We start from the raw sequence: 485,158 nt of genomic DNA, 5'->3' as shown, positions 1-485,158 counted from the left end.
TCATATAAATTGCCTCATTAGATGCGGTGTTCCATCAATCTAGGGCAAGGGTACATCAGGGAGATCTGTAAGGTTTCTGGAATACTGTGGTCTCAAAATTGTAGAGTGGCTGAGTGCTCAACATTATATTGAGTATACTTTATATATGTCATAATTTTACTAACAATATACTCCTTACTGTCTGTATTTCCTTGAGATTGCTTCTAATTTGCATAATCCTCATGAATGACTCTACCTTCTTCTCTTGGAAGGAAGATAAAGGAAACCATGTCTGTAACTAAGTTCCTATCATCAATAGGTCATAGTTTTTGTTATTCAGGAACTTTTAACTTCACCTCTGTTCATAAATGATTTTTTGTTTTCAACTGTGGGGTCCATTTGGTCTCTGGTCTTCCGAGGTGGCTAAGAGGTCTCACTAGCTTGGCTGGCAGGTCCATTTTCAGGAGCTTTCTGTTTGTTCTTTTTCATTTGTACTCTCACTTTTGTTTTTCTTTTCTCTAACTTTTTGGAGATCATCTATCCTGGGGAAGCCCTTCTTGTCATTCATTGTGCATATTGTTCTTGTTTGGCTTTGGAAGTTCTCTCTCTTTCTACAGACTGCTGTCCGTGTTTTTGGGAGCCATGCTTTCTGGAACACATTCATCCTTTTTATTTTAACTACTCAAATATATGAAGATTTTTACTTGTTTTTCTCCATGGTGATCTTCCTATGAAGAAAGGCCCATGAAAAAACATTGTTTGCTCACTTTCCTGGAATTTAGACTTCAGGACCTGCTTCAGTGTTATTATCACCGATGTGCCACTTCTTCCTTCACCTTCCACCCATGATTCCCCAGCTAATATTTACTTCAGGATCCTGCAGGTGCAGCATGCATGCATGAGTTCATTCACACATTCAACAAATATTTAATGGGGACATACCATGCACCAAATATTGTATTTGGTGCTGGAGATACTCTTACATTCTAGAAAGGGTAGACTGAAAATAAGTACTTTTCAGATAATTAAAATATAGTGATGTGTGCGAGGATAGCAAAAAACAGGGCTGGTAGGCAGGCACAAGTAGTGGCCAGAGTCCTGGCCAGAAGAGGCAGCACCTGGCAGGGTCAGGAGATTAGCATAAAAATGGAAGTTTGAAAACATTTTTTTTTTCGCCATCAGAAAAGTAAGAAAAATATGGAAAGGGGCAAAACTAGAATGCAATGGACCATGTGGTGTTGGGTTGGAGTATTGACAAGAAATTACGAATATATACATAAAATAAGTGTGAGTGTGTGTGTCTGTGTATGTGCACATGCATATATATTCATGTATATACATACATATAAAGGTATATATATGCATATGAATATATATGTATGTTTACATGTGCATGTATTTTCTATTTATGCCCACTGGAAGGAACTGGGAACAGCAATACCCTAATATGATAAAGCTCATATTTTGGTTTCCAAAAACCACTCTCCACTTGAAGAAATGGTGGATTCCAGCAGTGGGGCAGGGAAAGTAGAAGATGTACCTAGACTAGTTCGTTGTGTTAGAAAGAAAAAAATGCTAAAAGAAGATGGACAGTTGGAAAGGACACAGAAAAGAGGCACCTATGGACAAAATCTAGGACAATAGTGCATCAAAATAAATCTTGATAATTACAGATTATAACCTACTGAATAGAACGGGAAGTGATGACTCCACATTGATATACATGAATAAATAAATGGGGAGCAGAGAAAGCTCTTCCTTATGGTAGAAAGATAACTAATAAATGTAGGAGGGATAATGGTATTAGACAATTACCAATGGCAGCCATCAGAGGGATAATTAATTTAGACAAGAGACATCAAGGAATACTAAAACTAGTGGGTAAAAATGGGGTCAGAAATGGGATTTTACATAGTATCAAATTATTCTCCCACAGACTATTTATTAATTTCAAAGATAAATAGTAATTTTACTATAGAGAAATCTGGAAGACACTGTTTTACTCAAATGGTCAAAATTCACACCAACATCTCTTTTGTAGCCTTCCAACATGCCTTTTTCAGTTCACTCTGGCTGGAATGTGAAAAGTTGATGGGAGAGAACAAATGGACTCAAGGAGGCTGGTTAGAAGGCACTAACAGAGATGGTGGTGGCTTAGAAGAAGGCCATATCAGTGGGGTAGAGAGGAGTGACAGGATTGGAAAGTTTTGAAGGTGGAATTTAATAGAGTTTGGTGATGGATTGAGAGGTAGGGAAATGACAGAGGATTAAGGATAATTTGTTGAGTTTTGACTTGAGCATCAGGGTGGATTCTGGGTTCATTTACTGAAATGGAAAAGCTCAAGACAAGGGTAAGTTTAGAATGGGGGATTGAAATTAGAGTTCTGTTTTGACAATGTTTAATTTAAGATCCATGTGTGTCAGCCCATTTGGGCTGCTATAACAAAATACCTTAGACTGGGTAATTTATAAACAGTATAAATGTATTGATCATAGTTCTGGAGGTTGGAAAGTCCAAGATCAAAGCACCAGCATCTTCAGAGTCTGGTAAGGGCTTGCTCTCTGCTTCAAAAATGGAGCCTTTTTGCTACATCCTCATATGGTAGAAGAGGGCAAGGCAGCTCTCTTCAATCTCTTTTATTTTGCTTTTATTAATACTTTTAATTAACACATAATAATTGTTCATATTTATGGGCTATAGTAGGATACTTTGATACATATATACAGTGCATAAGCTATAATAGTCAAATCAGGGTAATTAGCATATAAATAACCTCTAACATTTATTATTTCTTTGTGTTGGTAACATTCAAAATTTGCATTTCTAGCTATTTAAAAATATACATTAAGTCAGGTGTGGTGTCTCATACCTGTAATCTCAGCACTTTGGGAGGCCGAGGTGAGAGAATCACTTGAGGCCAGGAGTTCAAGACCAGCCTGAGAAAGATAGCCAGACCCCTACCTCTACAGGTGCATGCCTGTAGTTCTGGCTACACAGGAGGTTGAGGCAGGAAGATTGCTTGCCCCCAGGAGTTTGAGGCTGCAGTGAGCTCTGGTTGTACCACTGCACTCCAGCTTGGGCCACAGAGTAAAACCCTGTCATACACACACACACACACACACACACACACACACACACACACACACACGGAAAAGAAAAGAAAAAGTAAACAAGAAAATGTATTATAAGTTGTTGTTAATTATAGTCACCCTACAGTGCTATAGAATATAAGCACTTATTTCTCCTATCTAGCTATAATTTTTTATTCATTAACCAACCTCTCACTGTCCCCCATCGGCCTCTCATAACTGCTATTTCACTCTCTGCTGCTATGAGTGAGAACATGTGGTATTTATCTTTCTGTGTCTGGCTTATGTTACTTAACAAAATGTCCTCCAAGCTCATCCATGTTGCTGCAAGGACAGGGTTTCCTTCTTTTTTATGCCTGAATAGTATTACATTGTGTATATATACCACATTTTTCTTACCCATTCCTCCACTGATGGACACTTAGATTGTTTCTATATCTTGGATATTGTGAATAGTGCTGCAATAGTTGGGGCTGCAGATATCTCTTCAACATACTGATTACCTTTTCTTTGGATATACATCCAGTGAGGGGTTATTGGATGATATGGTAGTGCTATTTTTAGTTTTTTGAGGAATCTCCATGCTGTTTTTCATAATGACTGTGCTAATCTACATTCTCACCAATAATGTATCAGAGCTCTCCTTTCTCTGTATCTTTGTCAGCATTTGTTATTTTTTGTTTCTTTGGATAATACCCATTTTATCTGGGGTGAGACTATATCTCACTATGGTTTTGATTTTCACTTCCCTGATGATTAGGGGTGTTAAGCAATTTTTTTCATATACCTGTGGGCCATTCATATGTCTTCTTTTAAGAAATGTCTATTCAGGTCCTTTGCTCACTTTTCAGTCAGATTATTGTGTGTGTGTGTGTGTGTGTGTGTGTGTGTGTGTCTGTCTGTGTGTTTTGATGTTGCGTTTTTTTAATTCCTTGTATTCCATATATTAGTCCCTTGTTGGATGAATAGTTTGCAAGTATTTTCTTCCCATTCTGCATGTTGTTTCTTCAGTGTGTTGTTTCCTTTGCTGTGTAGCAGGTTTTTAGTTTGATGTAATCCCATTTGGCTATTTTTGCTTTTGTTGCTTATGCTATTGTGGTTTTGTTGATAGAATCTTGTCCAGACCCATGTCCTGATGTGTTTTCCCTATGTTTCCTTCCAGTAGTTTCATAGTTTTGGGTCTTTAATTTATTTTGAGTTGATGTTTTGTAGATGGTGAGAGATAGGAGTTTAATTTTATTCTTCTACATATGGATATTCAGTTTTCCCAGCACTATTAATTAAAGAGATGGTCCTTTCCTGAGCGAATGTTCTTGGAGCCTTTGCCAAAAATCAGATGGCTATAAATATGCTGATTCATTTCTGAGTTCTATATTCTGTTCTATTGGTCTGTGTATCTGTTTTTATGCTGGTATCATGCTTTTAGTATATTTTCAAGTCAGGTAATGTGATGTGATATAATGTAAAGTGATGTCTCCAGCATTGTTCTTTTTGCTCAGAATTGTGTTAGCTATCTGGAGTCTTTTGTGGTTCCGTACGAATTTTAGAATTGTTCTTTTTCTATTTCTGTGAAGAGTATCATCGGTATTTTGATGGAGTTCATTGAATCTGTAGATTGCTTTTGGTAATATGGTAATTTTTACAATATTAATTCTTCCAATCCATGAACACGATGTTTTATAGTTTTTCTTGTAGATATCTTTCATCTCATTGGTTAAATTTATTTGTAGGTATTTTGTTACTTTTTGTAGCTATTGCAAATGGGATTGCTTTAATTTTTTTTAATTTTTATTTTTTAAGATGGAGTCTTACACTGTTGCCCAGGCTGCAGTGCAATGGCACAGCTCACTGCAACTTCTGTCTCCAGGGTTCAAGTGATTCTTCCACCTCAGCCTCCCAAGTAGCTGGGATTACAGGCACCCACCACCACACCTGGCTAATTTTTGTATTTTCAGTAGAGATACAGTTTTGCCATGTTGGTCACATTGGTCTCGAACTCCTGACCTCAAATGACCCACTTGCCTCAGCCTCCCAAAGTGCTGGGATTATAGGCATAAGCCACCCTGCCCAGCCATAAATGAGATTGCTTTTAAATTTCTTTTACAGCTAGTTTATCCTTGGTGTATAGAAATGCTACTGATTTTTATGTGTTGATTTTGTATCCTACAACTTTATTGAATTCATTTATCAATTCTAAGAGTTTTTTTGGTGACATATTTAAGGTTTTCTGTATGTAAGATCATGTCATCTCCAAACAAGGACAATTTGACTTTCTCCTTTCCAATTTGGATGCCCTATATTTTTTGTTTTCCTGCCTAATTCCTTTGGCTAAAACTCAGCCTCTTAAATAAGGACACTAATACCATTCATGAGGACAGAGCTCCCTGATTTAATCATGTCTTAAAATGCTCTATCTCTTAATACTATCACATTGGGTATTCAATTCCAACATATGAATTTTAGGGAGACACCAACATTTAGACCACAGCTATATGTAATAAGAATCTATCAAAGCTATCTAATATATGAATCTAGGGTTTTTGAGAAAACTATGACACAAAAGTTAGTGGTCATCAACATATTTGTGGCATTTAAATCTATGATATCAAAAAAAAAGTCACCTAGGGAGAACACGAACCCAGAGGAAAATGCGGGCTCAAGCCAGAGCCCTGGACACTCCAACATGTAGAATTCCAGCAGAGAAGACAGAGCTGGGAGAAAAGCAAGAGGATATGGTGTCATAAACGCTAAAGACACAAAGTGGAGTACTTAACCAGTGCTGTTGAGACATCAAGTAAGAGCAGAACAAAAAGGTGGCCTTTAAGTTTGATAACATAGAAGTCATTATTTATTCATCAAATTATCTTGAGTGTCTATTTATTGAATGCCAAGTATTATGCTAGGCGATCGGGGAAGAGAGACAAGTAAAAGACAATTAGAATAGAAAATGTGATAAGTGCTATGATAGGGTTCTATGATAAGTGATATGATAGGTTAGGGAAGATATGCCTAACCTAACCTTGGAGGTGGGAAAGAGGGAATGGAGGCCTCCAGGAGATGTTCAAGCTGGTGTTGAGTGTTTAAGAGTGAGTAAGGATTAAACAGAGTGTGATAAATTTGCTTTAGGCAAAGGAAACTCATGTACAAAGACATGTAGGCATGATAAACAGAAGTATTAGGAGATTGGTTTGGTTGGAATGTAGTGTCTATATAAAACAGCAGAGCAGGATGAGGTAGGAGAGGTACGTAGGGGCCAGATAATAAAAGCCCTGTATCCCTTATCAGGGATGACCTGATAATCTGCAGAAAAGAAGGAAAAGGCACAAAATCAATCACCTTAAGGATCCCAGGATGGAAGATGTGGAGGAGTGCCAGGTGGACTCTGGCTATGCTGTTGAAGGTATGCTTGTTCAGGCTATCTTTTGTTCTTTTAAATTCCTTCTCCAGGTCATGCGAAGTTGTCATTAGGTCCAAAGCTGGGGAGTGGCTTGATGAACACAGACATGAAGGTTAATAGAGCAGTTGGCAAGGCAGTTTGGAGGAGAAACTGGAGGCAGAAACATCATGCTGCAGCAGTGACATGGACATAGAATGACAAGGAACTAGGTGAAGGTCAAAGGCAGGCATCCAGAAGAAAACTATCATTATAAAATATTTGTATAGCCAGATGTGGTGATACGTGCCCGTGGTCCCAGCTCCTCGGGAGGCTGAGGAAGAAGGACTGCTTGACCTCAGAAAGTTGAGGCTGTAGTGAGCAATGTTTATGCTGTTGCACTCCAGCCTGGGAGACAGAGTGAGACCTGGTCTCAAACAAAACAAAGCAAAACAGGATTTGTAAGGGTAACATGACAAGGCTAGCAGGTTAAGAATATAGTATTAAGAACTTTGTATTTGAATCTGAGATCTGTATCTATTTGATAATCCATAATAGTATGTCTTGTTTTAACGTATATAGTACTTTACTGAATAGTAGGTATTTTCATTTGATCCTAATGTTGGCATTGTATTCCTAAATTTAATAGAAGTGAGGCTAAGAGAGGTGATTAGGCAAACATCACACACTAGTAATAGTGCAAGATTGTAAACCCAAATGTTATAATTTTGAGTTCAGTAGATCATTTTGCTACCTAGAGAAATCCTGGAATAGTTTCTATCTGGAAGGATTACAGTTGGCTCACGTTTGGCTCACTTAAGGAACCGCGTATCTCAGAGATGGTGCTGTTAGGCCACATACAGACACTCACCGCCAGAGGGTGCCCTTACCCCAAGAGAAAGTTGGCAGTTCTTCCTACAGTTGAAGGATTCTGCTAGCTTTTCTTTTTTGAGGTTGTTTCTTTAGAAGTTGCAGAATGGAGAACTGAATTGTAGTAGCCCAAACGCTGCAAATCTCGGAGCAATGACCTGGAGCCTCCCACAGTTTGTGTCAGAGAGGCAAGATTTGTTAGGGAGATGCTTAATTCTCTCTGAAATAATCCCAGATTATGCCTGGTGGAGGAAGAAAAGAGGAACAGTTCAGAAATTAGATAATTCTGGAGATGTTTGGAGATAAAAGGAGTAATTCTTGTGATTCTAACGCAGGAGTGTAGGGTTCTCTCCAGGGATGATTCTTAGTTGATTTGTAGGTACTCTTTGGTAGATATTCTCAAAGGGTCATATTTTAAAATTTTGATTTTGCCTTAATAGGACAAATATTTTTTGCAACGTTATGAAGGCAATAATCTTAGCCTTTATTCTTATTTTTGTGCACAGGTTCATTTACTATTGCTCTCTTTCTCCTTTCCCTTCTTTTCCCCTTTCTTTTCTTCCCTTTTCTCTTTCCTTCTTGGCTTCCCTCACTCATCAAAGTTATGTTAGCAAAGGATAGAAATTAATTTACCTTGTGGTTGAAGTAGCTGATACTGGCTTAAATGTTAAGCCTAGGAGTATATGCATAGTTATAACAGAAATTAAGGTTCTTAAACCAAGAAGTTAGAGCTTAACAGTGGATAGAATGGCATCTAGTGTGCTTGGGTGGTGGAGTTTTTTGAGGGGGACCGGTAGTTTCTCCCCGGAGTTTTAATATATTATTTTCTCATGAGCAGTCCTGTATTTGACATGTACTTTATGACTATCCCTGGGACTCTCCTGGTCATGTCATTTGTTGTCTGTTCATAGGGAAAGTGTGAAAAGTGCATAATAATCTGGTTTGGAAAATTTGAAAAGAATCTCCCTTGCTCCCTATGCCCTCCTCTCCTCTTCAATAGCCACCCTTTCAGGAGCCCTAGGAGGATGGCAGGAGCGATCCAGGGCCTGAACAATTGAGATGATTCTCTTGGCCTCCACTTACTTTTCCTCCTCTAGGCATGACCTCTGGTTGGTTGGAACAAAAGCAGACTCCAAACATCACTTTCTTGGTGCAGGACTCAGTCTGGAAGGTAAGTCTGGACTCAGTCTGGAAGGTGGAGCTGAGGACACCAGATTTATTACACTCGTCATTTTCAATGGTTCCTCTCTTGAAATTCTTCCATAGTGTTATGCTTGAGGAGAATTTGGACTAAAATAATGACACTTAAGTTTATACCCTGAGGAAAAAAAGAAGTAAGTAATAAGAGGCTGGAGGCCCAAGGCAATCTCCCAAGTGGACAGTATGTCTAGGTCTTATTCCTGTTTGTTAAGAGTTGAGAGACATAGTTTATCCTGCTTCCTTCATTGGGTCTTACCATCTTTTTCTTATGACAGATGCTTTCCTTTGTGGCTTGGGACCACAGTGTCAATGTCATGGAATCAACTATTTATCCAATCGGTGGATTTGGGGCAAGTTCTGATTTATGGTTTCATACTGACAATTTGAAATGGAGTGGGTGTAAGTGCACATGCTGAATAGACTTGATATCAGGTTTCATCTTTTGCAGTTAGTCCTGGCCTATATCTCTCCAGTGGTGGTTTCAATAGTGAATCCCAAGGATTATGTGAAGTGTGGGGCCACTGAGTTTGGCACACCTCTCAAATATGTATCTCTAGAATGAGAGGTGGAGTCTGTCATTCCACCTTTGTAGCTTCACCTCTTTAATCCTTTAAGGTTTCTCAGTCTTCATTTATTAAAATGCAGGAATTCCAGGAAAACTCAAAGCTTAGTCCTTAATAGTCAATGCTTTAGTTTTTTTTTTTGTTTTTTTTTTTTGTTTTTTTGAGATGGAGTTTCGCTCTTGTTGCCCAGGCTGGAGTACAAAGGTGCGATCTCAGCTCACCACAACCTCCGCCTCCCGGGTTCAAGCATTTCTCCTGCCTCAGTCTCCCAAGTAGCTGGGATTACAGGCATGCACCACCACGCCCGGCTAATTTTGTGGTTTTAGCAGAGATGGGGTTTCTCCATGTTGGTCAGGCTGGTCTCTAACTACCGAACTCAGGTGATCCACCCACCTCAGCCTCCCAAAGTGCTGGGATTATGTGTGAGCCACCATGCCCAGCCAATGCTTTAGTTTTTAATTAATGACTTAGCAGGTATTAGAGTCAAGAAAGGTTTTCCCTTATGGGATCTTCAGATATTGTTCACTTTACAGATGATTAAACTGAGGCCAAAGATAGATAAGAGAATCATCCAAGGTTACACATCTAAAAAAGCGAACCAGGGCTGCAATTCAATTCTTTCAACTTATACACTTTCCCTTTTTCCCTCTGTTACCCTGTAAATGAGGCTAGGCTAGGGGTGAAGGTGAGAGGGAGAAAAGGATGCCTGAAGGGCAGAAATGAGCATGTGTAACAGAGGTGTTTAGTTCCCCAACATTTATTCAAAAACATTCACAGGACACTATTATTCTAGGCTCTGAGGTGGGCATTGTGGCATTAAAGATAAAAGTATGACTTAGTTGCTATTCTCTCTAGCTCTCCGGTCTAGAGCTGCGCAGGTAAACAAATCAGCAGTTATATTGAGTGTGATGGTAGAAATGAGTGCCATGGGTGTGCATTGGAAGATGGTCTATTGTTAGGATTCTTTTCATTGCAAGTGATAGAACTCTTAGCTTAAACCAATTTGAAGAAAAGAGATAATTTACTGATTCACATAATTAGAAGGTCCAGAAGGTATTTTTGGTTTCAAACACAGATATATTCAGGATCTCAAATACTCCGGACAATGTCTCTAGGCTCTTTCTTCTTTTGCATTGACATCATTTTCAGATAGTCCCTGAGTGGTGCCAAGGATGGATCAGACATTTGTAGTCTCACTTCTTCTAAGCTTAGCACCCCTAATGGAAAGAGGATTTTTTTTGTCAAGTTACTCTCACTGTACTAACTTGAATCCCATGCCTATCCTAAAGCAACCAGGGGAATTGGAATACTCTCATTGACCAGTCTGGGTCTGAGTCAAATATTTACCCTGGCGCTGAAAGAATGGGATTAGCCTCACTCAAACAACATGGGTTGATTATGGAGGAGGATGCCTTGTGGTCATGCAAAAACGGCACACACTGTATCGCTAACTGGAGGAGAGGTGGAGAGAAGAAATAGAGGGTTGTTCTGTTTCAAAACCCAACTGGGTGCAGTATGGTTCTACTGATTGTATCATTCTGATGATGATAGTATCTTTCTGATACTAACCATCTGAAGTTAGTGTCAGACTCCCCAAGTTAAAGCATGTTTTCTACAGTACTCCCCTTCAGGGTCCTGCTGTACTTTGGGAGGTCTCCAGATAACCTGTGCTTCTGACTGATATAAATTTGGTGGTTTCCATCACTCCCGCTGATTTGATAATTTGCTAGAATAACTTGCAGAATTTTTAAAAGTGTTATGATTACAGTTTTATTATATAGGGCATACATAGGGTGAGGTCTGGGAGGGACTGAAGAGCTTCTACATTCTGTCCTGGTAGAGTCAGGGTCCATTACATTCTTGGCATAACAATTTGTTCAACAACCAAGAAGTTCTGTAAGCCTCCATGTCTAGAGTTTTTGTTGGATTTCATTACATAGATATTATTGATTAAGTCATTGCCCATGTGACTGAGCTAAATCTCCAGTCCTGTTCTCCTCTCTGGAGGTCCAGTGGCTGAAAGTGCCAACCTTCTTCTGGTGATGAGTCCCCATCCTGAAGCTATTTATGGGCCCACCATGAGTTACATCATTAGCATAACAAAGACACTCCTAACAATTAGAAAATCCCAAGAGTTTTTAATAAAAGTTATTTATTTATTTTTAAATTGGAAAATAATGATCGTACATATTCATGGGGTACCTAGTGATGTTTTGATATATATCATGTATAGTGATCAGATTAGGGTGATCAGCATCTCCATTACCTCAAACATTGATCATTTCTTTGTGCGGGAACATTCAGAGATCAAAGATCAGACAAGCTCTTTATACCACAGGGTTCAAGGAAAGCTTCCTAGGAAAGTTACACTTGAGTTGGGTCTTTACACTTCATATTGGCAAAGACCACATCTGTGTGAAATCACTAATGTGTGAAAAAGAAGGGTAGTTTCAAAGGACTACAAGTATAGTGAATAAGGCAAGAGAGTGGGCTATAGAGATGGGATGATGTCCACATCTGTCAGCGCTTTGTAGGTCTGATTTTATCTTGTGCAAGCTGTGAGGAGCCAGTGAAGGATTCGAATTTGAGTCACTAGCATAAATATGGAGGGTGGTGGGAAGTGGAGCAAGATGAAATTATATGACTATAATTAATCAGGTAAGAATTCCAGTTTTCAGAGGCACCTTTTCACTACTTTACCAAGGAGAGACCCTTGCTGCCTATATTAGTGTCCTAGGGTGCTGTAACAAATCATCACAAACTAGGTGGCTTAAAACAACAGAAATTTATTCTTTCATAGTTTTGGATGCCAAGAGTCCAACATGAAGTTGCTGTTCAGTTGGGTTCCTTTGGAGGGACGGACAGTGTGTTCCTTTCCTCTCTCCCAGCTTCTGGTGATTGCCAGCAATTCTTGGCATTCCTTCGGTTTCGGAGGCATTGGCCTAATCTCTGTGTTTGTCCTCACATGGTGTTCTTCTGTATCTCTGTGTCCAAATTTTCTCTTCTTATCAGGACAACAGTTATTAGGTTACAACCTACCCTAATTCAGAATGACTTCGTCTTCATTTGATTACAACTTCGGGGACACTATTTTCAAATCAGGTTATATTCACAGGTATTGGAAGTTAGGATTTTAACATATCTATTAGGGGGACACAGTTTAGCCTATATCATGTCCCAAGCCTACCAGAACACAGAAAACAAACTGATGAGTCATCTGTAGCTTTGTGGTTAACAACTATCCCTTTGGCCTCATTCACTTGAAGCCCATAAACTCTGATAGCCCTTTGTGTAAAGTGTCTTTTTCTTTATTGGCTGAGCTGGTAGGGTGAAAAGTATTGTCCTTGCTAATATCTTGGAGGAGAAGAATCTGCTTTCTTTATTTTCCCTCCAAAACTATGTTTTAAATTGGCAGGTGGTGGGGGAGGTACTTTGAGTGAGTACATCCCTTCCCTCCAGCAGTCTATAATTCTCATTCTCATAGCAGTCCTATTTCTCTAGAGAAAATAGGTAATGCCTGACCCTAAGCCCAAGGACTGCTCATCTCTTTCAGAAAGAGGGTTGGTGGTATGAAACAACCATAGAATGACCATACTGACTGTTCCCTTACCTTCTCTCACTTCCTTCTCAACCAACACATGAAATGGCACACTTCAATCTGGTGTCTTCTTTGCTGTATTTAGGTTGTAGTCCCTTGTAATCAAAATGTTTTACTGATCATGTCTCATTCATTCTAAACATGCAGCTGTGTGTTGGCAGTTCTAAGACTGGTTTCTACACTTTTGATTGAACCAGACATTTCCAGCATGTAAGGTACATCCTGGGAATCACATAGGTATATTTAGGGAGTAAATTTGTTTAATGGTTCTCTAATTTCCTCAAAGAGACAAGGTGTACCTAGAAAGAAGTTAAGTTTTTGAGGTCATGGACATTCAGGTGTTTTACTAAGGAGGCCCAATTTCCTGTCTCTCTGGTGCCAATGTTATAAGATCAAGGATGGCTGGCCTTTCTGTACTTCTTTTTAAAGATTTTTTGCATTTTTCTTCTTCTATCTACTATGGATTACTGCAAATTAAGGCAAAGGAGTTAATTTTTTAAATTTATTTTTAGAGTTGGAAGTAATGAGGTCTAGGTAGGTGCAGTGAATTTCCCAGATTCACTTCATGGAGTGACTCACTCATCCTGGTTTGTCCCAGACTTTTCTGGATTTCAAACCAAAAGTCCCAGATCTTGAGAACTTCCTCAGTCAGCCTTAAAAAGACCACAAATTCCTCAATGTCAGAGATTGTTTTGCATGGCTTCCATATTCACTATCTTACTCCTTCTTTCCCTCATCACGATATTTAGTGTAAATTTCAGCATGTATCTGCTGTCTAAGAGAATGTTCACCTAAGAAGCCAGAGCTAAAAGCAGAAAAGAAAAATCACGCAATTTCCAGTATTTGACTTTGTCCCATTAGTGTTCCGAATACAGAAAAGACTGAGAAGGTTAGGAGGGAGAAAGTGATGGAAATGGAGGATGCAAACTCAGAATGCTGTTTTTAGTCTAGGAGGAGTCTTCAGTTGAGTTACTGGCTTTTCTCCAAGGGTTAAACAGCTCTGAAGTTCCAGAGGAAGGCCCTGGAAAAGTCCCCTTTTTCAGGAGACATCACTATATAAATTTCTCCCATGAGATCAAAGCAAGTGTCCATCCGGTGATGTCCTGTTCCATCTCCCTTCACCCCTGGTGATCATCCCTCTGATGCAATTTATGGACTGTGATCAACAAAATACTTGTAATAATTTCATAGTTAGAATATATTCACATACTTGTTGTTATGGCAACCATCAATAATATTAATAAAACCCTGTCTGGTTGAAGCAGATGAATGGGACATGTAAACACAGACAAGAATAGCCATATCAGACATCAACATGGATCAACACAAGCACAACAGTCTGTATGCTGGTTTTTGCCTTCCACGGTATTCCCAGCAGTCTCATCTGTTTTACTTATGCCTGAGCCCCTGATTGGCTTCAGTGTAAGGGCTATGTAAGTGGGTACACATCAGGAAGGGGCCCACTTTGACCTCCAAAATGAGAAAAAGAGAAACAGCTTACCATGAGTCTAGTATTCCATGAAACTAGGGGTACCCTGTATGGGTATTTGTACACTGTTCATCAATTATGGTAATCATAAAACATATTGTCTAAAAAGCTTGCTCTTATTAAGCATTCACTTTGCATATGTTGGTGACAAATAGTGATTTTAGCTGGAGGATCACTGGATACAACAGCCTGGTGATGACTGCATTCACTCAGATTCTTCTTTTACAAAATGGAATAATCAAACCTACCTTATAGGCTGTCGCAATATTCTAATGAGATAATGTAAACAAAGCTCTTAGCAGAGTGATAGCAAATGAGTGCTCAGCAAATGAAATCTCCTGGGAGGCTATCTAGCACAATGTTCATGGACTTTGAAGTTAGTTCAAATTCCAAGTTACTCATTTTACAGCTGTGCATCCTTGGGCAAGTTTTTAAAATCTCTCTCAGCATGAGATGAACTTCCACATCTACTGAATGAAGAGACTAATAGTACCCACAGTATAGGATTGCTGTGAGAATTAAATGACATTATGTACCAAAGGTGCTTACTTCAGTGCTTAAGACTTGGCCAGGGCTCAATAAGCAGTAGCAATTGCTGATATTACTGGTAATTACTAGTACTGTTATCACTGTGAGCTGCCCAGGGATATGACAGGTAAGAGTTTCAGCGAAAACTTTAAGGGAACATTTTATTTTGCTGAGGTGGTGAGGGTATAGAGTGGGGTTATGCAGATAATGATTATAATTTTTCTCTGTTCACCTTTGGTAAGTACAGGTGCCACAAAACCAAGGAAACTTCAATAGACTCCTAGTTTACTTCAGTGACAGCCTGGAAGCATTACTTTTTGTACATCTGTCTCCGATTTCTAAGTTTCACGTTCAAAACCATCAGTAGTACTGTAACTCATCAGATTATATTGTCTATTTCTTCTAGACTTAAAGCACATCTTATCTACTTCTAGTCTTCTTTTCCTCTCATCTCTTTGTACTGTCAGTGCTCACCTTTGCTATTTCCTTTCTTATCTTTTGAGCCAGCATTCTGGTAATATATACTATCTAGAAGTCAGAAAACTTGACTGCCATGGAGCGGAATGAGAAACTTTTTTTACCTGAAACCAGCAAGCCACAGTGTCCCTGATACCAGAAAGATCTTTAGTCCTTAATAACCCTTCTTTTTCTAACAACTTTCCTTTGCTCAATCATAAAAAAACTGTTGTTAAGAAGATTCATTGTTCCTAACTTCTTTCTTTGAGCCCTCACCAGCAGGTCCCCAAAGTCCAGATTTCTACTAAAAATATATTCAAGGCAATTTAGGCTTTCTTTAAACATGCTCCTCAAAACTCATTTGACCTATATCCACTGCCCAGTTCCAAAGCCGCTCCCGTATTTCTAAGTATTTGTTATGGTACCAAAATCTGTATTAGTTAGCTACCTTAAAAAATTACCTTCAAATTTAGAACCTTTTAACAACAAACATTTATTATCTCAAATTTTGTGGGCCAGAAAACTGGGTGTAAGTTATCTAGATGCCTCCACCTCAAGGTCTCTTGCAAGCCTGTCATCAAATTTCTGGCTGTGACTGCAATCTCATCAAAAAGCCCAACTGAGGTAAGTTCCATTTCCAAGCTCATTGTCACTCAAATGGTTGTAACAGGATTCAGTTCCTCATGGGCTGTTTGACAGAGAGTCTTGGTTCTTCACTGGCTGTTGTTTGGAGGCTGTTGTTTGATTGTGGGTCTTTTCATAGGCTAGTTCATAAAAAAGCAGCCACCTTCAATCAGAATGAACCAAAGAGTGCAAGTGTTTGGGATGGAAGCCACAGCCTCTTTAACATAATCTCGGAAGTGACATACCATTGTTTTTGCTGTATTCTAGATTAGAAGTGAGTTACAAGGTCCATCTCATATCCAATTCCCCAAGGATAGGGGATTACTAGGATGTGGGGATCACTGGGGGTCATTTTGGAGGCTGCCTACTACAGGCAACTGTCTTACGCTATGAGCAGGCAGGGAGAAGAAACAAGATGTACACAGAAAAGCAGAGATAAGGACCAGAATCTGCCTTGGCTCCTGTCACCTTTCAAGTTCATAATTACAGCCCTCACGAGAACCAACTGCACTGTTTGCTGTAGGCTTCCATGTTATGTTCCTGTAATCTATGCAATAAATTCTCATTTTATCTTCCTTAAGAGAGCTTAAGAGATTTATTTTACATGCCACGAGATGGCCTTGACTGAGACGGGATTGCACTTTGTTAGCATAGGTCTAGGCTCATATTTGATGCTGCAATCTTACTTGCTGAATAAATTATTGATTTTTTCTTTCTTTTGCAACAGGGTCTTGCTTTGTCATCCAGGCTGGAGTGCAGTGGCATGATCTCAGCTCACTGCTGCTGAGTTGTTAAGACACCCTGGGCCCAAGTGATCCTTTCACCTCATCCCCACAGGTAGCTGGGACTACAGGCATGTGCCACCATGCCTGGCTAATTTTTGTATTTTTTGTAGAAATGGGATTTTGCATGTTGCCCAGGCTAGTCTCAGACTCCTGAGTTCAAGCAGTCCTCCTGCTTTGTCCTCCCAAAGTGCTGGGATTATGGGCATTAGCCCCCATGCCTAGACAAATTATTGATTTTTTTTCTAGCATGTTCCCTGTGGGACTATGGTGTCATCTTAAACATAAACAAACACCAGCAAGAATACCTCCTATTTCAGTATTTGGCATTAACCCTAACTTCCAAGGGAGAGGATTTCTCACAGGCTGAGGGGTTAGGCCAGGGCCTGGTGGTGTGAGTTGTTTATTGTATTTGGTTTTATTCACTTTTACAATATTTGTGTGAGGAGTAGACTCACTACCATAGGCCCTCACATTCCATGGGAGATGCTGACTCAATAATAACTGGGGAAGGTAATTGGAAGTTGCCCACAATGCATTCCTTGCTCCAAATAGTCTGAGGCAGGGGCCTTTATCATTAGTCTCAGCTTGGTCCAATGTGTTTTGGAGTTTTATTTCTTTAGTTTTTCACCACTGTCCCACTGCAAAGTGCCTAGCTCTGTGGTAATGTGGACTAACTGTGCAGTATTCAAAATTCCATGTTTTGGCAAAATGTGGAAATTCCTTTGAGGACAACTGTGGCTCATTGTCAGAGATAATCCTTTCAGGAATTCCATGTCTGGCAAATGTGGCCTTCAATTTGTGGACTCCTGTGGTAAATTGGTATTGTTCAGGCTTTCCAATCCTGAGATTTTTATTGTAGTTATCCTCTCTAATGATATAGTTTCTGTTAGTTTTTCTTCCAGATAAACATATGGGTGCCAATGTCTGCTGTGGTCTGGTTGTGGAGGCTTGGGATATCATTGTTTTAAAAAATATATATATTATACACCTTTCAAATGAGATTGAACATTCACTGATGAGTAAGCCTATTTACTAATGAAACTACTGAACTCAAAGAGTAGGCTGTGGTTGGCATTTTTTATGCTTACTGGGACCACGACAGAGTTTGAACACTGCAAGAGACTGTGGAGATTATCCAGTTCACAACCCTTGGCTCAAAGTCAGCCTTAACTGATCCAGGCTTGAACACAGGGTTTGTGATTTCTTTCTCTTTACCACACTATTTTTAACTTGAGGTAGTCTCTTGTTGTCAAATATGCTTTATATAGCCAAGAGAAATGGAACTTAACTTCAACTAACATTTCAAGTGATTATCTCTTATTTCTATTAGTATTCTACTTCCACAAAACTCCTAAAGATAGTAAACTCACATTTACCTAGAAGTCAGATGTAACTTAATGTTTTCAGGTTTTTCAGACTTGCCAGTCTTTACATTTCTATAACAATTAAATGACAATAATTAGATCTTCCAAGTTTTGTGACTGTAGGAAGTCCAGTTCTCTAAGTATCACTGAGCATGCTTAGTTTGCAACAGGAATGATAGAATATCACATAGCTACTTATTTGCTGTATGCCACAAGACACACACAACAGTATCAGAATAATAACACCAGCCCTTCTACAAACACTATAATTTGGATACTATTTTTGAAGTTCCTTTGATCTTCCTCTCTGTGTGGTTACATGACTAGGTGGATACACATGTAGCTTTTTAAATTTTATTTTAAGTTTTTTGAAGATGATTTCTTAAATTTAATTTTTTACAACCATGTATGTGGTTCTAAAGTTAAATCTATATAAAGACCTATTCAGAGAAATACTGAATATCCTAGTCTCCTCCACAATATTCTTTACCTACAGGTAAGTAATTTTTAATATTATGATTTATTCTTCCATTTTCTGTTTGTTACATAAATAGTCTTTTACCATGTAGTATTTAAACAAATCTCTTTTTATAGTGTATATAAACTTGGTATTTAGAAAAGTTCACATTTCATTATAATTGTCTGTGAATACATGCATTTTAATTTTTCCTCTTAAATTTGAGTATGTTCTATTTCTTTATCTTATCTAATTGTAGTGACCAGAACTTCCAGTACAATGTTAAATAGAAGTGGTGAGAATGGAGGGGGGAGCGCAGTGGCTCACAATGGTAACCCTAGCACTTTAGGAGAGTGAAGCAGGTGGGTGGATTGCTTGAGCTCAAGAGTTTGAGACCAGCCTGGGCAACACTGCAAAAATCAATATCTCTATAAAAAAAATAAAAATTAGTGAGGCATGGTGGTGCATGCCTGTAGTCTCAGCTACTGGAGGCTGGGCTTGAGGTGGGGGTAGGGGGTGCTGAGAAGGCAGGAAAATCACTTAAGCCCAGGAGGCTGAGGGTGCAGACCTTGCCAAAACTTCCAATACTATGTAGAATAGGAGTGGTGAGAGAGGCCATCCTTGTCTTGTGCAGGTTCTCAAAGGGAATGCTTCCAGCTTTGCCCATTCAATATAATATTGGCTGTGGGTTTGTCATAAATAGCTCTTATTATTTTGAGATATGTTCCATCAATACCTAGTTTATTGAGAGTTTTTAACATGAAGGGATGTTGAATTTTATCAAAGGCCTTTTCTACATCTATTGAGAAAATCATGTGACTTTTGTCTTTGGTTCTGTTTATGTGATGGATTACATTTATTGATTTGCATATGTTGAACCAGCCTTGCATCTCAGGGATGATGCCAACTTGATCATGATGGATAAACTTTTTGATGTGCTGCTGGATTCGGTTTGCCAATATTTTATTGAGGATGTTCACATCAATGTTCATCAGGGATATTGGCCTGAAAGTTTCTTTTTTGTTGTTGTGCCTCTGCCAGCTTTTGGTATCAAGATGATGCTGGCTTCATAAAATGAGTTAGGGAGGAGTCCCTCCTTTTCAATTGTTTAGAATAGATTCAGAAGGAATGGTACCAGCTCCTCTTTGTACCTCTGGCTGTGAATCCGTCTGGTCCTCGCCTTTTCTTGGTTGGTAGGCTATTAATTACTGCCTCAATTTCAGAATTTGTTATTGGTCTATTCAGGGACTCAGCTTCCTGGTTTAGTCTTGGGAGAGTGTATGTGTCCTGGAATTTATCCATTTCTTCTAGATTTTCTAGTTTATTTCTGTAGGGGTGTTTATAGTATTCTGTGATGTAGTTTGTACTTCTGCAGTGTCAGTGGTGAGATCTCCTTTATCATTTTTTATTGTGTCTATTTGATTCTTTTTTTTAATTTCTTTTTTTTAACTTGTATTTTAAGTTCAGGGGTACAAGTGCAGGTTTGTTCCATAGGTAAACTTGTGTCATGGGGGTTGTTATATTTCTTAATCTGGGTACTGAATACAAACATTTGAAAATTAGTAGATGCTATCCATTTAGGTATTGCAGACTCCTCTGAATAAATACTACATTGTAAACAATATCTTCTTTTTTTTTGAGTTCATCATTTAAAACATTTTTTTTTAATTTTATTATTATTATACTTTAAATTTTAGGGTACATGTGCACAATGTGCAGGTTTGTTACATATATATACATGTGCCATGTTGGTGTGCTGCACCCATTAACTCGTCATTTAGCATTAGGTATATCTCCTAATGCTACCCCTCCCTCCTCCCCTACCCCACAACAGTCCCCAGTGTGTGATGTTCCCCTTCCTGTGTCCATGTGTTCTCATTGTTCAATTCCCACCTATGAGTGAGAACATGCGGTGTTTGGTTTTTTGTCCTTGCAATAGTTTGCTGAGAATGATGGTTTCCAGTTTCATCCATGTCCCTACAAAGGACATGAACTCATCATTTTTTTATGGCTGCATAGTATTCCATGGTGTATATGTGCCACATTTTCTTAATCCAGTCTATCGTTGTTGGACATTTAGGTTGGTTCCAAGTCTTTGCTACTGTGAATAGTGCCACTATAAACATACGTGTGCATGTGTCTTGATAGCAGCATGATTTATAATCCTTTGGGTATATACCCAGTAATGGGATGGCTGGGTCAAATGGTATTTGTAGTTCTAGATCCCTGAGGAATCGCCACACCGACTTCCACAATGGTTGAACTAGTTTACAGTCCCACCAACAGTGTAAAAGTGTTCCTATTTCTCCGCATCCTCTCCAGCACCTGTTGTTTCCTGACTTTTTAATGATCGCCATTCTAACTGGTGTGTATTTGATTCATCTTTCTTTTCTTCCTTATTAGTCTAACTAGCAGTATATCTATTTTGTTAATTTTTTCAAAACACCAGCTCCTGGATTCATTGATTTTTTTTTTTTTGGAGGGCTTTTTTTGTGTGTGTGTTCCTATCTCCTTCAATTCTGCTCTGATCTTAGTTATTTCTTGTCTTCTGCTAGCTTTTGTGTTAGTTTGCTCTTGCCTCTTTAGGCCATTTAATTGTGATGTTGGGGTCTCGATTTGAGATCTTTCTAGCTTTCTGATGTGGGCATTTAGTGCTATAAATTTCCTTCTTAACACTGCTTTAGCTGTGTCCCAGAGATTCTGGTACGTTGTCTCTTTGTTCTCATTGGTTTCAAAGAACGTCTTGATTTCTGCTCTAATTTCATTGTTTACCCAGGGGTCATTCAGGAGTAGGTTGTTCAATTTCCATGGAATTGTGTGGTCTTGAGTGAGTTTCTTAATCCTGAGTTCTAATTTGATTGCACCATGATCTGAGAAACTGTTTGTTGTGATTTCATTTCTTTTGCATTTGCTGAGAAATGTTTTAGTTCCATTTATGTGGTTGATTTTAGAATAAGTGCCATGTGGCACAGAGAAGAGTGTATATTCTGTTGATTTGGGGTGGAGAGTTCTGTAGATGTCTATTAGGTCCGCTTGGTGCAGAGCAGAGTTCAAGTCCTAAATATCCTCATTAATTGTCTGTCTCATTGATCTGTCTAATATTGACAGCAGGGTGTTAAAGTCTCCAACTATTATTGTCTGGGAGTCTAAGTCTCTTTGTAGGTATCTAATAGCTTGTTTTATGAATTTGAGTGCTCCTGTATTGGGTGTATATATATTTATGATAGCTCTTCTTGTTGAATTGTTCCCTTTACCATTATATAACAACCTTCTTTGTCTTTTTTGATCTTTGTTGGTTTAAAGTCTGTTTTATCACAGACTAGGATTGAAACCCCTGCTTCTTTTTGCTTTCCATTGCTTGGTAAATTTTCCTCCATCCCTTTATTTTGAGCCTATGTGTGTCTTTGCACATGAGATGGGTCTCCTGAATACAGCACACCAATGGGTCTTGACTCTTTATCCATTTTGCCAGTCTGTGTCTTTTAATTGGGGCACTTAGCCCATTTACATTTAAGGTTAATATTATTATGTGTGAATTTGATCCTGTCCTCATGATGATATCTGGTTATTTTGCACACTAGTTGGTGCAGTTTCTTCATAGTGTCATTGGTCTTTGCATTTTGATGTGTTTTTGCAGTGGCTGGTACCAACTTTTCCTTTCCATATTTAGTGCTTCCATCAAGAGCTCTTGCAAGGCAGGGCTGGTGGTGATGAAATCATCTGCTTGTCTGTAAAGGATTTTATTTCTCCTTTGCTTATGAGGCTGAGTTTGGCTGGATTTGAAATTCTTGGTTTAAAATTCTTTTCTTTAAGAATGTTGAATATTGGCCCCCAATCTCATCTGGCTTGTAGGGTTTCTGTTGAGAGGTCCACTTTTAGTCTTATGGGCTTCCCTTTGTAGGTGACCTGGCCTTTCTCTCTGGCTGCCCTTAACATTTTTCCTTTATTTAGACTTCGGAGGATCTGATAATTATGTGTCTTGGGGTTGGTCTTTCTCATGTAGTATCTTAAAGATGTTCTCTGTATTTACCAAATTTACATGTTGGCCTGTCTTGCTAGGTTGGGGAAGTGCACCTGGATAATATCCTGAAGTGTGTTTTCCAGCTTGTTTCCATTCTCCCCTTCTCCTTCAGGTACTCCAGTCAATCGTAGGTTTGCTACTTTTACATAGTCCCATATGGAGCCTTAGTTCGTTTATTAATTCCTTTTCATTCTTTTTTCTCTAATCTTGTCTGCATGCCTCATTTCAGCAAGGTGGTCTTCAAGCTCTGATTTTATTTTATTTTATTTTATTTATTTATTTTTTTACACAGAGTCTTGCTCTGTTGGCTAGGCTGGAGCACAGTGGCATGATCTTGACTCACTGCAACCTTTGCCTCTTGGGTGCAAGTGACTCTACTGCCTCAGCCTCCCAAGTACCTGGCAGTACAGGCATGTGCCACCATGCCCAGCTAATTTTTGTATTTGTAGTAGAGACAGGGTTTTGCCATATTGCCCAGGCTGGTCTCAAACTCCTGAGCTCAGGCAATCCACCTGCCTCAACCTCCCAAAATGCTAGGATTACAGGTGTGAGCCACTGCACCCAGCCCAAACACTGATATCTTTTCTACCACTTGGTCAATTCAGCTTTTGATATTTATGTATGCCTCACAAAGTTCTTGTGTTGTGTTTTTCAGCTCCATCAGGTCATTTATGTTTCTCTCTACACTGGTTATTCTAGTTAGCAGCTCCTCTAACCTTTTACAAAGGTTCTTAGCTTCTTTGCATTGGGTTAGAACATGCTCCTTTAGCTCAGTGGAGTTTCTTATTACCTATCTTCTGAAGCCTACTTCTGTCAATTCTTCCATCTTATCCTCCGTCCATCAGCACCCTTGCTGGAGAGGCATTGCAATCATTGGAGGAAAAGAGGCACTCTGGCTTTTTGGGTTTTCAGCATTTTTTCATTTGATTCATTCTCATATTCATGAGTTTGTCTAGTTTCAATCTTCGAGGCTGCTGACCCCTGGATGGGGTTTTCGTGGGGACTTTCTCGTTTTTGTTGATGTTGTTGTTGTTGCTTTCTGTTTGTTTGTTTTTCTTTCAATGGTCAGGTCCCTCTTCTGTAGGGCTGCTGCAGTTTGCTGGGGGTTCACTTCAGGGCCTATTCATTCGGTTCACTCCCACACTTGGAGATGTCACTCAAAGAGCCTGGAGAACAGCAAAGATGGGTGCCTGCTCTTTCTTCTGGGATCTCTGACTTTGAGGGGCAGTAGGGTTGCTGACACCAGTAATTTCTGACCAGGACTGCTGAGACCAACCTGACACCAGTAGGATTGCTCCTGTATAGGGTGTCTGACAACCTATATAGGGGACAGGATCTGTTTAACAAAGCACTTTGACTGTCCTTAGTGGAGGGGGTGGGCTTCACTGGAGGGAAACCCACTCATCTAGGCTGCCTGGATTTCTTAGAACTGCTAGGAGGAAAAGGCTAAGCTTGCTGGTCTGAAGAGAATGCAGCCACCCCTCCCACTAAGGGCTCAGGCCCAGGGAGGTCAGGGTTTTGTCCTTGAGCCTCTGGCTGGAGTTTTTGCAGTTCCTGCAGGGAGGCCCCATCCAGTGAGGAAGGATGGGTCAGGGTCAGGCCTGAAAAGGTGCTCTGGCCACAGTCTGCCACAGCTGGTATGTTGGGCTGTGGGGAACACCTCTTTGGACTAAGCCACACAGCCTCCCTGGCTCCAGCAGGGGAAAAGCACAGCTTGGAGCTAGAGAGATAGCTGCCACCTTTCCCCCACTCACAGAACTTATCATGTTAGGCAGTTATGAGTCCCAGTGCTGGATGCAGCCCCTTTTCCAAGGAGTTCAAATGGCTTAGACAGCAGGCAGCCACAGCTGTGGTGCTGGTCACCCCTCTCCTTGGGAACTTGGCAGGCTAAAGCAGATTCTAGTTGAGAGGCTGTTGAGAATGTTTGAGGCTCTGGGGTTCGGACCTTAGGCCCTGGTGGTGTGGGTTCACAAGTGGGATCTTCCATACCACACTGCCCTTTCTTCCTCTCTGTGGATCATGCCAGCCACCTAGTCAATTCTGATGAGAGAACCTGGATAGCTTGGTTGCCAGTGCAGAATTCACTCGCTAATTATGATTCTTTTCAATAGGAGCCTCTGATCACTGCTACTTCTGGTAGGCCATCTTGGCCCCACCCCCCTTATTACCTTAAAGGATTTAAAATATGGATTCAATTAAAAAAAAGTTGTGTGTCTTTATAATAATGTATTTTTTCTTGAGTGAGTTTGAATTTGTGTCTTTCAAGAAGTTAATTTCATTTAATATTTCAAATTTATTGGTGTATAGTTGCTCATAATTTTTATCTTTTTAATTTCTATAGATTCTGTAGTGATATCACCTCTCATATCTCTGATATTAACAATTTTTCCTTCCTTTTTTTTCTTGTGAGTCTGGCTAGGAGTTACCAATTTTATTTTTTTTCTGTCTTTTATATATATATATATTTTATTATACTTTCAGTTCTAGGGTACATGTGCACAACGTGCAGGTTTGTTACATATGTATACATGTGCCATGTTGGTGTGCTACACCCATTAACTGGTCATTTACATTAGGTATATCTCCTATTGCTCTCCCTCCCCCCTCCCCCCACCCCACAACAGGCCCCTAAGAAACTACTTTCCATTTAATTTATTTTCTCCATTGCCTTTCTCCTATATATGTCATTGGTTTTCATTCTAATCTTTATTATTCATTTTCTTTTGCATATGATGTCTTTAGTTTGCTCTCCTTCTTCCAGTTTGACAAATTAAGGTGGAAACTGAGGTCATTTATTTGAAATGTTTATTTTCTAACAAAATCATTTATTATTACATATTTTCCTCTAACCCCCACTTAGCTGCATCTCACAAATTTTGAGATTTTTTTTTATTGTCATGTAGTTTAAAATACTTTCTAGCTTCCCTTTTGATTTCTTCTTTGGCACAGTTTCTTCAGAGCAGAAATCTCCAACCTTTTTGATACCAAGGACTGGTTTCATGGAAGACAATTTTTCATGAACTGGGGAATGGTAAGTTTTAGGATGATTCAAGCACATTTACTGTGCACTTTATTTATATTATTATTACATTGTAATATGTAATGAAATAATTATGTAACTCACCATAATGTAGAATCAGTGGGAGCCCTGACCTTGTTTTCCTGCAACTAGACAATCCCATCTGGGGGTAATGAGAGACAGCAATAGATCGTTAGGAATTAGATTCTCGTAAGGTGTGTGCAACTAAGATCCTTCATATTGCACAGTTCACAATAGGGTTCGTGCTCTTATGATAATCTAATGCCACCACAGATCTGACAGGAGGTAGAACTCAGGTGGTAATGCCAGCAATGGGGAGCTGCTGTAAATACAGATGAAGCTTTTCTTGCTTACCTGCTGTTCAACTCTTGCTGTGTGTCCTGGTTCCTAACAGGCCGTGGTACCAGGTTGGGAACTCCTGCTTTAGAGAGGTTTTCTTACATAGTTTATATGTTTTATTTTTAATTTGGTTCCATTGTGGCTTGAGAACATACTTTGTATGATTTAAATCCTTTAAAATTTATTGAGCCTACTCTAATAGCTCATAATATGATTTCTATAAATACATGTTCATGTAAACAACAGAATGTGTATCTTATTGTTGACTAGACATTCTAAATGTCAATTAGGTCATCTTGGTTTAAATGCAATTTAAGTGTCCTATATACTTGATTGTTTTCCTGTGATATCAACTATTAGGAGGTGGTGTTGAAATCTTCAGCTGTAATTACGGATTTGACTCTTTTTTTCTTGCAGTTCTATTGGTTTCACTACATTAATTTTGAAGTGCTGTTATTAGGCATATAATCTTTTAGTATTGTTTTCTCCCCTGATGAATTGATCTCTTTATCATTATGAAATGAAATACTTCATCCCTGGTAATATTCTTTGCTCTGAAATCAACTTTGTCTGATATTGATGTAATTATCCCAGCTTACTTTTGATTAATATTAGCACATTATGTTCTTTTTTTCTCTCAGTCTTTAACTTTTAACCTATTGGTGTCTTTATATGTGAAATGAATTTCTCATAGGTAGCAAATATTTGGGTTATGTTTTTAAAATCCATTTTGATAATATTTCTCTTTACATTGGGATATTTATACAATTTACAATTATTGTGATAATTGAGGTGGTTGGGTTTAAACTACTATCTTGCTATGTATTTTCTATTTGTCTAATCTGGTTTTTATTCACTTTTCACTATCATTTTTTAGGTTCATTATAATGACATAGTTTTTTTTTTATTTTATGGATAAAAACCAACAAAGGTCCATAAAATAAAACAATGACTATGTTTAACAATTGGCTTTCTTTTCTTTTTCTTTCTTTCCTTTTCCTTCTTTTCTTCTTCCTTCTTTATTTGAGATTGATTTAGTTTATAGTACATATCTTTAAATTGTAATTGTTATTTTCAAGTGATTGTATACCACATTATATAAGAACCTTACAACGGTATATTTCCATTTCTCTCTTCCTAAGTATTTTGCTATTGTTTTCACATATTTTATTTCTACATATGTTATAAACCCCATGATGCATTGCTATTTATTTTTTATTTAAATATTCAGTGATTTTTAAGGAAATTTAAGTAAGGAGAATGGTAGCCTTTTATATTTACCTGCATAGTTACCATATTTACCATAGTGCTCTTAATTCTTTTATGGATCTACATTTCCATTTGATACAATTTCCGTTATACCTGAAGGACCACTTTCGTTGACATTTCTTGAAGTGTGCTCTGCTGGTGATGAGTTTTTTCAACATATTTATTTATTTATTTATTTATTTATTTATTTATTATAAAAAAAATAAGTCCAATGTTTAGATTTAAGGGGTATTTGTGTAGGTTTGTTTCATGGGTATATTGTATGATGCTGATGTTTGGGGTATGATTGATCCCATCATCTAGGTAGTGAGTATAGTACTTAATAATTAGGTTTTCAACCCTTGCCTCCTTCCCTTCCTCACCTCTCTAGTAATCCTTAGTGTCTATTGTTGCCATCTTTATGTCCATGTATACCCAATGTTTAGCTCCCACTTATAAGTGAAAAATGTGGTATTTCATTTTCTGTTCCTGCATTAATTCACTTAGGATGATGTGACCTGCAGCTGCATCCATGTTGCTGCAAACAACATTATTTCCTTTTTTATGACAGTGTAGTATTCCATTGTGTATAGGTACCAAATTTTCTTTATCCAATCCACCAATGTTAGAAAATATAAGTATCTTATCTTTTCTTTTGAAAAATACTTTAAATATTTGAAAACATTCGAAGTTTTTTGTCAGTTTTTTTTCTAATTTTTGATTTTTTAAATTGTTTTAGGTACATAGTATGTGTGTATATTTATGGGGTACATGAGGTGTTTTGATATAGGCATGCAATGTTAAATAAGCGCATAATGGGGAATGGGGTAAACATCTCCTCAAGCATTTATCTTTTAAGTTGCAAACTATCCAGTTATACTCTTTAAGTTATTGTAAACTGTATAATTTAATTATTGACTATAGTCACCTTATTGTGGTGTGAAACAGTAGGTCTTTTTCATTCTATTTTTTTGTACCCATTAACCATCCCAACCTCCCCACCTCCAACACCCAACAACCTTTCCCAGCCTCTGGTAATCATTCTACTCTCTATGTCATTAATTCAATTGTTTTGCATTTTAGATCCAGCAAATAAGTGAGAACATGCGATGTTTGTCTTGCTGTGTCTGGCTTATTTCACTTAACATAATGATCTCCAGTTCCATCCATGTTGTTGCAAATGACTGGATCTCATTCTTTTTTATGGCCGAATAGTACTTCATTGTGTATATGTACCATATTTTTTTTTATCCATTCATCTGTTGATGGACACTTAGGTTGCATCCAAATCTTAATTATTGTAAACAGTGCTGTAACAAATATAGGAGTGCAGATATCTCTTCAGTATACTAATTTTCTTTCTTTTGGGTATATACCCAGCAGTGGGATTGCTGATCATATAGTAACTCAATTTTTAGTTTTTTGAGGAACATCCAAACTGTCCTCCATAGTGGTTGTACTAATTTACATTCCCACCAACAGTGTACAAGGGTTCCTTTTTCACCACGTAATTATCAGCATTTGTTATTTCCTGTCTTTTGGATAAAAGACTTTTAACTGGATGAGATGATATCTCATTGTAGTTTTGATTTGCATTTCTCTGATGACCAGTGATGTTGAAGACCTTTTCGTATGCCTGTTTGCCATTTGTATGTCATCTTTTGAGAAATGTCTATTCAAATCTTTTGCCCATTTTTTGATCAGATTATTAGACTTTTTCCTATAGAGTTGTTTGAGCTCCTTTTATAGTTGAGTGATTTATCCCTTTTCAGATGGGTAGTTTTAAATATTTTATCCCATTTTGTGGGTTGTTTCTTTACTTTGTTAATTGTATGCTTTACTACACAAAGGCTTTTAAATTGGATGTGATCCCATTTGTCCATTTTTTGCTTTGGTTGCCTGTGCTTAAGGGGTATTGCTCAATAAATCTTTGCCCAAATCAATGTCTTGGAGATTTTCCTCAATTTTTTTTGTAGCAGTTTCATAGTTTGAGGTCTTAGATTTACGTCTTTAATTCATTTTGATTTTATTTTTGTATGTGGTGATAAATAGGCATCTAGTTTTATTCTTCTGCGTCTGAATGTCTGGTTTTCTCAGCACCTCTTATTGAAGAGGCTGTCTTTTCCCCAGTGTATGTACTTGGCAACTTTGTCAAAAATGAGTTCACTGTAGGTGTGTGGATTTGTTTCTAGGTTCTGTGTTCTGATCCATTGGTCTATATGTCTGTTTTTATGCCAGTACTATGCTGTTTTGGTTACTATAGCTCTGTAGTACAATGTGAAGTTAGGTAATGTGATTCCTCCCGTTTTATTCTTTTTTGGTTAGAATAGCTTTGGCTATTCTGGGTCTTTTTTAGTTCCATATAAATTTTAGGATTTTTTTTCTATTTCTGTGAAGAATGTCATTAGTATTTTGATAGAGATTACATTGAATCAATAGATTGCTTTGGGTAGTATAGGCGTTTTAATATTGGTTATTCCAATCCATGTACATGAAATGTTTCCATTTTTTGGTGTCCTCTTCAATTTCTTTCATCAGTGTTTTATAGTTTTCATTATAGAGATCTTTCACTTCTTTGGTTAAGTTAATTTCTAGGTGTTTAATTTTATGTGTGGTTATTGTAAATGGGATTACTTTTTATTATTTTTTTCACATTGTTCGCTGTTGGGATATAGAAATGGTACTGAATTTTGAGTTTTGATTTTGTATCCCGCAACTTTACTGAATCTGTTTATCAGCTCGTTCTAATAGTTTTTTGGTGGAATCTGCAGGTTTTTTCAAATATAAGATTATATCATCTGAAAACAATTTGACATCTTTCTTTCCAACTTGGATGACCTTTATATCTTTCTCTTGTCTGCTCTAGCTAAGACTTCCAGTACTGTGTAGAATAGCAGTGGTGACAGTGGGCATCCTTGCTGTGTTTCAGGTCTTAGAGGAAAGGCTTTCAGTTTTTCCCCATTCAGTATGACACAAGCTGTAAGTCTGTTGTATATGGCTTTTATTATGTTGAGGTATGTTCCTTTTATCTTCAGTTTTTTAGGGTTTTTTAAATCATGAAAAGATATTGAATTTTATCAAATGCTTTTTGAGCATCAATTGAAATATCATATAGTTTCTATCTTTTTTTTTGATGTGATATATCACATTGATTTGAATATGTTGAACCATCCTTGCATCCCAGGGATAAATCCCACTGGGTCATGATGAATGATCTTCCTAATGTATTGCTGGATTTGGTTTGTTAGTATTTTGTTGAGGATTTTTGCATCAATATTTATCAGAGATATTGGGCTGTAGTTTTCTTTTTGATTTGTCCTGGTTTTGGTATCAGGGTAATACTGGCCTTGTAGAATGAGTTTGGAAGTATTCCTTCCTCCTTTATTTTTTGGAATAGTTTGAGTAATAATGGTATTAATTATTTAAATGTTTGGTAGAAGTCAGCAATGAAGCCATCAGGTTCTGGGCTTTTCTTTAATGGGTGACTTTTTATTATGGCTTCGATCTTGTTACTTGTTACTGGTCTGTTCAGGTTTTGGATTTTGTCCTGGTTCAATCTTGGTAGGTAGTATATATCTAGGAGTTCATCCATTTCTTCTAGAGGTTACCATAAGGTTTGCAAATACTATCTTATAACCCATTATTTTAGCCTGATAACACCTTAGTGCTATTTGCATAAACAAACAAACAAGCAAAAAGAAAACTAATAAAAACTCTATGTCTTATCTTTGTCTGTTTTTCAACTTTTTATTGTTTCTATTGATATCTTGTTATATCGAGTATGTCTTGAAAAGTTGTGGTATTTATTATTTTTGATTGGTTATAATATTCAGTGTTTTTCTGTGTATTTACTATTATTGCTGAGTTTTGTACCTTCAGGTGATTATTTATTGTACATTAATGTTCTTTTCTTTCTGATGGAAGTACCCCCATTAGCATTTATTGTAGAATAAACCTGGAATAAAATCCTTCAGCTTTTGTTTGTCTGGGAAAGTGACCTTTCAGACAGATAATTAAAAATAGCTGTGTTATCAAAAAGTTTATCCACCACGATCAAGTTGGCTTCATTCCTGAGATGCAAGGTTGGTTCAACAACATGCAAATCAATAAATGTAATTCATCACATAAACAGAATTAAAGAAAAAAATCCACATGATTATCTCAATAGATGCAGAAAAGGCCTTTGATAAAATTCAACATTGCTTCATGTTTAAAACTCTCAATAAACTAGGTATTGAAGGGACATACTTCAAAATAGTAAGAGCCATATATAACAAACCCATAGCCAATATCATAGTGAATGGGCAAGAGCTGGAAGCATACTCATTTTTCTTCCTCAAGAAATACTGTGGCCACACAGTATTCCATGGTTTATATGTACCACATTTTTCTTATCCAGTCTATCATTGATGGGCATTTAGGTTGATTCCATGACTTTGCTATTGTAAATAGGGCAACAATAAACATATGCATGCTTGCATCTTTATAATAGAATGATTTACATTTCTTTGGGTATATACCCAGTAATGGGATTACTGGGTCAAATGGCAGTTCTGTTTTTAGCTCTTTGAGAAATCTCCACACTGCTTTCCACAGTGATTGAACTAATTTACACTCCCACCAGCAGTGTAAAAATGTTCCTTTTCCCCCACATCTGTTGTTTTTTGACTTTTTAGTAATAGCCATTCTGATTGTTGTGAGATGATATCTCATGTGGTTTTGATTTGCATTTCTCTGGTAACTAGTGATGTTGAGATTTTTTTCATAAGTTTGTTGGCTGCAATGTATGTCTTCTTTTGAGAAGTGTCTGTTTATGTCCTTTGCCCACTTTTTAGTGGGTTTTTTTTTTTCTTGTACATTTGTTCAAGTTCCTTATACTGGTCCTTTGTCAGATGGATAGTTGCAAAAATTTTCCCTCATTCTGTAGGTTGTCTCTTTATTTCTTTTGCTGTGCTGATGCTCTTTAGTTTAATTAGATCTCATTTGTCAATTTTGCTTTTGTTGTAATTGCTTTTGGTATCTTTGTCATGAAACCTTTGCCCAAGCCTATATCCTGAATTATATTGCCTAGATTTTCTTTTAGGGTTTTTATAGTTTTGAGTTTTACATTTAAGTCTTTAATCCATCTTGAGTTAATTTTTATGTATGTTGCAAGGAAGGGTTTCAGTTTCGATTTTCTGCATATGGCTAACCAATTTTCCCAGCACCATTTATTAAATAGGGAATCCTTTCCCCATTGCTTGTTTTTGTCAGGTTTGTTGACGATCAGATGGCTATTGGTGTACAGTCTTATTTCTGAGTTCTCTATTCTGTTCCATTGGTCTATGTGTCTGGTCTTGTACCAGTACCATGCTGTTTTTGTCTACAGTAGCCTTGTAGGATAGTTTGAAGTTGGGTAGTGTGATGCCTTCAGCTTTGTTCTTTTGCTTAGGATTGACTTGGCTATTCGGGCTCTTTTTTGATTCCCTGTGAATTTTAAAATAGTTATTAAAATATTCTGTGAAGGATGTCAATGGTAGTTAAATAGGAATAGCATTGAATATATAAACTGCTTTGGGCATTATGGCCATTTTCATGATATTGATTCTTCCTATCCATGAGTATGGAATGTTTCTCTGTATCCTCTCTGGTTTCTCTGAGCAGCGGTTTGTAGTTCTCCTTGAAGATGTCCTTTACTTCCTTTGTTAGCTATATTCCTAGGTATTTTATTCTTTTTGTAGGAATTGTGAATGGGAGTTCATTCATGATTTTGCTCTCTGCTTGCCTGTTTTTGGTTTATAGGAATGCTAGCGATATTTGCACATTGATTTTATATCCTGAGACTTGGCTGAAGTTGCTTATCAGCTTAAGATGCTTTTGGGCTGAGACAGTGGGGTTTTCTAGATATAGGATTATGTCATCCTAATAACATAATTTGACTTCCTCTCTTCCTATTTGAATACCCTTTATTTCTTTCTCTTGCCTTATTGCCCTGGCCAGAACTTACAATACTATGTTGAATAGGAGTGGTGAGAGAGGGCATTCTTGTCTTGTGCCAATTTTCAAGGGGAAGGCTTTCAGCTTTTGCCCATTCAGTATGATATTTGCTATGGGCTTGTTTTATGTGGCTCTTATTATTTTGAATTATGTCCCCTCAATACCTAGTTTACTGAGCATTTTAAACATGAAGAGATGTTGAATTTTATTGAAGGCCTTTTCTGCATCTATTGAGATAATCGTGGTTTTTGTTTTTCTGTTTATGTGTTGTTTTGTCTTTCTGTTTGTGTGTTTATGTTATGTTTTGTCTTTCATTTATTGATTTGCATATGTTGAACCAACCTTGCCTCTCAGGAATGAAGCCAACTGGATCATAGTGGATAAGTTTTTTGATAACACAGTTATTTTGAATTCTCTGTCTGAAAGGTCAATATCTCTGTTTCTCCTTGATTGGTCCCTGGTGCCTTAGTTCTTCTGGTGAGGTCATGTTTTCCTGGATGGTGTTGATGCCAGTAGACATTCTTCAGTGTCTTGACATTGAAGAATTAGGTATTATTGTAGTTTTCACTGTCTGGGCTTATTTGTCGCTACCCTTCTTGGGAAGGCTTTCCAGATATTTGAAAGGACTGGGGTGTTGTGATCTAAGCCACGTCTGCCTTAGGGGGCACCCCAAGCCCAGTAACACTGTGGTTCTCACAGACTTGTAGAGGCACTTTGATGGTCTTGGACCAAATCCTGGAGAATTCCCTGAATTACCAGGCAGACTCTAGTTCTCTTCCCTTACTTTCTTTTAAACCTACAGAATCTCTCTCTCTCTCTCTCTCTCTCTGTTTTGTGCCATCTAAAGTTGGGGATGAAATGACACAAGCACCCTGTGGATACCACTACTATGACTGTGCTAGAGCAGACATGAAGCTAGCACAGCACTGGGTCTTGCCCAAGGCCTGCTGTAACCACTCCTTGGCTACTGCCTGTGTTCACTCAAGGCTCTTGGGCTCTGCAATCTTCAGGTGGCAAAGCCAGACAGGCCTGTGCTCTTCCTTTCAGGGGGCTGAGGTCCCAGAGGCCCCAGATAGGTCCAGAAATGCCTTCCAGGACTCAGGGACTAGAGTCAAAAACCTTAGAAGTCACCCTGCTGTTCTATTGTACTGCAGCTGAGCTGGCACTCAAACAACAAGACACAGTCCTTCCCACTCTTTCCTGCCTCTTCCAAAGGCAGAAGAGCCTCACCCCATAGTCATTACCACCCCAGGCCATGATGAGTATGTCAGACTACCACCAATGTTCCCTTAAGGCCCAAGGTCTCTTAAGGCAGCTTCTCATGAATGCTGTCTGGACCAAGACTCAACCTTTAAGGCAGTGGACTCTGTCTGGTCCGAGGCAAGTCCAGAAATGCCATTTAAGAGTCAAATTCTTGAACTGGGGACTCCAACAGCCCACTTGGTGCTCTAGCCCCTGTGGCTGTACTGGTACCTAAGGTGCAAGACAAAGCCTCTTTTACTTTTCCTCTGCTCTTCTTAAGCAGAAGGAGTTTTGTTCCATAGCCACCACAGCTGGTAATGTGCTGAGTCTCACCTGAAGCCATCAAGCCTCAGAGGCTCACCCAAGGCCCTTGATGTAATATCTGGGTATTGCTGCTGGTTGTTCAGGGTCCAAGGGCTCTTCAGTTAACAGGTGATGAATTCTGGCAGGACTCGGTTCTTTCCTTCAAGGCAGCAGGTTCTTTCTGGACCAGGATGTGTTTAGAAATGTCATCTGGGAGCTAGGTGCTGGAACAAGGACCTCTCAACTCTGACCAGTGTTCTCTCATGCTGTGGCTGAGCTGGTATCCTAGATGCAAGATAAAGTCTTCCCTACTCTTTCTTCATCTCTTCTGAAGTGGAAGGAAGGGGTCTCTTTTGGAGCCTTGAGCTGTGCAGCCTGGAGTGAGGGGAGGGATGATACCAGTACTCCTTTGGCTGCCTCAGCTGATGTCTCAGTATGTTGTATGCACCTTCAGTCCACTGTTTCTGGGCCTAGTTCAGCACTAGGACTCACCTAAGAGTTGCAGTCATTATGGCCTAGAATGCCTTTCAAGTTTACTTGGAGACACAGAGTGCTTGTAGCCCTTGGTGGCAAAGTTTGCAGGCTCTCAATTTGGACCTCTGGGATCGGTGATTCCCCTCCAGCTAGGGTTGATTTAAATGCTCTCTCCATGGGCAGGCATCAGCTGAGTTTGGTCTGGTTTTCCTTTCTGCTTTAACAGAATAGCACTATATTCAATGCCTCATAATTGCTGTGCTCTACCTTCCTTGACAACCAGAAATGCTCCCTGTGCCACGCCACCACTGCTGGGGTGGAGGGTGGGGATGCAGGGTGGTGGGGAGAGTTGGGGGTGGTGATGGGAGGGGTAGACTTGGTGATTCAGGACTGTTTTTCCTGTCTCTTCAGTGCCTTTTTCAGTGATATGAAGTTAAAACCAGGTACTGTGAGTGCTCACATAATTTTTGGTTCTTATGAAGGTGTTTTTTCTTCTATGTAGATAGTTGTTAACTTGGCGTCCTTACTGCAGCCTGATTACTGAAGCCTTCTGTTCCACCATCTTGCTCTACTCAGTGTTTGAAAGACATTGCTCTGCTATCTTCTGGCTTGCTTTATTTCTGATGGCATTCAGCTCTTTGCACATAATGTGCTGCCATTTTCCTTGGCTGCTTTTAATATTTTATCTTTATCACTGAATTTAAGCAATTTGATCACTATGTACCTTGGTGTAGTTTTATCAATGTTTAATGTACGTGGGATTCACTGAGGTTCTCTGACCTGTGAGTTTCAGTTTTTATCAAATTTGGACAATTTTTTGGTCACTACTTTTCCAAAACCTTTTTGTTTCTTCTCTGTATGTCATATGTATGTCTAATTACACATGTATTAGATCACTTGAAGTTGGTCTGAAGCTCACAGATATTGTATTTTTTAATTTTTAAAATATATTTTTCTCTATGTGCTTTATTTTGGATAGTTTCTATTGTTTTCCATTTCACTAATATTTTCTTCTTCAAAGTCTAATCTACTTTTATATCCATTCAGTTTATAGTGTAATCTTCTTTATCTCACATATTTTGTCTCTCAAAGTTACATTTGGGTGTTTTTAAAATATCTTTCATATCTCTACTGAATGTGTTCTATATTTCCTTTAGCTCCTTGAACATAGCAATACAATTATAATTTATGATGTGCTGGAAAATATTTGAAAACTAGCTCGGGGAAAAAAAATAATACAGCTCTTATGTGTTGCATTTGCCAGTTTCTGTGCTGTAAGTAATCTCACAATAGCTGAATTCAAGAAACCAACATGTAATCACTGAATGTACATTTGGGAGAAAATGCATGGTAATATCACACTACTACATAGTATCTTCACCCTAGACTACCATAACCTTGAGTAACCACAGAAGCATAAATTATACTAAAATGTAGTAAAACAGTTGGCAAGTTATGAGTTTTAGTATTTATTAGCTTTGTTTTAATATAAATTATTTCACTATACATTTATATAATTTAATTAAAAATAACGACTATGTTTAGCAACTGGCTTGCAAATTTCCCAACAATTGGGAATGATTGAATATTTAGCACTCATGGACCAGTGTGCTATGACTCCAGCACAGCACTGGATAGTAATTTTTAATGTCTTTGTCTATTAATTCTATCTGTAGTCATTTATGGATCAGTTTTGTTTGATTTTTTTCCTCCATATTGTGGGTCATACTTTCCTCTATCTTCTGATGTCTGGTGGTTGGATGATTGAATGGCAGACATTGTACATTTTACTTTTTTTGTGCTGGGTATTTTTGTACTATTATATTATTGACTATTATTTTATTATATTGATATTACAATATTGCTTGTAATATTATATTATTGACTCTTGCTTCATAACATGTTTTAATTTTTTAGAATGTTGAATCCTTTCTGGTCCTAAATTTAAGTGTTTTTGTTTGTTTGTGAGACCAGAACAGCATTTTGTATAGGGTTAGTTTTTGCCAGTACTGTGGCAAAACTCTTTTGAGTACTCTACTAAATGCCCTATGGATTGTTAAATTCCCTACTGGTGGAAATAGAAACTATTCCCCAAGAGTTTTCTGGTCATTTTAGGTGGCTCTTTTCCTGGTTTGGGTAGTTTTTTTCACATGCATGGGTTGATCAGTATGCAGATGAAGACTCAATGGGACTCTCTGCAAATCTCTTCATCTTTTCCACCCTCTTTCTTCTCTCCTGTCTAATACTCTGTCCTGCAAACTATAGCTGCCTTGACCTTTCTAGATTTTCAGCTCTGTTCAACTCCAGAAGAACCATATGCTCTTCCTGAATTCTCCCAACCTGCACTATGGCCTGGAAACTGTCTTTGGCAGATCACTGGTGCAATTGTAGAGCTCATCCTGTTTGTTTCCCATTTTTCAGGGATGACTGTCTTTCATTGCCTGATATCTAGTGTCTTGCTAAGCAATGTTTCATATATTTTTTCCTTTGTTTATCAATACTTGTGCATATGTGATAGTAAAACTGGTCTCTGTCATTCCATTTAGACTGACATTGAAGTTTCTAAGCTTTTTATTTTTTAGTTAAAAATTTTTGTTTTGTTCACCTTCTATTTATATGAACACATCCTGTATCTTTTTTATCCATTATTTTGTTCTGGTTTAGTCTTAATTACTGAAATTATATTTTATTTCACATCTAATTCTTTTCTGAGTTCTATGTCATATTTGCTTAGGTATCTGATGATCCCATATGTTGTTCTTTCAATGCTTCCATTTCTTTATATATTTCTAGCACATTTTGAAATGTTAGTTTGCAGTTTTCATCTGTTTTGTAGACATGACTCTTAGGAGCGCTTTTGTTGTCTGACAGGATGTTATTCTCCTCTTTATTCCCTTTAAAAAATTATAACTTTTGATGAGATTGGACCACAATTATTGTTTATGACTCATCTTAAGTGAAATGAGTTTCTCTGTATTTTCAGGATGATGGAATTGGCCAAGATAGCTTTTCAAACATCATGACTCAAAAGCTTCCTTTCCTGTTGTTTGCACAAAGTAATTAATACACAGTTTTCTACTTTCTGAGGTCTTCTTCCCCTATACCACTACCTCTTTTTTTTCCTCCTGTTTCTTTGTTCTGTTGTATTTGAATAGACTCTTAAGGGTTTCTCTTAGCTGCTGGGCTTTATCTTGAATGGATACTTTAGTTTGTTAGTTTTAAGAGCTTATACAGTCTGAACTGATTCAGCTTCTTCATACTTTACTGTGTACTCCTTGCCCTTCCTCTGCAACTGGAAACTCTCTCAGGTCAGCTTCTGTTCTCAAATTAGTCCATAGCCCTTTCTAGTGAGTAAGTATTGGGGATTTTGGAGATCTCATGTGCTCATGTCCATCAGACATCTTATTTTCCTTTCAGACATCCTATTTTGCCTTCTCTTTATAGATGCTGATGGCATACAGGCTTCATAGTTATCGGTTTTACCTCTCTCTCTATCTCTTTTATTTTGTATTTTCTGGTTTCTGTCAATTCTTGTCATTTGGTTTTGTGGTAGGTTCATCCATGGGCACTTGTTTAGCTATGTGTGGTAGGCAGAATAATGAACATCCCCACCAAAGATATCCCCATTCGAATCCCCACAGCCTGTGAATATGTTACATAAGGGGCTTTGCAGACATAATTAAGGTAAGGGTCTCGAATAGGGAGATTATACTGGATTATCTGGGTGGGCTGATTGTAATTGCAAGGATACTTATAAGTGAAAAACGAAGGCAGAAGAGCCAAAGAAGGAAATGTGATGGTGGAGGCAGAGTCGGAGTGATGCATTGTGAAGAAGACTTGCCTAGGCATGGCTGGCTGTGGAGATGGTGCAAGGGGATTTACTGAGTGCAAAGTGAAGAGAGGCTTGAGTCTTTGAAATTTGCTTAATCTACATTATTCTACTACACTGGTATATAAGCTTCCTGTGGCTGCTGCTGCTTCAGCAAAAAATCACAAACTTGTTGGTTTAAATAACAAATTTATTTTCTCACAGTTCTGGAGGCGGTAAGTCGAAATCCAGATGTTGGCAGGATGATGTTCCTTCCAAAGACTTTGGGAGAGAATCCTTCCATGTCTTTTCCAATTTCTGATGGCTCCAGTTGTTCTTTAACTTGTGGTTGCAAAACTTCAATTTCTACCATGATATTTATGTTGCCTTCTTCTCTCTGTCTGTGTTTTCTTCTCTTCTGTTTCTTATAAGGACACTTTGTCATTGGATTTAGGGCCTACCTGGATAATCTAAAATGATCTCATCTTAAAACCCTTATTTAAGTATATCTGAAAAAATCATTTTTCCCCAAATAAACTTACATTCACAGATTAGATAGGTTAGAATATGGACATAGCCCTTATATCTTCTTTTTATTATTATACTTTAAGTTCTGGGGTACATGTGCAGAATGTGCAGTTTTGTTACATAGGCATACACGTGTCATGATGGTTTGCTGCACCCATCAACCCGTCACCTACATTAGCTATTTCTTCTAATGCTATCACTCCGCTAGCCCCCAATCCAACAGGCCCCAGTGTGTGATGTTCCCCTCCCTGTGTCTATGTCTTCTAATTGTTCAATCCCCACTTATGAATGAGAACTTGTGGTGTTTGGTTTTCTGTTCTTGTGTTAGTTTGCTGAGAATGATGGTTTCCAGCTTCATTCATGTCCCTGCAAAGGACATGAACTCATCCTTTTTTATGGCTGCATGGTATTCCATGGTGTATATATGCCACATTTTCTTTATCCAGTCTATCACTGATGGATGTTTGGGTTGGTTCCAAGTCTTTGCTGTTATCAATAGTGCCTCAATAAACATATGTGTGCATATGTCTTTATAGGAGAATGATTTATAATCCTTTGGGTATACAGCCAGTATTGGGATTGCTGGGTCAAATGGTATTTCTAGTTCTAGATCCTCGAGGAATCACCACACTGTCTTCCACAATGGTTGAACTATTTTACACTCCCACCAACAGTGTAAAAGCATTCCTATTTCTCCATGTCCTTTCCAGCATCTGTTGTTTCCTGACTTTTTAATGATTGCCATTCTAACTGACATGAGATGGTATCTCATTGTGGTTTTGATTTGCCTTTCTCTAATGACCAGGGATGATGAGCTTTTTTTCATATATTTGTTGGCTGCCTAAGTGTCTTCTTTTGAGAAGTGTTTGTTCATATCCTTCACCCACTTTTTGATGGGGTTGTTTGTTTTTTCCTTGTAAATTGTTTAAGTTTTTGGAGATTCTGGATATTAGCCCTTTGTCAGATAGATAGATGGCAAAATTTTTCTCCCATTCTCTAGGTTGCCTGTTCACTCTGATGATAGTTTCTTTTCCTGTGCAGAAACTGTCTAGTTTGGTTAGATCTCATTTGTCAATTTTGGCTTTTGTTGCCATTGTTTTTGGTGTTTTAGACATGAAGTCTTTGCCCATGCCTATGTCCTGAATGGTATTGCCTAGGTTTTCTTCTAGGATTTTTATGGTTATAGGTCTTACATTTAAGTCTTTAATCCATCTTGAGTTAATTTTTATATAAGGTGAAAGGAAGGGGCCCAGTTTCAGTTTTCTACATATGGCTAACCAGTTTTCCCAACACCATTTATTAAATAGGGAACCCTCTCCCCATTGCTTGTTTTTGTCAGGTTTGTCAAAGATCAGATGGTTGTAGATGTGTGGTGTTATTTCTGAGGCCTCTGTTCTGTTCCACTGGTCTATATCTCTGTTTTGGTATAAGTACCATCCTGTTTTGGTACCAGTACCATCCTGTTTTGGTACCAGTGCCATCCTGTTTTGGTTACTGTAGCCTTGTAGTATAGTTTGAAGTCAGGTAGTGCGATGCCTCCAGCTTTGTTCTTTTTGCTTAGGCTTGTCTTTGCTATGTGGGTTCTTTTTTGGTTCCATATGAAGTTTAAAGTAGATTTTTCCAATTCTATGAAGAAAGTCAATGGTAGCTTGATGGGGATAGCATTGAATCTATAAATTACTTTGGGCAGTATGGCCATTTTCATGATATTGATTCTTCCTATCCATTAGCATGGAATGTTTTTCCATTTATTTGTGTCCTCTCTTATTTCCTTGAGCAGTGGTTTGTAGTTCTCCTTGAAGAGGTCTTTCACATCCCTTGTAAGTTGAATTCCTAGGTATTTTATTCTCTTTGTAGCAATTGTGAATAGGAATTCACTCATGATTTGACTCTCTGTTTGTCTGTTATTGGTGTAAAGGAATGTTTGTGATTTTTGCACATTGATTTTGTATCCTGAGACTTTGCTGAAATTGCTTATCAGCTTAAGGAGATTTTGGGCTGAGATGATGGGGTTTTCTAAATATACACTCATGTCATCTGCAAACAGAGACAATTTGACTTCCTCTTTTCCTATTTGAATACCCTTTATTTCTTTCTCTTGCCTGATTTCCCTGGCCAGAACTTCCAATACTATGTTGAATAGGAGTGGTGAGAGAGGGCATCCTTGTCTTGTGCTGGTTTTCAAAGGGAATGCTTCCAGTTTTTGCCCATTTAGTATGATAATGGCTGTGGGTTTGTCATAAATATCTCTTATTATTTTGAGATACATTCCATTAATACCTAGTTTATTGAGAGTTTTTAGCATGAAGGGCTGTTGAATTTTGTGGAAGGCCTTTTCTGCATCTATTGAGATAATCATGTGGTTTTTTTCGTTGGTTGTGTTTATCTGATGGAATTCGTTTATTGATTTGCATATGTCGAACACCAGCCTTGCATCCCAGGTATGAAGCCAAATTGATCATGGTGGATAAGGTTTTTTTTTTTTTTTTTTTTTCCGGAGTGCCTCTGTCATGCAGGCTGGAGTGCAATGGTGCGATCTCAGCTCACTGTAACCTCTGCCTCGTGGGTTCAACTAATTCTCCTGCCTCAGCCTCCCTAGTAGCTGGGACTACAGGCAGGTGCCACCACGTCCGGCTAATGTTTTGTATTTTTATTAGAGGCTGGATTTCATCATGTTAGCTAGCTTTTTAACATGCTGCTGGATTTGGTTTGCCGGTATTTTATTGAGGATTTTCACATCGATGTTCATCAGGGATATTGGCCTGAAATTTTCTTTTTTTGTTGTGTCTCTGCTAGGTTTTGGTATCAGGATGATGCTGGCCTCATAAAATGAGTTAGGGGGGAATTCCTTTTTTTCTATTGTTAGGAGTAGTTTCAGAAGAAATGGTACTAGCTCCTCTTTGTACCTCTGGTAGAATTCAGCTGTGAATCCGTCTGGTCCTGGACATTTTTTGGTTGGTTGGCTATTAATTACTGCCTCAATTTTAGAACTTGTTATTGGTCTATTCAGGGATTCGACTTCTTCCTGGTTTAGACTTAGGAGGGTATATGTGTCCAGGAATTTATCCATTTCTTCTAGATTTTCTAGTTTATCTGTGTAGAGGTGTTTATAGTATTTTCTGATGGTAGTTTGTATTTCTGTGGGATCAGTAGTGATATCCACTTTATCATTTTTTTATTGCATCTATTTGATTCTTCTCTCTTTTATTCTGGCTAGCCGTCTATTTTGTTGATCTTTAAAAAAAAAAAACTAACTCCTGGATTCATTGATTTTTTGAACGGTTTTTTGTGTCTCTGTCTCCTTTAGTTCTGCTCTAATCTTTGTTATTTCTTGCCTTCTGCTAGCTTTTGAATTTGTTTGCTTTTGTTTCTCTAGTTCTTTTTTGATGTTGGGGTGTCAATTTTAGATGTTTTCTGCTTTCTTTTGTGGGCATTTAGTGCTATAAATTTCCCTCTACATGGTGCTTTAAATGTGTCACAGAGATTTTGGTATGTTGTGTCTTTGTTCTCATTGGTTTCAAAGAACATCTTTATTTCTGCCTTCTTGTTATTTACCCAGTAGTCACTCAGGAGCAGGTTGTTCAGTTTCCATGTAGTTGTGTGGTTTTGAGTGTGTTTCTTTTTTCTTTCTTTCTTTTTTTTTTTTTTTTTTTTTTTTTGACGGAGTCTCCCTCTGTCTCCCAGGCTGGAGTTCAGTGGCGCGATCTTGGCTCACTGCAAGCTCCAAGCTGCGCCTCCCGGGTTCACGCTATTCTCCTGCCTCAGCCTCCCGAGTAGCTGGAACTACAGGTGCCCTCCACCATGCCTGGCTAATTTCTTGTATTTTTAGCAGAGACGGGGTTTCACCGTGTTTGCCAGGAGGGTCTGGATCTCCTGACCTCATGATCCATCCGCCTCAGCCTCCCAAAGTGCGAGTGTGTTTCTTAACCCTGAGTTCTAATTTGATTGCACTGTGGTCTGAGAGACTGTTACGATTTTCGTTCTTTTGCATTTGCTGAGGAGTGTTTTACTTCCAGTTATGTGGTCAATTTTAGAATAAGTGTGATGAGTTGCTGAGAATAATGTATATTCTTTTGATTTGGGGTGGAGAGTTCTGTAGATATCCCTTAGGTCCACTTGGTCCAGAGCTGAGTTCAAGTTCTGAATATTCTTGTTAATTTTCTGTCTTGTTGATCTGTCTACTATTGACAGTGGGTTGCTAAAGTGTCCCACTATTGTTGTGTGGGAGTATAAGTCTCTTTGTAGGTCTCTAAGAACTTGCTTTATGAATCTGGGTGCTCCTGTATTGGATGCATATGTATTTAGGATAGTTAGCTCTTCTTGTTGCATTGATCCCTTTACTATTATGTAATGCCCTTTTTTGTCTCTTTTGATCTTTGTTGGTTTAAAGTCTGTTTTATCAGAGACTAGGATTGCAACCCCTGCTTTTTTTTTTTGTTTTCCATTTGCTTGGTAAATATGTCTCCATTCCTTTATTTCGAGCCTATGTGTGTCTTTGCACATGAGATGGGTCTCCTGAATATAGCACACCGATGGGGCTTGACTCTTTATTCCAGTTTTCCAGTCTGTGTCTTTTAATTGGGGCATTTAGCCCATTTATATTTAAGGTTAATATCGTTATGTGTGAATTTAATCCTGCCATTATGATGCTAGCTGGTTATTTTGCCCGTTAGTTGATGTAGTTTCTTCATAGTGTCAATGGTCTTTACAATTTGGTATATTTTTGCAGTGGCTGGTACTGGTTGTTCCTTTCCATGTTTATTGCTTCCTTCAGGAGCTCTTGTAAGGCAGGCCTGGTGGTGACAAAATCTCTCAGCATTTGCTTGTCTGTAAAAGATTTTATTTCTCCTTCATTTATGAAACTTAGTTTGACTGGATATGAAAATCTGGGTTGAAAATTCTTTCTTTCAGAATGTTGAATATTGGCCCCCACTCTCTTCTGGCTTGTAGGGTTTCTGCAGAGAGATCTGCTGTTAGTCTGATGGGCTTCCCTTTGTGGGTAACCTGGCATTTCTCTCTGGCTGCCCTTAACATTTTTTCCTTCATTTCAATCTTGTTGAATCTGACGATTGTGTGTCTTGGGGTTGCTCTTCTCGAGGAGTATCTTTGTGGTGTTCTCTGTATTTCCTGAATTTGAATGTTGGCATGTCTCCCTAGGTCGGGGAAGTTCTCCTGGATAATATACTCGAATGTTTTCCAACTTGGTTCCATTCTCCCTGTCACTTTCAGGTACAACAATCAAATGTAGATGTGGTCTTTTCATATAGTCCCATATTTATTGGAGGCTTTGTTCGTTTCCTTTCATTCTTTTTTCTCTAATCTGGTCTTCTTGCTCTATTTCATTAAGTTTATCTTCAATCTCTGATACCCTTTCTTCTGCTTGATCGATTTGGCTATTGATACTTGTGTATGCTTCATAAAGTTTTCATGCTGTGTTTTTCAGCTCCATCAGGTAATTTATGTTCTTCTCTAAACTGGTTATTCTAGTTAGCAATTTGTCTAACCTTTTTTCAAAGTTCTTATCTTCCTTGCATTGCGTTAGAATGTGCTCCTTTAGCTCGGAGAAGTTTGTTATTACCGACCTTCTGAAGCCTACTTCTGTCAACTTGTCAAACTCATTCTCTGTCCAGTTTTGTTCCCTTGCTGGTGAGGAGTTGTGATCCTTTGGAGGAGAAGAGGTGTTCTGGTTTTTTGAATTTTCAGCCTTTTTCTGCTGGTTTCTCCCCATCTTCATGGATTTATCTACCTTGGTCTTTGACGTTGGTGACTTTTGGATGGGGTCTCTGAGTGGACATGCTACTCCTTTCTGCTTGTTAGTTTTCCTTCTAACAGTCAGGCTCTTCTGCTGCAGGTCTGCTGGAGTTTGCTGGAGGTCCACTCCAGATCCTGTTTGCCTGGGTATCACCAATGGAGGCTGCAGATTACTGCCTGATCTTTCCTCTGGAAGTTTCTTCCCAGAGGGGCACCTGCCAGGTGCCAGCCAGAGCTCTCCTGTATGAGGTGTCTGTCAACCCCTACTGGGAGGTGTCTCTCAGTCAGGATACACAGGGGTCAGGGTCAGGGACCCACTTGAGGAGGCAGTCTGACCCTTAGCAGAGCTTGAACACTGTGCTGGAGATCCACTGCTCTCTTCGGAGACATCAGGCAGGGATGTTTAAGTCTGCTGAAGCTGCACCCACAGCTACTTCTTCCCCCAGGTGCTCTGTCCCAGGGAGATGTGGGTTTTATCTATAAGCCCCTAAATGGGGCTGCTGCCTTTTTTTCAGAAATTCCCTACCCAGAAAGGAGGAAACTAGAGAGGCAGTCTGGCCACAGCGGCGTTGCTGAGCTGCAGTGGGCTGCGCCCAGTTCGAACTTCCTGGCAGCCTTGTTTACACTTTGAGGGTAAAACTGCCTACTCAAGCCTCAGCAATGGCAGACACCCCTCCCCCAACCAAGCTTAAGCCTCCTAGGACAACCTCAGACTGCTGTGCTGGCAGCAAGAATTTCAAGCCAGTGGATCTGAGCTTGCTGGGCTTTCTGGTGGTGGGACCCACCGAGTCAGACCACTTGGCTCCCTGGCTTCAGCCCTCTTTCCAGGGGAGTGAACTGTTCTGTCTCGCTGGCGTTCCAGGCACCACTGGGGTATGGAAAAAAACTCCTGAAGCCACCCAGTTTTGTGCTTGAAACCCAGGGCCCTGGTAGCATAGGAACCAGAGGGAATCTCCTGGTCTGTGGGTTGCAAAAACCATGGAAAAAGTGCAGTATCTTGGCTGGAGTGCACTGTTCCTCAGGCACAGTCCCTCACGACTTCCCTTGGGTAGGGGAGATAATTCTCTGACCCCTTGTGCTTCCCGGGTGAGGAGACACCCCACCCTGCTTTGGCTCACCCTCCATGGGCTGCACCCACTGTCCAACCATTCCCAATGAGATGAAACATGTACCTGAATTGGAAATGCAGAAATCACCCACCTTCTGTGTCGATCTCACTGGGAGCTGCAGACTGGAGCTGTTCCTATTTGGCCATCTTGCCCTTATATATTTTTTAAAGTTATTTATTTATTTGCATGCATTTTTCAGAGAAGTTTTAAATTCACAGCAAAATTGAGTAGAAGATACAGAGATTTCATATTTCTTCCCTGCTCCTACATATACACAGCCTCCTTCATTGTCTCAGTCTGTTTTGTGCTGCTATGTAAGAATACCATAATATAAGAATACCATATACCACACCATATATAAGAATACCATAGGCAGAGTAATTTATAATGATTTATAATGAGCAGAAATTTATTTTTCACAGGTCTGTAGGCTCAGAAGTCCAAGATCAAGGAGCTGGCATTGGATGAGGGACTTCTTGCTGCATCATCCCATGACAGAAGGACAAAGAAAGGGAGGGAGAGAGACAAAGAGAGAGTGAGAAAGAGGGGGGAAAATTCTCTCTGTGTACCTTTTATAATGAACCTACTCTCATGATAACTGACCCACTCCTGTGATTGATAATGGCATTAATTCATTCACTTGGCCCTCATGTCCTAATGACCGTTCATTAGGCCCCATCTCCCAACACTGTTGCAATGGGATCAAGTTTTCAACACATAGAATTTGGGAGACACATTCAAACCATAGCACGCATTATTAGCAGCCTCCATTAGAGTGGTACATTTGTTACAAATGATGAAACTACATTGACACCTCATTATAACCCAATATTCATAGTTTATACTATGTTCACTCTTGCTATATTTCATGGGATTTGACAAATGTATAATGACATATATCCACCATTAGGTATCAAACATAATATTTTCAGTGCCCTAAAAATCCTGTGTTTTGCCCAGTTATCCCTCTCATTCCCCTGACTCCTGGCAACCACTGATCTTTTACGCCTCTATGGTTTTGCCTTTGCCAGAATTTTACATGGCTGAAAATATATAGTAAGTAGCCTTTTCACAATGGCTTCTTTCACTTAGTAATATGCATTTAACTTTTCTCCATGTCTCTTCATGGTTTGATAGCTTCCATCTTTTTACTGCTAAATAATATTTTCTGCTGAATATGCCACAGTTAATTTATGCACCTAGTGAAGAACATCTTGGTTGTTTCCAAGTTTTGGCAATTATGAATGAAGCTGCCATAAACATCTATGTGCAGGTTCTTATAAGGATATATTTTCAACTTTTTTGGGTATATGTCAAGGAGAGTGATTGCTGGATTATATAGGAAGAATATGTTATTTTTGTAAGAAACTCACAAACTGTTTTCCAAAGTGGCTGTACCATTTTGCATTTCCACTAGCAGTAAATGAGAGTTCCTGTTGCTCTATGTCCTCATCAGCATTTTGAGTTATCAGTGTTCTGAATTTTGGTCATTCTAATAGGTGTGTAGTGGTATTAAGTTACATTTCTCTGATAACATATAATGTGGAGCATCTTTTCATATATTTAATTTTCATCTCTATATCTTCTTTGGTGAGGTATTTGTTAATATCTTTGTCCCATTTTAAAATTGTTTGTTGTGGTTGTTTGTTTTCTTATTGTTTAGTTTTTTTTTAACTTTTATTTTAGGTTGGGGGTGTGTGTGTAGGTTTGTTATATAGGTAAACTCATGTCACAGGGTTTTGTTGCATAGACTATTTCATCACCCAGATACTAAGCCTAGTGCCCAATAGTTATTGTTTCTGCTTCTCTCCCTCCTCCCACCCTCTACCCTCAAGTAGGCCCCCGTGTCTGTTGTTCCTTTCTTTGTGTTCATGCGTTCTCATCATTTAGCTCCCACTTCTAAGTGAGAACATGTGGTATTTGGTTTTCTGTTGTGTGTTATTTTGCAAAGGATAATAGCCTCCAGCTCCATTTATGTTCCTGAAAAAGATGTGATCTCACTCTCTTTTATGGCTGCATAATAATCCATGGTGTATATGTATCACATTTTCTGTATTCAATCTGTCATTGATGGGCATTTAGGTTGATTCCAGGTCTTTGCTACTGTGAATAGAGCTGCAATAAAGATTCCTGTGCATGCATCTTTATGGTAGAATGATTTATATTCTTCTGGGTATATACCCAGTGATGGGATTGCTGGGTTGAATGGTAGTTCTGTTGTTAGCTTTTTGAGGAATCACCATACTGCTTTCCACATGGTTGAAATAGTTTACACTCTCACCAACTGTGTATAGGTGTGATCTTTTGTCAGCAACCTTGGCAGCATCTGTTATTGTTTTGACTTTTTAGTAATAGCCATTCTGATTGTTGTGAGATGGTATCTCATTGTGGTTTTGACTTTTAATAATAGCCATTCTGACTGTTGTGAGATGGTATCTCATTGTGGTTTTGATTTGCATTTCTCTAATGATCAGTGATGTTGAGTTTTTTAAAATATACTTCTTGGCTACACGTATGTCTTTTTTTGAAACTTGTCTGTTATGTTCTTTGCCCACTTTTTAATGGGGTTGTTTTTCTCTGGTAAATTTGCTTAAGTTCCTTAGAGATGCTGGATATTAGACTTTTTTCAGATGCATGGTTTCCAAAAGTTTTCTCCTATTCTGTAAGTTGTCTGTTTACTCTGTTGACAGTTTCTTTTACTGTGCAGAAGCTCTTTAGTTAATTAGTTTCCATTTGTCAATTTTTACTTTTGTTGCTATTGCTTTTGGTGTCTTTGTCATGAAATCTTTGCCTATTCTTATGTCCAGGATTCCTATTGCCTAAGTTGTCTTCCAGGGTTTTTATAGTTTTTGGTTTTACATTTAAGCCTTTAATCCATATTGAGTTAATTTTTGTATATGGTGTAAAAAAGGGTTCCAGTTTCAATCTTCTGCATATGGCTAGCCAGTTATTTCAGCACCATTTATTGAATAGGGAGTCTTTTCTACATTGCTTGTTCTTGTCAGCTTTGTCAAAGATCATATGGTCATAGGTGTGCATCCTTATTTCTGGACTCTCTATTCTGTTCCATTGGTCTATGTGTCTGTTTCTGTACTAGTACCATGTTGTTTTGGTCACTGTAGCCTTATGGTATAGTTTGAAATTGGGTAATGTGATACCTCCAGCTTTGTTCTTTTTGCTTAGGATTGCCTTGGCTATTTGGGTTCTTTTTTGGCTCTCTATGGATTTTAAAATAGTTTTTTTTTTCTAGTTCTGTGAAGAATGTCATTGGTAGTTTAACAGGATTATCGTTGAATCTGTAAATTACTTTAGGCAGTATAGTCATTTTAATGATATTGATTCTTCTTTTCCATGAGCCTGAGATGTTTTTCCAGTTGTTTGTGTCTTCTCTGATTTCTTTGAACAGGGTTTTGTAGTTTTCATTGTAGAGATCTTTCACTTCCCTGGTTAGCTGTATTCCTAGGTATTTTATTCTTTTTGTGGCAATTGTGAATGGGATTACCTTCCTAATTTGGCTCTGAATGTGGGTGTTGTTGGTGTATATAAATGCTAGTGGGCTTTATACATTGATTTTGTATCCTGAAACTTTGCTAAAGTTGTTTATCAGCTGAAAGAACTTTTGGGCCAAGACTATGAAGTTTTCTAGATTTACAGTCATGTCATCTGCAAACAGGGATAGTTTGACTTCCTCTCTTTCTATTTGAATACATTTATTTCTTTCCCTTGGCTGATTGCTCTGTTCAGGACTTCTAATGGTATGTTGAATAGGAGTGGTGAGAAAGAGCACCCTTATCTTGTGCTGGTTTACAAGGGGGAATGCTTCCAGCTTTTACCTATGCAGTATGATGTTGGCTATGGGTTTGCATAGATAACTCTTATTATTTTTACATATGGCCCATTCGACACCTAGTTTATTGAATTTTTAACATGAAGGAGTGTTGAATTTTTTCAAAAGTCTTTTATGCATCTATTGAGGTAGTTATGTGGGTTTTTGTCTTTAGTTCTGTTTATGTGATGAATCACATTTATTAATTTTGTATGTCAAACCAATCTTATATCCCAGGGATGAAGTCTACTTGATTCGTGGTGGATTAGCTTTTGATATGCTGATGGATTTGGTTTGCAAGTATTTTATTTTTGAGAATTTAAAAATTTATGTTCATCAGGGATATTGGCTTGAAGTTAACTTTTTTGTTGTGTCTCTGCCAGTTTTTGGTATGAGAATGATGCTGGCCTCATAGAATGAGTTGAGGAGGAGTCTCTCCTCCTCAATTTTTTGAAATAGTGTCTGTAGGAATGGTACCAGCTCATCATATATCTGGTAGTTTTTGTCTATGAATCCGTCTGGTCCTGGGCTTTTTTTTTTTTTTTTTTTTTTGCTTGATAGGCTATTTATTACTGATTCAATTTAGGAGCTTGTTATTGGCCTGTTCAGGGAATCAATTTCTTCCTGATTCAGTCTTAGAAGAGTATATGTGTCTAGGAATTTATCCTTTTTTTTTAGGTTTTCTAGTTTGTGTGCATAGACATACTCATAATATTCTCTGATGGATATTTGTATTTCTATGAGGTCAATGATAACTCCCCTTTGTCATTTCTAATGTGTTTATTTGGATCTTCTCTCTTTACTTCTTTATTAGTCTAGCTAGCAGTCTATTTTATTAATTTTTTTTTTCAAAAAACCAACTCCTGGATTTGTTGTTCTTTTGAATGTTTCTTTGTGTCTCAGTCTCCTTCAGTTCAGCTCTGATTTTGGTTATGATTTGTTTTCTGCTAGATATGGGGTTGATTTGTTCTTGGTTCTCTAATTCTTTCAGTTGTGCTGTTAAATTAATTTGAGATCTTTCTAACTTTTTGATGTGGGCATTTAATTCTATCATCTTAACACTGCCTTAGCTCTGTCCCAAAGATTCTGGTATATTCTATCTGTGTTCTCATTAGTTTCAAAGAACTTTTGATTTCTGCCTTAATTCAATTATTTATCCAAAAGTCATTCAGGGGCATGTTGTTTAATTTGTATGTAATTGCATGGTTTTGATAAATTTTCTTAGTCTTCTATTTTTATTGGGCTGTGGTCTGAGAGTGTGTTTGATATGATTTCAGTTCTTTTGCCTTTGCTGAGGATGGTTTTATGTTCAATTACGTGGTGGATTTTAGAGTATGTGCCATGTGGTGATGAGAAGAATGTATAGACAGTTTTTTGGGGGGGATGGAGAGTTTTGTAGAGGTCTATCAGATCCATTTGGTACAATGCTGAGTTCAGACCTCAATATCTTTGTTAATTTTCTTCCTCAAGGATCTGTCTAATATTGTCAGTGGAGTGTTGAAGTCTCCCACTATTATTGTGTGGGAATCTACATCTCTTTGTAGGTCTCTAAGAACTTGCTTTATAAATCTTGTTGCTCCTGTATTGGGTGCATATATATTTAGAACAGTTAGGTCTTCTTGTTGAATTGAACCCTTTATCATTATGTAATGCCCCGTTTGTCTTTTTTGATCATGGTTGGCTTAAATTCTGTTTTGTTTGAAGTTAGGATTGCAACCCCTGTTTTTTTCTGATTTCCATTTCCTTGGTAGATTTTTCTCCATCCCTTTATTTTGAGCCTATGGTTGTCATTATGTTTGAAATGGGTCTCCTGAAGACAGCATACCATTTGGTCTTGCTTTTTTTTATTTTTTATTTTCCTCCAGCTTGCCACTCTGTGCCTTTTAAGTGTGGCATTTAGCCCATTTACATTCAAGGTTAGTATTGATATATATGAATTTGATCATGTTATTGTGCTGTTAGCTTGTTATTATGCTGGCTTGTTTGTGTGATTGCTTTACAGTGTCACTGGTCTGTGTATTTAAGTGTTTTTTTTTTCTGTTTTTGCATTAGCTTGTAGTTATCTTTCCCTTCTATATTTAGCACTCCTTTCAAGATCTCCTGTAAGGTAGGTTCGGTGGTAACCAACTCCAACAATATTTGCTTATCTGAAAATGATCTTATTTCTCTTTCACTTAGAAAGCTTAGTTTTGCTGGATATAAAATTCTTGTTTGAAGATTATTTTTCTGTAAGAATGTTGAATATAGGCCCCAAGTCTCTTCTGGTTTGTAGCGTTTCAGCTGAGAGGTCCACTGTTGTGAGCTTGATGGGGTTCCCTTTGCGGGTGACCTGCCCTTTCTCTTCAGCTGCCTTTAACATTCTTTCTTTCATGTTGACCTTGGAAAGTCTGATTTGTCTCGGTGATAATCTTCTTGTGTAGAATCTTGCAGGGGTTCTTTGTATTTCCTGAATTTGACTGTTGGCCTCTCTAACAAGGTTGGGGAAGTTTTCATGAATGATATCCTGAAATGTTTTCCAAGCTACTTTCTCCCCTCCTTTTTAGGGATGCCAATGATTTGTAGATTTGGCCTTTTTACATGATCCCATATTTTTAGAAGGTTTTGTTCATTTATTTTCATTCTTTTTTCTTTATTTTTATCTGACTGTCTTATTTCAGAGAGCTAGTCTTCAGGTTCTGAGATTCTTCCCTTGGCCTGGTCTATTCAGCTGTTAATACTTGTGAATGCATTGTGATATTCTTGTATTGTGTTTTTTAGCTCTGTCAGATCCATTAGGTTCTTTCAAATATGAGCTATTTTGTCCTTCAGCTCCTGTATAGTTTTATTGTGATTCTTAGTTTCCTTGGATTGGGTTTTGCCATTCTCTTGAATCTTGATGATATTCATTTCTATCCATATTCTGAATTCTATTTCTATTATTCCAGCCTGTTCAGCCTGGTTAAGAACTCCTGTTGGAGTACTGGTCCAGTCATTTGGAAGACATATGACGCCCTGGTCATTTGAGTTGCTTGAGTTCTTGCATTGGTTCTTTCTCCTTTCTGCATGTGGCTGTTTCTTTCACTGCAGAGTAGATTAAGTATAACCAATAGAGTTTTTTTTTTTTTTTTCTGGATGTTTTCACTGCACCATGGCTTTGTGCAGTGTAGCTGACTTCTTGTCCTTGGTTTCATGGGGGTATGTTAGTGAGGTAGTTTTGGTGTTGAAGCTTTGGGATGTGAGCCAGTAGGTGGTGCTTAGGTGTAGTGGTCAGTCGGTAGGGCTCTTCCTTAATCGTGGTTCTTCTATATTTCTTCCAAGTTGCAACCATGCTCTCTCTCAATGCTCCAAAATGTGAGTTCTTCTTCCACTTGAATACTGGATGTAGATTATGGCTTGGCACTCTTGGGTTGCCCAGTGCAGCTCTGGGGCGATCTCAGGGTTTATGTTCCTTCCCCAAGTCGGAGGCAGCAGTGGAAGGGACCTTAGCAGTGGTTGTGGCCAAGGGTCTTTTGCTTGTCTCCTGGGGGTTTCACCCCAGAGAGATGCAGGTCAGCAATTGCTCAGTGTAATCAGCCAAGTATGAAGGGTCTGTGCTATGGGCCCAAGCCAGGAGGTTCCCTGTCTGGTTACAAATAGAGGTTAGGTGGGACGCACGGGAGATGGACTGGACTCCTCTCCTTCAGTCAGCTCAAGCTTATTGATGTGTGGATAAGACACTTAGGGTCTTTGATCCTTTGTTAGTCCAAGTGTAGCAAAAGCAGTTTTATTGTAGAGGCAGTGGCAGGGAGGCTTTCAGTTGCACCTGGGGGTTCCACCTCCAAAACATACAGAGACACTGGTACTGGGAGGGTTCAGCAAGTGGGGTGGGGCAGCTATACTGCTGGCATGAGCTTGGGGTTCCACTTGTTAGGTAGCACGGGGTCAAAGGCTCACAGGGAGGAGAATTTGGGCTCCTCTTCGTATAGTGACTATAGTGTGCTGTAAGCTTGGGGGTAGGCTTCAGGCTGTTTGTTTCTTCCCCAGACGAAGAGCAGCAGGGCTAGAACTGCTACTGTAACAGTGGCAGAGGGGCTGTCATCTGCCTTTGGATTCTTCTCTCTGGGGAAACTCTGGGCCACTATCAGTGGGTATTCTCAGTTGTGGGTGGGGTGACTGTTCTGCATTCATGAACCAGGGCCTTGCCTGGTGAAGGGCAAGGGTGGGGGTTCCCTTGCCTGGTGAAGAGCAAGGGAAAAGGGGCTGAACTCCTCTCCATATGGTGGCTGCAGTGTGTTAGAGTGCCAGTGTAATGACTAGGCCCTTTGTTCCTTCCCACTCTGAGGGCTGTTAGGGCTGTACCACTGCAACTGTAATGGCAGAGGGTTTGTGGGTTGACTCTGAAATTTCCTCCTCAGAGAAATGCTGGGCTGCCTCTGATTGCAGTGATGAGGTGGGGGCAGGGTGGTTGTGCTGGAGTTCCAGGTTGGGTGGCCCTGCCAATGAGGAGAAATGAGGACTGAGATCTATGTTGAGAACAGTCTGGTCATTTTTCTGAGAGGCGGCTGCTCTGTGCTGGGGGTCTGGACCAACCTCTGGTCCCTGCAGACTCTCTTGAGCTTGGAGACAGGAAGGGCAAGGGCTGCAAGACAGAGAAGATAGCAACCTGCCCCTCCCACTGGGAGCTGTGTCCAGGGAGTTGCAGAACTTCTACTGGCTCCATAGCCCTGCCTGGGAGTGGCTGGAGGCCTAGCTCTGGAGAACCTGCCTGGTGAGGAGATATGGCATTGGGCACTCACATCACAGTCTGACCACTTTTCTTCAGGGCTGCTGTGGTATGCTAGGTGTCCACTCCAGTCCCTGGTCACCTTGGATTTTCCAGTACCTGAGGGTATTAATAGCCCCTCTGTCACTGCCATAACAGTGAAGACTGCAAAACAGCAAAGATTGTGGCCTGCCCTTCCCTCTGGGAGTTCCATCCCAGGGAGGTATGGACCTGTTGCAAGCTGGAAACACCTGTAGGAGGTGGCTGGACACCCCTGTTGGGAAGTCCCACCAAGTGAAGAGGAATGGGATTGGGGACCCACTTAAAAAAGCAGCCTGACCATGTTTTCATACAGCAGCTATGCTGTGCTGGAGGTCCACTCTCAAAAGCCTGAAAGCCAAAATGGGAGCTCTGTTCCAGAGGAAGAAGAGGACTGCCATCTTTGCTATTTGGGACCTCTGGGAGCTCTCCCCCAGGAATTTTTGAATCCTCTGTTAGCCAGAAAATACCAGTGGAGGTAACTGGGGATCCTGGTTGGGAGATTCTGCCCAGTGAAGAGAAACGGGATTTGCCATCCATGTAAATAAGCATTCTGACCACTTCTCATAGTGCTGCTGGGCTGTGCTGGGGGACCACTCCAGTCCTTTGTTGCCACGGACTCCTTAGAGACCTAAGGCAACAGTGGCTGAGGCTGTGAAATAGCAAAGGTGGTGGCCTACCCCTCCCACTGGGGGCTCCTTCATGGGGAGATGTAACACTGTTACTGGGGCTGACTGTAGTTCCAAGTCAGTGGGTCTTATCCTGTGAGGTGCTATGGAAGCAGGGCCTGCAAACAATCACTGCTCAGCCCCCTGGATTCAGCCCTTTTCCTAAGGGTATGTACAGGGGGCTAATTGGCCCCCCACCTTGCCCCTTGCTTTGCTGGAATTTCACCTGCTTTTGCTGAGAAGCCTGGGTATACCCAGGAAAGCTTGGGTATTTAAGGCCCCCAGGTGTCTGCGTGTGCCTGAGCAGCTGCTCTGCTGAGACTCCAAGTAGCTCTGTGTCAGACTGAATGGCCTGGTGGAGTGTGTTCACAAGAAGATCTCCTGACCCAAGAATTGCAAAGATCTGGGGTATCTAGCTTCATCTTTTTGCATGTGGAGGTCCAGTTGTTCCAACACTATTTGTTGTAAAGACTGTCTTTTCTCCATTGTATTGCCTTTGCTTCTTTATCAAAGATCAGTCTACTATACTTATATGGGTCTATTTCTAGGTCCTCTATTCTGTTTCATTAGTCTGTTTATTCCTTTACCAATGCCACACCATCTTGATGATGGTAGTTTTATAGTATGTCTTGAAGTTGGGTATGTCAGTCATCCAGCTTTGTTCTTTTCCCTCAATGTTGTTTTGGCTATTTTTAGTGTTTTGCCTCTCCATATAAAAATTCGAACAAGAGTTTTGCTATCAGCAAAATAACTGGAATTTTTATTAGAATTGCATTTAATCTACAAATCAAGCTTGGAAAAACTGACATCTTGACAATATTGTCTTTCTATCCATGAACATGAAATATCTCTGCAGTTATTTAATTCTATGAGTTCTTAATCTGTTTTGTTGCTTTCTTCATACATATCAACATATTTAGTTAGATTTATATGTACATATTTATTTTTAAGGTGCCAATATGAACAACATAGTGTTTAAAACATCAAATTACATTTTGTTACTGTTATATAGGAAAAGTGATTGATTTTTATATACTAACCTTGTATCCTGTAACCTTACTATAATTCCTTATAAGTTCCAGGATTTTTTTTGTTGATTCTTTTAGATTTTCTACATAGGTAATTATGTCATCTGCAAGCAGTAACAGTTTTAATTTTTCATCCTCAATCAGTATACCTATTATTTTCTTTTTGTTTCTTATTGCATGACTAGGACTTCCAGTATGATGTTGAAAAGCTGTGGTGAGAAGAGACATTCTTGCCTTGTTCTTGATTTTCATAGGAAAGCTTTGAGTTTCTCACTACTAACTGTGGCGTTAGCTGTAGGTTTTAGTTTTTGTAGATATTCTTTATCAAGTTGAGAAAGTTTCCCTCTATTCTTAGTTTGCTAACGTATTTTTTTCACTCTTTGAAAAAGACAACTACTTAGGCAATTGTAATAGATTGTATGGTGGCATCTAAAGTAGTTGTCTGGAAGAAGGTAATCCCTTCTGCTGGTCAGTGATGCTTCTACTCTGTAAGGAGGTCAATATTTTGAAGGCCAGTTTCTTCTGGAAATTTCTAAATACACTTTATGAATATTGCTAAAGATAATGAAGTAGGACCGTTATTTGTATAATTTATTTTATGGGTTACTTTCATAATATGTTTTTTGATTAATTACCAAATGTATCACATTTAGAATCAGTGTAAGAAAAATCAGTATGAAATACCTTCTCTTTAAGGCATTTCTCAAGCTAAGCTGTCCTTCATATTGTTCCTTTTGGGTTGGGGGAAAAAAGATCTGAAATCTGGAGGTTTTAGAATAAGCTTTTATAGGCTTCCACTTTCTGTATATCTGGGTACTCAAGAAAAGTAATTTGTGGTCACTTTAAAAGTTTCAAAATGTGGTTTAATACTGAAAGTCTCTAATTTCTGGCATCTGAGATCAGAATAGGAAAATGTAACACCTAGAATTTTCCTTAGATGATTGCAATCATGGTGCTTCAGGAGGAAGAAGAAAGTAAAAAGGAAAACAAACAAAATCTTTCCAAGTTTTGGTGTCTTTTTTTTTAAAGTTTCATTACTATCTAATCTTTTGCCATTTTATAGTCTAGCCCAAGATATAAATTGGAATCCTATATTATCTACTCAACTTTTTTTTTTTTTTTTTGGTGACAGTTTTATTACTAAAATAACTTGAATGGGGCTGGGTTAACTTTATATAAACTTTATTTCTCCTAGAGACTATGCTTTTATTTTAAAGCACAGTTATAATAGATCATTAATGGAGCTTATGGAAAGTAGAGTAGACTCAGTGTATATACCCTCTTTAGACATGAATGGTAGAGAATTTGGATTGTACCTTCCTGTGTTTTTTATTTTATATTAAGATATCTTTATTGGAAAAACAACACATAATTTGATGAACTACTTTCTTGTCCTCATAAATTAAAAAAAATCTCAGAGCAAAGATGAAATGAAACATTGGTTGTTTTCAGAAGAAAGGCCTTAATTGCTTTTTAAATGCCTATTATTCTGTGATCATTAAATTAAATTTCTGGTAGCCACAATTTTTTTTTATTAGTCTGCCTTCTGAACCTCAGAGCCTTTACAGTGTTTAATCTCATGGGTACGTCTACAAGGAGCTGGAAATGACCTCCTTAAACAGCTGCTTGATCTTGTTGTTCTGTTTTGTTTTTTTCTAAATGGCTCCTCTGTTTTTCACCCTGGCTTCTACAAAAGTCCAGTCTTTTTTTTTTAATGTACATTTTAAAGTCACCAAAGGATCTTATATCACAAAGAATTAAAATAAGGATAAAGTGAGATTGAAATAAAACTGAATTTGGAAACAAGAAAAATATTAAAATGTTCCATTATTTAAAGATAGATGAAGCAATATTAACAGTTGAAGATAATCAGACCTACCTAGCTCTTATTTATTTTATTCTTCTCTATTACAGAAAAGGGTATTAAAAGACTGAAAGGTATTAATAAAATAAAGAATTAAAGAGTGAGATAAATGAATGAAAGCAAGAGGGCATCCAACTGCTTTAAATATATTCAAATCTTCAAATCAAGAGGAAGTAAAACATGGGTACTGATAGAATTTGGAAATGTTTGTATATAACTGCTACTAATCATCTTCAAAAAAAATGGCAAAGCAGAGTGTCTTAGTTTGTTCTGTGCTGCTGTAACACAATACCTGAGACTGAGTAATTTATAATGAACAGAAATTTATCGGCTTATGGTTCTGGAGGTTAGAAAGTTCAAGATCAAGGTACTGGCATCTGGTGAGGGCCTTTTTGCTGTGTCATAACATGGCAAAACATAGTAGAAGGGCAAGAGAGAGAGGAAAAGGGGGATGAACAGCCCTTTTAGTAACAAACCCACTTCTACAATAATAGCACTAATTCATTCAGTCTGCCCTCATGACCTAATCACCTCTAATTAGGCCCCACTTCCCAATACTGTTGCATTGGGGATCAAATTTCCAAAGCATGAACTTTGGGCACACATTCAAACCATAGCACAGAGCACTGTCAAAAACTTGAGGAAGGGAAACATCTCAACTTTTATGATAAAAAATATAAATTTCAAAAATTACAGATGAGAGGCTTTCATTTTTTTTCATACAAATGTCCAGGCTGGGTCTAACCATTCCCATGTTAAAGGCATGGTGGGTAAGTGGTGCCCTAACCCCATTACAGCTTCCAGAATTTTGCACCTCAGCCCATGATTAGAACCTCTTGATTTCCATTTGCCTATGAGGGGAGATAGAACTACAACATTTTAGAATGAATTATTTTTTAACGAAAGCTTTGGGAATTTAGAAAAGCCTGTCATTTTTATTGGTAGTCAGAGGTTCACTAGTAACAAGTCATATCAAACCAACTTTCTTTCTGAGTTTACTAGAGTTAGAAATATTGTATTTCAAATCTGGGCAATGTAGGGAGACCTAGTCCCTACAAAAAACCAAACAAACAAAAAAGCTAGGAGTGGCACACACCTGTGGTCTCAGCTACTTGAGGGGCTGAAGCAAGAGGACTGCTTGAGCCCAGCAGGTAGAGGCTACAGTGAGCCATAATTGAGCCACTGCACTCCAGCCTGGGTGGCAAAATGTATTAGTCCATTCTCATGCTGCTAATAAAGACACACCTGAGACTGGCTAATTTATAAAAGAAAGAGATTTAATTGACTCACAGTTCAGCATGGCCGGGAGGCCTCAGGAAACTTACAATCATGGCAGAAGGGAAGCAAACATGTCCTTCTTCAGAGGGTGGCAGGAAGGAGATATGCAAAGCAAAAGAGGGAAAAGACCCTTAGAAAACAAAGAGATCTCATGGGAACTCACTATCATGAGAACAGCATGGAGGTAACTGCCCCCATGATTCAATTATCCCCCCCACCCCCCAACTGGGTCCCTCCTGTGACACATAGAGATTATAGTAACTACAGTTCAAGGTGAGATTTGGATGAGGAAACAGCCAAACCATATCACAGAGCAAGGCCCTGTCTCAAAAATAAAAAAAAAAAAGAAAAAAAAGTAACATATTTCACCAACATAACAGAATTGTAGAGCTGGTAGCGATCTTAAAGTTATTTCAAATTCCTCATTTCTCATTTTTAAGTGAAAAAACAAGACCAGAGAGATTAATTACATTGCCTAATATGACAGCAAGTTTGTGGCAGGTAGAGTTGGAATAAAGAGATCTCCTAGTCTGAGATTTTTTTCTAGCCCATCAAGTTTTTCTCATGATGTCTTTGTTGACAAGAGGAAGTACGGGCTGAATGAAGCACAGTTAGGTAGGTTTATAGTTGATGCAACAGCCACACTCCAAAAAATGTTTAAGATGTTTGTGTCAATTTAAAAAGAGATCTACAAAGGTGTACTTCAGTTTTCTGCCCCTGGTTCTGTCACTGTCATGTTTAATATGTTAATTATTGAATTGGAAAGAGGACACAAAATCTCTTACTAAATTTTCAGATAATACAAAGCTGGGAAGAATAGCGAACACATTGGAAGATAGAATGAATGTTCAAAAGGCTTTGGACTGACTGGAATAATGAGCAGAAACTAAGCTGAAATTTAATAGGGGGAGGAGAAAAGTACTACAATTAAGTAAAGAAAAATCGACTGCCTTAATTCAAGATGGGGGGTAGTTTGTAGAAGTTTTAGTTGAATGCAAGTGTGATGCACGCCAGCAGGCCAGCAGTGTCATTTGGATGCCGAAAGGAATTGTTGCAATTTCAACCTATCTTAGAGGCATGACTGAGCCCTGATAAAGGGTAGTAATGGTCCCTTGGACAGACGTCTACAAGTGGAGCATGAGCTGGCCTCTAGACACCACATTTTCACAGGGATATTGACAATTACAGTTCTTTAGAGGAGAGTGATGGAATCATGAATGGTCTGTTGTGAAGAAAACCAGAAACAATTATCCTGAAAAGGAAGTGATTTCTGGATGATTTGCTAATAATACCTGTCTTTAAAAGCATTTTTTTGTTCAGTTTTTTAATTCATTCAATAAAGTTTTGTTCAGAACTTCCTAGTAAGTGCTAAGAATACAAGGGTAAGTAGGATAAGATATCTGCTCTTAAGAACCTCATAGTCTGATACTGTGTTTCCAAAAGCAGGATCTCTGGGCACCCTGGGTGCCCGCTAAACAGTGTAGAGTCCTAGACTCACCTAAGACCTATAGAATCAGCCCATGAGTGAAGCTTAGGCTATTGCATTTTTAGGAGCACACATATTAGCAGTAAAATTTGGTAGGTGTTGTGGTAGAAGTTTGTCTGATGTGCTTAGGCAGCATATGGGAAGGAGTAGCTAAATCTGTTTGATAGAGTCTGCCATGTATTAAAGGGAACAGAGATACTCCTGGATGTCCTAGAGGGAAGAATTATAGCAGTGAGTGAAAATTAGAGGGGCCAGTTTTCAGCACAGAATAATGAAGATTTTTTTTTTTTTTAATAAAGAGGGGTTTCAAAGGTGGAACAGCCTTCCTAGTGAACAATGTACCTCCTCTTCCTGGAGATGATCAAGAAGGGGCCCAACAAACAAGTGTACAGTGGTTTGGGGAAGAATGCTCCTGTCCCTCATCCTATGACCCACCTCCCCATAAAGGGGGTACTTCTGCCAACACTCCCTTCCCCTTTCTCTTGACTTCTCACTTTCTCCTCCTTATGGGAGAGACTAGTCTGATTTCTTAGAGTCTGGGGCATTTTTGAGGCAATGTTTTCCTAGGGGAAGTTGGTCATATAAAGCACTTCCTTTATCAGGCTGGTGATTCCTGTGTTAGACATGCAGGCTTTTCATCTGGATAGTGTGGGTCTCAGAGACTGCTCTGCAGGAGCCCCTGGCATATCTGAGTGTGTAGGTTTCAAGGTGTATACAGAAGGTGGAAAGTAAGGACCTCAGTTTGCCTCAGGCTGTATTCTGCACGTTAGTTACCAGGACTTCTGCTTTAAGAAACACTGAAAGATTTCCAGTACATTAAGAAGCAGATATTTGAATCTCCATTTGGTTTGAAGTTCCATTATTGGATAGAGTTCTGAGGTAGAGGACAGGTGAGTTACACACCCACAAATCCAAAACATTTTTGTTTTATTTATTTTTTTTCATTTAGTGATGTCAGGAAACTAGCAGTTGGGCTTTCTCAGCACTCAGATGTCTTGTAGGCGGAAGGTTGAACCATTAGCCCTTCAGAGTTTTACTGTTGCCTGGATGCTCTAAGACCCTATTTGTTTATAGATTCTGGCTGATATTACTTGAACAATTGGTCCTTAAGTCTGCTGATCAATAATACCCATCTGTCAAATGGTTAGACCTTAACCTTACTTTCTCTTTTATGGCTTTAGGAATCCTCAAAAAGGTAGATATATCTCACATAAAATTCAGGTTGTTGCCTTTATTTATTTAACAAATTGTGGTACATGCTGTGTGGTATGCTGTCCAGATCCTCCCTTGAGGACTGAAACACTCATTGCCCCAGTTTTAGAGAGTTGGACAGTGTTGATTTCTAGTGGAGTCTCTCACCAGGAATTATCCTTTGCTGAATGTCACCTCATCCAAGGTGACACTTCCTTCTTGGAGGTAGCCCATGTGGTTAATAGAGGGGCATCCTTTTACCCAACTTGGGACAACTCTGTAGGGGCATCGCAGCTCTAGAGCTCCCCATGGAATGGCTGAGGACTTTGATGTGACTTATCACAGACCAGTTTCTCTCTCTGCTCAATGTTGCTTCCATCTGTTCCCATAGGGATGATCCCAAGAGCCCCTGCCCCCAGTAAACTTCCTGGGTAGAAATTGTTGTTTTAGAAGTCTTCTTCCTCCTAGGGAACCCAATCTGCAACACAAATGTTTGAATTTTAAAACTTAAAGAAAATCAGGCAAAAGTGCTTAGTGTATGGAATATAGCAGTGTGAAAAGAGCCTACTGTTCTGTAGTCTGTCTGTTTCAGCTACTGTCTTTCCCTGTTCTATGTTACGACTTGGTTAGACTTCACAGAACTGCCTTTCTGCTGATATTCACAGGGTGCTGCTGCACTCCTCTTAACCCCTATATTGTTGGGCATGTCTCCTTATTGCCTGTGGCTATGCTGCTGGTCACCTTGATGTTAGTGGCCTACTTTGCCTTGTTGGCTATGTTAGACTCTGGATACCTTGGCAGAGTTGATGACCTATTCTTGGCCCCTATTCCTTTGATGTGACTGTTCTTTCTGCTGCCGTTTGATTGAAGCCTGTCTCCGTGTCTGCCTATCTTTGTTCTCTGAGTTGTTTGCTAGTGAGGGAACCTGTTCCCTTTCTTGTGCCAAGCACCATTAGATGTAGCTGTGTCCCTTGACACAGCTCTTTGGCTCCCTAGTGTAAAGTCTTTTATTTTCATTGTCCAGCCCTCTTTAGAGGTCACTTTCTCATGGAAATGCAGGTGCCTTTGAGTGATTCATTTCTTTCATATATTTGTTTTCATGCAGCTCTTTTCTTGCCTTGGATATATAGTCATCCCTGGGGCCTGGTTGGGGTAGATGGAGAGTGTTTTAAAGATAGCCTCATATTATACCCAGAATAACTTCTCCCTTTCCTATAATCAGGTCCTGATACTAAGTTTATCCCTTCCAAGACTCCTATCCACTTATGGCAACTTTTTCTTTGGTGGCCTGGTTGTCACTCCTTGGAACATGGCTTCCCTTGAGATCTCCCCAATCTATCAGAAATGTCTGTATTTGTCTAGACGTTAATTATGGACACAACCCAAGATCATTCCCTGGGGGTCTTGGGCCCCATACCAGTAAAGGGATGCAGCTAGATTCTTATCTAAGTGTTCACAAACATTCCACTACAGTTGCCCTTAATAGCCTTGTGCACACAAATGACCTCTGGACAGGAGGGCACCTAATTCCGCAGGCTAGCATATCTGAATCTCAGCCAGAATGCACTAATATGTACGACTTTGGAACTGTATGAAGTGATAATGTGTAATAGGAAGAAAAGTGAATCTGGAGTCAGATCTGGAGTCAGTCCTGTTAATGTCGCAAATCTATTGGTTTAGATCTTAGGACCTCAGTTTCCTCAACTGTAAATGAGGAAGTTAGAGTAGATTATCTCTAATAGCTCTTTCAGTTCTAACACTTTATGATTCTTTCCAGCCACTTGTGTCATCTTTCCACACTCTTTATTACCATGACTTTAATTGGGTCTGGCATGAACTCCTCTGAGGGACGACATTTCCAAAACAGTTTGCTGCTGGAATGCAGATGATACTTTTCCAGGGTTGAGACATATGCATTTCTTCGTGTGACCTCTGGATCCCAGCACAGAATTTTCCACCCTAGCCTTCCTGGGATTAATCAGATGCTTTAGGAGAGGCTCATCCAGGATTGCGCCTTTGAAACAGATTCTTGGGTAGAAATCAACAGGCTCACCTTTGTGCCCGGATAATATTGAACGCTGGAAAGAAGAAAGTTGGTCTAAGATATTCTTTAATAGATTTACTGCCTAATACTAAGTCCTTGAATTCTGCATGTAACAAAAAACAAAGAGTAATAAGTAGATTGTACATCCACATAACAAGACATTCAGTGGTTAGAATTCCCATAGACTGGTTCTAAGAGATCAGCTGGTGTCATCACATACATGAATGTTTTTACACAGGATGTAAAGCCTAAAGACAAATCATAAGGATGGAAAAAATTGTGTGAAGACATCTGTTTTATTTTCTAAGAGTAAGGTAAATGAAACTTAATTAAGCCATCTCAGATAGAAGATGACCAATGTTACCTATTGAAAATCAATAGAGAATTTATAATCCTCAGGAGGAAGCCTTTTCTCTTCTTGTTTATAATAATTCACTGTCTATGAAGCCTTCCTGTTACCACTATCTCTGAGGGGAGGTATTAAACAGAGAACTGGTACGGAGTCCCCTGAAAAGTCAGCCTTCTTCTTCAGTCTCCATCATCCCTATATCTGACAAGTTTCTTTAAAATGCCACTCCAGTCAGTTCCCTGTCTTCCTCACACCTCTTATGCCTTGGTTTAGGCCCTTATCATTTCTAATCTGGATTACTGTGATTGTCTCTTAATTTAATAAACTCCAGTTCAACAGTGCAAGTAGAAAAATGAGTCCAATTTAAGGTCTGGTATTCCCAAATCCTCCCAACACATTACAAAAATTCTTATTCTTTTGCAAGCACAGGAGATAAGACTGACTAGTAATTGCCTAGCAGACATAGTAGGGGAGTTAGAGAGGGAGAGAACTGGTTGTGGTGGCTCATGCCTTTGTAATGCCAAAACTTTGGGATACTGAAGCAGGAGGATTGCTTGAGGTCAGGAATTTGAGACTAGCCTGGGCAACATAGCAAGACACTGTTTCTAAATCATAGTTTAAAAACTTAACTGGGCATGGTGTTGCACACCTGCTGTCCTATCTACTCAGGAGGCTGAGGTGGGATGATTGCTTGAGCCTAAGAATTTGAGACTCTAGTGAGCTATGATCATGCCACAGCACCCAAAAAGAGAGAGAGAAAACTCATACAATGTTAGGCCCTGACAGTGCCAAGACTTGAAGAAAGATACCTTGGTACTATTCATCAAGCATAGTATTTCTTCATGAATAGTATACTGTCTATATTCCTGAGAAGTTCTGCAGACTTGAAAGGAAGGTGTGAGGTTAACTGGGGTCTGATCTGAGACTATGATTATCCTGCTTGCTTCTGTACTAGCCAGGTGCTGCTGCTGCTTTTTCTTATTTCTCAGCATTTTGCCTCGGCCTTGGGGATTGAGCTCAAGTAGTCCTGCCATATCCCTCTACACTAGATGCATCAACTTAGTTTTTCTACTCCTTAGTCTCATACTCCTTTAGCCTATCCTTCACATTGCTGCTGAAGTGATTTTTTCTAAAGTGCAAATCTTATACATTCTCTCACTCAGCGTTCCATGACAGCTCCCCACTGTCCTCAGGGTGCAATCCAACCTTCTCGTTGGAATAGACAAAGCCTTGTGACCCAGCTCTTGCTTGTCTCTTCTGCTTTTTCTTAGTTATATCGTCTTGTCTTTGTCTGTGCTGTCATCTTGGCTTTGTCTACTTATACACCTCATGTGGCTTGGCTCATTCCAGCTTATCCCAAGAGTCCCTTCCTCTGGAAAGCTGTTTCTAGTCTCCTTTCCCTCTCCCAATTATCCTGATATTCATGGGGTTTCATTCCCTTCTCCTGTGAGTTCTCATAGAATCCTAAACTTGTTTTTGTCACAGAATTCATCACACTGTATTATTTGCTTCAGGTCTGTCCCTCCCACCTGGCTGGAATCTTCTCGAGGCCTAGATCTCTGTTTCCTTTTTATATCTCTTGCTCTAGCACTAAAACCGGCCCACAGTATATGATTAATATGTGTGGGGTGGATACATGGCATGGAAGGACTCCCTAACAAGGGTAATCTAAAAATGATTTTTTAGTGAGTACAAAGCCTAACTGCTAATGTCCCTCCTGCCCCAGTTTGTAGATATATGAGTTATGATATATTGAGACCTTGAAAGAAAAAAATTCTCAGAAAGTGGCTATTTCTACATAACAACACATTGTTATTGTTTGGGTGTTAAATTTGGTGATTTTGTTCTTTTTCATGGTTCACTGTAGAGTATGAATCCTATTTTTAGAAGGTTCTTCTAATTCAGTCATTTCACTGACAGAGATAATCTAGTTCCATTATCTCTGTTAAAACAACTGGATCACATTTATTACTCCAGTGAGTTCCCATAGAATTCTGAACTTATTTCTGTCACAGCATTCATCACACCGTATTGCAATTATTTGTTTCAAGCCTGTCCTTCCCACTGGGGATTAGGTGTGGATTGAAAAAATTTAGGCAGAGCTAGTCCCAAGAGGAAACCAGATCTAAGGTCCAATGTCAAAACAGGGTCAGGCGTCAGAAGCCCATTGAGTGGTCTAACAATGTAATGTACATGCATGTCATATGTCAGAGCAAAGCAGTGGGCTAAACCTGGGAAAGTGGTCAGAAATCAAGAGAGCAGATCCCACAGGTTAGGTGAGGCAAGACTGATGGCCTAAGGACTTGGCAGGCAAAGAGAGAGAAGCAGCTAGGAAGGGGTCAGGCAAGGGAAGACAGGCCACAGCGGAATGGAGGACACATTCATGGAACCTCTTCCATTGAAACCTTGATCCTGAGGCAGAGGCTGGCCCATCAGAAGGTTCCTGATGTCCTTTGTAATAGCACATATTATTGTCACCACTAATTCTGTCTAGACCTACAGCATGGTATTTGTAGTTGGCTAGAGTCAATCTGAAGGTAGAAAATAACAAATATTAGCTGTTAGAGTGCTTTGACGTATCTTGTGGTACTTTTACTTGTTGTATAGCCTCTTATAAACCTATATAATATCTCCTATTAAATAATAAATTCCTTGAGAGCAAATACCATGATTTTCTATCTTTAGACTTCCTATTACACTTAATGTAGTGCTTTGGATATATCACATATTCAGTAGTATATAATGAATATGTTAGTTAGTTCTTATGCTGCTAATAAAGACATACTTGAGACTGGGTAATTTATAAAGAAAAAGAGGTTTAATAGACTCACAGCTCCACATAGCTGGGGAGGCCTCACTATCACGGCAGGAGGTGAAAGAGGACCAAAGGCACGTCTTACACGGTGGCAGGCAAGAGAGTGTGCAAGGGAACTGCCCTTTATAAAACCATCAGATCTTGTGAGGCTTATTCACTATGATGAGAACAGCATGAAAAAAACCCACCTCCATGATTCAGTTACCTCCCCCTGGGTCCCTCCCACAATATGTGGGGATTATGGGGGCTACAATTCAAGATGAGATTTGGGTGGACACAGCCAAACCATATAAATAAATTAGATTAAAAGTTAGAGGTTATGTTATTAAAGTTTCTTGGAGATAACTGAGTGACTTTAGTGAGTCCCCAAAAGTCCACTTAAGCCACATGTGGACTCAGTCATTGTTAATGCCAATCACAGTTTTTTGTTCTGGATAATTAAATATTTGAGGTCTGAGTGACACTGGAAAATAATTTATGCTCTGAGGAGATGCATTGGGATCATTGGTGAATCAAAGAAAAAGTAAGTTTTCTTGGGACAAGATCCCTGTTAGAATGTCTGCCTATTGGATGAGAATATCAGATTGTGTGTTCATTAATTAACCAACAACTGACATTAGTGGAATAAGCTTAAATATGATTCAATGTATCATAACTAAAGAAGAATGAAGTATTGAAAGCCCTGTAAAAATTTAGGAACTCCATGTCATCTTGGTTACTGCTTTCTTGATGAAGTATTCCTCTGCCTTCAGAGCTATACATCTGTGCAGCAGGAAGATATCCTAGGGCTAGATAGGATGGCCCACCCTTGTAATCCCAGCACTTTGGGAGACTGAGGTGGGAGGATTGCTTAAGCCCAGGAGTTTAAGACCAGCTTGGGCAACACAGTAAGACCCTTGTCTCTAAAAAATATATAAATAAATAAATTAGCTGAACATGATGGTGTGTGCCTATAGTCCCAGCTACTTGAGAGGCTGAGGGAGGAGGATTGCTGGAGCTCAGGAGTTCAAGGCTGTAATGAGCTATGATCATACCACTGTACTCCAGCCTGGGTGACCGAGTGAGATCCTGTCTCTTAAAAAAAAAAAGATAATCAGAAGTGACCAGTTTTTGGAATCTTTGGTAATATGCACTTGTAATCCAATATCAAATTTAATTATGACAAATGAATACTAGAGCCTCACAAAGGATGGCTCATATTTTCTATTTTGTTTTTGTTGTTGTTTTTTTTCTAAACCTGTTTCCACATTAACTGGCATCAAAATAACTTTCTACTTGCTTGGCCCTCTTAATTGCTTTTAGTTATTTTTTCTCCCTGCTATGCCATGAGAATGACCAAGATCCACAGTTTTCTAGGGTCAATATGGTGGCCTCATATAGAGAGTGAATCTGAGGTTAAGAATTTCACTTTTAAGTCTGGGAACTTGACACGAAAATAGCTTAATTTAATCTATTTGATTCTCGTTATTCAGTTTACTCATAAGAAAATATAATTTTCCCTTGCTGGATTTTGCTGATTACCCTTTGTCCTGACTTGTCTTAGGCAAAATTCCAAGTGGATTTGAAGTCCAAAGTCTTGAGTTGGAGACTCAGCCTCACCATTCATTAGCTACGTTAATGTGGGCAACTGCCAGAGGCTTTATTTTCTTATTTGTAGAATAAGAATAAGAATTTCTATTCTTGGTGGGTTAGATAAAGGACTGCATGCCAAGATGTTTTGAAAGCACCATTATCATACCTACCTTCTTGCTTTGTTTCTTTACAAAACTCTTTGAAGCTTTGTGCCCCTGCTGTCTTAACTTTTTACATGCAATTCATAATGTAAAATGCAATCAAGTATAATCAAAGATAAATAGAAAATAAAAATCATCACCACCATCACCACCATCAACATTCTAGTACAAGGTATACAAAAATAAAAACAATGTCAGGCCAAGAAGAAGACCCTCTGCTGCTCAAAATAGCAAGTAAGCTAGTGGAGCTTATGGTCATGCACAGGGTCAATGTTGCTCATTGATTTGGTGGAGAGCTACCTGCTTTGGTAGAATGTGGGGCATAGTGAAAAGCATTTGTGTCCTAAAGTAGAAATCCACTGATGACCTACAGTAGAAAGTGGATAAAACCATGGGAACTGGTTTTATCCACTTCCCATGGATCAGTTTCACGTTCTCTGTGGGACATCTAACTGTCTCAAGAATCTATGGGATTTGGGGACAATGTCAGAGGTGAGACTTAGTGTTTCAATGACTAGCAAGATTTTTTAAAAATGAGGCTCCAAATTTCTGACCTCTGTTCTTTTTGCACCTTTTGTGTAGGAGGTGAATGTACACGGGGAAAAGCTGTGGGAAGATATATGATGGACAATGACCTGGCCTGGGGTCAAGAGACCTGAGTTCTATCTCTGTTTTTGCCACTAACAAATTTTGTTTTTTTCTTTTGGTTTTCCATGACTCTGGGGCTCAGTTTGTTTATCTTTAAAATAAAGGGTTTAAGTAAATAGTCACTTAATATCTTTTCCTCGAAAACATTATTGAGCTCTTGCTTCTTGCTTGGCACTGTACCAAGGTCTAATTGTACAAAATAAATAATACTTAGGCCCCATCCTCAAATCGTTTATAGACTAATAGGGCAGATGAGTAGACAGATATATGTAATAAAGGAATGCTAGTGTTAAGCTAGATGTCTGCCTAGGTCTCTTCTAATTTGAATATTGTATTTTACATGTCTCTTTAAAAATATTACACACTCCCTGGAAGGGTTGAATTATTAGCAAGACACAGTTTGGCTTCCTTCAATTTTGTCAGGGGTCCTGTTGTACAATGACCTTCCTGTTAACCAATGCGAACAATTTTCCCTAATTCTTCACGACCAGTTTTAGGTGTTTCACATAATGTGAGGAACTTTCTAACCTAAAAAGTGATGTTTTAATGTACTTGATCTATATTATTCAAACCACTGTGTGTCACTTCACAGTAAACAAGGTATGACAATAAAAAGAACAATAATGATTATTGCAAATGCCATTACTAATTATTCATGTTAGTGCCATCCACTGGAGTCATTTTAGAATTCCCCAGGTAGATATAGGCAGTTTCTCTTCTGTAGTATCTCATTTTCTTTCACTTCCATCTTCTTCCTCCCTCCCTCCCTTTCTTCCTTCCTTACAATGTTATTACAATTTTTTGTTTTCTTGTCTCCTCCACTAGAATATGAGTTCCTCCAGGGCCCAGACCTCTTTCCTGTGTAAGTATCCTGACACTAAGTGCAGTCTCTGGGTACAGAATAGATATTCAATACTTGTTGGTTGAATGAAATAATGCATTTGATTATCTTAACTATAGCCATTTAGACAATAGGATTTTTTTCAATCATAGTTTCTCAATGATATCCAGCCACATTCTGCCTTTAGCGACTTAGGCTTTATTCTACTGGAGGGCTGGTGGACATTATACATCTGTTTATGTTTAAAGGAAGGAACCCCAGTTGAATGTCATTGTACAGACTTTCAGATCTGGCTTTTTTTTTTTTTTAAAAGAAGAATGTCTTTTTCTTTTTGGAAAAAACTTATTGTCTATGACTCCAGGATATTATAAAAAAGAAAAAACACCTTCTTGTCTCCAAGACCTGAACCATTCACCCTCAATCTCACCTCCGCCTCCACCCACGTCTCCTTTTGCTTGCATATGTGTGATGCGGCACCATTTTGAGGCAGGATTTTATAAAGAGTTTAGACACTGGATCCCCTCAGATGGCAGAGAGGTGGAGGAAGAACTCACATGTCCCTTTGTTTTCTGTGTTCTTTTCTCATTAAGGCCTGCAAAGAAAGCCTATGTGAAAGAATCCAAAGGCTGAATTTGACACCGTGAGATACTCAAGTGGCAGTGGATGGGGGGAGGGGTTGCATGTGAAAAGTTGAGGAAATAATTTGGATCCAGAACCAGCTCTAGCTCAGCTGCCAACTGATCAAATGTCCCTTTGGTTCCCTAAATTTATCCATGAAATTTGTATCTTGGAAAAATTGCATTTTGTGTTGGCAGGACACAAGTTTTATGTTTATCAGAGTTGAGTTTTTAGTGCTTTGTATTCTCTTTCTCCAAGGGCCCCATGTGTTCTGAATAATCCTACCTTTTCCCCATTCCACAGTAGTGAAGAAATGTTGCTTGAGGTATGGAAAGATCAAAACACATTAGTTTCAGAACTTGTCTATTTTTGTTCCACATCATCCAGGGACAATGCCAGATTTCTCATCCATTTGAGACACAGTAAGCCAGTCCCATCCACATTAATCTAGATTATGTTGACTTCACCCATTTCTGACAACATGTAATACTCTGTGTCTTGTTTAATCACACAGTAGAGAGACAATTCTCCCTGTCATTTACTCACAATATTCCAACTGCAGAAAATGTGATTATGCTTTTAATATTCATATGGTGCTACAGATGTACATGGCAGAGAAATCACACTAGGAGGGAAAAAAGGTTATGCTCTCAGGCGGCTATACGCTGAAGGGATGAACTCTCAAAGGAAGGAGAAAAGTTTGAGGTCAACTCAGAGAAGTAAGCAGGCATGTTTAAAATTCACCTTAGTGTAGGAGGTAGTAGAGATTCATTTAATCATGCAAAAAATATTTGTTAAGTGTCTTGTGCAGGCAATGTTCTAGGTACTGGGGGATAAACTCTATGCCTTAATAAAATTTACATAAAAATATTGAAGAAGGAACTATGAGTGTGAAGAAGATCGTGAAAAGGGAGACAGAGGGAGCACATGGGGGATAATCAACTACAGAACAGGAAAAGCCAACATCAATTCAGGGGTCAGGATGGCCTCCTTCTAGAAGCAATAGTTAAACTGAGGCCTGAAGTGGGAGGAGGACTTGGTCAAGGTTTGAGGGAAGTGAGTGTGTGTGTGTGTGTGTGTGTGTGTGTGTGTGTGTGTATACATACATGTGTGTGTTGATAGAGAGGAGGGTTCGTTCCTGGGGAGGACTTTTTAGGTAGCAAGTTTAGAGGGTGCAGATGACTTAAGGCAAGAATAAGAATGGTGTGTCTGAGGAAATTCAAAGTCTAATGTAGCTAGAGCCCAGGGAGTGAGAACAGCTATAATAGTTAGAATGATGAGCAGTATTCCTTTGAAGATGGAAAGGGATTTCTCACTGACTAGGAAATTGTTCCCAGCTGTAGAAGTGGCAGGAAAGGAATCTTATACCTGAGAGCAAGGTCAAAGGAGTGATGAATAGGGTGGGCAAGACAAGGGAAGTTGATGGAAAGGAAACGGATTCAGATGATTGGAGGATTCCAATGAGTGTTTTTGGTGTTTTAAGGTATCAGGACTGGGTGTGAGATGCCTTGAAGAAGTACTCTTGGAACTATGTGATTGGGGTGGGTAGTTCCTTTATTTATGAAAACTAGACCGTAAGCTTACTGAGGGAAGAACCAGGTCTTTTTGTCCACTAACAACACCCCTAAGCTTAATGAGTACGTGGCCAAAAGTTGGCTTTCAATAAATATTTGTTAAATGTGTAAATTAATAAAAAAGACAAATAAAGCATGAGTTATTATCTCGACAATCATCTTGGTTGTACCTTTGGTCAGATTAGCTTTTCCCTTCTCCTAGGGTTGCTTAGGGACCCTTGGAGGCACTGTAAGTATCCCTGCGCTGCCCAGCTTGATTCCAGAGCTGATCTCATGGGGGCAGCCTTGGACTTCCCAGGTCTGTTTCCATCCTGACCTGAGTCCTTGGAACACACTCTGAGTGCAGAAGTCCAATCATGGAATAATAAAAAGCTCTGTGGTTTAGGGATTTGGCGAGATAGCGAGAAGGTGGTTTGTCACCATGATCCCTTGTAACCTCTCTTATTTCCAGGGCAACCTTGTAGACCCCATGAATCATATTAGATTATAAAGATGATCAGTTTTTTGAGGAAACCAGTGGCAGGAACTAACATTTTTTATAGTAATTGACAGTTTCCAGAGTGTGCCCTGTTGACAGTTTCTCTGCTTCATTTCACTTTGGTACTATTACCATCTCTCCTGTACTGACAGGAAACTATTGTTTAAAGGTAATTTGCCCAAGGTCACAAAATAGCAAGTCATGAAGACAGGACACATACCCCATTCTTCAGGAATTTTTTCACTGGTGTTTCAACAAACATCGCATTTGGAACTTCAGGCAATTTATTTCTGAATTGCTATTTTCCTTGTTTCCTGCTACCAAAGGTGACAGTGAGCTATGCTAGAACAAATGTTCAAAATTATGGCTTTATATTTTACATATGGGAACATAATATTTAAATTTGAAGGATTGAGTTTATAATGCATAATATTTAGCTGTTACAGGAGGTTTATTAAAGAAGTGTACATGCGTAGGAAGGCCTTTTCATGCTTCTCAAGTTTTCTAAGAAAGTATAATATAGTGGAAAAAACACTAACTAGGAGGCAGAAGTCAAGCACAATCCACTTAACATTGTCTCATCTCCTCCTCCACAAAATAGACCTACCATTGTTGCCCCACCTCCTCCAGGGGTTGTTGTGAGGATCAATAGCTAATGTTTTTTTTCTGGAAGTTTTTGTAAATTGCATATTACAATGTCTGATACCATGCCTTATGGCTATCCAAGTGTAAAAAAAAATGCATAAAAATCTCAACCTGCCTTAAAGAATATTTGTTGAAAATAAAGAGTTTAATTCAGAAGTATCAATATCATGAGCTCTAATTTTCCCATTGGCTAGCTGACCAGGTTACTTAACTTGTTTGTCTTTTTGGTCGCATACATGAGTAATAATAAATGACCTCCTATACCTTTCAGCCATGATGTCTTGACAAATGAGGGAACAAGTTAGAAAAAGCTTTGAGGAAGATTGTGTTGTAGAATTATGACTAGTCTTTCCAGATTCTTCCTGGTGTGCACAGCTTATGTTTCTGCAACATCAAAGTTTTGAGGAGAATTCCCCACCCTCTTTCCATGATGACAGGCAATAAGTGGTCCTTTTTCACCTGGGGATCAGGAGAGTAATTCGAATAGATATTCTGAAAGGTCAGAGTCATGAGGAAGGATGGGAATTATGTGGGGACAGGCAGGTGACATTTAAGGAATGGACAATTTGTTCTCCCAACAAACCAGGATGGTAGAATAAAATGCATGAGGTAGAGGAGGCAGAATGAAAATATACTTAATTCAGGTATAAGAATTACATAGGAGAGGAGTTAGGACAAGAGAGGGAATTTAGCCAGGACCTGTGTGGTGAAGGGCCTTGACAGGGATAGTAAGTAGTTTAAATTGGTTTTGGAAGGCATGAGGAGCCAAGGAAGGGGCTGATTCCACTAGTGTAATATAATAATAGTATGATAAGCACAGCAGAATGTCACCATGGTGAAATGGGAGAAGAAACAAATGTTAAATGCAGTATAATCTTATAAAGCTTCAATTTGGTGTCATTGCTTTATAAAGAACTTAGTATTTCTCTTCTTTTCCTTCTCTTTGAATAAACTTCCTTTCAGAACAAGGCTCAGAAGTACACTATTGTGATGAAACTTAGTAAAACTGCCTACATGGAATTACATTGGAAGCCCTGTAGTAAGTGGACTATGACCAACCAAAGCTGGAATGGAGATGTTTGAGAGGGCCTCACTTCCTGCGTCATCAAACCCCATGGGCTGAGGAACTTTTGTCTAGGCTGCCACAGAAGCCTTCCCCATTATGTCCTGTGTGTGACTGCTTGTTCCCATCTTCAGTGCCCTCCCTCTCCTCTTCAGGAAGAAGTTCCAGGCAGGCGGTACCTCACTGAGGCCGTGCATGAAGCCTTGACACCCCTCCCTCCTGTGGTCTTGAGCCTGTTAGAAGAATGCTGAGGTTTTGGGCCTCCACCCGGAGGTACCCAGCAGTAACTTCAAGGAGCTAATGAGTAAAGCACAGTAATGAGAATAAATCCCAATGAGCTTATTAAAAAAACTGAACCACAACTTTGGCAAGGGCAGGAACCATTGTCTGGAACTTGTTTGTCCATTTGCAGAGTACTGTAGCATGCCTTTGTATATCCCCTCACCCTTTCAGAACAGAGAGATTAGCAACAAAAGACAGATTTTTCAAAGCTACACACAGCCGTGATTTATATCCCACTCTAGAGACTGTTGGGATGGCTTCTTTGGATTGAAAAGGGTACCAGCCGATCTCTGTTTTAATGGGCCACCTGGGACTTTAGCTGTAGTGTGTGTAAAGCAGAAGAACTCTGATCCAACCTCCATCTTTTTTGGAAAGGCTTCTTTGTAATTGCTTTGGACTTTGTGAAATTCTTCTCTCAACAAAAGTAAAAAATGGTTACAAGTGCTATAACCATTTTATCCTGGGAGTATGTATAACCAACAACATGAAATCCCCAGGTTGCCTTTTTTCATTGCTTGGGTAAAGATAATGTTTGCAGAGCATCTCCCAGGGTTAAGGTACTTTTGGGAACTTCAGATAATTAATATTCTTGGAGGACTTGCATCCTTAGGAGAAGGGGGCTGCAGTTGCGTAATCTCTAACTGGTTAGTTCCATACAAGTTCCATGTTAATTACACCAAGGTTAGAGGGTGAAAAATCACAGACAAAAATTACAAGTGAAAATACCACCTTGCAGAAGTGTTTGGTGTTATATACTGTGGTAGAATACATGCCCATACTATGACCCAACATTTGTACTTCTGAGTGTGTACCCAACAGAATTGCACCAAAAGATGTGTACAAGAATGTTCACAGCATCATTATTCATAATAGCCAAATCCCAGAAACTACACAAATGACCATTGATAGTAGAAACAATAAACAAATTATGGCATTTTTACACAATGGAATAATATAGAGCAGTTAGAATAAAGGATCTGCAGCTAAATACAATGGCATGGATAAATCTCAACAAATATTGTTGAGCAAAAGAAGCCAAGCACAAAAAATTTCACACTGTAGGATCCCATTTATATAAAGTCCAAAAACAGGCTAAACTAGTCTATGGTGTTAGAAGTCAGGAGAGTTTTTACTCTTGGGAGAGGTGCAGTTCCTAGAAAAGAGCACAAGGGAGGCTCCTGGGGTAGTGATTAGAGAGGTTCAGTTTGTGTGTTCAACTTGTGAAAATTCACTGAGCTGTGCACTTATGTGCACTTTTTGCATATATATTATAATTTGATTAAAAGGTAAACAAAATTACAGGCTGGTTAGTTTCATTCTGTTATCTGATTACTTGAACTACAACCTTAAAGAGTCACCTAGGGCTGGGTATGGTGGCTCACGCCTGTAATCCCAGTACTTTGGGAGGCTGAAGTAGGAGGATCGCTTGAGCACAGGAGTTTGAGACCAGCCTGAGCAACATAGTGAGAACTTGTCTCTACTAAAAATAAAAAAGAAAACATCATCCAGGAGTGGTGGTGTGTGCCTGTAATCCCAGCTACTTAAGAGGCTGAGGTGGGAGAGTCCCTTGAGCCCCAGAGATCTAGGCTGCAGTGAGCCATCATGGCATCACTGCACTCCAATCTAGGCAACAGAGCAAGACCCTGTCTCAAAAAAAAAAAAAAAAAATAGTCACCTAGGATAGGTATCGCTATTAGTTGCTAGAAATAATAAAGTTGGGTGGCTAGCTTACTGAAAACATATCAGCATCATCCAAAACAAGCAAACAAAAAAGCTAGAACTTAAGATTTTAAAATCCCTATTGATTGGTATCACCACCTCACCCCATCCACCTGGTCTCTACATTTTTTGCCTGTGTGTAATCTGAGGACTCCAGGTGTGCCCCAGTGACTCAACAAGAAGCAACATGTATGACAGGCAAGTGTCTGCTCAATACAGCATCACAGTTGTATTAATGAGATCAGATGAGGGCATCTGTGCCTGTAGCAGGAGGCTTTTCAGCTGAATTTGGTGATCCCCGAAAACAGTCATGGCTTGCTTAACTATAGAAATATATTCTGAGAAACGTGCTGTTAGATGATGTTGTTGTATAAACATCATAGAGTGAATGTACACAAACCTGGATGGTATAGCCTACTACACACTAAGCGATACAGTATAGCCTATTGTTCCTACACTACAAACTTGTACAGCATGTTACTGTGCTGAATACTATAGGCAATTGTAACACAATGGTATTTGTGCATCTAAGCATCTCCAAATGTAGAAAAAGTACAGTAAAAATACAATATAAAAGATAAAAAATGGTACACCTGTATAGGATACTTACCATGAATGGAGCTTGTAGGACTGGAAGCTGCTCTGGATGAGTCTGTGAGTGATGGGTGAATGTGAAGGCATAGAACATTACTACTGTACGTTACTGTAGACTTTATCAATGCTGTACACTTATGCTACGCTAAATTTATTAACAATATTTTTTCTTTCTTCAATAGTAAATTCACCTTAGCTTAGTGTAACTTTTTTGCTTTATAAACTTTTACATTTCTTTTAACTTTTTAATTCTTTTGTAAAAGCACTTATCTTAAAACATAAACACATTGTAGAGCTGTACAAGAATATTTTCTTTCTATCCTTATTCCATAAGCTTTTTTCTATTTAAACATTTTTTTTACATTTTAAACTTTTTGTTAAAAACATAGACTGAAACACACACATTAGCCTAGGCCTGCACAGGGTCAGGATCATCAATATCACTGTCTTCCACCTCCACATCTTGTTCTTACTGGAAGGTCTTCAGGGGCAATAACACACATGGAGCTGTCATCTCCTATGATGACAGTGGCTTCTTCTTTCTCCTGAAAGACCTGTCTGAGCCTTCTTTTTTTGCGATTAGAAGGAATACATTCTAAAATAACAATAAAAACTATAGTATAGTAAATACATAAACCAGTAACCTAGCCCTTTATTATCAATATCAGATATTATGTACTATACATAACGGCATGTGTTATACTTTTATATGACTGGCAGCACAGTAAGTTTGTTTACACTAGCATTGCCACAAACTTGAGGGTAATGTGTTCCAGCTACAAAATCACTAGATTGTAAGGGTTTTTCAGCTCCATTTTAATCTTATGGGGCTGCTGTGCTTTCTGCAGTCCATAGTTGACCAAAGCATCATTATGAGGCATATGACTATATCTTCTCTGCCATCATGCCTGGAGAAAACAGATTTTCATCATCTCTCAAACCCTAAACACTTTCCCTGGAATTATTACTCTGCAAATTCATTTGAATTCACCTGAAAGGAGAAATAAGACTAAAAGCTTTTAGAGTTGGGTTTATACACACCTATACTGAGCATAAGCTCTTTCCATATGGCAAACATCTTATTGACCACTCTAGAGTAGAATAAAGTCTATATCATGCCTACCATTCAGCATCTTGGGATGGAAATTAGATTTGTGTGTACCCAACCTATAAATATTCAAGGCCTGCTGTATCAATCAAGCCCCTGTATTACAATTACTTTTCCATGTAATAAATTGATATTTACTGAGTATCTACAATGCTAGAGGCACTGAGGAGTTCAGAACACTTGGGCAACTTTTTCCTTTCTATCAGTAGATACCTATTTAGCCTTGTATCTTCTTCATCATGTTAGTGAAATTAGAAAAATAAACATATTTTAAATCACAAAATAATAATGAAAGCATGGATACTGAGGCATAAACCAGAGTTTGAATCCTGGCTCAAACACTTAAATGTACATAATCTTGGTCAAGTCCCTTACTTGATTTGGTTAAGATAGGAATATTAGTTGTAACTATCGCATAGGTTTTAAAATTTTTTTTTAAGTACTAAATGTAATTAGATGGCAATTCCATCTTGTTCTAAATTGGACTCATAGCTGGATTTAAGGAAGCCAGAGGCTTGTTTCTTACAGTCTTTTTAATGGGCCAGAAATACTCTTCTCAGATCTCAGATTCCTCCTACCAGTTCTTTGTGGCCTGTGTGCTTCTAGTGACTCAGACCCATACCTCCTCCAGGGGATGACCCTTGGCTTACTAGAGCTGCTTAGCTTATATTCCTCTTAGTCAACAGGCAACTTCATGGGACTTGAAAGCCCAGATTCCTAGTCTTGAGGAGGAACAAACTTCGAGGTTGTAACTTATGCTCCTGAGCTCCCTGCAGGATTAAGTCAAGGCTGGGACTTTTCCTGATCTTGCTGTTGCCTGACAACTACTGATTCCCTGTCTTGCTTACCTCATTTCCTTACCAATTTCTCTTGGGAGCACTTTCTTAATAAATTACTTGCATATGAACCTTCATTTCAGGGTCTGTTTCAGAGGAGCCTAAGACAATCCTTATTGCCACGTATAAACTAAAATAAAAATTTTCCTTGGAAGTAGTTGTATCAGGGACCCCAAACAGAGGGACTGGCTGGAGCCATGGCAGAGGAACATAAATTGTGAAGATTTCATGGACATTTATCACTTCCCAAATAATACTCTTATAATTTCTTATGCCTGTCTTATTTTTATCTCTTAATCTTGTTATCTTTGTAAGCTGAGGATGTATGTCACCTCAGGACCACTGTGATAATTGTATCTAACCATACAAATTGATTGTAAAACATGTGTGTTTGAACAATATGAAATCAGTGCACCTTGAAAAAGAACAGAATAACAGTGATTTTAGGGAACAAGGGAAGACAGCCATAAGGTCTGACTGCCTGCGGGGTCGGGCAGAATACAGCCATATTTTTCTTCTAGCAGAGAGCCTATAAATGGACGTGCAAGTAGGAGAGATGTTGCTAAATTCTTTTCCTAGCAAGGAATATAATATTAAGACCCTAGGAAAAGAATTGCATTCCTTGGGGAGGTATATAAATGGCTGCTCTGGGAGTGTCTGTCCTATGCAGTTGAGATAAGGACTGAAATACGCCCTGGTCTCCTGCAGTACCCTCAGGCTTACTAGGGTGGGGAAAAATCCTGCCCTGGTAAATTTGAGGTCAGACCAGTTCTCTACTCTCAAACCCTGTTTTCTGTTGTTTAAGATGTTTATCAAGACAATACGTGCCCAGCTGCACATAGACCCTCATCAGTAATTCTAATTTTGCCCTTTGCCTTGTGATCTTTGCTTTTGTCCTTGCTCTGTTTCCTCAGAAGCATGTGATCTTTGTTCTTCTTTTTGCCTGTTGAAGCATGTGATCTTTGTGACCTAATCCCTGTTCATACACTCCCTCCCCTTTTGAAATCCTTAATAAAAACTTGCTGGTTTTGTGGCTCAGGTGGGCATCACAGACCTACCAATATGTGATGTCATCCCCGGCGGCCCAGCTGTAAAATTCCTCTCTTTGTACTCTTTCTTTTTATTTCTCAGACCAGCTGACGCTTAGGGAAAATAGAACCTACACTGAAATATTGGGGGTGGGTTCCCCCAATAGGGGATAATTTGTTACACAGCAATAGATAATTAATGTAAAGAACAAAGAGGCCCACTTGGGTGGAGTGAAGCGACCCAGGGGAAGTGTAGCAGGAGAGGTAGAGAGGGAACAGTATTGGGGGATCCAGATTTCACCCATAAAGATGCTGATTCAGTAGGTCTGACTCAGTGGAGTTGGGGTCTGGGCATCTATATTCCTTTAAAAACTCTGTAGATAGTACTTCCATGCAATCATGGCTGCATACTGCTGAGAAGAAGAATTCACTCAGGTTGTGGTGGCAACACCAGGGATAAGGTTCACTATGTCACAGCCCAGGTGCCTATCTCTAAGGTGAAGAGTGTTGGTGACTAGGGTCCATTCATATCACATTTTCCAGAAACAAGTACTCAAAGCTTAATTAATTTTCAATGATGAATTTGTGATAACCTCATTGAATATGAAGAGCCCATGGATTTAATTTTTTATGCTTCAACCACTCCTCCCAGGTGAATAAACAAAGCAAAACCAGGAGAGCTACTCCTTGTATTTCTATTTCTTTCTCCTTTCCTGCTGCCATGTTCTTCATAGGAATGTCTACTTTTGATTGAAAGCTCCCGAGAAGTTGACCGTATCAATTTCCTCACCACAGTGCAAGATCATACCTTATTCTTCAATCTCTTCAATATTTTTCCAACTTCTTTTAATCAGAATATATAGTTAACATCACTTATTTCTTCCAAATGCTTCCCAGATCTAGAGTGCATATCCTTCAACTCTATGGCCCAGGGTCTTTGATGAATCCCTTAAAATTAAATAAAACATACTCTGCCGTTTGAAAATCAAGGAATAAATGTTTGTGTGATTATCAATAAAGATTTTTTTAAAAGAGAAGAAAGGGTCATTCTATAGGGTATCATAAGAGTTAACAGATATTAATAATGATGTAATTATAGTAGTAACAGTTATACTAATATTAAATGACATGTATTGAGAACCATTGAGAATTTCTTTATAAATTTGCCAAGATCTTGCTCAAATATGACACATCCCCAACCCCATCCCTTGCCTGGAATTGTCTCCTTTTTAAACATTCTCACCTTTACATTTGCTAATTCTTATTCATCTTTGCAGTTTCATCAAAAGAATCAACTTCTGGGAAGCCTTCCCTAATTATTATAGACTAGATTAAGTGGTCCACTTTGTGTCTACTAGCACCCTGTACTTCCCTAATACTATGCTTACCACATTTTAGTGTTACTGCTTTTTCAAATTCTCTCTCTTTCCTGCAAGACTATGGGCAACTTGAGAGAAGAGATCATGTCTAATTTACCTAGTTTGGTTCTTCAGAGCCATGCACCTCACCTGACACATAGTAGGTGATTGAAAAATATCTGTTGCAGCAGTGACTTTCTTATAGCCCAGTACCATGCAGACATTGGACTGTGATCTTTATGTACTTACCTTTCAAAATATAACAACTCTAGAAAGTACGTATTAGTCCCCATTGAGCAAAGAAAGTGTGGCTCTAAATGGTTAAATGGGCCAAGTTCTTATAGCTAATAGGTGGTGGAGTGAGGATGCGAAACAGGTCTGTCAGATCCTAAAACTCTTAACCACTAAACTTCCCTTTATAGAAGGCGTCAGGACATTGGGAAGGGTGGTGGAATTAAGTTTTAGGTTTTACATCCATGTGACAGAGGAATGTTGACTCCATTTCTGAGGTTGATGTCTTACCTGTTAAAATCCCAGTTTAATAGGTTTGATGCATTGGCTGCCGCTTCCTATTCTTTTCACGTAGCCCTAACAGCTACTTCTGGCATTCTTTTATTCATTCACTTAATCACATGTAATAGATATCTTTTTTTATGTTTACCGGTTTATTATAAAGGATATCAGAAAGGATACAGATGAAGACATGTAATAGATATCTGTTGAGTGCCCACTATGTAATAACACTTGACTAGGAACTGGGGCCTCAGAGGTAGATAGCCACATAGCCTGCCCTCAATGAACTTATATTCTGGTAGGAGGCATCGTAAATAAATAAGTGTGAGGGATTGCCACAGTTGGAGAGTTAATCTTTGAAGCTTTTGCTTGTTCTACATCTGTTCTCTTTTCTGGTGATAGCATTTTCTCTGTGGAGCTACTCCTTCACTATTAGTCTATGTTTGTCAGATGGGGCTGATCCAGGGGTGGGCAGGCAAATAACACAGGCCAGGCCATGCTGAGCCTTCCATACTCTGGTCACATCAGTTGTTTCAGGATGCACATGTTTCAGGACAGGGAGGGATGGGGCATGAGAACGCCTCCTGGAGCCCTGTTGAAGCTTTTATGGAAGAAACAGCTTCTTTTTGCTTGGTTGCTAGGAAAGTTAGATGTATCTGGGGACTGACTCCTAGAGAAATTTTGTGTGAGATGGAAGCCAACCCAGAGGAAAGCAGAATCAAGATGTGGAGGAAAAGACAAAGTCCCAATGATGCTGTTTGAGTACTTGCTGCATTATTATTATTATTTACTTAAGTTGCTTTGAGTTGGGTTTCTATTAATTGAACTATAAGGTGAAATGACATAAAGGCTAGGATAAAGACATAGCCCCTGATGAGGAAGGGGAATAAAAGATCATGTGGTCTTTCAGGATCACAAAACTGAAGAAATGACCTAGAGCTTAATCTACAATTTATATGGATTAACAACTGCCCATAAACCACTAAGTCAAATTTGAAAAGAAGAGCAAACAGGGAGAGTCACTCTGACAGATATAGAACCATACTATAAACATACATGCAATAAACACTGTGTAATATATGTAAAAGAATAGGGAAATAAATCCACGTCACAGAAGAAAGAGTTAAAGGCAGACCCGTGTTTATTTGGAAACCTGGCATATAATAGGTGTGGCATCACAAATATATATGTCAATAGATTATTTAATGTCTGGTATTAGGGAAATCAGGCCACTATCTGGATAAAAAACTGTCATATTCTTATAAGACATTAAAAATTAATCTTTCAGAAGGATTAAATGTGAATGGAACTATAAAGCTAATGGGAAAGAATATCTTTGTGAGTTTGGAGTGAGGAAGGTCTTCTTAAATAAGAAAACCAAACCACAATTCAAGAGGAAAACAGGGTGATGTATTTGACTACAATCAAATTAGATTATTTCTTTTCAATAAAAGTATGATAGATCAAATTCATTAGATTGATGACAGACTGGGAGAAGATATTTTGCATGAACCATAACAAAAATAAGGAACTGATATCTAGATTAGAAAAAGAATTGTTAAAATTCAACAACACAGTTTGACAAACTCCATAGAAATGGTTGAAGAATAGGAATAGACAATTCAGAGAAGAGAGATCTGAAAGGTTAACGAGTATATGAAAATTTACTCAAACTCATGAATAAGACATAGGCAAATTAAAGTAAATATAAAATAATATTTTATATCTACCAGAATGAAAAAATTTAGAAATATTCCTGAGGACCTGGGGATGCTAGAACTCTTAAACACTGCTGGTGAAGTATGCATTAGTGCAACCATTCTGGAGAATAACCTGGCAATATTTAGCAAAAGTGATGTTTATGGGTATACCTTGTGATCCGGGAACTCCAGGCCTGAGTACATAGCCAGAGTAATTCACACAGAGAAGAGGGCATATGCAGGGATCTTCACTGTAGCATTGTGGAGGGAGAGAGATGGAGGCATGGAAGCATGGAATGAAAGATAGTAAGAAACAATGAAATCATGAAATCTCTAGCGTATCATGTAAGTAAACTCAAAACACAAAATATACCATACTACTATTTATTTTTCAAAAATAAACTGCCCCCTATATATACCTATTATATTTTGATATCAGACACCCATTAATGTGGGTGTCTTTAGGGTTGGGGGGCATAAAGAGAGAGTGAGGGAAATGGAAGTAGGATCAGGCAAAAAAAGAGAATAATAAGTAAAATAAAGACTCTGCAGGGACTGATAATGACAGTGTGCTGTGAACTGAAAAGTATAATCAACTCGACTCTGAGTACTTCAGGTTAAATATCAAATTATAATTGAGACTAAAATTTAAAATTATAATATAATTACAATTGAGACTAAAATGCCTTAAGTGAGTAGAGGGTCGGGAATATTTTACATGAGCTGTGGTCTCATCCTACCTGGAAGTGGTACATAACCCAAACCATCCTTAACCTGGCAGGAAGATATTCTATTCTTCCACCTACTTGTTTGTTGAAATAAGGGAGAAAGTAGATCCCACGTGTAAATACTTTTCCATGTTTTAAAAAGTAAAGTAACTTAAAATGGGTATTTTTACTACTAAAATTAGGAAGCAATTTCTATTTTTTTTAAATGAACAACTTGTTGGAAATTAGTATGCTTATTGTCTAAAATCTTTGGCCTAGAATCAGTGCTTCTGTTTTTGTGGTAACCCTTAGTTTGGAATTGCCTAAAATATTCAGTGGTATGCAAGTTCTGGCTGTCCTCATTAGTATATGTAAATTGTACTCTGTTTCCTCCAGATTTAAGATAAAAAAGTCACATGTCAGGAAGGAAACTATTGGGTTCTAAATGATATTGAAATGGGAGCGTTCCCTGATCCCCGTCACAGGACGTGCAACAGGGGTGTGGCTTGTTTGTTCAGCTGCTGCCACTGCTCAAACCCCGTACGGGATGGGGAGCACGCAGACAAGCAGGTGCAAGAGCCTGCAAGCACTTTTGGGCTCCAGAACCAGGGTGGCATCTAGCGGTGTGTGCCTGTGACTCTCAAAGCCCAGTGGATGTGCTACAGTGCTCTTTTAGCTCTGCTGTTTGCAGACAGCTTAAGTGTCAACCAGTTCAGCACTTTCTTGTTACCAGGGTTCTTGTCTGGCATCCAGAAAAAATCAGGTCATGCACAGAGTTGAAGGATGGTGATTGTGGGGATTTTATTGGGTGATAGATGTGGCTCTCAGCAGGATGGATAGGGAGCTGGAAAGGGGATGGAGTGGGAAGGTGATCTTCCCCTGGAGTTTGGCCATCCAGTGGCCAATCTCCTCTCTGACTGTCCCTAGCTGAACTCTTCTCGATGTTCAAACACTCCTTATCTTCTCTCCTTCTCTGCAGCATCATTCTGCCACTCTTCTGCTCTTCTTTTTGTCTGCTCTTGGAGCCCAAGGTTTGGGGTTTGTATGGATACAGGATAGGGGGGTGTGGTGGGCCAAAAGGTAACATTTGGGTGTGAAAACAGAGATTCCTGTTTCCATTTAGGACCACGGGTTTCCAGACTTGAGGGTGGGGCTTTTGCCAGGGAAGCACCTTCTTCTACCCAATATTTCCCTGTCTCCTGTTCATATCAGTATCTTATACTCTTTTCTATTTTTTTGTACTCTGAACCCAAAGCAAGGATATTTTTAGAGGACGCATGTGTTTTTTCTTTACATGACACATATCCAAACACACTATCCCTTTTCAGCCATGGTATAAACCCTACAAACACACAAATAACATGACACTCAAGGATCTGGCAAATTGTATTGAAAGAAGATCCTAAGGAGGTTTTCAGGGAGGAAAGGGCTTTATTTTTCTTGTTCTGTTCTGTATCCCCATGCCTAGTACCTGGAGCATAGTAGGTGCTCAATACGTATTTATGGAATGAGTGAATATACAGATGAACATGTACACACATATCTGTAAGCACACACCTATTTGTCTTTGGTCTGCAATCCATTGTCACAATTCACTTTTTCTTTTTTTTCTCCCTTTTAAGAATTAGTCAGTCAACATACTCTTCACTAATATCTCATGATGTACAGACATCAATATATGATCTATGCGAGTTGACGGAGAGAATGACATGGAATTATAAAACAGTTCTCATGGCTGAGAAGCTTGTGATCTAATAGGGCAAACACATATAAGAATAAAAACCAGGAAACGTTTTAGCACTAATAATACTGTTTGGAAGCTTATGAGAAAAAGGGAGTGACTGCGTTGGCAGGAGGTGGGGGAGCTACCCCCCATGTACCATCCCATGGCAGCTAGCCTACACAAAGCCATGGACAAGTCACTGGTGAAGGCCTCACTATTCTGACCAGCTGCTAATGAGAAATGGGCTCTTCCCAGCCAGAAGAGGCTGTCAGAAAGGCACAGGCACTTAACAGGTTTCAACTGAGCTTCCACAGACACATCCTTTAAGGAGTAGAAAACTCCATTCCAGACCCAAGGAGGCCAAAAGGGTTCCTGTATACGTGAACAGGAATATTGTGGCAAAAAAAACAATAATACAATGACGGAAATCCTTAGCTTTGTGTCCAGGGAAAGCTTGGTTTAGCTGTGAGTGAGTGAAACCAGCTCAATAAACGTCAGCAATTTGAAGACATCTGGTCTTTATTTTTGGACTTCGGTACACTGAAGAGGATTATGGTTATACGATGTAGAGGCCATTTAGTTTTGTCAATCTACAGGATTTCTTATAATAGGAATCCCTCACACTTAGAATAGAACCTTGCTCTCCAAAGTTGCCTGGAAATTTTTAAATATTAACTCTTCATCTCCCAGAGTGATTTTCTGAAGGAAGTTTTATCCTCAAAGGAAGGAAAGAGATTGTTTTAATAGACAAATTGAGTTATGGAGTAGATATTTATTTTACCCTGGTTGGTGGAACCTCCAAGAACTTCAATATTCTGTGACAGCCAAAAGGAATTCTTCTGTTCTTCTTGCTAAACTCTGATGTTATTTTTTTTCTCTCTCTCTTTTGTCTTCTCTTTTGGCTTCTGTTTTTCTTTAGCCATCCCCTACCTATGCTTAAAAATTATTAATCTGATAGTTATTGGTGATCTGATATTTACTTTCCATCCACCACCCTTTGTATTGAGATGGGAAAGTTCCCTTGACCCCCTTGTGGGACTTGTGACAAAGGTGGCTCATTTACTCAGCCATCAAGCTCAAACCCCTTGCAGGAGGGGGAGCACACAGGTGAGTGAGTTCAGGAGCGAGGGCTAGTGCCAACAGGAATGAACCCTGTACCATCCCATGGCAGCATCTAGGGGTTGTCTGTGACCTCTGGAGCCCCAAAGGGCATGTGTTATAATCAGTGATCTTTTAGCTTTTGCTGTCCATGGATGGCTAAGTGTTAAACAGCTCAGTGGAGAGTCTGTGTGACAGCCTCTTGCACCTGCATCCAGATCCTTGTCTGGTGCCCAAGAGCAATGAGGTCACACAGACTTGAAGGACGGTGAATGCAGAGATTTTACTGAGTGGTAGAAGTGGCTCTCAGCAGGATGGGGAGCTGGAAAGGGGATGGAATGGGAAGATAATCTTCCCCTGGAATTCGGCTGTCCCCAGCCAAACTCCTCTCTGATCATCCCCGGCCAAACTCCTCTCCAATGTTCAGCTGCCTCTTTTCCTCTTGATGTTCAGACACCGTTTCTCTTCTCTCCTCTGCCACACTGCTCTGCTCCTCTGCCAGTGGAACTTGGGGTTTTTATGGGTAGAGGATGGGGGTGCATGGCAGGCTAGGGTGTTTTGGAAAAAGCAACATTTGGGAGGGAAAATAGGAATGCATGTTCTCATTTAGGGCTGTGGGTCCAGGCTTGAGGGTGGAGCTGTCACCAGGAATCCTACCCTTTTCTACCCCGTGTTTCCCTGCCTCCTGTCCATATCAATATCCATTGGCTAATGACCTGGTGCCTCCCCCAACCCTCTTTATGTCTCCCATGTTCCCCCACTTTTTTTTTGTTTGTTTTACCTTTCTAGCCCATCATTTCTGACATTCTCTACTTCCCCTGTTAATACCCGTGTTGAGTTCCATTGCCCAGGGCTCTGCCAGGTGATTGACTGTATTAGACAATTTGTAGCAAAGCTGTTGATAGCCTACAAGTGGCTCAGGGGCTTCTCCCTGTCTGATAACATTTGCATTTTCATTGGGGATTTCAATGTCAAAAAGGTCAGTTGGGGATTCCTACACCTTGGCAGGCTTTACTCTTGATTTTTCTCCCCATCTGGCTGCCCATTGAGCCATGTTTAGAGCGGCATCTGCTCTCAGGTCATGGCTGCTGCAAGCTGGTTGGACTTATCGCTGTCTTATTCCAGTGCTTTTTCAGTTAACATGGTGTTTTTCAATCTATTCTAAAAGCAAAGGGCACAGGAAAAGACAGTAGGCAGAGGGAAGGAAACATTGCAAATTGGATAAAGAACCAGGCCACTGGGCTGAGGTATTCTGTCTGTGGAAAAGCCCATTGGGTACCAATGGTATTGCTGTCCATTAAAGAAAATCCATAGGCTTTTTAAAAATGCATTTTCACCTTAATATAGCAGGAACAGCCACTCTGCCATGCAATTCCTGAGGATTTATGGCTGGCTGGGGTTAATGGTTTGAGGTGTTATTCTTTTCTGTGCCTCATTAATCCCCAGGAAGTGCCTGTGCTGAGATGGTTATTCAGCTCAGCTTGGCTCCAGAGGCACCAGTGTTCCCCACTCCACCTCCAAGGTGGCTGCAGGGGCCAGGCCATAGGAGCTCTCAGCTCTGACACAGGCTCTGTCTGGACCACCGTGTCCCTCAGAGCCTGGGTTAGTGACTCCACAAATGGCATTATGAATCCTAGGTGAGTCCTAGGTAAGTTTTGGCAGCCATTTTTCTTGGTTACTGGCATTGTTGATATGACTCTATGGCTTCCCCCTTTATCCTTTACTATAGAAAGTTTGAAAAAGACACAGTTGGCCTCGTCTGAGAAGGAGAAGTGTGAGTGCAATGCTCCTTATCCACAGATGACAGAAGGGACTGATCCACTGATGGGGCAGAACTGATAACAGGACAGAGTCTTTAAGCAGCACAAGGTGCTTTCTGATAATCACAATGTATTGCATTTTGGTTGGGGGAATTCTAACTTTTTGGAGACATTAGTGTTTATAAAATATTCTCCTATACCTTTCTGTCCCACCTTCCTCCCTTCTACAAATATTAATTGAGCACTTACTAAGGTACCAGTATAGATATTGAGGACACAACCATGAACAAGAGGAACAAGGCTCCTGTCTTCAGGTTTTTGACATTTAAGTGTGCTTGAGGTGTGTGTGTGTGAAGGCCAGAAAATAAACATATAAACATTTAATCTTTTAACAAACCCATGGCTCAGGCAGAATAGGTGTACCCATATCTATTTCATAAATAAGAGACCTGAAACTTTGGAGAGGTCAAGTGATCTTTTCAGGTTAGCCAGTTTGTGCATTCATTAGCTTATCTATCAGACAGATTTACCAACACCAGTCATCTCTCAGCTCATCTCCTAGACTTTTGAGTTATAAAGATGACTAGGGTTTAGGTCCTGCCTTCCAGGGCTCACAATACAGTGGTAAAGGAGCCACGCAGACAAAAATATTCTAATCTGATAACTGCTATAATGGGACCTTTGCTTGCAAAATAGAGGCTTGAAAGAAGCATCTGCCTGAGGGAGACAATCAAGGTCAGCCGCAAGTCTAAGGCTGGGAGAACGTGCTCAATAACACTTGTTGGATTGAATTGAGTCAGCTATTCAAGGCTGGCTTCACTATCTGGTTTAAAAAGTGTCCCCAGGACATCAGAATCATATATTCAAATAAAGCAAAAATAATCTCATTCCAAACCAAAATAGAAATTGTTTGTTCCACTTTTGGTCAGGCTTCCTGCTTTTATGTGATTAATTAAAAACAGGGTAGCCACTAAGCTGCAATATAAATGACAAATTATTTATGTCTTATTTATTAACGTAAAAATGCCCAGAAATTCCTCCTAGAGTCTGTTTCATCCACCCTCATCCTTCCTGTATACCTCCCTACCTCCATTAGTCTGGCTGTAATTGAGAAATACTTACACCTAGCCTCAACCATAGCAGTGTAGAAAGAGCCATTAAACTAAACTCAGGAAACCTGGGTTTTTGTCCCGGGCCTGTGATTAGCTAAAATTCTGACCATGGGTAAGTAACTTCAGCTTTTTTTCCCCCTTTATTTTCCTTTCCTTTCCTTTCCTTTCCTTTCTTTCCTTTCCTTTCCTTTCCTTTCCTTTCCTTTCCTTTCCTTTCCTTTCCTTTCCTTTCCTTTCCTTTCTCTATCTCCCTCTATTTCTTTCTTTCTTTTTTTTTTTTTGATACAGGGTTTTGCTCTGTCTTCCAGGCTGGAGTGCAGTGGTATGATCAAAGCTCACTGCAGGCTTGATCTCTGAGGCTCAAGCAATCTTCCCACTTCAGCCCTTCTTAGTAGTTGGGACCACAAGCATGCACCACCACACCTGGTTAATTTTTAAATTTTTTGTAGAGATGGGCCCTTCTTATGTGGCCCAGGTTGGTCTTGAACTCAAGTGATTCTCCTGTCTCAACCTTCCAAAATGCTGGAATTATAGGCATGAACCACTGTGCCTGGCCTCACTTAACCTCTTGATGTTTCAGTTTTCTAAATTATAAACTGAGATTGAATACTTGTCCTATCTTACATCACATGTTCTTGTAAGGACCAAGTGGTAATACTGGGTGGTAGCTGGAGAATGGAGCAGTTAGCAGTTTCACATGACTAGCAAAAGGAAATTGTTGAAATAGCTGCATAAACTAGGGGCTGATAAGATCCTGAAAACCAGATGTAGGCTAAGCTGGCTAAGACCAACTGGACCCAAAATGGTGCTGGATTTGACATGGGTTTCACCTATAACCTCATTATATGTTCATTAACTTACTAAATCACACACCCACCAGTGCCGTGATAGTCCGGGAACAAATTGGTGTAAAAATGGGTGGTACCACAGTTCCAGGAAATGTTCACCTTTTCCCAGGAATCTTCATGAATATTCCACCTCTTGGTTAAAGAAACTCATAAAGATGGAAACCCTGAACCCCACTGGGCATGACTCTCTCTCTTGAGTAGGCACACACTCCCTTTTCTCGGGTGTGTACTTTTTGCTTTGTGATACATCTCTGCACTTTCAGTATTTTCCAACTCATCCTTAAATTCCTTCTCACAACAGTGTCAAGAGCCTGGACGCCAGCCAGGATTGAGGTCCTACTGGTGTTTAGGGACCTCCCCAAGCCCACGAGTATCAATGGCAGTATCAATGGTCTGTGGCAGTGATTAAGGAGCAAAACACTTGGTATGTATTGGGGGTGTCACTACTATTACCATAGCATGTCTGCTGACTGAACAAGATGCTGGACGTTTGCTAACTTGGCTTGTGCAGGGGGGTGTTAGACTTCCTGTATTCTTTTGGCGTCAGAGGGCTGGGACGCAGCCCTGTAAGCGGGGATGACCATCTCCCTTTAGCATCATTGTTCCCATCCAAGGGTCAGGCTCCCACTTAATGGCTCAGTTTCTCCAGTCTAATAACTTGTAACAAATTGTCTCATTTTTCTTTGATAAGTGACAACCTTTGGCTGCCTGGTCTTCTTTTAGGCTGCAACTGCTTCTGTGAGCTGGCAACTCCAGTTCTCCTGGGCCTCATCCAGGACTGTGCAGGGAGACCATGGAGGGGATTAGGATGAGGGTTATTCACATCCTCTGCAGACACCTTCTCATGTTCAGTGTCTGCTTGGCTGGCATTAAAGGCAGAGGGAGTGCTGAGGATGAGTGTGTGTGGGGTGCAGGAAGGAAAGGATGGGTAAGGAGAGTTCTATTGCTAAGCTTAGGGTTATGAGAGGAAAAGTAGGTTGAGGCGAAAGCAGTGAGGGAGGATATAATTGAGCCAAATATCTTATTGGAACAGACAGAAGTGATAATATTTATTTCTTCTATAGATGCACTGATCATCTTGTCCAGATCAAAAATAGAAACTGTGGACTATGATCTAACAGATACATTTTTGAGGACAACAGGACAGTGTAGTTTGAATATAAACTCTCTGGGAAAATTCTGGAACAGTGATTTCTTATGCCTATGACCTCATACTCTCCCATAATTTCTTCTTCTTCTTTTAAAAATTTAACCTCTAGGAGTACAGAACACTCCCATAATTTCAAATCTTGTTGAGTCTAGTTTTGCCATTGGGCACAGTTGAGAAGTCTATTTGTATTTCTTCTATCTACTCATTCTTTCTTTCCTTTCAACAAGGATTTATTGAGCACCTACAATGTATGGCCCACTTCATGGGTGTGGGATCTCTGTAGTCACACAGGGCCCTACACTTAGGAGGGCCCTGTGCTTGGTTCAACGCACTGTTAACATCTTGAAATTTGTAATATTTCTCAAACAAGAAGTTCTGAATTTTTATTTTGCACCAGGCCTTGTAAATTATGTTTCTGGTCCAGATGAGGTACGATATTGGGTGTTGAGGATACAAAGATGAAAAGATACAGCTTTTTCCCAAACTCTCTCTAGCTGCCACCAGCTCTTTGCTTAGGAAATACCCCAGGTGCTGGACATGGCTCTCCGCATAGTTATCTGCTAAACACTGCCTTAGCTACCTGGGAGTTTGAAGAGTTTCTTCTTAACTAGTTCACTGTAAAGCATTCCAAATCATATAAATAATTTTTTTAATTATAAAAATAATAGAAGTTACTGTAGAAAGTTAGAACTATGCAGAAAAATTTGAAGAAGAAACTATAAAACAATCCATAATCCCAATATCCATATGCAGTGGTTATCACCGGATAGGTGGCTGGATAGTGGTTATTGCTGGATAGGTGTTTTCACTTTGAATTATTCATATTTATATTTTTAAATAAAAGTAGGATTCTAATACACGTATAATTTTATAATCTTGCATTTTCACTTAAAATTGAATATTTGCTATTTCCCAAGACATAAAATAATTTCCAAAACATGGTGTTCTGTGTTTGTTGCATTCTGACATGTGGATGTGCCATGATATATTTTCTTCCTTCCCATTTTTTGGGGTACATCTAAGTTGTTTTCAACTTTTTGCTGTGGTAAATGCTACTTGGATGAGCATCCCTATATATAAATCTTTGTCTGCTTCTTTGGTTATTTTCTTAGGATAAACTTCAAAAAGCAAGATGACTAGTTAAAAGTGTATGGAGAGGCATGACACACATGCAAATCATTTCCAGAAGACTGCAACAACTTATACTCTCACCAGTAGTGAATGGGAGACCCTATTTCACAGGTCTCCCTATACTGGCTATTTTTTATTTTTCAAAGTGGTTGTCCAAGTTGACAGGTGACAACGTTTATTTGATTACTTGTTAGATTAGACGCATTTTTTCCTATATTTATTGGGCACATATATCACCTGTTTTTTCTTCAAAGGCTGCAAAAACTTTGAAATTTAATTCATTCTTCAATATTTAATACAGTTACCTTTTTTATTGTTTCTTTTCTACTGTAACCTCATGCCTATCCTGACCCAGGCCATTCTTTTTTTTTTTTTAACTTTTAAGTTCAGGAGTACATGTGCAGGTTTGTTATATAGGTAAACTTGTGTCATGGGTTTTTTTTTGCATAGGTTATTTCATCACACAGGTATTAAGCCTAGTACCCATTAGTTATTTTTCCTGATCCTCTCCCTCCTGCCACTCTCCACCTTCCGATAGGCCCCAGTGTGTGTTGTTCCCCTCTATGTGTCATGTGTTCTCATCATTTAGCTTCCTTTTGCGAGAACATGTGGTATCTGGTTTTCTGTTCCTGTATATCATGTTTTTTATAAGTTGTCTTATCAGACTTTTTGTTCATTCTCCTATCAGAGTGCTCCACTTTTTCTTAGTTATCTATAAATTAGTTATCTATTAAATGTCTTAGGTTTTAAAAAATGTATTAGGCAACATGCAGAATTAGGTCTAAGTGACAGATAATACATGCGTGTTTAACATGTTATCTCTGCTGAAGGGTATTACCTTTAATAATTCTTCAAACTTGAAGAATTATTTTCTATATAAAAACTTCATATAGAAGCTTAATGAGGTCCTATATGGGAATGAATTATTGCAAAGAAAATGAAATTCCTGTAATTGGAAAAATTGCTGCAAAGGCCAAATGAACATCAGCCAAGCTGCTGTGGAAGGATTCTTGTGCTAGGCAAGAGGTTGGACTGAGTGAGTAATGTCCAATCATTTTTGATTCTCTTTCTATAATTCTAATGATAAAAGTTCAAGCACCATTGTCTGATTGGCTAGGGTCCTTCCAATTCTAATTTATGAGTAGTTACCTCCAGGTACATTCAGGCCTCCCTGGGACAAGTAAGTTATCATATTAAATATTAATATTAGTATATTATGTGAGATGAAAAGAGACTAAGTTCCAAATGGTATGATAAAGAGGAACCATACTTACATATTACAGGGAGTCAGAAAAGAAGGAATCTGATGAGTGCTTTAGAAATCAGGGAAGGTCTCATGGAGAGAGTGAGCCTTGAATGAATCAGAGTCTGTGCAGCAGAGAGAGGTATGAAGGCTTTCTAGGTGCAGAGAACAACAATGTGGTTTGCCATGGGCTATGAACCCCACCTAGGGGTGGCCCTGCGTATCTGTTGCAGCACAGACTGAAGGTCAAATCAGTGCAAAAGGGGATTTGTCATCTTGGAAAGCCAAAAATTCCCTGCAATGTGGAGGGAGAAAAAGAGTTTCCAGAGCCAAGGGCAACTTCCCTCCGGGACTCCACAGTGAAATTCTGGTGTTAGGCTCACCTGTTTCGCATAGAAATCCTAAATTGTATTTTGTAGCTCTGAGACCATATGGGAGGTCCAACCATTCTGCGAAACAGTCATGTATCGCTTAATGATGGAAATATGTTCTGAGAAATGCATCGTTAGGTGATTTCATGGTCATGTGAACATCATAGGGTGCAGTTACACAAACCTACACTGTATAGTCTACTATATACCTAGGCTTTATGGCATAGCCTACCGAGCCTACAAACCTGTATAACATGTTACTGTACTGAATACTGTGGCAGTTGCAACACAATGATATTTGTGTATCTAAACACCTCCAAACATAGAAAAAGAATAGTAAAAATATAATATTATAATCTTATGGGACCACTGTTGTTTTCGCAGTCCGTTGTTGACAGAAACGTTATGTGGCACATGATTGTAAGTTCAAGCAAGCTGAGGAGCTTTTCTCCTCCTTTTCTTTTCAGTTGTTTTTTTCTGAGTTTTTATTCTCATTGTTAGAAGTGTTGGCATGTTGCATTTGTTGGAAACAGAGAATAGCACTTGCCTTGTGGGAGGTCAGCTTCAGCTTCCCCATCTGAACTTTGAGAAGCTGCTTTCACATTAGGAAGACTCTATGTAACAAGGATGGGTTCTGGGGCAAGGAAGAGAGTCTTGTCACCTCAGCTGTTTGTTGAATCAGGGGCAGTGGATGCCTCATTTATTCAGTTGACAGCGCCAGGTGCTAGTGACTATAAGGTGATGGGTTCAATTCTCAGTGGAGCCAGCTAACTTCACTCTGTTTCACAAATGGTCCCAAGTTATGCTTTCTATCTGTCAGTTTATAAGGTCACTAATTTGGGGAGCTAGGTTTGGCACTTCAGTACAAACCACTTTCTCAATTGGGTCTCATAACTGAGATGCTAGACACATAATTGGTACTTCACGAATCCATTTGATGAGTATTTGTGGAGCCACTACAATGTACCAGGACCTGTGTTAGGTGCTGAAAATGCAGATTAAATCAAGACACTCTCTGTACAGTGGATTTGATAAATAGAGATAAATAGATGAAGAATAGCATTTGTGTGCAGAGACCTAAGAGGGGCTGGCTGGGGAGAGTAAGAGGCAGTAAAGGGTGTGAGATCAAGGGTGACCATTATAAAGTGGACAAAATGCAATAGACGGGGACCATCCAAAAAGGAGCACTATTTCAAAACTCCATTTATCTCAAGGTTTGTGGATTCAAGTAGCTTAGTTTTGCTGAATTCACATTTGGACTATGTGAGTAAGCACCAGAGAGGAAGGTGATGTTTAACACGGGCCTCTGAGATTCTTCCATCCTGGATGTCTCTGGGCTCTGACATTCCTCCCTCAAAATCCTTTTCATGGGAGAGCTTCAGACTGAGTTTTTCCTTTGTACTCAGTTAAGGGCTTTGTTGATGTGGGAAGAGCATTTGGGTGTTTAACCAGCACCAGGAAAAGCAAATCTGCTTATTAGGTCCACCCAAAACTAGGGAGGGGGTATCAGTTTGGAAGGCAGCCACATCAATCAACTGAGCAAATTCTCATTGCCAACTCTTTATGGATACCTTTCCAGGTATATGGTCCCATCTCTTCTCTATTCCTCCTAGCTAAGTGCTGGCAAAGTGGTCAGGGAGGTTCACTCACCTAGATCAGCTCTAGCCCTCCTGCATGTGAGGTGGGCATGGAAAGAATCAGGGGGTTCAGAGGCAGGTGTGAGTGCAGCATCTTCTGCACAGGGCCCTCTCTGTGTACCCTCATGCCCCCTCATCTTTCATGTGAAGGCACACATTGATTTTAAAAGCTGCTAGTCATTGGTCACAGGGGTTGACTTGGCCACTTAGGTACCTATCTCCCTTCCCCCTCTTGCTTCCTGGTGTGCCCTTTCTCAAGAAGAGTTTCCCTGACAGAGGAATGTTGATCCATGCTAAGATTTCTCTTTGTTCTTTGGGACATATATCCTTTAAAAAGTTTTGTCTCAATAAATAAGAATACTATGTTTATGGAGCATATACTACCTGTCTGGTACTGTTTTTGGCAATTCAAATGCATCATTTCATTAAACACTCACCAGATGTTAGTAACTTGTAAGAGCTGGTAGGTGGAAGAATCAGGATTCAAGCCTGGAATTTCCAACTTCAAGCTCTGTTGCTAACTGCCATCCTATCCTGCCTCCAAATATTTGCAATGCTTTCATACACTCAGTCGCTTGCATGGTGGCAGCCAACGTGAAAGGAAGAGCATTGGTCTCAATAACTAACATTTTTTGCTGCTTCAATTTCCTTGATAAGCCCAAGTCTTTTGGGTAAGAAAATACTTTTCCTTCTTCAGGTCTTTGTGGCTTTCTCTTAAGCCTAATTGTTGGAAAAATACTTTTCTACCAGAAAAAGCAGTTTCTGATCACTCTGTGGTACCTATTAAATGCACTAGTCCCTTCTTTTCTCCCTCACCTTGCTTTCTTTTCTGTTTCTGGGAGAGGGAGTGGGTGGGGTGCCACTGAACATGAAATCCAGGCACACGCTATAACACACACACCCCTCTAGTACCCCACCAACATGCCTGTGAGTGGAACATGGAAAATGGCCCAGGATTAACAGCACCATGGGAAGAAATGGGGACCGCAGCTTGGGTGATGCCTTGGGAAGTGCTTGTCGTCCTTCAGAATTAAGTGAGCAGTTGCATACTTTTCATCCAGCTGGGGAGAACAGCTCCCACTAGAAAAGGCAAAGCAACCTGACTGTGGTATTTACTGGCAACTGGCCTCAGTGACTGCTTTTGATAACATCCACTGGGCCAAAGTTCTGGATTGTTTTATAGCAAGACTCTGCTCTCACCTCCCAGACACAGGAAGGTCTGAGACATTTCACACCCCTGCTCCCTCCTTAGGGGTCCACAGCAGTTGTCATCTGGGATGCGTCAGACACTTCACCACAGCCCACAGTACACATTCCAGGGCCACAAACACGTGGCTCCCTGAGCTCTTTGCTCACTCTAACGTGTGAAATGTGTATTGTGGGCTGAAATGTGTACTGCTGGCCATTGGTTCCCATTCCGTGTTGATACTTCTTACATGCCTCTGCAGAGGAAGCTGCCAACAACTTGGTAGGGATTTTTATGGGGTCGAGGAAGGGACTTTGCCTTCCAAAATACTGTCCAGAAAACATGATGGAATTTCTGTAACAGGAAACAAAACATTCAGTTTAGTTAAGTCTCCAAATGCAAATAATAACAGAAATTCACACTAATATGTCAATAAAAATCACCTGCCTCCATCTCCAAGCAAGAAGGTTCACAGTGGTGAAGGTCCAGGGTTTACTGGTGGGGCTCACTCACACAATCACAGAATTAAGCCAAGAACTCTGGACATTGAGAATAAGCAACTTGGGCTAACTCTCTTTTTCCCCTGGTGGGCATCTATTTTCAGCTATTTCTCTGCTTTTCAGAGGCCACATTGACAAAAAGGTAAGAATTCTCACCTCTGTCTTCACCTCAGTGGACAGTTGTGTAAAACAGTCTCCTTCCCTTAGTTCCTGGTGAAGATGACTCCACATCCATCCACATTTTTCACCTAGCCTTTCTAGACCTAAAAGCTGGAAAGGCAGATCAGAAGGACATGTTCTCAATCCAGGGGAGAGGAATGATCAGGCCAGTAGACACCAGCCAGAAATTAGGCTGACTCTAGGCTGCGTGGAACACTCCTAGAGAAGGAAAATAGAACTAATTGGAGGAAAGAATGCTTTCCTGAAGAAAGGCCCCATCTCCCTGAGGGCAACAAAAAAGAAAATTCAGAGAAATACTCAACTCCCAGTGAAAATGGACAAGAAGCAACAAAAATGTGAAATAAAAACACTACCATTTTAAAAACAACACAACAATTCCAAGAATACTTTGTGCTTATCAGCTTTGTCCCAGCCTTTTCCAAGTGGCGTCTCTTCTAATCGTGGCTGGAGCTGATTTCTAATCTGGGGACCACTGCTTTGGGTCAGTGGATTTTTTAAAAAAAGTTTTAGGTTGAAAGAGAGCAAAAGCTGGCCCCATGCTTTAGTTCCAAGTCCCCAGTGGCTTCTCGGGTCAAATAGCACATCCTCAGAATGTGAAGGAGCCACTGATTCTAGGACCCAGCGTTTGTCTTCTCTAGCTTTTACAGATAGTGGGTGATAGCTTGTGATATGCCTCTTTGAGTGGGATTCATGCCTTAAATCAAGAAGAACACAGGAAGGGAAGTGTTTGTTACTTGGTACAACAAGAACCCATATGGGAGAAGTGAAAAAATAGCAAAGCTCTGTGGAGGAAAATTATGGTGGATTCTGAGCTTGACTGTCTTGGGCCTGAGGGATTTGAGGTGCTGCCACCAGAAGGATGAGTAGCTCATGCAGGGTTCAGAGGGACTCCTTTCCCTCTAAGTCAATTAAATTTTCATTCCCAACTGTCATTTGCTTTGCCATTTAAGACTGAATTCAGGTTATACTACCTCTGTGAAGCTTATCCAGAAACCCCAACACACTGTGTGTGTCTGTGTGTTTTTAAAGTTTAAAGCCTTTTTAAAAAAATTATAAAATAAAACACAAATATAGAAAACCAAACAAAACAAGTGTAGAGTTTAATGGATTGTTATAAGGCAAGCACTCTGTTAACCATCAACCAGATAAACAAACAGAACTTGGTCAGCAGAATCAGAAGCCCTCCATGTGTTTTGCCCCAGTTGCAATTTCTGCCTCCCTCCCCATGAAAGTAATATACTGACTTCCATAAAAATCACTTTTCTTTCACCACAACTTTAGTTGTGGTTTTACCACCCAAATGACATCCTTAAACACTATAGTTTAGTTTTATCTATTTAAAAATCTTGTGATATATCCTTTCAATCTCTTTAAACCTACAGTTTTCCTTCCAAACTTCTCTTTTCTGTACAATGTATTTGTTACTCGGGGCATTTGACCTGTAGAGTTTCTTGTAGGCCGGATGTTGCTGATTGGACACTCCTGATGAGATTCGGCATTTACTCCAGCCTCTGTATTTCCTGCGAACTGGCAGCTGGATTTGGAGACTTGATGAAACTCAGAGTCTATGTCTTTGGCAAGGATATGGGTGGCACATTAGAAAGTATGTAACGTCTGGTTGTCTCTCTTTGTGACTTTGCAGATATTGATTGCTCAATGCCTAGATCCATTAATTTATTGTGGGCTGCAGAATATTATCGCATATTATTTCTTTTCTACTTATTTGTTGGAATATTTTTGTGAAAAGACTCATCTCTTCATCTATTATTTGATTTATCAGTGTTAACAATTTATATACGAAAGGCCAATAAAGGCTTGATTCTTTTATTCAATTGTTTTCAAGGTATTGAATGTTTCCTGTTACCCTTCAAAGATTAATTTTTATCTTAATTATTATGAACTCATGTATCCATGTGTTCCTATATGTATTCAACATATTTGGTGGGTTTCAAGCCATTGTAATCATTATCTTTATATAGCTCAATTTGTCCCATCTTTGGCCAATGAGAGCTTCTTTCATTGACATTTGAATCCTTTTCACATGATCCTAGTAGTCTTTAATAGCTTCTTTGCTATCTCATATGACAAGTCAGTCTAGGCTCATCTTATATATTTTCTGCCCCAAACATGGAATCTGCCATTTCTTCAAGAATCCCTGGTTTCTTTTAATGGGAAATGGTACTTACAAACCGTAATCTAGGCACAAAGTATGTTTATCCTGATTGTGTTGATCATTGTTTCCAGGTCTTTTCAGTGGGTAGAGCTAGAAAATATCTATATATTTTTAGATAAAAAATAACCTTATGAGCTCATTTTGAAACTTCCAGTACAACTTTTGTGTGATAGGTTTTTACAAGCATAATAGTTTCAGAACATTAATATTAGTAGTACTACCACCAATATGATTACTAAGGGTTACATTTTTAAATTTTCTGTCTGCATTTGTCTCTACTTTTTGTGATTTTTGTTTCAAAAATTTCAAATAAACTTTATTTTCTAGAGGTATTTTACATTAATAGCAAAATTGAGCACAAGGCACAGAGATTTCCTGTATACTCCCTTTCCCCACTTATGTGCCAATTCTCTTACTGTCAGCATTTCACCCCAGAGCAAAACATTTGTTACAATTGATGAGCCTGCAATGACACATCATTATCACACAAAGTCCATAGTTTATATTAGGGTTCACTTTTGGTGCTTACATTCTATAGATTTTGAAATTCATAATGATATGTATCCACAATTATAATATCCTACAGAATGATTTCACTGCCTTAAAAATTCTCTATGCTCCACCTATTCATCCTTCCCTCCTTCTAACCCCTGTCCTAACCCCTGGCAACCACTTATCTTTTTACTGTATAGTTTTGCCTTTTCTAGAATGTCATATAATTGGGATCACACAGTATACAGCCTTTTCGGATTGGCTTCTTTCACTTAGTAACAGGCATTTAAGTTTCTTTCATGTCTTTTATGGCTCAGTATCTCATTTCTTTTTTTAGTACTGAATAATATCCTCTTGTCTGGATTTATCATAGTTTATTTCACTTACTGAGAGATATCTTGGTTGCTGCAAAATTTTGGCAATTGTGAATAAAGCTGCTATAAGCATCTGTGTGCCCATTTTTGTGTAGACGTAATTTTTACAGTCACTTGGGTAAATACCAAAAAAATGTAATTGCTGGATTGTATGGTAAGGGTATGTTTAGTTTTGTTAGAAACTTCCAAAATGTTTTCCAAAGTGGCTGTATCATCTTGTATTCCTACCATCAGTGAGTGAGTGCCTCTATTGCTCCTCATCCTCACCAGCATTTGGCATTATCAGTGTTTTGGATTTTAATCATTTGAATAGGTATGTAGTGGTATCTCATTGCTGTTTTAATTTGCAATTCCTGAATGATATATGATGTTGAACGTCTTTTCGTATGCTTATTTACCATCTCTATCTTCTTTGGTGAGGTTTCTGTTCCAGTCTTTTGCCCATTTTCTAATCTCATTGTGTTTTACCTGCTTCTGAATATGTGTCATACTTAGGATCAGAGTGGTAAGTAAGTGAAACATCCAGTGAGCCTAAGCTTTATCAACCATAGACTTCTGATATTTGATGGAATTTTTGGAACAGGTGGCTAGAATTCTGAAAACAGTAAATTATGTATTACTTCTGTTTACCTCATATTTGATTTCAATAGAGGGCATTGGCTATAGATAAAACTGTTTTAGTTCATTCTTTTAAATGATTCCCCTAAAAGCTGTGTCTAGTAGTAAGAATAGGCCATGTTATGATGCAGTAACAAGTGTCAATTCCCAGTGACTTATTTTTTACTTACTTTACATGTCCAAGGTAAGTTGGTGTGGGCTTCATTACCTCAGTCACTGGGGTCCTAGGTTGATGAAGGCTGTATTATTTTTTGATTATTACTATCTGGAACACATAGTCTTCTTGATCAGAGAGACACCTCAAGAGTTCCACACTGACCTGGCCTGGAAGTGACACACATCCTTCCCGTCCATAGCTCATTGACCAGCGCTGGTCATATGGCTGTCTAACAGCAAGAGGGCAGGGAAATGTAGGAAATGAGCTGGATGTTTTGGTGATTCTGTGGTCTCTGCCATACTCTATCAGATATTTTGGGCACAATGGTGGTGATGGCAGTGCCCACTTGGAGACTACAGAGTCCAGCAGGAAACGGTGGTATCCAGATAAATTTAAAAGGATGCCCAGCAGGAGACTTCAGGGATTAGAGGGAAATGAGGACATTTAGTTCCTATCCAAGACTCACACACTTACTACAAGTTCCATAATTATTACATTGCTTCATATAAAAGCTAAAATTGTCAACTCTTTAAATTTGTATAGTATAAAAATGTGAGCAAGAGGCTACCAGAAAATATGATTGTTTTCAAACCTGAATTGTGAATGAAGAAGCCATAGGAACTATTTGGTGACTTGTCATGGCTCTAGAAATACCTGTGTCTTCAAGTCCCAGAAATTATTACTGGGAAAAGTCATATGTTGTGTTGATAAGTAGGGAAAACAAGCAACATATAAAATTGTATGTACAGTGTGAATACATCTTTATAAAGCAACTAAAATTAAAACTAAATACAAAAATAGAATAAAATACAATCAAATATAAGTGGTGGTCATTATTGGTTGGTGGTATTAAGAGAAATTTTGTTTCTTTGTGTGTGTGTTTTTTATATTTTTTATATTGATAATTAACACAGAATGAATTTACATAGCAAGCACAGTACACAAATGCTATGCTGTAAAACTGTTCCTGGGGTACGTGGCTCATCTAAAACAAGTGCAATAGGTTTCCCATGGTGAGAAAGCCACACTGTCATTTGCTCCTGGCTGGCACAGAGTAGGTGGTCAATAAATATTTGTGAGATGAATGGATGATTACATATGTGTGTGTATGAGTATGACTTGGCTTACAAATAAACAAAAGCCTAGCATAGGTGAGGAGTTTTTAATGGAGTGTTACTGAAAAGAAAAAGCCCAGATTCTCTGCTCTTGGCCCAACATAAGTTGTTACTGGCCTCAGTGCATCCTTACAGGAGGAAGGTCTACACTGGGGAGAGAGGGCTACCTCCTTTAGTAAGCACTGAGAACCCTATGTGCTTTCACTTTGTCGTCCTGATACCTGGGAATAACTCTGGCTACAGACGTTTTTGTCATTATGGAGTCCTCCAGGATGGGAAATGGAAAAAAAAATGCCAGACATATTTACTTTCTAAAAATCCCACCAGACAAGTTAAATAATTGAAAAATGTCATCCAGTAAAATCTTGACTGGGCCAAGAAAATAACCCAACATTTTATATTCCTTCAAATAGAGATTAGCAATTTTAAGGTGTTCTTTTGCTTTGTTTTTTGGAGGATGGGAGAGGGAAGTGGTTTAGGGAGGAGGAAAAGAGCCATGGCCATTGGTCCACTTAATTTAGAAAGTCTGAAAATTGGAGTGGTGAAATGTTAGAGGGAAGAAGCTGAATTATCTCCATTGAGACACCTAACTAATACCTATGATGAAAATGAGAAACAGAAACCAATAATAATTACTGGGCTTGCAGGCAGTGTGCAATTTTTCAATATTAGTAGGGCACTGACTTTTCTGAGTTACTGTAGTTATTTGGTGCTGTGACTTTAAAAGGTTTTTGTAAATTTTGGAGCAAAGACTATTTTATAAAGCTGGATCATTTTCCATGCCCCGATATCTTTTCTGGTTACCACACAGCATCCTTTTACAAGAGTTAGAAGAGGGAAAATATTGAAAATCCAGTCTCAAGAAAGCCCCTGTCTCTCTCCTTCCAATACTCCAATGTCTGAGTCCTTAGTGATGTAAAATGTGATTCAAAAAAATATCAGCAAGCATCTGGGTTTCTTGTCTGGAATGCGTGTTCCAGGAGAACAGAGACCTTGCATCTAGAGTAATGTCTGGCACACAGAGGAATCCCAGTGTTTATGGTTCACTAAATATACTTTGTTCTCTGCCATACGTGTGGTCCTGAATCCAAAAGCTGAAGCTCATGTCCCCACCATGATAAGGAAAACAGATGGTTACTGTTATTTTCAGTCCTATTTCTGTGCAACTTGTTTTATTGTAATGGGACAGTGTCAGGGATGGAGTCTGAGAGGGCCAGGTCAGTAGCAGGAGAGTATAAAGAATCTGTCTGGCACTCCTGCCTAGACTCAAGAACTCTGGCCCACTAATACAATTGCTCTAGATTGCCAAAATGCAAAGCTAGCACTTTGGACCTTCACTTCAAGAAGCCTTTTCATTTCAATTGATCTCTTGGCTCAACTGCCAGTTTTGGAACCATGACTAGGATGATTTTATCAGCATCATTTAGAAAGATTTAAACAATGACAGATTCCTGGGTTCTTCTTTAGAGGTTATGATTCTATATGTATAGGGAGGATGCCCTGAAATTTGTATTTTTAGAAAAGATTCTAATGTGAAATCAGTTTGAAATCAATAGTCTATGTCCTTCTGTTTGCACTTGGATATTTGCCTGGGGAAAGATGGAGTCACGTGCTCTTGGACCTGATGCCATGTTGGTGAGACACCGGGACCTCGAAAATCCTCTAAATGGTTTTACAAGAACTTTTACATGAGCCACGGTCATCCTTAAGCAATCTCTATGTTTCCTGGGCACTTTTCTCATCCTGTTTAGCCTTTCAAGGGAAGCCTTTCAATCTCATCTAACTGCTCTCAGGAAGAGAAATCAGTTCTGCATGAAAAAGACAGTTTTTTATTCCTTTATTTCTACCATCAAAATCTACCACCCCACTTCCTCTCAGGATCATAGTCTCATTGCATTTCCTTTCTTGTGACCTTGCTGCATGCTCATACTTTCCTTTGAAGCCACAAGAATTGGGGGATATGAGACTTAAATTGTAAAACCAGGACTTTCAAACAGTTACTCATGATAAACAATGAAAGATGCATTTTTTATTGTGATCCATTATTACACACATGCACACCTAAAATAAGTTTCATGCAACACTACTTACTCTAAATACATGTGATATACTCCATTCTCTAAACTATACTATTTAGTTTAATTAAAAGTTACGATTGGGTGCAGTGGCTCACGCCTGTAATCCCAGCACTTTGGGAGGCCGAGGTGGGCAGATCATGAGGTCAGGAGATTGAGATCATCCTGGCCAACATGGTGAAACTCCGTCTCTACTAAAAATACAAAAATTAGCTGGGAGTGGTGCTGTGTGCCTGTAGTCCCAGCTACTCAGGAGGCTGAGGCAGGAGAATCACTTGAACCTGGGAGGTGGAAGTTGCAGTGAGCCGAGATTGCGCCACTGCACTCCAGCCTGGGTGACAGAGTGAGACTCCATCTCAAAAAATAAATAAATAAAAACATTAAAAAATAAATAAAATAAAATAAAATAAAATATGCTGGCCTAGACATACAAAATTACTTTTATGACTCACTAAAGGGGCTCAACCCATTATTTGAAAAACATTGCTATAAGGATCCCAGACTCACCTCTGTCTCAAGTATGGGTGAGGAGAGGATGAACACCAGAGAAGTTAAACTATTTCCAAGTTAACAGCTGGGTTATCTGTTCTTAAAGCCATGGGACAATTATGGAGGTTCAATAAGTAGCTGTTAGACCATCTAGGCAATACCTAATGTAACAGGTCTGGAAACTGCTGGCCTGATCACCTTGCGTAGGAACTATAGCTGAATATTTTGAGTAGCTTCTGCTATTAAAAAGACTGCAGAATAAGAAGCTTGTGCCAGACTATGGGTCATGAGCCATCAAAGGTGCTTTATTTTCAATAAGAAGATGTTGAGGAATCTTTGTTAAGAATCCAGATTGATTTCACAAAACCATTCCAATTGAATATATTCTGATATAAAAAATTCCTTTTAAAAATTACTTGAATGTAATTTGGAGTAAAGGGTAATGGCTAAGATCATAGACTCAGAAGGAGTTGGATAAACCTCAATTTGGTTCCTGGCTCTGCTACTTGTTAGTTGTGTGCCCCTGGGCAAGTTACTTAACCTCTCCTAGTTTCAGTTGCCTCATCAGTTAAATGGGGAGAAAAATAGAATCTACCTACTGATGTCATGAGGACTGAATGAAAGAACATGAAGTATTTGGCAGGGTGCATTGCAGAATAACAATCACAGCCTCATGATAGTTACTGGCATCACATCAGATCCCAGATGTACGTTCAAACAGTGGACTCATTTTTATCTCAGTTGGGTTTGAGAATGTGTCTTAACCATGAGTACTGTGCCACAATGTTCTTGAGACATTGATTAGGCAAAACAGAGAATGGCCAGGGAGACTGGCCAGTCCTCTCCTTTGAACCCAGTTCATTGCTCTTGAGTTCAAAGATAAGGAGTAATCTCGCTCAACCATTGTTGAAGTCTCTCCTGCTGGTCTTGGATGAGGACCAAGTCCTCATTTATATTCATGTATGCAGACTACATTATAAGTACACATATTTATATCACAGTCACCTATTTATGTCACGGGAGTTAAACTTTGATGAGCCTTTGGTGGGGCTGGATCAAGTTGGATGGAGGTAAGATCTAAGTTATACAGGGCCTTGAGGGCAGACTGGCTCTTTTAGTATCTTTACATTAATCCATCGATGAGGATATTTTCTCCACAAGGACTTGACAAGGATTTTTTCACTCAAAAAACATTTTAGACCCACCAATAATAATAAGTTAACTCATTTAATGATCACAGCAACCTGTCAGGTAGATACTATTATCCCCATTTTGAAGATGAGGAAACTAAGGCACTGAGAGGTGAAATAATTTTCCCAAGGCCACACAACTAGTAAACGAATTAAAGCACGGGGCCAGATTCTGAGAGAGTGTAAGGCAGCAGCATTAGAACCATCTCTTTTGGATCTAACTGGTTTTTGGCTTGTTGTTCTTCTTGTGGAGGTTTTGGTGGATGGAAGGTGGGAGAAGCATCTCTTAAGGACTCACCAGATCATTAAAAAAAGGCAGTGGTGATTCTTCTTTGGCCTTCACAGCATCACAGCAGTGAAGACAATTGTATAGCAGACTCTCTGCTCACCAGGCTAGCAGGCAAGCATCCCTAGGAAATTGCACCCCCTGACTTAGAGGACTGCCTTGGGAAGGGAGAGGTTTAGGGAGGAGACAGTGTGATTCCAGGGCAAGAGGCTATGTGTACCCTTGGGCATTCTTGTAGGTATTTGCTGGGTAATTTTAAGGGGACTGGCTTAGAGAAATGTAATGAATAAAGGAGCGTCCTCTCATGGTCTGTTAATTCCTTGCACTTTTCTTCTTGTCAGTCATCTACAATATTCAGTACTTAACAAGTTTGAAGCTTCTATAGAAAAAGTTTGAATACCTTGCTTTCTGCATGGAATTTAGGAAATTCCCTTCTCCAAGCACTGCAGTCAGGAAGCCTCAGCATGCAAGGTAAAATACAATAACTTGATTTGTAACATTGACCGTCCTTCTTGTATTCCCCACATTTATAGCACATCAATCTTAAAGCATAGAAAGTTAGAAAAGAATTATATTCACAAGCTTGGATTTGAAGTTTTAGCCTGTAGAAGAGAAATACACAGGGAAGTGTCCGAGGATAAGAGCCCCTTTCCCCCTCCCCCTGGCCACAGAGTGGCATTTCCAGCTGCCTGACAACCTCTGTAGCCTAGTGTTGAACACTGGTGCTCACCAGCTGCTGCTGGAGAGAAGCCGGCTGGTGGGGGAGGGGTCTGTGTGGAGAGCAGCCTCCTCCCCATGTCCTGCAGCCCACACCTACCTCTCTCGACCTGTAACTGGGCCTCCTCCGTGCCCAGCTTGGCTTGGCAGTATTGCTCTGTGCAACAGTCTCCAAGAAGTCTCTATGCCTCCCCAGCTCCTGGGGCACCCGAAAGGGCAGCGCTGGATAAGTCTCAGTAACACAGAGCAGCCCTGGGGAGAGGGCCGCTCCATGGCTTTTGGGCAGGCTGACCTGGAATGAGCTGGCAGGCCTGATTCCAGTCCTGAGGGACAGGTACCCACATCAGGAAACCACCATCCTAACTGGCCCCATTTTTGGCAGTCCGAACTGAGAGGCTAAGCAGGGAAAGGAGAATGTAGAATTCCACCCCACCTTAAGGGAAGGCAAGTAGGTGGTGGGGCGTGGAGGCGGGAAGGCTGGAAGGGCCAGATGGGGAAGGGGATAGGCAGGGGACATCATGAGCACCGGGAGCTGTCTGCTGGGCAAGGTCTGCCCTTACAGATGCTCATCCTGTACCTCTTTCTACACTCTTGAGGGGCATACACATTTCACAGAGAATGGATGAAGGAAAATATTTTCTTTCTCCAGCAGTAATTTCCTTCCATGACACTAGTTAGGACCACCCCTTCTCCCTCTCCCCACCCCTCCCTCAGGCCATCTTGCCAGCAAGGAAAATCCTACGTTCATACCTGGAATCATAGACCAGACCAGACGAAAACACTAAAGCCAGTCACCCGACTGTGCACATATTCTCCACCTTCCCGCAGCAGCCACCTTCAACGCCTCTCCTGGGCGTACCTGTGACTGCATCTGGGAGTACTCCTCTCTCCTAGGCCTGCACCTCCACCCCACAGTGCTTTCCTCTTGTCACCTCGTTCTGCCCTTGGCCTACCCGCACCACCCACTCTATTAATGGAGCAGGATTGTGAAAGAGGGGAGGGTTTCTGAAAATAAGTCTGAACATAAAGTGACGAAGGGGGAAGAGAAGCTTTCTGAATATTGGATTAAGACTGGCTCCAAGAATATTGATATTCCCATAAGGAAGCCGTTAGTTTGCCCACTACTTTAGATTCCATGAATATTTCATTGGTTGATTTAAGCGCTGAGATTTTAAAGCACACACACACACACACACACACACACACACAGACAAAGCACCTTTTTGGCAACAGGGCCATCGTGCTGTCCTCCTATGCCGGGGCCTTTGACATGGCTCTGGAGTGATGCCGTGTGGCAGCTTTGAGACGGAATAGTCTGTCTACCTCACAAAGATCTAAATTTATATCCAACCAGGGACACCTAGTGTGGCCAGGGCAAGGTTTCCAGGAGAAAAACAGTGGTTTAACATGCACTTGTGACTGACTCAGGAAGTAGATTTCTTCAGCTACCCATTGCTGAGGTGACCAGTTGTCAAATTAGCTTATTCTCTGCTGCAGACTTCATCAAAGGGGCAAATCAGTTTTAATCCTAGCATTTGGGGCTAAGAAAAAAATCAAGGCTATGACTTATACTCCTCTGATCTTGGACAAGAATAGATGCTTTTATTGTTTTGTTTTCTTTGTTTGTTTTTGAGATAGAGTCTCACCCTGTCACCTAGGCTGGAGTGCAGTGCCGCGATCTCGGCTCACTGCATTCTCTGCCTCCCAGGTTTAAGCAATTCTCCTGCCTCAGCCTCTTGAGTAGCTGGGACTACAGGTGTGCACCACCGTGCCTAGCTAAGCTTTGTATTTTTTTTTTTTTTAGTAGAGATCTGGTTTCACCATGTTGGCCAGGCTGGTCTCCAACTCCTGACCTCAAGTGATCCACCTGCCTCAGCCTCTCAAAGTGCTGGGATTATAGGTGTGAACCACCACAGCCGGACAAGAATAGATGCATTTAAAAGGTTCTATCTGTACACATTTCCTAATTAATACCAAAATAAAGAGTTTTTCTAATTCCTTTGATCACAATGCCACACCACTCTGAAATTCTCTTTTCTTCACTGTGAAAAAATCTCACTGCATAGAGGTAAAAGAGGACAGCCATTCAACGCAATTCAGAAAAGTCTCCCAATCATACTGAAATCTATTAGTCCAAATCCTTCTCTTCCCTAAGCCGAATAATGGCAGTCTTTAGGTGTTCTGTGTAAATGTCAGTCATAATGAATGCAGCTGCATTTATTAGAGGAGAGTTTGATATAGTGGCAAGTACTGTTTATTTAGAGTTAGGAGACCTGTCTTATAGATTCAACTTCATCATGGATACTTTGGGCGAGTCACTAAACTCATCAATTGTTTTTATTTCTATAGTCGCTAATTGAACATTGTTACTATTTTGCTCTTAACTTTTTGGTTGTAAGTGAAGATCATTAAATTCCAATGGGCATGAACAGGAAAAATGAGTTTTTTAATGTAAAGCCCAGGGACAGCTTCAGGCTCAGCTAAATACAAAGATCACTGAAATACCATAAGAATTTTTTTTTTTCCTGGCTCTGTTTTCTCTGTGTTGGCTTTATTTTCAGGCAGACTCTACCTTTTTGGTGGCAAGATGACTGCTAGTATCTCTGGGCTTATAGCCTATCTTCTCAGCTTGATGTTCAGTGGGGAAATAATTCCTCTTTCCCAGATGCTCCAGTAAAAGTCTTTGGTTTGAATCTTATTGGACCAACTTGGGTTATGTGCTCATCATCCCTGAACTGATCACAGTAACCAAGAAGTGTGGCACTCTGACCAGGCTTAGGTCACATGCCCTGCTCTGGGTTCAAACTTACCCAACTACATGTAATGAGGGAGGAGGATGGGGGCATCCTAAGGAAAATCAGAGCTCTAGTACCATGAATTGAGGGCAAGATGCTGCATGGTAAAGGTGACGGATGCCCTTTTCAAGGTTACCAAATGTCCTCCATGTGGCTGAAGAGCATGGTGAATTCTCATTCCTCCTCGTACATGATCATCAGTGCCATTGGACATACTGGATCACTTCTCTAGTCTTGCCATGTTTTCTATACTTGGGATTCCAGGTCCCCTACCTGTCTTTGTCCTTTGCTGACTGCTCCTTTGCTGGTTCTTTTTCCCTCTCTGTGACTGTATCAGTCAGCGCCCAATCAGAAGCCACACTAGTGATCTGAACAGAAACAAATACAATACAAAGAATTGTTTTATGCTAGCCTATTGTTTTGCTAATGTATTGGTTAAGAGAAGAGGTAAAAAAGGACTTTGAGGGATATAGAAGTACTAAATGCAAAAAGCAGCTACTACTAGGGCCTAGGGAAACTGAAAAAAGGAAGGAGCCCTTCTCCTCCCTTAGGTGAAACTCAGACATCTTTTTTTTTTGAGATGAAGTCTGGCTCTGTCTCCCAGGCTGGAGTGCAGTGGTGTGATTTTGGCTCACTGCAATCTCCGCTTCCCAGGTTCAAGCGATTCTCCTGTCTCAGCCTCCTGAGTAGCTGGGAACACATGTGCCTGCCACCACGCCCAGCTAATTTTTGTATTTTTAGTAGAGATGGGGTTTCACCATATTGGCCAGGCTGGTCTCAAACTCCTGACCTTGTGATCCACCCACCTAGGCCTCCCAAAGTGCTGGGATTACAGGCGTGAGCCACCACACCCAGCCTCAGACATCTTTTAATGGGGCGTGGTTGCCTCAAGAAAGGGAAGATTGCCAGTGGTGAACAGATGTCATAGAGGGAATGGGGAGAAGCTGCAACTCGTCTACGATGGCTCCTGAGGGGAGGGCTTTCCACCTGTGAACCTAGTCTTCAGTAAATAGCAACTCTACCTTTGCAGTTGCTCAGGCCAAAACAGTGAAGTAAACCTTTCTTTAATATTTCATATTTAACCTGAAAGCAAATTGTATTGGTTCTACATACAGAATGTACCCAGAATTGGACCACATCCACTACTACCTCCCTGGTCCAACCCATCTTTATCTCTCACCTAGACACTGCTATTGTCTCCTGACTAGATTTCCTGCTTTGGCACTTTTGTCTCAACACTTTAATTTCAATCCGTTCTCCTCCTATGTGCATAGTTTCTGAGGACATGTCAGATGCAGTTTCTATCTTTGCTCTTTTGTAGGTAACATGTTTTTCCCCCTCTGGATTCTTTCAGGACTTTTCTTTGCCTTTGATATTCTGCAGTTTGAAAATAATATATATGTGTATGTGTAGTTTTTTTCTGGCATTTGTCCTTCTTACTATTCTCTGAGCTTCCTGGATCTGTGGTTTAATGTGTGACACTAATTTTGGGGAAATTACCAGTCAGTCTTTCAAATATGTTTTCTGCTCCTTTCGCTTTTACTTCTCCGGATATTTTCATTATGCATATGTTACACTTTTTGTAGTTGTCCTACAGTTCTTTGATAGTCTGTTCAGGTTTTATTTTCAGCCATTTTTCTGTTTGCTTTGCAGTTCAGAAATTTCTATTGATATTTCATCAAGCTCGGGGATTCTTTCCTCAGCCATGTCTAGTCTACTATTAAGCCCTTCAAAGGCATTCTTCATTTCCCTTAGTGTTTTTGATTTCTAGCATTTCTTTTTGGTCGTTTCTTAAAACTTTCATCTCTCTACGTCTCTACATTACCTATCTGTTCTTGCATGTCATCTGTTTTATCCATTAGAACCTTTAGCTTATTAATCATAATTGTATTAAATTCCCAGTCTGGTAATTCCAACTCTCTGCCATATCTGAGTGTGGTTTTTATTCCTGATCTGTCTCTTTAGACTGTGCTTTTTGAGTTTTCACTTCTTTCCTGCCCCAGCACCAGTTTCTATGGCGGTTTCTGCTCTGGCAAGTTATGAGTCTCTATATTCACCTATCAGTCTCTCCAATTTAAGGGGCAATGGTTTGCTCTGTGGCTCCACTTCTCTTAGAAGTAAAAAGAGTTGTCGATTTTTCAAGTTGTTCCACTTTTTACTTGTTAGTACAGAGTGACAACTTCCAAGCTTCCCACATGCTGGACTGGGAAACAGAAATCTTCTGGCCTTTTTATTACCATAATCTCAGCATCATCAAGGCAGCTAAAGTGTCCTTGTAAAAATATAAGATAGATTACATCAGTCTTCTGCTTAAAGCCCTCCAGTGATTTCCATCTCACTCAGAGTAAAAGTCCTTATTAATGGCTTTCAAGTCCCTAATGATGTGTCTCCCCATTACCTCTCTGATCTCATCTTTTTTCTTCTGTGTCACTCCATTCTAGCCATGCTGGACTTCTTGCTATTTCTCAAATGCTCCAGGCATATAACTTTTCAGATCTTTGCACCTATGCTTCCCTGTGCCTAGAAGCCACATGATTCACTGTCCCACTCTTTCCATTATTTGCTTGTATATCACCTACTCAGGGAAGCATTTTCTTATAACCATATTTGGACATATATATTTTTAAAGAATTGTTCACCGACTTTATTTTCTTCATAGCACTTACCACTCCTGGCATTATATATATATAGTTTATTATCTATTTCCTACCACCCTACTGAAATACATAGATATAAGCTGCAAGAGAGCAGAATTTTTGTTTATTTTGCCACTGATGCATTCTTAATGCCTGTCATATAGTAGGCGGGGGGAGGAAAAATTTATCCTCTATCTTCTTAAATTCAGTGATTGGGAATTTGAAAATTAAACTGACAAAAGACAGATTAACAAGAGGAAAGGCATACAGCTTTCATTGATGTTAATCTTTTTATATACATGAAATTTCACAGAAAAGAAGTGAAAACTCAAAGAAGCATTTAGACTTGGAGGCTTATGTACAAAGGGCAATAAATTGTGGAGGAGTGACTACACAAAGGAAAGGGGATTTGGGCTTCTAGGGGTGATAAATTGTGGGAAAATGACTAGGAAATATATGGAAGAAACTAATGGAAGTTAAGGGTTATTTTAGTAAGGTTTGTTTATATAAATTCATCTTGGTGTGACTCCCTGTCTCCAGTGATGAATCAGTCTCTTCTTCCTTGTACCGTGAGGTACCCTCCTCAAAGGGAAATTTATGCCCTGCTTTTAGGCAGATAAAGGAAAGATAGAGAACTTTTCTTGCATCTCTTGTTTATCAATTGCCTTTAGTTCAAAATAATCCTTATGCCAAAGTAGCATGTTTTGGAGTGGCATATCTCGATCTCCTTCATGGGTGCTCAAAAATACTTTAAAAAAATCAAAGAATTAATGTCTTCTTTACTAATATGTGTGAGAATCTGTGCCAGAGCCTGGGATATTTTAGAGATGGTATAACACATAGCCCTTGACCTCAAGGAGTATACAATCTAGTAAGGATGCTTAGACAGGTACAGACATCTCTACAGTGCACTGTAGAATATGTACAACAAGAGAAGTTCTTGGCATCAAGTGTTACTGAGATTTGGAAGTTAGAGAAATTGTATCAACTTTATGAAATTAAGAAAGACTTCACAAAGAAAGTGGCATTTGAGTGGCATCTTAATTCTCTAGGTGGGGAGGAAACTGAGGGCTTTCAAATGGAGGAAAATCACAAGCACAGGCCTGGATGCAGGAAAGCTCAGGTACTTTTTGAAACCAGGTGAGCAGTCCACTGTGGGGTATGCCTATAGGCATGGATCCAGCAAAGGACGATGAGAGGGAGAGGCACAATGGGACTAGATTGTGGTTGGTCTTAAATGCGAGCATGGAAAAAAGCACACTTGAAGTTCAGGAGGTCTTGGAGAGCCAGTGAGGACTTCTGAAGAAGGAGGCTTTGTAATTAGATAGCTCGATAGTGTTTACAGGTGGAGGGAAAGGAGCTAATGTGAGAGGGGAAAGTGGGTGGATTTAAAAAAAAAAGGAAACAATTGAAGTGAAACCAAATCTGGAAAAAGTGTGAAGTATGAGATTAAGAACCAGGAAAACATGGCCAAAAGGGCCTCCACAGATCCTCAAAAAAGGAGAGAGCTGAAAAGTCCTCTTCTCTCCCTCACTCCAGCACCCTCAGATAATTTGACATCAACTATTTAAAAACGTATCTTATAAAATATGGATAAATGTAATTATTAAGAATCAGCAAAATAAGCAATTCTAAAAAGGTGGCCCTCTGTGTCAATAGTGGCTGGGTTGCTGGTCAAAGCCATCTTGACCAAAGTCTACCCTAGAGACATCATTCCATGTGCACCCCTCTGAAACAGGCTCTACCTCCAGCAACATTCAGAAAGCCTGCAGCTTCCAAATCTCCACATCTTCCCCAGAGCCTACCTTCTCACTGTGGAAAACTGACTCCTGGAAGACCTGATGACCTTGCTACTGTTCTTTGCTAGAGTTGGTTTGATTTTGGCAACCTTGGCCAGGTACTCAGAATCCAACTGGGAAGTGTGTTGTTGAATTTCCAAAGTAAAAGTCCTAAAGCATGATTAGAAATCAGAAATAGCCAAGTGGGTGGCCAGGGCTGGGGTCAGTATTGATGGAATAAACATGGCCTGTTCTGCAACAGCTAGACCTGGTGAGATAATTAGGCTGGATTGGTTCACCAAGAATTCATTGTCTTGACTCTAATAAGCATTTATTGAGTGTGACTATTACAAGGGCCTGGTCTAGGACCTTGTAGGGGTAGAGGTTGAGGCCAAAGACAAATAAAATGTGATTCCTGCTCCCCAAAAGGGTTTAGAGTCAAGCAGGGGTCAGATATGTGTAAATAACACAAGAGAAGCAATAAAAGGGACAGGGAAGAAGTGAAAAATAAGATAATTGGGCCAAAGGCTGATAGTATCCAGTCTCTAAATTTTAAACTGAAATACTGAGTTAAGAGGACACTTCTAATTTCAACAGAAACAACGAGGTTGATGTGGAAATCCTACCTGGGATTTTAGGCAGGTAAGTAGAAAAAATGGAATGGGCTGTTTTTAAATTCTGTTTTAAGGGTAAGCAGCCAAATTATCTATGGAGATATTAAACCTTCATGTTATTATTCTATTTTCTCTGCATGATATTGTTGTTTCTCTAGCTGTTCTGCGTGGATAGAAAATAGGCCCAGGTAATCCTCAATTCCCAGTGTAGTTAAACTTTTGTAGGCATCTTCCCTGGTTTTTATTTTTTATTTTTTTTAAATAAGAGAATTTTGGAGCTGGTTGGGTCATAAGTCATTACTCTTATGGATGTTATAGCTTTATCCAATAATATATGAATTGAATTGTGGAAAATAATGAGGATTTGAGATTTTACATCTATCTATCATCTATCTATCCCCATATATATTGGTTTATATAACATATAAAATTAACTTAGAAGTATGTATAGATAAAAAATGGTTATAGTATGGGAGCCTCTGGAAGCAGAGTGGTGGTGGAGAGGGTGTACAAGAGTGGCTTCGAAATTAGATTTGAGTACAATCTTGGCTTAGTCACTCAGCAGCTGTATGACTTAAGACCAGCCCCTAACTCTCTTAGGTTCCACTTCTTCACCCGAATAATTGGGATGATAAGATTATCTACTTTATATAGGGTTCAGATGCGAAACATCCAGCACAATGGAAGGCCCATAGCAAACAGCGAGCACTTTGTAAATACTATCATTTGTTCTACTCCTTTGTGAATGAAACATGGTTGTTCATGGGCTTGAGAGAAGTTCAGTATGGTTAGTGTATATTGGTGAAAGAAGACGCAAAGGTTTGGTTCCTCTCTCCCCCACTTCCTCCTTGTTCTCTTTTTGCCTTCTGCCATCACCTGCCCTCTCCATCAGAATCTTGGGTGCATTGTGTTAGGGTTGGGGAGGCACTGAAGTGGGAGTCTGGTTCTAGATTTAGGTAGAACACTGGTTCTAGTTTTAACTCTGCCACTAATGAACTGTAAAACTCTGGGCAAGTATTTTTACTTCTCTGGATCTGCGTACTCTCATCTGTATAATAAGGTTGGGGTACATGCTGTCTAATGTAGTGATTTTCAAACTGTGGATCACCACCCATACTTTACATAGTGACCAAGGGTGTATGCATGTGATGTGTGCCCATGCACAAACACGAGCTGTCACATTCATGAATGTAACAAAAAGATAAGTTTTATGACACAATAGTTAACACTACTATATATGCTATATTCTGATATTTTCTATCATGCCCTGTTCTGTTCTCTAATACATAATTTAAAAATTGCATGTTGTGGCCTGGTTAATTGATTTCAAGACCAGCCATGAGTTGGAATTGAAGTTCAAACAACTGGTCTTAGCACCTCCCCACTCTAATGTATGGGATTCTAATGCATAGAGGAGCTTCCCAAGGGCTGCAGTCTCCAAGGCCTTGAGTCAAATATCCTTTATGAATACTTTATAGAAAGTAGATTTCACTCAGAAGTAACATGCTTTGGAGATATTACCATATTGATCCTCTTAGTTCTCCAGAGAGGCTGGTGACACATTATAATTGGTAGGTAAATGCCTGAAATCTGCAGCAGCTGTCCATATGTTGGAGTCCTATGGCAGCTACTGCAGATTTGGGGCAAGCTTTCTGACTATATAATCCTCTGTGTCTGCTCTCCCTGTAGAAGATCAGAATCATGTTAGGATTATTAGCTTTGTAGTCTAGGTATGTGGGTCTCCTTTTAGTGATTTATTTTTAGTGCCAAGAAATAAAAGTTGTGAAAAATTGGACAAGCTCAGGTCCATTGCTGCCTTCTCTGTAATTTGAGCTTTATATTGACCATAGCATCTATGGCACTAAATGAGACTTATTCGTTTATACATTTGTCTGCCCATCATTAATTCCTTAAAAGCAAGGACTGATGCTCATTCAGCTATTTATCTCTGCATCTTATCAAAGGACCTAGCATGTGGTATATATTCAATAAATATTTGTCAGATTGGTTTAGGTGAATTTGTGAAACGACTTCAGACAGGAGCTCCTTCTGGATCTTGTTCTATGCCAGCTAGACCAGACTCCAGGAAAAGAAGACTGTCATTATTAGAACAGATTAGAACAGGTACTACTTGGGCCATGTTACTTTTAGAGTAAGTCCTTTGGGAGTTTTGGAAAGAAGCAAAGTTTCTTTAAGTGTCTTTTTTTTTTCTTTTGCTTTGGTTCTCTTTTTCCATTAATGATAAGCCTTTCTTCCACTGAGGTCCCAGGACCCCTCTGCTCTATCTTCTACCTTTCAAAGGATTTGATAAACTAGTTTATCCTATGATGAATGCATTATCCCTTCCAGGGGAATTTAATAAAAACAAGAAGTGTCAATTCAAATGAGTGATAGACTTTTAATGTTGGATCTTCAGTTTGCAGGCAGCCTGATAATAGAGGTATTTTGGGGATAGGGCTGGGAGAACAGGAAAGGTATTTCCATTTTGCTGAAGCTCCACAACAAAAACAATTGTCCTCTCTGCTTGCCTGTAAAACTATCCCAGGTTATATTTGTGTGATACAAATGTAGAATCATAAAAGCAGGAAACCTATGTCTGTTTGGCATAATTTGGTCTTAGGTTATATGTTGCCATGCATTTTCTTCCAAATATTTCATGTGTGTTCATCTTCTCCCTTCAGGGATGCAGACTCCATTAGTTGATGCGGATTGCTCAGGGAACATGTTTGTCTGAAATGACCAGAGTTCAAAGAAGCCAGTGCAGGAATCAGCTGGCTCCTTTATGGCTCAGTTCTCCCTAGTGTGGACTTGCACTGTCATGAGAAAAGTTCAAAGGACCCAGGCCACTTAACTGTTTCTCCTAAGGTCACACCATATCTGTGGTAGGAGCCCACAGTCTAGCTCGATCTCAGGTTCCCAACGCCCCAAATAGGGCTTTGTTTTGGTTTTTGTTACCATGCATCCCAGTCTGAAATATGGACTATCTTACCTACCACAAGATGTCTGGTGACTATGTGGTGATTTTCTTAGCCTGAAACCTGATTTACACATGATCACATGCTGGCTCTGCCTGTAACCTCACCAAGGGCTGGTTCTCTAACTGGCTTTGCTGCCCAAAGGAGAAAGAATGAATCTCTATTTCATAACCTTGTTGAAGACTGTAGCTCTTGAGAAGTCGAGATAACTTTGTTCTTTGATCAGACATTTACTACATGCTGGCTGAGTGCCAGGCACTATGGAAAGGCTGGAGATTCAAATATACGTGGGTCAGTCTCTGTCTTCAAGAAGCTAACAGTCTGGTGAGGAAGAACATAGAGCTGTGATATATTCTGGTGTATGTCATGCACTATCTGTGTGGATTAGATGCTATAGGAGTCCTGAAGTGGGAAAAATTAGTTTCGTTTGGAGAGGAGTTGGGAGCTGTCTTCATAGATGAGGTGTGACATCTGGGCTGGGCTTGAACATAAGCATGGAGTTAGAGGAGGGAGGAAGATATTTGCATGAGAAAAAACACAGTTATGAACATGTCCGACATGTTTGGAAAATGTGGAGGCTGAGTGTGGCCACAGCATTGAATGAGCAGATTGGGGGAAAGATAAAAAATTCAGTAAAAAATTGTAGGTAGAACCAGATTGTGAAAGGTGATCATTGTCAGAGGAAGTTATTTGAATTGATAAGATGTATACATGAGAAAAATAAACATTGTTGCTATTTTATATGTATGGTAAAGGTAGACATCAAAAGAGAACAGTATTTATTATTACTATTAGTTCCTTAAAAGCATTAGTAGTTATTTGTTTTGCTCCGATTAGCATCATTCTGTTTTGGGAAATGCAAGTATTTCTAATTTTTACTCACTGCACTTTAAATCTGGAGTTTCTGTTTGGTTTCATCTGACATTATTGAAGGAGGAAAATGTGATACAGACATGAAATGATTTAGCAAAGGTCACATGAGGAAGTGGCAGAAATGAAATATGAGCTGAGGACTTCCAATTCTATGCCCTGCATTTGTCAAACACAGCAGAACCCAGGCTCTTTAATTCTGGGAAAGCTTGTGGTTTTATGTCCACAGGATGCTCCTGAACATCAAGCATGGAATCCTGTGTCAAAATGCCAATGGGTCAAATGAATGAGATTGGAAACAGCAAGATGTGAGGATTTGCCAATGACAAACATCCCTACAACTAGAGGGCAGACTCAATGGTGCTCACAGAGCATGGGTGCAGAGAGCCCAGTGCTGTAAGTCTCCCTTGCACAGCCATGCACAGATGGCTGAAGAGTTGGCTTAGACAAGGTCGTTCTCCTTCTTTTATCTGCTGTGCTGCCTCTTAGCTTAGGCAGGATTTCTGTCTCCTCAGTGGCCTTTAGTTTCTCCACTAAGAGTGAGAAAAATATTTTCTTGGTATTTTCAGAATATATAACAATAGCTGTTTTGATGTTGATGATATTCTGAGACTCCTAGAAATTAAATAATTTGCCTCAAGTCATATAGTTAGTCAGTGGAAGAGCTAAATTTGGATCCCAGTCTGTGTAACATCAAGGTTTGTCAAAACTATTATCCTTTTCTGCAACATAAAGGTGCTTCCAGGTCAGAATTTCCTTTGTTTCTAAGCCCAACTTATCTGGGGCTCTGCCTACACACTATGTAGCATCAGTAGCTCCTTGGAGGAGTGTGAGTGTGGTGGGGGTAGTGGTGGGACTGTGGCTACTCTTTCACGTTGGAGAGATGTTCAGATTTGAAAGTAAGCTAGCTCAGATGTTTCTCAATTATAATAATCATAAAGTAATTATAATAATACCTTACATATGGTTTGAGCTTAATGGTTTCCAAAGCATTTATTTGCATAATCTAATTTATCACTCCTTGGCTTGGTGGATAGAGTGAGTATTATCCTTAAGAGAACTGAAGAACAGGTTGAAGGTTGAATAGAAATTTAGAAGAACTGAATAGATTTGAAATATTTTTAATTACAATCCACAATAGAAAATATATTTTCTGTTGTGATTCAGGATAATACCCTCTAGTGTGATCTATTTTATCCTATTCTATTTATTTCAGTAAAGAATGTTGGTCACAATCCAATAAATTGATTATATAATATGCTAACCAATTATGACTTTCAGTTTGAAAAACACTGGATAAGAAAACCTATTAAAGTTTCTCCTACTGCAATGTGATTATGATGCCATGATATGGTGGAGTGTGGAATCATGAATTGTTCATGCCATATCAAAACAAGTTTGAACTTTGAAGTAGAGTGAGGGCAGTGATCTCTTGCTCTTTCCTACTCTGCACCCCTGAATCTGAATTTCAAGGGCAATCACTTTCAACCCCTGATATTTGCCTCCCTCTTTCTAAGTAATGCTTTTAGACTGTTAGTTTTTAATATGTCAGTTTCAAACATTAGCTAATGAGTTTTTGTACAGCAACCTCCACTCATTAAAGTATTGAATTGACAGATGTCAAGATGGCAGCTCTATTGCTCCTGAAGCTATTGAGGAACATGGCTTATGTGTGCTGGGTTTATGAATACCAATCTCCTGAACAAAACAGACTTCACCCCCAGTCACAGGCAATGCTGCTTCCCTTCTCAGGAGCAAAATCAATAGCATGAGAGCAGAGAAGAATACATATTCTTTGCAGGCAGGAAGATACCACAAAGAGAGTGAGAGGAGGAAAGGGCTGGATTGGATGTGTTCTATTCTCCCAAATTTACCATCCACAAAACCCAGTCTTCTTCTGGAGAGAAGAAAGTGAGAAGTGACAAGTGGCTCAGAAGGCTCTGCTAGGTTATGTCATCCACAAGGAAACTCACAGAATGGGAGACACACTTGGGCATGCATCCATCTAAGTTCTAAATAAACAGTTCAGGAGAAAATCCTACTTCTCTGGACTCAAAGCAGGAAATATGACTTTGAATAGCTGGTTAAAGGAAGCAGAAACATCTTAGTTAGAGAATTTTTTTGGATTATTGGCCTGGCTCAATATCGCTGTTTAATTGTGTTTTACCATTCAAAACCTTATTACCAGATGCTCAGGTCTGGGAAACCCAATTGTTAACATCATTGCATAAAATTAAATTAAATTTCCAAAGCCACATAAATATTAAGACAAAGCTATGGGTATGTCTGAACATAAATTAGACTGAAACTTAGACTGAATACTCTAAGAATGCTAGGCTTCTAAATGTCATTACTTAATTCACCGATCATCTAAGGTGGGGAGTGGAGTCTGTTCAGCACCACCAGCTGATTTTGGCATTGTTGTTAAGACCCAGACTAGAAATCAAATCTACAGCAGACAATGAATTAGGGCTATGTGTTAGGCTTTTATCTGAAGCCACAGACCAAATCTTGGAATCATTCTTAAAGGTCTGACTGCAATGGGAGGCCACACACAACACATAGGCACAATAACATTAGGGCCTTCCAAGTTAAGCTTGAGAAATTTAGTCATTTAATTATATGGCCTGTGCAAAAGATGAGATTGCCAACAGAACAGTATTCTGTTGCATTTTCCTGACCCTTGGGGATTACATTTGCAACTTGCACCAGCAAAACTTTTGGCATTTAATTCTATTAAAATCAAAGAGCCAAATTTCTGCCTCCTGTTACATGAGCACAGTTCTTACTGACGTCAATGCAAGCTGTGCATGCATAACTGAGGGCAGATTTTGGCCTGGGCTATAGACATGTGAGAGCTGGCACACCATACTCACATCAGAACTCTGTCCCACCCGGCCTTCTGATAACACGGCCTCCTCATTCGTCACTCTCTCTGCACACACTGGGAGCTGGGCCTTAACCCAAAACACAAATTAGAAGCATCATCTAATACAGAAATCTAAGCCGGATGCAAATTTAATGTAGATGTGGCACAAGCAACCTGAGTGGGGAACCATCTAACTGTAAATTTCAGCAACAGATTATGGGTCAGCTCCCCTTGAAGCAAACTCAGTGTCATTTCTGATTTATGCATTTAATTAGGTAGGTGAAGGAGGCTTGCACCCACTTCCATCTTACTCTTTGATTTTTACACTTGAGAATGCACTGCCTACACTAAAGTCAGGCCCCAAAATGCTAAAAATATTACTGTGCCTGGTACAGGGCCTGGGTCAGAAGATACAGCCTGGTGAATACTTATTGGATGAATGGATTTTTGTAAGGCAAGAGATGATGATAATAATAGTTCACAGTACACATTGCTAACTATATGTCAGGTGCTGCCTCATATATATTACTTAATCCTTATCACACCCTATCAGGTAGGTTTACTCTTTTATAAATCAGGAAACTATAAAGAAGTTAAGAAACTTAACAGCTGCCTGTAACCCCAGCACTTTGAGAGGCCGAGGCAGGCGAATCACCTAAGGTCAAGAGTTCGAGACTAGACTGACCAACACTGAGAAACCCCATCTCTAATAAAAATACAAAATTAGCCGGACATGGTGGCGCGTGCCTCTAATCCCAGCTACTCGGGAGGCTGAGGCAGCAGAATCGCTTGAACCCGGGAGGTGGAGGTTGCAGTGAGCCAAGATCATGCCACTGCACTCCAGCCTGCCAATAAGTGAAACTCTGTTTCAAAAAAAAAAAAAAAGAAAAGAAACTTAACAGCTAGAGGATGGTGACTAGGATGTGCATCCAGGCAGTCTTACTCCAGAGGTCAGGCTATTATTCACTCTGCTGAAGTGCCTCTCAGTTAAAATATAGGTATTGTTTATTACTAATTAGTTATTAGTCAAATAATATTTATTGACAGCTGGGTAATCCCACTGAGAAAGACAGAAATATCTTACCAGTTAGAAAAAAAAATAAATTTTGGTGTGAATTTTTTTTTTTTTTCATTAGAGATGGGTGGTGCGATCATAGCTCACTGCAGCCTCAAACTCCTGGGCTCTAGCGATCCTCCCGCTCCATCTTCCTGAGTAGATGTAAGTATAGGCATGAGCTATTATGCCTGGCTCTGCAGTGAATTTGTAGGACAAATTTTACATGTATTACATTTAAACAAATTTTAAGGTTACACTGACTATTCAACTAATGTTTCTGTAGTCACTGTTTTATTTATAAATTAAATATATTCAGGCTATGACAATGTTAGGAGGATTATTACAACTTTTTAAAATTTTATTATTATTATACTTTAAGTTTTAAGGTACATGTGCACAACGTGCAGGTTTGTTACATATGTATACATGTGCCATGTTGGTGTGCTGCACCCATTAACTCGTTATTTAGCATTAGGTATATCTCCAATGCTATACAACTGTTTTTAATATGGGTAGTAGCCATTTTTTTCTTTATGGGAGCATGTCAGAAGCTATAGTTGAGTTTAATAAATATATATGATTTGATATATAAATATTCACTTTTACATAGAGGTTTGAGGGGCACACCTACAACCAGAAGATGAAACCTTTGTCCTTGCCTAAAATTCTACAGGCAAGAATGGGAAGAGAATGGTCCTGGTCTCAGAAGTTACCTGGTCTGTGTGGAGGAGTTTTTGAGCTTTGGTTTGGTTTTTGTATTGCCGAGTGTTCCTTTACGAGGCCTGTGGCTCAGCAACAGGCCTGTTTCTCATTCTGGGCACCTCGTTGTCTTTGGTGTCAGTTGGAAGTTCCTTACTTTGTCCTCCTACACTATGAACCCAGATTTTCTCTTTAGCTTATTGCTCATGAAGTCATCTCAGAGATGTCCCTTGTTGTGTGGGCAAATGATGAGCCACGGGAATCTAGGAAGAGGTCGAATTTGACTGCTTCACATGAAATGGGGAAGTCGAGAAAGGGAGCCTAAGAAGAAAGGAAAGTAGGGAATACTCTTTTAGCAATATTGAATTTGAGATGATGGTAACTCATTCAAGTTGTTTGGAGAGTGAGGCATGGGACTTGTCCACGGTCACATTACTCAAGAGTAACATGAGTGAGGACATGAATCCAGGACACTTAACCATCAAAACCTTTATACTAAACATCCCAAAGCATGGCATAGGGCCAGAAACATTCCCTCAACCTTTTTTTTTTAACTAGACGGAAAGAGATTTGGACTTACATCTATTACAATCCTATCCCATTGCCAGGACCTGTGACACATATATGTTCCATGTGGTCTTGCCTGTACTTAGAAATATTGTGTTGCTTTGGCTTTCATTATTACCTCTTTCACCAATGTGTCTAAGTCCCAGTTAGATTATATAAAGTCTTCACGTGTTATCTTCTACTTCTTTAGAATCTCTCACAGAGAACATTTTCTGTTCTCATTTAAAAAATTTCAGAGGCAATCTGTAGACCTTCATTTTGGGCTTCTACCACCTAATGCAGAATTTATCTTCACAGTGTTCCTTAGTGATGGTCAGCAGCTTCTCTGTACATGTTTCTGGGGACAGCATATTTACTACCTCACAAGGCATCTACTACATCATTACCGAAGACTTCTAATTATTAAAATATAAATAAATTATAAAGATGAAAAACTTGACTCTTAAGAACTTTGAGTCACTAGCTCTACATTTTGGAGCAGGGATTTCAATCTGGAGCCCCAAGGGGGATCTTTTTCAAAACTGTATTTTGCTTGACCCACAAGGTGTTTTTAAAAATAATGAGCCAACATGGAAGAAATTGAGAGATTTCACATAAAAAAAAGGTTTTTGCGGCTCTTTTTGGAAAAGTATGGTCTTGCAATACTGCACCCACGTTTCCACAGGGCAACAATTAACTGGACCTGAGTGGGGGTTGCCTCCTTGAGATGAAGAACAAGTTCTCCAGGTCTCAAAAGTCCTCCACTGCCTAGAGATTTGCATATCCTAGGGCTAATACTTGCCATTCATTATCATGCATGTACTATCATTTTTTCAACATCTGGTTAGCTCCCTTATGTTACCTTTCTGAATCCTATAGGCAATTATTTACATTTCTGAGCCCTAGAATTGGGCAGCACAGACTAAATATGCATCTTTCCCTACAGAAAAGACTGTTCAAATAATTGAAGTCCACGGTGTCTTTGGTCCTCTTTTTGTAAGGTAATAAGTTTCAGTTCCTTCTAGTGCCATCACTGCTCTGCACATCCCTTTAATTGTCTAGGCCTCTTTTAAAATATAGTACTCAGAATTGAACACAGTGGTGGAGAGTTGGAATCACAGACTCCCATTATTCTTTTCAACTCTAAAGTTACCATTTTTTCTTTTTTTTCTTTTTCTTTTCAGAGTCTGATAAACCTTAAATGTTGAGTAGATCGGGTGATATTTTCTGTTTTGTCTGCACAGTGTCCTTTTCCTCGGGGCATAGCACTCTCCTCTTCTCTGGGACCTGCTCCTCTCCAGGTCCCACTCTGGGAATTGCTAACTGCTTGTTAGCAATTCTCTCTCCTTAGCCGCAGAGATTCATCCCAGCATAGACACCTATCACAAACCTAAACAATCAGATTTTCTTTTCTGTGATTTTTCTAACCAGAGCTTATAATTTTGGTTTCTAAGATGGTGAGGATAGAAATCTGAAGCTGGCCGGGCACGGTGGCTCACATCTGTAATCCCAGCGCTTTGGGTGGCCAAGGTGGGTGGATTGCTTGAGGTCAGGCATTGAAGACAAGCCTGACCAACATGATGAAACCCAGTCTCTCCTAAAAATACAAAAATTAGCCAGGTGTGGTGGCGGGTGCCTGTAGTCCCAGCTACTCCAGAGGCTGAGGCAGGAGAATCACCTGAACCCAGGATTTGGAAGTTGCAGTGAGCCGAGATTGCGCCATTGCACTCCAGCCTGGGCGACAGAGCGAGACTCTTACCTCCAAAAAAAAAAAAAAAAAAAAAAAAAAAAAAGAAGAATCTGAAGCTACAGGTGGCTGGCTTCCATGCTTTCTGGAAATGCTGGTCAGAAGTGGCACAAGGAAAAATACCAGGTAGCATCGTTGAAACCTCTGGAGCCACTCACACCTAAGGCTGTCCTTTCCACATTTTGGTTATTTCAGCCAGTGTATTACTTTCCCTTGTTTTTCTCCCTCCTTCTTTTTTCTCTCCCTTCATTCTTATTTCTTTTTACTTTTTTTCTGATATTAATTTACCTTGCTTTTCTCTAACTGGCAACTAAGTGAGAAAATCCTACCTAGCGTATTGGGTGACACAGAGGTGATATGACTGCAGGAAAAGAACAAATAGTTACCTGGCTGAATGAGAAACTCTTCCCCTAATAGAGTTGGTCATGAATTTTCTATGATTTCTAGTCTATTCCAATTAGTTCAGGAACATGTATTTTGGGAAACAATTATTTAATAACGTGACTTCAACTATGTCTTCTTAAATTCTTGTATCCAAAGACTAGTAAATTAACCATAAGTAATGGTTCAATTAAACTGACTAGAATTTTGGGCTATGTGGCAAGTCATGCCATGGTCTCATTGTAGATAATAATTGCCTTAACCTTTGCATATTCAGAATTCTGCCTCAAACTTATTCCAAAGATCTATAAAACTCTGCCAGGTGGTTTATCACACACATTTTGGGCAAGTGGTTTTTAGCTTATCCTTGGGCCTGGAGACATATATTTAAATGATCTTAGTGAAGAAAAGGGCAGGACTGTTTTGTGTGCTCTGATCTCTACTTCTGTGGAATGTATTTATGATCTCCTAAGTTTGACTTCTAGCCCAGATCTGGCTTCCAGCTGGGGAGGGGAGACCATGGTGAACAGCTCAATCTACCAGCTCTCCTTCATAATGCTTCCCTCTCCTATACACAGAAAAGGATTCTGAGGCCAGAAAAAAACCATTGCAAGGAGAATTTGCCTGAGGGTTGGTCTTAATCACAGTCTGTCATACTTTCTGGACAAGTTGGCTAACGCATGGTTTAATTTACTGTGTGGATAACAACCTTTTGGGGTTGTGAGTAGCTTACTGTCCCTCTCTTAGCTTGTGGTAACTGAACAAAGGCTTGCAACATTTTCCTGGGTCTGAGTCGTGATGTGTCCCTCTGTGTGTATGTATGTATTAGGAGGTCATCATGTTCTTTCAATAATAAATGAGAACAGCCTGCTCTTGGTTTGGAATGTTTACACCCTTTTGCAATTTAATTAGAAATAAGGATTTTAAGATAAATGAGTGTGTGGGTTTACATGGATAATTGTACTCAAATCAAAGGAGAGGTGACATTTGTGAAAATTTTCACATTTAGAAATATGTATAAGTACATAAAAAGTTGTGAGGTTTTGTTTACCCGGTAAAAATAAGATACCTTTCTAGATATTTTCTTTCTTTTCCCACATCTCTGAAATTGGAACATTTTCCTATTTACTTTTACAGTTCCATGTATTTTATTTCAAAAATAAGAAAAACAATGAGTTTATAGGACAAACTAAATTAAACACAGTATATTATTTTGTTCCTAAGCAAAAGGAAAAAGTGACTTTAGATATGGAAAGGCACCAGAAGAAAAAACATTTCAATTTCCTAATATATGATATTTCTAAAAGCTTTTTTCACTGTAATTGAATTTTAAAAGAAAAGTTAAGCCTCTAAATATGTGTACATATTTATATATATACATTTATATATAATTTATTTATACATTTATATATAATTTATTTATATATATTTGTATACATATAAAACTAGTTAACTTAGTTCACATCCTATTTATGAACTCTTTACTGTTTGCAATAACACTTGTAATTTAGGCCTATTTATTTCAAATCTTTTTGAACAGTAACATGAATTCAGAAAATTTCTAGCTAAGATTAGAGGTACATTCTGCAGTCATGCAATAAGTCAAATATAACCAGTTCCTACTGGCATTAACCTTTGATAATGATTCAATACCAATTTCCCCTAACCTATGTATGTGATAACATAAATCTAAACCATGGTTACTGTTGACGTCATGGCTGACATGTCATTGAGAAGTCATCCGGAGGCAGCTTATTTAAAATATTGACTAATATGTGCTTTACTTTGCTAATAGCCTTAGCAAATTGGTTTTCCTTTACAGTATATTAGTACCCAGAAGGTTGCTAGGTTAGCATTAACTGCATACTGTCAACCTTACTAGTTTCCAAATGTTAACCATAAAATATGTTTTATTTTATAACATATATAGGCATATATAATATATTAATAAGTATATATAATAGAATATATTGATATTTATAATAGAATAATATAATATAGATATATATTATAAAATTATATGAAAGAAATAGAAAACCACCGGTAAGACTGACTCCAGAAGTTAAAAGCACAGAAGTAGCAGCATGAAAGCAAATTCCCAGAGTTAATGGAAAAGATTTTTCTAACAGCTTTGTTATCTCTTAAAAGTTAGTGGCTTCTGATAAATATCTCCGTATTTTTTAGTTATCACATTTAACAATTAGTCTCTATTATTTTGAATGGTAATTACAAAGAAACAAGAAATGACAGGTCTTTGCTATAAAATCTGTTATTACTACAAAATTGATCTAGGTGAAGTTGTCCTGTCCCTCTTTGTCCCCATTTCCATCCCTCAGGCCACTTTTTTGCAAACCCCAAATTTACATCCTCACTTCTGTCCAAACTGATGAAACATTTAAAAAAACTACAGAAACTTAAAATGGGAGCAAACAAGCTAGTAATGTACTACTGCCCCCTTGGCACTTCTAAGACCTTTTCTCTCTTGCTAATGTAATTTTCCAGTAAGAAATGGGGAAGCCTTTCTCAAGGTTATGTCAGTGCAAATGGTTGTAGAAGAGCCCAGAGACTCCATTTTATTCTTTGTAATAGTCAGAGAAGAGTGATTGCTTCCTTGACTTTGTGGCCTTGACCATTCCTTAAGTGGCTGAGTAAAAAACAACAACATGTCTCAGAGGAGAGCTTTCTAATGGTTTTCCTGTGGTCCATTGCCCCTGGGGTGCTTCCATCACAGCAAGTCACCATGGTGATGCCACAGTTTGAGCCTCCCTCTGAACCTTTTGCAATAGTGACACCGATATCATTTATAAAATTAATGCACCGTGGTTCAGTGGCATAGTTGCTAAGAAAAGACAATCTCTTATGGAATACATGAGTGAAAAAACAATGAACATAGACTAACACAAAGAATAACTTCTGATGTAAGTTTTTTATTAAGCCTGGAATAGCTCTTAAGAAATAAGCAGGATTGACACTTCTCATTTAATGTAGGAATGACCTACTAAGCAATGAACAAATCTTGCAAGTTTTGTCATTTGCTATCCTCCAGACATCTGATTCAAGACTTGATAGCTGTCTGCACCACCCTTTCAGAATCTAACAGACAATTTGTTTGAAAGCATTGGAATGAGGTGGTGATGCCCCAAACAAGGTTTTTGCCCATATATCTTTAAACTTAAATGATGTTAGTGAAGTCTATGTTTGTCATTTGGTGTAGTACAAGTAGCTATAACATAGCTGTGAAGATAGGAATTGAGTTACTTGTATTCTCAGCATTTCTGATGTACTTATTCTCTCTAAAACTTTCTTCATTGGGAATGGCTAATGCAATTGATATGATCAATTTTTAATCAGCTTTTCTTAGAAAAAGATTTATTTTGTTGGGTTATACCAAATAAGCTTGTATGTATTATTCTTAATAGTATCCTTACCTGTGTCTTGCCCCACCCTTGAACAACTGGATACTGCATCTGGTCAAACTTTCAAGTAAACAACAATCACTAGGTATGTTTCAGATGCTGGGGCAAGATATTAGGACAACAGTGCAATCTCTCCATATGAAAGGCAAGTAATCAGGATACAAAATCAATGTACAAAAATCACAAGCATTCTTATACACCAACAACAGACAAACAGAGAGCCAAATCATGAGTGAACTCCCATTCACAATTGCTTCAAAGAGAATAAAATACCTAGGAATCCAACTTACAAGGGATGTGAAGGACCTCTTCAAGGAGAACTACAAACCACTGCTCAAGGAAACAAAAGAGGATACAAACAAATGGAAGAACATTCCATGCTCATGGGTAGGAAGAATCAATATCATGAAAATGGCCATACTGCCCAAGGTAATTTACAGATTCAATGCCATCCCCATCAAGCTACCAATGACTTTCTTCACAGAATTGGAAAAAACTACTTTCAAGTTCATATGGAACCAAAAAAGAGCCCGCATCACCAAGTCAATCCTAAGCCAAAAGAACAAAGCTGGAGGCATCACACTGCCTGACTTCAAACTATACTACAAGGCGACAGTAACCAAAACAGCATGGTACTGGTACCAAAACAGAGATATAGATCAATGGAACAGAACAGAGCCCTCAGAAATAACGCTGCATATCTACAACTATCTGATCTTTGACAAACCTGAGAAAAACAAGCAATGGGGAAAGGATTCCCTATTTAAGAAATGGTGCTGGGAAAACTGGCTAGCCATATGTAGAAAGCTGAAACTGGATCCCTTTCTTACACCTTATACAAAAATCAATTCAAGATGGATTAAAGACTTAAACGTTAGACCTAAAACCATAAAAACCCTTAAATGTTAGACCTAAAACCATAAAAACCCTAGAAGAAAACCTAGGCATTACCATTCAGGACATAGGCATGGGCAAGGACTTCATGTCTAAAACACCAAAAGCAATGGCAACAAAAGACAAAATTGACAAATGGGATCTAATTAAACTAAAGAGGTTCTGCACAGCAAAAGAAACTACCATCAGAGTGAACAGGCAACCTACAAAATGGGAGAAAATTTTTGCAACCTACTCATCTGACAAAGGGCTAATATCCAGAATCTACAATGAACTCAAACAAATTTACAAGAAAAAAACAAACAACCCCATCAAAAAGTGGGCGAAGGACATGAACAGACACTTCTCAAAAGAAGACATTTATGCAGCCAAAAAACACATGAAAAAATGTTCATCATCACTGGCCATCAGAGAAATGCAAATCAAAACCATAATGAGATACCATCTCACACCAGTTAGAATGGCAATCATTAAAAAGTCAGGAAACAACAGGTGCTGGAGAGGATGTGGAGAAACTGGAACACTTTTACACTGTTGGTGGGACTATAAACTAGTTCAACCATTGTGGAAGTCAGTGTGGCGATTCCTCAGGGATCTAGAACTAGAAATACCATTTGACCCAGCCATCCCATTACTGGGTATATACCCAAAGGACTATAAATCATGCTGCTATAAAGACACATGCACACGTATGTTTATTGCGGCATTATTCACAATAGCAAAGACTTGGAACCAACCCAAATGTCCAACAATGATAGACTGGATTAAGAAAATGTGGCACATATACACCATGGAATACTATGCAGCCATAAAAAATGATGAGTTCATATCCTTTGTAGGGACATGGATGAAATTGGAAACCATCATTCTCAGTAAACTATTACAAGAACAAAAAACCAAACACCGCATATTCTCACTCATAGGTGGGAATTGAACAATGAGATCACATGGACACAGGAAGGGGAGTATCACACTCTGGGGACTGTTGTGGGGTGGGGGGAGGGGGGAGGGATAGCATTGGGAGATATACCTAATGCTAGATGACGAGTTAGTGGGTGCAGCGCACCAGCATGGCACATGTATACATATGTAACTAACCTGCACAATGTGCACATGTACCCTAGAACTTAAAGTATAATAAAAAAAAAAGAGAAAGGCAAGTAAGTGCTATGGAAGGTGTGCAAGGCAAGACTAAGTTGTTTTTCTTTCAAACAACTTACTTCACATCTAATTGAAACATGACCTATTATTGGATCTTCCAAGTTACTTGTGTGTCTTGATTATCAAGAGGACTTCCAACATTTAATTTGTGTGAAGAAAAGGGGTACAACATGATTAGGTGCCTGTAGAATCCATGTCGTAGGTTTTTCTTCCAGTTAATAAAACCGGTTCATGTCCTGAGTATGATGCACCCAGTAATCTGTATAGTTAAACACTGCGGAATAAACATTGTATTACTTGACTATTGCTGCTGAAATAAATTGCTGCAAATTTCGTGGTTTAAAATGACACAAATATATTACCTTGTAATTCTGCAGGTTAGAAGTTTGGGGTAGATCTCACTTTTACACTGGGTCAAAATAAAGGTGTCAGAGGGCTATGTTCCTTCTGGAGACTCTAGGAGAGAATCAATTTTTTGCCTACTCCACCATCCAGACACTGTTGACATCCCTTGGCTTGTGAACCTCATCCATCATCAAAGCCCATGGTGACTGGCTGAATCTTTCTTATATTTCATCACTCTGACAGTGATGAAGATGAGGCATCTTCTGCCACTCACTTCCACTTTAGAGAACCCTTTGATTACAGTGAACGCACCTGGATAATACAGGATAGCTTCCCTATTTTAAGATCAGCTGATCAGTAATCTTAATCCCATTTACAATCTTAATTCTCATGTAACATAATTTCTTTCTATAATTTGCCATGTAGCACAACATATTTACAGATTCCAGTGATTAGGAAGTAGACATCTTTGGGTGGCCATTCTTCTGTCTCCCACATTAACACAGAAGAATTTTAAGAGATGGTTAATTTGAATCAGGAAAAAATTTAAAACATAGCCATAGAGGTAGGTGTGAAATTTCCTGATTCTCACTATAAAACTCAGAACTTCATAGTTAATATGTTCATTATTCCAGTGTGGCATTGACCTTGTCCTTGTGCCACAGCTCCAATATTGTGAAGTGAATTCTGGAGAAAGCAGTGTCTGTTCTTTGTAAGGATTAGGCAGAGGATTGGCTCTTGCCATTCTGGAAAGTCGAGTTCCATGCTCAGAAGGCAGATGTTGCAGAATGCCTCCTCAGATTAGGAATAGTCCATCAGTGGCAATTTTTGTGGGAGAAAAACATAGCAGGAAACAAGTAGTACAAATAAGCATTAAGCTCTGTTTTATTTCTTCGATAAGTGTATCATGAAATAAACATCTCTACAGAAGTGGGATGAAAAAACTCAGCATCAATGTCAGGACATAAGGAAGTCACTTGAAAGTTTTATTTCACGTATATTTTTTCATTAGGTTAATCTCTGGAAACTATGAAGAACTTCCTTAAGTTCATCTTGGTTATGGTCATTCTGTGGTATGGTTCCGTATCTTTACCCTCTGTGACATACTGAGACACTGCTGGGGGAATTGACTGGCCAATATCAAACTCTTCTGTGTACACTAAGCAGCAATTTTTGAAAAGTCATCAGGAAAAAAATAAATAGCCTTGAAAAAATTTAAACAGTACTAAAGAGTGTATAATATGAATATTTCTCTGAATTTAGACTCCTATATTCTGTTTCAGAGAAACATTTTCCTGCATATTATTTCAGAGGCATCAATTTTCTGTGCATTCTTTTAGAATATTTCTATGCTATACATGCAGATATATAAATATATTCTGTTCTTTACACAAATGAAAGTATGTTATATACACTATTATGTTATCTTCCTTTTGTTCACTTAACTATATTTTCGTGGTATCCACATATCAGTAGATATAGATCACTTTTTTGTCTTGCTAATGGCTGTGGTAGTCATTTAAGCACAGACTGTGTTCAGGATGGAGTCCACATTCAAACGCTTAGCTGCGTTCCCTGATGCTGTCTAGTTTTTTCTGTAGGAGCTAATCCAAGACAGAAGATCAGTTGCTGTTAATATTCACAAAATACTGTTTTCTTACAGTTCCCCTCTCTTTGGAAAGACTTTATATTCTTGGCTTGTTAAAGCAATGGATAGCCATGTGACCTGCTTAGACCAATGCAATGTGTCACTTTCAAGGCAAAAGTTGCAAGGGCCATCTCATGGTTTTCCATATCTCTTTTCCTCTACCATAGAACTGTTTATGTCCCAGATGGGTACTACTCCTTCAGATGGATAAAGAAATGAAGATAATACGGAACAGAGCTATAATCTACCCATAATGGGTGGGCAGCATAAGTGAGAATAAAACGTAGTTATCTTAAGTAACTGCTATTCGAAGGTTACTTGTAACCCTAGAATGATCTAGCCCATCCTACCTAATACAGGGAGTTACCTAAGGAACAGTAAACAAGTGTGAAAATCCTTAATAAAGCAGTTTTTCCTGTTGTGAAATGGCTTTCTAGTGGCCTTGTCTTTCCTAATTCCTTCCTCCCCAGTTCATTAAATAAAATGACAAAAAACCAGTTAATAAATAACATAACCCAATACTCATTGACATCTGTAGCATTTTCATTCTATTTAATCAATTCTTTCAACCCTTCCAAGGCTATTTTGTCCTCAGATCAAAGTAATCAATGCATTTGTGCTTTAAAAGCAAACAAAAGCACATTTAGGGTCAATGTCTGCTTCTGGTAATCATGGGGTTATTGGGTCCAGATTTCCCCTCCCATTATAAACGACTAAAACAACTGAACAAAGTACAAACAACTGTTTTTTGGAGTTTGGAAAACAGGCAGCACAGGACTGTGATTCTTGAAAGTAGAGAAACACGTGAAGTGAGCCATAGATTGCCCAACTTTTGCCTGGAGACACTTTCCACTTCTGGTTCAAAGAAGGAATCTCAAGCCAAGTAGTGCAGAATTGCTGAGTTGCAGAGATAGAGACTGGAGTTCACACAATTAGAAAAAATTAGATTGGAGGTTACACAATTAGAAAAAAAACTATTCTAAAATTCATATGGAACAACAACAACAACAACAACAAAAAGCCTGAATAGCCTTTTTACAGGGACAGAGTGAGACTCTGTCTCAAAAAAAACCCAAAAAAACAAAAACAAAATACTGAGGTGACTTCAGTTATCAAGATAGAGTATTGGAGAAGAGGGAGTTGCACAGGAAATGAGGTTCAAAAATATCATAGGGATTCTCTTGAGTCTGTTGTTGAATACTTGAACATGCATGCAAAGGAATAAATCTTCAAGACCAGTAAAAAAATAATAAACTGAAGGGTTCCCAGAGCTCACAAAGGGCTGGAAGATACTCAGATTTTAAGCAGTTAGACTGGAGAATTCTTGTTAAGAACTTGGGGCATCTTGGATTAATTTGTGTATATAGTGAAAGATAAGGGCCCAATTTCATTCTTCTGTGTGTGGCTAGCCAGCTATCCCAGCACCATTTATTGAATAAGGAGTCCCTTCTCCATTGCTTGTTTTTGTCAGCCTTGTCAAAAATCAGTCAGATGGTTATAAGTGTACAGCTTCATTTCTGAATTTTCTGTTCTGTTCCATTGGTCTGTGTGTCTGTTTTTGTACCAATACCATGCTGTTTTGGTTATTATTGCCTTATAGAATAGTTTGAAGTCAGCTAGTGTGATGCTTCTGGCTCTGTTCTTTTTGCTTAGTATTGCTTTGGCTATTCAGGCTTTTTTTTTCTTCCATATGAATTTTAGAATAGTTTTTTTTCTAATTGTGTGAAGAATGACATTGCTAGTTTGACAAAAATAGCACTAAATCCATAAATTGCTATGGGCAGTATGGCCATTTTAATGATATTGTTTCTTCCAATCCATGAGCTTGGAATATTTTTCTATTTATTTGTGTCATCTCTGATTTCTTTCAGCAGTGTTTTGTAGTTTTCCTTGTAGAGATCTTTCATTTCCTTTGTTAGCCATATTCCTAGGTATTTTATTTTCTTTGTGGCTATGTAAATGGGATTGTGTGCTTGATTTGACTCTCAGCCTAATCACTATTGGTGTATAGAAATGCTACTAATTTATGTGCATTGATTTTGTATCCTGAAATCTTGCTAAAATCATTCATCAGGGCTAGCAGCCTTTTTGTATAGTCTTTAGGGTTTTCTAAATAGAGAATCATATCATCAGTGAAGAAAGATAGTTTGGCTTTGTAAGACCTCAAACTATAAAAATCCTAGAAGAAAAGCTACAAAATGCCCCTCTTGACATTGGTCTTGGCGAGAAATTTTTGGCTAAGTCCCTAAAGGCAATTGCAACCAAAAATTGACAAATGAGACCTAATTAAAGAGCTTCTGCACAGCAAAAGAAACTATCAATAGAATAAACAGACAACTTACAGAACAAGAGAAAGTATTTGCAAACTATGCATCCAACAAAGGTTTAATATCCAGAATCTATAGGGAATTTAAACAAATCAACAAGCAAAAATAAATAACCCCATTAAAAAAAGGGCAAAAGACATGAACAGACACTGCTCCAAAGAAGACATACAAGTGGTCAACAAATACATAAAAAATGCTTCATGTCACTAATCATTAGAGAAATACAAATCAAAACAACAATGAGATACCATCTCACAGCAGTCAGAATGACTGTTACTAAAAAGTAAAAAAGTAACAGATGCTAGTAGGGCTGTGGACAAAAGGGAACTCTTCTACACCTTGGTGGGAATGTAAATTAATTCAGCCACTGCGGAAAGCAGTTTGGAGATTTCTTAAAGAACATAGAACAGAACTGCCATTTGACCCAACAATCTCATTACTGGGTATATACCTAAAGGAAAATAGATCATTATACCAAAAAGACACCTGCACTTGTAGGTTCATCGCTGTGTTATTCACAATAGCAAAGACATGGAATCAAGCTTAATGCCCATCAATGATGGAATGGAAGAAAATCAAGTACATATACATCATGGAATACTACACAGCCATAAGAAAGAATGAAATCGTGTCTTTTGCAGCAACATGGATGGAGCTGGAGACCATAATCCTAAACAAATTAATGCAGGAATAGAAAGCTAAATACCATATGTTCTCACTTATAAGTGGAAGCTAAACATTGAGCCCAATGAACATAAGCAGGGGTACAGTAGACATTGTGGACTACTAGAGGAGGGAGGGAGGGAGGCATGGGATGAAAAAGTACCTGTTGGGTACTGTGCTCACAACCTGAGTGCAATATACCCATGTAACAAACCTGCACATGTACTGACATATCTAAAGTAAAAGTTGAAATTTTAAAAAAATTATATAAAAAGCAGAAAAGCTACCAGAATAAAAAAGTAAAAATTGGAAGAAAAACAAACTAAAAACCCCTAAAAACCTTGGGGCATTTGGTCAAGACCTCAGAGAAGTCATGCCTTCATAGTGGGGCTAAACTATCCTTATAGTAAAGGCTACTCAACAGACTTTATAAAGCTTAAAAACAATCTTCAAAAAGATCAAGCTGATCTTCCAGTAATGTAATTGTCTACCAGAACAAAGTGTAACACTCTTTAAAGAAAGACTATGAAATCCATCATTCAAAACATAAAATTAACCAAATGTGGCATTCCGTAAAATTACTAATCATGTGAAAACAGGAAAATATGATTCCACATCCAGTAAAATAAATCAGTCGGTAGAAACATACTCAAAATGACAGAGGTGAAAGAATTAGCAAACAACAATTTAAAAACAGCTATTGTAAATATGCATAATTATTTAAAGAAAAATATGAACACTCTGAGGATAAAAATGACATATAGAGAAAAACATAAATCATAAATTCTAATTCTGAAAAATAAAATATCTTGAATGAAAAATCACTGCATGGAATTAATAGCCAATTCGACAATGTAGAAGAAAAAATGAGGAACTTGAAAACATAAATGAAAACTATCCAAAATGAAGTATATATAGGAAAAAAAGTAAAAAAAAAATAATGAACAGAGTCTCAATGACAATGATATGGTTTGGCTCTGTGTTCCCACCCAAGTCTCATATCAAATTGTCATCCTCACATGTTGGGGGAGTGACCTCGTGGGAAATGATTGAATCATGGGGGTGGATTTCTCCCTTGCTGTTCTCATGATAGTGAATGAGTTCTTATGAGATCATTTTGTTTAAAAGTGTAACACTGTCCCCCTTCACCCTCTCCCTCCTGCTGCCATGGAATATGTGCCTTGCTTCCCCATCATCTTCTGCCATGATCATAAGTGTCCTGAGGCTTCCTCAGCCATGTGGAACTGTGAGTCAATTAGACCTTTTTTCTTTTAAAATAAATTACTCAGTCTCAGGTAGTTCTTTATAGCAGTGTGAAAACGGACTAATACAATGGCTTTTGGAAAAATTTCAAGCAGTCTGACATATATATATGTTAGATGAAATATAATATGTAAAATTAGAGTTTATTATATCTAATATATAATTAGAGAATATGTAATGTATATTTAATTAGAGTTTCAGAAGAATGGAGGGGGACAGAAAAATATATGCAGGAATATGACTTAGCTGGGCATGGTGAATCACACCTATAATCCCAGCACTTTGGGAGACCGAGGCTGGCAGATTGCTTGAGCCTGGAAATTTGAGAACAGCCTGGGCAATATGGCAAAACTCCGTTTCTACAAAAAACAAAACAAACAAACAAAACAACAACAACAACAACAAAAAGCACATTAGCTGGGCATGGTGACGTGTGCCTGTAGTCCCAGTTACTTGGGAGGCTGAGGCAGGAAGATCGCCTGAGCCAGGGAGGTTGAGACTGCCATGAGTTGTGATCATGCCACTGCACTCCAGCCTGGGTGACAGAGTGAGAACCTGTCTCAAAAACAATGACAAATAAACCCCAAAAACAAAAAATAAGAAAAAGAAATATGGCTGAAATTTTTCAAATTTGATGAGAACTATAAGCTCACATATTTGAGAAGTACAAGGCATTTCAAGCAGGCTAAACACAAAGACAAATACACTAAGACACATCATAACAAAATTTGTAAAAACTGATAGTATAAAGAAAATTTTAAAAAGCAGATAGGGGTGGGGAACATGTTATGAACAGAGCAACAAAGATAAGAATTATCATCGTTTCCTCACCTGAGCCTGTTTAAACCAGAAGACAATGTAACACCATCTTTAAAGTACTGAAACTAAAGCAAACAGAACAGAACAAGAAAATTAAATTAACAAAAATCTTCTGTTAAACTAGAATGGCATATCAAATGAACATTTCTTTTAAAAGTGGAGTTTAAATAATGACTTTTCAAAGAAAAGTTGAAAGAACTTGTATTTATGAGATCTGAACTACAAGAAATGTTATAAGACATTCTTGAGGAAGAAATTAGAGCTACATACAGACATAAAGAACCCTACAAATTGTAAATATATGAATAAATAAAAAATTTTACTTAAGATTTTTTTCAAAAGATAACTGAAGCCAAAACGGCAGTCGTTTTATAGTTTATAATACATACAGATAAAAATATATAATAGTACAAAGAATGGGAAGGAGAAAATGGAAGAATATCACTGTAAGTAATATAATAGCACTGAAGGTAGACTGAGATAAGCTAAAATGTATATTTTAAAATTTAAAGCAACACATACACACACACACACACACACACACACACCCCAAAAATGAAAAAACAGAGGGAGAGCTAATAAGCCAGAGATAAAACCCAATTATAAAAATATTTAATTTATTCCAAAGAAGGCAGAAAAAAGGAACAAAAAAAGAATGGAGAAAATTGAAAACAACTATTAAGATAGTTAATTCAAACATAGCCATACCAATAATCATAATAAGTGTATACTTTCTAAACACTTCAATTAAAGGGCCGACATTATTAGAATGGATTAAAAAAAAGAAATAATCATTCCTGTTATAGTTTTGTGTTGTCTATAAAATGTGTACAGTAAATACAAAGTCACAGATAGGTTCAAAATAAAAGGATGGAAAAAATATACCATTCAAACACTAATCAAATGAAAGCTGTAATTCATATATTAATATCAGAAAAAAGGACTTTTCAGAACAAGGCATACTGCCAGGGATTATGATACAGAAAAAGCATTTGTAAAAAATATAGCCCTCATTCATGATTAAAACTCTCAACAAATTAGGAATACAAGTCCAGTTTTGTGTACTTCTGATTTACAGGGAATCTGCAAAAACTTACAGTGAATATCATACTTAATGGGGAACAATTGAATACTTTCCATTTAGGACTGTGAACGAGTCAAGGATGTTTGTTTTTGTAACTTCTGTTCAACACTGGTTGTCCTAACTGGTTGTGATAATTTTATGTGTCAGTTTAACTAGGCAAATGGTACCTAGATAACTGGTGAAACAAAATTACTGTGAAACATCTGTGAAGATGTTTCTAAAAGAGATTAGCATTTGCATCAGTAGACGGGGTAAAGATGACCCTGACCAATGTGAGTAGGCATCATCCAATCTGTTGAGGGCCTGAATAAAACAAAAAGGCAGAGGAAGTGAATTTGCTCTCTCTGCTTTAGCTTGGCATATCCAATTTTTCCTGGCTTCTGACATTGGCACTCCTGGTTCTCAGACCTTCAAACTTGAACTGGGATTTATACCATCAGCCTTCCAGTTCTCTGGTCTTTGAACTCAGACTGAAACTTACACTATTGGGTTCTCTCCTACTTGGTAGGTGATGATTGGACTTTATAAATATCAGTTTTTTTTCCTTTAAAAGGTGCTATTAAAACATTAAAATTAAATCCATAGATTAAAATACTTAGAATACCTAGGTCAGACAAAGTACTTGCAACTAGAATATATAAGGAACACTTAAAACTTGATAAAAAGAATAAAAAGGACCTCCCCAAAATAGCAAAATATTTCATATCATTTTTCAGAAGATGTAAGTGGCCAATAAGCACATACAAATATGTTCAATAAAATTATTCATCGGGAAAAGCAATTAAAACCACAATGAGATTCTGCTACATCTTTACTAAGACTAAATTTGCAAAAAAAAAAAAAGAGAGACCACATTAAGTGTTGGCAAAAATGTGGAGCAACTGGAACTTTCATACACTGTTGGTGGGAATGTGAAATGGTACACCAGTTTGGAAAAAAGTTTGGCAGTTTCATTAAGTGGCAAATTATGATATATCCATGAAATGGAACACCACTTTGCAATAAAAGAAATGAACTACTACTAACATATGCAACAGCTTTAAGGAATTTCAAAAGCATTATGCCAAGTAAAAGAAGCTAGCCAAGTAAAAGAAACTAGATACAAAAGAGTGCATACTCTAGCATTTCATTTATAAGAATTTCAAGAACAGATACATCTAATTTATAACAACATAAAGCAGATCATTGGCCATCTGAAACAAGGGGTGAAGAAAATGACTACAAAGGAACATGAGAAAGCTTTTTAGGGTGATGAAAATAGTCTACATTTTTATTAATGTATTGATTACACTGATGTGTGCATATATATATGTCAAAACTTATTGAATTATGTACTTCAAATGGGCATTTTAGTTTATGAAAATCATTGTTCAATAAAATTGATTAAAATATTTTAAAAAACATTAATAAAACATTTTGAGCCCTTTACATTTCAGCCTGTGTTTACAAATTAAAAAAAGCAATGTAAGAGGTGCAACAACAGGTCATAACACAATGCTTCTGGGTATCAGACTGAGTGCCATTCTCACCAGGTATTTTGCAGGAAGCTGATGAATTTCTACAACAGTTTCAAAAGTTAGGGATAGCCTGATCCTTCTGCAAACTGTGAAGGATTACATGAAGGACCAGAACTTATACCATCGGCTCTCTTGCTTCCAAGGTCTTCAGACTTGAACTGGAACTGCAAAGTCAGCCCTCCTGGGCCTGGACTTAACTTAGCCTCCATAATTGTGTAAGCCATTCTTTATTATACATTTCTGTCTATCATCATCATCATCATCATCATCATCATCATCATCATCATCATCATCACCATCTATATCTTCTACTGATTCTGTTTCTCTGGAGAACCCTAACTAATACAGATTTTCCTTCACTTGTTTTTCTCACTCATATTCCATAGCTTTTTGGATAAACTTGTTACTTGCTTATATTTTTCTAAATTGTTAATAATTTTTTTCTTTATTTTTTCTTTCATTTTTCTTTTTTCAACACAAGCATAAAGCTTTTTCCTATTTCTTTCTTAAATTGTTTCAAAGAGAAGAGTCTACCTCTCCTTCTCTTTTGCCCTCCTCTGATCTTCCCTCCCTGCTTCTCACTTGAGACATTTATCAAAATGGAAATAGAACTTTCATTTCTGAGAAGAGAAAGCACAGCACGATATGAATAGAAGTTGGAAGATCTGAGTTCCCATCCTAGTTCTTCTGTGAACCAGTTGTGTTATCTTGGTCCAGTTGGCCAATCTCTCATTCCACAAATTTTTCTGATTCTGGTCTCAATTTCCTTATTTGTAAAATGAGAGAGTTGAATTCTATGATCTCTTCTGTTTCTTACAATTATTCCCTGAAAGACTCTAGAAGCCTCACAATTATTCTCTTCTCATTTATATACTACATCCTCTGTTAGATAGCAGTTTGAATCTTGCTGGAAGCTCAAGAGGGGGAAGAAAATGCATTTTAGGTATCTGTCTAGGACTCAGTTAAAGGCAGGCAGCTGAAGTGAGCATGCTGTCTGAGGAGTCATGACTGTAACCACTTTCTTCAAAGAGCATCATCCATCCACATGCACCACAAAAGGCTCTCATACATGCCATCTCAACATGAATGAGGGATGGAGGCTTATTACCACAATTTTATGGATGACTATTTCAGAGAGACAACAAGATACTCCCTGTGTTTGTCTGTTTTGCATTGCTGTAAAGGAATACCTGAGACTGGGTAATTTATAAAGAAAAAATGTTTAATTGGCTCATGGTTCTGCAGAAGGTACAAGAAGCATAGTGCCAGCATCTACTTCTGGTGAGGCCTCAGGATGCTTACAATCATGGTGGAAGGTAAATGGGGAGCTGGCACATCATACAGTGAGAGAGGGAGCAAGAGAGAAGAGGCGGTGTCAGACTCCTTTAAACAACAGCTCCTTTAAACAGCTCCCATGAGAACTAACAGAGAGGGAACCCACTAGTTACCGTGGGGAGGGCACCAAGCCATTCATAAGGGATCTGCCCCATGACCCAAGCACCTCCCACCAGGCTCCACCTCCAACACTGGGGATCAAATTTCAACATGGATTTGGAAGGGACACACATCCAAACCACATCACTCCTGGATCCCCCAGAGCTTAACCCAAGTCTGCCTCCGCAGTCTTTCCCTTCACCACATGGATTTGACTTAAGTCAAAACCCCAGTGGAGCAATCTCTTGGGCTTTCAATCATTTTGACTCAACCCTTGTTTCACTGCAGCCTAGGCTCATCACTGACAATAACATTTTGACAAATTATACGACTTAAAAAAAGAGGTGTAGACTTATTTATCCATAGCATTCTTCATGGGATGAATCTGTTTCAAGGAAATTTTGACTTTGAATCAAATTTTAGGCATGCCTAGGACTAAAAGGAGGCTCAGCAGAAATGCGATGACAAAGCCCATGGATTACAGAAAGCCTCTCCGGCTTGTGCATATCTGTGGTAGAGTTTGCCCATTCCAGACTGGCCTTGCTGTTCAGGCATTTTCCTCCATTCCATCAAGATTATGCTTATTCAGTGTTTACATCTCTATCGAGCTAGTGTATATTAAGCATTGAGGAAGAGATCACAGTGAATACGCTGGCCTCTGGAGTCCAAATACCTTGCTGCTAATCTTGCTTTGTTAGTTGTATATTAATGGGCAAGATATTCACAATATTCACTAGACTAGTTTTATCATCAGTAAAACTGGGAGAATTAAAATATATACCTCCTAAGAGTAATGAGAGTGCCAATAAAACACTGAGTGCAATATTTGGCACTTGGAAAGTCTTCAATAACTGTTAGCAAATATCATCATTATCACTGGCGGAGAGGGACTTGCAAATGTTAATACAGCAGGACACAAAATAAAGAGTCATTATTTCTGACCAGGCTAACGGGAATGGCTTCCCATAAAGAGAGACACTTGAACTGCCCTGGAGGATGAGTGGGAGTTTGATAGCCAAGAACTGTAAAAGGGCATTCTGGTTGGATGGGTCAGCAATACAGTCCCCATGTGATCTCATCCAGGAGGATTGTGATCACCCAGACTTTTTAAAAATAAAGAGCCTGAAGCTCACAATGGGAGCAACCACAGTGGAAGGACAATTAAGCTGCAGCCTGTTCACGGGCTTCCTGCCGAACCTAAACAGATTTCTCAGACCAGTGACTCATCAACAAGACAAACTACATGTACCTGTTGCATCAATCCGGTGCTTTCTGTTTATTTTTATCTTGTCCCTGTGACCCCTCTTTGCTCCATTGTTAATACCCACTGCACTGGGCGAGGCTGGCTTTGAGATGCAGTAAGCTTCATTTTGGCTTTTTTTTTCACTTGTGCATTTTCCAGCCGAAAGAGAGTGAGTTCCTTACCACTCCACCTTCCTTTCTTCTTTCTAGAGAAATGTTCACTATGTCATGAAGTAGCTGTCACTTATGCACTCCATTCCATGGTGTGGAAGACATTTCCCTCTTGCTGGGATAAATAAGTGGAATTGATATTTACTGAGTCTTGCACTAGGCACTTGAAGACTCTCATTTAGTCCCCACAACAGTTCTCGGAAGGAGGTATTACTAGCCCATTTTATGGATGAGACTAAAAGTGGTGGAGTAAACTTGGCCAAAGTCAACTAGCCTAAATGTGAGATAGTTTGCTTGGTGACTTTCTCTAGTGGCTCTTGTTCTCATCACAGGACAACATGTTCTCAAGACACCCACAATTGGGAAGAGCAACTGTGTAGGGGAAGTAGAGCCCCCAAACCATTTCCTCCTTCTTTTAATTCAGATCTCCCCCAAGCTCAAGTCCATGGTTGTTGAGTGTCTCACCACAAATGCTGCTAAGATTCCCTTTTCTGTCCTCAGAGTCAAATGAAGAGAGTTTAATTCTTTTTTTTTTTTTTTTTTTGTGACAGGCTTTCATATACCTGAAGAAAGTTTAATTTGAATACCTCATTCTCACCATTTACCATCCTCCCCACTCCCCCATCCCCTGCCTTAATATTTCCTTTTTAAGGCAAGACAGTTTCCATTTAGAAGCAAAGAAAGGTAAGTGACTGCTAAGATTTGAATGTTTGTGCCCCTCCAAAATCCATGTTGAAACTAAACTCCCAATGCAATACTATTCAAAGGTGGGGCCTTTAGAAGGTGATTGGGTTATAAGGGCTCTGCCCTTATGAATGATATCAGTGCCCTTATAAAAGAGCTTGAGGGAATGAATTCTGTTCTTCCATCCCTTCTGCCATATGAGGACATAGTGTTTTTTCCTTCTTGGGGACCACATCAACAAGGCACCATCTTGGAAGCAAAGAGCAAGCCCTTACCATACACCAAAACTATAAGAAAGTCCAGAACTATGAGAAATAAGTTTCTGTTGTTTTCAAATTATCCAGTCTGTAGTAATTTGTTGGACCAGTGGGAAGGCACTAAGACAGTGGCCATGTGTCTATCTCTGGAAATCTGATTGGTTCTCAAAGGTCCTATGTAGGTGAATCACATTCATTTGTGTGGATAGTTTTTCTCAGCTATGGTCACTGCCATTTTCAGCTTTATTTCTCTTAAAAATGTCTATTATCTGGTTCTCCAAGTTTCTGTTCTGTGATTTCCAGCATGAATGAAACTCAGGAAAACTCTTAAAGATTAGTAAAATTTCATTGTGACCAATTTAACCTACAATTCCTATCTGTTCTATTCCTACCATATTTATAGAGACTCTTCCTTGACCTTCCGCAAAAACCAGGAAAAAATTTCCGTTAGTAAAATGAGCTTTTTCATTAAAAAGCCAGCACTGCAATGGTATTTCCCCCTTTCTTTTCCTGCCTGCCTTGCTTTGACTGGTGGGATTAATTGTGTCTTGATCAATCTGCTAAAAGACAGCAAATCGGGAATGGCAGGTGGAAGGAGGAAAGCATGAATATTAATTAGCTAAGATTCCAAACAGAAGCCTTTTAATTATATTAAAATGCACAGGCCTGCAGGCAGTGAGATAGTTCCTGCTGTAAATCTGTCGACAGGCCATTACCTCAGCAACGTCAATGTCTTTTAATAAATGAATATATACATTTCAAGTGGGGGAGAGAAAAATACTTTGGTGTTTATAAATATTAAAAAGGAAACTATCAATGTGAGGAGATACCCATGACAGCTCTTCTCAGGCAGGAGGTGTTTAGGGAAGGCAGTGAGTCATCCCAGGCTGTGAAACCAAAGCCTGTGGCTAATATGGGGACTGATGCAATTAAAAACAGGTGACTGTGAGGCAGGGCAAGATAGAGGCTCAGCTTTTCTGTAGGTCAGTGAGTCAGGCATTTAAGAAAGTTGCATTGACTTTTCACCTCACTTTGGAATCACTTACCACCGGAAACAAGGCAGTCAGGCGCCTTTCATTGGTACTCCTTACATGAAGACAGCATTTAAAGGTCGAAGGGTGACTGGCCACCATGGCAGAAGGAAACCATAAAATGAGAAGAGCTCAGAATTCCAGGGCAATAAAGAAAGGAAATTTATGAAAGCAGGTTTCAGTAGGTCTAGAGTTGCCTTGAAAATATCCATGGAAGAGGACCTCAGGAAGAACCAGAAAGTTAATGAGAAGGAAAGGCCAGTCATGGATTACTAGACTCAAAGGGCTCGAATAGAACTTAGTGACCAACTGTCTAACCCCCTTCATTTTAGAGAGCTTGAAACAGGCCAAGGTGGGAGGATTGGTAGGGAAATTCTATTTATCTGCTTACCTACATATCTACCTACCTACTTACCTATTCGTCTGTTCATGTACTACTTCTTTCTATAAAGCCTTTGAGGCCTCCCACAGGTCTCTGACTCACAATCTGGAGAACTTTCTAGGACCTCTTGCCACCCTCCTAACTTTAAATAAGAATACATTTGAGGAAATTAGGAATACCTCATGCTGTGTAGACCTTATGTAATCATGAAAGCATCCATGTCCCCAGTCAGAATAGTTCAACCCAAATGCGAAGAGTTGATAAAGTCCATTCTGATAAACTGGAGTGTCCAGAAGGACTTCAGTGCCTTTATGGAGTTACCTGTAATTGTGGAAAGCTTGACAGGTAAAACAAACAAACAAACAAACAAACAAACTTACCAGAAGACACCCTGAAACTTTCGGGCCTTTAAGTTTGACTTGGTGGGTTTGAAAGGAAGCTAAACAGAAAATAATGCCTTTAAGTGCAGTTAAAAATAATACTATGCATTTGAAATCCAATCAAGGGTCCTTATTTTGAAAAGTTGTTTTTGTTTTTTAAGGCTAAACTCAGGAACCATCTGCGTTTAGCATATTCCTGAACATGAGCCCACATGTGTGTGGAAGTGTGCATGTAAAGGGTTGGTGAAAACAAATCATATCTTGGTCCCATCAGCCTGTGAGACTGCATTCCCAGAATGGACATACATCTCACAAAAATCTGCCTTAGGCTCAATAGGAATTCAGGAGAGAATGTGGATGACTTTGCAAGAGGTACTTCTTACTGGAAAAGCAACTTAAAGGGCACTTAAAAAAAAACAGTAGAAAAGTACTACTGCTATATCAGAATGAGGTAAATGTTCACATATGTCGTTCTAGAGAGTGGAGACCAGGCAGACTTAAAATGTCTGAGATGTACTTAACTTACAATCATGACTATAAGACATACTAATATAATTTATTTGGTAACATGGGGGAAAATGAGGAAGATGGTAAAAGTCACACAGAGTATGGTAAATATCTTTGCAGTTCAATTCAGTGTGGCCTCAATACCTTCCATGTGCCAGACATGACATTAGAATCTAATTTTGCAAAATAGAGTAAGACATAATCCTGCTCTTTATCAGCCAACTCTTCTCACAAGTCACATGAACAGGTAACTTCAATACCATGGTCAAGTGCAGTAGTAGTAGTGTGCACAGGGAATAAATGAGCACAGAAGAGCTACACTCGGCCCTCCCTGTAGGGCTGCGGGAGACTCCTGGAGATTACAGAGTCTGAGAATGAGTTGAATAGGTGAGGAGGTGGGGCTGGTGGAAGTGAAGGAGGCAGGGAGGGGAGAGAGCATGACCTTTAGACCTAACAGCAATACCAAAGATATGCTTTTCCCGGTGTATATCATTTTTCTCATTAGGGAAATGCCTATTTTGCTGTTCTTGCTTCAGATGAAGGTCCAGGGTCATCTAAACTAGAAATTTCTCCGTCCATGCCATGAAGGCAGGAAAAACTAATAAAACATAATATTATATATGCATTGTCCTGAATTGCTCATTTTTGGAAGACTTGGCTACTGGTAATCCCCAGGAAGTAGAAACAACATGAGTGCCTATCACCTGTCCACATAATTAATCACAACTAATCAATAGAAGCCAAGATATGGTGATTTATCACAAACCCTCCACATTTGCTGGTAGTATTTTTTCCATTTTTTCCTTCTTAATATTCTTAACCAGACAGTGAAGTTGAAAGTTGGTAGTTGGCTGGGAGCTATAGTAAAAAGAAACCCTTGGCATTGTTCCTTTGGTTGTTATCAAGTACTCTTCTACTTGACTGTGTTTCTTCTATAAGGTGAGCAAGGAGCAGAGAAGTTAGCACTGAGAAGCTTGGACTGGGAAAAGCTGTACCTTATCTTTCGCTCAATTTGTTTAATCAGGGACAGTCCTTGGGGCAAAGTCTTAGAAGTTGGCTCAGGTCAGAATTTTGGCTGCACAGAGAGGGGACAAGAAGAAGGTCATCCCTTTGTAGCATTACCAGTTTTGTCTTACTCTAGACAAGGAACAAAGTGGGAATAAGAAAAGTTACATTTCTCTTCTTCCTCCTTGTCCAACTCTGCCTCTTGCTTCTCCCCTCTCCACTCCTCACTCCTGCTAGTCTTGGATCCACATACAAGGCTGGTTAGAGACTGTACCATGCTGGAGATTTGTTTCTGGTCAAAAATGTTCACCCTCTTAGCTTCTCAGAACTACCAGAAAATTCTTGAACTACCCCAATTCAGTTGGGTTTGGAAACCTGACTTACTGGAAGTCTTTCTAATGTCATCCAGGTTCTGACAGTTAAGCCACACTTTCAGAGAGCAGAATTATTGAGGTAGAAATAGATTTGGGGAACTTCCAGTGATACATGGCTATCACCAACATTGAAGATCCTGTCATCTCTGTGTCAGTGTTGGATCAGTAGCAGAGACATTTCATAGTTAACACTTACAAAAGATGGAACATGCAGATCTTTCTGATTAAGGTGAACTCATGTTTTTTGGATAAGCTAATGACATAAACATTTCAAGAAGACATGCAAACCTTGTGATAATTGAGCTGGTTGCAGAGTAAGTGTGAGTGACTGAAAAGCAAGGGAGTTAGGGGAGAAGAAGACTGCTTGGTGGGGAAAGACTGATTTAGTGGACTGGTCTTGCAACCAGCCTCTCCTGGAATTGTTTCTAAGGCTTAAGGACCTGCCAAATGTAATAGGCCAAGTGAGTTGGGCACAGTAGTGTGTGCTTGTAGTCTCAGCTACTCGGGAGACTGAAGCAGGAGGATCACCTGAGCCCAGGGGTTTAAGGCCATCCTGGGTAACATAACAAGACTCCTTTTCTAAATAAAAAAATAAAATAAAAAAGAGAAATAGACCTAGTGGTTCTCGTAAGACTTTCTCTTTGCAAGAGCTTGAAAGTAGAGGGATGCTCTGAGGTTTGATGTAAGACAGCATAACACTGGAGTGTGTGTGTGTGTGTGTGTGTGTGTGTCAGAAAGAGAGACAGAGACACAGAGAGAGAGAGAGAGTAGGGTGGTGTAGTGGATTAAAGATAACTATAACTTTTGTTTTCCTTTTATTTTTTCCATTCTTCCCATTAAGAAGCAAAGTTTATTTTCCTTCCTCTTGGACTTCGCCAATATAATGTAGCAGAGGTGATGCTATGTAACTTTTGAGTCCAAGTCTTCAGAAATATACAGCTTCTGCTTTCACCTTTCATGGAATGCTCCTTCTTGGAACTCAGCAACCACCCTGTGAGGAAGCCCAAGAAACCACATGGTGAGACCCATTAGCAGGAAACCAAGTCTCCTAGCAGCACCCCACACTAACTGTCAGCCACAGTGAATGAGGCCATTTTGATCTTCCAGTTATCCCACTGCCCTACCTACACCACATGAAGCAGAAGAAATGCTCAGTCAACCCAAGGATCATGAGAAATAAGAAGTTGTGTTTTAAACCACTCAGTTTTGAGGTAGCTTGTTATATAATAACAGATAATCAAAACCTCTGGAATTCCCATATTTTGGAGGGAATAGTTTGACGTGCAGCTTTGGCAAGGGAATGGCAGGACAGCCACCAGCTTATTACACCTGTGGTAAGAGGCAGGCACCCTCACAAGGCAACAAGGGAAGGGGGGAAAGTGATGACCACCAAGTGGTGGCAGATAGTCCTTATACTAGAATGCATGAGGAATGCCTTCGAGAAACTTCTAGAAAGATTTGGGGGGACTTTGATGAGACTGAAGGTGAGATTTAGAGTGCACAATAATGAGAAGGCATGAACGAGAGAACCCCAGCCTGTGCTGGTTTTCATGTTAGTATTGTAATCCTGATATTATCTAGGGCCTCCCTCTCCTTGATATCTGATAAGTCTTGCACATCCTGTGGAAGACTCCCCAACATTACTATGAATTTCTAGGGGAACTATTTCCCTCTTGTTAGACCTAGATCCAAACTCTGGCTTCCTCCATGTGTGGAAAGTCTCACTGTTTCTTTTATGCTGTTTCTGTTTCACTTAATATCAACCTGAACACAGCATTTAAACATTCCTTTTATTTTTACAATTTCTACTCATAAAAGCAATCTTTGTGACTAACAGACTAATAAGAAATTTGAGGGTATAAGAAGAACATTCGAACTTGTAGCAATATGGACTTCAAATTGAAATTGAGACTATCTTCATTCTTCAAATGCCTTTGGTTGCCGTGCTGGGGGAGATTTTTCCAAGTGACAACTCTGTAAGTACTGCCTGAGCCTCATTCTATGTCATGGTTCCTCTCTCTCCCTTCCATCTTTCAGTAGAAAAAACTCCTTTCATTTTCTCATATAGAACAGCTATCTGCTTATTATGCTCAACGCTTTACCCTTCATCCTAAGCAGCTTGTCTAGGTATGTTAGTCCATAAAGACAGTTGTCCCCCAAGAGACAATTATGATGTCAGTTGTTATAGTAATAAAATCAGTCTTCCACTCTCTGCCCTACTCAAATCACTGCAGTTTCCTGCAAGGGTGCCCAGTGCTGTTCTCTCTCTCTCTGAGTGTTAGGCAAGAGGAAAAGCAAACATAATAAACCTGGGCTTCACCTGACTCATTGCCATGCCTCTTGCTTCTTGCTCTTAGATGGGGGAGATGATGTCCTGGTAGGTGCCCTTTAGGGTGTTGTTTCTTTCTAACTCTTCCACTTTGTGTAGATGAAGAGGGAAGAGTTTCTGCAACTTCCAACACAGAGGATCTGCCACCCCACATCAGCCTTCTCTGCTAGACTGGGGGACATCAGAGCATCCTTGTGGCCTTTGGCAAACGAGGGGCATGGGTGGGCATTTCTCAGGATCAAACACAGCAACTTCTTAGCTTGACATGAAGTATCCACTTTTATTGTGCTGAATTCATCAGGCAAGGTTTCCCCTGATACACCAGATAAACATGACTTCTTGGTATGCCTGTTTACATGTGCGCTTGCTTCTCTGTGGGCAGGGTGGGCTGAATCTCTAGCCTAGCTTTCAGGGGCACCTTAACCAAACCAAATCAAACAGTTTTGTTCTTGGTGAGCTATTGAGTAGGCTGATGAGTTCTAGCATCTTTTTGTGAAGTCTGCACATGTCTGAGGTATAACTGCTGCTATATCTGATACCAGCCTTTTCCCACTTTCCCTACCTCCCCTTTCTCCTCCCAATTTCCCAAGAAGTCTGTTCTCTAATCTGGCATGGAAAGAACTATTCCCTTGGATGGTAGCTAAATTTCCCCTAATTCTTCCACTGGTCACATTTAAAATGCCCAGAGACTGTCAGATTATCTCTGGTTTCTGAAAGTAAGACTGTGTCAAGCTTGAGCCTCTCTTCACAGGTTAAGCCTGATTCATCACCAGCTCAACATTATTTGTCTTCTTTGGGAGATGCTGACACTTGGGAAATTTCTGACAGAAATGATCTGTGCTCACAACTTTTGAGTTTAATTTTTTTAAACAATTTTTCTAAGTGAATACCAGAGATAGTGAGTGGTCTCTTTCATTTGGAAATTCATTTATTCATTCATTAAATTTTTATTTTTTTGCCATGACTCTGTAGTAGACATTCGAGGAAGTCAAATATGAATAAGACATGGGGCTCCTTGTTAAAAGAGCTTATGATTCAGTAGAAGAAATAAAACAATTATACCTACCCCATTTAGCAAAGTTGATGCCCCTGTGGAAATGGGAGCTGTAACTGAATCAGAGACATAAGGATTACTTATGGCATAGTCCCTGTAGAATTACATCCCCACTTTTGTACCTTGGCAAATGGCTCTTCTCTTCCCTCCAGATTCTCTGAAGTTGTGAACTGCAGTGTTCCTTCAGCCTCATTCATACAATTGTTTGCCACCCTGTTAGGTGACCGTGATGTTTTAGACCCTGTAATATATCAAAGAACTCCCACCAGTCTCTACTTTCCCTCTCTGTCTTCTCATCCATGGCCATTTCCTTGAAGAATTTTCAAGCTGCTCTAAAACTTACCTTTTAACATTCAGCATGGCACTCTTGCATTTCTTTGCAGCACTGTCATTTTCAGACTTTTTTTTCAGTCATTATGGCTTAAAACTGTTGTCTATAAACACATGGCACATAGCAGATCTGATGTAATAAGCCATATACGCTGCAGAATGCACTCAGCTCAGGCTAGCATGGCAGCACCTTCTCTGGCAGGGAGAATTTGCAATATGGTGCCATGACAATGTCCAAGAATGCTGGAATCTGGCTGCTCTGTTGGCTTTCATGGGCCAGTCCTCAGGTCATGGGAAAGAGAGCTATATGAGTAGCACATTTTAATGAATTTTTTTCTTAAATTTTCAAAGAAAACAGCATTATAACAACTCAACACTACAAGGAAGATGATGTTAAAATAAATATGCAAAAATAGGATAGTGACCTCAAATAAAACAATATTATAGAATACTATTATTTTTGGCTCTGATGATCGGGAAAGACTTCCTGAAGAAGGAAGCCTTTGGTATGACACTATCTTCTTTTAATGAATAATGAGACTGTTCAGCATGGGGTAAAGAAGTTTTTTTCTAGGTAAATAAGGTGTGATTAAGAGAGCAGAAGTCTGGTTCTTTCTTATGGAGCTGCATTTGCTCCTCATAAAATGTTACAGACTTGGTCGGGCGCGGTGGCTTACGCCTGTAATCCCAGCACTTTGGGAGGCCCTGGCGGGCGGATCATGAGGTCAGGAGATCGAGACCATCCTGGCTAACACGATGAAACCCGGTCTGTACTAAAAAAATACAAAAAAACAAAATAAAATAAAATTAGTCGGGCGTGATGGCGGGCGCCTATAGTCCCAGCTACTCGGGAGGCTGAGACAGGAGAATAGCGTGAATCTGGGAGGCGGAGCTTGCAGTGAGCCGAGTTCGCGCCACTGCACTCCAGCCTGGCCTACAGAACGAGACTCCGTCTCAAAAAAAAAAAGTCACAGCCTTAAAATTTTAGGAGCATTATACAGGACACTTTAAGGAAGCAAGCTGTGGCTGTAGGTTTTCTTTCTTGAAATATAGGAGCTATCTCTTACTTATATTTATATTCCTAGACCCTAGTACGGTTGCTGGCAAACGGCACAATCATAACTTGCTGATGGATTGGCTGAATGAATAGATGAATCAATCACTCAGTTGAGCAAGACTCTTCTGGTTTCTGACCAGTTCCATATCTTCATTTCAAGCATTTATCTGTGAAGTTTGAAGTGCCTATACTCACAATTGGTGCATTTGCTTGTGTAGTTCGTCACTTCAGAAGGTGTGATACATTAGGATATAATGTGATACATTAGGATACATTACTTACAAAGAAGTTAAACAGGAATGTCAAAAAGATGTTCAGGATTTCTTTCAGTACCTTAGGATAGTGGCTCCTAATGAGGTTAATGGAAAAATGCCGGTATGACTACCTTAGAATCACCTGGAGAACATTAAAAAAAATCCAGATTTCTGGGCCCCACTTCCACTGTAATTTTGAAAATTTCCTCAGACAATTCTGATATACAGACAGGTTTGAAAAACACTACCTTAATCTTTAAAATACAACTGAAATTTCAAAATTCCTAGTTACTGGAAATTTTCTAGAAATCAATCATGTGGCAGAGGCCCATTGAGGGTACAGCCAGGTCGCTTTTGAGAGGGAAGTCTGGGTCTCTCTGAAAGTTACACTTCTTGCTGCAGGTATTCACCTGGTTCTTCCACTAACAGTGTATTTCTTGCGTGTTCAATCTCTCTGAATGGTTTTAGGTAATCCTCTACTTTGGAATTTTGAACCAGTTCTAGTTTTAGGTGATCTTCCCTGTTCTTCTCCTGAGTAGAGGTGGGCTGCTAGGATCTGTATTTTACGATGAAGCTCCATGCTTATGGAGGTTATAAAAGCTGCCCAGTGACCTGAAGCTCTTGAGGCCATGTTTGCCTCACTATACCCTGTTGCCTCTCCTTGGTAACTGCTGACTGAGGGCTTACAATAACTCTGAAGCTGTTTATGGATTCCTCTACTCCTTGCAACAACCCTGCAAAGAAAATGGTCTCTGGAGTCCTCCATTTTGTGGATAGAGTGTTCCAAGAGTTGACCATCTCCAGGAAATTGCTGCTATGTAAATGCTGGGGCCATTGCCGGCTGTGGAAAAGACTGCTTTGTATCCACTAAACCCATTGCTGTTTCTCATGACCACACAGCTACCCTATGTTTCCCAGCATCCCTTGCAGTTAGGTGTGACCATGTGACAGAGTTGTGGCCAGTGGAATATGGGCAAAACTGGTATGTTCCACTTCCAAGTTTAGCACTTTAAGAAGCTCCAGTGTAATCCTTTGGGCTTGTTCTCTTTTGCCATCTGTAGGCTGAATGCAGCAAAGGAAAAAGCCCTAGAAGATGACAGTACCACATGGAAGGAGAGCTACTGTGGAGGGAGCTGGGTCTCTGAATGATTGTGTGGACCCTCAGTAGATGATCTTGTGGGGAGAAAACCTTTTACTGAGTTAAGACACTGAGGTTTCGGGGTGATTTGCTACAGCAGAGAGCTTCCCCTGACTAATAAAGCTGCCCTCCCCTTGTTCCACACCTCTGCAACTGTAATGACAATTTTTGATCTGAGATCCCTAAGCCAGTGGGCAAAAGGAAGAGGTCTTTCACAGGAGCTACTAGGAGAGTGACATGGCACAGGGCTTGAGGTTGGAAGAAATGAATTCAAGTCTCACTTTCTGCCTAATTGTGTGACATAAACTAAATGCTTGTCCCGCCAGAGATTCTTCCCCTGTGAAATGGGAATAATATGAGATAACATATGTAAAGGTATCTGGCAATGGTGCTCAATACAACTTTTTATTTTTACTTTTTAATTTGTTTTTATTAAACTTCTTTTTGTAGAGATGGGGTCTCATTATGTTGCCCAGGCTGTGCTGTACTTGAACTCCTGGGCTCAAGCAATTCTCCTGCCTTGGCCTCCTGAAGTGCTAGGATTACAGGCATGAGCCACTATGCGTGTCTTGAATAAAACTATTTAAACCTAAAGAGTCTTTAGAAATGCAGCAAAAGTTTAGCAGAGGTGAAAGATATTGTATCGAAGAAGAACAGGTTGTAGCTTCAAATAGCAAGTCCAGAAAGCCAGTGGATGCCACCACAGCCATATTGTGCAGAGTCCTATGTGACAGGCTCTATAGTGAGGGCTTAACCTGCATTATCACATTTGACCCAATGACAACTCTGTGAGGTATGTGTTATCACCTCCACATTGGAGATGAGGAAATTAAGGCTCATCAAGAGTAAGTTTGTAGGTGGATAATTTTTTGAGATGTTTCTTCCTACTTCTGTCTTGCTTCAGGATAAAGATAGATAGAATGTAAGTTCCATGAGGAGAGAGCTATTGTCTGTCTTTTTCCCCCTGTATGCCAAGCATCTATCACAGGGCCTGGCACAGAGTATATGCTCACTGCACATGTTTTGGGCTGAATGATTGGTTAATATCTCAGAAGAATAAAAGAGCTATTTGTTCCTTTGCTTTTGCCCCCACACTCTATTCCTCTCACCTGCAGGTAGAATGGCTAAGCCTATATATTCAGATTTCTAGACCCCTGTGTCCCTAGTGTTATTTGATGACTGTTTTAGAGCCAAAAAGAAGTTTCCATTCAGAAGAAACCCTCCACCAAGACTGGTGCTTTGATTTAAAGGGGCAGAACTGGCACTGAGAGATAGGAGGGTAGAAGCAAGTCCATTGAAGGCTGGCAGCTCTGCCCAGCTCCCTGACAGAGCTCTGTGCGGGAACAGAGCTTCTGATGGAGTAGATGTGAGAGCCATTGGTTTGGTGGACATTGAATGCCAGGCATGGCCAACTCATTTCAACTTGTCCTGGACTTTTCTGGTTTTAAAACCCAAAGTCCTGCATCATGGAAACCCCTTTAGTCCTGGGTAAACCATGACAGTTGGCCACTCTACTGCCATATCTGAGGATTTATAGTGAAAGAGCATCATGCCAAGCTTGGCATTCAAATGGACCCTGCATTCAAATGGGCTGCATTCAATTGGACTGCATTTGAATGGTTCTGCATTCAAATGGACCCTGAGGGCTCCGACATTAAGAACTCAAGTGGTCCAAGATAGACTGAAGAGCAGAGGCCCTTCCTCATAGTCTGGTGACTATACTCTCCTGAGATTTTTGAACTTTCCTATGGAGGGCAGCTCATCCCCTGATCCCCTTACACATGATAGAGAATACATTTCTTGCTTTCTTTTGGAGATCCAGAGCTAGATTTAATTTGACTTGAAGAAAGAGGCAATGTGATGTTTCTTATACCTAAGGAGGTGAGCAAATTCATATCAGCTTCAAAAGACTTGCCCAAAGGCCCACAGCTAAATAATGGAACTACCATCTGAATACAGGTGTGTCTGGCCCAAATGTTGGTTTCTTTCCCTTAGGAGGCATAGTGGCCCCAAACACTGAATGAGAAGTAATTTGTCCATTCAAGTGGACTTTTAGATATGCAATCATTCACAATTCTGTCTTTCGTTGTTTCATCTGATTGATTTGATTTACATACGGCACCAATTTCCCTTCCCTCCAGTCCAAATTTCTTAGTCTCACATTCAAGACTTCCCTGGTTTCAGCCCTAACCTATCTTCTCTCAGGTCTACAGTCCATGATTTCTTCCACATACCTTTTCCTTCTCCAAGCAAGGCTACTTCATGCTTCCCCCACCATGTGTGTCTACTTTGCCATGCCTTCTCCCTGGAATGCCCTTTCCTCCAACCTACCTTATCAAGACGCTGCCATCCTTCAAATCCTCGTGAAGCCTTCCTTGATCCTTCCCTTTTATGATTCCCTGCAGTTAAAAGCACCTTGCATCCAGTTATTGCCACAATAGCTTGTCTTGCTTATTGGATTCCAAGTTACTTGTGGGCAGGAAGCAGACCATGCATTTTATTTTGTAGCCTCCAAAATAACCTAGCATAGCAATCTGCACAGAATAGACACTTTATAAATATTTGTTGAAATGCAGTGGAAGAATTAAGGAGAAAAGAAAGTCTTTAGATTTTCCCTAGAGTGTGACTTAGAACTGGGACAAAAGCTAATTTGGTGAAGTGCATTTGAGGAAAATCAGGTGGGAAAAAAAGAGATGATAGAAATAGAGGTGAGAGAGTGCAGCCAGCAGCCCATTTCTGAGTGTCCCTGAAAGTCTCAGAAGGAGCCAGAAACTGATCTCTCTGACCTTTATCCAAGTGTTGGAACACATTGCCCTGTGGTTTGAAAGCCCACTCTGAAGCTCTCCTTCCAGCCTTTAGTAAACTAAGGGAGGCAGACAATTAGGGGAATGCTTTGGATCTGATCTCCTGGCTGCCGATTTCACTGAGATCCACACTTTGAAGTACTGGGGATGTCAGTTACATAAGGTTATATGGCATTTTCTTCTATGCTGGGGCAAGGGGAGGAGGAGGGAAGGAGAGCACCTATCAGCTCAAGAGAGCTACTGCACAAGCTGGTGCTCAGCAAGAGCCCAGTGCTGCCTTCCCTTGCCACACACACATCTCTTCCAAATGTGCCCTGACGTTGCATTCTCCAACCCAAACAAGACACCTGGAGAAAAATGATTTTGTGGCTAGCTCTGTTTTCAATACCGTGGAATGTTTGGCAGCATGGTGATCCATCACCAGCTTTTTTTTTTTAAACCTTCAAGATGGCCACTTGCCTTTTTTATCAGCAAGTTTGCATGCGTTTTGCTACTTACTGTCTCTTGAGGCCAAGTTTTTTTCCCCCTGATTTTTTGCCATCTGTGCCATATTTTTAAAGAGTTTTTCTCCTCTAATCCCTTCTTTGATGCCAGGAGAAGCAATACCAATGGACTGGAGATATTCCAAAGCTTAATGTACAGGGACCAGCTAAAAACCTCAACAACATTACTTCACACACATTCTCTCTGTTTCATTTTTGCAAGTGGGCATGTGATAGGGGCCACAAGAGAAGATAAATAAAGCTCACAATTCAACAGGGCTGGGAGGCTACCTGCTCTTGAAACATAAATCAGGAGGCCCAGGGCCCTGGCTGCTGCCTACAGTCCCAGGGAGACATGATTTTCCCAGTCATTTGGAATGGCCAAACCTACAAGTCACAATTTCAAGGAAGACAGGTTAAAACCTCACATTTTCCTTGGGCTTTGACCTTTGGCTAAAGTCAGGAGCTATGAACTCTGCGAAGCTTAAGACTCATCTACTTTTTAAGAAAACTTAGAAGACTGCTTTAACCCACACAGTTACTCAATGGGACAGGAACAGTGAGGAACACAAGCAAGGGCCAAGCCAATTAGAAATCGATTAATTAATTAAAAAGAAAAAAACAACTCCGGAAGTCAGCATCCCATCCTCTAGAGATCCTGGCTTACTTTGTGCCTCGAGAACACTTGGTAACTATTGTCCATTTTTAAGTCTTGTTAAATCAAAAATAAAGCAATCCATCTTCAGTAAGTTTGTAGAAATATATTCATCTCATGCAAAAAAAAATCTGTAGAACTCTTCTTTTCCCCTTAAATTATGTGGTAGAAAGAAGCTGAGACTAAGAAACAGCAACATCCACCAAATAGCTCTGTGGTCTTGGAAAAATCATTTAAAGTCTCTGGATCTTCACTTTTCAATTGATAAATTACATGAGTTGGAAAAATGACATAATTCTATATTAGGGGCATACATTTCATGGAGTTCCCTTAGAGATGGGGGTTGAATTGGTATGGAAAATAGGGTCTGAACACTGGAACCCAAATTTGATAAGACTAAGGAAATTTATGCATTTTTTCTTTTCTTTTTCTCCCCCTACTTTTGTACATTTCTACTTCTTGCTTCCAACTGGGAGAATCAATTCTATGACCACATGAAAGTCTCATTAAGCACAATATCTCAGGCCACTTTGGTAGTTTATAAAAGACAACCAAAGTTTTAGTTCTGTCTACATGAGGCTACCAGGCCAAACTGGAACCGAATGTTCTAATTTGTATTGAATTATTTGCCAAGCAAATATGGAGCTCTTTTGATGTAAACAGGAATGTTCACACCAACACAGTTTCTAGCAGCAGGCAGGCAAGCCAGATCCAACTTGGATTCTGCCTGTTTCCAGTAGCTCTTCATTAATGTTGATGTAAGTCAGTCCAGCTTGCTCCTGTGGGATGTTCAAGGTTCACCATCATTGGTTTTCAGTGTATTGTATCAAAGTCCAAGGCTGTGGGACACACGACTTCCTGAACAAGGCTGGGATCTGAGAAAAGGCTCTGTCTGGGCGCTAGAGTGTATAGAATGCTTATACCATGACATAAAGATGGCCATAATCCTGGAATTATATTCTGAGAATTAATAAATATTTACTGAGAACCTATCCTAGGTGCTGGGATAGCACTGATGACTTTCTGGATGTAGTATTTGTCTGTTTCAAGTTTTCCCATAGTGTCTAGATTTTCAATCAATTTTGTCAAGCAAACCGGCCACTGTTCCACCTTCATGAAGAACAGTAACTGAGATGGTTTCCTTTCTAGCATTTGTGGCAACTCCTTACAAGGACATGCTGAGGTCACTGTTGAACAAGCAACTGATATCTGACTTTGATTAGGGGGTCTAGATGTCAGTATTTCTCTTTACACAGATCCCCAGGATTCTCTTCCCAACTGAAGTGGGAATGGTAAACAGATCAGTTAAAAAATTTAAAAGACACAAATATAAAATGAAACGAGTATTCTTTAATATTTTATAGCACTCATACTGAATGTTCACTGGCTCTCTGGCACATGTGGGCACTGACTGACGGTTGGTGTTAATGATAGCACATCCATTTCTTGGGAACTGGGCTTCCTAGAGGCCTCCTGTGTAAGGGCTGCCTGGGGCTCAAGAACTGGCCCTGATATTTTGGCAGTGGTGCTGAAGAAAAGCTGTCTCTCACTCCGAGGTTTTTCAGTCCATAAACCAGCAGCAATTTGGTTGTGGAAGACCCCGGCAGAAATAACAAGAGAAAATTGAAAACACATAAGCACATTTGCCGGGTTTAATAGCCCTGCTCCCTCTCTCTACCTCCGGTACCTTAGGCATAAATTGCTGACCTCTATTTAATTTTCTGAACTGCAAGAATTATGGGCCCAAAGTTCAGTGAATTGGAAGAGGTAAGCTTTTATGCCTCTGAGCCAGCTTCCCCATAAGCATTAAATCTACAAATAAAAGCAACATTTCTATTTATACTTCCTGGGGTTTGTGTATTAGGGAAGCCAAGCACGTCCCTGCAGCTCTGCGAAGGTGACTGCATGGTCAAATCTGCGTCCAGGTAATGTGACGGAGCTTTCCCATCTGGGCCAGAGGAAACAACCAAAGCAGATGGACAAGAGATATTAAAAATAACACACGCAATTTCATTCGGAAAAAGGCACCTGCTTAAACAGTGTTTGTTTGATTCTCCTTCTGGCCGTGGGTAACAAATGTGTGCCAGGGGAAGTCTTACGTGTATACCCTTCCTGGGTACTCACCTTTAATCACAACAAGGGCCAAAAGGCAACCCAGCTTCCTGTCCCCACATGGTGTGGGTCAACGCAGCATCACCCTCTCACTTCAGACGCAGTAAGGGTGTGATTCTGGCTGCTTCCAGGCATGCCTGACACTCACACAGCCACGTCATGTCATGTTTTTTATGTGGCCTGACCTGACTTTGTTCTCGGCTCCCTAGATCCACCTCTGCCTCTGTGTCTGTCTCCATCTCTGATGCTCAGCATCAGTATAATCACTCAATTCCACACACACCTATTGCCCACCCCCTGTGGGCACCCTGCACTAGGCTTCCAGCCCCTCTGCTCACTCTAGATTTGCCCATGGCAATCTTGTGGGTGGTTCACAGTGAGGCACATCAGGATTGTTGAGGTTTCTATTTGATTCCTCTCTGCAGCCCCTCTGCCCTTCCTCAGGGTCATTCTTTGCTTGCTTTGTAACTCAAAACTTTCCCTTATTCCTGTCAAAGCTTTGGTTTTCTACTCCTTTCCTCCTGCCTGTGTCCTGCAAAACAAATTCTGAACATGGTGTAGGTAAGCCTATAAGTCTCCCTCTTCAGGGGTGAACTTTGCACATTGCCAGAGGCTTTCTGGAAATAACACCTCAATCCAAAGGTGTGAGTCAAATGCTAAGAATTTTAGGCACCTTGGCAGAGTATTGAAGAAATTATTTTGGGAGCAAGTACATGGTTCTGCTGAAATATTCCCTGTGACTCTGTCCATAGATTCTGCCTTGGCAAAGGACTAGGTCATGGTCACCATCACCATAAGCCATTTTATTGAAGCTGAGCCCATAGTGCTGGACAACTGAAAGGTCTTCAGCTACTGATGAGATACTAAGATAAGTGTTTTGTTTCTTCAGACCACTCCATCTGGATCTATTTGTTATTCAACTGTAGTGCTATTTAAATTACTTTTCTTTAACCAACTAGCTGGAGGCGTGAGGATGTTTTGTACCTCCTCCCTGCCACTTCTACAGCCATGGTTATACCTTCATAAACACTCGTCACCTAAAACTTCCTTCTACATGGATTCTGCCTTTGCCTACAGCAGCATTTCTCAATCTTGAATGTACCTATCACTTGAAGAGCTTGTGAAAATGCAAATTCTAATTCAGTGGAATGGCCCTCAATTCAGCAATTTTAACAAGCTGTCAGGTGATGCTGATGGTGCTGGTCTCTGGACCACACTTTGAACAGAAAGGGTGGAGGCCTATGCTGTCCAACAGAGCAGCCACTAGCTGCACGTGGCTATTGAGTTCTTGAAATGCTGCTAGTCTGAACAGAGACTTGCCATAGTGTAAAATACACACCAGATTTTGCAGACTTAGCTCATATAAAAGAATGTAAACTGTCTCATTAATCATTTTTAAATGTTGACTTACATTTTGAAATGATAATATTTTGGATATACGTATTTGATTATACAAAATTTTTATATAATGTTTCTTTTTACTTCTTTTAAAATATGGCTAATAGAAAATTTAAAATTATACAAAGGGCTATTATTGGATAGCACTGATCTGGAGAACCGTACCCACAGGAAGCAGTAGGGAAAAGTAGCTTCTGTCAGAATTATCCCATGTTCTGGTACCTCCTAGCATTTCTCCCCTGTCGCCCCAGGATATTGGATTCCCATTAGTTCCCTGCCTGTTTTTCCCAGGTTCTAATGTTAGAGTCTGAGTTGACTGCTAATTTCTCTGTGTTCTCTGGGCCCAGCCTACTCATTTGCTTCTATTCCAGTCCCGACCTCTCTCAGTATCCATGATCCCTAGCTTCCCACAGCCTCAGCAAGACAGTGGTTAAAATCTGCCCAGATTGGAAGAGCAATTCTGGCTGCCTAGAACAGGAAAAGAACGTATTGTAAGGATCGGCTGCCTTTAGATAAGAAAGAGGTAAGAAAATAATGAACACATTTGAAGATATTTGATAACAGATAGAATAGGCTCACAACTAAGAGGGAATCATCTTACTTAGGACTGCTAACTACAAGAAAGCCAATATCAACATGAGCTGTGGCTAGTCTGGAGTATATGAGAGGTGTGTGCTTGAGAGAAGCAATACGGTTTATCTCTGAGAGTAGCAAGAGTTCCAGATTCAGAGCAGCTTTCTCCTGGGTATCCATTTCTAATGGAGACTCCTAAAACTTTGTGAATCATGTGCTTCAACTGCAAGTATATAGAGATGTGGCTTTGAGGGTATCTTGAAAGAAGAATGAAGGAGAAGAAGGAAGGTTAGCAAACAGTTGGAATAGAGATGCTTAGCTCTGGGAATCCTGCTTGAATTATACTCAAATCCTTTGCAAATTGCTGAATGTCTTGCTTACTGGGGTGTGAGAGGATCCAAAATTACTCTTCCCTGTGTTCCTTGTGCTCTGGTTCCCATCAGGAATTAGAGAACCAGAGGGAGACTGTAGAAGGTTGCAATACAAAATAGAGAGTACCAAGGAATGAATCAGCTTCCTACAGGGTGGAGAAAAATGGGAAGAAGGAAGCAAAAAAGAGGTAAAGGATAAAAGAATAAAATGTGCGAAAAAAGTGTCCTCAGAAGAAAGGGGCATGTTCTCTTCTCCTTTCTTCCTTACTGCTGGCTAGAATGTGGATGTGATAGCTGGAGCTCTAGTAGCCATGTTGCACTATGAGGCAGAAGCATGTGTTGAGGTTGTAGAGCAAAAAGAGAGAGGGAACCCAGATTCCAGATGACTGGGAAGCCCATACCCACCCTATTTTGCTAACCTCTAGATTTCATTTTTGTAAGAGCTGAATTCGACATTTTCTACCACACTTTCTCTACTACTTTTTTGAGTTTGCTCTCCTTTACAGATAACTAACTGTACTGATAACAGAGACATAACACACAAATAACTTGGGAAAAGGAGTGTGGTATCCTAAAGGCACATGAGAGATGTGGGGGCCAGTATTCTGGTTTCTTCTGAGAACAGGTTTTTACAGGAGACAGAGAACAGAAGAGCACCAGGCCAGAGGAAGAGGGTGCAGTGTGGGGCCAGAGAAGCAGTATCTATAGCAGCTATGAGAATGGGATCAGACAGACCTAGTTCTAATCTCAGTGATATCACATACTAGCCATGTGGGCTTGGAAAAGTTTGTGTCACTTCTCTAGTCCTCTAGTTTTCTCATGTATATACTGGGGCTAAGAGTAATTCTTGCCTTTCAAATTTTTGTGAGGAATATATGAGATATTGCACAAATAGTGCTTATCATAGGGCCTGGCACAGAGTAAGTGCTGCCTGTCACTATGTGAAAGTGAAGGCAGGAAGCCCCAGGACATGTTCCACTTTGTGCCTTCGATTTTGATGGTCTCCTGACAAGTGCTTTTTTAGAACCTCACACTGTAACGTCCCAGGGAAAACATACACGGCTAGCATCTCAGCTGATGGAAGAAGCTCTCTGCTCCTCACTAATTAAGCTAATTAACAATTCATCATAACGGCCTGTGAGGTTCCCCTGTCACGGGTATCTCTACTCACAAAAAAATAATAGCATCATTAGCAACAACCTGTCAGGAAAACAAGGCACAAAGTTCTGAGGAAGCAGTCACTTACTTGCTTTGTCTAATGTTTTCTTTTCTCTCTCTGGAAAGAATAACAAGTTGTGAGAAAGATATTTTGCCCTGGACAGCTAGGTAGGGTCCGGGTGAGCTTTTCTGCACTCCTCTTAAAAGTAATGACTGTAATAATAATGACATTAACAACATTGATGCTGAACAACATCTTCAGTTATCTGTTGCCACAATCATGCTACATAACAATCTTATACGAAACCTCACTGACACACATGGTATAGATTTATTTAGCTCATGAGTCTGTGGGGTTTAGGTGATTTGACTTGGCTGACCTTGGCTAGACTAGTTCATGCTTCCAAGGTTGGCTGCAGGTTGGCTGAGTGGCTCTGCTGATCTAGGTTAGATTTGGTTACCTGTGTGGGCATTGGCTAGATCTAGAAAGGCCTCAACTGGGATGACCAGGAGCACTCCTTACTGTTCCATGGTTCTCATTCTCCAGCAGGTTAACCTGGGCATCTTCTCAAGACCATGGCAAAGCAGCAAGAGAAAGCATGCCCAATCTTGCATGCACTTTTCAAGCATCTGCTTGGTCACATTTGCTAACATCCCACTGACCAAGCCCAGAGTCTGAGTAGGAGGGCATAGCAAAGTCCAATCCAGGAAAGAGTAAAGAATTGGAACCATGAAGCAATACACCACAAATGGCATTGGATATGTAGGCTCTACACGGGCACTGTGCTAAGCTCTTGTCACATATTATCTCATTTAATCAGTTCATAACCCTATGAGAGAGGTACAATTATCATTCTGATTTCGTGAATGAGGCCTGAGGCTTAGGGCATAGACATAGCATTTGGTAGAGTTCTGTGTGAACCTTAGTTATTTAATTCCAGAGCCCATGCATTTAGCCTTCATAACATACTTTCTCCATTCATGGCCCCATTGAGGTAGAGCAGATATTTTCCTAGATATTTGTTTTCTAAAGGAAACTTTCTTTATAGATTCTCCTAGACCTGGCTAATAATGAAGGGTAAGCATGTTGTTGAAATAATTTTGTACTCTAATTGCTCCTTTGCTCTGAGTATGCATGGTATGGATTTAATTCTGTTCCCCAGGGCTGACTCAGTGGACACCCACTGGTTGCTCCCCAGCCCTACTCCTCTCAAGGCAGTGGACAAGGCTCACGTGTTAGAAAGTGAAGGTACTGAAATGTCATCATCTATGCTGTACCATCTTGCAACTCTGTATCCAATGCTTTCTAATTAGTCCCTTAAGACTTTAGTTCCTTTCATGCCAATTCATCTGGCATGGATTTTAAATGGGTCCTCTGAAGACAACAGATGCTCAATAAATTCTATACTCTGACATGTTTTAAAATTCCTACACATGTGCCTGGCGCATCAAAGAAGGTGTACAGAATGGAATAGACCTTGCACCTTGTCCATGCACCAAGTCCTCTCTTCTAAAACTTATTTTCCTTCTTTGTTGAGCAGTTAAGGAGCCAAGTCTTTTGACTTTTGGCTGAAAAGAGAAAGTAAATAAGATGTCCGTTTCAAGGCAGTAGGTATGGAGTGTGTGTGTGTGTGTGTGTGTGTGTGTGTGTGTGTATGTACGTGTGTGTGTTAACGCTGTGACCTCTGGGACGCTGGCCCTGATACTCAGACCCGTAATGTCATCTTGATCTTTCTGCCTTTTACCCTCTTGGCTACTTGGACTTCTGTTGCTTCTTTCATCTCCACCTACCCCTGCATAATTTAATCTCATGTTTCATGGATTCCTTCTTCTACTGGAGTTATGTGTCCTGAATCCAACCATTCAGCCACACCTACTATATTTCTCTCTCTCTCTCTCTCTCTCCCTCTCTCTCTCCTTTGAGACCCTGAAAAGCTTTAAGGAAGACTCTCGCCTCAACTCTGCTTATTCACCTTCTCAATATAGTAATCCAGAGTGTTACAAACCTTGTTTTGACCTCACGATTTCTCACCTTCTCTTCCTACCATTTCATTCTGTTCATACACACTCTCAAGTGTCAGGATTACCTCTTCCAAATCTCCCCTTTCTCCTTTCCCATTCACTTCCCCAAAAGTTGGGATGAACCCCAGGACCATCACTCTTCACATGTCTTGAGCATGTGTTAGGTGTCAGGAGTGAACCAAGCACTTCACATTTATTTTATTTAATCTTCACAACCACCAGTGTGGTCAGTGCTGTACTTTCTCCATGTATAGAAGTGGAAATGAAGATGTGGGGAGGTGAAGGCATTCATCCAAGGTCACATTGATAGTAGATGACAATGCCAGGCTCTAGAACCACATCAGAATCATGCCAAGGTCTGTGCCTTGATCCACTCTTCCAATTCAGATTTCTTCCTGAAGTCAAACCAAGTCAGATTTTCCTCTGAACAAGGTCTCATGATTGCTTTTAGAGAGGAGGGGGAGAAATGGAACATATAACCTTTCTCCGTTTCTTTTTTGTTTCTCTCAGTTTTCTTCAGTCTCTTTCTTCATTCCTTTCCCCATCTCCACCCATGGTGGCCCAAGTTTCCTCAGCAGAATTCACACTCAGGCAATCTCCTTTAAAAGTTTCTTTGCCTCATCACTAGACAATATCCCACAAATTCAAGCTACCTATAAACCCTACTGCCACCTCTTCATTCATGGGTCTTTAAAAGGCAGACTTATAAAAGAAGCCAGCTGAGATCCTGGTTCTGACAGTCTTATAGCCTGTTTTTGCTTGGCCTCACAGATTTAGAAAGTTTTGGTTAAAATTATGGCTGTTGTCATAACCTTTAAGGATTATCCCTCAGATTCGTGATGAGGCTTCAGTCATGTCTGAGCCCTTTTCCTTTCACCTACATGCTAATTCCATGGCTGGTTCTAAGGCTCACATACTGATGAGTGAAACGGAGATTCAAGTTTAATAGGTGCTAAGTAAAGTCTTTTATTTCCCTTCTGGATAATCCCCTCACCAAACCCTTTCATCCAGTTCAAATACCCGGGTGCTGGTGCAGCTAGGCAGACGAGAATCATTCTGACAGCAGGGCTTAAAGGACTCAGGAGTCGCTCCAATTTCCTCATCTGGCTGCCAGGATTTGTATGGAACGTAGGGTATGAGCTGGGACTGAATAAATTGTATGGGGTCCAGCCAGAGAGGGGAATGCCAGGGGCAGGTTGAAGGCACATGAAGTGAAGCACAGGCTCATGTCATGGTGGCCTGATCCAGCGGGAGCCACAGATGCCACCCTCAGCAGAGGAAATCCCTTACACATGGCCTCTATTCCTGTTTAGTTCTACAAACATTTACTGTGGCTCCTATTTTGTTGTCCCGGCTCTGTTCTAGGCCCTAGGGACATACAGCTAAATAAGGGAAGGTCTACCCCATTAAGTGGCTCACAGTCTGGGGTGGAGGGAAGACCTCTAGAAAGAGAAAGGAATGTTCAAGGTGCTGGTTATGACTCCAGCTGAGTGTCATGTGATTTTTTTTTCCTAACAAGCTATAGTATGCTTTGGGCATATGAGTAGGAGATTTGTGCACTAGGAAGTGGGTGCTGCTACCCCAATAAAACACTCTTCCTCCTGGGCCAGCAAAGATCCCTTTGGACACTTGATCTTCTGCCCTTTTCCCATGGGGAATCCACTTTGGTCCTGTTCCATTCTCAGGAGAACTCATGCTGGATGGAAAGTCACAGAACATTTTGCTGTGGCCATGCATTGCTTTCAGGTCTAGCCTTGGCTGAGCCTGATGCTGAAAGGAGAAGTGAGGATCAGTTAGCCATTTGCTATTCAAATAGTATTTGTTTTCATTGTCTCTTGGAAAGCTGTGGGTACTGTTCCAACCTTTGTATCCCCTTTCTGATCTTAGTCTGCTGGGAAGGACTCCAGCTTCTTTATTAGCAAGAAGAAGAAAGGGAGGGACCATTTGCTTCTCTCTAGGAATTTCTTATCCTCAATGGTCAAAATTTATCATGGTTTCATACTGAGCCTTGTTTTTTCAGATCTCTGGGAATACACAAATAATAAGACACAAGTACAATCCTCAATTGCTGTACAGGGTCATTGGGTAGAAAGACATAACTGTAGGTAAACTGCAAGACATTGCAATAAATGGTATTTTGGAGGCTTGAATAAAGAGCTACTGGGGCTACCTACATACGCTGTTCCCTTTCTAGAAATGCCCTTCACTTGAAAACTCCTTGTCTTTGTTTAAGACCCTGCTCAAAAATCACTCTGTCTTTGAAATGCCCTTGTTTACTGCATGAAGAGTTGATTGCTTTATTCTTAGTGCCTAGCAGTGCTTCATTTGAAATTCTGAGATAGCACTGACAGCAATGTCTTACAATTTATACACTCTGTGTCTTTCTCCCTAATGTATCTGTGAGGCAATCCAGAGCGGTGCTAGTATGTCATTATTGGTGTATCCCCAGAATCTACAGTGGTGGCTGGTATCTAGAAGGGCTCAACTTATGCTTCCTGGAAGATTAGGTAAAGCCACAGTGACTTAACTTTCTTTTCACTCAAGATCTAGTTCAAAGGGCAAGATGAGGCCAAAACGTTGAGTTGAGATGTCTCAGTACCATACACTAAACTCTGAGCCATGTGACCAGATAACCTAACCTTCTCAATTCAGCCAAGTAAAGTGAGAGCTCCAACACCCCCCAGCAGAGTGCATGTGTAGCATTTTATGGAAATCATCTCCCACCAGAGACAACTAGAGCCTCCCCACCATGGCTTCTGAGTTCTTACTGGCTTACCTCAAGAAGTTCTCAAAGCCTATGTTGATCCTGGCCTCTGTAACCAACATTTTCCAGTGATAATTTGAGGCACATTATGTGGCATTTGGGGCTAAGAACCAGAGTCAATGATTGGGGTTTCAAGATCTATAATCTTGGACACTGTTTTCTACTTATTTTTTCAGTAATGGGAGCTCAATGGAACTGAGTAAATGGCTGCTTGAGCAAGGATAAGCTTCCTGGATGATATTTAGAAAAGTGATCACTTGATAGAATGTGCTCTATACATCTGTGTGTATATAGGGGACACACAGTTCTAACCACTATTGAGGAGCATGTGCTTCAGCTTTATCTCCACAAACCATACAGAGATGCAGTTAGAGACTTCCACATGATTTCTCCACTTGTGGATCTTGACAGTGCATCAACAGCGAATACATTTGTCGTCAGGATTCAGCCAGAATACCAGAATAATCTGCACAGTATTTTGGCCTTAGTTTAGATGTGTGGTTCTCAATGGGGGAAGTACTGTCCCATAGGGACATTTTGGAAAGTAGTAAGGGTAGTTTTGATGTCACAATCATTGGAAATTACCACTGGCATCCTTGCTAAGGTCAAAATAATTGGAAATCACCCCTAGCATCCTTGGGCAGGCACCAGGGATCATAGATATTCCTCTAGTGCATAGATAGTGCCACTGAATAAATTTTCCTGCATCCTGCTTGACTCTTGAATGCCATGCCAAACATCCATGTAGATGAAAAATGCATTTATAATGATCCACATCGAGAAGCTCATTCCATTTTTGATATAAACACTTTAACGAAAAGTATTTTTTGTACTCTTTAAATATACATTCCCAAGAAGGCAGCTACCATGTTATTGAAGGAAGCTTGCCTTTTGATTTGTTCACTAATTTCACCAAGAGTTGTTCTCCATTTTGGGAAGTCACACCATTGATGCAATGCTGCCCACAGTATCTGAGTCACTCAGACCACACACCAGAATCAGCCTCGTTTGGAGCTGTTGTAGTCATGCTGACTCTACAAATACATACTGATAACACTTTGTTAGCACTTAATTCAAAATGTCAACATAAAGAAAAATACCTATCATGTTTGTTGAATAGTTTCTTATTTTCCTGAAGTCTGAACATGTTCACAGGAAGTAGGTTCAAGCATTTGATTACTTTGTCTTTTAATCTAGTTGTGTCAGAAGTATTTACACATGAACATTTTTATTATTTCATTGTAAATTATTTCCTCTTATAGATAGAGCATTCACTTTTTTTGAATTTATATAAGGTAGGTCATACTATGTTTGGATTTTCAAAACCAAATATTTGCCATAAAAATGGGATTTCTGAGACTGACAAGATTGAGTGACAGTTTTAGAAAAACATAGGAGCAACTGGGACATAGGAAAGGATTAATTATTTGAGTATGGTGAGAAATGATATCAAAATGGACCCTTGGGAGTGACAGAAAGTTTAAAATAAAAAAAAATGTAGGATTGAAGATTTGAAGCCGCTGACTTCTTTAGTAATGCTAATGTTTATCAAATGCTTCCTCTGTGCTGGATCCATTGCTGAGAAATGTTCTTTGTTACAGGCTGTCAGACAGCCTGTGCTGTCTGATGCCACACAGGCAATAGGGGCAGAGCCCAGACTAGAACAATGTTTGCCAGTCTACCAAGCCTGCCCCCTCAACGATACCCCATTGGCCAGTTTAGTCTGTGGAAGACAAGCTTGAACTTCCCCCTGGCCCCTACTGGACAGGATCTCTGTTGAATGGGTAGGAGGACATCTGACAAGCTTACGGGCTCAGACTGCCTTGGTTTGATTTCCTGCTCCTGCTATGGCTGAGATCTGTGGAACGGTTGGGCTGGAATGGGATTTAGGAAGGGTAAAATGTCCTGTTCAGTAGGTCTGCTCCTTTTCCTAAAGACATCTAGGGGCATATCTGTTTTGAAATGATATTTACACATGAACCACGTTTCATCAGTAAAACAAATTGTTTAATAACAGACCAGCAACAGGAACTCCTTTCCAATATATTTAAAATCTTGTAGGCTCTACAAAAGTTTTCCAGTATGAGTTCTTTTAATTCCTTCAAAAAGACAGTTTTAACTTTGCATTGCCACAAATTCCTGGACTGTGGCTCCTTTCCTTGCAGTTTCAAAGTGTGGGAGGAATTCCACAACCACCTACAACATCTCTGTTACTCTATTTCAGATAGAGGGAAAATGAATTCTAAACATCAGTGTTGGCTTCTTCACGTTCCCTGTCGTCTTGGGGGTGGCACTATACAGAAGTGCAGTTATGACGAAGAGGCAGCTAGGCTTTGGGGAGTCCATGTGTGGCCACCTATTCTTCCATATGTGTGTCATCGGAAAGTGCTGCTGTCCTGTCCATGCTGTCCCCAGCCCTGGAACCAGCCCACTCTCACCTCCATTGCTTTGTACACAAGTAGTAGACTCTGTTTAAGGAAATCCTTCCAGAGCCCCCACCTGGAGTTTTCCCTCAATCCCCTTGTTCTCCTTTCTCTGCCTTCTCAATATTGAGCCCCACATTCCAGCTTCATCTCTGCACCTGGCCTCTTCTGTTTGGTCACTTTCTGGAGCCTCAGACTCCCCTTCTAACTTTGTGGTTGATGTCTTCCTGTGGAGGTTTAGCTCAGCTTCTTATTCAATTTTGACTTCTTTGAGGAACTACCCCAAGACTTTCAGAACCTCACTGACTAGGTCAGAACACCCCCACCTTCCTCTCCTTCATCTCCAATGCCACACCTGGGGATGGTGGAAGGCCTGAGAGTGTTCTTGTGGCACAAATTGTCTGTCAGGGATTCTATGCCTCTCCCATGGTGTAGAGTTGTAAGGACGCTGTTGCCAGCAAGGGGTTGTATTTTCAGCCCATTAGGTTTGAGGTGAAGACAGTAACTATTTCTTTCCAATGATGTGTGATCTGTGTCACTTCCAAGATGGAGTGGTTAAGAAGTGGGCCATCTCTCTTTCCCTACTTACTAGCTGAAGGCAGTGGACTTCAAGGCTGTAAGGGAGGGTAGAAGCCAAATGGCAGGGGTCTGAGTCACTGAATCATCACTCATCAGCAGCAACTCTTGTACTGGGTCTCAGTGAGCAAGAAATAGACTCTATCATTTAAGTTCCTTAGGTTTGGGATTTAGTGTTAGATCAGAGGGCATTTCCCTAGTGTGTCCCCAGTTTCCTCACCTCTAGATGCTGGACTTTCATGGGGATATCCAGAGCCTAGGGAAGACCTCAATCTTGATGTCAGGCTTGTAGAAACACTGTGTAACTGAGACCTGCTGATTTACCTCAATCCGGTTGTTTGCAGTCTGTAATAGTCTTGGACAAGTGTCTTAAGTAGTTCAAGTGTCAACGCTTGCATACATAAAAATGACAATATTAATAATATCTAGCTCTGATGACAGGATGCATGGCTAGTGCTTAGTACAGAAATGTAGGAGTTGTTCCATAAATGCCAGTTGTTATATTAACACTTGATTTGGAAACACTGATGGCCTATCTTAGAGTCAGCTCTGATCTAGAATTCCAGGTGTTAGCTCAGGTTCTAAATACTGAGTGGTACTCTGTGTCATTCCTCAAATACTTTCGAATAGGAAATCCCGATTGTTTTTCTTTATATTCATATGCAATACCTCTGGCCACCAATTGAGTGGGGTTTTCTTTCACACCAAGCAATTCTTCAATTCTCTGTGGATGACAACTGGATGTCCTACAATTCAATTCAATTCCCGCACTATCTACCTGGGCTTAGTGCAGATCCCACAAGTTAAGGGCTCAGTCCCACAAGATTGCTCTCCCCCAACTTTCAGACACCAGTTGCAAATGAGAGGTTACCCACAACTTCTCTTCAACCTGGCTACAAATCTGAGGTTCCCATAAACCTCCCTCTTTAGGTTCAATCATTTGCTTAGAAAAGATCACATAATTCAGGAAAGCAGATTATTACTAGATTCCTGGCTTACTGAAAAAGTATACAACTCAGAAACAACCAGATGAAAGAAATGCATATGGCAAGGTATGGGGAAGGGGCACGGAGCTCCCATGTCCTCTCCAGCCAGCCAACTGCCCAGCATCTCCATGTGTTCAACAGCCTGGAAGCTAATTTAACCTCTTCCTTTTGGGTTTTTATCTAGCCGTGATTGATTAAATCATTAGCCGTTGGTGATTAAACTTAATCTCCATCCCTTCTCCCCTTCTTGGAAGTCAAAGAGGTGAGGCTGAAAATTCCAGCCCTCTAACCATATGGCTGGTTTCCCTTATAATCAGTCCCCAGTCTTAGGGCTTTCCAAAAGTCACCTCCTTAACATAAGCTCGGGTGTGATTGAAGGAGCTTGCTATGAATAACAAAAAATGCTCCTTTCACCTTTGTCTCCCCTATCACTTAGGAAATCTTGAGGGTTTTAGGAGCTGTGTGCCAGTACCTGGGACAAAGACCAAATATAGTCACCTTCTCTCTGTATAACTGTTCCTCATCCATGGATTCAACCAACCTCAGAAAAAATAAATAAATAAATAAATAAATAATACACCTGAACTGAAACTGTGCATGATTTTTTTCTTGCCATTATACCATAATCAGTATAGTATAACAACTACTTAACAGAGAACCTACATTGATTTAGGTATTGTAAGTAATCTGGAGATGATTTAAAGTATCTGGGAGGATGTGTGTAGGTTATATGCCAATACTACATCATTTTATATAAGGGACTTGAGCATCCTCAAATTTTGGTGTCCTCAGTGGGTTCCTGGAACCCATTCCTTATGGAAACTGAGGGATGACCATGCATACTTCTTATGATAAACCACAATGTCATAGCCTTCTTTTAGCTAGGATGAAAAGGTGGGCAGTGAACTAGAGTTTCTCTTACTCTTTTTCAGTCGTAATTATTTTCTTCCTGCTTGCCTTCTGGTGTCAAATTATTGAGTCTCAGTTGGTACTCAGCCCAATGCCCAGTTCTTAATGCACACATGGGTCTCCCTCATGGAAATGTAATTTCTTTGGATTCTTTTGAGGCACACTTACCAAACTGAGGAAGGTGGCAGTGTGCAAGAGGAAGGCAGAAACAGAGCATTAATATGGCATTTGTTCCTGGAATATCAATTTAACTCAAGGTTAATTAATGTCAAAATAAGTATGGACAGGTTGTATTGTAGAGTAACATGCACACTTTATTTATTTGTTTACTTTAAATGATAAAACATGAGATTTGCTCTCCTTTGTCTAGGGCTGCTTCCTGGACAGTTGGAGAAACACTGCTCTAAAATCTGTAATGCCCCTTGCTGAAGCAGAGTGATTTTTGCTACCCATTTTGATGCTATAATTTAGATATCCATCTCACCTCACTGCACTCTCTTTACCTGGGACATTTTGGTGGTGTTACTTCATTTTCTCTTCTCCTCTGGAGTGGATAGTTGAGTAATTGAAAACAATTTGGGTGGGGAATATGATAGGGCAATCAGTCCTGAATAAGAGAGTAATTCTAGAATATTTGAGAAAAAATGCTCACATTTTTCTATTAGTCAAAAAAAAGTCAAAAACTTTACCCAACTCCTAATGAATATTAACAATAGGAATAGTCAATATAATCAGTCTGATAAGGAATAAAATAAAATTGCACATTTATATGTGAATTTACACATGAAACATTTGTCCTGGGAAAATTGGACTCAGTAGCAATAATTATTGCAAAAGAGAATGCACGACGGTTGAAGCTGTAATTGATAAGTCTCATGTGAACAAAAGCTAAGAATTGGTTTGGATGAAAATTGATTTTAGTGAAATAAACATACAAATAGAAAATAATGAAAATACTTAACCACATCGATAGGAATTGATCAAAGAAGTAACATGACTTAATAAATTTCCCTCTTGAAATATAATTACTTTTGGAAAAATGCTGATTTTGTGATTGCTTTTTATTGCTAAATCAATAAATTTCAAATTTTAGTATTTATTTTTGTAATGTGAGGTAAAATTGTTTCCAAGGACCAACAATGGTGTCATTGAAATGATTTAATGGGTCAAAATGATGAGATCAAAATGAATCAAAACAGTGGGCCAAAGTATTCTGAACCTTTGGCTTGCATGTGGAAGTTTTCTGGTAAAAGTTAATTAATAACCACAATCCTCATGCGTGTCTCTATGCCACCCACTATACAATGAAGTTGCCATGTAATATTTCATGAATCCTTTGGATAATCTGTGTGATAGATGTTAGCACCTCTCTTTTGCAGATATGGAAACTTTATGTCAGCCTGTTCGTATAGCTCATCTGAAAAGACTCAGCTTTTCATGGGTCTGTCTCCTAAGCCTTCAATACATTTTACCCCACTGCCACCCACCTACCAACCATTCTGAGATAGATTGAAACCCTAGGGCATCATTTCATTCATTGCCTCAATTCAGTTAAGTAAGTTGTGGTTGATTACACTACTGTTCCCAATAATTTGCTCCTATCCCTGTAGGAAGATTATATAATCATGTCTACTGCTATGAGACTTCTTGTAGACTCTCCTTGTGTGAGGAGTTTCCTGCCCTGCCTCAATGACATCTGCCTTGGTTGTCATGACTTACTTTGGCCAATAGAAAACAGGTAGCAATGACCTGTGCCAAACCCATGCAAAAACTTTAAGAGCAACTGCATGGTTTGTCATTGCTCATTTTCCCTCTACACAGGGTCTCTCAACCTCACTATTAACATTTTGGACCAGATAATTATTTGTTGCTGGTGGAGATGGGGTCTGTCTTACGCATTGGAATATGTTAAGCAGCATCCCTAGCCTGTACCCACTAGATGACAGCAGTATCCATCTCTCAGTTGTGACTACCAAAAATGCCTGGAGACATTGATAAAATATCCCCTGGGAGGTGATATCATTTCTGGTTAAGAACCACTACTCTACCACAACAATGGTATGTCCCATAGAAGCTATTCCTTTATCCTCCATTCCAGGATTTTTAAAAAAATGTGGGGTGCCGACCCACAGCTACATGTAACGTGTACGAAAAATCAACCTTTTCTCTTGTCTTTGTGATTTTGGGGTTGGTTGTTAGCACAACATAACCTAGTGAAAGCTGACTAATACAGAAATGTAGAGGAAAGTGCAGGATACATTAGAGATGGTCATATCTTTTTAATTTTTTAATTAGATGAAAATGAAATATTTTAATAGATAATTGTTAAGACTATCAGCTCATAGCTGTTATTAGTATAAAAAGTCAGTATCAGTTAAATAGAAAACATAACATGTATTTATCTTGTATGATTCTTCCTAAATGGAGTTAATGAGTTGGGGAAATGACTGGTTTTCCATTTATATTTAGTTGGCTATTTGTCTCTTAGATTTTAATGGGGGCATGTTGGATCTGGGGGAGCAAGGGTAGTGGGAACAAGAGCTCTTGGGGAATCTCTGGAAGATACTCTAGCAGTGGCAGAAGTGGGACTTTCCCTGACTGCTCCTGTTGGCTGGGCTACATTTCTTGGAGACATTGGACCCTCACTCAATAGAGACTTTAGGAAAAGTCCCAAGAAAGATCTTTCCATTACTCCAGAGGAATCACTGAGTCGTACTTACCAGGAAAAGTCTGGTTTTGTCATGCTGGGAGTCAAATCATGGCGTGTATTTACACCCTTCATGAAAAGGCAGTGCAGTATGGTGACCATGAGTGAGAGCTCTGGAAACGCGCAGTTCTTTTCCAGGCGAATGAACTCAGTCGCTTGACTCTGTGCTTTGGTGTTTCCATCTAAAAATGGGGATCATAGTGGAGCTATATCACAGGTTTATTGTTGAATTAAATGAGATAATAGATTTACATTGATGCTACACTGGGCATGTGGTATGCGCTCAATAAATGCTAGCTACTACTGTTACTAGTTGTAAATGGGGATGAAAATGGGCTACATTTCTTGGAGGCATTGGGCCCTCACTCAAGACATGAAAAGTCTGTTTTTTTCTTGCTGGGAGTCAAATCATTTGAAAATGGGGATGATAGAGGCACCCACCTCACAGGACTGTTGTGAGGATTGAATCAATTAGTATATATGAAGTGGCCAGAACAGTGTGTAAGTAAAAATTTTTATTATTGCTAATACTATTACCATCTCAGGGAAATCACCACATTTTAAAATTCTAACGCAATACCAAATTTAAAAAGCTGCTCTCATGTAAGTGTTTTCATACTAATGCCATGTGTTCTATATTTGAGTTGTAAAATATGTGATAATGCTACAGATGCATAGGACATCTTTTTCCATATAATAGCAAAGCTCTAAAACTCTTCACACAGTACCCCTGTTTCTGCATATCAGTGTTTTTAATAAAGTCACATTTGAATATATGGCTTTCTTTCAGGACCAAAATAAATGTCATAGGTGCCCACTGCTAATGTAAACTTGAGTCTCTGGTATATTTATAGGAAATGAGCACTGGCTGTCTTTTATAAATGAGAAGATAGAATCTTAGAAAAGTGTTGGGCTGAAAAATAAGAGAATCTCAAGTGTGACCTGGAAGGGAACTTAGAGGTCTTCTATTCCAATCTTCTCATTTTACAGATAGCTCAGAGAAGTTCATTAACTTGCCCAATGTCAGGCAGCTGTTGAACGGCAGAACAGGGGCATAATTGTTTATTTGGTAATAGAGTATTTGATTTATTGAGGCCATCTGGGTTGATGGAGCTGGAACTTTAAGCCAGCTTAGTGCTCCATCCAGCCCGGCTCTAAGGGGTCCCCTCAGAGTCTAGGCGAGATGGCCAGTGGAGAGTTCAGGCACAGAGCAGCACCTAACCACCACCAAGCAATGTCACACAATCTTTTGGTCTTTGGGCACCTGAAGGATGTAGATAGAAGAATACTGTATGCAAAATTAAAAGACCCTAGACCTACCCCTGGCTCTATCTGCCCACCCCCACCACATTTACTGAGGCATAATCTACATATAGCAACCTTTTTTAGTACACAGTTCTTTGAGTTTTGACAAATGCATACAGTCATGCATCATCACCACAACCAAGATAGAGAATAGCTGTGTAAGCCCCAAATCTCTTTGTGCTTTTTCTATTCAACTATTTCCCCAGCCTTCAGCTCTTAGTAACCACTGATCCATTCTCTGTTCTCAAGGCTTTGCCTTTTTCAGAATGTCATAGAAATGGAATCGCACAGTTTGCAGCCCTTTAAGTCTGGCTTCTTTCACTTAGCATAATGCATTTGAAATTGTTTCTGGCTGTGTTCTTACTGTCTGCAGGTCTGTGGGTAAGTAGTTTAACCTGTTTCAGCCTCAGTGTCCTCATCTGTAAGATGGGCATTAACACTTCCTTTGCATTCACGTTGTTGTGGTTAGAAAGAAAGAATGCATACAAATGTGGATTAAGTAAGAGGAAATGCAAGTGTACAAATGTACTCATTATTTTTGTTATGAAGTTGCCTTTTGAAGAGATTCCAGGTACAAAGGCAATCCTAATTGAAGTATAAACCCTGCAGAGCCTTTGTTTGTCTGATGAGCGGGGAAGAACCCAGCATCACTGTTAAACTCTCCCCCAGCCAAAGGGCTCCACGAGCTAGTTCCAAGCCTCAAAATCTTACAGAAAACACTTACCCAATAGGGACTGTCACCAGGGAATGTAGATCTCTGGCATATTGCTTTCACCATACTGCTCCCCCGAGGTGTTGGGAAACTTAACCTGTCTATGACATACTTTGATCTATTTGGATGGAAAGTAGCTTTTAAAACATGACCATTAACACTGCTAATAATTTATAATGGTAATTGTATTCTGGAAAAAAAATGAATATCTGACATACGGAGCACCAAACAGTTCCACAAGAAGATAGGGCTTGTCTTGGCTCAAAACGCACAGGGAAGAGGGTGAAATCCAGATTTGCATTTCCTTCTGAGTGTTATGTGATTCTGAGTTATAGAACACATATGACCAACATATATGCCCTGGGCATTTTTGCCGGGATGTGGAACCTGGGAGGCCAGTGTTCGATACTGCCTTCCCATCCAATTGACAAATGGCTGGCAAACCAGCCAGATAGGTGAAGACAGTGCGTAGCCAGAGAAGGCAAACAAGCTGGGCAGGGATTTAGGAGACCTGATGCTATGTCTGGCCCTGCGATTAATTGTGTGACTTAGTGCTTGTTCCCTTACCTGCGAAAAAAGGGGGCCGTAGTAGATTACCCTGAAGGAATCACAAGTTACCCCCGAAAGATAGAGCCCGACTCCCATCTCTGAGCACCAGAGCCAGGGGAGCAGAAAGCAGCAACCCTGAGCCTTGGAGTGAAATCTTTCAGAGAAGCTCCCTGTTTCCAGCACTAGCTGAATAAGATTCCAATAAACATATTGCTGAAATGTTTGTTTCCGGGTGTCATTTTAGACTGCAAGTAGCTAAAACAGATCTGGCTTCTATATATAGATTCCGCATTTGGTTGTGTTCTAGGAGGCTTTTATTACTACGCTCCCTGGCTGGCTCCCAGCTGAGCTTTTCCTTCAAGGGATCAGATTTTGGAACCAGAAAGTCAAAGAGGATCAGTGACCATATTAAGGGGCATCTCTCTTTCTCTCTGTCTTGCTCTCGCTCTCTCTCTCGTTCTCTCTCTGCTAATGCTGTATACTGCAGGTGGATGACAGCGTGGACTGGCTCCTCTCTTTGTGCAAAGACTCTTAATAATAATGATGACAAAGCTAATGAAAACTGACCAGCCCCACTATGGGAGTAAATATAAGCAAAACACTCCTGACGTCCTGGGCTTAAAGGAAACATCATATAATTTGGGTTGAAATGAAGTGCAGATGATCACAAACAGCCCAATCTTTAGATAAGAGGACCCAGGAACCTCTGTGGATAGAAATAAAGGAAGGGGCTGTGAAGAATGGGTTTCTTTGGGGGAGTGGGTGTCTGAATTTTACTCATGAATTCTCCAGGGGAAGATAGGCTGGAAATGAAAGGTGAAAGAAAGAAGGTGGAGGTGGAAGTTGGAGGCAGAGATGCAGGGAGGGAAAGCGGAGGGAAGAGGAGTTCCCTTAAAGAGACAATGTTGAAGCCTTGCAATCGGATTTTGTAAAACGTGTCCAGTCACTAAGAGACAGTCCCCCTACTGTGTGTCCTTTGTTTTCTGTACGTAAAACCTAACCTCGACCCCATGTTATAGTGTCTCCTCCCTTCACCTGCCTCTGAGATTTCTTTATGTTTAATCATCATGGATCTAACTGCCTTCCTGGTCTCCATATTTTTGTGCCTCACCATCTCTTTCTAGTTTTTCTTCCTGTTTCATTCTTCCCTCTTCTCTTCTCTACTTCTCTTTTCCAGTTCTTTCTCCTCCCAGAATCTTCTCTTTTTCCTAGTCCTCCTACCCTCCCCCTTCCATTTTACCCTTTCCTCCTCCATCTCTCCCCTCCCCGTCGCCTTGCTCCCTTCCCCTTTCCCTCTTTCCCCACGCCTCCTTCTTTCTTCTCTTTTCTTCCCCCCTTACCCCTGCCTGTCCTTCTCCCCTTCTTTTCTCTCTCCCCTTTCCCATCTCCTCATCCCCTCTCCTCTCTCTCCTCGCTTTCCTCTTTTCCCTTTCCCTCCCTTTCCCTCTCCGTCCTGGTCCTTGTTTATCTGTAAGCTCCAATTTCTTGCCTTATAGATTTACCTGCAGAACAAGACACCGCTCCTCTTGCAAAAAACTGTTTAAGAAATCCATATCCTCTCCCTTCATTCCTTGGGCATTTCAGAAATGATATTCCTCCCCCAACTACCCCCGTCAAAATAAAATGAATCCAGCCAGCTCCTGCTGTGTGTCCTTAAATCCATTCCCTCTAGCTTCGCTGGTTTGAAAGCCTGTACCCTAGAAGGGGCCTCCTGCATTTGCTGGCAACCCTGCTCAGTCTGATCGCCACAGATAGTGCTTTGGAGTGAAAAAAAGGGGGAAAAACCCTCTCCTTGGAGATTTCAAAACAGATTCGACCAGCTTTCAAGTCTGTGCACTTGCGGAGTGGCAGGGTTTGGGGAAGAGGGGTAGGGGACTTGGGGTGTGGGTGTTTGTCATAAACAAATAGCAACAGAATTTATGTCTATATAAATTTGGGTTTCCCTTGGCATGTCTAGTGTCTTTCTCCCTGGCATCGAGGGTGGGTGCTGTGCAAGCCTGACTTCCCTCACACTTTGGCTCGGGGGTGTGTATGTGTGATGGAATTGAGGAGGGGGTTGCTGTGTTTTTGATCTGATTCACTTGACAGATTATTTGAATCCAGCCCACCTTTCCGCACATGTCAAACAGATGGGATCATTGTTAAAAGCCTTGAGAGAGCCGAGGCTGAGCGGTGGGTAAGGCAGGGAGGGGGAAGAGAGGAGGGGGGCTGAGGGAGGGAGGGGGCACCTTCTAGTAGCTTTGTGTTTTTCACACATTGGAACTGACAGGAGTCCTTCTTCTCCGTGGGGGGGTGTGTTGCGGGTATGGGGCTGATGAGGGGTGGGATGGAAAGGAGAGGGAGGTGGGGTGTTGGTGGGCAGGGTTATGATGTCACAGCAAAAGTTACAACAGGAGGAAAACACAGAAATGGTTCAACATTTTTTTTTTAACTTGGGACTGCCAAGAGCTGAAGGAGAGTGGTGAGCAAAGGAATGAAGGGAGAGAGAGAGAAACTAAACTGGAAGCTTGAGTTTTGTGTAGCTTCTTGAAACCTTATGAATGGATTACTAGAAGCTGAGAGCCAGGAGAGACCTATAGGGGATGCAAGATCCCTACACATTAAAAGGGGGAGAAAAGCAGGCGGAATTCTTCTTCCTGGCTGTGTTATCCCTCCTTCCTGAAATGAATGGTAGGAAACCTTTTTCTGAGGGTTATGGGGTGGCATGCGGGAGGGGGAAGTTTACTTCTTTTCTTACCTGAGTATCTTCCCTTTACTTGAACTAAACCTCCTCTCTTCCTTCCCTCCTTTCTTTTCTGCTTTCTCTCTCTCTCTCTCTCTCTCTCTCTCCCCTCTGCTTTCCTGGTTTTCTCTATATCCCCCTCCCTAGAGCCCTAATCTTTATTCTTGAGCTGCTTCAGAAAGAGAGGGAGAGAGAGAGAGAAAACTGAGTCAAAAGTGAAGGGAAGGAAAAAGGGCAGTCTAGGATTGAGGGGTATCTGCTTAGTAACATCCATGTGCCTGAGTTGATATCTTCTTGGGGGACTTGCATCGAGGCTCCAGTGGATGCTACATAAGGAAACAGGACATGCTGGGGATGAGGTGTTTAAGATACAGCATTTACAATGCAAACAAGTCAGTTCTTAGCTGGGGTAGAGGAGTTTAGAAGATGATGATGAGACTCAAGGCAGAAGAGGCAGTGCGATCTTACTCCAGAGTATGTGGACTGAATGTTTTAGATGTGGGCAACACAAGCAGTGACTTTAAAAGTGTAAGTGATTTTTCTTATTATGTGAATGAAGGACCCAATGTGTTTCTCTACTGTTTTGTACCACCTGTGGTCAGATATCCTTACTTGTGTTAAGAATTCAGAACCATGCCGTGTGTTTGTCCATGTATACATATGTGTATTTGTGTACATGCACATGCACTTAGGGTGTGGGGGCCCTTTGGGAAAGCCTTTATCTAGGCATCTAGGCAAACACTGCATAGGTTAAAATTATGACATTTTCTTCCCCATCCTTTCCATCCATTTCAAATCAATTGGAAACATGGTTGCTTGGGTCTAGCTGTTCATTTTTGTAAATTACTTATTTTGAACATCTCATTGTTTATTTGCTCACTCAGCATATGGTGACTTTTAGTAACTTCAGATTGAGAAACTTCTGAGATAAAAAGAAGACCTATGTAGTATGATTTCATGGCATTTCCATTTAGTACTTCTCACAGCAGGATACTTGATTTCTCCTTTCTCCCATGTCCGATTTAAAGTGAATTTAAGATATTGTTCTTTTAAATCCCCAATGATTGAACAAAGTAAGAAAAAATACTTTGTTTTGTTTGTGACAAAACAAAAGAAAAATACAAGGGATCCCTAAAAGGTTAGTGTGGGCTTATTAGGCAGTAGGTAGATCTGTTCACAGTAAGAGAGAGAGTGTGTGTGTGTGTGTGTGTGTGTGTGTGTGTGTGTGAGAGAGAGAGGGAGAATACACAGAGAGAAGAGTACTCCAAAACAGTATTGATTCTTTGCTATTGATTGTGTAGGCTGCGGCTGCTGAAAGAGAAAGCCCGAGATGTTTACTGGGGAAACCAAGAGTAGCGTCTGTCCCCTGTGACTTGGTGAGGTGGGGAGGTTTTCAGGAGGAAGGAGGGGACAGGGAGGAGTAGGTGGAGTGATGCATTGAACTTACTAGCTTTGACATCATCATTGTCTTTAAATGAAAACAAAAACAAAAACAAAAACAAAAAACAAGAAGATATTTACAGGCAGACAGAAAGGGAGCCAAGGGGAGCAGGAGAGACTGGAGAGAACAGGTCCCCTGAAGTGTATGCTCTTCTTTTTGATCTTTTCCCGATCTTCCCAGGAACCCACAAGACTCCCAGAAGGTGAAGTTAAGAGCTCCCAGACTCATAAGGTTATTAGAACAGCAAACTGGCACCCCAAAGAACTTTACGGAGACTTGCAACCTATCAACAAATTGGATGAGGGATTAAAAGCCTTCAACAACCAACAACCCCAAGCATCAAACTGAAGGAAACATTCTAACCTTCACAGACAGACTGGAGGCTGGATGGGGACCTGGCTGAAGACATCTGGAGAATGAAAGTTAAGTACCAGCTTGGATTTTTGTGCCCCTAGATTATTTTTGCATTTTAAAATAAGAAGCATCAAATTGCGTGTCTCTGTGTAAAAGTTCTAGCAATTTGTTTTAAGGTGAACTTATTTTGGCTTAGGGACTACAAAAAGAGAAGATAATTCCTAGGGAAGGAAGAAGAGAAAGAAATGAAAATTAGAGAATAAGATTATTTTGAATGACTTCAGGTAGCGAGGAGTGTGTGTTTGTGAGTGTGTATTTGAGAGACTTGGCTCATGCCTGTGGGTCTTCTCTTCTAGTATCAGTGAGGGGAGGGATTATTGAAGAAGAAGGGGGGGGGAAAAAAGAAAGAAATCTGAGCTTTCTGGGAGGAAATTCAAAGGAACCAAGAGAAATTAACTTCGTTCTGCAAGGACTAAAATACAGCAAGAGGAGAGAGGTCAAGCGAGAAGCGTGCGGGAAGCACATGCGCTGGGGAGGCATAGAAGCCACACTGGCAGAGCGGCCAGCACAGGTAGCCAGCAGAGGCATTCTTGGGGCTATTTGAAAAAGTTTGGTCTGTGAACAAAACAGTTTCCCTGGTGACTGCAAATCCATTGCTAGCTGCCTCTTTCTCGTCTGCCCATCACTCTGGTGTGGTACCCAGAAGTTGACTTCTGGTTCTGTAGAAAGAGCTAGGGGAGGTATGATGTGCTTAAAGATCCTAAGAATAAGCCTGGCGATTTTGGCTGGGTGGGCACTCTGTTCTGCCAACTCTGAGCTGGGCTGGACACGCAAGAAATCCTTGGTTGAGAGGGAACACCTGAATCAGGTGCTGTTGGAAGGAGAACGTTGTTGGCTGGGGGCCAAGGTTCGAAGACCCAGAGCTTCTCCACAGCATCACCTCTTTGGAGTCTACCCCAGCAGGGCTGGGAACTACCTAAGGCCCTACCCCGTGGGGGAGCAAGAAATCCATCATACAGGACGCAGCAAACCAGACACTGAAGGAAATGCTGTGAGCCTTGTTCCCCCAGACCTGACTGAAAATCCAGCAGGACTGAGGGGTGCAGTTGAACAGCCGGCTGCCCCATGGGTAGGGGATAGTCCTATTGGGCAATCTGAGCTGCTGGGAGATGATGACGCTTATCTCGGCAATCAAAGATCCAAGGAGTCTCTAGGTGAGGCCGGGATTCAGAAAGGCTCAGCCATGGCTGCCACTACTACCACCGCCATTTTCACAACCCTGAACGAACCCAAACCAGAGACCCAAAGGAGGGGCTGGGCCAAGTCCAGGCAGCGTCGCCAAGTGTGGAAGAGGCGGGCGGAAGATGTGCAGGGAGACTCCGGTATCTCTTCACATTTCCAACCTTGGCCCAAGCATTCCCTTAAACACAGGGTCAAAAAGAGTCCACCGGAGGAAAGCAACCAAAATGGTGGAGAGGGCTCCTACCGAGAAGCAGAGACCTTTAACTCCCAAGTAGGACTGCCCATCTTATACTTCTCTGGGAGGCGGGAGCGGCTGCTGCTGCGTCCAGAAGTGCTGGCTGAGATTCCCCGGGAGGCGTTCACAGTGGAAGCCTGGGTTAAACCGGAGGGAGGACAGAACAACCCAGCCATCATCGCAGGTAACACCCTTCTCCTGGGCTTTCTGAAATCCTGAGGGTATGGCTGGCTTTATTTCTGACAGGTTAGACATAGGGAGCGAGGATGGGAAGGGGATCCAACAGGAAAGCCAGAAAGGGCTAGCCAGGGAGAGGGGGAAGGGCCTTTATTAATCAGCACGGCAGGATTCCAGACACCATCAAAAAGGAGATAATGACTCTAGCCATATCAGCCTCTGTACCTTGTATTGATCTCATGTCCTTCTATACATTGTGCTTGCACTTAGGAGACTTTAGCTCTCTTACCTCTCTTTAAAGGGATAGAGCTCCTTGGTTCTTTGCCAAAAGAGAAGGGGTGTCACACTCCATTTCCGGTAGACCAATATGAGATACCCAGGCAACCTTGAAGACAGATGAGAATCCAAGGACCTGAGCAATGAGTCATGCCTGGGCTGGTCCAGGTGGTGAGGAAACAAGGCTGCTAGTTACACAGCCGTCAGGTCCTGCCTGGTTTCCTTTTCTCTGAGTGCCCTGGATCTTGGCAGAAAGGTGCCCTCTGGTCCAGGTCCTGGAGGTCCCTCCACTTTGTCACAACAATCATGTGTCCAGCTTAGGAACAGTAGGGTCCACTGGAAAAAGTGAGCACTTACAAGCCAAGATCCTGACTTCTAGGCCTGCTGTTGTTGTAAGAAGGACCTAAAAAATGAAACCTTTTATAACTCCATGATTTTGATCAGGAGCACTGGTCTGGGAACATGACCCACATTTGTTTGCACTACACACAGATCTTGCTTTTCGTGGAAAGTCACCCAGAAGGGCAAAGAAAAATGAGGTTAAGAGTAACTGTTCCCTGTTGCCTTACTGGGAAAGTTGGAATGAAGCAAGGGGTCATGGATTAGACATGATATTTCATCATTTAGTACCTTATCCTTTTGAATTCCCCATGACAGAACCTAACACAAAGCAAGGTGCACAGTAGAACCATATAATCTGCTTAATTTGAATTATCCACAGTGCTCTTTCATGTTTTCCAGTCCCATTACATTGATGGGGAAACTGAGGCAATAAAAGGCATGCCAGGCAGGCTGGGAATAGAACTCCAGGACACTTGAATCGCTTGAAAATTTTCCGAATTAAGAAAATATTCTCAGGTTACTGGATGCCTGCAAAGTTTCAGACTAGGGAAAGAAGTCGGCAAGGAGGGAGCCTCTTTCAAGGGGGTGTTGCTGGAACATCCCTTCCGGACACTCTGTCTGCCCCTCTTTGGCTGTGATTTCTCCTTCGGAAGCTGGGATTCCCAGACACTGAGCATTCTCAAGTCTTGTGGTTTTGCTGTATTTTATTTTTGGGTGGGAGAGGGAGTGGGGAAAGGGGAGAAATAAGGGTTGGGCTATAAGTTAGGTGGGGGAAGAGAAAGAGTAGAAGGAAATCCTTATTCTGGGGCCAAATGGAAGAAATAATGAGATGATTATCTGATCAGAGTTGGCAGCTCCACAATTTCTCCCAGATGACATCTTCTTGCTGCTTAATCTTGCTTCCTAGTACCCATCTGCCAGGGAAACTGTGTGCTTGCAGTCTAGACTAAGACCCACGACTCCGCTTACCCCTCCTCTTGCAGTAGCAACATAAAGACCGGGGATCAATTCCCTGGCTGAAAAAAATGAGAGAAAGATCCAATAGGAGTCTATGTGGGAGGCTCTAAGGGGCTACTGCTTTGGGTTACTAGAGGCCAAACCTGGGGAAACTTGACCCCTGTCATGTCCCTCCTGTGTCCTGTCTGATGCTCTGCACAGAGGAAAGCAGTGTCATGATTTGATTCCAGTTACAGCATTTCTTGTGGCACCTCCCCCATCCCCACCCCAGGACGTCTTTCTCCCTTGCCCACCTGTCCACTGCCTCCAACCCCTGCCAACACTGCCACAGCACACACTCAGATCCTTCTCTAAAGTGCCCGTCTGAACTCTTTTAACCGTAACCATGTAAAATTGGGCAGGAAATCTTTTGCAGACTGTCTAGCTTCTGAATTTTCCTTCTCTTCAAATCAAAGTGTCCCTTGTGGTGTACCGGTATTTCCCCTCTTAGGTCTACACCAGAAAGGTTGAGGGCAGGGAATGCCCAGGGCTATCTCATCTCCACTTACCACTCTATATTTTTCTTTAGATTTCTGTACATCAGAAAATATTCAGTAAAGATGTAGGGTAAAGGTCTGGGAAAGATGGAGGTTGGGAACATGGTTTCATTCTTTGGGATTCTAGCAACAGGGCTGCTGAGGGCTTGGGCATCCTTGTGTACTCACTGTGCTTAGCTGCTTACACTTCACCTGTGCTCTCCATGCCTGAGAACCATAATGTTGCCAAAGGCATTTACCCTAATCTACTCATGCCTGTGGACAGACCAGTCCATCTTCCTTCTCTTACCATACAGCACTCACCCCTGAGCTGGTCATTGTCTATTCCTATGATGGCTGGCCTTCACCTATGCAGAATGACAATAGAATCATGTCCCTGGGAGCCACATACAATTCAGCAATTCTGCTGTTCCACTTGGAATGATCCGAGGTGCTGCAAGACTTGGCCCCTACACTTTTTTCAACAGCTCTCAAAGCGTAGCTTCTACCTACTCAACTTAAATCCAGTTTCCCAATCCTTAATCTACCCAATTTAGGGCATTTTTTATTCAACAGAGACTTCAAGCAATGCAGCCATAGCAATTTACAGAGGAACATTCCCCTCCCCAGCCCCAGATGCGGGGGTCTTAGAGGATACTTTCTACACGGAACACTAGGTGGCAGTGTTGCTTCATTCACAGGAGAGTAGGCAGCCACGTAGTGGGGAATGTCTCTGATTTCTTGGAGGACTGTCCTGCCCTGGCTCTGGGCTGTGTGTATTTAATTGTCCTCTCCCAGAATGTTGTTCGTTGGCATCCCTTGGGGTCAGCTTTATGCAAGTGTTTTTTGCGGGGCTTATGTGAAAGGGCAAAAGTGACATTTTTGGGGTTGTGACTAACTTGCACTTTAGCAACTAGTAAAGAAAAGAAAATCAACTAAAGTTTCCCCTCTCCCTCCCCCACTCCAAACTCCCACATTCTTCCAAAATAGAAAGTTGAATTCCAGAATGAATTGCCAGAATACATTTATTTAGAGTTGAGGACAACACGGAGCTCACAGGCTTTGGGTGCTGAACGTCTCTCTGGCCCTCAGAAGGGGAGACGTGGTACCTGGGTCCCTGCAAGGTAGATCTTCTGAAGTGGCCTATTTCCCATAGCTGAGACAGAACAACCAAGGTGTAGGAGAGGACTGTGTACAACTGCTCCACTGTAGAGTCCTCTGTAAGAGTAGCTAGTCAGGGGCCTGGCAGCTCAGGGCCATGTGGCCACCAAGGAGTAGACTGAGGTCAGGAGCCCATTTGGTTGGGCCATTGGAACTGAGAACTGGACGTAAGCCAAATTCTGTCGCATCCACGTGTGTAACTTTTAAGCTCCAGCACCCAACCTTGAAACCATCCTGTTCCTTTCCCGCCTTCTCAACTTCCTTTCCTCTCTTTTAACCCCAACATACACAAAGGAGAAGATTTTAATAGGTTCCTCCTCACCCATAATTGATTTCAAATGTTCCCTGAAGTTGCCCAGCTGAGTAACCACCTGCAGCTCCAAGTTGCAGGAGACTGAGTCACTAAGTCCATGGCAGAATTGGAGCCTGAGCCCAGGTTTCTTCATCCGACAAATATTTATTGAGTGCCTTCCATGCAAAGCATGGCAAGGCCCTGTGGGGAGCACAAAGATGTCTAAGAAACTGTCCCTGACATGAAGACAAGTTTTCCTCCTCTGAGGATCCGAGCATTAGAGTATATGCTTGTGTAGAACTTGGGAGGCAGGCCAACCTGGCAACAGATTCCATCTCTGATGCTTATCAGGGCTGTGGTCTTTGGCGATCCATTGAGCTTTTCTATGCCTTCATTTCCTCAAATGGAAAAAGGAGAAAAATATATGTATACAAAATATCTTTCCATTTAAATAAAAATGAAAAAAGCTCCAAAAAATGAAAAATAAGACGATGTCTTGCAGAGTCGTTATGATGCTTGAACAAGTCATGTATGTAAAGTGCCCACCATAGGGCTTGGCCACTGTGTTTACTCATGGCCTGGCAGGAGCTAACAGTGGGAGGCAATCATTACTGGGAGCAGCACGTTAACCTGCTTGTCTTTGGTTCTAACCCACTAACCTATCATTTTTCCTTAGGTGGAATATTCACTTTAATTTCTTAGGAATTCAGTTTGCTAAATTGTAAAATGAGAATGATGGTAAACAGACTTTATTTACAACACAGTCTAATGTGTTGTAAATGCAGTAGAATCAGAGGCCCCAAAGGGCTCATTTATTTTATTTAAAAAAATCCATTCTTTTTAGCCTGAGCAGTACTATTTTGAATAAATTGGACAACAGTGCTAAAGTTTTCTGGAGGCCATAAAACCTTTTGAAAATCTGATGAAAGCTATGTCCACTCCCTAGAAAAATGAACATGTTCACATAGTTCACACAACGTTCAGAGCTGTATTAGTCTGTTCTCAAGCTGCTGATAAAGACATACCTGAGACTGGGTAATTTATAAAGGAAAGAGCTTTAATGGACTCACAGTTCCACATGGCTGGGGAGGCCTCACAACAATGGCTGAAGGTGAATGAGGAGGAAAGTCATGTCTCACATGGTGGCAGGCAAGACAGCGTGCGCAGGGGAACTCCCATTTATAAAACCATGAGATCTCCTAAGACTTATTCACTATCACACGAACAGCACAGAAAAACCCACCCCCATGATTCAATTACCTCCCACCAGGTCCCTCCTGCAACATGTGGGAATTATGGGAGCTACGACTCGAGATGAGATTTGGGTGGGGACAGAGTCAAACCATATCAAGACCCTTCACGATTTCTTGATGGCCAGGGTCTGCTGACATTATGTATAAAACCTATTGTTTAAGGCCTATATTGGTAAGTGTTGTTGTTGTTGTTGTTGTTTTTGACATCTAAGAAATGAGATTTCACAGAATGCTGAAACATCCCCTTCTCCCAATAAGGGAGGTTTGTACTCAAGGTGGAGGGTGTCATCCACATAGAATATGGAGCTTCATAGAAGGCAGATTCACGTAGATGTGAAGAGAATGTAAAAGGCAGGCCACGTGTGGGATCTCTCCCTTTATCCAATAGGACTCAATGACAGGTGAAGAGACAAATTTATACTTTTCCCAGAATCTTCCTGAAGATGAGGTTTGCATGGCCCTCTCCTCAGTTGCTTCTTCCTATATCACAGCAAGGTTTGAAGTCAGAGTGTTTGTCCTCCAAGAATCCTGTGGAACTGTGCAGTTCCCTCCACATTAGAACTCTGCTCCCTGGTTAGGATCCACATGTGCAGCAAAGTCATGGCCACCTGCCCTAAGCATGGACGACCCATGGATGTGAGGGCTTGCTGTTGGTTTCTGGGGATGGATTTACCCACAGTGATGAGTACGAGTTGCACGAGTTGACTTGTGTGAACAGGGCATAGCCCCTGATGGTTGTAAATTAGCATCTTTGTATAGAAGGTTTTATCATGTGGCTATATGGCCCTCAAGAAGAGAGTAACATGGAGGGGCTGTATGATATCTGGTTTAAGAAGTGAAACAGACCGTGACTATGACCCTTTTTCTCGAAGCCTGTGGCCATGCCCCTCATCCCTATGGGAAAGTAATTTTCTCTATGTCTCTGCTTCCAGGGCCCTTCATGTGTGGTTTCCTAGGGTGCATATTGCTTCCTGCCTTATTTGTTATGTGCATGTCTCATTTCTATCCACTGGTAATTCCTCCAGAGCCAAATGCATGTCTGATTAACTTTTGTGATTCCAAAATATCTAGCACAGTATTAGAGACTCTCAGTTATGTTTGTAGAATAGACAAAATAGAAATTTAGACAGCTGACTGTCCATTAAGGATGAATAAAAGGGTGGAGGGAACTTTCTGAAACTGGAGTCTCTTTGTGGGATCCAGGGCAGTGGCTTTCAGATTCTGTTTTTGCTGCCTACTGAGGTGTCTTAGGAGCTTCTGAGGGGAAATCACTGAGTACAGGGCTCCCTTTCCACCTTCAATAGGAGCATCCCCTCCCTTACCTGTTTCATGTGAAGGAGGGGCTTAATTACTTTAAGGAAGTTTAAACCCCAGAACTCTAGAGCAGGGGTTGGCACATTATGGCCTATGGGTCACATCAGGTCTAAAGCTGAAGCTTGTTTTTGTAAATAAAGTTTTATTGGCACACATCCACACCCATTTGGTTATGTGTTCTCTGTGGTGGCTTCCCTGCTAACTGGTGGAGGTAAGTAGTTGCAAAAGAGGCCTTCTGACCCACAAAGCCCAAAATATTTACTGTCTGGCCCTTTGTAGAAAGTTTGCTAACTCATACTTTAGAGCATTTCTTCTCAAACTTCAGTGTGAATAGAGATCAGCTGAGACTATTCTTAAGATGTCTGCCATGGCAATACACCTGGCAGCAGGTGCAATGTAAGTACGTCTTGCACAGTGCAGGCAGTTTCATGGACCAAGGACCCCAGGCGCTGTGCTCTGAAACACATCGCTGCATTTTCACTGAGGCCACAGATCCCTGGGGTGGCATGGTTAAAGGCAGACCAGTTCCTGAGAGACAGTCATTGACTTTGGCTGGAGGACTCAAAAAGGCCTTGCAGGAAATTCCTTAGACTGCACTGTAGTCAACAACACTTCCATCCCACCTTCCTTCCCTCTTTTTTTTCCTTCAGAGTCAGACTTGCAGCAATGACTGATGTCTCTCCCAGCCTTTTCAGGATCTGTTTATATTTCCTCGGAATTGTCTCCCCCAGTAAAATCCTACATATTTAATCCTGTATTGGCATCTACTTCTTGTACTAACACAACTACCTTACGCAAATGCAGATTTGGGTTCAATAGGTCTGGGGCAGCCTGAGATTCTGCATTTCTAACAGGCTTCAGGTGCTGTTGCTGTTGCTAGTATGTGGACCATAATTCAAGTTGCAAGACTCTAGACTCTTGAGTCCAAGCTCTTGAGCCCAGGGCAGAAGACAGCAGACTTTTTCTGTAAAAGGACAGATAGTAAATAGTTTAGGCTTCTTGGGCCATGCAGTCTCTGTTGCAAAAAATTCAACTCTGTTGTTAGAATGTGCAAGCAGTCGTAGATGATATGTAAACACATTTCTATGCCTGTGTTCCAATAAAACTTTATTCACAAAAAGAGGTGGCAGACTAGATTTTTCTCATGAACAGTAGTTTGCCAACTGCTTTTTCCACCGTCCTTTTGTGCTTTGCTTTCTAGTTTCACGCTATGCAAAATAACTCCAACAGAGAGACTGTGGCACTATCAGTGGTGGGACATACCTTTTGTTCAAGTATAAACAGAACTTCCCAGATATTTCTTGCAGGAAACAAGTCATGCTAGTTTCTTGGTATGAGCATTCCAGGCAGAGTTTATATTTATTTATTTCCTTTTCTTTTCTTTTTTTTTTTTAGAAAAAAGCATACTGAGATGTAACTTATCTTAAAGTTCACATGTTTAAAGTGTACAAATAATGTCTTTAGTATTCTTACAGACTTATCTCAACCTATTATCTCAATTATCTCAATCAATTATCTCAATCTAATTTTAGAATATTTTAGTGGCACCCAAAAGAAATGCTGTACCCATTAGCCCTACCCACTTCCCTCCCCTCCTTTCCAAATCCACCATAGCCATAGCCATCAGCAACCTACTCTCTATCTCTATAGATTTGCCTATTCTGTGTTATTTCATAAAAATGGAATGTATCATACAATGTATGATCTTTTGTGGCTGGCTTCTTTCACTTGAGGCTTATCCATGTTGCAGCATGTATTGGCACTTCATTCCTTTTTATTGTTAAGTAATATCCCATGCATATACTACATTTTGTGTATCCAGTCTTCAATTACTGGATATTTTGGTTGTTTCCACTTTTTGGCTGTTATGAACATTGTGCACAAGTGGATATTTTTCTATTTCTTTTGATTAGATACCTAGGAGTGGAATTTCTGGGTCATATGGTTGCTATATATTTAACATTTTGAGGCTCTACCAGACTACCAAAGTGGCTGCACAATTTAGTAATCCTCATGAATGCATGGAGGTTTGGTTTTATGCCTCTGACCCTCTAAAATGAAATGGGGGCTGGGCACAGTGGCTCATGCCTGTAAATCTAGCACTTTGGGAGGCTGAGGCAGGCAGATCGCTTGAGGCCAGGAGTTCAAGACCAGCCTGGGAAATATGACGAAACCCCATCTCTACAAAACATACAAAAATTAGCCAGGTGTAGTGGCATGCACCTGCGGTCCCAGCTACTCAGGAGGCTGAGGTGGGGGGATCACCTGAGCCTGGTGAGGTCGAGTCTGCAGTGAGCCATGACTGTGCCGCTGCACTCCAGCCTGGGGGACAGAATGAGAACCTGTCTCAATAAAATAAAATGGGCTTCTGTGACATCACTGGTGAGTATGGTTTGGCCACTGCTAGCATCTGAGAATACTTCAGTGGTCTTGGAGAAATGTGCCATTGTTGCACAATGAGGAGAGACATCTGGGCTCTGATGCTGACGCCTCTGAAATAGCAGGGAGTCCTTCCTAGTTGAAGTGGGTTCTCTCACCAAGCTCCCTCTTCTGGCTTCTTGAAGGTATCCTCAGATGGGCCTTTTCTTCCCTGAACCTTCACCTTTGGCCTGAAGCATATTACTTGCTATTACCTGCAACCTGGCTGAACCCTCAATGATAGGCATACAGGAAACACTCAGGTGCTTAGAAGTCACAGTGCATCAGCTTCTGATGCAGCAGCACCTTCAGAAAGAAAAAGAGAAGAGAAACCAAGGGGAGAAGGGAAGATGAAGCTCACATAGCTCACATAGCTGTGAACTTTCTCCTAGATTCCAGCTCTGTGTCTGGCCCCAGCTGGGTTCTTTGGCAGACCATTCAGGGTTTGGTGTCTGACTCACAGGGTTAGATCTGGGCCTTTGGGGTCATCCAGTCGTTTGGGGTGCAGGTGGGGGAAGGAGAATCACTTCCAGGCAGTGGCGTAGAGGGGTTTTCTGTAAGAATGGCCTGTGATTATCCTATTCACCACACTCCAGCTTCAGTGCCTGGCACCTGTTACTGCCTTTCCTCTCCTCATTCCCCAATTTTCATTTACTGTAAAAGATTCTCTTCCTGGTCCTTTGCATCTCAGGGAGACAATGCAGTGGATGAGGCTTTGACTGACCCAGGTGGCACCATTAGCTGCTCACCTCCCCATCCTCTGGGAGCTGTGTGTTCTTTCTCAGACCACAGGAATGAGATGGAAACCCATGGAGACTCTGGTGTAGTTCTGGGGTGGAGCAAAGATTGTCAGGTTGGAAATATTCAGGAGTGACAGAGGCAGGGCTGGAAAGTAGGAATCACTTTTGGCAGCCCACATACATCCAACTATTCTCTTGTCACCAGCAATAATTTGTCCTTCCTCACCTCCTGCCTCCTCCTTTTTGCACTTCTTTCTTGTTTCTTTGGGCTGACCATGTGATTCACTCAGAATGTGTGTGCCAGGAGGTCTGACTCCTCTTTCCTGTTCCAATCTGTGCCTTGAGGAGGCCAAATAAACACTTTATTTGGTGTTTACTAACAGAAAGGCAACACCTTAGTTTGGCTCCTGAGCCTGTATACCCTGCACATCCATTAGCTTCAGTTCCTGATGTCATAAACAAGGACACAGATTCCATACTTTCGCTCTTGAGTACATGGAATTAACATTATTCTGGGGGCTCATCAGATTTGTTTCAGCTCACATCATACACCCCCTGGCCCTAGCACCTTCCAGAAAGCATATTTCTATGCTAAGTTTGTATCCAAAAAATAACAGCACCGTTTCTTTCCCGTGTTTACTACCTGTCTCAAAACAACCTTCCTTTTTGGATTTTTTAAAGAGAACATCCAGTAAAGAAAACTCAGTGGGCAAACAAAAACATCCTAGTTCTCTTTATGAGTCAGAATTGAGTGGTGAAGAAAAGTGGTTCTGCCCAAATGTAAAATGTGGAAACTGGAATCCAAAGTCTCAGAACATTTGAAGTATTGCCATGGCAACTGGTTGGGCTATCAAGACGAGCAAGTATGGCTCATTTCTGCATTAGAAATCCAGTTACCTGATCAGAAGGAACGTTGCAGAGCCTATAAGTTAATCCGTTAGTGAGTCATCATTCAAGTGGTGACTCAGCATTTGCTAACTTTCCTACAAATAATTGCTCTACATTCTGGGAAGGTTATAAAAGTAGTTCAGTTTTATTTGTTCATTCAATATTTATTGAGCTTCTATTAAGTGAAATATCAAGCCTTTAACCACATGTTGGGGAATCAAGAACTACTAAGGCAGGAGTTATGCCTGGAAGGTGCTCAGAATTTAGGCCTGTAAACTGTAAATGGATTATTAAATTTGTTTTAATAACAAATTATATGTGTATATGTAAACAGATTATTACAGCCTGGCTACAGAGAGTGACTGGTCCTGCCTGGATAAACCAAAAGGATTTCTTGAGGCTAGGAAAGGAGAGCTGGTAACCAGAGAAACAGAACGAGTACTGGGGAGTAGCAGAATTAGGGCAAAGAGAAAATGATAGTTTTCAAAGTGTCAAATGGCACAGGAGCACCAAATAAGATATCAGGCCTAAAGTAGGTGCATTGGATTTAGCAGTCAGGGAATCATGGATGACTTTAGGGAGAGCAGTTTCACACCTCAGTTGTGGGTGCATCCACATCACATTAAGTAGAGATATGAATGAGAGGTAAAGGAGTGAAGACAAGGATTGCACTCTATGCAAAAACTTGGCTGTGATGGAAGGGGCAGAGGTGATGTCAGAAGTAGATATGGGTTCAGAGAGATTTCATTTTAAATTCAGAAAGATGCAAGACTCAAGGTCTTGTATTAAAGAACTGGTCATCTAAAGTAGGAGACAGCATAAACACAGGAAAATGATGGTAGATAAAGTAACAGAAATATAAAGCATGCAAATGCACGCTCAATCACTCTAAAAAAATCTATTGCATAAATTTTCCTTTGACAAGTGGTTCTGTAGCACTTACTCTGTGCCAAGCACTACTGTGGTCTGTTTACAAATATTAACTCACATGCTCCCAAGGACAACTGAAGGAAGAAGATGGAGAAACCAGAGCACAGAGAGAAATAGGATACTGTCCAAGGTCACACAGCTGGTGCAGGCAGAGCCAAGATGTGAACCTGGATATTTGTCCTGAGAGTTCTTTTCCACTGTGCTATGTTGTCATTATCTTTTATCTCAGGAGCAGTGAGGAGTGAAGAGCCCCAACCTTCCTCAACTGAACCCTTTATCCATCTCACATCCATTGCTTGTCCTGTTTTCTGTATCTCAGCAAAGGGCCAAGAACTCTAGGAGTTCCTGTCTCACATCACTGCCCCTCACTCTCCACATGACATGTAATGCCAGTAATCAATCACCAAATCCTGTCTGGTTGGCCTCTTCAGTTTCTTTTGGCCCTGTTGTGTTCATCCCAATAACCAAACTAAAGCTAAGTTTTGGTCACAATAATTCTGACTGTCTCTAACCCGAGAGATCAATTTATTCTTCAGCTGTTTGATTGCAACCAAGAGGAGCATTTTCAAATACAAAGCAGCTCAAGTCACTTTCCTGCCTACAACCATCAGAAGACTCTGCTGCACCCTCAGGATAAAGTTCAGCTTCCTTAAGGTGTCATATGAGACCCTACTTACCTTTTCAATCTCATCACTGACTCTACAATAGACACACACATACCCATGCATACTCATGTGTACACATGCATGCACATATATACAAGCACACTCACACAAACTTGCACATCCATATGTACACACGTGCACACATGTGCACAGATATACATGCACACCCACCGACACACCCACACCTTCATATATGATACAATCATGCTCTCACACCATGCTCACATGCACTCACACATATACTTCCAGGCCAATTTCTAGCAACACCAAACCATTAGCAGTGCCACAGATACAGCACTCTCCCTGGCCTCTAGCCCCTGATGTCTATCCTTTGTAATTTTTCTCCTAATATGAAGCCACTCCCCAAAACCACATGCACCTGAATTGTTCTTATTTAACCCCCTAGATTTTTAGTGAATATGACATCTCTTTCAGGAACTCTTCCTTGGCCTCTCTAAAGACTGATTTAGATTTGCTTATGTTTTCCTGATACCTTGTACTGTGCCTTATCAAGACACTAAGAGAAACCTACCGTAATTTCCATTTTACTTCTCGTTAATTGAACACAAGCTCATTGAGCTCCTACTGTCTGCCAGGCACTGGACTGGGTGTTTGATGTTAAATAAGCAGACATGGTTCCACTGCCCAGTCATTTCTATTCTAGGCTAGCTCCCACTGGGCTGTAAGCTGTCTGGGGTCAGAGGCTGCATCTGTTCCTTGCTGCCTTCCTAGCACCTAGTGCTTTGTCAGTTAATAACAAATAACTAATTCAATATGTATTTGATAAGAAGATGAAGGATGAACTAATTCTATTTGGAAGTAGGCACATGAAAACCTGGTAATCTTTAAGTTCTATTGATGTTGAAGATGACTAGGAAGTTTAAATTCCCCTCAGTAGTATCTAGAAGGAGGAGTTATCCTTACCTTCTACCTCAACTCCCCCTTCCTCATCCCCACAAATCTAGGTATACCTGACAAATGTAGACTAGGAATTTGTCTCCTAGAAAAACTGGATATAATTTACAACTTGGTTTAACTATGTTTATTTCTAAACTTTCAGAAATTATCTTTTCTATTTATTTGCTTCTTCTAGGTTGGCTTTTTCTCATTCTCATAGAATTTCGTTTTGTGCACATTATTCCCGTGGGCGGGAGGAAGAGGAGTGTATATACCTAGAGAAAGGTAGATCTTGCTACCTGAAGAAGAAGCCACTGGGGGCCAGGAAACTCTGCTTCAGTTCCAAGTCTCTCCAGCGTTTGCACCTTCTCCGGCCCTTTGAAAATCTGGAGTTTTAAAAACTCTCTTTTGGGGGGGTGAAATTCTTTTAACATCAAATGTGTTTATAGACAGTTCCTAGCTGAGTTTATTTATTAGCCATATTCTCACTCACTAATTCATTTATTCAGCTGATGCTTCTTGAGCACAAAGTAGGTATTCAATTACTATTTTTGAAATTAACTCCAACTTCATGCAGAATAATAGTAAACACTAACCACAGCAGAGCTCTATTTTAGACATTGTTTGTTTCAAGGCACATTAATAACTTGAAATAATTGCACAATAGAATATTCTTATAATCCTTATAATACAACCCATGGCATGGATCCTGAAGATAAAAGGGAACTTGGGCAATGCTCTCTCCTGGGTGTGGCAGCCTTGCTGGGCCTTTGGACCACCTCCTTGTGCCCCCTCCTCTGCCATGGCTGGTCCCTGGCTGAGGTCAGGCAGGTGACAGCCAGGTGCCATGGCAGAGGAGGGGGCACAAGGAGGTGGTCCCAGCCCCTCTGGCTCTCTGCTTACAGCATTTCTGGGAACTTAGCAGCTATGTCCTCTACTGTGGTGTGCTGCCAAAAGCCAAGCACATTTGAGGAAGGCAGCTGTTCGTTTTGCCATTCCCCGCCCTTCTGTGAACATCTCCTCTCCTGACCCTGCCTCCCTACACTGCTACTGTCCTCTCTTCCACACTGTTCTCCCTTCCTGAAAGTCCAAGCTGCTTAGCAGTGGAAGCCTTCAGATTGCCTGTAGGCTTCTGGGGGCTTCTATGGATCTCCATCATCTGTGTGCCCCTCCAACACCCAGGGCAGGGCCTGCAGCAGTATGGGCAATGGCATTGAATGGACGCATGGAGGACAATCTGCCTCCTCATACACACAGAACTTGATCTCTCCTGACTCTCCAGAATGAACCATGTTCCTTTCTCTTCTCTCCACGTGACCCACCATTACCTGCTCCTTAAGTTTGTGCAAGCCATCCATCCCCTCACCTTAATTGTCCTACCTCCACCTCCTCATCCATTTAAGTTCTTTCCCTCACTGTATTAGTTAGGAATGCAGAATCTGGAGTCTGAAGGTCTGGATTCAAGCCCTTTACTAGCTGTGGGAACTTGGCAAATTGAAGTCCCTCATCTGTAAAATGGGGGCAATGGTAATTTCTGTCTCAGAATTGTTGTGGTTAAATAAATTAATACAAACTATGTGTTGAGAGCCATGCCTGGAACATAAGGGCTTGGTTAATGCCTGTTGCTATTTCACCCTTCTGTGAAGATGTGATGTCACAGAAGGGAACCAGGACTTGCTCCAAAGATGCTGCCATCCAAACTGGCCAGGTCTGGCTCATGTTCCTCAGTCCCAAGGCCTTCTTTACCCATTCTAGTCCGTGCAAACTCTCCTCCTGAATGCTTGTTGCATGTATATCAATGTGATATAACTTAGCATGAAATTATTTCTAGTGAGATTTTGATTCCACAGATTCCACATAACCACTATTCTCAACTAACTGTAATATTTTAGTTATTCTGCTTCTTAGGAGATAGAGATATGTGATTACAAGATAAATTCAAAAGAAGAATCCAGTAGAAACAAAACCTGCCCATTAACTTATGGGTTCAGCCCAATCCTTTTTACCTTCTCTGGCCACATACTCAGGGTATGGGATAGTGAGAAGTGGTTAGAAGGCTGATGATCTTAAAGCCCTTCGAGATAAACCTCGAGATGAAGATTCCGGGCACGGACCGTCAGAGCATCACAGGCCAGGTGACAACCCAGCCCATCTCCGCTTCACAGATGGGGCAGTGAGACCCAGAGAGGGAAAGTTACTTTCCTGACATTACACAGGGGCAGACTGAGACCCCAATCCAAGTACTTGGCTCCTAATTTGCTGTTATTTCCACTCTTCCAGGATGCCTCTGATTAATTTAAGCCTCTTACTGGAAAGCAGAAGAAAACATTTTAGAAGGAGTTTCAATAAGAAAATGTATGGCTTTAGTCCTTACTTAACCCGTGTCAATTCCTTAGATCACTTAGTTTCCTTGACCTTTCTCTTTCTCACTCAGGGGCCAAGCAGCCAAAGCTATTGCACAGCAGAGGTTGACCCAGAGGTCAGCTTTACACATCCTCTTTGAACACTGGGCTCTGAAGACTCACCTGGGTTCAATTTGAGAACACACAGACTGTTTCCTCTAGTTTCCTCTCAGACTCTCAAACCAGTGAGGGAAAAAAGAGACTCTGAGCCTTTAGGTTCTGATTGGCATAGTGTTTGGTTTTGTGTGGTCCCTGGGTTGCCTGACATCACCAACAAGTTGATTCTTAGAAAGCAGTCAGAGTCTCCTTGGGTTATTTGTGACCACATGGTAGAGACAAAAACAAAAAACAAAAAACATTCAGGTATTATTAAGTGAATATGAGTAGGATGTGTACATTGTAGCAATATAAGAAACACTGGACAAATACTAATGCTGTGAAAGTCATACAATGTTTCACTTTAAGAAAACCTGACGTGAACGTCTAACTTTAGCTGATGGATAAACTGAGAGGTCATGTTCATTGCAATAGGATTTTCTTCATGCTTGCTTTAAATAGTGTCTCCTATAATGTCCCTGGATCACTGAGAATATATTTAACACTATTTAAATACTTTCTAAGGGTAGTATTAATTCTATAAACTGTACCTGGTAACAGGAACCCCAAAGAAAATTTCTGAGAGGGATCTCAAAGTTATTTATTTGACTGAGAAGAGAAACATCCGGGAAATTGGTGTGGTGCTGCCAAAGAACCTTGAGAGAGATGGGGTGAGGGTGGAGAAGTGCTGAGGCATCCTGTTGTGGGTGCCACCGGGTCTCTGTGTCTCTTCCAGGACGACAGGTGCTGGGCACTAAGCTGTCTTATCAAGGTTAAGGAATGTGGCCCACTTCACACCCCCTAAGGTGTATGACTTCTTGGCTTTTGCATGAGCTATCCTCTGCATTTGGGGATGTAGATCCTGTTGTGCTACTGGAATTCCAAGCACATGAATTCCTATTTTTGTTTAGGTGGAAGATCATCTTGATAGAAAGAGAAGCCTACAGGTAGCTCTCCACTTCTGTTGAGGAACAGCCTCTGACATCTCACATTCTAGATGCCCATTATGGAAACTGCAGCCGGTTAGCCATTGGACATTGATGTGCCATTTATGGAATTCCATAGTCACAGGACCAGCAGAGAATATAGAATGCTCAGGAAATTTCACACTGGTTGTCCTTGAAGGTTATTAAAAATGATCGAAATGACACTCCAAAAAAATCACGTGTTTAAAATTACTCAGGAGGTTTCTCTTTCTCTCTCTCTGTCTCTCTCTCTGTTTTGGGGGTAATGACAAGACATAGAAAATATATTACTTTTTCAACTAAATAATTTAGTTGCAGGAAAAATAATTTAAAGTCGCTGAAATGTACTGAGATAATGGATGGTATTGGAGCAAAGTAATGACTCTAGAGAAAATTGTCCAAGATGAGTGGGGAGTGACAAGTCTGGTTATGACTCTTGATTCTTCCTGATCCCTAGTAGGTAATATCAAAGCAGATGAAAAGCTGGCATGCTTTCAGAGGGGGGCACTGTGGGCAGAGCTGTGCTAGGTCAAGTCAGTAACTGTTCTTGTTGTGGAGAGTGACTGGTGTATGTATGTGTGTGTGTGTTGGATGGGAAAGGGTAATAAATGGATTTTTTTTAATTAGGGGAAGTGGAATTTTTACAGTGTCATGTGACGCATCATTGTTTGAGAGGATACCATTGACATCTCTGCTAACTATCTCTTGTTGATTCAATCCATTAGTGAATTACTTATTTTTACCATAGGCAAGATGTTGGCCTTGATACAAATGAATGTGGAGAAGTACAAGGCAGGATTTGCCAGCTGTCAACTTATAATACAGTTGAAGATACAGGCCTATATATGTTAAAATGATAATAATATTAGCCAGGAATAATAATATGGAATATTTATTATGTGCTGAGCATAATAAGTACTGTTTTACATGTACGAATTAATTTTGTCTTCTCCAGGACCGTATAAATTAATACTATTATTATCTCCATTTACTGGATGGGGAAAATGAGGTATTGAGGATTTCTCTATGTTGCTGGAGACTGTACAGCTATTAATTTTGGTTTATCTAGTAATTGAGCTAGTTGATCTAGCTGGTGGCTCTAGCCCCACCATTTGATTTTTTACCTAGGATATTGTTTACCATTTAAAAAAATTTTTTCAATTGACTGCTGGGCAGCTCCCTTTGGCTATTTGTGGGTCTAGATCAAGGCTTAGAGAGTTTGGGAAGTTGAGAATGGGGCAGACTTGTCCTGGGAGATTCTCATGAGGCTTCTGAAGCTATTGGCTACTCTCTGGAAGGCACATGATAACTCCAGGTTGACTACCTAGGTAGCTTTTACTGATCCCTGTGGGTTACTTTTTCTGCAAGAAAATACAGGGATGCTTTGCATAATGATGTGTTGGTTAACAAGACACCATGTGTACGATAATGGCCACATAAGATTATAATACCATATTTTTACTGTACCTTTTCTATGTTTAGGTATGTTTAGATACACAAATACCATTTGTTTTACAGTTGCCTACAGTATCCAGTACAGTCACATGCTTTACAGGTTTGTAGCCTAGAGGCAATAGGCTGTACCATATAGCCTCGGTATGTTCTAGGTTTGTGTAAGTGCACTCTATGATGTTCACACAATGACAAAATTGCCTAATGGCACATTCTTCAGAACATATCCTGGTTGTTAAGCAGTGTGTGACACCCAGGCAGTAGGTGATGAGTGCCTAAAGCCATGTTTATTCTTGCTTGATGGCCAAGGAAGCTTCCTTAGGAAGGAGACCCCTGCTGCTCCAGATTTATCTGAGGTCAATGGCATGCTGGACCTGGTTCTTTGCAGCTGTGGGCTTCACAGTGACCCAAGCCCTTTGCTTTCTTGACTTTCCACAGTGTGCAAAATTCCTTTAATTAACCCCAAGCCCATGCAGAAATGGAAATGGTCAGTGGGCAAATATTTATCTATGTTTGTCCTCACATTGTCATTATTATTATAATTTTTTAATATAATCATTATAATTTTTAACAAATAAATCTGATTAGATCACCATCTGCCATGTCTTACCTCTGAAATCCTTCAGTGGCTCCTGATTTGTCACCCAGAGTGTAAAGTCAAATCTGGTTCACTCTTATTCAATGTCCTTTATGATCTACTCCAATGAACATATCTGGTTTTCATGCCAGTGCCCTGCATGCAGTGTGTGATTCACTCATGAATTTGTATATTCAACAAGTATTTATTAAATATGCAATATGTGCTAGGTTCTGTTCCAGGCACTGGAGATATGGCAGCAAACCAGGCAAAAATGCCCATAATTAATAACAGCTAACATTTTTGAGTTACTGTAGTTAGGCTTTATGTGTATTAATGTATTTAATCTTCAAATGAGGTAGATATATCATTAGTTTTATTCTAGAGATGAGCAGACTCAGATAAGTGGTTTATTGTAGAAGTTTAAAAAATACTTTTCCTGTAAATCTGTACTTAGGAAATTAACACCTATTTATTATTTTATACCATTTGGGTCAGAGCATACATATTGTCCCAGAACTTACTTTGTTTTCTAATAAGTAGGCTGTGAATATTTTCCTGTGTTCCTAAATATTCTTCTCAAGTGTGATTTTTTAATGGTAGGGTAGTATTCCATTGTTCAGATGGACTGTACTCTTTCTCTATTATAAATAATGCTGTTATGAACATCCATATTCATCCTTAGCTCTTGGATTGTTTCCTTAACAATGATTCCTAGAAGTGAAATTACAGGGCTGGAGCGTGAGGCTGTTTTTGGCAAATGGTTGCTAAATGGTTTTCTGGAATGGTTTACTACCTTTCTCTCACTCCAGCAGTGCATGAGTGTGCCCTTTTCCCCACAGTGTTGCCAAATCTAGAGACTGTTATTGTTCTTCCTCTTTGCCAACTTAAAGGACAAGAGTTTTAATCTTGACTTCATTTGCATTTTCTTGAGACTAAAGACTGAAAATTTGTATTTCTTTTTTGAGTTACCCCGTCAGTGTCTTTCCACCCTTTACTTTTTTTTCTATTGCTGTCACCCAATGTTACTGTGCAGGTGATATATAAGTAGAGAGAAGTGTCCCAAATGGTCACTAGGGAAACACGTCAATGGGGTGTGTGTGTGTGTGTGTTTGTGTGTGTCTGTCATAAGTGAGGTGAAGGTAGGAGTGGAGACTAACCTGAGTATGTTGATTGTATTGAGCCACTAGATAAGTCTCTGTCCATTACTCACTGCTAACAAAGGCCCATCCTCAGGAAACAGATTGTGGTCTGCCCTGATTTGGAGTCCTGCTCCTCAGTGTATGGTTTGAGATTCAGCAGCATCAGTTTCTCCTGATAGTCTATTAGAATGCAGAATTTCAGGTGCCATTTGAGACTTGCTAAATCAGAATCTGCATTTATTCAGATCCCTGGGTTGTTCATATCCACAGTAAAATCTGAGAAGCTCCAGACTCGTCTTTCCGGAGGTCTGTGTGCAATTTCAGCTTGACTTCCGACAGGTGCTGCTGATTTTAGATAGTGTAGAAAATGTTGCTAAATCAGAATCTGCATTTATTCAGTTCCCCGGGTTGTTTGTATCCACAGTAAAATCTGAGAAGCTCCAGACTTGTCTTTCAGGAGGTCTGTGTGCAATTTCAGCTTGACTTCCAGATAGGTGGGGCTGATTTTAGATAGTGTAGAAAATGTTGGTGCTTCTGATTTAGCTCCCTGCACTTCCCCCATTCCTAATGACTAATAATAATAACTGTAAGAGTAGCTAATATTTATTGATACTGTGCCAGGAACCACGCCAACTACCTTCTGTGGGCATCATGTGCAGGCCACCTCTTCAACTCCTTTAGATTCTTATCCCCCATCTCACCATTCTATGTTTTCCTGTTCTCTCAGGCAATCACAAGAGCAAGCCCCATGCTCTCCCTGCAAATCTGCTTCATTGACTTCCACCCTGCACACGGGTGGCCTAAGGAAAGCCAGGGGAATCTCCTCTCCTGTTTTCTATTATCCTTGCACATGAAAGCATGACCATAATAAAAATAGACTGTAATGAGAAGGTGAAAAATTTACTGGAAAGGTGCTAGTGAAACAGTCCCCAGGAGGTTTTTCCGTCTCTGTGCTCTTATTTGTAAAAGCTTGGAGTCACAGACAAAAAGCTAAGCCTAATCCTGTCTTAGAGGAAAGTTATCTAGAACAGCTGAAAAACACCTCCCCAAGCTTCTTTTTTCACTTTCTCCCACTCTTCCTGCTCACACAGTCCTGCTCTCTGCCAGGTTTGCTTGATCTTTGATGGATGGCTTCTTTTCCTTCTCCTCCTTGGTTTTTTTATTCCCCTCTTGCTCTCTCTGGGGGGTCGGGGTGTTGGATAAGTAGTTCTGCAGAAGGCTGCACGTACATGTGTGGGACGGCTACAGGCATAACATCCTGAGAGGGACCTTGCCTCGTAGCTTGTTGATTTATGGTCATGACCTAACCTGGCCCTGTTTTTGCTCATTTTCCTCCTAAAAACAAACTTGCACCACACAGCATGTTTTTTTAGTTACCAGAGTTGATGACACTGCATGACTCCTCTGTTTTTTTGAATAGAGCTTCACCTTCCTGGAAGCTGATGGGGCTTCTTGGAGAAGCAGGACTCTCACTCCTAACTTTAATCCTCCCAGAGGTATAGAGCAGAACTCTGCCATGGGGGTTTCCTGGAAGTGAGATTCCATGGATGTGTCTGTGCCAAGAGCAGCATTTCTGCCTGGACCTTATCTTCATCTTCTGCCACCTTGGCTTGTTGTTAAATGATCTCCTCTGTGAGACTCTGCCATGGATAAATGTTCCCTCCAGAATGAGCCTTTGTCCAAGAAAAGCTGTCAATAAGATTTATCACATATGCTGTAATCTAACTGTGTAGGATCTAGAAGAAAGCATCTTAGTATGTGATGGCTGTGAAAAAGCTCATCTAACGTTATGGGGAAAATCAACCACATGTAGTTGCGGAGCAAGGGGCGTGCTCGGTCCCCTTGGATCATTCTTCTAGGTCAGATGCACTTGCAAGGTTACTAGGGTTCCCCAAGACTGGAGGGAAATGCTCCTTTTCTGAGTCAAGACTCTCATGACTCCATTTGACTTCAGGAGCAGAGTGGGAACAAGGAAATACAACCCATCCTTTCTTGTTCCTGTGGTAAATTCATAGATGTCTAAGATAGGCTCTTGTCATCAAGGGACTCTCAGATTTCTTCACAAATAGCAGCAGTTCAACAAGGCTCAGCAACCTGCAACAAGATCACTTTTACTAAGGTAGTCAAGGAAGACTTCATAGACAGGATGAAACTTAAGGTAAGTTTTGAAGGGCATATCCATAGAAGGGAGGCATTTCAGACAGAGAGAGATACGTATTGATAACATATATCAGGCCTATATAACTTCTCAGAAAGGGGCACTTTTTGCTTTTCCATTTATGTAAACACTCTGAAATAAGTTGGCACAATGTTCCTGAAATACCTGGCTTTGAGGAAGAAAAGGGTATGAGATGGCGCCTTTCCCCTTTTGTCGCTACCATAAAATAAGAACACCAAGGACAGGTGGATTTCTGACAGTTCTTAGAAGATATTTTTCTCACTTTTTAATTAACTGTTATAATTCCCAGGGTGGATTATACTTTTCCCCCTCATTAGGGTGGTGGGGGCACTGTTGAAGCATAACCCACTCTATCTGGTCTTGTGGTCAGGTGACTCCATTCTGTCAAAACCCACAGACAGAAGGTTCCAGTAGGGGAGAGGGGAGCTTTCTAGTAAAGAAAGGGTGAGCAATCAGAGCATTTGAGAGGCAGAAGCAGTTCCTAGCTGGGCTATCTCACTTTTCTTTTTGTTACATTCCCGTCAAATACAGATTTCTACTGTGCCAGGTACATACCAAATGGGGAACAGGAAAAAGGAGGAAGTGGGGATTGAAGCCGCTTGTTTGGAAGTGAGTTTTCTGTTGTATGCTCTTCCCATTAGCCCCTCCTTATCTTGGGGTCCTCTAGAAGTGATTACTAAATGTTACATGTCAAAAGCCTACAGGGCCACCCAGAAATTTTACCAAATGTTCGGCAAGGCAGCCTGTCAATTTAGTAATGGCCAACAGGGAGACATAAACAGCTGGGCCAGCCACTCTGTTCTTTCCTCCAAACTATTTCCTGGTGTGGATGTCAGTCTATACATTTTTTTGAGTCAGATCCCAGTCATCTGCAAGTAGTGGTCTGCAAATTTGTTAATGTCACACTCACCAGCCCATGTCACTCTTCTTGCCCCAAAATAACAATTAAGAACTAATTATTTAGTATTTAAAATGTTTTAGTGTAGTAGAAAGAGCATGGACTTTTTGTCAAATAGACTTGGTTTTGATACCTTACTGGCATTTGCTAACTGTGAGATGGTGGATGACTTGCTCAACTTCTCTGATTCTCAGTTTTTTGGTCTGATACACTCAGCTTATACATTTATGGTAGAGGTTAATAGAGTGGCACGTGTGCAGCATTTAGAGCAGCAGACATTTGCAATTTTTCGTTTAGCTTTTAAATCGATATGTAATAATTGTATATATTTATGAAGTATGTAGTGATCAAATCTGAGTAATTAGCATTTCCTTCATCTGAAACATTTATCTTTTTTTGTATTGGGAAAATTCAATATCTTCTCTTCTAGCTATTAAAAAATATATCATATATTATTTTAACCATAGTCATCCTACAGTTCTATAGAGCACTAGAACTTATTCCTCCTACCTAGCTGTAATTCTGTATCCTTTAGCAAATTTATCCCTATCTCCCTCTTCCTGCTACCCTTCCAAGTCTCTAAAACCTCTGTCCTACCTTTTACTTCTAAGAGATCAACTTTTTAAGCTTCTGCATATGAATGAGAACATGAAATGTTTAACTTTCTGTTCCTGGCTTATTTCACTTAACATAATGTCCTCCAGTTCTATCTATGTTGCTGCAAATGACAGGATTTCATTCTTTTTTATGGCTGAATAATATTAAATTGTGTTTATATACTGCATCTTCTTTATCTATTCATCCGTTGTTGGGCACTGGGGTTGATTCTATATATTGGCTATTGTGAACAGTGCTGCAAAACATACTGATTTCCTTTGCTTTGCATAAATGCCCAGTAATAGGATTGCTGAATTATAGGATAGTTCTATTTATAGTTTTATGAAGAACCTCCATGCTGTTCTCCATAGTGGCTGTACTAGTTTACATTCCCACTAACAGTATATAAGAGTTCCTTTTTCTCTTCATCATTGCCAGCATTTTTTTTTTGTCTTTTTAGTAATAACCATCCCAACTGGGGTAAAATGATATCTTATTGTGATTTTGATAGGCATTTCCCTGATAATTAATAATGTTGAGCAGTGTTTCATATATTTGTTGGCTATTGTATGTCTTCTTTTGAGAAATATCTGTTCAGATCATTGCTCATTTTTTCATCTGATTATTTGTACTTTTGCCATTGAAATGTTTGAGTTTTTGTATATTCTGGATATTAAACCACTGTTGGATGAATAGTTGCAACTATTTTCTCCCATTCTTTAGATTGTCTTTTCACTCTTTCCGTTGTTTCTTTTGCTGTGCAAAAGCTTTTAGTTCAATAGTTTTTTCATTTGTTGCCTGTGCTGTTGAAGTCTTATTCATAAAATCTTTGCCCAAACCAACATCCTGAAGTGTTTCCCCTATATTTTCTTCTAGCAGCTTTATCGTTTTGTGTCTTACATTTAGGTCTTTAACCCATTTTGAAATTTTTTTTAATAGGGTGAGAGGTGGGAGTCTAATTTCCTTCTTCAGCATATGGGTATCCAGTTTTCTGAGCACCATTTATTGAAAAGATTTTCCCTTCCGCAATCAATGTACTTGGTACCTTAGTCAAAAATCAGTTGTTGTAGATACATGGATTAATTTCTGGGTTCTCTATTATGTTCCACTGGTCTATTTGCCTATTTTTATGCCAGTACAATGCTATTTTGGTTACTATAGCTTTGTAGTAAATTTTAAAGTCTGGTGGTGTGATGCCTCCAGCTTTGTTCTTTTTGCTCGGGATTGTGTTGGCTATTTGAGGTCTTTTGCAGTTGCCTGCAAAATTTTAGGATGGTGTTTTCTATTTTTATGAAGAATGTCATTGGTATTTTGATAGGGGTTGCATTGATATGTAGATTGCTTTTGTTAGCATGGTCATTTTCACAATATTCTTTAAATCCATTAATATGAGATGTCTTTTCATTTATTTGTGGCTTCTTTATTTCTTTCATCAGTGTGTTGTAGTTTTCCTTGTAGAGATCTTTTACATCCTTGGTTACACTTATTCCCAGGTATTTTATTGCTTCTGTAGCTATTCTAAATGAGATTCCTTTCTTGATTTCTTTTTTAGATTGATCGCTGTTAGCATATAAAAATGTTACTGATTTTGGTATGTTGATTTTGTATCCTGCACCTTTACTGAATTTATCAGTTATAAGAGTTTTTTTTTAATTTTTGTTTATTTTTTGGGGGGAGTGGAGTCTTTAGATTTTTCTTTTTTTCTTTCTTTCTTTCTTTCTTTTTTTTTTTTGAGACGGAGTCTCACTCTGTCGCCCAGGCTGGAGTGCAGTGGCACAATCTCGGCTCACTGCAAGCTCCGCCTCCTGGGTTCGCGCCATTCTCCTGCCTCAGCCTCCCGAGTAGCTGGGACTACAGGTGCCCGCCACCACGCCCGGCTAATTTTTTTTTTTTGTATTTTTAGTAGAGACGGGGTTTTACCGTGTTAGCCAGGATAGTCTCGATCTCCTGACCTTGTGATCCTCCCGCCTCGGCCTCCCAAAGTGTTGGGATTGCAGGCATGAGCCACCGCGCCCAGCCTAGGTTTTTCTTTATGTAAGATCACTTCATTTGCAAATGGACAATTTTACTTGCTTCTTTCCAATTTGGATGCCTTTTGTTTTCTTCTCTTGCCTAATTGCTCTGGCTGGGACTTCCAGTGCTATGTCAAATAAGAGTGGTGAAAGTGGGCATCCTTGTCTTTTTCCAGTTCTTAGAGAAAACACTTTTTGCTTTTCCCTGTTCAGTACGATATTAGCGGTCACTTATGGCCTTTATTGTGTTAAGGTACTTTCTTTCTACCTAATTTATGAAAGTTTTTATTATTAAAGGATGTTGAATTTTATTAAATGCTTTTTCCATAATATATTCGCTGAAATGAATAAATAATTTTTGCACCATTTTTGCATCTCTGGGATGAATCCCACTTGATCATAGTGTATGTTTTTTTTTTATGTGCTGTTAGATTTGGTTTGCTAATATTTTGTCGAGGATTTTAACATCTATATTTATTGGATATTGGTAGGTAATTTTCTTTTTTTGCTGTATCCTTGTCTGCTTTTGGTATTAGGGTTATGCTGGCCTAGTAGAATGAGTTTAGAAGAACTACCCTACCTTAAATTTTTTTGGATTAGTTTGAAAATAATTCATATTAGTTATTTAAAGTTTTGTTTGAATTTTGTAGTAAAGCAGTGAAGACTTTTCTTTGTTGAGATACTTTTTAAATCACCAATTCAGTCTTGTTACCTGTTATTGATCTGTTCAAGTTTTATATCTCTTCTTGGTTAAATCTTGGCAGGTTGCATGGTCCAGGAATTTATCCATTTCTTCTAGGCTTTTTAATTTATTGAAGCATTCATAATAGTTTCTAATGATATTTTGTATTTCTGTGGCATGAATTATAACATCTTCTCATTTCTGATTTTATTTATTTGGGCCTTTTTCTTTTTTAACTCTAGCTAATGGCTTGTCCATTTTGTATATCTTTTCAGAAAACCAAGTTTTTGTTTCATTGAACTTTCTTAGTCTCTCTTTTGTTTATTTTTCCTTTTATTTTCATTTATTTCCTTCTATTAGTTTTTGGTTTTGTTTGTACTTGCTTTTCTCATTGTTTGAAGTGCATTGTTACGTTGTTGTTTTTTGAAATAGTTCCAATTTTTGATGTAGGTTTTTATTGCTATAATCTTGTCTCAATACTGCTTTGGCTGTGTTCCATAGGTTTTGGTATGTTGTGTTTCTATTTTCATTTTTTTGAGAAATTTATGTATTATCTTATTATTTCTTCACCCATTAGATATTCAGGAGTATGTTGTTTAATTTCCATGTATTTTTATGGTTTCAAAAATGTTCCTATTATTGTTATTGATTTTTCATTTTATTCCATTGTGGTCAGATAAGATATTTGATGTTATTTATTTTATTTGTTTATTTATTTTTTAGCGACATGGTCTCACTATGTTGCCTAGATTAGTCTTAAACTCCTGGGCTCAAGTGAGCCACCTGTCTTGGCCTACCAAAATGTTGGGATTACAGGCATGAGCCACTGTGTCTGGCTGACGCTGATTTTTAAAATTATTTTGAGGCTAGGCATAATGGCTCACACCTATAATCCTAGCACTTTGGGAGGCTTAGGTGGGAGGGCTGCTCAAGCCCAAGAGTTTGAGACCAGCCTGGGCAACATAGTAAGACCCTATCTCCACTAAAAATTAAAAAATTAGGTAGATGTGGTGGCATACACCTATAGTCCCAGCTACTTGAGAGGATGAGGTGGGAGGATTGTTTGCACCCAGGGGGTTGAGGCTGTACTGCCACTGAACTCCAGCCTGAGAGACAGAGCAAAACCCTGTCTCGAAAAAATATTGTATTGACACCTGTTTTGTGTCCTAATGTTTTGCCAATACTGGAGAATGTTACATGTACTGATAAAAAGAATGTGTATTCTGCAGCTGTTGTGTGAAATGTTCTGTAAATTTCTGTTAGATCCATTCAGTCTATAGACCAGTTCAAATTTTATGGGCTTTTTAGTTGATATTACATCTAGTTGATCTGTCCAATACTGAGAATGGGTATTGGGGTCTAGCTCTACCTTTAGATCTGATAATATTTGCTTTATATATCTGGGTGCTCTTGTATTGGGTGCATATATACATACATAATTGGTATATCCTCTTGCCGAATTGATCCTGCTGTTATTTTATAATGCATTTTTTTTTTTTTTTTTTTAGTTTTTGACTTAAAATCTGTTTTATTGTATGTAAGTATAGCTTCTCCTGTTCATTTTTGATTTCCATTTGCATGGAATATTGTTTTTCACTTTCAGTCTATGTGTGTCTTTACAGGTGAATTGAGTTTCTTATAGGCAACATATAGTTGGATCTTTTAAAAATCCCTTTGGTCAATCTATATTTTTTAGTTGGGGAATTTAGTTCATTTTATTGATTGTTTCTCATTGTTTTGTATATTCTTTATTTCTTACTTTCTCTCTTTTTGTTTATTTTTATGTTTGGCATGGTTTTCTGCAGTGATAAGGTTTAATTTGTTTCTTTTTCTTTCTTTTTTATTTTTTTGAGACGGTGTCTTGCTCTGTCACCCAGGTTGGAATGCAGGGGTGCCATCTCAGCTCAGTGCAACCTCCGCCTCCCAGGTTGAAGCAATTCTCTGCCTCAACCTCCTGAGTAGCTGGGATTACAGGTGCCCAGCAGCACGCCTGGCTAATTTTTGTATTTTGTATTTTAGTAGAGATGGGTTTTCACCATCTTGGCCAGGCTGGTCTTAAACTCCTGACCTTGTAATCTACCCACCTTGGCCTCCCAAAGTGCTGGGATAACAGGCGTGAGCCACTGCACCTGGCCTGATTTGTTTCTTTTTTGTGTATTTGCTCTATCTGCAAGTTTTGTACTTTCATATGTTTTCATGAACACATGCAGTTACTATCTTTTTGCTTCCAGAGGTAAGACTCCCTTAAACATTTCTTGTAAGGCTAATCTAGTGGTGATGAATTCCTCAGGTTTCTGGTTATCTGAGAAAAACTTTATTTCTCCTTCATTTCTAAGAATAGCTTTGCTGGGTATAGTATTCTCGGCTGATGGATTTGTTTGTTTTTTTTTTCTTTTAGTACTTCGAATATTTCATTCCATTCTTTCTGGCCTATACATTTTTTGCTGAGACATCTGCAATTAGGCTAATGGGTATTCCCTTATATGTGACTTGGTATTATATTTTTCTCTAGCTATTTTTGTCTTTGACTTTTGGCAAAACTCAAATATGCCTTGGAGAGGACTTGTTTGGATTAAATATATTTGGAGATTTTGAGTTTATTGGATCTGAATGTCCACCCCTTTTCTAAGACATGAGAAGTTTTTCACTATTATTTCATTAAATAGGTTTCCTTCACCTTTTCTCTTTTCTTCTCTTTCTACAGCTCCCATAATGCCAATATTTGTTCACTTACTGATGTTTCATACATTTTTGTAGGCTTTTTATTCATTCTTTAAAATATATATTTTTTGTCTGCCTGAGTTATTCCAAAAGATCTATCTTCAAGTCCATAAATTCTTTCTTCTACTTGGTCTAATCTGTTGTTTAAGTTCTTGATTGTACTTTCTATTGTTTTATTCATTGAATTATCCAGCGTCAAGATATCTGTTTGGTTCTTTTGTATATTTCTTTATTGAATTTCTCATTCAAATAATGAATTTTTTTATTTTGTTTAACCATCTATCTCTCTCTTAATATCTATCTCTTATATCTCTTATCTATCTCTTATATCTCACTGATTTTCCTTAAGATTATTATTTTGAATTGTTTTCAGTACTTTGTATATTTCCTTATAATTGAATTTTGTTACTTTAGAATTGTTTTGTTCCTTTGGAGGTGTAATGTTTCCTTGATTTTCTATGTTTGATGTGTTCTTACACTGATTTCTGTGCATCCAGTAGAACAGTCACCTCTTCCAATTTTATGAAATAGATTTATAGAAAAAGGCTTATTTCTTTTTTGTGTGTGTTTGTGTGTTTTGTTTTTTACTTTTACATTTGTTTTAATTTACATCTTTGATAAAAATTATTCAAATATTTTGCCTCAAATACAATTCTATTTTTTTGGCAGCAAATCCAGGTAGGATTATTTTTTATTAGATTTTTTTCTTCAAAAAAAAATAGGGATACATGTGCAGAATGTGCAGGTTTGTTACATAGATATTTGTATGCCATGGTGGTTTGCTGCACCTATTGACCCATCCTCTAAGTTCCCCTCCCTCACCCCCATACCCCAACAGGCCCTGGTGTGTGTTGTTCCCCTCTCTGTGTCCATGTGTTCTCAATGGTCAGCTCCCACATATGAGTGAGAACATGCGGTGTTTGGTTTTCTGTTCCTGTGTTAGTTGGCTGAGGATGATGACTTCAAGCTTCATCCATGGCTATGCGAAGGACATGATCTCTTTCCTTTTTATGGCTGCATAGTATTCCATGGTGTATATGTACCACATTTTCTTTATCCAGTCTATCACTGATGGGCATTTGGGTTGGTTCCATGTCTTTGCTATTGTAAATAGTGCTGCAATAAATATATGTGTGCATGTGTCTTTATAGTAGAATGATTTATATTTCTTTGGGTCTATATCCAGTAATGTGATTGCTGGGTCAAATGGTATTTCTGGTTCTAGATCCTTGAGAAATCACCATACTGTCTTCCACACAGGATGAATTAATTTACATTCCCACCAACAGTGTAAAAGCTTTCCTATTTCTCCACATCCTCGCCAGCATGTATTGTTTCCTGATTTTTTAATAATCACCATTCTAACTGGCACGAGATGGTGTCTCATTGTGGTTTTGATTTGCATTTCTCTAATGATCAGTGATGTTGAGCTTTTTTTCATATGTTTGTTGGCCACTTAAATGTCTTCTTTTGAGAAGTGTTTGTTCATACCCTTGGCCCACTTTTTGATGGGTTTTTTTTTTTTCTTGTAAATATGTTTAAGCTCCTCATAAATTCTGGATATTAGACCTTTGTCAGATGGATAGATTGCAAAAATTTTCAACCATTTTTTAGGTTGGCTGCTCACTCTGATGATAGTTTCTTTTGCTGTGCAGAAGCTCTTTAGTTTAATTAGATCCCATTTGTCGATTCTGGTTTTTGTTGCAATTGTTTTTGCCATTTTTGTCATGAAGTCTTTGCCCATGCCTATGTTCTGAATGGTAATGCCTAGGTTTTCTTCTAGAGTTTTTATGGTTTGGGGTTTTACATTTAAGTCTTTAATCCATCTTGAGTTAATTTTTGTGTAAGTTGTAAGGAAGGGGTTCAGTTTCAGTTTTCTGACTATGGCTTGCCAGTTTTCCCAGCACCATTTACTAAATAGAAGATCCTTTCCCCATTCCCTGTTTTTGACAGGTTTGTTGATCAGATGGTTGTAGATGTGTGGTGTGATTTCTGAGGTCTCTGTTCTACTCCATTGGTCTTTATGTCTGTTTTGGTAATAGGACCATGCTGTGTTGGTTACTGTAGACTTGTACTATGGTTGGAAGTCAGGTAGCGTGATGCCTCCAGCTTTGTTCTTTTTGCTTAGGATTGTCTTGGCTATACAGGGTCTTCTTTGATTCCATATGAAATTTAAAATAGTTGATGGGAGCAGCAAACCAACATGGCACATGTATACCTATGTAATAAACCTGCACATTGTGCACATGTACCCTAGAAATTAAAGTATAATAATACACTTTAAAAAAAGAAATTTAAAATAGTTTTTTTTCTAATTCTGTGAAGAATGTCAACGGTAATTTGATGGGAGTAGCATTGAATCTATACATTACTTTGGGCCGTATGGCCATTTTCACAATATTGATTCTTCCTATCCATGAGGATGGAAGGTTTTTCCATTTGTTTGTGTCCTCTCTTATATCCTTGAGCAGTGGTTTGTAGTTCTTCTTGAAGAGATCCTTCATATCACTTGTTGGCTGTATTCCTAAGTATTTTATTCTCTTTGTAGTGATTGTGAATGGGAGTTCATTCATGATTTGGTTCTCCACTTGTCTGTTGTTGGTGTAAAGGAATGCTTGTGATTTTTCACACTGATTTTGTATCCTGAGACTTTGCTGAAGTTGCTTATCAGTTCAAGAAGTTTTTGTGCTGGGAAGATGGAGTTTTCTAAATGTAAAATCATGTCATCTGCAAACAAAGACAACTTGACTTCCTGTCTTCCTCTTTGAATACCCTTTATTTCTATCTCTTGCCTGATTGCCCTAGCCAGAACTTCCAATACTATGTCAGATAGGAGAGGTGAGAGAGGGCATCATTGGAAAAAGACTTATTTCTATAGATGGGTCTTAGGGTGTCAGTTGGGTAGGATGTGTTGGCTTTAATTCCACATGGACACAGTAGTCTCTAGTCAGTTTCTTCAGCTGTAATTCGTGCTAGTGATTTTTGTATCTCAGTGGCCTAGGCTGCAAGAGTTTGTGGCAGCAGTGGCACAACTTTGCTGAATGTGTGCTTGCTGGGCTATTTCTTAGGTGGAGGGAGGGATGTGAGTGCACATAATGTCCATGGTAAGTCAGCTAGCTGGGGGTCTGGCTCACTGAGGTTGGGGCTATGAGCCTGTTACTCTAGCCAGGGGTGTGGGCATACAGCTGCTTGGCTGCCCTGGGGGTGTGTCCTTGAGGGGCAAGCCCACTGGGCTGTTTTTCAGGCCTCAAGAACAGGCACACAGTCATTTGGTCAGTCTGAAGATGTGTCTGCCCAAGGTGGTCTGCCAAGCTGTTTTTCAGGACTTTGTTGTGGGTAGGGGCATGTCCACCAGGGATAGAGTCGCACATAGTAGACAAATTATAAAAGATAATTCAAGTCTCTTTATCTCTTTTTGGCATAAGCAGCAGATATCCTGAGCATCAAGAAAAAACTCAAGTAATGGAAAGAAGCAGGATTACTACTTTACAGGGGCCACATTCCAAACTTTTTTTTTTCATGAAACAGCTGTTTGTAACTCTATCTATAGTATTCACTGCTTTATTAGAATTTTTCATAGTCTCTTTGGAGGACTATATTCCAGTTTGAGAGAAAACCTTTCTCCTTGAGGATAATTGACTCTATCAATTCCAAGTGCTGGTAATTATTGACAGTAGAGAACTGGATGCAAATGATGTTTGCTAAGACCCATGTGAGCATATTGCTCTGTTAAGATACACATGGTCTCTAAGTACAATTTTTGGAGTTGAGAGCAGGAATACAATTAATGAAATATCCTCCCTCAATTTACCTTGTCTCAAAACTCAGATTAAGTACAAGGTAAGGTGCTTAAACAGTTTTAAATTTAGTAAATATATATGATGGAAGCCATTTGAGAAAATGATTTTTACAGTTTTAAGATGATGTGGTCCAAATGTTTGGCTTCCACACTACCACCATCTTTTGAGTTACAACATTTGATCTGATTTTTCTAATCCATGGGCTATCATAGTTCAGTTTAGTGTTGAATAATTTCATAAATCATATTCATGTACTGGTCCCTCTGTTCTTTCCAAGAATGTGGCTTTGATGAATAAACAACAGTTATAACATGTTTGTTTCTATCTCATGTACATCCAAAATTATAAAATCTCAATGTTGCACAAACTCAAGAGTTTCACCAAGTATATTGTATTGGCTTGGACTTCATTGGTTTTGTCAGTCTTTACTCTGCTAGACTGGGAAGAAAAAGTCTCCTAAATGTGGGATTCTGTAATTTTTCCTTTGAAACAAACTTCATCTTGCTTTTGCTTAATGAGGTCAAGAAAGTAGGGCTGAGGGTCCCTCCCGGGAGCATGTGGGGACCTGTGCAGGCTACTCTATGACTCCAATTTGTAGCTAGAGAATGAAGAAGAGCAGACCTGGGATGGACACATTTTGTTCACAGGTACAGTTGGTCACTGGGTCCTCCAGTATACATGTTATGGCTGAAAACTCAGAGTATAGGCAATATTTACCCCCTTTTAAATTACAGAAAATGATATTATCAGCAAAGCAGCCACATTTAACTTTAGTAGTCAAAGGGAAAAGGAGACACTTGGCAGCTTGCAATTGCTTTCCTTTTTAGTCTTTACAGTAATGGAATCGACTCAAACTGGTTCATCAGAGCCAATTGTACACATCTCTTCCCAAACCCATGTTCAGTGACATCATACTGGTAACTTAAAATTGACCATTGTGGGAGTAATTTATATCACAGAAATTGGCAAATGTTGCAAATCAGGACTTGGATTTTTTTTTTAATCTTCAGAGGACCAGTTGTTAAATATTTACTAGCATACCACTGGTTTTATATCTAATTTGTTATTTCCTTTGATAACACATCATGAAACTCCTTCTCCTCATCACAGCTAATGTTTATTAATCACTTTATTTGAGCTGAACACTGTGCTAAGATACTTCACATGTGTTATTTTATTTAATTCTCACAACAACCTCATGAGGTTTAAGTCTCAGCTTGTGGTTGAAGATGCACAGATTTTATTTCTCAGGTAACACTTTCAAATAAGGAAACCAGAGCTCAATAAGGTGATATAACTTTTTTTTGAGATGATACAGCATGTAAGTGGTAGATTGTAGAATATAATTTCTGGCTGACTCATGCTTTTAACCACATGCACTATGGTCTTTCCCAGCATAGGTTTTGTAGAAAACTGTTCTGGGCTCAAAATAATGATATCTTGGTTCTAGTGCACTCTCTGCACCCAGTCTGACACCTAATCTCTCAGAGCCTCAGTGTCTGCATCTATAAAATAAGGCCAATGATAATAACTCCACCTGCCTCAGAGGATGGTTTTACCACTTAAATAATAGTATACAAAAGATTTATTTGGAAAGCTTAAGGACTATATAAATGGGAGATAACATTACAGGCTAAGTAAAAGTAAATATAGTCACACACATGCACACACACACACACACACACACACACACACACACAAAATTCCAGTGTAGAAGATTTGGCTGAAGTGAGTAATTTATATAAAGGCAGGTTCTGAGGACTCTTATAATGAATATTACTGGGTAAACTGGCAGGATGTTCGGCTTGGCAATACCTGATCTTATCTCTTGGAATTCTTTGGCTTTGGCACTCTCTAGCCTTCCCAGACAGTCTGACTGGTGATCAAGGTAGCCCTAATCTCATGGGCAGATTTGGATGGTGGATGCCTTCTAGGAATCAAATTGTTAACAAGACAGGTCAGTGTTGGGAAGTTGACATTTAATGACTTTAGGGAGAATTTCTGCTATGTTATGACCATGTTTTAATAAAGAGGTCCTTTTGCTGCTCCCAGAGCTATTTATACTTTCAATAGTCAGCGTATTCCATTGTTATTAATTTCAGGTTTATTTTCTGCACTATATTGAACTCTCCATGATATCATATAATTATTTGATCACTATAGAATCTCCAGCACCAAGTACTGAGATTAGCAGATAGTATTGCTTTGTAAATATCTACCAAACTTGCACTTGCATGGGTGGGCTAACTTAGTCTGTTTCTGTGCCCTTATTCATAACAGGTCCTCGTTTATCCTAACTACTTCTCATTCCGTTAGTTTGCTGAATTAATGAACAAGTATGTATCACTGTTGCATAGGCACCTTGGACAAATCTAAGATGCGTGATCTAGTATAATTTTTAAACAAATGATTTAAAAGAATTTCAGATGATTTTTACATTTTCATGTCTGATTTAACTTACCATTGATATCAATCTTGCTAACTTTCCTTCACTGGATGAAAAATACTAAGGCTCTCAACTTCTGTCTTCTGCATTTCGTTCTACTAAGTTCAGTGAGGAATTTGATTTCTTTTGTAATATGGTATAAGCTCTCAATATGGCTTCAAAATAGTCTGTATTTGTGAAAGCTTCACATGTGACTGATCCACAACTAGAGTTGCTGGCATTGAGTTAGAGAATTCTATTTGCTAAGTATGCCTTTTTAACTGGAAGGAGTGCAGGATAGTGCTTCAGCAACTATGTACTCTATTTTCCTACAGATGAAGTAGGAACAATGGTAACAAAGCAAGTAAAATGTAGTTATCTAAGCACCTAGTGAGGTTCTTCATTTGCTGCTTGGACATCTTAATAAATTAGAGAGCAAATAATCATTACTTTGGTAATCATTCAAAATAATACTTCTACATACTGGCTACATCTCACAAGTAATATAGATGATCTTAGTGGTCTTGGCTATAAATCTTTTTTGATGTAATTTCTAAAACTTACACTAATCAGAACTAGACTGGTATAATCAGAGTGGTCCATCTTCTATTTAGTATTTCAAGAAGTTAGAAATATCATTTCAGATACATTATTAATAACTTTATACCTTTCTATGAGACAAATAAGAACAATTATATTTTTGATAATAGACTAGAAGTTCTAAGGACAGCAAATTAAAGTGTTTAAAATTGCAAGTAGATGTCTGGCAGATAATCATGCTAATTATCTGGTAACTTATATGTCAAGCCTAACAATTTATATCTGAACGCATACATCTACCTGTGTGTATGCGTCAAATATAAAGTAACCTCCCCAGTACTTTCTCTTAAAGATCAGCAAATAGCTGATAGATTAGTAACTCCATGGTCCTGATATTCAATATTGCAGCCCATGTGCTCATAGGTCAGATAGATAATTAAAGCTACTTAGTACTTATTAAAATAAATGGACCAGGAGAAAATATGAATCAGGGAACTTAGTATTAATCTCACTAGATTTGTTTGCTTTTTTGAAAATCCTCTCAATACAACAGTTTGTAGAGGAGTATTCCTTACACTTCTTTAACAGATAGACCCCAGTGTGAAAACAATAATGACAACTAAAACCCCAAAACCAAAATCAGAACACCCCATTGTACTGTAGCTAGTCATCACTAGTAATTCAAAGTATAGTTGTTAGAATTACTGGGTTAGGGAGGAAATATTTTTGCTAAAAAGTACTTTTATTTTATAAACCATGAGTTATTAATTAATGCTGAAGACAGAAAAGATATTCTATCACTTTTGGAAATATAGCCACTTGTAAAGCACTTGCCTGCCATCAGAATAGGAAGCCTCATGGCTTATAAATCTAGACTGTCTAAGGAGAATTATTGTTGGACTGGATTGTATAGGAGGTCAGGGAACAAATAAAAGTCTTATTTAACAAGCTTGGGGAGAATGACTCTTGATGTTTACCCAGGTATCTGATCCAAAGACTAGTATATTTTTCCATCATTTATTCATCAGTGCAAGCAATATTTATTAAGCATTTCCTATGTGATGTACTGACTTCATGTGATTTATTAGTAAAAGCTATTCCTGAGAGACTATGTACTAGAAGAGGTACTGAGGAGGAGATGGTGGGTAAACTGAAGATGGGTTACTAGGAACATTTAAGGCTTCCAAACTGCCTGAGTCCCATCTGTGATCATGCCACATCTGAAAGTTTGTGTCCATTCCTGCTGCCAACTTATTAATGATCTAGCTATTTATGGGTGTTCTATCCTTTGTTTATTCCACTAGATTTAATAGCCTGTAAATACCTGTAAATGCCCTGGGCCTGCCCTGAGCAAGGCAGGTAGTGTATGATATAGGACCTTTACTAATCTGGAAACGGTCTGCTTCTGTACTGTGGTGGGTGGTATTGGGTATAGAACAGTCATTCTACTAACTCAGTGGTTAGTTTTTTAGGCTAGGACCATGGGGCAGTGCCATATCGCTTTCTCTGGGGAACAGTTATTCATTGTGGATGGCTATCCTTACCCATGAGAGGTATTAGAGGGAATAGTGTGCTAGGAATGATGTCTGGGATGTTACCATCTTCTCTAAAAAGACTCCCTAATTAATCAACTCCTTGTTTTCCCCATGAGTATCATCCTTTTAATGTTCAGTAGAGAAAAATCACCTTCCAGAGGGTAAGAGATGGCTGTCATTTGCAAAAAGTATGACTACTCTCATGGCTTCTGAGGAAATGGAAAAAGCTAGGATCAGTGAGGAAAGGCATGGACTTAAAGCCAGTCATGAGCATGAAGCACATTCGTGATGGAGTGCTAGAGGATTCTTGCCATTTGCATTGAACATCTGCTTTCCAGCTTCCATTTTAGTTATGTAGACATACCAGAATGAGTTAACTTGGGTGGAATCTCAAATCATTCCTTTTGGGGATAGGATATGCCAGAACGGCCTGATATAGGGATATGAACAGGCATCTCAGGTGAGAAATCTGTGTCGCTTACTTTATTCCCCATTAAAAACCTGCATTCTTGTTATTTACATGGGCTTTCTTCTCCCTTTCTCCATTCCCCTTTGTATCTGGTATCTGTCTCTTCCCTCGATTCTTCCTTCTTTCCCAGGTGTGTTTGATAACTGCTCCCACACTGTCAGTGACAAAGGCTGGGCCCTGGGGATCCGCTCAGGGAAGGACAAGGGAAAGCGGGATGCTCGCTTCTTCTTCTCCCTCTGCACCGACCGCGTGAAGAAAGCCACCATCTTGATTAGCCACAGTCGCTACCAACCAGGCACATGGACCCATGTGGCAGCCACTTACGATGGACGGCACATGGCCCTGTATGTGGATGGCACTCAGGTGGCTAGCAGTCTAGACCAGTCTGGTCCCCTGAACAGCCCCTTCATGGCATCTTGCCGCTCTTTGCTCCTGGGGGGAGACAGCTCTGAGGATGGGCACTATTTCCGTGGACACCTGGGCACACTGGTTTTCTGGTCGACCGCCCTGCCACAAAGCCATTTTCAGCACAGTTCTCAGCATTCAAGTGGGGAGGAGGAAGCGACTGACTTGGTCCTGACAGCGAGCTTTGAGCCTGTGAACACAGAGTGGGTTCCCTTTAGAGATGAGAAGTACCCACGACTTGAGGTTCTCCAGGGCTTTGAGCCAGAGCCTGAGATTCTGTCGCCTTTGCAGCCCCCACTCTGTGGGCAAACAGTCTGTGACAATGTGGAATTGATCTCCCAGTATAATGGATACTGGCCCCTTCGGGGAGAGAAGGTGATACGCTACCAGGTGGTGAACATCTGTGATGATGAGGGCCTAAACCCCATTGTGAGTGAGGAGCAGATTCGTCTGCAGCACGAGGCACTGAATGAGGCCTTCAGCCGCTACAACATCAGCTGGCAGCTGAGCGTCCACCAGGTCCACAATTCCACCCTGCGACACCGGGTTGTGCTTGTGAACTGTGAGCCCAGCAAGATTGGCAATGACCATTGCGACCCCGAGTGTGAGCACCCACTCACAGGCTATGATGGGGGTGACTGCCGCCTGCAGGGCCGCTGCTACTCCTGGAACCGCAGGGATGGGCTCTGTCACGTGGAGTGTAACAACATGCTGAACGACTTTGACGATGGAGACTGCTGCGACCCCCAGGTGGCTGATGTGCGCAAGACCTGCTTTGACCCTGACTCACCCAAAAGGTAAGGGACTGGGGTTTGGGGTGTCCTACTTGTAGGATGCATTTCTAACATCATTTTATCTGTTTGGTTTTGGAGGCAAATGTGTTCACACACTCCCTGAATAAGACGTTAATCCACCCCATCAGACAGTATTAAGCTTTTGTGAAGTGCTAGGTGTTCTGTTAGGTAATTAGGGACACAGATGACTGAGACAAGAGACAGTCCTCACAGAACTCACTGTTTGTGGGACAGAAAGCTGTGTACACAGTGTGAAGCGCACCCAAAAGCATATGCACCAGGTACTTGGGACACAGGGAAGCTGAACAACTTACTCTACCAGAGGAGGCCAGGAAATCTTCATGGAGAACAAACAAGGCATCCAGGCCTAGACACCAGTCAATACTAATTACACGTGACAATACTTCCTATAGTCTTAGCATCTTGGCAAAGTAATACAGATCTGTGAAAATGTGTTAGGTCTATTTAGTCTAAGCAGTTCAGCAGTTTCGTAAAGTTTCGTGTTACATCTCGCCACTAGTCTCCTTTAGGTGACTGGGATGTTTCACTGTTGCCCCATTAAATTCCATTCTTTGTCCGGCATCCAGAAGGATCTTTTTAAAAAGGTAAGTTGGATCCTGTCATTTCTCGTCTTAAGATTTTTTCCTCCACTGCACTCAGAATAAAATCTGAACCCCCTACCTGACACACAGCCTCTTAATGCAATCTGGCCTCTGTCTACCTCTCTATCCCCACCTACATAGCACAGCCTCACTGACTTGATTCTGTTCCATTGAACAGATCAAGCTTTTTTCTGCCCTCAGGGCTTTTATGTGCTGTTCCATCTTCTTGGAATCCTCCTTTCCTTAATATTCCCATGGTGGGCTCTCTCTTGTCATTCAAATACCTACTTAGATGTTACCACCTGGGAGGCCTTTCCTAATCCCTCAAATTAAATCTATCAATTACTGTTACATCAACTAATTTAAATTTCCTGTTTAACACTTAGTACTTCAGATAATTTGTCTTTCACATTCATGTGTTTGTCTGTTTTTCCCCTATTTGGAATATCAGCTACATGAGATCGGGGCCCTTGTCTATTCTGTTAACCACTATATTCCCAAGGCCTAGAATAGCAGCTGACATTTAGTTGTTTAAGTTGATGAATAAATGGATTTGATGTGTCTCTTGTTCTGAGACAGAAGCCTTAAGAAGATTCTCATTTGACGGCTGTTGCAGGGGTTGGACATAATAGAGGAGGGTAAGAAAGTAGGTAGGTAGCTAGTGAACTTGTTAATATGTGTATGTGGACAAGGTATCCCCAGTACACAACTGGTGCCTTTGTTCAAATTATGAAAAGGCTTACCTGACCTAGGGTACAGGGCTGGTGGGAGGTGGCAGAACAGGATCTCAGCTCCCACCCAATGTCTTGATGGCTACTTTTGTATTGGACACCATTTGTACAAGTAGTTCATGGTATCCCTGTGTGTGGGGAGTCCTCTTGATATGAGTTAACACTAATAGAGTGGCCTGTACTTCAAGCATGTGGTATCAAAAATCGAGTATACAATTTGGAATCAAGGGACATGGTTAAATTTTGGAGTCCTTGCTACTTAACTAGGTTTGCAAGTTACGCAAGTCACGTTCGGAAACTCAGAAGTCTTGTCTATAAAGTAAGGATGATTGCAGTAATACCTTGCATTATCAGTATTTTCAGATTATTTTGTGAATCAAATGAAATAAAGTATAGGAAAGTAGCTCTAAAGTTTTCAAAGCACACAAATTGTTCTAAAATAAGATTAGTTCTTATTATTAAGGCTGACAGATAGCAAGCTTTTATTTACATAATAATGCAAAGAGAACTAATCAAATTATCAGAACTATTTGTATAAGAAAATTCTGTTTGGAACAATGAGAACACATGGACACAGGGAGGGGAACATCACATACCGGGGTCTGTCATAGGCTGGGGGGCTAGGGGAAGGATAGCATTAGGAGAAACACCTAATGTAGATGATGGGTCGATGGGTGCAGCAAACCACCATGGCACGTGTGTACCTATGTAACAAACCTGCACGTTCTGCACATGTATCCCAGAACTTAAAGTATAATTTAAAAAAAAAAAGAAGAAAAGAAAATTGTGTTTGGGTTTGGTTTTTAGATTTTGGTAACCTTAAGCAGAAGCTAAACCTCACTAACAGCAGTGGTTAGCAACACTTAGGATCCCCCAGATAAATGAGAAAGTCTGGTCTCCTAGTTTATAGTAATAACCCACTGCCCTGTCTGAGAGAGCTGTCTTTCAAGGTATCCAGGTATTATTCTCCTCAGAGTTTCCCTTTATTTCTCTGACTTCCTATCACACTGCCCTTATCTGGGTGTTTATAACTTACTCACCTCACTGCCTGCAGAAGGGGAACTCACTCCTATTTATAGACCCAGTAGTGTTTTGAACCTTTATTCATAAGTGACTCTTTTACCCCCCACATATAAAACCTGCTTTGTGGAATACAAAGGAAATATTTATACTTTTTGATAGTTAAAAATACTAACACAAAGTAAAAAAGTGCTCGTGGTTTAAAATATCAAATTATACCAAAAGACAGAAGGAAGAAAAACAGTGTCCTGCCTAACTCTTCCCCATCCTTCTCCACACTCTGTCCTTGCTCTGCACAGGTTACTATATTTATTTTTTTCACCTGTTTTTTTTTCTGGTAGTTTCCTGTACACCTCCAAATATTATATTTATATTGCTTGGTTCATCAATTTTAAACATTATCCATTGATTTCTTATGATACAGACAAGACTAACTCTCTTACATTATCTCCTTCCTTGCCCTTGCATCCTTCCATATAATTACTATTTTTTGTTGAATCAATTGTATGTATTATAGTATTATGACTGTGAAATGTTAATTGTTGCAGAACAAAGTACTATTCTATTATTATATTTCTTTCCTTGCACAGCTTCTTCCCATTTCCAGCCCCACCCCTTGAGTCTCTATTTTTCCTTCCTTCCTTCTTTTATTCTTTCTTGATATTCTTGATTGTTTTCAAATGCTTTATTTTACCTGCTAATTTGTAGAATATATTTATGAAAATGTTCCCCTCCTCTGAGCTGTTCTAACACTAAATAAAACTCTTCTTCTTCACCCTTAAAAAAATGTTTTTTACACTCCTATAGAGCTCTCCCTTCTAGTTAATTCTATTCTTTTCTTCCAGTCTTGGCCAGTTGTCTTTAGGTCTGCTGCACAGTTGTCATCCTGGGACTTCTCTTCAATGCGTTTTTTTGGGGGGGTTAGAGCTACTGTGTCCTGAATTACATGAATATCTCTTAATTTACTACCTTATTTTACTGGAAAACATCCTCAAGTAAATTTCTAAGAAAAGATGTTTCAGGTAATCTTTTTTGAAAATGCACTTCTCAGAATGATTTTATTCTGCCTTCATACAAAATTGATAGTTTGACTTGGTATAAAATTTTGGATTGAAAAATAGTTTATCTCAAACTTATGAAGAAATTCATTAATTACTTCTAGCTTCTCTTCTGATAATTGTGTGTATTTTTATAGGTGTGTGTGTGTATACATATATACACCCATATATGTATGTATGTATGTATATATATATATATATACACACACACACACAAATATATTTATATATTCTTTTAGCATCTTATCCTTAGCCTTGTTACACTAGGGATTTGTAAGATTATTTTTTAGGGATTGCCTTTTATTGTTCTTTTGTTGAACACTGTTCAATTTGGACACTTGTGCCCCTGGTCTCTGGAAAAATCTCTTAAACTGTTACTTTGATATTTTTTCACTCAGTTTTCTCTGTTCTCTTTGTTACCCCTGATACTCCTGGGGATGAATCTACTGAGCTTACTCTTTTTCTCTTTTCTCTCCTACGTTCTCTTTGTTAGTTTGTTCTACTTTTTTTTTTTTTGAGATTTCTTTGAGTCTGTCTTTCAATGCTTTTATTTACTTTTATATTTTAGCAATCATACTTTAAAAACCTTCTTATTCTTTGATTATTTTTAATATAATCTTAAAAAATTTTAAGATAAGCATTTTCAAAGATAAAAATGTGATTCATTTGGAATTGTTTTTTTGTGTGTTATATCCGATGCATCTGAAGTCAACTTTTCTTTTTTTTATTATATTTTAAATTCATGACTATCCTTTATGCTGGTGACTTTCCTTAAATGTCTAATGCTTATTCACAGTAGAAACCACACTTTTAAATCTCTACCTATGACGATCTAAGAAAGAATAATTATCTATGAATTTTCTCTTTTGAAAAAAAGAAATTTGAAGGCAGAAACATAGAGGAGGAGAGAGGTTTTCTTTCTTCTCAGCTCTCTTATACTTATTTTGTGTGTAGGTCTTTTCTGCCTTCCCTATCCTATTTTTTTGTGTTGAATCTTTATTATTAAAAATATTAATTTTTTATGACTCTTGGCAAAAGCAATATTTTGAAAAATCATTATTTATCAAGCTTCTGTGATGTGCCAGGCATGGTAAGGTAAGCAGAGGGACACACGTAAAGACTATGGAAAGGATAAGGGCTAACGATTTGGAGGAGAAGTTCAGTAATTTTATCTGAATTCTCTGGGTTTAAATCCAGGCTGAGGCATTAAAAGCAGAACATGGGGTGTGGCTTTTCTTTGTCATGGCTTAGATTGCCTGAAAGGACTTTTGATTCATAGAGATATAGATCTTTGGGTTTCCATGAGGTTCTGTGACTTGGTGGAGTTAGTCTCTGAACTAGATTAGCTTTGTAGAGCCTCCCTATTATTACAATTAAATCACAGAGCTCAAGCTCACAATTCCATTATACTGTTACTCTGAAGGGACTCAACTTTGAGAAATGCTTTGCGAGTCATCTATTGAGTGGAGTGCTCCAGGCACAGAGTCTTTCCACTCACAGTGGAAGCACCTTCGACTGTTGAGGGAGAGTAGTAGAAAGTGGGGGACAGACCTACAAATAGGTCACTAACATTCGAATGCAAGGGTTGATGTATGAACAACTCTCCTCACTTCCCAAATCCTGTTCAATCTTCCTGCTATGGTTCCAATGTGTCTCCCAAAGTTCTTATTTCCTGCTATGGTTCCAATGTGTCTCCCAAAGTTCATATGTTAGAAATTTAATCCCTGAAGCAACAGTGTTGAGAGGTGAAAATGTTAAGAGATACTTAGGTCATGAGAGCTCTGCCCTCATGAATGGATTAATGCTGTTATCACAGGAGTGAGTTTCTGATAAAAAGATGAGTTTGCTACCCCTCTGTCATGTCTGCTTTCTTGCACTTCTGTCTTCTGCAATGTGATGATGAAGCAAGAGGACCTTCACTAGATGCAGGCCTCTCGAGCTTGGACTTTACAGCCTCCAGAACTGCAGGAAATTAATCTCTTTTTTTCATCAATTACCCACTCTCATGTATTCTGCTATGGCAGCACAAAACAAACAAAGATGCATTCCTACCACCCCCAGCAAGAAACCAGAAATCTAGCCCAAAGTAGTTCCTCTCCCAAACGCTCTGAGAGGAGAGAGAGCCTGACGAATCCAGCATCAAACATCTGTAACCCAGATGGGCCTATCAAAGGGAGAGTACTTATCAAGCTCTGGACTGGTCAGGAGGAGATATGAATTACAGATACATTACCCAGCCAGTTGAACAGACTTACCAAGATAAAGGAACTTGGAACTAGGCAGGGCTACATAAGCCAGATGTCTATTTCTACATAGTAGCTGCCCTGAGAGATGATCTGCGAGAGTTAAGGGAAGGAAGGGTGTTGAGTGTCCACTTCAGTAAAATCACAGATGTCATTGACTATTCCCTATGGTACATACTAGGGAGCTCAGCCCAAAGGAATTTCTGTACCCTCAGGGGAATTTGTCTTCCCTGACCTTTGCAGGCTTCAGCTTCTTTTTGGTTATTAATTGTTTCTGTCACATTTCTCCCTAAAATTATGTCTCAGAGTTACAGTTCTTTGCTGCTGCACCTACTTTCCATCCCATGCTTTCTCTCCTTTTCGCAATAGAGTTGAGCAAGTATTTCATTAAATCTGGAACTCTGCTTGTCTCTCTTTTTTGGTTTCTATATCTCAGATCTCATAATATTGCTATAATGTGGAGAAAAGTCTCCAAATAAAAACAAATGGTTGAACAAGGCATCAATCATCTAGTGTCTGACCATGCTCTGAAGCAGACAATGGGGATACTGTATATTTGTTTTCTCTATATTTGTTTCTGAAGCCTGTGATGGGCTAATTTCTGAAGCCTGTGATGGGCTAACATCTCTATGTGTTGGCAACTCATTGTCTCTTCTTTGCCTCATTCCCTGAGGTTTCACTGGGGAGTCTGAGGGCAGAGGACTCTTATACATAGCAAGGCTTGCCCATGGCACACTCCCCTCTAAAGAAGTCCTCAAGAGGGTGGCTGGGAATTGTCCTGGGGGATATGGCAGAGAGTGGGGTCTGCAGGTATACAATAGAAAGGGTGTATCTTGGGACAGGAAGGTAGAGGCACATGGCATCAAAGGGAACAGGTGGAGAAGTTGGTGCTGCACAGACCTGGATGCTTTGGATTAGCTGTGCTTTGCTCACCCACACTTGGAGGCTGTTGAGCCAAAGGCATGGTCAGGCTGGGCCCTTGCAGTGGCTGGTCTGTTAAACATCAGCCAGGCTTCATTATAGGTTTCTTTTGAAGTTGAGATTCAAAGTTCCCTGAAGCCAAAAAAAACACACGCAGGGAAAATAAGCGTAAGGGGTAGAAGAGGGCAGGAAGAAAAGAAGTGGAGGAGAAATTTTAAAACTAAACAGCAAAAAAAACTGCCAGTTCCCTCACTTCAAAATTCACAGGCAGTGTGAACTCTAGAGCAAGTGTCACCTTCTCATGGTCACGTCAACTGGCAATGGGAATAGAAGGAAAGAAATAAGAGGAGGTTCCATAGATAAGCACAATAAGTTTACCTACAAATAGAAATGTCTCCTGTTTATTTTCCTATAAGCCAGTTTCTCCACAGTTCCAATAGGCACCGTATTATGGAGCAAATGAAATCCACAGTTTCTCTGTTCACCTGGCTTGTGGACTTTCCTCCTCAGGTGAGTGGGGGGGTGGGGAGTGGTGACTGTTTTTCTCCTTTTCATAGTTTATTTCTAGCCAAATAGACAGACTTGTGAGTGAGCCATGTAGTCTGTCTGGGTTAAAAATATTTCCTTTTGGGGAGGAGCCAAGATGGCCGAATAGGAACAGCTCTGGTCTACAGCTCCCAGCGTGAGCGACGCAGAAGACGGGTGATTTCTGCATTTCCATCTGAGGTACCGGGTTCATCTCACTAGGGAGTGCCAGACAGTGGGCGCAGGCCAGTGGGTGCGCGCACCGTGCACGAGCCGAAGCAGGGCGAAGCATTGCCTTAACTGGGAAGCGCAAGGGGTCAGGGAGTTCCCTTTCCGAGTCAAAGAAAGGGGTGAGGGACGCACCTGGAAAATCGGGCCACTCCCACCCGAATATTGCGCTTTTCAGACCGGCTTAAAAAACAGCGCACCAGGAGACTATATCCCACACCTGGCTCGGAGGGTCCTACGCCCACGGAATCTCGCTGATTGCTAGCACAGCAGTCTGAGATCAAACTGCAAGGCGGCAGCGAGGCTGGGGGAGGGGCACCCGCCATTGCCCAGGCTTGCTTAGGTAAACAAAGCAGCCCCAAAGCTCGAACTGGGTGAAGCCCACCACAGCTCAAGGAGGCCTGCCTGCCTCTGTAGGCTCCACCTCTGGGGGCAGGGCACAGACAAACAAAAAGACAGCAGTAACCTCTGCAGACTTAAATGTCCCTGTCTGACAGCTTTGAAGAGAGCAGTGGTTCTCCCAGCACGCAGCTGGAGATCTGAGAACGGGCAGACTGCCTCCTCAAGTGGGTCCCTGACCCCTGACCCCCGAGCAGCCTAACTGGGAGGCACCCCCCAGCAGGGGCACACTGACACCTCACACGGCAGGGTATTCCAACAGACCTGCAGCGGAGGGTCCTGTCTGTTAGAAGGAAAACTAACAAACAGAAAGGACATCCACACCAAAAACCCATCTGTACATCACCATCATCAAAGACCAAAAGTAGATAAAACCACAAAGATGGGGAAAAAACAGAACAGAAAAACTGGAAACTCTAAAACGCAGAGCGCCTCTCCCCCTCCAAAGGAACGCAGTTCCTCACCAGCAACAGAACAAAGCTGGATGGAGAATGATTTTGACGAGCTGAGAGAAGAAGGCTTCAGACGATCAAATTACTCTGAGCTACGGGAGGACATTCAAACCAAAGGCAAAGAAGTTGAAAACTTTGGAAAAAATTTAGAAGAATGTATAACTAGAATAACCAATACAGAGAAGTGCTTAAAGGAGCTGATGGAGCTGAAAACCAAGGCTCGAGAACTATGTGAAGAATGCAGAAGCCTCAGGAGCCGATGCGATCAACTGGAAGAAAGGATATCAGCAATGGAAGATGAAATGAATGAAATGAAGTGAGAAGGGAAGTTTAGAGAAAAAAGAATAAAAAGAAATGAGCAAAGCCTCCAAGAAATATGGGACTATGTGAAAAGACCAAATCTACGTCTGATTGGTGTACCTCAAAGTGATGTGGAGAATGGAACCAAGTTGGAAAACACTCTGCAGGATATTATCCAGGAGAACTTCCCCAATCTAGCAAGGCAGGCCAACGTTCAGATTCAGGAAATACAGAGAACGCCACAAAGATACTCCTTGAGAAGAGCAACTCCAAGACACATAATTGTCAGATTCACCAAAGTTGAAATGAAGGAAAAAATGTTAAGGGCAGCCAGAGAGAAAGGTCGGGTTACCCTCAAAGGGAAGCCCATCAGACTAACAGCGGATCTCTCGGCAGAAACCCTACAAGCCAGAAGAGAGTGGGTGCCAATATTCAACATTCTTAAAGAAAAGAATTTTCAACCCAGAATTTCATATCCAGCCAAACTAAGCTTCATAAGTGAAGGAGAAATAAAATCCTTTCCAGACAAGCAAATGCTGAGAGATTTTGTCACCACCAGGCCTGCCCTAAAAGAGCTCCTGAAGGAAGCGCTAAACATGGAAAGGAGCAACCGGTACCAGCTGCTGCAAAATCATGCCAAAATGTAAAGACCATCGAGACTAGGAAGAAACTGCATCAACTAACGAGCAAAATCACCAGCTAACATCATAATGACAGGATCAAATTCACACATAACAATATTAACTTTACATGCAAATGGACTAAATTCTCCAATTAAAAGACACAGACTGGCAAGTTGGATAAAGAGTCAAGACCCATCAGTGTGCTGTATTCAGGAAACCCATCTCATGTGCAGAGACACACATAGGCTCAAAATAAAAGGATGGAGGAAGATCTACCAAGCAAATGGAAAACAAAAAAAGGCAGGGGTTGCAATCCTAGTCTCTGATAAAACAGACTTTAAACCAACAAAGATCAAAAGAGACAAAGAAGGCCATTACATAATGGTAAAGGGACCAATTCAACAAGAGGAGCTAACTATCCTAAATATATATGCACCCAATACAGGAGCACCCAGATTCATAAAGCAAGTCCTGAGTGACCTACAAAGAGACTTAGACTCCCACACATTAATAATGGGAGACTTTAACACCCCACTGTCAACATTAGACAGATCCACGAGACAGAAAGTCAACACGGATACCCAGGAATTGAACTCAGCTCTGCACCAAGCGGACCTAATAGACATCTACAGAACTCTCCACCCCAAATCAACAGAATATACATTTTTTCAGCACCACATCACACCTATTCCAAAATTGACCACATAGTTGGAAGTAAAGCTCTCCTCAGCAAATGTAAAAGAACAGAAATTATAACAAACTATCTCTCAGACCACAGTGCAATCAAACTAGAACTCAGGATTAAGAATCTCACTCAAAGCCGCTCAACTACATGGAAACTGAACAACCTGCTCCTGAATGACTACTGGGTACATAACGAAATGAAGGCAGAAATAAAGATGTTCTTTGAAACCAACGAGAACAAAGACACAACATACCAGAATCTCTGGGACGCATTCAAAGCAGTGTGTAGAGGGAAATTTATAGCACTAAATGCCCACAAGAGAAAGCAGGAAAGATCCAAAATTGACACCCTAACATCACAATTAAAAGAACTAGAAAAGCAAGAGCAAACACATTCAAAACCTAGCAGAAGGCAAGAAATAACTAAAATCAGAGCAGAACTGAAGGAAATAGAGACACAAAAAACCCTTCAAAAAATCAATGAATCCAGGAGCTGGTTTTTTGAAAGGATCAACAAAATTGATAGACTGCTAGCAAGACTAATAAAGAAAAAAAGAGAGAAGAATCAAATAGACACAATAAAAAATGATAAAGGGGATATCACCACCGATCCCACAGAAATAAAAACTACCATCAGAGAATACTACAAACACCTCTACGCAAATAAACTAGAAAATCTAGAAGAAATGGATACATTCCTCGACACATACACTCTCCCAAGACTAAACCAGGAAGAAGTTGAATCTCTGAATAGACCAATAACAGGAGCTGAAATTGTGGCAATAATCAATAGTTTACCAACCAAAAAGAGTCCAGGACCAGATGGATTCACAGCCGAATTCTACCAGAGGTACAAGGAGGAACTGGTACCATTCCTTCTGAAACTATTCCAATCAATAGAAAAAGAGGGAATCCTCCCTAACTCATTTTATGAGGCCAACATCATTCTGATACCAAAGCCTGGCAGAGACACAACCAAAAAAGAGAATTTTAGACCAATATCCTTGATGAACATTGATGCAAAAATCCTCAGTAAAATACTGGCAAACCGAATCCAGCAGCACATCAAAAAGCTTATCCACCATGATCAAGTGGGCTTCATCCCTGGGATGCAAGGCTGGTTCAATATACGCAAATCAATAAATGTAATCCAGCATATAAACAGAGCCAAAGACAAAAACCACATGATTATCTCAATAGATGCAGAAAAAGCCTTTGACAAAATTCAACAACCCTTCATGCTAAAAACTCTCAATAAATTAGGTATTGATGGGATGTATTTCAAAATAATAAGAGCTATCTATGACAAACCCACAGCCAATATCATACTGAATGGGCAAAAACTGGAAGCATTCCCTGTGAAAACTGGCACAAGACAGGGATGCCCTCTCTCACCGCTCCTATTCAACATAGTGTTGGAAGTTCTGGCCGGGGCAATCAGGCAGGAGAAGGAAATAAAGGGTATTCAATTAGGAAAAGAGGAAGTCAAATTGTCCCTGTTTGCAGACGACATGATTGTTTATCTAGAAAACCCCATCGTCTCAGCCCCAAATCTCCTTAAGCTGATAAGCAACTTCAGCAAAGTCTCAGGATACAAAATCAATGTACAAAAATCACAAGCATTCTTATACACCAACAACAGACAAACAGAGAGCCAAATCATGAGTGAACTCCCATTCACAATTGCTTCAAAGAGAATAAAATACCTAGGAATCCAACTTACAAGGGATGTGAAGGACCTCTTCAAGGAAAACTACAAACCACTGCTCAAGGAAATAAAAGAGGATACAAACAAATGGAAGAACATTCCATGCTCATGGGTAGGAAGAATCAATATTGTGAAAATGGCCATACTGCCCAAGGTAATTTACAGATTCAATGCCATCCCCATCAAGCTACCAATGACTTTCTTCACAGAATTGGAAAAAACTACTTTAAAGTTCATATGGAACCAAAAAAGAGCCCGCATCGCCAAGTCAATCCTAAGCCAAAAGAACAAAGCTGGAGGCATCACACTACCTGACTTCAAACTATACTACAAGGCTACAGTAACCAAAACAGCATGGTACTGGTACCAAAACAGAGATATAGATCAATGGAACAGAACAGAGCCCTCAGAAATAACGCCGCATACCTACAACTATCTGATCTTTGACAAACCTGAGAAAAACAAGCAATGGGGAAAGGATTCCCTATTTAAGAAATGGTGCTGGGAAAACTGGCTAGCCATATGTAGAAAGCTGAAACTGAATCCCTTCCTTACACCTTATACAAAAATCAATTCAAGATGGATTAAAGATTTAAACGTTAGACCTAAAACCATAAAAACCCTAGAAGAAAACCTAGGCATTACCATTCAGGACATAGGTGTGGGCAAGGACTTCATGTCCAAAACACCAAAAGCAATGGCAACAAAAGCCAAAATTGACAAATGGGATCTAATTAAACTAAAGAGCTTCTGCACAGCAAAAGAAACTACCATCAGAGTGAACAGGCAACCTACAACATGGGAGAAAATTTTCGCAACCTACTCATCTGACAAAGGGCTAATATCCAGAATCTACAATGAACTCAAACACATTTACAAGAAAAAAACAAACAACCCCATCAAAAAGTGGGCGAAGGACATGAACAGACACTTCTCAAAAGAAGACATTTATGCAGCCAAAAAACACATGAAAAAATGCTCATCATCACTGGCCATCAGAGAAATGCAAATCAAAACCACTATGAGATATCATCTCACACCAGTTAGAATGGCGATCATTAAAAAGTCAGGAAACAACAGGTGCTGGAGAGGATGTGGAGAAATAGGAACACTTTTACACTGTTGGTGGGACTGTAAACTAGTTCAAGCATTGTGGAAGTCAGTGTGGCGATTCCTCAGGGATCTAGAACTAGAAATACCATTTGACCCAGCCATCCCATTACTGGGTATATACCCAAATGACTATAAATCATGCTGCTATAAAGACACATGCACACGTATGTTTATTGCGTCATTATTCACAATAGCAAAGACTTGGAAGCAACCCAAATGTCCAACAATGATAGACTGGATTAAGAAAATGTGGCACATATACACCATGGAATACTATGCAGCCATAAAAAATGATGAGTTCATGTCCTTTGTAGGGACATGGATGAAATTGGAAATCATCATTCTCAGTAAACTATCGCAAGAACAAAAAACCAAACACCGCATATTCTCACTCATAGGTGGGAATTGAACAATGAGATCACATGGACACAGGAAGGGGAATATCACACTCTGGGGACTGTGGTGGGGTGGGGGGAGGGGGGAGGGATAGCATTAGGAGATATACCTAATGCTAGATGACGAGTTAGTGGGTGCATCGCACCAGCATGGCACATGTATACATATGTAACTAACCTGCACAATGTGCACATGTACCCTAAAACTTAAAGTATAATAAAAAAAAAAAAGTTTTTTCATGAAAAAAAAAATATTTCCTTTTAGAAATTTTTCCAGAGAGACCCCAGTCTCCAACTACACTCAGTTATTCAAAATACTTCGGCTTTTTCCTAGGAGTTGGGGTGCTAGCCCTGGGGCCTTGGCCAGATGCCAATCTGTTTCAGATGATTTCACTTACAGGTTCCTTCCTAGAATTTAAGCCTAAGAGTTTGAAAGACAGCTGCACACTTACACATTTTTCTTTGTCTTGGACTCTGGTTTGTAATTACTTCAGTGACTGGATATAAATGAAATCTTGTTGGTAGGTCTTCCCCTAACCAGGCCCTCTTTCCCTTGATGTCAGAGTTGTAGAGTGGGTAGTGGGCGGGACATGTAGTTAGGGTGTCCGTCAGGGGTTTTTCTGAGGTTCCATCAGAGCACCAGCCTCTGGAGGAAGCTCCTGATCTATTATTAATTTCAACTCCAAGGTTTCTCTCACTTCTTACCCAGAGCGCTGTCCAATGGTTGTGGATCTGATTTCCAGAGACAAACACTTAAATAACTACTACTTATCCTTCAAGTCTCAACTAGGATGCACATTCCTCCTTCTTGGAAGCATTCTGTTGCCCCCAAATACAAATTAGCTACCTCATTTGTATCACTTCTCATCCCCCTATAGCCACCACCCTAATCCAGGTCCCCATCTTCACTCATCTGGATTATTGCAATAGTCTTTTAACTGGTCTCCCACTTTTGCCCTTGCACTGTTGCCCCGAGTCTATTTTTAACATAGCAATCAGAGTAATCCTATTAGGGTATAACTCAGATCAAGCCATTCCTCTCCCCCTAATTCTCCAGCAGCTTACCAGCTTATTCAGAATCAAAGCCAACAGCATGACTCTGATCTATAGGGTCATATAGCATCAGTCATTTCTGTGGCCTCACCTCTTACCATGCTCCTTATTGCACTCCAGCCACACTGGCCTTCTGACTTGCCAGATGTACTCCTACTGCATGATCTTTTCAGTGGCTTTTCACTTTTCTGGAATATTCTTCCTCCAGATTTCTACACAGCTAACTTTCCCACTTTCTTCTGGTCTTTTTTCAAAGTCGGTTTCTAGGTGAGGCCTTCCCTGGAGACCTCACGTAAAATTGTACACCTTGTCTTGGCTCTTTATGGTTTCTTCCCCTGCTTTATTTTTCTTTTTAGAATTTATCACAAACATGCTATTTTGTTTATTTTGCTTAATATTCATTTTCTCCACTAGAAAGTAAATTCTATGAGGGAAGGGGTTTTTATACGTTTGGGCGACTCTCATACTATAACACCTACAACAGCAAAAGGAACAGACTAAGTATTCAATAAATAATTGTTAAAAAAAAGGAATGTTCTTACTCTAGTACAGTGGTTGGCAAACTATGGACCATGGATCACATCTGGCCTATCACGTGTTTTTGTAAATAAAATTATTTTGGAATACAGTTACACTCACTTGTTTACATATTGTCTATGGCTGCTTTCATGTGGCAGAGTTGTGCAGTTAAAACAAAGACCACGTGGCCCACAAAGCCTAAAATATTTACTATCTGGCCCTTTATGAAAAAAACTGCCAACCCCTGCTTAAATACATATTTATCATACCATACTGTAACTTCCCATTCTTGTCTGTCTCTTGCACAAGACTTTAGTTTCTTTGTTCACAGTTCTTGGAACACATTTGATATTTTAAAAATGAATTAGTGTATACATATAAAAATATATCTGTATGTAGATGGAAAACCAATGACATGACAATGTAGGGCAAGGGTTTTAGTAGAGTAAAAATTTACAGGCAGAGGATACTACTATGTATGGAAAAAGAAGGGTATTCAGAGACTACACTATAGTAAACTTTTCTACTGGTCTCATTGCTATGGTAGCGTTGCCCCATTTAGATCTAGTAAGTAAAATAACTGACAATACTCATGGAAGTGTGAACATGTTAGCTAAGGAGGGAATGGCTTTAAGCCATTTTCTTCATTAACTTGTTATTTGAGTACCTGAGTCCCCAGGAGGCTCTAAAAATCTGAAACATGGGGTAAATTTTGATGAGCATAAAAATAGCTACAATAGCCAGGAAGTATTAATAACATGAATCCCCTTTACCTAGCGAGTCAGTGAATGAGAGAAAGACCAGACTCCAAAAAAGGAATACAAGATCTCTTGGACATGATGTTACAGATTAGGCAAGATCCTTATCAGGCACTTTAGTTAGGATTTTGCAATTGTAGGGAACAGACCTGCTCATGTTAACTGCAGAAACTGGATTTATTGTAAAATTACATATGGGCTGAAAGTGGAGCTAGAGAGTTGCAGAGACTGTGGCATTCAGGAACTCCATCTCTCTCAAAGGGTACATATTTCTCTAAATCTTAGTTCATTCTCACCATTCATGTCTGTTAGCAATCTGCTAGATTACTCATAGTTTCTGCTCCCTTATAGCTTTAGTTTAAAACATTGCTTCAGCTTGCTCTGGCTCCTAATTTATCTCATTGAGTTTTTCCCTTCAGATTTATATCCTATTGACAGTTGCCACAGTTTCTCATAGTACCTTGGTTCAAATTCTGAAGACAGTCAGTGTCAACTGGCCTAACTCATCTTTACATGTTAGTTCGGAAGTCATAGGTTTCTGGCCAACCTTGGGTTTAAGAAACCGTGGCCAAAAGAGCAGGATAGCTGGAGGGCTCCTCAGAGCTCCAGGTCTGCAAATCTCTCTCAGCTGATGTCAACCCTACTCGGAGTAGAATGAGCTGGTTTTTCATCTTTACTTCTTGAGGATGAAGCTTCTGACATGTTTAATTCTGGTAATGTCCTTTTCTTTAGACCTTAGACCTTGGTATTCTTGGTGATGTAACTCCCACTGAATTTTAATGCTAATTTTACTCTTGGAATTGCATGATTTAGATTTCAAACCCAAATATGCTAGGCTATCCAAGTGAAGTACCTGGTTCATAGTAAAATTATATATAATATTTTATATATATACACACACACATATATATATAATTATACCAATGAAACAAAGCATTTTGCATGGATTATTTTATTTAATGCTCACCATAGCTACAAAAAGTAAATATTTTGATTATATGTATTTTATACTTAAATTTAGATAGTCAAATACCTATCATTATGCAATAGCAGACATAAGTTAAACTCCGACTTCAGAGCCTGATTTTCCAACTGCGATTCTATACTGTGTGTTAAGTATAAGTCTTACACACCAGCAAAATGTTTAGCTGATAGTGGATAAAAACTAAGTATTTGTTGATTTTAATTATGTAATGATTATTTCAGAGAATACATTCTTGAAGAATGAGGGCAAGGAAAGGAAAACTACTATGGGCTTAGGGATTAGGAAATACTTTATAGAAGAGATGAGTTTCTTTTTTTAGATGGAGTCTTGCTCTGTCACCCAGGCTGGAGTACAGTGGCGTGATCTCAGCTCACTGCAACCTCCACCTCCCGGGTTCAAGCGATTCTTCTGCCTCAGCCTCCCGAGTGGCTGGGACTACAGGTGTGCGGCACCATGCCTGGCTAATTTTTGTATTTTTAGTAGAGATGGGGTTTCACCATATTGACCAGGCTGGTCTTGAAATTCTGACCTTGTGATCTGCCTGCCTTAGCCTCCCAAAGTGCTGGGATTACAGTCATGAGCCACCATGCCTGGCTGAGTTTCTTAAAATATGTACAGTGTAGAGAGCAGAAAGAAGAGTTTGTTAGGAAAGGTCAATTACATGAACCAAAGTACAGATGTGCAAACATGTTAAGGCCACTCTAAAAAGAACAGCTTGAAAGGAGGAAAATTTCTTAGAGAAAAGTGAGGAAGAAAACTGGAAAAGTTATACTGGACAATAGTCTTAGATGTTGGGCTAAGGGATTTGAACCATAAGCAATTAGGAGCCATAAACGATATATGGATATATACATGTCTCTTTTAACAGATATATATGTTTTATTTTTATTTTTATTATTTTTATATTTATTTTTATTGATACCTAACATTTTATGTATTGATTGGGTGCATGTGATATTTTGTTACATGTATAGAACGTGTAATGATTAAGTCAGGGTTTTCGAGGTATCCATCACTTTGAGTATTTATCATTGCTATGTGTTGAGAACAATTCAAGCTCCTCTCTCCCAGCTGCTTTAAAATATATAATGCATTGTTGTTAACTATAGTCACTCTACTCTGCTGTTGAACAGTCGCGCTTATAGCTTTTATCTAATTGTATGTTTGTACCTGTTAACCTACCTCTCTTCATATCTACTTCCACACTTCCTAATCCTCTAGTATCTATCATTCTACTCTCTACCTTTGTGAGGTCAACTTTTTTAGCTCCCACATATGAGTGAGAGCATGCAACATTTGACTTTCTGTGTCTGAGTTAGTTCACTTAATATATGACCTTCAGTTTCATTCATGTTGCTGCAAATGGCAGGTTTCATTCCTTTTTGTGGCTGAATATTATTCCATCGTGTATATATACGTGTTCTTTATCCAGTCATCCACTGATAGACACTTAGGTTGACTGGACTTTCTATTAAATGTATATGACTACTTGTCCCTCTGTCCTCCATTTGCCTTAATATCTCTTCAGTTTTTCCATATCTCTGCTGTCCTGTGCTGCATTTGAATAGCTGTTTTTTATTTACTGCCCAGCCAACTCTTTCTTTAGGTTTGGCTAACCGGCTTTTATAGCTCACCAATAAACTGTTAATTTTTATTAGTGTACTTTTAATCTCCATAAGTTGTATTTAGTTCTTTGTCACATCTGCCTAGCCATTTTTAATTTATTTTTGTTAATTCGTAATTTGGATATGCTGTTTTTATTTTTAAAAGCATGTTAAAGTGATGGATACATGAACTTATATAAGTAATAAAAACACCCACAAACAAGTATGAGTGAAACTGGGGATATCTGAACAAGATTGATGGATTGGATCAATGTCAGTATCCTGGTTGTGATACTGTATTATAGTTTTTCAAGATATCATCATTGAAGGAAACCAGGTAAAATGTATACAAGATTACTCTGTAATATTTCTTACAATGGGAATCTACAGTTTATTTCAAAATAAAAAATTTAATTAAAAACATTAGGCATTTAAAAATATTTTATATCAGCTGCTCTGATATTTGGTATTACTGCTTGCTCTTCCTCACAGTGTTTTGTTTCTTCATGGGTGCTTTATGATTTTTGATTGTGAGTCCATGTTCCTTAAAACTTTATCTGTTCAATTTCTTTCCAGCCTGAGTTAAATCTATGCTGTGTTACTTCTGACAATTGCCTAGGGCACTACCAACATAAAACCACTTTAAAATATATTGTTGGCATGAATTTTTTTATACCATACCATCTTATGAATTTGCGGTGCAAATCTGTGATATTTGGCTGGTAGTTACAATTCTCAGGGAAAATTTTCCCCCTATGTTTTGGGTCAAGGCCAAGGAATACAGGTTTTCTTGCTGTACCTCTTGATAAAGTGGGCTTTTTAATTTTTAATATTTTTGGTACTCTGTTTTATCGACAGTGCAGTCCTTGGGAATTCTGGCTTTATGTGAGGCTCTCTTATCGAACACCCTACCTTTGTAAGCCCTTTTTTATTCAAGATTCTCAAAAGACTGTCAAACAAGTTCCTGGGCATTAGGAATAGGGAGAGCCCTCAGAGAAGTCAGTGGCTTCAGAAAATGTTTATTTTCTAGATTCCTCTTTTAACTTTGTATGTGGAGTCTGAAGATATCCTTTAATCTTTTTCCAACTTTACAATGTATTTAAAATTTATTTTTGTATATTATTCACTGGTTTTAGTTGTTTTCAGTGGAGGGATGATCAGGGATTCTAAATTCTTTGTACTAGAAACAGAAGCCTTAAGCCATTGAATATTGAATATTTGAGTAATTATTCAGAAAACTAATCTGGAGGCAGTATCCAGAATCAGTGTTACAGACTAGGGATCCTAGAGGCAGGAAGATGTGTTAGTAAGTTCCTATAGTAATCTAGATAGAAAAGGGTAGTAGGTTGTAAATGGTTAGGAAAATTATTTTTGCACAGTGAAAAGAACTAGGAAACTAGAAATGAGAAGAATTAGATTATGGTTTTTGCTCCAGCGTAGTCACATAATTTAAATATTGGCTCATTCATATTCATTCATTCATATTCAACAAATGTTAATTGAGTACCTGTTCTAGGCCAGACACTGTTTTCAGCTTTGTAGTGCAGTGTGGTATACAGCAGTGAAAACAAATTTTTCTTCTCTTATGGAGCTTACAGTCTATGAACTGTAAGACAAGCAATGAATAAACAAATGTGTAGATCAAAGGCCAGACAGTGGTAAGTGCTAGAGAAAGAAATTCAGCAGAATAAGGGAAACAGAGAGTACTTGCCATGGAAGCGAAGTGTATCCATAGAAAGTCTTACTGAAAAGATGATATTTGAGCATATATCTGAAGGAAGAAAGGGAGTGAGCCACGTGGAATCTAGATTTATTCCAGGCAGAGGGAACAGGAAGGAGCTAGCATGCCTGAACTGAATGAGTTAGGCAGAGAGTAGTTGGAGAAGACAGGAGACATAGAGCCCATGAGGCCATTCTCAATGAGCTGTGAAGCTTCCAGGGCTTGGGCAGCAGAGGGCCATCTGTGGTAGAGTGGTACCTGTGGATGATGTGTAAAGAAGTGGCTAACTGCCCTGACTACCTCAGAGGGATATTGTGAAATTCACATGAGATAATGCTTGTTGAAAGTGCCTTGTGACTTAAAGATATTTCATAAGTGGAAGTGTTTGCATTGGATTCAGTGGTGGATTTGATGAGATGATGGGTAATCTCAAGAAGACATTAAGGTGATTGAAGAGGAGATGTGAAAAAGGTATTTATCTCAGCATGGAATTTTACAAGGGCAGGATCATACCTTATATAGTAATAAGGATTCATCATGAGGCAGAAAGCACGAGACATGAATCACCCTGCCCCATAGGGAATCTGTACCCTATCTCCCCTCAGAGGCCTCTTTCCTATTTGAGTATAAAAACATAAAGCTGAGTACAATGAGCATGTCCTCTCTACTGTACTCTGCTTTCAGGAAGATTTATTGTTCAGGAATGGCTATGTCTCCTATTCCATAGCCATTCCTAGGAATGTCTATGTCTCCTAGTTGTGGTCAGTAGGAGTAGGTACTCAGAATTGCCTGCTGAATTAATGCTGCAAAGTTGTGTGTGGGGGGGAGTAGGATTTATAGGAATGAACTTAGAGTTTAGGATATAAAAAATGTGTAAACCAAGCTGGTGGAGACCTATGTTTGCAGCATTCAGTGGGAAAATAATCATGGATGTTGGGTGGCTGTAAGCTTCATGTGAAATGAAAGTGTGATGTAGTCATTAAAAATATCGCACAATCTTGGGCTCTGTTAAAAAGGAGAAAGAGTGCAGATTGCTGAAGGAGATGCTCCCCCTAGACACAGTCCTGGTCAGTTTTTGTCTGGAATCTGCACATTTCTGGGCAGCAGGTTTTATGAGGAACATCGACAACCTGAAGCACATCCAAGGTCTGGGGGAGAGTGGTGATGATTAAGATAGTAAAATGGCCCTGTTCTCTTTCTAATATAGGTTTTCACTTTCCTCTGCTTTGCTGAGAAGCCAATAGAAAAGAATTTTAAAAAGAGTCACAATGGCCTTTTTTGCATCTCATTCTATTTATTTATTCATTTACTCACTCAGTTTATAATAAACATTTATTGAGTATCTACTACGATTTAGACACAGTAGCAGACACTAGGAGTATGACTCTTGTCCTCAGTTCGGGTGGGAGAGACAGACATGTATGCATATAATTGCAGTACTGAGGAGAATAAAGCCAAGTGCTATCTTTAATTATCTTTAGCCCCCTAAGTCTGAATTTTTATGATAACTAACCAACTTGTCTTTCTACTTCCGGGCTCCCTCCATGTTAACCCCAAATTAACCCTGCACGCTGTCATCAAAATAATCATTCTAAGAATCATTTATATGTTGAGTGCTTTCTGACTAGAAGGACTCAATCTGGGAGGGAATGGGATTTGAGGTTGTTTTTGAAAGATGGGTAGTGAGACCAGTAGAGAGAGTATATTATATGGGGGCATAATGTCACAGAGAATTGGCATCTGGCATCTATAAGAAGATTTCAGATAATAACCATAATAATAACTGCTGTTTGTTCAATGACCTAACCATTAAAAGTGAAAACAAGGTAGCATTATGGGGCATTCACAGTCCAATATTAAAATGATGATTATTCAGACTAATTTCATGTGGCACATAATACTTTCATTAAATGCTTGTAATTATATATAAGTATTCTGTTCAATAGTTTGTTCTACCCCTTTTCCATAGATTTTAATATAATGGGAAAAGTCATCATCCCTAATTCTGTCATATTTGTACCTTTCTGCATGATCATTGACCCTTGGTCAGCAAATTGATAAAATCACATTTTTTTCTTTTATTAGTAGCCTAGTCCACCACAAGTTTTGATAAGGATATGTAATGAAGATGTCCTATGCAGTAGTAACCTCTCCTATCTGTAGCATTCTTGGGGAGCTATTAGAGCATCTTTATGAGATTAATTTGAGTGGCTTATATTATTTCAAGGCTTTATTGTGGCCAATATTATAATAAAACTGAAATCTAAGGAATCTTTTTCTAAGGCTTATTCCAATGCCTTTCTTAGCTTTACTTTCTTTCATTTATCCTACTCATTCATCCATTCATTAACTCATCTGAATTTTATTTCCATGCCTAGAGAAATCCTTATATATTTTGACAAGTATTTCTAAATAAAAGGTTTCTGAAATAAGTATCCATTCATCTGTTTAGGTGCTAGTTACAACATACCTTTTTGCAGATAGGACTTAAATTGGATTTTATATGTTCATATAATACAGGAATTTAATATAAGAAATATGAATTTAAACAGGGAAAATGAGGACACATAAGAAAAGACTGGCCAGTTGCGGTGGCTCATGCCTTTAATCCAAGCATTTTGGGAGGCTGATGTAGGCAGATCACATGAGACCAGGAGTTTGAGACCAGCCTGGCCAATATGGCGGAACCCCGTCTCTGCTAAAAATCCAAAAATTAGCTGGGCGTGGTGGTGCATGCCTATAATCCTAGCTACTTGGGTGGCTGAGGCATGAGAATCGCCTGAATCTGGGAGGCAGAGGTTGCAGTGAGCTGAGATTCTACCTCTGCACTCCAGCCTGGGTGACGGAGCGAGACCCTGTCTCAAAAAAAAAAAACACCAAAAACCAAAAAACAACAACAACAGCAAAAAAAAGGACTAAGGTAGTGGCAAATTCAGTATACAAAGTGATTGCCCATGTATTAGAGTTAGAGTTCTGGAGCAAGGCCACCATTTTAGTTCTGAGCTTCCCAGAATCACTACAAACAGGGAAGTAGGTAAGTTACATTGTTTACTCTATTTACAAGATGAAAACAAACAGCTTCTCAAGAGAACAACTGCCATAGGTAATCATACTGGACAGAAATTTCTCCTGGGGACTTCATATAGAGGAAGCTATGTAGTGTAATGAACAATGTTCTGAACAATATCTTTATGCAAAAATCCAGTATCATCTTAAAGAATCAGTTTTGATTCTGCTCCTAAGTGCAAGAAAAAGGCCACTTTATGTCCTCAATGTCCTTTTCTAGAAGGGTTAAAATAATTTTATTCCAGCACAATTTTACAGAAGAGGAATCAAGAGAGTAGCCCTTTTCTGGAGGTCGGGGAGGAAGGGAGTCAGAATCCAAGCACTAGTGGCAGACACAAACTGAAGAAAGGACACATCTTTCTCTGAGACTGGAAGGAAGGAGTGGAGGGTGGATGCAGATTTATGAGTTGTTGGCATGCAGGCAGAGATTAGAAAAAGTTTTTCCTGGTAGCCTTGATCTTCTTGATGAAGAAGGCAGTTGTCTCTTGGGAGGGGGAAGATTGCTGGCAGGGTAGAAACTTGAGGGAAGTGGAGATTGTTCACAGTAGCCTCTTTCCAGTCAATCTTCAAATGCTGAAATGTGAAGGAAACTTATGTGTCTAACTCCATTTCCTTCTTTCACAAGTCATTGTGGAAAAAAAGCAATTCTGAAACCAGCTGCTGTAAACCTCTAAGGAGGTGCAACCAGGTAAATTCTGAAAGACATAATTAGCCCACTCAGATTCAGAGTTACAGAACTTCACTGCTGGACCATGGGGACCGTCTTGTTCAACCATTTCATTTTATTTATGGATGAGGAGGCGTCTCTCAAATTACAGAGCCAGTTGATTATTGGATTAGATAATCCAAAGAGAAGTCAACTGGCTCTTGTTTGTTTCCCCACTGCACTGTATTCAGCTACCCAAGGTATTAGGCAAGAAGCAGAGGACACTATGTCAAAGTCTATGCCTCAGTTTCTGCATTTCATTCCATGCTTCCACTTCTCTCCATAGCCTCAAAACTATCTTTTGAGGCTCAGAAAGAGAAGTTTGAAATCATAGATTTCTTTCCTAGTAGACTCTCTTGCCTTTGTGGCCATAGGTTTATCATCGTATTTTTCATCTAGTTTTACGTAAAATAATCATTAATAGAGTAGATAATGCTGGGGAAGGAGAAAAATAAGGAACATGATCAGGTGTGAAGAGCGTATGAAGAAAAATTCAGAATAAGAATAAAGCCGAGCACTGCCTGTCAAATGGGTAATGTGACTTCCAGGAAATTTGAATGGGCTAATTCAGTGTTGTCCACAGTGGGGCCCCCAGAGAGGCTGCAGGCTTGGTGACCAAACAGCATCTCTTTTTGCAGTTGGCATGGAAAGCAGCCTGCAAGTCCCAACTTAAAAAGAACAAAGAACTATATGCCCATGCTTCATTGCAATTGCCACAGGAGAGGTTGGGAAATAAGGAAAAACTCCAATGATGAGTGGGCTGAGAAAGCCATATCCTTTTTCTAGAGCAGGCAGTATTCTGCTTTGAAGAATGAGTAAGCTACTAACCCAACCCAGAAGCAGGGCTGGGAGGGCAAGAGAGATAAAGCAATTGGATAGTGAAGGGAAAGAGGGGAATGAGAGGAGGCACTTTGTCTTTCTTTTCTTTAATTTGAACTTGTTTCTTAATTTACCAGCCTTTACTAAGTGTCAAATGGAGATCAGATTGACCCATCTATTGCCACATGGAGGGTCTAACTTAGTCATTTTCCTAGAGATATTGAAGCTAACTTAATTGGGCCACGTACTGTCTTGTATCAGGATCTGGTGTTAAGTCATCCTTGCTTGAAGCCTATTAAATGTTCGCAGTTATTACATATGAAAACCTGAAAAGTTGGCCAGGAACTAAGCAAACCATTTGAGATCATGTTTCTTTCTTAATTTCCTCCCTGTCAGTTTTCATGCAAGGGCCTTATCAGATATCTAGAAACTTCATATTGTGACTAAGCAGGGTTTCAAGTATGGGTTTTAATGATTTAGTCCATTATTTCATTTTATTTCAATAGCTTTTTGGGGACAGGTGGTTTTTGGTTACATGGACGAGTTCTCTTTTTTTTGCATTTCATTATTTATTTAGATGTTTAAACTCTCACACTACATTTTTACAAGCTGGTAAACACTGACAAATTATTTCTCCCACAGTACTATAACCACACATCCCCAGGCAGTATAAATATATGGTTGAACTAACATTAATGCACATCACCATTTTATCAATTACATAGTAAAACAAATTATCAAGTATCCAAATATTAAGTTACACAGCTCGAAAGGCATGTAAAATATTAGATGTCCTATCAGTTCATGAGCAGAAACCCACTTCTTTTTTTGTAAGTGAGATTGGGAAGAGAAGGAAAAAAAATCACACTTTCAAACAAAAATAAGTCGGTAAACAACTTCTGATAAGTATGGAAAAAATTACAAGAACTTCAGGAAGTTTATGATTATAATAAGAAAGCATTTCTACCTTTAAAAATATTTTACTAAATTAAAGAGCATATTCTATATGTTCTGTACAAGACAAAGGCAACATTTTGCTAAAAATAATTAATAGCTCCCTCCCATTTTTTTCTCAGGCCCTCCCTGTTAAGCTGCACCTCAGAGTGCAAATATTAAATTAACTGTAAGACTTTTTTGTCTGAAGACATTAAAGACATGTGCTTTTGTACAATGTGATTTTCACAATGGAGGTTTTTTTTTGTTTTGTTTTTGAGACGGAGTCTTGCTCTGTCGCCCAGACTGGAGTGCAGTGGCGCCATCTCGGCTCGCTGCAAGCTCCGCCTCCCGGGTTCATGCCATTCTCCTGCCTCAGCCTCCCGAGTAGCTGGGACTACAGGTGCCTGCCACCATGCCCGGCTAATTTTTTTTTCTTTTTTTTTTTTGTATTTTTAGTAGGGACGGGGTTTCACTGTATTAGCCAGGATAGTCTCGATATCCTGACCTCGTGATCCACCCGCTTCGGCCTCCCAAAGTGTTGGGATTACAGGCGTGAGACACCACGCCTGGCCTGGAGTTTTTTAATAAAAGCACAAAGTGAGATTTATAGAAACACATGAAATAATCACTGTAAGGCTTGGTTAAAAAAATATCAATGGCTAAGCAAACCTGATGTATACTAGTATGAATGTGGGAGACGTAAACATAAAGTGAGCAGACAAATCACCATGTAAGCCCTACTTTCAATGTTTGAAATGACTGAAGGAATAAACCACATAAGGTCTAGAGTGTTCATAGTTCCTGAGATTTTAGCTCTGTATGGTGCTAAAAACATACAAGTATGGTGCTGGGTGTTTTGGCACCTAATCTTCCTAAATTTCTTATGTATCGATAAGATTCTGGCATGGGAATAGATTTAAACACGTCCTAACTCAGTACTGCCTGATTTTGGGAAAGGTCAGTTGGTATGAATGACAAGCACATTTTATATACTGACAGCAAGAATCTTTTGCCAAATGTCTAAATAGGTTGACTGTAACCCAAACACAGAGGTTGCCAAATCTGTCTAGCTTGCGGCCTGGTAAAACTGCCTGTCAGTACTCCTATGGAAGCTTCATTAGACTTACTCGCTAAGCCAACATGTTGGCTAATGTGTATAACAAATTAGGTCCTATGTCAAGTTCCACTTCCAATAGCATTAGGCACCCCAGTTTTATTGAATGCAACAGTTGTTTATATGATTGTTGGAATCTTTGAAGCGCAGCCGCATTTTAGGATGATACTTCTCCAAATACAAAAGTTGCTTGCTTTTAAAAGCTCCACGCCGCTTTTGTCCTATGAATTGTACTGCATCTTCATGTTTCATTCCACCTTCAATTGATGCTAGGGCAACAAGTACTGGAGCTCTCCCAAGGCCTACGATGCAATGAACAGCAATATAACAACCAGGTTCTTCACAAAACTTAATTTTTACAAAATGTAACCAATCAGCAACAATCTGGTTGGATGGTGGTGCACCATCACCAAAAGGCCAATTGAGAACATGGATACCTTCTTTCTCCCCAAGAGTAGGGTCATAAGTTGCTTCACATACTCTTACTATTGTGGTAGCTCCATACTTCTTAAGCTCCTCTATAAATTTATTTAAGGTCACATTGGTTGGATTGTGTGTAATAGGAAATCTCATGTTCTTGTATGTGACTTTCACAGGAGCTGGGTGGTTCATTCGAGGTGTATTAATTTAGTTAAAAAATACTCAATAGGGTTATGAAATAATTAAAAAATTGAATACAGAAATGATTCAAAGAAACTGAAGTCTACTTGAATATACTCCACTTGAAATTCTCAGTGCTTTGAGTGTGAAGCTGTAAGTAATGATAAATGAAATGAACCTCCTAGCAAGAAGCAGCAATTCTGCAATCCAGTAATACTGAGGCAACAAACAGACAAGAAGTGCACTCAGGTTTACCCCATCCAGGTCAGAACTCTTGTAAAATGCTCTGTGGATTTCAATTCAACACTTTTGTGTCCAGGATAACCACTCTTATAGGGGCTTTTTGGTGGAGTAGTAATCAATTTCTACAGCTCACATGTCTGAATATAGGTTGTGCTGTGCCTGGCAGTAATCTTCACTGCCCTTCAGAAACTCAATGTGTGACCAAGAACACCACAGAACTGAGGAATGTATTTATTCTCTGAAGATTATGGCCTAATCATACAGCTGGTCCTGAGGCAGCAGTGACATAGGGGGTGGCAGGCGCTGCAGGGCAGGAGGTGGCGGTGGTCGTGGCAGAGTGGTGGTGGTGGTGATGCAGCAGACAAGTTCTTTAGTGGTGATTTCTGAGATTTTGGTGCATCCGTCACATGAGCAGTGTACACTGTACCCAATTTGTAGTCTTTTATTTCTCACCCCCTGAGTCCCCAAGGTCCATTATATCATTCTTATGCCTTTGTGTTCTCATAGCTTAGCTATGATACTTAGTTTTTCATTCCTGAGTTACTTCACTTAGAATAATGATCTCTAACTCCACCTAGGTTGCTGTGAATGCCATTATTTCATTCTTTTATATGGCTGAGTGGTATTCCATGGCGCATATATATATATCACATTTTCTTTATCCACTCATTGGCTGATGAACATTTAGGCTGGTTCCATATTTTTGCAATTGCAAATTGTGCTGCTATAAACATGTGTGTGCAAGTGTATTTTTCATATAATGACTTGTCTTTTTTGGGATAGGTACCCAGTAGTGGGATTGCTGGATTAGGTCCATTTTTGAGTAAACTGTGGTGCATGGAGAAGGTTCCAAGTCCAAGTAAACTCCATGGGAAATTGAAAAGGTGCTCCTTCTTAGGGAATCAGGACATCTTATTGGTTGAAATGACTTGTCTGAAAATCTAAGCTGACTGAAACTGTGCTCAGTAAAGGAAGGTTGAGGCCTGTAACTAGGGGTTTTGGAGCTGTGAGAGTGATGTTTGGAGCAGCTAGATGACATACTAAGTGTGAAAGCTGGAATTTGAGAAATGTAGTTAAGTTGCATCATGAAAGACAATTCCCAGGATGTTTCTGACCCCAGTAAGTACTGATTAGTGTGGTCTCTTAGCCTTAGTTTTTCCACTTTGGAATGTTGCAGATTTTTATATTAAGCTAAACCTTGAACTTGGCCACTATAGATTGAATTTTATGACCTCCATGTGTAGTTCATATTCTGAGTCCCATTTTGTCAAAACAGTTTTCCCAGATGTGCCACCTAAGCCTTCAGGGGTCATCAGATCTATGTCTTATTTTCAGAGATGGGCCACCATTGACCCAATGCTTCTTAGTTACCATACCAAAATACTCAGAGAAAAAGACTTAATTGTATTTCAGTCAACCACTCAAATGAACTGAGAAATAAGAAAAGATGCTAGTCTTGTTTGCTCCATATTAGTTGATATTTTAATTAATGAGCTTTTGCCAGTTTATTTCTCTGTAGTGTTGTGAAAGACAGCATGAGAAAAATTGTACTGTGTGCATTCGCTCATTTGTTCATTCATTCAAACAATTTTGTAAACATAGATGATGTCCAAGGCCATGTGCCTCTGTGAGGTTTACCAGATAAATGAGGTATAGTTTTAACTGTAAAAGAATTTACAGTCTCAAGTAATTCAACAAATTCTCTCTTCGAGTTTAGTATGTGTGAGGCACTAGGATTGAAAGAGTAATGGGATTTGTATTCATTGCATCTCTGTTTTAGAAACCACGAATAGTAAAATACAACTTCCCTCAAAGTGTTTGTAATCCAGACTGGGAAGTGGGCTGTGGGGGCATAAATTATAACTAGAAGTAGCTATTATACTAGATAAATCATTTGTCACATTTGAACCATTAAGTATTATAGGGGTTTTAGAGACAAGAGAGGCCTCTTCCAAATTGGGTCATCAATAGGATAGCCATATAATTTTTCATCCAGATTGGGACACCACTGAGAGTCGAAGGGGGTATGGCTACTAATAATTGAGAAACAAACTGGTATCACCCAGGTAAACCAGGACATACTTCATACGGGAATGGCTCATGGAGGAAGTTGCATTTAAACTGAAACTTGCAGTAAATTTAAACCAGAATTACGAATCTTTTCTCAAATACAATATCCCATTAGTACCATCTTTCACATGTGTGCCTTGGAGCTGCCTTAGAGTTAAACAGATTGAAGTTAAATTGTTTCAGTAAATCAGTAGCCAATCAATTTTAAAAAGAGATCTGAAAGCAACTTATATCTACACAAGCTCTAAGAAGACTACTATATGGCAAGGTGTTCTCTATGTCAGAGAAAGTGCATAAGTTTTAACTCAGGTGCCAATTTTGACTGAATGACGTTAGATTCCTGAAGCATGGTATTGAGAAGGATTCTGAGACTGTAACCTGATTCAGTGGGAAAGAATGCTATGTTTGATTAACAATGTCTACTATGGATACAGGAAGTTGAATTGGTGCTGCTCATTTGCTTTCTCTTATAAAAGGATTTATATATAATTCAGCAGGTAATTTTTGAAAATAAGTATACACTGTTTAGCTTACCACTTTCAATTATTAAATCTCTGAACAAGAGTAAAAATAATAAAATTAAATTGAATAACTGTTCTTAGTGCTAGGTGACCTTTTCTATGGGTCTTTCTGTAATCTGCCATTTTTCTTTTTCATATACTTTTGAACGAACTTAAATATATCAAGTAATATGGTCATCAAGTAACACATTCATGATACTACAATACTACTGCAGGAAATTGAGTAAAGGGACCGGTAGTGACTTAAAGTAACTCAGTAAACTCATAATAAAACAATTCATTGATTTTGGTGCCTTATCTTAGGGAAGGGAGTATGGTGTATTGAAGAAACCACTGGATTGGGAGGTAGATGTCTGAGTCCATTTAGGCTGCTATGACAAACTATCATAATATAGGTGGCTTATAAGCCACAGACATTTATTTGTCATAGTTCTAGAGGCTGGGAAGTCCAAGACCAAGGCACTAGCAAATTCAGTGCCTGGTGAGCATCAGCTTTCTGGCTCACAGATGGCACCTTCTTGCCATGTTCTCACATGGTGGAATGGTGTGAGGGGTCTCTCTTGGGCATCTTTTATTAAAGCACTATTTCATTCATGAAGGTTGTGCCTTCATGATCTAATCACCTTCCAAAGTCCCCACCTCCTAATGACCATCACCTTGGGCATTAGGATTTCAATATATACATTTTTTTTTTCGGAGACAGGGGAGAGACACAAACATTTAGACCATAGAGAATTTGGATTTCTTGTCCAGCTTTGCTATTAGTTATATTGATGCTATTTAGGCCACCTACTTCTTAAAGTCACAGTTATTTAATCTGCAAAAAAGGAAAATTGATTTCTGAGGTTCCTTTTTCAAATTAATAGTCTAGACATTTCAAATCACATTTCTTCTATAATTATATACTTTCTTAATAAAGAACTAATAGTAAATAATTTAGGCTTTGCAGATCTTACAATTTCTGTCACAACTACTTCATATTATTGTTGTAGTATGAAAGCAGTCACAAACAATATGTAAATGAATGATTATGATTGTGTTCCAATAAAGCATTTACAAAAATAGTTTCTTGCCTTAGAGCTTTAGTTTCCCAACCCCTATGTTAATCTGTCTTACCAGATAATAGTTATCTGTTGCTGAATAATGAAAAATTATAGCTTAAAACCACAAATCTTTATTATCTCACAGTTTCTGAGGGTCAGAAATCTGTGAGTGGCTTAGCTGAGTATAAAAAGTAATTCAAAATTTATGTATGTTGTCTCAAGATAAATATTACTTGATTTCCCCTTTTCCATATTTTCCTTATAAAGGTATAACAATATTTTTATGGACTCTATACTAAAGGTACATTCTGCCTTCAGGTATAGAGATGCCAGAGATACCAGCAAAGAGGTTAAAGTTTCCACAGAGAGGGATCAAGAGAGAGGAAGGTAGGTGGGCAAAAGAGTGGCTCCTAAGTGAGAGAAGACAGCAGGAATAGAAAACCCCAGGCCAGAAGGAGTTGTTGAAAGACTAAAAGGAAGCATAACTAATATATTCATAACAGGTAAGAATGTTGCTTCATGAATATGTTAATAACTTAATCTATTCTTCTGAGGTTGAGGACATCTGGTAATCATTGATCTGAAAGCTACTTGGGGTCTTCTGAGATGTTCGCAGACTAAGTCATTGTTTTATTTTTTTAATCCAACAAGCATTTGTTGTGATGAAAGATGACAAGCCCCAAATCAGAAAGTATGTAATGTGCTCATTAGGAAACTCAGATTTTGCCTTGGGCACAGTGATAGACAAACGGGGGATATCCTACCTACCGGCCAAAGCTGTTGTTCTCACCATCATCCCCCTTGGCACCCTGGCTCCCTAACCCAGTTGGAATGACTGACACCTCTAGTAGCTACTATCCAAACTTTCCCATAAGACCTCACTCTTCCAAGTAATTTAGCACACCAGGCCTTATTTAAGAAACAATCTGAAACAAAAAGAGAAAGAACACAATGGTGGTTGTTTTTGACAAAGCCAATTTCTTAGAAGTAAAGATTGAAATTTCATTCAAAACCAGAAACGACCAGTTGATGGCAACAATTTTTTTTTTTTTTGGCATAAGCAACTACTGTGAGGAACCTGCTCTGTCAGTGAGGAGTTGATCAGGTTCAATGGCCTGTCTGTTATAGTAACTGCCTCTAGTGAACACACCACCCACATATGCCAGGAAACATTGCTCTTTCTTTAAAAAGTAATAATAAAGAACACTTCATATGAATTATAGAGTGTCTTTGGCCAGAGTTTTTATTAATATTTATTATTATTTGACAGCACCTTTATGGTGTTCTCATTAATCAATTATACTTAAATTTGAAATATTTCACAGCTTTTTTTTTAACTTAACACCTATTGAGGGTAATAGAATTAGGGTTTAGAACACATGCAGGAGAAAGATCTCATGGTGTTCTCTGCCCAGAATGCTGAGAATTAGACCTGAATTGGGAGTTGTTGCTTGCAGAGATCATGAAATATCAGCTATCTGTAGTTTGTCTCCATTTCATAGTGCTTCTGAGACACTGGGGTGATTTCAGGCAGCATTTACACTGAGTTGCCTGAGGAAAGAGAAGTGTACCAGTTTATCTTTGTACTGCCAGAAATGAAAGAAATGATATGAGTCCTGATTTTTGTGTCAAGCACTGAGGTAAATATTTTACATTTATTTCATCATTTAATTTCTATACTGAGAAATTAGTTTTATCCTCATATGATGGATGCAACAACCTGAATCTCTCACAGTTTGCTAGGATAATATAGCATACAGAACATGGTAGGTACTCAACAAATTTGTGCTAAATAAATTTGTTGAAGGTATAAATATAAAAACTGTGATCTAAGGAGGTCAAGAGTGATCTCTGAAGATCGAATGGGTCTTAGAATGATCAGCTTAGACCACCAACTGTGCCCAGAGGTCACTTACCAGCTGGTTTGCCTCTTGTTTGAGATCAAGGTATCTTGAAGCAAATGCCTTTTCTAACTTAATAATGGTAAGCCATAGGAATGCACAGCTCTTTCTGAGGTTAAGGTGTTGACTTTGAGCACAGCTGATGTATAGAGAGTTGGTAAAACATTATGTGCTTAGTATGATATAGTGGGACTTTCAAAATCATGCTGCTCTAATCAACTGTTTTGCCCATTTAAGTCCAAGAGAAATAAAAATGGGATAAAATAGTGTCTTAGTCCATTTGGGCTGCTACAACAAAATACATTAGACTGAGTAATTTATAAACAATAGAAATTTATTGTTTACAGTACTAGAGGCTGAGAAGTTCAAGATCAAAGTGCCAGCGAATTCGGTGTCTGGTGAGGACCTTTTCCTCAAAGACAGTACCTCTGTCTTCATATGGAGAAAGGGGAAAGGCATCCTTTGAGCCTCTTTTATGAGGGCACTAATCTCATTCATAAGGGTGGTGCCCTCATGACTTAATCACTTCTCGAAAGCCCTACCTTTTAAAACTATCACATTGGGAATTAGATTTCAACACAGGAAATTTGGAAAGACACATTCAGACCATAGCAAATGGTAAGGGAAGTCACTGACTACCAGCTCAACATATTTTGTTCCATTTATTATTATTATAATCATTCTATAGCTGCCCCAAGAACTTCCATTTTCATTCCCACTCTCTGGCCTAATGTTTTTCCCTTTCTCATTCTGCTCTGAACGAAGTCTTTTTGGTCAGATAAGTCAATGTATCTTTAATTCAGAGAGGTGAAACGTTCCATGTGTGTTTCTGATAATTTGCTGTTGCCACATGGCTCATTGGGAAGTAAAGAGTTTCTGAAAGTCAGGAGGCCATTGAAATGAATAGTGCAAACTTCAGCAATGCCAGGAAGCATTAGAGCCACACTCATTATAGTAGAGGCATAAAAACAGCTAGTCCTCCTTTTACATGGGACTGTCCCTAGTGAAGACATCCCTCCTGGAACAGCTGCATTTTCCCCTTCCTTCCTTCCTTCCTTTCTTTCTTTCTTTCTTTTTCTTTCTTTCTCTCTCTCTCTTTCCTTTCTTTCGTTCTTTCTTTCTTCTTTCTTTCTTCTCTCTCTCTCTGTCTCTCTCTCTCTCTCTCCTCTTTCTTTCTACAAGGTCTTACTTTGTCACCCAGGCTGGAGTGCAGTGGTGTGAACACAGCTCACTACAGCCTCTTCCTCCCAGGATCAAGCGATCCTCCTACTTCAGCCCCCCAAGTAGCATGGACAAGGTGCATGCCACCATGTCCAGCTAAACTTTCTATTTTTTGTAGAGATGCGGTTTTGCCATGCTTTCCAGGCTAAAGCTGCATTTCCTACAGGGAACGGATGAGATAGCTGTCCTGGCACTCAAATGAATAAAATAAAATATACAGAATTCTTGGGAGACTTCCTAAGGGACCAGGTTTTTGTTTGATTCAATGTAAATACATTCAACAATATTTCACTGAAGACCACCTATGCTCCTTCCTCTATGTTATGTCCTTAAATACACCCATTAAAATTGCTGCACATCTGGGCAGATGCTCTGCCTGTTTCTAGCACCTACCTGAGGAAATAGTGTGGATGACTGAAGTAGTACTACGGGGGTTCAGATTTCCTTGAAAACTAAGCCTTATAAATCATGAGAGTGACGGAACACTAATTCCCAAATAGCAGAATGCATTACATTGTTTCAGGTCAGTGATAGCATCATTGTTTTAGTGATCAGAATACATTAAATGCATGCCGATTTTGTCACCTTTTTGGTTAGCAAGGTACTTAAGACCTTTCTTCATTTTCCTCTTATCTATCATTCTACTCTCATCTCTCATCATTCTCTAAATTCTCGTTATTTTCCAAACACATCAAGCTTCTTCCCATTTTCATTTTTTTGAAGAAGTCATTCCTTCCTGCTGGCATACTGTTTTTATCCTCTATTTGATACACTTATTAAGATTCATCTTAAGTATTCCTTCTACTTCTATCCCCATCCCAGTCCTACCTCTGTGCTTTCATATCATATTTATTTACATTGTTGTAATGATTTTAGGATGTTTGGGAGCAAAGTCTACTGGGACTATTCAGGAGAAAGGTGAAGAGAAAGAGAACTTGTCAGGGCTGGGACAGAGCAACTTAACCAGGTTGCAGGGCAGATCCCCAGGAGGGCAGGCAGGAGAGTGGATGTATAAGTGGGTGGGCAACAGCAATAAGCAGCCAAGGACACTGTGGCCAAGGGGCACTGAGCCTTCCGGAGATCCTCCACACAGGGATGATATCTGGGGTCTACATTGTGGGCGATTATTCAGATCAAAGGACTGTTGTCTGTAGGCAGTCCAGCTGTCAGAAGGAGTTTAAGGCCAGTGCTAGGTAAGGAAATTGGACAGTAGACTTGGTCAATACCACAGGAGTAAGAAAGCCAGGGCTCACTCTGACCCACTGGACACTGAGTCTGACAGCATCATCAATTCCACCCTGCTGAAAAAGCTCCTGTTCAGATAGTTAACTTAGAAGCTGAAGAGGGAGAGAAGACAGGAGGAGAGTGTCAGAGTCTTCAGCTAGAAGGAGTGAGGAAGGCAGAGAAGGACTGTCATTTTGGCAAATTAGAAAGGTGCTACTTTCCTAGCACTAGAACACACACCCTTCCAGATTAGACCTCATGTCTCATTCGTCTGTGTCTCCCTGGTGCCTAATACTCTGCCTGACATGTAACAGGCTTTCAATAAATGTTAAAGTGAAACAGCAAATCAGTAAATACACAAATAGTCCTCAGCCTCTATAAAACACACTCTCTGTTGCACTATCTACCATTAGTTGAATAGAAACACTCAACTAATATGTTGGTGATGCAATACATAATTGTCTGATTATAATTCCCCATCTTAATTTCTCATCCCACTGGCATCCCATACTGAAAAGTATAGTACATCGAATTTATTTCAAAAATAGAGTTGGCATAATTTACTTTTTATTATAAAAATGTCATATGTGGAGAAGAGTATATACGACATACTTGGCAATGGCTTACACCAGTAATCCCTGTAGTTTGGGAGGCCAAAATGGGAGGATCACTTGAGGCCAGGAGTTTAACATCAGCCTGGGCAACATGGCAAGATCCCTGTGTCTACAAAAAATTTAAAAAATTATCCACATGTAGCGGTGTGCACCTGTAGTCGAAGCTACTTGGGAGACTGAGGCAGGAGGATCACTTCAGTCTAGGAGGTGGAGGCTGCAGTCAGCTATGACTGTGCCACTGCTCTCCAGCCTGGGCAACAGAGTGAGACTCTGTCTCTAAAAAGATTTGTAAAAATTAAAAAAAAATTACAAAATACCACATAACTGCATTATTTAAATAATTTACATAATTTAAGTAATTACAGAGTTCACACCACCACTCAGGTTGAGACATAGAACATTGCCAATGCCTCAGAAAGGCCTGTGTATACATTTCTGTCTGATTTCACTCCTTCTCTTCCCTCATATCCTAATTTTTCTGATAATAATTTCTTCCTTTTTCTTTACAGTTTTATCATTTATGCATGTGTTCCTAAAATATATATTTAGTTTGCTTGGCTTTGAACATTATTTGAATAGAATCTTCATATATGTATTTATTTGTGTGTCACTTGCTTCTTTGGCTAAACATTATATTCGTAAGATTATGTTAATTTATTTTGATTTTTTTTTAACATCTCTGTTGCTTAGAGGACTGGAGAATATGTTTACCTTTTACCCTTAGTATGGAAATTTCTGAGTGAGCTATAGTGTACAGCCATGCCCCTCTCTCAGAAAAGTCAAACTGACAAAACAAACATTGAAGGTGGTTATTTATTTTACAAAAATTTCATCATAATAGTCATTTAAAATGACTGGGTTAAAAATAAAAACTTAGACAGTGTTTTGGAAATTCTTATCAATGGAGTTATGTTAGAATTGATTTCACATGGAGGTCAAAAGGGAGTGCATTTGAGGGATGGGGAAAAGAAGAGTGTAATTAACATGAGGATTAGGGAGGACAGCTGGAGACTTGATGTCCAGACAGCACAATGTGATGAGAAATCTCACTACCTTTTTGGGCCAGGAGCCCAGGGAAGGAAGTACTGTATTTTTGGCAATAAGATTGAGTGTGTGAACAGCTGAAGATAATACGTGTTTTTCCTTTTTTTTTTTTTTTGACAAATTTCCACTATGTTGTCCAGGCTGGTTTCACACTTCTGAGTTTAAGCGATCCTCCCACCTCAGCCTCTTAAAGTACTTGGGTTACAGGCCAAGTCGACATGCCTGGCTTGTTTTGCCTTTTGTATCTGAGGAGCTTCCTTTATTTCTTCCTATTTTCTTAATAATTCAGGCCTGTACATCCAGACCTATGCTACTGGTACTAAAAGAAAGACTGGCTCTGTTCTTGAGGCATCTAGCTACCAAGACGGTGCATTTTCCTGTTAATTACTCAAGTGATTTTAGCTATACAGACTTGATAACATTCATATGTGTCCACTGGTTTGGCATCAAATCCAAAAAGTTATCAAATAAATAACTACTTCTGAAAAAAGTTTGTTGGATTAAGTCAACAACTTGTTACCCATAAGTTGTTTTTTAAAAAGCTATCTGAAAGAATTCGAATTCTAGATAAGAATCTGACAGCTGGATGGGATAGCAAAGATCTCTAAGTCTAATCCCCTTAGCTCGAGAGAAGTTCAATAAATTGCACAAAGAGCAGTGACTAGACCTAGGTCTCTTAGTTCCTGGTCGAAAGCTCTATCCACTGCCTCCAAGTTTTCATTTAATTTATCTGGTGTCTATAACTGAATTTTATTTTAATGCTATTCTTTTAAAAAGAGTCTTAAAGAAGGTGTTATTTTCATTATTTAAAAAATACATTTTTGCATTGTAATTTATCCTTCCCTATATGAAAAACTCAAGATACTCTTTGAGGGTGTAGCATGTCAGCTTTAAAATCAGTCTGTCTAGGGGAGAAACCTATAGAAGGTGAGAGGGAAATCTAGTTCACGATAGGAAGGCTGTTTTTGGGTCAGAGCCTGTGAAGGTCACCCACATGACAGTAGGAAAAGCAGAGTGTAAGAGTCCATGGAGAAAGTCAGGTCAGATGAGAAGGTGAGAACTTGCTTAAATGCTCTTCTCAGTTCCACTTCCCTTTGAAATACGCATTAAGGTAATCAGTTGAGGATTACTTCAGGTTGTGAGGAGAAAGGTGCTAAGGGTTTGAGCAGGGAAGAGAAGGTATGAAATGGTCATTAGGCGAGCAGGAGAATGAATGGGCCAGAGAAATGTAGTAGGATCTGGACTGCAGAAGGGCCACTCAAGATTAAAGACCATGCATTCAAATTGAATCCAGACACCATATTTCCATGTTTTTCTCTGGTCACCATAAGCTACATGGGTGCAGACAGTTCACAGAAAGGTTGATTTAGCTAGGTTTGGGATTTTGCCAAGGGAGTACAATGAAATAGAGAAAGCAAGGGCAGGGGGTTCAGAATGTATGCAAGGGAGTGATCTGATGATGAAAAATTATTATGTCTGTGTCTCAGAAATCCTTGTGTCCTGTAGACCCATTTGCCAAATTCAGAGCTATGTTTAGACTGGGACATAGTAGGCTCTCAATAGATATTTGCTGAATAAATATCATAAATATCTTTCAATTAATGAACTTGTTATTAATCATAGATTTATACTACCTTGTTATGTACTGTGGGGGAGACATAAAGAGACATGCCTTGATTTCCACTCTAAAGGACTTTATAATCCAATTGATAAATAGAAAATAATGTGAAAAATATAATAAAATAGAAAACAAAAGCCTTTTGTGAGTGTTTGTATGTTTTGTAATGCTATTGTTTAATTACTATTGGATATTTTCTTTGAATACTTGCTACCACCTGAGCATATACAAGTACATGTTGATTTCTGGTTGATGAACCCAAGCAAAGTAGAGGTAGATATGATGAACTGTGTGAGATGGTTTTAAAAGTTTCGTTTAAAAACATAATCTTGTATTTGCCTTTTCATTTGCTTTATCATTTGGAATTGAAACTGTCTCTCAGTGCTGAATAAGGATTTGCAGTCTTCTATTTTTAAAGAGCTTGCTTATGGATAAAGTTCGATCTTTCTTTCTGGTTCTGCTCTTCACAAGATATATTGCATTTGACAGTTCTTTTATGTTAAGAGTTGAATGTGGACTCCTAGGCTGAAGTTGCGATTTATGCTACCCATGAAACTTAAGGCCTTCACTGGCAATGGAAAAGCAATCAAGAATTGATGTAAACAGACCAATCTGACCCCCATCTGTTGTGGTTTAGTATTTTCTCAGAGAGAGACATTTACTCCAATAACTCCCTGTGATGTTAACAGGAGGTTATATACAGTATCAGAGCCAGCCTCTTTTTGAGTAGGTGGATATAGGTGGACACACAGTTGGCAGGATTTCAGAGTCCTCAGGAGAAACTTAGTCCATCAGAAGGTGTTTCCCTCATCAATTATTTAGAATATTGTTTTCATGATTTCAGCCAAATAATCATTTGTGATGTGTTTAAAAAGGTAGCCTTATCATCATTTAATGATTAATGAAAATATTAAATAATGAGATATCCAAGTGAGTGACCACAGTGATGATGGAAAATTTGGTATTTATGTATGAGGTCTGTGGAAGTCCAAACATGCAGGTTGGCAGGTGGGCAACTGGCAACAGATGGGTCTGCCAGAGCCTCAGATACCAAGACATATGGGTCTGCCAGAGCCTCAGATATCAATATTGGGTTTAGAATTTTAGACCCTTAAAGTAGTCTGTGTTTGAATTAGGCTGGGATGTAATTCTGGGTGGGCTGAAGGTACTGAGCAGGTAATAAAGAAAGGAACGTAGGGACAATAACACAGACACAATTTCAATGGTCAGGACTGTGACAAATGGCAGAGGCTGGGTCTTATGATATAGGTTTTCATTCATATATTCACCCTCATTCATGTATTCTTTAATAAACAAGTGTATATTGAACATCCATGTATCAGGCATTGGGGAGGACACTGGAATATAAGGACAAACATAACTATTTTGTTATGTGATAGGTGTGACAACAGAATACATAGGTTATATTTTAGAAGCACTTGGATGAATCATTCAAACCAGACTAGGAAGAAGGGGAGAGAAGGCTTTCTGGAAAATGTAAGATGTAAGGGTGTAGTGGTGGGCATCTGTAATCCCAGCTACTCTGGAGGCTGGGGCAGGAGAATCGCTTGAACCCGGGAGACAGAGGTTGCAGTGAGCCGAGGTCGCACCATTGCACTCCAGCCTGGGCGACAAGAGTGAGACTTCATCTCAACAAACAAACAAATCATTGAATGTCAAATATATGCCGACTAACTAACTCTAGGACACAAAGTTAAGTGGGAGGGAGGGTCCTTTCTTCAAAAGCTTACAGCATGATGTGATCATTATATAATCAGATGTCACTAATGAGAGTTGGCTACATCAGATAGGAAAGTGAAGGAAACTTACGTAGGTAGTAAAATTTGAGTGATGAGAGAGTTAATTAGGTGAAGGTGGAATATATGTTTACATATATTATGTACAACATATAAATATATTCTAGGCAGATAAGAAGTTTGTACAAAAGCACAGAGATGTGAAATGACAATCAAGGTTTGTAAAGCTAGAGCAAAGGATATATTTGGGAAAAGGCTGATGATGGTGCCAGGGAAAAAGGCAAGGAACAGATAATGAGAACCTATGTGCTGAGCTATGGAGTGTGGCACTGAAGATTGTTTAAACAGATGATGTGACAGGATCAACATTTTGTAGAAGTATGGAGAATGGGTTGGAGGGGGAACGTTGTAGAGGTTATTTTAGTAATTCCCAGAAAAAAATGACAAGTCATTAAACTAAAAGAGAGCAGTGGCAGCAAAAGTGGAGAAAAAAAAGGTGGATATAGGAGACATTAAGAGCTAACTATACAGGCTCTGATAGAGGGTCTGATAGGGGAGGTGACACATGTATTCATGGCATAGATTACATGGTGAACACCATTTGTCATCATAAAGAATTGATGAGAAGCAGCTCGTTTGGGAGTGGGAAGTGTGTATAAGAGATAAATTCAACTTTATTGAACTGAATTTGAATTGCCCAGGAGTAGGTGGGCAAAACTGTCCAGTAGAAAATTAAATATGCAGTTTGAAACTGAGAGTATAGCATGTTGATCAGGAATATGTCATCAGCAAATTGGTGAGGGTTTATATTATAGATTTGGATGAATTCATTCAGGGAAAGCCTGTAGAATCTGAACACCAGACAGTTAAATCAGGAGACGTTAGAAGAAAAATGCTTCAAAGAAACTGGAAAAAAGCAGAGGTGGAAGAAAGCTGGGAGGCTATGTAGTCCCAGGAATTTAGAATAAGAGAATTTCTCAAATGAGTATGGGGTGAATAAACAAAATACAGTTTATCTATACGGTGAAATATTATTTGGTCACACAAAGGAATCCAGTACTGATACATGCTACAACACAGATGAAACTTGAAAACATGCCAAACGAAAGAAACAAATCACAAAAGATCACTATGATTCCACTTATATTACGTACCCAGAAGAGAAAAATCTACAGAGACTGAAAAGAGATTAGAGGTTTCTTAAAGCTGGGGAGAATGGAAGGATAAGGAGATAGTAGCTAAGAGAGACAGGGTTTCTCTTTGTGGCAATAAAAAATATTCTAAAATTGACTGTGGAGATGATTGCACACATCTCTCAATGCACTAAAAACATTGAATTGTACACTTTAAATAGGTGAATTGTATGTTATATAAATTCTATATCAATAAAACAGAAATAAAAAGAGTATGGGTAAAATCAAACTGCAGTAATGAGGTCTAGTAAAATAAAGACAGGAAAGTCTTGATTGGATTTGACAATATGGATAAATCATTGGCAAACTTCATCAGAAATTTTAGTGATAAGGAGGAGTGAAATACAGATGACAGTGGGTGAGAGTGAATGGAAAGTGAAAGTGCGGAGATGAACTCTTTCAAGAACTTTGGCTGAGAAAGGAATAAGGGAACTGAAAGCTAAGGGTAAAGGCAGTATTTCTTTAAAAATGGGGGAGACCACAAAACCTTTTCATATGGAAAGAGCCAGGAGAATATAAAAGTTTTGAGATTCAAGAGTAAGGGAGAGATGGAAAGTGATGGGATCTATTGCACAGGTGGAGGAGAGAAGAGGGGGAGTGTAAGCAAAAGGAAAAAGGATAGAGGATGATGGAGATGTTTGTAGCCTAGAAGTAGCAAGTTAAGGGAAGTGTTGTCATGTAGCTTGTGTTTTCTAATTAAGCTAGGAAGCAAATCTGTTAAGGTTGAGTGGGATTTGGCTTGGTAGATGGTTTAGGAAGACAGTGAAGATTTTCACTCCTGAAGGAAATGGAGAAAGATGCTTGTTAGAGATATGTTGGATTGCTAGGCAGAAATGAACTTCAACTGAGGTTGAAGACCAGTAATTAGTAATGACGTGTGTGTGTGTGTGTGTGTGAACAGCTCTTAGGAAACTAAAAACAAGACAAAATGCTGCAACTGATTCAACTTTGAAGTTTTGTGGGCTACTGTATGTAAAGAGAATCAGAAAATCAAATGTCAAGATGAATAACTAACATAGTCAGTGGGGAAGGGATCAAGAAAGTGAAGACTGACAGTGCTAATAGTAGTCTAGTAGTCTGGGAGACAGTTGCTCAAACCTTATTTTAGCAACAGACCCATTCTGCTTAATAAGTAAGTTTAATAAATCACTCTGCAAGGGAATAAACAGAGCTTCTTCGGTAAAAACAGGACAAATGACCTGAAGGCATATCTTTTAGTGTATTCTTTCTCTCTTCAGCAGTCCTTGAGTTGCCTCACAGGGTCCTAGGGCTCTTATAACAAAATTTTAAAACCACTGGTCTATGGAAGACTTAATGAGGTGAAATAATAAAAACAAGATATGGAGATAATAACAACAGCAACAACAATCAACAAGATGAAGCTGGGAGAGGAGGAGAAGGAGAGGAGAAAGGAGAAGATGAAGATGAACAACATGAAGAAGAGGAGGGGAAGGAGAGGAAGGAGGAGAAGAAACAGTAATTGAGCACTTCCTTTGTACTAGGCCCTGGTCTAAGTACTTTACATCTAATCTTCACAATAACTTGATGATTTAAGAAAACATATCATTTCTATTTTTATAGATGAGGGCATTGAAGCAGAGAGAGGTAAGTCACTTGCTGGAAGGCACTTGCTAGCATGAGGAGCGGCAGTCAGAGTGCATTATGAGAGTAATTTAATGCTGATTATGAGATGCATGCTTTACTGGTAAAGTCTCCTGAGTTGGTCCACAGATGGGAGCTATAGATGGGGCTGAGTGTGGGAATCAAATGAAGCCAGCTCTGGAGAGGCTGAAGGATGAGGAGGTTAAGAAACAAGCAAGACCTCAGAGGATCAACAGGACTCAGTGAATGACATAGGATCAAGGGACAGCAAGGAGTCCAGAATTATTCCAATAACTCAAGTCCTGGAGAAGTGTTGCATCTTGTAAAAATTTGAAAACCTGAAGAGGAATTTGGTTTAAGAGGGTAGGGAACAGTTAGTTGTTATGAAATACTTAATGAGTACCAAGAACTATTATACTTAATAGACATCATTGTATTTAATATAAGAAAATACCATTACCCAGATTTGACAGATGAAGAAACTAAGGCTTTCAAAGATTAGATAATTTTTCCAAAGTGATAGTCTCCATCAGAGTGAACAGGCAACCTACAGAATGGGAGAAAATTTTTGCAATCTACTCATCTGACAAAGGGCTAATATCCAGAATCTACAATGAACTCAAATTTACAAGAAAAAAACAAACAACCCCATCAAAAAGTGGGCAAAGGATATGAACAGACACTTCTCGAAAGAAGACATTTATGCAGCCAACAGACACATGAAAAAATGCTCATCATCACTGGCCATCAGAGAAATGCAAATCAAAACCACAATGAGATATCATCTCACACCAGTTAGAATGGCGATCATTAAAAAGTCAGGAAACAACAGATGCTGGAGAGGATGTGGAGAAATAGGAACACTTTTACACTATTGGTGGGACTGTAAACTAGTTCAACCATTGTGGAAGACAGTGTGGCGATTCCTCGGGGATCTAGAACTAGAAATACCATTTGACCCAGCCATCCCATTACTGGGTATATACCCAAAGGGATATAAATCATGCTGCTATAAAGACACATGCACACGTATGTTTATTGCAACACAACTCACAATAGCAAAGACTTGGAACCAACCCAAATGCCCAAAAATGATAGACTGGATTAAGAAAATGTGGCACTTATACACCATGGAATACTATGCAGCCATAAAATGATGAGTTCATATCCTTTGTAGGGACATGGATGAGCTGGAAACCATCATTCTCAGCGAACTATGGCAAGGACAAAAAACCAAACACTGCATGTTCTCACTCATAGGTGGGAATTGAACAATGAGAACACTTGGACACAGGAAGGGGAACATCACACACTGGGGCCTGTTGTGGGGTGGGAGGAGTGGGGAGGGATAGCATTAGGAGATATACCTAATGTAAATGAGGAGTTAATGGGTGCAGCACACCAACATGGCACATGTATACATATGTAATAAACCTGTACGTTGTGCACATGTATCCTAGAACTTTAAGTATAATAAAAATATATATATATAAAATAAAAAAAACACTTGAACCCAGGTGATTTTACTTTTAAATGCATTGATTTTGGGAGTGACAGTAAGGCGCTATCGAGTACACAGATGAAGACAGATGTCTGTAGTCTGGGAAAAGATAAATTCTAGAGATAGAAGTTTCACTGATTTCCACTTAGGATTAATAGGTGTAGTTAAAATTTCCAAGGAGAGAGAGAGAGAGAGAGAGAGAGAGAGATAGATAGATAGATACATAGACACATAGATAGATACATAGACACATAGATACATGACAGATAGATGATGATGATGATAGATGATAGGTAGGTAGATAGATAGATAGATAGATAGATAGATAGATAGATAGATAGATAGATAGATGCACAGCAGAGCAAAGGACTGAGGACTAAACCTCAGGGAAATAACTACATGTTAGAAGCCAGGAAGCAAAAGAGGAGCTACCTAAGAAGACATAGCTGACTTAAGAAGCAGAAAACCTGACTGCTATAGGCAGAAGTTTTCAGGTTTTTTTTCACCCTGACATCCAGTTAGAAAAGCATTTTGCATGACAACCCAATATGTATATGGGTGTATATTTATGAATGTAGGCAAATCAAATGTTTTCAGATACAATATTTACTGTTAACAGTGTTTGATGTGGGCTGACATTTTTCTTCTCTTTTTCTTTATAAAAATACACTTTGGATAGCAGCTCATTACAATTATTTCATAACTGAATGATGGGTCACAAGCCAGTATTTGAAAACATTGCCCTATATCTACCCTCAAACATTCAGGGTACCACAGTGATGTGGTGATGCTGTGAGTTCTCAGGTTTGGCCAGCCATCTTAGAATAATAGCAAATATTAATGACTCTCAAATGGCAGCCTTCATAATTTATCTTGAGAAATTGTGGGCAATAGTTCCATCTCTAAGATCCACTCACTTTCTGTTTTTCTGACCCAATATTTGTTTTCTCCTCTCTTAATTTCTTGTTTTCCACTCAACTTTCCTTGTTCCCTTTGGCTTGGAAATTAATTCTTCCTGGATTTGTTCTTCTTTTATTATTTTTTTAACTAAATGAATTAAAATAATTTACAAGCTGACCTTTCCATGTCATTTCCAATCTTTCCTTGTGGCTGTTTTGTGCTTAAGTATACTGTACCACGGTAGGAGAATGAACATTTTTTTGTGTGGTACATAGTTTTCATTATATAATAATTTAATTATATGACAAATGAGGTTGCAAAACTGATCCTATTCATGGCACCTCGCACAGTGCTGCCAAATGCCCTGAGTTAACCTGACATTGTCAAGAATGAATCCTGGAAACCCAGAACCCACAGATCCTGGAATGCCAAATGAAGTTTGTCATCAATTCTGAAACCAGGGCATCACAGTAAATAACATGAAACAGCTATTCTTCGATGTTCTTTCCTCCCTCTGTGGCATCTACATAAAATGGCTTCCCCTTGATGCATTCTGCTGTTGAGAACATGAAAGGGACACCATCAATAAACACAATAACTTGCTCAATTTGCAGAGATAATTATAAGATGTTAAGAAGTATTGACTGCCCATTTCATTGTTTCCATATTTTAACTGGAGAGACTGAGGCTTGAGAGTCTAAGTGACTTAAACTCAGCTATTAATTTAAATAGCCAAGCCTGGATTCTAGTAGTGTACTTGAATAAGCTCCAAATGTAAATAGCTAGCAAATCTGTCTGAACTCTTTCTCAGAGAGGATGGCTATGTCTGTTAATTCCCACCAATTGTATAGAAAGTCAGAGGAGGAACACTGGACAAATGAATTTGACATGGCTTGCAGATGGAAGTTTTTAGAATTAGTGGGCTGATATAACTTATAAGTTGAACCTAAATATTTGGGATTGCTGACTCAAACTTTTTTTTCCCATCACAAAAATTCTGTAGATTGCTCCCTCACAAATTGTATTGTACAGCAGATTCATCAGATTTTTGAAAAAATTCTGGTGCTTGAACTCTACAAAAATGTATTTTTAAACAAATTTCAGAGGTGATTGTGATCCTTGAAAAACATTGGACATCTCTGGTCTAATAAGTAACACATTTCTGGCACATAAAGACCTAGGTTTATTCATTTATAAAATAAATAATTATTGAGTGTTGTTTTTAAGAACCTATGTTCTCCATTAGAGATAAAAAGCAGTCAGGCATGTATGCAATGAGCTCACAAAGTGGTAGTGGGAATAGATAAGATAGAAATCTGAAACAACGTAAAATATGATTTTGTGTTAAAATAAGATATGGGATGTCATTGTGGATATCATACAGCCAGAGTGAAGAGGTAGGAATTAGATTGTACTTCTGAAAGAGGTAAAATCTTATCTGGATATTGATGAATCAATAAGACTTGGTAAGGGGAGGAGTAGGATTGTAGGCAATGGGGGATAGCGTGCATGAAAGTTTGGAGAAAATATCTAGGTGGAATTGGGGTAGATAGCAGTATCGTTCAACTGGATCAGGGCACTTGCAGAAGGATAAGGAAATAAAAGGCTGAAGAGCAAGAACATAAAAAATCTTTAACATAAAACTAAGAGTTTTGGAACTAATTATTGAGTAATGAAGAGCCATGGTTGGCTTTGAGCAGAGACTGGCATGACCAGCACTTATTTCTTAAAAAAATTAATTTACAGCTGGGTGCAGGATGGGTTGGAGGAAGGATAACCTGGATATAAACAGATGGGTTAGAAGACTCATGATGTTGCTTCAGGCTTTAGCTTCCCTATTGCTTACTCGAGGTCTCTCATCTATAACAATGCACATAACAACATGTTTCACATGCTCCTTCCCTGTCTTTTGAATCACTGAATTTGTGGGACAGATTCTATAAAGTCTGAGTGCTTTTGATCAAGTGGATACTGAACCAGTGGAAAGTGGGCCTATAATCCTCAAAGAAAATTGAAAGACTTTGATAGCTTTTCATGACTATTTGAAGGTGAGAAGGCATGGGATCTAATCCAAACTGTCTGGCTTTAATTGCTTTTCTTATTCTATGTTTTGCATGGGTACTATTGGTAGACAACACTGGCTCTTGATTCAATTGTTGGTGGCCTTTCTGTATTACGAACATGTTGATTTTCTCTTCTCTCTGCCTACTCTTTTGCTTCTTTTCTTATTTCATGTTCTAATCTCAACTTTTTGTAAAACTCATTTTTCTTTTTATTCCCCTGACTGCCAACCTTTTCTTTAGGTTAGCCCAAGAGGATCACCATGACCCTTTTCCTTTGGGAAAAGAGGGAGTGGGACAACTTGATAATTATTATTTAGAGTGGAGACCTTTTCTTTTTAGTTGAATTATCTTAGTGTCATCCCAAGTGCCTTGCACCGTACTAGAAAATAATAAATTCTCAAAAAACATTTTTGAAAGGAAGTACAACACACAACATCAGGCATATTTATGTCCTTAATAGTGAAAGTTGACTCAGATTTTTCAGGACAGTTATGATTTCAGGTATTCTTTCCTGTTGTTTAATATTATAAAACCATCTATCCTGATTTTAAGTTTGAAAATATGCACGCCATACCCATTAAAGATAAGTATGAATCTGTACCCCCAAACACAATACACATTAGAAAAAGACAATTCTTTGGGTATTTCCTCTTGGAAAAAGCCAAAATGAAAAAATAGAAAAAGAAAAAAAAACTGAGTGGCAAGAAGGAGGAGGTGGTGGGTAGAGATTTGGCGGGTTTTGTTGAGCTCCGGTAGAAGGCTCTCTGGAACAGTTTAGCCAGCGTTTTCATTGGCAGCCTCAGCAGAGCCATTAGAACTATTAAACGAATGTATTGTTTTGAGTTTTCTTTGGCCCAGTCTCCTCCATTATTTAGGGAAACTGAATTGCACTTTCTCAGGAAAGAGGGAAGACTGAATGCCAGTGACTTGAACCCTCCTTCATGGTGCACTGTAGATGAACAGGCCGGAGTGCTGGGGAGGGCTGAGAATTTCTAGCCCCTGCAAATTCCCATGTGCCAAGTGCTATATTGGCTCTGATCAGGATTCTTGGATTTTTTTTTCTCCTTCTGGTTAACAAGTAATCAGAGCTTTGTGAAAGTTCCTCCAATAAATTATATAGGCCTTTTTATATCTGGCAATGAAACCTTTTTAGAATGTCTGCTCGGGAGCAGAGGGCCCTGATCTGGAACATCCAATCTCTCTGGCCTAAAAATAAACCTGGGTTTTAAGAAACTGTGGTGTGTGTGTGTGCATGTGCATGTGCGTGTGTGTGTGTGTGTGTGTGTGTGTATGTGTTTGTAGGGGAGGCAAGTGGAGAATGCTAAAGGTCCAAAATACTTGGTTAATAGATCCTGGAGTTAGAAATGCTGACTTTTTTTAAAAAAATAAAAGATGAGGCTAAACAGAAGACCCATCCATCCTTCTTTTTAGCTTGTCAAGAGTGTCTCTGGGAGAAATGCCAGATGAAAAAAACTAGGATGAACTCACATGGTTCTTTCTCCATTATGTTTCCATTCTCTGTTAGTTATTTTTGGTTGACCCCCCTTTTTGTTCCAAATACTAGAGTTAGGATAATTGGAGACAAAGTAGACCAAATTCTGCCTAGGGAAGCTCTTACACAGAGAAGCATGGCCCCACCTAGTTGCATTTGAAAGGCCTGTTGCTTTAACCTATGCATACTGGCCCTTCCATTGTGTGGCTGCTTTTGTTACATCATCTAAAAAGTTTGCCTGGTATAGGAAGAATATTCTAACTTAAATCTAATTTGGCTTCTTTATTCTTTAAAAAATGAGCTTTTCTTCAGAAATAATACATTCTGCTTGTAAATTTTCAAACAGTAAAGGAATAGTTCTAAGTTCCGTCTTTCTTCCATTTTCCCTGCCTACTTCTTCCCATCTTTCTACCACTTTTGAAAACAAGCCTTATTCTGAGTCTAGACCAGTTTGTAAAAGTATGTTTTATTGTTTTTTAAATAGACACTGTTTGAAACATAATAAAAGTGGCCAGTGGCCCATTTTCTTTTTTTCTTTTTCTTTCTTTTTTTTTTTTTTGAGATGGAGTTTCGCTCTTGTTGCCCAGGCTGGAGTGCAATGGCGAGATCTTGGCTCACTGCAACCTCCGGGAGGAATGCTGGGTTAAATAACAATTGCTTTTCATGTACTTGGTATTTTGCTATGTGCTTTACATACAATATTTTATTTAATCAGTGTAGCAATTATAGAAGATAGGTACTAATATTTTTGTTCTCATTTTTTACATTATGTTCGTTTTTATATGATCGTGATTATTTTTCTAATCATGAAACTGAGACTTAGAGATATTATAAAATTGCCTGAGCTCATACAAGAAGAAAAGGGCAAGCCTATATTATCTCAGGTTATTCAAATTCAGAGCTACAATTTTTGTCACTAGAGTTCCTATGCCATCCCCCGGGAATTTATTTATTTATTTTTTATTTTTATTTTTTTCAAAAGTATAATAATGAATTTTATTTTTTATTTTTATTTTTATTATTTATTTATTTATTTATTATTATTATACTTTAAGTTTTAGGGTACATGTGCACAATGTGCAGGTTAGTTACATATGTATACGTGTGCCATGCTGGTGCACTGCACCCATTAACTCGTCATCTAGCATTAGGTATATCTCCCAATGCTATCCCTCCCCGTTCCCCCCACCCCACAACAGTCCCCAGAGTGTGATGTTCCCCTTCCTGTGTACATGTGTTCTCATTGTTCAATTCCCACCTATGAGTGAGAATATGCGGTGTTTGGTTTTTCGTTCTTGCGATAGTTTACTGAGAATGATGATTTCCAATTTCATCCATGTCCCTACAAAGGACATGAACTCATTTTTTATGGCTGCATAGTATTCCATGGTGTATATGTGCCACATTTTCTTAATCCAGTCTATCATTGTTGGACATTTGGGTTGGTTCCAAGTCTTTGCTCTTGTGAATAGTGCCGCAATAAATATACGTGCGCATGTGTCTTTATAGCAGCATGATTTATAGTCCTTTGGGCATATACCCAGTAATGAGATGGCTGGGTCAAATGGTATTTCCAGTTCTAGATCCCTGAGGAATCGCCACACTGACTTCCACAATGGTTGAACTAGTTTACAGTCCCACCAACAGTGTAAAAGTGTTCCTATTTCTCCACATCCTCTCCAGCACCTGTTGTTTCCTGACTTTTTAATGATCGCCATTCTAACTGGTGTGAGATGGTATCTCATTGTGGTTTTGATTTGCATTTCTCTGATGGTCAGTGATGGTGAGCATTTTTTCATGTGTTTTTTGGCCGCATAAATGTCTTCTTTTGAGAAGTGTCTGTTCATGTCCTTTGCCCACTTTTTGATGGGGTTGTTTGTTTTTTTCTTGTAAATTTGTTTGAGTTCATTGTAGATTCCGGATATTAGCGCTTTGTCAGATGAGTAGGTTGCAAAAATTTTCTCCCATGTTGTAGGTTGCCTGTTCACTCTGATGGTAGTTTCTTTTGCTGTGCAGAAGCTCTTTAGTTTAATTAGATCCCATTTGTCAATTTTGGCTTTTGTTGCCATTGCTTTTGGTGTTTTAGACACGAAGTTCTTGCCATGCCTATGTCCTGAATGGTATTGCCTAGGTTTTCTTCTAGGGTTTTTATGGTTTTAGGTCTAATGTTTAAGTCTTTAATCCATCTTGAATTGATTTTTGTATAAGGTGTAAGGAAGGGATCCAGTTTCAGCTTTCTACATATGGCTAGCCAGTTTTCCCAGCACCATTTCTTAAATAGGGAATCCTTTCCCCATTGCTTGTTTTTCTCAGGTTTGTCAAAGATCAGATAGTTGTAGATATGCAGCGTTATTTCTGAGGGCTCTGTTCTGTTCCATTGATCTATATCTCTGTTTTGGTACCAGTACCATGCTGTTTTGGTTACTGTAGCCTTGTAGTATAGTTTGAAGTCAGGTAGTGTGATGCCTCCAGCTTAGATTTTGGGTTTACTTAGTATAGGAGGTCTCAGGATTTTTAATAATTTGCATTTCTTATAATAAAGAAATGAGTACACTCTTCTCCTATTTTTTGACCATGATATCCCTTTTATGAAAACCTTCTTGAGGAACCACTGTTTCTCATAAAACTTAATATAGTCTGAACCAGCCTCATCATCAACTTGGTCTTAATGACTCTGGGTGATGGAGGTATTATTGAGCCAAGTGTTTGCACAAACACTAAGAAAAGTCAAGGAGGTCTAGGTTAGTGTGTACAATTTTGCATCAAAGCCAGTTCAAATAGTCACATTTCTCCTAGAACTGCCATTTGACTCCATAATCTAGTTACTACTTATCCCTATAAGCAATCAGAGATAAAAATTGTGAAGCAGAAAGATTTCATGTTCCCAGAATTTTCTTTTCATTTTAAGTCCCAGTGAAAGATAACATTCTAGTTCTCTAGCTAGTGCCCAAGCCACCCTTCCTTCTATAGGAATGTCTCTGGAAGGTATGGATAAGTATTTTGCCTTAAAGAGTACATAACTGAGGAAGGCATGATTATTAGTTGTCTATGACTTATTTTAATTTGAATAACAATAATTGCAAAGGATACTTGATTGCATATTTGCTATAATTGCATATAATTTTAAAATTCTTTTTCTGTATTCTAAGTTATTTGATAACATGCATGTAGTACTTTTAGAATTAAACAAGAAGAGGCTAGGTAGAAATAATACAAGCAAAAGGACAAAGACACTAAGCAGCATAGGTGAGTGTGGGTGGAAAACTACCAGTAGTTTGATGTTGTTGGAACATAATGCATCAACCTGACAGTGACAAGAGATGAGATGACTATAAGAAAGACCAGAGTTTGGTCAGTTTTGTGGCTTAAATGGATTGCTCCAGATGCTATGTGGATGACAGTGAAATTGTAGCAAGAAGATAGAAGACCACTGCTATAGTTTGAGCAAGAGATAATGAGCCCATGATATTTAAGTGAAGAGGATAAAATTGAACATAACTGATAGCTAAAATAAGTAAGCATCAGTAATTGAGTGTATGTTAGGGGTAAGAATGAATATGGAGGAGAAAGGATCACTGTCAAGTTTCTACTTAGGGTGAAAAAGAACAGAAAATGTAACTCTGCAATCTTCTCCACTGAGATATTTGGAACCATATGTGGAAGCATTAGTCTTGCCTCTAATCTTTATAGAACCGTATAGCTATGACATTCTCTTCTTTTTGAGGATGTAGAAATTCAATCACAAAATAGTTAAGAGACTGTGTTCACCTATTGGTCTGAAAATGCATTGCCTTTTCTGGGTGTCAGTTTTTTTTTCTATATGAGCATAAAAAACGTATAAGACCTCACTGAATCCAAAATTAACAATAACAAGGAACAGCTACCACTTATTCTACCCATCTTATAAGTAGGCATATGCTAAGTGCTTTATATAGCATGCCATTTTATCTTCACATCAACCAGGAGAGTTAATTATTACTTTATGCTACAGTTGAGAAAATTGAGGTGCAAAGGGGTTAAATAATGTGTCCAGGGTCACATAGCTAGTAAAAAATGGCAGAGCTGGACTGTAAATTCATGTCTGTCTGAATTCAGACCAATGCTCTAAAAACATAACTTAGTGTAGAAAAGAGATTAGTGAATATTTCTGTAAATGGCCAAATAGTAAATACTTTAGGCTTTGCCGGTCTGCAAGCTACCTATGATCTCTCTTGCATTTTCTTCTTCTGTTTTTTTTTTTTTTTTTTTAATGCTTTAAAAATGTAAAAACCATTCTTTGTTCACAGGCCATATAAAACTAACCATAGGCTGAATTTGGCTTATACCATCATAGTTTGCAGATTCCTGGTCTAGAGTATACCAGGAGTACCAGTATACACAGAGGCCTTTCAGAATCTATCAGTGGTGAAAGGATCATGTAGGGAGTGCTAAAGGGAAAGGAGAAAAATGGAGAAAATGCTTAGCTCTAGATTTCCTGGGGAAAGGGAAATCCAGCTGGAATAGAATATCCATGGTAAACACAGGGAGACCACAAAAGAGTGAGTCATAACCCGGCCATAGTCTGAATATGATCACTCAGCCAACAAACGATCCTCAGATGGCTTCAAAACACTTGTGTTGGGCGGAAGAGGGGGAGATTGATTAGAAGAGATGTGCTCTCCAGAGAGAACACAGGCTCTGTCCTTCTGGAAGAGTAGACATGGTAGAGTGGATGAAGGAGGTGTCTTTCTAGGTACCAACTCTTGCAGCAGAGGAGAAGGTGAGGGACAGCCAGATGGTGGGAGTGGAGGGTACCTCTGTGGGTGTGTATGAAATTCTCTTTTCTCAGCCACCTCAACACTTGCAACTTTCAAATGGATAAGGTTGCTCTGGCATCCTTCTGGAAGGAAATTAAAGTTTACAAATGATAATATAAAAGGCAAGCAAAAATTATCCTCTCAAAAGCTCAGTGTCTTCACCAGGAGGCTTGTGTACTGAATATCTGTATGGAGTCTGTGGGCTTACAAAAACTTAGCAGGGGAGAGGGTGAATTAGGTGCCCTCTGTTCTTAGAGATATGGTAATAAGTGAGACTCAGGCAGGTTCAAGCAACTTCTGGGGAAGTCGTAAGCACCATCAGAAGGGCCCAAAGAGCTTTGGTGGATTTAGTTCTTTTTATTTTTTATCTCCTTACAACCCAATAGGACTTTTCCTGGAGTTTATGAGTGACAGGATTTTTAAAAAATGCCTATTTTATTATCCAGCCATCCCTTACACTTAATTATTTTATCAAAAGGAGTTACATATGGATAAAAAGGTTGTTTTCTGCATTGTGATATTCCATTGTACATATGACAATGGAATTTATTTTAATTCCTTTCTGAGTCTCAATGTTGAGAAACATGTAGTCTATCATTAGAGGCAATATGGCAATATGCACCATGAATAGAGAAAGGGCTGGAAAACAGGAAGAATCTAAGTTCAAGTTTCGGCTTTCCCCAGGTCACCAGCATAACATGACAAGTGCTGTGCTGCAGTAATACAGAATGTGCTAAGGGGGTACCTAAGCTTGGAGAGAAATCTAGACTCAAAGATTGGGGTGGATTTCAGGTAAACCTTCCTGGATAAGGTGACATCTATACCACCTTTTGAAAGAAGAGTAGTTAGAAGAAAAGGACACAGGAAAATAAAGCATTCTAGGCAGAAGAAATATGCATGCAATTTTATGGAACCAGGAAAGAGCACAACACAGGTGCAGAGCCACAAGTACTTCTGATTTTATTTAATTTCAAAAGTTTTACTTATACAGAATAGTTGTACATCTTTTCAGAGTACATGTGATAATTAAATACATTCATATAATTTGTAAAGATCAAAACAGTACATTGGGATATCCATCACCTTACATATTTGTCTTTTTTATCTTAGAAATATTTGAATTATTCTTTTTTAGTTATTTTGAACTATACAATAGGTTACTGTAAACTGTAGTCACTCTACTGATCTTTCAAACACTAGGTCTTGTTTCTTCTTTCAAATTGTACATTTGTACCCATTAATCAACCTCTTTTTATCCTCCCTTCCTTCTATCATTCCTGGCCTCTGGTAACCACAATTGTACCCTCTATCTTTATGAGATCCATGTTTATTAGCTCCCACATATGAATGAGAACATGCAATATTTGTCTTTTTGTGCTTGGCTTATTTCACTTAACATAATGACCTCCAATTCCATCCATGTTGCTGCAAATGACAGGATTTCATTCTTTTTATGGCTGAATAATATTTCATTGTGTATGTATACCACATTTTCTTATCCATTCATCCTATGATGAGCACTTAGTTTGATTCCATATTTTGGCTATTGTAAATACTGCTGCAGTAAACATGGGAGTGTAAATATCTCTTCAATATATTGATTTCTTTTCTTTTGGATATGTACCCAGTAGTGGAATTGCTGGATCATATGGTAGTTCTAGTTTTATTTTTTTGAAGGACATTCATATAGTTTTTCATAATGACTGTACTAATTTACATTCACCAACACTATATGAGGGTATCCCTTTCTCCACATCCTCACCAGCATCTGTTGTCTGTCTTTTTGATAAAGCCATTTTAGCTGGGGTAAGATATTATCTCATGTGGTTTTGGTTTGAATTTCCCTAAGGATTTGTGATGTTGAGCATTTTTTTCACATGCCTGTTGGCCATTTATATAGCTTCTCTTGAGAAAGGTTTATTCAGGTTTTTTGCCCGATTTTAAATCGGATTATTATTGTTATTTTACTATTGAGGTTTTTTAGTTCTTTATATTTTGTTTCTCAATCATTTGTCAGATGAATAGTTTGCAAATATTTTCTTTCATTCTATGGGTTGTCTTTTCACTAGTTGATTGTTTCTTTTGCAGTGCAAAAGTTTTTTAGTTTGATGTGGTCCCATTAGTCTATTTTTGCTTTGGTTGCCTGTGATTTTGAGGTTTACAAAATAATCTTTGCCTAAACTGGGCAAATGTCCTAGAGCATTTCCCCAATGTTTTCTCCGAGTGGTTTCATAGTCTTAGGTCTTAGGTTTAAGTCTTTCATCCATTTAAAAAATTTTTATTTTTAATTTTTGTGGGTACATAGTAGGTGTATATATTTATGAGGTACATGAGATATTTTGATTCAGGCATATAATGCATAATAATCACATCAGGGTTAATGGGGTATCCATCACCTCAAGCATTTATCCTTTCTTTGCATTACAAACATCTAGTTATACTCTTTTAGTTATTTTTAAATTTATAATAAATTATTCTTGACAATAATCACCCAGTTGTGCTATAACATACTAGATCTTATTGATTTTATCTAACTGTATTTTTGTACACATGAACCATCCCCCCACCTGACCCCCACTATCCTTCCCAGCCTCTGGCAATCATCATTTTACTCTCTGTTACCGTGAGTTCAATTGTTTTAATTTTTAGCTACCATAAATAAGTGAGAACATATGAAGTTTGTCTTTGTGTGCTTGGTTTATTTCACTTAACGTAATGACCTCTGGTTCCATCCATGTTGTTGCAAATGATAGGATCTCATTCTTTTTATGGCTGAATAGTACTCCATTGTGTCTACGTATCACATTTTCTTCATCCATCTATCTGTTGATGTACACTTAGTTTGCTTCCAAATCTTGGCTATTGTGAATAGTGCTGTGATAAACATGAGAGTGCAGATATCTCTTTGATATACTGATTTCTTTTCTGTTGAATATATACCTAGCAGTGAGATTGCTGGATCATATGATAGCTCTATTATTAGTTTTTTGAGGGGACTCTAAACTGTTCTTGATAGTGATTGTACTAATTTATATTCTTACCAACTGTATATAACAGTTCCTTGTTCTCCATTCCTTTGCCAGCATTTTTTATTGCCTCACTTTTGGATAAAAGCCGTTTTAACTAGGGTGAAATAATCTCCTTGTAGTATTGATTTGCATTTCTCTGATGATCAGTGACGTTGAGCACCTTTTGACATACTTGTTTGCCATTTGTATGTCCTCTTTTGATAAATGTCTATTCAGGTGTTTTGTCCATTTTCTAGTTGGATTATTGGATTTTTTTTCCAATTGAGTTGTTTGAGCTCCGTATATATTCTGGTTATTAATCCCTTGTCAGATGGATAGTTTGCAAATATTTTCTCCCATTCTGTGGGTTATCTCTTCACTTTGTTGATTGTTTCCTTTGGTATGCAGAAGCTTTTTAACTTGATATGATCTGATTTGTCCAGTTTTGTTTTGGTTGCCTGTGCCTGTGGGGTGTGACTCAAGAAATCTTAGCCCAGTCCAATGCCATGAAGAATTTTGTCAATGTTTACTTGTAGTAGTTTCATAGTTTGAGGCCTTAGATTTAAGTCTTTAATCCATTTTGATTTTATTTTTTGTATGTGGTAAGAGATAGGGGTCTGGTTCCATTCTTCTGCATATGGTTATCCAGTTTTCCCAGCACTATTTATTGAAGAGACTGTCCTTTCCCTATTGTATGTTTTTGGTACCTTTGTCAAAAATGAGTTGGCTATAAATGCAAGGATTAATATCTGGGTTCTCTACTTTGTTCCAACTGTCAATGGTTAATGTTTTTTGTTTGTTTCTTTGTTTGTTTTTTTCCTTGCCAGTAACATGCCATTTTGGCTGCTGTAACTTTGTAGTGTATTTTGAAATCAGGTATTTTGAGGCCTCCAGCTTTGTTCCTTTTGCTCAGAATTGCTTTGGCTATTTGGGGTCTTTTGAGGTTCCATATAAATTTCAGGATTCTTTTTCCATTTCTGTGAGGAATGTCATTGGTATTTTGGTAGAAATTGCATTGAATCTGTCTATTGCTTTGTGTAGTCATTTTAACAATATTAATTCTTCCAATCCATAAGCTTGAAATATATTTCCATTTATTGCACCCTCTTCAATTTCATTCATCAGTGTTTTTTATAGTTTTTTGTATAGACTTTTAACTTCTTTGGTTAAATTGATTCCTAGGTATTTTATATTCTTAGTAACTACAGTAAATAGGATTGCTTTCGTTATTTCTTTTTCAGATTATTTGCTGTTGCTGTATATAAATGCTACTAACTTTTATATGTGGATTTTGTATCCTGCAACTTTCTGAATTTGTTTATCAGTTCTAAGTTTTTTGGTGGAGTCTTTTGGTTCTGCTAAGTATGTGGTCATGTCATGTGTGAGCAAGGCTAATTTGAGTCCTCTCTTTCCAATTTGGATGCCCTTTATTTTTTCTCTTGCCTAACTGTTCTGGCCAGTACTTTCAGTACTATGTTGAATAACAGTGTTGAGAGTGGGTATCCTTGTCTTCTTCTAGATCTTAAAGAAAAGGCTTTCAATTTTCCCCCATTCAGTAAATGTTAGCTGTGAGTTTATCATATATGGCTTTTATTATTTTAAGTTATGTTCCTACTATACCCAGTTTGTTAATGGTTTTTATCATAAACTGTTGTTGAGTTATATTGAATGCTTTTTCATCTTCTGTTGAAATAATCATATGGCTTTTGTTCTTGGTTATGTTAATGTAATGTATCATGTTTATCAATTTGCATATGTTGAACCATCCTTGCATTCTTGGGATAATCCTACTTGATCCATAGTAAATTGTCTTTTTAATTTATTATTGAATTTGGTTTGCTAATATTTTGCTGAGGATTTTTTAATCTATGTTCATTAGGGATATTGGCCTGTAGTTTTCTTTTTATGTTATGTTTTTGTCTGGTTTTGATGTTGGGTAAGGCTGGCCTCATAAAATGAGTTTGGAAGTATTCTCTTCAATTTTTTTGAAGAGTTATTTGAGTAGAATTTGGTATTAGTTCTTTAAATATTTGGTAATTTTGGACAGTGAAGCCATCAGGTCCTGGGTTTTTCTTTGATGGGAGACTTTTTATTATGGCTTAAATCTCCTTACTTGTTATTGGTTTGTTGAGGTTTTTTATTTCTTCTTGGTTCAATCTTTGTAGGTTGTATGTGTCCAGAAATTAACTCACTTCTAGATTTTCCAATTTGTTGGCATATAGTGGATCACAACAGTCTTTAATTATTCTTTGTATTCTGAGGTCTCAGAAATACAGAAGGGTCTTTTTTGCTGAATTCTTTTTTGTTTCTGGTTTGAGTCTTCTCTTTTTCTTAGCTATTCTAGCTAATAGTTTGTATATTTTATCTTTTAAAAAAAACTTTTGTTTTTTTTTGTTTTTCTTTTAGGTTTAATTTTATTTATTTCTACTTTGATCTTTATGATTTCTTTCTCCTAATTTGAGGTTTGGTTTGTTCTTGCTTTTCTGGTTCCTTGAGGTGCACCATTAGCTTGTTTATTTGAAGTCTTTCTAGTTTTTCATAAAGGTATTTATTGCTATAAACTTCTCTTTGTTGTATTATAAATTTTGGTATGTTGTATTTCCATTTTCATTTGTTTCAAGAAATTTTTAAACGTCCATTTAAATTTCTTCATTGATGTAATGGTCATTCCGAAGCATGTTGTTTAATTTCCATGTGTTTGTGTTTTCTGACATTCCTTTTGCTATTAATTTCTAGTTTTATTCAATTATAATCATATAAGATACTTGACATGATTTTGAGTTTTGAAATTTTTTTGATACTTGTTTCATGTCCTAACAAATCATCAATCCTGAATAATTCCATGTCCTGATTAAAAGAGTGTGTATTCTGTAGCTGTTGGGTAAAATGATCTGTAAATGTCAGCTGGGCATATGTACTATAGTGTACAATTTAACTCTGATGTTTCTTTGTTGATTTTCTGTCTGGATAATCTGTCCATTACTCAGAATGGGCTGTTGAAGTCCCTTACTATTATTGTATTGCAGTCTTTCTCTTTACATCTATTAATGTATACTTTATATAATTGGGAGCTCCAGTGTTTGGTGCATAGATATTTATAATCATTATATTATCTTGCTCAATTGTCCCCTTTTTCATTATATGGTAACCTTCTTTGTCTCTTTTTACAGTCTTTGATTTGTAGTATATTTAATCTGAAATAAATGTAGCTACTCCTGCTCATTTTTGGTTTCTAGTTGCATGAATGTCTTTTCTTACCCCTTCAGTTTATGTGTGTCTTTATAAATAAATTGGGTTTATTGTGGGCAGCATGTAATTGGGTCTTGTTTCTTTGTCCGTTCAGCCACTGTATGTCTTTTTTTTTTCCCATTTTCAGTCAAGACAATCATTTCTATTTCTTTTTATTTATTTATTTATTTTATTATATACTTTAAGTTCTAGGGTACATGTGCACAATGTGCAGGTTTGTTACATATGTATACATGTGCCATGTTGGTGTGCTGCACCCATTAACTCGTCATTTACATTAGGTATGTCTCCTAATGCTATCCCTCCCACATCCCCCCACCCCATGACAGGCCCTGGTGTGTGATGTTCCCCATCATGTGTCCAAGTGTTCTCATTGTTCAATTCCCACCTTTGAGTGAGAACATGCGGTGTTTGGTTTTCTGTATGTCTTTTAATTGTAGAATTGAGTTGTTTATATTCAGTTATTAATAAATGAGGACTTGCTACTGCCATTTCTTGCTTGTTTTCTGGTTGCTTTGTATCATATTTTGTTCTTCTTTTATTACTGTCTTCCTTTTTAGTTATGTGATTTTCTCTGGTAGATTGTTTTAATTTGTTGCTTTGTAATTTTCCTAGATCTATTATAGGCTTTTGTGTTGTGGCCACATGAGGCTTCAAGAAAACATCTTATAGATATAACAAGTTATCTTAAAGAGATGACACCTTAGATCACAAGGAAAATAATACAAAGAAATAAAGAGAAAACTTTTAAAAGTTGCTACTTTATCCCTTCAACATTTTAACTGTATGTTGTCTCAATTCACAAATTTTATATTGCCTATCTCTTATTAGATTGTTATAGCTATTATTAGTTTTGATAGATTTGTCTTTTGGGCTTTGTCCTAGTGTTATTAATTGATTGCACACCACAATTACTATTAATGTATTCTGCATTTTTCAGTATACTTAATTTTAATAATGGGTTTTATACCTGTAAATATTTTCTTTTGCATATTAGTGGTTTTTTTTCAGACGGAAGAACTCTTTAGCGTTTCTTATATGACAGGTTCAGTAGTGATGAATTCTGTCAGCTTTTATTCATCTAGGAAATAATTTCTCTCTCCTTCATATATGAAGGATAGCTTTTGTTGAGACAATATACTTGAATGGCAGTATTTTCCTTCAGCACTTTGAAAACGATGTCCCACTCCTTCCTGATCTGTATAGTTTCCATAGGGAAGTCTGTTGCCAGACAAATTTGAACTTCTTTTATGTGCTATTTGCTTCTTTTAGAATCCTTTCTTTGTCTTTGACCTTTGAGAATTTGATTATTATATGACTCGGAGTAGACTTATTTGGTTCAATTCTATTTGGTGTTCTTTGACCTTCCTATATCTGGAATTTTATCTCCTTCTCAAGAAAGTTTTCTTGAGAAAAGTTTTCTTTAGAAAGTTTTCTGTCATTATTTTTTAATAAGCTTTCTAACCCTTGCTCTTGCACAACTTGTTTTTGAACACTGATAGTTCTTAGATTTGGTCTTTTGAGATAATTTTCTATATCTTGTAGGCAATCTTCATTTCTTCATTCTTTTTTCTTTTTTTCTCTTCTGGCTGTGTATTTTTAAGTAGTCTGTCTTTGAACTCACTATTTTTTTTTCCTCTGCTTGCTTCATTCTGCTGTTGAAAACCTCTAATATAATTTTAGTTCAGCAAATGTATTTCTCAGTTTCAACATTTGTGTTTTTTTAAAAAACTATTATGTCAATCTCTTTGTTAATTTTTTCTGATAAATTTCTGATTTTTTTTCTGTGTTATCTTGGAGATCACTCAGTTTCCTTAATGCTGCTATTTTGAATTTTTGGTTAGAGAGTTCACATTGAAGCATCTCATTAGGGTCAGTCACTGGTTCTTTGTTTTGTTCATTTTTGGGGGCAGGACAGAGCAGGGGGATCCTGGTTCCCTATTTGCTGTTGTTTCTTGTGGATATACATCTACATCTTTGCATTGAAGAATTAGCTATTTACTTCAATCTTCTCTTTTTGGCTTGTTTTGTTTTATATTGGATATGTTTGCTTAGAGATTCTTTATAATGTATCTATTAATCTGTTGCTTTTCTTTATTTTCCACTAGGTTGCTGCCTCCTTTTCAACACTAAATGGCACCTTAAGTCCAGATTTACCTTGGTTCTAGTAAACAATCAGAGTGTGCCCTGTACTATATTGGAGAGGTCCTAAAGGGGATATACCAGTAGTGTGGGAAAACTGGCTAGGGATTCATGCCCATGGGACCTGTGGAGCAAGTCTGCTACAGCATGGTCCTGCTAAACAGACACTCTGATTTTGCATCTTCTTTGGCTAAGGTACAAAGCAGAGTTTCCAGGGCTGGGGATGGTAGTTTCACCTCTCTTCATTGTCTCTGGCTGTTCTCAGGGATGTTTCTCCCTTCAGTCACTCCTGATGCTTCCCATGGGTTGAGACATGGACAGTTAGTTCTCCTGCCAGGGAACCCAAGATAGTGGGGAAGCTAATTGTCCACCTTGATCTTAATTTTTCCAGTGTAGAAACCATGAGTTAGGGGAATTTTCTGCATACATGGTGCTGGGCAGGTTGTGGGGAGAAGCATCTCAGATATGGGAGTCCAATTCTGAATTCTCTGCGACCCTGAGAATTGTCTCCATCTCATTTTGGTTCTGGGACATTGCTACTAATAACTTCAGCAATTTATATTTGTTCTTGGTTTTCTCTCTGGAGAGGAGTGGGAGTGAAGCCAGCTTGCTTCTACACCACCATTTTAAATGCAGATGTCACTTCTTAGTCACTTAGTCTGTTACTTTTAAGCAGGAGTTACAACTGGATTTGGGAAAAGGTGAGCATGGAAGTATATGTTTAGAACACCATCCAACCAATCCTCCTATGTCTCCCTAGTAAGCTGTTTTCTATTCCTTGTTCCTCCACAATGTGTATTTCATGCCTTGTAAGTCTTCTCAGATCTCCATACTCATCATATCATTCAGCACTCTTAGAGGATCATCCCCATTCCACTTCATTCAGAACACAGCAAAAACTAAAGGAACATTCCCTCACTGTAATGACACCAGCCCTCAAAACTCTGCATTCTTTCTTCCGTTTCATCCTCCCCTTTTATTGCATTAGCATGTATTCCTCTTTGTCTTTCAGGAGGTTCACAACAAGTGAAGCCTGAGACAGGAATTTGGGTACATCTCCTCAACACTCCTATCCAAGGTAGATCTCCCCTGCTGGGCTTTGCATCTCATTTTCTTTCTTATATGGTCTTTTCTGTTATTCTTCATTTTCATTCCCTTTATTGGGTTCTTCCTTTTCAACAAATTTAGTAATGATTAAGTCTTTTATTATAAAAGCTTTCAGTTTTTCTCTGCATGCTGACTGATCTTTCCCTTTCCTCCTTATAATCTTCCTTTGTGGCTGAGATTCTGGTTTATGCCCAATACCTTTTCTTCCTTCTACCCCACTCACTCTCCTACTCACTGCAATCTGATTCTGTCTCTATTGCTCTTTTGGAATTGCATTTGTCAAAGTTACCAACCTTCTGCTTCTTTCTACTTCTGATGGATGATTTTCTGTTCTTCTCTTACTTGAATTGCCAGGAACATTTAGAATGATCTTCTCCCTTGGCTTTGGAGATGCCAATTCTGCTGGATTTCTTCGTACCTCTTCGTTACTGTTTCTCAGACCTCTTTGCCAGTTTTTTTCTTCTGCCTATTTTTTTAAAAATGTACTATTCCTGTTCACTCTGTTGATTATTTCTTTTACTGTGCAGAAGCTTTTTAGTTTAATTAAGTCTCATATTTGTCTATTTTTGTTGTTGTTACCTGTGCTTTTGAGATCATAGTCATTCGTAATCATTGCCTAGATCAACATCCAGAAGAGTTTTCCCTAGGTTTTCTTGTAGTATTCTTATAGTTTCAAGTCTTACATTGAAGTCGTTAATCCATCCTGAGTTGATTTTTGTATATGATGATAGATAGGGGTCCAATTTCATTCTTCTGCATATGGCAATCCAACTTTCTAAGCAACATTTATTTAAAAGATTATCATGTCCCCGGTGTATGTTCTTGTTGGTTTTGTCAAAGATCAATTGGCTATAGATATAAGGTTTTATTTTTGAGTTTTCTATTCTGTCGCATTGATATATGAGTCTGTATTTATATCAGATATAATATATATATAATATAAGTATATATATTTATATATTTTGGTTACCGTAGCCTTGTAGTGTAATTTTAAGTCAGGTAATGTGGTGCCTCCAGCTATTTTTTTTTTCTTAGGACTGCTTTGGCTGTTCAAGCTGTTTTTTCCATGTGAATTTTAGGATTTTTTTCTAATTCTTTGAAAAAATGTTGGCATTTTGATAGAGATTGCATTGACTCTATAGATTGCTTGGGAAGTATGATTGTTTTAATGACATTACTTCCTCCATTCCATGAGCATGGGATGTTTTTCCATTTGTTTGCATCATCTACAATTTTATACATCAGTATTTCATAGTCTTCTGTGTACAGACCTTTCACTTATGTGGCTAAGTGTATTTCTAGGCTTTTATTTTCGTAGCTATTGTCATTGGGATTGCCTTCTTAATTTGTTTTTCAGTTTGATCATTATTGATGTATAGAAACACTACTGATTTTGGTATGATAATTTTGTATCCTAAAGCTTTACTAAATTCATTCATCAAATCTGAGAGTTTATGGTGAAATCTTCAGGGTTTTCTAGACATAAGATCATGTCATTAGTAAGCAGAGATAATTTGACCTCTTCTTTTCTAATTTAGATGCCTGTTATTTATTTTTCTTGTCTGATTGCTCTGGCTAGGTCTTCCAGTACTATGTTTGAACAGGAGTGGTGAAAGTGGGCATCCTTGTCTTGTTCCACTTGTTGAAAGGAATGCTTTCAACTTTTCTGCATTCATACAATGTTGGCTGTGGTTTTGTCATATATGACTTTTTTATTTTGAGATGTGTTCCTTCTATGCCTAGTTTGCTCATGGTTTTTATCATGAAGTGGTGTTGACTTTTTTCAAATGCTTTTTCTGCATCCATTGTGATATCGAACAGACAACCTGCAGAATGAGAGAAAATATTTGTTAACTATTCATCTGACAGGGAACTAACATCCAGACTCTACAAGAAATTCAAACAATTCAACAATAAAAGAAACCCCAAATAATCACATTAAAATGGGCAAAGGAAATAAATAGGCATTTTTCAGAAGATATATAAATGGCCAACAAGTGGATTAAAAAATGCTCAACGTTTCTTATCATGAGCAAAATGCACATTAAATCCACAATAAGATGCCATCTTACACCAGTCAGAATGGCATCTTCTCACTTATAAATCAGATAAAAATAATGTGTACACATGGACACAGAGTGTGAAATGATAGACAATGGAGACTTGGAAAAGTGGAAGAGTGGAAAGGGGGTGGATGATAAGAAATTACTTAATGGGTACAGTGTATATTATTTGTGTGATAGGCACATTAAAAGCTCTGACATCACCAGCACACAATATATCCATGTAACAAAATTATACCGGTCCCCATAAATTATACAAATAAAGAAATAAAAAGTAAAAATTTCTGTTCCTTACAGTTTATCCTCTTTTCTCTTTTGACTCTATACACCTTTTCCTGGGCCAGACTGATGGCTTTGAGAACCTCAGAAAACATCCCTTCCATCACTGTCCCGTGATATATAAATCAAAAGTAAACATTTAATTTTTAAAATAAAGCAAAATTAATATTGTCTGCAGATTTTCAGAATATATTTTTTTCAGAAATAGATTTCTGAATATATTTTCAATATTGAACTTTCTCTCTCTTTGCTGGTTCCCTGAGCACAGGCCCCAGCAACTTAACACATCATCTTGCATATTGTCAAGTGCTTATTCAATAGTAGCTGACTATATTAATGCTGGAGATGAACTCTAAATGGAAAACAAGGCAGATAATACTTCATTGCTCCCCTCTCCTAGGTTTGCTGATATTGCTCTGCTGTAGAATCCCCTTAAACTACAGAGTCTAGTTATATCTGAAAAAGCCAAACTCCAAAGAGCAGTTTATAGGACCTGCTGCCACTGGTAGGCAGCAAAAAACAAAACTACACCCAAAGCCCAACCTCTCTCCCCACTCTGTCTTTGACAACTCTTTGTATGGTGACTAAGGGCAGAGCAGATTCTTGGCAAAAACACTCTATGATGATAAGCTCTCGGGGCCTGGGTAGGAATGGGCAATGTAATTCCACAGGCATTACACCAGGTTTAAAAATAGGAAGCTTTTCCCGGGAAGAGTAGTTATTGTTGGTAACTGGAGCGGACATGATGTGTCTCAGCTAATGGTAAAAACTCGTGAAGTCATCCAGTATTTTAGTCATTCTTTTGTGCTTCTTCTCTCTTCTCTTAAACCTCTTTCCTCAATTGCTTTAGAACATTTTAAAGATTTTCTTCAAATCCTGTTTTCAAGCAAAGCATTCTTTCTGTAATCTCCCTCTCTCTCTCTTTCACACACACACACACACCAGAAGTCAGTTATTTTTGACAGCATACATGCACTAAACTGAACTCTAGACTTTCTGTTTTTTTTTTGAAATAGAGAAAGTAAACTGGTCTTATAAGAACATTGGTCATTGAGAATTCTTTACACTTTGACTTTAGAGGTGAGGGGGACATACTCATTAATTCAGAGAGGAATTACTGGGCAACTACTAAATCTCAGACCCTGTGCTGAACACTCAGGGCACAATACTGAACAAGCCCAGACAGCATTCCTACTCCCACAGTCTGTGGCTTAATTGGGGAGTCCTCAAGAAGCAGCACTCTGCCAGGCGCTCTGGCAGTGAAAGTAAAAGGTGTCACAAAAGCTTGTGGACAAAAGCACCAGACCAGGATTTAGGGTATTAGGAAAGCCTTCCCAGAATTGACATCTATACCAAAATCTGTCAGATGAAAAGAAGTTATCCTGGAGATAGGCATGGCAGGGAAGGCAGATGCTATTGGTCCAAAAGCCCAGTGGCCCGGATAAGAGAGAGGGAAACATTCATGAGAGTTAGAAGGAAGTAGAAAGATTGATGCTAGAGAGGTTACTAGCAGCCAGATCCTGAAAGGTCTTGTAAACCATAGTAAGACATTTAGAGTTCCTTAAAGCAGAGAAGGAACATGATTAGATCTGCCATTTTTGAAAGGTCAGTCTTGAGAAAGCGTGGAGTTTGTATTCAAGGGGTGCAAAACACGGAACAGAGAAGCTTACTAGAAGGGTGTGGTTGGATTTAAGAGATATTTATAAATAGAACCAACAGAAATTGACAATTAATTGAATGTGGTGTAGTGAGGAAGAGGAAGAGTCCAAAATAATTTCTCAGTTTTTAAATTGAGTAATTGGACAGCTCAGGCAGTGTGAAACAGAAAGAATAACAAGTTTGGGTGGGAATTTTAGGCCTGTGTGATAATCAAATTAGAGATACTTATTATGCAGTTATCTGTGTGGTTATGTAGATCTGAGTATCATGTAAATTTAGAAAATATTAACATATATATGATAGCTAAAGCTATGGGGGTAAATAAGGCATTGCATGGCTAACATCCTAATAGGGGATTCTACAGCAGGATAATATCAGTGAACCTAGGAGAGGGAAACAATGAGGGATTATCTGCCTTGTTTTCCATTTAGAGTCCATCTCCAGCATTAATATAATCAACTACTATTGAATAAGCACTTGATAATATGTAAGATGATGTGCTAAGTTTCTATCATGCTGAGAAAGGAATGATACTTGCCTTCTGGGATCTTTGTCCAGCTAATGAAATAAGGAATGCTCTCTATTATATATGTAGGTACATATGTATATACATGTGAAATCCACTAATTCAGTTAATGCCACAGTGGTGCTGGCCACACCTGGCGGAAGGAAACTGAAAGGAAATCTAAGTTCTTTATTGTGTAATAAAGGGTATCAAGAGTAAACAGAGGAACACTAGTTTTGATGTTGTACAGGTTGGACTAGAGTGGATGTGATATTAGAGGCAGAAAAATAAGAATACATTATAGAATATCAGAAATAAACAATCTATTCCAGATACTATATATTTTTTATATTATACTATTGTGGTTGATGCAGAATTGAAACTCATATAAATATATTTTTAAATATCTAGAAGTAAGATCTTTATTGTTCGCAAATATTGCCAAAGCAGGCCTAAATATTATTGTTAGGTTGTGTATTTAGATTAGACTTAATGACATAGGGATTCAGATATAGGGGCTTATTTTAGGCTGGGGTGATCAGTGAAGGCGTCATGGAAGAGGTGTTATAGAAAAGAGGCCTTGAATGTCAGTTAGAATTTTGATAATTAAAGATATAGAAGGAGGATAGCATCAGCAAAGCAGGGAGGTAGATAAAAAAGCAAAACCACACTTGGTGTTAATGAGTAAATCCACTAATTCAATCAATGCTATAGTGGTGCTGGCCATACCTGGGCAAAGGAAACTAAAAGAAAATCTAAGTTCTTCATTACATAGGTCATGGGGTATCAAGAGTAAACAGAAGAACACCAGTTTTGATGTTGTACAGGGTGGACTAGAATGGATGTGATATTAGAGGCAGAAAAATAAGAAGAGATTATAGAACATCAGAAATAAAGAATCTGTTCCAGATAGTGGCAGTGGGACAGGAAAAATGCAGATATATTATACATTAGACTTTGGGAAAGGAAATTCTATAGAATTTAGTAAATATTTGGATGCATAGGTGTCTAGCTATAGTTTAAACTAAGCAACTAGCAGAATTTTTATAGCATGAATAAAAAAGAAAACTAAGAATGGAGATATGGGTTGGGTAGGAGGATTATATCAATGAGATATATGACCTGTTGATTGAGGTCATGAGGGCTATATTAGTTTCTCAGGGCCGCTGTAACAAAGCCCCACAAACTGGGGGTCTTAAACCACAGTAATATATTGTCTCACAGTTCTGGAGCTAGAAGTCCAAGATCAGCAGGGTTGGTTCTTTCTGAGGGCTGTGAGGGAGATTCTGTCCCAGGCTCCTCTCCTAGCTTTTAGTAGTCTCAGGCATTCCTTGGCTTGTAGCTGATATTCATTCTGTATCTCCACATAATCTTCCCTCTATGTGAATCTGTCCCTGTGTCCAAATTTCCTTTTAGAAGGACATAGTCATATTAGATTAGGGCCCACTCTAATGACTTCATCTTAACTTGATTATCTGCAAAGACCCTATTTCCAAATAAGATAACCTTCACAGGTATTCAGGGTTAGGACTCCAACATCTTATGGGGGACACATTTAACTCATAACAATAGCTACCCCAGTAGGTGCATTCAAAAAATATAAGAACATTTTAAAAAGGATATACAGATACATAAATCATTTGTATTAAGATAATCATTGAAATAATGAGAATGTGTTTAATCTTCAAGATTGTAACAATTTATAATTTGAAGGATGGTTCAATTTGGTATTCTGCTTAATATAAGAACTTATCTCTTTAATGTGTCTGCCAAATAACCCATCAGCTGCTGCTTAAATATTTCTAGTGTTGGGGATGTCATTTCTTAACAACTATAATTTGATAAGGCTCTCTATATACTGAGGCAATATATGGCTGTGTATAATTTTGCTCATTGGCCCCAATTTTTTCCTCTGGAGCTGCACAGAGTGAGGCTTTTTCATGAAATCAAATTTCAAATATTTAAACAATTTTAAGACTGTCCCCACCCCTGTCATCTAGACTAAATATGCACCATTTCTTCTACTATTCTTCACATGGCATGGTTGCCAGATTTTCCTCCTTTTTAGTCTACCTCTTCTGGGCAAGTCTTCCAAAGTTGTAATGTCCTTAAAGAAGGATAGCACTGATCCAGGACAGATCTATTCATGGCAGTACATAGTGTTTGTGCCTAGGATTGCAGCCTAAGAGTCTATACATTTTCCCCCAGGAGAGCCGTGGAACACTGTTGGCAACTGAAATCTATAGACATTCTCCTCCCATTGATTGGTGTTAAACCCAGAGTTTCTAATGTTGTATTTTAGTAATTGTTTGTGTGTGTGTGTGTGTGCTTAAGTGTAGATTTTACATCAGAAACTTTTAGATTTTACCTTCTGAGTTTACTCTCGTAATTATAACTTTTTTGAGGCAAATTTAAGTCATGTCGTTCGCAAATTTGACAAACTTACATCGTATGAATTCTTGCAAGACATTGATTAAATTACTGAATGAAATAGGGGCAAATACAGAGATCTGGGCTAGGGATATAAAAACTTTTTTGGGGGTAGTCCCAGGATTTAGTGTGAGTTGTTATAAATCTGTAATTATACACATTTTCCACCCTCCTTATAAAGATCTCATGAGAGATCTATCCAATATCCTGTTGAATCAAGGACACACTCTCCAAAACAGTGTCTTCCTCTAGAAAATTCAACAAAATAATCAAAGCAATAAAATGTGATTAGTTTTGCATGATTCTTTTTTCCTGGTGAGCCCATGATAGTTCCAGTAATTACTTCTTTCTTGTCTAAGTAGTAAAAATTTGTTTATTTAATAATGCATTGAAAATATTTCTGGGAATTGACATTGAGCTCACTAATTTATAGTTTCCAAATCTCTCCTGTTTCCTGTATCAGGAGTTGAAATATGTTTCAGTCTTTAGCCTCCTTACACCACTCTATTATCTGCAAAGATTGGAATTATTTGTTACATAACACCAAAACAGGTCTTTTTGGGGTCTTATGAATACCTCTTATGATTCTGGAGACTAATTCATTCAAAAACAGTTCTCACACTATTTCTTCAGTCAGCTAGCACTTGCAATTTCTCTTTGTCGCATTATTCTTTTGCTTAAATATATCTTCCCTGACCTTTCTACCATGAGAATGAAAATCAAATATTGAAAACACAGTTGGAATAATGTCTCTGAATCAGTCAAGACATAGTTGCAAAAAACAGAAACCACTGTAGCTATTTTAACCAAAAGGGGATTAAATACAGGAATTGAGTTGCCTCCAAAATCTTTGTAAGGGCTAGAGTAGTAGAATTGAGGTTGAACATCTAGAACTATCTCTCAGAATAAGATTATGGAACTGGTCTGCAAGTAGAGCTGCTATGCCTGCTACAGAAAGGGAGGTGGGAATTCTGAAGCTTCCATTAGAACTGCCAGTTTCAGGGACATGCTGCCCAGCAGCTGTCTGGAGATCAAGAAACCACTGATGCCATCCCTAAGTCATGCTGTGCCTACTAGATCCACACCAGCAAAGAGGGTTTGCCCCGTAGCTTGTTTCTGAAGACCCACATTGCTCATGGCTGGATGCCGGAACACTATTGCCCAGCCATTGCAGGCAGAGTAAGTGAAGGCAGTGAGAAGGAAGGCGGTCATCTCACAGTCACCTTTTAACTCTAACATGAAGAACACAACTGATCGTAGACTGTAAATCTCATCCAAATCCCTAGGTGCAAAGGAGCTGGAGAAATGTAAAATTTAGCTTCTCTGTCCTCCAGAACAGTAAGACAGATCAGAAGGAAGGTGGAATAATTATGTGCAGACTAATGCACAACATCTACCACAAACTTCTACAGTGCCTTATTAATGTTTGATTATCTAAGCATATTTTTCACTCCATCCTTTGTTTTTGCATGTAATTTTGTACACACTTCTATTATGGTGCCTGTCACATTGCATTTTAATTATTTGTTCACATGATTGTCTTGCTCATTGACTGAGCTCCTTGAAAACAAGAGCCGTGTCTTCTGTATCTTTTCATTGCCAGGGTCTAGCACAGTGACTTGCAGATAATAAGGGAAACCAATTTAAGGCTAGAAGAAAGAATGCATGATTGGGAATTAGAGGAATTCCGGTTTAAACCTTTCCTCCAAAACTTACAATCTATGTGATCCGGGGGAAGACACTTTACCTCTGAAAGCCTTAGTTTCTTATGCTAACTTGAAGTAATTATGCTAACTTCATAAAGTTGTTATGAGATTTACATGAGAAAATATATACAAAGCATCTGGCATACAGTCAGGACTGAATTAATTGTGGTCAGTATTATTAGTAGTAAATAAATGGTGCCAGGTAAATAAATTATTGAGCTGATTTCCACTTTAATAATTATTCATCTTGGTAGCAAGGCAGATTTCTAAGAGTTCAGGTTGTTTTTCTTTTCCCTTCTGTATCATTATATTCTATTTTGATCAATGCTCTGAAACAAATACATTTTAAAATTTATCATTCTTTGCACTTTTTCATGTTTATGTTGGTTCAAGCCTTTTTTTTTTTACTCTATTTTTTAACCATTTTATGCTATTCCTCCTTCTAAAATCTATACGTGTTCTCTTAAAATTTTAGCTTCCCAGAGAGTTCTCTTTTAATATCTGGTTCTTTTTGATGCTTTATATCTTCTTTCTGTTTTATTGGGACAATCTAGGATTAAATTGATTTTTAAGTTTTCTATCCTTCCACCTCCAAAAGGCCATTTTCCTCTTGAGAGTCCTAGGCATGAAATTGTTTCCTTTTTGGAAATCTAATTTAGTAAAGCTTGAAATTTTAGTGTTATCAGCCTGGGCTATTGCAAATACTAAAAATATAGAGGTTTATTTCAATAAGGAAATTTATTCACTCAATGTCAGCAGCTAGTTATTTCTTATTAGTGAGAATTAAAATCAAACTATTATATCTCTTTGTTGTTTCTTGAAATTTTTGAGTCAAGAAAAGTATTTATTGAAGGTGCTGTTGCTATTAGCAGAAGCAGCCTTCACGCAGGGATCATCTCACTTGAAGTTGGGGCTAATCGCTATATCCCTCTTCTGTGTCCATTTTGGAACTTGCCTTTGGGAGGTTCCAAAAGCACTAATGGAAGTTCCACACTACCCTTTGTCTTACCAGGCCAACTGTAGTTTGTGCACAGGAGAGTTTCATTTCTATTTTATTGTTATCAAAAACTTCCCATCATGGATTGACTTTAGGGCTTGAATGTAAGTGTGCTTTCTTCCTTTCTGCATTGTGGCATTGCCTCCATTCTGTTGCTCCTTTTAAGCAAAGTATACCTGCTCCTTAGACATAAGCCATGATTAGCCCCCTGCCAAGTCTGAAAGATCACACTTGCTTTCCTACATTATGACTTTTGAACTTTGTTTCTGGCTAAGTAGAGATTTGAAGCCATAGGTATTGTTATTCATAATAAAATTTATTGAATGTTTATGTGTGACACTATAAAGTGTCACATTTATGAAGATGTTATCCATTTTTTACCTGCCAATAACTGTATGAGGTGGGTTTCATGTAGTTATTTTCATTAGTTACTATAACTTTATATTTATATATTATTTACTATATTTTCATATAGTGACTTTCATTATTCCCATCTTACAGCTGAGGAAGCTGAGATACATTGATGATAGGTGCCTTGCCAATGCCACATAGCCATTGAGTGGAGGAGGTGAGCCTAGAAACTAAGTTCTTCTGGCCTGAGAGCCTGTGTTCCTGACACACTGGCTCCCTTTTGACCATTTTCTCTCAAGTTCTCCTGGGTACCTCTCCCACTACACTTTTCTTTTGTGTGCTTTATATTTTGTCTTTCTAAGTATCTGTACGTGACGAGTTATCTATTTTTATCCTACTCTTCTAAATAAATTTTGCTATGTGGGTCTCTTGATATGGTGGGTAAAATATTGCCAAAAACTGGAGTGGTGAAATACACTCTTTTCCTCCTCTTGAGTCCATAATTCTGGCCTCAGGGTTTTTTAAAACAAATCTTTTCATTTGATACCATCTTTTAAAGCCAGATGTTCACTCTCTTTATGCTCTTTTATTTTCCAGTGGTATTACTTTGAAGTGAAAAGAGATGTATTAGTTTTCGATTCTTGCTGTAATAAGTTATTGCAAGCATAGTGACTTAAGATAACATGAATGTATTGTACTTCTGTAGGTCAGAAGTTTAACATAAATCTCACTAGGCTAAGATCAGGATGTCAACAAGGCTGCATGCCTTTGTGGAAGTTCTAGAGGACGATCTACTGCTTTGCTTTGTCCAGTTTCTGAAGGCTGCCTGAATTCCTTGGCTTTGGGCCCCTTCCTCCTTCTTCAAAGCCTGCATTGTAGCTATCTCTGATCCTGTTTCCATCACTGTATCTCTTTCTCTGATGACACATAGGAAAAGTTCTTTGCTTTTAAGTACTTGTATGATTAGATTGGGTCCACTGGGATAATCCAGAATAATCTCCTCGTCTCAAAGCCTGTACTTTTAGTCAAATCTAAACAGTCCTTTTTGCCATGTAAGATGACATATTCCCAGCTTCCAGGGACTAGGACACGGACATCCTTGAGGGCATTATACTGACTACCTTAAAATATTATGACACTAGACTTTAAGTCCTTTCAATCTCTGATTATTTCTTTTATTTCAACCTCAAGTTCTTACAACACAAATATTTCTAGAGAAAATTCCATTTTGCTTCTAGTAATATTCATTTCCACATGAATTAGCAAACGTGAGTTAATGTTTTGTGTATAATGTCTTGTCAGGTTTTCCATATTTGAATTTCAAGAAACAGATATATTCCTGGTTGATGATGTTCTGGTAATAATTATGTCTGGTCTCTTGTGTGGCCTTCAGAAGGGAAACAATATTCACCACTATGTCTCTTCCTTCTGGGGTCATCAGCAGTTGGTTGATTGTACTGAGGGGGTGGAGTGAAGGAGAGCAAGGAATGAGGGAGGAATTCTGCGTTTTCTACTTGTGTCATAGAAAGAGTATTAGAAGTGGCACCAATTCAGAGAGGGACCAGGGAGGAGAAATGGGTGTGGGGAAGATTGTGAGCATTTTCTTAGAGATAAACTGAATATCCGCAGTCCACATAATGCTGTGGGCATGAATGAGCTCATACTACCATTAACAATCAAATTACATTAGCTCAATATGTAACTATAAAATCTTATCCTCATACAATGTACCTTTTTGGAGTCTCCAGAAGGGTGTGCCTTTACAATTCATGCCCACCAGTTCTGTGGCTCTCCTGCTATTTACCATTGGACACTGGCAATGGTATTTACCTTGTCTGTGGACACTCAGCATTTCCAGATGATTCTCTGCCCTATTTCTCTGGGGAAAAGCTGGCCTTAGAGAGTTGGTGCCTGATGCAATCCAAGGCTGTAAAACTCTCCAGGGCCAGAATGGTGCTGACGTCCCTTAATTCTTGCCAGAAATGGAGAAAGCGGCCCTTATCCTCATCAGTACTTTGTTTTGTTATTAGGACTTAAAGCAGAACTGCTTGTCTATCCTGGATTTACAAATTTTTTTTATGAAGTTTAGTTTCTTCCTAAAAAGCTCAAAATCCAGTTTGTAAGATTAGGTAGAGGACAAAATGCCAATGTGTTCCTTCTCTTGTCCTTGATTTTTAAATCTTTCCATGGACACAGGCATATACTTTCTCTGTATTTAACCGAAACTCAACCCTTCTTGCAAATCTACTCATAGAAAAACAAGTCAACAGATTCACTAGCTGGAACATTATTTCAGATGCATTGAAATTCAATTTGTCTGAGTTTCTTTTGTACTCAAATAGAACCACCAATTACATTGACATGCTGACTTCAAGGTTTCTGTGCACAAACCAGGTAGAAATATTGAATTGCTAGGAAAAGAATAAGAATCTAATCTTAGAGGAGAAGTAGGAGTAGTTACATTTATGTTGGGGAGTTATTCGAATAGTGACAGTGCTTTGAAGTTTAAGAATAGAAGGGCTCCCAATGGTGAGCATGGAGAGTGAGAAAAGAATGGACCACAAACAGAACCCTGGGAAATAACTTTTAAAAATTAGAATGGAAAAGAGGAACTCACAATGGAGACTGAGAATCGTTGGTCTCTAAAGCAGGAGGAGAACCAGGAAAGAGCACTGCAATGAAAGCAAAGAAAGTAGAGAATTTTAGGAAGGAGAAATAACTAATAATATAAAAATGCAACAAGAGGTTCCAATAAGAGAATGATTTTTTAAAAAAATTTCCTGGGCAGAGAAACTTAAGCAGTCAATGACAACTTTAATGAAAGCAATTTTGATAAAGTGGTACAGACGAAAGCCAGATTATAATGGGATTAGGAGGTACATGGAAAAAAAGTGAATGGGAGATGAAAAAATTATTCCTTTAAGAAGTTTGAATTGGAAAGGAAGAAGAAAAATGAGAGGGTGTTAGCTAGGATTTTCTCAGAAAACCTCATCTTGTGGGATCGGGAAAAGGGAATACAAATAGGTAAGGAAGTAAATATGTGTGTGTGTGTGTGTGTGTGTGTGTGTGAGAGAGAGAGAGAGAGAGAGAAAGAGAGAGACCCAGTGACCCAGTGATAGAGTTCATGATGAATGGGCTTGATTATATCATCAAAGAAGGAGGTATGAGCATCTACTAAGAGTCATGAAGATAGGAAATTGAGGTGAGAGGAGCAAAAGAAGAATATTGAAAATTTCAAATTAACCCTGGAGAGGAGATGGCCATAAACAATTAAAAGTACAGACAAGTGGAACTGAAAATCTTAATGAGATTGGAAATGAAAAAGAAACAAATACATCTGAATAAGGGTGACAATGAGAATGGATGAGCAAAGGGAAGTGAGTGAAGGTTATTAGAAATAGGGAAGTCAAGAATAAGACTGTGTTGGCCGGGTGCCATGGCTCACGCCTGTAATCCCAGCACTTTGGGAGGCTGAGGCGGGCAGATCATCTGAGGTCAGGAGTTCAAGACGAGCCTGACCAACATGGAGAAACCATGTCTCTACTAAAAATACAAAATTAGCTGGGCATGGTGGCACATACCTGTAATCCCAGCTACTTAGGAAGGCTGAGGCAGGAGAATCGCTTGAACCAGGGAGGTGGAGGTTGTGTTGAGCTGAGATCACGCCACTGAACTCCAGCTTGGGCCACAGAAGCAAAACTCAGTCTCAAAAAAAAAAAAGAAAAAAAAAGAATAAGACTGTGTTTTCAGTGGATGCTTCACACAAATGTTGAAATTCCTCAGGCGATGATAAGAGGTGGAGTAAGGGGAGAGCCCAGGAATCAGGGGCTGGAGCTCTTTACAGAGTAACCAGAAAACAGAAAAATGAAAGGAAGTGGGGAGTATATGGGAATGAGTAGAGTTCCATGCACCTAAGAGCAAAAGGAATTTTACAGGAGCAGAGAAAGCTATGTGTTTGAGGTTGCACCGAACAACCTGGAGAATGCTAGTTGGTGCTTCCGGGGGCCCACAAGTCCCAAGGTGTGGGCCCAGTGAATGGGAAGAGGGATCAGGTCAAAGGTGGTATTCCCTTGAAGGAAGAGGCAGTGCAGTCAGGCTCCTCCTCTGGAGTGGGTTTGCTCTGACTGTGGGAAGTGGGGCTGTGGGTCCCAGTCTCAAGGTGCACATCCATCCTTTATGTCTTGTTTTCTACATGCCAATTTTTGATACTGATTCAACTTCCTTCAGACAGCAGACAGCTCAAGATCTTTTTCTTATTTCTGGCTTCCTTCTTGAATAATTCCTATCAATCTACAATAAGGCTATTTAACTGACTAATAAAAGACAGCACAAAGAATCACTTTTCCTACACTTTTACTTTGTTTAGTTGGGAACCAAGCAGTAGTTGAAGTTTGCGTGTACCTTTAGATACTGGGATGTGGCTGGAGAGCCAGCTGTCAGGGGCATGGCAGAAGCCAGAGAGAATGCACTAAGGCTGGGAGGCAATGAAACACGGTAGACTGGAAACCTGGCAATGGCTAATCCCAAACTAGTAGGTAATGGTCATAGAATGGTGAAGCAGATGTGCACTCTCCACGGGGCATGTCAGAACTAACAAGCTTGAGCAATGGGGCAGAACAGCTTGATATATCAGCTCCAAGGACAGCCTGTTTCTGAGACAATTTTTATAAAAACCAAGATATAACTTTGGTCACTCTGAGTCCTTTAGGGATACATATAGGTGAGTATCCTTATCTAGAGTGTAGAGAGCATGAGGAAAGGTAGATCCTGGCAGAAATTAAGCAGATTAATGCAGTTCATCCCCTTTTAATACAAAGTTCTGGTCAATGCATGCCCCTTTTGCGTTTCACTGCATTTATGTATGGCATTCTACCTTCCCTTGAATATTAAGCTAATTTGAATGGCAAGTCTATCTCTTAATCATTTCTGAAGCAAGGTGCTAAGCTCTAAATTTGAAAATAATATCCATTTTTTTTCCTCATCCTAAGCCTATGAACCAGATTCTGGTCATATTGGTTGAGAAGCTAAGACAATATCTTCATTAGCTCCGATTAACTTTTGAAATGGTTACCTGTGTTGCAATAGACAGAGCATTCTGCATGTAAAGCAGACACAGTGACCTCTATGTGTTTACTCTTGTTGGTTTAGACAAAAGTCTGGATAGTGGTCTTTGTTTCCAGCAAAATAAGGGTTTCTTCTATCAATTCAATTAATGACTCTTTCTAGCTTTTTAAAATATATTCTCTCCCTTATACTTGACAACATATATCTGTATCTCTGGGAAGTACAGGAGTCTGAGTAACCATACCCAGTTTGCCACCAGCATGACATAAATACTGTCATCTGGAAGGGTAATTTATGCCTGGAGAGAAGATTGGGCAAGGAAGAAAAGGGAGATGAGGAGAACCAGCTAATGAGGTTGGTGTGGAGGAGGAGGCCCCTCGGAGGGTGCTCAAGATAAATTAGTGGAACTGGTGGGTTGAGGGAGGATGGGAAGATGGTGTCCAAGACTGGTAGATGGCAGGCAGAGAAGCCAGTAACACACAGATAGCCCAAGTAAGCCATGTCAGGAGCAGGGAGGTTGGAGAAGTGCCTGAGGAGAAGAGAGAGAAAGCTGTCAAGTTACCAACTCCCAATTTTAATTGGAACCCAAGAATAGCAACAGAGAAAGGATGTGGCTTTTCTTCCTTGGTACCCTGAGCTGAGCCCATGCTCAGTCTCTGATTCTCTCTTCCCCCTTCTTTTCTTTTCTTCTCTTTCTTTTTCTTTTCATTTCTTTCATTCTCTTTTCTCTTCCCTTCTCTCTCTTCTGGCCTATTGAAACATCTCCATGTTGAAGACTCGCTTGATATCATCATCACCCCCAAACCATCTATTTATCAATAAACGAAATTATAGTTATTTATAATAAAGGAGAAAATAAAGAGAATGTGACTAATATCTTGGGAAAACCAGGCAACAACTCAGAAAACATTGTGTCTTCAGGAAAGCAGCAGGAGAACTATCCCCCTGATCACATATGATATCATCTCGTGGAGTTTGGATGATTTCTTGTGGCTGAGAGCTAGTTTTCCAAGATATTATAAGTCAGTAAAAGATAGTATTTTAAAAGCCCTTTTCTCCTAAACATCTTTGTTTCTAAAGCAAGATCTTTTTTTGTCTTTCCTTTTATTCCTGTTTTTGGTTCTGTTCCAAAAAATAAATAAACAATCTTTGGGATCACCCTTTCTCAGGTGATTTTTGCCAGCCCATCCTACACTTGGATGAAATAGATGGCATCAACAATCAGGAGGCAGAGCAAGCTAGAGGGGAAGGGTCATGCTGTCCTAACATGAGCTTCTAGGGTGGTAGATTTCAATGTCTGCAGCTTGTCTACTAGAATAGCATCAACAAAGCATAATCAGTAAAGGAAATTTCCAACCTATGTTGCCAGGCTGTCTGCCCAGCTGACTCTGTGATAGGAACATTCCTATCTCTGGAATGGCAGACCATGGCCACTGTGGGGAGCATCTAGTAAGTCTAAGGGGCCATTGAGCTCTGGTTTGGTTGTACCTTCTTAAAAAACACTTCAGTGAGAACAGCAAGGCCCTGTTTGCTTATGGTAAAGTTTTAAGTTTCACTGATGCTGAGAAGCTAAAGATCTTTGACTATATATGAGTTTAGAAACAGACCAAATGTTTGTTTCCTTTTTTATAAGCCACAAGTCATGTGTTTTTAATAGACCTTTAATTCTGTGCATCAATGCAAACATAATATTTCCTAGTGCTTTCAAAGTCACCAATAAACATACTAGGTATCATAAAGTAATTGGAGTAGGGTAGAGTTTCCATGGATTAGGGGACTATAAAGAGAGATGTCTATACAATTGTTATGCCTTGCAGTAGCTTTATTATATCCTTCCCTGCTTATAACTCATCTCATATTTTCCTCTTTTACTTTATGTTTTCTATCCTCTATTTCCTTTTTCTTTTAAAAATAATGCTTGAAGTAGGCATATACTGGAAAAGAGATTGAACTGGAATTCAAGGATCATGCAGTGTGATGGAAGGAAAAGAAACTAAGAGTTGGAAGGCCTTCTTCACTATGGCCTGAGAATAATTCTCAAGGCAAAGAATTCATGGTATCATTAGATTTATCTTGAAGAAATAACCTGGGCATAGGGTGGGGAATTGAGTATGATGTCAAATATGGAGTATCCATACAAACATTATAGTGTTTTTAAAAGTCATTATACTATTTATTGGAATAAGCATCCCAAATGTGTATTAGTGCCTTTTCTTCTGGTCTTCATGACAGGCTGGTCTCTGCCCCATGCCCCTCCAAAAGGTAATGCTGGCTGGGAGTGCCATTAGAATCGATTAGGTCTGGTTCTGCTATTCTCTAAGTACCAATTCTTTGCTGTGACATTTTTTTCATCTTGCATGCTCTCTAGGGCATACATGAGTGTGAAGGAGCTGAAGGAGGCCCTGCAGCTGAACAGTACTCACTTCCTCAACATCTACTTTGCCAGCTCAGTGCGGGAAGACCTTGCAGGTGCTGCCACCTGGCCTTGGGACAAGGACGCTGTCACTCACCTGGGTAAGTGAAATGAAGACCAAACATAGTAGGAAAAAAACAAAGAAGGCTGAAGGAAGCTTGCGAAAGTAAGTTTGGGGAAAAAAGAAAGACAGAGAAAAAGTGAATTTACACAGTGAATTAACTGCTTTGTGCTGAGAATGGCACTTAGTAGAGCCTGTCAAAATGTTTCAATATAGACAAGTAAGAGGTATTAGAACAAACAGTGGCAAATGCTCAGGATGTTCTAGACTGAATCTATAATTTAGATGCAAATAAATTGCTGGCATAGAATAAGATCATTTTAAGTCTTGCAGAGCCCCAAGTGGGGAACTATCAAAATATCCAGAAGGTGGCTGGACTGTGAAACCTGCTTTACGTGATCACTGTTCTAGAAGACTGATGGGCTTCTTGTATGGTGTGGACTCCTGAGAAAAATCCCAGGAAATTCAAAAGGTGGGGCTTGCCTGCTCACCGGGGAAAAGAGTGGATACCTTAACACAAAGTGCAACTACTGAACACTTAAGAAAGACAATCCTATTCACAATAGCAAAGACTTGGAATCAACCCAAATGTCCAACAATGATAGACTGGATTAAGAAAGTGTGGCACATATACACCATGGAATACTATGCAGCCATAAAAAATGATGAGTTCATGTCCTTTGTAGGGACATGGATGAAATTGGAAATCATCATTCTCAGTAAACTATTGCAAGAACAAAAAACCAAACACTGCATCTTCTCACTCATAGGTGGGAATTGAACAATGAGAACACATGGACACAGGAAGGGGAACATCACACTCTGGGGACTGTTGTGGGGTGGGGGGAGGGGGGAGGGATAGCTTTAGGAGATATACCTAACGCTAAATGATGAGTTAATGGGTGCAGCACACCAGCATGGCACATGTATACATATGTAACTAACCTGCACATTGTGCACATGTACCCTAAACTTAAAGTATAATAATAATAAAATAAAAAAATTAAAAATAAAAAAAGAAAGACAATCCTTTTTACAATGTCTTATTATTATAAAGGGAAATCTTACTGACCAAGCAAGAAGAGGGATTACATCCGTTTTATAAACATATGGATAAAGAGTAACTAATGAACATAATTAGTATACATTTCCAAAATGTTCTAGATAGCATTCTATAAAAATTTATTTTAAAATAAGTTACCAAAATTGAGAGTAATATTTTGTGTTGGAAAAAGAATAGTTAGACCGACTGGAAAGAATTTTATAAATGATTTTTAAAAGGTACTGCAAAGTTGGTCTTCCTAGTAATCAAATAAGAAGCAGAGAGGAATAAATTAAAGAAATAGAACATAATGCTGTGTATGTCAAGCACCTGGTCATAGTGAAGTCTAGAACATATCGAATTGACAATCATAGACAATATGAGCAAGTATTCAAAAGATAACCAGTGTTGTAGATTGGGGAAGGAGGAAGATGAGCAATGCGTTAGCGATAGACAAAAAAAAAAAAAAAAAGAAAAGATTGCTGTTCAATGCTGTTCAAGTGTGAAACAGTGATGAAAATCCACAGAGTGAATCAGATTGAGATCCAAAAGGGTTATATATACCAGAAAATGGAGGCTATATGCAAATGTATATATACACATATATGTATAACAAATTAAACATGTAAGGATCCAAATTAAATGCTTTGCTAGCATGCATAGCTGGGTTTCATTGGCTCTATAGTACCTGATTCAGTTTTAAAGCCCTGCAGTCCTTTTATCACTAAACTGTATTTTTAGTTCTCAGTACATGAGAAATCAGAAATTTGTGATGTTAGTGGTGGCCTGAGGCTACCAAGGCAAGAGCATTGCATGTGTTGATAACATATTATCAGGTTCCTCAAGTAAGGACCTGATATTTTTAGGGATCCAGTATAAACCAAAGAAGGCATTCAGATTTATCTACAATTACTACGAGTGAAAAACTAGGGAAAGAGAGGTTTCTGGGTGGGATGAGACATTTTGTTGGGCCTGTCAGAAAACAAATTTGTAAGTCATAGGCTGCACTTCATGGCTATTGGTTTCAGGAACAGTTCCAAAGGATTTTTGATACAGCTGACAGAAAGGGGCTGTAGATTTCAGTCATACATTTCCAAGATGGTCGGGTAAACTGGAGACACCTCTGTGCTTTCCAGATGAAAGCTAGTGTGGTTCATTCTAGCCTTCCTGGTAGCAATGGGCGGACTAGAAAGTCATATTCCTGTAGTTCATTTAATAGTGAGTATGGGTGTTTTGAGTTATGCTAATCAAAAGCAACAGTAGCAGAGGGGATATATAACACTGTAAGAAAATATCTCCAACTTGGTGCACACTCCTATCACCAAGAATAACCTTTCTGGTGTATGTCTGTGGAGGTCCTGACAGCAAGGTTTACCCAGCAGTGGCTTCCATGAGGCCCAGGTCTATCAATAGGAACTGAATCTATTTGGTTAAAAGACCTTAAAAAATTATCTTCCTGGCCATTATGGAGACAAATCATGACTTCTTGATAAGAATTGTTGGGGTGGGGCATACCATTGAATGTTTTCTAACTTTATTAGAATTGGGCATTAGCAAGACTCATTCAACTATAAAAATGGATAAAATACTTTAAAAATTATTTATTTGAAGACATCAGACTGGCTAAGGCAACAAGGACATGAGGAGTCCAATCCCAGAAAGAAGAAAAATGCATTGAAGTGAGTCCTGTATATAACTTAGTCTTTTTCCTTTCAGGGAAATTGCCACATTCTCAGTGGAAGACATAGAGGCAGAGCAGAGAGCAGCAGCCTAGAGCTTGCTTTGGTCTCAAGACAAAAATTAGAGTTCAGGTTTTCAGGGCAACTAAAACTTGAGAGACCAGGATCCTAGAGAAATGGAAATCACAAAAAGTAAGCCTGATTTTCTGCTTGTGATTTTCTTTTAAGATATTTGTTATTTACTAAACTCACATTCTCAGGGACACTGGGCAAGAAAACACATAGAAAATAACTTCTAAGAGATTAAAAAGCTGAACAGTGATTTTAGGAGTCTCATAACAGAAGAGACAAAATTGGGAGTTGAGGCCTTGTCAAGGAAGAGGGGCTCTGAGACACCCTCTGTGCAAGGGTAAACAGAAGTAGTACAGCTTATACAAAGCCTAAAATCCAGCCTGAAACACTCTTTTAAAAACATTTCAATAGTTTTTTGGGGAACAGGTGGTGTTTGGTTACATGGACAAATTTTTTAGTGGTGACTTCTGAGATTTTGGTGCACCCATCACCCAAGCAGTGTACACTGTACCAGTGTATAGTCTTTTATCCCTTGCCCTGCTCCCACACTTCCTCCTGAATCCCCAAAGTTCTATTGTATCATTCTTATGTCTTTACATCCTAATAGTTTAGCTCCCACTTATAAGTGATAATATGTGATGTTTGGTTTCCCATTCCTGAGTTACTTCACTTAGAATAATGGTCTCCAACTCCATCTAGGTTGCTGCAAATGCTATTATTTTGTTCCTTTTTATGGCTGAGTAGTATTCCATGGTATATACATATACTGTATTTTCTTTTTCCACTCATTGATTAATGGACATTTGGACTGGTTCCATATTGCTGCAATTGTGAATTGTGCTGCTATAAACATGTGTGCAAGTGTTTTTTTTTTTTTTCTTTTTTCCATATAGTGACTTCTTTTCCTTTGGGTAGATACCCAGTAGTGGGATTGCTGGATCAAAAGGTAAATCTACTTTTAGTTCTTAAGGGATCTCCATACTGTTTTTTCATAGTAGTTGTGCTAGTTTACATTCACACCAGCAGTGTGAAAGTGTTCCCTTTTCACCACAGCCACATCAACATCTATTATTTTTTGATTTTTTAAAAAAATTATGGCCTTTCTTGCAGGAGAAATGTGGTATCTCATTGTGGTTTTGATATGCATTCCATCCATTTTTCTTTGTTTTTGTTGCATTTGCTTTTGGGTTCTTGGTCATGAACTCTTTGCCTAAGCCAATGTCTAGAGTTTTTCCAATGTTATCTTCTAGAATTTTTATGTTTCCTCCTGAAACACTCTTAATCCTTGTTTGGAGGAAGTTTATCTGCCTCTATTCTAACTGTCTAGCAAAAGAAAGTTAAATATTCTTTGGAGAAAGACATAATCAAAAGCCTCTATGATTGTTCATGCACAGTGTCTAGCAATCAATAAAGAAATATCAACTATTTCAGGAGACAGGGTCAAATGATGATAAACCAAACAAACAAATCATACACAATAAAAATTTTCCAGGTATTGGCATTATTGGGCACTGGCTTTAATTATGATTAATATGTAAAAATAGATGAAAATGCATAGTTTCTTCAGAGAACTGGAATCTCTAATAGGGGATAAAATGGAAATTTTAGAACTAAAAATAGATACCAGTAAGAAAAATTAAGAAATGAATAGATGGGTTTATGAACAGAAGAAAGAATTTAAGAACTAGACCATTGTAGAAAATTTACAAACTGAAACTCTGAAAAATAAAGTGCTGTGAAAATATAGAAGAGATCTTAGGAAACATTTAAGACTCCATGAAAAATTTCTATTGTAAATTAGAGTTCTAGAAGAAGACAAACCAATTGTTGGCAGAAACAATATTCAAAGAGATAATGGCCGAGAATCTTGCAAACTGACAAAAGATATCAAACCACAGATTCTAGATATTTTATAAACTGCAAACAAGATGAATAGAAAGAAAATATTTACAAAACACGAATCTGGCAACTGACTTGTATTTAGAAGATATATGGAACTCTCAAGACTCAACAGTAAAACAAACAAAAATATTTCAATTAGAAATAGGCAAAGGCATGAACAGACATTTTACTAGAGATGATATACAGATGGAAAATAAATCTATGAAACAATGTTCAATAAAATTAACCATTAGAGAAGTGCAAATGAAACCACAGCAAGGTAACACTACAAACCCATGAGAAGAGCTAAAATAAAAAATAATGACAATACTAAATCCTGGTAAGGATACAGAAAAATGGGATCTCTCATACATTGATGGTGGGAAAGTGAAATGGCACAGCCACTCGAGAATACTTCAGCAATTTTCAATAAAACTAAACATACACTTGCCATATGATCCAGTAATTGGACTCCTGGTCATTAATCCTAGAGAAATTAAAATATATGTCTACTTAAAAAACATGTACATGAATGAGTCTTCATAGCAGCTTTCTATTTTCTATATAGTAGCCCCAAACTGGAAATGGCAAAAGTGTCCTTCAGTGCCGATTGCTTAAACTGTGTATATCGACACAATGAAATACTACTCAATGAAGTATTAATGCATGCACCAACTTGGATGGATCTCAAGGGCATTATGCTAAGTGAAAAAAAAAAGCCAATCTCAAAACTTACATGGTGTAACATTTCACATTTGCAGTATTCTCAAAATGGTAAAATTCTAGAGATAAAGAACAAACTAGTGATTTCCAGGGTTTAAGAATGAGGAAGCACTACATGGTTGGAGGTTGAGAAAAGTATAGATGTATGTGTGACATAAAGGATAGCAGGTGGGACATGTTAATAGTGATAGAACAGTTCAGTATCTTGACTGTGGTGGTGATTACACAAATGTATATATGTGATAAATTGCATACAACTACACACACACACACAACTGCATGTAAAAACTGGCGAAATCTGATAGACATCTATGATCTCTATAAATAAGCAAGGTATTTTGCATATAGCAGGTGCTCTGTGAGTGATCATTGAATGAAGGTATAGTTGAGTAAATGTATTAAATTTAAATGGTTTCAAGAAATGCTTAAATTGTCTCATGAATCACTGACTTATAATGGAATTGCAAAAGAAGCAAGGGATATTTATATTTTATTCTTAATCCTTTGAGAAATAACTGTACTACCCTACAACTTGATTATTAATGTGCTTTTCAGAAGTAAAAAACTAGACTGAACAGCTCACAGATATGATTCAATAGGAAATTGTTTGTGTTCTTATTTATTTCTTCTTGTTCAATCATAACTGATTAAACAAAGGAACTGTATTGACTAAAATCAGGTGTAGAGTAGTACAGATAGCTGGCATAACGTGATAGAGGAAGACATTCAGAATTTTCTAGATAGAGCCTTTTTGAGACTCAAGATGGAATTATCTGTTTGTGTCAGCATGTAAAGGCCCTACATTTTCAGGGTCTGCTGAGTGAACTAGCAGATAAGCACACTAGCCTGGAAGTTTGAAGACTGAATCCAATTTCTGACTATCAATGGCTTAAGTCACTATGTGGAAAGACCAAGGTAATTTGTCATCTTGATTTGCCATCAACACCATTTCTGCCCTTTCATATGATTTTGTGCTTTCAATGCTGTGTTAACACAAAGAAAAATCTTTTTACAGGTGGATCAATGAGTGGGATCCTCTTGAGCTCTAATATTCAGTAGTTTGAACATTTTTAGCCATGGTAAACAATGCCTGAATTGAAAACATGTCTTTAAAAGCAGAACACTTAAGTTAGTCGTAAACCAGCCCTTTTATACCTTGGATACCATACTCATTGTCATTGATACCATACTCATTGTCATTGGATACCTTACTCATTGGATACCATACTCATTGTCATCGATTCATTCAAAGAAAAACTTGGATACCATACTCATTGTCTTGGTACCATACTCGTTGTCATTGATTCATTCAAAGAAAAACTTGACTGTGTTTTGTGGCAATGCCATAGATAGAATAATGAAAACAGTCTGCCCTTAAGGGGTGCACAGCATGATTGGGAGACAGATATGTCATACAGATTTATAATACTATGTGATGGCAACATACATGAAGTTAGGCAGTAACATGGAAAGGAAAGTGCCTAATTGTGCTGAAAGCATTAACGCAGAGTTTCCAGAGGGGCTGAAGCTTGAGATGGGAATTGAAGGATAAGCAGGAGTTTGCTTGGCAGACACAGGAGAGCATTCCAGAGTGGAAGAACTGGCAGATGGCAGGGTTCAGCACACACTTAGAAGTGGGTGTGCTTTGCATGACCACAGCAGTGCTCTTCAAAATTACTTTTTCTCTCGTACCTGTGAAGAGACTCAAAATACTCAGCAAACCACACATTCTTAGAGTAACACCTAAACATCCAATAATAGGTTTAATAGTAGCAAAGAGAGTAATTGGGACATATAATTTTATTTTAAACTACTATCATTTAAAAATAAATCTTAAATTTACTTTCGTAAGTGTCTTCTCTGTACCATACCAATTTGAAAATCACCATCATTTATTTAAAAAAAATCATGGTCATTTTCTTTTTTTTTTATTAAAGGAGCATGGAAAGTTTTTATTGTTCTTGCCAAATCTTACAGCAATTTAATGTATATGAGAAAACAAAATACCACCTCTTCTATTACTGTTAAACATCAGCCTAAGAAGCCTGTTTTTCTTTTTGTAATTTTTTTCTTTTACTATCTGTTTCTGGAAAAAGTGCTAATATGTTTACATTTCAAATATTTTTTTTTTCCTGCTGGGAGTCAGGCCAGTAAGAGGAAAGCAAAACGGCAGGAGAAGCAAATAGTGATGTAGGCAGAATCAATGACACTGCTAGGAATAAAAACTTTATTTCTCATATGCCCACTAAGTACTATCAGAAGAGATGCAATAATAAAAACACTGTCTAGGTTCTCAAAAGCCTAAAATCCAGTAAAAGGAGGAGAAAAGTATATAAATGTGTGTATGTTAAAAATGTAAAATAAACTATAAAAATATATACAGAATGTATCTTGAAAGATAAAATTGATTTTGATAGGTAGAGATTTGAAGAAGAGAATTGTGAGCACAAGGAAAGAATAGGTTGTATGAAGCATGAGAAATTATTAGGTAAGAGTTGGAGGTCTAACTGACTAAAACATTGGAATATATACATATATTTATATATATGGAACAGGAAAAAGAAGATAGAAAGATAGGTTGGAAACTCCTGCACTCTCATGGTAAACATAAATTTTGATTTTCTCATACTCTTCTGACTGACTCTTTCAATCTTCTTACTGAGTTGTTCTTCTGACGTTCCCTGAGTTTTATCCTTGACCCAACATTCAAGACGTTCTCTATGGTCACGTAGACTAATCTCCTTTATGTGTGATGCCATCAACATACATCCTGATAACTCTCAAATGTGTTTCTCTAGTTTGAATGACTAAACCCGTCTCCTAAGATCTACATCCATGTTTCCAACTACTTAACAGGTGTCTCATCTCAAATACCCCCAAATACCCCAAAATTAACATGTTGCAACTTGCTTCTTCTCTAGATTTAGTGATACTATCATTTTTCTGTTATGAAAGTGGGTACCTTATTAAACATACTCTTTGTACAATGAAGGAAATTGATCTAATATAATATTTATTAAAGCAATTCAATAAGCATAGGAGACCATCTTCTAAGCTTTGCAACCCCCTTCTCTTTTCACAGGGCATGAAACCAGCAGCCACTTGACCCAAGGGCAGCTGGTCTATGTGCTAAGCAGTTGTCTGCAAGGAAGGCTGGTGCAAAACTCTGAGCAAGGGGGAAAAATAATGACCAGGCCAGCGAGATAATATCAGGAAATGAAACTTGAAATGTGGGAAAAGTATTGAGCAAATGACTCAGAAGTCAGAGAGAAGTACATTAGCAGAAGTAATTAGCAAAAGTAGAAAGAGACAAAGAGTGAAAGGAGAGTGGTTGAGTTGCATAAATAGAGATGTACTGGAGTTGAGTAAAGCAATTCCTATGGCCCACTATAGATCTCTAAACCTAGCAAATGCCTGATGTTCAATAGGTACTCCATAGATTTGTGTGGATTTTCTCACTTGGAAAGAGATTATGTGGCCCCTAGAGCTTTCTGACTTTTCAAGCATATGACTCTGAGAAAAGAAGGAAGTATAGAAGGAACGGATACTGGGTAAGACATTAAAAGTAATCGGGTCTAAATTAGTGTAAAAATCAAAAGGATAAACAACAGAAAAATTTGGAGATAGACTCTTCAATACTTACGCAATACAGATAAAGGCAAAATAAAAGATGACTCCAAGTGACTGCACTTGAATAGTCTGAGATAAAGCTAAATCTTCAGTAACATTATGGAAGTTTGGAGGAGGAGATGGTTGGAGATGATGTGGATGAGTTTGGTTTTATAAATAGGGAGTGTTCATTTTTTTTTGTCTCTGTAAATTTGTGTTTCTATTTCACTTCTATAGAATTTTATACTCTTGTAACATACACATATATTTTTTCAGTCTAGTTGGTTACCTATTTCTCAGCTAAAAACTTTTGAATACAACAACTCTTTTGTGATCACGTTTTGTTAAACTAGACTTTTTATTTTGAGATATTATACATTCACATGTAATTGTAAGAAACAATGCAAAAACATTCTGTATAACCATTACCCATTTCCCCTAATGGTAGCATCTTGTAAAACAATAGTACAATCTCACAAACAGGATATCAGCATTGAAACTAACCTAAGTTATAAAGCGTTAAAAATCGCTTCTCAGTTGAGTTATCATTTGCAATGATTACTCTTCTACAATTGATCAAAACAATATTTTTAGATGTTGGTTAATCACTAGTAAAAACAAATACTTGGGAAATGTGTATTTTAAGGAGATAAATGTGGCTCCCCCAACCCCAAAGTAGTTCTTGTGTCTGTGGATGAATAGTAATTATTGCTGTAATGAGAAAAGATTTAACATAAATTATATTGCTTTGTTTCTCATTTATAGCTGTAAGTGCTAAGAAACTTTGTTCGAATAAATAAGGAGATGGGGAAAAGAGGAGTTCTGTTTGATTGACTGAGTGGATGGTGGTGCCAAGGTAGAAAATGTAGGAAAAGGAAAAGCAAATGGGGAGCCAGTTTGTTTTTGGATATGTTGAGCTAGGGGTCTCTAAAATCAACTAAGAAGGGGCTTCCATGGAAAAGGGAGAGGGAATAGGTATCAGGGGGTGTATTGGAAACCAAAAGACAGAGAGTTTTGAGAAAGTCCCCTGGGGTCCACAGCTACTGCAGAGAGATGAAATCAGCACACGGGCATTTTGGCCAAGTTAGAGAGAAGAATCACTGTGGCACAGAAGCTACATATTTCCGAGTGTTCTGGCTTGCCTGCCACATTTCCTAATTGTTCTAGAGAATGTCTGTACCACCACAGAGCAGTGAAAGCACCAAGTCTCTCACTGAGGGCAGCATGCCCTCAGGTGCATGCGACTTGAGGACCCTGTGGGAGGAAACTTGAACCTGGATCATGGGGGTTTAAACATAAGGGATCTTCAAATGAGTCCAGATGAAGTGATTCTTGACTGGGGGAAAAGAAAATATTTGAATGATGGAGTGGGTTATGGCTTCACATGGATAGGAACAAATGGGACCTGGGCTTTTGTTTCCTCATATGTAAAATGGGGATAATAAGCATGAGGAAGAATGTCCGGCATACAGCAAGAGTTCAATAAATATGAGCTTTTGTAGCAGTAGTAGAAGCTCCAAATATGGTGTATCTGTGGTTGCCCTTCCTGGTTGTGCCTTCAGCCTCATACCACATCTCCAATATATAAAATTTTTCAGTGCCCTGGAAAGATCTTGGCTCTTTTAAAAGGGAAAGAAATGTGTTTTTAGGAATGCATCTGCTTGCAATGGTAGAACTGCTTGTAAGAAGCAGAGTGAGCTTCCTTATAAATCAGAGAAGGAAAGGGTAAGCAATGGTGGGTGGTCTGGGGAGGTGAGCGGTCTGTGAATGTTCTGGAGCCCAGTGGACTGCAGCGGAGTAGCTGTCACAGGGTTGGTACGGGTAGGACCACTCCCTGGGAGAAGGCAAAGCAGCAGCAGTATAGGTGGCAGAAACTAGCTCGGAGGTGAGATATCCCTTACTTATGCAGAACTTTCACAGGGGGTCTTCCAGGACAGACTTCAGCTTTCTTTCAACCAAACAGTTAGATATTGAGATTAAAGTTTACGTCAGTTGTGATACATTCATGCGAATGAAGCCTCAGGTGCTAAGAACTATCCATTGATATAGTAAGTGGGAAGTCTTTGGTAACGTCAACCAGATTGTTTCTGTGGAGTCTGGGTGCAGAAACCAGAGTGGGACAGGTAGAGGAACCCACAGAAGATGAAGAGGGGGATGTGGATCTTTCAAGAAGTTTGGCTGTGAAGGCATAAAGCACTAGTGTGGAGAAGGTGATGCTTAGAGGGTGATGAAGAAAGTTTTGGATTGAAAGAGACTTGAGCATGGTTACAGTCTACAACCTGATGGACTGTACCTTGTCATTGACAAGGTAGTAGCTTTTGTTATTTTTGTTTGTTTTTATTGTTATGGATCTTAATATTTAATTTTTAAAAATTTTAATTATGGGTACATAATAGTTGTATATATTTATGGGGTACATGTAATGTCTTGATATAGGCATACAATGTGTGGTGATCAGTTATTTCTTTGTGTTAAGAACATTCTATTCTTTTAGTTATTTAAAAATATCCAATAAATTATTAGCTATAAAAAAAAGATTCACTTCTCTTTCTAGCTCCAGTTATTATTATTATTTTTTAATCGTCTCCATTTCTTTCTCTCCCTTTGCCTACCAGTCCACCTACACCACTTTTTCTTTCCTTGACCCCAAGTCACAGTTTTATAACTTTGTCTGCTCATTGTGGACAGCATGTTTTGAGGAGCAGAGTTTCACCAGTCACTGGAAGTAATTACATAGGCACATGCAGACCAGCCCTCAACCTCCCCGTTTTATGGGCATATAATATTCAGCCCTAAAAATTTTACAGAACTGTTTTAGAGTTTTTCAACCAATATCCTTTTCTCAAGTTGCCCGAAGCTATTTATTTATTTATTTATTTATTTGCTGGAAGTGGCTTTGGGAATCATTCTCTTTACCATGAGCCACTTGGGCATTCATGTGTTAAAGCCTGGAAAAGCCAGTAGGAACTTAGAAATATAGAATCACTTTGGAAGCTTGGCTGTTTACTACTAAGATTTCATCTTCTAATTAGCAGATTCTTTCTTTTCTTCCCCCACACCATCCCCTAGACCACACAACAACTCTCTTATTGTTTTGGCTTGTCTTTTGTAATCAAGGCTGAAAGATCTTCTAAGAAGGCATGTGTTCTCCTGCTGCCAGTCCATTAAGGAACAGCTGTGCCACACATGGCCCCCAGTTGCTAAATCCTGGGAGCCCATTCATATTGTGTTCCGTGTACAAGTTGATGGTATTGGGACGCATTGGGTTCAAGTCTTGGCATACACATTCAGGTATGCAAGAAATGTAACTTACTTTATTCTTCTGTCATTAAACTTTCTTTCTATTTTGAGCCCCCATGCTGATGAGCAGTAGTAATTTACTGTCAGTCAATTATGCCTGTTATGCTTGGGGCTGTACCTAACTGTGGAGATGGCTTATATGTGCCAAGATCACAGGGAAAATGATCCATTTTTGTCCTTGGTCACCAGTTGATGCTGGTTACGTGAGATGACCCTGGTTCTCATCACAGGGACACCCTCAGGGAATTTCTGGCAGGCTCTGTTGCCCTTCCTATTTAGCTCTGGTGGTCAGTGGTTCCTCTCTAGGGCTAAGCCACTTAGGAATCTATTACCATAATGAGGCAAGATCCCTCTGCTCTCAGATCATACAAACCTATTTTGGGTTTTTATCCCTTTCCCAACTCGGAAGTCAAGGTACAATCAACTTTATTGGACCCACTACCATCTATTCATTCCCATTATTTCCCTTTGGTCTCTTTCCTCTTCTTTCAGCTTGGGAGAATCTTTTCTAAGCTAATGTGGTAGTGGTCATGTTGGTAGTGTCAGAGCAAGGGTCCCTATCTTCAATCCATTCACCATGCGGGCTAAACCATGGATGGAATCGTCTCAGGACCCAGGTGGCAGAGGCTTAGAAAACCCCACAGCCAAAAAAGGATTTCTTGTTTCCTTGCTTTTCATTCTGTTGTATTACTTCCTAATGAGGTTAATACATGCAGAAAAGTCTGGCATTGTGAATTGAGTGGAGTAAGAAGAAGAGAAGCATGGAACCAGTGGGGTAAAATGTTAGTATTTCCAAATTTTTTCCATCCTTTTACACTAGTACTTTAAAGGTTCCCCTGAGTAAGTATTCCTGGTCTTGTTATCAGTCCATCGACAGCCTTGCAGGATGGGCGTTGGGGAAGTGAGAGAAGGTGGGGGAGCCTGAAAGTGCCTCAGAGTGGAGACTGAAGTGTCCTGGTATAGTTGAAAATATATGTGTGCATTTCTTTTTTCTTCCTGTTTCAATGTGTCAGGCAAGAGCAGGAACACCAAAGAAAGGATTCAACTGTAAGGGATGGAATCTCGTCCCTACCCCACTCCCCATTCTACTATCATATTTTATCTCTCATCTGTGTTTCAGTTTTGTCCTCCAATATAAGGAATGATAAAAATTAATGGTTTTGAGTATAAAAAATGATAATCATATTCCCCATAACTAGAGAGTTGGAAGGGAATGATTATTGGCACTATAGAACAAAGACATCTTGTGTAAATCTGATCTAACAATAATTTGAGGTCTATGAAGAATTATGCCAACAGCCCCGATTCAGTAAGATTTCCTTTCCTCTTGCAATTAGCAGCCTAATTTCAGACTGCTAGGAATAAGTTTTGAACCCTAATGTGTTGTCTATGAAGAGAATGGGCACTTGTCTGTTTGCAGCCCTGTCCAAGTCTTGCTTGTCTTCTGGATGCCTGCGGTTGTCAGGATCAGAAAAACGTGAAGACAAAGTGTGAGCGGCTTAGAGGAAAATCAGAGCTCCTTGATGAAGTTGTTCTCCTACTGTGCCTGGCAATGCCTGGTTTCACTCTGGGAGGTCTGTCCAATTTATGGTCAGGCCCCACCTTCCTTTTTTTTTTTTTTTAATGAATGAAGGTTAGGTGGGAGCCAATGAAGGTTACAGGCAAATGAAAATGTACTGCCAGACTGCACATAGAATAATAATATTGACAAGTGGTCTAATATATATTTTGAGTTTCTTTGTTCTGGGAAATAAGCTAAATGCTTATTTATTTACCTTACTACTTTAATTTTCATGACAATCCTTTGAGGTAGGAACTCTTGTTATTACCATTAAACAGATCAGTAAACAGCCTTGAGAGCTTCTAAGGAGTGTTTCCCCGTATCAGGATCAATACTTTTACAGTGCCAGCCAAAGAAGGAGCCCTGGCCCCTCCAAAGGCTACCTTGTGAGAGAGAAGCTTCTGCCCATTGGTGCAGGTACCCATGTGTAACCACGCAGAGTCTGACCTATGTAACTGGAAGAAAGTGTGTGTGCAGATTCTAGCTTCAGAAGATAATGCTGGTTCATTTGAATATTAATATAAAAAGGTACTGACAAGTAGCATTTCTTATTATTGTTTCATTATTCCTACGATGTTGTCCCTGAGAAAGGATTGCAGCTTTCTCTGAAAGTAGGGGAATGCACAGTCCCTCTGGCCCCCTCCTCCCCACCAGGGGAAGACTTAAATGCTGGTGATGGCAGGAAGGGATTGCCACTCTAACCACTCAGTTTTTATTTATTATTTATTATCACATCTTGTTCCTTTTAATGAAAAGAAATGCTTGCATTCCTCTTATTAAATTTTGGGCAACACATCTTTATGCCTCACTCCAGCTTTGGTATGAGTACATGTGTATTTGTAACTTTTATTAAAACATGAAAGAACTTTTCTAAACTAAATCACCAAATAAATTTAATGTCTTTCCTCACCCCTACATCGAGGTGTGTGTGTGTCTCAGTGAGTAATGAAAACCCACTCCTTAATAATGTGAGTATGTGTGTCTGTGAGTGATTAAAACTCATTTCCCTAATAACGTCACAAGTTTGTTTTGGTTGGAATAAAGGGTGAGTGGGAAGAACAGTGTGAGACCCCTCTGTGTATCTGTGAGAGTGGATGAAGGGTGCAAACCGGTTGTATTAGTCCGTTCTCACGCTGCTTTGAAGAAATACCTGAGGCTGGGTAATTTATTAAGGGAGGGTGTTTAATTGACTAACAGTTCAGTACGGCTTGGGGGCCCTCAGGAAACTTACAATTATGGTGGAAGATACCTATTCACAGTGGGGCAGGAAAGAGAATGAGTGCCAGTATGGGAAATGCCAGACACTTATAAAACTATCAGATCTCTTGAGACTTACTCATTGTCACGAGAACAGCATAAGGGAAACTGCCCCCATGATTCAATTACCTCCACCTGGTCCCACTCTTGACATGTGGGGATTATGGGATTATGGGGTTTACAATTCAAAATGAGATTTGGGGTGGGGACACAGCCAAACTATATCACCATTGGAGAGGGAGTGTGGATTAAAGGTTGGCGAATCTGGGTCACTTGGAAATCTGCGGCAGGTCTGAGAGTAGGATGGCTGGCTTCTTACTGCCAGCTTTCCCCTTTCCCCCATGCTGCTGAGAGATGGGAGTCTTGGAACACAAACTGCAAGGCAGAGGCAGTGACAGTCCAGGACAATACAGATTCCTTCACATGTGTTCATGACTATCCCTCAAAGCCTGCCTGCATGTTAGCTCTGAGGGTCTGGGAATACAGATGGGAAGAAATCTTAGTGATAAGCCAATCTACCCCCTCATTTTACAGATGAAGAGATTAGGGGAAAGGTTGAACAGCCAAGGCCATGGAGCAAGTGAGGATCAGCTAATGCTCCACACTCCAAGTTCTTCTAGTTCTAGTCCAGGGGGATAATTTTATAATCTTGTGCTCTAGCAGACATAGAATTACCATAAGAGGTCTAGGACCTTGGGATTTTTGTTCTCAACATGTGTTGGTGTGCACAACACTCATCCTGAAATTAGAGCAATATTTTGTTCTATATTTTCTATATTTCTATATTTTGTGCAATCTCCTAGTTAACACACATGTAGTTACTGAACCCATTGCAGTGCCTTCTCATATAAATGAGTTTTTAGCATAAGTACATCTCTTCGCAATTGAAAATATAACTTGCAAATGTGTGTTAAAATTATGCTTTTAGTGAAAATGTAAGTGTTGTTTGGTTAAAACTTTATTCTTCTGTGTTGGGAATGTGCACCAAGAGTGTTACACTGGAGAACCCTGGCCAATTGTCCTGGGTATGGAGGGGATTTGCTGGGAGTGTTGAGGGCTTGCATTTTTGTGCTTCTTCTTCTAGTTATAAATAAGCTGGTTTATTGAAAGACGGCTGTTGCAAAATATTTTTAGATTTGGAAACATCTCATTTGGAGTTGAGGTAGAGACTTCTGCTGGTTGATGAGAAGCCCAATATTATGATGACCACCCCCATATTCTCGAGTGTTTTCAGTCCACACTCCTGGTCATCCCTCCTTTCTTGGCATATGTTGATTTTGCCATCCTTTCTTCCAAGCACCATCTTTCTTTTCATCTATATTTTCTTTATCTATAATTGAAGGAGATCACAAAAGGACCTGGGCCTGTCTGGCCATAGGATGTGGGGATATTTGATGTTTGCTCAGAGCTGAAACATATGAGTAGAAGGTAACTATTGATTGGAACTTTTTTTTTTTTCATCTTTGGTGGTGTTTGTTGGATTGTGCTCTGAGACATCTGGTACTCCAGAGATATCAAAAGATATTCTACCCCGGACAGGTTCTGTGTTCAAATAAGTTTGTAAAGCAAAGGGTAAAACTCAATTGATGAAGGACTTTTCGGGGCCTTTAATACAACAACTCACTCTCATATACATTATGGATTTTCAGGAGGGTAGTATGGTGTGCTGCATTTTCCTCAAGCATATTTAACCACAGATGCCACTTGTTTTTTCAAAGTATTACCCAGGTTCAGATTTTATGAACACAATTTGGGAAAAAAACTAATCAATTTAGATACTTAAACTTTATAGGTGAATTGTGTAGCCTTTCCAAATCCTATTTCTGAAGATTAGTTTTATTTAAGCCAAAACTTACTTAGAAGTGGGGGGAAAGAAAGGAAAGAGTAGGCAGAAAAGGGATTAAACATATGTACAGAGTAGAAGTGTGGTGGAGGAAAAAGGATGAAAAAGGTGAAGGCACCTGGAAAGAACAGAAAGCTGTTCTATCTCCACTGATGTGAAGGTTGATACTGCCATTAGAGGACTGGAGGCATAATTGTACATGAATGTTGGTGATGATTATTGCTGCCATTGGATATGTAAACATGAAGTGTGGGCCTCTTGGAAAGTGGAAATACTGTGTTTCTCCAGGTTTATTCAAATAACAGGCACTCTTGAAACACCTGTTTTCAAGTTAGTTTAACCTTATGTTGACATCATGATGCACAAATGAAATAAATATTCAGAAAATAACCTTATAACAAAAAAGGATAAGTTTAGAGAATAACAATTTTACCATAAGTAGTAGAAATAATAAACACGGGAGGTGAGGTCTAGTTTCACCTGGGATGTGAAAGGAGACACTGCATCTTAGATGAGTCTGGGCATGGCTTGGGTAATGTCAGTATGTTCAAGTAAACTGGGAGACTGGAACTTGGACTTAGAAACTGTCCTGTGCAGTAAAGTAGTCACAAGAAAGTCAACTGAGCTGCCTATTAGATAGGCCAGTGGGTGTGGCGCCAGATACCCTGTGATTGTCTCCTGCCCATAAGGCTGTGTATGTGGTTGTCTAAGGGATGTTGAATGGAGGCAGGAATAGGACATAGTCCTTGAAATATAATCTGGCAAGAGAAAGGCAGAGCTATTCTCCTGGAGGACCTGCTATACTCAGAAGACTATTGATATAGGGAGGGCTCAGGTGCAAGAAGTGAAGCAAGTCCTGGGAACTGGGATCAGACCTGTGACAGAAGGGCAGGGCCAGCTGGGCAGCACAGCCAGGGGTGACCTTGGACCCCACAGGGTTGATCCAGGGATGTTGACATTCTCTGTCTCATCTTTCAGAGATAAGACTGGGCCTGGCCCTGACAATTTTGGGGTGTAAAGAAGGAAAGCTAGGTGGTTCAACCATGGGAGAGGAGGAAAGCAGGAATTAGGATTCCAACAAGCTACACAGATAGAAGTTGGGTCACTTAGAGATCCTTAGCCTTCCTTTTGTAAGGTTCCAATGATACCACTAAGTCTCTCATCTAAGCCTGATTGGATGCAATGAACTCTTCTCTGAAACACCTCCCTTCGTGTTCTCATGGAGATTTAGGGGCAGTGAGGGTGGGGCATATTCTCATGGTGATTATGACATTCTCAATTTTGTGGTAGTTCAGTTGAACCTATCTTTTGTCTGACTAGTTGTTGAGAGTAGGGATTATTAAATCAGAAGCAGTCTACACAGCTGTCATTTCCTTTAATGTGCCAAACACTGAAAAACAAACAAACAAATTTTAGTGTTATCATCCCCACTTTACAGACAACAAAACTGAGTTCCAGGAGGTAAGACAGCTGTTCAAGTCCTCAAAGCTGGGATGTGGAGGGGCAGGAGTTAGATCAGATTTCCGTGACTCCAAATCCCATGAGCTTTTGCCTAGACCAGTGATTCTCAACCTAGGAAGTTTTTAAAAATGTCGTTGCGTGAACCTCATCCTCAAATGTTTGGATTCAATTCATCTGGGGTAGTATTTGAACCCCTGTATGTCTTCTTTTAACTCTCCCAGGTGATTTTAATATGCATACAGGGCTGAGAATTCTGGCTCTCTATTATGTCAACATTGCTATCCTGGGCCTCTAGTATAACACTCACCCATGTAGAGGATAAAGAAATGTGTATTAATTTGTTTAGAGGGTTTTTGTGGCAAGAAAGAAAAGCAATGACTGTATGTCACCAGAAGTTATAAAGTGACTCCTTAGAGGCTGAAATGGAATATTTGATGTTTATCAGAAAACATAATTAAGGATTGGAGAGCTATTCATTCTGTGCTCTGAAAGGCTTTTCAAAACTTTCATTGCAGGTGGCATTGTCCTCAGCCCAGCATATTATGGGATGCCTGGCCACACCGACACCATGATCCATGAAGTGGGACATGTTCTGGGACTCTACCATGTCTTTAAAGGAGTCAGTGAAAGAGAATCCTGCAATGACCCCTGCAAGGAGACAGTGCCATCCATGGAAACGGGAGACCTCTGTGCCGACACCGCCCCCACTCCCAAGAGTGAGCTGTGCCGGGAACCAGAGCCCACTAGTGACACCTGTGGCTTCACTCGCTTCCCAGGGGCTCCGTTCACCAACTACATGAGCTACACGGGTATCACCACTGTTTTGTTTTGTTTTCTATTAAGAATACATGGGGGCCTTTGAGAGCTGGGAGGGTGGAGGTGTGGGAGCTGATGGGAGAATGATTAAGTGGTCATTTGTGTCAGAGAGTTGAAGTGTATTTATTATAAGGTATTATTATTTTTTCATGTCTTTGAAGAACTTGAAGAAATACTGACATATTAAGGTACTTTGTTCACTGAATTCTCCTCTACTAGATATTTTAAAATATACTTCTATCCTCGATAGTAAAAAAGGCACAGAGCCAAAAGCCCTCTTGTGATCCCCTTGACTTCTAGAATGTGGTTATTCTTATTTTTGCTGGCATTCTTAGACATTTACTCTGAAGAAGAGTCCAATGGAAATAAAGGAAAAGAGTTTATGGGTCAAGGTGGCCCTTTGTACTGTTTTTGAAGTTGGTCAACAAGGTGGCTTGGTTAATTTAGGCTCAGCATGTTTTACTGTATGTTACTAAAAAAAAAAAAAAAAAATCAGATTCTCTTTTTCCAGCACTAGTCAAGCACAAATTCTTAGCTGCCTACCACCCTTTCCCCACCAAAAGGTGACATCTAATTTTTTAAAAATGGCATCTTCCTGGCCCTGGGAAAAACTTGTCATCTGGTCTTTCTTGCCTTAATTCAGCTTCTGTATTATTCTTCTCTGTCTCTCATGCCTTCCTTGTTTCTGGTGAAAAGTAATAGTGACTGGTTTCCTATAATGGACTCAAATTTATCCCTAAAATTAAAGACTTATTTGATGACCTAGTCCAATGGTGAAAGAAGATATTTTTTCTATAAGTTTTGGGGGCTTGTTTGGTGACAGGTTCTTCTAGAACTATCCAAAAAAGAATAAACCACCACACCCTGGTCATGACTTTGAAGGGAGGAAAGCGTGATGAGCCGATTCTGTCTGTCATCTTTCAAGATGTGTCTATCTGAGTTTCATTGCGGTGAATAATTCAGGTGCATCAGATGTGTAAACACCAGCACCTCTCCCCCATCAAGGGGCAGAAACACCAGACGATGCCATGCAGAAGGCAGAGCTCTGGAGGCAGCACCTTTGAAGCGGGAAGAGGAAACATTTAGGAAGCTGAGTGAGGCAGTATTTGACTGGTGTGCTTTCACTGGAAAAGTTCCTGGCACTAAGAAAACTCCCTTTCCAACCCTATGCAAAATGTACCTGCTAAAGAGACCTTGCCAGATTCAAAAGTGAGGCTGAGACCACCATTCCCAGCCCTGCTGTCTCATTGGCATTTGGCTCTCTTTCCCCTTGAGTAGCTCCACTGAATACTCACTAACCTCTGCCAACGTCACTGGGCAATAAAGCAGGTGTCTGCAACTCCACAAACGTTCACAAGTGAAAAGGCCATCTGTTGAAACACTGCCATCTTGTGGTTTGCTGAATAAGCAACCATCAGCTCAGAGCAACCTGAGCTGCCCAACTTTAAGGTCATGACCTTGCTTTAGATATGAAAGTGCTGCATCTCTGGTCTCTGTCTTCTCTTACCCTTTCCAGCTTAGACCCTTTCTGGAACAGATTGCATTTGTTCATTCATTCAACAAGTAAGTGCTCATTGAGCCTAATAAGTTAACTCAGCCATGAACAAGACACAAATTTATCCCTGCCTTGGTGGACTTGATGGGTTAAAATCTCCATCTCTTGTGCTACCTTTTTTGTCTCCACAGATGATAACTGCACTGACAACTTCACTCCTAACCAAGTGGCCCGAATGCATTGCTATTTGGACCTAGTCTATCAGCAGTGGACTGAAAGCAGAAAGCCCACCCCCATCCCCATTCCACCTATGGTCATCGGACAGACCAACAAGTCCCTCACTATCCACTGGCTGCCTCCTATTAGTGGAGTTGTATATGACAGGTGAGAGAGGCACTGGCTGTGGGTGAGCTGGCTTATTTCTCTGTGGCATTTCATATGAATGAGGGGAAGAATGTGAATCCAGGGGAACTCCAATTTGGAAGTATAAATGTGTGTACCACTGCTCAGAGCTGCTGCTCCAGCCTGCTCTGTTCTTGCTGCTTTAGCAGAACTCATGGGCTCTCTTGTGAGCCAGTGGCTCATCTTAAGTGCTCACTCCCCTCTCAGGGAGGCCTGGAGAGCCTGACCGATGTGACAGGGATAAATTGGCAGAACTGAGAGGGCATCTGCCATTTGTCTCTGTCAGCTGTTCCTCTGTGGCATGAGGGTGGAGTGGCGGCTTGCCACTTGCAGAGTGGTGTTGGGGGAGGGATTACAGCATGCTTCTCCAGGCACTTCTGGGTGTGGGTGGATGGTAGTGTGCCCACTGCCACAAGCTGTGCATCAGAGGGCTTCCCTGACTTACGTAGGTGCTTCTGACACCTTCTCAGCCTCCTGTGCCTCCCCCTCTTAAGGCCACTATCTTATGGAATTGTCATCCTCTGCTTATTTTCCTACCTGCCCCACTTGACTGGCAACTACTGGGGGAGGCAGGATGATTTTTTGTCTCTTTGTCTCTTGCCCTGCCACAACAGACACCTAATGTGTGTTTACTGAAGAAAAGCATTACACCTAAAACTAACTTTCATTTGTCCTTTGAATATTGGTTTGAAAGAATAACAGATAAATTTTTGTAGAAAGGAGAGAAAGTTAGGAAAATGAATGACATCTGATAATTGGTGAGGGATGGGAGAATGTGGTTTCACTGAGAAGGACCAGAACCCCTTCTGTGACCTGTGCAGACTGACCTCTTTCAAAACCTACTGCTGTATTCTGAATGACGACAGTCCCTGATCTATTTGTGGCATTATATGTGAAGTGTTGTGCTAGGTATTTTACTTGCACTTGTCTTATTTAGTCTTTGCAGTAAACGCAGTTCCTGCTAAATAAGTGAGAATTCTGAGGCATAGAGAAACATACAATGGCAAACCCAAGACCCCACAACTGATTGGAGGTGAACTCGGGAGTCCAGTGGAAATTCGGGAATAAGGAACATAGAATGGATGCTTTCTTTTAATTTAGAGCATTCTCATTTAGCACATCTCTTCTTTGCACCACACTTTCCCTCTGGGTGTCAGGCCTCAGCTAAAGAGAAGGGTGTTGCTGGAGCAAGTTTCCGTGCCCTTCAGCTTTGCTGAAAGCCTAGGGAGAGAGGCAAGAGAGAGACAGGGATAGGAGGAAGCTGGTGAATCCTCTTTCACAGTGGTATTTCAGCCTCTTGGGATTTTGATACCTGTCCCTGATACCTTGATACTTACTTAGTGTGTGACACCACTTAGACCTCACAACCCTACAAAGTAGTTTCATGGTCATCAGCGCCCAAACCCTTATGGGCTCTGTTTGTGAGTCAGCACACATCTGTGTGATGTGTGTGAGAATCATCTTCCTGCAAGTGTGACCTTGTGCAGCTTTGGTCGAACTGCCTGAACAGCAAGTCCTCTGTGGGTGTGTGCAAACCAGAGTTTTACATCCGTTTATGTAACACATGTAAACAATTTAATCTTTGAATTCTCTCTCTGGTACAAACGTTACGATAAAGCAGACATCAGTACGGGCGTGCTGAGAGTCTGTTGGCAGAAAAGCCTGCAATTTGCTTCCTTTTCTCAGCTAGGTGGACTGCAGTTTTGAGACCTCCCAACATGTGTGTCAGGGGGACTCACGTCACATGCCCAGCGATTTGTGTCATGCTTGGAGTTGTGTTTACTCCACCCCAGCAGGTATTTGGAACCCTTATGTCAGAGAAGAGCCCCAGCTACGCACTTAGCAGCAGCCCCGGAAGGGCCAAGTGCATCAAAGGAATGAGCTTTGGAGTTTTGTTCATGTTAGAAGTGAGTGCTGATTGGAGTCAGAGGTTGGATCTTAACTACACCTTTTAGTTTCCAAAGTACTGGACACTCAATGGTGTTTGGGAACTTGCTCAAAGGAATTAAGGAACTTGTTGTGACCTTAGGCAATTTACTTAACCTCTCTGAGCCTGAGTTTTCTCATTTGTAAACATAAGGTTATTACAGGAATTAGAAATCATTTATGAAAAGCACGACACAGCGGCACAATGCCAGTTATGTGAGGTACTTCAGAAATGGGAGCAGCTGTCATAATCACTACCTTTATTTTATAATACTATTTTTCTGGCATATTACAAGATGTTATTGAGACCCTGACTTGATGCCTCCGTTTTCAGATGCGTCATTCACAAGTGGGCTTCTAAAAAGATTCTAAGCATCAGAGGCAAGCCCCATGAAGTGACTTACCATTATTATGTAGCTATTATTGTGTCTACCTCTTCCAGTTACCTCAGTTATAGTACTTGTAGAACTTTCATAAACTGTATTAATCACCTCATGGATATCCATAAAACAAGCATTCACAGAGGGACTGCTGGGTCCAATCCTGTTGGAAATGTAAATAAGAATAGAGCTTGGTCTGGACTGGCTCACAGGCAAAAGAGAGGAAAGAATGTGAATGGAAATTCTCAACACCGCATAGCAGAGCCCTAAGAGAGGAGCCAGCAGGTGCAGTGGGTGCACAGAGAAGGGAGTACTGGTCACTCAGAGGAGAGAGGCTAAGTGCTACTGCAGAGTTTACATTTGAATGGTTCTTGATGGGTAAGTAGGAGTTTGCTAAACAGAGAAGCTTGGAAAGGCTGTTTGGCAGCAGAGAGAACAGCTCAAGGGCATGATGTATTTGTGGAATGGTGATCTGTTCATTGCGCTGGAAATATAAATCTCAGAAAGGAACTGCAGTAGGTGAGGCTGGAGCTAGCTTGTGAAGGGCCTTGAGACGTGATAAATAATTTGGAAATATCTCCAAGGGCAATGGTGAGCCAAGAGACATTACATTTCACCTGACTTTTATTTTATGTAAGTGATTTAAAGTAGGGAGCTTAAAACATAAGGACACATATAGCTAATAAGTTTATGTGGGAAATTATTGCCTGTTTTAGTGGGGAAATTCAAGGAGCCTTTGAATGACTTGAGAGTCAATGTAGAAGGGAGTTTTATGTTGAAAGATTCAGATTTTAATTGTTTGTTGTTTACTGTTCCTAGGACAGAAAATGCCCACTTTCATCTCCACAGGCCTCTTTTATGACTTCGTTAATTTTTTCTGCTTCATGATCTTGAAATTTTCATGTCACTGAATTTTGCAAAGATGAGGTCCACACAAGAAAAAAACGATTGAGATACAGTTGTTCTTAGTTACTCTCTAGGTCCTTACTAACCATCAACCCCTGCCCTCCCCACACAAAGGTCTTTCTAATTTTCTTATCCCAACTCATCTGATGGACTCTCCTCATCTCCCATCTCCATCCCTTTATCTCCCCAGGGCCTCAGGCAGCTTGTGTGGCGCTTGCACTGAAGATGGGACCTTTCGTCAGTATGTGCACACAGCTTCCTCCCGGCGGGTGTGTGACTCCTCAGGTTATTGGACCCCAGAGGAGGCTGTGGGTAAAGTACCATGACATTTTTTCTTTATACCCTGGTGACCACTGAGGATGGGGGTGGAGATAAAGAGTGGAGTAGTGACATGGTGACAAAAAGGCAATGTGTGTGTGTGTGTGTGTGTGTGTGTGTGTGTGTGTTTTGCTGGATATCTTTTGGAGCTGCCTGGTGCCGCTGTGTGCAGAATGTTCCATATGTGCCTAACATGGAGGCCCCATGGCTGTGGTAAAGCAGAGATCAGCATATAGGACAGAAGGATGGAGAAGTCAGCTGAACTCAGGGTGTGACTTCAGGGTGAGATAGCTGGGAGGTGTAGTGTTACGTGTGCCTACTGGTCCTTGGAGTAGCCGTGCCATGTGACAGTGTAAGCTGACCTCTTACTCCGCTGCATCAGGAAACACACCGCAGAGAACACTCATGCACTGGCTGAGCAAGTCTGGGTGGGGGTGGGGGGACCGCAGAGAAAACTCATGTACTGGCTGAGCAAGTCTGGGTGGGGGTGGGGAGACCAGGTGTTCCACACTGACTGTTCTCGTCTATGCTATTTTATGAGTCTATTAATCACTGGTACTTGTTGTGCTTTGGATATGATCTGAGCTAGGCTCCAGGAAGGGGAAAATATTTTTTGTTATCTTTTTTTCTGTACCTCCCCTAACTTTTCAAACAGTCACACATTCACTCACATATGTATATTAATGCGCCTAAGACAAATTACAGCATGAATCTTTTCCCAGTTCAAGTCAGAAAATACTGTTGACAGGATTTTAGCACCTCCTGATGAATGGCTTGACTTCTTCCATCTTCATCATCTTTAATGTTTACCTAATTATCATCTTTTTTCTTTGCCTTTAAAATATTTATTAAGACACTAGAAACAATTAAATAAGATGTGTTGGCCAAAGCCCCATTTGAATTAATCTGCAGTCTTGATTGTGACACGAAAAAAAAGGAGAATATTGGTCTGAGAGTCTGCAGTATCTGCAAGATATCATCCTGGGCTCCCAGTCACTCAAGTGACAGGGCTTCAGGGATAAATCTGGAAGGAGACAATTTACTTGATTGATTGTATATGACTTTTTTCAAGTGAGAATTTTCAGGGAAGAATGGAAAGTGAGTATAAAATTTACTGCATTGGACTCTGAACAGAGATTCGCATTTCATAAAGGGCCATTTTGTGTGTGTGTGGCAGTCTGTCCTGTGCTGGTGTTTTAATGCCTGTTTGATTCCCTGACCTGGTATTTTTTTCCTTTTTAATTCTAGGGGGAAAAATCAGTTATCTGAGAGAGGTAAAAGGAATTAGAAGTTCTACGTTCTAATTCTTGTATTGTGTCTTAAGGCAAACCAAATCAACTTTTAGGGCTTCCATTTCATGCTTTAACATGAAGTCATAATAAAAACTTTTTGACTGGCAGTGCTGCTGTTAGGTTGATTTCCAAGGACCTTTATTCTGCTAGTATTGGGGGCTTAATAATAATTATCAGACAAACTGAGAAGTTTTTAGGACTGCTAACATTGGACTTCACAAGCATTAATTTATAAATCATTAATGAACTAAGTATATATGATTAATAAGAAATACTAGTCTTTGCTTTGAAAAGGTGAAGAACCAGGTCATATTTAAAATATACACTATAAGAGTAATCTCTAACAGAGCAGGCACAAACACATGTATTTATAAATATGTCTAATGAACACTGCTTAACCACCAACTATTTTGTAAATGCTATGGGGATTAGAAAACTAAAACAGACATATTCCCTGCTTAAACATCATCTTCATGGTGAGAATTTTCTGGCTTCATAACCTAAAATAGCTCCCAGCCTCACCTCATAATTCTGTATTCCCTTATGTTCCTCCACTTGTCTTCACAGATATCATTACTACTTAATATTATACTTTATATTCTTTTATGTATTTATTGTTACATCTATCACTTTATTGTAACATATAGAAAGGCAAGACTTCGGTCTCTCTTGTTCGCTCCTCTATCTCTAATACCTAGATTAGTTCTTGGTGTAAAAGAACTACACTACCAATTTTTGTTGAATTAATGAATCAACTCATAATAAATGAATCAACACACAATATAGGCAAAAAACAATAAAAACCATAAGATGTAACACACCACACACACACAGTTGCACACACATATTTTTGAAATTAATAATATGTGTTTCTATTTCCTGCCTGCAGTTTTTCCCTGCAGCTACCTCCCTACTCACACATACCTGCACTGAAAGGGAAATTGCAATGTTTGAACTGGTTTTCTCTGGGCTTTGGGACATAATTTATTTTCCAAATTTTGAAGGGCTAAATACTTCTACTTTGGTAAATGTAGGTATTTAATTTCTCTAGAACATTGTATAGATCTACACTGCCCTAGTAAGGCGGGGCTAAACATTATCACTTATTTTGTAAAAGAGGAAACTGAGGCATAGAAAGATGTGCCACAGCCACTCAGCTAAGGACACAGGAGGGCTGACTCTGCTAGTTCTCGATTCAACACTCTCTCTTCAACTCCCATCACACGATAGAAAAGAAAACCATTTGGGTAGATTACTTCCATGGAGCTGACTTTCATAGATTCGTGATATTTGATTTTTTATCATTACATTTTTATTTGGCTACTGAATCTTCATTTTTTTTCCCACTCCATAATATGTGTTTATATTTCCTGCCTGCAGTTACCTACCTGCTTACACATACCTGAACTGAAAGGGAAATTTCAATGCATGGTTTTAAAGTTCGTCTAACCATCAGTTGAAAGGATTGCCAGGGTGGGATCTTAGGGAATGAAAGAAGTTTTGTGAAGAGCCCTACAAAGATTGCAGTGACAGAGTGAAATCACTGGTCTTCAGAAGCATTAATTTATCATAAGTTATGAATGGACTAATCGCATGTAATTCTCTGCTCAAGGATTGTTTAAGGACATGGCTTCTCTGCATCAGCCTCATGTTTCCACCTAGGATCTGGGTTGCTCCCTTCCCAATTCCTGGTGGGTTTCCTCTTGCTAAGGGCACCATGTACAGGGATGGGGTAACAAGAGTGTAATGCTTTTTACTTTTACACCTTTGTTCTTACTAGTACTTAAGATCTAACCTGCTAAGATGACCAACTTCTACAGGAATTCTAAAAGTTCTCTCCATAGTTCCTCTTTCTGGCTGCTAAGGGCTACTCATTTTCTGACTTTTAATGGCTGCTACTGATGTATCTTTCTGCTAATCTCCCCCCAGGGCCTCCTGATGTGGATCAGCCCTGCGAGCCGAGCTTACAGGCCTGGAGCCCTGAGGTCCACCTGTACCACATGAACATGACGGTCCCCTGCCCCACAGAAGGCTGTAGCTTGGAGCTGCTCTTCCAACACCCGGTCCAAGCCGACACCCTCACCCTGTGGGTCACTTCCTTCTTCATGGAGTCCTCGCAGGTCCTCTTTGACACAGAGATCTTGCTGGAAAACAAGGAGTCAGTGCACCTGGGCCCCTTAGACACTTTCTGTGACATCCCACTCACCATCAAACTGCACGTGGATGGGAAGGTGTCGGGGGTGAAAGTCTACACCTTTGATGAGAGGATAGAGATTGACGCAGCACTCCTGACTTCTCAGCCCCACAGTCCCTTGTGCTCTGGCTGCAGGCCTGTGAGGTACCAGGTTCTCCGCGATCCCCCATTTGCCAGTGGTTTGCCCGTGGTGGTGACACATTCTCACAGGAAGTTCACGGACGTGTGAGTTTGGTAGCATGACTATGGGGCTTCCTGGGGCTCTGGGGGTGGGTTTTGTTACTTTTCCCCCACTTTTTAATATTCAGCCATGCCCTTAGTCGGAGGAATGTTTAGACTTTCAGAGGGGATTTTACCGTAAAGTGGCATATCTGAGGTAAAGAAAAGCACTTCCCAGAAAGGGGCAAGCAGGTGTCTGATTGCTGATGCCATCATCATGATTATGGACAAAAGGTTAGTGTATGAGATGTTTCAGTTGAACTGAACATAATTGCTACAAATAAGTTGATCAGAATCAGATACTCCTGTCTGGTGACAATTTAATTTCTGATTCTTTGCTTTAGCTGTCTGATCATCTGCCACAGACCCCATAACATTTATAAGGTATAGTCAATTCTTCTATTGCTATGCAAGGAGGCCGAGGGCCTGGCAGACCAGACGATACACTCAGTTCCATGACTCATTCATGATATGAGTTTCATTCTTTCCCCTTCTCTCATTTTTCCCCCTCACACCCCAACAACCAACTCTCTTTTATCTTTCTCTTCCAGCTCTCCTCTTCCTGTTAGTTCTGTCTTTTCTTCCTACATTTAGTGAGTTCTACTATGTTCCTGGCACTGCATGTTCAGTGCTGGGGGCACAGACTAAGATGAGGTCCTTACTTACAAAGAATTCAATATCTGGAGCAGGAGGCTGGTACTCCAAAGGCAAATTCTCTTGACCTCATAACCTTCTTTGGAGACTGCCCTGAGGGCAGAACTAGGGCAAAACAAAGTTTTATCAGAGATACTGTCAGTTAGTTTTTGCTGCATTAGAAATCATCACAAAAGGTAGTGGGTTAAAACAACAAAGATTATTTCTCATGATTCTATAGGTAGGTTGGGTGCTCTCATCTAGACTTACTTGGCTAGCACCAGATGGCCCGGGATGACTTCCCACACAGCTGAGACAGCTGGCATGGCTGGGGAGATGAGGGCCTCTTTCCTCATGGTCTCTCAAGGCCTGGCCTGGGCTTTTCATGGTAGTGGAAGGGTTTCCAGCAGCAGAGAGGGCAAGCCCCAAATGCTTACACTTTTCAAATCTTTATGTTATTCATGATAATGTTCCACTAGCCAAAGCAAGTCACACAGCAATTTTAGACTCAATGGGTGGCAAAATAAACCCTCCCTTTTGATGAAAGAGGCAACAAAGTCACATGATAGAGGGGAACATTGGGGACAGGGTAGTCATTTGGCAGTCTACCATAGCTACAGAAAAAGTAGAGAAAAATGTCCACCTTGAGCTTCATTACATTTTTCTTCCCATATTTGCTCTGTCAATTAGAACTAGAAGATAGTGAAATGACCAAAAAGCTAATGCAAATGCAAAGGTAGCTTTAAAAAGAAAAAAGATGTCTTTTGAACTTCTTAAATAAGGCAGTTAAGATGACATTTGTTATCTAATTTGCTACACACACACACACACACACACACGTTTAAGGCCAATAATATCTCATTTTGTAGATGAAAAATCTGAGGCTTAACTTTGATTTGGTTCAATAGCTAGTAAATAGCAAAATTGGAATTAAAATCCAATTTTTCAACTGGATCTCATTTTGGTCCTCTTGCTTCAGTTAACACTCTGCCTTTTACAAACTCAGATCCTGGAGGGCTTGGGCTACCTGCCGCTGAGTTTTTCCTCAAGAAAAGTAAACACATGCTGATGTTTCCATCCAGTCCTTTCCCCAGCCACAGAAAAGTGTGAAGCTTTTATGCATGGCTGGACAAGCAGTCTGACAGAAACCGCCTTGTAAAGGGAAACTGTCAGCATTGATTAGGATATAAAATTGGTTTTACTTTAGAAATATCTGGCATTCTCATGAGAGGTTTGCTTCTCTGGGGGATGTGGGGGTAACTAATTTGGAAATTTAAAAGACTTTAATATCTAGGTTTCTTTTCTATTAAAATACTTAAAAGCCAGCACAGAGGTTTTTAAAGATGTTTTTGAAACCCTGAGACATTTCCTGGTTGCTGCATCAGCTGAGGGAGTGGAGGCTTTGTGGGTGAGTTGAAAAGTCTGTTAAAGAAGAGAGAACCATGGCAGAATACTGATGGCAGCCACTCACGGTAGTCCCAGCAACCCTTTGAGATCCTGTTTCACTAAGTAACTTCCATCCTAGCTTGACTTTGATGGTAGTTTTCCAATTAGGGCAGGCACTGGGCAAAATTAAGATGAAGGCAGATTTTGTCTTTGGGACCAGAAGCTCCCCTTCTTGAGCCCTTTTCCTCTTCTCAGTGTCTTGCCTTTCACCCTCACCACACAATCAGTGCACCCAGGATCTAGAGAGAGTCTGACAAGTTCCTTTCATCTCTAGGGTCAACTGATACAACTCCATTCCTGATACCTACACACTTTAATAGATTTGGAGGTGGGGAGTTGTTTAATGCATTTCTAATTGTGGAACTTCTTGCTTCCCCCAAATTGTGACAAAAGGTGTTCCTACCTGCTGTTATGAGACAGTTGATCTTACTCCTAAGGATTCAGTCTTCTCAAGACAGGAATTCTCTTGAGAGAAAACTATGATCGCAGACCCAAGAAGGGGGACTTCCTGAGCCCAAACTCTGAAGCTTTCATCTCCAGTTTCTTTGATTACTTTGATGATACAGAAGACTGGCTTTTAAATAGTTTTGTTTTGTTTTAACATGGTAAAAATGCACTTGAAATACCATCTTCCGAGATTAACTGGGACTGTTAGGTTCAGTGTTAATGCAGCAAGCATTTACTGCGCATTTACTCTGTGCAACGCACAGGGAATACAGAAATAAATATGGTTTCAAACCTTCTGGTGCTCGGGAAGACTGTGCCCTGATCTTTGTTTTAGACAATGCAGCATATGTTTAACCTTTATGTTTCCCATAATATTTCCCTTCAACTTCTGCAAACCATCAAGAAAGGACCCAGGGCATGCCTCACTTTGTGGCTGTAGTGGTCACAAACCCTTTGGTTTCCACAGGGAGGTCACACCTGGGCAGATGTATCAGTACCAAGTTCTAGCTGAAGCTGGAGGAGAACTGGGAGAAGCTTCACCTCCTCTGAACCACATTCATGGAGCTCCTTATTGTGGAGATGGGAAGGTGTCAGAGTGAGTATTTTGTGTGTGTGTGTGTGTGTGTGTGTGTGTGTGAGGGAGAGAGAGAGAGGGAGAGAGAGCAGGGACACTGTTCTCTGAATAGAAGTTTCAGGAGTTTGACTTGTTTTGGAAATGTAGGGAGCAAGGCACCATTTGATTCTAGTGTTGAAATTCTAAAATCTGGGACTTGGTTGTGTCAGGTCTTGAGATCTGGCATCTCTACATAGTTATGGAGGAACCCACTTTTACTTATAGCTAACCCCAGAGTATTGAGGTATTGAGGCCGATTATCTGGGGGCCCCTTTTATGGCCTCAGCAAGCAACTGCTGAACAGTGATTCAGGGAAGGAATTTATGCAGAAGAAGGTTACTCATCAAATGATGCTGAAAGAGGATCTCTTTTGAACAAATGGCCTATTCTACTAACGAGGTGTGTGATCTGAGGAAATTCAGTGTAGCTTTCGGATCTTCAGTTTCTCATGCAACCCTTAGTAGAACTGATAACAATATAATTTCCAGCTATTCTGTAGGCATCACCAAGGTAGAAATGGAATCACCCTTTCTGTTTCTTAACATACTATGTTACTTTTCTTGTTGCCCTTTTGTGATATTAGCATAGAGGACTAATTAATTCATTCTGGTTTGCCTGGGACTTCCCCGGTTTTAGCACTAAAAATACCAAGTCCCAGGAAATCCTGGACAGTTGATCACCCTACATCAACCTAACTTTAATGCTCATCAATTTGTTACTTATATAAAGCTGCTGGGATGAGGAGGCTGGAAGCCAGACACTGTGATTTGTCTTAGATTTTGCATCCTAATAAGATGGGTTATTTTTATTTTCCCAGACCAGGTGAAAATATATCGTATATTGAAGCCCTAATGGGAATCAATTCTGTAGGCTTGCTTGGGATTCCATCCCATCATTTAGCAGTCACTCAACATTGTTTATCTCCTCAATCTTCTAAGATCCTGAAACTATAGTAAGTCTATTCCTTGTCATAGAAGTATAAACACTAAAATGTTCCCAGCCCTCGATAATATGTGGAAGCCATTGAGGTCACCTCAACCTTGCTCACGTGCTGTCCCTTGCTACCTAACTCAGCCTGCCACCTTCCCTCCTTCACTTCAAATCAGATTTCTCCCTTGGATGCTTCACATTGCAGAGGACAAGTCCACTTGACACTGTTGTTGTTTTCTCTGTTTTGGTTGCTTCATTTTAAACCTGAAGCCCTCCAGTTAATGTGCTGGGGGTCTGGGTGACCACTACTACACTGGCAGGACCCTCCTTGAACAAAACACTCTGCCCTCTGCCCTAGTGTCTTCCAAGGCAGCTGTCTGATGGTGGCCACCCTGCAGCCCCAGGGTGCCATTTCTGCCTGGAGGATGTGGGGCTTGAAAGGGGTGGAGGGCTCTTTCCCTACCCTGATTTTGCACATTCTCTCACGAGCCTTAAAGCAGCTTCATCTAAGGCAGCACTGCTTGGCTACTGGGTCTCGCAAGGTTACTTATCAAAATGTTCCTTGAAACTTCTGCCTATGTTTTCTTCTCTGTGTAACTAGCACTTCCATCCAATGGGAAGGTATGCAACTCCAAATCTGGCTTAGCCAAATGCACCACATTACACGTAAAACAAGAAGAAGCCATACCAATCATTTGATCACTTGGATATCACTTGTCAATAGGACCACCAAAACAAGCACGATGCAGGGCCCTGAAATTATAAACAGTATTCATATAGAAGTTAATCATTTCAATCTGTGCTGTTCAATATAGGAGCCACCAACCATAGGTGGCTCTTTTTGCCTTTAAAATATACCAAATGCAACTAAAAAACTGAATACTTAATTTTATTTAATTTTAAGTAATTTATATTTAGTTTAAAAACCAAAACTCAGTTTAGTTATTGGAAAATCTTCAAGTATATTTGGAACAACTTGGGCAGGTAAATCTAATGTTCCAACTATAAATTTTATAAAGTCTAAATACAGATCAAATAGTTGAATTCAGATGTGCTGTAAGTGAAAAATACACACTAGATTTCAAAGACTTAGTATACAAAAATAATGTAACATGCCTCATTTTATACTGACTGCAGATTGAAATAATATTTTGAATATTTTGGGTTAGGTAAAATATTTTATTAAAACTAATTTTACCAGTTTATTTTTACTTTTTAAATGACTACTAGAAAAATTAAAAATGTGGTTTTCATTACAGTTCTGTTGGGCCGCATGGCACAAGATGATACATAGCATGCTTATATTGATTGTTTAGATTATCTTCAAAATGAAAATATAAAGTTGCCGACCTCCAAGATTATTCCTGGACCCCTTGTAGCAAAACATAGATGAAGGTTAATCCTCTCTCCATAAATAAGCACATTAAGGCATAAAGTATTTGGAGACTTCTTGGATATAGCACACATTTAATTAGGTCCCCAGTACAGTCTCTTTTCATTGAACCGCATTGCATTTATATAGAAAAATGATTTGTAGTTTCCTTAATTTCTTCAATTATGTTGTTTTTATATCACTTTTAGCCTTCTCCACTTCCAGCTTGCCATTTAAAATATGATTACTATATCACTGTATTCATAGCATACATTTAATTCATTTTAAACCATTCTCATTTCTAATTATTTAATCTTTCATTCATCCTAGTGAGGCATACTTTAAACAATAGATTAGAGCTATTTATGATGTTCTGGGTCTGAAAACACTTTAACATTCCAAATCCTTTATCTACTGAGTTAAAATATATGTCCATTTTGAGCATGAAAAAAGTCAAGGAGAAAAAAATGGTAGTCCTCATCCATTTTGCAATAGCCAAATATTGGTTCTTTCATAGGAGCATCAACCCAAACTTATTTTGTTTCCATGAATTACTTCATGTCCCTTTCACTATAAACTAACTCCCCCACCTCAATTCAAATTTTGTCATCTGTTGCATTAGCATTTGAGGTTGGAAACAAAAACATTTTTCTTCTCTCAGCATTTGTTTCTTCCCTGCAATATATGTTAGCTGTAACCAGGTGGTAGTAGGGAGTAAAGACAGGGACCTGAGCCCTAAGGATTCCCTAGACGGGCTGCTTAAGTCTCTGGGTATATGAACAGGAGATTGAATTCTACAAAATCCTAATTTTTATAACAACTGCACCTTTATGTAACAAAACAATGAAAACATAAAGAAATACCAGATAAAAATGAATAGATGAAACCACACAGACAGACAGGCTTTCTTCTTACCATCATCAGCTATTTTAAGCCTTTATTCATTATAGGGCTGGCAGGGTTTTTCTAAGCTTAAGACCCTCTCCCAGAAACATCATCAGGACCCTCGTGGATCTCCTAGATGTTTCTGAGCCGTGAGCTACTTAACTTCAGGAATTCCCACAACCCACTGGACATGCCAACCACCAATCATTGCTTAAATTGTATCTACTTTATATATCCATATGTTTGTTTCTATTTTCTGTAAAAGCATTCTTCTAGCTCCTACTTTTTTCCAACTTGCACTTTTTAATATATACCGAGAAATTGTAAGAATTTTAAATGATGGAGCTAAACAAGAAAATTTTTGTGTGTGTGTTATTTATGCATATATATTTTACCCTCTAGGAGACTGGGAGAAGAGTGTGATGATGGAGACCTTGTGAGCGGAGATGGCTGCTCCAAGGTGTGTGAGCTGGAGGAAGGTTTCAACTGTGTAGGTAAGTTCAAGAGTTTCAGTCTAAGATTGTGTCCTACTTTTAGAGGTGTATTATTTTGTGAGTTCTTGATATCCTGTAACATCTAGCTTAGTGATAATAATAATAACCTCTGATGTGTCCCTTGTATGCCAGGCATGAATTGTTTCACAGGTATTATCTCAGTCAATCCTTAGAATAACTGGGGAAGCCAAAGTTAGGCACACAGCTTAAATAACTTGATTTCATTTATGCAGCTAGAAGTGGTAAAGTCAGCATTTGAACTAAGGAAGTACAGCTCTAGAATCTGCGTGGTAAACCATTAGGTTATACTGCTTCCTAGCTTAATGTTACCAGGGATTTCTCTTGGACCCTCCAGGGTAACGCCAATATGTCAGGTAAGTAGCACAATCAAATGGACTCTACATACAAATTAGGGTAAGGAAACATTCTAAGCCAAAGCGAATGCAAGACATATTTTGGTGACTGCGTGTAGTAGATTCAATCATGAAGAATAAAAGAGGATCCTAACATATTTTAGCCTTGGAGAATCACTGGTAAAAATTTTAACTTTGACTCTAGAGTATAAGGTGCTTTTAACTCTAGACTCTTGCCACTCCAGGGAGGCAGTCTACAACACTTTTCCATTTCTAATTAAAGCTACCATCAACAGGTTTCTTAGATGCAGATTATTTTCCATTGTCATCTGCATAGATTGCAATGATTTGGTAGAGCATAACCACACATTGAAGTTTTTAAAATAGCAGTGCATTTAAAAATATTTTAATGTCTTGAAGTCTTAAGATAAAGTAGAACGTGATTACAATTATGTATAATTTATTAAGGTGTTAAGTATTATGCAGAATATACAAATGTCCCTGCTCTCCAGAGCCAGACCTGAATCATAGAATGTTGGTGGTCCTCTCTCCATAAATTCATCCATCCATCCATTTGAAAAAGGCCCATTGTGTGCTATATGTTCAGTGGTACCATGTATTCTGTGCTTGTTGTGTACCATGAGTCTGATAGAGTCCCTGATCCTTTCATGAGTACAAGTTTAGCAGTGACTTAGAGTACAGCTTCTCTGTCTTACAGAAATGCCTCCTACCAAAGCATGACAGATGAGTTTCTAGCTTTTGCTTACCTAAATCTAGCCATGAAGAATGAACCTTGATACAGACCATTCTGTTTACAAATGGCCTTATCTGTTGTAAAATTTTTTCCCTTTCTTCCAGTTCGAAAACTGAGGCTCAGAACATTTTAATGACTCATCCAAGGACATACAATGAAATCTTTGCAGAGCCAGCCCTAGAACTCAGCTTTCCTCATGCTTAATCAAGTGCGTTTTCCCTGCTATGAAACTACAGAGGATATATATATTTTTTCTGTTTTATTTGACTACCATTCAGATATTTGAAATACCTCTCCATTATTATCCTTTCCAATCCAAACATCCCCTCATGTGATTAGGTTTCCAGACCCTTTCTTATTTACCCCAAACTGTCATGCTTCATGTGGTCAATGCCCAGAAGGGAATCCAATACTCCAGATGTGGTCTGGCTATGCCGAATACATCGAACCGATTACCTCCCTCTTCTGTACACAAGTATTTGTTAACACAACCTCTGTTAGCATTATTTCTTTTTGGTAGCCACATAGTGGTCTCATATTAAATACAATATACATTCTCCAAACACTGAACTTTCCTCAGTGCAGCTCAAGTCTTATTTAACCTAAGAGCAGACCTTAATTTGTGTCTATCACATTTGATCTCATAAAATTTGGCTATTTCCTTCAACCCCAGTAAGACTATATTTAAATTGTTTTAACTATACAGGGTAAGGTTAAAATGATATATTCCAGCATTAGACATTTTTTCAGTGAATCATAAGTTCATCATATCCTAAGCACATAGTTATATTCCATTATTTCTCAAAATATCAGGTTTGAAGGAACCCCATTGTAAAATATATTTTTAAAGTATTCCGATGAATTTGAAAGAAACATAAACAAAAATTTTAAGTCCATGCTTAAAAAAATAGAGACAAGAAGTAAGAAGAGTAGTTACTGGGTTATAAGAAGAAAAACAAAACAAAACTATACACACATGGAGAGAGAGAGAGAGAGAGAGAGAGAGAGAGAGAGAGAGAGAGAGAGAGAATCATCATGGGAAAGTCATTCCAAAAGCACATACATTGGCTTTGGAGAGTGCTTTGAGTAGGTTTGGTGAAATGCATGAGTTGAAAGCACAAAATAGACTTTCAACCAAGTCCTGTGGACAGTGGCTTATATCTGGCAAGTAGAGATAGATTTACCACAGAAGGGTCTTAGAGGACATTGTTAAGAGAATAATTAATAACTATATATTTATGGATAGCTGGCAAATTACTGGAATAGCCCTGTGGTATTGCTGTGAAGAATTGAACATGAAAAAAAGGAAATAGTAACAGTAAATTTTAGTAATGCTCTTATTGAATATATACCTAGGTGTTGTTATTTTGAATCTTAATCTTATTTTCATGTCCTATTTTTAAATAGAAAATGGAAATTTGAATTGTGCCATTAATATTAGTTGTCTCATATTTTGGTAAAAATTGCAACAGAACTTAAATGGCTTTGTAGGTGTTTCTCAGCTATCTACATTTGAAGGCAGTGTGTCTATGTATCTATAAAGAGTCAGTGCTATTCACTTACTAGGAGTTATCGTATGAGCAAGAATGGAACTTGTCCAGTGCATACTAGCTGGCTTTACAACGCCAATATATTTTCTTAGATATTCATTTATCACCTGTTTGCTTTTGAAGACAGCCCCTCTGTCTTAGTTTGAGGCAGTGTTCAGTGAGCTGCTGAACCTGCATTCTGGCTCTTGGATTTAAGCCTGACTCAAATTAATGCTCTATTGCTTACCTTTCGAGGGTCCTCTACAAAGTCACATAAAATCACTGAGACTCAGGCTTCCTATCATAAAAGAAACAAAATACACACCTCACAGGGTTGTCCTAAGACTAAAAAAAAATTAATAACATATGTAAGCCTCAAAAGCCTGGAGCCTATATTCTCCAGTGTAATAGCAGTCACGCAGTTGAAGAAACACAATTAAGCAACAAAAAGTGATTGAGAACAAACCCCCCGTGATACTTTAATATTTCAAAAACTATGAAAAAGATTCAAATATGTAATACCTGATAGGATTTATTTAGATTCCTTTCTTCTTTTACCTACCTATCTTATATCTCTAGTTTCTCCCAAATATCTTACTCAGCTATTACTTAAAATTTCTTTCCACACCCAGCCTACAGCTGCTTTTTTTTCTCCCTGTTCTTTCTCCCCTGATCTCAACCATTTCTGTACTTTTATAATGTGGATGGTTTCTACCTTTCTCCCAATGAGAAAAAATCCTTCTTCTTTGGGGATGTGTGGGATGTATGTGTATCTCTGTGTTTGAGGTAGGCATTAGACTGGCAGGCAATTGCAGAATTCTCTTCAGTGGGCTGGAGAAGAAGTGTTGTGGACATTCCCATGTTCATTTTTTTCATGACATTTATGAAAACACTTTTTCTGTGTCACACAATATTTCTTGGCAGGAGAGCCAAGCCTTTGCTACATGTATGAGGGAGATGGCATATGTGAACCTTTTGAGAGAAAAACCAGCATTGTAGACTGTGGCATCTACACTCCCAAAGGATACTTGGATCAGTGGGCTACCCAGGCTTACTCCTCTCATGAAGACAAGAAGAAGTGTCCTGTTTCCTTGGTAACTGGAGAACCTCATTCCCTGGTAAGTTAAGCCAGATGAATAGAGTCGAGGCTGCGCAAAATTGTAAAGTGACTCCCCCTATGCTTACACTTGGGGTCTATGTTTGGATAATTAAAAGAAGAAGTAAGGAGTTAGAAGCCCTAGGGAACGTTACTGGATCTGCCAGCATTGCTATTACAGTTACATGATGTTGGACAAGTCACTTAACCTCTCTGGGCCCCAAGGTTCTTACCTGGAAAAATGGGTATAGTAACACCATTTGCACTGTTTCAGTGGTTTACTACAATGATCAAATAAGCTTTAAAATATGTATTAAAGATCAAAGTATAAATTGATTTAAAGAAGTTTTATTATTGAAGAAACCCTTGATATAAGTAAATCCTTGAGTACATATTTTTTTTTCTGAATATCCACCTAAATAGATAGAAGATCCTCTGACGGATCTAAAATGCTATACCAACGACATCTATGAGATATAGTTGAAGACTGAAAAGAGGATTAAAGGCTCACAACTCTTGGGACCTATTCTAGATGCTTCTATTGTGAAACAAACTCTTCCATTTATTAGAATAGGCAATACAGCCCTTTCACAGAAGTGAGATTTAGGCCTCTAGGTATTTCAGGCCAGAATGAAATAATAGGATTTTATACTTGAGAAGACATCTTTGAAGAGATTGAGGAGCCAGCTAAGGTTGATGCTCCAATTCAAGGATTTCATCAAGGACCCAGGGTCTCCTAGATTCCAGCTCTTTCATCCTCGGGCGCAGCCTTCTTCCTCCTGCTCAAAAGATGGCTGCAATTCTCCTAGGCGTGAAGTCAGCATTTCAAGGAAGGAGGGGGCAGGCCAAAGGAAAATAGGTGCATGCCAGCTGAGTCTTTCCCTTTTTATTGGGAAAATGATAGCTTTTCTGGAAGTTCCACCCGCCTCTTACTGGTCAGATCCAGGCCACTTCATCACCTTTAGTTGTAAGGAACCCTAAGGAGATGAACATTTATAACCAGATACACTGTCGCCTTGAATAAAATTGGAGTTTATTAATAAAGAAGTAAGGGGAAATAGATACCAGTCGGCAACTAGCCATTTCTGCCACACTCTCTCAGCCTAAATTCTAGCATCTTGCTCTTTCAAGTCCTGGCATCCGATGACAGGAAGCCAGGGAAGTTGGGAGATTCTGAGGTAATGACCGCTCTCTGAAGTGGCTTTTAGTCTAGTCTGTCTGTCTTCCCTAAGTGAAGTGGGAGAAATTTCCTGGAGTTTCATTTCTCTGGCTCCTTTACTTAGCTGAATCCTCAGTGGTTCCCTAACTCAGTAGCCTCACTTTTGGGGCCAGTGGATGCTGCCTGGTAAGGGCTTCATCATCACCCCAGACAGACTTCCCTGGCTGTTCCTGGGGCAGTTATCTGAAATATGCCAGGACTATTTGTAACCACCCAGTGTGTAAGACCCCTGGGCTGATGATAAACGAGAGTTGTTGTGTTTTCTACCCTTGTAAGTTATATCTTGATGTTAAAGAGAGCACTGAGAAATTCTTCAATGTTGAGAAAAGTTTTCTGCCAATAATGTGATCATTAGGCATTCAGAAAGAGAGAACAACTTTGCTTTGAGCTGGAGAGTTTCATTGTCCTTACTTATATCTTCACACTCCACACTTCAAATTGTTGGTTGAAATTGTATTTCAGATTTGCACATCATACCATCCAGATTTACCCAACCACCGTCCCCTAACTGGCTGGTTTCCCTGTGTTGCCAGTGAAAATGAAACTCAGGATGACAGGAGTGAGCAGCCAGAAGGTAGCCTGAAGAAAGAGGATGAGGTTTGGCTCAAAGTAAGTGGCCCAAATGCTTCTTTTGTGCATGTGAAAGGTGTAAGCATGTGTGTGTGTGTGTGTGTGTGTGTGTGTAAATGGTGCATTTGGATGACTTGTCAGAAAATTTTCTTTTGTTATCTCAAAGTGTTAATATTTTGAGTTTATTTTCACCTCTCTGTATTGTGGACTTCTTTCTGTTAATACATGAGTAATCAGTTTATCAAAGTGTAACATACACACGGAAAAGTGCAAAAATCAGAAATGCATAGCTCCATGAATTTTTGCAAAGTGAACATCCTTTCTAATCACAACATAGATCAAGAAATAGGACATTCACATCACTGCCCCCGCTCCAAGGCTCTCTCATGTCCCCTCTTAGTTATTACACCACTGAGGTGGATACTATTTCTGTTTCTATCATCATAGATTAGTTTTGACTGTTTTTGAATTTTATAGGAAAACACTTTACAGTATGTACTCTTTGCAACTGATTCTTTCTTATTTGGCATTATATTTGTGGGATTCATTCATGCTGCTTCACTTAGCAGTAGTGTTCATTTTCATTGTGGTATAAGCATTGCAATGTATGAATACACCACCATATATTTAACCATTCTAATATTGATGAATATTTGGATTATTTCTGGTTTTTCTCTATTATGCTATTACAAGTCATTCTGCTATAAGCATTTCTGTACATTTTTGTGGTGAACGTGTATAAACAGATGGGTATATTTGGAACTGCCAGATTGCAAGTAGGCCAGCTTTGGTAAATAATCCCAAATAATTTTCCACAGTGGTTGTACTAATTTATACTCCCACCAGATGTTTTGAGTGTTTCAAATGTTTCACATTTGCATCAACATTTGGTATTTTAAGTCTCCATTTTAATGTTTTGTTGGATATGTAAAGGTATTGCCCTGTGGTTTCAGTTTGTATTTGCATGATGACTAATGAGATTGGGAGGCTTTCATATGTGTATCAGCTATTTGTACATATTTTTTAAGGGCATAATCAAGTCTTTTGTTCAATTTTCCATTGAGTTGTCTGTCATTTTCTTCATAATTTATATTATTTCATCATAATTATATGCATATTAATTCTTTTTCAGTAATATGCTCTTTCATATCTTCCAACACTATGGCTAACTTTTCTTGCTCTTAAACACATCTTTAGACGAATTCAAGTTCTTTTTATTTTTTTTAAGAGGCAGGGTCTCGCTCTGTTTTCCAGGCTGGAATACAGTGGTGCCATCATAGCTTACTATAGCCTTGAACTCCTGGGCTCAAGAGATCCTCCCATCTCAGCCTCCCAAGTAGCTAGGACAAGAGTTGCTTGCCACTACACCCAGCTAATTTTTAAATTTTATATAGAGATGGAGTCTAGAAAAGGCACCAACTCCTGCCAGTATCTAACATCAAACTCAAGTTAACCAAAGCCTCTTCTTTAAACCTGAGCAAAGGGGATAATCAAAGTAAACTGCTTTCATGAGACACAGGGGCAAGCTTGTATTCACTTAATAATTTTGCCTTTACCTAAATTAATATAACTTATTATAGTCCTTGATACCAAATAATTTAAATGTTTAGCTACCGGTGAGCTTCCTTTCCTGTCATTTTCAAAACTAGGCTGGGCTTATGACCTTTTTGTTTAAAGCATTGCTAATTCTTTATGTTTTATTTTGCCTCTCAAATGTAAAACTGTTTAGTCCCCCCAGGCCCAAAGACAATCATGGAAGAGGTGGGCATGTGAGATTATAAGGACCAGATTTTGAGAGATAAAATTAACTGAGATCCTCCAAATCAAAGACAGGCACATAGATGCCTAAACAAAATGTTTGTGTTTTGTATAACTAATTACTACAAGCCAAGATTATAGCAACTCAACACACATAAGTCAGTTTTATAACCTTATTTTTGACTTTTAGTTTTGACTCTTATATTGCTTAAAAGAGGTTTAAGAGCTAATAAGTGTCTGCCCACCTTCATTCCTGGCTGGCCTAAAACAATTAATTAGCTATAAGTCTTTTAACTCTAACTCCCTTGACCATAAGGATCCCACCAAAGGACATAATGGACCCGGGGCAGATAGCACACCACCCCAGCATCGGGGTAAGACAAGAGGAAAGCTTGGCTATTAATACTATTTCTGTAGTGCCTTGACAAAAAGGGAAAACGTAAATGAAAAAAAAAATCCATAGCCCCTCTACAGACTGAGTAGATCCCCCACTTGGCCAAAGGGAATCCCCTCCAAATGCTAAAAAATCGAATTCAAGCCTGATGAGAAATAAAGGATCAGACACACCTCACTATGCTCCCAACCCCTAATGTTTAAGCCAGGATCAGAGGCCATTCCAAATTATAAAAATAAAGTATTGCCCTTTCCTACGCAAAAAAGAATACTTTTTCTCTTCAATTGGGAGACTTAGCCTTACTGGGAGGAAAAAAAAAAAAAAGGATACCTTGAGGATAAATTACAACCAAAATGGAAGGGCCCCTATCAGGTATTATTAAACACCCTCACCATATTAAACTTTTAAAAAATAACTACTTGGGTACACCTCTCCAGAATAAAACCTGTTTTTTAATGAGTCACAGGCACCATAACCTACATCTGCGGAAGAAGCCATGACCTACCTCTGTAAACCTTTGAAAGACCTCTGCTACCTATTTAAAATAACACATGGCCAAAAGTAATAATGTGATACTGTGGATAGGAATAGGAGCATTAATTATTTTCTTCTTGATTATAATAAGTCTTTTCTATTGCTTTGGCCAACTACCTTCTCCTAGAAAACACCTCTTGTATCCTTGTTGGGTGTAGAGACTCTTCTAAGGACCTACTAGACACCATGTTGACACTAGTAATCCTGTTTGCTCTCTCAATTAACCTAATCCAATGTGGGTGGAAGTAAAACTTTATAATAAATATTTCAAAAATTATAGCGTCAGGGAATCATCTTTGTGATTACTAAATTTGTCATCAACATTTCCAGAATAGCAAATTCCACCTTCTGGCCTATCCAGAAAAATCTCATGGCCATCTCCTCAGACCTCCTGACTAATCACTGCAATCTCAAAGTACCCAGACCCCTACTTGTTAGGTGAAACTCTGCCTCACTTAATGGATTCCACCTAAACCCCCTGCCACTATGACCTAGACCTGGAAAGTTGGCTATCTTTACCTCCAGTGCACTAATAATTCTATCTTTAGTACCCACTGTTGTGTTAATGACACAAAAACAAAAGTTTCCCTTCAATGCTCTAATCTAACTCTAGTTGCCAAGTTCCCAAGGTTGCAGCAAGGTAAATGGGATTCCACTTGTGTTCGAAAAATCTGTTTATAGGCCTTCTCCTGAATCAAAACACACAGGGGAAAAGCAACTGCCTAACTGGGGAAGGTGGAAGCACAGCCCCCTTCTAAAGAACAAGGAGAGTTTGACCACCCCCACTGGAGCAGGGGAGAAATATCTCTACAGACCCAATGTGGCTGCAAAGGGTAGACATCACACCTTGTGGGGCCTCTGTGCCCCAACTGGGCTCGTTTCTGTTTGTGGTCATGAGTGGGAAACAGTCATATCTCATAACCATTCCCGACTTCCTGGGGAGCCATGTGTTCTTTCAGGCATAGCTTTCCCTAATTTATCAAAAAGGTGAAATGGGTGAATATACATTGGCCACCCTTACCCCTGTGGGGATCACTGTCTATAACCCCTTAAGACCCAGGAATACCAGAAATAAATGAGCAATAACATTGATTCTGGCAGGAATTGGGGCAGTAATAAGACTAGCAGACCCCTGGGATGGCTTGGCCTACCATGAGTTAGCCCTAAAATGCTTGACTCAAACCCTACAATCATTAGCCACCAACACAGATTAGGCATTAAAAAGAATTCAAAAATTCCTAGACTCTTGGGCAAATATCATACTTGATAACAAACTAGTGCTGGATTATTTAGTAGCTAAACAAGGCAAGTCTATGCAGTTATTAATAAAATATGCTATACATATATTAATATTAATATATTAATTAATTAATATTAATAACTTCAAACAGGTTGAGGTTAACCTTCAAAAAATCTATGAACAAACTACCCGATAACATAAATACAATGAGGGTACTGGCCCCAACTGTATTTGGTTGACTATCAAAAATGTTCTCCCAAGTCTTACCTGGTTCTTACCTCTCCTAGGACTTTTACTGTAAAAGCTAATAATAGCTTTCTGTTATTACTAATTTTTGTCCTTTGCCAATTTAACCTCTTTCTTTTTTTTTTTTTTTTTGTTTGAGACGGAATCTTGCTCTCACCCTGTCACCTGGGCTGGAGTGCAATGGCGCGATCTTGGCTCACTGCAACCTCTGCCTCTCGGGTTCAAGCGATTCTCCTGCCTCAGCCTCCCAAGTAGCTGGAATTACAGGTGCCCGCCATTATGCCCGGCTAATTTTTGTATTTTTAGTAGAGATGGGGTTTCACCACATTAGTCAGGCTGGTCTCAAACTCCTGACCTCAGGTGATCTGCCTGCCTCGGCCTCCCAAAGTGCTGAGATAACAGGCATGAGCCACTGCGCCCAGCCTTAATCGAACCTCTTAAGAAAGTTTGTGTCTTCTAGATTACAACAATTCCTTCCTTCTTTTTTTTTTTTTTTTTTTTTTTTTGAGATGGAGTCTTGCTCTGTCACCCAGGCTGGAGTGCAGTAGCACAATCTTGGCTCACTGGAAACTCCGCTTCCCAGGTTCACGCCATTCTCCTGCCTCAGCCTCCCGAGTAGCTGGGACTACAGGCACCCGCCACCATGCCCGGCTAATTTTTTGTATTTTTAGTAGAGACGGGGTTTCACCGTGTTAGCCAGGATGGTCTCGATCTCCTGACCTCGTGATCCGCCCGTCTCGGCCTCCCAAAGTGCTGGGATTACAGGTGTGAGCCACTGCGCCCGGCCACAACAATTCCATATAAAAATGTTAGCAGCACAAGGCTTCCAACCCATCCCCTCTTCTGACTCAAAAAATAAAAACACCCTCCCTTTAGGCCCCTTAGGCCAGCTGTCCAAAGATTTTTATTCCCCCAGTGCTAGGCAGAAAGCAAAGTAAAATCAGCAGAAAGCACTCAGAGAAGATAGACCTCCACCCTTCTGCAGCCCCCTGAGGATTAAGGAGGAGTATCTAATATCTGAGAGGGGGTTAAGGTAGAAGATCAGTAGGACTTGTTTTGTAAGCATTGGTTAGGGCCCTGCTAATCAGAGCAGGATCTGGTTGAAACAGCCTACAGTGAAGAAGCCAGCCAAAACCAGCAGATGGCAATAAAAGTGACCTCTAGTTGCCCTCACTGCTCATTAGCATAAAGACACTTCCAGCAGCACCATGGCAGTTTCTAAATGCCATGGCAGCACGCTATGGCAATGACCCAAAAGTTACCCTATATAGTTCTGAAAACTCCTTGCCCCTTTTCCAGAAAGTTCTGAATAGCCATCTCTTAATTAGCATATAATTAAAAGTGGGTATAAATATGACTGCCAAAATTTCCTAGGCTGCTACTCTAAGCACACTGTCTATGGGGTAGCCTTGCTATGAGAGTAGCGGTACCTCTGCTGCCTCTTCATAAAAGCTGCTGTCTAACACCACTGGCTCACCTTCAAGTTCTTTCCTGGGCAAAGCCAAAACCTCTCCTTGGCTAAGCCCCAGTTTGGGGGCTTGCCTGCCCGGCATCAGTTTTCTGAGAAAGTGGAGTTGAATTTTATCTAATGCTTTTTCTGCATCTATTGAGATGATATTTTTTCTCTCTTTGTTCTATTACTATATTAACTCACATTAAAACATTTTTTTAATGTTAAACTAACATAAGATATTTGGAAAACCAACAGCCAATCACAGAGCTTTGAATTCTATTTGAGAATATGTTGTTGGTTTTTCATCTACATTCATTAGAGTTTGGCCCTAACTTTCTTTATTTTACTGTCTTGTCAGGTTTTATGATCAAAGCTAAATAAATAAGTTTCTTAAATAAGTTTCTTTTTGCTCCAGTTCTCAGCTCTATGGAATATTTTGTGTAAGGTTGGTGTTAATTTTTTGAGAATTCATCAGTGAAACTATCTGAGCCTGGTGTTTTCTTTGAGGAAAAAAATACAATTATGGATTAAAATTTTAAAACAAATGTAGAGAAATTTAGGTTTTCTACTTATCTTAAGTCAATTTTAATAAGTTGAGTTTTTCAAATAATTTGTCCCTTAAAAAAATCTAAAATATCACATTAAGTTTTTCATAATATTCTGCTATTTTCTTTGTCATGTTTCTACAGAATAAGGATATTTTTCACTCATGCTATTGTTAATTTGTGGCTTGTCTTTTTTGTTTTTACTGCTCAGTCTTGCTAGAGGGTTATCATTTTCATTAACCTTTTATTAATCTTTTTATATGACCAACTGAAGATATATATGATCTTATTTTTCATTAATTCCTTTATGTTTGCATTAACTTGTTCTTTTTCTAGTAACTTGAGGTGATGCATAGGTAATTGCTTTTTGTCCTCTCTGTTTTTAAATTTTATACATTAAGGCCATAAATTTCCTTTTAAACATGACTTTAGCTACATTTCATAAGTTTTCACATCTTATTTCTGTTACCATTCAATTCAAACCAATTTTCTTGTTTTCATTGTGATTTCTTTTTTTACTCCTGAGTTATTTATAAGTGTGCTGTTTAACTTGAAAACATATGTGGATTTGCGGTAACTCTTTTTTTAAAAAAAAACATAGCTAGAGTCTTCTGTGGTCAAAAGTATATTCTATATTTCAATTCTTTGAAATTTGTTGAGCCTTGAATTATGGATCAGTCTATGGCCAATATTGGTAAGTATTACATGTACTTTGAAAGGAATGTGTGGTCTGCAATTGTTGGATAAAGCATTCCATATATTTAAAATGTCATGTTTGTCCATTGTGTTGTTGAAATTTCCTATACTATATATACTTTGTATATATTGGTTTTTCCCAATATTGTGTGTACTGTTTCCATCGGGTACTGAGAGACATGTATTATATTCCTCCAAAAAAATCTTGGATTTGTATGTTTCTCTTTTAGTTTTGTCATTTTTGAGACATTTAGAGGCTATCTTATTAAATGTGAAGGCAGTCTTTACTTAGCCTGGTAGTGTGAAACCACAAAATGACTATGCAAGTTGAAACCTGCAACCTTAATAATCAATGGGAAAAATTACAATTACTTCGTGATATCTAAAAGGTTTTTTTTTGCAACATTAAATGCTCTCTTATTTTTAGTTATAAGTATGTAGAAAATGGAAAAAACTAGTGAAACTAATATTTAGTTCACTGGAATTTGAAACAGAAACATGAAGAAATAAAGTGTTTCCTTTTTTGTGAAAAAACAAAAAACAAAACTTATGAAGAATACTTTAAACATTGTTTGCCTTTTCCTCATTGTATGACTTACATTACAAAGCAAGCAGTTCTTCTGTGTGTTGATGAATTGTCGTGTTTCCTGTGAAGTTTGAATCCACTTCCAGCATTTTATCCTTTGCACTTTCAATGTTATGAAATATCTCTGAGAGTTCCTTTAACGTAAGTTTTTTTCTTGACATCACTTCTGGGACAGCTTCTTCCTTTTTGTCACAACTTATTTTTTCATTTATATCGATAATTTCACTTTCACTGACTTTCTCTGGCTGTGTTCCCAGAGTCTCTTGAATGGCAGTAGAGTCAACATTCCCAGAGCCAGCTATTTCTTTTGTAACTCCATTTATCTTTGATTCAAATTTCACTTCCCAGTATTATCATTTTTCATATATTTGCTACGTGTTCATCCTTTTTAGCCAATTCCCTCTTTTGATTATCCATTTCTGTAAAGTGTCATTTATCACTAGGAGACAAAATGGTAACGTAAGTATACACTTTTTAGTTTCTGTGTGAATGAAATAACAGATACCCAGTGACCAGTCAGTGACAGACTTTGAACGAAATGATGTGATTGGTCACCCATCATTATTCACATTTGTTATTCACATGGTGATTTTTGGATTGAAGGACCAATAATGAAGTTGGTACTTAATATAGTTAAAATTAATATATTGTGCAAACTGAAATACGAATCGTGTTCTTGGGAGACTGATTTTAGTTAGCTAAATTGTTATAACCGATATTCATCCATATGGGAACTGTGTAAACTGGAAACTATCAGTATATAATTTTAGAATTTTTGTATCTTTTAGGTGAATTATCTCTTTTAAAACTAACTTTAAAAGCCCTCTAGCAATACTTCTTGCTTTACCATAACCTTATTGTAGCCATACCTATACTGAATAACATTTTATATTTGTGTATTGTGTCTTCTTTCATCCTATTACTTTTAACTTTTCTTTGTAATCATATTTAATATGCTTAGTTTGTTATCAACATATTATATATATATATGTGCAATACAAAATTCTCTGTTTTCTAGTTGGAGAACTTAGTACAATTACATTTAATGTAATTAAGAATGTTCAGTTTTAAACTTACCAACTTACCGTTTCTTATTCATTTGTTCTATATGCTCTTTATTTGTCTCTTTCTTGCTTTTTTTTAAATATGTAGTTTGATTATGTGATTTCTCATTCTATTAGTTTGTTAGTGTATTAGTCAGGGTTCTCCAGAGAGAAACAATAGGATGTATCTACATATAAATAGATAATAAGAGGGTATTCATCAGGGGAATGGCTCACACAATTAGGGAGGGCAATTGGTTCACACAATTAAGTCTCATGATAGGCCCTCGGCAGGCGGGAGACCTGGGATGCTGGTAGCACGACTCAGTCCAAGTCCAAAAGCCTCAGAACCAAGGAAGCCAATGGCATAATTCTGTCTGAGGCCAAAGGCTCAGGAGCCCCCAAGAAGCTGCTGGTACAAGTCCCAGAGTCCAAAGGCTTAAGAACCCAGAGTTCTGATGCCCAAGGGGAAAGAGAAAGAGATTCCTGCTCTGGAAGAGGAAGAAAGAAAAGTCTCCCCTTCTTTCACCTGTTTGTTCCATCTGGGCTCCCAGCTGATTAGATGGCACTCATCCACACTGAGGGTGGATCTTCCTCTCTCAGTCTGCTGACTCACATGACAGTCTCCTCCAGAAACACCATACAAACACACCCAGAAATAGTGCTTTACCAGCCATCAAGGCATCCCTCAACCCAGTCAAGTTGATATTTAAAATTTACCATCACAGTGAGCTATACTTTTATTTTCTAAGTGGTTAGTCTTGAGGTTGCAACACGCATTCTAACTTGTTGAGAGTCTGGTATAAATTAGTACTCTCACAATTTTATAATGAATAAGATACCTTAGAATACTTTTCCTGCATTTATTGCTTTCTGCATTTTTAAAGTAAAATGAATTTAAATTCCCTAATATTTACCCTCTCCAGTGCTCTTTAATCCTTTCTACATTTCTATGCTTCCACTATTTTTGTTTAGCTTGAGGAAATTCACTTTTATTATTTCTTTTAATGTGGGCCTGCTGGCAATGAGTTCTTCCAGTTTTTGTGTGGCTAAAATATTTTCATTTGGCATTCATTTTCAAATGATATCTTTGGTACAAAATTCTAGGTAGCCAGTTGTTTTCTTTTATCCTTTGGAAGATGTTATCCCGTTATCTTTTCACTTCCATATTTTGGAGAGTTAGCTGTACATCTGATATATATTTCTTTGAAGGCCATGTCTTTTATTCCCTGGTGCTTTTAATATATTCTCTCTGTCTTTTGTCTTCAACAGTCTTTCTATGATGTTCCAAGGCCTACCTGTCTTTGCATATGTCTGGTTTGTCAAGCTTTTCCAATCTGTGGCTTAGTGTCTTAGTTTCAAAAAAATTTTTTTCAGGTATGCCTTCTGCTCATTTACTTTTTTTTTCTTGGTTGCCAAATATACATACATTACACCTTTTTTTGTGTATCTTTTTAACTTTTCTGTTCTTCTGTTTGTTATTCCCTTCTTTTTCATGCTGTAGTCTGATTATTTTACACTGAGCTATCTTCTGTTTCAATAATCCCAAATTTTGCTCAGTATAATCAGCAGTTAAACTATTTATTAAATCCTTAGTTTTGTTATTGTATTTTTAACTTTAGAATGCCTATTCAATTTTTCCTATATGTTCTTTGTGAAATTCTTCATCTTACAGTCTATTTAAAAACATATTAATCACAATCATTTTTAAGTCTGCATCTGATAACACCAATATCTTGATGGAGGGGTCTGTTTAGGTTGACTTTAAAACATCGTATTTATTTGGGCGTTTCTACTATTATACTGATAATGTTTTAAGTGAATATCAAACACAATAAATTGTAGAGGCTCTGGCTAATATCTTCCTTTCAAGATTTTTTTTTTGGACATTTGGTAAGATTTGGGAAAGATCACTTTAATTCAATAAGTAATTAAGATAGCTTGTGCTTTGTGAGCCTTTATACATTTCCTTTTTTTTTTTTTTTTAGTTTTTTTCTTTCTTCTAAGGCCTGGCTCTTCAGGGGTCTCAACTAAAAGCTTGGATTAGGACCTCCACATTGACAGTCTTTGAAGTACAATTTCTATTTCATCAGCAGTGTGTCTGCTAAAAACTTTTCTTAGTTTTTTGACTGTCTATTGCCAATTTCTATTTGGCTTTTTATACCGTTATTTTGCATTGCTTAGGATTTGAAGAATACCTCAAAGGCTAAAGTAGCACAGAATATTAGTTTCCCTTCAATGTGTTCTTTTTTATATTATTATTAGACTTTTAAGTCCTGACTACTTGGTTGCTCTCAAATGCTTTTAAACTTTTTTGTATACTTAATTCATGTTTTATGATTGTTCTTGCTGGGACAGTTTGTTGTATTACATGCTACTCTATAATAGCTGAAAATAGAAATCTCCAGCTGGAATTGCTTTAATATATGTCAGTTAGCTACATCTTACATTTCAGGTGTGTACCTTGTTTTAGTCTGCCTTCTGATGGTATAACAGAATACCACAGACTGGTTAGTTTATAAAGAAAATAAGTTTGTTTGGCTCATAGTTCTGGAGACTAAGAAGTCCAAGAGCATGGTGCTGGCATCTGCTCAACATCGGGTGAAAGCCTTCTTGCTGCATCAAAACATGGTACCAGGGTAGTAGGGCAAAACAGAGCATGTGAGACAGAGCTCACTTTTATATAAAAGCCACTCCTATGATAACTGAACTACTCCCATGATAATGGCATTAATCTGTTCATGACAGCAGAGTCCTCATGACCCAAGTGCCTTTGAAAGGCTCTGTGTCTTGCACAGTGCAAGCAAATTTCCAAGACATGAACTTTTGTGGACTACATTTAAGCTATAGCATACCCAGTTCATACTAAAACTCATCCAGGAGTAATAGTCTTTGTATTAGAAAAAATTATTAATATAATTGAAAGTTCAGTTAATATATAAGACCTGTTAAGAAAATGTAGTCTTCACAAATCAATACAACACCAAATAATTTAGAAAGTGATTTTTAAAGATAAGGTGGTTAGGTTTTTTTTTTTAAACCTTTCAGAGAAATATAGGATTTCTGACTCTTTATTCTTCCTTTCAGTACACTTTAATCTTGATTTGATACACAAATATGATTAGTATGCAGTAATTTGGAGACAAATTTACTACAAGTGAGAAACAATGATAGTGGAAAACATTAGTCTTGAAAATATCTTCCCAAAATCTTTCATTGACTAAAATCTTACTTGCCCAAAAAAATTTCTATCATTTTAGTCTACATTTACTGAAATAATACTCTTAGTTTTTCTTTTCTTCTAATCTTGAGCCAATAGAGCAAAAGTGTAAGAATTTTCTTAAATATAATAAAATGTAGAGTCTTTGTATTATTTACATAATAAGCACATTTTATAGCCATTTATGGTTTACAAAGTACATTCTCATGCACTATTTGTATTTGATCCCTACTATAGCCTTGTGAGTTTGGCAAGGTAGGTGTTTTCCAGTTTTACAGGTGAGTAAAATAAGAATCAAAGACTCAAAGTGCTTTTTCTACATCACTCAAGAATAAAATAATAAATCTGACGCTCACATTTATGCCTCTTGATTCTAATCCCATGTTTATCCATCTATACTATGTTGCCTCCTTCAATTAGCATTCACTAAGCACCTATAATATGCCAAAACCAGAATTAAGCACTGGTGACAGACAGAAACATAGCACGAGCAAGCAAACAAATTAAAACATATGTTGGATTGTGAGGAAAGGCTTCCTATCTTCTTTTGCTGTGTTTCTTCTAAATTCTTGAAAGACCGTGTATCTATTAATCTAGTTCACAGGATTTATTAAATACTTATTGTCAACTCTTGGTGTCATTGGGGGATTGAGAAAGAAACAGAAGGCATAATTCTTCCCAGAAAGTCCTTTGTATCTAAGTAATATAGACAACAAATGAAGCAATTTGAGAAGCAGATACTCAATAAGTACTTGTTGTTTGGTTTCATAGGGAGCCCGTCAACATATGCAAAATCATATGTTCATGTTTATTTTCGTGGCTCCTCTAAAATGTCTGCAATTTGGAATGGTCTCGTTCAGGCTGGACTGGTTAGCAATCCCAACAGCAACCACCACATGCTCACAGTGTCTTCCACATCAGTTATAAATTACAGACCACTGCCTGGAAACCCTTGCTACATAAAGCCCAAAGCCTATTAACCATAATTTCCTCTCTTCCTTTGTTTGGGTTCGACTCTCCAAACACTGACTGAGAATCTTCAACAGAAAACGCAATACATGTTTAATTGATTGGATTTCAAAGATGAAAATCCCTAACACCAGGCGTCAAAGAAGAAGAAATGCATTGATTGAAATTTATTCTATTACTGATATTTTATTATTAATTCTCATACAAATTCTTACTAGAGATATGATTTTTCTCATTCTAAAAATGATTATCTTAAAATTCAGAGATGTTAAGCACTGGCTAGTAGCGCTACAGATAGGATTAAAATTGAAATCCAGTTTATGGAAAAACTCATGGTCCTTTCTCTCTACACCAGGGTTTTGGAAACATTTTCTATAAAGAAAGCAGATTAAAAAAAATACTTTAGGGTTTATGGGCCATTCAGTCTGTGTCACAACTACTTAACTACTACTTCCGTTAGCATGAACATAACCATAGTCAATATGTAAATGAACAAGCATAACTATATCTCAACAAAATTATATTTATGAACTCTGAAGTTTGAATTTCATATAATTTTCATATTATTCATGTTTAAAGTTTTTTTAACCATTCAAAAATGCAAAAACTATTCTTAGCTCACAGGCTGTACAAAAACAGGCAGTGGGTCAGATTTGGCTTGTGGACAATAGTGTGCTAATATCTATTCTATATCATGTTTCCAGTAAATATTAAAGATATTTACTAGTGTTTGCTTTATTTCCACACCATGACAACCTTCACTTTTAATTCTACTTAGTAAACAATGCCTCATATGAACAATATATTGTGATATGGAGGGATCCAAAGGTGAATGAATTACCATCTTCACCCTTAAGGTACATACATAGCAGTGGACATGTTTACAAAAATATGGTAGAAGACAGAAAGTTGTAAGTCATGTGCTACAGATACAGTAAAGTGAAAAATAGACTTGAAAGAACTTGGTAACTGATTGGACATAAGGAGATAGAGATAAGCATTATCTCAGGCTGAATTATTTCATTTATCACATCTTCCACTCCCGGTTACACACACACGCACGCGCGCGCACACACACACTCACGGGTTTAGTCATTTTAATCATAACAGATTTATTTTAGTGCTGAAATATGTCAGAGTTTTCTTTTCTTTTTTTTGAGACGGAGTCTCGCTCTGTCGCCCAGGCTGGAGTGCAGTGGCACAATCTCGGCTCACTGCAAGCTCCGCCTCCCGGGTTCACACGTTCTCCCGCCTCACTCTCCCTAGTAGCTGGGACTACAGGTGCCCGCCATCACGCCTGGCTAATTGTTTTGTATTTTTAGTAGAGACGGAGTTTCACCGTGTTAGCCAGGATGGTCTCGATCTCCTGACCTCGTGATCCGCCCGCCTCGGCCTCCCAAAGTGCTGGGATTACAGGCGTGAGCCACCGCGCCCGGCCAGAGTTTTCACTTCTCTATAACATTCCTGGTGGGAAACTTATATTTTTTTCCTTCTCTGTAAATGATTTACTCATTATGTCTCCCCAAGAAATACAAACTTACCTTCTACTTCTGTCATTTAGCTCAAGGATTATTTCCATTATAGAACCTAACCCTTTCTAAACTCTTCTCCTGAGCCCCAGGTGGTATAATTGATCACTTCATCCTTGATACACGCTGCTCTCAAAGTCCCTGTATACTCCACTGTTCTTGTTTACCTATCTCTTCATCCTGTGAACTGTAAGGATCTCGGGGCAGAGGCCGTGTGTAGTCAAGATTGTATGTTCAATACTGAGTGCAGAGCCTGCTTATTGTAGTGTTCAAAACTGGTGAACGCATGAATAAATGACGAGATATTAAGTCTTAGCCTTGGCAATGGGGAGCATATTGATAATATCATTTATGACACAGAACAGAGGTGAATAAGTAGGACTGTACACTGGTCTAGACTGAAAAGAGAATGGCCACTACCATTTCTTCTGAGGCCAGAAATAGTGGCAAACCACCTCTTCTTGAAAAGCCTTTTAAAAGATGGGCTGCAGTTCGAGTGGAAATCACATCAAAGGGAATTTTTCAAGGATGAGGAGAATTTGTGATTATCTTTGTTTGTGGCAGGTTGGATTTGGATTCTCTAGGAAATATATATTCTGAGATGGAATTTGGTATGCAGGCCATTTACTAAGGAGTGGTCTAGGGATCACCATCTGTGAGCGAGAATGGAAAGAAGCATAAGTGGGTAAAAAAGGAAGTTGAGCAGCCTTAATGTTAGACTCAGCTGACTCCTTCTGTGGAGAAATAATATATATGACCACAAAGGACAAGGCGGTTCAAAGTAGAGTAGTACTTCTGTAAGGTCCTAACATTATTCATGAGATAGTAATATTTTTTGGAAGTAGATTGCAATAAGCTAGAGATGCATATTGTAATCTCTAGAATAAAATATACACATATGCACAAATAACTGTAGAGGAAAAGTCAAAGAGAAGATGAATGGAATAATAAAATAAATGGATTCAAAGAAGGCAGGAAAAGAGGAACTAAGAAATGAATAATTGTTGGAAACAACAGAAAATAAATACCAAGATGGTAGACTTAAACCCACCTATATCATTAATTACATTATTTAAATTATCTAAAAACTCCATGCAAAAGGCAGAAATTGTCATATAAAAAGAACCAGTTACAAAACTGTTTATGAAAAACACACTTCAAATAAAAAGACATGTACATCAAACAAAAGGGTGAAAAATTATGTACCATGTAAATCCTAAACATAAGAAAGTTGATGTGCCATGTTAATATCTGACAAAATAGATTTCAATACAGTGTGTTACCAGAGATAAAGGAGCATATTTCATAATGATAAATAGGTTAATTTCTAAAATAGACATCATAATCTTGTTATAAATTGAAGCACTTAAGAACAGAGGCTCAAAAGAAATGAATTATAAATTGACAGAACTAATGAGCAAACAGCCAAATTTATAATCATAGTTGGGGATATTTTTCACCTATCTGTTAGTAATTCATTTAATAAGTAGGCCAAAAAATCAAAACAGATATATAAGATTTGAAGATCATTATCAAATATCATGATCTAACTCACATTTGTAGAAACACTACACTCAAAACAACTGTAGAATGCTCATGGTACATTCACCAAGACAGACCATATACTAGACCATAAAACAAGTCTCAATGAATTTGTAATGTTTGAAGCGTACAGACAAATTAGTAGCAAGATATCTAGGTCATTCCCAAATTAAGCAATACATTGCTAAATAATTCACAGGCCAAAGAAGATTGTATGGAGGAAATTAGAAAATATTTTGAGCTGAATTATAATGAAACAAAATTGAAATTTGTGGATGCAATTTTAAAAAGTACTTACAGGGAAATTTGTAGCATTTAAAATGCCTATATTTAGGAAAGAATCAAAATAAGATCAACAATCAGAGTTTCTACCTTAAATAATTAGAAAAAGATCAAATTAAAATCAATTAAAATAAAAAGGAAAATCACAAAGAGCAGAAATTAGTAAAATAGAAAAACTTCAATATCATTACTATTATTTTACTTTCTCTGGAAATAGAAGCCAGTGCAGTTAGACTTTTGATTTTATACTTTATGAGATATAAAAGAAGTTAAACATAAAATATGAAAGAAGGAAGTAAAATTTTAGTTAGCATTGAAAAGAGAACAACCTGAGAATTATTTCACTTAGTATCACAGTTTAATACAAAATTAAGGTGAAAATAAATGTGCTGACTAATTTAAACAATCACCAACAAAAATGAAAGTATCTCAGTAGCAATAAAAATGGTAAAATAACTAGAAATAAAACTAAAAAGAAATTTGAAAGATCTCTATGAAGAAATGCTACTGAGAGATACCATGAGGGCTTGAATAAATGAAGAGGCACAAACTGGTCCTGTATAGAAAGACTCAATATCATACGAATGCTGATTCTCCCTAAATTTTAAATTTCCCATAATCCCAATAAAATCCAAACAAGATATTCAAAAGAATTACACAGTTGATTTTAATTTTTTTGTGTGTGTGTGGAGATTCTGAAAAAGATGAGTAATGGAGGCCTGGCCTTATCAGATATCAAAATACATCATAAAATTATAGTCATTAACACATCAAGGTGCTATATATAAATAAACAGATTAATGGAACAGGGAAGTTCAGAAGTATGCCCAAACATATATACATAAATGTAGACTTAACCTTAAACATAATACTTTAAAGACAATGAGACTAGTACATCATTTCCACATATCCTTGCCCAAACCCGATATTACCCAATTATCTCAATTTAATTAAGATGATGGGAAAAATGTGATATCTTACTTTTGTTAAGTTTTTCATTTTTCTAATTATTAATGGGGTATAGCATCCTTTACATAATAATTATCAAGCATTTAGGTTTTTTTCTCTTTAATTATTAGTTTTTGCTAAGATTGCAAAGATACCTTTTCGTTTTTAAATTAGTTTTATACTTTTGCCTGTCAAACTTTAGCCTTTAATATATTCAACATTTGTTTTTGTATACAGAATAAGACAGGGATCTACTTTTAAATACATGTATAATCCAATTTTTCTAATATCGTCTGTTAAAGCATCCACCCTTGTCCTAATGATTGTAGTCTCGAGTTGATTATAACCAAGTTCTAGACATTACGTGATTCTAATTTTTAACTCTCTTTTATATTCCATTGGTCTTTTCATCTGTTTCCTTTACCAGCAATACACTGTTTTTATTACTATAGCTTTAACCATATAAACATAGCTAGCAGGACATGTCCCCTCTCCCACTTCCTTATACGTCTTTTTCAAAACTGAATTAGCTTTGAAACCAATGAGAATGAAGACTCAATGTACCAGAATCTCTGGGACACATTTAAAGCAGTGTGTAGAGGGAAATTTATAGCACTAAATGCCCACAAGAGAAAGCAGGAAAGATCTAAAATCGACACCCTAACATCGCAATTAAAAGAACTAGAGAAGCAAGAGCAAACAAATTCAAAATTGAATGAACTATTCGTTATTCATGAACACTTACTCGTTATTTGTGTGCCATTGTGCATGGCCAAGAAGTCATTATTAAACACACACACAAAATTCAAGAACTTGCTACCTATACTCCTTGTTGAGAAAAAATATTAAAAGCAGCCAATTTTAGATTTGAAATTTTAGAACAAGCCTTAAGTCATTTTTTCTGCCTCTTGAAAAACATACTTGTACATATGGTCTGAACTTAATCAACCCCTTGATTTGTATTAATTGATATGAACTTGTGATTTTTCTCCTTTGATTCATAATTATGTTAAATAGCCTTGGTAGATTTTTTTTTAGTTGTCAAATCATTTTTGCCTTCGTGAAGCAAGACTACATACTTATTGTATATTTTAAACGTCTTGTTGGATTTTATTGGGTAATCTTTTATTTTTGACTTTTGCATGTAGAATTATTTTATATATTCATTTTTTGAATATTCCAATTATAGAAGCCTCATATAATTGCTTGTACAATTTTCTTTTTTTATTTTCTGGAGCCACTTGTATAAAATAAGGATGATCTGTTTCTTCAAAATTTGGCAGAGCCTACCTGTAAAACCAACTGGTATGGGGCTTAACTGAGAGAATACTTATGACTGTCACTTAAATTTATTTGATTTTTATTAATGTCTTATTTTTTCTATTTTTTCCAATTTTGAATTTTTTGTTATTTCCAGAAATTTATTAATTTCTTCCATATATGCAAATTTAGTGCTGATATTTGTTCATAATGTGTTTTTATTATATTTCAACTCTATTTTAGCTGTAGTTGTTACATCCTTTCTTGTGTATATTTTTGAACCTTCTTTTTCTCTTTTTTTTGATTACGCATGCATGGGGTTTGTCTGGCTTATCAGTGTCTTCAAAGTACAACTTTTACTTCATTCATCTCTCGTTTTGTTCTCGTTTTTGTTTTTTGTTTTTGTTTTTTTTTTTGTATTTCATTGATTTCTACTCTTATCTTCATTATTTCCTTGCTTTTTGTTTGTCTGGATTTACACTGATGTTCTTTTTCTAGGTTTTGGTGTTGAAATGTTTGGCTAATTTGTTTTTGGTGTTCCATAATTTTCCCCTCTAAGTACTACTTTAATTGTGCCCCATAAATTGTGACATATAAGGATTTTATTGTCATTCAGTCCTAAGTATTTTGTAATGCTCTTATAATTTCTTTTTAAAACCTTGGATTTTTAATAGCATTTTGTTTGTTTCTAGCACTTATTTTTCAGGGCATAATAACTTTTATTGTGCCAGCTGTGTCTTTATTAGATATTTTTTTCTCCTTTTCTTGGCCCTACATTTTATTAGGAAGTACTTAAATAGTGAGTCTTTATTTATTCAGGAATTAAGGGCCAGTCCAAGGTAAAAATGTGTGCCCAGTATCATTCACTGGCCAAAAAGTGTCTACCACTTTTACCAATTTTATCTCTATTTTTGTTTTTATACATAAACATCCACAAGATCCTTTTCTCTATTGCTCTTTTCCTTTTTAAATTTGTGTTCCTTATACTTCTTTCTTTTCTCTGTTCATTTTTGTTTTCCTTATTGTGAATTTTTTAAGTTGATGTGTTTCATTTTTTATTTTCTTATAACTGACAAAAAAACCACACACACACACACACACACGTTGTACACTGTAAATATATATAATTTTGAGACGGAGTCTCACTTTGTTGCCCAGGTTGGAGTGCAGTGGTGTAATCTTGGCTCGCTGCAACCCCCATCTCCTGGGTTCAAGCAATTCTCTTTTCTCAGTCTCCCTAGTAGCTGGGATTATAGGTGTGCCCCACCATGCCCAGCTAATTTTTTTTCTTTTCTTTGTATTTTCAGTAGAGACGGGGTTTCACCATGTTGGCCAGACTGGTCTCAAACTCCTGACCTCAAATGATCTGCCAGCCTCAACCTCCTAAAGTGCTGGAATTACAGAAGTGAGCCACCATGCCCGGCATAATGTAATACTTTGAGATATATTTATATGTGTATATATACATATGCGTGTGTGTGTATATATATATGTATATACACACATATATGTGTACATATATATGTATATATACACATATATGTGTACATATGTATACACATACACATTGTGAAATGATTGCCACAATCAAGTTTATTGTACATTCTTACATCTTTTCAACTTTGGGTTGCAGAAAAAAACAGAACAACCATTTCAATTTAAATTTTAGATAAACAATGAATTTTTTTTCTTTAGTATGGGTATCTCCATGCAATATTTGGGCATATTTAAACCTCATCGTTTATCAGATAGTCAAATTCAAGTGCCCATACTGTGTTTTGGTTTGTTTTGGCTAAATCTGGCAAAATAGTTTATAATTTAAAAAATATAATTAGTCAGATGCTAATCACTTATTCAGAGATGACTTCAACCACCCAGGAAACTGTCCAGATTTCATAATTTAGCAAAAAAAGAAAAAGCCCATGTACAGATGGCACCAAGTCCACTCACTACTTTGGATTATTTGACTGTGTTTATAGGAAAGTTGACAAGACCCTTTGTTAGAGCTGTTGACTTTACATTGAATTCTAACAGTATTTGTTATCTGAATTTGCAGTCTGTTTTATAAAAGGAGCAACAAATTAGTAGGGGTTTAGAAACTGGGAGAAAATATACACTCAGAAGACCAGTAATGTAAGCCTTGTTTTTACCATTAACCAGTTAAGTGACCTTATAAAAATCATATTACCTCTCTGGGCATTAGTTTTCTATTCAAATTTGTTTCAAAGGATGCATTTGGATTGGATGATTTCTTTCGGATCTGCATTTAAGTTTAAGCTTGATGGTGAGTTCATAAAAGAAGATAATAAGCAAATATGGTGAATGAAAGTATTACAATCTTAGACTACTAAGTGCTAAAGGCAAAGATAATTATATCTATTAATAGCTTTAAAGTCTTGTTACTCAAAATGTGGTTGGCATGCAGAAACATTGGCATCACCAGAAATCTAGTTAGAAATGCAGGATCTCAGCTCTAGGAACTCATAATCTGCATTTTCACAAGATCCTCAGGTGATCTGTATGCATATTAAAGTTTGAGGAGCACTGCTTCAGAAGACTGTTACCTTAGCATTTAGTAAGATAATTGATGTTCAAAATGATTTAAAATTGTCTCCAATTCATTAAGTGAAAATTCAGTTAAGTACAGCAGGGATACCCAACCCTCAGGCTATGGAGCAGTACTGGTCCGTAGCCTGTTGGGAACCTGGCCACACAGCAGGAGGTGAGAATTGGGTGAAAGAATATTGCCCCCCTGAGCTCCACCTCTTGTCAGATCGGTGGCATTAGGTGCTCATAGGAGAGCAAACCCTATTGTGAACTGCACATGCGAGGGATCTAGGTTGTGGGCTCCTTATGAGAATCTAATGCCTGATGATCTGAGATGGAACAGTTTCATCCTGAAACCATCCTCCTCCATTCCCTCCACCCCCATCTGTGGAAATACCATCTTCCATAAAATAGGTTCCTTGAGCTAAAAAGGTTAGGGACTGCTGAATTTCAGGATTCTCTACTTGAGGAGGCAGAAAATTGTCTAAGGTGCATTTAAGTTATTTCTATACCCATGATTGAAATTTCTAAAATGATCTTGTGCTTCAGAAGAAAATCTTCTGTTGTTTGGAAAATGAATCTATGTGGATCCCTGCATTTTGTGGGAATCCTGCAAAAGCACAGATGACTGTGTGTACGTGAATCTCATTTCCATCAAAAACTAACTGAGTGCACTGACAGAGGAGCTCCAATTCTCAGTGGGTCAATAGTTTATTCTGAGGGTAAAGCACTCATTTCCCTCTTTCCTGTTTCATTGTTACTAATCTTTTTATTGATTTTTACATGAAAGCTTTTTCCAGTCCCAGACATGGCAACTTCACAGACTCATGAATAATTGGGATAGCAATGTTTTTTTATCCACGATAGAATCCTACCCAGCTGGGGAATGCTCTCATTTCTTTCTTTGCTTATGCATTCTTGTTCCTGAAAGAATCCTCTCCAGCTATGTTCCATAACACCTTTTCTCAATGTCAGGCTTTGTCTTAAATGGGTTTCTCCAGGATTCAGACTGAGAGGAGGATTTGCCAGCAGATAGTTTATTGAGAACCTGACTCAGAGCAAGATCTGTGGAGGAGTGAAAGAACTAGCATTGAACAGACAAAGGAGAACTGAAACAGCCCCCGGCAGGTGTCAGCATCCCACAGAGAGCTGGGATGGCCCTTCAGAGTTGCCCCACTCTGTATACCACTCACCCCAACCAAAAGGTTATTGGACATTGCCTGTCCACTCCACCTCCCACTCCAGGAAAATGGCATGGCCTTGTATAGAGAGGTTTTTTCCCCCCTCTGAGGGCAGTTTCTGGAAAGATTCTTTCCAATGAGCTGAATGCCAGAGTCATGAAAGAGGGGATGCAGCTGACACATCACAGTACCCAATACAAATTTGACTTTGTCTCTTTCTGACACTCCTTCCAAGTTCTATAAGCTCTTCTAACACAGAATCTCTGCAGACTTAGCCTTGGTGTCTAAAATCACAGTTTGAGGACATGCTCTCAGAAAGAATTCAGCCAGTCGTCTGATTCTGATCTAACCCCCTTCCATGGACTTGACAAATCATACATTGTTGAATGTCTACCCCTAGTTCGGGTGGGATTATAGTGGTTCCCCCTTCATTTCAAAAAATTATGAGTTGATCTCACCCTTCTGAAACACACACACACACACACACACAAACTCATGATGTGTTTGTAGCCTTTCTTATACTATGAAGGAATAACTCAGGAAATCAGCTGGGTTTTAGCCATACAAAGGTGGGCAGGGGCTCAAACATCAGAAGAAAGTAAAAACAGGCTCCAATCACACCTACCCATTTTGACCCACATCCTCAATCATGGAGACAACCATGGCAGCTCATTGCCTTATATCCCCCCTTCATCCATTAGATTTGGATTTCAGGTAAGATCCCTTGAAACTTTGATTATTAAACTCTTCCTGGACAAAATTTCAGAAGTCCACACAGATAGCAATAGTATTAGGTTGAACCAGAAGAAATTGCCAATATTTGATAATTCTTCACCTATAAAAAAGTAATGTGGTTCAATCAATAGTGCAAGCATTCTTAATCTGATTTCTCTCAACCTCTAATTGGACCACGAATGGCTTTTAAAAGTGTCTGTCAGCCCCCTTAAAATTGTGTAAAGCTTTTATGACTAAGAGATTATGTGACTTTATTTCTGGGGGGAGTAAAAGCACAAACATCAATAAGTTTTCTAATCTATGATTTCCTGCTTACCCCAAACTAAGAACATTGGTTCAGTCAACATAATACAGAGCTTAAATTGGGAAAAACCGAGTTCCTTCCTCTCTAGCATTTACCTAGGGAAAGCCACTTAAGCTCTCAGAATCCTAGTTTCCTCTTGTGTAATATATCCTTTATATCTTGAGGCTACTGTTGTTCAAAAATATCAAAAAGGAATAAAATCACAATGAGCGCAGTGGACCCACCAGCAAAGCCTGTAATCAGGCTTGGCAAACAGAAGGTGATGCCTGCCTACTTTTCGTCTGGTCTAAGGTCTTCTGTTTCCCTGTGGAATCAGGAAGTGCCATAGATGAGTGAAAATGAAAAGGCACAGAAGAAAACAACAATCCAGTAACCAAAAGCATTTTAAAACCTCAGAGAAGATTCTTTTCAAGTTTGTGGTATAGTTTCAGAATCTGCTATCCAGTGAGCGCCACAAAGGATGACCTGGAAGTTGAAATGCTTGGCTTGGGAGCATATTGAGTGTGTCTGTGCCCAGCAGGCAGATTGAAGGGGGATTTCTTAAGCCCAAACAGTTCTACATCAGAGACACTTTCTTTCAATCTTACCCCTCACCAGTGGCCAATGGTTAGATTGCGTAGTTAACATGCAGTCTTTGGATGAAAAATCAACTGAGTGTGTGAGACTGGCTTTCCCATCTCTCAGAATCTATCTATCTATCTATCTATCTATCTATCTATCTATCTATCTATCTATCTATCATCTATCATCTATCTGTCTGTCTGTCTATCTGTCTATCTCTATCTGTCTACCCATCTTTTGTTCATTTTCTCTTTGTTTCAAAATATTTTGTAATGAATTCACTAAGCTAATTTCACTAGCAATCCCTCTATCATGATACCAATTCTCAGACCTGAGAATCACTTGCTTTTCTAACAGTACTTGTCTCCTACCTGATATCTAGCTAAAGTTTTTCTTCCTTGCAAGACACATGCTTAAATTAATTTTACATTGTGCATGTAATATATGAAAGTAATCTCTTTGTTAAAATGAATAGTAAAATGTTAGATATAGCTAATAATTCTTTTGACTTTCCAGCACTTTGATTTTTTCTTATGGGGCATCAATGATGCACATCTCAGATCTGAGTAGCTCCTAAGGGGTCTTTTAGGAGAGCTTTGTCATTAAGAGGACAGCTGTTCACAAGCATGCATTTGGAGTGATCAGAAGAGTGTCATACTTGCAGTGGCAAAGGTGACACAGGCATAGAGCTTCCTACTGTCAAACTGTCTTCCTGATGTTTCTGCTTGTCTTTCATGTCTAGGAGAATAAATTCATTATCTCTAATAAAGCAAAAATAGTCTGGACTCTATATATATATAAAATGTATTTCTTTTGTACAATTCCTTGTATTCCTGTATAAAATGTATTCTCTCTCTATATATATGTATGTATTCCTCATTTAAATATATTTTTAAGGTTGCTCTTTCCACAGCCAAGTCACAAATGTATATGTAAAAATATATATTTATATATATTTTGTGTATGTTAAAATGTATATTTATATATTTTAAAATATATATCTTATAAAATATATAAATATATTTATATTTAAATTAAAGTCACATATATACATATATATTTGTTACTTGGTTGTGGAAAGAGCAACTTAAAAGTAAATATATTTAAATAATAAATAATCTGAAAGGATTTCTAAATTGCAGTGCCAATTCTAGAAGTTTCTATGTCCTTATGTACAGCAAAAGTAGATTTTTAATAAATACATTTTAAACTAAATTTCTGAAAAGCCTGCAAGAAAAATTATATATTTATTTTAAAGTATAATGTATTTTTCATAGACTCAATTTATAAAGTAGAGATACCAAGAGCCTACAATATTGATCATTTCCATGGAAGCAGATCTTGGAATACCAGTTCACATTTCTACAAGTATCAACTGAAAATAGCATATATGAAATTTTTTAGGCTATACATTTCAGAAAATCATAATTCCCTCTATATTAAAATATACAAATATGTTTAGTTTTAAATTTTTATTTTTTTTACCTTTTTCCTACATTGTAAATACACTAATTTTTTTTTTTGGAAATACAAATTATCGAACACTGAATTCTTACTAAATAATAGTCACCATTCTATGTATTTTTACCTGATTTCATTTAATAGCCATAGTCAAGCTGTCGGTAACATCTCTATTTCTTAGTAGCAGAAAAGAGAAACCCTAGGCTCAGAGAAGAGAGATATGTTGCTCAAATTTACCAGCAAATAAAGAACAATCCAAGAATCGAACTCAGGGTTTCTGCCTGGCTTACTCTCTCTCTCTCTAGAACTGTGAATTTAGTGGGTTCCTTTTGCCTCTGCTTGAATTTATTATACATGTACATGCAGATTCAGGCTGGTTTCTATTTTTGAAGATCCAGCAGTTGTATGAGGGTTCACACTTTCTTCTGCTAGTTGCTGTTTTGAACATACATGGGGTCCGAATGAATGAAACTTGGCTACCTTTCTGTGTCACTGTGAAAGGAAATGCACAAGACTCAGCATTCCATAACTTGATCAAACACTTGTCTCTGCTTTGTGTAGCCTAAGACTCCTCTCTGCCTGTGTCTCCTTTGTAAGCCTCATCTGAGGTTTTCCTACTTAAGCCATGGCCTGGAAATCCTGGCATAACTTCTTCCCACAAATCATGGCACAGAGACCTTGCCACCAGGAACAGGCAAAGTGATTTGATATTCAAAGACCCTTGGAGCAAGGAGGCATATTGCTAGGAGATGAAAAATAGGTTGGAGGTTTAGGCAGCGACGTTCAAAAGGTAGACACTTACACCATAAGGCCTACCTTTATTAACTAGCTTAAGGTGGGTATCTATTTTGGGATCCAACAGAAAGTGGGAAGGCTGGGTTTCCTCCTTGTTGAAGCCACCCTACTCTTCATGCCTGAGTACTAATGGGGTAAAGCCACCAGGTACTTGTTTGGATTCTGTTCCTGGCTCAGAAAATGACACAGAACTTTCTTCTAGTACTCAGGTTTCTTTTGTGGTGTATGAAAAGGAAGAGGTTATGGAAATTCCCAGGGGGCTTTGATGTCATTTGCTGCTGGAGCTGAGGGCACTGAATTGGGCTCTTGGTTACCTTAGGGTGTGTTTCATGTCTAGCCCTCATCCAGACAGGGACAAAGGACTTCATATGGCAAGTGTAATCTTGGGTCTGGTTGTTTCTTAAGTTATGAAGAAACGTTTGTTACTTCAAAGAGGAGAAATAAAAAGGGGGGAAAAGACACTGTAAAAAGAGAGAGTGTGACTGGTCTTTCCCTCAAAGAAGGAGAGAAAGAAGGGAGAGCCGTGCTGCTTTGACCACTGAAAATCATAAAATCATCCTAATTAAGCCAGCAGTGCAAATGAACTCTATAAACATACTGCCAAGGCTCAGGAAAAATGAGTCTGTGGACAAGGAAGAATTCTTGTTAAAATGAAAACATGTTTTACTCTCCTGCTCCCCACTTTTAGAGGAAGGCCCTGTCATTAGATGTTGTACCCTGCTTTTACACTGGGAACAATTTTCCTGGAGCTTCATCACCCTTAGAACCTGATAAAAAGCTATAGAAATGCACGTAGAACTTTGTAAGGTTCAGTTCCAGATTCTGATCATACAACACCCATATAACACCAGGGAAAGTTGGGATTTATTCTCAATGGAAATTAAGGAAATATTCAGCTATGGGAAATAAAACAAAAGTAGAATTACCATATCAAATAAGTCCAGTGTGGAAGATGAACACTGGACTCTCAGCAGTAGCAAGAATCTGCTCTTCATCTTCCAAACTCTCTAAGATGTTTCTTTTCTTTTCTTTTCTTTTCTATCAAAGGATTTCTAAGGAAAACACTTCCATAGTTCACTCTGAAAGTCTGTTTTAGTGTTAATCACCCTAACCATCTAGGGACATTCCTGAGTGATACATGAATTTTCCTGTGTCCCATTGTTGGCTTATTTTCCTGGCCAGGGACTGGGTATACATGCTTGATGCACCAGGAAGACACATAAGAATAAACAGTTTGGCAGATTCTAATTTCAGAAGCAAGAGACTCTGCAACAGCATATCTCCCATGTCAGAGTTCACATGCTATGTGAGAGGTTCTGATAAAAATTTTGGGGAGAGATAGGAAGATGGGGAAAGATAACTAGACATGGCAGTTCAGAACTTGGAACCATTTAGAGCAAGATGCTAGTTTGATGATTCTTCTCCACTGTTTTCACTTTGGCAATAAGGAGATATTTATTGCACTGGCTCTGCAGTCATTTATTGTCTCTGGCAATGGTTTCTTTAAATGATTGTTTTCAGAAATTTAAAGAAAGACAGGGTCAAGTAAAAAAAAAAACAGTTCAGGTATCAGTCTCAGAAAAAGATAGGATGTTCAGCATCTGAAAATTATCTTCTTTCCATTTGATCTTGTTGTTTGATACAACCTTGAATACCTTTCTGTGTCTACTCCATATTTTTAGCATTTATAAAAAAAATGGAAGCTCTTACTTTATAAATAGTGAGCTCTCTAAGAAGAATAAAAATTGTATAGCACATGTCTTGATAGCTCAATGGAAATAATGACTTATACATAAATGTGCTTATGCTTAGGTGTGTTTCAATAGACCAGGAGAGGCCAGAGCAATTTTTATTTTTTTGACAACTGATGGCCTAGTTCCCGGAGAGCATCAGCAGCCGACAGTGACTCTCTACCTGACCGATGTCCGTGGAAGCAACCACTCTCTTGGTGAGTCTGACAAATATCCCTTTAGGGTCACTAGAGGACAACCCGGTAGACCCAGAAGTCAGCTTGATGTCTGTCTTTTATGTTGTCTGGGATCTTGCCTACATCATACATCTAGGTTTTGGCATCATACACCTATTAAGAGGATAAAATGAATACAAGATATGGAAACATGGTACTAACAATGGCTGAAAATATGATTCATCTCTGTTTATCTTCAGGAACCTATGGACTGTCATGCCAGCATAATCCACTGATTATCAATGTGACCCATCACCAGAATGTCCTTTTCCACCATACCACCTCAGTGCTGCTGAATTTCTCATCCCCATGGGTCGGCATCTCAGCTGTGGCTCTAAGGACATTCTCCCGCGTTGGTCTTTCGGCTCCCAGTAACTGCATCTCAGAGGACGAGGGGCAGAATCATCAGGGACAGAGGTACAAACTTCCCTTTCTTTCTTTTGTTTCCTTTTCTTGTGGCTCTAATGATTGGCTCACATTTACATAGTGTTATGTATAGAGTGTTTGCTCAATCACTAACTGAAAAATGAATTTAGGAACTACTAAAAAGACATAGGAAGCAAGCAAAGAATAATTTGTGGAAGGCATACTTGGGTTTTATATTTTGTTCTTCTTTCCTTAGCTGACCATAATTTTTATGTAAATATTTAATGTCTTTACAAGGTCTTAACATCTTTTTTACATATAAAACCACCAACTTCAAATCAACATTGTTATATAAACTGCCAAAAATTCTCTGCCAAAAACTCAATGTTCCTTAAGCAATGTATATTTTTCCACTTCTTTCCACCTGGACAGTGTATATAGCAAGTTTAACAATTGCTTGCTAGGGTGTGTCATATAATCATTTAGAATTATATGTGGAAATAGGAAATGCATTAGCTACATATGTCTTTCTGTGGATGTCTGTGATTGTCATCCTCTAGACAGATGTGGCTATGAGGTTCACTAGCATCTCAGCAGCAGCTATTGGAAGGATTGTACTCACAGTGTTGGTGTGCCCAACGTTAGGGGAAGGAGCCTCCCAAACACAATAATCTATTCTGCATTTGGGCTAGAATCACTCTATGCATGGTCTAATCAATTGAGTGGGACTACAGGTGACAGGGTTCATTCCTCAGCAAGGGAGGTGAGATCGCTTACTTGTTACTAGGTGATTATGATCCTAGTGACAAAAGCTGGGGTTCCAAGAAGTGCTCCATCACCAAAAAGAAATTCTGGTGCCACAAAGCTCATTCAAGGCATCCCAGATACTCAGACCTCACAGGGATGGGAGTAGAGAGTACTGGTGTACTATGTTAGTTATCTATTGCTGTATAGCAAATTATACCAAAAGTCAATGGCTGAACACCATAAACATTATCTCACAGTTTCTGAGGGTGAGGAATCTGGATGCAGCTTCGCCGGGTATCTCTGGCTTAAGATCTCTTATGAGGTTGTAGTCAGGCTGTTGGCCAAGGCTGTAGTTACTCAAACCTCAAGCAGAGCTGGAGAATTCACTTCCAAGCTCACTCCTGTGGCTACTATCAGGCCTCAGAAGATCCACATCCAAGCTCACTCATAAGTGCTGGCAGTGAGCATGCTCACATAGAAGTGCTCAATTCCTTGCCAAGCAGGCCTCTCCGCAGCTATCTGAGTGTCCTTGTGACATGGCAGCCAGTGATCCAAGACAGAAAGAGAGCCAGAGACGGTGAACACGTGAGAGACTACCCAAGAAGGAAGCCACAGTCTTTTTATAACATAATATTGGAAGTGACAGTCCATTACTTCTGGCATATTCTATTCATTAGAAATGAGTCAGTAAGTTCAGTCCATACCCAAGGGGAGGGGTTGGCATAGGGGCATGAATCTCTGGGGGCCAGTAATAGTAGTTTATGTTAACTGAGCATTAACTACATGCCAGGTATTGTTCTAAGTGTTAGAAAGGGAGAAACAGTAAGGGGTAATGAGTGTCATAAGGTTAACTAGTTCATCTGCAACTTTAAAGTCTTCTTTCTTAGTAAACAAATGCCTCCAAATATTAACACAAGAATGTAGACTATTAAAATAACATTTATTAGAATTATGGCCTCTATCTCATATATTTTCAAATTATATTCTCTACTGGCTCTACCTCTGGCCTTAAGCCATACAGCATTTCTTTCAGGTCCCTGAAACATGTGTTCTTGGTGAGCTTTGCACATAGTTCCTACTTTCTTGACTGCCTTCTAATCTTTCTTCACTTCAGCTCATACTCTACCATCAAGATTCACCTTTTGTGAAGTTTTGGCAAACGGATTCCTCCCTGTTCCCATAGGACATACTGCATAATGCAAACTCTGCAAAAGCAGCTGTCACATTGGGTGATAACTATTTATTTACTTGTTGTTCTTTCTCATTAAACTCTGAGCTTCCTGTAGTGGATAATTCTGCTCACTATCTCTGAATATCTACAGAAGGCCTAGCACATAGTAGGTATGAGAAACTGTTTTGGATGACAGTTGCCGACTTTATCTCTAAATGCTCCATGAACAGAACTGAACAAGAAAAAAAAAAAAGTAGAAGTTACAGCCTTTCTAGACATGAGGAACAAGAATTCCCCTTACAATCATAGCTGTGAAGTCTCAACAAAGAAGTTGATTAATTGTAATTATTGCCGCTAGTTCTTCACTTCTTCTCATGTGGCACTGTGGGAAAAACAAGTTTCATATGCATGCATGCAAACCAGGAGAAATAGGATATGATTCTCCAGTTTACACTGTGTATCTGGAATGCATAAGCATTTCCAAACCACATGTGACTGACAGGAGCCATGCAAATTGACTTTTCCTTGTCAGCCAGCAAATCAGTGCAATGTAGTAAATTTTGATATACGGGGAGCCTAGTAAATCCCATATACTTTAATTGTGAATATAACTGAAACCTAAATCCCTATGTATTCTCAAAGAGTCAAAGTGTTTTTGCAGCCTGTGTCTGTCACAGTTGTATATGTAGAGGCACCACGATATAAAACCCTCAAATTCTGGGCATAGTGAGAGGGATTCCTGGCTACCTCCTTCTTACCCCTTATGACCTGAATTCCACTGATACTTACATGGGCAGGGGAGAGCTGACAGATGCCTGCCAGTAGAATATGTGTTATCCATTTTGTATTTAAACATTAATGACCAGTGGCCCATCCCTCCTGCAACACTACACTTTAAAACCAACCTGATTGGCCCACAGAATCTCAGATGAAAGCCAGTAAACCTAAGTCAGCCTCTCCAGTGATGTTCATGATCTTTATCTTGGACAAAGTAATTTCTCCTTGCTTCCCACTTAGCTACTAACAACACAGAAGAATACGAAAACTCTTATCAAAATGAAAAAGCAAGACTGGCAGCCAGAATCTGTGAGGATTTCCTCCTGATTACAAATGTACTGGGGTTAAATTGAGAAACATAATTGGAAATCAAAGCATGCACGGTTTTTGTTTTCTGGAAAAAAAATGCATTTAAAGAATAGAGCCATACTAAAAGAGGAGACGGAAACAGGTTATTCTTTCTTCATTCCCTGGTTCCTTTAACTTGGTTCTGTCTCAGTCTTGTTTCTCACTCTGTTATGATGACTACCCAGTTTATGACCCTTTGGGCTTATTCTACTGATCATGAACCCTTTAGTCTTGAAAACCAAGTTTCGTTTTCCTGATTTTGGCCACCAGTGCTCAAGAAGAGCTTAATTCATTCTTACCCTCCAGTTGTTTCCAGCTCTGGCCACTTTAGGGATAGGTTCTGTGCAACTTGCCACAGTATCAGGATCAGGCGAACCTCCAACCATCCCAGGATTGTGTTGATGGCTTTGGGAAGTGGAAACTGTCTATTTTATTAATGTAATGGGATTTGCAGTGTGTCTAAAATATAACCCAGACACCAATATGTTAACATACCTAAGTGAGCTGAATTAGTTTACAGATAAACAGGACTCTTTCTACTTTGGGAATTTACAAGGTCAAGATAGAAAAGTTTAACAGTAGGCAAGAATTGCTGATGGGCATGTGGTTTCTCCAATCGAATTTTGTTCATCCAATCACGTGGATAAAATGAAAAAATTGATTGTAACTTCTGTGACTTACCTGATAATATATCCATAAGATCTATGAGTGCTGAATCTTCAAAAGATACAGAACATTATCTCCTTTTCCAGGACATGGATTGATGACCATAATTGAAACTTTTGACTACTCTACTCATCTCTTTACAGCATTTACACTTTTTCTTCAATCTGCATAGATTTCCCAATCTACCTGGTTGAGAATGTGGTGTCAACCTTTTATGCAATTGTGCTTCTTTCATTTTTCCCTTGTATTCCAAACAGTTTTTGATTTATATAATTTGATATTAGATAGTTAAGTATATAATTTTTGTGAGCCTTTTATCTTTATTAGGATCATACATCTTGCCAATCCTTTTACCCCTTTAAATGCCTGTGGCTTTGTATTCTACTCTTTCTGGAATTAAAATGTCTGTCCCTGCCTTCCTTTTGTTTGTATTTGTTTGATAAATATTTGCCTTTCTTTTATTTTTAACCTTTCTCTGTCTTTGCTGCCAGTGAGCCCCAGGCACATAGCTTCACTGCACTGTTTACAAAGCTTTCAGATTTTGCCATGTCCAACTACTCCAAGATTTTATTCCAAAAGTTTATCCCATGATCCTCAAACCTCTAGGATTCTTTAGGACTCAGTAGCATTTTACCTTTAGGACATATATCTCCCAATATATAACGGCTTTTGCCACTGGTTCCACACCCCACCCTACCTCACTAAGACCTCTATACTTCCTAATCTGAAGTCTGAAATGAGTAAAGAAAAGGTAGTACTGATGGGAATAATGACTGGAGAACAGATCTCTGACCCATGAAAAACAGGGCCCAGTTTTCTCGTCTTTACAGGGGCCAGGAAATGAAGAAAGAATGATCTGTTTTTTTCTTTTAGTATGGCTTCATTACTATTCTCTCTTTTTCAGGAAACAAAAAGTACATGCTTTGGTTTCCAATGATGTTTCTCAATTTAACTCCAATATTTTTTTCAATCAAGAGAAAATCCTTACAGATTTTGGTTGCCAATCTTGGTTTTTGGTATTGATAATAATTTTCATATATTTCTATATTGTTAGTATTTAAATGGGAAGCCAAGAGAAATGACCTTATAGTATTCTTGTGAGATTGACTGAAAATAATACATGTGAGATTTGTAACACCTTCTAATACCAGGTTGGAGTACCACCTGTGGCAATTTTCACAGTATTCCCCATCTTTATTTTTTGCCAATCAGGTGTGCTAGTTATCAGTCAATTTGTTTGTTGCCTCTTGGTTCCAAATCCACCCTCATCACATATATTGTAATAGTAGAGCTGGATTTTTATCACTATTTATCCTTTGCCAACGGGCATCATGTTACACATCATCAGTAGAGGGTGCTAGATAGACAATGCAGGAGGAGGGGTTTTCTCTGCTGTTTCTGGTGTAATTTCTTCTCTTCTGTTGCTGTGACATGCTTGGCCAGTGGTGTGCAGCCCACCTACAGTCAAATACAGCAGACATTTTTTCAGTTGGCTCTTCATCACAATAAACCAAACATGGCAGCTTGAGAAATAGTGATGCTGCTGGATGCCGTGGATTACTAGCATCCCATATCCCAATGATTGTACTCAAGACCAAAGGCACAATCAAACTTGTCCCCAAATCCCATCCTTGTGAATCTGTCTTGTACTATTAACCCCAGTACCATCCCATCTCAGTTGGGATCCAATAAGGACACAGTAATTAAAATAGAGAAGTTTCATAAAAGTAATTATTAACCAGTAATGGAATTAACTACTAAAGGGTAGGGAGAACTCTAACAAATAAAAGAATGATTGATAAAGGGAGCAACCATTACTTTTATGAGTGATAGAAGAGTATCCAAGAAAGGAACAAATGTGGAAGAGGCTCCCAACCCAAAGCTGAGGTTCAGATCTCACTGGAGGAGGTGCAGCTGTGGAACATTGTGTGGCAGAGAAGTTTGTGAAGGTTCTACAGAATGGAATGGGGCTGGTAGTCAGAAAATGCTCACTGGGGTGCAGGTAAAAGCTCATGAAGAAGCTGCCTCTGGAACACAATTGGGACTTCTGGAAAGCTGTCACTGTGGTGCTGCTGGAACTTTCTGGGAGTCTCCCCACTGGGCACTAATGAAACTTGATGGGAGACATCCACAGGGGTGCCACTGAGACTTTTTGAGAAGCCAGCTAAGATGCTGATAAGACTTGCTGGGACATGTGGAGTGTCCCTGAAACTCACTAGGTGGTGAGCACCACTGGTTGTCCCACACATGGCTGGAGAAGCAAGGACGGGAAAGCACATAGGAATGAAGGCAAGCCTCTTCATCCTGCAATGTCTCTCCAGTGCCATCTACTGAAGAAAAAAGTGACATGCTAGCTGGTAAAGAGAAATGTTTTCATGGTCCAGCTCTAGTATCATAAAGCAGGGCAATGAAGGGTGGATTTGGAACTGAGAGGCAATAAGTTGATAACCAGCAGAGAAAGTCTTGTCAAATAACCAAGAGGAAACCCCTGTTCTCTGTGTCTTTCGCGTTCCACACAGGAGTTCCTTCCTGGCTTCAATACTGTTTTTCTTTTTCTTTTTTTCTTTTTTTTAGAGACAGGAGTGTCGCTCTGTTGCCCAGGCTGGAGTGCAGTGGCTCGATCTTGGCTCACTGAAAGCTCCGCCTCCCGGGTTCACACCATTCTCCTGCCTCAGCCTCCCAAGTAGCTGGGACTACAGGCGAATACTATTTTTAAATATAATTTCTGAATAGATTTGAGCTAATTAGAAATTCATATTTTTTTAATGTTTTGAACTGAAGCAAAGACCAACATAAAGTATAAATACTTTGTTAGTTTATTCAGTATAAATACACATTCTGATTGAGATGGAAAACAAGTAACAGATACTCACAAATGTAAAATCATAGTGGGTTCTAAGGTTTGCCTTGAACTATAACTTATCAAAGCCAGGTGTTCTAATATAAAATTGAATAAGATATTAATCTTTTAAAATAAATATCCATATGGAAACTGGGGTTCTTCTCTCGCTTGTTCTCGCTCTCATTATATGTGTAGTGTGTGTGTTTGCATGTGTGTATTCATGTGCGTTTGTGTATAGAAAGAGATAGACTGTTGTTCAAAAACCATTTAAGTGACTCAATGGAACAGGAATAATTTTTCAGCTGAGGAAACTGAGACTCAAGGGCACAAATTTACTTTATTTGGGATTAGCAAAAGTAAGACTGGAATCCAAGTAACTTGTTTCTGGGAAGGAAAGCTTCTATTATATAAATGGTGAACTATTTCAGAAATCGATTCATGTCTACTACTTTTCAAGAAATCCTGCCACCCTCTCTCAAACCATATTTTGATTCAGGTAACAAGAGTTTAACTAGCCCCCTGGAATAATCAAATAACAGCTGTATTTTACATCTACTTATGTGAACGGGCATATTTGTTTTGAGGAAATGATGACTTGTAAATTCAGGCTCCAAGTAATACAGGCAAGCTGGGGAAACCTGATGAAGTAGGTTACCAAGGGGAAAATTGTAAAGATACTTTGGACTTTTGGGAAAGTGTAGGAAATATGCAATTCAGATTAGGGCAATTTTATGGGCACAACCCAGAGGATTTGAAGACAATAGAAAAAGAGAAGTTTTGACCCAGCTCCTATGGGGTCCTACCCCAGACCAAAAAAATAAAAAAATAAAAATCTTGTTTCTTAGAGAAGAAAAAAAATCTGAGGAAACATATTCTACTCTCTCTGAGATTAAAGTGCATCTAATCCAGGAAAAGAAACATAATTTTGAAAGCCTGGCTTATGTGTGTATTAGTTTTCTAATGTTGTATAATAATATTACTATAAATATAGCATCTTACAACAATGCTTATTTATAATCTTACAGTTTCTGAGGGTCAGGATTCTAGGCAATGCTTAGCTGGGTCATCTGTAAGGCTATAATCAGGTGTCAGTTAGGAATGTGTTCTCGTTTGAAGGCTTGACTGGGGAAGGTCCACTTCCAAGTTCACATGGTTGTTGGTATTTGGTTCCAAAAGACTGTCAGACTGAGGGCTTCAGTTTTTATGCTGGATGTTGCACAGAAACCACCCTTACTTCCTTGCCACATAGTCTGCTCCATTGGGAAGCTCACCTATAGTAGCTTGTTTCTTCAAAGCCAACAAGACAAAGAGGCTCTCAGCAAGTAAATTTTACAATCTTTTGTAACATAATCACAAGTGTTACAGCTTGTCAACTTTGTATTCAATTGATTAGAAGCATGTCACTGGTCCCACCCACACTCAAGTTGAGGAGATTATGCAAGGGTAGGGATTTCAAAAGGCAGGGATTATTTTCACCACAATAGTTTAGCCTGAGATAGGCGAATGTATGCAGTAACCTTGGAGTTATCCAACTACATGTGTCTCATATCCTGAAAGAGCCACATGCTATAATGGTTTCAACTTACTAGACAGCTTAGGGCAGAAGGGATACACAAATAACTTGCTTGCAGGAAAAAAGCATGAAGGAAAAGTAGTGATTCCAAGAGTAAGGTCTTTTCATAGAAATTTCCCAGCTCTTGGTAGGTGGATTATCCAAGCAGTTCTCTACCAGAGAATGTCCTTGCAACTCTCTTTTATCTAGAAAAAGCACATCTATTTTATGAATGATACCTGTCCAGATTTTTTCCCCTTATTCTTTAGTCTGCTTCAGAGCCATCTTCTTCATGGCTCAACTGGTATTTTTATAATATCATCAAAATGAAATTTAATCAGTAATATTAATGTGTTTCCTAGAAAATAAAATTACAGTCATGTACCACATTACAACATTTGTCTCAATGAAAGACTGTATATATAATAATGATTTCATAAGATTATAATACAGTATTTTTTGCTGTACCTTTTCTATGTTTAGATTTGTTTAAATACACAAACACATCATTGTGTTATAATTGCCTACAGTATTTGGTACAGTAATAACATGCTGTACAGGTTTGTAGCCTACGAGCAATAGGCTACACCATATAGCCTATGTGTGTACTAGGCTATATCATATAGGTTTGTGTAAGTACACTCTTTGATATTTGCACAATAAAATCACTTAACAACACATTTCTCAGAATGTATCCCAATGTTAAGTGACACATGACTGTATATAAAAACACAAAAATTAAAAAGTTATGGTTACTGTTTCAATTATCTTTGTTCTGATTATTTTTATAAAGATGGATAATTGAGAGTTGGCAGTTTTGATCCAGTATCTATCATACACATATTTGACCACATTGGTGGTCATACACATACACCAATGTGGTCATATATCTGTATGAATATATGTGTCTGTGTATGTATGTGTGTGTTTGTGAATATGTTTCACTTCATACAAGACAGTCTTGAAAAAGGTTAATGTGATATGCATTGAATTATAAAACCAATTTGTAAAATAATTTAAATGTTTAAGTGGTTGTGCCATTTAAAAGAGCACTGTTGTTTTATTTTTAAGGTCTTTATTCTTTTAGAGCAGTTGTAGGTTCACAGAAAAATTGAAAGGAAGGTACAGAGATTTCCCATACACCCAATGATCCCACCCATGCCTAGCCACTCGTGCTATCAACATCCCCCACCAGAGTGGTACATTTGTTACAACTGATGAACCTACATTGACACATCATAATCACATCAAATCTATAGTTTACATTAGAATTCACTCTCAGTGTTTGTTGTACATTCTATGTGCTTGGGCAAATGTGTAATGATACATCATTATAGTATCACACACAGCATTGTCACTGCCCTAAAAATCCTCTGTGTTCTGCCTATTCACCACCATACCCTACATCCCTGCTGTCTCAAACTTCTCACAACCATTAATATTTTTACCATCTCCATCATTTTGCCTTTTCCATAATGTCATATTCTGGAAATGTCATATAGTTGGAATTACACAGTGTGTAGGGTTTGCAGATTAGCTTCTTTCACATTGTTATATGCATTTAAGTTTCCTTCATGTCTTCTCATGGCTTGATAGCTCATTTCTTTTTATCATTCAATAGTATTCCATTATGTGAATGTACAACCGTTTATTTATCCATATACCTATTGAAGGGCATCTTGGTTTCTTCCAAGTTTTGGCAATTATGAATAAAGCTGCTATAAATATCCACATGCAGGCTTTTCTATAGACATAAATTTTAAAATGTCTTTGAATAAATACCAAGGAATGTGATTGCTGGATCATATGGTTAAGAGGATATTTAGTTTTATATGAAGATACATTGTTTTTTAAGAAAAACATAAATATTGTTGTAAAGAGCAATGTCATCCTCAGATCTTTTTCCTCTTCTCCTTCTTTCCTTTTTACTTTTCATCATAAATCTTTATTTTTCTATTTACTTAAATAAAACTAAGCCTGTACTCTTGAACATGTAGATTAAGGGTACCAACTCTGTACAGTAAAAAAAAAAATGCATATAATTTTTGACCTCCCAAAAACTTAACTATTAATAGCCTACTGATGCCTGAAAGTCTTACTGATAACATAAACAATTGTCCAGGCACGGTGGCTCACACCTGTAATTCCAGCACTTGGGAGGCCAAGGCAGGCGAATCGCCTGAGGTCAGGAGTTTGAGACCAGGCTGGCCAACATGGTGAAACCCTATCTCTACTAAAAATACATAAATTAGCCTGGTGTGGTGGTGGGCACTGGTAATCCCAGCTACTTGGGAGGCTGAGGCGGGAGAATCGCTTGAACCCGGGATGCGGAGGTTGCAGTGAGCCGAGATCGCACCACTGCACTCCAGCCTGGGTGACAGAGCAAGACTCTGTCTCAAAAATCAAAACAAAACAAAGTGACAACAACAACAACAACAACAAACAATTAGCACGTATTTGATATATTAAATGTATTATATACTGTATTCTTACAAAAATAGTAAGCTAGAGAAAGGAAAATCTTATTGAGAAAATTGAGGAAGAGAAAATACATTTACAATTTATTGAGTGGAAATGGATCATTATAAAACATATAAAATTTGAGTCAAGGAAAAATAATGAATTCACGCATTGTGTTATTATATGGTGCTATATGCAAAGCAAAAATCCTTGAACTGAGAATTTACCTTTTGCATTAAAAACATTTACCATTAGGCTGTTATTATGTACATCATTTGGAGTCCAGCCTCTAGCTGTTTTATATTTATCATAAAACTGAACATATACATATAATTAACATACCTGCCTTGCTTTGCTAACCATGTTTGTGTAAAGAAGAGTACCAAGTAATTTTCAAAAATGAGTAATCAGTGAATAATGTATATTTGGTTTGGCTTGCAATGCCCCAGACTCACAGATAGAGACCTGCAAATTTGTGACATGAATACTAATTTAGTCACCTTCATTGTCTCTGTTAACCTCTGTTCTTCAGGTTACTGTTCCCTGAAGCAGGGCCTGTGAAAATAAATAATCCTGGTAGAAAAATCAACAATTAGTCATCCAAATGACACAAATTTTCCCATTGCAGTTTATGAATTTGTGTAACATGCCATGTTAATCCTATCTTCAGGGTGACTTACTCTGGCTGCCTGGACTCCTCAGATCCCCTCCAATGGGACTGTGTGCTAGTGACACGAAAGATGTCTTTAGCCTTAGAAAGCTATTCTTGAGAAGGTCGATCTGCTGGCAGAGAAAATGTAATCTAAATCATTAAGTCCAGTGCAAATGATTTATGTGTTAACCTCTATTGTTCATGGAGAATTCACTGTAGATACAGAATTATAGGTGGGAAGTAGAGGGATGCAGTAGAAAGAAAAGGAACTTTTCCATAGAACTTCACTTTTATGTCCTAATAGTCCCCAGAGAATTTCTGGAAGGAAGTGGCTGTCTCATTTAGGAGAGGTAGACTCAGGTGTGAAAATGTTTCTTCTTGGTTACACTATAGGTTACAAATTGAGCTGGAGCCAGCTTACAGGACATCTGAGCCCCAGTCAAGGGAGAGGAAGCCCGGGCACAGCTCAGTACTTTGCCATTCCATCCCTGCTGTAATCAGTCTCTGAGTCTGGTCTTGGTAATAGTATTATTTCATCTCTATTATCTGTCATGCTGCTTCATGCTTTATTTTTCCCTGGAACCCTCATCTGCTGCTTTACGGATTCCTATTGTGCTTCAATTATTTGGAGCTCAGATTTGAAATGCCAACTCTTTTCCCTCCTCTTCCACCTGGATTGGGTTCCAAACCTTTCCAGCCTTCTTCTTCCTCTGCTCAGTCCTATGTAGAACGTTTGGATTACTTCCCTTTTGTTAGCCTCAAGATGCGAAGGCTCCTCCTTTTTTTTTTTGGCTTAGGGACTGCATTTTAAAGCATTTATTTTTTGACTCCTCATCTATTATTTTTATCATAGGGTTTCCTTTTAATGTTCCTGAGTGATGGGAAATGTTCTCTCTTGCTGCTGGGAAAGGCACTATAGAAATGAAATATGTATTGCCTTTCTACTCATCTGATTATCTGCCTCCTCAAAGTAGATTAACAAATTAACATTGAGTCTCTTATTTTCTACACAGTTTCTTTTAAGCAAGGAAAGAATTATAGCTGTTCAACTGCTCCCTTGCTTTCTTGCCCAACTTCCTTTTCCCATAATGATTTGTCCATAATATAAGAAGGAAGAAGGAAAACCCACTAGAGAGGATTCTGATTCCCCTGGCAGATGATGGCTGGCTGGCTGTATGACAAGTCAGCTTTGGGTGGCACAGTGAGCTATTTGAGCCTTTTCAACTGTTTTTTTTTTTTCTTTCAACTCATGAGGTTATAGAGGAAAAATGAAGAGGCCATGGACATGGTCTTTTGGGTGGGCTTAATGAAGTATGGCTAAGACAATTCCAGAATAGCCTTTATTGAACCATTACTTTGTCTAAAATTGTTCTTAGTGGGATACATTCTGAGAACTAGCTGGGTGGAAGCTTTTGGTCAAAAGCTAGGAACAGGTGAAACCAGCTTAGGAAGACTTAGGGTTGAGGTCCACCCCCAAGGAATAGACTGATTTTAAAACAACTCCTCCCTAGTGACTTATCATAGTTCCTGAAATTCCATCATTAAGAATTATTTTCTTTAAGTCTCAACAATCTCCAGAGTCTCAGCAATCTCCAGAGGCCTCTTTAAAATAGTAAATAACTATATACTAGAAGTAAAAGTGTTTTAAGTCTTTACCAACTGTTTATACCAGAAGTATTCTCTTATGGATTTTGATAATTCAAAAATAAGCCCCATGGCCCTGCTGAAATGTAACCTAGTATAGCCATTTAGAAGTTTTAGGGAACAAGAGAAGTAGAAAAAGTAGTATTGAAAAGAGGGATGAATTAAAAATGTCACCTACTTCCCAATTTTGCTCAGAGCTGGCCCTGTCAGTATAGTCTGTATTCATGGCAGCTGGTGGAGAGAGCACAGAAACTAAAAGGAAACCAGTATTTCCAAGGTTCTGTCATTTTGCCAGCCTGCCAAGGAGACAGATGCTGTAGACAGATTTGACCATAAGCTCTGGTTGAAATGACTCTCAGGCCGTGTCTGGTTTTGTGTGCAACCATAGCTCTGCAGGCAGAGGAAGTCTGGAGATTGAAGTGGCAGCAAACCCAATGCCCAGACCCCTGCTTCTCACTTTTGTCTACATCATTTAGTCTCACCGCATGATTTTAGCACAGTCTCTTCCCTTCCTCAACCCTTGATTTCTCCATAAGCAAATGAGCCATCAATGTTGCAAGGCTCCAGTGGGCTAGGAAGAGCAAAAGAACTGAAGACAATAATATTCCAAATCTGATATCAACAAAGGACTGACAAACTCTAGGATTAGAAGATGACAGAATCAACATGAATCTTCTGTTGGGGAGTCTAGAAATTTTCAAGGAAAATAAACCAAGAAGTAGGGAGAGGTAGAGTCCCAAAGGGGCCCCACAGGTGTTTTATGTTCTTACTTCTGCATGTGAATTTGAGAGCCATTCAAGGAGCTGGATTGTAAATCCTTAAGACTTCCATTTAGCCGTAGCTTATGTATAGCCCACAGAGAAGCCAGGCTACCCTGTCTTCATGCCCTGTAGATACTGTTCTAGGAGTGACACAGTCTGAAGCTCATGCCCATTAAACTTCATCACGGGGCTGTGTTGTTCTCAACTAACTCTTCGTGTTTCACAATTTCCCAAGCTCAGGCTATGAATGTAGTTGGGGAAGTGTCATTCCCTAGTGAATAGCTTAATTTGTGTCCAGGAATAAATAATAGAGAGAGAGTCAGCAGTGCAGTCCCTTGGAGGGTGCCAGTGATCATTGCTCTTTAGGAAGTGCCCCACAAGGAGATGGCTACTGCCTTTGCAAATCATGTGTGTTGGGAGGAGAAAAGCATTTAGAGTTGATGCTTGAACAGCACATGGATTAGTGGCACTGACCTTTGTACAGTCAAAAATTTGCCTATAATTTTTGACCTCCCCAAAATTTAACTACTGAAAGCCTACTGTTGACTGGAAGCATTACCAATAATATAAAGTCCATTAACATATATTTGATATATCAAACATATTACATACTCTATTCTTATAATATTGTAAGCTAGAGAAAAAATGTTATTAGGAAAATTATGAGGAAGAGAAAATATATTTACAAATAATAATAATAATAATAATTATTATTATTATTATTATTGAGACAGAGTTTCGCTCTTGTTGCCCAGGTTGGAGTGCAGCACAATCTCGGCTCACTGCAATGTCCATCTCCCGGGTTCAAGCGATTCTCCTGCCTCAGTCTCCCAAGTAGCTAGGATTACAGGCATGCGCCATCACGCCCAGCTAATTTTGTAGTTTAGTACATGGGGTTTCACCATGTTGGCCAGGCTGGTCTCGAACTCCTGACCTCAAGTGATCCACCCACCTCAGCCTCCCAAAGTGTTGGAATTACAGGCGTGAGCCACTGTGCCTGGCCATATTTACAGTTTATTAAGTGGAAGTGTATCATCATAAAGATCTTCATCCTCATTGTCTTCATGTTGAATAGGTTGAGGAGGAGGAAGAATAGGAGGGGCTGGTTCTGCTGTCTCAAGGATGGGAGAGGTGGAAGAAAATATGTATGTAGGCGGACTGGCAAAGTTCAGACTCATGTTGTTCAAGGGTCAGCTAATATATACATATCTTTTTGTCGTTTCAAATAAATGATTCTGCTTCCCAGGGCAAGTGCTAGGAAGCATATTAACTGTATATTAGTCTGCAATTGAATTGCTTTTGTTCTTTCTTTGGTATTCCAGAGATTTTATAATCTATGTTAAAATCATGGGTTCTGAAACTTGGTGAGACAGGGCTTTTGAAAGAGAGCACTTTTGGCTGTGTAATGTAAATCTGTTTCTCTTCAGAAAGACGGGGGCCTGTAGATAAGACTTATTATTATTATTATTATTATTTATTATTATTATACTTTAAGTTCTAGGGTACATGTGCACAATGTGCAGGTTTGTTACATAGGTATACATGTGCCATGTTGGTTTGCCGCACCCATCAACTCATCAATTACATTAGGTATTTCTCCTAACACTATCCCTCCCCCAGCCCCGCCGCCAAAAGGCCCCGGTGTGTGATGTTCCCCTCTCTGTGTCCATGTGTTCTCATTGTTCGACTCCCACTTATGAGTGAGAACATGCAGTGTTTGGTTTTCTGTCCTTGTGGTATTTTGCTGAGAATGATGGTTTCCAGCTTCATCCATGCCCCTGCAAAGGACATGAACTCATCCTTTTTTGTGGCTGCATAGTATTCCACGGTGTATATGTGCCACATTTTCTTATCCAGTCTATTATTGATGGATGTTTGGGTTGGTTCCAAGTCTTTACTATTGTGAATAGTGCCGCAATAAACATACGTGTGCACGTGTCTTTATAGTAGCATGATTTATAATCCTTTGGGTATATACTTAGTAGTGGGATTGCTGGGTCAAATGGTATTTCTAGTTCTAGATCCCTGAGGAATCATCACGCTGTCTTCCACAATGGTTAAACTAATTTCCACTCCTACCAACAGTGTAAAAGCGTTCCTATTTCTCCACATCCTCTCCAGCATCTGTTCTTTCCTGACTTTTTAATGATCACCATTCTAACTGGCGTGAGATGGTATCTCATTGTGGTTTTGATTTGCATTTCTCTGATGACCAGTGATGATGAGCATTTTTTCATATGTCTGTTGGCTGCATAAATGTCTTCTTTTGAGAGGTGTCTGTTCATATCCTTTGCCCACGTTTTGATGGGCTTTTTTTTTCTTGTAAATTTGTTTAAGTTCTTTGTAGATTCTGGATATTAGACCTTTGTCAGATGGGTAGATTGCAAAAACTTGCTTCCATTCTGTAGGTTGTCTGTTCACTCTGATGGTAGTTTCTTTTTCTGTGCAGAAGCTCTTTAGTTTAATTAGAGCCCATTTGTCAATTTTGGCTTTTGTTGCCATTGCTTTTGGTGTTTTAGTCATGAAGTCCTTGCCCATGCTTATGTCCTGAGTGGTATTGCCTAGGTTTTCTTCTAGGGTTTTTATGGTTTTAGGTCTTACATTTAGGTCTTTAATCCATCTACAGACAACCATGGTAAAACCCATACCCAGAATCAAAAATAAGTGAAGCAATTTGCCCAGCACTAGGACCCCCAAGTCTAGTTCTGAACTTACAAATAGGTCGCATTCTAGGAAGAGATGGACACATCCTGACAGATCTATTTTGAGGACCTAAACTCTGTGCTGAGACTTAAATAAAGGAGCAGAGAAACTTCCGCTTTCCCAGGGTACAGGAATGGAAGGATAAGTCAGTTTGGCGTGATAATTCAACATTTTTCTATCATGCGAAGGAAGAATCTGAATTACTGCTGGGATTCTTCTGTTTCCCTCAGATGAGAATCTTTAGAGGAGAAGAACTTGAATTAATTTTATTTTCCCAGTTAGTAGGGTTCTCAACACCTCAAAGTACCAGCATTGGTCCTCCCAAGAAGGAAATATATTTAACATTTAACCTGGTTCCTGTCCTACAAAGCAGAGATGAATCCAGAAGTGAGGAGGAAGCAGAATGGGGGGTCAGAATCAAGACTTTTTTTCTCTATTAGTTTGGATAAATAGCAAAGCTATCTAAGGATGAATGCTGTTATTGTTGTTACATTTGGTTTGCATTTGGTGGTGGGAAAATTAAATGAGGACTCTGTCTCATCCAGTCCACTCTACATTCTGTACATCCTACTCCTATCTGCTGCCAAATTCAGAGCATGCATTCCTTCTTAGCCCATACCCTCTTATTTCCATAAGAATCAATACAATGAAGTGAAACAGTAGATAAAAATTGGATCCTCTTTTACTACTTAACCTTAAAAGAGCTGTTTCTAGAAAGACCTCTGGGACTGCTATTTAGTCAAGGGTGGCACTTCTTGGATAAATGAATTGCAATATTTTGTTTAACTGAACAACTGAAAAGTTGGGACATTACGCTAAAAAAATACACTGAGCAAGAAAGATTATGAGAAACTCTTTCTTGAGTTCTCTACCACATCCTGCCTGTTCATGGGTTTTCTGCACTCCCACCCCAATACCACCATCACTTCATCTGTGAAACTCAATACCATGTTAAAGCTGGAAGGGCCCTTTGATAGAAGTCAGTTCAACCCCATCATTTTACTAATTTGCAGATGGAAGGCCAGGATGGTTAAGAGACTTGCCCAAGGTCCTAGAGGCCAGCAGGGGCAAGCCAAGACCAGAACCCAAGTCGTGTGGCCTTGGTCTACTACTTTCTTCATCACACTGTATTGTTTCTTAAAAAGTGTAGTACAGATGCCAGTTTCTCTTAAGCAAAGCTATATGCTAGATAAAAGTTGTGATCAGACTTTTATGAATGCCTGGGGGAGGGTTGGATATTGACTTTAGAAAAGTTTATGAGCTGATGTCACCCTGATTTTAAGTCTGAGCTAAAGCTCAATTAAGTGCTTCTTTGTTATTATATTACAATCTTAGTATTGTAGGAAGTTCTGAAATATCCCATCATTTCTTTTGGGGTAACTTTTCTCATTTAATACAAGAAATTTGAGTTGAATTATCTTTCAGATCTGTTTCTGTTTTAATGAGCTCTGGTTCCTCTAAAATGGTTGTTAAATGCCCACCCTTCCCCACCTCCATCACCATCAGGAAATGGAGTTTTTAATCTTTCACACACTCTTACATAGGAAAAAAAATGATTTTAGTACTGATTCTGACTGACTCTGAAGTATTGTTATAGCCTTCTGGAGTTCTTTCAGGGTGGCTCAGAACCTCAGGGGAACCTTGAACCAAAGCTTCAGGGCAGCTGTAGGCAGAATAACAGGACTTTGCCTGTTTGTTAGGAACTACTGAGCTCCCCGAATATGGACCTGTATTGGAAGCTATGCCAATGTCCCTGCGATAGCCTCAAAAAATGGACAACTAAAAGAGGTGCCTGGTTTGGCATTCTCTGGGGGACAGTTCATGGAAAGCTTGTTGATGGGGCTGGCCACTCTATCTGCAAATAATGATGTCTTTTTTCTGGTGTCTACCTTACCCTGTTCCTCACTAACCATTGAAAGATGCAGGAAGACTTTGGGAACCTGCCCCTAAGTCTGTTTTCAGATGTAAAGGTTGACACCTTTCAGTATAGAATTATCTAAAGTTGTTAGTCAAGATTTAAGAGATCTGCACACACTGAATTTTTTTCAGTTCACAGTGATAGGGGAAATGGTATTTTTATCCATGTCTTGAGATTTCTATTTTTCCTTTGTTCTGTCTGTAAAGAATTGAAGAAAACTTTCCAGGACATCTCTTGCCTTTCCAAATTCTATTTTCGTTAAAGTCAAATCAAATTCGATAATAAAACTTTTTCAGAAATAGCCATGAATTTATAATCAGTAACACATGATTTAATTGTTTTTTTCTCTTTAACTGTATTCAAAGTTTCTTCAGAAAAGGGGATATGTTTTATGCTTTTGATCTACCTTGTGGCTTCTTTTTGATAATTTGAGTTTAATATAGTAAAACATAATGATGAAGCAGTGGGGCCAATGTCTCCTTCTGGAGTCAGTCTTGGCCTATAGAATTTATTGACATATCTTTCAGGTTACATATATATAGATCTTTATGGGGTGGAGCTTTACTCCTAGTGAGTATCAACACTTTGAAACTTATAAACATCAAATGCTAGAATCCCACTGCAGGCCTATGGAATCAAAATTTTCAGGGGATAAAGCAGGAGTATACGTTTTTTAAAAAGCTTCCTAAGTGAGTCTAATGCACAGCTATGGTAAAGCCTGCCTTATGGAATAAGAGGGCCACTCTTAGAGGCTTCCCAAGTACAGTTATCATTCACATACACAACCAACAAGGGAAAAACACACATCATTATTGCAGGGCATTGCTAGGATTGTGCCCGGGTGCCCACAGGCAGGTTCTGTACAAGAGGACAATAGCCAAGGGTTAACATACATTTTGAACAAAAATTCCTCAATCAAAAGCATGGTTTTTTTGTTTTTGTTTTTTTTGTTTCTTTGTTTTTGAGACAGAGTCTTGCTCTGTCACCCAGGCTGGAGTGCAGTGGCGCAATCTCGGCTCACTGCAAGCTCTACCTCCTGGGTTCATGCCATTCTCCTGTCTCAGCCTCCTGGGTAGCTGGGACTACAGGCGCCTGCCACCATGCCTAGCTAATTTTTTGTATTTTTAGTAGAGATGGGGTTTCACCGTGTTAGCCAGGATGATCTCGATCTCCTGACCTCGTGATCCGCCCGCCTCGGCCTCCCAAAGTGCTGGTATTACAGGTATGAGCCACCACACCCGGCCAAAAACATGTTTTAAAACATTGCAACACAATGACATTGGAAGTGAAGACCAGCAGAAAGAGAATAGAGGCTTATCAGAGCAGAGAGACAAAGAGCAAATCTAGGGTTATGTGTAGGTGGCCATCTACATAGTATGATTTCTAAGAACCTGTTAACTTAAACCTCCCTTGTGAAAAACTCAATCCTTTGGCTTAAAACACTGACTCTTGTTAAAATGGAAATACCTGTGAATCATATCTGACAGGGTACATCATATTCTTACCTGAGAACACGTTGTAATGGGGTGGGGAAAGAGCTGGAAACATAGATGGAAAGAGAGAGGGTATTGCCAAAAGAGGATGCACACTGGGCAGGGCATCGTGCAGACAGCAGCAGCTGGACAAATATCATCACTTTGATTTACTGCTATTTAAAAGAGAACTGCCCAAAACTATTGGACTATTAGATATGCTATGTTTTTCCCTTGCCTACCCTGCTGAGGAGCTCCTTGGCTCACTCTGGCCTCTGCTGCTAGCTCCTGAATTGGGAAGAAAGCAACAGGAAAGCAACCTCATCCCGTGGGAGATGGCCCGGTGGTCTAGGCTGGCCCTGAGAGTGAGGGCTCTGAGATCCAGCCTGAGGATTTTCCTCTGACTCGCTGTGTGGCCTCCAGCCAGTCTCCAAACAGCTTTAGTTTTCTTGTATGTCAAACCAAGATAAATACCTAACTTCCCACTTCTCTGGGGCATTGTAAGGCTTCACTTCTGCCACTTTCAGTAAGGTTTGTCCAAAGATCATAAGAAGAAAGCTTTTGAGAACTTTTAAGATGAATTACTTTTACTACTTATGTAGTATTAGGTAGAAAGGAGAATGTACCGGGAGGGTGGGATAATGGAGAACACAACAATCTCACTCAGAGAAGCAGTGTTTGTAGTGGAAGAGAAACACAAAAGGGGTTTTGGGGTTGGGGTGCAAGGGAGAGAAGTCTACAATTGGTACCAGATGCCATCAGAAGCTAACGACCTGACAAACTCTGTCCTCATAAAACAAATTCCTTAAAAAGGAAGCAAATGGAAATATAAGCTAGTGAAAGAATTTGCAGCAGCTGCCCTAAAACCATTTCTCACTTCATAAACAGGTCTGGGTTTCGTCCTTTTTTTTTTTTTTTCGTGTTGGTCTTATTTCATGCCACTTTTCCCTCTCATATTCTCCCCTGTCTCATTCTTCCTCCCTTGCTTCTCCTGCTGAATGGACTTCTCACACTGGCAGTCATAACAATAGTAGTTCCCATTTTGATGGAGGGAGGCTCATTCAGAGCATTTGTTTTGTGTCTCGTCTCAACATGTATTTGTCCTCAATGATGGCATGGATTAATTGGATGAAGTCACTCAAAAACAGCACTTGCTCTTTTCACGCTGACTTCTTTCCAATAAACTGATGTGGACCAGAGTATTAATGACTCTCTGTTTCCCAGTACTTCCTGTTTAGCATGCTGAAGAAGAGATTATGTTTGGGACATCCATGGCATGTGGCATCTAGAGAACTAGGAGTTCTTTAGAATCACTAATGAAGCATCTTGATCACATTTCATAAAGGATGGTCAGATTTTAGCTTCCTTATCAGATAGATTAAATACATATTTGGAGACAAAAATTCATTTCCTACATTGCATATCAGCATTGAATTTGGGGAATTCATGCTGACTCATTAACAACCCCCACCTTATATATTTCTTCCTTCATCAGGTCTCATAATGGATACTTCATCATCTCAGGAAATAACCAGGGCTTAAACTTGTGAAAACATTTTCTTCACACCGATCACCTCCAGTTCTTCCAACTTATACATAATAAACATAGATAAAAGAAATGAGAATATCACTGACATATGATTTAAATCCCAAGGGCATAAGAGCAGGGTCAGCAACTTTAGCATATTTAGTCTGAATTCACCCTTTTGGGGCTAGTGCTTTTTAAGTCAAGTCTCAATTATTTCAAGGTAGTATGTGCATATTCAATGATATTTATTTTCTACTTTCTTACATTGTTGCCCAGATCTTTGATAAAGTAGTTGACCACTAACACAATTCAGGGACAAACAGAGCACACTACTGATGACAAGATTCATAGTAGTCATATCTTTGGGCTAATAATTAGCACCAAGGGCAACAACATCAAGAGCAAGAAAATATCTTGCTAGTCTTCCATACTAGACTATGTATTCCCTAAGAGCATGGTTCTTATACCACTGGTACTCAGATCGAGGCCTTCCTAACAGTAAGTGCTCAGTAAATGCTTATTAATGAATGGTGGAGCAAGATGGTTGAATCAGTGTTTAATGATATTTTCATATTTCACATCCCCATTTGTCATTATAAAATTTAACAAATTTCTCACTTTGATAGCTATGGACTGACTTTGCTCTCTATAACATGAACAATCTTAATTCAGCAAATTTTTATTGTGTCAAATACAGCAAGTCATGTGTTGAATATAAAGTGGGTAAGAGTCAGTTTTCCTCTTCAGAGTGTCCATAATCTAGTTTGAACATTGAGCATTTAAGAGACACTCAGATACTAATTACCTTGTGAATAAAAGGATAAATAAGTTAATTCACTGATTAAAGAATGAGAAAATGCATACACAACTATAACAGAAGATAAAGCAAAAGAAATTTAGAAGGGAGTTTTTTTTTTATTATACTTTACGTTTTAGGGTACATGTGCACATTGTGCAGGTTAGTTACATATGTATACATGTGCCATGCTGGTGCGCTGCACCCACTAACTCGTCGTCTAGCATTAGGTATATCTCCCAATGCTATCCCTCCCCTCTCCCCTCACCCCACAACAGTCCCCACAGTGTGATATTCCCCTTCCTGTGTCCATGTGATCTCATTGTTCAATTCCCACCTATGAGTGAGAATATGCGGTGTGGGAAATTCAAAGGAAGAGGGCATCTGAAGGGACTTCTTTGAGAAGGAGAGTGTCTTAGCTCAATTTGTGTTGCTATAACCGAATGCCTGATACTGGGTAATTTATAAAGAAAAGAGATTCACTTAGCTCATGGTTCTATAGTCTGGGAAGTGCAAGAAGTATGACGCTGGCGTATGCTCGGCTTTCTTGCTGTGTCATACATGGCAGAAGCAAACACATGCAAAGGTGCAAAACTTGAGAGGCACCCTGACTTTATAACAATCCACTCTCATGGGAACTAACCTATTCCAGTGAGAACTAATTCAGTCACTACCACAAGAACAGCACTAAGCCATTCATGAGGGATCCACCCTCATGACCCAAACACCTTCCACTAGGCCCCACCTACCAATACTGCCACATTGGGAATCAAATTTCAACATGAGTTTTTTGGGGACAAACCATATCCAAACCATAGCAGAAGGCCTTTTAGAAATCTCAACAAATTGAGCAAAGGTACAGAAATGGGAGAACAAAAAAGTGGGGTGACAAACAGCAAACAGACCAGTGAGGCCTTTTGCAGTGCTTCATGCAGTAGAGGAATAACAACTCTGTGAGGTTGCCATAATTATCCCCATCTTATAGGGGAAGGAGCTGAAACACTTGGGAATGAATAACTCAATCCAAATCTCACAGGTGTTAAATGATGGGTCCAGGATTCAATTCCAGAGAGCCTGAGGCTAATGCCCTAATTATTAACCTCTATGGTTCTGCCATGGCAAGAGGGTGACACTCATTTTGCTCCAGTGTTTTTTTTTTTTTTTTTTTTTTTTTTTTTTTTTTTTGAGATGGAGTCTTGCTCTGTCGCTCAGGCTGGAGTGCAGTGGCGAGATCTGGGCTCACTGCAAGCTCCGCCTCTGGGGTTCATGCCATTCTCCTGCCTCAGCCTCCCGAGTAGCTGGGACTACAGGTGCCTGCAACCACACCCGGCTAATTTTTTGTATTTTTAGTAGAGATGGGGTTTCACCGTGTTAGCCAGGACAGTCTTGATCTCCTGACCTCGTGATCTGCCCACCTTGGCCTCCCAAAGTGCTGGGATTACGGGCGTGAGCCACCGCACCCGGCCTGCTCCAGTGTATTCTTGCTGCTGTTATGATCCAGGCTGAGTCTAGATTGGCCCTGGCAATCCAAGCAGCAGTTCTCTGCTGAGAGGATGTCTGTGGAAGCATCTAGCATAAGTTAGGCATGGGACATGGATTCAAGATGTGTGAGTTTCCTCTTCCAGTAATCGGTTCAATTTCTGCTCAGTCTGTGCTAATATTCAATGGTATGTACTGCTATGGCTTTAGCAGTTGTGAAAATATTTCCATACCAATCGGTTAATTGGTGTTGCCTTTCTGTCATCTTAGAAACCTAGGCCCTTCAGACATGGACTTCTGTGTCACCTTGTGATCAAACATTTGAAAGATTCATGCCTGACATAACTAGGGGCCTCCAGGATTCACTCCTGAGCTTTGTCCTGGATTTGTTCTAATTGCTTGGGACCCAACAGTACTGGTTGTTAAATATTTTGAGTGTCATCCCATGATCTATTCATTTCTGAGCCACACAGAACTCTCAGAATCTGTTCTCCACCTCATTTCATCACCATTTGATCCTCCTGGAAGAAGGAGCCATAGAAAGTCAACTTACTGTTACTTGTTAGCTGTTAGTTTTTATGTCTATTATGCTGCATGGTGTTGGGTAGTAGAGAAAAAAGGTGATGAGTTAAATATCAGTTTTGGAGAAAATTGTTCTCTCTGGTTTAGGAGCCCTCCCAGATGGAGCTGCAAAGTCATTGCTGCTCCTTATTGGTTCTCAACCAGTCCTAAGATGGTTCTATTTCTCTTATCCCAGCTGTATCCATCGGCCCTGTGGGAAGCAGGACAGCTGTCCGTCATTGCTGCTTGATCATGCTGATGTGGTGAACTGTACCTCTATAGGCCCAGGTCTCATGAAGTGTGCTATCACTTGTCAAAGGGGATTTGCCCTTCAGGCCAGCAGTGGGCAGTACATCAGGCCCATGCAGGTGAGTTGAAAGATCACGATCACCAGGACCAAGTTCCTGGGAAGGGGAGGTATTCACACTCTTCTCTCTGGCTCCACAGGGAAAGAGCAGATGTTTTTAAGCCATTTGAAAGGAAAACATGGGGGCTCTAACAAGCAGAGAGAATGATGTCTTAATAGAAATGCAAGGTATATAAAAGCATGTACAGTGCTGATTAAGTGGGTTGGTGGGCAGTAAAGGGCAATGCTTATTCTGTTCTTCTCCCTTGTTTGTCTTTCTGTCAGAAATTATTTTCCCTCCTTTTGCCTTTAAGATGAGAATGCCAAAGTTCAGACTTGTCTGTAATTTTCAGGAAAGACTGGTTGTAATCAGCATGTCTGTGGTTCACAATGTCCACCCCAACACAACCCTCCAACAAAAAGACTGAAGAAATAGAACCCGATTTTCTCCCCAGAAGCATTAAAGCTGTGACTGAGGCAGAGATTCTGTCATGATTCTAACTCTGGCCAAATTTTCCAAATTTCTACAAGCTCCATTTCGAATTTCTACAGCACCATTTTCAGAATTTCAAGATGGTTTGGAGGTAGTAGAATATGTAGATTAACAGGATGACTCAGGAGACAGATCGGAATTAAATTTTGGCTCCACTGTATATAAGATGTGTAACTTTGGATTAAAAAATAAACAAAAGAAATTAATCTCTTTAAGCTTGTTTTCACATTTTTTAAATGATTAGAACAGAGTACTTATCTGATTGAGTTATTATGATGGCTGGAAATAATTTAAATGCTTTTAGCAAAATGATAGGTACATAGCACTCTATTTGTTAAATTGTCAGTATTATGAGCATGATCATGTATTCTCAACTAAGAATTCTGTTTTCCATCTTGCCTTTAGAGAGTCTTCAATTCCCCACAGAGAAATTTTAAACATAAAATCAGCCATTAGAAAACATGACCATATTATAAGATAGAAAAAGGATGCACCAGGGAAGAGATGATGGTGCTCGAGGAAAAAAACAGAAAGATGTGGTCTCATAAGGAAAGAGTGGACACACAACTGTTAGCTAGACATCAGTGATTTACAAGAGTGGATTTTGTGTGTGTGTGTGTGCCAATTGATTGCTTAACAGGTTGGGAACCTGTGGGAGAATTTCACTTGCTTAGAGATGTCAGGATTTAAAGGTATACACTTTGGCTTCAGCTGGCTTAGGTTCTGCCTAGAGAGAAACAGCTTTAATATACCTTGAGGCACCAAATTCTTGGTCTGTGAAGCTTTAGCCAGGAAGGCAGAGCCCTTATTACCTGTTCTTTACCCATCTCAACTCAGGCAAAGGAATGTCCACTCCAGAAAAGAAAGAAAAAGAATGGAAAAAAATGCAGGGACTGAATCCACTCATATGATAGGTGAAGAAGGGGAGAGAAGAAAAGACAACATGTATAATGCATTAAAATTAGAAGCAAATTCAAAACAAAATGGACAGTACCTAACAGAGACAGGAGAAGCACCAGGCAATAGATGCAGATTTTGAGAGGCATTCTTTTTTTTGAGACGGAGTCTCGCTCTGTCGCCCAGGCTGGAGTGCAATGGCATGATCTCAGCTCACTGCAACCTCCCAACCTCCACCTCCCGGGTTCAAGCGATTCTCCTGCCTCAGCCTCCTGAGTAGCTGGGACTACAGGTGCATGCCACCACACCCAGCTAATTTTTGTATTTTTAGTAGAGACGGGGTTTCACCATGTCAGCCAGAATGGTCTCCATCTGCTGACCTCGTGATCCGCCCACCTTGCCCTCCCAAAGTGCTGGGATTACAGGTGTGAGCCACTGCCCCCGGCCTTGAGAGGCATTCATGAGGTGATAGTGGCTCATTGTAGTTAGAGCCAGACTTGCAGGCTGTGTTAAGCATGTGAAGGGCATCATCTGGGCTGGGAGAAGGGTGGGAGCTCACGCTTTGCCAACCACATGGCACAGTCAGCAACAGTGCTCTCCAGCTGACCAAACGTGCTGTCACCTCAGGCTGGTCCCATGAAGAAAATTATAGAATCGTGGTCGTGATCACAAGACAGTGGGGTATTTGCTTTTTGTTGACGCAAGAACCGAAACTAAACAGAAAAATGTGTCTGGCTTTGAATTGGGTCCTTCTGGCAAGCAACGGAGAAACATTGGGAAGCGGGAAGGAGCAGCTAGCCAGGAGTTGGTGTCAGGGGTGACAGGTGCCTTCAGCGGTCATTGTACCTGTGGCTTTGGTGCCACTGTGATTTCCTGGCAGGATGGCTGGCTCAGCCATAGAAACTCCCCTTTCTATCTTTGACCTTTGATAATCCAGTAGCTAGAATGTTGGCTGCACGTTTTTCAAACAAGCCATAAGCTTCTAGGTCTCCAGGTCCTGCCTTGTTACATTTCCCCCACCCTAGACACCTTCTTCTCCCACCTCCCGCTGTACTGCTGGGAAGTCCTGATCATTTTTCAAAGGCCAATCCTGTATTACCTATTCTGTGGAACTTCTCCTACATGCTCTCCTCCCTGGCCGAGGATGGCAGTTCCTCCTCCAGCTCCTGTTATGCCATCACACAGGAGCATGCATTATACAATATGGCTTTATTGTTGCGTATTTGTGTTTTCTTTCTTCTTGAAGTTATATGGCATTCTTTCCAACCATTACAGAAGGGGATAGGATATAACAAACAAAAATGTAGCTCTAACATTTCCTTCTTTACTTTCTTTTCTGCCTTCCTCCCTCCTTTTCTCCTTTCTATTCTTCCTCCTTCACATGTTTTTGAACCGTTGTTTCAACATGTGATTTGCTTGCCTGGTCGATTTTTAGTTCCCGGAGGATATTTTGTTTAGGACAGGACCTGGCCCTCTTAGGTGCTCGATAAATATCTCTTAATTGAATTAGTAGCAGTGTGCTGTAGGGCTGCCCTACTGAAATGACAGGCACTAGGAAATGGCTAGAATCTCTCACATTTAACCACAAGGTTTGGAAGATGCCTTGTATGCATTAACTCTCAGCACCATTCTCAGTGGAGGTAATTATTTTCAGTAGCATTATCAGTTGGCTTATTAATAAGAGTGCCAGCAGGAGACAGATGACATACTCAAAAGTGGGCAATTTGAGAGAATTTAATCAAGAGACCACTCATAAATGTGCAGGCAGGATATAGGAAAATCACAAGGCAATGGTGCAGTATCCCAGGTGAAGGGACTCAGTCATCACCCCTAGGCCTGAAAGGTTTACCTTAGGAGTGCAGAATCACAGGAAGGAGCAGAAACTGTGTAGAGCAGGCTTCCAGAAGATGCAGCCAATCTGCAGCGACCCTTGGGAGAGAGTGGGGAGAATCAGCACCCTGGCCTCCCTCTTCTCCTCTCCCTCTCCAGGCTGCTGACACTGTGTCCTGAATCTGAATGCAAGTACAAGTCAGAGGCATGAAACCCACTGGAGTCAGTTTCCCTGGCCCAGAGCAGAGTAGAGAAGGGTAGAGAACAGGTCTGGAGGAGCAACTGGAAAGCAGACAACAGAGCTGGCCTGGAGGAGTCTTGCCATGTCATGATTCTCTGACACTAGCAGGCTTCTTTTATCAGCATCATACTGAGTGTTGTAAGAATGTATATTAAAACAGTGAGGCCTGAAGAGGGAGAAAGGCAAAATAATTTGTCCCGTTTTAAATGTTTAGACAGATAATCACCAAGACTCTTCTAAAGCCTGGAAACTACTCTGATACGCCTTTTAATGTGACTTTGACAGAAGCAATTTCTCTGTTTCTAGAAGGAAATTCTGCTCACATGTTCTTCTGGGCACTGGGACCAGAATGTGAGCTGCCTTCCCGTGGACTGCGGTGTTCCCGACCCGTCTTTGGTGAACTATGCAAACTTCTCCTGCTCAGAGGGAACCAAATTTCTGAAACGCTGCTCAATCTCTTGTGTCCCACCAGCCAAGCTGCAAGGTATTGTCTGGTCAACCAGGAACTGTATGCAAGTTCTCTGCCATCCGTCGCTCTTGAGGGTACTTTGGGACTCTTTTCGTTACCCCAACACCTTTCCTATTTGCTCCACTGTGTCACCATCTTCTGATAACTCCAGAAAAGTCCCAAAAGGCAACACCACTCTTTGTCCCCAACTACTTGAAAGGATGCACTGGCTCAGGTTCTAATGAATGAAGGAATCTTAGACTTTCCTCTATTTTTATTTGACAGTGTGTACCCCAGAGGCAAGGCTACTGGAATGGTTGTCCTGATAATATTCATAATCAAGATACACTTTATTGTGCACATTTTAAAATTTAATATTTACAGCCATCCTTTGAGCAATGTGTGAATTTGTCCCTGGCTTTAGTGCTGGTTAGAGATGAAGATGGAGTGGAGCCTGCTCTAGCTGATGGCTTCTCAGACTTTGGTGTGCCTAACAATGACTCAGGAGGCTTGCTATAATTGCAGATTCCTGAACCTTTCTCCAAGAGATTCTTGCTTAGTGAGTCTGGGGTGAGATAATGATGTTATGATGAATAGTCCATGGATTGCATTCGGAGAAACCATGAATTGTACTAAGGCATATGGTATAGTGTTTAAATACAGAACTCTTCATCCAAACTGCCTCTGTTCAAACCGTGATTCTGCCCTTTACTAGTTCGGGCAAGTTACCGATCCCCAATTTCCTCATCTGCATAATAGGGGATAATAATAGGATCTATTTCATAGGGTTGTTTGAGGTTTGAAATTTACACACGTTAATACATGTAAAATGCTTAGAGTAGTGCCTGCCATATAATAAGCACTATAAAAGTGTCATCTATTATTATTTTAATGCTTTCTATGATAACATCACTGCTATATTTTTATTATATGTAGGTAGGAAAAGAAGTAATGATTTAGTTGGTAGCCCTTCTTTCATTTGGGTCAAGAAAGATTTATCTGACCTCTGTTTTATGTAAGAGCATCACACTGGATGCTCTGTAAGTAAAAAGATGTAGGACTAACATTTGACGTGGGATTTTTGAGATGCTACTCAAGAAAGAATAATATGACTTTTGAAAGGCACCAGTAAGTTCAGAGGTTTTTATTTCATCTGCTATGATTATCTTTCTGGGCTCTCTGTTCTGAGCATCTTGTGCTTCTCTTTCCTGGAGTCAGGACTGAGCCCATGGCTGACATGTCTTGAAGATGGTCTCTGGTCTCTCCCTGAAGTCTACTGCAAGTTGGAGTGTGATGCTCCCCCTGTTATTCTGAATGCCAACTTGCTCCTGCCTCACTGCCTCCAGGACAACCACGACGTGGGCACCATCTGCAAATATGAATGCAAACCAGGGTACTATGTGGCAGAAAGTGCAGAGGGTAAAGTCAGGAAGTAAGTTGAATATTCCTGGTCTTTGGAGTTCTACCTACCTCGCTGCTTGTTATGTTTGTTTTTCTGTATAATCTCTCTTTACCTGCAGGGCTATATTCTCCAGTCATGACAGGCAGGCAACCTGCTGTGCTTTCTGTAAATGTATTCTCTCCAATAGAAGATCCCACAGTCTCACTTGCATACTTTTTAAAATAATTTCTGCCCTAATGATCGCTTTTCTTGAAAGTAAGAGTTAGCAGCATCCCAGGTGTTATATGTGTTACCTGAATCCAACTCTGTGCCTGCATATACTCATCAGTCCAGTTTACAATTGCAGGCCTGGCCTGGTCCCCAGTGCAGACACTTATGAGCTGTGGATATTGGGAAGTTTCCTTTCTCTGCCTCAATTTTCTTTCTGTAAAAAGGGGATGATGATTAAAAATATCCGCCAGTTAGGGCTGAGGTAGGAACTAAATGAATTATATGAATCAAACATAAAATTTAGTAAATTTATTTTAAAAATATAAAACTCAACTCATTTTGGCTATTAATATTGTTATTATATCTTTCTCCTTTCTCCTTCCTGAATTTTATGTATGTGCACTCCTAGACCCATGGCAAGAAACACTTTTCCTCCAATGTCATGGGGGATCCGAAAGAACAAAAGCTTTATAATGTAATTTAAGAGGAAAGGCTTCCAAGAGAGTCATCTTGGGGTTCAAATCCTCATCTCCCCTTTATCAGCTGAGTAACCTCAGGCAAGTTACTTAACTCTTTGGGTCTTGGTCTCCTTCCTTCCTTCTAGGTCTCATTCTTATCCTTTTAAGTTTAGAATAATGCTTGCATCCATGTTGAGTTGAAGGATAATTCAACCTTCAACTCAATATCCAACTCAAGGTTAACTCAGTATCCAGCCCAGTGCCTGGCTTGTGCCAATTACTCAATAAATGGTTTCAGAAAAAGAAACTTTTTCTGAGTGAACGAAAAGCTTTCAGGAAAAGAAACTTTTTCTGAGTGAACAAAAAGCTTTCAGGAAAAGAAACTCCTTGCATTTAGGAAATAGTAGCTATTCTTTCTCTACCGTAAATTATGTAGCTACAAGAGAAAACCAAATCTGTTTCTTACCTAGCACTTAGTTGAAAGCCTGTTGATATGTATTCTTCTAAGATTTTGTTTTTGAACTAACAAAATCCTAGCCATGGTATTACCAGTGGCGCCAGGGCATACGACCTTTGCTTGTAAGCTAGGATGGTCTAAAGGGACAGAAAAAAATATCAGGAAACTATCTGACTCACATTTACCCTTTCTCTAGTTGATCTCTCAACCATGTTAACATTTGGCCATTAGAGCAATGGCCTCTCCCAGGGCCTTCCACTCTAGAAAAGGCCCAGGCTCATATGTGGGAGGGGAAGACCAAGCCCATACCCTGCCCTTTCCACCAGAGGGAAGGGCCAGGCTGATTAGAACATAAACAATACTGATGAAAAATTCATAGGAGGCAACACTCCCTGGTTCAGTGGGCTCTAGCAGGTGTAGTAAACAGTTTTTGACAACCAAGAGCACATTTGCATGTGATTTTCATAGCATCTAGAGGCAATTTGCATAGGCACGCATTGATAGACAGTGAGTACCCAGGTAATCTTCAGGTGAAAATGTTACTACAATTACCCTGAAGGCTGCTGTTTTCTTGCTTTTTTTCTCTCTAGTCTTGTCTCTTTTTTTTACACACCAGCAGCCACCTCAGATATCTGCAGAATAGTGCCATGAAGAATAAATGACCAGGGGGCCAGAGAAATGTCTTAGGACTGGAGGAATTAAAGACAGCAAGATCATCACCAGTTTTCTGGGCCATGTCTCAGCTTTATGTTGGGAAAAAATGAGGCCTCCACCCAGAACTCTGGGTGGAATTCTGGGTTTGAGGGGCATTTGTGGACACAGCTTTTCTGACTGAGAAAGTGGATGCTTGCATCACAATGTCAGCATCAGTTTGGGCTTAAACGTTGACATTCACAAGCACCATTCTGAGGGAAGATTAAATTATTTACCACGTTATGTAAGCTGATTAAATCTTAGTTTACATCTGTTTACATAGCAGGTGGCGGGTTGGTAATCAGAAGTTTGCAAGTCTGGCATAAATCACTACCACTTGCTGCTCATGTTTACTCAGTGAACTATGTCAGCCTGGTTGCTTGTATGTGGAAAAAGCCCAGCATTGTACAAATGAGGCCCTCAACTTCTTTCTAGGATATGCAAGCACAAAGAGAAGAAATTGAGAAAAGCAGAAGGGAAATCAATCCAGAAAGAATGGGCACATGCTAATTTTATGCTACTGTACAGTGTAGTAAAACAAACAAACAAACAAACAAACAAAAATTTGGGAGTTATATTTGAAACTTGCTGGGCATGACCCTGAGCAAAATATTCAACATCCATGTATCTCAGTTTTTGCATCTATAATATGGGAAGTAGTAACTATTTCTATCCAACAATGTTGTTTTGAGGCTGAATGTCAGGTAATGTCGTGAAAGCATTTTACAAACTATGAAGTTCAATACACATGCTATGTATTTTCAATACACATGCTATATTACTTTTTGTTTATCTTTTTTTAAAGGAAGGAAACAATTACTAAAATATCAGCCAAATACATTCCCTTCCTGCTTCTTTTCAAGTCCATAGTTTCAAGACAAAAGAATGATAAGTGCTGGATTTGACTTCCTCCGATGTCCCTGTTCCAGCTTTGTCTCATTCTACCCAGGGATGGCACGGATGGCATATTCATCCCCTGCATGCTCTATGCCAGTCTCTGGGTTAGGAATAAAGACAGATACATAAATAAGACCTGGGCTGTCCAACCTTAAAAATGGAGTCAGGATCTTTATTATAGTGTTTTGGCCACACCTTCCTTCTTGAAACTCTTCTTCCTTGATTCTCTTCCATCTTGCTCCCTGATTGATGTTCCTTCTTCCTGTCTGTCCACCCTTGATTTCCTTTTCTAGCTTTTTTTCCTTTGCCCATTTCTTTAAAATTGATGTTTCTCTGAGTTCTCTTTTCCAACTTGTCAGGCATGATGCTTATTCACCCTGTAGCCTCAGTTACCATCTGCATGCTGATGATTCCTAAATTCATACCTGCCACTATAGTATCTTCCCTTAAGGGCCATAAGGCCCATAAGACCAACTGCCTATGGATATTGCTGCTTGGATATCGTGTCTACATCTCAAACTCTTAACTATGCAAAACAGAGCCTATTATAATTCCTTTCAAATATGCATATCTTTCTGTGTTCCATGAAGCTGGTTGAACCGGGTGCCTGCACATCACCTGAGACTCCTCAGAGCCCTTTACCTTTTCTCAAATCAGTTATCAACTCTGAGTGTCATTATCTTACTGACTCAGATATGCTTGTTTCTCTCCATCCCTGCTGCCAAGTCTCTATAATAGACTATTATCATTTTTCACCTCTGAACTGATCTTTCTGTCTCCAGTCTTTTCCCCTTCAACATATTCACCACTTTGCAGCAAAAATGGCCTTCAAAAAACTCAAATCCAATTATGTTATTTCCCCACATGAAAATGAATGACCAGCCTACCTGCCACTTTATTTAAGGGGAAAAGTTGAATATTAAGATAGTTTCAGTGTCTGCACAATCTAGCAGGGTTTCACTTACTTCTCCAGCCTCATTGCTCACTATCTTCCCTGGCAGACCCTTCAGCTCTTACACAACCTTCTTAGCATAGGCTCTAATACTACTGGACTTCTTTTATATCTTCGTGGAAGCTGTGGCAGTTAGGGCCTTCAGACATGGAATTCCTTCTTCCCAGAGCTCTCCGTGACAGTGACCTTTTGCTTGACTAACTCCTACTCTCTTATTTTTAGTGCAGGTGTGATGTTGTCCAGGAAGCCTACCAGGTCTCCGCAGACTGTAGGACTCCTCTCATAGGCTGCCATTGTACACCAAACTTCTCTGATGATATCACTTATCTCACTGATTACAAATGATCTGGCTACTCATCTATATTCATGAATAGACCATGAATATTTTGCTTAGCATCGTGTGCCCAGTGACTAGCTATTTATTGGCAGGTATTCAATACTTTCTAAATGGGTAAAGGCATTGCATTTATAAGCAAACTTATAATAGAATTTTGATGTTAAAGTTGATGCTAAAAACAGTAAAGGAAAGGAGAGGTTTTTCTTATGCGGTGATAGAGATCCCTGTTTCAAATGCTTTAGAGTGAATGAGAACTTTAAACATATATAAGTAATTTTTTTCTAACAATTATCTCAACAACATAGAAAGAAAGCTCATTCTTCAAAGACAGTTTCAATTTTATTTATTCAACAGACATTTATGCCTGATTCGTACCACTCTATGCAAGTTAATGGTAACAGAAAAAGGATTACCTCTCAACAAGCTCACCAGAACAATGCTTCTCATACTTGGCTGCTCATGAGAATCACCCAGGGAGATTTAAAAAATCCTAATGTCCAGATCACACCCCAAACCAATTACATCAGAATCTCTGGGGGTGGGGCCCAGACATCAGTATTTTCCAAAGCTCCCCAAGTCGCTACCATGTACAGCCAAGGTCAAGAAGCACTGGTCTAGTCGAACTTTTGATCCTGTTAGATTAACATCAGTTATGAGATTTTGACTTTCCTGAAAGATCCAGAATAAGATTTTTCTCTTTTTAAAATTTTTGTAGCAACACTTTTGCATGGTAGATTTTAACATGTCTCTGAGACTTTTTTATTTTTGAAGGTAATAGAGAAAATGTAAGCAGAATTGTAACTCCAAGGAGGTTGTAAAGTGTATGTAGTTTCAGGAGTTCTTTCCTCCTCACATTGTATAATAGGCACAAACTCTCTTTTAAGACCCTTTCTTTTTTCTCCCATGCAATTTACTTCCACATACACATCATCATTAATCACTCCTTTGCTGTTTCATTAACCTGATTTCCTGGGAAGCTAAAGTAAGTGTGTTTGACTTGTATTTTGTCAATAAGACCATATTATATTCTCCCTTATCTTTCACTTCCATGGTTGCCTTTTTCTCATTATGTGTTATCCTTGTGAAGGTTAGGTTAACGTCATTAGAGCCCATAATTAATTTAACTTCTAAACGATTCAAACCTTCCAACTTTAGTTAGACAATCTCTGTTTCTATAAGTCACTCGTCAAGATGCCATCTGTGGGGTGCTATAGTGTCAGATCTTCTTGTGGGTAATTGTAAACATCTATCCTTTCTGAGGGTTGCCCACAACATCAACTTTTCCAAAGTACGTAAATCTGTTTAAGTTCTATAAACACAAATGAAGGTCAAGGCTGAAATTAATAGGCCCCACATTGTGACGATTTATTGTTTAACAAATGTTTGGTTGGTGAATGCCTTTAGTGGAGCCTTGTCTGACCTAAATTGGGGGAGAGCCTGAGATGGGCTGGAGCTGGGCATGTGTGTTTGACCCATTTCCACACACACAGAAAGATTGGTGTGGCAGAGTGTTAAAAAGCTTAAAGACTGGGCTCTGTTCTGTAGGGTATTGATGAGGATGACTGTGGTGATGATGATTTGTCACTATGTGCTATATATGCTAAGTATTTTGTACACAATACCCCATAATTTCTCAAAACAGTAATACATTTTATCCTTAACAAAATAATAGTATAGTAAAATATATTATTATATAATAGTATATAATTTGATATAGTAATTATAATATTTTAGTGTATTATTATTATCCCCTATTATAGATGAGGAAACTGAGATTCAGTGTGGTTAAGTAGCCTGCCCATGATCACTCAGCCAATAAATGGTAAAATTAGGATGAAAACCATTCTGACTCCAAAAACTGTGCTATTGGCTAAAAATGCTTTTAGTTTCAGCAAATCACTTCATTTCTCTCAGCCCTTTCCTGCATTTGTAAAATAAAGGGAAATAATTGAGTGATTTCTAGCTCCAAATGTTTCTATTTTATTTTCTATCTCAACAGAACCAATGAGAAGAGCAACACTTTGGTAAAACATCATTGCGAGAAGTGGTAGATACATAACAATTTATTACCATCAGAAAAAAAGCAGTGATATATTAAAACACAAATGCTGCACAGACATGGACTTAGTAGACAGTATTTAGGGCACTGTTAGAGTAATACTTGGAGAACTTTTGGTCCGCATGAACAGCCAAGGTTTTGTTCTTTCCTTCTTGATGGGTTTTGGTCCATTGTTTTCCATTCACATTCAAGGAGACTGGGTTTAGTTCTCCCTTGAAGACAGAATATTGGGAAAACTTTTTTGGAATTTCTAGAATTAAGTTTTAGAATTAAGCACATCCCTAAAACTTCTAAAGAAGGTAATTTAGTCAAATGGCTAAGAAGGGTTTTCTTAGTCCAAGATTTATCTCCTCATTTACTGGTTAATTATACAGGCTCTGGCATTATTGAGATCTAAATTTGAATCTCAACTCCGCTATTTATTAGCTTTTTGACCTTGAGCAAGTTACTGATCTGTAGTGAACATCATTATTCTAATTTACAGGATAGAAATAATAGGTGTACTTACAGGTTTTTGTGAGGAATAAATGAGATAATAGATGGAAAGAACTGAGCAAAATTTTTGGTCATATTAAGCTTCAGTTCATCAACACTGCTGCTGTTTATCATCATCACCATCATCATTATCATTGCCATCATCATCATCACCATAATAATTTCTACCAGGTTAATGGCTCTTACAAAATAACTGTTGCTGTTTGGGCTATCCTTCTGGTGCAATAGGGAAATTTCTTCTTTAACAAGGAGTATACTCAGCTACATTTTTGTCACTGGCCATTGTCTCCCATCTGTTGTTGGTTCCTATGCTAAAAACAAAACAAAACAAAACAAAACAAAACAAAACAAAACAAATTAAAAAAAAAAAAACAGCACAGAGTCCAGGAAGACTGGAATTGGCATTCGAGGTCAGAGGTACAGGTCTTCAATTACCAGCAGAAAAAGTGCATTTCCCTTGCCTATAAAAGAAAACACACACCAAAATAGAAACTTTATTAAATTTTAAAAAATGTACTATTCTCCCCCAATTAGTACACTCTCTGTCTGCTTTATATCATCCTGCTGACAACTCAAGTACTACAATGGCTTCAAATAGATCAAGGAAAATAGGGGAAAGAGGGGGAAAAAGAAACAAAATAATCAGCAAGATAGATCTGGTCATAATTTAAAAAATTAGGATGAGCAAATAAAGTCAGGCTGGTCTGGAAGGAGAAGGGCAAGGGCATGTCCTGGAGACATTACCCAGATTTTTAGGCTCTTGATCTTTTTGAACCATAGCTTGAAACTCTGGAAGATTCAAACTGATTTTATCCTATCCTAGGAAGGGAAAGAAAGACTTGGTTAATAAACTGAAAATGTGCAGCTAAGGCAAGCTAAAACTCATTAAGTATCCTGGATTCATAGCTTTTAAAAAATTATAAAAGTAATCTACCTAATTGTTAAGCTCTGTGTCATAGCGGTGTGCCTATACATCGATGAATAGGTGCTAAACCTATACACTTATATACACATGTTCTATCTATGATTGCTCAAGGAAAGAACACACATTAATCTCTATGTACACTCATGTATCTGTGAGAAATAGAAATTTGTTTTCTTTCCAATAAGACCTTGCCTGGCTTTATAATTAGTGTTTATAGTAAATACCTTCAAAATTTATCCTTGAAATCCTCAAATATCTTGCCATTGTAGGATAATGTGTGCTTTAGGCTAATTTATTAAAGCCCCTTTTGGCTTCACAGTGATTGAATCTCTGCCCCAAGCCTTAGCCATTCACATACACACCTGGGTGCAGGCCAGATCTTGACTGCGGGCTTCAAGGGGTCTGGTGACTGGCATCCATGCTCTCACTTCAAACTCAGCCCTTGTTGAATTCATAAATTTCCCTATTAACTTCAACCTCAAACTAGAGAGCATCATATTGTAAAACTTTCTGTTTTATATTGACTGCTAATATCTATTAATCAGAGTAAATTTTTAAAAACTTGAGTAAGAGCTTAATTGTTTTATATAAACCAGTAGGACTTTATTCAACCTGTAACTTCACCCCCTGCTGCTCTTTCTGATCTTCGTTTGTCCTACTCCTCCTGTGTCTCTGGCTCACCCTTTCTTCAGCCCATTGAGTGAACATTTTGGTTGTGGTTTTGCTTTTGCTCTCTAGTGATGGGGTCAAGCCAGGCCAAACTGATTCATAAACTGTCTCCTGAGGGATTCTGGGTGGGACAGAAATATGAAGAATTAAGTAGGGTGGAGAAAATGAGCAGAATGTTAACATTCCATACTCATCACACACACACACACACACACACACACACAGAGAGAGAGAGAGAGAGAGAGAGAGAGAGACAGAGAGAGGAGTGTGGCTGAACAGATCTTCTGATCATCAGGGATAGCTAGTAATTTCCGCTGCTTGTTGATCGTGGTCATGTGCCATTCATTGTACTGCGTGCTTTAAATATACTGCCTCACATAATCTACTTATGACCCTGTGAAGAATGTATGACTATCCCTATTTTCCAGCTAGGAAAGCTGAGAATAATAGAGGTTATGTGATGTTTTTAAAGTTAGAGATTTATTAAGCACCAAGGCTAGAGCTCTAACATCTCCTGATTCCAAAGCACCTGCTTTCAGCTACACTGCCACCGGTTCTTCCTGATGGGAATCTCCCAGGTGCAGCCACTAAAGGCCTGCTGAAGCCACCATGACTTCTGATTCTCCCTTTTCAGTCAGGGCAAGGTAAATGCTAATCAGCTCTTTTTCTTCCAGCCCACATCAAGGGATGTAATGTCAGGAGTATGGCCAATGCAGGATCCACCTGTGTATATTCCAGGTCCTTAGGTATACCACAACTTTTTAGAGGTTCTGATAACACATTAGCAAACTAGGGTCTTATCATTGCTGTGGCTCCCAGATAAGGGACAATGCAAATAACTTTGCTTTCTCAAGGAGCAACAGTGACCTGCAGTGGTTAATTCCCAGGTGAGGGTGTGAGTGTGTGTATATACCTGTGAGCACTTTCAATCATGCCTGTCTGTGAGTCAGACTGATCAGAAACAGAAATATAACAATACCTGGAGGAATTCTTGTGCTGAAAACTTTGTGAAGATGCAAAAGTTCTTACAAATGAGATCTCCTGCCCCCTGAAGTTGAGTGTATACAGTGTGTTGCTCTTTTCTGCCAGAATTTTGTTCCAGTGGACTTCCCTCAGGCTCTTCCCCTGCCCTGACTCTCCCCAACAGTAGGTAGAAAAGAGAGGGAGGGAAGGAGAGGTGGAGGGGATATGCATATTTCCTCCATTTCTCCATTTACAGTTTTGGCTAAGACTTTTGAAAATCTCTGTGTTCTCACCTGCACTGTTCCCTCTGCCTGGCATATCCTCCTCTGCTTCTCTACCTGGTGAACCCACTCAAAGGCTTCCTTTGCTGATATTCTTCATGTCTGCAGGCAGTGTTGGCAGCTCTCTCAGGTCAGTATTCCAACCCTATTATAATATTTCTATTTGTTTTTACAGCCGCAAGACCTAATATAATAAATAGGCATATTCTCGGTGCTCAATAAATATTTGTTGAATGAATGTATAAATGGACAAGTAATTGAATGGTTAAAGAAAGAGGTTCCTATTAAATGTTTTCATGTTTCAAGTCCAGTTCACCCCTGAATTTTGGTGTAATTTCCAGTTTCTCAACCATGCACTGATGAGAATTGATATTTGGACTTTGTGAAATAATGCTAATAGCTATTGTATACATTTGTGTTTAAATCACATGAAATGGAGAAACCTCATGTTGTTTTTAGTTTGGGGTGTAACCTGGGTATATTTGGCAGAAAAATCTGTTGGCTGCATGGAGAATGGAAGAAACTCATGAAAAGAGATGAAGTAGGAGCTGTTGAACTTGATGTGAGAGAGACTAGGAAAGGAGATGTAGATGATTAAGACATCAGCAATGGAAAATGGAGAAGGGGCCCCAAACTTGGGTTTAGGTGTTCAGACCTAGGGACCAGGCATTATTGTACCTGCCAATCTGGAGACATAAGATTTAGGAGAAGAAAGTCCAAAGATAAAAGTGAGGGGCGGGACATGGAAGTAAAATGGTCTACACACTTTTAGGAGTTAGCAGTTGGCTCATTTTTTCAGAGAGGCTCTATTTTACTTGTGAGAAGAGCTTTGTAAGGGGCTTTTTTTTTTTTTTTTTTTTTTTTTTTTGGTCAGAGAAGAAGGCCAAATCTAATATGTCTTGTTGGATAGTCCTGCTGATGCTATTTCTTATCTTGTAGAAAGGGCTAGAATAGGACATCAGGAGACCTGGTATTAGAGAGTGCACAATAACTATGTTGGGCTGTAGACTTACCATGTCTGAAGTCTGCTTGCTCCCTATTTAGGATATTGGCTTGGGAAACCAGGCCTGCAATTTGTTAGAGGAAAACTGGCATGGGGTTTGGAAGTGCTGATGGTTCTGTTTGGGGCTAAGTAGAGAACCGTGTCTTTTAAAATGGTCTAGATCACTGTTTCTCAGTCTTTAATATGCATAGGAATTATTTGGGGGTCCTTTTAAAATGCACATTCTTGTTGAGTCAGTCTGAAGTGGATCCTGAGATTTATTTCTAACAAGCTCCCTGGTGATTCTAATATTGCTGCTCTAGGTACCACACTGTGTGTAGTAAGAGGCTAAAGTGTATTCAGAGTGAAAAGGCTTTCTAACTTCAGTTCAAAAATGGACCATGTATCAGACAAAACAACTAATTAATGCTTTAGTTTTCTAATTCATGCAATGGAAATCATGCAATTGCCTCTTTCCCTTACATCTTCTTTTTAGGGATATTCTAAGTGATAAGATTTGGGGATCCTCAGCACAAATGCACTAAGTGAGGAGAGGTAATTTATCCATAGCTCCATTGGTAGAAATGTGAGTGCTTCCATTTTATAATATAGGCATTTGGCATGAGACTCATCATAGTGCACATCCCTGCTCTGCCATCAACCAATTAGATAACCCCAGGCAAGTTATTTTATGTTTCTAAATCTTACCTCATCTATAAAATAAACATTTATACATTCATTGAACCAATATTTATTGACAGCTATTAGGTACCAGGCATTGTGCTGCACACTGGGAATATCATAGCAAATAATGCTTTGTCCTCACCAAACTCTTTTCCGTGGTGGGAGCTGATGATAAGCAAGTAAAACCAATACACAAAATAATTCAGGGTATGCATCCTATGAAAGGAAAAAAGGTGCTTTGATTAAAAAAGAAAAAGTTAGAGGGGCAAAATAAGGATGCTCTGGGGTGGTGAGAATTATGCTTAGATAGGAAGAAAGAAAAGGAGCCAGTCAGGAGAAGATAAAAAAAAAGAAAAGCATCATGACTCGAGAGAATGGCACCAACTCTTGAGGCTGGGAAGGTCATGGGTTGTGCTTGGGATTCTAAGTCCAGTGTTGGTGAAGTGCATTAAGGAAGGTGAATGTGGCATTGAATAAAGTTGGAGAAAATGGAACCAGAACACACGGGACCTCGTAGGCTAAAGAAAGAAGTTTGGATTTCATTTTTCATCCTAACAGAAGCAATTGAAATATTCTACACAGAGAAATGTGTTTTTTTGAAAGTTCCCTCCGACTAGTGTTTGCTGACTGGCTGGGAAGGGATATGAAGGAGAAGTGGGGAGTCCAGTTAAGAGGTGAGAGTTGGTGGCTTGTGTTAATGTTTGTGGTAATGCTGAAGTATAGAGACAATTTTCAGAAACACCTGGGAGGTAAAGCAGGACTTGTTGACTGGTTAGAAGAAAGCAGATGGGGTGACCAAAAAGGTAAGATTGAGAGGAAGAATAGAATCAGTGATGGCTTTTAAGTTCCAAGCTTGAGCAACAGGGCAGATGATGGTATCGTTTACGGAGCTGGGGATGGTTGAGGAGGCTAATATCTGGAGTGAGGGAATCAAGAACTTAAACAATAATAGTCCCTATCACACAGAGTGGGTCTGAGGACAAAATAGTATAGATGTATATTTTCCTATACAATAGTTAGCACTTAAGTGCTCTACGTGTTATTGTTTTTCTGTTGTTGTTATTATTCTTGAGGGAGTACCCACTGGAGACACCAGGTCCCCTTGATCAGCAAAGACATGACAATTCTCTGGGACTCAACAAATCATACTTTTATTTTCTCCAATGGAAAATAAATGTTACTCTCGAAAACCCTACAATGGTGATAGAAGGATGGTGTGGACTATGTGTGCCTCAAGCGACATCAATCAAACTTTCAGCCAAGTTTTGATTACAAGATCTTTATTTCTAGCAATGATGTAAGAAGCAGAAAGAGCACAGCTGGGTTTTCAGCATTAGGTGGATACCATAAGTTCTGGAAATGGGGAAAAGCACCTTCTAACTTGGAAATTGTGCTGATTTGTCTGGAGAAGTTAGAGGGAAAATAAATACAAACCTTCCCCTAACCCCAACTCCTCATGATACCATTTACAGTGTAAGGAAGAAATCACAGAGCAAGAACGCTCAACTAACAACCCTAGCCAAAAGACTGGATGCTTAGCAAAGACCAAATGGGACAGTTACAGGATTGTGAGGTGGATGATCTTGCTCTCTGGTTTCTACACCTTACTAGCATGAGAAGGTAGCATGAATTTTAGTAGTTTACCAACCTGGCTGCACATAAAAACTTCTGGCAGGTTTAAAGATACAGAGTCCTGGGCCACTCTCAGGAGGTTTAATGCAGTAAGTCTAGCAATCTAGATTTTTAAGTGGCTTCTGCATAATTCTGATGGGATTGGTCTACACATGTAAGTTGGAAATCATTGATCTCATGATCAGAATGTTATATTATGATTTGAAAACTTTGAAATCTATGAATTGCTGTGCGAACATTGGGTAAATCGCTTCATGGTTACTAACGTGATTTCCTGCCTACAAATGAGGTATTTTAGCTGATAGACAGCAAGTAGAATGTTTTACATGGAGGGTACTTGGCATGGGCTATCAAAGATGTTTTGGAATCTCTATCCTGGTAAGGGCCTGTTTGTCTAGTATCCAATGCTGTCATTCTTTCAAATGCAATCTATTCACTTCATGACTTCAAGGAGTCGTTTGGTTCCTGATGCATAAGCCATACACAAAGGATCATTGTGAATAAAACCAGTTTTTTCATTAACGATTTTAAAGGTGTCAAAGGTCACTCCTCAACATCACCAAACTAGAAGCAATGCAGAGGCACTGGGGATCAGTCCATCCATTGCTGTGTCTCAGTCAGTTTGAGCTGCCCTAACAGAACACCATAGATGGGTGGCTTAAACAACACACATTTGTTTCTCACAGGTCCGGAGCTTGAGAAGTCCAAGGTGCTGGCAGATCCCTTATCTGGTGAGGGTATCTTCCTAGCTTGCAGATGATTCTCTTTTTTTTTTTTTTAGACAGAATATTGCTCTGTCTACCAGGCTGGAGTGCAGTGGTGCGATCTCAGCTCACTACAACCTCTGCCTCCCAGGTTTAAGCGATTCTTCTGCCTCAGCCTCCCAAATAGCTGGGACTACAGGCGCTTGCCACCACACCTGGCTAATTTTTGTATTTTTAGTAGAGATGGGGGCTTCACCATATTGGCCAGGCTGGTCTTGAACTCCTGACCTCATGATCCACCCACCTTGGCCTCCCAAAGTGCTGGGATTACAGGCATGAGCCACCGCGCCCGGCCAGATGATTGTCTATTTTCTGTGTCCTCACATGGCAGAGCACAGAGAGGGCAAGCTCTTATGTGTTTTCTCATGAGGGCATTGGGAGGACTCCACCCTTGTGACTTAATTACCTTCCAAAGACCCTACTCCCTAAAATACCATCACATTGGGAGTTAGGATTTCACCATATGAGTTTGTGAGGGCCACAAACAGCGCTAGGTAACAAAACCGTGAACAGGATTGGTGGCAAGATTTAGGCTTCAGTCTTCTTCAAGGGCCCTATGGGGAAACCAAATTTCTTGGGACTAGGAAGAATCCAGAACATTCTAAATTCCTGGCACAATCCAACCAGCTCATAGCACTGAAGTGCCAAGTTCCATACCATGAATTCTCAAGACTTGCGCCATAAGCTGGGATCCATGACATGAACATCAGGCAAAATGAGACAGCCCTCACTATTGGGCCCCGAGATACTTAACCTATCAAATGCTTTGCTAGAAGGCTGTGGATGCGGCTTAGAGATGTTGGTTGTCTGATGTAGAGAGATGCAGAAGTCCTGGGAGGCCCATGGAGAGACGGCAGTGCAAAGCTGTCTTCTGTACAAGGGAGAACAAACCATAAGGAAAAAGAATCTTTGAGGCTGAGAGGGGCAAAGGAACCCCTGCAGAAAGAAAACAGAATTTCCTAGGGAATTGGGACTCTCTGCCAACCCCTCCCAACTTCTGCCTGCAGTGCCTCCTCTCCAGTCTGGGTCCGGTGTAACTGTTCTATTCTCTTGCTGCTTTCTAGCCATCCCCCTCCTTGTGTTGCTGGTGGTTTGTAGCGCAGGGCCTGTCGCGTTGTCTGGGTGCCATGATGGAAGGCTACATTCTTCTTCCCCATCCAAGTTTGATCTGTCTGCTCTCACCCCTGAGGTTATTAAACTGGCAAGGAAATATATGAAATTGGCATTCTTGAATGGCTCTTTAACTCTGGGCAAGGAAAGGGAAGACTATTTCCATGGTTGAAGTATTCCAACCAATTCAGAGAAAAATACCACATCAAGTCAAAATATGATCGTCCTGGCCAAGCAAGGGTTTTCCTTTATAACCATGCTGACATGCAAAGTTTTTACAGCCGTGCTTCTCCCCTGCTGTCAGTGGTATTGCCTGCTTTCTCCAGCTGGGGGATATCAGTTCAGCAGAGGTAGGGGAAGGATTTCATCTGTGGGAGGTGGTAGAAAGAAGAGAGTCCCCAGAGGATATAAACTCTGCAGTGTGAAGGAGGAGTAAAATATCCATTCTAGGAGAGGAACAAAAAGGAGCCTCGTTAGAGTAAAAAAGAGCTGCAAACCTTTAATTGAAAATAGATTTGGAGAGGCATTTTTAAATGTCATCTTTCTGGAGGGAAAGAAGAAACTTACTAAGCAATACATTTCATTTGTATAAAGTTTAAAACCAGGCAAAACTCCTCTATGCTGATGAAAGTCAGAAGTGTCTGGTGTTGCAAAATAGTACGCTGTGAGGGTGGGGGGAATTTAACTGGGAAGGAATGCAAGGGGGAATTCTTAGGGGCTAGACATGTTCTGTATCTTGATCTGACTGGTGGTTACCCAGCTGTATTCACAGGTAAAACTTCCTCAAGCCGTACGCTAAGATTTGCATATTTTTCTATATGTAATTCATTACTCAATACAAAAATTTAAAGTGAAACTTCTTTTTTGCCCACTTATGGATGTGGCATTGGGACACAGGGCATCTGAGTGCTCAGCCCAGGATGAGGACGCATTAGTAAAACTGTGGAGCACGCCAGGAACAGTCAGAGCCTGACGTGGCAGGAGGACCGGGGGCTTCTGCTGTGAGCAAACCTGGGTCTGCATCCTGCCTGCAGAGTTTACCGTGTGTTTTGAATAAGCTTTAATTTTCTCTCAGGCTCAGTTTTCTTAAGTGTGGATAATAACATTTACTTTTAAATGTTGTTTGATCCAAATACCATATGTTCTCACTTATAAGTGGGAGGGGAGCATTGAGTACACATGGACACAAAGAAGGGAACAACAGACAGTGGGGCCCACCTGAGGGTGGAGGGGAAGAGAAGGGTGAGGATGGAAAAACTACCTACAGGATACTATGCTTATTACCTGGGTGATGAAATAATCTGTACACCAAACCACTGTGACACGCGATTTACTCATGTAACAAACTTGCACACATACCCCTGAACCTGAGAGTTGGAAAGAAAAAAAAAGTGCTGTTTGGAGAATTCAACAAAATAATGTACATAGGTATCTTGCCAAACACTTGAAATATACATCAAAAATGGCATTTATTTTAATAGCTAGAAGATACATGTCCACACAGACTATGATGCTAAAAAATTCCAGTCATAAAAATCAGATTTTTTTTTTTTTTTGAGACACAGTCTCTATCACCTGGGCTGGAGTGCAGTGGCATGATCATAGCTCACTGCAGCCTTGACTTCCCAGGCTCAAGCCATCCTCCCACCTCAGCCTCCCCAGTAGCTGGGACTACAGGTGCGTGCCACTGTGCCTGGCTAATTTTTGCATTTTTTGTAGATAAGAGGGTTTTGCCATGTTGCCCAGGCTAGTCTCAAACTCCTGACCTCAAGAGACCTGTCTGCCTCAGCCTCTCAAAGTGAAGTGCTGGGATTACAGGAGTGAGCCACCATGCCCGGCCAAAAATTAGATTTCTATTGCAAAATGTCCTTGGGAATAAAGTCATGAATCTAAATAATTATTTAACAATAAAACACTCCACTTATTTCTAAGTATATATTATTTACATATGTTTAACTATTAAAATATTTTATTATTAAAATTATTTGAAGTTGAATGAATTCTGTGATGTGAGATCTTCGACAAATTACTTAACATCCTTCAGTGTGTTTCTGTGAAGTGGGGATTAAAGAGATGATTTCATAGGCCGGGCACATTGGCTCACGCCTCTAATCCCAGCACTTTGGGAGGCTGAGGCAGGTGGATCACTTGAGGTTGGGAGTTCAAGACCAGCCTGACCAACATGGAGAAACCCCGTCTTTACTAAAAATACAAAATTAGCCAGGTGTGGTGGCACGTGCCTGTAATCCCAGCTACTTGGGAGGCTGAGGCACGAGAATCACTTGAACCCGGGAGGCAGAGGTTGCAGCGAGCCAAGATCGCGCCATTGCACTCCAGCCTAGGCAACAAGAGTGAAATTCCATCTCAGACAAAAAAAGAAAAAGAAAAAAAAAGATGATTTCATTAGTATTATAATGATTCAACTCGGTGTTATCGAATGTGCCTTGCAATGTACCTGACATGCTGTTAGTTTCAGTTCAATGATTCAATTCAGCAGATACTTACTTAATGCCGAATATAAACCAGATATCATTTTAGTTCTTGGGAATTACAAACAAGACCACCACATAGCCTCTGGCTTCTGGAAGCTTCCAATCTAGTGGGAAAGACAGTCACACGTGCATTTATAAAACAATGTGATAAATGTTTTACTACTGCTGCAGAAGCCACAGGAGGTATTGCACTATAGTCAGTTAGAAGACAACATGCAAGGGTTGGTGGGCATATTTAACCTTAAAAGGGGCGTAATGAGACTAGAAAATGGTGATTTAAGGCTGCCACATGTTTGAAAGAGTCAATGGCCAAAGGGTTATTTATATTTTAGAATTACAAGCTTATCTGTAACCAGGAGTGTTTTTCATTAGAAGTGGATATGTTGAAATGGCAAATGGAAAGCACTTTCAAACTGCAGTGAGTCAAAAGGGGAATGGAATGGAATCCTCAGTAGGGAGGACCCTAATTCCATTGACTCCAATCCACATCAAATGCTGTCACTCTGGTTGGGGACCATGTCTGGGCATGAGAAGGAGGACCAATTCTTCCAGGGCAGTATTGAGTCATGTCTACTTTGAGAAGCTGGTGAAAGTTATGAACTCTTTCCAAGGAAAAATAAACTTGTAAACAAATGGAGCAGTCATCTCAGAAGTTATTTTCCTTCTGAAAGTTAGGTTCAGAATCTCTGTTTTAAAAGAAAACTCATATTGCTGCACTTTCTTCCCTCTCTGAAGAACCAATAAATAGTAGCAACTTCATCAATTATATTGCCATATCAACACTGTTGATCCTCAAATCACTTCTGATCAGTTCTCTGAATGTGCGATAACCTTTTTTGTACCCCATCTTACCTGACATTTCATTGTACTTGGATGTGAGTCTTTTCCAAGATGAAGATCTCAGAGAAAACCCAATTACAATTTAGATGCTGTACTATTTATCAAACCCTCTTAAGAGTAACCTAAATGTCCAACAACGATAGACTGGATTAAGAAAATGTGGCACATATACACCATGGAATACTATGCAGCCATAAAAATGATGAGTTCATGTCCTTTGTAGGGACATGGATGAAACTGGAAACCATCATTCTCAGCAAACTATCGCAAGGACAAAAAACCAAACACTGCATGTTCTCACCCATAGGTGGGAATTGAACAGTGAGAACACATGGCCACAGGAAGGGGAACATCACACATCGGGGACTGTTGTGGGGTGGGGGTAGCGGGGAGGGATAGCATTAGGAGATATACCTAATGCTAAATGACGAGTTAATGGGTGCAGCACACCAACATGGCACATGTATACATATGTAACAAACCTGCACGTTGTGCACATGTACCCTAAAACTTAAAGTATAATAATAATAAAATTTAAAAAAAGAGCAATAGATCAAATATTTCTATACAATATTTACTACTACTTTGAATAATAAATGAACATTACTATTTTTAGTTCCATGATTTAGAAATTAGCCTAGGACAGTGGGACATATGGCTCACAGGAACCATCTGTCCCTGCCTATTTGCTAATTCTTATGCCACATTGCTGAGGATCAAGTCTTCTTTCATGACCTTCTTGAGAGATTCTGATGAGCTATTTTTGTTTTATGTTTTATCAGCAAGCTCCTGAAGATACAATGCCTGGAAGGTGGAATCTGGGAGCAAGGCAGCTGCATTCCTGTGGTGTGTGAGCCACCCCCTCCTGTGTTTGAAGGCATGTATGAATGTACCAATGGCTTCAGCCTGGACAGCCAGTGTGTGCTCAACTGTAACCAGGAACGTGAAAAGGTAAGGAACATTTTTTGAACTTATTTTGGATCAGGCTGTGCTCTAATCTTGATGCCCAATCCAAGAAATTTGAGAAATGAAATTTCTAAAGAATTCCAACAGGCAGGGACTTGGGATTCTAATCGGGAGTGTTGGTATTATGCAATAGAAAATTCAGAAAATACCACATTTTTAAAATGTTCTCTCCTGAGTTCAGAACTTCCTCTGAGGTAAGAAGAATCCAATGGGTAGAGTACCAGGTATATTCCAAAAAGAATGCTGGGATCCTGATTTAGCAATGTGATCTCCTCTCATGGATGGCCACTGACATAAGTTGGCTACAAATACTAGTATTATTATTTTTCTAAAACAGAGTCCTGAACAGAAACACAAATTCCTCGGCAAAGCTGGAAGTGCTGTTTGACTCTTCCTCTCCCTAGGATTTTGGCACAAAAGGTCTCAAATGAAAAAAACAGTCTTATCTTTGTTGTGTGACTAAAAGCAATTTTATTTTAGAATCTTTCAAGCCTCACACACATACATGAGACAGGAAGTCAAGCAGACTTCCTAGGCAAAGGTCAGCGTCCTTGTCTGCTCCCTTGGCACCTGTTATCTTAGTTTCCAGTACTCCAAGGTAAGCACCATGGAACAGATGTGAAAAGAATATGGCAGAAAATGAGACCCCCTGAGAAATCAAGCACATCCGGTTGCACTGATGGGTTAAGGAACCATCAAGTTGACCAGATGAAGGGAGGGCTACCTACATTTCTAAAATCTTACTTTTTGGGCTTTTGAGAGTTAGTGCTACTCTCTATGTTCTAGATAGAGTATAATTCGTGAAGCCAAGAGTTACACAAACCAGCACACATGTGGAGAAAGGGAATAGAATTTTGGTGAGACCAAAAGCAACTATGAGGTGTCCATTTAAGCAGAAAGGCAAAAACACACCTTTAGGAAATATTATGAATTGGTTTCACTGGATGAAACTCGTCTTGAAAAAATCTGACATTTGCCACCAGCAACATTTGTGTGATAGTAGGGGGTGAATCAGTGCAAAACAACACCATCTGGGAAACAATTCCAAAAATAGCTCTGAATATATGAGCTTCGGTTGATAGCTGATTGTGTTCCTATATATAAAGGAAAATACATTGTTAATGCATTTCATTAGTGGAAAAAAATTGTCATCATGATTCCTCTGCCTGGAAAAAGCAAAGAATTTTTTTTTTCTTTTTGGCCAGTAACAATATGTTGTTTCAATAGTGTCTTTTGGTCCAGGTTCTAGAACTGGAGAATACTACCACTTAATCAGACCACTTTTTTCAACTCTCAATAAAGTTAACAAAACAATAATTAAGATGTTTACTTTTGATATTCTAGCTTCCCATCCTCTGCACTAAAGAGGGCCTGTGGACCCAGGAGTTTAAGTTGTGTGAGAATCTGCAAGGAGAATGCCCACCACCCCCCTCAGAGCTGAATTCTGTGGAGTACAAATGTGAACAAGGATATGGGATTGGTAAGGATAGGAGTGAATCTTAAAGTCAATTTCTATGTCATTCTTTTATTAAGCACAGCTGAATTTTTTTTAATTTTATTTATTTTTGTCAGACGGAGTCTTGCTCTGTCGCCCAGGCTGGAGTGCAGTGGCACAGTCTCAGCTCACTGCAACCTCCATTTTCCAGGTTCAAGCAATTCTCCTGCCTCAGCCTCCCAAGTAGCTGGGACTACATATGCCTGCCACCACACCTGGCTAATTTTTGTGTTTTTAGTAGAGATGGGGCTTCACCAGGTTGGCCAGGCTGGTCTCAAACTCCTGACCTCAGGTGATCTGCCCACCTCAGCTGGGATTACAGGCATGAGCCACTGCACCCAGCCCGCCCAGCCGAATCTCGAATCAGACAGTGTTCTCCCTGAAGAGTGGATTGAAATGCAAGTTGACTCTTAGCTGCTTTAGTAAAATTGAGATTTATGGCAACTTTGAGGGGCCTAGACCAGATGGATTTGTGGTATGGTTTGTAGCTCCAAGATGAAAGGTGGGACTGTGTAGCCACATAGCATGTGTCTGCTGGGCTCCTCCATTCTACTTCATTCTCTGTGGTTGTTACTGGAGTGGAGAATTACTGAAAGGGATGATTTGAGATTCCTCTTTCATGCATCATTCTTCAGCCATTCTTTCTCTGCAGAGGAATAGGCTCCAGAGTCATGGACAACTTCTTATTCAAGCAATTACAATTAAAGGTCTTCGTGGCCAGAGCTGATTTATAGTCATGTTAACTTTGCCTTGGCTGGCCCTAAATATCATAGGAAAGAGTTGTAGCTGATGCGAAACCTTGTAAGATTACTCCTAAATTCTGAACTGCATTAGCAAGGAGTAATTTTATCGGACATTCTAACCAATGCCAATGAGTATAATTTGCATTAATTAGGAAGCTCATTGCCATCTTCAAGGTGCTCTTTGCACAGTGATGTCTTGTGGTCAGGCATAGAGTATCAGGGAATTCAGATGCGCCTCTTGGGTGGTATTTCACAAACAGGTTCTCATCCTCCAAGCCTCCAATTTCTGCATTAAAATATCATATACTCACATATCTAGAGGCCTTAAGAGGGATGTAGTTCTTTTGATTGTTTTAAAAGTCACTGAACCCACTAACTCGTCGGTGGGTGCAGCGCACCAGCATGGCACATGTATACATATGTAACTAACCTGCACAATGTGCACATGTACCCTAAAACTTAAAGTACAATAAAAAAAAAAGTTAAAAAAATAAATAAATAAATAAAAGTCACTGAAAAACATAGAAACCTAGACAGTAAGGACTAAAAAGAAACTTGGAAATCATCAAATCTATAGATGAGGAAATAGAGAACCTAGAGAGTGTATTTTCTCTTAATATAATTTTAGGAGACATTTGGACTCTGTGTGGAAGGGAATAGAGCAAGATTTTTCTACAAGAGACCAACACATGCCCAAAGTCTCTGCTTCTGATTCTTCACTGCTTCCTCCTTTAATCAAATAGGTTTATTGGCTGCTGATGCAATTATCTTTAGTGCAGCAATAGAAAGAATAGTCTCTGGAGTAATTTTATAATTTCTGGGCCATTTCCCGCCACCCACCACCACCACCACCAGCATGTCAAGTTCTTAGGTAGTAGTTGTTGCAATTATAAGCTTCCAGGAGACCATGTAAACAGGAATATTAGATATATTTAAAAGTTATGAGCCAATCAGGATAGACTTTGTCTAGCTAGAGTCCTGGAGGGGATCTTGGAGGCCAGCTGGGCCAAGAGTTAATCTTTCAATTACTACATCATGTAGAAATGCAGGCATTCCAGAGGAGGGGTTATCCTGGACAGGACAGAGGAGGGGACACTTGCAGCAAGTTGAGTTAGGGTGGGGCAGAGTCTCTTTACCAATTAGTATGAAGGTATTCCTACAGGAACACAGTAGATGAATATCAGCCCTGCCTACAACATCATAATATGGTGACCCATGATGAAAGCAGTTGTTCTTTAAAAACTCAAAGCTATTGATTCCTGAAAGAAAAAGAATGAGATCTGGGAAGTTCAAGTCTCTGCTGTAAACTTCTGTTCTTTCAGGTGCAGTGTGTTCCCCATTGTGTGTAATCCCCCCCAGTGACCCCGTGATGCTACCTGAGAATATCACTGCTGACACTCTGGAGCACTGGATGGAACCTGTCAAAGTCCAGGTGAGGAAAGGGACATTGTTATGTGCCAAAGACATGAGTCTGCTGAGCAACACTTGGAGCATTATTTTTTGGAGTAATTTCAGAGGCTTTCAAAGCATCCTCAAAGCAAACAACCACATGGATTATTCCTAGAAAGAAGGATTAAACATTGAAAAGAAAAAAGAGGGAAGCTTGAAAACAAAGATATCCCACATCTAAAGGAAAGTTTGAAATATAAGATGGAAAGAAAGCTTAGAGACATAAGAAACAGAAAGGAAAATTACTACTAATGAAAAATGGGACAGGACAGGTTAGGATGGATAAGCCAAAGAAATGTATAAAGATGAAAGAAGGATGTAAATAAAAGGATGGATTAGAAAAGATGAAAATAAAACTGCAAGCAAGGGAGTGCCTAAAGAACTGAGTAGGAAGAGAATTGCCTTTCCTTTATCCATCTCCCACCCTTTCTAAACCTGAAATCCTTTTCCTGGGACATCTGCTATTCAAAGTCAGTCATCAGCAAAATCCACGACATACACAGCCTCTTCTCTGGGCTTTCTTTCCATTTGCTTCGTTTTCTATCTGAAACCTGGCTCTCCACTGGGGACTCTGCCTTCCCGGCAAGGCTCATTCTTTGCTGCTTTCTCCCTCATGCCCCTCCTAACCCTGGGCCTGCAAGAAGGGTAGGCATCATCCTCTCTCCTTATTGCCATTTGCAAACCATTTTTCCTCCCTCCCCTGTAAAATGACTCACATTTGAATCCAATGTCAACAGAATGAAACACTCACTTCCCTCAATGCTGCTGTCATCTTCTGACCTTATGGCAACCCTCTCCTTACCTCTGAAATACTCTGGCTCCTGGGGCTTGGCCACGTTAGCCAGCCCTCCTGTCAAAACTCGCATTGATGTCTACATCTGCACATTTGATTCTTCTGAAACCAGGATTCTCAGCATTGCGGCTTCCTTTTCTCCTGTGGCCACCTTTTCCTTTCCGACTCCATCTCCCTCATGCTTTCTTTGGCCCACCCTAATCTTGCCTTGGTGGCTTCTTGGCTGTTTCCTAAACATGCCAGCCACACCCTCACCTCAGAACCTTTGCGCTTATGCTTCCTTCAGCCCAGGATGTTCTCTCCAGAATATCTGCATGGTTTGCTCTTTTCTGTCTTACAGAGTTTTACTCAAATGTCAGGAAGGCCATCTTTGGTTATTCTATTAATATCTAACATTTTAACTCCCCTGACACTTTCTGTCTCCTTTCCCTCTTTTATTTTTCCTCCTTAGGACTTATCATTACCAGGAGTATTACATATTTTACTTACTTATTTTTATCTTTTTCTGCCATTATAATAAAAAGCTCATTGATAGATTATTGTCTGTTTTATTCATTATTATATCCCTAGATCCTGAAACAGTGCCTAGTATTTGATACGTGCTCAATAAATATTTGTGAAATGGATGAATGAGAAAGAGAAAGAAAAGGCTATGCAAGAGCTAAATGGAGAAAATCGTGTTGTAAACTGATTGTTTCTTCTTAGAATAGGGGAGGGTGGGGATGTCAGAAAGCCTAAGAGCTTGGTTACTTTATTATTAGACTGTTTAACAAAATTCTTGCAAGTCTCTTCCCATTGGATGACCAAAAGAGGACTCCAGAGATATGCCACATTTCATTCAAACATTATCCTCAGGTCTCTGCTTTTTCCTCACAGGTTAATTGCGCTTTATTATGGGCATGGATTTGTGTCAAAGCAGGAGGTTCAAGGAAAAAAGTACTCTAAGTGTGATTTGGGTGAGGAATGGAGAATAACACAATCCTATTAATTCAGTTAGTCATTCATTCAACAAACATTTACTGAGGCTTATTATGTGCCATGAGCTATGCTGAGTGCTGGGATGTGCAGGTGAAAAATAATAGTCCCTCTGTTTAAGGACTCACAATTTGGCCACCAAAGCAGATATCTATGATGATGTCACATGGGAAAATGTTTGAACATAGTAAAGGTGTTATGGGACCACCTGAGAGGAAGCAACCAAGTCTTTTGCTCAGGAGCCTGGTGGAGCTGGGGAAGGATCAGTGGAAACTGACCAAAAAGCTTTTCCTCTGGGTCGTAAACTGTGATCAAGAGGAGCACTCAAGAGGGTAAGAAATAGTAAATGTTCCATCTGGCTGAAACCAGGGTATGTGTGGTCCTGAGAGGAAAGATAGTGGTAAAAGAATGAGGTCAGGAGAAGCAGGCAGGCAAGATCCTGCCAGGCATTGCCTGTCCTTCCTAGGATGTGGAGCCTCATGAGAACTCTGAGTGGAGGTGGAGTGCACCTCAGTGCTGAGGGCAGTGTAAAGACTGCTTTGGAGTATGAAGGAGAGGGCTAGAAAACACCTCCGCAGGTTCTCCCATCCCCTGGCCTTTCCAGACTTTCAGTTTCACTCTCCAGTCTGCTGTTAAGGTTTAGCTAAACTACAGCAGCTGGAATTATCGTGCCCTGGAGAAAGAGTTTCTGCCTCATGTTTCATGGTGTGCCAGATGGTCTAGACCCTTTCTTTCAGCCCCATAAACTCAGTGTGCTATGATGAAAAACTTCCCTTTCTCTGTAAGCAGGCAAAGGGAGAAAGGCTTGGGCATGCACGAGCCTTTTCTTTTTCTTGGGCATGAGCTGAAATAGATCCTTCTGCATTTGCTTCACCATCCACCCCACAAGGCATCTGTTGGGAACAGTCAAAGATGCAGGGTCTGTGAGGCCCAAGTGCAAGCCCTCCAGTCAGCAGGGTTTCTTCCACCTCTGTGTTTCTAATGGAACATTCCAGAAAATGACAGTCCATTTGTCTTCATGAAGGCAGCAGGGATACCAATTACAGAGACTTGACTCTAAACTGGAAAACAATTTTCTCTATTCTATTAAAGCCTCCCTTTTTTCAGCTATCCTTTTGGGGAAATCATTATTGTTTATTTACTTCTATTCCATAGCATTTTGTTCTTGTTTATATTCCTGATGCCTTTTTCAGTGCCTGGCACTTTGTAGGTTTCTTAGAAACATTGGTTGAATGAGCAAATAAACTGTTGTAGCACAATTTTCTTTCTTTCTTTTTAATTTAACTTAATTTTAAGTAACAGGTTACAGATGCAGAACGTGCAGGTTTGTTACATGGGTAAACGTGATGGTGGTTTGCTACATCTATCAATCAACCCATCACCTACATATTAAGCCCCACATGCATTAGCTATTTGTCCTGATACTCTCCCTCCCTCTGGCCCCCTGACAGGTCCTAGTGTGTGTTAATTTCCTCCCTGTATCCATGTGTTCTGATTGTTCAGCTCCCACTTACAAGTGAGAACATGCAGGTAGCACCATCTTCTACTTCAGAAGTAAATGCATATTTTTTTCTGAGTCTGGATGTATTTCAGCAGCTTCTTATTGACATATCCTTGTCAATTCTAAGTTGACCACCTCAGAAAAAAAAAATGTGGAACATCTTCCTTAAGCCAGTATATCAAACATGATCATTTGTATCATTGCATTTATCATGACTATGATTTAGTCAGTAAATTCTTGGTTTTTGACATAGGTTGACCAGACATGATTTTGAAGACGTTAGCAAAGAAACACTGAAGACCCTTCAATAAAAAATACATATTTTCTAAAAGCTGAATTTTTAACTCATGAGCTCTGTTATTCACCAACTGCATAACCTTAGGCAATTTACTAGTGAGTGCTTCCTTTTCCTCATGTGTGAGTGGAAATAACACTGATCTCATTAGGTTAATGTGAGTATCAGATGAGAAACATATGATTAGACCTAAGCTTACTTGATGCATAGTAAGTTTTCTTGATCAGTTGCCATTCTTATTTGAGGCAGGTTGCTTCCCTCAGTTTGCCTGCCTCTTCTCATCTGTATGAGATTCTGCCCTGCTCTTTATAATTTGGGTGTATAACTAAACTATATGGCTTGTCACAGTTCACAGTATTGATAGGGATGCAGTTGCTTTCCTGGAACTCTTGAGGCTTGTGTCACATTTCCATGTGAAAACAAAGTGAAATCGTTAAATTAGCTGCTTCCAGAATGTAAGGGAAGAGCTGAGGTAACTTGCAAAATGAGTCTTGTCCTTACCTTAGAAAGATTATTTGTTTCTAGAAAAATTCCCAGCAATCAGAATTTCAGAAGTCGAAAACATAATTAACAACATTTTAATGTTTTCTTGAACCCCAAATCAATCCCGTTTATGCCAAAAGAAGACCAAGTAGTTAACCAATGATAACACTAATTATCACAGAGTAGCAAAGCAAGCTGTTACCTGTGCTCTCTCTGCTCTTTCACAGTTATTATGTTAAAGAATATTGCTTACAAACAAAGCTTGCAAAGGATGCTGTGTGTTTAGGAAATTGCAATTTTATAGTAAAAGAAAAGCAAGAAAAAAGAAGTCACTGGATGCAATGGAAATGATGATGAGATGATTGCTCTTATGTATCTCGGGGCCTCTAGGATGAGATTATGCACCAGCCGCAGATGATCTCATGATGGCTATGGTTCTGTGGCACTCAGCAGCTCACCCGGGGTGCGAAATCTAACCTTGTCCTCATAAATAAGAAGAAATGCTTCATAAACCAAGGCAATTTATTAAATGAAACTCCATGTCGAGTAAAATCCTTGTAACTCCAATTGGCTTATCTTGGGAGTTGTTCTATATTGTACTCAATCTTAAATGTTTGTGTCCTTAAGAATTGCTTGGGCAGTATATAAAAAGAACAGCAGGGTTCCAGCCTTCAGAAAGACTGGAGATGTCTTGGAATGAGCATCTTTAACAAGCACCTTAGGTAATTCCACTGTAATGCTTCAAGAAACACCACTATTACAAAATAAAATACTGACAAGATAAATATTTTAAATACAAGCACGCCTCTTTGGAGCATGGCTCATTTGTTTAGTAAATGATGCTTGCCTATTTCATGAAAATTCCTGCTATGTGCCATATTTCAAATACCTTTGTATCTGGAAAGAGTACAGAGTAATGGATTAAATTGCATTATTTTCTCTAGTCTGCTTCCAATGACGTCATTCTTTGTAATGAAAGATGATACGTTACATTTGGATAACACTTTATTGTCTTCAAAACATATATGTGTGAAAAAAATATATATGTGATATATTATTCACACACACGTATATATTTGAGTCTCATCACAAACCAATAAGCCAGGAAAGGAAGATTGTATTATCTTTATTTTACAGACACATTAGCTGTTGTTGGATGACCTGTTCAATATTGCACAGCTGGCAAGAAATAGAAAAATAAATGCCACCAACTTTGCTGACTCCCAGTTCAATGCAGTATTCCCTGTCTCACCCTGTTTGCTATAGTCTTTTTTTCCCCCAGTATATGTTTGAGTTAACTTGCCTATCAAATAAAGAATCAGTCATTCCTCTCAACTATGAGAAGCCCCTCATTTCCATACTCCCCCCACCCTGAAGTCTAAAAACAATAGATTAAAAGAGATATTTCTTTATAATACTATTTTTTTCTTGTTGTGAAAAAAATTGTGTTTGTTTTTAAAAAACAATCAAGTCTTTGGGAGGCCAAGGCAGGCGGATCATGAGGTCAGGAAATTGAGACCATCCTGGCAAACACAGTGAAACCCCATCTCTACTAAAAATACAAAAATTAGCCCAGTGTGGTGGCGGGCGCCTGTAGTCCCAGCTACTCGGGAGGCTGAGGCAGGAGAATGGTGTGAACTCCAGCCTGGGCAACAGAGCGAGACTCCATCTCAAAAAAAAAAATCAAGTATATCAAGTATACTTTTAGATGCCTACAGAGTTTATTTGCTTTGCTCTGGGGGTTCTGCTTTGTATTCCTGCCTGACTTATAGAATAATACATTTTTATTAAAGGAAGAATTTCTGAGGTCTTAGGTAGTCTGGCGTTTTGATGAAAAACATATCGAAGTAGCAACTGACATAAAAGGAAGAATGAGGTCCTCCAGGGTTCAAATACAATGTCACTTACTCCTTGGAGCCTCTGTCTGCTCATCTGCAAGGGTGAGGATAATATCTAGCTTGCATGGTTGTTATTAAATTTAAAATAACACGTGAAATGTCTTGCACAGTTTCTAGCACATAGTTCTTAATTAAATAGAAATGAGATTTCAGTTCACTTAGTACAAATCTTACCCCTTGGAAATATCCTCCATCCCTGAAAAGATATCGCTAGCTATCTCCATGCAAAGTAAAGAAAAATGGGGTTCTATAGTTGGTGTGTGTGTATATGTGTGCACGTGTGTGTATATACAATAATGTCTAGGTCATTTGTCTTTTTTTGTCTCTTTTATAAACTGTGCTGAGAAAGGAACTAATGGCTATTCACTGTTTCCTATTGGAACACCTCTGACAACAGAAGCAATTTCTAAAAGCTTTTTATTGTGAGACTGAGAAGAGAGGCAGGATGAAAATATAGTACTTTTAGATGTGTCAAGGGCATGCTGGATGTGAGAGACAATAGGTAAGGGTTTGAAGTTTTCAGATGGACTTTCTAGGCCCTTGTCATTGCAATGGTGTCTTCCTCCTTCACCTGTTACGCACGGGGATCTAGACCCTTCTGGTGGGGTAAGGAGTATACTGACAGAAAGGAAGGATGCCAGACCAATCTATGTCTGCCAGCCAAGGTGATTGAGCAATGGGACCTGGCAGTTGGGACAGGCAGGGGGCAGCCAAATCGTCAATGGTGATGCCCATTGCTCATGTCCTCATGTGCCCAGATCAAAGGCCTCCGCCCAATGCCCCTGCACCTGCAGCAGCACAGACACTCCTGTTGTCCAAGGCACCTGCACCCAGCAAGTGGGAGAAGCTCCCTCAGACTTTCACTAGAGGCACTTTTTTATTTTCTCATCCCTTTTTTTTCTAGATTCTTATTCTTTTTCTTCTTTTCTGCCATGCTAATCCCAATTCCCCAGTAAACTGTACTACTGCTGAGGATGGAAATGATACCTTCTCCTTCACCCCCGGTATCTCCTCAATGTGGGATTTATTTCATCTTTTACTCAGGAGGAGGTGGCTGCAGGAAATCAAAGGGCCCACAGAAAAGGATGACTGCCACAGAGCCATTTCTCAAAGAAAACCTTTTTGTTTTCCCAAACAGCTTATGTTAAGTTGAATTTTTATGATTATCCTTAATCATGATGTCAAGAGAGTGTTTTACTGTATCTCGTGACTTTAAAATAGGAAAAATTAATGTTTTGCAAAGTAGTAGTCCTTCAGGAGACTGATTTCATGGAGAACTTTTTTAACACATTGTGGCAATTGTTTGCATGTAAATGAGTTTTTCTAAATAGCATTTGAAAGTGTTTCCTTCTGAAGTACAAAGACATTCATCATGACATCTCATTTCCCCTATTATTTTGCTTCATAAATTCATTTTTCCACAGACTAAACAGCACTTTTTTTCTGGAATACCATAATTATGAATTAGTGAGGTCCAAATAAATGAGATTTTCCTGTGGATACATGAAATAGGTTTGCAAAGAGCCTTTAACACTATGTGAAATCTCTCTCAAATTCCCAGCTTTTCAACAGAATTCTCCAGTTATATCAAATCTTATAATTTCTAACTTTGTTTTCCCAAATTGTTCCCCAAAACATAAATAGTGCTTTAAATAAAAATGACTGTTTTAAAGAGAAGGGAGAAGGAGGAAGAAAACGAGAAGATAATACGCTGGCAAAAGCCACAGTTTCCAACCAAATGACCTCACTCTTCCCTCTGGCTCTTAATGCTCAGCCCCACCCCCAAAGTGTCCTCTTGATGGGTACAACAGTGTGTAACAGTTCCAGTGACACTGGCTGCAGATCATTGGAGACTCAGATATGAGTCATGGAAAGGTCTTCTTTTTCATCATTTTTAAGCATGGAATCATTCCCTCTAGGCATCAAGTGTCCCATCACTGGAGGAGAGTAGACAAGAGTGTCTTGGAGGAAAGGGGAGGAGGAACAGAAAAGCAAGTTGCAGGGTAGTGTGCTATGGTCTAAATAAACATGCAAAGGATGTTTTACTCAGGAGCACATACATGTAGCAATAAGGAAATTATCACAAATGTGGACATTGGCAGAACTCTGTGCCCTGATGTGATTAGCAGCCCATTCTGTCAAATAACTACTCCCATTAAAAAATAATTGAGCAATTTTCTGTTAGCCTTTATTGTTGGCTATTCTTGAGTTTTGTGACCTTTAACAAGACATTTAACCAGGCAACAGCCTTCATGGTGACTTATGACCATCCTAGTAACCTTTACTGTTTCTTTCTTTCTCTTTCTTTCTTTCTCTCTCTTTCTTTTCTTTCTTTCTTTCTTTCTTTTTTCTTTCTTTTCTTTTCTTTCTTTTTCTTTCTTTCTTTCTCTCTTTTTCTTTTTTTCTCTCTTTCTTTCTTTCTTTTTCTTTCTTCTTTCTTTCTCTCTTTCTTTCTCCCTCTCTCTTTTCCTTCTCTTTCTTTCCTTCTTTCTTTCTCCCTCTCTCTCCTCTTTCTTTCTCCCTCTTTCTCTTTCTCACCCCCCCTCTCTCTCCCACGTCCTTCCTTCCTCCCTCCTTCCTTTCTTCCTTCCCTCCCACTCCCTTCCTCCCTCTATTTTCTTTTCTTCCTTTCTTTTCACCTTGCTTTTTAGAAACTTTCAAATTGTCCAATCAGGAGGAAATTTTTAAACTAATTTTCTCTTAAACTTTTTTTATGTTGGAAAGTTCAAAACAAATCTTTGGCATTTAGATACTGGAACTCAATCATGCAAGAAGTTGCTTGCTAATAGCATAATTGCAATAGTTGCAATAACATAGTAATGCATAGATTTGCATTTGTACAATAACAAATTCAGAATAGTTGTTACCAATAGGGAGGAAGGAAGTATAATTATATTGGAGGGACATATATAGGAGACATGAATTGAATCTATAGTGACATATTCTGGAAAATGTTAACAATTTTTGATAAAGTTAGGCAAAGGATATAAAGTTTTCTTATCATTATAGCTTTATATGATTGTAATTTTTCAAAAGTGTTTCAGAAAATAAGAAAATCAGCTGGGCACGGTGGCTCCTGCCTGTAAACCCAACACTCTGGGAGGGCAAGGTAGGAGGATTGCTTGAGGCCAAGAATTTTAGACCAGCCTGGGCAACATAGTGAGACCCTATCTCTATAAAATAAAAATTTTTAAAAATTAGCCTGATATGATACATGCCTGTAGTTTCAGCTAGTCAGGAGGCTGACGCAGGAGAATCACTTGAGCCCGGGAGATTGAGGCTGCAGTGAGCCATGATTGTGCCACTGAACTCCAGCCTGGGTGTCTGAGACTGTCTCAAAAATATATATATAAATAAATAAATAATAAAAGAAAAGAAAATTGTTTCACCTCTCACCAGGAGCCAGCCCTTCCCTGTCCATCTCACTGCTTTGCTTTTCTTCCTGTTTCACAGCCCTCTTGCTCCTCAAATGCTCCCATAGAATTGAGTCTTGAAAAACATTTGAAATTTCCCTCCAATTATAATTGCTAAGTACTTGTTTTATTAATGGCATATACATATATTTATAAATAGGGAACATCTTTATGAGATATATGATTTTCATAGAAGAAGGCTAGAGACACGATATCATAATTAGTGGCTGGCAAATGCTTATAAAATTTCGTCTTTCCATAAGTCACTGAGGTAAGAAGTAGGAATGCTAGATAGTCCCTATTCTAAAGGATTTTGCAATCTAGGAAAGGATATGACACAGGTACCACCAACTTTTGCAATTTCTGTAGCAGTTAGGGAGAGATGTCAGTATAAATTAATTAGTCTCAAAACTGAATTATGCATCATTAAAAATCTATAAGGTGGGTATTGTCAACTCCACTATTATGAATTTATTCTTCAGATATATTTGTACATGATTTATATATAAGCTTTGTTTGTTATAGCAAATGACTGGAAATAACCAAAATATTCATCAACAGGGATCTGATTAAAGATTTTGAACTCTTTAAGGGCCTCAACTAGGTTTATGGATTTTCAGATCCTCTTGCTCACTGGAAAATCTGACCCATAGTGAGTGAGTGAGGTATTTATACGTTTGGTCTGAATTGAATAACTGACTGATTAGGGTGGGGAACTGGGGGTCCATAGTGAATACCCTCCTATGAGAAGGAATAAAGTTCTCATACATTTACCTTTCAAAGAACAAATTATATTTTGCCATTGCTACTATCTGGGACCCCAAAGTAGTACAAACCATTGATATTTTAAATAATAAAATTTATGACCACTGCTCAGTAGAGCTCCAGTGGAACCTGCTTTAAAGCATAAACAAGAATTATTTCTAGTTAACAGAATTACTGTTGATATGCAAATGGTTCTGCATAAATGGCTGTAAGTGCAGGAGAATAACTCACTTTTTCAGTAGGCTGAACACCCCTTTTGTGTTTACCTTATATATTTATTTCGATAATCCCCTTTTAATACAATAATGACTTAAGCCAAGTCACTTTCAAATATTGCAATATGAAGTTTTGAATATCAAACTTTATAAGGATTTATACTACTTATTTTCCCTCTAGAGAAGCTGTGAAGGAGGAGTTTTAGCTTTTAGCAGTACGACTCCAGAAAAATATTGCAGATCCCCATTCTCCTACCTGACTATGAGGTATATATTTATAGACCTGCATATTAGCATATGTGAATGTCTCCAATCTAATGATTACACATTGTTAGCATTCTAGAATTCCTGTAGGTGCTATCTCGTGTAAAGCTCCTATGTTGCCATGTATTCTTTCTCTTCTGAGTGCATGGAATTTCAGTTGGACTGATTAAAGCGTGAATATGCAGGTCTGCAGAAGGGTGGGTTGGTAGCAGGCTATGGAGAGAACCTTCTTTTCTCTTTGAAACCTGCCATGGGACTTTCTTTTATCCTTAGAAAAGCATATTCTTTGAGAATTTTAAACTATAAAAAGAAAAAGAAAAAGTTTTGTGAAAATGAGTTATTATTATTTAACAAAAAGTAGATGACTATTTGTTTAAATATGCATCTGGAAATGGCCGTCAGGAAAGAGGCAGTCACCAGCATCTCAAGATGAACGTAACTGCGCTCCCACCAGCTTGATGTTGGTGTCATTTTGAGTAGCAGTGATTTCACACTAGCCCTGTGTGTCCTGCGTATGTGTACTGTCTGGTTTCCTACAGGGCAGGCTGCATGGTGATACCAAGAATTACAGAGTGCAATTTCACCTCCAGTCCTGGTGTGGGCACTCACGTCTTATAATCTAGCATTTCTGAGGTCCACATTTAGTTGAAGACTCTGTAAAACTGTATTTGTCAATCTTTAAAAGCCCATTGTGTGTGATCAGCACAACCATCTTACAATTTCTTGTAACATTATTTAAAATTTCAAAATAAGTGGAACCAATATTATGCCTGAAACCAGATGAAACTCATTATAATATTGAGGATGCTTTTTTAAACCACACTACACCACTCTGAAAATTTAGGTATCTTGGGAAAGAGGATGAAAAGTTTTGAGAAATCTCCTCCACTGAGACTTTCTGCCTGAACCACATCTGTCAGGGTGGGCAGTGTGCACGGGAAAGGCTAGATAGCCCCAATCCACTTTATGGGACACAATTAGAAACTAGCTGCTTGAGAAATGGAGTTGGACTCCTGTGGTGAGCTCAGGATTTGCCCCTTCTCACACAGAACAAATGTCTTTAATTTTGTTTTCTGTTTTTCCCGTCTTTCCCCTTAGAGCATTGTGTGCACTGGCCGGCGTCAATGGCACCCAGACCCCGTCTTAGTCCACTGCATCCAGTCATGTGAGGTAAGATAGCCTCCCCTTCCCCAACTCAGACTAGAGAACTCAGGTGGATTTAACTTATGGAGCTTGAATCCTTCTAATTTAGGACCTGGTCCCTCTCCTATTCCTCTGCCCTTTGTTTAACTTCTTAAATTAAGTTGGTTCCACAATCTTAAATTTACAGAAATTAGGAGTTCTGATGTTTGTTTTGTTTTAGCAAAATCTTTGGAGATCCACTTTAAATGACTTAATAAAAGCTAACTTAAAAAGCAAGTCAGAATTATTTATGGTTTTGGGATTCTGTAACTGGGCCTTGTTTGAGCTTAATTCACTCAGGGCTTTGGAGACTGATGGCCCACTGACAGGTTTGTTTGGCCAGCACAGTGTCTAAAACCAATTTTCTTTTTGGTTGCCAATGTTTAAAAATTAGGATTTTTATATAAAATTCATATGTGCATATATAACATTACACACATATGCACACATCCCAAATAAAAATAAATATTTAAAACTCTGCACCAAGATTTTTCTCTTGAAAAACAAGACTAGCTGGCAACCGGGATGACAATTAGCTGGATCTGAGTAGCAGCTGCACCCCAGGTGGGCAACTCTCTCCAGTTAGCACAGCTTTTACCTTTCCCTATGGCTACTTACCTGGTGGGCGCCCCTTGTTTAAAATAACTGCCTGGGTCATGCAGGCATCTATGCTTGCAATCTCTTAGGTAGACCTGTTGTCCACTGTTGATTAACCAAACTAGACCTTTACCACCTCAAGAAATCTTGTCTACTTCTTCACATAGTAGATTCCCCAATCAGTGGGGGGATGTAGGCTGCTGTGATTTCTTTAGTTAGATTAACTGAAGTTAATTTTAAAAGTCAACTTTTAAATCGAAGTTAATTTTAAAAGTCAACTTTTAAATAGGGCAGAATATTTCTAAGAAACAATGACCTAGAAATTCTGTCATAGGGGAAGGAGATGCTTACACACACACAAACACACACACACACACGCACACACACACACACACACACACCATTTAAGCCCTCCCAACCTAAGAATAGCCAGTGACAAGTACAAGCATTCTCGTCTCAGTCACAACAGGTTTTGTCATCCATATCTCACACTGGAAGGAAATAAGCCACTTAGCAGCAATCTTGGGTAATTATGGCTCCTGTAGGTGCTGCAGAGAGACCTCTTTAACTGCCCTGATTTCCAGCTTCTTCCCTGATGCACACCCAACCCACATGCATGTCAAGTCCATTCTTCTGTATCTCTGTGTTTCTTGATCTAATTCTGGGAATCCAGGATCCACATGAGACTGGAGAGGGGGAAAGGGTGGGGTTTGAGAGAAAAGGGAAAACTGGGTGGGGAAATCATACCAATAAAACAGCACTCTGCGAGCGCATCAGGAAAAATGCTAGCATGGAGTGTGCTTTGTTATGGTGTGGGCCAACAAAACAGCTCATCTTCTGCCATCATTAGAAAAACAGATGGCAGTGGGGTGGGGACGCGGGAGAGAGGAGGAGTGAATCATCCACTGGGCAGGGGGTAAGAAGGAGGGAAGAGAGGAGGCCAGGGAAGGAGGGAGATAAACAGACAGAAGACTGGGGAGCTGGGAACAGATCAAAGGGATCCTGAGAATTCCCTTCTGCTGCTTCTATGCATGATCTCAAGTGGGAGGGTGGATGACAGGGCTTGGAGCTGGCTTCCGTGTTTCCCAGAGGGTTATAATACAGACCTTTTCCCATTTGTTCTCCCCTCCTCCCTGCACCCCAGCACATCAGCGGGGTCACTTATCCAGAGCTTCCTAGGCTGTCGTCAGTCCCTCTGTTGATGTGACAAGGAACAAAAGCTCCATGTCTCCTCTGCCTGACTGCTGGGCTGATGTCTCCTCTGCCTGACTGCTACCAGGCAACAGCTGTTGGTTCCCCTCCTCCAGTGGTTCTCAGCATCACCTGGGAGCCTACTGGAAATGCACATTCTCAGGCCCCCAATACCTACTCGATCAGAAACTGGGAGTGGGGCCCAGCAGACTGTTTTAACAAGCTTCCAAATGATTCTGAGGCTTGCTAATACTTGAGAACCACCGCCCCAACCAAGAGTTTGTTGTGCAGCAATAATTGTAGCTAACATTATTTAGCCACTTTGAGGGTGGAAGGAAGATGCAACGATACAGGTGAATCAATCCCTGTAGGAAAGGAAGGGGAACTGGACAGGAGAGGAGAAGGAGAAACAACTCTGAAGAAATAAGTAATAAAAAATGCAAAGAGGCGGGTGAAAATGAAAAAGAAAGGACAAGAGAGGCTGAAACTGGCATGCTCTAGGGGCAAATTGGCAGACACTTAATTCTTTACTGGAAAAAGTCAGCGAAATATATTAGGGAGAACAGAAGAGTGTCAGGGACAGATGGAGGGAAAACAGACTGGAGGCAAGATAAAGCCAAGCGGGCCAGGTAGGAGAGAGGAAGTTTTAAAAGTGCAGCACAGAAATCTGAGCTCAAATCAGGTATTTTGTTACCCAGTATCTAAAAGGGTTTTCTGCTTTTTGCTTCCCAGTACTGAATATCATTCTAAGAGGCCTCCTTTTAATATTTAGCCTTATAAGGGTGGAGTGCCTCATTCATTATTTCTCCCAATAAGCCCAAGGCAGTAAATCCACCAGCTCAGTATCCTCAGCCCATATTGCCCTTCATGTTACTTCAGCACTTTTGTTTGCATCATATTCTCTTGGCATAAGGATTTGCTTTCAATTATCCACTATTCTGTGCTGCTTATGTTTTCTGAGGTGCCACTAAGACTTTCTTTAAAAACTCTTATCTAAATAATTCCATCTTCTTATGTTAGGTCATAAGCCAGTTGTTGCTGCTTGTGTTCCCATTGTCCCAGCAAGAACACACGTATGCTACATATCTGCAATCCAAAATTGTTGGTACGTTCAATTCTATTTTTCTAGTTGTTGCTTGCATTTGGCCTTTGAGACCTGAATACTCCTTGTATCTTCTGTTTCTTTTGTAAACTGCATATGGGCAAGGAATGGCAACTTAGTTAATGGAAAACTTTTGAAGTCAAACGACCCTAGATTCCAATCCTGGGTCAGCTGAGTAGTGTGAGCCTCTGTATTGGGAACTGAGGCAACAAAGCTATTTTAAGGAGTTGTTATGAGGGATGCATGTGATAGCATACATAAAGCATTGAGTGTCATGCCTGGCCCGTAAGAGATTCTTACTGGTGTCATTTATTTAAGCTATTAGCCACTTCGTGAATGTTTACTGAATGAGTAAAGCAGAATGCAGGGGCATTGCTGCTGGTGTAGCCCCAATGTAATTAGTTGTAAACTGAGGATGTGAAAAAGGAAAGGAAAGGAAAAGAAAAGGGAAATAGGTCATACCCATAAAGACCAACTGAGATCCATAATTCACAAGTGACTTGGAGACATCGATTGTGTCCAATCAGTCATCAGGTCAGTCGGTCACCAGATCATTATATGAGTAGCTCTACGCATTCCTACAGTTGCCCACACTGGTTGGGACCTCAACATTTCTCATCTGGACTTTTGCAGTGATTTCCTAATTGCTCTCCCTTCCTCCAGACCTGTGCCCATCAATTTCCTTCATTCTCTCTATTGCTATTACAGGGTTCTTTCTATTGTGTCTCTTCTGCTAAAAATATCTCAGGAACTCCCCATTGTTTTCACGTTTAAGCCAGACTCCTTTGCAGGTAGTAAATGAGCCTTTGTCTTTCAGCCTTCTGTCTCTTCAAATCTCTTTGTGCACACTCTACTCCAGACATAAAAAGCCTTTTCCAACACAGTTTTCTAAAAAGTGCTTGGGCTTTGCACTGTCTGCTTGATCTAGGATTGAATATTTGTCCCACCTGTGGGGTGACAATGGGCAAGTTGCATTAGATTCTTGTGCCCCATTGCCCTCAACATAGTTTTAATAGAGTTTTTATAACAGGGTTTTAATAGTAATGCTTATTTCATAAGGTTATAGTGAAGATAAATGAGATAAATGAGTTATTATAGGCAGTGAGCTCAGTCTAATGTCTTGTACATAATTGTGCATTATAAATCTTATCTATTTCATTATCCATCATAGAAGTATTGTTGTTGCCACATGTTACTTCACTCCCTGTATCTTCATGCACGTTGAAACCCATTCCCGGTACTCATCCTGTGACTTATTTCTCTAAGCCAGTGATTCTCAGCTAGGGACAATTTTGCACCCACCACTTCTCACATTAGGGGAAATGTCTGAAGACATTTTTAGTTGTCACGACTGGGCGAATGGGAGGAGATGCTGAAATATAGTGAGTGGAGGACAGGGAGGCTGCTGAATATCATACAGTGCACAGTATAGCCCACAACAAAGAATTATCCTGCCCCAAATGCCAATAATACTGCCCTTGAGACACTGCTGTAGACTAACTCCTCTTGATCTTTCAACACATTTTTTCTACTTGGAGTATTTAAGGATTGGCACTCCACCCACCACCCACCCTCAACCACAGATGGGTTATATAATCATACTCTGGTCTCTATTTTACCACTTATCACCTTAGGGAAAGTATTAGTTTCCTGTTTGTCTGCTTTATGATGCTGTAACTACTTACAAGCTGAAGATATTGTCTTTTCCATTATTATATCTTAGCTATTCAACACGATGTTTGAATGTTTGAAATAACTGGGGCTCAGAAAACATTTATTGATTGAAAGAGTAATTTAATTTGCACATGGCTTTTAAAATTATAGATAAGTATGCAAATATTTTATGATAACTGTATAAAAGACCTGTTAAATGCTTGTCCAATAAAGTGTACTTTCTTCCCAGCATAGAGAAAGAAAGGAAGAGAGGAAAAGAAAGAGGAAAAATGGTTTTCCTCATCTCCTGGGGTAATAATTGAAGTGAGTGTTCACTCCATCCATGAACACTGTGATATTATCAGATAATAGATTATCTTCTTCCTTCCCTTCCTTCCTTCCTTCTTTTTATCTTTCTTTTTTTCTTTTTTTCTCTTTCATAAAGCCATATTTATTAATTCTACCAAAGTCCACAATCCTAGATTCTACTTAAACCAAGAAGATTTTGTTCTCTAGGGAATGTACCGAGGGATAAAGACTTATCTTATAATTATAGTCTCCTTTTACATAGAACTGATTAGTTTTCTTCATACTTATGGGATGATTAAAATCCACCTAATTCTTGGCTCTGCTTTCTCTGTGAGCATGTATTTCTTGCAAGTTCATCCTATTCTTTCCAGCAGTCTCCATTTTGAATTACAGTTTTGATCTCTTCAACTCTTTGTTGGTAGAGTTGTGCCCTTTCTTTTTAAAAAGAGAGAGCTGCAGAGAAGGACAGAGGCCGAGTGATGTCAGAGAATTAGGTTCAAATTCTGACTCTACCCTTCGTTAGCTATGCACAGTACCTGTCAGGCTTTCTCTTAGAACTTCTGTGAGAATCAGGTGAAATAACTGATTTTAACGTGTTTTATGAATTGTCAAATAATATAACGTACTAGCAGTGATACTGCCTAAGGAATGACACATGTAACTTTGTGAGGACAGGGTCATATTGAAACAAGATATTAAGAATCAAGGCCAGGCACAGTGGCTCAATCTTGTAATCCCAACACTTTGAGAGGCTAAAGCAGGAGGATCACTTGAGGTCTGGAGTTTGAGCCCAGCCTGAACAACATAGCAAGACCTTCATCTTTACAAAAAAATGAAAAGTTAGCCAGCTAACTATGGTGGTATTCACCTGTGGTCCCCAGATACTCAGGAGGCTGAGGTGGGAGGATCACTTGAGTCCAGGAGTTTAGGTTATGGTGAACTATGATCATGCCACTGTACTGCAGCCTGGGTGCCAGAGCAAAACCCTGTCTCTCTCAAAAAAAAAAAAAAAAAAAGGAAGCAATTCAATTACATCTAGTTTATATCTTTATGACTTTTTATTATACACTGCAAGTATCCATGGTTAATTGATGTCCTTGGGGCTACCGATGCAACTTATAAGGCCTTTTAAAGTTTGGGAGGAAATTTCCAATAACTCTGTCTGAGCCTGAGCTGCCATTTCCTCTCTAAATTCAATGCATACCTTTGTAGATGCCTGTTGTCTCATCTATCACATATTTCAAGGTTATCTAATAGGTCTATTCTTCCAGTAGTCTACCAATCCCTGAGTGGCAGGAGGTGTGTTTTGTTCACTTTTGTATCCTCTTTGAGAGACACCTAATTCTTCAGTGACACCTGCTTCTATTCCCCTAAAGACAGAGATGGAAAGTTGCAGACAGAACTTTGACTTTGAGAGTCTTAAATGGAAAAGACTGAATCAGTTTTCTGTGAAGTTGCATAGTGGAAGTAAAGTAGGGACAAGACAGATAGAGAAGTAGAAAATAAAAACCCTGTCATGAGTGGAATCAAAAGGCCTTGTAACCTCAGTGAAAGTGGCATGGTGGCATAAACAAAGGCTTAACACATAGCTCCATCTCTGATTAGCTATTTCCTTGGGCAAGTCAGTTAACTTTTCTGAATTTAAGTTTCCTTATCTTTTAAATTAGACAGATAAAATTCATCTCTTAAAATTGTTGTGAAGATTCAGGTTCAGAAAACTGTGGAGATGTGGTTTGGGGCCTTCAGAGAGGTCACACCTCAGTAAAGCATGGTTGTGCTAATTTTTCAGGAATAACGGCAAACCTGTTCTTGTTTCTGGGAATGTTTTGCCTTCCAAGTAGATTTTGGTTTTCATTACACCCACAGGTCCTTCTCTTATAGGGCCTCTTTTCAGATTTACAGCCTTCTTCTTGGTTAGCCTCAACTTCTTATTCATTGGATGGATTAGGTTTTGGAAATCTGTTAGTACTTCCTTCCTTGACTTTCATTTCAAGACCAATTCTGGTTTTGGATTTACGGCTTCTACCATGGGACTAGCCCGCCCGCAAGAGAAAACTCAGTCTAAGATAGGATGGATATGAGAGTCAGGACATGATAAAGGATGCACAAGTACCTACTGTGTGAATATTTGATAAACATAATTGAGTATGTGATAAAGGTTAGTCAAATTGCATTTATCGGTAATGCTGAATCACTTCTGTTACTCAAAGCACAGGGATACTTCTCCCCACTATTAATTCTCATAGAACAGTGACAGGCAATACAAGTGTGTGTATATGTTGAGAGGGCGAGAAGCTGAGCTGGGCTGGAGAGATAGTTGGTAAAGGACTGTTTAATAAGACCAGTAAGACCTTTTATATCACCTACCTAAGTATTTTGATTTTCTTGAAAGAATGAGGAGCTGTCAGAAAAGCCAAGCAGTATTTGCCATTTTAGAAAAAAAGAAGTTGAACAATAAGAGCTACCTGCCTGCCAAGTTTGATATTTTCTTTCTTTCTTTCTTTCTTTCTTTTTTTTTTTTTTGAGAAAGAGCCTCACTCTGTCACCCAGGCTGGAGTGCAGTGGTGCGGTCTTGGCTCACTCCAACCTCTGCCTCCCAGGTTCAAGCGATTCTGCTGCCTCAGCCTACCGAGCAGCTGGGACTACAGGCATGTGCCACCACACCTGGCTGATTTTTGTATTTTTAGTAGAGACAGGGTTTCATCATCTTGGCCAGGCTGGTCTCAAACTCCTGGCCTCAGGTGAACCACCCATCTCGGCCTCCCAAAGTGCTGGGATTACAGGCATGAGCCACCATGCAAGGCCAAGTTTGATATTTTCTACTAGAAAAAGTTTTAGAACAAATTTCTCTAAGTACAGACCCTAAATTTATAAGGAACATGCTCTCCTATACTGATGCCGTGTTCTGTGAAAGAATCAATGAGTCCTATAAGATAAAGTAGAAGCCACTTCTTAAATTTAGTAGATATGTTATTCTGACCCAAATGATGTACTCCTGCTTTCAGAAGGCAGCCAAAGGAGTTGACCCCATCTCGGATCATTACTACATGCTCTGTTGATTGGGAAGACCCAGCCAGTGCAATGCCCAGGGCTGTCTCTGGTCACACCTTGTCTTTAAGTAGTTCACATTGGCAATGGATTCAGCTTATAGTGTAAAAAAAAATGCTTAAGAATTATATAGGGTGTGGGGTATTTATTTTTTAAATGCAGATTCTTAGATTCTGCCCCTCCCTCCCAATTCTTTTATGTCAAGTCGGGTGTGAAATACAATAATTTGCTTTTTTAACAAATACCTCAGGTGCTTCTAATGCAAGTGGTCTTCAACTGTGCTTTGAGAAACACTAGGCAGGGATTAATTCATATGCTGGCAAATAGTTACATGGCAGTGCCCAGCTCGCATTTTGGGAGAAAAGGAATCATCTTCCAGTGGTTCTCAAATAAATGAAGAAATCACTTGGAATAGAATAAAGTTCAGAAAGGTCAAGGATAGAAGTCAGAAGATCTGACAAACAGTGGTAAAACTGTAATTATCCTAAGCCAGAAAAAGGTGAATTGTTTTAAAATTATAGTTATTTTTTTAAAATTGTGACTTATCCTGGGTAAACAGCAGCATGGCTCTGGTCTTGAGACAACAAGCCACATGCAAATAGCTATAAGCAAGATTATCAGAAAACCTGAGTATTTCATTGTTTTGTCATTAATCTCACCATGGATCTCATTCTACTTTCCCTTTAGGGTTAGCTTCCACAGGCATTAGAAAATACAGAACATGTTGAGGGCCAAAAAAGTGATATAAAAAGATTAATAATAATACCTTTGGAAAAAATCAAAAGAAGTGAGGTTTCCAAGTCTAAAATGAGAAGAATAAAGGTTAATGTAGTAAACATGTTCATGTATTGAATATTTTACTTGGAGAAAAGTTTGCAGTCACCATCCCCCAGTGAGAACAGAAGAGAATATAATGGGCTTAAAATACTCAATGAACTATTTAAAGTAAATCTATGTGAGAATATCCTAAAAGTGTTAAACTTTATACAAGGTTATAAAGGGAGGTGTTGAAAAGGCATATTAGTCTTTGGAGAGTTTTAAAAGGATATATATTCTCCCTCTCTGATATGGTTACACATTTGCTTCTATCTCAAACACTGCTTATAGTTTGGTACTCTCTTTCCCTGTAAATCTAGGACTCCATGGATTTAAATGTGTTTATATTTGTATTATCTTAAAGCAATCAATAGAGATATTTTATGTGTCATTATCATCTGACTACTACTTCCAAAGGAATTTATGTAGGAGGGAGTTGGGAGTAGAAAGGTGGGGCCTTGGGACAAATTTAACTTCATTGGAGTGGCTGGATTACTGAAATGGAGGTGGAAAGTTGTATTGTTTTTACACATTTAGTAGTTGATACCAACAATGGTTCCATCACTAATTCAATCCATCTGTTACACCATTCCTTGGATTCTTTCTTCTCTGTTGTCTTGGACCTCTCTCTGCCTCCCTTTTATTATTTATATTCCAGATGGTAGCCCTGTTAGCTGTGTCTGGGACACGTGCTTATTGATCACTCATGGGCACTGCCTGCTATCCTGCTGCAACTCTATGGGATGCAGAGGCCAATATATAACTCAGGTGGTGGAAAATAAGGGCATAAAAATTGAGGGGTTTTGTACCATTTTTCTTGCCCAGAGTTTTAGCCAAGAAGAGGTAGAGAGTAGCTGAAGCCTGACTAACAAGTCGTAATTGAGGGGATGTACTTCATTCTCGGATGTGAAAGGCTGCATACAGGCCTGGAAATGAGAGGATCAGAGGAGGGGATGGGGAAGGTTAGCTTGCCGGAGACATTGCCCGAGGAACAGTGGCAATCACGGGCTTCTGCATCATGTCAGACCCTTTCAGAGGAAGGGGTTTGTCACTTTGTAGAGTTTTGTCTCCTTATTTTTAGGACAAGATGCAATGTGTGTGTGTGTGTGTGTGTGTGTGTGTGTGTGTGTGTGTTACAGTTCTTCCCATTTGACCCTGTGAGGCACCCCTGTAGTGTGGTAAAATCTGTCAGCACATTCAGAAATTCTAGAGCTCTTTGTTCTAAAAAGTGAAATGAAATATGTGGCTAAGACACTCCAGTGCAGACGCCCCACATTCTCTGTGGCAGTGAAAATGGGCTCAGGCCCACCTTTAGGAAAACAGGAAAGGGATTTTCTCCCAAGATTACATACTTCAAGACAGAATTCAGGCAGGCAGTTTTGCATTCATCCATAGAGCTCAGATGCTCAGGACTTCCAAGTGACAGCAGTTGAAACCTGGACCTGTGAAGAACTGGAATGGTTTAGGGGGTCCCAACCTTTCTGGAACCAGCGACTAGTTTCATGGAAGACAATTTTTCCATGGACAGTGTCAGTGGGGGGAGTTTCAGGATAAAACTATTTCACATCAGATCATCAGGCATTATTTAGATTCTCATAAGGAGCGTGCAACCTAGATCCCTCACACGCACAGTCCACCACAGGGTTCGTGCTCCTATGAGAATCTAATGCCACCACAAATTTTACAGGAGGCAGATCCAGGCTATAACACTGGCTCTTCCACCACTCACCTCCTGCTGTGTGGCCCGGTTCTAACAGGCAGCAAACCAGACTGGGGACCCCTGGTCTAGGGCAATAGTGTGGTTCTGGACCAGTGGCAGCAGCCTCACCTGGGCACTTGCTAGAAATGCAGAATCTTAGGCCCCCCTCTGAACTTCTGAATCAGAAACTTTGGGGGTGAGGTCCAGCAATCAGTTTTACCAGGCCTTTCAGAGGACTCTGATGTACTTGCAGGTGCAGGATTCGCTGGTCTAGAGTGTGGGGAAAATAGTAGCAGAAGAATGACAGTTTTGAGGGACTTGAAGAATACATCAACACTAAGGTTGCTTCTCTGATCCCGAATCTCTTTCCTTTCTGTTCCCCTCAGCTTCATAATGAAACCTGTTCAACTCTTCCTTCCTCAGTCTTTTCTATCTGTAAGACTTCTATTATTACACTTTAGTAATATATTTTTTATCACTGGATAGTCACGGATTATTCTTAATAAATGTCAAGGCTTGAAAGTATAATCACAGCCCAAAATGGACTTAGAAGTGTGACCAGATGGAATTGCTACTGCTCTTTCAAAAAGCATCTCACTTGAGTATGTCTCTATGAATTCTTATTATAAAGAGAAAAATGAATCTTATTTGTGATATCTGTATAAAAAAACCAATGTTCTATTTCAACTTTATCACTTGTGCATTGTGTGATAGTTGTTTAACTTCTTTTGTTTCCTCTTTATTTATATGTTGTCATATAAATAATAGCCAACAATTAAACTTCTCTTTGCCACACTTCAGCTGTTTACAAATCAGATATAATAATCATTCCTTCCCTGTTTCTCAGAAGGCACATCTTCAGGGCTGATTTTTCTTTTAATTCTTGCCAAGTTTTTTAGGATCTATGAGTGAAAAGGGGTTATAAAAAATGCTAATTAGGGTAGGGATAATAATGGCCTACAAGCCAATAATAGGGACAGCTACTAGACTTCTAGCAGGGATGGTGTAGGTCCTTACAAATCTAAATCTAAATATGTGTTAGACATATTAAAATCCAGAGAAAAATTGAAAATTTGCTTAAGTTGGAACTGTCTTCCAGGCTCACTACCTGCCAAATTCTAATCCCCTTGAGATTTGTTTGTGAATTTCACTGCCAGTTTTGTGCAATATCTGCACCAGCCTAAAATCCCGGCATGTCTTTAAGCTTGTCTAGAGTCCCATTTGGTTCAGGGCTCAACTTCAGATTCTCCAGCTGGAATCTCTGAAAATCAGATTCCAAATGTTAATTAGGACTAGGTTTTCATTTTGAAAGCTAAAACCATTGCCCCCACACCCCTACACCCCCTACCTTTCCACCTCCAGCTTTTTAAAAAAGTAAAACATTAAAAGCACAACCAACCATCCAAATTGTAAAACCTCATCTAGATTAACAACATTCATGAGAGTTTATGCTTGTCTAAAATTCCTCTGGAGCCATGCTGTGACTTCCTGGTAGGCTCTCTGACAGGCTGCATTTTTGCTTCTTTTGTCCTCTTGGCCTTCTGGGTGGGCCACTTTCTCACTCTGTTAATTTTCTTTATGACATCTGTTATCCCTTTTTCCTCCCACTCCACCCTTTTTCTGATTTATTCTGGGCTTTTTTGTTCTTTTTTTTTTTAGGAGGGTTCTTTTTCTCTTTCACTGTCCTTCCCTTTTTAGCCCAGACTTGCAGATAATTTAAATATTACTCGCCTGCAGAATTGCCATCACAGAAATGCTACCATCTTTTCTTTAACCTGCCAGACCTTCAGCTGCTTCTTAATGATTTTGCTGAAGTTATAAGAATGGGCAGCATGCAAAATTATGTCTATAGATAACTCTAGATTCTCCTCTTTTCACAGGGACTTTGCTCAACTAAGACTTCTAATTGTGCTTCAAAACTGTGTTTTAAATGCATTCTAATCATGGCACAAATACATTATTGAGATTATTCGTGAATCCTATAAGGCATTGCTTATTTTACAATTTACCATCATGGTAATTGTCATAATTTCTTAATTAAATAATCCAATAGACAAGCTCTTTCAGAAAGTTCATAAAATTTGAACCATTTCCAATTCATTCTACTAACATAGATGTTCATTTAAGTGAAATTATTTTATTAAATACTTATTTATTACAAGGACTGAGTGCTAGCAATGCATTTTACTAATTTTCTTACACCTTATTTTTTTTTCTTAAACTATTATTTTAAGTTTAAGGGTACATGTGCAGGAAGTGCAGGTTTGTTACATAGGTGAACATGTGCCACAGTGATTTGCTGCACAGATCAACCCATTACCTAAGTATTAAGCACAGTATCCATAAGCTATTCTTCCTAATGCTCTCCCTCCCCCAACCAACCTGCCCCGACATGTCCCAGTGTGTGTGTTGTTCCCCCATTCTGTTCATGTGTTCTCATCATTCAGCTCCCACTTATAAATGAGAACATGCGATATTTGATTTTTCATTCCTGCTTTAGTTTGCTGAGGTTAATGGCTTCCAACTCCATCTGTGTCCCTGCAAAGGACATGATCTCATTCCTTTTTATGGCTGCATAGTATTCCTTGGTGCATATGTACCACATTTTCCTTATCTAGTCTACCATTGATAGGCATTTTGGTTTATTCCATGTGTTTGCTATTGTGAATAGTGCTGCAATGAACATACACTTTCATGTATCTTTCTAATAGAATGACATATTTTTCTGGATATATACCCAGTAATGGGATTATTGGGTCAAATGGTATTTCTGCCTCTAGGTCTTTGAGGAATTGCCACACTGTCTTCTACAATGGCTAAACTAATTTACACTCTCATCAACAGTGTAAAAGCATTCCTTTTTCTCTTCAACTTCACCAGCATCTATTGTTTCTTTACTTTTTAATAATAGCCATTCTCACTGGCATGAAATGATATCTCATTGTGGTTTTGATTTGCATTTCTCTAATGATCGGTGATGTTGATCTTTCTTTCATATGTTTCTTGGCTGCATGTATGTCTTCTTTTGGGAAGTGTCTCTTCATGTCCTTAGCCCAGTTTTTAATAGCGTTGTTTTTCTCTTATAAATTTGTTTAAGTTCCTTGTAGACTCTGGATACTAGACCTTTGTCAGATGGATAGATTGCAAAAATTTTATGCAATTCTGTCGGTTGTCTGTTGACTCTGATGATAGTATCTTTTGCTGTGCAGAAGCTCTTTAGTTTAATTAGATCCCATTTGTCAATTTTGGCTTTTATTGCAATTGCTTTTGGTGTTTTAGTCATTAAATCTTTTCCCATGCCTATGTTGAATGGTATTGCCTAGATTTTCTTCTAGGGTTTTATAGTTTTGAATCTTACATTTAAGTTTTTAATCCATCTTCTGTTAATTTTTGTATATGGTGTAAGGAAGGGGTCCAGTTTCAATTTTCTGCATATGGCTACCTAGTTCACCCAGCACTATTTTTTAAAAAGGGAATCCATTCCTCACTGCTTGTTTTTGTCAGGTTTGTTGAAGATCAGATGGTTGTAGGTGGCAGTCTTATTTCTGAGTTCTCTATTCTGTTCCATTAGACAATGTGTCTGTTCTTGTACCAGTACCATGCTGTTTTGGTTACTGTAGCCTTGTAGTATAGCGTGAAGTCAGGTAGCATGATGCCTCCAGCTTTGTTCTTTTTGCTTAGGATTATATTGGCCATTTGGGCTCTTTTTTCTTCCATATGAATTTTAAAATAGTTTTTTCTAATCCTGTGAAGAATGTCAATGGTAGTTTAATGGAAATAGCATTGAATCTATGAATTACTTTGGACAGTATGACCATTTTCACGATATTGATTCTTCCCATCCATGAGCATGGAATGTTTTTTCATTTGTTTGTGTCCTCTCTGATTTCCTTGAGCGGTGATTTATAGCTCTTCTTGAAGAGTTCCTTCATTTCCTTTGTTAGCTGTATTCCTAGGTATTTTATTTTCTTTGTAGTAATTGTGAATGGAAGTTCATTCATTATTTGGCTCTGTGCTTGCCTGTTTTTAGTGTACAGGAATGCTAATGATTTTTGCACATTGATTTTGTAACCTGAGACTTTGCTGCAGTTGCTTACCAGCTTAAGAACCTTTTTGCTGAGACAACAGGGTTTTCTAGATACAGGATCATGTTATCTGCAAACAAAGATAATTTGACTTCCTCTCTTTCTATTTGAATATGCTTTATTTCTTTCTCTTGCCTGATTGCCCTGGCCAGAACTTTCAATACTATGTTGAATGGGAGTGGTGAGAGAAGGCATCCTTGTCTTGTGCTGGTTTTCAAGGGGAATGCTTCCAGATTTTGCCCATGCAGTATGATGTTGGCTGTGGGTTTGTCATATATGGCTCTTATTGTTTTGAGGTATGTTCCTTCAATACCTAGTTTATGGAGAGTTTTTAAAATGAAGAGATATTGGATTTTATTGAAGGCCTTTTCTACATCTGTTGAGATAATCATGTGGTTTTTGTCTTCAGTTCTGTTTATTACACCTTATTTTTTAAAGTATATATGTATGTGCATACATATGTGTGTATACATATGTATCTGTTCTTTTGACTAACCCAACAGTAAAGTGATGACAGAGGAAAGGGCAACACTCCTAAATTGATTACAAATATTTGTAAATTGCAGCAAACGGCATGCATAATGAAAATAATGCACACTTCAATTCCTGACTAAGAGGTTTAAATCTCAGCTCCACCCTTATATTTATTTGTAAAATTTTAAAAAATTAATTTTAATTCTATAAAAGTGATACATGTACCTTGTTTGAAAAGCTAGTTCACACCTCTAGGTTTATTTGGAAGACTAGCAGTTCCTACCCCTCTGCTCCTAACCTCAGCCTCTCTCAGCAGAGGCCATCACTTCATTTTTGTTGTTGTTTTTGCTTCACCTGTTTCACTTATTTCTTCTGAAAATTACATATATACACATAAACATGCATACATGTATATGTATTGTAAACCAAAAGTTATCTGAGACAGGTCTCAATCAATTTAGAAAGTTCATTTTGCCAAGGTTAAGGATGCACCCATGACACAGCCTCAGGAGGTTGTGAGGACATGTGCCCACGGTAGTTGAGGTACACCTTGCTTTTATACGTGTTAGGGAGACATGAGACGTCAATCAACATGTGCAAGATCTACACTGGTTCTGTAAGGTAAGGCAGGACAACCTGAGGCATGGGCCTCCAGATCATAAGTAGACAAGAGGCAAAAGGTTACATTCTTTTGAGAACTTGATCAGCCTTCCACTGAATCCACAATTTAGTCTGGTTCAGTGAATCTGCATTTTTACATAAACAGTAGGGCGGAGGAAGTATTCAGATATGCGTTTGTCTCAGGTGAGTCTCAGAGGGATGCCTTTGAGTTCTTTCTGTCCTTTTTCCACAAGGAACCTTCTTGTGGACAAATTGTGAGGGAGGAAGGTATGTAGCTTCTTATCTTTGTAGCTATCTTATTTAGGAATAAAATGGAAGGCAGGTTTGTCTGACATAGTTCCCAGCTTGACTTTTCCTTTGGCTTATTGATTGTGGGGTCCTGAGATTTATTTTCCTTTCACAGGATATATATATATATACACACATATATAAAATTTATGTGTGTGTGTGTGTATATATATATATATGTATGTACACACGTATATATAATGCTTCTACTGCTAATCTTAATTTTTTGATTTAGGACTTTATCTCCTGATTTCCTAATACAATAGATGAGGTTTTAGCTCTCTGACATCATCACACACACACACACATACACACGCATACACACTCCTGCACTTTTGCCTTTAGAGGTAACAGATGCCTCTAATTCCTGAGCTTTCTGTTGGTTCTAGGTATTCTAGGCATTTAGGTTTCTGCTTTCCTGCATCTGCTGTGTCAGCTACTATTCATCCATCCATTTTCCAGTTTTCTAATGTTGTTGACTTATTTATCAGCTGCCATCATCTCTCCTGTTGTCTTTTTTTTTATGAGTTCATGCCTTTTTTGTTCCTTTTTTACACTAATATTTTAGTGGAACTTCTGGAAGGGAAAGATATAAAAACAAATTCAAGTGTTCACACTTTGCCAGCTCTAAGCCTGAGAGATAATAGATGCTTGGTGACCAGTGTGCTATTACTACAAACTACTTCCTTCAACAGAGTCTGTGCCTATATGGAAGAAAAAGAGGCACCTGATAGAGAAGATGTCTCTTACTTTGCTGTTTTTTCTCTCTGTTGTCTCTTCTAAATTCTTATTTCACCTAAAGTCAAGCAAAGATCTCTTCAAAGTGGTTAACTCCTGAAAGTATAAATTTTAGATAGAGGAGCGCTTATTAAAGGACTGTATATTTATTGTGAATGAATCATGTTAGATCCTAGGAATATAAAGGTAATCAATAGAAAGCACAGACCCCATCTCCTAGGAATCCCCAGTCTGCCTTGGGGAGAGGTATGTTCTAAGCACTAGGGGATCAGAGAAAAGAAAGTGGTTGTGTTTGGGGAGCAGGCAAGAGGTGAGCATGGGACATAAATTTGGGGAAGATTTCATAACAAAGTAGCACTCACTCCTGGGGCCTTGAAGAATAATAATTCCGCTAGTTGGGGACAAAGTGGAAAGCTCCATGGGCAGAGAAAATACTATGAGCACAGGGCACAGGAGTTTGAAAACACAAGATATTTAGAGAACCACTAGAGGATGGAGCATGTGGAAACCTGGAGTCTGCAGAGAGTCTTGGGCCAGATTAGGAAGAGTGTTGAATGCTGCTGTGCTTGAGATGTAAACTTTTTCTGAAGGCATTGAGAAGCCTGACACATTTTATCACCAGGAAATGACAAGATCAGATGTGATACATTGCTGGAAATGTAGTCCATGGAAGAGTGACGGGTGATAAGCAGAATGGTTAGGAGACGGTGTCCGTATTTCAAGAGAGAAATAGTGACAGCCCAGACAAGGCACCAATAGTATAGATAGGAAGAAGTAATCATTGAAAGCTTTTCTTTTAAGATATAAAATTGATTCTAGAATTCCATCCAGTGGAGGAAATGAGGTTCTGAATCTAACTCCCTGGTGCTTGGGTAGATGTTGAATGCCATTAACCTCTGTTAAAAAAAAAAAAAAAGAAAGAAAGAAAAGAAAAGATGCAGGCTTATAGGAGAAGATAATGGGCTTGGCTTTAGACTGAGTTTGTTCAGTAGAATTGGAAATAAAAATCTGGATTTCAGAAACAGAGTCTCAGCTGGGGACTTATATTGAGACAGGAGGAACGTATGGATGCTAATTGAAGGCAGGTAAATGGATGAGGTCACGCAGGAGTGTGAATGGGGAGAGGAGGTAGGTGGGGAAAGACATAGAGGCAGGAAGTTAGCAGAGGAAGTGAAGCCAGTCAAGGGGACAGAGGAAGAATGACTAGAGAGGCAGAAGGAAGAAAAGGAAGGAGTGGTCTTAGGAAACCCGTTTAAGAAGGGAGGCCTAAGGGAAAAAGAAATGGTGAAGAGTGTTAAATGCTGCCAAAAGTTGGCCAGCACAAGAAGTGAGATGGCAGTAACTTGAGTGGAAAACAGTTCATGGAAAGACTTTTGAGATGAAGAGACTGGAACATGTTTATTGGCTTTGAGTAATAATCTGATTGAGAGCATGAAGACTAAAGATAAAGAGAAGATATAAGGGATTACAGATACTGCTGCCTCTCAGTCAAGAGTCAAGTGAGAAGGGAGTAACAATAACTAAAGACAAAGTTTACAGAGTAGCAGATGGAATTCAAGAATTCAAGGTATTTTATATGCAATGGTTTCTTGTTTCTCTGTGTGGACTTTCCCATTCCTGTCAATGGCAACATCTGCCGTCCGGTTGCTCAGGACAAAATCCTTGATGTCATCTTAATTTCTCCATTTTCCTCATGTTCACATTTAGTTCATCAGGTAATTCTATTAGCTCTACCTTTAAAATATATCCACACACCAGCCACATTTTACCATCTGACCCACTGCCCCCCTGGTATGAGCCATCATCACCTGCTACATGGCTTATTGCAAGAGCCTCCTGACTGGTCTCACTACTTCCCCTGCCTCTTCACAGCCTAATCCCAGCATAGCAGCCAGACAGTCCTGTTAAAAATGTAAGTGAAATAATAATGCTCCTCAGCTGAAGCCCTGTGGCAATTCCCCACTTCATCCAGAATAAAAGCCACAATCTTTGCAATGGCTTACCTAGACCTCCACATGTCCCCTCTCTGAACCTGTGATTGAAAATTGCAACCATCTTCACTCTCTTGTTCTCCGCCCATCTCCCCACCACTCCCAATTCCCTTATACTGGCCCTATTATTTAGTAGAATTATCACTTTCTAATTTGCTGTAGAGTTATTTGTTATGCTTGATGTCTGTTTTCCCCATTGGAATATAAGTTCCACGGGGCATTAAGTTTTGCAGATTGTATTCACTGTTATATCTCAAGTCTTAATACAGTGACATAGTGACTGGCACATGGCAGATGGTCAATAGTTTTTGAGTGAATGATGGAGGTAAGAAGTTAAGGGCATCCACATGTCAGGGGGAGGGTCAGCAGCAGGGTAGTGATCTTCAGAAGCCACTTGACCATGATAGAGAAAGGAAAATTTTGCTGACTTGAGAAGAGTAAAATTGGCAAGAGATCCTGAATGTTATGAGTCCTTTAAAAGTCTTTTCTATTGACAGTTTTGTTGTTGTTGTTGTTGTTGTTAAATTAAGCCTATGGTTAGCATCACTCTGTACTGGGACTCTGGGGATGAGAAAGTTTGGTCTCTGTGGGTCTCTTCAGCTATTTGAAGGCTGTTTGTACATTGGAGAAAGAAGAGTTGGTTCCACTTCTTGCCTTTATTCTCTTTGGTTGTGTGACCTCAATCAAAGTCATTTAACATTTAACTCTTATGAAAAAGTATCTCCCTTGCTTGACATATACAGTTCTTTTGGCTCTCAAATGAGATAATGTTTGTGAGAGCATTTGTAGACACTAAAATGCTACACACATATGGGATTATCATCATTGTCATCCCCGTGTGAGAAGTCTTCTGAAGCAAGCCCAGGCTGAGCCGAGGCATAGCCATACTGCAGGTGATACATCCTGTGTGCTGCCCACTTTGAGTCCTGACCAAGGAAGCAGAATGCCTTCCAGGAGTTGCATACATAAAGCTGCAGCGTGATCTGATAAAGAGAAAGAGAGCCTCTGCTTATCTCCTTTCAGTGCAGTCCAGCTTAAAGCCTGGAACTAGTTTTTGCATCTCTTTGAATCTACCTGAGTGCAGGCCCCTAAACTGGGTATCAGACCTTGATTAAGGAGACTAACAACAGCCCAGATCTGGGGCTTCCTAGTAACCCCCCAGCACCAGCTGAGCAACTTGGGGTAACTTTCCTTCAGAAGCTCATCTTGGGAGGATGCCCACACTCCATAGGGGGTACAAATCCTCTACCTTATTTGGCCTCTATTTCATTGAACAGAGTGACAAGAAAACAGCAAATAAGTCTTTGGATGCTTAACCAAACTAAAAACAAAACAAAACAATAAAAACAACACGCACCTATTTTGAAAACATGGACTTGCCCCATCCTTGTCTCCAAAGCCCAGTGATCCTAAGTAAGCCTTTTGGTTCCAGTAGGTTCTCCATAGCCTTTTCAGTCGTATACATTGTTTTTCTATTTAAGATCAGTAATGAGAATTTGGCAGGAGAAAGATTCAAATGGGTCAGGAGGCTCTTGTGGCTTTTCTCGGGCTTGTTTTCCACAGCTCATTCTAGCCTGCAACATACTTTGCAAGAATAAATTGGCTGGAGATCTAACCCACGGTGAGAGGCCGCCACTGAGGCAGCATTTCAGAATAGGGAGACTGGAGCCATGATCAGCCTTCCTGAAGCACACAGCCGGGGTGTTTCCTTACACATGCACATGCACATGGCAGTGTACACTGGGGATCCTCATCGAGAACAGATGTTGCTGCCCACTGTGCCAGCCACATGTCGTGCATGGCATTTTCTTCTGCTAAACTCCTGGCAACAGCGTTTTTCTTTTCTTCTCCCCTCCCTCTGCCTCCTACCCTCTTTTCCCATCTCCTACACCCACAGCATGTGCAAATTCTCTCCTGATTCATACTTGGCCAGCCTCATATTTTTGTTGTTGTTATTGTTATTGCAAACATTAGAGGCTTCCAAAGCTGGGGGAAAAAAAGTAAAAGAAAAGAAAAGAGAAAAAGAAAGAAACCACAACAACCCCCAAAGGAAATATGTTCTAACCCAGGAATGTACGATACTTCATGCATGGGAAGCATCTTCCCACCTCTCCAAGCTTAGCTACAGAAACAAAGGCTCCAAATTCCAACACATGAAAAAAGAATTAATCCAGCTTTTTTGTATGTGCCTCATACCATTTTTCAGTCTAAAAGTCTGCTGCTCCCCCCAATGGCTAGGATTTGCAGGAATGTCATAGCCTTCTTCTCAACTTACACCATGGTTACAAAATTATGATCACTGCTTCAGGTCCATTTATGTATTTCTTCAGTGAAAATTATATTTTCTGAGTACCTACAATGTGTTGAGATTACAAAAATGAATCAGAAATTCCCATCACAGTGTACACAATAGAGATAAAAAATATCAAATTACTATCCAATGAGTATAAGCCGATAATACAATCATATGAATAAGGGCATATGGGAGCACAGGGAATAAAGCAAATAACTTATCCTAATTCCATGGAGAAAGTTTTATAGAGGGGTAATTATTTGAAGTAGATTTGAAGCATAAATAGGCATGAAAGGCAAAGATGTGAAAGGAAATGGCATGAAGCTGTCATCAAGTCTTTCTGTAATAAAGCTGCATAACAAAATAATCCACAAATATAAATGTCTTAAATAGCAACTTCTCACTCATGCATCTACAAGTTGGCTAAAGTGACTCTCTTAGTTTGTGGTCTGGGTTCAAGTGTACTTTATATGTCTCTCCCTCAGGGACCTAGGCTTTAGAGTTTCACAGTTAGCAGCTACACAGGGCATGTTCTTTTCATGGTAGATAGCTGGGCACAAAAGGGTGAGTTAAGGCATGCTCATGCATTTCCAACTTTTTGTCAAGTGTAGCACGTGTCACATACATTTATGTTCCACTAGTTAAGGCAAACCACATGGCTGCATCCAAAGTTAGTAGGAAGTGAAATTATGCTCTGCTGATAGTGGACTCATGGCAAAGGAAGGGTGAGTAAAAAGAATATAGACAAAGAATAATATCTACTAGTCAGCCTTTGCAGTCGCAAGCATTCGTTAAACACATTCACTCCACCCTATGCCAAGACACTCCAACAGTCTTATACAGTCCTAGCATCAGGTTTGAAATCTAGAATCTCATGATTGATACCAGATTGCAGTGTAGCTTCTCTTAATCTGGAGCCTTATGTACTAAAATCACAAGCTCCCTGCCTCCCACTCACCCCACATGCAAAGTGGAGCAGAAATAAATAACTACAATAAACATTCCCTTTCAAGGAGAATGAGTGGGAGGTGCATAAAGCCCACCTCTCATTCTTTGAGCAAAAGTTGTAAAACCACTACTGGGAGAGTAGGGAGCTCTTCTTGTTTAGAAACTTTCGATTACTCCCTGGGTGTCACTTCCTAGTTGATTGTTCTTCATGACTCTTGGCTCTGATCTCGAAGGAGTCTTCATTTTCCACCATCTCATTTGGCCATATATTAAAAGCAGTGAAGAACATCCACTTTTGGAAGCTGAGTAGCTTTCTTAACTTGCTTCCTCCTTGTAGAATATAGGGGGCCCAAAGGTCACTAACAGTAGGTCTCTTACAATCCAGGCTGATAGTGATTTTGGCACCTCAACTCCCACAAACTTGATTGATTTTTGTGTATATTTAATTCCAGTAAAATTCATAAGCCAAGAGCTATACTCACAAGTCTTTTCAAGAAATGCCTCTCTTAATAAATATAGGTATTCTGAGCTTATGAGGCTTCTCTTGGACAAAGTTCTTAGGCTGTTTCCTCAGAGTCCTTTTGTAAACTGCAAGGATCTCCTACGTGTTGATTTAATCCAATTGAAGGTCCTAACAAATGATGTAATGGTTCACTCCTTAATTTGTTTCTTTGCCTAACATTGTCTTAACTTCAGTCTTAGAAGGCCTTTCTAATGCAGATTATTATGAAATTTGATCTTTTACTGGCCAGAGATAAGAAACGGTTTTATTTTTCAGTACTACAAGTTTTAGAATTTCTAATAATTTATATTCCCGGTCAATTCTACTGGCAAAGCAATAACCTTTTCTGCGCTCATCTCTTCTCGCAGTACCTTATCAAATTAAGGTAATAACCACCAACTAATCCTAGTAATATTCTTCTTCAAAACTTCTTTATTCAAAGCCAATAGGGCATTACTAAATTTTTGGCCTGCAAGTAATAACAATTAACAATATAACTTCTCTTTCAAGTAACTATAGGAAATCTTTTATGAAATATTTTGCTACCACATAAATGAAGAACATAATTTTTCCAGCCTCCTGAAACATTTATTTTGCTTCCTGCCCCTCCATTCCAGAGCCAATCTCATACATTTTAGGTTTTTTGTTTGTTTGTTATGGTAACATTTTACTTCTGATACTACTGTCTGTATTAGTCAAGTGTTCCTGCAATAAGGTCACATAACAAACAATCCCCAAATGTCAATGGCATATAACATAAAGTATTATTAGTCTGCTCAGTGAAGCTGATCTTGAGGGAGATAAGGAAGTATGGAATGACTCAAGGTTAAAGAGGTAAATAAAAGGTAGATCATTAGATCTCTGGTATGCCAATCTAAGCAATTTGGGCTTTGTTCTGCAGCCAGTGTTGATCCAATGAGGGCTTATAAATAGAAGAATATGAATTAATCAAGGTAGGCTGTGGTCATGAATTAACCCTAAAATTGCAGTGATTTACCATTACATTTCTCACTTACATTAAGTCTGGTATAACTCTCTAGAGCAGCTATTCATTTCTTCCATCTTATTACTCTGTCCTTTCAAAATGTGATCTCCATGGTTGCCTCCTTGAAGATAGAGGAGGAATACAAAGCGAGGCCAGTAACTCTTGATTCCCTTGGACTAAAAGTAATGCATCATTTCTGTTGGTCCTCCCATTCACCAGATATGGTCACATGTCCTCAGCCCATAATAAGTGAGGCAGAACAATCTGAGGGACCACAGAGATATCTGTGAGCATTAAGAATCTCTGTAAGAGAGAAAAGAAGGTAGGATGTATAGTCTAAGAAGAAATCATGGTGGCAAAATTGAACCATGGAGGTCAGGGTGTTACCATCTCTCACCTGAACTAATGTAACAGCCCCCTCACCGAACTGAGGAAGTTCAAAGAAAGGAGAAAAGAGTCTGAATACAAAATTATGTCTGCAATAGGGTAGTATTTGTCTGCTGGGTGTAATGATGAGAGAGGAGTTAAAGATAAAGTAAACAGGATTGGAAAGATGGCAGTGGTGGATGACAGTACCGTGGGCTTGCCTCTTACACTGTCTCAGTTTGCTCTGAAATAAGCTCAGTCAACAGTTTATCAACACACATTGCTCGAACATCTGCTGTGGGGAACAAAAAGACCTGGTTGCTGCCTGCATAGTTGGAGGTGTGTGCTATTTGTATGTGTTTTTATTGCTGTATCTATTTTGAATGTCTGGTTAACCAGCTTCTAGTTGGCAGGGGCCATGTTGAATTTTTCTGTGTTTATACTGCCACACACACAATCAAATTTAATAGCAAACATCCTACAAGTAGTTAATAAATATTCACATTTGGCTAAGTGATGCTCATTTTATTCTCTTCTTTGGCTGTTCTTGTCATATATTCCTTGGGAAATTTCTTATGCATTAAATATAGAATATTGCAGTTCAGAGCTAGAATTAGTACTTTATTTCTAATTTATTTTTTAATTAGAGAAACCAAGTAGTAAATTGAATATGCATTATCCAGATGTGAAAACCTTTGAACAAACAGAGATGAAATTGACTCCCCAATGTCCTCATGTTTGCCTGCCGGTTTGGAAGTTTAAAATAGTTAAGTTTAATTTGCACCTCTATTGCTCATTCCCCAAGTGACCTTGGGGCACGACCCTTTGTCCCATTTTCCCCATCAGTGGAATATGGATAATCATATTAATCTGCCTCACCAGGCGATGTGAGGACTAATTAAAAATGAGATTAGATTCAACTGAAGTCTTTCTAATGTGAAAAATATTAAACTTGGTGATGCGTGTCTGAAATGCTGTTAGGGTCTGGGAATGGTCTCTGGCTTTAGAACTGCTTGTGACCCTGATGACACTACAGCTAAGACTGGAGTGCCTGCAGGCTGCCCATCTTGCTCATTGGCCAGATTGCCTCTGACCTGGTTCCATGTCCTGTGGGCCCAGCCTGAGGGCCAACCCTGTGTGGAATTGACTGGTAACTGGTAAGCTAATGATCTGTTCACTTCTTAGTGCTTCCTCGGAGACTTACTTCCTGCCTTTCCTCCTCTTACCTCCTTTTCCTGACAGGATCTCTGGAAATTCTTTGGATTGATCCATCACTAAAATAGTTAAATTGATAAATTTACCAAATAACTTACGTGTTTTGCTCATACTTACTTCACCTAGGCAGACAATGCCCTGATGCACAGAGCCGGCTTTTCCAATTGTGTTTTATAGGTACCTACCTCTACTAGGTAATTTTAGGGGTGTTATGCGTGGTCTCATTTATCCCCCGAGTAGTTGTCTTCCAAATGTGGTTCATAAAGTACCAAACTTCTTGTAATTAATTTCATATCTTGCCTTATTCTTTTATCTTTTATTTAATTGCAGATACATATTAGTCCTTGACCCTCTAGTATGTCAGCGGCTTTCCAGAGGAATAGGAAAATATGCAGATACTGTGGCAGGGATGGAGACATTGGTTATGGGGGTCGTTAGAAGGTGCAAAGAGTTCAGCATGAAGGTGGGGACGATGAGAAAAGAAAGGAGAGACTAGGAGACTCAAGACAAACTTAGAGAGAGCATTGCTGCTATACCTCAGCTATCAATAGAATCTAAGATAATTAGGTACTGCAGATAACTTTGATTATTGTATATTTTGTTTGCTTTGAAACCATGTTACGTATTATATCCCCATAGTTGAGCAAGGTAAATGGTAAGATACCTGAGATTAGAGAACACCGTTAAGAAAGAGGAAAAATGTCAAAGTCACTAAGTGGCCACTTTGGCAGGGCTGCGCTCCACCCTCACAGACAGAGAACCATTGATACGAAGAGTATCCAGGCACATTTAGCTCAGGAAACAAACAAACAAAAAAGACAACTGGGGATTGTTCAGTATATTGAATAACATTATTGAGTGTTTTTAGCATTCCACGTCACGCTATGAGGAATTATTACCATTGCTACCATCCTTGTTTTACTGATGAGGAAACTGAGGGGCTGAGAATTTAATTAACTTCCCAAATCTCCTGAGCTAGTAAATATGGGACCAGTTAATGAACCTCGGTAGTGTGATTCTAGAGTCCATGTTCTTAGACTGGTAGGAAGATTAAAAGCAAAGGAACAAATAAATGATGTATAAACTAGAAATGACTTTTAGAAAATACAACTAAGAGATGAAGATGGAGTGCTGACAACCTGTTAGGAACCCTTTCTGGGCTTGCAAGATTTAAACCAGAATAAATGGAAAAGGAGATATGCCAATGAACTCTGCTTAGCAAGGATCAGAGACCAAGAAAATGAGAGCAGAGAACATGTTGTGAAACAGATGCAGTCAATCAGTGATGAGTGGATTAGATACACAGACAAGCATCCTGGAGATAAAGGGAATGTAAACAAGACACTCGCACAGAGAATAGGTTCCATATGGGTGAAAGTGAGACTGGATGATGGACCAACCAGTTGGGGGAGAAAGGAACAGCTGATCCAACAAATCAGGATGTGTGGCAGGTTGAGGATCAGAAGCACAGTGATCAGCCACACAAACTGAACTGTCCATAGACATGGGAACTAAATATTAGACTGAAGCTAAAAAGAAACAAGACTATTGGCAAGAAAACATTCTGGAATAAACATGATACCTCCCTCTTGCCATTTTTCAGGTCAACTGGACCTGGATATTACTGGGGATGATAAAATAGTTATGTCTAAATTGTGGAAAAAGTCTGGCAGAAATTGGGCAGAATAGAAAATGTGCGGGGCCCCTCTAGACCTGTGTTTATATATACAGGAAAAAGGAAAAATTGTAGAGCTTCTCACTGTGAGCTGGGACAGGTCTTGCTACTTAATCAAGATCTATGTCCCATGACTCAGACCTTTGATTGTGGTAAGGATACCTTCTAGATAGATTTTCAGTGATCAAATTATTTTAGAAAAGTGCATCATGATTTGAATAGTCAATGTCATAGATAAGCCTTCATCTCCACTGGTCTTCTGCCCATATATGACCATTCAAGTGGTCCTGATGACTTTCCTTCACAAAACCCTTCCTATCTGCCTTTTTCTATTCCATATTATGGACAGCCAGTTCTGTTCTTCTTCGTTCATATTGCTTGAACTCAACTCCTACTTGGTCCTGGCCCTTCCAGTTGTCTTCTGAACGTTCCCTGTATTATCTCCAGATCTAACCTTCAAAACACAGCTTTTATCATTTCTTCTTCTGGAAAAAAAAACACTTTAGCTTTTCCCTATTGTCTTCAGAACACAGATTAAATTCTTCTGGATGGAGATTTTGAGTTAGTTCCAAACTTGCATCATTAATATTTGAAAGAGAAAACCACAGATAGATCTTTTCTTTTACCATCTGAAATGTCAGCTTATATTTGGCCTTCCTGCTGGGGTTATTCTCCCCATTTCTCTGCCAAAATCCTATCCATTCTTCAAAGATTAGGTTTAATCCCATGTACCCCATAAAGCCTTTCTAAAATGCTCCAGGGAGGTCCTCTTTCTGCACTGCTATCATTCTTATTAGTGGTACCATTAATTACTCTGGGAACTGACCCTCCATTTACCTATGATTTATTTCCTATGGTCTTAGGTGCAGTTCAGATTCTGTATTATGCAGCACTCATGCCACAATGACTTCTTTGAGGCAAATACTTTGTCACCCAGGAACCTTCTGTGGTGCCTTGTGCATAGCAGACACACTAAACACATATTGATCAAATATCCCAGGATTCTAGCAACTAACCCTATGCCTGGCTTATAGTAAAATAGATGTTAATTTACTGTATAGAGTAATTTTGGCAAAATGTAAAGGATTTTTTCTGGATAATTATAAAAGAAAGTTTTCTATTTTTCCTTTAAAAAATACTATATAATACATTTCTCATGGCTATCTGTGACATTGACTTTTCCTTAGGCAGAAGGTGGCTACCTCATTCTCATAGTTTCAGTGAGAGGTTAGACCAGGTGCACAGTACCAAGCAGTAGAGTGAGGCATATCATTAATACATGATAACAATGCTGGAGGCAGCATGAGCATATCAGGATGGTCAGGGCACAGGCCTGAACACCGGACAGTGGCTCTATCGTCAGACACATTCCCTATCATCGTGATCAGACACATTATCATCAGACATATTCCTTAACAGCGCCAGTTTTTATTTTTTTTTTACCTGTAAAATGGTCATGATAATGGGCCCAATAACAGAGTTATTGCAAGGGTTCATAAAACCACATGTACAAACCTTGTAGTACACACCACACACCTATATAAAATAAAAATAGCATTTTGCTTCTATATAATGGTTTGTAGTTTGTAAAAACAGTTTTACGTTTAGGTTTGCTCCTTATACCTGAAGGTTTCAGATAATTTGTGTGCATCTATACGTGTGTATAAAATAAAAATATACTTTATGTTACAGATCTATAATATAGATTATATATTATTAATTATTATACACATAGTATAATACATATGAGAAAGGGAGAAGCATATATATGTATCATATATATTTACCACATCTATGCATATGTGTATATAAGTACATACAAATATATACATACGGATATATGCATACAATTGCATATACATACATATGCACATGCATTGCATAGATATGAAAGAGAATAAAAGACAGAAAACAAGTGCTATGAACACTAACAAAAGGCCGGGCGTGGTGGCTCATGCCCGTAATCCCAGCACTTTGGGAGGCTGAGGTGGGTGAATCACGAGGTCAGGAGTTCGAGACCAGCCTGGCCAACATGGTGAAACCCCGTCTCTACTAAAAATACAAAAAATTAGCTGGGCGTGGTGTGGGCAGCTGTAATCCCAGCTACTTGGGAGGCTGAGGCAGGAGAATCTTTTGAACCCAGGAGATGGAGGTTGCAGTGAGCCGAGATCATGCCACTGCACTCCAGTCTGGGCAACAACGCAAGACTCCATCTCAAAAAAATAAATAAATAAATAAATAAAGGAAAGAAAAAGAACACTAACAAAAACTCAAAGAAATGTAGATTAAAGTTTACCCCAAAGTGAAACACTTCCATCTTTGTAAAGAGCTGGATGTGGTATCAGAATGGGAAAAGGCTTGTCAACTGCTGTGCTTTCTTTAAAGAGTTCTCACCTTAGCAGTCTCTGCTTACTCCTCAAAATTCCTCTCAATGTACTTGATTGCTGAGAAAGAGAGGGAAGGATGGAAGGGGGAAGGAGGGAGAGAATGAGAGAGAATGGGGAAAAAAAAAAAAAGATGCTCAGCAAACAGCAGGAGGGCCAAGAAAAATATTTAATCCAAACAAGGCATACGGTCGTTTCCTCCCACAGTCTGCATTCCCAGTCACCTTCCACAGGCGGGCTCAGGGAGCCAAGAAATGCTGGCCTGCCTGGCATGTGCCTGCATGTGGTGAACAGGCAGGGATGAGCACGCATGCTGGGGCTGTGGTGGAACATTCTGGTCACCAGCTCAGGCCTGCCTCAGCCTCCCATGAACTGAATGCCGGCCGAGGAACCAGGAGACAGAGACGAAGGGAAGTTAAGGATCAAAGTCCAAACAGGACCTAACAGTCTGTCCCGGGCCTTCCTGTGGGGTCACATGCTTTTCCTTTCTTCCCGCAGCTGCATGTAATCTGTCTCTGACTTGTACCTGTCTCCTCATCCTTTCATCTCCCACAGCTATGTAAGCTCCATCCAGACAGAGCATGTACCGCCTCATGTTTCAATTATGTGGGATGTGGCCTTGTGCAGCAGCTGGCCAAGGGCCCAGAGAAGAGGGGCACAGTGAGTGGCCACCTAGAGAGGTGACCAGAGAAAGGCACTGGAAGGTCCCACCTTACTGGGCAGGGTGCCTGCAGTGGTCTGAAATTCTGCTCTCAATTTCATTCATCTGTAGTCTTAAGTTTGATGTCTGGAAGAGTCTACTGTGAATGAGCCTATGACTGGAAGGCCATGCCAAGCTATTTTCAGGTGATATTTTGGGGTGAGTAATTGATAGTGAAAACAAATACCTGGGAGGCAAGGGGACAAGATAGGGGAAATAATTGGGCATGGTGGTTTATACCTGTAGTCCCAGCTACTTGGGAGACTGAGGCAGGAGGATTGCTTGAGCCCAAGGGTTTGAGACCAGCCTGGACAACATAGCCAGACCCCATCTCTTAAAAAATAAATTTTTAAAAACAGACAAACAAATAGATGACAGGGGGAATGTTTACCTTATCTTGGAGGAAAGGTAAGAGGAGTGAAATACAAGAACTGTTTTGAATTTTTAGTTTTATAGAGTTAGTTAATTCTGGAGAGAATTCACTAGTTTAATCCATCAAATATTCATTAAGCACATACTGTAATGTATTGGATACTGCACTGATGCACAGGGTTTATTGCTGATGGAGGAAAAGGGAACAGAAAAGAGACAAAAATGGAAGTGTTCCTGCCCCCACGGTCCTTGCAGAGTTGCGGACCTCTTTTGTTCAAGGTTTCTATGTCTGACCTTAAAACACAGTTGGTTGGCTCCAATTAGCTGAAAAGGGAAGCAGGATATTCCCTAAACAAATGATTGTTAATCCATTGATTGTTTAAAGAAGAGAGCCAAATGTCATGCAGTAAGACTGTATCTGAAGACCTTGCAGACCATCTACACCACTCCCAACATGAAAGCAAGAAAAAGGAAATTACAAGAACTCATGGGCCTATCAGCCCTGCAGTGGGGACAGTGAGGTCTGATGGTATGTCATTATTAATTCTTGTAGGAGCCCACGGCACAGACTTTGCTGTGTCACAAACATTGGTACTATGGAAGCCTGGCAATGAGTCCACCTGATGGACTGCTGCTGTTCCTGGGCAGCATTTTAAGAAGCAATGCTGTGTACTTAGAAGAGGAGGAAAGATGACAGTGTCATGAAAACAGTTTTTGACAGCAAAGGATTGGGAATCACTGGAATAAAATCTTGACAAATGAATTGTACAGGATCAGCTTCACTGGAGAAAAGGGGGTCACATGGAGGACAGCAAACACTGATGGAGGAGTAGACAAAAGTTTTTTCGGTTTTTGTTTGTTTGTTTTAGGACATGGAGTTGGGTTTGGTGCAGAAGGGTCAAGGAGTGATTCAGTGCAGAAGGAATAAAGGTGGTTGGGGAAGTGGAGCACTGGGTGCCTTCACAGCCTTCAAAGTGTATCTTGTGTAGTTTTGGTAACAGGTGAGGGAAGAGATAGGGCAAAAGGTACCCAACACCTTACCATCAGCAAGGCCTCTGAGTCAGAGGAGGGCCAGGACACATTCCCGTCAGGAATGCCTCAGGCTGCAGCTCTCAACAGGAGGGCCAATAAAAACTTCACAGAAGTGCTGTTGTTTTCAGTAGGGCCCTGTGCAGGGATGTTCTGTCCTTAAGGAGCCAGGCTTCAACTTCGAGTTGGTGTTTTTCTTGCACAAATGTGCATGGATATCACCTGAACACTGTCTTTCCCATTTTCACCCTTTGGGACTATAACTCCATCCACCAGCACTGCCCTCCTCCTGGCCTTGAGGTGGGCAAGACCACTCATATAGAACTGTCTCTCCCAGAGGAGAGGCTACATGGGGAAGCAGGTCAGTGTGTGCTTGCAGTGAGGTAGAAAGTTTGTGTGACTTTGAGTCTTTATTTGCAACTATTTGAAAGGGGCCGTGAGGTTAGTTTTGGCTGAAAAGTAAGTCCCAGAGAGTCTCCTCACCTTCCTGTTTTCCTGCAGCACATATCAGAGAAGAAATATCTGTGTGATGGTTTGGGGATTTTTTCAGAGGCTAAGACACCCAAGTCACCATTATGGTTTTTGAAGAGAGCCCTGGTTTCCAGGAGCCAATTAGACCATTTCTTTTCTGTTTTTATAAGTTTCAAAACTGTTTCCCTTGTCACCTGACTCTGTCTTTCATGACTCAGGTACATGCATTGGTGGTAAAAGTGAATGGGGAAGGAGGCTCTCAGGGATGGAGCATGCCTGGTTTTGACTAAGGTGTTGGTGGCAGAATCTTGAAGTTTTCTGACCAGAGTCTATAGGGAGACAATTCAGGCACCAACCTGCAATGGTAAAAGCAATGGTAGCTTTCTTGCTGCTTTCATAAAATTATGAATTATTGAATGCTTGCTATAGGTCAGGCATTGTGCTATGTGTTTTACCTCCATTTGTTCATTTATTCCTTGCAGCAATTCTGTGAGGTAGGTGCTATTTTTCTCATTCACTAACAAGAACACTGCTGCTCATTGTTAAGAAATTTTCTCAGATTCTGATTGTTGGTAAGGAGCAGAGCTGGGATCTGAGCATAGGTTTATGTAAAACCATATGCTGTGCTCTTCTTCTTTTTGAGACAGAGTCTCACTCTCGCCCAGGAGGAGTGCAGTGGCGCGATCTCGGCTCACTGCAATCTCTTCCCAGGCTCAAGCGATTCTCCTGCCTCAGCCTCCCAAGTAGATGGGATTACAGGCGTGTGCCACTGCACCTGGCTAATTTTTGTATTTTTAGTAGAGACAGGGTTTCTTCATGTTGGCTAGGCTGGTCTCAAACTCCTGGCCTCAGGTGATCCACCCACCTCGGCCTCCCAAAGTGCTGGGATTACAGGCGTGAGTCACTGCACCCGGCCATATTCTGTGCTTTTAATCACTATACTCTATAGCCTTGATAGTTTCTGGGGCAGGAACTATTACGCCCTGGGTACCTTGGAGTAAGTGAAGTCAATACAGATGAAAGATGTCTCTTTTATCTTAACGTTTGCTTGCTTTTCTTTTCTCATCTAATTTTTCTCAACTATTTCTCTCAGAGGAGATTGATTTTTGTCCTATTTGATTATTTCTAAGACTTTGCTTTGGTCTTGGTGTCAAATGTAGATAAGCTGATTATAATCAGCCTTCTCTTTCAGCCTCTGCAGAGGTACATATTTGCCTTTTTAGAGGGTCTGCTGGGTTACACAGGCAGTGGTTTGAGGTCCTACACAGAAGATGTACTACCACACATGGACCAGTGATGCATGAGAGGCCACACAAGTAGACGCGCAGTCGGCATTCCTCTGATCATCCAGCAGGATGTGTATCTTCATTGTCTTTCTTTCAATTACATCTTCTCATCTCTTGTTTGTAGATTCCACCCTTGCCCTTCCAGGAGATGCTCTGTACAACTTCAACTGTTAGCCGAAAACACAGAAGATCCTTAACGTCTTACTGTTAGTGACTTAGCCAAGGCCTGGATTTGATCATGTAGACTTCAGAGCTGGTAGGCAGGAGCAAATCTCTCGGCTCCCAAGTGAGCCAAGCTACCTGCGGAGCATCATAATGTGATTGTGTCATTCTGTATCAGTCCTCATAAACATTGTCTTTTTATTAAAGTTCTAACAGGATTACATAAAAACTCCCTACCTTACAAAGGGCCAAGACCTAGGCCCTTATTCCAGATCACCTGTTAAAACCCAACCACTTGATCACAGATATTTGCAAACATTCCTAGGACAGCCATGGTTTACTGCTTTCTTTCTGCTCTGGTTTACAGTTTCTTTGTTTTTGGCCTTTGGGAAATGTTCTTTTTCTTCTTATGATGCCAGATGTGAAATTGAGAGAATATTGTTATGTTTTATCTAACATTTTAGATGGTTTATAGAGGGGTAATTCTTACATAGTATATTCTACTGCCTTGTCCTACTTTCTGGCTGAAACGTAAGTATGATACACCTCCAAATGTATGGATGTGTACCATGTTCTTCACTTAGAAGATGATCTACATATATATATATGATTTATTTCAACTCCAGTGTCTACAGTATATGCATTTATAGTAAGAAATAGAGTAGATGCCCATAAAATCTGGACCTGTGTCTAAGTTATGTGATTCTCATAAGGTAACATACCTAGCAAATTTTCTAGCAGTACAGGAATAATGAAAAGGAAGGATCTGGTCATAAAGTATGCTAAGGAAATGTAGTTTGTCTCCCACTTCAAAATAGGACAATCATATTTATTTATTTGTTGACAACCTACATCAGTCACTAAACTAGTAGCTGAGACTACAAAGTTTATTAGATCCCAAGCCTTTGAAAATACATTACAGAGGTTAAGCTCTATAATAAATATGTGGATCAAATATACCATAACTCAGAGAAGGGACAGCTTTCTGAGTCCAGGAAGCCAGATGAAATTTTCCAGAGAAGATTGTTCCTAAGAAACTATTCCTGCATAAGCCATCTTGATATCTATCTATTTGAATTTTACATATTCCAAGAAGACTTGCGGACCCACAAATGTGTCATCATTGGGACCCTCCATCCCGAGGAATGAACAGTGGAAGAGTTGAACAACGACATTTCCTTTTTTCCGCACATGACAGCAATGAGCAGCAAAACATCTGGTTTTAGCATTCTGAGTCTTGGAAATAAGTGTTTCTGGGCTGTAGGCATCTGTTGATGTGATTGGAGCATAGTGTTGCTTCCTCCTGGGGATATCAGCCTCTAGGGGAATATACCAAGCCCCAAGTCTCCGAAGGAGCAACAGTGCCAGGCAGCCTATTTGGGATAAACCTTGACCCACAGCTGAGAAAAACAGAAGTGAAGTTGTGGGCTGGGTGTGGTGGCTCACGCCTGTAATCCCAGCACTTTGGGAGGCTGAGACGGGTGGAACACCTGAGGTCAGGAGTTCGAGACCAGCCTGACCAACATGGTGAAACCCCGTCTCTACTAGAAATACAAAAAATTAGCCAGTTGTGGTGGCTCAATCTTGTAATCCCAGCTGCTTGGGAGGCTGAAGCAGGAGAATCGCTTGAACCTAAGAGACGGAGGTTGCAGTGAGCCGAGATCATGCCACTGCACTCCAGCCTGGGCCACAAAAGTGAAAATTCATCTCAAAAACAAAAAAAGTGAAGCTGTGGGGGTCCAGAGGAATTGAGATTATGCATGACCATTTCTTTGTCTCTGTGTTAGATTGCTAGGTTTACTTAATACACCCGTACCAAGCCCCTTTTGTAAAGGTGCCAAAAGAACTTAAGTTACCCTTCTTTCCCAGTAAATTAAAAGACTAATGAAATCATCAAATAGTGGTGGTGTGGCATTGTAGAAAGAACAGAAGACCCAATATCTAGAGATTTGGAATCTGTTCCCAGGATTGCTACTAACTATCCTTGAAAACAAGACAGTTCACCTTTTTAAGGCTTCATTTCATCATTTGTAAAATAAGAAGTTTCTACTAAATAATCTTCAAGGTGTCATCTAGCCTTAGAATTTCATATATCTATGGTGTTCAAAAAAATCTCTTCAACATACTGATTTGATTTCCTTTGGATATATACCCAGTTGTGGGATTGCTGGATCACATAATTTACATTCCCAACAACAGTGTGAAAGGGTTCCCTTTCCTCCACATTCTCACAAGCACTTGCCTTTCATCTTTTGTTGTTGTTGTTGTTGTTGTTTTTGAGACGGAGTTTCACTCTTGTCACCCAGACTGGAGTGCAATGGCACAATCCTGACTCACTGCAACCTCTGCCTCCCGGGTTCAAGCGATTCTCCTGCCTCAGCCTCCCAAGTAGCTGGGATTACAGGCAGGCACCACCACGCCCGGCTAGTTTTGTATTTTTAGTAGAGAGGGATTTCTCCATGTTTGTCAGGCTGGTCTCGAATTCCTGACTTCAGGTGATCCACCCGCCTCGGCCTCCCAAAGTGCTGAGATTACAGGTGTGAGCCACTGTGCCTGGCAGTCTTTCATCTTTTTGATAAGCAACTAGTGGTCTCATTATCAGAGGTCCCTGAGGGGCCCTACAGGCCCCCCCAGGTTCTGTCCCCAAGATTCTAAGAGAGACCTTGTGCTAGGGCTCTAGTCTTGATGTTCTTTGCATTGTTTGGATATGAAGCCCAGGATATGTGGGCACAATAAGGTAAATCATGAGATGTGAAGGAGAATGAAGATCAGGCCAGAGGTCACCATTCATTGAAGAGCCAGAGAAAAAGAAAATTAGTGCACAGATTTGTGTAGATGTACATAGAACTTCTATTTGCTGCAAGAACTTCATCAGGCACTGCACCATGCCTGCTTTGGAAAGGAGCTTCTTTGGGGCCTGATAGAACTGAATTAATATGAAGAAATTGAAGTGGCTCTGATTTGTCATTCACATAACGAGAAGTTTTTTTTATGAAAGCGATGTGGAAAACAGAAAATAGTGCTTGGCCTCAAGCAAAAATTTGATTAGCATCTTCTCTTGGTCTAAAACACTCATCAAGATAATAAAATAGGATTCAGTCCCATGCCTTACCTTTAGAGATACAGTCCCTTTTGGCTAAGATTCCAACCTGTAGGTTAGTAAAGCAGAAGTTCTAAAGTCCAAACTAACCTTTCTAAAACATCAGCATGGTCTTGAGTTCTGTTGCAAGCTGTAGAAGAACAGTGTTCTTAATCTGGTTCAAGAAAGAGAGATCTTATCAGCCAATCAGTCAATGTTTATGGAACTATTCCCGAGCCTGCGCTCTGTAATAGGCAGCCTGAGACCACTCACCCTTCTATTTCTTCTTCTTCTTAGACACATCTTTCAGATTCCTCAGAACCATCCAGTCCTAAGCTCTTCTCCATGGGGCCTAGATGTTGTGGAGCCAGCTCCTAAAAGCAGATTTCCCTCACCCCCAAAATCTGGATTAGGTATTTAACTCCTGTTCACATCTTGATGCTACACTGAACTATCACATGAGCTAAAAAATAAAAAATAAAAAATAAATGAAAAAAAATTGCTTATGATGGGCCTCCCCAAGGGCTGGAACTATGTTTCATTTATCTTTGTGACCCCATAACAATGCCTGGCACATATAGGTGTGGAATAAAGCATATGGAGTGATTGAATGACTGACTATACCCATAGACAGCAGACAGGGCCACACTATCTCTATGGCTAACTCCCCACAGCAACTTCAAAATGGGAAACATCGCCAGATTATATAACAGGCAGAAGAAATTACGTTTACTTTTGAGAAGTTTCCGAAGCGGTATTCGTAGGGCAGACTGACAGTCTTTCCTTTTCGTATTCCACCACTTGCACACAGTCATTATTTGTCCATTTCATCTGCCTGGAACACAGCTAGAAAAGCCGTGGCAAGAAAAGGCTTCCTATAACAATGAAAATAGGTATCATTAGGCTCATACGTCATAAGAAGAGTAGTCCAAGCGCTCTCTCAGATTTAAGTATTCACTGTAGGTATAATGCTAAGGGCTTGACTTTCTGGCTCAAACATAAATCATCTCTGAGGGGTGTGTGTGTGCGTGTTTTAAAGGAGGCACATTTAGCAAAGGGGAGAGTTTTCCTATACAGTGAAAATAACATACAGCTATGTTAATGACTTTGGGTTCTATATGTCGTTAAAAGGCAAAAAAAAAAAACGGGTGTTTTATAAAGATATTTTTGTTTTACAAAGATGGTTAAAATAAAAATTTAAAAAGTGACCCTTACCAGGATAAGCTTCAGATATTTGAAAAGTGCACTTATGTGAAACGCTTTATTTTCTGATGTTACAGAATAAGCAAGGTATACATATGGGTGGTGACGTTCACCTACGTACACATTGTGCAGAGAAACCAAGCCCAGTACCTTTTCTTGGAAAAGATGCCTGTGGGTTAGAGCAATATCCTAAGACTGACATCTTTCAGTTATTGAAATTAAAATTTTCTAGTCTATATCCAGTCTTCAGATATTTTTAAATTTGGGATCAATTAGTCATTTTTCCTTTCCTATTTTTTCATTGTAACCTTGGACTCAAACTGCCGAGCTTCCCAGGCACAGGTTGCCATAGGAGACTCTGTTTGTTGAGGGTGGAGTGGTTGATTTTGGCAGGTTGGGGGAGGAGCAATTAATTCTAATAGGTATATAGTAAATTAAACACTTGGGTCTTTCCAGCCTTTTTTCTGTATTTCTTCTCTTTTCTATAAACTTCGTTCTCTTTCCAGATGACTCTTTAAGAGCAGAAAAGAAGGAGCTTTTAGAAATAATTCCCAGGCTATAGCAAAGGAAGTCCAGTGGGGCCTGGAGGTCACTTAGATCATTATTGCTCTTTTCAACATATGTTCTCTAATGTTCTTGAGATTAGAAGTGACCCTTGGTGAAGACTTTAGAAAGAAAAATTCCTTGGGATACTTTACTAACCCATTCAAATATTTAGATTGTTCTTATGAAAAGAAAGATATTTTTAGATATACCTTTAATTTCCATTGTGAAGACCAGACTTATACATGTAAGAAAAGTATTTTGGGTGCTCCTTCGATTTTTATAGACAATTACATGGAAAAAAAAGAAGGAACTTACTAGGTTTTGCCAATGAGTCAGTCAGGGTTGGAGCAAAAGTAACATATGTAGTGCTAGATGAATAAGATACACTCCAAACACTTGAAAGAGAAAAATAAAACTCTGGGGAAACTCCGTAGATGTATCCAGTCATCCTGCAAGAACCCAAGAACATCTATAGGTGTTAAGGATGCACTAGTTATCTTTGACTTTGATTATTTGGCTGCAGTTCGGGACCTGAGTCTTGATTCTACAGTTATTCCAAGTTCTCTAGAGCCAGAATAACTGGTTCCAGCATTAAAGACAAATGCTCATTACAGAATCTTTGTCTTTTATCCCAGTGAGGCCTGTGCTGAAAGCAGAATTCATTTTCACTTCTTGCTCACAACTGACATTGCTATGCAGCTGTGTGGCAGCTGTTGAGTTCCACCCCACAAGTAGCAGCTTCTCAGCCGTTGGCAAACTGGTATACATCTGGGATGATGTTCGAATGACATCAGGGTCCCATAGAATAAATCAAAACATGGAAGTAATAACTTGGATAAACTTGTTCTGATGTAACTCAATTGCTGAGAATTATTTAATGGCCATTTTTGAGTTGAGTGATCTATCTTATCAAAACATGGTAAAATACAAAACTGTCCTTCTATTTGACATTTAAGGAGGGTCGGGGGAAGAGAGAGTGATTTGAACACGTAAACTGGAAGGTGGCTTCAGAACTCAAGAGTTCTGTGGCCCAAAGAATTTGACCACAAGATGTTTCCTACGACTTTATGGTTGGGCATCTCTCAGGATGAGGAGCAGCCAGTTTATTGAGTAGGTGGGCTGGCTGATTTACCCTCCAGGATACAGCAGGACAACATTTCCCTCCAGAGGAGTTTTCTGGAGAAATAATGCATTGGGCTGCTGAGCTATTTTTTAACAACTTGTTGCTGTTCTTATTGTACATTCTCTTTTGGGGTGAAACACTCTATTAACTCTGGTTTGGCCTGGACGCCTTTCCCATTTTAGTTCGTGCTGATTTACTGCAGTAACAGTAGTGGATGGAAACAGTACAGCTTTCTCTGCTCTAACCCTGTATCTAGTTTCTGTGCATGAGTTGGCTGTACCTGTGGGAATATTTTTGTGTTACAGCACTGGTGTCCTCAACCCGAGCACCACTGCGGGCTGGACAGACACCATCTGAGTCTTCATAGCACCCAAGGACTACTCAGGTCTCTAAGTGTCAGTCTTCAGTGCACCAGGAGAGGGGTGGAGGTTAATATGTGAGAAGCAGTACAAAACCAAGTTACATGACATCTAATACTAAGCTTTATCTGACACTTGCTATGTGACCTGGGCAATTCTTATCATCTCTATGCATCCTCATTTCCAAAAAAGCGGGACTTTTGAGGCCAACTCTGCCTACTGCACAGGCTTTCTCCCATGCTCAAGAGAGTTAAAAATATGTTGAACTGTTTTGTAACCTATATAATATAAAGACCTCTTGTTACAAGAAGGCAAAAAAGTTGATCAAAGAGTTTAAACGACCTATCTCAGACCTTAGAGTAGGCCAGGAGCAGTGCTGCCAGTGAAATGTGACAATTCCTTGGACCTAGTGGTCTTGAGATTTTTTCAACTTCTTGCAAATATTAGGTCAATTTGTGTCCTGCACCTTGGGTGCTTTTCTGTAATATCTCTGGAGTTGTATGGATTACGCTGGGATGGGAGGAGTGGCAGAGTCAAACAAGACATAATAAGGCTATACTGAGATGTTGCCTTCTAACCTCCCTACAGCCCTTCCAAGCAGATGGTTGGTGTGACACTATCAACAACCGAGCCTACTGCCACTATGACGGGGGAGACTGCTGCTCTTCCACACTCTCCTCCAAGAAGGTGAGTGAGAGAACCTGGGGATGGGGGAGGCAGTGGCTTCAGGAATAAAGGCAGGGTCTTCAGCTAGCTCTCATTCATGGTGTGTAATAATGGGTTTGTATTCAACAATTAGGAGGGAATTATAATGAACAAACATTGGAGCTTCTAAAGTGACAGGGTTAAGGGTAGCATAGGTTCTTAGACAACACTAGTTCTTTGTCAGTTCAGTGATTCTTTCAGAAAAGCCATGGTTTTTGCTACAGAAAGACTCATAGCTGCTTATCATTGTCCAAGAAACATCTCTGTAGGCAGGGAAAGTAATTGTCCTTACCCCTGGGGGAGGTGGGATTATCAACAAACTGCTATTCAGTTACTAACCATCTTCATAATTACATTAATAATTTTATATAGTGTGTTACAAGCATCTCGCAGGCACATGTTAAATGGCTGCCACCAACCACCTGAGCACTCTCTGGATTGTCTCGTGAGCAATTATCCTTTCTAATGCCCTTTATCCCTGTTATTCTTGGCTCTGTTAAATTAGCAGATAGGCTCAAGCTAAGCCTTATAAAATAGAATAAGCTGAAACTTTGCAATAATATGGGTAAAAATCTAAGTGCTCCAAAGATACTTGAAGCTAGTTGGGTCAATATGATAAATCTGAAATAAGCAAGAGATGTTATTTCCTTCCTTGTATATGTCTCCACAATAAAACCACACCTACCATGATCACCTACATGCAGGCTTGAATACTACATCTCTCACTCGCTAATGTTTAATCCTTACTCAATATGTGGCAGACACTGTTCTTACCACTTATGTGAATTAACTTATTTAATGCAGAGTGCTCAGGGGCTCATCATATCACTATTTAATTTGGCTGTCTTTTGCTCTAAAAACCAATAAATCCTAAACTAAGAAACAGATCAAGAGCTTGGACCAAAGGTCAGAAATCAGGCCAGCTATCTCTGTGTAGGAAGACAAGATAACTTAGGAAAAAATAAAGCAGTTCTCTCCCCATCTCACACTCTGAAAATCTAGTAATCGTCTGTAATAAATTTCAGTGCCTGTGGCCAGCATACACAGGAATTAGGATCAAAAAGGCACTTCACCCCTCTGTTGACTCCTAAATCACATTTTAGAGTAATGTGCAAATATGCTGGAAAATTTCCCCACACAACCCCACCCATTCTCCTACCCACTTGCCCAATCACCAAGCCCATCTCTTTAGTGTACTTGGACTAGTATTGTGTGTGATATGCCTATTTATTTTTATCTCATTAGATTATTAATGCCCCAAAAGGAAAAATCATTGCCACTTTTATATCACCTCTCCCAAATACCTGATTTTTTCTGATGCTAGTTATGGATGTAGCATTTATCTGTTTGTAGCAGTGCAAGCAGAAGTGAGTAACTTTTTCTGGACTATCTCTGGCATGAGGAAGAGATAGTTACATAGAAGGAAGGCAATACAGCCACAAACAATGGGTGGGGAGATGCATTATTCCACCAAGTCAAAGTATATCCTGGGCTCAAGAAGAGCAAAAACTCATGCTTTATGAGGATGGCAAAGATGTTCCTATTGTTCCAAGAGCACTGAGGAGTTGGAGTCAGAGTGCTAGTCTGTAGCTAGTCTCGGCTTCCCATATAGTAGTCTCATTACCTTGAATTAAGTCACCCCACATCTCTTGCCCTTCCCTGTAAAGAGAAAATGCTAATGCTACCATTCATCTTTCCTACTTTACAGGGAAAGTGACAGTAACAGTAAGAGCAGTATTTTTAGATATGAGTGGTAATATTAGAACTGATAGAATAGTAGTTATAGATGCTTGGCAATATATAAGAACTTTATACTCATTATTTAAATCACACAAACACCCTCTGGGGTAGTTTCTGTTGTCCTCCCCAGTTTATATATGAGGAAAGTGAAGCAAGGAACAATTACCTTGCCTAAGGCTACATGGTGACATGATGTGTGAGTGGGAAAACTGCGTGTTAATTTCCAGTTTGTGATATTGGCACATAATTCTACAGTTCCTCTGGGACCAAGTGAGGAAAGTGAAAGCTCGTTTAAAAGTGTGAAGCTATCACAGAAATGAGCTATTTCAACTTCCCTTTCATTCCCCTAGGTCATTCCATTTGCTGCTGACTGTGACCTGGATGAGTGCACCTGCCGGGACCCCAAGGCAGAAGAAAATCAGTAACTGTGGGAACAAGCCCCTCCCTCCACTGCCTCAGAGGCAGTAAGAAAGAGAAGCCGACCCAGGAGGAAACAAAGGGTAAATGAAGAAGAACAATCATGAAATGGAAGAAGGAGGAAGAGCATGAAGGATCTTATAAGAAATGCAAGAGGATATTGATAGGTGTCAACTAGTTCATCGAGTAGCCCAAGTAGGAGAGAATCATAGGCAAAAGTTTCTTTAAAGTGGCAGTTGATTAACATGGAAGGGGAAATATGATAGATATATAAGGACCCTCCTCCCTCATTTATATTCTATTAAATCCTATCCTCAACTCTTGCCCTGCTCTCCACTCCACCCCCTGCCAACTACTCAGTCCCACCCAACTTGTAAACCAATACCAAAATACTAGAGGAGAAGTTGGCAGGGATACTGTTAATACCCATTTTGAATGGATTGCCATCTTTCAGAGCTTGTCTGCTCTCAACTGGCTCTTTTTCTTTTTGTGTAGTTTCCCTTAAATAATGAAGTTAGTTATTAATTCTTTATAAGTATTTAAACATAATTATATAAATATATTATATATATTATATTTTTTGCTGTTTACTAAGCTAAAAATTATTCATTGTTCCACACATGCTGCTGTGAAGTTCACATTCAAAATGAATGTTGAGACTTTGAGGACAGAAAGGCAACTTATTTTCCCGTCTTTCTATGGATGGGGATTGGCAGGTTGAATGGGAAGTACAGAAGGAGAGAGAGTAATTAGATGGAATTCTGGATGCTAGCATGTAAAGCTAATCATCTTTTTTTTTATGACCTGGGAGCTGGGCCCATTTTATGACCAAGGAGATGGGGAGTTGGAATGGTGGTACTAAGAGGCATAGGAAGTTGAGTGTGAGTACCATTGGTGATGGGTCCAGGAGAACTAGACTATGGTTCTTGAATATCTGTCCACAAAGAATATACTAACTTGTGTCAACTTCTCAGAACTCCCAACTGGAGTCGGTGAGACCTAGGATTTTCTGCACTTCCACACATGCCTGTTCCAAGTGTGGCTGTCAGCCAATCAACAAGTTTGTACTATGGCCCATTCTCTGATCACCAGGATTACAGGAACTCACACACTCCTCATACTTGGCCTGTAGTCCTACTTCTTGTTAGAAGTCTCCAAGTCTGGCCAGTCACATGACCAAGTGTTGATTTTTCTGGGGGAAAATTTTATGGAAATGATATAGGGGAAAAGTGGGAGGAGATGAAAGAACAGGCAAGAGCTGTCAGGGTTAAATCCAGGCCCGGGCATGAGAATGGAAGTGATCAGGGAGACTCGGTCCTTGTTCCAAGTCTCCAAAGAAGACCAAAGTGGGTCCCTTGAGCAATGAAGAATCTGAGATAAATTCTCTTCAAGTATCATGTACAAAATCTGTGAGCCAGAGATTTTGACTTGAGCAAGCCATGGAAATGCATGGAGCAAGGGTGACACTCTGTGGGGAGACAGAAGAATTTCAACTATTTAATGTCCATTTTGTTGTTTTTACCCTTTCTTATCCAATAGATGGACTGCACATGAAATGACCACATTAAGCCTCTCTCTATTTACATCCCAGGCTCACTGGGATGTGGTCTACTGCAGTTACATTTTCTTGTAACGGTTTCTGGATTAGACCCTAGGGAAAGAGAGTAAGGAGCCAGTTTCTGTTTAACATTCTAGTTTTACTCATTTTAGGAAGGCTGTGAGGCTTGTCTCCCTTAAAGTTTCTTCTCCAATGGAAACCAAGAACAGACAAAATTTAGAGCTCAGCTGTGGTCTCTTCCCATCTTCTGCTCTTTTGCTTTGACCACAGTTTTTCTACTCTTCCCATCAACACTAGAGCAATGGCTGTGCAAATAGGAATAGGAAATACTACCACAATGATAGAAATATTATCCACACTATCACGTAGGGAAGAACAATATCCTGAAAGAGAATAAAACACGAATAAGGTGATATACCCACATTAATCCGTGGGTTTGTGGAATGAGGGTTGCAAAGTTATTGGGAAAAGGAAAGAGCAGAGTTCACCCATTCAAAAAAAACCTTTTGTCGTCTAATCTCTAGTGTAAAGAAAATGTAGTTCAGATACCATTCATTGTCTTGGGTCATGCTTAGTGCCCCCAAGAAGACAAACATATTTATTCTTGGGATTCTGATAGGCTTCAATATGCAAAGGACAATGGAAAAGTTTAGACACTGTGTTTTCAAAATTTTATAAACTTGTTTTATTGGGGAAAATGTCCAAATTGCTAGACGCATTCTAAGTTCTGCCTTGGAGAATCCTACTTTGTCTGAGATTGAGGCAGAGGAATTGTTATCCTGGGCATTACTCAGCTCAGGAACATGGAGCCTGTGGTTCATGCCAGTGTGTGTCTTCATGCAGTCTCTCCACAAGAGCAACAGTAAGAACATTTCTGTTTTAAATTTCATTTTAAAATATTTTATTATCTGCAATTCACCACTGCTCTGGGAAGGCAAAAGGAAAGTTCCTGTTGTGTGTGAAGAGCCTCTTAGGCTATAAGGCTTCCCAGCCATAGTCAGCTATAGCTATTCAGAGACAGCAGGTTCTTCCAGTCTTTGTTCCTGGGACCTGATGTTTTGAGCAACTCAGGTGACTGATAAAGTGGAAGGACTAAGACACTGTGGTCACAGATCCCAGCAACATCAACTCACACTCAATCCATGTGGTGGTCCACATTCTGCTACTCTTATCCACCCATGTGGTCATTGAGAGCCTTTCTCAGAGACTCTTCTGTGTGTTTGATTGTGCCCAGGTGGCCCAGGGCTAGCTGGCTCTAACAACTAGCATGACAGCCTCCAATCAGAAAGGCAGGTAAGGGGACAGGGTGAGGAGAATGGGCAGATACTGACAGAAATGAAAGTAAAGGGATTGTGAAAGTAAAGAGCTCTTCCTGATTCTCATCTTCTCTTTTTCCTATTACAAGGCATTGAACTTGGCACTTCCTGTATTCTTTGTGATCACTATTGAGTGCATTAGTTAACACCCAAGGGGATGGCTTGATTGGGAATGTAGTGAAAGGAGCTGATCTACTGTATTGTAATGTAAAACAGCTACAGCCAGTTATTTTGTAAGATTATAAGTTGTTCATTAAAAAATCAGCACACAAAATATGAAGTGTCTTTGGTGTCTGACTCTTTGTTTAAATCATTTCATCACTTTCTAATCACTTTCCATTGTCTTGTGCCAGGTCCAGGCAACAGTCATTATTTATTTGATTGATTGGTCATTTCTTTTAGCCATTTAAAAACCATTTGTTAAGTAAATAGGATGTGTAAGGAAGATGAATATGAAAGTTCATAAGAAGACATGGCATATATGAAAGTAGAATGTGAGGTAGGAATGTCAAATGTCTCATGAGTTTTGAAATAAAGTGTAAGAATTACTTACAGTTCAGAGGAAGTAGGGTTTATTCCTGGATGCCAAAGGTAGGCAGCATTTGGAAAATGGTTGGGAATGATGCGTATGATCTGACAGGCAGAAATGGGGGTTGGGAGAGGAGAGTCCAGGCAAGGTAAACAACATAGTTGAAGCTGTGGAAGTAGGAATGGGATAGGCTGTGCATTATGGAACATCAGTGAGGCATCCAGCTTAGCTGGAAGGTAGAACTAAGCTAGCATGTACCATACATTTGGTAAATACAAAATCTTACTTAATTCTTACAACAGATCTGCAAATAGCATATTCTCACTTCACAAATAAGAACGCTAAGCCACAGCCTGGTAAAGAAAGTTCTTCAAGGTCATATGAAGGGAGTTAACCTGGTTCTGTGGGACACCAAGATGTTAGAAGGAAAAGAAAAATGGTGATTAATAGGATGGAGAGAGGTGAAAAGAAATGTCAAGGATGATGCCTCTGCATTAAATACACAATCTGAAAGCTTATCAGCCCTAACAGAAGAGGGAAGCTGGCAGGAGCAGGCTTTTAAAGAAAGAGTAT

At 39.3% G+C, this 485,158-nt stretch overlaps 2 protein-coding genes across 2 annotated transcripts; one reads left to right on the top strand and one right to left on the bottom strand.

Annotated features, from left to right (window-relative positions):
• The first annotated feature begins 185,175 nt into the window (after positions 1 to 185,175).
• Positions 185,176 to 484,332, top strand: PAPPA2 (pappalysin 2). Its single transcript, XM_009438817.5, has 22 exons — positions 185,176 to 187,010; positions 224,274 to 225,345; positions 305,956 to 306,101; positions 325,005 to 325,298; positions 326,992 to 327,184; positions 330,605 to 330,726; positions 333,954 to 334,443; positions 337,430 to 337,558; positions 341,166 to 341,257; positions 344,818 to 345,011; positions 346,671 to 346,817; positions 374,420 to 374,555; positions 374,774 to 374,990; positions 399,213 to 399,384; positions 403,130 to 403,307; positions 404,490 to 404,703; positions 423,356 to 423,524; positions 424,884 to 425,019; positions 427,100 to 427,209; positions 438,927 to 438,998; positions 478,909 to 479,007; positions 481,116 to 484,332. Exons 1-22 carry the CDS (start codon positions 186,092 to 186,094, stop codon positions 481,188 to 481,190), a joined length of 5,376 nt encoding a protein of 1,791 aa, XP_009437092.3. The 5' UTR covers positions 185,176 to 186,091; the 3' UTR covers positions 481,191 to 484,332.
• On the bottom strand, positions 251,724 to 252,236 carry LOC740252 (protein tyrosine phosphatase type IVA 1-like). Its single transcript, XM_054656022.1, has one exon. The coding sequence runs from the start codon at positions 252,234 to 252,236 to the stop codon at positions 251,724 to 251,726; it is 513 nt and encodes a 170-aa protein (XP_054511997.1).
• Positions 484,333 to 485,158: the final 826 nt, after the last annotated feature.

The sequence above is a fragment of the Pan troglodytes genome, chromosome 1, assembly GCF_028858775.2.
Source record: "Pan troglodytes isolate AG18354 chromosome 1, NHGRI_mPanTro3-v2.0_pri, whole genome shotgun sequence".
Classification (NCBI taxonomy): domain Eukaryota; kingdom Metazoa; phylum Chordata; class Mammalia; order Primates; family Hominidae; genus Pan; species Pan troglodytes.
The sequence above is the reverse complement of the archived record's forward strand: the minus strand, read 5'-3'. Positions and strand labels throughout refer to the sequence as shown.

What these genes read in the sequence shown, in the direction of transcription:
- PAPPA2 (XM_009438817.5), top strand. Translation starts at nt 186,092, where the DNA reads ATGATGTGCTTAAAGATCCTAAGAATAAGCCTGGCGATTTTGGCTGGG. An exon ending in CAACCCAGCCATCATCGCAG is followed by an intron (nt 187,011 to 224,273) that starts GTAACACCCTTC and finishes CTTCTTTCCCAG; the next exon opens with GTGTGTTTGATAACTGCTCC. An exon ending in AGTACATCAGGCCCATGCAG is followed by an intron (nt 399,385 to 403,129) that starts GTGAGTTGAAAG and finishes CTCTGTTTCTAG; the next exon opens with AAGGAAATTCTGCTCACATG.
- LOC740252 (XM_054656022.1), bottom strand. Translation starts at nt 252,236, where the DNA reads ATGAACCACCCAGCTCCTGTGAAAGTCACATACAAGAACATGAGATTT.